Source organism: Cygnus atratus, chromosome 3, assembly GCF_013377495.2.
Source record: "Cygnus atratus isolate AKBS03 ecotype Queensland, Australia chromosome 3, CAtr_DNAZoo_HiC_assembly, whole genome shotgun sequence".
NCBI lineage: Eukaryota > Metazoa > Chordata > Aves > Anseriformes > Anatidae > Cygnus > Cygnus atratus.
In genome coordinates, this window is record NC_066364.1 from 18,969,639 (window position 1) to 19,546,354 (window position 576,716).

General features: G+C 39.0%; 6 protein-coding genes across 14 annotated transcripts; 3 read left to right on the top strand and 3 right to left on the bottom strand.

Moving 5' to 3' along the window:
• Positions 1-12,820: 12,820 nt before the first annotated feature.
• On the bottom strand, positions 12,821-51,192 carry COLEC11 (collectin subfamily member 11). 2 transcript variants are annotated; one of them, XM_050709890.1, is made up of 7 exons: positions 51,122-51,192; positions 33,760-33,915; positions 28,538-28,609; positions 16,157-16,228; positions 15,418-15,471; positions 13,968-14,063; positions 12,821-13,794 (listed from the first exon to the last, which is right to left on the bottom strand). In XM_050709890.1, the coding sequence occupies exons 2-7, from the start codon at positions 33,887-33,889 to the stop codon at positions 13,403-13,405; spliced, it is 816 nt and encodes a 271-aa protein (XP_050565847.1). In that variant the 5' UTR covers positions 33,890-33,915; positions 51,122-51,192; the 3' UTR covers positions 12,821-13,402. The 2 variants fall into 2 exon arrangements, with proteins under 2 accessions (XP_050565847.1, XP_050565848.1); XM_050709891.1 differs by lacking the exon at positions 51,122-51,192 and adding an exon at positions 43,749-43,892.
• Positions 51,193-58,378: 7,186 nt separating this feature from the next.
• On the bottom strand, positions 58,379-65,522 carry RPS7 (ribosomal protein S7). Of its 3 annotated transcripts, none has more exons than XM_035543052.2 (7): positions 65,401-65,522; positions 64,711-64,792; positions 64,224-64,295; positions 62,593-62,736; positions 60,986-61,050; positions 59,092-59,242; positions 58,379-58,495 (listed from the first exon to the last, which is right to left on the bottom strand). In XM_035543052.2, exons 2-7 carry the CDS (start codon positions 64,783-64,785, stop codon positions 58,418-58,420), a joined length of 585 nt encoding a protein of 194 aa, XP_035398945.1. In that variant the 5' UTR covers positions 64,786-64,792; positions 65,401-65,522; the 3' UTR covers positions 58,379-58,417. The 3 variants fall into 3 exon arrangements, with proteins under 3 accessions (XP_035398945.1, XP_035398947.1, XP_035398946.1); XM_035543054.2 differs by lacking the exon at positions 65,401-65,522 and adding an exon at positions 65,014-65,164; XM_035543053.2 differs by lacking the exon at positions 65,401-65,522 and adding an exon at positions 65,000-65,140.
• An 8,192-nt stretch (positions 65,523-73,714) lies between these two features.
• On the top strand, positions 73,715-81,778 carry RNASEH1 (ribonuclease H1). Its single transcript, XM_035542953.2, has 8 exons — positions 73,715-73,876; positions 73,977-74,125; positions 75,234-75,428; positions 76,047-76,146; positions 76,620-76,674; positions 77,787-77,871; positions 79,248-79,372; positions 81,293-81,778. Exons 1-8 carry the CDS (start codon positions 73,767-73,769, stop codon positions 81,368-81,370), a joined length of 897 nt encoding a protein of 298 aa, XP_035398846.1. The 5' UTR covers positions 73,715-73,766; the 3' UTR covers positions 81,371-81,778.
• A 2,413-nt stretch (positions 81,779-84,191) lies between these two features.
• On the top strand, positions 84,192-89,093 carry ADI1 (acireductone dioxygenase 1). 4 transcript variants are annotated; one of them, XM_035542923.2, is made up of 4 exons: positions 84,192-84,404; positions 85,727-85,846; positions 86,982-87,181; positions 88,651-88,882. In XM_035542923.2, the coding sequence occupies exons 1-4, from the start codon at positions 84,285-84,287 to the stop codon at positions 88,697-88,699; spliced, it is 489 nt and encodes a 162-aa protein (XP_035398816.1). In that variant the 5' UTR covers positions 84,192-84,284; the 3' UTR covers positions 88,700-88,882. The 4 variants fall into 4 exon arrangements, with proteins under 4 accessions (XP_035398816.1, XP_035398815.1, XP_035398814.1 ...); XM_035542922.2 differs by having other exon boundaries at positions 84,193-84,404; positions 86,982-87,161; positions 88,651-89,093; XM_035542921.2 differs by lacking the exon at positions 88,651-88,882 and adding an exon at positions 88,903-89,093 and having other exon boundaries at positions 84,207-84,404; positions 86,982-87,161.
• A 9,017-nt stretch (positions 89,094-98,110) lies between these two features.
• Positions 98,111-153,023, bottom strand: TRAPPC12 (trafficking protein particle complex subunit 12). The gene is made up of 12 exons (XM_035542926.2): positions 152,951-153,023; positions 151,286-152,502; positions 147,196-147,312; positions 139,179-139,292; positions 138,309-138,447; positions 121,571-121,683; positions 114,233-114,305; positions 110,466-110,539; positions 102,781-102,879; positions 100,692-100,792; positions 99,802-99,889; positions 98,111-98,453 (listed from the first exon to the last, which is right to left on the bottom strand). The coding sequence occupies exons 2-12, from the start codon at positions 152,495-152,497 to the stop codon at positions 98,211-98,213; spliced, it is 2,373 nt and encodes a 790-aa protein (XP_035398819.1). The 5' UTR covers positions 152,498-152,502; positions 152,951-153,023; the 3' UTR covers positions 98,111-98,210.
• EIPR1 (EARP complex and GARP complex interacting protein 1) lies at positions 153,013-281,998 on the top strand. Of its 3 annotated transcripts, XR_007707966.1 has the most exons (16): positions 153,013-153,150; positions 165,122-165,205; positions 168,950-169,082; positions 194,653-194,809; positions 205,476-205,575; positions 208,206-208,342; positions 212,676-212,843; positions 214,124-214,291; positions 225,931-226,147; positions 229,765-230,012; positions 230,271-230,343; positions 269,665-269,724; positions 275,598-275,692; positions 276,856-277,007; positions 277,632-277,766; positions 279,134-281,998. XR_007707966.1 is itself a non-coding variant. In XM_035542928.2 (10 exons), exons 1-9 carry the CDS (start codon positions 153,109-153,111, stop codon positions 226,103-226,105), a joined length of 1,164 nt encoding a protein of 387 aa, XP_035398821.1. In that variant the 5' UTR covers positions 153,013-153,108; the 3' UTR covers positions 226,106-226,147; positions 226,668-230,012. The 3 variants fall into 3 exon arrangements, 2 of the variants coding, with proteins under 2 accessions (XP_035398821.1, XP_050565534.1); XM_035542928.2 differs by lacking the exons at positions 230,271-230,343; positions 269,665-269,724; positions 275,598-275,692; ... (1 more) ...; positions 277,632-277,766; positions 279,134-281,998 and having other exon boundaries at positions 226,668-230,012; XM_050709577.1 differs by lacking the exons at positions 230,271-230,343; positions 269,665-269,724; positions 275,598-275,692; ... (1 more) ...; positions 277,632-277,766; positions 279,134-281,998 and having other exon boundaries at positions 225,931-230,012.
• The last annotated feature ends 294,718 nt before the right edge of the window (positions 281,999-576,716 follow it).

Here is a 576,716-nt window from a genome sequence, read left to right on the forward strand (position 1 = left end):
ATATTTCTGTGAAATGTAACTTAGGTTCTCAAACATATTATTTAGAAACAACTTTAAAACCAAAAACAACAAACAGACACCTTATGCCTGTTTCCACTCCGGTATCCTCTGCAGACACTTTGCTAAGAAATCAAAGTTGGGAAAAGATCATAAAGAATCCAAAGCAAACTTATACCTCTGAGCAGCAAGCAATCACTGGACTTAATGTTTATATTAAAAGGCCAAGCCATTAATGGTTTATCTTTCCTTACTTTGGAATGATATTGTATCAATGTGGGTGTAATTCTTTTTGCAGTGTAAACACATATGTCTATTTATGTCTTAATATTGCAGCAGTTAGTCTGACATGCTCACAGTGAGATTTCATTTGGGACACATTTTCCTGGCTGCGTTTGGCCTGTGTTGCACCGTGCCAGGAGCACAGTGCAGCAGCAGCACTTGCATTACCAGCCACAGGAGACTCTGTTATTACATGATTTGCCCTTGGTGCTGAGCCAGTCCAAAGGTGCCTGAGCTACAAACAAGAGATGCAAGGGATTTGGATAGGAAAATCAAAAAATCCCTAGCAGCTACTGGAAATCATGCAGAATAATTATGCATCCTTAATGCTGGGCAAACATGGGTAGGTGGCCAGCTCAGTGTACAGCTGGCCAAGAGGAAGACTCAAAATCCTTTTTGCACAGTTGGTTTTCACGCTCATTATCAAGCACTGAGTATCTATGTCTCTCTGGCAGGAGAGGTAGCCGTAGCATCATGGCAGCACCAAAATGTTGGCCTGGAAGGGACCAGAAGAAGCTACCTAGCCCAGTGGCTTTCAAGCAGCAAGGTATGACCGTCATGACAGTCTCATATGGGCCTTTTGTGTTCCCTGACACCACTACTGGAAATGGCAATTACAAGGTAGTGTGTGGAGGACAGAACAGCAGCAAAAAGAAATTAAAACCTTCAGATCTTTTCTGCTTTTCATATTTATTTGGCCATTTGTTCAGTTTTTCCTATGTACTGTACTTTTATTTTTCTGGTATTGTATTTCATTGGTTGATGTGAAGCATTTTTCCACTGAGTTCTTGAAACCCTCCTTTAATTTAGACACTCTTCCTTTCTCCCCACCCAAAATAATCCATTATCATTCAAAACATCAGTATAAATACTGAGTCAAATTGTGTCTAGGACAGATGCCACAGTGCTCTGACTTGAAATGCCCTCTTATTTTGACCCAAGATAACTGATAATGTTCCTTTGACATCAGTTTTTCAAGTAGTGCACCAACTTTCTGAGAATTAACCAAAGCAATTGCCTATTTGGCATATGAGCATATCACCTGGGATTGCACCAGGTGCCACATATGCTAGATCAGTAAAGATGTCAAAAATAGAAAGGTGGATTTGACATGGATTGTTCTTGACAAAGCCACAATGACTGTCTACATTACTTTATTATCTACTTGGTGGCTTTACTGAATTGTTTTATTAATTTTTTTTCTAGTATCCCATTTAAGCTGCCCGATGTGTTAGTTTCTTTTTTCTTCTTTTAAATTAGAGGTGCTATGTGAAAGCTTCTCTTTGCCTCTGGGACCTCTTGATCCTCTATAAGCATCTGAACACAATCACTAATAGTTCAGCAATTAATTTCTTCCGTAAGTTTCTTAAATATTCTGCACCAAATTTCACCTGACCCTGCTGACTAGAACATTTATAATTCAACTTAACATTCTTTAACCTGCCCTTCCTCTACTCTGGCCTGCAATTCTCTTCCCTTGTTAAAATTAATTGCACCAAAGATCTGATTGCAATTAACCTTGAGACGGTAAATCTTTCAGCCTTTCCTATTTCATCACAACAGACAAAAGCTTTTCCATCAAATTAAAAAGAAATACATTGTCTATGGAGTACCAGCGCCTCAGTAAAGCATTTTCATGATGCATCACCAGGCATTTGTTCTCTAGGTAGAACAAATGCTGATGTGCTCTCTGATGCTGCTTCTGGATTTGCAGGCTTGACCTCCCTCTCTGTTGAGTAGTGCTGGCTGCTGTACCAGGACCATGCAGTGCCTCCACATCCCCCCACAATGGCATTTCTTCCTGGCAGACACTCAAAGGGCAGAGATATCACACACACAGTGTTTTGTGGGAGATTTTTTGCAGCATATGTCTTACCTGGCAGCCTAAACCTTTTCAGAAAGGCCACCAAACCCAGATTTTTTTTCACCATAAATAAATAAATATATATATATATTGGGGGGGGTCTGTTTTGCATGAAAAAGTATTTTTGTTTATGCTCTGAACATACCTTTTACCTTCAAGGAGAAGGCGGTAAGGAAGGTCTAGTAATCCAGCTCTGTGTAGGTGGTAAAGAAGGTCCAGTAATCCAGCTCTATGTAGGACTACACTGGGTTTTTACAAGCTAGTCCTCAACACTTTGTCTCAATCTATGAGGTAGGAGAGGAAAAGAAAATGTTTCTTCTTGAATGAACTGTGCAAGATAAAGAACTCAGAAGGCCATAGGGACAATGAGAAAAGCTGAGGGAAAGCTCTCAGGACAAAAGAAAGGGAGAAAGCTGCCCCAGAGACCTCTGGAACAGTCATGAGGTGCTAACAGCAGATCTTGCAAGCATAATGCTGTTTCTATTCTGCTCAGGAAGACCCGAGGAGGACCTTAGAGTCAGAGAATAGAATTATTAAGATTGGAAAAGACCTTCGAGATCATCTGTGTTGAGGACAAGCTTGTAAAAACCCAGTGTAGTCCTACGTGCAGCTGGATTACTGGTGGACTGTATTATACTTAGGTTCACATTTTTAAGCAGGAAGTTTGCATCCTTTTTAATACATTGAACACGGTATGTTCCCACCTGGGTTATGGAGCACACCCACAGTGCTTCTCTGCCAAGCTTTTGCTACTAAATCTAGACAAATGAGACGCTGTGCATAGAAGTCACTGAAGTTATCTCTGCCATGGCTGAGCTTGTGGCTTATTCTTTCTGCTGGCCTTTTTATCTCACAAATCTGCTGCTTATTGCTTTGAAGCGCAGGCAGGGAAGGGCACAACGAAGCCCCACACATCACTGGTGGCAGGGAAGGAAGAAGCAACACCAATACAATAACAATGTATATTGTAAATACAATAACAATGGTTATTCTCTCTCTCGGGCTGAGTGGAAATTCAGCTTGCCTCTGATGTAGTGATCATAACTGCCAGTTTGGGAAGGGAAGGGAGAAGAGTTATCTTCTGCAGGCAGAGCACTGAGATTTTCCTCAGTGTGACTCATGAGTCAGTGCCATCCTGGGCTGCATGATAGAAGCAGCATCTGGGTCTGCCATGTGACGAAAAATCACCTGTGTCTGGTCATGCTCATCTAGCAGAGGTCACACATCCTTGGCCACCCCAAATAGCCTCTCTTCATAACCTTACGTGGCAAGCACAGCTGGCCAGCAAGGGGAACGTGTGAGTGGCAGCTCTATATAATGGGGAGTGGGGGCTGCAAGCTCCTGAGATGTGGTGGGTGGCATTCATCTGATCACACAGAAGTGTCTGCGTTTTAGGTTGTCCCCTTGGTCTCACCTGAGAGAGTCTGTAAGAAATAAGCAGTCAGAACAAGGAACATTCCCATCTCAATTTAGACATCTAAAATAGGACAGATGAATCACACCATGAATGTACTTATTTCTCCCCACAGACTATAAAGAGAGCGAGTGTAACTAGCTCCAATGCAGATATCTACAGTGCTGATGTTTAAAACTAGAGAAAGCAAATCCCACCCAAAGAACATGAGCCAAGGGTTCTGGCAAACCAGGAGCAGCTGGAGGAGCAAGGGGATCTGGACATCTCCATTTAAAAGTCTCCGTTTAGGTGTTAGCCTGTGTGCATGGAGTGGAAACTCTCACAGCCTGTAGAGATCTCCTGTCAAAGAAGTCAGTGGTGATTAGCAGGAGGCCAAACTGGCAGACATGAGGGACTTGTGAGGGACTTAGCTGCTCACACAGAGGCTCCTAGAACCCTTTCAGACACACTAAGATGGCCAAGTTCAGCAATTTCTTTGCTATCCTCTCTTCAAAAGGTTGTAAAAGTTTGGCCTTACTAGACAAAACATCTGCCAGGCCAGGCTGTCTACTGCATTGGTATCTCCGGCACAGTATCCCGTACACACTGTCACTTAGATCAGGTGACGTGTGTCAGCAGGTCACTTACAGCAACCATCTTCTACTAGGAGACTGGCAAAGAAGTCAGGAATTTGAACACGTGAAGCAACCTGCAAAAAATAAGTTAAAACCAGTACCAATTTAGAATAAACGTATTTTTTTTTAAATCAGTTCAGAGTAATTAAATGCAAAATTGACTCAACAGAAGCCACAAAAGTAAGGAACTACCCAAGTAATTATGCTCCGTGACTGCTTACCCTCAGTCCTTTTCACATGAAATAGCACTTTTTTTTCTTTTCAAGGTTAATTTTATACATAATATTTTAGTTAATATTGATTTCTACTGTGTTTGTCTTTGATTTCTTTTCATTTTCATTACATACCTAGTAATAAACCTAGTCTGCATAATCATTATTGTACTTCTAAGATCTTTGAAAATTTCATAATAGGTTTAAATATTCCCTCTTACTCCTCTCTCTATTCCTAAAACAGAGTTTTTCCCGACCTGCTCACTATTAAAAACTGAGTTCTGTGAAGGCACTTATCTGTGGTCTTCAATCACACATACGTATTATTTTTAACAGAGGAGAAGGCCATTTTTAATTTATATCTCATCTGAGAATAAAGAAGCTAAAGAGTAAGGGAAGCAAAATACAGCCAGTGGGGAAAGGCATAAAATGCTGTATCAATGCAAACACAAAGCATATAGCATTCATCCAGCACAATGGGTGGGATGCACAGGACCCTATGTTGTCCATCATTGTTGATGCCCTTTATTGTTCCTGAGAAGAGCCAGGACAATGTTGAGTTTTTGAAAAACCTGTCTTCATCCCTGCTTGGTGATCTCAGCAAGGGGGGAACATGACATGGAATCAATGCAGGCTTAAGTCAAAAATTATCAGATGTCATTTACGGTTAAATCACCATGCGGTTAATTCAAAGAGACATATGGAAAATGTTCTCTCTAGGATAAGAGGTGATCTAACCATCCCTTTTCGCTGCAGCCAGCATACCATCAACTGAACACCAAAAGACAGATGAGCTGTACTGTGAGCAATGGAACTGAGAAAGGTTAGTATCCTATAGTATGTCCCACTATTGTCTCAAGTCCTTAATACCTAGAAAGGTCAAGTTCTAATCAGATCTATTCCTGTAGTTAAGATTGTCTGTCTCCAAGATGACTCTTTGGAGTTTAATAACAAATGAGTTCACACTGCAGCTGTTTCCTCAATAGGGACTGAGGGAAATATTTTTTTCATTACCCACTTACATCTTTATGCAAAATGTTTAGAAACTTCATATCTCTGAGAGCTTCTGTTATATCTGGTTGAAACTGGCTAAAATGTTCCAATGTTATTAGAAGGAGAAATAGCATGTGATCACATTAGCCTTGTTCTTCGAAAACAAGGCCTAAAGTTGATGACAGAAGGAGCAGTCAATAACTGAGGAAGATCACAGAGTCACAGAATGTTAGGGATTGGAAGGGACCTTGAAAAAGCATCTAGTCCAATCCCGCTGCTGGAGCAGGAACACCTAGATCAGGTCACACAGGAACACGTCCAGGTGGGTTTTGAATATCTCCAGAGAAGGAGACTCCACAACCCCCCTGGGCAGCCTGTTCCAGTGCTCCGTCACCCTCGCTGTAAAAAAGTTTTGTCTCATATTTAAGCAGAAACTCCTATGTTCCAGCTTGCACCCATTGCCCCTTGTCCTATCATAGATGTCACTGAGAAGAGCCTGGCTCCATCCTCCTGACACTCACCCTTTACATATTTATAAACATTAATAAGGTCACCCCTCAGTCTCCTGTTCTCCAAGCTAAAGAGACCCAGCTCCCTCAGCCTTTCCTCGTAAGGGAGATGCTCCACTCACTTAATCATCTTCGTGGCTCTGCACTGCACTCTCTCAAGCAGTTCCCTGTCCTTCTTGAACTGAGGGGCCCAGATACTGCTCTGGAGGTTGCAGCAGAAACAGATTTTCCCTATGAAACTGGCCAAACATAAGGCCCACAAGGCACCAGAGCAGATATCTCCGGCAGTGCCTAATAGGGGACACACTACAATACAGGCTAGTGCAAGTAAAATCATGCCCTGCTACTTTTAAACCATAAGGTCCATGGACATTTAACTTTTCATCTGTTAGCAACAAAAATGTTACAGTTTAATTTAAAGTTGTGAAACATATTTGACTCCTGGGTTAGTTTTGTTGATCTTCTATTTACTCTAAAGCAAAAAACATCTAGGCTTAAAGGGGATTCATCTTAGTTAATGGCATAAACCACATTTTCAAAGAATCCATTTTAAATTGCTTATGATTGAAAACAAATGCACACACAGGCAAATGAATTTCTAAGATAGTGCAATATGGAATATGTACTAAAAGCATACCGTTAACTTTCCTTGCATGTCTGACAAAATGAAAAAGGAAGAAAAACTTTAAGAAGAATATGGAAAACATTGCAGAGACGAGGACAGTAGTCTCAAAGAGTATTTAAAAAAGCAGATGTTATCATAAGTGTTAGGTATGGCAGCAACATATCAGCTGTAATGCATTTATGCTTTTGCAATGCAAGATTAAGGGATCCATAACTCCTCTTCCACTTTCAGAGGTTTCTGAATACTAAGACATAGCCAAAAAAAAAAAAAAAAAGCATGGAATAAGAATTGCCTATATCAAAGTTCACTGTAAACTTTCCTGCCAATCTAATTGGGGATATTCAGAAGAGGTACTAAATTTTACCTAAGTCACAATTTGCTATACTAGATTTTCTTTTTATCTAGAGAATAAGAGAAGTGATGCTGGGGAAGCAGTGGGAATTGGGCTTAAATAAAACCAAACAAACTGATTTACAAATGTGGAAGGCACTTTGTAATAAGTAAGTTAGCATTTTGCATTTTTATATCTTCTTCTTTCTCAGTGTGTATGACAGACACAGTGAATTGAACACATTGCTCAATTTCCCTCTTCCAAAATGTTTGTCTTTCTTTATCATTCCAATCACACTAATAATGAAACGAACAGAATTGGATTGTGGCTCTTTAGACATGTAACAAATCTTTTCTTCACTAGATGGCACCAGTCTACTCCTATGAATCAATGTCGAGTGTGGGGGGGAAAAGAGTTTTCATAGAATATAAAGAGGACCCTTTCTGTACTCTCAAAAGTAAAGTTTCACATTTATAACATACATCTACTTCAATTGTTAAGTTCAATATTTGTGTCAAAACTGATTACAGTCTAGAAATTTCCATGAGAGATGAATGCATTATACCAGATCAGACTTTGAACAAAAGTGATCAGAATAAACTATATACATCAAAATACTTACCTTTCTCTTTCCTTCTGAAATAAGCATAAGTATGAAACGTTTGAAGACACTGTGCCAGATCCGCAGCAGGTATAAATCAATTTGGATTCACTGAAGTTGATTGATGCCAGGAGATCTGCACCTGCATTTAGATGCTGGCCTGCAGGGCACAGCTTGACTTGTTTCCTTTTTCTTAACTCCAAGGCATGATAATTGAACTCATTTGGACACAATTCTCACTTCTTAGTCAAAATTCCCACCTAGGCTTTGGTATTGGACTTAAAATCAGTGCACATCTCTTCGTTAAAAATCAAAATAATCTTTTCACAAATAAGAGAAAAAAGCTGACTAAAGACTTCAGGGATGGGAAATTGGTTGTTCAATACCACATTAGTGGTTTCATTCAATAACATGGTAACTTTGATGCAAGCAGAAGCAAACTACTGCTCAGCTCCATCGTTTTGTATTTAGTTGCCTCTTACTGCCACTAGATGATAGTGTGGTAACACGTGTGTAGTTGAACTACACACCAAATCTTCAGTTGCTGAATTCTTGTCAGTATTCACACCTTTATATGAAAAGAATATACAGAAAGGCATCAATACTATGTAGTTAGCCTTTGAATATCAGTGCTTATCCAAAGAGTAGTAGTAGATAATATTTGGCTATAGACATAAACTGGACTTTACTTAGGCACAGATATTATGCTGAATTGGTCACCTCTCTCCATTTTTGTAGATATCCAGCCAGAGCCATAGCGATACACTTTGATGGAAAGGACAGGGTAATTATATTTCCCTACCAGAAAGCACAAGAACGGCTGGAGGTAACATTTACATTTCTCCTCATGGGCAACCCACTCACTTCTGGTTCTGAACATCCAGTTTCTGCTTCTCCCAGCTTTTCTATTTCATGCTCTCACCCTTGAGAGGACTCCCCTCCTCATCCAATTGAGAAGCTCCCAGCTAGGAGGAAACATGCAGCCAGAACAGCACCTTGGGCACACAGCTATCATCCCCTCCACAAACCCCTTTTCTCACAATTCAACTGGTTTTTTTTCCTCTCCTAATACAGCAAAATTAAAAACAAACTCTTCATTCTCTCAAGCTCCTCTGTAAAGTAAATAGTCGAAACCCTCCACCACATGTTTTTTTTCCCCTATGTAAATATTAAGACTCCCGTTTCCTTTTATCCACAATAACAAGGTCAGTTCTCCTCTCAGTAAGCTAGTCTGCTTCTCCCCAACCAGGAATAGGCACTGCAGAGAACAGGTGAGTGGCTGGCTCCAATCCTGCACAACATGTCTCACATCACAGCCAGTTTCATGGATGCACTTGCACTTCCAGATGCCCCAACAGACAAACAAGTGTTTTGGTCCATAGCCTCTGACAGACAAGTTGAATGATGTGGATCTATTGGCACCACAGGGTAAGAAGAAAAATTGAAAGGCAATCTCCAGTGAAGAAGAATCAACCCTTGGGATATATTCATACATGCATTTATACAGAGAGCTAAGTGAGGAGAATACCTGAAAATAAAGGCTAAGAGAAAGCTGCACAAAAAGTGTAAAGGGTAGAGTAGTATGTAATCATTGTTTGGGCTCTAAGATAATTTGTCTACTCTAAGATTTGGCCACCAGCACTGCAAGTCACAGACTTTCTCATCAAAATGAGCTGGATATTAGGAGAAACCTGAAATTTCCATTTTGCTGAAAAATTGGTTACTTTGATGTATTTTTGTTTTAATTTATCGGGATGAAAGTATATCTGTAAGATTTTTTTATTTAAAATACTTGTATTAATTTTAGGTTATGTAATGATTAGACACCTGTAATCATGTATAAGTTGCTAGGTATATGGCATAAAACTTAAAAGAGTCATTTTCATTATCAGTAAGAATATCTTCTACTTAATGTTGATTGACCTATCTATTGTTTTGTATTCAGAGTGTTAACAGTGCCAGAGCAGTCCTGGAAGGAGAAAATGATTTAAGCATCAAACTCTTTCAATATGACAAATAAGAGAACTCTCAAAAAGAAAATAACTTGTTGCAACTGGAAGATAAGACATAAAGAATAAAGTAAAACATTTCAAGCGTTATACTGAATACTTTAACTGACATGGTGTAAAACACATTAACAATGGTATAAAAAATTGAATCCTTTAATAGGTCAAAATGAAGCTTCAGAACTCAGAAATGGAATTCCTAAAGGAAATAACTTGAAAAATGTCAACTTCAAAATTCTTTGTCCATCTTGAACTTTCACCTTATTTTACACTGAAAATGTATTTAATTTCATTTTATCTCACTTTTCTTCAAAAACCATTGAAAAGAAAAATCCAACCAGCTGCAATTTTATAATTTATATTTGAACTGGCATTTTCTGCGTTTATGTAAAATGATGCACTCCATTTTTCTTGTATCAATAAGAATGGTCTCTATCCCATGTATAAATACTAAATGTTACAGTTCTGCTCTGTGACTTTAGACATTTTAAAACTAAACTCACAGCCAGGGACAAGTTCTGCTGTTAACCTGCAGCCTGTCATGAAACCATATTTTCAGGGATTGTCACATCAGCTGTCAGGATGCAGTAAGGACCAGCTGGTCCAAAAGGGATAGCAAACTGGGAGCCAAGCATGACAAGGCAGGTGGAGATAACACCTTACACTAAGGTGCTAGGCTGTGGAATGGCAAATCTGGGTTAGGATCAGGACTAGGCAGTGGTCAGGGTCAGGCACCAGGTGATCTCCTGGGAAGTCCACAGCGACGAGGAAGTTTGCTCTCAGCCAGCTAAATGCTTTACCTTCGCCAAGTCAGCTCTTAGGAGGGGGATGCACACCTGGCCTGACATCAGTAAAACAACACAGCCTTAACATTTAAATGTGAGGAATACAGTTGAATAAAATCTGTATTTTGTGTGAAGAAGTCATTCAAGAGCATTCATAGGTGACTGTAGTAAAATAAAAATAAATAAATAAATAAATAAGCTGTTATTGTTGCTCTCTTAAAATGCATCAACTCGCCCATTAATTAAGAATAAAATAGATAATGGCTATGGGGAAATTTCTATAAGGAGAAACCATCCATCAAGAGTAAAGAATGCAAAAGCTGTTTGGGAAACCTGTCAGTGCATGCTTGACAGACAGACATGCTCAAAAGGTTTCTGTAGAGCCAAACAAAATGAGTAATGATCTAATGAAATAGGTTTTAAAGCACGTGGAAAATGCCTCAAATAAACATTGTATGATTTTTTCCTCACAATAGCTCTGAATTCTGGAAGCAACAGAAGTCTTACCATGCTCTTCAGCAGGTTTCGTGCAGGCTGAGCTACACAGAGCATTGATTTCTGCCTCCAGCAAGGGTCCACCTATGGAGGTCAGCAACTGGAGGATGATAGAGATGATCAAGGGCTCAGTCATTTCCACACTGTCATTTCTTGCTCAGTTCCACACATAGGTAAATATCAGATGCTCAGTCTCTGCTCCTTACAGGATAGCTACAGACCTTATGCATCAGCCTTGTTCCTCCCACTCAAACAAGGAAATAAGGACTGTGGCAGACAAGAGAATACACAGGGCTCTGACAATACAACTAATTTCCTTTCCATTTCATATATCAAGAACTGCAAAAAAAAATATATATATATATATATCCTGACAAACATGAAAACGGGGGGAAGTAAATGTTTTTTACATTGCCTTTATTTTTCATCTCAAATTTTAATAGAAACTCAGACTGTTTAAATGTTCTACACATCAAGGCAATCATTATAAATGTGGTGTGGCTTCCAGCTAAAATAGGAGCATTTGGCATCTGAAAAAGCTTCCCACCTCCTCAAAAGGCCTCTTTTCATGTTTCTGAGGAAACTGAACATTACAGCAGAGACTTTGAAAATCTGGGTGAAAAACAAACAGTTAGCAACTTCAGCACATACATAATGAGGGAACTCCAGATATCTGTAACTCAAGTTTAGACTGCTTTTAATATAGCTTCAATGATTTGACAGAAGTGTGTTGGAGATTTGAAGGGCTTCTGAGGATTTCTATAGCAGGCAGAAAACAACCATGATATTCATAAGGTACTATTCTAATCAAACAAATTGCTCCACTAGAATTGTTAGCTCCCTGCAAATTCTGTAGAGTCTTTGAATATTAGTGTAGAACCATATTCATATTATTTAATAGATTTCAATATACAGTTTGAAGAAAATCTGGCATACAGAAATCATACCTACCTCCAGAAGAAAGAAGGTAAAGCAATGAAAGATCATTTATTTCTTAGTGTGGTTGCTCTGGAGATGGACTGATATTCAAACACTATAGGAATTTACTACTAATCTTCAAAATTAATAGCAAACAGATATATATATAATAGATTCAAATTCACAGAGTAAATATATCAAACAAAATGGTTTGTTTTCTTATGTATATAATAATAGCGTCACATCAAATGTTGTTGGACTGTGGATATGAACAGAACTGTGTGATCATTGGTTGCTTAGGTACCATGGCACTGTAGAGTTGATTTGAGTTTGTCTTGTCTTACTGTAGGGCAATCTCTTGAACCAGGTTAGATCCATTCTGGATATGCTGCAAACCTCCCATAACAATCAGATATGTATATTGATTACTGTGTTATACAAAGGATCATTTCTCCTTAAAGATTGTCTTAAACCATTGTGCAGGGTATTCTGAAAAAACACAGTCAGAGATTTTGTAGTCATCTTTCTATGCCTAACAGCAAGATAAGATGGCATGCCTCCTAGGAAGACCCAAAGTAATTCATCATTTATTTTATGAAATTATGTTGTTGTTTTTTAATGTACATCAGCTTTTCCATCAGATGCAATTGTAAATTGGGTACATAAATTATTTGTACAAAATGACATTATTGCTATATACATAGGAAAATTTTGGTAACTTTGCCTGCTTTTCAGAGGGTCACCCCTGCAATTTGAGTAAACACATAGGCTGCTTTCCCGCCAAAATGAACAACAAGCTAAACCACTCCTGTGAAATTTGTTGTCTACTTAGGAAGTCTGTCTTAAACTGTGGAGAGTTGTTTTTTTTTGTTTGTTTTGTTTTGTAACATGATGCACCAAGATCATCTTATAAAATTTGAAACACATTTACTTTAAGAAATTATGTGGGGCTTTAAATAGCTCATTCACTGAGTCATTCTCAACCAAAGAATGCAGAAAATCAAAATCATACTTTGACCTTTAGCCAACCCCGAAGCACCCATCTGGCATGATCCCTCTTTCAGTACTGAATTACAAGAAGCTAGTTCCACTCCAGCACTAAAACTCAGTTTACTGAAGGGCCTTCTCATGATATATCTGTGGACTTTTTAATAAAGAAACTTTACAAAATTGGTAGGGCTCCTGATTTATTCACTTGCTTTAGCTATTTAAAAAAAAAAAAAAGTTGTAACACCTTCACATCAAAAAAAAAAAAAAAACCTTATGGTAATATTTGTACTAATTAACTGGAGTATACAAAATATTTGCTTTCTTGCTGAAATATCCCTGTAGACCTACAAGCAATTAACATTTATAACTACAAAATTTGCTAAGGTAAAAGAATACCAAGAATCTACTTCTTCAGAAATGATCAGTCTAAAAACTAGAGGCCAAATTCTGCCTTCCCCTACAGTCATGCCAACACATTTGATAACTGTTGTGAGGTCAGAATTTAGCCCCAAAACACTTTTTCTTTTTTAATCTAAATAGTTACGTTTTGCTACCAAAAAAAAAAAAAAAAAAGCTATGTATTACTTATCAGTGCTCTTCCCTTCTGAAGGGTAAATACCGATATTTGAAATACCTACACTGTATTTACAGCTGTACAACACCGATGTCACATACATGTAAAATATCACTTGTACTCTATAAACATGGGCTAACTTGTACAACCTGCTTGAAAACATTTCTTAAAATAAAGAAAGACCAGACAAGCTTACACATTTTCTTTGTCAAATTCACAAACAAAATACATGGTAATGTGGCATGCAACATCATTCCACCCTCCAGACGCCACCATCTCCACACAGTCCTCCTCATCATAAGCATTGTTGGGCTCCCCACTGCGCCACTTGTTGAAGGTCTGCATGGGCGATCTGTCAGAATAGACAAAATTTCCCTCTTTCTCTAGGTCGTTAATCCCAATGAAAACTCTGGTGAGCCCAGCTTGGTTGATGTACGAGGCAATCAGATTGTTGGCATTCTCATCCTTGGGCATGCTCAGCGTCCCTCCTCTTCCGTGGCAGTAGAGCTGGGCTTCCTTGTATCTTTTCTCTTCCTTCACCAGCAGATATATCTTATTATCTGTCTCACGCACACCAGCAACAGCTGCGGGGGAGGGCAGTGCTGAAAAGTGAGCACTCGCATTTCTATAAACCAACTTACTGTACACCCCAAATAGCTTCACAAATCTGATGCAAGATGGTGATACTCTCTACGAGCAATTCCACCGGTAAAATGTAGCAATGAGAGAGGAAAATATTTAAATAAAATTAACCTACCATTTTTTATGAATTTTAATTCTGTCGTCAGCTGGGCCACTTGGATATCCATTTCACCAATAGCCTTCCTTAGCTGGCTACACTCACAGGGGATGCCTATGAAATGATAAAGGCACACTGAAGTGAAAAAGCTATCTAAATCCAGTAATTATCTTAATAAGATCATGAAAAGGCCCAGACATCCACTGGGAGAGGGACACCTGCCTCACGAAAAATGGCCAGAAACCTGTGGCCTTTGCTAGCATGTGCCATCAAACAATTCTCACCATTGTTTCAGCCTAACCAGAACACCTAATTTTCTTTCCTGTGAAGCTTCAGCCCTGCATGGTTAGTGCTAAACTGAACACAGATATACCCTGAAAAAGAAAAAAATTTTTTTTGAGCTAAAAATACTTGTCAAAATTTCATACGGGTAAAATTGTTCTCTTCGGTCTTCTCCAAAGAGCACTTTTTCCACAGCAAAAATCTACCATGTGCATTGTTCACCTATTCGTCACAAGGAATCTCACACAGCAGATCAAAAAGGCTAATGTTCTAACTATGTAATGCACATAATTAGCTGAAAAATGTAGTTCTGTACATTTCAAAGTAGAGAAGTTACTGCACCTCTTTCAATAAAAGAAGACAATAGAAAGCCATCTATTACACCAAATTGATATTGGTTTGACAAAGATAATCTGAATGAGAACACTAAAAGGATAATTGTTACTTCTATGAGTTCAAATCTCAAAAGGAGGATCAATTACATTTTCCAGTTCTGTGTGTAATTATTCAAATCTGCATTTAACTACCCTATTACTCAGCTTAGGTATCTAAGTCAAGTCTAAGTACTGGGTAGTTATACTACAAAACTGTCCTTCTTGTCAATGTATATGGTACTCTGGCTCAAGAATTAGCGTGACAAATTATGTTCTTGTGAGAAATCTAATAGGTGAACCTTTAGTGCACTCTGCTAGGAAGGAACAAATTGGGCAAAATCAGAAGCCACTTTTGTAAGGCTCACACTTCTTATGCCAAATATTCACCTTTCCTTCTGGAGGATCTGTATTCCTAGTAAGCTCCTGTTGCTACAATGATAATTGATGGAGGGGGCAGGATCTCCCAACCTGCTCCTTTGTGTTGGCTGGAAGCCAGAGCAGGATATACAGAGATGTCCCTTTCCACCAGTGATGAATTATATTGACAGTTGCATTTCAGTTCCCACTGGAGTGATCAAACCTCTACGAGCTCTGAGACGTTGTTTCAATACACTCTAAGTCCAGCAACTACTGCAGCTTCAATAATTTTTTTAAGTGAATTGATAATATTACAGTGAATAAATGAGGAGTAGCTATCTAAATATTTAATTTACCATCATTACTCTCAGAATTTTAGAAAAGATATATTTTGGTGATGATGCATGCATCTTCTAAAATCCTTCACATCATAAACAAAGTATGTCATAGATTACCTGGGTCACCATTAGGACCCGGTGGTCCTATGTCACCGTTATCTCCTTTTTCACCTAAAAACATGAAAAAGAATATGAATTTAAAGCATATTTTTAGTTAACAAATAATTCAGCACTTTATTTTTTTTCTAATAAAATCCAAATGTGCAAAGTAGAAGTATGACAAAACAAAAAATCAAGATTTTTTTTTTGTAGTAGTCAGTCCACAACAAAGGCAAACCAAAGCTATGAAACTTGAACATAAAGCATATGTATCAGTATTCATTTTTTGACATTCATGGGGTTTACAGAACTAATACATTCAGAAGTTGTAGAGGGAAAAGGGCCGTATATGCTACGTTGGAGTCCAAAGCTTGATTTGTAATCCAAATGCTTAAATAAACAATGGTCCAAATGACTTAACCAAAGGCATGTAGGGAGCCCATGGAGTATGCAGGATTGTAAATCAAGTCTTGTGGTTCTTAGAAGTCTACCAAAATATAGCACATCTTCCCATGTACTTCTCTTAAATGTCCACAATTGTCTGTTGGCACACCAAGTTCCTTATTTAGCCTTAAACCAGGATTTCCAGCTCTTAATGCTGCTGTCAGAGCAAAAGGTAATGGGCTGACAGATCTGTTTGGCTGGCTACAGTATGAGTAACTCCCTATTGCAATGAAGTCTGAGAGTAGCTAACCAAACATAAACGATCAAAGATTTTTCATCTGAAACAATGGAAAAACGATTGTACTAAGCATACCTTTTGAACCAATAGGACCGATTTTTCCATGCCGCCCCATGCTGCCTTTCTGTCCTTTGTCCCCCATTTCTCCTATACATAGCAGAAAGACAAAATAAATTAACAATGTAGTCTGATTCATTCAGATTCCAGCATATTTGCAGTACAAGTTTTCACAATGAACAAAAACATGCTATATTCCCAAAATTCATTAAATTTCAGAGGTTCAGTTCACTCCTTGTGAAGGACTCATGATTTAAACTTTAAAAACCAACTGATATTAAAGCAGCTCGCAGGTGTAAATGAAAACAGGTCTTGGCTGAGAGCCATTGGAAGAACTTTTATAAACTTCTCTCAGATTATCATGCTAAAATTATGTTGACAATAAAGGAGACTTCCATCAAAACATGTGGATCAATGTATTAAAACTGTTAGGGAGTGTAAAAGACCTAAAGGATCCAAGCACAACTGACAGTTTCATCTGTCAGTAGTTAGTTTCATCATTAGTCATTAGTTTCATCTAATACGGTAGCTTCACTGTAACTGAGGGCTGAAATTGGACTTCATAGCTTATTTCTACAGTAGCAGTCACATCCTCAGTCTTTGTTCTTTCATTTGAAGACTACAGTAATGAAAAACGAAAACTAATGAAAATTGTATATGTACATAGACGCACGCACATGTTCATACAAATGTGAAGTCTGACAGAAGCACAACAAACAGAAATGTTGAATGTTACTTATTTTAAAGACAGTCCTACGGAATACTACAAACTGTAATTGTAGCAAAGGAGCAACTCAAAACTCATTTTCCTCAGCAGTGTTTCTACAAATAGAAAGCAACCATCTACCTCTTAAGGTGAATTGAAATTGTCAACAAATCTGAATGAACCTGCCACTGTCACCTATCTATATATATATCCCTGATATATAGCCAGAAATCTAATGTAAGACAGTTTGATTCACTTACTTTGCCTGACTTTGACCTCTTTTCCATTAGTTGTACTTTCCTATGCAATGTAAAGTGAATATTAGAATGGCTTCAGGGGAAACAGAATTTGCACTGGAACAGACAGTTTCTTTTATCATCATTGTCTTCACAAACCAAGCTGAAGCATTGTTACTAATAAAATGTGTGCCACAGTCCAAGTATTAATGTAATTGACTTGAATTCCTCCCGAGCTCAAATAATAAAACAGATAAAACACGTCTGTTACATCATGCCTGGCTTTTCTGGGTGGCATTTCTCAGACATCATGAAAAATAATTATCATAATGGTGTGAATCTGAGAGAAGAACTTTAGACTCTAATAGCAAAGCCTCATTCTACCCCCATATCTACAATGCTCATCTTCAATTGTAGGGGATTAGCAGTTGACAGAAATTCATTTGCAATAGCCACTTAATAGAGTGAGTACAACAGGCTTACAAATAACTGAAAGTTTTGGCTTAAACCAGGACATTTATAATCAATCAACTCCACACGTAGTCTACGCTTGTCTCAGCTGCAACTAACATTTTATAGATTATTATTTCTAAATGATACTTCATTTCTGTCATTGGTTTAGAGAGGATTACATGATTTGATTTAGGTAGACTTTCTGAGACCTATGAAATGAGACCTGGCATTTTGTTACACTCAGTACATGGTGAGTGTGGCAGATTTGTCCTGATTTTACAGCCTCTGTGGCCCTGAGAGCCTTAGGAAATAATACCATATCACATTGCACATTGGTGATACTTTTTCCTGGGTGCAACACCCAAGAAAATCAATGCTCTGCCATCAGGCTTAGGCCTCTTTGTATTACACTGTCATGGAGCAACATGGTCTGGAGGCTGCACAGCTGTACAACTGTCATATGAGATAGGTTTTCTACTGTACCACATAATATTAATGGAGAGCAGGGATGGAGGGACTACGGGGACAAGAAGCCAAATGCCTCCAAAGGCACCCATCCTGCAGAAACCCAAGACTGCTTAGTATTAGAAATATTTAGAAATATTGATACTGTTTTGTTTTTTTTTTTTCAATGATTGTCTCAGCCAAGATTGTTTCTTTGCTCAAAATAACACCTGTTATACTATGTTCTGCTACACAGAAGCAAGGAATCAAACAATCAGGAAAGTTCAGAGGAAAATCTACCACATGGATCCAGTAACTGAACCTCTGTAAATTATCATAGGTCAGCCTCAGTTCTGGAACTACAACAACTGAAGATCAGTTGTCAGGATGTGGGTTTCAGCGCAATTGGACAGACAGCCACATACTTTCTGTGTTTAAAAACTGGATAATTTTATGACAGATTTCATCATTTCAGCCAAAGCTCAATTGGAGATGAAGCTGGACTATGGGGGACACTAATAAGAGTTTTATAAAATATTTTAAGAACAAAAGGAGGACCAGAGAAAACATCGGTGTGTTACTTGATATGGATGGTGATCTCACAAATAGGGATGCAGACAAAGCAGAGACTTTTAACACCTTATTTGCCTCTGTCTTCAACACCAATGATGGACTCTGGGACCCCAGGTTCCCAAGGCTGGAGGACTGTGATGGTGGTAATGATAAACTCCCAGCCAACCCTGAACATTTGCAGGACCAGGGGGTGTCGGTTGACAAGAATCTCAACATCAGCCAGCAATGTGCACTTGCAGCCCAGAAAGCCAAACATATCCTGGGATGCATCAAAAGCAGTGTGACAAACAGGTCAAGGAAAATGATTCTCTCCCTCCACTCCGCTCTTGTGAGACCCCACCTGGAGTACTAAATTCAGCTCTGGGGCCCCCAGCACAAGAACGCCATGGATATATGAGTCCAGAGGAGGACCATAAAGATGATCAAGGGGATAGAGCACCTCTTCTACAAAGACAGGCTGAGGGAGTTGGGGTTGTTCAGCATGGAGAAGAGAAGGTTCTGGGGAGAGCTTAGAGCAGCCTTCCAGTACCTAAACTACAGGAATGCTGAGGAAGGACCCTTTTCCAGGGAGTGCAGTGGTAGGACAAGGAGTAATGGTTTTAAACAAATAGAGGAGATTTAGATTAGATATTCGGAAGAAATTCTTTTCTCTGAGGGTGGTGAGGCACTGGAGAAAGTTGCCCAGAGAAGCTGTGGATGACCCGTCCCTGGAGGTGTTTAAGGCCTGATCAGATGGGGCTTTGAGCAACCTGGTCTAGTGGAAGGTGTCTCTACCCATGCCAGGGGCATGGGAACTAGGTGATCTTTACAGTCCTTTCCAATCCAAAGCGTTCTATGATTCTAAAAATTACTGCTCAAGCTGGATGCATGTAAGTCTATGCGGCCTGATGGGACTCATATCAGGGTACTCAGAGAGCTGGCTGTTTTCATCGGGAGACCTCTCTCAATTATTTTTCAACAGTCTTGGGAATCTGGAGAGGTTGCACTTGACTGGAAGCTGGCAAATGTGGTTCCAATTTTCAAGAAGGGCAAGAAAGAAGACCCTGGTAATTACAGGCCTGTCAGGCTCACTTCAGTGCCTGGTGAAATTATGGAGAAGATTATTCTGGGAGTTATTGAAAAACACCTGAAAGACAACACAGTCATTGGACCCAGCCAACATGGTTTCATGAGGGTAAAGTTCTGTTTAACAAACTTAATCTCCTTTTACGACAAGGTCACCCATCTAGTTGACCAAGGGAAGGCAGCTGATGTAATCTTTTTGGGTTTCAGCAAATCTTTTCATACTGTTTCTCACAGTAAACTCCTGAACAAAATGTCCAGCATACAGCTAGACAAATACATAATATACATGATATGGGTCAGGCTCAAAGGGTTACAGTAAACGGGGTTACATCAGGCTCATGGCCAGTCACTGGTGGGGTTCCCCGGGGCTACATTTTACAGACGGTTAATGTCAATGTTTTCATGAATGAATTGGATGTAGGACTAGAAGGTGTTTTGAATAAGTTCGCAGATGATACTACATTGGGAGGAGCTGCTGACTCTGTTGAGGTTGTGAGGGTGGAGAGGCCTTGCAGAGAGATCCTGACAAATAAGAGAGCTGGGCAATCTAATATGAAGTTTAACAGGAGCAAGTGCTAAATTCTGCACATGGGAAGGGGCAACCCTGGCTGTATGTACAGAATGGGGGAGGAGAGACTGGAAATCAGTCCCATGGAAAGGGATCTGGGGGTGTGTTGGTCAACAGCAAGTTCAATCTGAGTCAATAGTGTGCCCTGGCAGCCAGGAGGGCCAACGTGTCCTGGGGTGCATCAAGCACGGCATTGCTAGCCGGTTGAGGGAAGGGGTTGTCTTGCTTTGCTCTGTGCTGTGCTGCTGCGGCCTCACCTTGAGTACTGTGTGCAGTTCTGGACATCACAATATGAGAAGGACATAAAATTATTAGAGAGAGTCCAAAGGAGGGCTATAAAGATGGTGAAGGGTCTGGAGGGGAAGATGAATGAAGAGTGGATGAAATCACTCGGTTTGTTCAGCCCAGTGAAGAGGAGGCTGAGGGAAGGCCTCATGATGACCTGCAGCTTCTTCATGAGGGGAGTGGAGGGGCAGGCGCTGAGCTCTGCTCTCTGGGGACAGTGACAGGACCCAAGGGAACGGCATGAAGCTGGGACAGAGGAGGGTCAGGCTGGGGGTTAGTGAAAGGTTCTTCAATGAGAGAGAGGGTAGTTGGGCACTGGGACAGGCTCCTTAGGGCAGTGGTCATGGCAGCAAGCCTGACGGAGTTGAAGAAGCACAATTGGACACATGGTCTGATTTTTGTGTGGTCCTGTGCAGAACGAGGAGTTGGACTTGATGATCCTTGTGGATCCCTTCCAACACAGGATATTCTATGATTCTATTTGATCATTAGCTTTAACTTAAAAATGTAAATAGTGATATGTTTCAGAACATAACATGATCACCACTGAGAGATGTCTTCTGCATTTCTATACATCTCAAGCAGCCATCAGTTGATGGGTTAAGTCAGGAAGAAAACATTTTCTCTGAACTGAAAGAAGCCAAATGGATATGGCTTATTGGTCTAATTCATTACTGGCAAGTCCAACAATCAATGATTTCCCTCTGTTTCCAAAAAGGATCGGATTGAGCCACTACTGGATATGGACTCAATTTAGAAATTTTACCAGAAACCCAAAAATCGGTCTCTTATCCTGTATATTCTTACTGGAAGAATGGAAGTAACTCACTCAACCAGCTGGAAATCTATTTTCTGGAATATAGCTTTACTTTCAGAATAGATTCATGATTTGCTTTAAAGACACAATCCATGGGGCTATGAAGGTTATAAAGGTACTGATACTACTAGTGGATATTTATCCAGTATAGGTAGCATATTGAGAAGGTATTTCCTCAACAATCTCAAAAATACTACCTTGCCATGACTTGATCAAGTTGCTCTGAAAGTGACCTGTCTTGCTCTGGACATTTATGGATTATATATGAATTGCTTATGGATTACAGTAACACTGTCAGATGTTTGAATGTTTTCTGATGTATAATAACTCTTTTCAGGCTGCTATACCTAAAATTAAATAAACATATAGATATAATGCATAAATGAATTGTAATATATAAAAAGACTTAACTTTCTTTCTCATAAATACTACCCAGAAGACGAACAACTACTCAGTAATAGCCAGTAAAAACTACTTGGTCTGATAACACAAAAAGTGTGTTATCTCAAACAATGAAGACATATATTAAGTCTCCTGTGCTCATTAAAAGAACTGTTTGGATTTGATTTTCTCTTACAGTGACTAACCCCTGCTTCTACTCCAGGGGCTTGCTTATTCTGCTTCTTCTGCAGAATAAATCAGAAGGCTTCAAGAGAGACCAATCTGCCTTGAGGGTTTCAAAACTTTTTAAACCTTCTGTAAAGTCTTTTTTAGTGGTCCTGTGATTGCCAAAAATGCAGTCTGAAGAGTCTTAATGAAATCAGGAAGTGAGAGTTGGAAAGAAATGACGACAATGAAAGTAAGTCTCCATAGACCAAAACTAGGAAATTTAACTGAGAGTTTGAATGGAGAATGTGAAGCAAGACATCTGTCATTTCTCAGATGAAGGTGATATACACTGCAACCAATTATAGAAGACTTACAGGATTTCAGAGGAACTGAAGAGAATGAAATTCTAAATGATCTTCTTGTTGGCCTTTTCAGGCCTACAAACAAGAGAAGAAATAAAACCCAGAGATGAATGGTGGGCTACACAACTGGTGAAAAGATGAGGGTTTTGGCTCAGTACAGCAATATAAAAGGGGGTGTTCACACGGTATGGCCAATCTTTTCAGACAGGACTAATTGGAGCAGACAAGAAGGTGTAAAAACTACTTTAAAAAAAAAAAAAAAAAAAAAAAAAGAATTATGCCAAAGACAAATCCAGCAGAAACTCAAATTCACCATTTCACAACAAAATTGAACTGAGCCATGTCAAAGAGGAAAAGAGAACAGTAGTTTACTTGCCAAACTTGAGGGTTTGAAGACAAATCAGAAATAAATTCTTCATGATTTGGCACAATAGAAATCATGAAGACCTACCTAACAATATAAATAAAAGCGTCCCAATCCAGACCACAGGCCTGTCAACTCCAGTGCCATCTTTAACAGCAGTCGGCTAAGGATACTTTAAAAAAAAAAAAGAATGTAAGATATAGATAAAGCTTACAATGTCTTTCCACAGCATACCTCCATAGTCTTGCAGTCAGTATTCCCAATGCAAATATTTAGCCTGACTTGATGAGAATAAACAGTATTTTTAAAGGATATAATGATGTTACAGCATAGTAGTAATCTACTTTCAGGACACTTAACTTTTTAGAACCTGACAAGTGGAAACCAGAAAATTCTGAACATACCAGTAGACTATAGTACTGCTTTACACCTCATAAAACTGAATTATCCGTGCCACTGAAGGTTGGTGGTTGGGTAGGGAACAGTGACAACAACCCAGTTACATCTGATATGAACAAACAGTGGATAATCTCAGGTAGCATTTTATGAACTCATTTCACCAAGCATTAGCCACCTGAATGCTAGCTTTTTAGTCTAAGCTATTTTTCTAAGCTCCCTTGGTAGGCAACGGAGAAATAAACACCTCTCAGCAGTGATCCATCCCACTCATTATAGGCAGGTATTTTAGTGACAAAGTGTATCTTTAAATCTTGGCACAATAAACAGAGGGAAAAAAAGGAGGAAACTGTTATCTATGCTGACTAGAAGTCAGAAAGGCTAGAAAATTTGTAAAGGAAGCTATAGGTAGTACAAAAAAAAAAAAAATCCAATCTAGAAAGGCAGTGGAAAAGTTTAAACCATTTTAAAGTACATTCCAAACAAAAGCAATGGAAATAGCACGGTCCATTCCTGGAAGGGGATTTCCATTCAAAAGCACAGTTACACAAATAACTACACTTATAAAATACGTACCTTGCCAGAGTTATGTTAAGAACCTAATACCCAACTTGTTCATATCAGTGGTCCCTCTGATTCAACACTCTGATTACCACAGAGACAGCAGGAGGTGTAATACAGAGAGATCATGCAACCCTGGCTACTACCTGCAGTCCACTGCAGATGAAGATGCTAAATCAGTCTCTCAGAAGCTTCAGTGAGTGCCTCCTAACTTGGATATGATGGACCTAGTGAACAGCAGGTCACCTTACAGCTTTCATGATTCTGCAGACATCAATCGTATCCTCCTCAGACTCCTCCTTACATCTGGAAGAGTCTCAACCTGTCCAGCTTCTCCTTACAAGGCAGTTCCTCCATCTTCAGATTTCTGGTGCCTCCTTTCTAACCTCCTGCGTAACAAGCCACACTTGTTACTTGAGATAGTGCATGTCAGGTTTTGATACAGGGCAAAATCAGCTGCAAAGAAGAGCTTCCTGTTTTGTTATTGTTATCTTTTCTGATGATGAGCAGAGTTTGTTGGCTTTGGGACTGCTGCTAATGATTTGAAAGAGGTTCTTGAGTTTTAAGTGACAGTTCTATTGTTTGGCATCGTGTAATTATGGATTAAATTATGTATCCCTAAGGTCCCTATGCAATATATTTATTTACACTGAAGCCCATCTGCCATGTTCTTGTCCACTCAGCTTAGCACTGTTTTTCTCAAAATCCCACTGTGTTCTGATGGAACTGAAAGATAGTTTTGAATAAGATACCCACTTTGTGAATCACAACTGTCAATGTCAGGACTTTTATATGGAATTCTGCCTGCAGCACTCCTTAGCGAGCAATAAATTCGTGTAAAAGTTGGCTCAGAAATGTGCAGAATTGATTGATTACATATTAATGAGCAATCAGTAATACTAAAATATAAATTAAGATATTATTACCACTCTTTAGAATTTGATTATACAAATGACTGAGCACTCTGGCTCCAATCCAGATAAATTAATGAGTCTTTTCTCATACTTAGAGGCTATGTCTGTACTAGTAAGCTAAATGCCTGGGACAGTTTCCTAGCACTGAGAAACAGGTGGCCAAGAATGGGACACTCCACGGTTGTAAATTGTCTTTTTCTTCAAACCAGGATAACCAGTTGCAAGCTGTTCACTGTGTTAGCTCCCAAAATGTGCCCAAGAATTATCTGAGAAAGTGTTAGCTGCCACAAGCCAAAATCACACCATGGACTGTGCTAACACTGCAGACGTAGAGAGAGTTGTGTTCCATGCCCAACACTATTGTGTGACTGTACTTAACATACCCATATAAACAAAGCATGATGTATAAAGGCTGGAATGAAAATATTAAAATAATCTATTTTCAAATGCTTGTGGCTCTACAAGAAATTAAATATCTAAACACATTTTTAATGTGCTGCTCCTTTGATTATGGTTTCCAACACTAAGTTCACCCTCTCCTTATTTTGATTGACATAAACAGAATCTATGCTACTCTGAGAATATTCATAGCATTGTATTGTTACTGAAATATCTGTTCAGAATTTGTAAACATGTAAGTTTTGGTCTCACAGATAGGATCAAATCTAAATCAAATAATTGACTTCACTCCCAACTTGGGAGTGTGCAGTCCAGCTATCAGAGCAAGTGGAAAAGTTATGTCCATTAACCTCACACCCCAAAACTTGCATTGCACTACACATTACTTTTGTCTGAATCAGCCATTTTACTTGATCCAGTGCTCTATGCTTTACATAAGGCTAACACAGTTTTAAATTCTGCTGACATGCTATGCATCATAATTGACCTATACAATTAATTATAAGCAATGAAGAAAGTAAGTGGAATTTAACCTTAATCAGTGCCCAAAGACATCAGGATGTCTGATGTCACCTGAAATATCAGGACACTTAGATTTATTTCAAGAAAGCAGCAGAAAGTTTTAATGGTTATCAATGTCTGAATTACTAAAATATGAAAATATTATGAGGAAAGGATATGATGAAAACATTTGCGGAACTTTCTAATTTTGAGATGTTCACTTCAGGTCAAATATACCATAAGAAAAACATTTCTTATGTATGTTATTTATTCACTGATTAGTATACTCCTAATTTCAATGAAACTAAGCACATTTCCTTAGGATGAACTTGCCTAAACAAAACAAAGAAAGGGAAACAAACAAAAAAAATAAAAAAATAAAAATATGATTCTGATATTGAAAATTGACAACAAAAGTAGAAAACTCTCCAAACTTCACAGAACAGTAATCTTTCCCTCATGTAAACCATCACTTACTCAAATAGCAGCAATATACAATGAAATGCAGCAGTTTCCATCCATAGAAGGAGCCAAATACTAGCCCAACAAGACAGCAATTATCAAATTTCAATAGAAATATGCTTAAAAATTACAGGAGGTCAAATGTGTTAACACAGTGACTGCAGTTTAACAGACTACTGCACAGAAACAGGGCTGCTGTATTCATCCATGTATGCTTATAGAATGAGTAAAATGCAAAGTGAGGCAACGATTTTATCATTCATTACTCACCAAGCTATGCATTAAGTACCTGGATCATGGATCTAAGCTTTCTACCAACTGAGATTTTAAAATGCTTGGCCAGGAGTATAAAGGACATCAGTGATGTATGCCCATCAAGAGATCAAAAATAGAGCAAAAAAGCAAAGCCAATAGCAGGTCACAAATGGATATTAGATAATCTGCTCAGGAACAGTTGCTGAACTGGTTATTTTTGAGAACACTGTACTGAAATTTCTTACTACGCTAAGATATAGGTGTTTACAAAATATTCCAAGAACATATACACATCAAGTCAAATCTGGATGCAAAAAGGAAAGCAGAAAAAATATGTTGCTACAGAAGCAGTAAGGAACTTTGCCTGAAAGCACAGCCTGGAAAAATATTATATAGAATGCATTAATATTTAAGTTTCTTTCATCTCTTTTCTGTTTCAAGTACATTTTCTTGCAGTGAATTTTCACTTCAATGTTTCCTCATGCAGTTGCATCAGAATTTTTGACTTTTGGAGATATTAAAAAAATGGAAAATTATCCTAATTATTAGAATTCATCAAGCTTTCCTTTTGACAATAATTTTCCAAGTAAATGCAACATTACAATATAAAATTATATAAATTAGATGTTACACCGTGCATTGGCTGATCATACAGCAGTACTTCCATTTCTCAGCCAATTCAAAACATTTTGAATACATTGACATACATCAATCATCAAGTCCAACTCCTGGGTCTACACAGGACCACCCCAAAATCAAACCATATTTTCAAGAGCAAATGTTTATTGAACTCCAGCAGGCTTGGTGCTGTGACCACTTCCCTAGGGAGCCTGTCCCAGTGCCCAACCACCCGCTCGGTGCAGAACCTTTTCCTAACACCCAGCCTGACCCTCCCCTGTCCCAGCTCCATGCCGTTCCCTCGGGTCCTGTCGCTGTCCCCAGGGAGCAGAGCTCAGCACCTGCCCCTCCTTTCCCCTCGTGAGGGAGCTGCAGGCCGCCATGAGGCCTCCCCTCAGCCTCCTCTTCGCTGGGCTGAACAAACGGAGTGGTTTTATTTAGCCTGCAGAAGACAAGGGTAAGAGGGAGACCTAACTGCAATCTTCTGCTACCTACAGCAGTTTTGTAGAGAAGATGCAGCCTTCTCTTCTCAGAAATGCACAGCAAAAGGACAAGAGGCAATGATCACAAGATAAAAGCACGAATTTTTCAATTGGCCCTAAGGAAAAGATCTTTCATAATGAGACTGGAGAGAAGGCCTATCAAAAATGTTGTGGAATCTCCACCCTTGGAGATTTTCAGAAGCCTACTGGACAAGACCCTGAGCAACCTGACCTAAATTTGAAGTCTGCCCTATTTTAAGCAGGAGATTGGACTAGATGACCTCCATATCACCTTTTAATCAAAATTATTCTGTAGTACTTTTACTTCTCTTCATGCTGCATTACCTTGTAGGAGTTGAAATTTTAGTTTGCAATATTTTTTATGAGAGTCATCCTTGAAGGCTACATATTCATATGGTAAGTACACAGACTGAACATACACACCTTATGGGAGTTGTAAGTTTTTTAATGCATTTTAGGGGATGAGCTCTATCCATAGATCTTGGTCCCAGGAGAAATTGCAAATATAAGGTTTCTGTAACTGCCCAAAAGAACTACGTAATGGATCATGCATCGTCATAAGGAAGTTACTACTGTGAATGCTTTGAAAGAAGGCTTGTAAATTAATTTTGGTAAAAACACCAACACTCTGATGACAGTAATGTCAAAAATTTCATTTCAGTATTGAAATAAAAGGTTTTGACTACTCCTAATACGATTTTTTTTTCAGAACATGCAACTCCTTAAAAATATATATATATATATATATATATATATATGAAGGTCACATTTCCTCCCTGTTTCAGGAGGAAAACAAATGTAAATAGACAGAATTTCCTGTAAGACGGAAATGCTGTATTTCCCCCAGCTCTGTAACTGAATACGATTGAGCACTATTCCTCTCAAGAGCTCCAAATATTTTTCAACTACAGTGCAAGCAATGTTAATACCATCTTTCCATAAATACTACTGAACTGTGATCTAAGAAATGTGGAATCACTCATGGCCACCCCTGCCTATTAAGGCTTAATACCTTCCCACAATGGTTTTAATTAAGGTATTGTGAGTGTTCACATTTACAAACAAAAGGAAACTACCTCATGATTTCTTCCCTCTGCTACAATATGAGGTTTGCATTTGCAGAAGGCATTATGATGTCTTTCTTTATTAAAGACCTTACTAAAAATCAAGAAAAAACATTTTTCCATGAACCTTTTGGACCAAAAACAACAGCTAGTTTACAAATGAGTGTGTACGGTACATGAAAACACCTAAGGATGGTTTAGTGATCCAGCAAAGGGAGAGAGAATTCTCATCGACATTGCCTCAAAAGAAAAGGTAGTATTTGGTCAGTATTTACTTTCAAAACATATTTTCTCCTGGAGTTACCTTTTTCTCCTGGAGGCCCAACCCTGCCTGGACGACCTGGAGCACCTTTTTCCCCCTTTTCTCCAGCCTCCCCTGTTGACAAAAAAGGAAATAAAAAGAAGAATCAAATTAAGCCAGAACTATTTTCAGTTGGTGTCAGTGACGAGTGCTATTATCCTCACTGAAAACACAAGCTTATTATAGCATGGGGAAAAAATAAAAGCAGATGAAACCTGACTCAACAGCTTTGTTTCATGGACTTTTCTGCAATGGACGTAGAAACTGACAAAACCAAAGTCAGTATGTTATCAAACCCTCGTGATTCTAGTTCCGTGGATGTTACTCATATCACCAAGCCCCCTCCAAAAACACCACCACAACACAATTTTTTTAAGCAGAAGCTTCAGAATCCGGCCTCAATGTAGCACATGTTCATGTTCATTCTGCCACCATGTTCACCAAACATTCTTGAGTTTCTACCAAATGTTGTCCCTTTTCAGCAAAACGTGCTGGAGGACATGTTTGTCTCCAGTGAAAATGGCTTGACCGTAACCTCAAATTACAAAAAGGAAAAAAAAAAAAAAACTTTATTCCATGTACTGAGTAATGATGGATCTATAGGAAGGCATTGGTACATCTGTCATTTGCAGGATAATTTCTGAGGATTAAACAACAGTTACTTAATCTGTGTTCTCACATACACCATACCTTTTAATCTTTGTGGTCTGAACCATAGTGCATTGTACTTATAGTCACATGGCTCATGGTACGTGATATGTATTCAGCATACTTAAAACATGAGTTTATATAAATGTGTCCCTCGCTTGTGTCTTTCATTGGATATTTGGAGATGCTTACATTATTTTGCCCCCTACTGTTGTTGTTTGCCAGGGACATAAAATTAAAAATCTCTTGAACAAACAGAAGTTTAAAGAATGATTTTCAAAGTGACCTTTATTAAAAAGATGCACGTGAAGGAGAGGAAAGTTCTACGACTTCCACAGAAAATAAAATGTCAGAATCTGAAATCCAGAGCTAATGCAACAGGCTTAATGCCCCAACTCTGTATTTCTGTAGAGAGTAAACATTAGCTGCTCTCCAGGAAGCCAAAGTAAGCACCATAGCAGGAAGGTAAATGGTTATCGTGTACCCCTCAAGCTCTCCGGCATAGCTGGAAGATGCACTTTAGAGAGCGACCATGTATAAACAAGCTGAAACATGGCATGTTTCAAACATGCAGCCTCCAGCCCTCTCTCCTTGTTGTAGACATAGGGGGCTGTGAGCTGAACTCAGCCCTTCATCTGTTATATTTTCCTTCTTCAGGCTACCAGCAAGATCCAGCCCATCTTCCCTGCCTTCAGACATGCAAAAATAGGCCATTCTCTGACCTTAATGAGGACAAACTTCACATAATCCCCAGTGGACAATATTGTTAGTATGAAACAGGCTATTATTTGGCACATTTGGGAACGTCACCTTTTTTTATTACCAGGTAACCAATAGTCTTTGTATGATTGTCTTTCCCCCCTCAGGGCTGGTTATGAGTTCTTTGCTTCCCAAAGATAAATCCTGACAATGACTTTTTCCCTCCTCTCTGGAGGCTCAGAGCAGGCTATTACAGCCTATTGCTTTACATGTTCTTCAGAGTGAAAGCTGTGCATTAGGGATCAATAAAATAGATCACTCCTGCTTCAGGCCATTACACTTGCCTGCATTTATTCCTATAATAAGATGACACTGCATTCCTTACTGTGGATGTTTAAGAAACTTTCCCTGGGAGGAGATTACCCCATTACAGGCCCTGCTACAGACCACTTTGCAGGTTTTGTTATCAGCTGTTTTAAGCAGCAAGACCTCGGCTAAAAGGGTCAGTGGCCAGTTCAGCTTTGCAGCGTGTAAGTCCCTGTTTCTGCTATATGTACCCTGAGTACTGGGCAGGTGTCATAGACAAAAAAAAAATCCATCAAGGAATTAAATATATATATATATATATTATAAATATATATTGTGTATAATTAACATAATTTTTTACCTCTTTTTTCCTGAATTAGGAATAACAAACAAACAAACAAATGAACCTCAGAAAAGACACCTTTGCTCCCCTGGTCCCTTTCTGGTCTCCAGTCCCTGTGCTGTACATCACACCCCATCCTTTCAGTGCAGGAGGAGCCTGTGCACTGTGATTCCTACTCAGTGGCTCCAGTTTAGCTTCCTCCACCAGTTGCAGTCCCTTTGCAGCTGTACCTCCTTCTCAGACTCCTCTCCATCCTGCCCGGGTGGCTCTTTGTCCCAGCCCTGCTACATGAATGCACACCTCCTTCCTCGGTGCTCAGCAGTGTCTGAGGCAGGGTGAGATTGCCCAGCAGTGCTCCCCAGTGTTGTGATGCCCCACATCCCCAAAAGAAATCAAGCTCTGGTACCAAACCGAGCTGCAGCAGGACCTGAATATCAAGCACAATCCTGACATTACTGCAGACTTTTTGTCCCGTCATCTCTGAGAGTAATACCTCATGATTCCGATGACATATCTTACTACTGATGTCAATTTGCCTTCTCATGTGAATTCTTTGGTACAGGATTTATCCCTGATTCTGTTTGCATCATGCTTACCTTGAGCTGTACTATCTACTGTAATAAAAATTGCATGCCAAATATTAACTCCATAAGCTATTAAGCATTCCTTGGCTGGTGATAACTTTCCTTCATTACTCATATTCCCTGTGTAAGTAGAAGCATCAAGTGTGGGTGTAAAAAAAAAAAGAATATTGTTTTTATTTATGTAGCATCAATTTTTTTTATGTATTGCATGCCATGGAGACTAAGATAATTCCTCCTTTAGATTCTGGAAGGGAGACAAAACAAGGTGGCGAAACAAGAAGTTAAGCCTTGAAAGATTTTTGTGTGTAATGTTTTTTCTTTACAGTAAGTTCAATCTCATGGACCTAACAAAAGAAATGGGAACTTAGGAAGAATATGAATGAGCAATATAGTGAGGCCTTACCATCCATTTCTTCTTCACACAAAATGCACTTTTCCCATTATTAATATTGTTGGTTTTCTAAAACACGGATCATTCTGCTGTCTGGATTCTCAGAGACACGGTATTTTTCCCTCTCACGTTTCATCTTTCTGCTTTATAAAGTTGAGGTTTGAAAAAAAAAAAAAAAATGCATCCCAGACCTAAGCCACTGACCTTAAACTCATTTGTGCCTTTTTTCTATTCTGGGTGTCTTCACTGGTTTTCATCATCTTCCATTTCTACCTTCATTCTCATCTCATCCCCCTTCCGATAACCTTTTATTCTGTGGGGTCCTAATTGGCTTTGTGTTATTTTCTTCTTTTTTTTTTTTCTGGTTTCCAGTCTCTGCTCAGTCTCATTCTTTGTGCCCTTCTTTCCTCTTTCCCCTTTTATCTCCTACTGTTCTTCTAAAATTTCTACATTTCACTCCTCTACCTTTGGGTACTTTTTCCTGGTGTATTTTTCCATCAGCCCCCACTCGGGCTCCACTCTCTGCACCACCTCTTAGGCCTAGCTTCCCCTTCTACTTTTACCTTTCACACATCCCGTGGTCTCCCTCACTTCTTCCATGTGCTCGCAGTACCCATTTTTCCCAAATCCCAACAGGCTCATGCCTGGCAGTGGGGAAGGGGTCTCTGTTCTTCCATCACTGGAGATCTTGCTCAGCAGAGGAGGAGCTGGGGTAGAACTAAGAGCCACAGTGAGCAAACCCCACATTGTGTGGGAGCCAAAATCTGGGCACACAGCCTCATACATGCTCAGTTTGAAGGCAGCCTTGGCCACTGAAATGGGTTGGAGTTGTGCCGGTGGGGGACAGCAGCTTCTCATTACCAATTCTCTGAGCCAGTCCCCCCGACAGCATAGCTGGGGCAATGACAGCTTTTCAGAGACTTCACGTTAACGGGGGCTGCATCAGGCCATTTTGTGCTTCACTGGATTTGTACATCAATCTCTCTCACTTTCACAATGCCTTTAACTTGTGAAGCAGAGTGAAATCATTAGCACATGATGGTTTTCAAGCTTCTTTACTGCTCCCTAGTTCAGATTTGCCTTCTGGCAAAGGGCCAAGATTATTATTGCTATGCTTATATGTTTAAAAAAACTGCTATATACAATAGTAATAATGGTCCTCTCGTAACAATGGTAATTACAGGTGTTAATTTTGACTGATTAGACAAATAGGAAAACTAAGGCAAAGAAGTTATAAAGCCTGACTATGACTGACAACGACTTTGTAATGAAAGATTATCATGATGCTCCAGTTCCCAGTGCTGAGGCCTGATCATTTGATGGATCTGTGTAACTTTACACAATGCATATTTACCTTGATTGTGTTGTTCTCTGTGAGTTACATAAACAGCACTACCTTATACCTATTCCACTGCAAATATATCAGAGTGAAACAACTTTACTCAAGTCTTAGTCAAACTCAGAAGATTTGGATGTAACAGGCGAGAGCTGTTCTTCCCGACTAGAACATTACCCTCCAGTAGAAATACCATAGCCTCCAAAATGTACATTACAGTTATTGACTACAATAACGGGGCTGGGATTTCACACTGTAATGGATGCTTTTGCTTTAAAATGCTAAATTCTTCCCAGATGCTGATTTCCTATCCAAGGCACTTTAGTACATGTTTTACTATGGAAAGATCAATAATTTATTATGCCATATTTTGGGGGCATAATTTGTGAAAATGGTGCTTTTCTCCATGGAAACTATAGAAATGCCAAAAGACTAACTTTAATTTTTTATTCCTGCTAAAAGGTACTTGGGCATTTAAAATCAATGGAAATTTAGCCCAAAGGAAGACAAGTTTAAGAGTAGAAAATACAGAATACTTCCCTTAGTACATAGCAAAATGGCAATGAAAACCTCTCCAGGTATAACATACAGCCTGATTTTACAGTATGTTTTTCTGTGTATGTGCACCAGTTGTGTGCATAAACACAGAGAAAACAACTAGGCAGAGTATCAGAGGAACAAACATTAAAGATCAGAAGCAAGTTTGGGAAACTTTGGCATGCGTTCTCTAAGCCATGTTAATTTTAACAGACTTAAGTTCATCTTAAGGACCTTAAAACTCCATGTATAAGGAGGCTACAAACTGGACAAATAAGAAAGACACCTTCTTTGTCTCTGTAAGAAGCTGTCAGTGGTGCAAATTAGCCTGTTAGAAAAAATGGATTAGTATTTGAATGATGGAGTAGACTTCCACATTACCTTTGAGGCCTGGGACAAGGATTTGAACAGAGCAGGAGTCCTCTGCAATATGTTGAGGATATCCAGACCTTAGCAGTGACAGGAAGGCAAGGCTAATTAGACTCACCAAGAAAACCAGATCTCTCTTCATAATGAGCACTTACAGGTCACTGACTCCTAAACAAAAGAATGAATAAACAGTTATAAGAATTCCAAAGACTTTCAGCAGTTTCTGAACATACGCAGCAGCCTACTACAAATACAATATATTTTTGTGTGCCATAACCCACACAGCATGAGAAGGATGTGTGCAGGTCCTCCAAGCAGGTTGCATGTGCCACAAACATATGTAAAATATGTAGCAATGCATTCAGCAGTTTGTTTCAGTGCTAGACCAAGATAAAGCTCAGAGTAAATTTAATTAAGAAGGAGAAGATCAAGTAAAGACAATGACAGGCAACTCTGTTCGCTATTTTTCATTGTAGGCAGGGATCTGGAAGTGTCAAAGGAGAAAATCTAGTATACAGACTTGCATTGAAAGATGTCAGTACTAAGTTGTCACTTAGAAGGAGTGCATAGTGCTCTAAAGAGGCAATTCAGTAGGTGATGAGACCAACCTAAAGGCCTGAAATTTCTCTTCCCATCTGCCTGAGCACTGAAATTGTGCCCAGCAAATTGTCTGACACAATAGCCCTCTTGTAACTCAGCAAGAGTGGGAGGGAGATAATATTTCACTACATCATGCAATGAAGTTACATCAGAGCCTTCAATAAATCCTGAAAAGATTCACCCCTGAAATATACCCTCATCTAAGCTTACAAGTAAAATGACTTGCCTGATATTAGGCTGTGAAAAGATCTCTTGAAAACAACAGTACAGAAATGGAATTTGCATGAAAAGACGATGAAAAGCTGATATTTAGGAGGTCTACAGAAATACCCTTTGACAAAAGCGTTATTTATGTACTTCTGATGTTTTTCCAGTCGTTCTTTCACCAAGGTTTTGTACTGCACAAACAAGCTAGAAGTTGTATCAGGGTTTCAAGACAAAGTATCCATGGATCAGTTTTTATAGCCCTGACAGAGCTGTGGGCATTTTACATCTAGAACAAGATTGGCCTGTATTACTCTCCACTTTCTTTTTTCCTTCACATAGTAGGGTTAGATAAGGGTAAGGGTAGGAACAGTACACAGGGCTGTACATCCCAGCATGCTGGGGTCGAGGAGGGTGGATCTGTTATTTTAGGGGTGGTCTGAAGGAATAAGTACCCTTCAGCAGCAACGGGAGAACAAGGAGCTTCAGGGTGAGAGGGGGAGCTGTTGAAGCAAATATCAAAACATAAGGGATGGAGCAAGAGGAAGGCAAGCTGCCCTCCACGTGCAGCAAAATACCATTTTGCCTATTCTATTCCTTGCTCTGATTTTAAATTCCACCATCCCCTCTATAATGTTTTGTGGATGTGTCAGCAGCAATGGTAAGTAAACGAATTTGGAGCTGCGGGAATAAGTTAGTCCCCTGAATTGCTGTCCATTTTGTGTTTCCATTATCCTCTAGGAGATAACACAACTGGACCACAGCAAAGGAGTCAGCTGGGAACAGATTTCATCTCCCTCCTCACATGGGGAGGGCATAGCATGAATTACAGGGTAGGTTGCTCTCCCTCACAATGCTCTCACCACACCACCTGATGCTACCTCTGTACTGAAGGGCAAGGGTGGTCCACAACGCACCCTGAAATTCTCGGTTACTGGTCACCCAGATCTGGGCACAGCAGAGTATGCTGTGAGCCCCTTGTGACCCAAGTCTTCACCAGCTTTCCCTCCAAGAGAGAGCAAGGTGCAAGAGGGGGATCAGGCCTGAAAAAGACAGGATGTATGCACAGACCTGGGAAGAGTTTGTGGGTCAAGAGACCCAGGAGAATGTGCCCCCCAAAAAAAAAAAAAAAAAAAGATTCCAATAAGCTGCAGTGTAACAATTTTATTTTTAAGGCTTCTGCTTCAGTTTTATATTAGCTTTTAGTCTAGCAGATTATAAAACAGGCAATCTTACAAGAGATGTATTTTGTACCCTCACAACATTCCTGCCAGATTGCTAAATACTAATGTCATTTACAAAAAGTCTCTTCTCATAGCTCAAGGTGTTACGGTGTAGGCTCTGGAGGGACAACACTCACACATATACAGATGTTTACGGTATTTCTTTCCCCTTCAAGAGTGCTCAGCTCCCAAAATGTTGCTTATGCTGCCGTAAGTAAGATGACTGCAGCTCATGCATACATATCTAAATCAGCTTTAAAATACCTAGCTCAGGTATTGCTAGGAGCACAGAAACCCACGGAAGTACAAACCTCAGCATGGGCTGCTCGAATATTTAGGCCACATTAAGTTTTGTCACAACTGCAGCAATATCACTCGCGGCTTCCCAAGACCACAAGCAAAATTGGATTTTTCTACCCCAAGGATGAGGAACCAGAGCTGAAGGAGAAGGTATATAATAAAGATGGACCTGAGAAAACAAATAGCAGAAGGGAGGAAAAAAAAGAAATAAAGATAATGGAAATATCAATATTGGATACAAAACTTCTAGTGCCATGGAGAAGCAGCAACCAGCCCAGTTCTCCATGGCTCTGACAGACAAAACCAGCAGGAAAATATTTGCTGTGCTGCTGTTCTCTGCTGTCATAGAGGTTGCCTTCTTTGCCCACCTACAAAGCCAGCCCTGCCTGCCAGAAACCAGGTCAGGTCACCGGCCACCTGATGGCTCTTTGCTAAGGTTATGCAAACCACTGCCCACATCATATCGCTGTGATAGCACTCTTCTCCCAAATGCCTTCATGTGCATATTGAATTACTTCAAATACGTTAGGTTTGAATCCAGCCACATTTCCCCAAGAGGAGATCCCAACCCACAGGTAGAAGGCACTATATCTTAGTGAACTTGACAGCTTAGAGGGGCTCACAATATCCACAGTGGATGGTCATGGCTCTATTTGACATGTCCATGATTCACAAGACAGCAAGTGAAAAAGAGAGAGACAAAAAATAGCCAAGAGGAAATGTTAAGAAAGGTAGAGTTGGTAGAATAGACTCCTTCCAACACCTCAACGTGTTTATCAGCAGGAGCCACCTTTGAGGGATGGGGAATGGGACCATCCTGAACCAATAGCTAGAAGGGATCTTCAAAGATCAAGTCCCACTGCCCGACCTCTTCATGGCTAACTTTAACTTTTTACATTTGGAGACCAGAACTGTACACAATAATCAAGTTGAGGCCACACCAATGCTAAATACAGCGGGAGAATTACCTCTTTAGACCAGGTGTCTACATTGTGTTTAATGCACCCCAAAATGCAGTTTGTCCTCTTGGCTGCAAGGGCACACTGCTGGCTCCTGTTGAGCCTGCTGTCAACCAACACCCCAAGGTCCCTTTCTGGATGTTTCTCAAGATCTTCCCTTCAATGTCTGGTAGGGCTAGACTTAGTGAGGGCTTCAGCATTTAAATGTCAGTGCTGGAAGACTTGAAAGTGAGGGGGGCTGTACAAGAAGAGGCTTTGCAATGCCGAGTTAGGACCACCACTCCTTACAGGGGAAGGCATGGAGTTGTCACTGCCTCAGCCAGCCAGGAGTATTGGCAGCAACTCATGGCTAGAAGTCGCCTTCCAACACCTGAACATAGGTATTTATCAGCAGGGGCCACCTTCGAGGGTAGGCAATGGGACCATCCTGTACCATAACCATATTGCAGAAACAGGGGACGTGGGTCCTGCCTCAGCCCACAGCTACAGCCCCACAGCCCAAGAGCATGGCTGGTGGCCAGCCTGCAGGACATCCCACCTTTCCCTGAAGCTGAGGCACTTTGGGAGCCAGAAGAAGATCAGACAAAGGCTTTCAAACCAAGCAGTTCAGGTACTCAGCTGAAAGCCTGAAAATCTGTGCAGTTTCAGCACGAGCATCCAGCAGCTGGGTGATAAGGATTCTTGACAGATGAATAGGAGAGGGGAATGAAACGGCCTGAGATAGAAGGAATTGAAATTAGGAGGGTGCTCCAGTCTCTGCATCAGTGGATATAAAAGCAGAACCACCTCAGCCAGTTACATTTTATGAGGCTTCAAACATACCCAGACTACAACTGAAAGATCAAAGCCTCAGGGTATGTTAAATATTCATCTGCCTTTGCAAACTCCTACGCAGCTTAGGCATGAGACAGGCATCGAGCAGCAGAGAACTGGCAGGGCTGCTTGGTGGTTCTGCTCAGCAGCCAAAAACGAAGGATTTTCTCATCACATGAAACATCCCATTCACCATCCCCTGCTGCTGCTCCTACAGAGTTTACAAACCCCAGAGATACCAGGGATGCACCTCACGCTCCCTCATGATAGTCTGACTCTCCGACTCACACAGAAAATGGACTGTCACAGCACAACCTCGAGGGAACCATTTTAGAAAACAGCTCCTTGGTTTTGGGCAGGCCACAACACCCGGGCCCCATGTGAACACTCAGAAAATTACCTCAGTCTGAAAAGAGTCAGTAGCATAGGAAATCTCTGAAGAGGCTGCAGATTAAACACTTTTATAGAGTCAGCAGCTGCAGTAAAGGGACAAATTGGTACTAGAAATCAAACCAGAAACACTGTGGATAACACTTTTTCCACCTTTTCCTTTCCTGCTTTAAGAAGAAACCTTCTCTTCCGCAGCTAAAATGGCCTTACATGGTTGAAATAAAAGTTTGATCTCTGTGTATGTACTACAGAAGTACCTTTCATTTTAAAGTCCTAGAAAATTCCTTGTCTTTCTACCTTATCTTCAAGTCCTTTCAGACCCAGACTCATAAAGCCATTTAGAAAATTAAAGCCCACTGAAAGTAGTCCTCAGAAAAGGGTGCCAGTGTGTTTTTCAAACACCATCTCAGTCCTTGTTTTGGAGATTTCTTCAGCATTGGAATAACCAATATCAGGAAGAAACCCAGCACTTGTAGAAGTATGAACACTTTCACACACACTATCATTGAATGGTTTGGGTTGGAAGGGACCTTAAAGATCACCCAGTTCCAACCCCCCTGCCATGGGCAGGGACACCTCCCACCAGACCAGGTTGCTCAAAGCCCCATCCAGCCTGGCCTTGAACACTCCCAGGGATGGGGCACCCACAATTTCTCTATGCATGGGTTGAGTCAAATTTACAGAATCTATAATGGTGATCATTAAATCAGAGCAAGTGGAAAGCTTTGAAAAAAAAAAGAGAAGGAAGAGGAACAGGAAGCATTTACATGATTTTCCATTAAAAAAAAATAAGTTAGCAACACACCTTTAAGAACAATAATTTCATAACAACTTTGGAGACATAGCAGCTTTGGGGAATCTGCCTGGGTTACTGAGAGATGAGATTTATGGAACCGGATTTCAAGTTCTTTCAAATCCTTGAGAGAGCACTGGGGAACACCTGAGGCAGAGCACACCAGAGGCTTGCTAGAAACAATTCTGGGGCCAGCCAGGACAGCTGGAACTGGGTACTCCTTGAACCACCCTGCTGTGGATGGAAAGCTTCGACACCACTTCAGCCAGCAAAAGGCTCAAGTGTGAGGACCCTGCAAATGCCAGCAGCTGCTCTACAAGGGCCAGTGGCTTACTGAACTTGGTTAGTTTGGACCTAGAAGCAGCAACACAGGTGTTCTGCCTAGCTGAATCCAAGTCACTGAAAAATGCAGAAGGAAAATGATGCTCACTGGCATTAATGCTTAGCTGGTCAACAACAAAAGAGACTATAGTCCTCTATAATCCTACACAATTCTTCTTTAAGGTTATTATTTTAATTCTTCTTTGATTTTACTGACTTATTTTCTCTTGAGTTATAGAGAATAAAATTTAAAAAACATAATTATGCTCCGTTCTCAGGGATCTGAGCTGATTTATCTGCATCCTGAGTTGACTATATTTCCTGCTACAGACAGACATGCAAGTCTGCAGAAGCAGCCCGTGGCTGGAAGCAATACAACGACACTTGAGGGATGATTTTGAGTCAGTGCTACAGTTTAATTGACAGCTTTCAGCAGTTTTCACTTCCCTGACTTCCCAAGTCTATTACACCCACCTCCTGACACCTCCCAGACCTAGCTGGCAGCCTGTGCATCCTCAAACATCCAAACAGGCATCCCCACAAAGCAATGCCATTGAGATGTCAAGCTGACACACACCTCGCACTGTTTCAACCACTTTGAAAAAATATAAGACAGATTAAAAAATAATTAAATAAAGTTACCTGCCAGGATTACAAAGGTAACAACAGAGGTAGGTTTTTGGGAGAAGCAGGAGGTGGCAGAACTGACAAGCCTCCAGCCACGTGCATGCAGGCTGCTTTCCAGCACTTAGCCCGAAGGCTATGTATCATCCCCTAGAGAGGATGTCTTTCACCCTGGAGATGAAACCTGTGCCACTGACCTTTTCTTTCTCCATTACAGCCTCGCTGATAACTCTAACCTACAGATGTTTTGTGTAGCAATGTCCTTACTTTATCTAAGTGTTCTCTCATTTGTCCTCCCAGCTCCCCCATGCATTACCTTGGGTAATCAAGAGTTCACTCTTTAGCCAAAATACAAAATCAGAATCAGTGGTAATGTTTAAATGCTAAAATGATCATCCACTGTTTAACTTTAAAGCCCTGCAATGCTGCAAAGTGTTGATTTAAAGGTTAAAGCAATGAGCTTGAAAGAAGAAAAAAATACCTAAATGTTAATGCTGTAGGATTGTGGAAATGGGGATCATAACTGCTGTGGTTACAAAGTCTCTGTGAAACCTATGGAGCATGGAGTGGCATAAAGCAGTAACAAATTTCAGGTACTGGTGATGCTGAAGAACAGCAAGGTTTGCTGCAGAGGACAAAAGAGTGAGTCTAAGCTGACGAAAAGCTAACATTACCTAAAAGTCTAACTGATGGGAAGTCATCGGTTACTCCCTAAAGTGCACTTAATTCTGGCTCAATAGAGCTATTTCCTCAGCCAGTGTTTGTGAGGTGTAAGGGACTATTAGTTCTGACTGCACCATGTAGGTGCCCTTGTCACATGTAGGAATAGTTGCCTCACTTTTCATTGAGAATAATGTTTTTAAAAGTTGTGAGACAAATTTGTTGCTGATGTAGTTCTGCTGAAGTCAACGAGTTTATGGCAGAATTGACTTACCATCATCTGTGCTGAAAATATAAAATCAGGGCTTCAGCAAGGGTGAGAGAAAGACTGGTGCCAGGAGGCAAGTACCTTTTCAAAACCTACAAGTAGAGGGAGATGGGACCCTCATGATTTCTTGTCCTGAGTGTCAAACATCTCACAGCAGTTCTGTGTGGTGTGTTGGGTGGTAACAAGTAATATTCCTGTAGAATTTTCTGTGTGAAGTATTTGCCAGAAATAACTAGAAACGCTAAACAAAAATGTCTCCCACAAGGTTTTAATTAAAATCGCCCATTATACAATAATCTCTCTGCAATAGCCTTGCTATAATTAGGAGAAGTAGTTTGTGATTTTGGGTGTCATGCTTGAAATATGTCAGATCAAATTATCAGTATTCCTAATCACCCCCAAATCCAAAATATGGGGGTTCAAATATAGGTGTCAGTACTTTTAGGAACCCATGCCTAAACTGTCTCAGTTCAGTCCCACTCCTTTCAAGCATCCACAAGAAAACCTGATGCTATCTCCACACACATTACTGTAGGAACTAAAACACCACGGAGTCACTGAGAATCACTGAATAATCTAGAAAACACTGCAGGAAACATTCCCTTACATAAATGAATACATATTGTTTACATATGCATTTTTCATCTCATTTCTGAAGCTTTCGGGCACCTCTTTTCAACACTCCACATCCACAGAAGCATAGGTCTGGCTGCACAAGTTGGCGTATTTGTGCAATATTTAAGTGTTTAATGCCTGTTCAACCAACTTACTCGTTCCAACATGTTCTAGCCCTCCAGGTGCCTAGAATTTTTCCAGATGGGCCTGACCATTGACTTCTTGAGGGTGCTGGACAGGCTCTCAATGCAAACTTAATCTGGGGAGGGTGGTCCCAGATCCCCAGCTAAATCCTCTGAGGTGCGGGGACCAGACAAAAAGACCCCTCAACCTCCCCAACACACCAACAGCAGTATGTGCCTTTTCCACAGCAGAAATGCTACTCAAGTATTGATCCAAAAGGTGAGAAATGCCAGCTCTGGAACAGCCTTAACCAAGAAGGATGTAAGTCCACAGCTCCAGCTCCTCAGGAGAGTAATGCTCACACTGGATGGATGCTACAGGTGAAATCAGGGTACACTCAGGCACACCAGATTAAAAAATGGAAGGCAAGCAGAGAATAAGCCTGCTTGAAGGCAACTCAAGCCTAGCAGTAGGACACTGGGCTTAAAAGAAAAGGAAAATGAGTCTATTGTGAGACATAACAGAAAGCAGTGAAGGAAGAACACTCATGTATTGATACAGGGTCAGGAATGTCTAGACAGAGGACAAAATCTAATTAAAGCACATAATAATGAGACTATAGGAGAAGTAAAGAAGAGAGATAAGATGTTCCTCCTACTAGCAGAAGGAATAAAAGGCACGAGTGAAAAATGTGGGAGACCTAACCTGAGGACAATGGCAGAGAAAGGACAGAGCCGGCACCATCCCAGAGCACTCATGGATTGGAGAAAGGTTTGCTTTCTGTTCCTCCGAAAGAGCAGAAGCAGTTTTAGCCCCCATTTTCTCATGCATTAGATATCACATCCGCTCAACTTAAAGGAGATTCTAGGATCAAGGAAAGCCACTTGACTGCCGCTCAGTCTTTCTGAATGCTCCAAGCGCAGCATCTCAGAAAAGTGAGCTATGAGACAGAACACTGCTGGCATTAAGGGATGCCTATTTATCAGGACAGCTTTGCTTAGATCCAGAGCTCTACCTTGCAGAAATTACAGGCAGACCCTTGGGTGGGATTCATTCGTTCTGGCTTAGATTGTAAGTGTGAGAAAAATCATCCTGAGCTCCCTATATAATCAAGTCAGAGAAAGGCACCTATCTATGACAATTCATTTCTTCCTAAAATAGGTCAGGTAATTGGCTCTCTAGAGGCATGCATTCATTTCCCAGCCTCATAGGTATGTAAAGTTAGGTGAGGGGAGTCCCACTGTCACCATTAGCTAAGCCCATCTACATGAGGAGTAACTCAGGAGTCTGGCTCCCCTGCTGCAGTCACACGTTACCCTCCCCTTCTTCATACTGTCACCAATAGCCATCTGATCCCACGTTGAGCTAGCACAGCGTGCTAAGCCAGCAGAAAACTATTCCTCTTTCTGTAATGTTATTTTTCAGTTGATTTAGTTGCTTGGCTCCCGGTGAGGGTAAAAATGGCCATCCACTCCCATGAAGAATGTTGCCAGCCAGGGAAAGAAACACTCTTGGCAGGAGTCGAGGTAGCCTTCAGTGTGTTATAAAACTGTGCCCTCGCATGCCAGAGGCATACAGAAAACAGAAAGATATGTAAGTGAAAGTAGTAATGGGACTAAATTCTCCAGAACAGGGAAAAAAAAAGTGGGAAGATAATTAAGGAGTGGGAATATTTGTAAAAGGATGAAAGATATGGCAAAATACCAGGCTGCAGTGGAAACTAATATCTAGCAAAAGATACAGAGCTTAGGAGATACAGGATGAGACATTTTGCAGTAGCATGCAAGCCACCAAGTGTCATGGAAGTGATCCAGGAGTATTATCCTCAAATGACAGGGACATGCTTCTCAGAAAGATATCCTCAGCATAACAAAACACCATAGCACATAAGCATGCATGATCAAAATCTTGCATTTGAAATGGGGCAGTGTCAATGCAATATCAACAATATATCCATATAGAAATAGCAATAGAAGTGAAACGGTGGAGGGAAAACAAACAAGTTCATATGGATCTGATGTAATTTCATAAAAGCATATGCAAAGACACGTGATTATTGCAGATGACTACATATTAACATATTCTCAGAAGATAAAACATATTCTTACATGAGGATGCTACAGCAGATTTGGCCACTCATTCCATATCATTGGCAACAGTCAAGATCCTACTTAGAAGACATATCAAATGGTAGCCAGCTTAAAGAAGATCTTCAGTGGGAAAGTATTTTCCAGAGCAGCTTTCATACCATAGCACGCACATTTGGAGTCCTTTGCTATGTACAATGCACTGGCCTAAAAGACTCAAAGAATTAAGAAAAAATACAAGTGGTTGCATGCAGTTTGAAGTGCTTTTAACAATCCGGTCTCACTTTGAGAAAGAAATTTTAATTCAGAAAGAAGCAGACAAATTGTAGAACAATTTGCAAACAAGGCCATTTAAACTGGAGGTGTTACTTATCCATATGCCAAGATGCTTCTGCTGCCAAGACTCCTGAGGATGACAACTCCCTTTGGGATTTTTTCCATTAATTTCCTTTAATCTAACCAACTGCCCTGAGTGATTCCTTTATTTTAATAATATATGTTTCTAAGGAAGAATATAACAAGCCCCATTAAGTGAGTGATAACTGCTGGCATCTTCACCTGCTTTGGTGCTCAGCAAATTCATAGAATCATTAAGGTTGGAAAAGACCTCCAAGATCATTCAAATTCTCCAACAATAGCCACAGCTGCATCTTCACACAGCCAGAACATGACCAGACGTAATTTGCACACATTAAGAAGCTGCACATCAGCTATGATCACTTGAACTTTCAGATGCCTCAGCGTGTATATGCTTAGCATTTATAGGACACTTAGAAGAGCAGAAAGTAATGCTACAGCTCTGATTCTGCAGCTAACTGCTAAAGAAAAGGCTTCAGAAGCGTTAAAAACTGCATTAACCTTGTTCTGGCTGAAATCCCAGCACCTGCCAGTTGACATAAGCAAAGGAAGGATAAACAACAACAAAATGAGACCTGCCACAAAGTTATTTAGTGCTGCCAAAAAGGAATGCAAGAATCAACTCTGAACATATCAGAAACTTCATGTGCACGACACTAATTGTGACATTTAACATCATTACTCCTAAAGTCAACGAAAAATGTGAATGCAGTCACATGTAAACTCAGTGTAAATGGGCAAATACATGCTTAAAAAGAGAGTTGCTTAGAAGACTATAAAGAAAGTTATTACCAGAGCCATTAAAGAACCTGAGAGACTCTGGCATTAAGTGCCACCAGATTCATTTTACAGGCCAGGAGGTACACTCTGTTGGAGCTAAGATAGCATCTTCTCTGGTCATTGCAATTTAGTGTTGCTTATACAATTTTAACACGTGCCATCCAGAAACTAAACTAGGGATTTGCAAGGCATGGAATGCCCAACCGTCCTCTTTTCAGGTGGAAGGGATTCAAGTTAACAATGAAACCTCCCTAGGATTTATAGAGAGCACTCCTTCAGCAGCATACTAAGATCCCATTATACCTGAAGCAATGCAGAAGAGGTAGCAGTGTATACAGTTTGTGAAAAAAAATAAAAAATAAAAATCAATGGTCATTTAAGGCACTCCTGGAATATAGCTCATTTACCCATCTCCACAGATCTTGTGAAGATTATATGGTTGCCTCCACATCTGATTTTCAGAGTTTAAATTTAAATAATCCAACCTGAATAATTCTGGAGACATGGTACTCAGGACAAGAAGATATTTGGAAACTGATGGAAATTCGCATATTCTACCTAAGAAGAACATCATAAAGACTTCTTCAAATAAATCAGGTTCTTCTCTGCCATTTATCAACAAAACAAGCAAAGACCATATGTGAATACTACATGAAGAAATCTGCCTTGAATTTTCAAGGGCAGTCCTTGAAAGGCCAAAGAAAAAAAAAGATACTGAAAACCCTAAAGATTTAAGCTTTAGAATAATGTTCAGAATTACTCATGGAGCAGACATGGTGAAATTGTTGTGTGTGTTGTCTAATGATTTCAAACTAATTTTGAACTGTTTAATGTTAATATATTCATGACTTTCATATAACATTTATTAAAAAAAGAAAGGAAAGCAGAGAGTGAATAGAGTTTTTGGCACACCAAAATTACAAGAAAGGCAATTCTGATGGGAAGATATTAAACAGCAAAGAAAGAAAACCACCGAAAGATTTCTTTTCAGCTACAGCTTGTAACACAGCTCTTGCTATGGTCATCCATCTCTCAATTGGTTTTGAATTGTGAGTGCACTGCACAACTAGAGAAACAGTGCAAATGTGTCTGTGGATGCTGCTGAGAGCACACATGAGCAGTGCTTCTCTTGCTCTACCAAGAGTTCCCAGCATCTGTTTCCCTAAGATTTCTTGTCCCTGGCTCCACTAACCAGTCAGCCATCAGGGATCTAGTTTCTCATCGACACCCCTCTGAGACATTATTCTTTTCCTGTGAAATAAGGTATCTTTTTGTTGCTTCCTGTGCTAAGTTTTCAATAATTTCTAGTCTGGTCTGGTGTTTGTATTTTGACTAGTCATAATTACCATGCCATCCAACATTGCCAGTTCATTCACATCATATATAGTTGGGTATGGGCTTTTTTTGAAAGACTTTTGTTTTAAATGCCAAACAATAGGTGATCTATATTATAGGTGTCTCTGATGACAATCAAAAAGTCTAACATATATTATCTCCTTGCTACAGCTTCCACACTTTCTTGTCTCTACTTAATTCTCGTACACCAAAGACTATAGATTACATCGGAGTTATTTAAAGAAAGATATGCTTGTGAATCCTTTTAAAATGGATGTGAGTTATTCTGGCCTTCTTTAGTGAAGGTGAATGATTTATGAACACTTCAGTCTTTCTTCATGATGTTCTCTTTATCAAGAGAAGTACTACTTCACACAAGCTTTGCTGTTCAGCCCTTGCAGCATGGACAACACTGGCAGACTGTCCCCAGCATTCAGACCAGATGGAGACCAAATCAATTCATGATCCATGGTCTCTTGGAGGCCTATGGACTATATCTAAGGGGTCCACTAGAGACAATTAAATGCATGACTTTTATCAGCAAGTTCCAATACATGCTAAAATCACCACCACCCTCACCACAGAATAATTTAGAGGGACCTGCAACTAAACCTGAAAATAACTGAACAAATTAAACTGAACATCTTAGAGAGCTATCAATAGGATTTCTTATTATCTGTGCTTATTACCACACAATTAGTGAATCATACTAACAGCATCAAAAGTTACAGTGAGCCATAAAATCTCAGTTGGAAAAGACCTTCAAGATCATCAAGACCTTCAAGATCATTCAAGATCTTCAAGACCATCAACCTGACCTACTGAGTCCTAATAATAAGCCATGTTGCTTAGTGCTATATCCAGAGGTCTCTTAAATACCTCCAGGGATAGGGACTCAATCACTCCCCTGGGCAGCCTGTTCCAATGCTTGACCACACTCTCTGTGAATAAGCTCTTCCTCATGTTCAATCTAAACCTTCTCTGGAGCAACTTGAGTCAGTCTCCTTGCATCCATGCTTAAAACCAGACCAATAAAGATAGATACCTGGAACCTAAGCACAACTATGGACAGCTTTATTCTTCAATGCCCCCCCCCCCCCCAAAGAGCAGCCAAGAACTGAAGTAGTTACCCTTTCCATTCTCCACGCTTTAGCCCCATTCTTCACTAAAAAAAAAAAAAGAGAGACCAACCTGCTTAACTCAGTTGCAACACTACCACTGGATCCACACATGTGGCCTCTTCCCAAGTTCAATCAAATCACCCCAAACCTCATTCTCCAAACAGTTCTGTCATAAGAGGATGCACCTGTAGTTTTGTCAGGCTGGTGACAAGGGCACTGTTCCAGCAGATAGGAGATGGGCACTGAAGCAGTGGAATGAACTACATGCATATCCCCACTCCTGGCCAGTAGATTACACAGAAGCTGGGTGGCAGCGCTCAGCTTTCCAAGAACTATTTTCAGCCAGTTTCTGAAGTCTCTGTGCCAGAAGGACAACAGGCCACACACCTTCAAAACGTTTCAGCTTCTGGAGCCCAAGTTCTCACAGGCACTTGGCACTACGGACAGCACATTTGTCCATTCCCACATCCAGTGGCAGGAATTCTGGAGCAACTCTCACAAGTGTTTTCCTGCTGGCTGCGGTGAGTCACTTTCTTCAGCACTTCACTCTCCTCCTTTCACTCTGTAGAGCACTTCAGCACATGAACACCGTGGGTTCTTGGGCTGCAGCCAGGTGCCTCACCTGCAGCTTTGGAAATAGTTTGTCCATGCCCATATTTTACTCAGGTGCTTTATTCAGTGTAGGAAGAAACCGACATAATAATACCTCAAACTTCTCACCATCTGCCTTACTACTCTGCTCTGGTCTCTAGAATGCCTTCATAGAATGGCCTGGGTTGGAAGGGACCTCAGGAATCATCTAGTTCCAACCCTCTGCCATGGGCAGAGATGCCACCCACTAGATCAGGTTGCTCAAGACCTCATCTAACCTGGTGTTGAACACCTCCAGGAATGGGGCAACCCCAACTTCTCTGGGCAACCTGTTCCAGTGCCTCACCACCCTCTGAGTGAAAAACTTTCTTCTGACCTCTAATCTTAAAACCATTCCCCCTTGTCCTATCGTTATCTACCCGAGTCCTTCTCCATCCTTTTTATAAGACTCCTTGAAGTACTGAAAGGCTGCGATGAGGTCACCTCAGACCTTTCTCTTCTGTAATCTGAACAGTCACAGCTCTTTCAGCCTTTCTTCATAGGAGCGCTGCTCCAGCCCCTTGATCATCTTCGTGGGCCTCCTCTGGACCCACTCTAACAGCTCCACATCCTTCTTGTGCTGGGGCTCCAGACCTGGATGCAGCACTCCAAGTGGGGCCTCACCAGGGCTGAGCAGAGGGGGACAATCACCTCCCTCGAGGTGATGCCATATGGACATCCTAATCAGTTTCCTGATGCAGTTCGGAGGAAGCATCATCCAAATAGTCACAACAGATAAGAATCCTTGGATCCTAATAAGCAAGTAAGAGACTGGTCCAGCAATGAAGAACTCGAGCAGCTTCAGTTCTCTTCATGCCTACAGACATCTTAAGCACCTAAGGGCATATCATCCAGGCCAAGATTTGTTTTAACAGGCATTTAGACAGGTGAGACAAGACCTCGCTGGATTTTAAGAACCACCACTTCCAAAAGCCTCGAGCTCCTAGGAGATTTTCCTCTTGACTCCTTCACAGTTTACCTCGCTCCCAAAATCCCGTCATACTGTGTATTTGCAGCTTGCAGTTCCAAGTATATAAAATGGAACACTTCTGGCACAAAAGTTGGCAGAAACACCAATAAAGTTTCAGAAGCATTTTTAAATGCTTTCTCCCTTGTATGGGCTTTTGTGCGGATGGAAACAACAGAAGGGTTTTGAGCCTCCTGCTGACACACCTAACCCTCCCGACAGGTCACACTTTCAAGGCCCACAACAAACTGGGTGGTATGGGGCTCACACACAAACTAGAGCAAGGCATTCAAGCTTTAAACTAGCTGTCGATTATCTACTAGCAATCGGAGGGGCTTTTCCTACACCTCATTCCTTACCAGCCTCTTTCACTGGAGCGCACTTCCCAAAATACAGCACAGTGCTGCTTGCATCAAGGGAAATCGCACAAAGTCCCTGGGCACAGGGCCTTACGGGAAGCATGGTTCAGCCGGGAAGTCCAGCCAGTAGTGAAATGCAGTGCGAAGCACAAACTACAGTTCCCAGGAGACACTGTGAGTATATTTTTGGCTAAATTCTTCTGGTTTTCAGCCAAAATACTTTGACAAAAGAACTAAACTACCCTGGAAAGCTGACACTTCTCCTAAAAAAAGCTGCTTTGTCAAGGGCCTTCCCACTTCAAAATTGTTCTCAATCGAGATTTTTTGGGTAGCCCTGAAGCTGACTAAATGGAGCTTTTGAAATAGAGTAAAATCATTCAAAATTAATCAGAGAAACAACACTCATCATCATGATGCACAATTTATAAGTTACTGTGCAATTCTCCACTGACTGTAGGAATATGCCATGTTTTAAATGCCTTTTTGACTATGAATTTAAGTCACATATTCTTTCCTGTATTAATTTCGTTTTAAAGAATGCATGCAAGAATTTTGTGAAAGACAGTCCTAACAATTTTAAGAGGAGTCAGCTTGGAAGTGTTACTTATTTACAATATCTACATACCTTATTTATGTTGCAACAATCAGCAGAAACAGTAAAAAGTATTACGGATACGTCTAACAAGTTGTCACAGACAAAGACATCCTAACATCATTCTCATGAGTAAGAACATTAAATCAGTGTTTGTTTCATATTCTTCAGTCACTATAATGCCTTAAAATATCATGATTCTGCCTTAAATGATCATATAAACATGAAATGTCCAAAAATGTGAGATCTCATTTTTGAAAACAGAAACATAGGACAATAGTTTCCTAATGTATCCCTAAAATCTTTCACTACCCAAATATAAAAGCTGTAGTATTTCCAGCCAAGAGTCTCTCTGTTTCACTGTATGGCAAGTAAAGCTGTGTATTTCAGTTTTCCAAAGTCACTTGATTTTGTCAGAAAAGAATCCCCCTCCTGAATTTCTCTAATTGAGCACAAGTATGTATGCACAGAGGTCAGAATGGAAATTCTTAATTCCTTTTATGAATCTTAAGTTTTCTTATCCCATAACTGAAAAGCAGGCATATGGCCTTCTGGTTACTGAACTGTGGCTTACTCTCATCGTCCAGCTCATTTAGATCGTTTTCTGTCTTTACAAAACCCTAATTTTCATTAGACAGTCCTGTATACTACTGCTACCAACTTGATTTAGTTTTAACTAAGCTTACTCTTAATTACCCACTGGTGTAATTCTAGCCCTTACTGGATCCGCTGTCATCTGCTTCACTTCTGCAATGTCAGTCTTTATTCTCTGCCTTCCAGCTGTATTAAAAGCTCACTTTGTAAAGTAGAAAATAGCCAGCCACTTAGGAATAGAAGCAGAAGGATGGAGAAAAGTACTGAGCACTTCCAAAATTAAACTGAGATATCAGTCATGTATTACCAGGAATCATAACCCCTTAATAAGCTGCATTAACTTTCCATTGCATGAAAAATTAAAATACCACTTCATCCTTTGTTGCTCAAAGAAAGGAATGAGCTCCTTCAATGGCATTTGAACGTTTTATATACAAATCTCACACTGACCAGGAATTCTGCGATCTAACCCACATGGGTGCCTCAGACAGAAAGGTCCCACATTATCTGCTAGAACAGAGCAAGCTGTTATTCCCCTTACCTTCCCCTACTATGCAGCCATTGCCAATCATTTTGCTGCTTACAAGACAGCCCCCTAACAAACATCCAAGCTTTTTTCCTCTGTGTTTCTAGAGAGCGAAAGCATAAAAGCCTCTTACCTTATGGTTGCTGAGAAAATGGGAACTGCAGAACACTCTGTGCCTGCAGGGACACTGCACAGATGAACCTCATTGCTGCTGTTTACAGAAGTCTGACAGTTTTTAATTTGAAAAGAGGTTGTCTTTTGCTTTTCGACAGTTCAACAAATCAGACAACACAGTTGCAAGTGTTATCTGTAAACAGCTTCCTGTTTGAAATAGATCAGCTGTCCTGTAGGACAATAATTAGGAAAGAAGTGTGGGAAAGCTGAAAAGGTCCATGATGTAAGCTTTTTATTTTGGGAATGTACTTTTTTGGGAATGCACTCTTACTCTCCCCTCCTCCTCTCTAGCAGAGAACCCCTTTTTAACCATTTAGATCTATTCAGCTCTAAGTTACGCATGCAACTGCCCTAGGACAGCACTTTCCTTGCTTTGCTTCATTTCTAACAACTGATATGACAACACAGAGAGTTCAGCAGTGAATATGACTGAGTTATGTGACTAACTAACACACTTTCCCTAGTTAAACTCTCCCCACTCCTGCTGTTAGCTGTGGCATTCTTGACTTACTGAGTGGAAACATGCAAGTATTTCAGAGCTCAGTCTCAATTCTGCACAACAATGCTGTTATCCACATGACAGGCTTAAAGATTAAAAAAAAAAACACCTTTGACATCATTTTGTGTCAGTGAGAAAGAAAAAAAAGATACAGAAATCCTTCAGTATCCTTTCACACCCCTGAAATGTGAGAAGAATCACCAAAAAGCTTTTGGACTGTGAGACAAGAGAAAGCTGTGATAGGAGCACATGCTCACTTCACTGACCTTCTGATTTGCTCTCGTAGGGGTGTATGTCCTCTCCATCGAGGGTTTCATGCTCTGGTCAGGGCTGTGATATGCACTGATAGACTGCTCTCACTCTGCTCACAACTGGCAGTGTCCTCTCTCCCTGAGAAGCCCCCTCCGTGCACTCCTCTCCTGGCCCTGGGGCATGCAACCTCCTTCCCCACCACAGCCCCAACTTGAGGCTTCACCACTCCACACCTGAGCGTTTTACACACGAGGGAAGGGTGCTGTTGGCAGAGCTATCCCCCTCTCTTCTGGAGGAGGGGATTTGTTCAGCCAGCACATCCCCTCCTCTGGGGAGGCTGCAAAACAGGCAGTAAGGGAAAAAAAAAAAAATAACTGATACTGCAGATTCCACAGCAGTGCAGAGGTAGCAGTGCCTCGCATTCAGAAACCACCTTTACAAGGGTTGAACTTCTCCTACACCACCCCATTTTCAAGCTGGGCTGGAACCCAGCTAACTCTCCTCCATCACTACCAGCTTCTGTGTTTCAACGCCCACCGGATGGTCACAAGAAGTTAAGAACTGATGCTCACTTTCAGATTACATCAGTAAAGACAAAAATGTAAAATGTAACAGGGTAAGCACCCCACAACTCCAACTTGATAGCTGTTTTATGCATACAAGCTGCATTAGTTCAGAGGGAGCAGAAGGCAATTAGCAGGATTGGGCCCTCGCAGCACTCTGTTGGCAGCAACTTGCTACGAGAAACGTTTGATGTAAAGAATGCAGCCAAGTGACTGCAGTCCAAGCCTTTGAAGATCATATTACAATGGCAAAGGCAACGTCCATTTACATACATATCTGCTCTCCCTATATAAACAGGCAAATAACTTTGAGGCCAGAGATGGAATTCAAGGGAGAAAGAGCCATATCAGGGAAAGTAGAAAAGGTATTATTAAACACTGGGCAAACAGAAGTGAAGAATAAATGTAAGTGTCCAGAGTTCAAAAGGGAAGGCCAAACACAATAGATGCAATAGAACTCTTTTCTCTAGAAAAGGAGAAAAGAAGTATATGGCTTTAAGTATACGGCTTTGTTTCACCTCTGAGGAAAAAAAAAAAAAGGGCATACTCCCCTTACAGCTGGACATGAGCATCCTTCCTTCACCCACCCAGACAGCTGACCCGAGGCTGTACAGCCACGCTAGCACATCGCTGGAACCAGACTATGGGCAACCTGGGGCACTAAGACACAGACTGCACTGGAGCATCTCAAGAATTCACCTCTCCAGCTTCACCACCTAGCCCTGTCCCCATCCACAGCTGGGGCAACCAAATTACTGTAGGACAGCTGTTCAACCCCAGCAGGTCGCAGTCGCTGTGGGCTATGGAGCTAACTTTTTTCTTTATGTTAATGTGCCAGACTGAAATCTGTAGCTGTTCAAGAAATGGTTCACAGGTCTTTCAGCCACCCTTGCAGAGGCAGAGCCACCCTCTGCAGAATGCAGAGGGACAACCTTCAGAGGCCACGGTATACAAGAAGACAGTGATTTAGATTAGCTATCATGGTTGATCCACAACCAGACATCCACCCAGCCTTTAAGCTCAGGTTAAACACCAACTACATAGAAGCGTTGGACTGAAATAGTTAAAAAAAGAAAAAAGCACAAATCAAAATCAAATTGATTATTGAAAGGTGATTTTTGTTTTTGTTTAAAAAAAAAAAAAAAAAAAAAACATTTTCACAGCCTTCAGGCAAATTCTTGTACTCTCTCCAGAGAGAACTGGCATTATCTCCATCTGTAAGAGGATTAAATATAATGCTCATTTTAAAATACTACCTATTTAAAGATGTTTTGAAAAGATGACAAAGCCCTAAAATTCTCCCCTTGGTTTGGTGAGGCACCCAGTGGTGTCAAAGGATCACAGAATGGTTGGAAGGATCATCTGGAGATCATCTGGACCAACCCCTGCTCAAGCAGGGCAAACAACAATCTGGATCAGATTTTCTTAAGGGATGAAAACTGCCAATACCCAAGCTCTTTAATTCAAAATGTGAGCTCAATTGCCGGAGCTCAGCTTATTACAGGTTGTGTCACAAATACTGCTCTACTTCTTCAAAGCCAGGGCTGCCTTGCTAACCAGCCCTTGGTAAGCCTCCAAGGGCAAACTCCTGAAAAAGGCAAGGAGATGCAGCAGGTCCACGACTTCCCAATGGCAAGCTGAGTGCATTCCCTCCTTTGCTCCTGTGACAACCAAAAACACATCCCCTTCCCTCTAGCTTCACCTAACAGTAACTGTTTAGGCAAGAAAACAGGAACCAGTTTTATTAAGTATCAAAATACATCTGGGGAAAAAAAGGAGCCTGTAGAGCTGCCTGGCCCATGAACATCCCCACACGTACCTCATCCCATTAATGCAGCCCCATAGGGTGGACACCACCCCTTCAGTCTGATGGACAGAGCAACAGAAGAAACTATACTTAGCACCTTGTCTGTACAACACATTAGATGTGTGGTGGGAAAGTTCGGCATGGAAACAGCAATACAATTTTTAACTTTTACTACACTGTAAAAAACTAGCCTTCAACTTCTTTAGTGTTGCTGCACCAACATTATTTGCACAAAGTTTCTGAGCAGCATTCACTGCAGCAGTAGTAAGAAACGAGAACTGCCTTTTCTGTTATTTCTCATCTCTAAATTTGGTAAAATCTCTTCAATGCCTGGCTCCACTTCTATCTTTGCTGTTCCAGGGGCAGATCAAAACTGAATCAGACACATCAGCACAAAATCATGAAAACCATGGTGCTGCCCAGTAGCTATTAACTATTTAACAACATCTAACAGCAGAAACTCATTGATAAGGTTTATTTTCCTAAGAAATGGCAAGAAGGAATAGCAGTAACCTGTGGGTAGACGAGGAGATACCTAAACTTGCAAGCTGTAACAAATCCAACAAACTTTCTCCTCTTGATCACAATAAGATCAATTACACGTAATTCCTGCAGGGAACAGAGCACTAGTACAAAGAGATGCTCCAGTGTCACGTCTTTCTCTCGCTCTCAGCGAGCGCAGGTTTTTCCACACATGTGCTCTAAAGGCAGGCAATAAGCACACCAAAGCCACCTGCTTACAAAGGGGTCAGCCGTTTGCACTGATCAATGCTGCAGTCAAGCCTGTATGGAGGAAAGAGACTCACGCTCCCCTAGCCTAGCCTTAAGGCTTCTTTTTCTGGGACCACATGACTTCCCATAATCGATATTTTGTCTGCCATTCTGATACAACTGTAGAGACCTACAAAGCCCATACCACAGAAGATGAAAAACAGTTTAAGTTTTAAAGGTTTGGTTTTTTTTGTTTTGTTTTGTTTTTGGCATCACCCTGGCTTTTAGACTAGGCAAACTCAGGCTTCCTACTTAAAAAACTTAGGAAAAGGGAAGGCACAGGAAATAGATTATTTCAGTCCGTAACAGAGGAGCCATGGCGTGTCCTTTAACACTGCTTGATATAAGGATCACTCTATTAAAACTTGCCAAATGCTTCTATTTATAATCAAGGGGGGCTTATCAGACATGATCTAATCATGCCTCCAATTAAACACATTAATACAAGACAGGTCAAGCACTTCAAGCAACTTGTCACACCAGACCTGTAACACGTCCATGAACCAGTCCTAGTGGAAATCAGCGGGGAGCAGCTTTCCTCACAGACAAAAATATTTGAAGATATTTGTGAGAAGACTTACGTGGAAGCCATATGGCAAGCTCTCGTATCAGGTGCAAGCCTCGAGAGCACCTAACAGTGTAAGGCCCTTGTTCCTCATTTTGTTTGACTGGGCCACGACAGGCAAGAATCCATTTTTCTGTGCTCAGTATGTGATCTGTCTCTCCACATTGACACTATCCACGTACTATTGCTGCACAGGTCTTGCTACAGAATAATGCCTCATCACTTTCTCACAAAAACCAGACCATAAGCTCCCAAGGAATTACGCTTTCAGAGTTCCTCTGTGACAGCGCATGAAAGGTATAGGGAAAGTCTAGCATCATCTCATACGGGCGCTCCTTTAGGTTAAGGTAACATTTGACACCAGTATTCCAGCAGCCTCATTAGTACTTGACCAGATGGCATCAAGTGACTTTCCAGATTGCAGGCATTCATTTGATATGCTTGTCAAGGGAGAGAGGGAGTTGTGTGACTGTATCAATGACACTAACACACACGGGAGCCCGTGCATAAAGGTAAACTATGACAAAAGTCTTTTGCAGAGCACATGGCCTGGTATTTTTACGTTACAAAAACTCACCTCTACTCACAGCTTAGTTTATGTAAGAACCATAAATAGTTTTAAGCGTTACCCTTTCAGAGAATTTGCATATAGAGTCATCATGGGCTTTTGCATTTCATTTAGTTCAAAGGGCTTACAGCAAAAGCCAAGAAAAAAATTGTATAGCCAGCTGGCAATGCCTGGCAACATTTGCCATCTTCATATTCAGTTTACTTGATTCCCTTCAAATCCCCAGCGCGTCAAAACTGGAACTGCTACTGACATTTTTGTTACTAAGAGATCAAACCTGAGTTATATTTCACCATGAAAGAAGAAATACTGTCTACTGAAGCCTGCTGTCTGAGCATCACCTCTACTTGCAGATGTTACTTGGCCCCAGTAGACTCACCAACCTCTAATTAAATGTAGTTAACATCTGGTAAGTCTCCAAACAGTCCCCTAACTGCTTCTTCCAACCCACAACAGCAAAATATCTATTTGCACAGGCTACCATCTGTGACTGTTACAGCAGAAAGATTAGTAACATGTCTGACTTGAGACTAGATTTTTTACCCCTGCCATCTTCAACCTGCATAACGCCCATTATAGCAGCGAGAGACTGAATTCTCAAGTTCTATAACTCCTTCTGTTGTAAGATCTTTGGGAATTACTCTGCCCACACACAGCCAGGATTCAGGGCTATACACCAGAGACAGAAGTTTGAAAATGCAAGAGGAAAAGGTCTTAGACAAATTTCTCCAAAGACACAGCCTGTTTTTTCTGTGCAAAGTCAAGCCTTGTCAGCAAGTAGCGGGAAATGAACTACTAGTTACAACAGGGTATGTGTATTTTCTTTGTTCTCTTTGCATTGTCTGCAGCAAAAGTAACAGCCCACTACTATCTGCCCTTTGCTACTAAACAGGCACAACTTAAAAAGCTTCACTGTTCCAATGCAAAAGCAATGTAGAACTTGTTTTAACCTTTTAGTTTTTCCACAGTTCAAGAAGAGATGCATCAAGTGGGAAGCAAGCAAACCCGCAATAAATGAGAAAAAGGAAGCAAAGGTACAAAGACCCTCAGTAAGTGCACTTGTCTTCCATTTACTCCCAGGTAAAAAGACACAAGCTATTACGAGCTCCTGGTATATGGGTTGTTACCTACTTAGCTCTCCATCTATTAGGCTGTCTCCATAATTAGGCACCTTTTATTGCATTAACCACTTCCTCCTATGTAATAGGATAGTCTGTTCAGCAAGGTTAAGTACTAAATTCATATGAATTGCTCAGAACATTATAAATTGCTAAGTCCAAAGAGTCAAACTCCCCCCTGAGCTGGAAAAAAGTTACAACTTGCTGAAAATGTTTCTAGATATATGTACAGACTTTCAGTGTGGGGCTTTCAAAGCCTTTGGCTGCTATGATACGGCTATGCCTGCCCCATATGGCCAGGGATGTATGGGAACTGCAATAGAACACCATCTACAGATCGCAGATACCATTCCAGCAGTTCTTCTTTCACCCTGGCATATCTATCCCTGGTTATTAGTCATGGCCTGGCTACCCCAGATTACCCCAATATTAATTTACATATATAAACTGCTAATAGGTGGAAACAAAAGCCATGACTTCCAAAAGCAAAACCAATGACTGTAAAACTGTAGTTTGTGTACAGCAAGATAATCAATCTTGCAGAAATGAAAATGTCTTCCCATTTCATTCTATTGAAGGTGAGAAGCTGCAATACCCGCTTTTAGGTAAGAGCTCAATGTTCTACCACTCAAAGAGCAAAGGCAGTTACCTCAGATTCAACCTATGCCTTCCCAAACCTACTTCCCCCAGAATTAAAACCCTTCTTCGGGTATGTCATTGCTCCATGTTTCAGAGGTCACAACACCTGCTATGTAGAATTCTTCTAGTGTCAGGACCGCGTGGGTCTCCAACTGAGCATCTTAGCACAAAAAACTCAGGAGTCCCCACTGCTCTATGCAACTCCCCACTTTCTCTCTAGAAGGAGTCTCGACATGTTTCATTTTATTTTTCTAGGCCGATTCTTTTTGCAGACTCCAGACTCTTCTGTCCAGAGTCATGTTTTGACCAGAAAATGCTGGTGGCTAAGTACTTTGATAGTGAAATGCCACTCATACAGAAAGTAGAGAAGTCTCATGAACCAGTTAATTCCCACCTAGCTTTTCGGAATTGCAAATTTAAATGAAATTACTCTGTTATATGAACAATTGTTTTATTCAGCCATCTTTTGCGCTTTACAGCTGGAATTCTGGAAACTCAAACACCACATCTTTGCCTGTGAGCTTCTTGTAGACACCAGAAAATGTTTCCACCTGTGAAGACAGACAATCTTGTTTATATATACTGTACAGAAAAATAAAATTGATGTTAACACAGTTTAGGTATTACACTGTTTCCCACTGTATCTTCACATGAAACCAACTCTGAGGCTGATTCTTTTCTTCCAGAATAAGGTAACTGAGCATTTACATAGAAAACAACTGTTTTATGGAAAATATTTACAACCTCCTTCATTTGCAAGCAGAGGAGACCCTTGCATCTAAGTTTTCCTGAATGTGTCCCCACAAAAAAAAAAAGTGATCAAGGACTTAAGCAGATGTGCTTGGTACAGCCTGAAGCTCAAAACTAAGTGCTCTGCGCTAAAAACAAATAACCCCTCCCCCTCTTCCCATGAAGAAACCAATATAACTACTTTACAGTCAGGAAGGAGGTTTTGACAAGTTGAACTAGAGCTTTAGTTCAAAATTCCTTTGCCTCATCTTTAGCATCTCATTCCAAAAACACCAGGAGCTTCTCCATTGTCACAAGCCAGAAAAGCTTTAGCCAAAAGTCTTTAGCTGAGAAGTTTCTTAAGTAATGCAGCAATGTCAGAATGCCACCCCATTCTGAATAATGTAAATTTGTTTACCTTGTGTTCAACATTATTCTGTTGTGCTTTGTCCAAATGGACTTTTATAAGTCTGCTGCCGTCCAGTTTTACGCGGATTCTCTTGCCCACAATTTCACTCGGGAAGACCAGATCTTCAAGAATGGCATCGTGCACTGCAGTAAGCGTACGGCTGAAATGCCACATTCGAATCATTAAAACACGTCCTCAGTCTGCCAAATTCCCTAGTCTGCCAAGGCTTAAACATTCTGTAGCATGCTTTTGCTTAAAACTTCAGTGGTATATTATTTTTTTTTCCTGTTTTGATCTTTTTGTACATGGTGACAATTTCATACTCTTTCACAGATCATGGAGAAATAAAAGCTAAGTTCTACGCTGCATGCACAAGTTTAGAGTGCATGACAAAAAATTAAAAAAAAATCAGTAGCCAGGTTTTTACCTATTAGGTCATACGTTGCTTTGCCCCAACAATCCCGAAACACTATTTCTACACATTTAAGGAAGTTTTACACTGGAACTAAGTTGTCCCATCTGCAATTTTGCCAGACATTCACTGGAAGAGAAAGTAGGCAAGAACATGAACTACATATAATACAACATGCTTACAGGATAGCCAGTTTTGAAAACACTGGTTTCTTCATCTGCCTAAACCCAAACAGTTTGTGGTATATTACAGGAAAAGTCTAGCTGGTAAGTTTAGCCTCTGCTTAGAAAACATGGGCTACACTTGTGTTCTTGAACTTGCTCTTGGACTGTCAAAGACAGACAATAATCAGAAAAATCCAGGTTATTTTGTGTACAAGTCTAGACGGCTAGTAAGATTCCCCGCTTCCCCATCTGCAGTTTCAAGGCAAAATCACTAATAACAAAGAAATGTTTCTGTAGCTGCATTTCAAACTTCCACAAATTGAGATAGTGAAGATAGAGCAACACCCATCATGTTTCTACGCTCTGCAATACACATGTCAATTTTACAACCCTACTAGTCTGACCTAGTGCCAGGCTGTGAAAGGGACAGTCCTGCACACTCTCCTTCCCTCCTGCTGAACGCAGCAGGGCGCTGACCAGGTTCACAGATCCAACTCCTCCTGCCAGCCTGCAACACTAGCTATAATGTAGCAGACACAAAGTCTGGCAGGACTGCAGGTAGGTAAGTACTACAAAATTGCAACTTTAAAATCCATGCCTGAAAATCTCAAGAGACACTTTAGGTAGGACACTAGTGTAGTACCGGGACTGCAAGAAGGACCAGGCTATGTATCATGAAGAGGACAAACTTTCAAGGAAGGAGCTACGTTATGACACACTAAGATAGAGAAAGCATAAAAGAGGCACTAACACAGTAGCATCCTGTATCTAGCATCATCTTAAAGACACTCAAAAAGCAGGAATGCCATTTAACACAAAGGACTACATTACTGCTGTCAAAATCACACTCTGCAGAACTACTTACACTTACGTCCTACCTCAACCACTCTCTCCCTCATTGCATCCCTTCAGTATCACAGCCCTGTCTTTTCCACATCTATCATGTAATGAGACTCTCCCTACAGCTTCAAAAAAAAATCTTGTCAGCACATTGTGGAAAATGGAGACAGCTGGAAAGGTCATTTAAGCCACTATTCTGGTCACTGTTCTTAAGTCACTATTGCTGGCTACCGACTGGCTGCAGCTTTAATGGGAAATACAGACGAAAGTTCCCCCCAAAAATACAATACACTGATCAAAGACTCGCTACTTACTGCACCTTTTAGCAGTCAAATGGCAAACAGTACTTCAACACTGTTAAGCAGTAACATACAGAACAATACGATCATTTAAGTGACTTCTCAAAAAAAAAAATCAACTAAATGTTACTTCAGTGAGCCTCCAAGTTACAAAAGTCTGTCATTCTGCATTAATGTAACTTGCTTACCTCCTGGGACGCTTCTGCTTGTTTTTTGTGCGGCTTTTTCTTGTTGGCTTGGGCAGAATCCTCCTCTGTTAATGGAGAAAAAAAACAAGGGAATGTCATTTCATAGTATGTAGTGTTTAGAACCAACTTAAACTATGTGCTCTGTAAATTTTTTTTTTTTTTTTTTATTTTTTAGGAATGAGACACATGAAACACCAAAAAATGGAGACTTAAGCATGCCCAAAGCTACTTGCTGAAATACTCATACTGCTTTATTTCTGATCTATCAATGAGAAATTATTTCAGTACACTGAAAAATGAATATTTCATTACTCTCACTCCCCACACGTACAGCCAGGGCAGTTTATTACACCACATTAATAATCCGAACGGATTTGGGGCAAGAGAGATCTCAGTTTCTAGTGGACTGAGTTTACTCCCCTGCTTCAAACTAAAGGTTATCTCAATCCCACAAACAGCTAGGTGACAACTGAGACAGAAACACTGCTCTGAATTACGAGATCTACTACTCAATCCTGATCAACCCCTGAAGTATTCTGTTCCAAGAACAGCATCTACAGATACTTATGACAGCTTAGATGATTAAGGCATATTTCCTACTTCTGTATCTGCAAATGGAGATGTTTTAACACCTTGAGTTTTAGATGCAGCTGTAGCCATCTGCAGCACTTTCAACCAACACATCAGAGCTTCTCCACAACTGTACACATAGGGTGGCACTATAATCCATACTGGCTTGTGTCACATTCAAAAAACATTTCACCTTCAGCAGAACTGCACATATTCCCTTTTAAGATACGGATTGCTATGCTGACAGGGAATTCTCTAGCACTGAGAATAAGCAAGCCAGAAGTACTTCATTGAAAGTTTTTTTTTGTCCACAAAGATTCAGGGTAAGGTACTCTGGCTCTCTTAGAAGTATTTCACAAAATTTTTGCTGAAGAGGTGCAGTCTAACAACTAGTTGTCCGCCCTGTAGACATACCTCCAGAGTTTGTTTTCCCCCTTAGTACTGCCCACAGAGCCATCCATCACCTTTTTGTTGTTCACCTCCTTCTACAAACTCAGAACTGTGGTTAAGTCATTTGATTTAGGTCTTCCTTTCCTCTTCCATTCCTCTTCCATGTTAAGTACATTTACATAATCTCAGCACTATGGCTACTATTATTGTATTTGCTGTCTTTTACTTTCAAGCTTTGCTTCTCAAACTTCTGAAGGAGAAGGAGACCAGAACAGGAGTTACATCCTCCTCCAAGGAAACCTTCCCATCTCACCAACAAGTTCACACAGCCTTGGCTCCTAGCTGAAATCATTTTAGTTTACATCCACAGAAGGACATTCGCTGCATTTCCTACTGGTACAAAAACACGCATTGTATCACTGTTACCTTGAATGGACAAGACAAGCAGGGCAGCGCAACGCTGGAACAGGTTATCCAGGGAGGTTGTGGAATCTTGATCCTTGACTGTTTCCAAAACTCAGCTAGACAAAACCATGGCTGACCTGATCTAATGTTTGTAATAGTCCTGCTTCACGCGTGAGGGTGGACTAAATGACCTCCAGGGATGGCTTCAAACCAAAGCTTTTGTTATTCTAAAAGTGTTTTACCTGAGCAATGAACACCACATGCTTTCCACTGAATTTCTTCTCCAGCTCACGAACTAGCCGCACCTGAATCTTCTGGAAAGATTTCAGCTGAGGAACAGGTACGAAGATAATGATGGCTTTTCTGCCACCACCCACTTCTATTTCCTGAAACAGAAGTAAAACGTTACCTAGGGGTTGAGAAGCAATGGTCAGTTTGATCATGAACCCTCTGAACACAGACATTTGGTAGCCTTGCTTACCAGTTCGTAAAACAAGAGCATGAAATGCTTTCATGCATTTAAGCACGAGGATTAAACAGAAAAACCTGTCAGAGCACTTGCTACGCTGTAAATGAGTGCTGCAAAGCTCATTGTTTCAGCAAAGATTCTAGCTCCCTGAATCTTACCATCACACCTGAGATGTTACTTACATCCTGACACAAAGTTTCAAGAATTATTTGCCTCTAACAGATTCTAAACGAAGATTACAGTAATAACTTCTTTTTGAGTAGCTACTTCATGGCAGTGATATTCTGTCCACTATTTTCCAAGGCCTGAATCACTGCTTGAAATTCTTTCACCTACAAAAGTCAGATTTACATCACACCAACACAGAATATTTTCTCCCACAGTTGTTCAAAACCTAGGTAAGTTGTAGCAGCTGACAAGGCACTTCTCCCCTGAATCAGAACAGGGACATGCTCATTCTCCAACAGAATTGTTCGTCACCAGCTATGTTCCCACATGACCTAACTCAGACGCACAAAATGTTTCTCCATAAGACTAGGTAGTTAAACCCAGTAAATACCAGATTATTTTTTTTAAGATTCCTCATGGCAGAGAGTACATACTGATGTACTTCAGCAGCAAACCAGCTTTTCTGTAGGGCCCTGAACTCCAGTGAAGTTAACACATATACCAAGCTGATTTCTGCATTCCCACATTCTTTAACTCAGCTCTGATCAGTTGTGCCTTTGTGCATGTATGCATGTCAGCGGGCTTGGGAAAGAACCAAAAAGCAGCCCGTCTGGGTCTCTAGCTACAGCAATCAGCTTCAGAAGTTCCGCCTGGTCCCTGAGCCTGACAAATTCTAACAGTGATTTTCTTCTTGCTGTAAAAACTCAGTGGCCTCTTTAAACTTAGACTTAAAAAAAAAAAGAGAAAAGCTAATCTACACAATCAAGTCAGCCTATTATATTGATCCACCTCTCATCTATCACTTGTTGCCTAAAACAGGATTTATAGCAAACTAACTTTACAAGGAGTATTACAGTTTATGTTCCTGACAAGAACTTTATAACATCTGCATCACTGATAACCACAAAAACAGTCGGATCTCAAGCCCAGTTTGCAGACACAGAATGCAGAACTTACTATTAACACACTTACTTAAAGCACCAAACTGCCATTTGAGTTTTTACAATGCCTTTTCAGGCCAATGCCTAAAAAAGAAGCTACTACAAAATCATACACATTAACAATAAATATCAGAAGGTAAACCACAACAGCATACAGAACACCATCAAAGGCTATATACAACTAAAGGTACCATTCAACCGGTATGCTAACGTTGACAAATATTAACAACACACAGAGCAAGCTACCAAGCAATTCTTATGGAGAATCTCTCTTCATGGAGAAGGTCTGGCCTACCTTAGCTGCCGTGATGTTCAACTCCCGCAGCTGAGCCTTTAAGTCAGAGTTCATTTCCAACTCCAGGAGAGCCTAGAGAAAAAGAAGTTTCAGAAAAATCCATTATATGGGGTTCAACTCATTAAAAAAAACCTTGAGAACAGTCCACAGCGGTAGAAATGAGCTACAAGTATTTTTTAAGCAAAGACTTTGCTTCCTGCAAGGCACACTGACAGATACAACAAATTCAACAGGTGGAGAACACAGGCTGACCAGCTACAAGTATCTTTTAAGCAAAGACTTTGCTTCCTGCAAGGCACACTGATAGATACAACAAATTCAACTGGTGAGGAACACAGGCAAACTATCACAGTTCATAAGGAAAGCCAGGAAAGAGGAACACATTTAGACAGCATCAGCCTCAAAGTTTACACTCTAGACAGCTGTCACAACGCTGCCTCCACAACGTGCACTTGGTTAGCAAACAACAGAAAGAAAACACACATACCTGGGATATACCCGACTCAAATTCATCTGGCTTCTCGCCATTAGGCTTCACAATCTTTGCGCTAGAGCTGAACATGGCCTTTCTGCAACGTAAAACAACATCTCAGTTGCCACCGGCAACACGCCTTCTGCGGCAAGCACAGCGTTACAGCAGATTTTGGCCGTTCGGCCGCAGGCTCCAAAACGAAACCGAGGAGCACCTCACATCCACACGACCCCCGCCGCAAGAGAAGGGGACCGCAGCAAGGCGAGGAGCGGCTGGGGGGCTGAGGAGCGAGGCCTCCACTTACACCCTGGTGGTTACCGTGGCCCAGGAGCGGCGGGAGCCCCACGTGCGGCCGGGCAGTGCGCCCCTCACGGCCCCCAGGGCTCCGTGCTTGACCCCGGAGCTCCGTGCTCGGCCCCAGCCCCGGCCCCGGCCCCCTCCTCGCGGCCCGGCAGCCTCCCCTCAGAGCACACCCGGGGAGCGAGGGGGAGGAGGAGGAAGAGGAGGAGGAGGACAACCCCCGGCGACTCCCTCCCCACAACTCCGGGCTTCCCGCGCCCATCGGGCCCCGGGCGGGCGCTAATCGGGGGTATCCCGGCCCCAGCGGGCCCGCGGGGCGGCCAGCCCGGCCCCCGGCGCCATATCGCGGCTGCAGGGGGGGAAATGGCGGCGGCGGCCAGGCCCGAGCGGGGCCCGGGCACCCACCTCGCTCAGCGCCGGCCTAGGAAGAGGGAGAACTCTCGCGAGAGCAGCGCAAATCGCGGCCTGCTCCGAGCGCTCCTCCCCGCCCGCCCCGCCCTAGGGTGAAGCCGAAGACGGAAGAAGGGCAGAGGGGAGCCGCCGCGCGCGCAGGAGAGAGCGGAGGGTTTCCGCCGGGGTGACGCCACAGAGGGCTCGCAGAGTGCTGGCACGGCGCGCGCGGATGACGACAGAAGCAGCGGCGGGGAGCGGGCCGGGGCAAAGAGCGGAGGGAGGGGGGAGCGGTGGTGGCGGCGCGCATGCGGAATGTGGGCGGCGGGCGCTGCCATCGCCTCTGCCTGCGGGTAGTGTGGTGTCCTCGCCATTCCCTCACAGGCTTTTTTTTTTCTTTTCCTTTGTTCCTTTTTCCTTTTTTTTTTTCCTTTTTTCCTTTTTCCTTTTTTTTTTCCTTTTTTCCTTTTTTCCTTTTTTCCTTTTTTCCTTTTTTCCTTTTTTCCTTTTTCCTTTTTTCCTTTTTTCCTTTTCTTTCTTTTTTTTTTCCTTTTTTAGGAAGAGTCCCCCCTTCCACCCTGCCTTATCCCCATCATGTGCACCCCACTTCAGCCTGCTTCTCCTTGGGTCTGGGGGGCATGAGGCAGCCTCACTGCCCCGCTCCCCTCAGGGGTGCAGCCTCTGGTGACGAAACACGTTTTCTGTAAATGCAGTTTTCTGTAAATTTTCTGTAAATTTCTGTAAAAATGGGGTCTGGGCCTGGGCAGCCTGGCACAGTGGCCAGTGAACACCAAAACCACCAGCAAAACGTGCTGCTACCTCTTCTGGCACTCCCTCACCCACATAAAATGTCATATAAAAACCAGTAGCAGCTCCCTCACACACACAAAACACCATATAAAAACTGGTAGCAGAAGCCACCAGCTTTAAAAACACAGCGTGATAGCAGATGATCTTTCTTTAATACTCACAATTTCATCTTTCTGCATCCAATTTAATAGATCGAGTTCACCCCTGATGTTCAGCCCCCTCCTTGGCCCAGGGAGGATGTCCTTGCAGAACCCAGAGGCCCTGTGGCAGGGAGTTACTAAGTAGTCATTAGAACAGAAATGATTCATGAGTCGTCTGCTATGTTCAGGTGCTAACTCAAAATACGAGTCCTGGGCTCCACATACTCTCTCATAACTGGAAGCAATTTTTGTTATATATGGTGTTATAACAAAGGCAGCACTATTAACAATTCAGTTGCAAGCTGCTAAAATAGAATAGAATATCCCAAGTCAGAAGGTATCCACAAGGATCATCAAGTCCAACTACTGGCTCCACACAGGACCACCCAAGAATCAGACCCTATGTCTGTGGATGCTGTGCAAATGCTTCCTGAACTCCAGTAGTCTCAGTGCTGTGACCACTGCCCTGGGGAGCCTGTCCCAGTGCCCGACCACCCTCTGGGTGAAGAACCTTTCCTTAACACCCAGCCTGACCCTCCCCTGTCCCAGCTCCATGCCGTTCCCTCGGGTCCTGTCGCTGTCCCCAGGGAGCAGAGCTCAGCGCCCGCCCCTCCTTTCCCCTCGTGAGGGAGCTGCAGGCCGCCATGAGGCCTCCCCTCAGCCTGCTCTGCTCTGGGCTGAACAATCCAAGTGACTTCAGCTGCTCCTTATATGTCTTGCCCTCTAGACCCTTCACCATCTTCATAGCCCTACTTTGGATGCTCTCCAATAGTTTTATTTTCTTCTGATATTGTGGTGCCTCCAAAACTGCACATATTACTCCAGGTGAGACCTCACCAGCGCAGAGCAGAGCAGGACAATCCATTCCCTCGACCAGGTAGCAATGCTGTGCTTGATGCACCCCAGGACACGTTGACCTTCCTGGCTGCCAGGGCACACTGGTGATTCATATTCAACTTTCTGTCGATCAAAACCCTCAGATTCATTTCCACGGTGCTGATCTCCAGCCTTTCGTCCCCCAGTCTGTCTGTATATATAGCCAGGGTTGCCCCGTGCCAGGTTCAGAATCTGGCAATAGCTCCTGTTAAACTTCATGCAGTTTAGGCAAGGCCTCCCTACCCTCAACGTAGTCAACAGCTCCTCCTAAATTAGTGTTATCTGCAAACTTACTTAGCATACACTTGAGGCCTGGGTCTAAGTCATTTAGGAAAACACTGAAGAGAACTGGCACAAAAATGGGGTGCTGGGGAACCCCACTAGCAACTGGCTGCCAACCTGATGTAACCCCATTTACTATAACCTTTTAAGCCCAACCTGTCAGCTGTCAATATTATGTATTTGTCTCGCTGTATGCTGGGCATTTTGTCCAGAAGTATTGAAAGCTTTTCTGAAATCCAAAAAGATTACATCAACTGGCTTCCCTTGGTCAACTAGATGGGTGACCTTGTCATAAAAGAAAATTAAATTTGTTAAGCAGAACTTTCCTCTCATGAACCCGTGTTGACTGGGACCAATGACTGTGTTGTTTTCAGGTGTTTTTCAATAACTCCCAGAATAATCTTCTCCATAATTTCACCAGGCACTGAAGTGAGCCTGACAGGCCTGTAATTACCAGGGTCTTCTTTCTTGCCCTTCTTGAAAATTGGAACCACATTTGCCAGCTTCCAGTCAAGTGCAACCTCTCCAGATTCCCAAAACTGTTGAAAAATAATTGAGAGAGGTCTCCCGATGACATCAGCCAGCTCTCTGAGTACCCTGATATGAGTCCCATCAGGCCCCATAGACTTAAATGCAGCCAGCTTCAGAGGCAAATCCCACACAAGTTCAGGGTTGGCTGGGAGTTTATCATTACCACTATCACAGTCCTCCAACTCCGGGCACCTGGGGTCCCAGAGCTCACCATCAATGTTGAAGAGAGAGGTGCAGAAGGCATTAAACGTCTTTGCTTTGTCTATGTCCCTATTTATGAAGTCGCCATCCTCATCAAATAATGAACCAATGTTTTCTCTGGTCTTCCTTTTGCTGTTGAAATGTTTTAAAAAGCCCTTTTTATTGTCTCCCACAGTACTGTCCAACTTCAACTCTAATTGACCTTTGGCTGCACAAATTTTCTCCCTAAAATGGCAAACAGCATCTCTGTAGTACTCCCATGTCACCCAACCTCGCTTCCACTGGCAATGCATTTTCTTTTTCTGCCTAAGCTCTTTCTAGAGCTGCTCAGATCCCTGCTCAGCCAAGCCGATCTTCTGCCCTGTCTGCTTGAATTCCGATATTTTGGAATTGCCTCTTCCTGTGCTCTTAAGAGGTGAAACTTAAAAGCTGACCATCACTGGTGGACCCCAACACCTTCAAAGGCAGTTTCCCTGGGGACCTTACTAACTAGTTCTCTGAGCAGCCTGAAGACTTGTTTGTATCAGCTGTGTTGCATTCCCAGTTAACATCTGGCAAGTTGAAGTCACCCACAGGGACAAGGGGAGCTGATCTAGAGATACCTCTTAGTTCTTTAAGGAATAATTAATTCACTCCAGTTTTGACTTGTATGTTGATTCAGGTGAATGCACCTGGCTGTGCATCTAAAATGGAGCTAAAACCTTGCACTATGGAGGTGGGTACCCCAAGGCATGACAGATTCCCTTCTGAAGGGCAAGTCCCATTCTGAGGTATGTGTGCAGCTCTTGCATGCGCTGCCCAGAGAGGCTAGTGTGGTTCAGAGCACTGGCTCAGTACTTAGATTCTCTGAATAACCCTAAGAGCAGCCAATTTTAACATGTAATACCACATTCACTAGCATTATATAGTCTGTTACAAAATAAAATAAAATAAAATAAAATAAAATAAAATAAATAAAAAATCCAGCAGTGGAGTGATAGGCTCCTGCTATAAACAAAACACTGCCAAGAACATACACACACACCCACACAAAGCAATGCTAATCAGCCAAAGCATCTGCAGAAGGCAGCTTATCCTATTTTTATCATTTAGAGGCTTTTTGCTGAATTTCTGATAGTCAGAAAATCAAACTGTTCAGCTGCCATTTTTCTCCTGAGTCACTCTTTTTTCCTTGCATGAATTCACAGAATATGAAAAACTGCCCAACTCGTATTGACATTCAAGATTAGTATTTATAGAGATGTGAAATTATCTGAAGAGCAATGATGAGGATCTGACTGAAGATTAAAAAAAGGAAAAAAGAAAAGTAATCATCTCAGCATTCCAGTAGTCTGCATTCAGTTTATACTGAGAAATCCTTTACAAGAGGCAGAAAGACTAGATGATGTGCAGATGGATCAAAATTGCACTGTTCAGAGTGTTAATGGAGAAATACAAAAGCAATGTGACTTTCTAAGGTTTCCCATCCCCATGATAGTAGTGCTACTGAATAGACCGATGTGAGAATTGAGAGAACAATGTGCAAATAGATGTTTCCTTTCTGACACCCACTAATTAATGAGGTCCATATGTCAGGCAGACTCAGAATGGACCAGGCAAAGAAGTGGAAAGAATGAATTAGCAGTGTTAGAGAAGGACCCCGAAAGCAACAGGACAAGGTCTTCTGATGCTATCAATAAAATGATTTAATATATTAACTGGAAGAAACAAAAGGCAAAACTGGTCAGAACTCTAAAATCAGAAGCAAAACTGAGTATGTTACCAGCTCACTTCTCTGGAAGAGGCTTGTATAACCATGCCAAATTGTCAATGCACATTGGTAGACTGTTCCTCTAAGGCTCCACTAAAGATTGTGATGCTAGGGGATGAAGCAGCTTTGCAGCTTCTTTGACACATAGCTTTACATGGAAGCCTGGACAGGTTTTTTGTTCTGCAAGATCTCGATTCAGAAAAGCAGGAAAAGCAATATCTCCTTTTCTTCTCATTATATTTTTAATCAATGTAATCAGATGCTAATATAACTTACACTTGTAGGGTATCCTAGATAAAGTGACTACTTAGTGACCTACCTATCTAAAAGCTTAGTTTAAAATAGAAGATGCTTCCTTCTTTGAGGTCTCATCAAATTTTGCTTTAAAAGCTTCTGAAGTGAACCACATTTCAATTCAAACATGTTTCAAGTTAAAATATTTATCAAAGAAGATTAAAATGTTTAGCAAATGTATACATTATGTGCATTAATGTGGGACAAGCCACACTAACATTTACAGTGAGTTTAAATAAAAGCATCTTACAGACACGCTCATACTTAAGTTATGAGTGTATTTTTGTATACATATATTAAGTCCTATTTTTTTCTGCAGACTGTCAGTTATAAATACAGAAATGACTGCCAAGAAAATATGTTAATAAATGAATAAATCAAACAAGTTTTGGTTCACTTATCTAGTGATAGGCACGATCGTAAAAATGCCAGCTGCCACAAGAGGAAAGAGATCCGTCTGTCTTACTGCTACAACAGAACAGCAATGAGAAATCAGCAACAGATATGCAGCAGTAAGGGTAGGGCTGGCTGATCATATGTAGCCTCAGTTTTACCAACTGGGAGAAAAAGCAATGAAGGCAATATACATGGTACTCAGGCGACTTCAAAGTCTGTTTGTTTGTTTGTTTGTTTGTTTGAAACTGAATTCTGCATGTTGGTCATGATAGCAGAAGATCTACTGTTCAGTCCTTGCCTGTAAATTGGATGTATGAATCTGTCTGTTCAACCCAAGAATTAATGAGTGCAGTGGAAGGTCTTTTCTTTCCCTGTCACTTATTGATGGTCGCTCTTTTATTATAAGACAACAAGTTATACAAATGTGTAAACCTGTAAGGAATAAGAAACCCATCTGCTATAAAAAGGCATAATTAAAAGAAAAGCAAACCAAATAAAAATATCACAAACAAGAAATAGTAAAAAGCCTAACAGTCTCAGTGGAAACCTTTAGAGATAATTCAAGGAAATAATCTTGTTCTGAGATAAACAGAACTAAGCATTGTGTACATAAGAATAGCATTAAGTCTTGTGAATATCTTGGAAGATGCAAGAAAAAATGCTGTAAATGTATTCTGATACCACTCTGACCAAATTCTTTTTGTATTCCACCAAGGTCTGTCAAAAGATGCATAAGATCTTCTCCAAGTACATGATACTGCTTGACACGAGGACATGAGACAGCAGGTTGTGGCTGAGCTCGGTGTGGTATGTGGAGCTGGGCAGCCATGGAAGGCCCCCCTTCTCAAGGACCCCAATGAAGGGGATGCGCCCAGCCACAGCTTCTCTCTTCCTCCGTGACACCATATACCCTGCATGCAGTTAGCTATCACATTTCCAATCAAGCTAGCCGGCACAAAAGGTCATGGAACTGGAGATAGGATGGGATATCTGTTCCATGCTGAGATATGTGGGATTTTCAAAGCAGTTGAGTCTGGGAAACAGTTTAATGACCTTCAGGTCTATGGCTTTTGAAGTACTAAATATGTGGAAGTTTGCACCATCTTTTTGTACTTTTCATATTTTTCATTCCTTCTTCAAATGCTTTTCAGGATGAGAAGGATAAACTGGGATTGTGCAACAGTATGAGGGTATGCTCATTCCTGGGTGCTGCTCAATTCATTTTAATGACTTGTTAAAGACCAGGAGTCCACTGGAGCTCATCACAGGAACAAGATCATTAATTAGGTGGGCAAGGAAGAGCTTTAACTGAAGACACCAGTGAGATTTCACTGTCTTTTAGTAGCTGAGGCTCTGATCCTTCACATGACTGCACCAAGTTTTATTTACAGGGAGAGCGAAAACTCTTATTTTTGGAGGAAAGGTCTAATACAAAAATTGAAGCAGGCAGAAAGATTGTGGGGTTCTCCGAAACCACACAATAAAAATCATTTTAAATACTGCAAATACCACTTCCCACCATAAATGGAGGATGCTTGAGTTATCAGAGGATCACAGAAGGTTGGAAGGGACCTCTGGAGGCATCTGGTCCAAGCCCCTGCTCAAGTAGGACCACCCAGAACAGGTTGCCCAAGGCCATGTCCAGGAGGCTTTTGAAGATCTCCAAGGAGGAGATTGCGCAGCCCCCCTGGGCAGCCTGTGCCAGTGCTCTGACACCCACACAGGAAAGAAATGCTTCCTGATGTTCAGGTGGAACCCCTTGTGTTCCAGTTTGTGCCCATTGCCTCTTGTCCTGGCACTGGGCACCACTGGAAAGAGCCTGGCTTCATCTTCTTTGCACCCTCCCTTCTGGCATTTATAGACATTGATGAGATTCCCCCTGAGCCTCCTGTTCTCCAGGCTGAATAGTTGCAGCTCTGTCAGCCCTCCTTCGTAGGAGAGGTGCCCCAGTCTCTCAATCATTTTGGTGGCCCTCTGCTGGACTCTTTCCAGCATATCCCTACCTACTGGGAGACCCAAAACCAGACATGACACTCCAGGTGCGGCCTCACCAATGTTGAGTAGAAGGGAAGGATCACCTCCTTTGACCTGCTGGTGAAACTGTGCCTAATGCAGGCAAGAATATCATTAGCTTTCTTGGCAGCAAGGGCCCATTGCTGGCTCTTGGTCAACTTGGTGCATACCAGGGCCCCCAGCTCCTGTAATGCAGAGCTGCTTCCCAGCTGGGTGGGCCCAGCATGTCCTGGGGGTGCCTGGGGTTGTCCCTCCCCAGACGCAAGACTGGGCACTTCTTGTCCAACTTCATGAGATCCTTGTCAGCTCATCTCTCCGGCCTTATGGGTGCTACTTGGGCTCTGCTGGGCGCTTCCTCCCCTGGGTTTAATACATTGGGAAGTTTCTGGACTGGGATTACAGCTTCATGAGAGAAACACGTGTGCCTGGGCTTTCCTAATGAGCAGGTTTTGTAAACTTCCACACGGCTCCCCATGGGCAGGAGCTGATGGTTGGTTTAGTCGGCTTTAAAAACACAATTCTTGTGATTTTCAATAGCAAATGTTTTGACGTGTACGGCTTTCCTTAACCCTACTTTCAGTTCCCTTAAAATGTCTCCGTTGCTGGAACCGCATTATTCCATAAAACTCATTTGACATGAAAATAAATAAAATAAAATAAAATAAAATGAAATAAAATGAAATACTTTTAGCTCCCCAAGAAAAAAAGGGGAAAAAGAAAAAGAAAAAAAAAGAAACACAACCCCCCACACACACTTTTAGTCCCCCGAAATAATAAAAATGAACAAATAACTAAACAAAAGCAAGTTTATTTCAGTCACGGTGAAAAGAACACGGAAAACATAACAGAACCACGTGAGCAAACCACACGTTTTCTTTTATTTTTAAACGCAAGCCGTTTCCCTCCCCTTCTCCCGCCCTCCGCTCAGCCTGACCCCCCTCGCGGCCCGTAGCGACTCGCTGTGCGCGGCTCCTCTCCGGCCGTGGCGCATGCGCAGCGCGGGGCGGTGGCGGCGGCGGCGGCGGCGGCCGGGGGGGGTGCGGCGGGGCGCGGGCCGCGGGGCGGGCGGATGGCGGCGGGGCGGCGCCATGTTGCGGTGGCTGGTCGCGCTGCTCAGCCGCTCCTGCTTGGTCTCCAAGGGCGGCGCCATGTTCTACGCGGTGCGCAGGGGCCGGCGGACCGGCGTGTACCGCACCTGGTAAGGCCCCGCCGCCGGGGAAGGGCCGGGAGCCGCCGGGCCGGGCCGGGCTGAGCTGACCTGACCTGACCTGACGGAGCTGCCGGGCGCTGTGTTGCAGGGCGGAGTGCCAGCAGCAGGTCAACAGGTTCGCCGCCGCCAGCTTCAAGAAGTTCGCTACCGAGAGAGAAGCCTGGGCCTTCGTGAACGGCGGCACCCCTGAGGAGCACCGGGAGCACCAGCAGCAGCAGCAGCAGCCCAGGCCGGCAGGTAGGTCGCCTCCCCTCGCCTAGCTTCCTGCGAGGATGCAGGCGGTGCGGCCGTAAATAGGAGTAAATATTCCCGTAAATAGGTTATAGGTGTTGAGTTTGGGGTTAGAGGGTCTTTAAGGCCCCTTCCAGGGAAAGACTTGGGGGTTCTGATGGATGAAAATCTTGACATAAGCCAGCAGTGTGTGCTTGCAGCCCAGAAGGCCAACTGCATCCTGGGCTGCATCAACAGAGGCATGGCCAACAGGTTGAGGGAGGGGATTGTCCCCCTCTACTCGGCCATGGTGAGGCCCCACTTGGAGTGCTGCATCCAGATCTGGGGCCCCCAGCACAAGAAGAACGTGGGGCTGTTAGAGCAGGTCCAGAGGAAGGCCAGAAAGATGATCAGAGGCTGGAGCACCTCTCCTATGAAGAAAGGCTGAGAGAGCTAGGGGTGTTCAGCCTACAGAAGAGAAGACTCTGGGGTGATCTCATCACAGCCTTTCAATACTTCGAGGGGTCTTATAAAAAGGATGGAGAAGGACTCTTTACTTGGGTAGGCAATGATAGGATAGGGGGGAATGGTTTTAAACCAAAAGAGAGGAGATATAGATTAGAGGTTAGAAGGAAGTTCTTCGCTCAGAGGGTGGTGAGGCACTGGAACAGATTGCCCAGGGAAGCTGTGGATGCCCCATCCCTGGAGGTGTTCAGGGCCAGGTTAGATGAGGCCCTGAGCAACCTGATCTAGTGGGTGGCATCCCTGCCTATGGCAGAGGGTTGGAACTAGATGATCCTTGAGGTCTCTTCCAACCCAGGCCGTTTTATGACTGTGATTCTACGATTCCAACCCGAGCTGTTCTGTTATTTGGTATGGGTTTGCTTGTGCCGGGTCTGTTTTTGTTTAAAGGCTGTTACATGTGACTCAACTTCACTTTGAGCTGGAACTAAGAATAACTAGCATATATGATTATATTTTTTTCTGTAATTTTTTGGGGTGAAGCGTCGTTTTAACAGACTGGCATTGCCGCTAGGTGTAAACAAAATTGCTTTCTTAAGTAGTTTTGAATAAAACTTGATCCTATGTATGTAGGTGGGATTTTTCTTCTATTTTTTTCTTTTTTTATTTGAAGATGCCCATGGTGCTTCAGCTGTAACACAGGAAAATGTTAGCCAGAGAGTGGAATCAAAAGAAGACCTCTTGTGTTGCAGTACGTGCAAAAGGCCATATGAACAGTCTGCGAATGAAGAACATACTGCAAAACGTGCAAAACATGATGAAGTGCACTTGGCACCAACAGTCAGCGGAGATAAATTTTCATATATGGGTAAGGTCTTTCATTCTTCCTGTAATTAGTTTGAGCTGTTTGTGTTCTTTTGTAAGCAGCAGTGTAGCTATTAGGAAGCTTTTAGGGAGGTTTTTCTATGGCAGCACCCAGCTGCCATAGTGTAACGCCCAGCAGGCCCAGTGCAACATTGTTGTTTTTTCTTTTTAAATGGTAATCTGAGCCACAGTATATTATTTCAGGTTGTGTTTTCAAAGTAATATAAATTGGCTTTAACTGATATCAGCATACAGCTTTATCTGGTCGTGACAATTGTGATTTTTTACATGCATCTAGATTACAGGCTTGATTTAAACACAGACCTAGCTGGCAAGTTTTAATGTTGACTGAAGAAGACAAGAACTGCGGAGAGAATTTGGAACTTGGTGCAAAGATGCTTCGGGAGGCTGACTGATTTGGGAGCAGTGAGGGTGTGAAGCTGCAGTGGGACTTCTGCTGTTCTGCATTCCTAATTTATATGGGTAGTTTCTTTAGAGAACATTTTGAAGGGCTGTTCAGGGAGCTTGGGCATTGATCTGCTAGCAGACGTTTCTTTCTGCTTGAAAAGCCTGTGTCCTTGAAGGACTGCTTGAACTTCTGCTTTTGGGACTTCTCCTGCAGGTGACTTTGCAGTCGTTTACACAGATGGTTGCTGCTCGGGTAACGGACGTAACAGGGCACGTGCCGGAATAGGTGTCTACTGGGGACCAGGCCACCCTTTGTAAGTAATCGGGTGGGTTGTTTTTATACATGTTGTTATTTGTCTTGGGTGTTGTTAACAGTACCAGCCTCCTCTTGAATATGAAATCCTGCTAGTGAGACTTGTCTTAATGATAGTGCTGTTAGAGTAATGAGTAACTGCGGGAAATCAGCTTTTCTAGGAAGTAAGGATGTAGAGAAAAATGACTGGAAATAATATTTTTAAGAGGCTGAAGTCAGAATTCAAGGGATGCAGGAAGTCTTAAAATAATTGTAGGTATGCACAATAGACAGCGAAAGTAACTGCATATTGATCGCAGATGCTGATACGCAGGTTGTGCTGCGTAGGAGAAGTTAGACCTAGAATCTCCATTCATCTCCTTTATAAGATGAAAATTATCTCTGTTTTGTAGAGATAATAATTTCCTATTATGTAGTGACGTACACCACTAATAATTTTGAGTTAGTAATCTGCTATTTGTTCCTTGGATACAGAAATATCAGTGAAAGACTTCCTGGACGGCAGACTAATCAAAGAGCTGAAATACATGTAAGTAGTAAACCTCCTAAAATGCTTCTGCACGAAGAAAGCAATGGTGTGCTCGTGATTATTTCAGCTCTGGCCTTCAGAAAGCAGTTAGGATGCTGTGAGGGAAGTACACAAAATGCCAGGAGTTTAGGACTTGAAACAAATTGTTCTCTTTAGGTTTTACTGTTCTTTATTGCTTTCAGACAAGCAGTAACTCAGCTTGAGAACTCCCAAATGTCATCAGGCCAAGCACAGATATTTAAAACAATCTTTGCATTAGGAAGGTTCTAAAATCTCTGTAGTATCCTTTGTATTATTAATGTGCATGTCTCAGTCTTTGGGTAAGGGCTGCTTTAATTTTGGTTAAGAGGACAATTGCCTTCTTACTGTGTAGGGTCAAAGTACCATATTTCTTTAATAAACATAATAAATAATTCTCAGAGTAGCTTCTGTTACTTTTGAAGTAAAATTCTCTTGGCAGCAGCAGATTTAGTCTTCATTCTCACCTAATCTTAATTCTGGTACTGCTGCTGCCTGTGCTATGTGGAGATAAACTGAAAGGGGGAGCTGGTCTCCTTAAAAACTGCAAGAAGTTCCTTTTAGTGAGGGACAAGTAGAGCTGATGATGTACCAGGGATCAAACTTGGCATCGGAGAGTTTTCCAGCTCTACATTCAGTCCAAGACACTTCTCTCACTATTATTATATTTCATAGCACCAAGAGAAAAACACAACCTACCTTTTAGGGGTTCCAAACAGTTGGAACTTGTATGCATTCTTGTTCTCCAAAGTTACAAAGATGCCTAAAATTTGATGTGCTATTGAGAGAGCTTGGGTAGTTACGCAAATGGGCAGAGGGCTGCTCCAGCAGTAAAGAATCAAACATCAGGTTTTATTTTTTTAAATGCTAGGGAAACTTAAGTTGTTTCCTGTTTTTCTGATTCATTAAGTGATCATCTGCATGCGTAATTTTGGGAAACTCTGCTGTAAAGCATGGTGGTACTCAGCGATGGAGAGACTCTAGTAATATTCTTTGTAGTTCTTCTGTATTAACATCAGGTACTTAGCTGGTATTTTAGTTACATGTGTTCAAAATCATGTGCTGAACTGTGCTTCCTTTGAAATGTTCTTAAGGCAGCCTGCAAAGCAATTGAGCAAGCAAAGAGTCAGAACATCAAGAAACTAATTATCTACACTGATAGCAAGTTCACTATTAATGGTAAGTTGATGGTTTTCCTGATTTTTTCAAAGGTGTTGTGCACAGTTTCATCACATAAGGCCCACAGAACATACTGGGGCTTGGGGAGATGAGTATAAAGATGAGAATGCGTAACAGAATTTAGTACTCGTGACTGCTTGATGAAAAACTTTGAGAATATTGGAAGGATGACCTGCTAACTGCATGAAATACAGTTAGAGACAAAGCGTCTGTTACTGGGAAGAATGAAGTAGTAACTAAAGGATTTTTGTCTTAATACATTTGGCATGACACACACAGTCTAGAAAAATGTTGTTCACGTACGTGCTGTTAAGGATGCACTGAGGATAGCGCTCAGAAGTTGGTATAGTGACCCTGTTGTTTCATTTTGCTTTGGTTTGGGTTTTGTTTGGATTGGAGAAACTGTTCACAGACTTGAAGTGCAGTTAAATTTCCTACTTTTCACATGTGGAGAGAAGCGATAGAAAATTCTGTAAGTTGTTTCTTAACATTTACTGTCCTTAATTCAACTTAAAAACCAGAACGGACAGAACGCGAGTCCTTGATACTTCACTTCTAATCAGAACCTCTTTCACACACATGTGAGGTAACAGAATTTAAAATGAGTAGGAAGTGACAGCTCCAGCAACTCGTTCCTTAATCGGAGTTATTTTGTATATTTATATAGGAACTATTATTTTTTTTTTAAATATGAAAAAAGGAGGCCTGCAGTGAAGTACAAGTGGATGTGGTTTGGCTTGGTTTTTAGGAGGTTTGGTATGCAAGGTCCGTGATTCTTCCTTTGGTTCAGGTCTTTGTTGTGAAAGCAGTAAGGATGTCTCATACTGTCCAGAGCAGCAAAGAGATTAAAAAACAAAACAAACAAACAAGTCTTTGTTTAAGGAATACTATAGAAATTTCGCTGGCCAGCAATGGATGGCCAGAATGTTAGATCTTGTTCTGTAGAAATCTGCTCACGTGGTCCTCTTCTAAAATGTTCTGTTTAGCTTGCAGAAGCCTTAAGAAGTCTGTTTTTCCTCTATGTGTCTCTTCAATTTCTCAGAACAAATTTGTTCCAGCTTACTGTACAGTCAGGAAAATCCTTAGCTTCAGTTTGTTGAAGCTCACGTCATAATTGTGTGTGTAATGTGTATGTAAGGTTGTAGTCTTCAAATATCTGTTTGGGAAAACATTGGTAAGTAACTGAAGCGATAATGGAAAAATACAATCCTGAAAGACAGTATCAGGGAACCAAACAATGTCTTCTGTATTTGATGTCTTTGCCTGAGACTTTGGAGTTAATGTATTGAAAGACCTGTTAAATAGTTGTTCACCGCATTGTGATCCTTGCTGGCTTCTCTGATAGCATGTTTTATGGTAATGTTCCCTTTGCACAGGTATTACAAGCTGGGTTGACAACTGGAAAACAAATGGCTGGAGAACAAGTTCAGGAGGAAGTGTAATAAATAAAGAAGATTTTGAAAGACTTGATAGTCTATCAAAAGGCATAGAAATTCAGTGGGTGAGCATCTCATTTCATGGTCTTAATGACGTTTTAAACACTCTTGTAAGCTCTTGCCAAGTATGACCGTAACAAAGAATTTTACAGGATGTAATATTGTACATCTCTAAATACAATAAAGCTGCTTGTTCTTTTTAAAGCAAGTAAGATGATCACTTCAGTGTAAGCTAGTCTCTTGTAACTACTATTTCGTTTATTGAAATGTGTGTTCATATTTTTGTTGCTGTTTCTTGTTACTACTTAAAAAACATCTGTAATAGTTATTTCTGTTTCTGGAAACCTGAGCTTGGAACATAACTGTGTCTTTGAGTTGTAGCTCAACTCCTGGATTTGCTTTTCAGAATTCTCTAAATGGTGATTCTTTAGTTTAACTTAATCATGAGTGTCTTTAAATGGGGGAAATTAAGACAGTATACCCCAAATAAACTAATTCCAGTTTTCTGTACCTTAACAGCATTTTTTCTAAGAAAACTGGGTGCAGAAAGGTCGTTAAAATATCCGTTGTCTTAGTTTTAATTTACTTAGCTCTCTAGTAGAGAAATAAAACCGTGTCTATACATGTATTATTGATAAAAGGTATTTTTCTGTAACAACTAATAGCAGTACTAAACATCGTAGGGTGTGTCTTTTCCTCCTCCCCCCTCCCCCCCCCCCCCCCCCCCCCCCCCCCATAAAAATTTGCCTCTAATTGCAGTAGAGGAGTGCTGATTCTAGAAGTAAGTCTCTGTACCATTGACTTCATGGCTGTTAATGGCATATTTATTGAACTCCTGTGTTTACTGGGGTAGTGGGGTAGTTCTTCAGCATGCTCTCCTTCAGGGGAAGTCTGTTGCAGATGTTCTGTTGTTCATGTTATGAGTGTTTCAGAGTTTGCAACTCCCACTAGATTTTTTAGTTTGACTATTGAGTAGTAGAAATTATAAAAATCTAAACCTAAGGCAGAAATTCAGCTGCCCATAGTGTATTTTATATTTAAAAAGTATATATATATTTGCTTTATTTACATTCATTCCATCTAAATCTCTTGAACTTGGAAACTTTATTTCCAGAGGAACAACGTATTCAGGCACTTTTATGGTAATGGATCTGCTGCAGCAGAGAGTTGTTCTCTCAAATTTTTTCAGTTTCTCTCTCTTACAGCTGCTGGCAGTGGCTTTTACCCTTTCTTAAATACGCTGCCACCAGCTCAACTGGTGTGGCTGTGTCCTGTGGTTGGTCTGTTTTGGAACTGGCTGTGTCTGTCATGGGACAGCACCTGGCTGCTTCTCACAGAAGCCACCCACTGGAGCCCCCGCCCCCGCTAACAAAACCTTGCCTAGGAAACCTAACACAATCTCACAAGTCCTTCATGTTCGTCTTCTCTCAGGTCTTGTCAAACGACAAGCCTGATTTTCTTACTCTCTTTCTCCCCTGTCCACCCTTACTTCTGACAAGGATTGATCGAGGGCTGAAAGTATTTTCTGTTCCTTGTTTTTAAGGATGGATTGTTAAGACCTCTGAAAATCAAGAGATTGTTTTCATATCCCTTTGACGTATTCTGAGTGGTGTAATCACCAGGGTTTTAATGGCATAGAGGTCTCTGTCCTTCTTGGAAAATATTAGCTTGGTTTAAACAGTGAATGCAGAGGGGTTTTTCTTTCCTCTGAAAGTAGGACTTTTGAGTTAGTGTCTTAGTGCTGTTCTCTGCATTTCTTAGGTTAGGTGGTCCTTATCCAGCCCAACGCTTCTCATAAAGTTGATTTTCACAATTTGACGATTCAGTTCTTGCTCATTAAAGAGACTACAAAGATTAATGGGAAGGACATAGAACTATGTGCGAGGCATGGGATCGCGAGGGAATTACATGACCAAATTTCATAGATATACTTTTTTTCCTTAATTTCTTCCATACCTAATACTCTTGTACTTTTGTCATGACAGATGCATATTCCTGGTCATGCTGGTTTCCAAGGAAATGAAGAAGCTGACAGACTGGCAAGAGAAGGAGCTACTAAATAAATGTTGTGACATTGGGACAAGAGACTACTGTACTTGCAGGAAAAGGACTAACATTGCAGTGACGATTTGAACTGCTGTTTTTGTTTCAGAGTTGAACTTCGAACTGTGCTTATTTCTGGCCTGAAGCGCTAACTGTACACCATCTTCTAGGGAGAAGAAGAAAAAACAGCACATTTTTTTTCTGCACTGTTTGCTTTACAATCAAGCCAATATTTAGTTGATGATATACAGTGTTTGCTTTTTTCTCCATCGTAACCGAAGCGCTGCTGTCAGTGTTTTTTAGCAGTCTCATAGACATTTGGATTCACCGGAAAGACAGACTTCTGGAGGAATTACATTAAATCTTTATCCTATATGTTCTGTATTTCCCTCTTATGAAATAAATTAATTTTTTTTTGTACAGAGGTATATATTAACAGTGCAAACTCATTGGGGGGGGGGTGGAGTGAGTTGGTTGGTTTGATAAGAGCTCAGTAACCTAACATGGAGATGTCCATTAATATGCCTTGGCATTCTGACAGCAGCAGTAATCTCTCTGCAGGTAGGCTTGCAACGCTCACGTGTTCCTCACAGTATCGCCAGTGACAGCATCTGTAGATTTCTTCATTATGTTACTTGCTATTGCAAGTTGGCATGAACAAATTAAAAACCCAGGTCACGAGAAAACTTGAACAATCAATTTTTACTGTTCTCTCTAGCTGTTTAAATGTCCAAGCTCTTTGTTTCTGGCTTCCTGTCTCCAAGAAGTCATTTTTTTTTTTAATGTGTACCAGTTCTCATTATCATTGTTTAGCTTCCTCTTCGCTGTTGTCCCAGAGGTAATAATTGGCCATTTCATCTGAAATTGAACGAGAAGATGATCAGCTTCTTCACATCTTCCGGGTGTCAAGTGTTTGACTTCATTTTTTCCAGTCAATGATGAGACTAATGGAATGGCTAATGTGCACTTGAATTAGAGAGTAATTACTACTAATCAACAAAAGTTTTATTTTCTATGCGTCTATATAGGAAGAGCAAACATTTTGCTACATTATCCTTGTCAACTTTGTAAGACACCTTAATGCCACTGAGTAGTAGGGCTTAAGCTAGAAGTCATTGAATCTTTTTCATATTTGTTAATTGCTGTATAAAATGGTGGAGCTGCTGAAGCTTGGTTTCTTAATGGTTCTCATTCCTTACAGTGTTCTTACTGTGGCAAAGTGCATGCTTTTAGGTATTTAGTGTCACATAAATTGTGACAGAGCTAGGAAACTGGCTGGCTAGGCTATTGACTAATAGATGAGTGAGGTTTTCTATTATTTTGTTCATCCAAAATTGCACAGCAGTTCTGTAATTGCACCTGTAGGGGTGAGGTAGTACCCTGATCAGATTTTGCCCTCTGCTTCTTTTTTTGATGTATGTGTATATATGTATATACATGTGTATATACACATACATACACACAATTGTCATGTTTGCTTATTTTAGAAGTTAGACTTGAAGGAAAGCATATAGTTGTCCCTGATCAGATCACTAGTTGAAACAGATCACTAGTTGAAACAGTTTAAGTGTGACAGTGTACTGAAGAGGTGTCATCTAATAATCTGCGTATCATACATCTCACGGTAAACGTGCAGATCCTATTTATTTAATAGAAATCTATGTTGTTTGAAGCAGTGGCTTTGAAGAAAATGTGTAAATAATGATGGGTATATGGTAACAGCAGTGTAACACTGTATTGTATTAAGTTACTTTACTGCCTGAAGCAGTTCCTCAATGTGGAAACAAGGAATCCGATAGGAAATAGTTTCATGTTAATTTGATACCAATGTTTATCATTCTCATTCTGGAAATTCAGAGTAGAGGAAAGCTGAAAGAAAGCTGCAAGGCTGATAGCTCTCAGAGGATTGAGAACGCAAAGAAGGTTGGCTGTAGAAGTTGTTCTTCTTAGTGAACTAAAACTTCAATAGGGTATTGCCATTTAATAGACACGCTTCAGTGGATAGGAATTAAAGTTCTGGCTGGGTTTGTGCTTCTAAAAATGTGAGTAATTAATCAGCGTTAGACCAACTTACCTGTAGTGTTTTGGGACTTACAATTAAGTTTTATCCAGGAGTGCAATTATGTGAAGTATACCTTAAAGGGATCTGGTAACATTTCTAATAACCCAGGAAATACCTGTAAGACTAGACATTTTGGTGAGTAAACTTCTCACTTTTTATGAAAACAGGACCAATCCCCCAACCATTTTTTCAGTTGTTTCTCCACCCTTACATGGTGTTTAACTAACTGATGGCTTATTTACTGTGTAGAGCCAGAGGCTGGAAGGGACTTTGGGGGTGTCTTAGTCAGGCGAGCCACCTAGAGCTGGGGGCTCAGTCTGTGGCCACTCAGGTTTTGAATAAACCCTGGGATGGAGACAGCACAACCTTTCTAGGCAGCGTGTTTTACCATTCTCCTTTTTTTTTTTTTCCCCTTCTTTTTCCTTATGTATTTTTATTTCTCCTTGTTTTGATGCTGCAATGCAGGTGTTTGAGGCTGAGACCAACTAGTGCGTTCACCCTTGAGCACTACTAGTGCAGACCAGTAAGCAAAGCTGATTTTTAAGTTAGGCATGATGTGTGCCATGACCAGCCACCATGCTTCCAAGAAACCCGTTCGCTAGCCCAATTTGTCCATGGAGACCTAGAACTCGAGGCATGCTATCATCGCTGGTGATGTCGAGCCGAAGCCTATAAAGGAAAATAACAGCTATTTATGCTATGCCTGTGCTTCCAGGGCTTGAAATTGTCCCGAAAACGAAAGAAAACGTTGCCCCGGGAGCTGCTCGCCGAGCTCCCCCCGGGGCGGGCCGCGCCGCGCCGCTCCCGCCCAGCCCAGCTCAGCCCGGCCTCGGGGAGGCTCCCGCCGCCAAAAAAAAAAAAAAAAAAAAAAAATGGTGGAGGCCTGGTACATGGACGAGTCCCAGGAGGACCAGCGGGCGCCCCACAGGCTGCAGCCCAACCGCGCCGTCAGCCTGGAGCAGCTGCGCCGTCTCGGCGTCACCTACCGCAAAGTAAGCGCCGGGGCCCCCCCACCCCGAGCGGGAGGCTGAGGGAGGCCCCGGCGCCGCGCGTAAAATGGCGTCGGGCCCCCGGCGCTGAGGCGGTACGCGGGCGGCTCGCCCCAGTGCCGCTGCTCCCCTTCTCCTCACGCAGCGCAGGCACCGTGAGTCTGTGCTCTGTGTCGGTGCTGAGGGCTCTTCTGAAGGGCCGTGTGGTGGTCGTACAAGAGCCCCCCTTTCCAGCGTGCATCAGGCAGAAGGGCTGCGTGACGGAGAATTTCTGTCACAAGCTATAAATCAGGCATGCCTCAGCTGTAAAACGCGTTCATTAAGAGCTCATGATTTTCTCTCCCCTGTAATCGCACCTCAGGGGCTTGGGGCGTGCAGCACAAGCGGTGCTGCAGAATTGGGAGTACCTCGGGGGGACGGTGACATACGTTGGTGGCCTTTGCAGTGTGCTGCATGCTGTGTGAGGTAGGGACATGCTGCAAGAGTCAATAAACCGTGGAAAATCCCGCAGTTATGACACCTCAGGTAACCTTCCATTTCCCTGCTTTTAGCAGCTCTCCCACTTTCAGAATTTGGCATCTGAGCAGAAAAAGTGGAGTGTATCCAAGGCAATGTATTAATACATTTCTGACATAATCAGCAAAGACCCCAAAATTATTACTTTCTAATTTAATCTTATTTATTGGTGCCATGCTGCTGCTGTTTTGTGTATGACAATAAGCTTGTGTGCTTCGAAGCAAGTCATGCCGAGCGGGGAAGTGGTGCTGCAAGCAGCTGGTACCAATCATGTACGTGTCTGCCAGCATCTCCAAACCTCAGAAGCTGGGATGCAGAGGTAGCAGGACGGCCTCCCAGATGATTTTGGTGTGAGGGTGGACTGGATATAGGTAAATCAAATGAATCTGGCTCTTGAATGATATTAAGGTGGTAAAAGCAATGTGAGAAGGCAAGTATAGTTTTCTTCAGGGCTAAATCCATACGGTATGTCCATACTGATTTTGAAAGCTCTTTTTTTTTTTCTTTTTTTTTTTTTTTTAATCATTCTTGGTTTTCCCCCATGATAACCAAAGAGTAACTCTGCTGGACTTGTTAGTATCTGGTATATCATTTGGCATGCAGTAGTTGTGCACTCGTGCATTGAACTTTCAGTCAAAGTGAAGTAGTACATGCCTTGAGTACCTATGAGGAGCTAACTTAGCAACCCACTGGTGTTATCTGCCTCTCCATTGACATTCTCAACAACGTTGTTTTTTCCCCATTAATATCTTGAATTGTGTCTTAAGCAATTGTGTCTGAATTCATTTTTTTTTCTGCCTATTTTTCAGTTGGATGCTGATAACTATGAGACTGATCCATGTCTGAAAGAGATTCGGAAAGCGGAAAATTATTCTTGGATGGATATAATAACTATACATAAAGACAAGCTTCCAAATTATGAAGAAAAGGTATGCAAGCCTTTGCTTTGAATGAGGATTTGTGTTCTGAAGTCTGTTGCTAGAGCGTGCAGTCAGCTTCTTAACACGTGTTCATTGTGAGCAGAGTCTCAGGGATGAGATTTCCATGTTTAAAATACATTCTGTTCAGAAGTCCTTAACTTTAAAAAAAAAAAAAAAGTTTTGATATTGATTTTCAAATGGGAGGTGAGGGAGGGGGAGATAGGCGTTTTGCTTCTGTAGATTGGCTTCAAAGTTTTTTAGGTTAGTTTCCATGACTGTGTCATTTTGAACGTAAGGTTCCTACAAGTAGAGAGCCCTGTAGATACGGACCTGACTTCAGAGAGACTAACCGGGATGAAGGCAGGCTGTTGCCAGCTCTGCATGGGATGAAGGCAGGCTGTTGCCAGCTCTGCATGAGATTTGAAGGCCAAAACATCCTAGTGGCTGTTGCAAAATTCATCTTTTCAAAGTAAATATCATGGAATTTGAGGGATACATTCCCCTTACAAGAAGATTTGTTAACTTGGGAGCCTAGCAGCGTGGCTATTTCAAAGCAGCTGAATACGAACAGTGCCAGGCTCCGAGATGAGCCTTCTAGAAGGAATGTTCTCCCTGCCCCAGGGTGTTTGACTGCTGTTCTGGCCTGAACACAGCAACCTGGTGGCATTTCCATATTTTCAGTAAATTTTTGTCCATTTACCAGTTTGTTTTAAGTGCATTGTGTTAGACAGGTATTACATTTTTGACAAGGTGAATTAGGTCGTAACTCAAGTATCCTGTGTGAGCTCAATCTGATACAAAGATAAGCCTTTACTGACTGGGAACCTGGACTTGTGCATATTTTGCCATGCTGAATCAGTAAAGGCTGAGGTCTGTTTAAGGCCCACCTGCTCTAGCATGGCTAAACAGCATCCAGAACTAAACAGATGATGTTATCTGGTATAGAACATTTAAAGCATGTTTAGAAGCATCCAGAGACTGTCTCTGGCTGATTGGATTGGCCGTTTTAATCCTGTTGGTCTCATCTGTCAGTTAAATCACTGCATAGTTAGAAAGCCTTTGTCTGCTTTGCCAAATGTTTCAGCCACGTGTCTTAGCAGTGTTTCTGTGTTCAGTAGTTTTAAGAGATACCTGCTATCCCTAGATAAAAACATTTTATGAAGAACATTTACACCTAGACGATGAAATTCGCTACATCTTAGATGGATCTGGCTATTTTGACGTTCGAGACAAGGATGACAAATGGATCCGAATTTCCATGGAGAAAGGAGACATGATAACCCTCCCTGCTGGCATATATCACCGATTTACACTGGATGAGAATGTATGTTACTATAGTTTACTGTAAGTTTTGATGACAAATGTCTGTGAGTGTATATCTTATTAGCAACTGCATGCCCTGAGACTTTGCAGTTCATTAGCAAAGCATATTAAATATGAAGTAGGAATATGAAAAATACTAAATAATTCACAGCATCTGAACCTTTCATCTCCAGGTCACAAATCCAGCTTCATTTCATCAGCCGTAACTGCAAGTCATTGCCACGTGATACCCATAGTGTATCTTGTGTGACAGTGGTGTCATAGTCAAGCCCTGCCTGCAGCATGATTGCCCCTACTGCCACTTGTGGCATGGAGATGGATCCTTCTGTGTTGCCTCGTTGGGTGTCTATGTACGGAGACACAGAGCATACCTGTGTGGATCAGTGGCATTCTTCATAAGCGCTAAATTCACCTTCAGGGAAAGAATGATTTAAGGGTCCAGAGCCACTACATGCAGCTAGCGTATGCCAGACTGAACGCTTGCTTCACAGGAGGTGACCTGCTTTTGGAGAGTATTTTTGGCAACAGGACTGTGAAATTGCATGTATAGTCCTGATCTGTGTGCCTGCCCTTGTGGACTTGTATGTTTTTAATCTCAGCATTAGCCCTGGAAAATGGGAAAATGTGTATCGATGTCTCCTTTGTAGCAAAATCCCATCTCTGGTATGGTCCTGAGTGTGATATAATTTTGAATCAGCCCCCCAGGTAGCAGTTAGAGTGTGTGGAAAAAAAAAAAAAAAAAGAAATGCTGCTTTAGTGAAAAACCCAACTCTCATGTCTACATTTTGAGATCCACAATGAATTAACTACAAACATTATTTTGAGGCTTTTCGTTACATACACAAAATGTAAGAGGTTATGGGTTGAATCCACTAGAAGTCGTAAACGTTTATGTCCACTTCAGGAACATCAGTCCAGAAATGGCATCTTCAAAGTCTCACATAAATTCCTTAGGTACCTCTAGGCCCTTGGGTTTTGCAGCTAAGTTCTTTAGGTACCTAACGTAATTCTTGACATTGCCGAGCATGTAGGTGCAGGGTAAGCACTTAGCAGTGTTTACAAAATAGGTAGGACCTAAGCCTGTAGAGTAATTGGCAGTAGAGAAGAGGAGAGTTCCCCATAACTCAGTGTTTGGAGCACTTCTGCAGGGTGTAAAACTCCATTCTCTGCTGCCACAGGTGCACCTTCCCACCTGGCATACTTTTGGCTAGCTGGTGGCAAGGGTACTTTTTCTTTTGAAATCTGGAGACTTTTCACTTTACATACATAATGGGTTTTTATTTTTTGGCTAGTTTCTATATTCCCCATTCAGCTCTTACGGCCCTCACTTGGAAACTCGTGATATTCCTCAGGCGTTGTGTAGTAGTCTTGTGTCTTCTGCTTGTTGTTTAACTAAGCAAGTAGGAATTAGATGCTGCAGTGCTCAGTATTGTGGATCCAGTGCAAAGTGATCTGTGTAAGACACGATTTATCTGGTTTCTTTGAAACAGGGAGAAGTACTGTTTGCCTGGCCTGGAGGCACTGGTTGTGACACAGTAGATCACTGCAATCCCTCGCTGCAGTAGCTGGCAGCAGAAACTGCAGCAGAGTGCTACAATATTCTGGAACGTGTGAAGCTTCCAGTCCATGTTGAAACAGTTTCAAAAATTGCTGCAGAAGTGCAAATGAAAGCATTAACTTCAGAATTAAAATCCCATGGAAAAGAGCTCTTACCTTACTTGTGGCTTCTTGTTCTTTGACAGAATTACGTGAGGGCAATGAGGCTGTTCGTTGGAGAACCGGTCTGGACAGCATACAACAGACCAGCAGATGATTTTCCTGCTCGGAAACAGTATATGAAGTTCTTGACTGGAGAAGCACAGTAATGGTGTCTGCGACCTGACAGGTGGAGCAGCCTGAAGCCAATCAGAATAAACGTGATTTTTCAACTGACTACGCTACTGGTTGCATATACACTGGAATCACAAAACCATAGACAAACTTAGGCTGAAAGGTCATCTGGAGGCCATCTAGCCCACTCCCCTTTGAAGTACAGGGCCAACTTCAAAATTAAACCAAGTTGCTCAGGCTCTTGTGTTTTGAAAGCCTCCGGTGAGGGAGACTCCACAGGCTGGCCAGGCACCTGTTCCATTGCTTAGCCACTCCCGTGGGTTCACAGTTTCTCTTTATGGCCAAATCCCTTGACAGTGTGTGATTGTTATCTCTCGCCCTGAGAAGAATCTGGCTTTGACTTCTCTGCAGTCCCTTCTCTAGTGCCAAAATGCAATTAGGTCTTCCCTTAGTCTTCTCCAGGCTAGACAAACAAGTGTCCCAAACTGAACTTACAGCAGTCCAAGTTGTTAATGATGACGTTAAACATCATTTGTCCTGGCTCTGACTACTGAGGAATGTTACTTGTAGCCAGCTTAGTTAGACAGGAACAAGTGGCTATTCCTAGCCTGATGGTCCACAAGTTTTTCACCTACTTTGTAGCTCATATTCTGAGTACAACACTACTGTGGGAAACAGCTGAAAGCCTTGCTGTATGCAAGGTAACTGCCACCCACTGTTTCCCCTCTGCCACAGAGCCAGTTATTTCCTCCTAGATGGCAGTAAGGACTGTCAAGCAGAAAGTGTCTTTGGTAGATTGGTGTTGACTATCTTTTCCCATTTCCTTCTACTTCGTGTGCCTGATATGGCTTCTGGAATAGCTTATTCCATAATTTCCTGAAGTAAGGCTGGTTAGCCTTTAGCTCCCCAGGTCCTCTTTCTCTCCTTTTGGAAGATGCCTGTAACATTTGCCTTTTTCTGGCCAAAAAGATTTCCGTGATCTCTCTGATGACAGCAGCCTTCCGGTAACATTAGCTGGTTGCATTTACAGTAGCTCAGGAATCCATTTTCTAACCTTTTATTCCTGATGTTTCTGGCAGGTAGAGGTGGGCTACATTAATATTCATTCTGCTCCAAATCCATGCTAATGAACTATGTAGGATTCTGGTTTTAATTAAAGAAAATAAACCCAACTTCATTCTTGTCTAAAAATGTTCATAAGATAAATTTGTATAATCGGCATTTTAGTATGCAGCTTCCCTAGCTCCAGCCTGGTACGTAAAGCTTTGGTTTTCTCTTGGCAAAATGTAGCAATTTGCTCCCATGAGTTATTAATAAAATTAATTTGACTTCAGTATGTTTTTTTTTTTATTTTTTTCCTGCTGCTGACATTAAGGATACGTTGAACAACAGTGTTACTGCTGTACTTGTTAATCTGCTTTTATTCCTTGTTCTGCTGCTGACCTGTTCTGTAACTGGACAAAGCATTAAGTGTGCACCCCAGTTTCTTCAGCTGTGAAATGAAGATACGTGGACTTAAATGTGCTGGCCCAGTTTTCAGTAAGTGCCTTGCAGTTACGCAGGGCATGCTGCTCCTCAGCAGTGGGCACAGAAGCATTTTGGTATGAATTTGCTCCTTACAGTGAGTCAGCTGCGCAGGTTGTGGTGCGTGCTCCAGCTCCCAATGGATGATGAGAGCACAGGTTCTGCACTGCCTGCAGGCTGTGTGCCAATTTCAGCCGTGTGCAGTACAAACTCCTCTCTTTCTGTTGCTCATATAAACAGGACTCAAGCAAGATGAGGCTTGGGGTTATGTAAATTTTCATAAGGTAGCACAAAGGAGAAAATTAATTGAACTCTCACTGTTCTTAAGTACAGGTCTGCTAAACATCCCTTCTTTAGCAAACAACATTTTCCTTATTCTGCAGTAGCATTATTTACAATAATGGCTAGGTCTAGAAGTGCCTCGGAAAACAAAGTTGCAGTTTTGAAGTGAAGCTGTACAAGCTTCTATCTTAAAAGGTGTAAACAGTGGAAAAAAAAAGTCATATAGTTCCTGCCTCACAGTATTGGATTGCAAGGTCGCTGGTGAGGCAGGCACACGGCTGACCATAAATTCTGCTGGTGCTGGGCTCGGTTTGTGGCAGTAGGAAAACACTTGCAAAAATGGAATCCCACAGAACTTAGCTCAGCCTGCATTAGCTTTTGTGCTGTGGTTCATGAGCCTGGGTGAAAATCAGAGTTACCAGCAAACACCGAGTATAACTGTGGTCAGGTTCTTCAGGTAAGCCTGCATGGATGCTGTGCTGTGCCCCACCGGATCGGGGGTTTGCATGCTACGTCCACGGCAGCAGCACTGCGACATCCTCTTGTGCAGCACCAAATGCGCGGGGGCATCCCCGTCCCACTATAAATTTATGGGATTTTTCAAGGTACAGCTACAGGATTAAGTGACAGTTACTGCCTGCAACAAGTTTTATTTATATGACTTCTATGCCACAGAAAATGGTACTTCTGAATGTACAGGAGAATGACTGCTTTCTCCTGGTGCTGCTGTCAGTCCGCGATATCCAATATAATTCATCTTCTCTTTTCCTTTGTTTTCTTTTTTACCAGAAGTCAACACAAGTCTATTCATTCCTCCTCCTTCTCCCATGGGCCTCTCTGCTTTGATTCTCTCTCTTTGGCTCTTCCTGCAAAAAGAGAAATGGAAGCTGCGGAGCTGAGGAGCTCCGTCCTCAGCACCATCATCCCCTGGCAGGCTGAGGGAGCCACCAGGAAGAGAGCTCAAGTGATGTTCTCTGCTCGTGGGAGATTTATGGCTTGGAGGCAGCGATGGGGGGATAGATACAGAAAAGGAGCTGCCCACAGTAATTGCTTTCAGCATCTCACTGATGTAGAATGTGACCTTGGAAACAGGACTGAACCACCTTGTTTTGTTGCCTCTCTGGAGGAATATATACCCCTGGTACAGCTCCCATCTCCGGGCTGTCAAGAATAACACACGATAACACCGCTGAGCATCATTCATCATTTTCATAGCACAATGCATTCTGCTGCTGAGAGGTGGCAGTGACTGTGAGGGTCTTGCTGTGAATGCTTTTAAATACGTGCCCTTTAGTGCTATAGGTGTTCTTGAAGGGTTGAAAGCATTACTATCCACAAGTATTTTTGTCAGCCAGGAAAAAAAGCAATTTGGAGGCAGTATAAATATTCGGTGAAGAACTTGCGTGGGAGATTGCACTGGGGGAAAACAGCTGGACAGAGAAAATGTTAATATTAATAGGAAAAGCTCCAAGGAGTGGGGAGAGAACATACGATTCTATCACGTATCTAAAAGCAAGAAGCGAAATCGATACTTTTAGGTCCAAAAACATGAGTCTGTTTTGCTGCAGCCAGTGGCAAACCTCAGCTCATTGATGTAGTATTAAAATTTATGTAAGTGGTTCAGCAACATCACGTTGGCAGCATTAACTCAGACAAGGTGAATATTTCAACTTCTCCAGGATTAGAGTTAAAAAAAAAATAGGTAGGAGAAATGGTACTGAATCGAAGGGTTTGAAGGTAGCTTTTTGTATACCCGTGTATTACTTTTCACATTAATGCAGCTTGTTCCCAAGTGCTGTGTACCTCACTTTCTTGTGACTGTCCTGAGAGAGCAGTGCCCTTGTTTTCTGCAAGTGAATGGTGGATGGTCAGTGAGCTTTTTAATGGACCAAGTGAACAAACAGGTGGCTGACAAAATCTGCGATGTTGCCCTCCTTTGTTATCTGTCCCTGGTAAATGTCTCTGGCAGGGGATCCACTTGGGGAAGCTGCCTGCCTTAGCACCAAGGCGTTTCACAGCCAGTCAGCAGCCACCTCAGGCGCTTACAAATGAGATCTTCCAAATCTGGCTGAGGGAGATGCCGAGGGAAAGGGGAAGAGCAGCCGTGGCTGTGGAGCGCAGGGGCTGTGCCGCTTCCCTGTGGCTCGAGGCCTGTAGCTGCCTGTCTGGGCTGCTGAACTTGACAAGTCGAAGCCTTTGTGCATTCAGAGCGCTGGGTCCTGCTGGCAGAACAGGCACTCTCCTGCCTGGTTTCTGCCTCCAGGATTTAGCTTGAGCTAAAAACTTATTGGAAGGGACAGTTTTGTGACAAAGGGAATCATTTAATATCAGCTGGCAGAGACCAACGCATATAAAGACTGAAGTGGCAGCTGAGTGCCACTTTGAAGAATGTCCCTTGTTGCCACATAGTAAATTTAGGGTTTTGGTCAGACAGAAGCCGGGAACCCTTCCTGTGCTATGCTTGGAAATTACATTATCTCTTTCGGATTTTGTTCTGTGGAAATGACAGAAATTCGGACTCCCTTCCCTCTCCCCATAACAGGGTCACTGCCAGGTGTCTTCTGTTTCCTGAAACCAAATAAACACCACCACACTGGGGAATGAATTAGTGTTACAATTAAATATTCCTGGCTCAAAGAGCCATATTTGATCTGAATTGCTGCATTCATTGTGACTTTACAGCTTGATTCCCCAAACATTGTGTGTGTTTGCAAAAATGTGCTCTGCTCTACCCACAACTTGAAAAACCTACTATTTTATCAACTTAGTCACTTGCTCTCCTTTTCTGTTAACTGTATTAATGCCCAGGTAAGACAAAGAGACAAAACTTTGACAATTAAAATACTTGGGTAAATATACAGCAGCTAGAGGGAGGGGGACATCTTTTCCTGCTGTACTCTCTGTGGCACACCTCCACTGATTTTGAGAAGTCCCCCGCCATTTGATAATCTTCTGTGCTGCTTGTCAAGATACTAATAAATAACTGTGGTGACTGTCAGCGAGCCACATCGACTGGTAGAAAATTAGACTTAGGCTGCTCCGTGCGTTTTGGGTGGTGGCTCTCTGTGACCCGAAGTTAGTGGCCATGGCGACAGCAGCCACGCTGTGCTCTAAATCCCAATTTTCCCTGTGGCCACAGGTATTCCAGCCTGCAGGATTTGATCTGGGTTTATTTTTTCTCCGTTTTACCAATGGTTCGGGCAATTTAACACCAATCCACTGTTAGTGGGCGGGAGGGAAGCTGCTGGCAGTGATGCTGGGGTCAGGAGGCAGCCCTGGTGCCTCTGGGCTGGGGCTCAGTCCCGCTGCCTGCCCCTGGCGTGTGGTGTGCCAGCACCTGCAGCACCCGCTCAGCCCCTCTGCTGTATGATGGATGCTTTAAAAGCAGCTCAAGTCATTCTGTTCCACAGCTTTTAACTTTGGTATTTTCGGTTCAGCACTGACAGTTTTGACAATTTTTCAAAGTCAGCCAGGCACCTCCTCCCTCCTTCACTCCCTGCCTCAGTTAAATAACATCCCTTTTTTTTTTTTTTTCCCTCTCTTTGTGGGTAAATTGCAGGCTGTTGCTGGCTTTCAGATGGACTTTTTAATGCCGAGCACTCTCATACATAACAGAAATATCTGCAAATATGTCCAGAGGTAGTAGGTAGGACGGGTTGATCCAGAACAGCCTGGGTAAGGCAACAGCTGCACCCTCCTGCCCACCCCAATCTCTCTCTTCCTCACCAACACCAAGACTGTGACTGTCTCACACACCTGCTGAAGATTTGCAATTCCTAAGCTCACTTGTAGAAATAAGCAGAAAAACAGCTTTCCACCAGCTTGTCTTCAAGTCAGTGCTGGTGCTTTTTTTTGCATTCAGTACTACAGAACTGCTGTCCATATGCTAAAATCATGGAGTTGTTTTTTTTTTTTTTCTGCAGGTTCCTGCAGTGTAAAGAACCTCACTGGTAAAATCCATTTTTTTTAATGTTCTATCAATAGGGCAGAAAGCAGGGAGGAAAGGGAAGGTGGCATCTTCCTTTGAGCTCATATAGGTGTGAGTTTAGGGACAGAAACCACCTTGTTCTAACATCCAGCGTTTCCTTGGCCTTTGCTCACGACAGCAGTAATCTTGATGGTTTCTCTCCGAGCAGCCTGGGAGAAGATGACTCTGGCTGCTGTGGTTTCACCTATCTGCAATAAATTTTGATCTGTATTTTATGTTTCAGGCCTGTTTTCAGCACCCTGCTTAGATTGATTGCACGGTCAAGCAGAGAAGGAATAGAAGTTTCTCACTACAGCTAAATCTGACAGGAGACGGGGTGCCAAGTACCTGGCAGACATCTGTTGGAGGACTGCAGTGCATGTGATTGATGAAGCACGTTTGCTGACATACAAATAAGACAGACATAACTTACCTGGTCACAGCCCACTTATTCCCCTCTGATTTGATCTGGAAGACACCTACAGCAAAGGCTTCAGAAAAGGATTGTCTGCCTACCACTTCTAAAACCACGATAATGCACGAAACTTTGCAGCCCATCCAGGTGGGTGGTTACTCCTGGTACATCCTCATTTTGCTCCCCTCAGGATGAACATCAAGCTGCAGAAGGTTTTTGCTGCGTTGGTCAGTTTTTCAGCCAGGTCATGAGCTCAGCCAGCTTGTGCAGAACTGCATGAGTGCTCACGCTGACAAGAAGGATGGGGAAGGTGGAGGACCGCTCATCCTTCCCTGTATACTGGCTGAAGTCCACCGTGGAGTCTGAGTGCTTGGGCATGTCTGCACCTGTGTTTGGGGGAATATTTAACGTGACCACTCTGAAAACTGAGGCACTAGGAAAATAAAAGCGAGCAGCTGCTTGGAGGACGCCAGTATCACCTGAACTGCAGTTAGGTACGAGGAACGGCAGAGAGCTGCTGAAGTGCTTTTGAGGCTCAGGGTCTCTGTGCATAATGTAATTATCTGAATGCCTGAAGTACAGTGTATTTGCTCCTTTTTTTTTTAATAAAAAAGGAAATTTAAATGCAAAACTTCTGTTAAGGCACATTAAGCTTTAAGACTCGAATACAACAATCATCTCATTCAGGCTCTACTTTCCGCAGCTTTTCTCACTTAGCCAGATGACACATGCCTGCTGTGTTTTAGAACTGAGCTCTGCCCTCATTTACACCAGGAACCCTCATTAAATTCAGCTGAATTCATTGAATTTAACAGGATTGCCTGGTGTAATTAATGTTTTGAGGACAATTTTTTTTTCCTTAGCTTTAATGCTTTAACACCATATACAGCATTTAGATGTGTAGTTGTCTGAATATAGGAAACTCAAACACTTCTATATATGTTAAACCCAAACCATACCGTGACATTGACACCATTTCTTGCATTTTTATAAACATTTAACAATTTGCATAAATCCTGCAGTGATGACATGCCTTTGCATTTAAATTTTAATTATTCTGCAAATCTACCAGGATGTCACTTGTTTAATGGCTCACTGAGCTTGGAGGTCACCCAGTCCAAGTCTCCTCTACTGATGTTTTTATCTGAGTAAAAGCTTCTACTAATGAGAACACAGCAAACATACTGAAATGTATGAATGTCATATGTATGAATTAGAAATTAGAGAAACTTGGAGAAGAGGGGATTATGTTTTCATGGTGTTTCTGTTTTAATGGTTATTTGACTCTGACTAGGACCATAAATTCTTGTTCTCTGCTGATGTGAACACAGGTTGTCATTTACACATGCAGTGAGTGTTAAGGCATTGCTGAATCAAAAAAGAAAGGTTTTCTTTTTTTTTTTTTTTCCTTGACTGTAGAGGTGGATGGCTTCTGTGGGCTGGGTGATGATGACTCCAGCTAATTTCATTTAGAACTGGGAAAGACAATTCAAGCTTCCTGAAAGCATCTTCTGGAGTTGCAGAGGTGAGTAGATCAGATAACAATGGAACAAGACAGCTGACCTTACGCAAAAAGCATGGGAATCTCTGTTATATGTTATTAATTTATATATAATTGTAAAATTATTTAACTGGACTCATTCAGTGCTCTCAAAGCCTTCAAATGCAATGAAGGTTACATACCGGGATCCCTCCCTATCTCCTAAGAAATCCCCCACACAAGAAAAAGTGATCTATGTTGGAGAAAAAACAAAAGTTACTTATAATGAGTAACTATTGGATCAGATTAATAGGTGTGAAAAACTGAAAACAACACTAATTTCAACTCAGTTATACAACTTGAACTAAGAATTTGTCCAATTACTCCTAAACCTCATCTAAGATTATAAAAATATTTAAAGGTAAAAGCTAATAAAGAGTAATGCAGAAGTAACTTTTTACTTCACTGCATTTTAATGCTTACTAAAGATAGGTAAATGGTGCTTAAGCCCACTTGAAAGAGGAGGTGCTGAATCTTTCATTTTTGTTAGTAGTGGTATCTTAGGACCAGTCTACCCAGGTGCTGCACAAATTTAATTCAGATTCAGCTATGGAACCTGGAGACGAAGCCACAGAAATGCCAATCTAATTTCTTTCAGTCAATTCGTACATACTCAGCCATTGTTTCAGTATATGACGTAAAATGTACATATACTGCAAGAATGGAAAAAAATTTATAGAGCCAGGCTCTTTTCAGTAGTGACCAGTGCCAGGACAAGAGGCAATGGGCACAAAGCGGAAGAAATGAGGTTCTGTCTAAATACCAGGAAACACTTCTTCATTGTGTGGGTGACAGAGCACTGGCACAGGTTGCCCAGAGGTGTTGCAGAGTCTCCCTCCCTGCAGGTCTTCAAAAGCCACCTGGACATGGTCCTGGGTAGTTTGCTCTGTGTGGCCCTGCTTGAGCAGGGATGCTACACAGATGATCTCTAGAGGTCCCTTCCAAGAACAACCATTCTGTGACTTTGTATGGCGGTTATCTAGCAACCTCATTTGAGAGCAGCGGACATAAAAAGGTCTAGTAGTCAGTATTCTGACTGGGGGAAGTAAGATGCACACTATAAAAGCAACTGAATAAATGTGCATTCAGAATTTCTATAACATACTGATATTCTGTCAGTAAATTTAGCTGATGAAATTAGCTCAGATCATTAACTCACTAATTACTGAAAAACAGTCATCAAGACAAATAAGGTCAAATGCATTTTTTCTTATAAAAAGAAGCATCTGAGTAACTGAGTGTTTGTATATACATACGCATACATGTACTGTAACGAGAAATAACTAGACAGGAACAGACTTGCAGGGATGAAGCTGGCTTTAGGTCAGCACAAAATCTTCGCAGTGATAGGGCTGTATGAGACAACACAGACTCTGTAGTAATGCCACTGACTATTTATAACTGGATAGATTTTATTTTACATTTACACATTAGCAAGAGTATATACAACTTTTAAAATCGGCTTTGCAGGAGAAAATTAGTTGGAAATGATCTATCCTAACTTGAGACACTGAGTATTAAAGCTATCACCCTCTTTGACAGCTACAGCCTCTAGAAGGGCCTGCTTCTTCTGCATACTGCGAGATGACTCCAGTTCATACATAGTTGTCAAGTTGAAGAGAACACTCTCATGCAGGTAGTGCTTAGGGTCCTGCTGAACCATTCCTTCCAACTGGCGAAGGGAATCCTTGAGTTTTCCCAGATAAAGAAGACAAACAGCAGCATTGTTATTAGCCTAGAGAAAAATATATTGTAAATAAGTAAGTGTACATATATATACGTATAAGTGATGTGAGAAAGTAAAAAAGAAGCCTAGCATCAGGAGTAACAACAGATTTATTATGTGCTAAGAACTACTATTTTGTGTGTGCACAAGTAACTAAAATAGATTCTCAATCATACAATCCTAACCTTTTCTTCTTTTCTCAAGATTTATCCTGTGCTAGTAGGACCCACTGACTTCTAAGAGCTTAAACTCTACAAGTATAAAATGTAATGTAAATAGTGTAGAACATTAGATAGTTAATTGGGAAACTGAATCAGATTTCAGAAACTACATAAGCCTCTGCATGCTGTCATTTTCATTTTTTTTTTTTTTTTAAATGATTTCACTGTATCTTCTACAGTGTTTTTCTCTCTGGCTTATGTATAGAAAATCCACACAAGCAACAGGAAGAAATTAACCTATCACAAAGGCATCTACAATTTACATCAAGGAAGTTCAGCAAATAGGGCAGTCTAATACATCTTAAGTCATCGAGTCAAGTGCATTTTCTTCTCCTAACAACAGGTTTTATGAGTTAACAAAGGATTCCACCAGTACAAAGTCATATAACTTGTTTAGCTGCCGAATCTGAAAGCTGCAGATAAAGGAATAATACATCCTTTCAAAAAGTCTTTCTCTCTCTCTTCAGGAAACCTTATTGATTTCTCACAGTTTATAGTATGTACTATTTTACAGCCTGCAAAATGACGCAGTTCATGCGCTTCTTAAACTCAGTCCCCGCCGTTTTTAAGTGGTCTCAGATCAGGCTTTTGGGGGTAAGCTGTCTGAGTTCTCAGGAATGCTCCTGTATGACCATGCACTGAAAGCTGCCACAGGTACAAATAACAGAAGTAAATAAACAAACAGCTCTTCTTTGATCTCCTTATGTGATGGGAATCCAAGGCTCTGATGTGCACCATGTTAAAAATGTCATGTTTAAAATGATTATATCCCTTCAGTGCTGTGTGAAATTATAGTTTTATATATGTTAGCAGCTGCTATTTCTTTTTCTGACATGTATGCCTACACTAAACACACTGAATGCAAAAAAACAAAACAAAACAAAAACACTTTTGCAAAGATCCCATAAACATAATGATTTGCAATGCCTTCATGCATGTCTAAGTATTCACCAGTTCTTCACTTTCCACCTTTGTATCTTAACCTCATCTATACTAAAAACTCTTCGGCACACAGGCCACATCCAATTTTTCTATAAAGCTCTGAGCATACTCTGGGTACTTATTAAATACATGTATGAAGGCATTACAAGAATAATTTAGGTGTTCATTATAAATGTAGCAATGTGGAGATTTACCACAGCATTTGATGAGTCGATCCTTAAAATTTCTGTGAAAAATCGATGAGCTTCTGCAAAATTATTCTGACCAAGGTGGAGGAATGCTCTAAAAAGTAAGTGACACATGAATGAGTTCTCCTGGAAAACCCAAGGTGATAATATATTTTAAAAAGAATGGACATCATTTTTTATTTTCCCTATTATAGATGTGAGAGTTTCTGACATTTGTTCTTCACGGTATAATCTTGAACCAGCAAGGAGACACTGATTTACAGACAAATGGAATGACAACTTGGATCATTTGGCTATTACATATTCTGCCTACCAAAGCAAGAGTCTTCGCTGTGTTTTCATTAATTTAAATGTAGATACTCTCTTCCCAGAATTATTTCTCTTTAGGAAATTAGCCATGCTACATCATTTTCAGAGCACTTTTGAATTGTATTTTCTAAATGTATTAGGCAATGTGCTAAACATTATAAACTGAGCCCCCCCATCATGCAGCTCAATTACTGCTGTGTTTTCGAGCATTCTTTGAACTAAAGAGGCAGCAGCTTTACTAGCAGATCTGACTGTGGGATAAGGGCCCCAAACAGCTTCTCCTCTCCTAAGCATTATTTATACAAATGTATACTCAAAAAGCGGACTGAAAACATACAATGCCTGGTAGAATGAGAAAAAGCTTCATAAAATCAACTGAAGGATCACAATTTCAATGCTGGATAATATGACTGTACCAAGTAATACAGATCTCGTGGGTCTACATTCCATTCAGTCTCCCTTACAACAGATATAGTTACATAAAAGACAGAAAGAGAACTCAATTGTCTCACGGGTAGTTTGATACTCATTATGTATACTTTGAAAAACTATATTTTAAAGTTTCATTTAGCCATTAAATTATCTACCTGTTCATTAAAACCATAATCTGGCTCTGTAGTCCATCCAATTTGTGAGTCACTTTTTCAACGTCTTGAAAGTACTTTTCTGCTGTTTTTATGTCTCCAATCTAGACAGTAAAATTGTGAGAACGTTACCACAATAAGAAGAAAAGAGACCCAGACTGATTACATCTTTTACAAAGGATAAGAACATGAAAACATGTCGAAGTCCATTATCTAATTGTTTGGTACCAAGACGACTGGGTAACGTCTGTTATCAAACAAGGTATTTGAAGAGCCACGCTAAGATTACAAAAAAGAACACCAACACCATGTACAGTTTTATCTAAGGCAGTGATTTTCAGCTGTGTTTGTGGAGCCCTCATGTACTGTAGAGTACTGGTGCCACACCTCCTCATTTGGCTCTTTTGTTGTAACTCACTCCAGAGTTTGTAAAATTAGCTGAAAATGAGAAAAGGTCAGACTTACTTCCAGTAGGACTTGGTGTTAGTCCACAGGAAAATGTGGAAATGAAGACAGATGCTTATTACTCACAAGCAGAAGCTGTCAATAAGCATGAAAACGGGAACGCAATAGCCTGGGACTAGCGTAGGACCTGTACTTAGTCAATACACAAGGTGTTTCTGGGTCAAAGCCAGAGATCACAGGACAACTTGAACGCATCAGACCAAAACGTGTCAGAAAACAGCCCCAACACAATGGGTCGCTGTGGGGAGACAGTCCATATGCAGATTGAAAACTACTGGTTAGTGGATCATGCAGGCTGAAGGAAAGCAATGTGAAAGCTGGCTTAAGGACAAACAAGTTTCATTGGAAGATGGACAGAAAGGGGATTCCTAGAAGGAAAGAGGTATTTCACCTAAGTGCATGTCATATACATTGCTATCTGAGATAAGAAAAATATTTTCTCTGAAGAAGGTCCCTTTGGTAAACAAGCTAACAATTTATGTTTCATAGGAGGATGCGCTCATGCTTTTGGTGAGGCTTCCCAGTACAGTGTCTAATTTTAGGCTGGAGAGACGGAAGGAGAAGAAAACTCACTACTGGGTAAAATAAATCTTTCAAAAGGAAGAAAACTAAACTAGTTCAGGAGCATAAAACCATGAAAACCAGGCAGCCTTCAGGTGGGGACCTTCATAAAATCACCTTTTTGTTCAAAACCAGGACCAACATTACTGAAGATATTTGTGACAAACGTGTGGAAGTCTCCTTAAAGCTCTCAAATGGTGAATATTACACAACCTCCCCAGAAAACTCATTCCAGAATTCTTAATTACCCTTACTATTAGAAAACACACTCTACCCTGCTGCACTTTTTATGCCACATTTTGTTCTATCCATAGTGGTCAGGGAGAATAGTACAACTCCTTTTTTCTAACAGGAGCCTGCAAAACACTGTGTGCTTGAGTTTGCTGTTCATCTGGAAACAGGTTATTTTTCTGAAGTGCTCCTAGGATTTATTTACCACTTTTACCTTTGATTTTTTTTTTGTGGCAATATTGTAGAGGGTAAGGTCAGACAGCTTTCTAGTTTTGAAATTCTTTAATGTAGTTATTTAAACGGCAATTTTGGACAGGTCAGCCAGCAAACAGAGTCTATTAGAAACACACAATAAATACTAGAGACTAAAATGCACTCACTGTTTCTTTATCACATGTGAATTTCTGTTTTAGAGGTCAGGTGATTGCTGGCAGAATTAGAGTGCTTCTTAACATTTCTCTGTGGTAGCCTCTGAATTCTCCATTTCTCTCATCCCCATTTCCCATTTTATAGTAAGGCAACAACTAAAGGCTGGCCATATATCAGATCTGGGCCTCTTCACTTTTAGTAAGTGTGCAATGTTGCCTTTTGATTAAATCTTTAGCATAATTTTCTATAGTACCTTTTTTATTCACTAATGTACACACATGTAATTTTAATATTAGTGCTTCATATTTCCTAGCATTATCTAATATCACACGGTGAAAGGTTTTTAGTTTTGTCCACTGCCTCTATGATTTGATACAGTTTTAGCTATAGTTCTAAATACAACAATTATTCACTACATAGCTGTCAATAGCAACATTACCTAGCATATTTAGAACCAAATACATACCTGAAGGAAAATCCTTCCAATTCCACTCAACAGCTGAGGCTCTTGCTGTGGGTAATATTTGATGACAGAGTGATAAGCATCTACAGCAAGCACATAGTCCTACGGGGTAAAAAGCACACAACCAGATACTTAAGCTCAGCATTCTTTAGCCTTTATGTAGCCTTTAAAAAACATATATATGTAAACAGAATCAAAATAATTGCAACTTGTGAATGGGACAGAACTTCTGCCTACCACTGCGCGCTGTCTAAACTCTCAGTTATACTGGAACTGTATAAACACAGGACCTTCCTTTATTTATTTATTTTGCAACTGGATCATATTCTAGTTGTAGCTAAATGCCAGGAGAAAGAATCTCTTCACTTCATTCTTTCATTTCATTCATTCAAAAAAAAAAATTAACTGTCCAGGATTATGATTTAGGATGAGAGTCAAAAGCCTTCCATGTGACTCAGGTGTAGGTACTTGAGAAGTGTCTCATGTTTCATATATATGCATGATTTACATAGTTTAATAAAGTGTTGAGAAGCTTTGGGAACTGTTTGTGCACATGCTTTTAACTTGTGAAAAACATGAAGTAATGTGACAGAAGCTAAAACTTCTTCCATGTTTTCAGATGAAAAACCAGTGGCCAAGGGAAACACATGTAGTAGGTACATCCACAGGGTACAAGGTTGCACCAGTCTCAGCTACAGCTTCTTTGATCAATTCAGAGCAGAGGCAGGGAAAACCTGCATGTGCTTATAAAAAACAGGCATTTGCAAAGACCGAAGGCTATGTGCTGTACTGACCTGGTGCTTCCTGGCAGTTTTGCCCTTCACCTTCATACCAGAACTTGTAGGTGTTCAGAAGCAAAATATATCAAAGAATAATCTTTCAAAAGAGCACAGACACCTCGGGATACTCTGTACCATACCTTTTTTTTTTTTTAATTGGTTATAGTGCTTATTCCTCATCTCCTCCTTAGTCTGAGGAGGCCGTGTGCCCCAGGTGTAATGTATTTCTTTTTCTGAGATTGTACTTAAAATGACTGAGTTCTATTTGGCCATGCATCAGGTCACTCTTTGGAACATACTAATTTTTTCATACACGCAAAAAACATGAGAAGTCTTTGGCGTCTTATCTATATACAAGAGCAATTACATAGCCTATGATAGTAGAGACTGGCTAAAACAACCCCAGGGGCACTTTGCAGGACCTTTCTTTTGCAAACAACTTGTATATTGCACATATAACTATTAAACTTGAACTTCTAACATTTAGCATAGAGAGTTTATTCCAATTCTAGTATGCCATGCCATGTCCATGGTCATTACTGGTAATGGCAAGAGTTCAGAGCAAAGACAACAGGCCATATAGGCAACAATGTACTTGTTTAAATTCTGATTCATTTAGCATTCACAACTCAAACACGATGCAATTTTTACTACCAAAATTCCTCACGAATTTATGACAGGACAAACTCAATTTTCATTGTAACAGCTCTCACTTACAGGACTTGTTTGATCATGAAGTCCGACAGTGTTAGGTATTGCATAAAAATCATGGAACAGGGCTCCTCTGAACTGGCTCCTCAGAGGAACCCCAGCCACGCTTGTATTAATCCTTGCAAGATTGTCATTTATAAAAAACAAAAGATTGTCTGGGACTGAATTTCATCCCTTTGCAAATAACAATATGCTTGCTTACTGGACAAATAATTTTATTATATCACATTCTAGCTTTTGTGCTCAATGTCTTCTATTCTGTAGTCTAAAGCTGTCCCTTTCCCGGTGCTCACTCTCACATACACTCCAGCTTAGTCCATGCGACAAAGACGTGCAGCAGAACTGTGAGGGACAGGGCTGTTGCACTCACATCCCCCAAACAATTCCCCGGAGACCCTGTAGTTAAGTTGAAAGAAAAGTGCTTCTGTCAGCTCAGTATGAACTGACTGAAGAGAAGTCTTGGCCAGCACAAGCTGCACGAGGGGGCACTGTTTGCCCAATTATAACATCACAGGCTCCCTAGCATAGGTAAGGAGCCAACCTTGTAGGAACAAGCAGACAAATAACATCTTGGAGGTCCATGCTGCAGGGGCAGGCTTGGCCTAGCCAGGCAAACAAACCCTCTTCCCCTTTTGCACTTCCTATCAAGTATTGTATTATGTGCATTATATGTGTATTATAACTAGGAGCATGCAAAGGTTCACACCTCCTAAAATGTGAGAGGTGAGGCATTAAGAGTCTATGAGCTGTATTTGTGGATCAGGAAACATATTGCACCTTGTTTCTATATGATGGCACATCACACAACACCTGTGTGTATTTACCACATGCCCTGCAGTGCCTGTCACAGGAATAGGACAGTGTGGCCAGCAGGTCTAGGGAAGTGATTGTCCCCCTGTACTCGGCTCTGGTGAGGCCGCACCTCGAGTACTGTGTTCAGTTTTGGGCCCCTCGCTACAGGAAGGACATGGACGTGCTCAGGCGAGTCCAGAGAAGGGCGACCAAGCTGGTGAGGGGTCTGGAGAACAAGTCTTACGAGGAGCGGCTGAGGGAGCTGGGCTTGTTCAGCCTGGAGAAGAGGAGGCTCAGGGGCGACCTTATCGCTCTCTACAGTTACCTTAAAGGAGGCTGTAGTGAGGTGGGGGTTGGTCTGTTCTCCCACGTGCCTGGTGACAGGACGAGGGGGAATGGGCGAAAGTTGCGACAGGGGAGTTTTAGGTTGGATGTTAGGAAGTACTTCTTTACCGAAAGAGTTATTAAGCATTGGAACGGGCTGCCCAGGGAGGTGGTGGAGTCACCATCCCTGGAGGTCTTTAAAAGACGTTTAGATGTAGAGCTTAGCGATATGGTTTAGTGGAGTACTTAGTGTTAGGTCGGAGGTTGGACTCGATGATCTTGAGGTCTCTTCCAACCTAGAAATCTGTGTCTGTGTCTGTCTGTGTCTGTGTAGGACCCATTTCTTCCAGGAGATGACAAGAGATTGTCACGTAGGTCTAAAACCACACCCGAGCACAGGTGAGGCTGGGCCCAGCATGAAACAGTAAAGCGTTATGACAGTATCCAGATTTACTTCTAAATACAATCTCATCTTGTAATTGCTTCAGTACATGCATATAAAACTTACTGTAGGCGGTAAGTTTTGTATGTATATACTCTCCCCCACTTACTTATCATAGAGACAATAGTAGATTTCTAGGGTATCCTGTATACTGCCAGGTGACACAGAAATATGCCGCTCATGGTATGTTACAAAAGCACCTTATTTGACAATTCCTTCTGAAGGAGCATATTGTAAAGTACATGATATTTAGTCTTATCTACTGAAGACCAGATTTTAATTCCCTGCTTTGCTACTGGGACATGGTAAAAGAACAATTGTCTGTGAGAATGATAAATGAGAAACCCTCTCAGAAGAGTGGAATCTTGTTTAATACAAGTTGTGGTTGGGAGGATTAAGAAATATTAAGTACTGGCAGTAAAAACAAAACAAAACCAGTCAGCTTGTGATCTTAAGACTTAAAGTCAGGGTTGATGTGTTATCACAGTCTTTAACTACAAATTGTGACCCTTCAGATTTTCCACACCTTCATAAGAAATCCCAAAAGCAGGACTAAAGTTACACAATTCAGGATATGAATGAGAGTTGGTATTGTTTAATAATTCAGTATTTCTTTAATTACGAAAAATTCAGAGCTAAAATTAGATATAATCATCCAAAAAAAAGTTCTATTAAGCCACTGGATCTACCTGCACAAAAACAGCAAGTGGGGTTTGTTTTCCTCTGATGCACTGCAGTGTAACTGTATTTCCCTTAATGCTCACTGCATTATACACTTTTGTGTTTTCCCCCCCTCATCTTAAGTACTTAAAAATGAGTTATGAGATATTTAGAAATAAACACAAATGATCATGATGCATAGAATGCTAATATTAGGTTCAGAAACCACAGATTAAAAATCAGCTTTAGTTATTACAAAAAGTATAGTTCGTGAAGGCCATAATTTTGGAGAAGAGGATGGATAACTCGCCCTTCCTCTCTACCTAGTGCATTTGAGGAAGGGTTATGAAAGCAGAGATTCACAGCATTATGAATCCAGAGTGTCGTACTGCAGCACAGTTAGGCAAAAGACATGATTCATGCAGTCTTTCTCCTTATGCAACCAAAGTCCTTACGCATCAGTCCCTTGCACCATTAGTACAAGGTGCTAGCTCCTTCTTCAAGTGTAGTTTTAATTGTATTTAGACCCAAATTAAAAACAATTCTAATGCTTCTGTTTTTACTAAGGGCAAGCTCTACAAAAGCTAAAACAACACTGACAAAAAAATCTTACAAAATGCAAAATATGCCCTTAATTAGAGTGCATTTATAATATATATGGAAAGTACTTAAGTATTTATTCCTCAGAGAGGTAAAAGTCTTGTAAGATAATGTCAAAAGCAATTTTAGCTCAGATGAAAAGAACTTTAAAAAGTTCTTAAGACACTTCCATGGTGATTTAGTAAAATGACAGACATTTTGCAATTATATTGTTGAAATGAAGCAATGCACATCATCAGTTGCATTTTAAATGAATGTTCTCTCATGCTGCTATATTCAGGGTACAGTTTCACAGCGACTTAAGCCCACGGTTCTTATAAATGAAAGTCTGTAGCGATGCATGTTAAGTGGTCTCCCCTTCCCTTCCTGCTGTATTTCCACCTCCTCCCTTAGGTTGCCCCTTGTTCACATGAAAATGTAAAAGCTGACTCAGTTGCTGTGACTGAGATCCACCATGTCTTTGTTTCTGTCACTTAGTTAAGTCCAATAGTGGAGTACGGAGGGGAGGAAGAATACTCTATTTCTTTCTTAAGAAAGGGTGTCCGAGGAAAAGGTGATGAACAGAAAATATACGTATAGTCTTACAAGCAGTAAGACTGCCTTAAACTGCTACTGAACTGTAGCAGGCAGAATTCAGTAGAAAAAATGGTATCAGGGTAAAGGAGACTTTTGACTAATTGGTTTCTTGTGCAAGTCTGGTTAAAGCACTTATTTACACCCCATTCGCTACCTTCAAAACAATATACTCCTCCACCTTAGTAATTTAATGAGATATTCAGCTGTGAAACTAAAGAGGCCATATAATGTATTTAAAAAGAAAAATCATGGACAGAATTCCTTGGGTCAGATAAGTAACACAGAAGAGAGATGACAAGAAATAAACCTAACTGGATTTGAGCATAGCTGAAATAGATTTAAAGAGACATAGGTCCAACATCTGTTCGAAGTATTTTTTTTTTAATTTTTTAGAGTAAATTCTGACAAGGCTGTTCCCTAGTAAATATTACTGAAGTTCGTTGGGCAAAGAAAAAGGTTAAAAAAAATAATATAATCTGCTTTTGCTTTATACCATTGTTGAATTGTTTTAACTTAAAAAAAAAAAGATATTATTAATCTACTAATAGCACAAGCTATTCAATTTACCTAATAGTACTTGGGGACCAAATATGACCACATTGCAGTATTTTAAATGTACACTAGATGGCAATGCATGGCACTGACTTGGAGAATGATTTTTTTTTTCAAATTATTATATATACTTGAAACACTTGAATAAAACATTTAGTTTTTAGAATGTTTTACACAACAGCAAAAACAACTGTAGATGTGGAATGCTGTTCAATTAATATAATTGTTCATAAGAGAATTAACATAAGTATGTTAAAAATTATTTAAAGAAATTGGAATACTCCAGAAGGTGATGACAGTATTGCTGTATGTTACAGTGGTCTTAAAATTAGTACGTTTATAAATAACCAATATAATTCTTTCAGCAAAGATTTGTCACAAGCAGAATAAATTAACTTGATGCACTACTCTGATTTTAACTGTAATAAGGCTGTTTCTGAAAATCATAGAATCACAGAATCATGGAATGGTTTGGGTTGGAAGGGATCTTAAAGACTACCCAGTTCCAACCCCCCTGCCATGGGCAGGGACACCTTCCACTAGATCAGGTTGCCCAAAGCCCCATCCAGCCTGGCCTTTAACACCTCCAGGAATGGGGCATCCACAGCTTCCCTGGGCAACCTGTGCCAATGCCTCACTACCCTCAGAGTAAAACATTTCTTCCTTATATCTAATCTAAACCTACCCTCTTTTAGTTTAAAGCCATTACCCCTTGTCCTATCACTACACCCCCTGACAAAGAGTCCCTCCCCAGCTTTCCTGTAGGCCCCCTTTAGGTGCTGGAAGGCTGCTGTAAGGTCTTTCCGGAACCTTCTCTTCTCCAGGCTGAACTACCCCAGCTCTCTACTACTCCATATAGGGATATTTCTGAAAATTGTGAGATTTCCAACTGCTCCACAGCCAATGTACTAAATTCACGTTTCAGATGGGAGCAGTTGTGCATTAACATGCAGTTGTGGGTAGTCTGGAAGTTACTGTGGAAGTGTAAATTTTTAAATTAACAGCCGTGAGGCCCTAAATAAAACTGATCTTAAGAAGTATCTGAGCTGCAGTATTTCTGAGGTATCATTTCCAAAAAGTCGATAACTAGTATTCACAAATATGTTGTGCTTTTCTCCACTTGTTTTTTGAAAAAGCAAGTTCCTTAAGAACTGAACCTATGTCAAGTACCTACTTCAAAACAAGTGCTTATTAATTCTTAGAAATACTTCATGGTTTAATGGACAATTATTTCTATTCAGGACAGAATTGTTCTGATCACAATATAATTATGAACAGAAATTTCTGTTTTCCCCAATTCACATAAAAAGGATATTCTGTTTGGATAACTGTATCTGATCTGAAAAACGCATGCTTTCTGAGTTGCTACAATATTATGAACGGAGCATCAAGGAGGCCCAGCCTGGAAACCAGCTTAGTAAACGTCAGGTTTGACATGACCTTGGACAACCAACTAGCAGGGAGCAAGGAGCTTGGCCTGTGAAGGTTATAGTGCTGACAGAATTGCTCTGAGCCTGTTGCTGTTAATTGATTTGTGAAGCACAGTTAAACTCAGCATAACAGCAGTTTGTTGCATGCCTAGAATGGCAATATCCCTATTTCCCTGACCATGAGGTGAATGACAGAAATTGTCTTATTTTTTAAATTTCCTGATCACAAGGAGAAGCCCACATTACACTAAATGTAGCAAAAGGTGCTTAAGGAATAAGGGGGAAACAAGAGAGAAACAACAAAACAGTGGTAGCTAGTTTTCCTTTTATTCCTTTCTCTTTTCCCCACCCATTAGTGCGGATTTAAATTGAAAGAAGCTATCTTACAATTGAGATAGGAAGGATGCATTTAGATGTTCTGGATCTTCATCATATACAGAGTCTATAGTATTCATAATGTGCATACACAGAGCAACACTCTTAGTGCACAGTTTGAAAAAGACAGAGCACATAATTGCCTTTAATTACAGCATTTAGTTAAGTGTTAGAAAAATTCAATTTAAAAATGTAAATTTGCTATTGTTACTGCACGTTCTCCGGGATGATTTGGGGAGAAATAAGTGCAGATATGTTCCCAAAGAACATTACTTCAAATGGTTATCTATTAAATAAGGCATTATTAAGTCTAATTAATTCTTCACTATGCAAAACCTCCAAGTACAGTCAGGTAGTCTTATCTATGCACCAGTAATTCTCCTGCACTTTCTCTGACATTCTATTCGGGAATATACGGTACCTCTGCAGTTGCTGCCACCCACGTACCTTCATCATTAGCAGACAGTTTGCCATGGAGTACATCACCCGGCCCAGACGTGACCTCCACAGCTGAACAGAGGCTGCAAAATAAGAGCAGCTTGTGAATTTGCACAAATAAATTAGAGGTTCTTTCTTGCCATCAATTATTGGTCCTATGAATTACGATTTTGAAAGATCCACCTCGTTAACACCACTGGGTTTTAGCCGAGAATTTTTAATTCTCTGCTATGCTGCACCATCAGACAGAAAATCCTGCATCTCTCCAAGGGAATTACTCAAGCAGTTCTGGGGACCATACATGCTGTAACAATGCAAAGCAACAGACAGCCGCTCAGCTTTGAGCTCAGGCCAAATATTAAACACTAGAAGAAGCAGCCACATATTTTCCAATGTAAGAACAAAAGATGCATAAAAAAGATTAGAGTGATAATGAGTATCAATTTTAAAAACATATCATCTAGAGGATTAAATGAGATAAACTCAAAAATCAAACATAGCTAATGCCATTTCAGAGCCAAAACGTGCAGGGTCAGAACTGTCTGAGTCTGGGACTATTTGTGCCTGCCTCTGGCTTAGAGCCGTGCTGGAAAAAATCTGCCAAGCCTGTCTGCTTTCCCCATGCTCCTGGAGCTTGCAGGCATTAAAAGCTGCAGCAGCAGATTTTTTTTTTTCTCTCTGGGTTTGCAGACAGACTCCTGATGTTTTAAGAGAATAGTTCACACAGATCCTTATTTTTCTCGACCCATTTCCCTAGATCAATGCTAGAAATATTCCTCTAATCCTCCAAAATAAATGTTAGGAGTATTAATTCAGTACATTTGGAAAATAAATAGGTCTCAGTCAATCAGCTGTCAAGGTCACTGTAATGATTTGAGAGGGAGGGGAGAGGAAAGGGCGAAGAGGCTATTTCAATGAGACTGTGATAACTGAGACCACTCATTTGTATCCATAATGTATGCTATGATGAAAAGCATGGCAGGTCGCACAGATAATTTTTTTTAACACACATAAATGCCATTACAAATAAGAACAGAGTCTGGTGAAATGTCTACTCCCCTTCACTTCCTAAAAACACCTTCACCACCCCCCACCCACAACAACAACAAAAAATCAATGTCAGAATTCCCAAATTACCTTTGTCAAAAGAGGAGGAATAGTACGGGGCCCAAGACTGAACCCAGTACTTCATTCACTGTACCTTAAAACTGTTCATTAATGCTAGCTTTTGTTTTAGGAATTCTCCCTTGACCACACATTGCTAGTGCTGTTAATGGAGAGGCTGCTGTAAACACTGAGCAATTATTGCACGCTACATTTTTTCTTTCCTTGGGGGTGTCTGTAAAACCTGGACATAATTAAATAAATCTCCTCTTAACTCTCCTTTATTATTTCACTTGTGCTTATCTCCCTGTTTGCATGTCCTCCTAGTTTGGTAACCACGTTCAGTTTTTCAGGATCTTACCAAGGACTTAGGTAACAACAAACAAGATGTTGATTTCTGCAGTGGAGACATGTAGGTTTCGTGCTAACAATCCAACAGCACCAGCCATAGTACTCAAAAAGGATTGCAAAGCAGACACACCAGATGCCTTCAGTCAGTGCTATAACTAAACAGGAACTAGCTTTGATCTGGAAATTGTGTAGCCCTGTGGATGAGGCTTCTTAGAGCTGGCAGAAAGAGGTTAAAGAAAACCTGTAAAGCCGTAAACAAAATTGAAAACCCAACACCAGATCATTATGTGATGCCTGATAAATACCTGAAAACCACTTGCTCGCATTCTAAACATTCAGTTTTGTTATTTATCAAGGACCGTACTCCATACTGCCAGCCATTTTAATACAAACTCTGTGCACTAGGTTGCAGAATTGGCATCTTACAGAATGCATTGCCAGGCAAGTGGTGCTAGAACTCTTCTGTTGAAAAACTGGCAGGTGAGGCGCTGTTTCAGACTAATGGAAATGCACATGATGAGTTGACTTGTTGGCACCTTCTTATACCAGCAATAAGGAAATTACTTACTAGGCATAATCCCCACAATGAATTATGTCTGTCTTCAAATAAAGTTAATAAGGTTTGCTTCAGTGAGATCTCACATGAAAACAAAACAAAACATCAAAAAAACAACATTGTCAGAAGCAGACACAGAGCAGACCCAGCTGACCTCCAAAAACAACAGCAGTCAACACTCCTCGCAAAGGGGACTGCTTCAGCAGCCTTGTCCCCTGGCAACTCCTAGCTGCTGCTTTTCTAACCACCCATCCTTCTGAGCTCATTTCAGCTCTGATGCAGCAGCAGTGAGGAAAAGTGAGGAGCCCGAAACTCACATGAGCGAAACAGACTGCTGGCCACAGGATGATGACAAAGCTAGGAAAAAGCTAAAAGGGGATCAGACTCTTGCTTTTAAGGGGAAAGAAAAAAAAAAGAAGAAAAAAATATGGGGAGAAAAGGACAAAAATGAGGGTAGAAAGGGGACAACAAGGAAAAGGAGGTAAGGGAACAGAGGCAAGATGAACAACAGATATAAAGAGAGAAAACCAGAAACTTCTGGAATGCTGTACATAAATTTGGAATATCAGATTATCTTTCTGCTTTTTCCTAAACCATTTTGAGAAGAAGAATATGTGTATTCATTTGAATATACCTGCAAATACCTTTATGATATACACTGCTCACACTTGCATTCATTTTTTTAGGGCATATCTAGATGGTGTATTAAGTGAAGAACATTGACACATTAAAGCTGCTTTAAGTCCAACCAACTTGAAGACCAGGCAGAAGAGTTCAGACCAGATCTGCGCCACTCCAAGTAGACATCATTTTAGTGACCTGTTTATAATAACATTTCACTCTGCTAAGAGCTGTACCCAGCCTCTTCCCATCTCAGAGACAGACCTTTACTTCCCACACCCTCCAGAAGTAAATGCTAGCATGGAAAGGAGTTGGTAAGATTTCCTTAGGCTGTTGGCTGAAGCTGAAAGTTTCTTGTTTTCTTGGTACTGTGTTTTTAACTTCCATATTGCTGGGTACCGTAAGTGGTTCATCTAATCCATAACAATGGTTAAAATGTCATCGCATGTTCAATTTTTAAGCGCACTCAAATGATCTGTTTAGTATAAATTCCGTTAAAAAAATACTTGAACAACTAATTTACCTAGATGACCTTTATACAGTAATTTATCCCACACTATTGAAGCTAAACACTCAGATAGAAGGAACAGGAAAAAAACAAAAACATAATTTCATACAAAATGATTTAGATGAGTATATTCTGAAACTCATTTTAAAAAGTGACTTAGGTATTTCAGGTTTCTACGTATCACAGAGTTGCAGTGAGAATTAGACACCTATATAGCAACATCCTAGGCCAATTCAGCCCTTGTCTGATAGCAGTTCAATCTTAAAAAAAATCACTAAATTTTAGATAGGAAGACTGAGAGGAACCAATGAGCCAATGCTGAACATGAAACATTCATCTAAGCTGTGACAGCAATACATTTCTAGATGCATCACTAAAGGATGGCAGTCATGTTCTTTGTTTCTTCTAAGTAGGAAAAAAACCTGATTTAGTGCAACAGTTTGATCAAGGGCAAAACTGTGAAATTAATTCCAGCAAATAAAAGTACAAGGTGTATCATTTCAGAGGCTGAGTAGACTATGAGATTACAAAAACACTGTTTTAACAACTCTGGGGCAGTCTTGTGAAAACTTCTGGCATACTTGGGCAAGTGATAAAACCATACTGCCTGTGAAAAAATGTTTAAAGAATACCTACCTTGTCTGTTCTCCTGTGTAATATTAGTCATACTTCCATCTTCAGCTAAGCCTTGTTCCAGATTTTCTAGTATCTGTAGTAAATTTTTAAAGTAACTTACATGAGTTTAAACAATGTTATGTATTAAATGTAAATTATCTAAAATTGACAGTCAATATGAAAACCAACTCAGGCAGGAATGTTTCACCTAGATACAGTTCAAAATTACTGATTATTACCATAGCTAGATCAATTGCACAAAGGAAGACATTACACGGTAGAAGGATGTTAGAATTCAGGTTTATGATACTTACAGAACATTAAATGTCAGCACACTCCGGGGACATACACATTTTGTTAAACAAAACATGAAATATGCTTCACCAGAGAATGAATGTTAATGACCACAAAGAATGTCAAATTGATTTTTCTAAGAGAGCCACCCTCTCTTGACTCCTCCACCCTAAGTATGGGCTCTGGTTTCGAAAACACCTTGCTTCTTTTGTCCTTAATCAAGTATTCCCCTTAGGTCTTATTCCGACTCCCTTCTCAAACTTCGGGTTTTATTGCTTCTCTTTATTTATTATAGATTTTAAATCATCCAAACTGTTGAGTGAATAAAACATTTGTAATATGATTGGGAGAATGAAAACGTATACTTAATGAAGCTTGTGTCTCAGCACTTTTGAAATACGCATGTGAAGTTCCATTTGAAATGCAAGTCAACTTTCCATTTTCTAATCCCATTACAGTTTCTCCAAATCCGTTCTGCCATTCCCACAAATAACCCCATTTGCTCTATTACAAATTTATTACTTTGGTTGTAGAATACTGTTTGAGATCTCCTTCAAAAAACCCATTACAGCTGTTGCTCTTGAACAGCCGTTGTGGTCAGCCAATTAGTGAAATATAAGGCATATCCTTGTCTGGGGCCTGAGTGCACTTTTGAACATACTGCACAAAACACTCTTACTCTCTGTCAGTATAAGAAATTGTTTTTTTTCCACACCAGGAAAGCATTCCAGTTGTGCTCGGTGCTTTGTAAACAAACACTTAAAAACAACACAGGAAATCCTCAAAAGCAAAATTAATCTGGCCTCAGACAGCATGTTGGTGCCTCCCACAGTCAACGAAGGGCAATCAGGACCTCCATGAAGCGAGTTCACACCATCTTAAGGTGAAAGGAATTGCCCTGAGAGATACCAACCTCTCTTCATAGACTGGAGTGAAAGCCTAAAGTTAGGTGTCATAAATTTAGCTACAAGTAACTTAAGAGCTATGAGAGGCATTCGATGAAATGACTGCAGTTACCACATGCCAGATGAGCCAGGGTCATTTTCCTGGTAAGAACTGTTAGCCCATGACAAGTACAAGGTGGTTTGATTTAGTTCATAGAGAGCTAAAGCAAGTTGCCTTACCTCAAATTTTGAGAGGCTATGAGCAAACAATTGTACAGATACCACAACTTAGTTGATAGGTAGCAATTTATGAGATCACAGCAGCATGTCTGTGAGATTGAATCCCTGTCCCAATTTCACAAGCAGTGTAGCCCTTAGAAAACACTTAGAAACCGAAGCACCAGATTTAAGTATTAAGTGCCTAGAATATAACAAGGCACCTTGTCAGGGTAAAAAACATTCTTCTCTCCCACAAGCCAAAAAAAATACCTTATTGTCTGTTTTCTATCCAGTCTAAAAAAAAAAACAACACGATCTCTCTCTTCCTCTGGAAAAAATCTAGTGATCAGTTCTCATTCTTAGTAAGGCTCAGAGTTCTTACTCTTGAAATGGTCTTAACATAACGAGGTGCCTTCATCAGTGAAACATATTGTTTTGTTTGAAAAGACAATAGGTTTGTTTGACAAAGCCATTCTCTGAAAATGCCCCAACTAACATCACAAAAAAAAAAAAGGAAAGAAGTAGATATTAGCACACAATTAGAATATTACATTAACCATTCTGTGATATTACTTGGGGATATCTAGCTGTCACCTCAAGCTCAACGTAATTAAAACAGAACTCGGTGCTGATTTGAGGCTAATTGGTTTATTCCCTAGGTTTATCTCCTTTTGCCCTTCTTAAGTATAGGAACATCATCTGCAGTCTTTCAATATTTAGGCACTTCCCTAGTTATCCATGAATTGTTTAATAATAAAATTACTGATTCTAGTAGTTCTTCAGTGTAAGCTATGGTAGTTGACATGAAATGTTTGATTTTAACAGATCCCCTCATCGTGCTTTTCCACAGATGGTAAACTTTATTCTAGCAATATCATATGCGATAGCTCTAAACATCCTTGTTTCAAATATAAAGACAAATAACATTGAACACTACCATCTACATTAAACAAGCTGTATGTATGAAATATGTTTTTCCTTGTCTTGAATATTTATAAAGACACACTTACTAGTTTCACTGGCTGGCACTGTTCCACCAAGCCTCCTGTTTCATTCCTCATCCACCGCCCGTGTACCACATCTACTAACCTATGCATGCTACCTTTTGTATTCTAGTTTCCTGTCCTTCCATATCTCTTTTTAATAATTTGTTTCTTCTTCCGCAACTTTTCATCAGCATTAGCTTCTTACTTTAAACAACCTTTTTTCTGTGGGTGCTCCTGGAATTGTGGCTTTTGGGGGACTGAGTCTGGTGCAGGATCATCATATTTTCTACAAACTCATCAAACAAAGCATCACGACAAACACCTCCCAGACTGAAATAACCTATGAGACACAGAATGCTTATGCATTCTTAGTAACTGATCCAGAACTGGAAGCTGAATGAAAATAAAGAGCAAAAGCAATCAGTAGCTAAGAGACTGAAAAGTTCATCAATCTAAATTAAAACAAAAGACTGGGAGATATGAGAAGTGTGTATATGGAAGGATCAAGGAGGAACACAACTTCTCTTAAAGAAGAGTGGTGGAACTACAGAGGAAGTAGCAGATGGCCAAGTGGCACATAAGATTTTTGAAAAGTTTCGTAAAGAGCAACTTGCAGAAGCTTTTTCAGGAAGCAGGACGGTTAACCCACTTGCCACTGCTCCACCCACCTGGTAGAGAGCACAGTACAGCTCTGTCAGTTGAAGGATTAGGGGTAAAAAGCAAAATACATCACCCTATGGGATGCGTGTATTTCCAGGAGCTCTCCCTCATTCATCTAGGAAGCTCAGGCACAAGGAAAGGGAGAGAATAGCTTAACCCTGACTATTGCTCTTTTCACATTTTGGTCTCCAGGTAAGCATTTCTTATAGCATGTCCTCAGCAGAATTAGCACTACGATCATGCCTATGTTTTCGAATGAATACTGGAAAAGAACAAACCTTTTTATGACTTAAATTACTACTGTTACTCTTACTGCCTGGCTGTTTGGAGTCCTTTTATTTCAAGGCAGACTTATAAGGGCAACAACTTGTGGCAATTCAGGTTGGGAAGACCAGCAGTAACACAGAGACAGTAACAATTTCACTTCATTCCCCCAAAAGACCATAACAGGCCTTTGGCATCACAGATTATTTCATTTCTAAATGCTGCACCTATGGACAAGAGATGTAAAATATCAGATCAGATCTTGATTACAAATTTACAGGGATGCTAGAAAAATTAAAAACATTATTGCCTATACGGGGAAAACAAAAATTATGTTTTTCATCTCAATCTCCAATCCTGATTGAGGTATGAGAAATATATAAGTAGAAGAGGGCTGAAGAGACTGAGTTACCAACATAATGTCAAATTAAATATGGTTATATCTTAAAGTCGAGTGGCTAATCCAAAATTGACAGGCATCTGCAGAGAGTGTACAACAAAAAACAAGAGGGAATTTAGCAGGTTAAAAAGAGGTATCAGATAGGAATAACACAATTACATTAAGGAAGAGAAGCAAAATAGGAAGACAAATTTTCTTACGATAAGAATGCATTAGCATTAGCCTGGAATAGCCTCCCAGGGGAAGTGCCCTCAGCTCCACAGGCTGGCTCATTAAAAACTAGAAAACAACCTTGCATTGCAGAGAGACAGACGAGGTGAGCTAATAGGTCTTTTCTCTCTCCTAGTTTTTATGACTCCAAGATCATCTCATTTACATAATGACTATTCGTATGCCCTTCTGTAAATAAGGATGACCGAAGATTATTTTTCCACTTTTTCAAGTAGGTAAGTAAAACACTAGAGGTTTTTGGTTGAAAGCTCCCCAATTAATTCTGTTACAACCCAAATGGTTCCCAAGTGTCATATATAAATATTAAGAATAATGTGTAAATTCTTTATGTTATTTTCTTGGCTACACCATAGGTTTTCATAAGCTTTCATGTGCTTTATTCTTAAACATTCCAGGTGAGATCTAGATTATTAGACTGATAGCATTCCACACAAAAATTAAAACATATATCTAAATAATGCTTTTTTTTAGTTAACCTTACATGACTTCGTATGGTTAAATTATCATCAATTTACAAATGTCTTAAAAATATATTTATGAGATGTCCTTTTTCATACTCTCGTTTCTATAGCTGTCTTTGAATTGCTCCAAAATACAAGATATTTAATTGGATGCAAACAACTGGAGTAATATGCAATGTAGTGCCTAGAAAAACTAATTGTAAAATATTACCATACAAAGGATGGAATGTTTGTAGTCTTCTGTGTACTTTATTTTAAGAAGGAGCCCTGGCGACTGCACTCTGCCTCTGGTGGAACCTGTCAGAAGCAATGGGAGATTGCTTCCATTAGGACTACAATTGAACACCCTAATCTGGGAAAATCTTCTCCCAGAACAGGGAACTCCTTGTGAAGAGCCAGCAGAAGCCTCAGAGAGGCTTTCCCCCAGGGCACAAGGGATCATACAGGACATATAGTGATCTAGGCCTCTAGACGTTGAGGGAGTGAGAATATGAGTAAACTGGTCTGTTCTTCAAGAACTTAGTGGGCAGGGAAATATGTATTTTTAATTTGCAAATGTCTTTTATTCCTATTTCATCTTCTCTCAGTTCCCTTATTTAAACAAACAATCAGCCTAGGTCATGTTCAAACAAAACCTTGAAGATAGTTTAGAAGCTTCCTTAGTACACTGGATATGCTTTAAAGATACGCACTTCAAGGAAAAGCAAGCAGGCAGAGCCACCACAAGGTTATAAGTAACTTAAGGGTCTTGTGAAGAAGTGTGTCGAGGTGTGTGTGTGGGGAATTAATTTCCTTTGCTTTCATTCCTCTACTGACCAGTATTTTTAATCTGTGGAGAATCATGGCTGATCACACTGTAACTGAGATATGGCTATGTCAAAAAAGTTAGCCAGATAGCTGATGAATACCCTGCTAAAGTCACTTCCTCATTCACATCCATATAGTTTTCTCCGTCCTTTACAAGATCAAGGAGCTTAGAAACAAGTCAGATTTTTGGAATCTAGTTGCACTTTCATGACAGAAGAGTGACAGCACAATACTTAAAACCAGATCACACAAAAACAAGATATGAAACACCTGGTCTGCTGCAGACCAGGGCAGGCAAATGTCAGTAGAGGCCCAGAAATCCTGCAACAAAGCAGTATAACATATCCTGGAAGAAAAATAAAAATACTTTCAAATTGAGGAGGACTGTTTATGAAGGACAATGCTGGAGAGAACAACTTGGCAGTAATTTTATTAGATGAGATGGTCACAAGCAGATAATATCATTCATGAAGTGCTAAAAAGTAGCACTTCTTGGACAAATTAGATCTCTCTCTCAGCTGTTTCCAAATTAATTCCTTCCAACTCTACAACAAATGCCACATTCATTTCTTATTATTTCAACCTTTCATCTTTTTCCCTCATAAAAGAAATAACTATTTTAACTGTAAACGCTTGGTTATACTTGGTTACCCTAGTAACTACTCTGTGCTGGAAGTAAATTGGTTTTTATATACGTAAGACCACAGTATCTATACAACTGGCAATTACCAAATTCCTTCACTTGCATTATTCAATTTATTTTTCAGAAGTAAATATAGGAAGCTTCCAAGGAATACCTGAAATAATCACGTGCGTTTATCTCATATACAGTTCTGAATTTTCAAATGTCACAGGTAAAGCAATAATGCTTCATGTCTTCTAGAGGTTAGCACATTGTAACATTCATACATAACTGTTGCATTACACTAGTAATGAAGATTTCTGTTAAAAACATTTAAGGATGAATGATTAATGCTCAGGGTGTTGGGTTCAGTAGGTAAGGCTTGTGCTTACAATACCACCACTCCAATTTCAGCACTGACAAATCCCATATTATAATTCAGGCCCAAATTTTGCATTGTTGCAACTCAACAAAACAAGTAATTCCCCTCAGGCCCCAAAACAACAACAAAAGCTTCATCAAAACAAACAAACCCCAAAACAAGCTCAGCAGTTTGTATTTATATTCCCATTTATAAAGACTGTCATTCGTTTCCAAAGCCAGCTATCCAGACTGTTGCTGAAGGATGGAGCAGAGTCTTTTGATCATAACTCTGCTCTCGTGAGACCCCACCTAGAGCACTGTGTTCAGGCCTGGGGCCTCCAGCACAAGAGAGAACCAGACCTGTTGGAGCAGGTCCAGAGGAGGGCCATGGGGCTGAACAGAGGCCTGGAGCACTTCTCCAGTGAAGACAGGCTGAGGGAGTTGGGGTTGTTTAGCCTAAAGAGAAGGCACTGGGCAGACCTTGTAGCGGCATTCCAGTACGTAAGGGGGCCTGCAAGAAAGCTGGGGAGGGACTCTGTCAGGGAGTATAGGGACAGGACAAGAGGGTAATGGTTTTAAATTAGAAGAGGGTAGGTTTAGATTAAATATAAGGAAGAAATACATGATGGGAACGATGAGAAACCAAAACAGGTTGCTCAGAGAAGCTGTAGATGCCCCATCCCTGGAAGTGCTCAAGGCCAGGCTGGATGGGGCTTTGAGCAACCTGGTCCGGTGGGAAAAGTCCCTACCCATAGCAGGGGGGTTGGAACTAGATGATCTTTAAGGTCCCTTCCAACCCAAATCATTCTATGATCTTATGATTAACAACTGTTTTTAACTATCTGGATGCAGCTGAGTGAGGGAAAAAATCTCTCCCATGTGCCCTTGAACATGTCTACTTACTATGTCTGCTCTGTGTCTTGTTGGGCAAAAGCATGAAAGCAGGAGAACTGTATTTGCACTGTTCTGCTCATTTAAGTCACAGCTACTAAGCAGAGAAGGATGCTGTAACCTAAAATGGAAGAGACTTAATTACTTCTATTAGTGAGTTCCTTCTCTGAATCAAGATGGAATCCAAAATGTCATAGTTGAAACAATGTTCTTTTTAAGGACAGTGAAATGTGTTTCCTAAACAGTAAGAAATAGCAGTGCATAGAGAAGTTGTTACCTTGGCGCAGATTATCTTCATATTGTGCAGTCTATCCAGTGACTCCTGAGGATTACCTAGGTACTGAGGAAGTTCAGCATGTAAAATCCGCATGGAGAAAGGAACCATGGAACCTAGAATCATAATTAACTTCATTAAATGTGTTTGCTATAATGATGAGTGTGTACATCCCAAAGGTATTTCTCACTAGTATATATGACACAAAGACCATTTTACCTTCATATTCTTTTTGTCTCTTGATGAAAGATGAGAAAATAACAACCTTTTTCTTAGCTATAACATGCAATGTTATGTGTTTTAAATATTATTTATGTATATATTTATATATTTATTTTACATGTGAAATGTTTTAAATATGTAAACATGTATGTAACCATAATCAAGAAGGCAAGAAAAAGGTGCAACCTAATTCAGATTTTCAAGAACAAGTTGTGCATGGAAGTAAAATGTTTATTAAAGATTTTTATAAACCAATTAAAACAGAGGATTAAAAAATGGGACTTTACTCAAGTTTCCGCTACAAAATTGCCCCTAACATTAATACTTATGCATATGTTATAATCAATGCAGAAGAACAAAGATGGAATTGTAGGTCTTAAAAGCTTTATTGCTAAAAAAAGTTATATGACCAGGGCATGCAAAGGTGCTTATATGTAATCTTTTTTCAAATAAACAAAGGCTGATATGAAGGACTCCTATAATACAGGAAGAATAAGAACAGAAGATCAGAATGAGTCAAAGCAAATAATGAATAAAAACAGTATAATGAAGAACATAAAATAATTTTGTAATATATTAAATCTAAAAATATATTAAGTCCCCTGTGAAATTAAGATGTTTTATAAAATATTTTCTTTCTATTAATTTCCATAGTTCTGTGTAAAGATCTGAATATGTTATGATGAGCATAACTTCTATGACTCTAAAGACAACACTTAGTCTGAGTTCTACTCCGTTAATGTACTCCCTTCTACCAAGAGTTACCAAGTGACTCTATACTACGAGACTGACTCTTCATAAAGATGGTGTGCTTTCTGGTTTATTGAAAACATCAAATAGGAAAAGAATTTTAAGTAATACTTGGGAGAGTAAGTAAAAGAAATGTTTTCCTTTTAATATTAGTTTACTTTTATCTTTATTATTATATTTACCAAAGACTTAATCTTAGAAGTTTATGAGCATCCTTGCTTACTTCAAGGGGAGTTTCAGGAACTTCAGGGAATCCTAGTTCATGTAGTATCTTGCTTTCCAGTTACCTGCATATCCTTTATACAGACAATAACACTGAATGTGATCATAAACTGTTACTAATAAAAAAGCAAAACAAAACAGAAGCAAGTATAATGGGGAAACAAACCTCGCAAAATACTGTGCTACAGTTCTAATATTTTAATATAATACATTTGCTTACTTCAGGCGTATTCCAATGGGATTTCCTTCTCAACTTGCCTCTTTCCTCATCTTTTCTCACAAATAGGACTCAGGAGCTTTTTATGAAGATTTTTGCACCTGTTCTTAATGGGCTTATATGTCAAAGAGGTAAATGCTATGTAAAATGAGTCATTGCCTCTAGACATTTTTTGAAAGGTTGACAAAATTTTCATCACAGACCTCATTCACTAATTATGACCTTCAGAGTAAGCCAACTACATCTACATAAATTCTCTTTTGCCAAAGCTAACTATTCCCAGTGGCTTCTGTGCCTACTGCATTCCCTTGAGGAACTACACACAAGTTTCATGCATCATCATATGTGGAATAGATATTAAGAAAACAAAACTGCCTTTGAATTTCTTTTTAGTGAAATTTAAAAGGTTATTGAGCAAGTAATAAAAGATGTCAAATATTTAATGTATCTATCTTGACTAGTACCTAGCATGACACAAGCGAAGATATGAAGTCGGCAGGGGGTGAAAAACAAATGAAAGTATGGCAAAAGTAAGAGCAAATTCTGAGCAAGAACACCATGGAAAATTGCTTTGCAGACATGTGCTTTGAAATTCAAGAACCTGCACTGCAAATCTGTGGAAGCAAACTTGACCTCAGGCTGGTTACCTTCTCTGCCACACCTCTGGTTGACTAATTCTGCCATCAAAGAATAATAATCCTGCCAATAAGCTATGCCCCAAACCAGCTATTTTGGTAGTGTTCTTCTGTAATACCGCTAACACATAAACCATGCACCTACTGAGTACTTAACAGGATTTCCAAAATAAAAGGTTAAAACAAAATGTTCTGTTCAAGCAGTAAAGCTTTGGAAAACCTGACATATAAAATGGAAAGAATCTGAAGTTTTACATTTTTGGTTAAGGAATTACTGTGTCTAGCACTCTCAACTCTGAACAAGGCTGTATCATTCCATTCTCTTGTAAAATGTGGCAAAAGGTAAACTCAATAAACACAGAGAATATCTGAATTGGTAACAGAACAGCTCAACACACAGATAGATGGATACTAATTGAGTGCAGATGAAATGTCTCACGTTATCTATTTTTAGAAAAAAAATGTATTTTTTGCAAAATACATTTTGGGATTGAGTATTTTGGTAAGAATTGATCTTATTGCTGGATGAAGCCACACAATTATGATCGATGCAATGGGAAAGAACAGCTCATTACCAAACTACATAATCCAAATTGGTGTCAGAGGATGTGAGAATAATAAATGGAACTCCAGGCCAACTTAGGCTTGACAAGAATCTGCTTTATTCCCTATTACAACTAAGACCTCAGTTGTGATAAGCAGTCAGAACTATATCACCTCCAAATGTACTTTATTAATGTGTTATTTCTTAACCACCTACTATTTCCTTCAGAGAATGTGACTAAAAAGCATACCAGTGCAATCCTTACTAAGTATGTCAGGAGTAATGACAGGTCTCACCAAACAAAATCAGAAAGAAGCTGACCCACAGTGTAAAGGGTAGTCAGTGTAATGACTTTTCAAACTAGAATTTATATTACTATTTCATGCAGGAGGATTTAAAGCTCTACCATACGTTTCTTCTCTTTCTTTTCGAAACTCATAACTTAACTATTATCCTGCAAGTAATTTTACTGTGAGTATCCACCAAATTGGACCAGTGAACTTCTGTTGCTTAATGCCTGATTAAACAGGTTGCTGAAATTATATTTAAGATCTCAGAAAGACCGTTTCTGCCCTCTTCCTCAGTTTCCTTGCAATCCTTCCAAATAGTGGAATATTTTTGGAAGATGGCACAAAACTGTATAGGTGCTCTCACAAAAGTGTGGTAATGGGGGCAAAAAGAAAAATGTGAAAAGACACTACCTTCTACCACTGGTAAGGCTGTCCTACCACTCCATGTAAACAGTACTTTGTAATTTCAAGTGAAATCACTGATAAAAAGCCTGCAGCACTTATCCAAGCCACTTATCCACACGTATTCCTTAAATACTTATTCTATTTATAAAAAAGAAACTCTGAGATCTTTGGGTAAGTAAACTTCCCCAGATGCGTTCCCATCTGCAAGTAGTTTAGTTAAATGATATGAGGTATGGATTATATATCTAGTTCAGTTCCTACATTAATAAAGTGAATTTCTGGTTAAAAAGAATTATCATAAATTTACTTTATATTTGGTAAAGCTTTCAACAAGTGATGCTTTCTTTAAAGCATCAATACAGTTTACACACACTTTTTGGGAAAAAGATATACAACATTAATATAAAATACATGTGAAGAAATCTGTTAATCAAAATAATTCTGTTACTCCTAGTTAACAGTTGTGTAAAAAATTTTAAAAAAGTGTAGTAATGTATTCTATTACTGTATTTTCTGTATCTATTGTTGCACTCTGTTACTGCATTGAGAGAAGCAACAGAAAGGTACCAAAAGCCTTTTCAGAAGGTGATGATTATGAACCTTTGCTATCAAAAGGCTAAGCAAGGTGACCTGTGTGCATACCATGGCGGAAGAGAAAATTGAGAGCACAACAGGTTTAAAAATAACCTCAGTAGAGTTTCACAGGGTGAATGAGAAATAAAAAAGGTGAAGGCAAACCATAATATGACTCTTGTATCTTCACCAGTGCTTCTTCAGTTCACTGACAAAATGTAAAGAGCAATCAAATAAGAGAATCACAGAAAGTGCTGACTGTAACACTTTTTGTGAGCTAACATAGCTCATTAAGAATTTTGGTCTAAACAACAGACTTCTATTTGTTGTTCCATGATGCTATCATATTGAGTGGTACCAAAGGCACATCTTCCAGACTTTTTTTGCACACAACTCCATAAAAACACAGCTTCCACTCTTGTCTTGCAAGGCACAGAAATCAATCCTTCTGATTAAAAAAAAAAAAAAAAGTATTTCCTCACTTTTTTATATGAGGAGTGTGACAAAGGAAACAGAGGTGAAACTTAAAAAGTTAACTGTGAAAAATTCTGCTTAAAAAAGCACAATTACAGATATTATAAAGACAGAACGTAAGAAGCTGAATTATAAAAGAAAAATAAAGATAATTTAAGTGAAACACATGTACAACGTTTCTAAAGGTGATCAATAACAATTCTATGCTTAGTTAACCGTATTGCCTTTACATAAATCAAACATGTCAGGAAACAGAATACAACATGAAAAATAACCACTGTATGTAAATACATTTTAAGACAAGATTAAACAGAAAATAATTTCATTTAGGAATCATAATAGGAACAGGTACTACTTAGTTTCCTAACAGATTATTCTTCCTGCATCCTTTTCACATAACACTTATGAAATTTTAAGTATTACACTGAGACACAAGAAGAAGATACGTACGCATCCAAGACACAAAACACAAGATAAGAATGCACAAACAGTATATTCCTAAGGACATTCTTAAGGTTCATTCTTCCCTGTAGGCCTCCTTTTTCTGGACAAACTCAAACAGAAAAAGAAGGCCTACAGAGAGCGGAAGCAAGGACAGATAGCCAGGGAGGGGTACAGAGACATTGTCTGAGCAGCCAGGGATCAGGTTAGGAAAGTCAAAGCCCTTTTAGAATTAAATTTGGCCAAGGGGCATCAAGGCCAACAAGAAAGGCTTCTATAGGTCCATTGGTGATAAAAGGAAGACTAGGGAAATAGTGGGCCCTCTCTGGAAGGAAACAGGAGACTTGGTCACTTGGGTTATGGAGAAGGCTGAGGTACTCAGTGACTTTTTTGGCACAGTCTTCACCAACAAGATTTCCAGCCACAAGGCTCGGGCCCCAGAAGGCAAAGGCAGGGGGCTGGAAGAATGATGAACTGCCCAGTGTAGAAGATCAGGTTTGAGACCACCTAAGGAACCTAAAGGTGCACAGGTCCATGCAACCTGATGAGATTCATCCATGGGAGGGAACTGGTGGATATAGTTGCTAAGCCAGTATTGATCATATTTGATAAGTCATGGCAGTCTGGTGAAGTTTCCTTTGACCAGAAGTGGGAAAACACAACCCCCATTTTTAAAAAGGGAAATAAAGAAGACACAGGGAACTACAGACCAGTCAGTCTCACCTCTGTGCCTGGCAAGATTGTGGAAAAGATCCTCCTGGAAAATATACTAAGGCACATGGAAAATAATGAGTTGATTGGTGACAGCCAACATGGCTTCACTAAGGGCAGATCATACCTGACAGATCTGGTGGCCTTCTGTGACAGGGTTACAACATTGGTGGATAGGGGAAGAGCAACTGACATCATCTACCTGGACTTGTGCAAAGCATTTCACACTGTCCCCCATGAAATCCTTGTCTCTAAACTGGAGGATCATGAATGATGGACCACTTAATGGGAAAGAAATTGGTTGGATGGTCGCACTCAAGGAGTTGTGGTCAATGGCTCAATGTCCAAGTGGAGATCAGTAACGAGTGGTGTTCCTCAGGGGTCAGTATTGGGAGCAGCATTGTTGGTGGTATCTTTGTTGGTGACATGGACAGGGGGATTGAGTGCCCCCTCAACAAGTCTGTGATGACACCAAGCTGTGTGGTGCAGCTGACGTGCTGGAGGGAAGGGATGCCATCCGGAAGGACCCGGACAGGCTTAAGAGGTGGGCCTGTGCAAACCTCATGAGGTTCAACAAGGCCAACTGCAAGGTCCTGCATCTGGGCCAGGGCAAACCCAAGCACAGGTACAGGCTGGGCAGAGAATGGATTGAGCAGCCCTGGGGAGAGGGAGCGTTGGTTGATGAGAAGCTCGATACGATTCAGCAATGTCTGCTTGTAGCCTAGAAAGCCAAGTGCATCTTATGGAATATAAAAAGCCTTTAAAATCTGTGGAATTGTGCAAGAGATGCAACTCATTCTTTAAATAACAATGCATATTCTGGAGCCCTACCCTACTTAGACTTCTGAGGAGGATTATGGTTATCTCTGTCGGCTTCTAGCGATTAATACTTTTGATATGAAAAAGAAAGCTTTCCTTGAAGCTCATGGAAATAAAGGTAAGAATGAGAGCTTCTGGTTTTCCACTAATACTGCACTATTTCCTAAAGTCTAGTCTTTCCTCATCATCTCTAAGGAGTAAATAAACACCCAAGCCCTGATGTCAGAACATGACAGCATATAAATGACTCCCAATCCTCTCTGCAGCAGCTCCTACGAAGCTGTGGTGCATGCTGCAGTCTACTTCTAAGCATGCTCTCTCAGCTCAAAACACGTTTTGAAGAAGTTTGCCATGGCACTCGTACTCCGCAGAAAAAGGGAAACTTTGTCACCGATAAAGTGGAAGGGAACTCTGTACATTAAAGAAAACAAAATTGGGCACAAGAAAAGAACAGAAGACAAAACAGAAGCCGAAGAAAAGGAAACTCTGGATAGTATACAGTGACAAACAAAAAGCTATCCCTGTAACACACTTGACTTTTTTTTAATAAAATCTACTTTCGAAATCAATTCACTAGTCTATAGTTACAAAAACAAACCACAGAACAACTTAGTTTAGGAGAGACCCCAAACTTCCATGTGGAATACGAAAGGCTCCCCAACTTGCATTTCAGATCTGCTAATTAATTACAGTAAAATAAGAAATACCCTGCATTATCAACAACAGTAGCTAAATTACAGGAGAAAAAGCTTTTCTCACGAACAACAGGAAGGCATGGGAATGCTACCAGTTCTGACAGTAAACTGCCCTAAATAACATGATTTAATTGGAACTTTGGCAAAAATCCCAAACTGGGGGAAACTTACAGCTGGTATTAGTCCAGAAGCAGACACGGACATTTAATGGGGTGCCATCTTGCTGAAGTGGTTTGGACCAACCCTAACCCTCAGGCTCATTTTCCCCACAGAAAAGGAACTCACCATCAGGCACGATCCTAGAAACTCTCCAAAGTGTAATATAAATGAGATATCTATATAGAGAAAGGTCTCATTTCCAACATGTATACTATTAAGGTGTTGGTAATTACAGAAAAGTTCATTTGTTTCTCACATTTACGATTTGCTCATGCACAACCCATAGGTCTGACTTGTTTCTGACATGCACAAGAGCTCTGCACAGTGTTGTATGGCACTGTAGATACATGCCCACTGAACAACTCAGGAGCACAATTCTTGCCAAGATGAGGGCTTTTAGCACACTGAAATTCAAGGGAATTTCACACAGACTGTACCAGTCTATGTTCTTTGCCAGCAAGAACTTGATTTTCTTTCAGTTAGCAATTTATATCATGTATCAAACTAGAAAATTTGAATACATACACTTAGGAAGTCCACAAATTAGCAGTGGAGAAGCATGTACACATTTATGTGTAACACAACCCTCTTCAAGACCTAATCCAACAATTCTAGCACTTTAAGCAGAGGGATTAATTTGATTTGAGCACACACTAGATTACCAGTATTTTACTCTATCTAGTCTTTTTCTTACTATATTACAAACACTAAATATTTCACCTAGCTATACTGTGATGAGCCTAATAACTTATTTGCTTAAAGCCTAAGTTCAGAAAAAAATAAGTTGAAAGCATGAAGACAGAGAGAGAATACACTTCTTCAAGAGCTTGCTCCAATCTGTGCCACCTTCACTGGGAAAACAAACTTGTGTTTCACTGGAACTTCGGTATCATGCTATCACATCCTGCTGTAGGTTTTTTCTTGTGCTTTTTTTTTCCTATTTATTCACTCTCATTTCAAAATCCCATTCAGAGTCACTGTTTTCCATGAAGAAGTCCTGTGTTCTTGATAAAAGGTAGTGTGGTTGTTCTTTTAATAAAAGTGTCAAAGCACACTGTTGAAATGGTGTAAATTAGTGAAGGGAAAAAACAGCAAAAATTTCAAAAAAGGATTGTAAAAGAGTGAGTAGTTGAAAAAGAAGGTTTAGAATAGAAAGTGTTTCTTGATCTTATTCATCACTACAATTGAAATCTCATTATGATTAATTGTCAAAGTATCATTGAAGCAAACTTTTGTTGATATTTGGCTAAAAAAAAAGGGAGAGAAAAGAAAGGAAAAAAGAAAGACATACCATAGCTGTACATCTCCCTCAAGACTGTTGCAAGATTGTGCCATGAACTTTAAAAACACATTCTAAGAGACAAATAATGTCATTATTCTGTAGTACCTTCTACAAAATAATGAAGGGTTAAGGACAGTTTTAAACTGCCAAGAAGATAAAAGTACTTTCTCTTCCATCTCCTTTTCTGATGAGTAAGAAAGAGAACTTGCTCACTTTACTTAGTGACAAGAAGAAACTCAAGGACAAGAATGCAAACTCCTTTCTAAAATTCTAATTGTTCAAGCAGAACATAAATCTTTCCTGCAACCAAGACAGAAAAAGAAGTAAATGTTAATACAATGAAACAATACTATACATATCACAGAGAGTGTTTCTGATGGGAATGGGTGCATTCCAGATGGAAGGAGTAGATCATAAACTGTGTCTGAGATTTTAGAAAACATAGTAATTTTCATTTTATACCATCTAGTTAACGAGAGAACAATTGGGAAGAGGTAATGACATTTGTTGATGTTTCTAGTTGATCAATAACAATAGTGTTATGAAGGTCTAAAGGGCAGGTTGTAGAATTCAGTACAAAATTTAATTAAAAAGCAGATTAACAGTAGGGAAAAAACTATACTTGCTTCAATGAACACTGTCGCATTGGGGAAAAAACAAGAAAGATTGAGTACATTAACACTAAGCTGTAACAGAAATAACTATGCTGACTAGATTTAGTACTTTGGGGGAAAAAAAGAATGACATTATACTGTCGTAAATTCTTCACCTACTTGGTTATTGTTAGGCCACATACTTAATGCACAGAGTGCCTTACTCTAACACAAATTTCTTTGCAAGAGGTTCCTAGGTAAGTGGACATATATTTCATGTGAGAGTCCTCTGGGGATAAAAGGATTTTAAATAAACACTGGATTTTGGCATGGGCTGACTTTTGAAAAACTATTTGGAATCAAAACCATGCCTTCTATTCTATTTTCCTCAGTACTAAATTAAACAAGGCAACATAGCTTTATGTATACCACCAAGGAAATATTTAAAGCAAGCAGCATAGCCTGCAATTAAAATGTTTACTTGTGACCACTGGACAATGTCTTTTTTTTTCCACTCCATGCTGCAGATCTCTACAAGAAGTGATGCCCTCTTATACAGCAAAATCGTGTCCCATAATCTTCAACAAAGGCAATACCCTACAATTACTGTCATATATAGAAATTTTATTTTTAAGTTTAATAAATATTCTTCCAGCTTGATGTTCTACTTTTAACCTCCGTTGACCATTTCATGGTAATTTTATCCATTGAAAATTAATAATGGAAAAATAGTATCATTTTAAAGACAACTCTTTTTTTAGCTATCACTTCTAAAAACAGTGCATCTATTTTTTTCCTCGTAGAATATGATTTTTGATTGTCCCTTTGGTATGAATTAGTCTCATTCATATATATATATTACCAGCATACAAAAGGCAAAACTGAAAGTAAAGAAAGGTCTCTTAAAAACAAAATTGATACTCCAACAGCATGGAAACACAGATGAATTAAATACTAAGATCAGGTAGAATTTGCTAAGACCACAGATTTCAATTTCAATTTTTTTTTTAATTTTTCTTTTTTATGAGCAGCTGCACGTTCTCCTAATTATCATAACATAAACACCAACTCATGCCAAGCAAATTCAAACTAAAGACCTCAACTGCAGCCCTTTTAGAGCAGTAAAATGGCTAGCATTTTTATCTTCATATTTCCTTGCTGCAAAATAAGTAATCAGAGGTTATTTTTCATCTGCCTTCTAAAGCTTATTCAACAGATTTTAAACGTCAAAAATGCAGCAGTAGGGCAAACAATCATTTACTGGAAGTATAAAGCAGGATCTTAATATTAAAAAACAAAAGAAAAAAACTGCAAAGCCTCCCTTCATTGGGCAAAAAAAAGAAATACAGAAAATCTAAAAAGGTATTCTGCTTTATGTAGTCATAGACTCACAGAAGTGTGTATATGTGCATGTATACACACACGTTTACATACTTCTACAACAGCACAGTCATACAATTTATGAGGGATTTTTATGAGCGATGATACAGTGACATTTAATCTAAGTTCAACTGACCATCAAAGAAAACTAAAGTTAAAAATCCAGATTCAACAGAATATTTGGTTCCCAAGCTTTTGTTTATTACTTTCATTCCAGAAAGACTGAAGAGATAGGGACATAAATGCTCATAACCACTGAAAGAAAATGTTTTGAAAATTTTATCTGAAATTGCACGCTTCCATATGCTTCACAATTTAAATGCACATGAGCTAAGAATACAGAGATATAAAAAATTAAAATCTGGTTTTGAAAGATTTCAAAAATACCTTTTCAATAATCTGGAGTTGGTATTTGCAGTGAAGCAAGGGAAACTGAAGAGAAAGAATGCAAAAAAACAAAAACAAAAACCCCAAAAGCCATCAACTGTCTGCCCCCCAAACCAAACCACCCAACCAACCCCCCCAAAAACAACAACAACAAAAAACAACAGTTGCCCTACCACAAAGTCACAAAGGGATCACCATAAATCTTACCTACTGATAACTGCAGTAAGACAGAATTTTAAGGAATACTATATAAAGTTGCTAGTGTCTATAATGAGACTATGTAGCCTTGGGAAAGAAAGCACAATTAAATATTTTGGCAGTACTCCATGCTCTTAAAATTGTACATATATTTCTTAACTCAAATATCTGTATTATCTTAGAAAAAATTGTATTTGCAAGTGTGACTACTCTGAACACCCACCTGGAACCATAACACTTTTATTCAATCTGTATTAGCTGATTTCATAGTTGGAAGGTAACTGTGGAACAACACAACAGACTGAATTTAAAGAGACAGGAAAGGGATGTACATGGAAATATATCATCATTATATACTGTAACTATTGAAACCATTAAGTTGAAAAGAATATGACCTCATGTCTCAGTTCATATTTAGGTTGAACATACCAACTTGGACAGTTGAGCTGATCATCTATAAGGACAATGAGGTTGGATGGATCTAACCTGCTGGTTGTACATATCTTGCATAAATACAACGGGATTAAGGTGTGGGAACAGCTATCATACTTTCCTTATAGAGTTTTGACTGGGCAGGGGAAGAGAGAGAGATGCTGTTCCCAGGGATGTGAGAGAGAACAAGCAATTCTGTTCTGGCTAGCATTAAACTATGCAGTCCTGGATTATTGATAAAGGAATTTATTATACATGCATTGTTAACAAGCTAATTTAAATAATAAAATAGATATAAATCATTCATATATTTTGGTTGAAATATATTAGTAGAAATCCACAATCCACTGCTGTCTGGTAATTCTACATATGATTTTGTGGTGTAACAAGCATAAAAGGAAGAGTTTTGTTTCAACATTTTAATTTTGATTCATGGTGTATAAATGGAGTCAGCACTTAAAAGTCAATTTAAGAAATGAGACTATAGATAGAAACAATTACATTAATTGTAACACATACAGTACTTTGCATCATTTCTTTATATTCAAAATATTCGTAATAAGGGACGTAATACATTAGACTTTTTTTCTGTGTTTTCGGTGCTTTAGGTGAGGAAAGTTTATATAGCTGCGCTTCTTATAGCAGTGAGGATAGTCCCTCATTCATTCATCACAGAGGAGCATACCTCAAAGAATTTAAATTCCAAGTAAATGTAGGAGGCGTGGAAGATATTCTCCTATCAATTTAACTTAACATGGTGAATAGGTCAACTTAATTTCCCTCTGAAGCTTTCCCAGGGCTCTTTTCTTTCTCGTTTGGCAATACCACTAGCCTCTCTTTTATCCTGATGTTTTATATAGGATTTGCAGCCATGGATCTGTGCATTACTGTTTTCTTCATCATGGTTCTAAGATCTAATATTTGAAAAATCTTCCTGATTTCTACACTCTCTTCCTTTTGTCATCTCCATTACCTGTAGGCGTGCACTATTTGAGAGGGCAGGGGTGGAGTTTGCTGTGATCCTTGTATTAACCAGTGGAATTAGTTAAGTCACTCCTTGATCCTTCCTGCTTGATGTAGAACAGAGATTAAACTGGTCTCATTTCCTAGTCAAATCTTAAAATAGCTCAGATATGGATTTAATTCTTCCAAATTCCATTTTTCTATTTCCCTATTTATTTAATCTTTTCTGCTTTCCCTTAGCTACAAAGCTGTTTCTTCCACCAGCGCATCTGTCCTCGTTAATTCCTTTGATAATCTGGGGAATATTTTTACATAAATATTTTTATACATAAAAAATTACTGCTGTTTTTGTCATTTGTACCTATGGCATCATTTGAAGGAGTGTCCATTTTACAGCAGCTAAAAGGCAGCTGTTGTTCATCAACAAGGTCTGTCAGCATCGAAGGATCAGCTCTGCTGTAATAGTAAGGATTCTAGCTTGTCTTGCAGATAGGGCTCTTGCATTTCGGAAAGCCTTTGTACATAGGAATTCCAAGCAGAAAACAAGAACTGTAGTTTGGCCCATATGGTCACCCACCTCTCTGCTTGACTGCAAAAATAACTGATAGTATTTTGTAGCAGATTAAAATAATGAAGGTACCTGTTTGGAGGCAGCACAGAAAAAACTTTCTCAGTAGTAAGCTACTGGGGGGGAAAAGTCCCTGTTGCTATGTGTTTTTGTGCAGCATGGTAAATACAGTAGTTTGTAGTACATGTGCACATACATCATCACTTCTAGAAATCATGGGCAGTGAGAAGTAGAAAAATCTGATTTCATATACTTACTACCATTATTATTTTGTAATAGATAAATACTTAGGTCAGGAACCTCCGTCCCAAATTGCTTCCTGCACATCTCTGTTATAGGGCTGGATTTTTGTCATCACTCTTGCAACTCATGGATTACAGAATTCTTTTTAGGGTTTTGTCTTTCAATAATACAGTCTATTCCACTTTTACTCATAACTTCTGCTTCTGTGTTCCTTATGACAGTTCATAAACTCTCTCATATCAGCTAACCTAACATGTCCTTTCCATTGGTAATGCCTGGATGTTTCTGAAAGAGCCAAGGATTACAATGAAACATTAAAATGCTATTTCATTCCTTTATGAGATAATTTGCACTTGTTTCTGGTTAATAGACCAGTAAGTTACAGAAAAGTTAATGCTACCAAAATGAGTGTTCTAAAAGCTACAATAATTGAGAATAATTTATTTTGAGTTAAGAAGAAAAAAACTGTGTACAAGTAAAGACAGGGCTTTTATTTCCCTGACCGGAGCTCTAGATGCATAGTTGCATTTGTTTATTTGTTTTTGGTTTTCCCCTCCTTTCCCCTTTTCTTTCTCTTTGTGATGATACAGCATCATCTTTACTCCTTTAACATGAAATCAGCCTTCTGCATTCAGGTAGCAAATGCCTAAATTAGTAACGCATTGTTAAATATTTAGTTGCATGGGCTCTAGAAACTGCTTTCATAATGTACACTTTCTTATGAACTGTTAGCTATCCTAGCACAAGGTTTTAAGGTGTGACACGATTGTGAACATAGGGATATACTAGTGTGTGCTGCAATAAAACTGACACTTTCAGATGGGTAGTAAAAGTTTTATTTATATATATTTATAATATATATAGTGTATAATAGTGTGACTCTAGACATCACTCAACTATTGGCTTAGCATATTTCACTAGGTCTGTATTACTTTTCTGACCTTACTATTGTCCACTGTGGTTTGAGGTTTTAGTAGAAATAAACAAAACAAAACAAAAAAAGATACAGAAAAAAAGAAATTTCACACAACTACTTATACGTCCTTACTTACTCAAGCAGTGCCATTAATTTATTATTTTTAATGCTGAAAAAGATAAAAAAAAATAGCTCTTCTGCTGGCTTAGGATGAAAAAAGACAGTATTTGTAAAGCATGAAAATGTTGATAAGTCAGGAAGAAAACTAAAGCATGGAGGAAAGGGTCAAGAATTCACTCCAAGGCAATGTGGAATAGAAGGAACAGCGTGTCAGAGATCCCAGGAACCTCCTAGTCTGCTTGTGGATGAAAGCACAAAACTGCTGTTGCCATTCACAGAATCACAGAATGGCCGAGGTTGGAGGGGACCTCTGAAGATCATCTAGTCCAACCCCACTGCCAAGCAGGATCACCTAGAGCACATTGTGCAGGATGGCATCCAGGTGGGTTTGGAGTATCTCCAGAGAAAAAGACTCCACAACCTCTCTGGGCAACCTGTTCCAGTGCTCTGTCACTCCCACAGTAAAGAGGTGCCCCCTCATATTCAGTCGGAACTTCCAGGCCTCTCGTCCTGTTGCTGGGCACAACTGAAAAGAGACCGGCCCCCTCCTCTCGACTCCCTCCCCTCAGATACGTATATACATTGATGAGGTCTCTCCTCAGTCTTCTCTTTTCCAGGCTAAACAGGCCCCAGTTCTCTCAGCTTGTCCTCATACGACAGATACTCCAGTCCTCTCATCTTAGTAGCCCTCCTCTGGACTCGCTCCAGTACTTCCATGTTCCTCTTGTACTGGGGAGCCCAGAACTGGACACAATACTCCAGGTATGGCCTCACCAGGGCTGAGTAGAGAAGGTTTCTACCTCCCTCGACCTGCTGGAAATACTTTTCCGAATGCACCCCAGGATAACATTGGCCTTCTTGGCCACAAGGGCACACTGCTAGCTCATGGTCAGCCTGCTGTCCACCAAGACTCCCAGGTCCCTCTCTGCAGAGCTGCTCTCCAGCAGGTTACCCCTCAGCCTGTACTGGTGCTTGGGGTTATTCCTTCCTAAGTGCAGGACTCTGCACTTGCCCTTGCTGAACTTCATGAGGTTCCTCTTGGCCCAACCCTCCAGGCTGTCCAGGTCCCTCTGAATGGCAGCACAGCCCTCTGGGGCTCCTCAAAGTCCTCCTCAGCAACCTCAAAATCCCTCCATCGTTCTAGGTTAACTCATTGACACTACCAGCACTTCACATAAAACAGACCCTATTTTTTTGGATGGTGGCCCTATCTATTAAAATTACAGAATCACAGAATCATCTAGGTTGGAAGAGACCTCCAAGATCACCGAGTCCAACCTCTGACCTAACACTAACAAGCCCTCCACTAAACCATATCACTAAGCTCTAAATCTAAACATCTTTTAAAGACCTCCAGGGATGGTGACTCAACCACTTCCCTGGGCAGCCTATTCCAATTAGGAAGAACTTCTTTACCAAAAGGTAAAGAAGTTCTTCCTAATATCCAACCTAAACCTCCCCTGGTGCAACTTTAGCCCACATTACTTACAACCATTTTATTGTAAATGGTTGTTCAAACATGAAAGCCAAAGAATGATATGATCACTTGCATCAGAGAGAACTTAACAGATTTAGAAAAAATAAAATTTTGAAGTAGCATGGAATGGGAGTGAAATTACTCTTAGAAACACTAATTTTTCAAACCCAGACTCTTAGAGTACCAGAATATCCTGCGGAATGGAACTACTAGGTTAACCTAGGGGCAGCAGTGAGAAGTAGTGCATTTGCAACTCAAGATAAAACTCTTAAACAATTGAGGCAGGTGGTTTCTTTTTTTCTTCTTCATCAACAGGACACATGATAAACTATTATTGTGTGCATGGAGATATGATATTAGCCTGTCTGCTGTCCATTAGTAACTCAGGAATCTATGGGCCAACAATACATAGAGAAAGCTCTAGAAATACTAGTCACCTACAGCTTTGGGGAGAAAAGGAAAGAACAAAAAATATCAAACAGGTCTTGAACAGAAGGGAAAGATTTTGCTTTTCCCTTTCCATTGTGGAAAGCCACAGAACAATTTAAAGCTTTATTAAATATCAGAAAACTCACACAAAGAAAGCTTATTAATTCTGTATGTATAAACTCTCTCATGATCTTTAACAGCTGTTTCTGGCTAGAATGAACTATTATAGCTTATTAATCTAAATACTCTAGAACTACAATATTTTATTATATTTACTTGTTAAAAACATTCCTCTCTCAAATCAATGCTGTACCAGCAGCATGAAATACACTGCCCATCTAGACTGTGATGGAGTAGCTTTACTCCTTATTTTTACTTCACTACCTTGGTAACACAAACAATACTTTAACTTAGTAGTTAATCACATTCTATTTTTGGGAAAAAAAAAAGAAATAATCAAAAGATTGCCAATGCTTTAGATTTTAAAAACAAAACAAAATCCATTATTTCTGTAAAGACTACTAAAAACAGTCATAAAAAAAAACACACCACGAATTCATGGTTAAAATAAAAGTTTTATAAATCACGTATCCTACCTTTTCGTCCAGGGTATACATGAGGGTAATATTCATAATAAAGATCAGGCTGGTCCAAATTTCCAAATGGTTCAAATTCCATTTCTGCATTTTGGAAGAGATTCAGTTTTACGAGTAGTGCTAGCCTCACAAACCACAGCTAAAAATGATTATATATATAAAAAAGAAAAAAAAAAAGATGAAGTCTGTTATTCTCTTTAATCATAAGACACATCTAAATACAACTTTGTCTAAGTTTTTTCTGATAAAGTTGAGTGAAGAGTTTCTATGCTACTTGCTGGTAAGAATCAGGATTTATATTTACTTGCGTTTTCACAGAACACTTTTCCTAAGATCATTACAACAAAACCCAGAGGAGTGATGTTTTGTTTCTTTGTAAAGATAAGGAAAAGTTGAAGACAAATTTTGGATTAGTCCACGATAGCAATTGTTGAGGGATCTCCCTGTCCTCATCTCAACCCACAAGCTTTTTCCGTATTTTCTCCCTGTGTTCCTTTAAGGGAGGGGAGTGAGAGAGCAGTGCGGGAGAGCTTAGCTGCCCATCTGTGTGAAACCATCACAATAGTGTCCATGAACTTAGTGCAGTGAGTCTTCCAAGACAGCAAAACTTACTCCTTTTATGAGTATCATGACATACTTTCAAAATATACCATCAAGACAGAATTTTACTTTTTAAAACTATTTTGCTTAAAATGAAGACCTAATACTGAAGACTACATAGACAAACAGAAACGAGTGACTTGGTACAATGCCTTAACAAGTTTAATTTTTAGGTAACAATCAGCAAAACAGGTTTGATTATGTCAAAAAAAAAAAAATCCACAGTAAGTATGCTGGAAAAAAGTGACAACGGGATATCTTTGAACATACCTGCAAAGAATCTGTTGTATGGTTAGTAGGTAGTCCACTTTTTTTGTAGCCTTGACCATGAGCAGTTAGAAGACGCCCACACAAGTCAACTGCTGCCCTCCAGTTTTTACTGCTCTGGGAAGAAGGAAAGAGTAAGTAGCAAAAACATAAATGTGCAACCCCTAAAATACACAAGCGTTTGTTTTGTCTGAAGCAGCTACGTATAACCATCAGTAAAAATGACAAGGTCAGGAAAGCTGGCTGGTGAGAAGCACAGTGTCATTTGTCAAAACTGCACGTGTAATTAGGTAAAAAGTGAAGTCAAGCATGAAAGAAAGCAGTATTACCAGATCACTAAATCAAAAGAATACACAACTCCATATGGGTCTCTAAAATTAAGATGTATAACATTTGCTAATACACTTGCAATATTCAAAGTTTTGTCTTCTCCTCGAAAGGAGAAAACATTGCCACACAATCACGTCCAAGTCACTCTACTGTTATAAAGTACTTAAAGCCTATTCCTGCAGTACCGAATTCAACATTTCAGATTATAATCCCTGGTGTAGTTCATTTAATGAGAACACCTTCTAAACATTGCCCAGAACACGGAATTTCTAGCAATTAAGAATAAAGGAAGAGAAATAATATAATGTATAAAATGATAATAAATTCAAAATCATAAAAATGCTTTCAACTTTGAAATATAAATATCTGAATTTTCATTGCATTGCTAACTTTACAATAGTCTTAAATATATTTTTTCATTCATTAAACAAAATCATCCCTAGTTATACAAGTCACACTGTACTGTCACCCTGTCATCCAATTAGCCTTCCATATGCTAATGCAGCCATGTAAATACCTAATAAAATTAAAAAAAATAAGACAGAGAAAGGCTTCATAGGTTTAGGCTATCATACTTTTCTTTTATAAAGAGTAATTTTTTCAGGAGACACAAGTCCAGTAGACACATGGTTATAAAATTAATCTCTCTTGTTACCTGAAAGTCATCTTTTTTCAAGTGGAATTTATTAAACACAGCAAATATAATGATAAATGTAACAGAGAACTGGCATTTTGTCTGATAAAACATAAAGGAATAGAATATATATATTTCAGTGTTTGCAAAGTTCAGATACTCACCTTGAACTGGCATTTCATTAAATTCTCCCTAACATTTAGCATTTGGAAAATGTGTCAATAAAAGTATCAGATAGGAAAACTACTAGTAACAGAGAGATTTCATACCCTGGCCCCTATTTTGCAGCCATACTAATTCAAAGGGCAGCTACAGTAGTGCACTGACCACCTCATCTTTCATCTGCATTGTCATACTGCAGGTAAAAAATTTGAATTCCACTGGAAATGCAGAATTTTGCCAACAGGACAACCATGAAGCAGCATAACAACTTCTGAGATGTATACATTCATGGAAAAGCAAGAATTGATATGTATATATTTTTAATAATTTTTAGGATACCTTATTAAAAAAGGAAGAAGTTTAATTATCTGAATTTTCACTATATGTGAAAGACTGCATTCTTGTTCTATTATGAATATATTCACTGATTTGGACTGAAAAAAATGCTACCAAGTACCTGACCACCACTCTCTCACATGTAACTGTTCTTTAAAAGTCTCCCCCTGCAGGCCAATTTTACTTGATTTTCTGAATTACAGTTGAACAAAGAGAGTGTATAACTGCAGAAGTATTCTTATTCATTCTTTGTATAAAATACTGTACATTGTTTTCCTGAAGGAAAGTAGTGAAGCTCAGGTGATGCAACAAACAGGACTGATACCCAGGTGGTAAGCAAGGAAAGTCATGTAGGAGAGACAGAATGAAAGGTAAAATTGTGAAAGAAGCTTGCAGACTGGGTGTCTGCAGAATATATGTTCAATGACAAGCTAACTCACCTGGCGTGCAAAGAGAATTTCTAACATTACTCGGCTTCTCAGGAAAACAACTTTGACTTAGAGGTAAGCTACTGAAATTTCACTCAATAAATTGACGCTTTTTAGTTGCAGAAATTCCATATCCTCCCTCAAACCCTTCAAGCCCCCAACTATTGTTTGTATTCCTTGTGTCTCCAATCTTCTCTCAAATCGGCTACAAAATTGTTAGAAATTGAAGACTAAAGGAATACAAAAAGTAACTGTATTTTTAAGGAGAATTTCTAACTTACTAAAGTAAATACATATGCCATACCATTGTATCCAAGTTTGTTATAATTGAAAATATATGCAAAAGCACAACATTAATCACATGCAAAAATAACATTATATGATTTTTTTGAAAATAGACTCAAAGGGAGTCATTAACTCTACATGTAACACCATTAAAGTGATTAAAACGTCCTCCTCCACTAGCTATGACATTCTTCTCCTCTGTAAATTACATTCGTGGAGCACTTTCAAATCAGTTAAGAAAATGTAGTTAGTAACCCTTTCCTGGTCTAGTAACTTAGAGAAATTACTGCTTACTTAGAGCAACTGTTGCATATTTATAGCAGTAAGATGCAGTCTTTTTTTTAGGTATGACACCTATCAAAGACAATTTTCCTATGACTGCAAATACCTTACTACTCAAAATATCAGAAAGGTCTCTAGTAAGAAATACTGTACTATTTGTTCAAATGAGGGTAAAAAGTTAACCTAGAATATGGAATAAGAGGAAATAAGATAACTTGAACTTGCATTTGTATGTGTAGTTTTTATTCGATGCTATAAAACATAGCAACAACATGCACTCAAGCAAGAGGTAAATGCATGTTCCTACACCAAATTAACAAAACTTTTCAGGAACTCAGATTTTCTGTTATCAGTTGAAATACATAAATACTTGGCCTGTAGAGGCTTTAAAGCTTCAAAGTTGTAAAACTAGTTCAACTGTAGAACTTCGCCGCCATTGATCTAACAAGAACGCATTTTCAATTATCTGTTATGCATACCATAGCAAAGACTTTAATTGTGACAATACAGTTGTTCAATAAACCAACTATCCATCATTGGGCTACTGGAACAAATCTCCCTCAAACCAACTCGAAACTAAATTCACACTGAGTAAAACTCGTTAGCCAAGTTTTACAAACCGAGTTCAGTTACTGGTAAGCAGCTATTTGTCTTAGAAGTGACAGTGCTGTTGGTTGTTTATCAGAAAAGGTTCACCTTTGGAAGTTCAGCTATTAAGCTTCTAGGTAACATCAGTTTTCTGACAACTAACTGTCCTTAAAACAACTTTTGTTCTATGATTCCCCCAAAACAACTTCTGTTGCCAACACTCTTTGTGGCAAGCGCTAACTTCATCCACAGAATTATCTTTTAATTTGCACAAGTTTTATATTGAAACTTTTATAAGTAAGGTAAGAATTTTCTACTCAAGATGTACACTTGAATCAATCAAATTTAATATATTCTCTTGTGATCCTGGCCAATGGAGCTGCTACTGTATTTGCAGATATAATCCAGGAAGTATTGTCAATATATAGAATGACCACATCACTAGACAGAGATCACACGATTTACAGTATCAGAATAATAGAAAGAGGTAAAACACGACCATTAACATGTAAAGTCACATAGCTTACTGTGTTCAGTTCTAGACAGTGATAATAAAAAGGTATTAGCTTCAATTGGAAGAGATTCCAAGAATAAATGTTAGGCTGATTAAGACATCTATTATCAGATAACTACAAGAGTTATTTTTGACTTCAAAAAAAGAAGATTGGAGAAATGGAAATGTTACTGCTGTCTCTCCATACAAAGTAACAGGAAAGAAGAAGGAAACATCAAGAAAACAACTTAAAAAGCAACATAGGAACAAAATTCATCATAATTATTAGGTATCATCGAATTCTATACACTAAAGATTTTGCTTAACTGTGATGGAGATCAGGAAGAATATTTTCTCTTTTAAAACACTTTGTCCTCAGAGCTAGCTGCGGCAAGATATAATATGTTGAACAAGGTACAGTGATGCCTTCTTTGCCTCAGTCTTTAGCGGCAAGACCAGTTGTTCTCTAGATACCCAGTACCCTGAGCTGGTGGAAGGGGATGGGGAACAGGATGTGGCCCTCACAATCCACGAGGAAATGGTTGGCGACCTGCTACAGCACTTGGATGTACGCAAGTCGATGGGGCCAGATGGAATACACCCGAGGGTACTGCGAGAAGAAGAGCAGTCTTACTGGCAGAAGAGCTGGCCAAGCCATTTTCCATCATTATTGGCAGTCCTGGCTATCAGGGGAGGTCCCAGTTGACTGGCGGCTAGCAAACGTGACACCCATCTACAAGAAGGGTCGGAGGGTAGACCCGGGGAACTACAGGCCTGTTAGTTTGACCTCAGTGCCAGGGAAGCTCATGGAGCAGATTATCTTGAGTGTCATCACGCAGCACTTGCAGGGCAACCAGGCGATCAGGCCCAGTCAGCATGGGTTTATGAAAGGCAGGTCCTGCTTGACGAACCTGATCTCCTTCGATGACAAAGTGACACACTCAGTGGACAAGGGAAAGGCTGTTGATGTGGTCTACCTTGACCTCAGTAAGGCTTTTGACACCGTTTCCCACAGCATTCTCCTCAAGAAACTGGCTGCTTGTGGCTTGGACTGGCGTACGCTTCATTGGGTTAGAAACTGGCTGGGTAGCCGGGCCCAAAGAGTTGTGGTGAATGGAGTCAAATCCAGTTGGAGGCCAGTCACTAGTGGCATCCCCCAGGGCTCAGTGCTGGGGCCAGTCCTCTTTAATATCTTTATCGATGACCTGGATGAGGGGATCGAGTGCACCCTCAGTAAGTTTGCAGATGACACCAAGTTAGGTGCGTGTGTCAATCTGCTCAAGGGTAGGAAGGCTCTGCAGGAGGATCTGGATAGGCTGGACCGAAGGGCTGAGGCCAACTGTATGAAGTTCAACAAGGCCAAGTGCCGGGTCCTGCACCTGCGGCGCAACAACCCCAAGCAGAGCTACAGGCTGGGAGATGAGTGGTTGGAAAGCTGCCTGGCCGAGAAGGACCTGGGAGTACTGGTTGATAGGCAGCTGAATATGAGCCAGCAGTGTGCTCAGGTGGCCAAGAAGGCCAACAGCATCCTGGCCTGTATAAGAAGCAGTGTGGCCAGCAAGTCTAGGGAAGTGATTGTCCCCCTGTACTCAGCCCTGGTGAGGCCACACCTCGAGTACTGTGTTTAGTTTTGGGCCCCTCGCTACAAGAAGGACATGGAGGTGCTTGAGCGAGTCCAGAGAAGGGCGACGAAGCTGGTGAGGGGTCTGGAGAACAAGTCTTACGAGGAGCGGCTGAGGGAGCTGGGATTGTTCAGCCTGGAGGAGCTCAGGGGTGACCTTATCACACTCTACAGGTACCTTAAAGGAGGCTGTAGAGAGGTGGGGGTTGGTCTATTCTCCCACGTGCCTGGTGACAGGATGGGGGGGAATGGGCTAAAGTTGTGCCAGGGGAGGTTTAGGTTGGATGTTAGGAAGAACTTCTTTACTGAAAGGGTTGTTAGGCATTGGAATGGGCTGCCCAGGGAAGTGGTTGAGTCACCATCCCTGGAGGTCTTTAAAAGATGTTTAGATGTTGAGCTTAGTGATGTGGTTTAGTGGAGGACTTGTTAGTGTTAGGTCAGAGGTCGGACTCGGTGATCTTGGAGGTCTCTTCCAACCTAGATGATTCTGTGATTCTGTGAACTCTGGAAGCAGACAGAGATTCTTCCTAAAGACCCTGATGTCAGCTGTTTAGGGTGTTTTTCCCATCCGTACAGAATTAGAACAGCAACCAGACGCAAATGAAGAATATTCCTCTGGAGCAGACAGGCTTGAAATACTGATATAAATTTGTTTGTTTTTTGTTCCCCTAAGACCACTGGGGAATTGTAGCCTTTCAACTTTCTTCCTAACAGGACTTAGCATTCATTTTTGTTTTCAGTTGCCAGTGGTAACTTCCTACAGCATGTTATAGCTCTTGAACATTTTAGATGGGATTCCAGATTTACACATCTAAATATAACTGTATTGATTAGACCTCTTTTGACTCAGGAGTTTAGACACCAGCTCACACGTAGACACCTATATCACAGGTATCAGTTTGAAGTTGGCCATTATAGGAAGGGAATGAACTGTGTGACAGAAATGATCTCATTAATTTGTACATCAATATGCAGTTCATATGGATACCATGCAAACAGTTAAGGAAAAATCTTGTTTTTATGAAAACTGTATAGCAATATTCCCAACTTTCACCTGTATCTGAATTCAAGTTCCATATTTTGTCCAGATGTTTATTAGAAAATTCCCTGTGAGTGGACCCTCATATGAAAAGATGCATTCATGGAACATATTTTGTCAGGAATTTACTCAAAGAAAGTAAAATTGGCAGTTGCTTAAAGAGCACTCATTATACTGATTCGGGCCTATCATGTATGTAAAAAGCATCCAGCTTTTTAATTAATATTATCTAGAATGGAATTTTAATATTTCTAAGAAAGTTCAAAATACCTTTTACCTTTAAGGCTGTTGCTGGTCAGAAGTAAGTTTTCCACATTAAGAATTTCAGAAGAAAACAGCAATATTTATAAGGATGTATAAGGAAAAAAATAAACCAAACTAATTCTTTCTTTAGAGTTTTGCAAATAAAACTAAGAAATAGTTGTATTGCATACTTAATCATCATCTAACACGATTGGAAGCCTTGAAAACTCAAGAATATATTGCCTTCTGGCTGAATGGCAGCAATGTTATCTACTCCCCCCCCTCCCCCCCAGTAAAACAGATATTAAAAGAAATCTGCTGCAGGTAGCAAAAAAAATATGACAGCAGCAGATTGCCTCCAGCTTTTTATCCCAATAGCCATAACACTGCTTTTACAGAGCTTAAGAGTGCACTCAAAGCTAGAATACTATCAATGGCAGCACTGTATTTAAGGTACACGATGGTCTGCAGCACAGAAGAACATTTTACATGGACAAAGCTACCAGGCCAAGTAGAGAAAGATTTAATTTTCCCATATGTCAAAACAACTCTTCCGGATGATCAAAAGGATTGGGGAAAAAGGCCTCTCCTACGTAGGCACAGATAGTGGGACAAGGATTCTTAATGAGATTTTTTTTTCTGTGAACTCTCCAATTAAGCAGAACACTGAAATGGACAGAAAAAATATTTATCTCCATGATGTAGATCACTGTGTTTTTTCAGGTTTAGTTCCAAAAATTACCTCTGAATTCCTTGAACAATGATTGAGGAGACCACATTGAATCTTCCTAAAATGACAGTCTCCTTTGGAGCTTTACATGAAATACAATGAAACTAAACAATAAAATGTTAAATACTAAATATGAACTGTGCTAACACTTAAAATTCCTCACTAATTTTTCATCCATTTTTTCAGAAATAAAAAAAGCTTAAAACTTTTTGACATTTCAACAGATTAATTTAGGCTCAGGCATGTAATAGTAATGAGTTCCATATAGGAATACAGTGGTTGAAAGAATAAGGCAAGGTTCACAAGGCTGCCAAATTTTCAGGTCTGAAATATTTACGTTAAGGAAAAATTTTAACTCACGGAAAATTAAAGTTTAATTTGGAAGTATTTTTGTAGTTTTCCTGCTCCAAAAAATTAAAGCAGTTGAAATGATCACTTTGGCTTTCCTTACCCTTTTGCAACTAGTATATCTTACTTTCTGTAAAACACTACTCTGAAAGCATAAAGATACATACACAGTGAAAACAAACAAACAAAAAATTAAAATCTATTTTGAAACCATTTGTGTAGTGTAAAAAGTAACATCTGATAAAGTTCACAGTAACTTAAAATTACCTTGTTTCTAACTTTTGCATGTAAAAAAAAAAGTTTACTACCACCTTTACTACCAGTACTTAAAACCAAGTGTCATTCCTACTAAAAAGTACTGTACTTTGGCTAGTACTTTTGTAGGATCGTGAACAGTGATATACGCATTTTTTCATTTCTTCCACACAGTCATTAGCTCCCATTAATGTTGAGGGAAGCATGGCATTTAATATATATTGAATTATGAAGATTCTTACTTACAATTAGCTGTTTCAGGCCTACAAATGACTGTTCTACAGAGTTGGCATTTAAAACTTGTCTCTTCACAGCAGCTTGCTCCCCCAGGAAGCGAAGCATTAAGTCTTTCACTGCATCTCCCTTGGTGTCCATGGAAGAAACAAAAGAAACATAACAAGACACTTTTAAACATTATTTTAACAAAATGAAATGTTGAACTAAAGGTGACCAACATAGTTTTCTACCTTGCTTATCTTCCTGTACTTCCTATGTGAAATGAAGATAAATACATGCATATTTGCAGCATTTTAATGAAAACTTTTAGATTTATTCCACATTATTTGCTATATTTTTTCCCCAATATTTAGATTTCAACTAGCATAGAAAGATTCAAGCTTATTTGCTTCCTTCAAATTATTATCCTTCAAATAACCACAGTAAATATATACTCTCTCTATATACACTATATACTCTCTATATGCACAAACAATATACAACTACATAAATATATTATTATCCATCAAATAACTGATGAAATACTCTTCAAAAATCTTACAAATCCAGTAAGTTTTACTGGATATTTATAATGGATAATAATGTTGAAAGGCACAACCTACTGATCAAAGATAAAGGGACACAGGGTCAGCCGGCCTTAAATATCCACAGAAACTTTAGGAAATCACAAAACCAAATAAACAAGAACCCTCCAACAAGTATTCTTAATTTCAAAAGAATTAACTGTAGGAATCAATCAGAGAAATCGGGTTATCTGAGCAGCTCATTCATTTGAAGACTTGAGACTACTTGGGACAGACAGACATTTAAAATATAGATTTATGAAGTCAGGCAAGATGAAGTCTGCATTTTACATCGTGTCGCAGCTAGGAGGAAGTGTCCCAATCCAGACTCTGTTTCCAGCTTTGTTAGCAATAAACTGAGTAGTTCTGTGCATGGCCCCCTCTGTGCCTGAATTTCACCTTCTCTTCTCTGTTCAACTATTTCTCTGCCTTCCCACCTGTGGCTCAAAATCTTCCGAGCGCTGTGTTTGGAGTTTTTCAAAAGATAATCAAGAAATTCAATTAACGCTTAATTCAAGCAGGTAATGAGAAATTGCAGACCAGATATTGACATATATTGATGTACCAAAAGCAAATACAAAAAATTATTTCTGAAAGATTTTTGTTAATCTTGTGTTTTTTACACATTTGTAATCTAAAAAAGGAAGCATCTGAAAAAAGATTACCAGCAATGTATTAGCATTATACTCATATTTTTGTTATCATTATTTTTTAAAAAGCGATATATAACCTGCGTTCTACAAGAGTAAAGATCTCTCTGGTCTACCATCCTGCCAGAGAATTGCAGATGTCCATGGAAGTAGTTTAAAAAACCAGGTCAAGCTCAAACTGTCCAACTTGCAGCACACAGGACTTTATGGTCCGCCCGTGCCAAGGGACATATTTGCCTACCATTTTCAACCATTTTTGTACCTCCCGTGACATTTCTCTTCAGTCTCTTTTTCTGCAGAAAAGTACATCTGAGGGCAATGACTTCTACAACTTAAGAACAGTACAGGCACTGCAAAATGGTCCCTCCTTTTGTTACGCTTCTTACCCAATAGCTCTTTCACCATAAAAATTTTGCTGTCTTTTATGAACTTTAGATCATTGTTGCTCTTGTAAGCCAAATGGTCCTATTCCTTTTAGCTACCACTCAGACAGAAGCTCTGCAGTACTGACCATCAGTCCTCTCTAATTTGTTTTAATTTCCTTGTATCCTTCCAGATCTGTGGTAACTAGAATGGCGTGCACCATTTAAGATGCTAAAGTAGAAAGTGACTATGAAAAAGTATAAGCATACAAATGAATATTTGCAAAAACAAGGAAATTTTAAAAGAATATTTGCAAAAGGAACATGAAAGTGTTCACTTGAAGAATTCACATAGGAAGCTGTTAGCACAGAGAGCAAAAAGCAAGCCACAAAGCTTTTTGTATGACCTGCATAAAATACAATAAAGTTTAGTTATGATAAAAGCAATTGATAATAAATGTTTGCGCTTTCCCCATGGGTTGGAAAAGGCATTTATGTTTTCTGTCTACTTTCTTGACGAATGAGACTGCAACTACTGTTTTACTACCTGGAATTGTTTTTATTTCTGATGCTGTTACTCATCCTATGAACAAACACGATTTCAACCTTTCAGACTGAACAGTCTGAAGGATTAACAAAAGACTGTGTGTACATGAAACAAACACAGAATAATGTTAAATGCCCCCAGCAATTCTTGGGAGAAGGAAACATCACAAATGATGGACTGTGATGAAAAAGGGTATCACGACAGCAGACAGTAACTGACTAAGAAAGGCATAATGGACAGAGCAGCACTTCCAGCTCGTTCCCACACTTAGAAAGCATAGGTACAGACAATCTGTAACATACGCAATCCAAGAAAGTTTTAAAAATAATGTTTCTTAAAATGATCGCTGAGAAGGAACAAGCAGTTGAAATCAAGCACACTGAATATTTTTTTGTGATTTGTCCGCTGTAAAACAACACACCTTTAACAAGAACAAACACTTTCTGAGCGAGCAGGAAAAAAGAAGCAGTGAGCTTTTCAATACGGGTCATACAAAATTTCAGTCCTTTTCAGCTCACTGCAAATGCACTTTCCAACTAATTTCTTTGTTAACTTCATGCAGCCTGGTTGAACATCTTACATTAACATTTAGCGTTAGGAAATTATTCATACCAAAGCTTTAATGAACATTGTTGGAAGGTGATTTAACATTAAAAACATGCCTCCTGCAACGTTTTAGTTGGCATTTCAAGTACTCTACAATTATAGTTTCAGTTACATATACAGTTCAAAGCTCCAGCATCATACAGAACAAGGATAGTAACTAAGTGATGTCTGTCTAGTGACAGAGAACACTCAGACCACTGAAAAAACATTAACCAGAAGTAAGGAAATTCATGCAAATATACAGCACTTCAAAACTTGACACCATGCCAATGTTTGCTTATAAAAAACAAACAATGAAGAAAGCACCAGGAAATCCCTTTAATTCCTTTGCTGATTTTGCATCAGGTCTCACTGTAGAAATGTATCATGTGGACATAGCTGTAATGTTTTCTTTTCAGTTATGCACTAAATGGTACATCTGCATGTATATGTGGTCCCAGATTCAGGGAATTAGCAGTACAAAAGAGCCTTCAATCCTTCCCTGGACTGAGGAAGGTGAGTGAGAACAAAGGTAAAAATGGAGGCCCACAGTAAGAAAGACCTCATCTTTGGGGCCACTGGAAGAAATCATTCATTTATTCCATTCCATTAGCTGTCAGGAGAGAAATGCTCCACAGTCCTGAAGGACTCACCAAGTTCTAAGGGATTTTTTGGGGAAGGTGGGATGGAGTGGAGAAGGAGGGAAAAAAAAAAAAAAAAAGCAAAGCTCTGAGCCTTCTCACCACTTGGGGACTGATAGATGAGAAGGAAAAGGGCCACTACTATGTTCTTCCCTTCAGGATCTAATCTGGTGTTTTCCCCATAATTTTGGTCCAGCAGCTTGCTCCAGCATTCAGTCTTTCCTAGAGCATATACCTTTCCACTGCTTAGCAAATACAGAAATGATACAATTTCAGCCAATGTCAACTTTATTAAGAGCATTGTGGACATCACTGAGGGAAAAAAAAAGTTATCTCCTCCTTGCCTGCAACAGTAAACTCCACAAGCAAAGACCACTGTCAGCTTTCAGACCCTATAGCACAGCTGTCTGATTTTGTTTATCTTCAAATGTGAGCATTATCTTACTAACTAGAAGGGCTAAAAACTAACTGAAAGTACTTAAAAAAATACAACAGGCTTTGGATTTTATGTATACTGTCAACACTGGGTTTCAACATACCCAACAAATCTCTATGAATAAATCAGATGTCGTTTTAGCCCTTTCATGTACAAGCAGGCAGTGACATTAAATTTTCTAACAAGGATTGGAGTAACACACACACGATGACAGCTGGCAATATGAAAGCATTAAGATATACACATTATTGGACAGCTCTTATTCAATATTTCTAAAATACAATGAAAGACTACAACGCAATCATAAACTCTTACCTGAATATTATCAAATTTCAGTCCAGGCATGGTGAGATTCTCTTTGTCTATGAACACAGTGCTGTATTGCTGGGTGGCAACTGAAATTAGAACATTTCTGGTTTCCTCACTGGGAAGCCAAGCGTCATTTCTTCTGTCAAGTTCACTCATATTTAAAGCTGTGGCAAATGGGTCATCACTCCCAGCAAAAACAGCTTGGATTTGTGAGAATGGCTTGGGGGACTGAGTGATTTCTAGTGCTGCTGGAGGACCACCTGCTTCAGGTTTCCCATTTCCCACAGAGAAAGCAGGCTTAGACGAAGCACAAGAACCATCTCCACCGTTTGAAAGAGAGGACATTTGTTCCGGAACCGAGGAGCCTGCGTTGGGATTACTAACAGAAATAAAATTGGATGTAGTAAACGAATCAAAAAAATCTGAAGCTAAAGTGTTAGTGTTAACGGGATCACCAAAGAACTTGCTTAGACTCGGACTTGGCTGAACCACCTGTGGATTAGACTTCACTGGAGTCTCAGTTATATTACTAAAACTGGGAGATTTTACCATCTGAGGCTCAAACCCATCAGGTAGGAACAACTGTGGCTGAGTATTGACATTGTTTCCTTGGCTGAAAATAGTACACACAGGGATAGGCTCAGCCTCAGGAGATGGCTTGCAAGTACCGGGCAATGGTATCTGGTCATCGGGTTTGCTTCTGTCAATATTATTTGGTTTTGCTTCAACAGGAATGCTGTTTCCCAACTTTGGTTCGTCTTTCACTGCTTCCTGAATTGATTCTTCCTTTAGCGATGCCTGATCGTCTGTTCCAATCTCAGAAATGTCTTTGGGTGTTTCTTCGTGTTCAGTTTCACTCTCAGTACTCAAAAACTCTTCTTTACCCACTTCCGCCGGTGGTTTTTGATTACCTTTAGCTTCCATTTGTTCTACAATCTCCTGCAGGCAACCAAGCTCACCCGTGTCATCCTCACTGTTGTTTGGAGAATCTGAAATAATGACACTCTCCATCATTTGCTCATTAAGCTTATCTACAAAGTTATTTGAATCTTCTGACACCGTTTCATTCCCCTCGGATTCAAACTCATCTCCACCAAGATCAATGGTTTCCTCGTGGAAGAGGATTTCTTCCTGACTTTTCTCTTGAACACTATTTACGCTGTCCTCTTCATCCGAGGCGCTCCTGGCACCCTTTGCGTTGCTTTCTGTATTCTCCATGGCAGCTGAAGGAGGAAAAAACACATACAAGGGTTAGCTTTAGCACTTGGGCACTGCTCAAGGTAACTAATAAGTATCTAATATTGAAATTCTTGCTGAAGAGCAGTATGAAACACTGAAATTTTTGCTTTAAAGCACAGCCAGTTATTTGATAGATTTCTTTTTGATAGCTACACAGGAAACAAAACACTAAAATGGCTTTAATCATTAAAAAACCCTCTCTCTTCATCTTTTGGTGCCCTGAGAAGGGGGCACAGCCGCTGGGCCCCCCAAGCCCAACCCACCCCTCACCTGAAGCCCCACCGAGAGCAGCACAACCTGTGCGAGGCAGGGCCCCGGGGACCCCCTCCTAGATCCCCCTCAGGACCTCCAGGTCCCCCCTCAGAACCTCCAGGTCCCCCCTCAGGACCCCCCAGGATCCCTCACGACTTCCCAGGATACCCTCCCGGTCACCTCAGCGCGGCACCGCCGCCCCCCTCCTGGTGCCGCCGCTCCCTCCCTGCGCCTGCGCCGGGCGCCTGCGCTGGGGCGGCTGCAGGAAGCGGCCGGCGACGGGCAGCGGCGAGGGCCATAAAGGGCGGCGGGGTGCGGGGCGCGGTGTGTGGGGGGCGATGGAGGACGACGCGCCGGTCATCTACGGGCTGGAGTTCCAGGTGGGCGCGGGGGAGGGGGCTGTCGGTGTTCGGGCAGCTCGGTCCGGTGTCCGTAATATCCCTGGTTTCCTTCTCCTGGGGGAAGGACCTGCTGGTGGGGTGGTTTTGGGGTGCCTGCTGCTCGCCCTCGGGGTGTAAGCGGGGTGAACGTAGGGTAGGAGCGGGTCCCTGCTCTGAAATTTGGTGGTTTGGGGGCAAAAAGCGTCGGTGTGGGGCTAGGAGGCAAAAGCAGGGCTTGTCTCCTTCATGGTTGTACCTGGCCTGGCTGGTAGGGCTTCTGCTCTGCCATCAGTTCCTTGCCCCCTGCCCTTGAGAAGTCTCCTTTTGTGGTCCTGGGGTGGTAGGAAAGTGCCAGCAGCCTCAGGTGGCTTCCTGTGGTGGTCTGTGGCTTACTGCTCTTCAGAAAGAAGTCTGTTTTCTTTCAAATTATTATTATTATTTTAATGCTCTTTTGAGGGGATGGTATGAAACTGTTTCCAACGAGCTGTGGGTTTTACTTGGTTGTATCCAGCTGTGAAGGTACCTGATGTCTGTAGGTGTCCCTTGCTGTAGTTTCCATTTGGTATACTTGTCCCTCAGGACAAATTTGGACTTTTTGCTAGTTGTTTTGACTATGAGAATGTTATTGGACTGCCTTACTGTAGTATATAAGCTTCTTGGTCATCTTCATGGAGGAGCACAGGTCTTAGTGCAGTTTCTACAAGTGCTAGGAAAATATCCCATTAAGTGGCTGGATAGGTGGGAGAGATCCTAACCTGTGTTTCCTTCCCACAACAAGGTTTTTACTCAGCTATTACATGTTCTCTTTGGCAACAGCTGGCTTATCACCATTACATTAGTGGTAGGAGGTGCTGTGTTTCTTCTACAGCTCCCAGAGCAACGTTCTCCTTCTGTAGTAGATGTTGTAAGAGAAATGTATGTGTACACACATCGTTTTTCTTTTCCAAAGTGCTCTCGGAAAGTGTTCAGGCAACATATGAGGGCTCTCTGTAAGAAGTTTTGGTGTCTTATCTTCAGAGTTGTGTACTCTGTAATCCTCACTATACCAACAGATCTCCTAACCAAACAATCTTGCTATTAATCTTACATAGGAACTAGTGTGTAACATTTACCTGTACTAAATGTTAAATCTACTGAAGTCTGATAAAACGCTATAATTTTATGCTTGGCTGTAACTCATATTTAAAAAGTAATAAAACTTACACTTAAATTTGCAGACTAAGATATATCCTCTGTTTAATAAAACTCATAGCTTCTTTTCAGTAGGTCTTATAATGACAAGTTTCCCAGAAGTTTTGGAAAGGTAGCCTGTGTGTTGTCTGGTTCCTTGGGGAACCTGTACTCTCCAACCTCCCAGATCAGACATCTTCCCTTCTTCTGTGAAACATTTAACAGCTCTCTGGTGGGATGACGGAGCAGAAGGACTGAGAAGGTGGTGGTAATCAAAGAGTTAAGGTTAATTCAGAGCATTTAGAGAGACTGAGGGTGGGGAAAGGAAAGATAGTTTATGGGTAAGACAGAAAAGGAGCGTAGAGATAAAAGTTTTGGTTTTGATCTTCACTAACTGCCAGTGTGACTTTAAAGCAAACTATATCTCTATACTTTCTGAAGAAGGCCCTAATGAAGAGGCTTAAACCTTAAAACCACTCTATTTCTTCTAACTTACATTACTAGGCCTAATAAAAGATGTATGTGCTTCTGAAAGGTTCTTTAGCAAACTTCAGCAATATCCTGCATTATGAGAACATGGTAAACAGGATCCCATCAAGAAGCATATGGTTACTGTGTGGGTGACAGAGCACTGGCACAGGTTGCCCAGAGGTTGTGGAGTCTCCTCCTTGGAGATCTCCAAAAGCCGCCTGGATGTGGTCCTTGGCACCCTGCTCTGGGTGGCCCTGCTTGAGCAGGGGTTGGACCAGATGCCACCTGTTCCTGCCGACCTCAGCTATTCTGTGGTTCTGCTATATTTTTGTCAGTGAAATGATCTGTTTCCTATTTGTCCTGTGTAGAGTTGGCTTATGATTGATACCTAACCCAGAGGACACAGTGTGTTTACCATGTGTTATATAGGCTTAATTTTCAGGTGATCCATAATTTTTCTGTATCCTATTTTTTTGGGTATTTAAACAGTCATATTTTGATTAGGTGTATAAGCAGTACTGAATGCTGGAAGTGCCTCACTGGCCTTAGTTTAAGGTTGGCTGGATGATGCTTATACCCCTGGACATGAGATGTGCAGAGGGTGCTTTCTGGGACATGAGTATTTGGCTTGGTTGCAATGCCGGCTGTGAGTCCTGGGGGCACGACCTATATCTCACTTTTTTCAAAAGCATGCAGCAGCTAGCTAGTAGCAAGGAGGGGGGAGATAGTACCTTGTGCCAGAGAATGGTAATTATGGCATATTTAATGGATTTTGAAGATACTGAGATGAATTTTAGTATGTCAGGTAATCCTCAATGTTGCATGTCCAAAACAAAAACAACCCCCCCAATAACAAACAAAACAAAAAGCCAACTCCAACACCAAAACCACCAAAATCTTGCAAAGCCAAGAGAGAAGTATAACACACCTGAGAGCAGGGCAGTCGAAAGCCTGCTGGCTGGCTGCAGGGCTGTGCAACACAAGAGCAGCTACAGCTGCACCCTGAGATTCAGACTGGCTGAAGTCATCCTTAATGAGCACATTAATGCTTTGTCACTGTTTGTGTACTGCTTTGTGGTCCTGTAGTAGTAAGCAATACTTGACCCGTATTGAAATTTTTAGCTGCTTGTTATCAGATTTTACAAATATGATCAGAGTCCTGTTGATCTAGAGTTTTATGCCTGCCTGTAAGGGTAAGGCAAGACTTAATTTCTGTAAAGGAAAATGTGACTTTTCAGGAAAACCAATTTAAAGCGGTGCAAAATACTGACCGGAATGGGTTGGTTACAGGTTGTGTACAATGTTGGTATATGTATAAAATTAATATGCACTGAGAATAGCACTAGTGATTTATCTTCCTTCTGGTAGAAGGCAGATGTAGACTTATTTGAAGGAGAGGGGGAGCAGCTGGACTGCCGGAAGATGCAGGCCACATGTGCAGTACCAAGGGAAACCTCTGCATCCTCTTAGGCTCAGCTATGCTCCCTGTACAGGAGCGGAGCAGGTACAGAGTCTATGGTTTGTTGGCAGTGGAGTTTCCTTCTTCCTTGGGACAGCCTTTCTGATGGCTTGTGGGATGAGAGAAAACTGCCTTGTTTCTCTCAGTGAAGATGATCATTTTGATTATTGCTTTAGAGATGTCTTTGGAGGATTTATTTAGAAAATTCAGTTGGTTCAAGAAACTGCATGATAATGTCTTAGTGAAGTTCCTGGTGTTTTTCTCAGGCTTCTTTCTTTCTCGATATTACTTTGCTCTCAGCCTGGATTAAAATGTACAGAATTGGTACTCATAAGAATAGTTCTAGTTAGTTTTCTATCTGCCTCCCCCTTCATATCCTCCAGGATGGATATTTGTGGAGCTCCAGTCAAACATATTTAAGGGGTTTAAAGGCTTACTGGAGAAACACATACAAAAAAGTAGATAAATGCAAAACTCCCTCAAGTAATTCTCCAAGACCTTCATAATGTATGAAGTGGATGAGATGGAAACTACTTCTTTTAAGAGCCTCAAGCAATTAGCGGGAGCTCCGTAACATTGGCTATGGTAGAGCCTAATGGCAATAAGAAGCTATGGTTATGTGGACTTGTAGGAGCTATGAAGGATGATTGCTCATTACAAGTGAGCAGTGACAGCGTGAAAGGGGGGTTTCTGTGGATGATTGTGCCATGCACCTTTTTGTGAGGGTTGCTGTTGTAGCTGTGAAGGTTTACAGAGCCTGTCAGTCTTTGGAATAGCTTGGTGCTGGGAATTGGGTTTTACAAGGTTTGAGAGAGCAGCTGGCAGAGCGCCAGGGCTGTGTGTGCTGCCAGCCTCTTCTACGGTAGGTTCACTGCACCTTCTGACAGTCGGTGGAGGAGGGTCTCCTGCTGTGATGGGAGAAGCAAGGGTGTCCTATTTTAGTAAAGAGCAAGGTGTACCTGCTTGAAAATTGAAAATATGCCAGAAGATGAAAGTATTGTGCATGCTATAAGTCTGGGGCATCCCTGGGGTGGAAGGACGACAGCTTATTCCTTCCAGAATTGGGGATCAGCAAAACCAGCCCTTGTCTTCCCCCTCCCATGAGAGTAGCTGCAGGCTATTTCTGGGTTTGAGCATAAGCAGATGGTCAAATGACTTTAAATTCAGGTTTGGGGGCTGCAAACCAAATAGTGTGTCCTTTACATCTTGCATTGCAATTCCACTGCTAGTTAGTACAGATTGTTAATATGATTTTCAGATGATACGTGGGCTACGCATATTCTTCTGATTGTATTGCATTTAATGCAAATATTCACGTGTTAGGGGCAGTGTTTTGTTTGCTGATACCAAACCAATGCAGTGCATCAGCTAGACAAAATTTGTAGAAGTATTGAGATTACTCAACTGACTTTATTTCTTTTTGTATATTAACACCCGAAGTGGTAACACCCTAATATACTCACTTTAAACCAAACTTTATCTTTTAGAGGCTTGTCACTGTCTTCCTCTGGATAATCTCTTGCTGTTGCCAAGGATCCCTCTCTCTGCAGTCTGTCCCATTGCTTTCTCTGAGGTTTTCATTATTGTGTCCTTCCACCAGGAGGCTGGGTTGTTAGGGTTTGACAGAAGGGGGTCTTTGCCCAACATCACACACAGCTTGTGTGAAACCCCCTCTCCAGTTGGTCTTCCCTGTGTTCTGGCATGGTGAGTGCTGCTTCAACCACTTTATACCCTATTAGTCACACTTGTATTTTAGGTTTTTACATGCTCTTTGCATTACATAAATAAATGTGTATTTCTGCTGAGCATTTGCAGTTGTCTTCTTTGTCCATTGTGTGATGCGTTTCAAGACCTCTTTCTAAGACAAGGGAGCAACTCTTACATGGTGTCAAAGCTTCATTCACTGTGAGCCTGCTCTTCTTTTCACCGCAATTACAATCGTATTGTTTTATATTCAATCCTATTATATGCAATAGGATCTGTTAAGCACGTGTGCCTGACAGGAGTAACTTTTGACAGATTGGGTTTGTCGTGATGAGTACCTCTGTCTTCTTGGCATAGAAGTTTGAAGTCTTTGCCCAAGCCTGCCTTTGTTCGTTTCCTTAGATTGTTGCAATTTGCTCTTGGGTCAACTTTTCTCTGGTGTGTAGCTGCACCTGTTTCCCCATCACTGGAGGGGAAAAATTATTTTCCCCACAGCTTATAGCAACCTCTTCATTCACCTTATTCCCTTCCTTGATTTCATCTTCAATGTTCCTGTTGGGATTGGGTCTTACTAGCTTTAGTCCAAATGGCTTTCCCTGAAAGTTCAATTTTCCTCAAGGCAACAGTAGGATTTTTTTCTTCTTCAACACATTGCTTCATTCCTTTTCAAGCACACTTTGCTGTATCTTCATCAGACAGTTTGGCCATTTCCTGCACTTTCACAGGATCTTTGTGCTTTGCCTGCAGTGTGCTCAGCAAAATCTGATTCAAGAAGGTGCATGATCATTTCCAAACTTCCGGTCCTTTCTTCCTTGAATCACTTTCACAAGTGTTCTTACAATCTGGTAGCTGGTTCATGTTAGGTGATACACTATCTCTTTCATCTTCATTTGGCCACAAATAGACAATAATAATCAGGCGTTACTTCAGATTGATGTAGCAAGGCTTCTGTCGTGCTTGTATAAATTTGGTCTTCTAATTATATATTGGAATAAGTAGGTAGAGCCTTCACGTAGGGTTTCATGTGGCTGGAAATGTTTCATGTGGGTAGAGTTTTGGAGTGGCTGGAAGGCTGTGCAGAGGAAAAGGATCTGGGGGTGTTGATCAGTGCTCACTTGAACGTGAGCCAGCAGTGTGCCCAGGTGGCTAAGAAGGCCAATGACATCCTGGCTTGTATCAGGAATAGCGCAGCCAGCAGGACCAGGGAGGTGATCATCCCCCTATACTCAGCTCTGGTGAGGCCGCAGCTCGAGTGCTGTGTTCAGCTTTGGGCCCCTCACTACAAGAAGGACATTGAAGCCCTGGAGCGTGTCCAGAGGAGGGCCACGGAGCTGGTGAAGGGCCTGGGACAAAAGTTGTATGAGGAGTGGCTGAGGGAACTGGGGTTGTTTAGTCTGGGGAAGAGGAGGCTTGGGGGAGACCTTCTTGCTCTCTGCAACTACCTGAAAGGAAGGTGTGGGGAGCTGGGGGTTGGCCTCTTCTTGCAGATAACTAGTGACAGGACTAGAGGGAATGGTCTCAAGTTGTGCCAGGGGAGGTTCAGGTTGGAAATGTGGAGACATTTCTTCTCAGAAAGAGCAGTCAGGCATTGGAATGGGTTGGTCAAGGAGGTGGTGGAGTCACCGCCCCTAGGGGTGTTTCAGGAAAGGTTGGACGTGGTGCTTAGGGACATGGTTTAGTGGGTGACATTGGTGGTAGGGTGATGGTTGGACCAGATGATCTTGGAGGTCTTTTCCAACCTTTATGAATCTATGTGAACTTTTACAAACTCTTTAACACTTCATTGCTATCAATATTCATTTTTAAAAAATATTTTTGAACCAGTTTTATACTTTTTTTCCTTTTCCCCAATGAGTATGCTTTCTTGACAGAGATGTGTCTTCACCTTTGTCTTTGACACAGGGCAGTGCAGTTTCGCATGAGTCTGTGAATTGCCAATGGTAGTTGTTGGCTTACTAGATATCTGAAGCTCTAGCAGTTCTGGGTTCTGAGTTTCTCTTCTGCTGCAGATTAGGCAATTATTCAGTTTTCTGGCACAGACTGAACTGAGTAAGAAGCAATGTTAAGCTTTCAAAAGTGGAGATGCGTCTCTGAAGTAAGCAACATCAGGGACACATCAGTACTGTGTTTTTGATAAAAACCAAACAAGTGCGCTGTTAGAAGTAAGATGTGATCTTCTAGTGGGTGCATAACTAACCATATTGGAGATAGGGATGGAAATCTGGTATAATACCTCACATCAATAGGGAGCTATAATGACAATCTGTGTGGTTTTACTGATGAAGATTGTGTGAATTGTGTGACCACCTCTGATTACTTCTGCAAGAGTCTTTCATAGGACAGCAAAATGACCTAGGTGTGAAGGGACCTGCGGAGGTCACCTTTTTCAACCCCCTTCTCAAAGCATGTTCAATAGATGAGGCTGTTCAAGGGCCTTGTCCAACTGAGCTTTGGTTATTTTCTTGGTTGAGATTCCACAACATAGCTCTGGTGTGTGACAACCATCACTGAGAATTTTTTTGGTAATGTCTAGTCTGAATCTTCCCATGTTGCAAACCCGTCTTTGCTGCCTCTGTGTGTTGCTGTGTACCTTGAAGAACACAGATGTGCTCTTCTCTATACCCTCCCTTTAAACACTTTAAATGAACAGTGGATTAGTTTAAGCTAAACAAATAAAGTGAAACAAAGGAGGACTTTGTGTTCAACTTCAGTTATTGTTCTAACTCTGCTATTAAGTGGGAAAGGGCAGTAACTGCTGCTGAAGCAGTTATAGTCTGACTGCAAAGATCCAAATTTAAGGCAAACAAACAAACCAAACCCCTTAGATTTCAGGTCAGTGAACAAAATTTAAGCCCAGAATGCGTAACTTCACAAGTAATGCAGTCTGAGTGTGGACACCCATAAGCAGTGCTTAGTCTTGTTCCCATGTCTGCAATTAATCCTTCAATCCATATAGTAAAGGAAGGATTTACTTTCTGGTAATGGAGTAGACACTGTTTCCTTTCTGGTTGTGTGTACTGTGGCTGCATTTTCAGTTACAGGCATAGTAGCAGGGAAAATGTCTTCTATATCATTTGTTATTTATATATTTGCTTATGGGGAGGTGATGTGAAATCTCAATATGAGATGTTCCATCTCCAGTGGGAAATGCTAACATTGGATTTCAGATCATGTGTGAAACTAATAAATAATTTAAATTTTTGTTCTCTTTTCTAGAAAAACCCACGCTTAAGTAACTCATTACCACCCCAATGAGCCTTCATGCCTCCATCACCCTATTACCACCATCCCTCTTCTTTTTATTTCTGTTCATCCAAGGTGTTTTTTTTGCTATGGTATTAGTTTTATTTCTTTTCTGCTATGATAGTGGTATAATTTTTATTCAAAGTTCATTCAGAACTTGCACTTCTGCTACTAAAAGCATGGCAGCTTTACTATCTTGGGAACAGATGATGCATTATGAATGCATCTTATAATTTTTATTTTTGTATTCATAAGCTTTTCCCTCTCTAGGTATGTAACTTATGGCTCTATAAAGTACTTTAGGATGTAGTAAACGAAGAAACACCAGTTCATTATGTTTGGCTTGATTCTGTCTCTCTGACCCGTATTGAATTTTAGTGTGACCATTGCTGTAGACTATTCAGGTTGATGTCTGTTTAACTATGAGTTCACACCTTGCTTTAGAAAGCTTAAAAATAGCTTTAGCTGTACTGTAGCAGTACAGTTTATTTTTTATTAAGTTTATTTTGAGTTTGACATGGAAACAGGTGTTCCTGTTTTAAGCACGAAATAATGTACTTCAGTATTCCAGTACATGCGATATTCCTTACACTGGAGTCTTAAACTCTTTTTCCCCCTTTCTTCCTCAACCTCAGTTTCTCTCCAGACCGATTTTGTCACCTTGAAAGACTCCATGCAGGCAGAATAGGCAGCTGTATAGCCCTGTGATGCAAAGTGTGCTGGTCAGAAATGCCTTTGGAGTGCAGTGATGCTGTGTCCTGGATCTCAGCACATGTTGAGCAGCATTTGTTGTCATCCACAGAGACTTTTGTTTTCTGAAAACACAAGGAGGAATTAATCATTGTTAGATTCTGTGGGTTTTCTGTTTTGTTGTGTGTGTAACCCTTAATTTTGTGGAATAAGTCAAGACTGGAGAAGCTGCAAAATACTATGCAGAATAAATGCATAGACTTCGGAAGGTTTGTGATTCATTTGGTTTTCTTGGCAGATGGCATTGAGAAATCCCTGGTGTTTGCTTTGCAAAGGTGGTATCTGCTTTGTGTTAGTTGGGTGGGATTTTTGACTGTGTATTTTTAAACTTCCTTTTAGGCTGTTAAAGTATTTGGTTGGGAATAGTGATCACAATTGGGCTGCTGCAGTATCATCCCAGTCTTACAACACTCTTTACCATGCACATTTTTTTTATAGAGGTTACTGACTGAGCTTCATGGTGAGTAAGAAGTTTAGACCTGTAACCAAAAGGTTCTTCATAGCTCATGATGCCTTACTCTCACATTGTTAATAACCTTTATCCTAATCTTAGACCCTCTTTAAAAATGAGGTGATCTAATTACTTAGGTTGTTGCATTGTCTAGAAGCACCAGTTAGGTGGGGCTTTGCTGGCTGGTGTGTGATACCATGCATCGTGTCAATTTTCCTGGTAAATTAAACTTAAATATCTTGGGATATAGATCCTTTCAGGTCTATATGCAATTCAGTGTTCCTTAGATAACTGGCTTTGTATAAGATAGAGCTTTATTGGTTTAGATTAATGGATACTCGTTATACTATGCTCTTTGTTTAGTTTCTAATTGCTGCAACCATGAGGCAGGATGCTTTTTGAAAGATGTTAATTGCAACCTGCTCTGACAGGTTGTAGGGCAAAATGGCAAATCTGAGGTGCTTTTCTTCTAGACTTTTGACAGTGCTCCCAATGCAGAGACTTGGTTCATCACAAGGGTTATTCAGTGGCTTTGCCTGCTGAAACAGCCTTCTTTTTCTCAAAACGTAACTACAAATAGACAAAATTAGACATATATCTCTCCATGATAGCCCATCATAATTCTATTCATTTCAAGAGTCAGATGGTCCTTACTTGTGAACAACGGATGAGTTTGAACCCCATATGGATGTTGAATATGGATGTTGTAGTCTTTTATGATGGGCAATAAACAGTAATTTACTGTTTTTAGTTTGGGCATTTTGTGTTTAACACAATTCATTCTTGAAAGCGAACACATTAGATCTACTTGAAAGGCCTGGAAAAGGGTGAAAACCCCCCTTGTTTCATTATTTTATTAAAGATCCTGGAGGTCTCTTCTGCTCAACTTGCAGAAACTAAGGAAGCTTGTTTGCTTGAAAGAGACACATTGCCATTGGCTTACTACTAGTATTAATTTCAATGTAATTGAAAGGAGGTCTGAAATAGAAGCTCTTTGCTAGAGATCTGCAAATGTAAATGCTTCTTAAGACAAAACAAAACCTTTTCTGCAGTCTTCTTGGTGAACTATTGTTTTTGTCGATTAGAAACACTGTCTAGGCTTGTTGTAGGTAAGTGCTGTATAAATAGGAGAGCAAAAACATATCAGTACGGATTCAAACTGGTCTCTGATCTACGTTTGAGTGTGTTTTGAGCACAAACTGAACCATGTTCTCTAGTGTTTTTTCCCCACCTGTATAGATGTTAGGTTAGTAGCCTACACTTAACTAAGCTCATTACTTTTTTTAACCTTTTATGCTCAAGATTGAGCAAAATATTACATTGTCTAAATTACTTTTTATATTTCAGATGCAAGATGTATCCACCCTGTGTAATTCAGAGTTTTTTTCTGAAAAATAAGTTTATTCTTATTTATGTTGCCAGACAAGGGCCTGGATTGCTTTGCCTTGTTTAAGAAAAATCAGTCTCTTCAAGTTGCTATGCTAGAACTACATCGTTGTTTTAAGTATATGTATTGTGATCTAGGTGAAATTCATCTTTCCAAGCTTCTAGGCATCTTTATGATATTAATCTCTAAGTTTTAGACAAGACCATCTTGAAGCTAATGGGCCTGAATACAGAATGTAATCACTGGCTAGCTGTGAAACACGAGGGCAGCACGCGGGGCCAGTCTGCAGCTATGAGTCCTGAAGTACTTGCTGACCATGTAGGCTCCAGTGTGTGAAGAAATCTGAACTATTTTGTGCCAAGTAGGGTATGAATTGCAAAGGTCTGGCTTTTTTGTTTTGTTTTTTTCTCTCTGTGTTTTGGTTTAAAAAAAACCACCCACCTAATTCATTATTAGGTTATTTTTTATATGGGAAAGTAGTGGATATATGCTACTTTCCTTATGGTTGCTAGAAAATGACTTATTCATAAAGTTTATTCTGCTTATCTACCATGAACTCAAAATTAGCTGAGCCTCTACTACTGACTAGTACAAACTAATAACTATGTATTATTAGTTTCTTATGGGTTTCTTATGGTTTATTATTAATTCAAACTATAGTTTATTTCTCAATGTCTTCCATATATAGGAGGTTCTTAACTGTTGATTTGCTCCTTCCAAGATTGTGGTTGTTGTAAGGCGAAGAATCTAGCATTCTCATTAACCGTAGGATTATGACAATTTTTGGTAGATAAATAACAAGTTAATTCTCCAGTCATTCAGACAACTCTTAGTGGTCTAGAATTGAAAAAGAAAAAAGGAGTAGTTTGTAAATTTTTTTCTAAGTTTGGTGTTTAGTGCTGAGGAAAAGGATGGCTTCATTTTTATGTGGGGTTCTTCAGTCTGGATTGTTTGGGGGGAGCAGTGGTGTGGAAACCTTCTGCAATAAAAGCTTTTTTTGATATCATAGCCAATGTATTTAAGAGTTGTTCTATTTTGTTTTTTCTTCATTCCTGATTCATGAAGGGGAATTAATTTGGAAGAATTGCTTTAACGATGAATGTTTTCACTTATGATGAAGGCCAGATAGTACATTTAGGACCTGTATCTTCCATGCACGTCACGAATGTGAGAAACTGAAGAAAAATGTATTAACTAAAATAGACATAAAGGGCAGGAAACTACAAGTTGTAAGAATATGATGTTTGAAATGATAGATACATAAGATTGAAGATTTTTTGCTGAAGTTAGTGGATTGTATTAATTGGACTTTTCTAATGGCTTTCTCTTTCCCTAGGCTCGAGCTTTAACACCTCAGACAGCAGAAACGGATGCAATAAGATTTTTGGTTGGAACACAATCTCTTAGATATGATAATCAGGTAATTTTTTGGTCAAATGTCAGTTGTAATTTTTTCTTCTCTTTTTGTTTTAGCATTGTTCCCATATCTTTCAAATTTCTTCCTTCTATCCCCCTCTCCCCATATCAGTTTGAACTTTTAAGTGATAGTCAAGTTCAAGACTTCTGTGAGTAGGATACAAAGATACTGTTAAGAAATGTAAGTTAATGTGTATATTTCTGGAAGATTAAATTATATTAACTAAATGTAATAGTGTATGACTAAATCAGACTAACTTAATGAAGCAACTGCTGTGTTTTTGTGAATTTCAATCTTTAGATTCTCTGGAGCTGTCTTTAAGCCATGGAAGACATGCAAAGTAAAATAAAATTGTTTAATCCTTGATTGGACTCCTGACACGCGTATAGTTCTGTGTATGTGAAGCTTCATAAACTGGATTTTTCATTTTTAGTTACTGGTAATCAGCTGTGTACTTTAAACTTACTGAATTTATGATCATAAAATTTGAGGGAAATTGGCTCAATTTCTGTTGGGCTGTTTCTTCTGTAGTTAAGAATATGGTACTTCTAATTTTACAGTAATCTTATTTTTTATAACTAAAATTCAATAAATATGTTCATACTGAAAGGAGATCTTGAGTGCCAGAACAACTGGAAAACTGTATTGGGTGTAGGTGTCAGGTGGATGAGAGTAGTGGGGAGGCTACAGGGGTGGCTTTTGTAAGAACTGAACTTGCAGCTTCATTTACTGTTCTTAGTTTGATGCATTTACCGGATGTTTTCAGAAATGTATGCAGAAAACATACTGCACCTTATTGTGTTTTGATCTGTCTTTCTCAGAACTCTGCTGGTTATCTTCAGTCTTTTTTGTTAGAATCCAAAATACTTTCATGCTTTACCTTAATGGCCTGGCATTATGTAAGGACAGAGCATGGCAGTGGTCAGGCTGAAACAGTTCCCATGTCTCCTCTGCAGCCCATGAGAGCCTGATGTAAGAAAATCAATTATGGGGATTGTATAATTGAAGAGAGAGTGATCTTGTTCTGAAAGCAGTAGTTTTAGTCTCCTTGCAGTAGTCATTTCTGTCACTTGTAATTTCTCCAAACTTACAGGAGAATCTAACGATTTTGTTCTTTCAAATCTTTGCTTTTTTTCCTCAGTACTTGGGCTTGTGTTTTTCCATCATAATTACAGCAGACAGGTAACTCCTTTGTGCAGATACTGATAATAAAACTGCTCACTTTCAAAAGGTGTCTTCCATTAGAACTAGGATAACAAACCTCCTTAATCAGGATGCTACCTGTTCTACCTGTAGGCTTACACTTACTGTTTTTGGCATCCTTGTCTATAGCGTCCATGTGCTGCACTGATTTACCCCAGGTGAGGCTCACTTCTGTACTGCACAGGGAAAAGTTAGAAAGCCGGGGATTCAATAACCGAAGGATGACAACATGCGGAAATGGAGCTTGTGTAAGACAGTTACTATAGGTGAATGTTTCTGCTAGTATTTGTCTTTGTGGCATCGCACTGGTACCGTACTTGGTGCTGTGAGAATTCTATGATAATTTATTGTCTTTAGCATAATTGCCATTCCATATGATAAATAAAACTTAATGTATTCAGATGTACAAGGTTAAGAGGATCGATAGCATAAAGACACCAGGGTGTGTCTGGAACTTTGTGGTTCTTTGTGTAAAGCTGATGAACTGGAGGGCTGTGGTGTTTGATATGCTGCAAAAGATAGCAGTTTTCAACTTGAAAGGTTTTAAATGATATCCTCGTATAAGAATTAAATTCAATACTTCCTGAAAGTTTTAGCCTGGACCTTTAATTGGTCAGTTCTGTGTTCCAGCAGGGTCTCCAGCAGTTGATGTCAGCTGAGGCAGAAATATAACAGCAGAGGAGAAACTGGTTACCTGTGTTTTTAAAGGGCTTCAGATGGGGTAAAGAGCAGTCCCTTACTTTCTGTGCCAAGTGACCCTCTTAGGCTGGTTAGTGTGGGCACAGAATACGTGCAAGTGAAGTAAATGGAATTTTGATTTGTAGTTCACCTGTAGGGACTTCAGTGGAGCTGCTGAAGGAGACTACAGGGGAAGGTTTCCTTCCCCCCCCTTTTTTTAGATAACTGAGAACAAACCAATTAAGCAGATCTGATTGTGCCTTGTGCAGAAAACTAAAATTTTAATTTTTTAAAGTAAGATCTTCACATAGTTCACATAATTTCTCTGTTAAATAAATAATTAAATATTGTTAAATAATAAATTCTCTAAATATCTGATTCAGTCAATTTGAGGGATCCACTTTGAGATGTAAAAGCTAATTATGTTTTTACTGTATTAAAAAAAAAAATAGGAATTGCTCCTCATGCCTTGATCCTGTTGGAAGTTTTGCCTTAAGGTTGTAAATATGTTGCTGTTCCTTACCTCGGAGTTCTGAGTTTGTTCACAAATAAAATTCAAATTGTAAGTTTATTCAGAACATCAAAATACATCTGATAAGAGCAGTACAGAGGGCTGTGATGTCTGGTGATGAAGCTAGTGAATTTAATGATGAAATGAACAAGTACCCTCTGTAGATAAAGAAACACTCGAATTAGGACACAAGGAGTAGATCAAAAAAAGCCAAAATAAAGGGGAACTATAGGTAAGTCTGAGCAACATGATTGTGGAGAGTTTTGGAAGGCAGGAAGGTCACTTGAAGTTGGACAGGAAGATGGAGATGCAGTTGCTGCAGGAGTTAGAGTCCTGATTCCTGCATAGATTTGCAGATTTAGGGCAACAAATGGAGTCCAGTCTGAAAAGGCAGTTTGCTATCAACACAGGAGTGCTTTTATGCTTGGAATGGTGGAGTGGAAGAACACAGGTGGTGAGGTCCAGCATGATATTTGAGGAAGCAATTGCTGCTGACAGTGTTTGGGAGGAGAAGGGAAGAGGTAACATGTAAATTCAGCCATTTCAAAAAATAGTGTATAATATTGCTTAATGAGATTACTAGAATTAGTCCCTCGAGGTTACTTGTGTGTGTTGTGTCAGGCTGGAATCTTTTCTCAATTTTTTCTATTTCTGAGGCAGCTGTAGAAAAAAAAAATCACCAACAGTAGGGAGGAAAAATGAGAGTAAGGTATATCTGTTAAAAGACAGAGCTAGTAATTTTAAAAAGAAAACCAAATATTCTTAATCTTTCAGTTCAGTATTTTATTTTTGCACATAGCCTAAACTTTCTTATATTTCCAAATGCTTTAGTAATTGGTACAGCTTTATATATTGGTACAGATGTAGGATTGCTTAAAGTGAACTCTCAAAGTTTCTTACTGAGTTTGTAGTATTTGTTTCAAAACAGTCCTTTCCCCCTCTCCAATTCTTTCTTCACAGGATATTTAAATTTGACTTCAGTGCAAGATTTGTGCAGACGTTTAGACTAAGGATTGTGATGTTGTTATTTCTGTTTATTGCTAGAAGTGTTGAATTGCAATACTAGTGGCTTATTTACTATTAACTGTAATAGGAAAAATCACCTTCAAGCTTTAAGTTGCAAAATTGAGAAGAATAAACATGGTATTTCATCAAAACAGGGAAATGGCTTGTTTTTCTAGAAAAGTCTATCCTGCATGAAATCGATAATATGCTAAATTGTTAGTATAACAATTAATTAAAGTAGATATCAGATATAAAATTCTCATTACATTGTTTTGTGCAGTCATCATGGATAATTAAGACCCACAGGAAAACATTTGAAATCCTAATGTTCTCTTTTATTGTATTTGCAGATTCACATCATAGATTTTGATGATGAAAATAACATTATAAACAAAAATGTGCTTCTTCATCAAGTGGGTGAAATCTGGCACATTAGTGCCAGTCCTGCAGATAAAGGTGTACTTGCAACTTGCTACAATAAAAGTAAGTTCGTTCTAACAATTTTGAACTTAAATATTTTGATATTTTTGAATGCACAGGGATGGAACATCTGGCCGTGTGTAAAAACTTAAAAATAGGAGTTACCAACACAGGCATTTTTCGAAGATGTGCTGTGCCATTAATTATACCTCATCTGTCTCCTATCCTTAGATCATCCTGGTTACAAGTCTGTTTGCATTCATGTCATAGAATGTAGCAAAACCGAAGTATTGCTTACCTGATTAATGCAAAGCATGTCAAATAAAATACTCCTGTTATTTTAGGCTTCATTCTTTTTATTGCTTTGTATGTTTGGTTTTGAAAGTGAAAGTAAACGTCTTTCCAAACAGCATCTTGCCAGCATCAAGCTCCTTTAAAATTGCAGGTGAAGTCTGTATATAGTGTTGTTTGTCATATATTTAATGCAGACGTGCCCACGGAGAACTATAAATTATCTAAATATCTCATTGGAAACAGTAGGTTACACAAGGAGCACTCCTAACACTAAGTGCACAGCTGTTGAGATTAAGGATCTTGGTGCCTTTCCTAGGTAAGGCAGGTGTGAAGATTTTCTGTTATGAGGCATGAAAAATCCCCTTGCATCACTTGAGGAAGGGGTACTTTTTCTCTCTGACAAGCAAGAAATCTGTGCTGTCAACCTGAATAAATATTGTTTCTTCTAGTATATATTAGTGTATTCTTTCATGGAATAAAGGAAGTCTAAGAATTTGAGAATTAAGTAGTGAGTTTCAGACTTCATGCATCTGTCAGCTGCAGAGTTGCACATTGCTACTGCTCAACCTTGTGTTAGAGAGAAGGTTCCAAGACTGCTTCGTTCTCCTATGTCTTCTGTACTGAAATAGAAGTCCTACAATTTGAATTTGGTGGTGGTGTGTGTGTGGGGTGGGGGGAGGAAGCATTGTTGTGTGTTTTCTTTAAAACAAAACAAAAACTGCTGTGTAGTGGGAAAGACTTCGTAGAATTTATGCACTTTTTCCCCCCCCGTGTAGCTGAACAGCAAGGTGATGAGAGGTTATCAACTCTGGTATTTAATTTATGTAATGTCCTATTTAATAGAATATCCTGAGTTGTAAGAGACCCACAAAGATCATCAAGAAATGTTAACAACTCTTAATTTATTCATTTTGTATCTGTTTTTGAACTCAAATTATTTTAGACAGTGTAATAACCACAAATAACTTAATATTCCTTCCTAAGAAAGGAGTATATTTAAGGCTTGTTAGTCTAGAATGCTATAAGGAACATTCCTTACTGCAATATTCTTTCTTAAAAAAAGAAAAAGCCTCTTTGGGAGAGAACTTATTGAGTGAGTATGTCTGCTAGCCAGGCACTTTAAATTTCTGTAACATTTCTGGTCTCCATTACTGGATATATTAATTCATATTCATGTTTTCTATTCTAGCTTTTTTGTGTTCTAGATTAGGCTAACTTGTTTATAATCATTAAGCTTTCGTGTTTGTACTTCATACATTTTCATTCAGAATCATCAGCCATAAATGTTCTGCAGAAAACAAGATCTGATTGTTAAATGTTTATTGATGACTCTAAATAGCAATGTATGGATCAGAAAGCACACAGCACGGGGTTCTAATAATAAGGAATACAGAGTTTAGCAGACAACTTATTTCAACTAGTAATGCAACCAAACTAAACAATCGAAACCTTTAAGACCCTTCCATGTACTGCTTTTTTCTATTTTTTTTATTTTAAGATACTTAACTTCTTTCCCTTATTGAAGCACCAGGCAAATGAGATCGTGTCAGGAACAGTCATAGGTATTGGGACCACCTCTTGTGTCTGAGCACAGTACTTCTGGCAAATTTTGACTGCTGTTGAAACTGTGAGAATGAATTAGTGATATGTGGCCATTGCTAATAGCTGCTTCTCAAAGTTACTTCAGTAAGTAGTAAAACTTGGCAGAGAAGAAAAGTGGAATCACACTTTGCAAGCCATAGATCACAGAGGGGAGTTAATGAAATAAGATGAAGCACTTGTGGAAAAAACTGTGAAAATCCGTCTTGGATATCGGGGAAGAGACTGAGTTTTCCTTCATTTTCTCATGCTTACAGTTAGTTGTTTAGGATCTTTTTTCACATCTTGGTTATGATGCTGTGTTACTTCACAAAGAAAAAAGCGTGGCAGGTGTGAACAGAAAAGCATTTCTTAGGGATCCTTTTTTTTTTGTCTAGGAAGAGAAGTATACCTTTCATATAAGAATTTTGGGGAATATAAAGTCTAAACTAAAAGTAATAGTGCGTATCTGCTTTGTAAAGAGACTTCTGATTCTTGATTAATTTTTGAAAAGGATTTGGCAGCTAGTGGTACAGAAATACATAGAACAACAAAAAAAAAATTCAAGAATCTATGTTCTAGTGTTTTGATCATCTGGAGTTACTCTCATTAAGACCACAGAAATTTTCTCTCTAGAGGTGATTTGTTAGGTGACTTCTTTATTAGAAGGTTTTAAACAAGTTTGATAGTGCAGGGGGAGATACCAGCATAGCAACCTGTGAACCTAGTGGCTTTCATGTATTTTATTACCAAAATCGGATCCTTCCATATAAGCAAAATGATCATTTTACATTGTCTCCATCTATTTTGGGCAATCATTACACTGAGATAACTTGTTTGGTTTTGAGTTTGGCAGCTATTTGTTATTGTGAGCACTGTAAGAATTAGGAATGCTGTATTTTATACCACGTGCCCAGATTGTAAGGGTAAAGATGTATAAATATGTGAAAGAAGATAAGTATAAGAGGAAAAACTGCATTAAAACATGTCTGAATATCTTAAGGATGGGGAAGCAGACTTCTAAAATTTGTATTTTAGATACCTAGATGAAATTATGCACTGCTAGTCAGTTTTTTGATAATGATGCATCTTTCCATCTTTCCCCTGTATTGTGCCAAGTCAACTGAATCAAAGAGATTTTTTTTGAGCAGGATAAGATTACTATTGACAGCTTTGAAATAGATAAGAATTAAGGCAAAAATGATTTTTGTAATCTTCTAACTTTGAAATTTAACAATCTAACTTAACTTCTAATAATAAAGATTAGGTTTGAAGAAGGAAAAACTAACAGCCAAAAGGATGGATTCTTGTGTGAGGAAGTAATGGTCTCAAATGGCACCAGGGGAGGTTTAGGTTGGATATTGGGAGAAATTTCTTCACTGAAAGGGTTGTGAGACTGGAACAGGCTGTCCAGGGAAGTGGTTGAGTCACCGTCCCTGGAGGTATTCAAAAGACATGTAGATGTGGTGCTTAGGGGCATGGTCTAGTGCTAGCCTTGCCAGCAGTAGGTTAACAGTTGGACTTGATGATCTTGGAGGTCTTTTCCAACCTAAATGGTTCTATGATTCCACATAGGGTTTGGGGCTGTGGTAATACAGGTGGCAAAGAGCTGGCTACAGTTGAACTTTGGCTAATGCTTTATCACTGAAAATTTATATGGGTTTATTTGTATATAATGTCTATTGTATCTTAAAGTTACTGTACTTAGTGAAGCAGAAGTTTTCTCACAGTGGCCCAGTAATAAAAAGGAGAATGCAGTATTCAACAGAAAATCTACGTCAGAACAATCCTAGAAACTTTACACTCTTCCTTCTGTTATTCTGAGTAGCTTCAGTCAGTTGCCTATTAATTCCTTACTTTCTCTAAATTAAAGTGCTACAGGAGTGACATTTTCAAAAACACGAATAAGAAAGGTGACAAAGTAATTAAGGAGGTTATAACAGCTTGGTTAGAAGTACACTTTTAAATATCAGAAAAGGATAATGATGGGGTGGGGTGAGGGTCAGGACTGTAACCTCCAAAGAAAGACAAACCAATGAGAATGATACACTACATAGAAAATTAATATAAAAATGAAGATAAATTAGTCTTCAAATTTGCAAGTGTTTGGTAGCTATCCAAGAGCTCTATTCACCTTAAGGAAAATCATTTCACATGTAATATTAAAGTCTGAAAGAAGTTTTGTTTCAGCATTCAAAGGAGCATCATGGCCTACATTAGGTTAATTTTTTCATTGTGATGAGATAAAATGCCATAAAGGTTGTAGATCATGGTAGAGGAGAGTAGCTTGGAAAATTAAAATTTGTCAGCTTTTCATTATTCTACAACAGGGTCTCCTGTGGAAATGCTATTTATATGAAGTCTGTATTGCTGGAGTTACAGGAAGTAGGAAAGCATTCGAGTAGACTCCTAAGTGTCCCAAGGCAGGGAAAAATATTGTGTCACTAATATAAAGTTCTTGCATGTGAAGTGAATAGTGAAAGCCTGGAGTTGGCTGAAGAAAGTGAGATCTATGGGGTAAGATGAAGTTGGGGAGAACTTGGAAATAGGTTGATTTCTGAATGATGCCCTTTTTGTCAGTCCAGTTTGTAATACACTGTCACAGAGTATGTGAAACGTTTCCCAGTTAGGTGGTTGCACAGGGGTGGGTAGAGGTTTTGTGTGGCTTTTGTCAACATCTGTGTCTTGAATATGTGTTTCACATAGAAAACTTAAATTTGCTGTCCCATTTCCTCTATGCATCCTTCCCCTTTTCTCACCTGCCACTTCAGGATGCTGCTAAAATGGAGATGGAATATTTCGCAAGCACTTCTGTGTGCTGTAGAAAGTAAATTTCAACTACATTAAAAGAAAAGAGAATGCAGGGGAATTCTTCTGTAGGACAACTTAAGAGTTTTGTAGCCATGCTAGTTTTCCAGCAATGGATGGCTTTTTCCTGAATTTCTTGATTACGGTCCCTGCACAGCGGAACAGCAGAATATCCAGTAAATAAGGTGAATGATCCTAATATGCTCGGGAAAATTATCATCCAAAAATAACAATATTTGGTATGTATGTAAATACTTAGAGATGTTATATATAAATGCTGGTCCAATCCAGACTAAGAATTCTGCATTGGTAGTAAATGCTGTTTGCCTGCTGAACCTCTCATCACATCTAGGTGGTTATGTGCGTTACTGTAAAGGTGAATTTTGTGAAAGTGTTTGAAAGCAGCTATTCTGACTTATAGATAAATGATTTTCTTTCACGTGCAAGTGAAGGGTGTGCTTGCAGGTCAAAAGTAGATAACCATATCTCAAGAGCGTAACCTTAGGCATTGCCTAAGTGTACTGTTACCTCTCATAGGTCTGTTAGGGGATATGCTTGCTGAAAAACAGGGTGAAGGAGTGAAGGAAAAAGTGAAATTGGAGTAACAAGGAGATCTCAATCAAGTAAGGGATGTGTCTCTTAAGGGACAAGTATATGGTTGCAACCACTTGTGAGAAAGCAAGAAGGTACAAAGTTGTCTGTAGCCTTTTGGCAGGTGGTTCTGTAGAATACTGTAGAAATGTTGGAGTAGTAAGATGTCTCTTTAGTGTTTTCTGTAGCACTTACAGACAGTAAGTAGAAAAATCTGTTATTGTGACTAAATGTCTGTTCTATTTTTTGATTATTGGTTTCTATTTTGCTTTTTCTTTCCTCTTTATCCATGGCAACTCCCCCTACTTTCTTGAGACCTTATGTTCTTCCTTTCCATGCCATCTCCTGAGAAGATCATTGGTGAAATAAATTCATTCTTAAATTCCTTCTTGGCTCTGGCCAGGAGTTGGATCCCTTTGGAGCAGGCTGGAACTGGCTGTGATCTGACATGGGGCAGCTGCTGGGCTCTGCTCACAGAGGCCACCCCTGTAGCCCCATCTACTACCAAAACTTTGCCACGTAAACCCAAAATGGTCTAAATACTTCTTGAACTCTGGCAGGCTCGGTGCTGTGACCATTTCACCGGGGAGCCTGCTCCAGTGCCCTGTCAGTGAAAAACCACTTCCTAACACCTGGCCTGAACCTCCCCCAGTGCAGCTTCATGCTGCTCCCTCGGGTCCTGTCGCTGGTCACCAGAGAGAATAGTGTATATCAACACTGATAATGATTTAAGAGCAAAACAATGTTTGCTTGCTTGTGAGGAATAAAAGTTGCTGACCATAGCAATCTTAACATTGAATAATCATTTTTTGATATAAGGCAGTTGGCTGCTCTCAGTTTTTCTGATTATATTAGTGTTGCTGGTAATGATATCTTTAGCTGGAAGTTATAACCTGTAGTGTAAAAGGAGTAGTCTTAGGACATTAGGCTAAGATTTTAAGGTTTTGTATGTATCCCAGTAACTTGAGCAGGGCCATGGCATTGCAACTGGGTCATAACAGAGCAACCACTGTACACTGCCAAGCTAGTGGAATACATACAACAGTGCAACCAGCATTGCAACAGACTTGCAATAGTGTGTACTGTTAAACTGTTAGGATTCCCATGTGCAGTTTGTCAATTTGAGATATTGACACCCAGGGGTAGTCCCAGAATGTCACTGTTAGTTTTGAGTGTAGCCTCCTTCTGTCAGCTTACGTTGCAAAAGAGTGAGCACTACTGTGCCAGCTGGCCTCAGGTTGGACTTTGAGTTGCCAAAAAAAAAGTCATGGTTCTCCACTGCTTATTGTTATACAATATACAAATTACTTATTTTGGAGAATGTGTTTTAGGGAGACATTAGATAAATAGTAAGAAAACATGATAAAGATATGTGTGAAACTTTATCTGTGAAGATAAAGTAAAGAGTTTCTGTTCTTCTGATATCAGTGGTATGATAGTTCTGTTGTGATGGTTATTCCACAAAATTGAGACAAATCAAATTATCTCAGAGAAAAATGATGCTTCTGGAGAAGATGGTATTCTGGAATAGTGCTATTTTGATACAGCATTTATCCAGTGACTAGTGCAACAGGGTGGTTAAGATTAGGATTGCTAGGTGCTGTGCTGGTATGTCTAAAAATGCTGATGAATTCAAGAGAGAGCTTCACATGTCCTGTTCTGAAGTGAACATTGGGACACCTCCCACCAGACTAGGTTGCCCAAAGCCCCATCTGGCCTGGCTTTGGACACCTCCAGGAATGGGGTATCCACAGCTTCTCTGGGCAACCTGTGCCAGTGCCTCACCTCTGAGTAAAGAATTTCTTCCAAATACCTAATCTGAATCTACTCCTCTTTTAGTTTAAAGCCATTACCCCTTGTCCTATCACTATGCTCCCTGACAGAGTCCCTCCCCAGATTTTCTGTAGGTCCCCTCTAGGCACTGGAAGGCCGCTGTAAGGTCTCCCCTCAGCCTTCTCTTCTCCAGGCTGAACAACCTGAACTCCCTCAGCCTCTTTGTAGGAGAGGTGCTCCAGTCCTACGATCATCTTTGTGGCCCTCCTCTGGACTTATTCTAATATGTCCGTGTCCTTCTTGTGCTGGGGGCCCCAGAGCTGAATGCAGTGCTCCAGGTGGGGTCTCAGGAGAGCAGAGCAGACAGGGAGATCACCTCCCTTGCATTGCTGGCCACGCTTCTTTCGATGCAGCCCAGGGTACAGTTGGCTTTCTGGGCTGCAGGCACACATTGCCAGAACCAGCTAATTCTTACAGTTCTCTTCTTGAAAACTTCTGTGGGAACAGAGGATGAAAGATACGTTTTATTTACAAATGCATATATCTTACCAAGCATTTGGTTTTAGGACTTCTATTGCTTGCGTTCTCTACCATATTTTTAAATATTTGTTTAAACACTGTCATAATTTACTCATAAAACTTACTATCTTAAACTTTTATTTTTGAATTTGCATAAGATCAGTTTATTCCTGTGGAGCTCTGGACATACTTTAAAATTCTTATTTATTGAAATCTCATTACCACCTCTAGCAGTTTAAACTATCAAAAAGCTTTAATGATTTTAAATTCCATTTTCAGACTCGTGAAACAATTTTGTTTAAAATCAAGAAAATGGTTCTTCAAGAAGGCATAAGCCACAAAGTCTGGCTTTCTGATAACTCTTCTTTGCAATACTGAATTTCTTTCAACTTGGTGCATATTTGTTACATCCCAGCGTCACGGAAGTGAGGCAAATCTTGAGATATTTTGAAAATTAAAAAAACCCATGGGGTTAGGCAAGCTACATGACTTTGACATTTGTGCATTTGTAATTGGACAGGTATACATGCCTGCTTACAGAAATGAAAATTTATTACACGCTATTTCAGATTCTCAGGCAGACTTGTTAACATGAACAAACATCTGTTGTACTGATGACATTGGTATATGCTGTTGTATATGGTCTGTCTGATTTTTCTTGCTAATAAGAGATTTCTTTCACAGGAGGGGAAAAGTGGCTGTAGTCTATCAATTGCAGAGCTGTTTAAAATACAGAACAGCTATTAGTGAAGGTCTGCTTTTTGCCTTTGTAAATGCAAAAATTTTGAAAACCATTTTGTGAAAGGAAAGCTAGTGTTGTTTTTTGTTTGGTCTGTTTGTTTGTTTTCCCTTTCTATTGCCTTCCTAAAAGTAAAGAAACAAAGCCCTAGCTTTTGCCTATCACCTTTCAACACTTTTTTCTCCCTTTGAGTTGTATTTTCTTTCTTGTCTTGATGACTGGATAACCAGGGGAACTGGCATCCCAGGATGTGTGTGCTGATGAAAGAAGAGCTACTGATCAGTCTGCTTTCAGAATTTTGATTTTTAACGAACAGCTACGTAGCTTTAATGACTAAGAAAAGTGTGTAGGAGTGTCTTTTGATTTTTAAATACAGTACCCTTATCAAAAATAAATAAAAATGCAGTTTACTATGCCCAGGCTATATTCTCCATCTTGCACTCCTCCATAAGGGGTTATTTGCAGTTCACCTGAATGTAGTAATACAATTATGTGAACTTTGGGAAAAGTAAGAATGTAAATTAATCTGTGCATGCATTTCATTCCCTGTCCGTGCCTTCTGTGTTAAAATGTGCATGTGTGTGTTGCTTTAAGAATCAGTTGTCATAAAACATAATATTGCTTCCCCTCCATTTCTGCTCTGGGTGTTGAAGGGAACAGATGAAGAGCTGCTGAGATATGATTTCTACTTATCTCTGAAATAGATCAGGAGAAATGGGAACCTAACATGATTTCAAGGAGGTAGAGGTCAGAATTGGTTATCAAGATAACCTTTGCACGTGTACAATTAAAGCTTTTCTCAGACAATAACTATCAGTTCTGGCAGGAAACCTACAGAGGCAAAAAAAAAAAAAAAAAGGAAAAAAGGAATAATACGACCATCTGTCTGTTATTGAAAGTTAGTTTTGGTATGGAGTGGATTGGTGAGGTGCAATAAGGTGTTTGACCTTCATGCTGCAGTGTCTATGAAAGTTAGGCACTTCTCACATGCTTAGGGCTTTTTGTTTTCCGTCCAAATAGTCTTCCCAGCTTATTGACCAGAACAAAGATTGGTTCATCTGTACTAGTATCATGACTCCTGGGGCAGTAACAGCACATCCTGGGTAGGAACAGCACGGACTGGCATCTAATCCCTTTTTGAACCAGTCAAGGCCGTCTTTCTCCACTAACTTCTAGAATGTTAAATTTCAGCCTGCTCTTTACTGATGAAACTCCCTGCCTTTGTTTTTGAACCTGTCTTGTACTATTTTGGTGAGTACCACTTAGTTCTAGTATTGCAAGGTTTTGACTATAATGGATTTTAAACAAACATACAAAACTTTATCGTTGCTTTTCTGTTTCCATAAACTTAATTCTTTCCAGGACACTTTCCTTACAAATGAAACCTATTGAACATCTCCTAATAGGACATTTGTTTCATCCTCTTCATTTATGTTGCCCTTACCTAATCTTGTTATGCCCTGCTTTACATACAAACATCAGAACTGCACACCCTGTTGGAGGTATGGGCATATCAGTATTCTATGGAGCTGTGAAATAATTTGTTTTATTCTCTGTACTCTTTGTAAAAATGCTCAATGTTTTGCTGTCTTTTGTAGCTACTGCTCATTCCCCTTGGAGAATTGTCAGTGGTGACACCAAGAGCTTTTGGGGAGTTGTAACAACCAGTTCTGAGTGCAGAATCATGTCAGGATGGCTTAAATTATCTTTCTCTACATGCATTAACTGATGTTTGTACACAGTGAAGTTCATCTGTCCTACTTGGACTGCCAAATTTTCTGGATCCTTCAGAAGTTCTCACCTTTGTGACATGGCGTGGAATTACCTGAAACTGTATCAGAAGTAGTTATTACTGTCACAGTGTAAACCCCTAGTCTGTCTTCGGGGAGCTCACAGTGAATGCCTGTTCTGTTCTTACCTTCAGCCTTTTGGAGCCTTGTTATAAATCCATTGGGATAAAGCTTGATGAATTCCTCAAACTACAAAGAGGAAAAATGAAATTTGAAAGCGAAATCTCTCTCAAGCATAACAATATAGAGATTTTCTTGAAGTCAGATTGTTACCAATGCAAGAAAAATACTGTGTTGCATGAGTGACTAAGGAAAGGAGCACTCATAAAGTTGGTTCAAACAGTCTCAGACCATTTTGAAATTAAATACTTTGAAAAAAAAAATATCACTTTTTTCCATGTTTTGGCTTTCCCCTGTATATCTTGAGTTCAGTTTCTTAATCAAATCCATTGAAATATATATGGAAAACAAATTGTTTTCCCAGTGCAAATGTTTCTGACTCCTATAAAATTAGGTTTGGGGCTTTGATTACATGTAGGGACACAAAAAGCCACCAGAGGGCGAAAGAAAGTAGTTACCTCAAATTTTACACATGCAGGCATGCACGTGTACAAACACATCTTTTTGTTATTTTTGTTTCTGCAAACAAGATAGTGGCACTGTGTAACAATCATGAAGATCCAGTATAAATAGTTTGGTTTTGTAGGTCCAGAACCTACATGCATACAAACACAAAACTGCTGTTTAATTTTGATTAAAGAAGGAAAATAGTCTGTATTTAAAATCTACTAATTTCAAACATTGCATCTGCTCTGAGTGTAATGCATTGCACTTTTCACACAGTAAACTTGTGTGTTAAAACTTCCTGCAGAGAAATTTTACTGGTAAGGGTGTTGGAAATAATGCTGCTGGTGATGCTTTCAGCTGCTTAGTACTGCACACAGCAGGCGGCATGGACTTCTCTGGGTTCTCTGTCCTTTGCACTAGTGAAAATGCTCTGTTTCGGGACATCTTTGGTATAGCCCCATGAACTAGAGTCTCTCCAACGTGCAGGTGGGCTGGGGGTTGGCAAAATTGAACACATCTCCCAAAATACTGCCCAGTGCTCCCCTCAGCAGTACTGGAGGCCCGCGTGGAAGAAGTCTTGTTCACGTGGTTTGAGGGGAGAAATGAATCTGCTTGGTGTTCTTTGTTCTCTAGGTGTTCTTTGTAGATCATACTTGGTACTTTTCTAGGAATTATAGTTATGTCTAACCGGTAGTGTTCCCATTTAAGTACCCTCCAATAAGGTTTTGAGGGAAGTAGTTGGATATCTGATGCATGTGATGGAAAACCACTATGGAAATAGTTTCTCTTCTCAAGCCTATGGGCTTATGGGCTTGAGAAGGTGTTTCATGTTAGTTGCTCTTCAAGTTGAAGGCCTCTGTGCGTAGATAAATATTGAGCCCAGTCCAAAGGACAGGTAATAAAGCTGTAGTTGTCAGTGATGTGTTATGATCACATAACACTGCTGTAGGGGGTCTAGCTCAGTATAGTGTCTCAGCCAGTAGGTAAGAGCAAATATGTAGGGAAAAAGGTAAGAACTGAGGAGTTTACGTAAAAAATAATTAGCTAGAAGCACAGATGCTTGTTATTCATTGATTTAGCATTTCATCTTTATTTGACAACTGTTATTGGGATAATTGTAACGTTTGTGCTATGAGGCAAAATAGAGCTAATGTCAGAAAGAAGAGGGAGGAGAGAAAATGACTGAAATTGATGTATTACAGGATGGTCATGATATTGAAAAGAATGCTCTAAAATATAGAAAGATAAGATGCTGCTGAATTAGAACCCTCAATGAGGGAGAATCCATTGAGTTATCAGGCTGCTCTGTCCTTCAGCATTGGAAGGTTTTATTCTATCCTCTCCTCTTTTTTTGAGAATAGAGCAAGAAAAACTGCTTTCCTTATCTGATTTGTAAGTAGTCTTGTTTGCCCAGTGTTCAAATATTGAACTGATACAGCGTAGTAAACTAGAAAAAAAGTTCTTTCTCTACCTCCAGCCAGCACATTGCTGCAGTAAGTAACGTTTGGTGGATACATATATTGTATTGTAGTATGTCTAAGCGTTTTTTGTCCAACTAGCTTGTCAATAAATGAAATCCAGAAGCTTGTTCTTCTCTGGTGTGTATGGACTTCACAGTTATCGCTGAAACATGTAGGTGAAACCAAGCATTCTGTGCAAGATCCATCAGGTAAACATTAAGAGGTTTTGGGACTTCACTTTTTTCACATTCCATTTTGTTGCTCTATTTCTACCACGAAAAATGTAGTCTGCTTTTACTTCCTCATACCACATCATTATTAATAGGCTAGAGAGGCTGAAGGAGGGTCACTTGCTTGATAGACTCTTAAGAGAACACTGAAGATCTATTTTTTTCCTCTTCCTGCTGACCTAATCAATATCACAATTCAGCTCCTAACCATATCCTAACTATTTGGTCAGTAAGCTTATATTTTTTTTAATGTGTAATGTAGCCAATCTAGATTTGGATGTATCCACCTGATAACACTAAATCACATTGATTCATGAATTTCATTTTATCCTTTAAAATAAAAGTTGTTTCTGTTTCTGCATTCTGCTTTCTACTGTGCTTGTGGGAAAACTTGTAAGGTGACTAATTTTTTTCTAGTTTTTAGATGGTAGCTGCAATGCGAATTCTCATATTTAAGAAAACTGATTGTATTTCATGGGGGCATCAAATGAGCATCAACATTTTTAACCATTAGGCATAGAACTTAAGAACCGTTGCAGAAGTTTCTGCTACTGTAGCTACTGAAGTTGTGCCTAGCTACAGGGAAGGAGGGAAGGCAAGGTTAATATTTATGTGCATTTTCTGGCATTGTGAAGACTCTTCTGCAGCTCAGCTTAACTTTTTTCTATTGCATGTGCTGTCTGGTAGACCAATCATACTCTTCCACTGTTTAAGAATCATAGGGTAATTCAAGTTGTAAGGGATGTAAGAAAGAGTCACAGTATTGAGGTCAGACCAGGTTTTTTAGGTCTTTACATGGTTGGTTCTTGAAAGCCTTCCAGAATGGAGGTTACACAAGCTCTTGGGCAACCTGCTTGGCTCTCGTAGTGGTGGAAAAACTGTTGGCTTGTGTCCAGTGACTTGTACCTAGTGGTTCTTATTCTCCCACCACAGTGAAGAGCCTTGGTCTGTCCTCTTGAAATATCTCCTCATAGGTTCTGAAAGGCTACTGTTAGGTCCCCCTGAGGCCTTCTCTTCTCCAGTTTCAAGAAAGCTTTCCCTGCTTTGCCCCATCCTATCATTTATTCATAATGCCTAATCAATGTTGCCTGTTACTTCGTGTTCTTAGAAAAACAACTTCTGCTTTCCCTTCACCATGGTGTTTTATGCATGCGATGGGTTCACCTCAAAGGTATGAGAAGCCAGGATCCTCAAAGGTAAAGAGAAGCCAGGATTTGTTCCTTGTTGCTCTCTGGCTTCATCAGCAGTCTCCACCACACAGGAGGTGAGATGAAGCTGATCATCCAGTTCCAACCAAGCTGTAGCAGAAGTTTCAGCTGACTTTGAAGCTTAATGTCAGATTATGCTGTGTTTCACTCCTCTGTGAGTGAATATAAACTGGTCGTGAACAACCTGTGAGCTGAACCTTTGGGAACTTGTCCTTCAGCAATGATCTGAAGCCAACAATGAAGATACAGGGTCAAAGCTGAACTTGAAATTTGTTATTTTAAACTAGATATCAGTGAACTATTTCACACAGATTTTACATTGTATTTTCTGAAATTAGTATGTGTAGCATAAAGGAAATGTGAATGTGGGAGGTGATTTTGTTAAGTGAGTACTTTATCTCAATCTGTTGATACCATTTTGGCCTAGACATAAGAAGCCAACAAATGATGAGAGTCAGTAAACCTAGGGCAGCAAATAGGAAAGTTTTGACACGTGCTTTTAAGGCAGTAAGGAGGAAGAAAATGTAATAGCATGTAAGTTATTAGCAAAAGGGGAAGTATATATGGAGTATATATATATTCAGGGGATGGAAGTTATTGGAGATCAGTGTGTGAGCTGAGGGCTCTAGAGGGACAGTATATCCCATGGTAGAGTTGATGGTGGAGGAAAAATGAGTCTGATTCTGAAGTTTGGGTTGATTTTTTGAAGACATGGAGAAGTAAATGTACATAGAACTGTACCTAGAACCATTACAGATACCAGCTGAGACATCAATGTATGGCAGCTTTCTCTGTAGAGACAACTCTCAGGCTGAAGATGCACCTTGCTTCTGTTCTTTTCCGTAAAGAATAGAATGAAATTACCTAAAAACCAGTGTTAAAAATAAACCCAGGGCACAGGATGGGAGGTGCAGGGCAGTCCCTGTGGCTGAGGGGCAGCCTTTCTCTCTGGCAAGCCAAATGGCCCGGTGGAGCCAGACCCAGAAAAGGGGCCCTCAGCCCCCCAACCGTCCTTGTCCACGTGAGGGCATCTTCCAGGCTGCTTCCAACATAGCTGCCTTTGGCCACGCGTGGGCTGCTCCGTCACAGAGGCTTGCTGAGGTCACAGTGGCCACCACTGCCTGGGGCCCTATAAAACAGGCCCCCTGCAGCTGGCCCAGCATTCGCTGAGCATCTAGGCCCTCTGACTGCCAGCTTGTGCTGCAGTAAGGAGACTAGAAGAGCAAGGCGAGTGGCAGGCCTCCTTGGTGTGCAAGGACAGCGATGCAGTCTGGTGAAGCACCAAGAAGGAATACACCTGAGCAGAAGGAGATGTGTCGTGGGCAGAGGGATAGCACCGGTGGCACAAGAGACACCAGTGCCCAAGGGATCTCTGGCGCCCGGCCCACAGACAGATACAGGTGGTATCATTGGCACCGCAATGATGTGGGGACCAGACCAGCCCCTCAAACACCCAGCGACAGGGGGCCTGGGCCTTACCATAGGAGCAACGGTGACATGGGGCGAAGGCGGGAGCATCAGACAGACAGCCGCAGGGAGCAGAGGCGTGCCCATAGTCTGGAGCACAGTGTGGGACCCAGTAATGGCCGTAAACCAGACAGCAGCATTGGATCCATGTATGAAAATCAAGCCGACAATGGCATGGGACTGAGTCATGGAACTGGACGACCCCCTGGTTCGGCACCGGTTTGGCACCCTGGCCAGAGAACATTCTGGATGGAAGGCATCCCATTTAGGCAGTCCTGGGCAAGGACTAGCTTAGCCTTCTGCCCAGCACGGTGGAGCCCATGGAACTGGATCCACCAGATGGGGAGGAAATGATGGAAGTGGATCCACCTCGGCCAGATCAGACCTGGGACTACTGCGGCATGTCTTTGTGCTCTGCCATCCGACAGCACCAACAGCATCGCAGGAGTGCCCAGTGAGCCCCCTACTTGTTGCTAAGGTTCCATTGCAAGCATTAGCTTGGAGCCACCAAACACCACGGACATCCCGCAGGCTTGCCTGCAAGATGTCCTGGCAATAAGCAACTCTTGCCAATTCTCAGGGGTTGTGTGAGTGCTTCTTTTGGGGGAGGGGAATGGGCTAAAGTTGCACCAGGGGAGGTTTAGGTTGGATATTAGGAAGAACTTCTTTACCGAAAGGGTTGTTAGGCATTGGAATGGGCTGCCCAGGGAAGTGGTTGAGTCACCATCCCTGGAGGTCTTTAAAAGACGTTTAGATGTAGAGCTTAGTGATATGGTTTAGTGAAGGACTTGTTAGTGTTAGGTCAGAGGTTGGACTAGGTGGTCTTGGAGGTCTCTTCCAACCTGGGTGATCTGTATTTCATTCTTCAAATTCCTTCTGTCTGACTCCCTGCTTCGTTGTGATACCTGCCAAGATATGAACATACGCATGATGTTGCACTGAAATTGCCATCTGTTATTATGGCTAATATGTTGTCATTTTTTCCCTTTGTTACACGGGTGTACATTCAGCTGTTGTCTGCATTGTGCCTGCAATGGAGTCTGTTTCTGAGTGTTATGTACAGTGCGTAGCAGAGCCCTCAAACGTTGGTGTTCTCGGATAGAGAAATCTGTTCCAATGAAATGCTTCAGAGGGTGAGTCTATATCGAAGAATAGCTGTTGGTTGCTAGAAGGATGATATCCTGGCTCTGCTTAGGACTGGTGAGTTTAGAAAGATCTAACTTGTCCAGCAAAGCCATTATTGGTGAGGCTGAGAGAGATGGGTTTGTTTTAGGAAGACTGTCTTCTTAGGTTTTCCTAATACGAGAAACATAAATTACTTTTTTTTAATTTGAATTCTATTTTCCTGATGCCTCAAGATACCAACAACTAGTACATCCAGGAGGTCCAGAGAAAGAAGAATAGTGTCCTATGCTAGTCAGCAGCTTTCTCAACCTAGGGCATTTGAGCAATACATAATGCAGCAGGCTGCTAACAACCATTTAGTTTTCAATTGTTTACAGCTCAGAAGCGTTCATAGGAGAGAAATTGCACCAAAATTTTTTAATCAAACTAGAGTGGAGAGTCATACAGGTCTTCCTGAAGGAGCTTATAATCTACAAAGAAAAGCCACAGAAACATTGCAAGTTAGAAACAAACCTCTAAAAGCCATCCTACAGTCAAATTTTCAGCTCAGAGACAGGACACCTTCTTTGTGAGTACTGACCAAATACACCTTATGTTTATGGCAAATGTCATCTCACTGGAATCACAGATACATGGAAGAACACAGCCTCTTTAGGAAGGACAGATCAGGAAGGCTTAAAGGGAAAAGATCTCAATCACAAGTCATTGCTGGGTGAAACTGTGTGTGTATTGAGAGTGGCTATGCTTCTGGGTCTTTACTGAGGTAAAGAAGTGGAAACTGCAAAAGTCTGCCATAAGGGGTGGTGAACTTATCTTTTCAAACTGAGATATTAGATGTTAGTCCTGCAAATTTGGGTGGTCAAACTGCTCACGTTGGATGTAATTCCACTTGTCCTGTTTGAAACAGATTTCCACGAAGTGTCAAGCCGTTATTATTTGTCTTTGGAACTCATATGCAATGAAATAGAAATGCTAAAGCTTATTTAAATAGAACATTGAATGTGCAACTGTCTGGTGATGGCCTAATTCAATGAGGGGATAAGTGGTTCTCAGTTGTCATTAAATTGTTAAGGAGTATAGTGTTTTAATATCTCACGAAACGTCAAGTGGGAGCGTTAATGCATTGCTATCATCTAGTCCCACTTAACTGACAGCTGCTGTGGCTTTTGTGGTGATGGAAGTGAGTGCGTCCATGAGACTCCTGCTTTCTCTTTGGTACTTTTACACCCAAAAAAAAAGGGGCAATGTTGATAATAGTGTTCAGCTTCGCTAGCCTTAGTGATGATGGAAGCCAACACATATAGGGTTCATTGGCTTTTATTGGTGTGTTGTGCAGCTCTCCTCAGCCCAGGGTTATATCTCCCAATGCTTTTTGTATGGCCAGCTGATACCTTGCTTTGGGTACGTCTGCTGCAGTTCTGGCGGGCGGGTGGTAACAAGAGTGGGAAGGCTACCACGAAGAAACAAAAGCAAGTAGTTAGTGCTAATTTCTCCATTATTTTCTGCTATATTAAAATACCTAGAGAGGGATACCTGATGTATCAAAAGTGTCATAAGTCACTGTTGTGTCTTAGATCTGTTCTTCTGAAGTGTCAGAAAGCAAGCATGTCTGTTTGTGCTGCTAAGCAGCTTTTACAGTGTTGGAGCCAAATCTTGTCTGAAGAGCAGTTCAGCTCATTGGTGTAGTGAGGGTTACAGTTCCTCACTCAGGCTGTCCTTCTATGGCAGAATTCCAGAAATGCAGTCAGTAAATGTTAAGCTCCCTTAAGTATCTATCTGTCTTCGGAAAGCACATCCCAAGGGAAAGATACGTGCTGAAACATCTCAAATCACCTCTGGATAGGGTAAGAAACCTCAGTATAAAAAAGTGCAGTTTGTGCCTTCTCCAATTTTTCAGCCTGCTTTCTGCAGGTTCTGTCTCCTGCTTCCATATAACGTGATTGGTTTACCTGTCTCTTCGTGTCGTACCTGCTCCTTTGCACACTTTCAGATCATTATCTCTGTGTCGCTGTCCAGCCTGTGAGGGTTTCAAAACCTCCTTATACATCTGTGAGCACAATGCAGAATGGGAGCCTGCTGTCTAGCACCCAAGTCTCACCCATGTTGTATTTGTGTGCAGTAGATGTGAACTTATGATCGTCTGTGGTCTGCATGCTAGCAGTAAAGCTGCTGTTTGTGCAGTGTTTTCCGTATGTTAGAGTCATGAGACAACAGGTAGGCATGGAAGATGTCTTCTGTATGAACGTATGTCTGGGCTGGACTTGATTGGAGCATGTTACTGTGTTTCTACTAATTATTTCTGCTTCCATCTTGACTTGGGAACATACTTCTATTAGGATACAGAGTGAGCTGGTATATCATGTTTCTGCTGTGTTTCTATGTTTATATTTTTCAAAATCAAAAGCTGTTTTTTTGGTAGCTAAAAAATAAGTGGAAAGAAAAATTAGGCTGCCTACAACCTATTATTCTTACATACACCTCACCCCATGTATTTCAGAAAAAATGTACAATGAAAGACTATGCAGGCTTGTAACACTAAAGAAGAAATTCTGAACACAAAAAAAGAATGATGGTGGTTATTTCCCCACCATATTCTTTTACCTGTAAAAGATGTGTTGTGGAATAAATGGAATGTGGTTCATCTTTTTATGACGTAATTAAAAAGGCTACGAAGTTATTCTTTAAAAGATGCATACCTAAATAATTTTGGTTTTGATTTCTTCATTTTATTAAAACAGGAGAAGGATGTTTACCTTCATTAATACGGAAAAGCGATAAGTCTGTCAACGGTAAGAAGAAGGCTTCTGAATACTCACTGCTTGTTCCTGTCCTACTGAGAGCATTAATGGGCACCAGCTGGGCTGTAGCTATAGCGGCTTCGCCACTTCAGCCTTGCACAGCAAGAGCTGCTGTGGCAGTGCTGCAGAAGGGCCTCCTGTGCAGATTTAGGAAGCATACACTTCAGTTGTTGTTCCCTGGGCAACAGAATAACTGCAGCCAGCTGGCTTTGCACCACCTGAGCTGATCAAAGAGCAAACCCTGTCAGGCACTGATACTTCGGCTCCTCTAGCTTCGGTGTGAATGTCTGCAGGCAGTGATGTAGGAAGCATTGTCATTTGGGTTTCAAGGTTAAACACAGGGGAATGAGGCAGAATGACAGCAGAAAGTAAAATGTAAACATTGTTCCTGTAGATGCTACTGTCTGTGTATCGTTATTGATTCTAAGAAATCAATTAAAAAATACTTAATTACTAATGTATATATGAAATCTGCTTCAGAACGATTTAAAAAGAGAGCAGGAGACTAGCAATAACCGTCTTTTTCTTTATTCCAAAAGAATACATTAATCAAGGGTGACTTATCACGTATATTTAAGTAAGAAAAGAAAGACCATAAAGAACAATTGAACAGAAAGACTCAAGTGCTCTGTGCAGTGACATAATTGGGGAGGGCAGAGCAGAGCTGGACCTGGTCTGCTTTGGGCGACTGCTGTAAGCCTCTGACAAGCCAGGACCGCAGTTGTTCTGTATGTCAGAGCATGCTTCAGTGGCATGGTAGGTTTTATTCAGCAAGTGGTGCCAGAAGAATGAAAGGTAGATGACTGAACAGCTGTGAGCTGCAGTGTTGACTGATGTGTTCCTGTATAATTGGGATCAAAATCCACTTGTGTGGGATTGGGGGGTGGTGTGGTGGTGGTAATACTTCTTGTATGTTCATTTAACTGTATTTTTACACTTTACCCTTTATATTATGGCAATGCCTTCAGGCATCGCTTTGCTTACAAGTTGGGGGGGGGTTATTTTCTTAAAATCACATTTTAAACTTTGTAAACATCGATGTTTTTAATTACTCCTCTTGAAATATGTTTCTTCTTTATCTTTTTTAATGCCTCTATTGATTGTGAATTGCGTAGCTTCAGTTCTGGAAGTGTAACTGCAGTGGGTGAACCGGGGGCAAGCAGAACATGGATAAGTGATAGTACATATCAACATTTATCAAGTTCTCAATACACACCTGAATGAGTAAGGGAAACAGAATTGGTGGTTTTCTGTGTGTACTCAAACCTCTGCTGAAACTGCAGAGTATTGATCACCATCTATACTTCTGATGATGATTTATTTTATTCATATTCCATGTGGTTTTTTTGTTGTTCAGTTTCATCTTTGTTTTAGTAACATTTGACTGTCTCCAAAATAATTTCAGGTGTTTTTTCTTTTCTTTTTCTTTAAACCCAGACCATCAAACAAAACTCTGAGTAGAGTAGTTTTTCTGTAGCTTCCTTCCAAAAAATCTATTTGTGGAAGGAGAGTTTCAGTAAAGGAATTAAGTTTGGAAAAACAGTGAAATTACTGGATTGCTTTCAATTGCAAAATCTTAGAGTTCCGACATAACAAGTATGGCTTTTTGTTCTCACTAATATGAAAAGAGATCTATTTCAGACCGCTTACTGTCTTCAGTGACTATAGACTACATCTCTTCCTTCTGCATCTATTCTGATTTAGTGTCAGTTATCCAGCTATCAGTTGGTTTCTTAGTATATTTACTGGGATTACAAGTCATGTCCTTGTTAAACTTGCAATTTATTAAAGGGAATAAACTGTATTTTTCAAGAAGTCTCTGTAAACAAATTTTTATAATGGCATCCATCTGAAAATTTGCTAAAATCCAGCATGAGTTACACTTAGTTCAGAAACGAGGCCAATTTAGACCCAAACTGCAATCACTGTGTAATCATTTTACATCTGCCCACATTGTTGATTCAGCACTAGCCTGGACAGAATGTTTGTAGCTTTCTATGCAAAGAATTCTTTGTGGTTTTCCAGGCTATAGAATTTTCTGAATAAATTTTTAAACGTCATTCAGCATTTTTATAAACTTTTAGGTTACTCTCTCTAAATCTGGAGACCTGACAGAGTTCACTTCTTTTACTATGCGAGTCTGTAGGAATTTCTTTCTCAGAGCTGATTAAGTTGGAGCAGCTCTCCCAGGGGAGCACTTTTTGGAGGTTGATAAACAGGATGCTTCACCTGTCTACAACTTCTACCCTTTTTCTGTGTTAAAAAGGTGGTCGTGGGAAGCTGAAAATTGCTATGGAAATAGCCCTCATTGAGAAGTCTTTTGGAGTGCTGTAGTGAAAATTGGTATTGATTTGACCAAGTTGTGACCCTTTGCAAATTGCACACTCTGCATGCAGAGAATTTTCTCACTTGCTTGACTTGTAAAGTAGGCATCTAAAGAAGGCCTTGTGCTCTGTAGCTCTCTCGGGCTTTGGCTGAACTCCCCAAAGTTTGTTTCCTGCAGTTACTGCACCCTCAGAGCTGCCAGCGTAACTGTGTGTAGATGCTTTCTAACTCAGTGCTGTCAAAATGTGGGATATTTGCTTATTCCTCGACTTCTTGCTTGCTTGTTTTTGAGCTCGGATCATTTCAACAGAACCAGGTAGAACAAACTGTGTACAGTCACTCTGGCAGGTCCGTGAGTATGGTGTCCTCTGTCAAGGAGATCGTGTTAATGAAGCTGGGGGAACAGTGCTTAAAAGGGAGTTGTTGCAATTGTTAAAGCACGTTTAACTCTGGCTTTACCTAGTGAAAGGTGTGCTGAAGGTGCACGATGGTTTAGACGAGTTTTTCTTGAGTAATGAGGAACAAAGGGGACAAAGATGTAACAGTTCATTGTCTTAGCCCTGGGTCACTTCTTGAGAACAATGCTCTAGGAATACAGTGGGACTCCTTTCTGCGAACCTTTTACTCATATTTTACGAAGGTGTGACTTAACAGTTATTTAGTGCTTAGTTAAACCTACAAATATATTTCTTCATACACTCAGTGATAAGACTGCAACAGTAGCTAGCTTAACCTTATCTATTCTGCATTGGTGCTGTGCCATAAAGAAATAAAAATTCTGGTTTAAATATGAGGTAGGGAAAAATGGCCTTAAAAATATGTGAATAGCTTTAAGGAAGGCATAGAGATATGACCTAGTTATTATGTGTTTAGCTTGCTGCTCTTCCTTTGACAGAGTAACCGGTATTGTCATTTCAATATTACTTTCATTCATACTGGTCTCTTAACATTTTTAGAGAAATAATGCAAGAGGTTATAGATAACAACCTTGTCATTATCAATGTGTGTGCGCACTGGGATGAAGTGAAGATAGTAAAATAAGGGAAAATCTGGGGTTTCTGCTTGCCCTTAGGTATTCAGTGTAAGCAGTGGAACTACAGAAACAGTAGTGAAATTACTTAATGTTGTTGGCAAATTTTAATATGAGTGCTTGGGAAGTTACAGCTATGTGGGTAATTCCAGAAACACTGTGTACTCCTAGCAAGCTTCTCATACAGCCATGAGAAGCTTATTGTGGGACTTGGATTTCTATGCAGTGAAAGTTATCTTGTGTTTATGGGTTCATAAAGGTTTGTTGCCAATGGTTATTTGATTAAGAGGAATCACGACCCACAAAAAAAAGTCCATGTCATCTGTCATTATGGGATGATACTTTGACTCGGACCTAAAGTTTGCCTGCTTATGGGGAGAATAATGGTATATATATTTTAAAAGTTCCTTATAAAAAGGAAAATTAAGCCTTGGTTAAGACCAGTTATATCTAAAATTACTTCTGTGAGAGGCAGTGGTGATTCCATTTTGGTTTAACACATCTGGGAATTAATAAAGTGTCAGAACTGTAGATGAGTACATAAAAAGTGAAAAGAGAAACTAAAAGTACTCTCAAGTCTTCACTCTACAGGTTTCAGCCACGTATCTAATTCCAGAATTTGTCCAAACTGTAAAAATACAAGCTGAAGATCTGTGATATACATGCTGTTGTTTATAATAGTTGATCATTCAATAGCTGGAAAGTGGCCTGTCGTTTTTCCATGTGCATCTCCAAACCCATCTGCAAGCAGAGCGTGCTGCATGTTGAAGAGTTTCATGCAAACTGGTTTTTAGTGTTCCTTTCTGACACGGAATTGTTGTGTCCCCCACCACCAGCCCCATGGAAGTGAAACAGGCATAGAATGGTACAGAGTTTTGCATGTGAAATTCTGAGCCAACCTAATAAAAAAAAAAAAAAGATTGCCTAAAGTCCTACAAAGTCACAGCCATTAATACAGAAATCTTGCTTGCTCAAATTACTTTTCAGAAAGAGAAGCTTCTCATGCATTTTGGAAGAGCAAATGGCATCTGATATACATCATATAGTCAGAGCAGCTTTCCAGAGAGCCATTTCTTGGAGCGCAGCATATACTGTTCTTACATAGGTCTGTAAGATGTGGAAATCTGATAAATTTGTTTTTACTACCCAAATAAATCTCTTCTGCCAGGAATATAAAAGTATACTTCCATCTTGTTCCTTAGAAATGTGCATAGTTAAATCTGAAAACAAATGTGAAATCTTCATAGAATTGTTGCACACATTCACAATTGGTGGCCTTTGACAAATTTTCAAAGCATGAAAGTGTTATAGGAGCCCAGGTTACATCAAGTTTCAGAAAGATTTCAATATATTTACTTCAGATTCAATCAGTCTTCAAATCACTGCTCATTTAGTTGATTTAGATTTTTTTAAAATTTTTTTCATTTTTGAGAAGTTAAAATGACTTTGTAAGGCTGTCTTAAGACTCGTGGTGCTCTTCTGACAGCAAAGATAGCTTGAGAAATGTGTAGTTCATTTTCCATGATGGCTTTTGTGGTTCTCTGAATAGATGTTAGTGGTAGTGGAAAAGTTAAAGCTTTATATGCATGGTACAGACCTTTCCCTAATTATGATACACCATAAATTTCTTTTCAGTGTTCTTTAACATTTTAACATTCTGCCACGTATTTGAGTATGTAGGCAAAACATAGAGTAAATGTTACTTTCTCAAACTACATTGCATGTTCAGTTTAGGTTATCTTTATTTGTATAGTGTAGAATGCATACTGTGCATTGACTTGCCCTTTGCTAAAGAAAGGTAGCCATGTGCTACCTCTTCCTCTTCTTCATTCAATGGCACATTAAATTTAAAGTGAAGGATTTGCCTCAAATGGTTTGGAAATGGCTATTTAGTTAGCATGCATTAGAATTATTAAAAGCTCAATTACATGCTAATAAATAGGGGATTATCCATCATCTTTCGATATATAGTCTCTCTCAATACTGCATTCAGCTTGTATAGAAATTCCAGTTTGCTGTATAACAGTTACCAAAATTGTACATATATTTCATACTTAGTGCATTCTATCAAATACGTAGTGCTCATGTATTCTGAATTCCATGCCTTAAAGTCCTTCTCTTACCCCGTTTACTTTTTTCAGAAATGGATGTTGCTTTTTGTCCTATTGTGTGTTGCTTGAACGCCTGTTTTATGTGTATAATATTCAGATTGGTTACCTCTGTGGTGGAGACATTTCTGTTAAATGGCACTGAGCCTGAGAAGGCCTTTTTCAGATCTACCATCCACCCTTTTGAAAACAAACGCCCTCATTACAGTTGTTCCTGTTTTCCTCTCTGCTGATTTGAGCTGGTCACGTCTGCTCATGGGTCTTTAATCAGGCACTTGACTAAGATCAGCCAGATGTACTTGAAGACAGAACAGTGAGAGAGAGGCATGTGAAAAGACTTTGCAACACAAAACGTTTCACCCGTTGCTTATCCACTGGACTTTGCATTTAGCATCTTCCAGCAGGTAGTGACGCCCCCCGTTCACCTAACATCCCTGTAGTTGGTTTCTTTGTTCCTGCTGCAGTAGCTAACTGACCTGTCCTTGTTCTGGGAAGCCTGGACCACAGCCCATAACGATATGAACATATGTGGTGCTGCTCTCATCTCTTCCCATTTTGTGCTGCTAGAAATCCCTTTTTCTGGGGGGTGATGGGCGTTACCTTATGGTATTTTATAAACCATATGGTATTTTTTCCCTTCAATCTATAGTCAGCTCGTTCCTGGTATGTTGTAATACTTTGCTATATGCATGTAAGTTCTGTTTGTCTTTTGGAAGCTGTTTTTGTTCACTGGAGGTACAGGAATGTATTTGGGTGGAAGCCTGAAGTTTTGCGGTAAACTGTTATTGGTAGCAAAGGATACAACATAATGCTGTAGGTTTAACTGAAGGTAGCCCCTGAAAGGAAAATGTTAAAAGTGTCTCAATCATTACTGTTAAGGGCTCAAGTAATACAAGTTGTGCGTTATTCTCATTAACATCAACATGGGGAAAGCTTCAAAAACTCGCCTTAAACATAGTTGTTTTCATGGGCACCGATTTCTGCCTTCAAAACAGGGAGAACTGGGTTGAGTGAATGCTAATTATGAGTTTTGCAGCAACTTGACTGCTAACTTGAGGTCTGTCAGTATCCATGTTCTGTGTTCTTTGATTCAGCTTATTCTAATATTTTTAAATTTTTTAAACAGATGTGCACTGCTTATAGATTTGTGTAAATGTTGATGCACTGTATCCAAAATATGTCTCTCATACAATGATCTGTTGACATTATTCTCTGTTGCTTAGCTTCAGACAGTAAAGTCATGACATGTGCTGCTGTTTGGAGGATGCCGAAGGAATTGGAATCAGGCAGTCATGAATCCCCTGATGATTCATCAAGCAACACTCAAACCCTGGAGCTACTCTGTCACCTTGACAACACAGCCCATGGCAATATGGCCTGGTAGGATTCTGCATATTTTATACTCCTAGAAAAAAAATAACTAAAGGAGAGACCTGTGCTGTTAGTTTTGTGCAGATTTATATTGTAGAAGCTATACTATACACTTTAAAACTATCGTCTTTAAAAAAGTACAAATTGGATTTTTGTCCCAGATGTTTCATAGATTAAAAACATTTATTATAGTCCTGCAAACACATATGGAGTAACAGCCTGTGTACTGTTTTAATGTGCTTCTCCCCACCTGCCCCCATCTAAAGCCTTTGTTGCACAAAGGTATTATACTTAGCGTTTCAGTCTTTTCATGGAATATAAATTTGATGTTGCTTTTCAGTCTTTACTCACCTGATTTGGCATGAGTGCAAGTCATTGTTTATTAAGGATAAGAATTCATTATATTTAACTGTTTAACTGGTCTTTTCTGTTATCTAAGAAAAGACAAGAAGAGCTGTAATACTGCAGAGAGAATTATAGAAGTTTGTTTCCCTTTCCTTTCTGTTCTTTGAAAGAAAGGTAAATGTGCCCGTTGGGTATTCACAAGTACTTTGCTTCTGGGGGATGTGTATGACGTGTTTCCACTGCTTCCTGAACAGATGTGGGGCAAAGAACTGCTAACGCGCGCGGTTCCTACTTCACCAACTGAAATGTTGTATGTGTTTGTGGGATCACCTGGCCACCTTCTACTGGCAAGAAAAGTTGAAATTATAAGAATATGGTCTGCAGCAGTCTCGGAAATGTCTGTCTGTCAGACAGAAAACAGCAGGCAATGATCGTGCAAGTTCTACAGTCCATTTCACAATCAAAGATTTAAGAAAAACGGAACAACAGAGCAGATTTTTTTAAATGAAATGTGACATCTCTGAACTGAAACTGAACAGGGATAATGCAACATCAATGTTGGTATTACTATAAGTGTCTTAAATGAGAGTAGAAGGGGCCTCTGGTTTCTGAATTCAGATACCTGCTGTGTGAGGTATCCAGCATGATCTCATTATCCTTAAATATATTCTAGTAGCGGTAACTTTAAATTGTATCAAAAAGGAAAGATACTTAAAATCAATCTCAGTTCCTTTTTAAAATCTGGTTATGTAAAGTTTTCTTTGTTTTTCCTTAGCGGCTAGTTAATGAATAATTTAGAAATGATAGTTAATTCAGTTGATTTTTAATTGTGGCATGCATTGTACCGTAAGTTTTAAGCCTCTGTTTTGGGTTTGGGGCTTGTACTTGAAATTTCAAGGTGTGGTTTGGTGTTTTTTTTTAGGTTCTTCTTAGACAAGAATGGACATATCAACAAATTAAAGTGTGTTATCTAGGCTACTTTATTCTAATATCTCAGCTTAGCTAATGTTAGTTTTTTTTCATGTTAGTAACTTTTAAAGCTTTGCTACTCATTTTCATATGAGTACTTCTCTTTATAACTCTTTGATCACATTAGACAATTCAATTTTTACTATTGAAAACTTCTGATAATTACTTTCCAATATAACTGGGAATATTGTGAGGGCTTTTTTCATCTTCACCTTTTGCCCCTTAAAATTAACGTGCTTTGTCTTTTTATTTCCCTTAATCTGTTTCTCTCTCTCTGATATTGAGATACCTGGGTTTCATCAGAGGAAAAACGGGGCACATTGCTGCTTTATATCAGGATGTGAATTTATGTGCAAGCCCCAAATCAGTTTTTTTCTCTTCTGCTATAGTTGGTATTAAGTTCATATTCAATTTTGTCTCCTGTCATGTGATTGTTTTTGTTCAGTGCTAGTACTTACAAATATCTGCTACTATTTTAAAACCTGTTAACCTTTTCTCCATGACTTTTTGCCATTACATTTCTTTGGTGTCCTCTATTTTTGATTCTCATTTTATGTTCAAATTTCATTGTTAATCTCTGTAGATGTCTTATTTCTACGTCACTTTACTATTACAAAATTTCTGTGTTTATAATTGGTTAAAATTTAAGGTATGTTTGTCTGCTCTTTCAAATATCATAAATGAGATTGATGCCATTCTCATTAGGTTACGTGCCTAAAAGCATTTTAGCTGGTATGTCAGATCATCACAGAGGGCACATGGGCATGTGTGTTCTTTCGTTCTGTTTCTTACGTGTGTGTGGATATGTGCGTGTGCACATACGTAAATACACATAGGGCATTTTCAATCTTTATGCATATAAGTGATAGACATAAGTGTAAACAGAATACTTTGCATTAGTATTTCTCACCTTATGTCAGGCAAGCAAAGCTGAGTTAGAGGATCTTGTTCTAGAGCAGGCTAGTCTGTTCCTGCCTGTGTCATAGTGGAAACAGCTGATACAAGATACAAATGACTGAAGTAAACTTTTTGTGCCAAATTTGTATCATTTAACAGTCTACATCCCACTGAGTGGTGTGTTAACTGCAAGTAGCACCTTAAATACTCTTCTGTACATTTCAGATGCTTACAAAAACTGGAAGTACCTGAGATACTTACAGCATGGCACTATTGTTGTTGGAACCAGTCTTTAATCAGAAGCAATTTTCTTCAATCTAAAATAGAAATACTTTTCAAACCTTACCATAAGCCCAACTGCCTAATATACGTAACCATGCTGTGTGAGAGCAGTGGTGTTCTGGGGCCAGGTACCTGCAGGAAGAAGAGTAATGCTGCTTCTGGCTCTGTTTTAACTTGCCATTTAAGCATACTCTAGTATATTTCACTCACAGAACACAATTTTGACACTGAAGCTGGGGTTCAATGTGGCCACATGCACTCTGAGTTTCCATCCCCAGGGCACAGTATAGCAATAGGCCTCAAGCTCTACCCTGGCTGAAAAATCCCATATGACACTATGCAAATTCTGCGGTTCCCCCACCCCATCCGATGTGTTTCCTCTAAAATGACTCTGCAGAAATTGCTCTTTGCCCCTCCAGCTGTTTCAGAAATAAGCTTGCTTCAGCCCTTAATCTGCAGTAGAACATGGTCAATTCTATAAGCATCATGTGGCCCCAGAGGCTGGGCAAGACTTATACCTGACAGCTCCCTGTGTGCTTTCCTGCCAGACATTCCTACTGCTGGAACATTTTTCCTAGGTTGGCCACCTCACTGATCTTTGACAGACAAGCCAGTTACATGTTTCTTTCATGACATGTCATATATCCGTAATATTCTTTTTTAAGCCTTCTTCAAGCTATAGAATGGAAATGGTGTCTAACTTCTGTCCTTCTGCTTTGGAAGTGAATCCTGGCTTTACACCCATCTTTATTTTTTTATCAGCTTTCATTGAAGAAACTCATTCTGTTCTTCTGTATGTGCTATTCATTCTGCGTAGCCATTACTAATGGTAACAGTAATGCAGCATCAGTGTCTGCATATGTGAAATGTGTTACTCCTTACTTTGAAGCTTTCTTCCTGTTGGTATTAAAAAAGATGAGCAAAGTCATAAACTTGTAATCCTCATGTAGACCTTTTATCTGTACTTGTTCAAACAGTTTATTTTTTTCTTAACTCCTTGACCCTGCTTTTTGTTTGAAGTATGTTGCCACTTGATTTTTTTCTTTATTAGTGAGTAGGTTCTAGCTCCTTAGTGTGTTGTTCCTAAAGCTGTAAAAAGGTTTGTCTTTGTAATAGTATCTGCAAATCCTCCAAGCAGATACACGGCTTTAGTCTTAAAGTGCTTTTTCTGGCGTGGGAAATAGAGTTCAACAGGAACAATAAACTATGCTGCCCAAAACACCTCACTCCTACAGTAATTTAGCTGCATATACTCTAGATCTTCTGTTATTGTAGATATGTCATGGAAAAAAACACACAGCAATATGTGAAGGTATGGATGGAATAGTGAAATAATTTTTAATAATGAAATTACAATGTTTTTGTATATTTGCCTTAGAATATTGTTTGTCAGCGTTTCTGCCATGTTATTTAAATATTCTTGTTGTATATAATCAAATATTAATTATTTTAGTATTTCCTCAGTGTGTTGTATTCCTTAACCTGTATTTCATGTTTTATATAATGTCAGAAACAAGGCATAACTTAAGTTAAAACAGAAAACAAAAGTCAATTATTGGGGAGGGGAAGTCCTCTTCTCTTCCTCTCCTCCAAAAGAGAATGGAGTCTAGTAATACAGTCCAAGATCTACTTAAAATGAACAAAAAAAGTGCTGTCCTTGTGATAATGTAATCTTAATCGTAATAAACAGAAGACACTTCTGTTTTTAATGTTACTGCTCTGGTCAAGCTGAACCAGTGCTATAACTTGCAGCTTAAAGATAATCAACAGCCCCTGAGGAGTTTGGGACTATGGTCTCTTCTTGTACACTGATATTGCTATAGCTGTACTTAGCAGCACTTAACATCTAGGAAATGCTGTTTGCATATGATAAATCCTTTGTTGGTTACTCAGGTTGAATAGACTAAAGCGTAGACAAAACTGAGAATAGTGCCAAGGCCTCAAACATAGTCTCTCTTTAGGAAGGACAAGCTGGGGAGATGAGGAGGGAATTTGTCTTGTGTGTAAGTGCAGCTGGAGAGCATTGAGCTTTGTCTGGGGATGGAGGACGAGCTAGCTGAGAGCTTGTGTAAAGATTTGAGAGCAGAACAGTGTGGGTGACTCAATATGTGTCTGCTACAGGACACCTGATCAGGAGGAACAAGTAGATGAGATCTACAGACTGCTAGAAGTACCCTCGTGCTTGTGGGATCTGGTCCTTGTTCAGGGCTTGAACTGTCCCAGTATGTGCTGGAGGGACAAGACAGCAGGGCGTAAGCAATGTGGGGGCTTTCTGGAGAGCATTGGTGGGCAGCTTCCTGATCTTCAGAGATCTGTTTCAATAAGTCCCATGTGATAGGGCTCTAGGAGGGTCTAAGAAACCCTTAAGTGATACTCAAGGATCACTTTCTTTGAGCTCAAGAACAGTCCATTCCTATGAGCAGGAAGTCATGCAAAAATGCCAGGATACTCAGTAATATGCTGGATATACTGATAAAAGGCAGACTGTAGAGGAGAAGGAAGTGTCCTGAAGGATCTAGTAATAATTTCATAACTTCAAAAGTACAGCTTTTTTTCTAGAAATATGAATTAATATTCCTCATCTGTCTGGAATAAGCACATGGGAACAGGCAAAACTACCCTCATAATGTCTTTAATCAACTATAATGACTTACCTCCAATACCAAATGAGTTTGGGGAAGCCCCCTAGCCCTGATAGGACCATCTTTTTAACTTGAGCAGTCAGTCTAAGAGCATAGACCAAACCTGAGCACGTGCACAACAAACAAATCTACCCTGTAGCATGGATTTCAATTAGTGCTACTCATGGGTTTTGTACTCTGGGATTTTCACGTTGATTATCTCTTCTGAAAATAGAAGAAACAATCTGCTCCACCTACAAGTCAATGGGAAGGAATTTAGGACTAAGTTACTGCAATCTGAAGAATGGTAGGTTACTTTGTAAGAGCTCTTACCACACCCTCCACAAGAACAGTCCCTGTGTACAACTTGTGTATTTTATTGCTGCAAAGAAATGAACACAGTAGAGAATGGCTGACTAATGTCTTAAGTCTGAAAACTGTTAGTCATAGCATCCTTTCTATAAAGTAGGTCTTGCTACTTACTGTTTCACATGTGGTTGTATAGCACGTTCATGTTTTGCCCCTGCTGGTAATTACGCTTACTGTGCTGCAGGTATGTGCAGGACATAGTTAAGCTGGTTAAACTACAGATGTTGATTCATATCCATAATCATTCATGACTTGAAATGTTGCCAGTGACCAGCTTTTGTTAGTTTAGTTCTTATATATAGCCTGTATAATCAGTTTGCACAATTTTGTGTTGCTATTTAAAGTATGTAATGTATAAATTTTCTGGGGGTGGCCACCTAGATGGAAGCCTTGGATTGTTAATGAACTATGGAGATGATCACCTGTTGGTCATCTCTTCAAATCATGAATAATTATCAGGAATTTAATACTCTTTCCTACAAAATAGGTATTTAGGAGCTCATACTTAAAATGAATGGGTCCTATAACTTGCTTTCATGCAACAAATTCCCTGCCATGCTTTCTATTAGATCGTGAGCTCCTAGGATTCAGACTGTCTTAAGTTTATATGTTCATAAATATCTTCTCAGTGCTGAGATTGTGATTTTTGCTTTAGAGAGCCCAATTCTTTTTCTTGTTGTAATCTTATGTAACTGCATACCTGCAGTAGACAGAGATGGAGTGAGGTAAATACAAATACTGAGGCTAGCCCTTCATTATTTTGCTTTTATTTAAAACAAACAAAGGCTTGTGGGGTCACCGGCATTCTAGTTTGATCACTTAAGGGAAAAAAAATTAAAAACACTTTAGTGCAAGTATTTATCCTGTGTCACCTCCTTGTGGGGTACTTTTGCATACATTTATGCAACAGTTACGTTTTACTTAATGTAAAAATAATTCGAAGAGCCAGAAAGAAGTCCAAAGTAGGTGTCTTTGCGGGGTGGGGGTCTTGGCCAAATTAATCTTTACCTTTCTCATTCTTCTCAGTATACTCTTAAGATGGATGAATCTAAGTATTTTTTTTATGATTAAGTTTCTATATCTGTATACGTATATTTAAGGAAGCTATGATTTTTCTTTTACTTTGTTTTGACTACTTGAACACCAAAATATAGCTGGGTGGCTTAGTATTCTGAGACAAATCATAACCTGCATTCACTAAACACGTGTCAGCAGCATGGACTTCAATACCAGAAAACAGCCAGAACTGTTCTCATTCAAAAATGTGGCCACTCTGTAGGGCACTTGAGTAAGGAGTAAGAATTGTGGATTCCTGGCTGTCCTCTGAGCCTTATTCTTAGAATAATATCCTAGTCAACAAAAAAAATTGAATTACTGTACTGCACAGAATGAAGAATATTTGGGTATATAACATTAATTTTTCCGATGGGTTCTTTTGAGGCTGCAGGATGTTTGGATATATTTTCCACTTCGCAGTGTGTGAGAATTTTCAGTTGAACAAATTTTTTTCTACTTATAAAACCAAAAAGCAGTTAAAACTTCTTGTCCAACATATTATGGTTGACTTCAATTCACATCTACAGAAGTGTTTACATGTTACTTTATTCTTCTGTAGCCTGCAGTGGAGAACTTGAATTGTTCATTTATAAAAGCTCAGTATGTTAATAAATGATGGTGTTAACTATCTATTCAGCATAAAACAGATAATGTAGTCCTTTTATGTGTGCATTTGAATGAATATTGTAAATTCTCTTTTTTTCTTTACTAGGAAAATGTTCTCTTCATGATTTATTTTTTAACCAAAAACTGCTATCTAGAAGCTAATCTGAAGCATCAGGAGTCAGATGATAACAAAACAGGGTAAAAGGCAACAAATATAATTGCTTGTCTGCTGTTTATAGATTATCTAAAGAGCAGTAGTGAAGTTGGCGCTCAGTTTCTGAGTGACAGCTGTGAATTTGACAAATATCTTGTCCATTTCTGAAAACTGTAAGCATCAGCAACTGTTGGCACACTGTGGGAAAATGGTATTGCCTGTTTATCTGCTTTCTTTTTAAAAGATTAGCACCACTTCTGCTGTGTCTAAAAAATATTCTAAAATGTATATTTTGCTTCAAAAGCAGTGTTTTTTTTTCTCACCAGTGTTTTTCCCCTTCTCTATGGTATTTCATCTGTTTGACATTCAGTTGCTACTGAGAATATGGCTGAACATGTCACAAAGGGTGATTTGAATAACCACTTAAATTGTAAAATGTGAATGATCACCACAGCCACACCCATAAAACAGTGAACTTTCATAAAGGGTAAATTAAACAGAAGTAAAATGAGCATCTCACAAGGACAGAGTGAATGTGCAGAGACCTTTTTGTTCTAAGATATGTCAGCTGGGTTATATAATTGGCTCTAATTAGCACACTATTCAGCTATAAAAATTCTTTACCTTGAAGCTCAGTAACACTCAAAGACATGAAATTTCTTCCCACCTTCGAAAACAACAAAAAAAAATTGCTTCCAATCTTGCATTTAAAACCAAAGGCTCAGTGGTCAGTGTAGGAAAAGGGACAAATATATCAACAGGCATTGAGAATATTGATCTCTGGCTGGAAGAACCCTTAAAGAGGTAATTGCTCAAACCAAATTTTATTGTATATAATTAAAGAATATCTACATATATCAACACCAAATGACAGTGTTGCACTTCAAGCAATATGTAAGAAAAACAGTGAAATTTAAAACAAACAAAGTAAAAAACAAAACAAAACAAAAAAAACACTTAATCTTAAGGATTTCTTAGTTACCCATGTTACCCATTTGTCACCTCTTATGGTAGTGATGATTCTGATGTCATTTAAAAGTGATGATCCCAAATTAATGTCTTCACTTTGGGAAAGTGAATTGTGGAAGGTTAACTGTGTGATCAGGTGGAGGTCATGGTGCATTGATATTTTATCCTATTATATGTAGATAAAGTGTTTTCATCTCTTTGAAGGGCTTAATAAATATATCTGTGCAGCAAAACTACATGGAATCCTAAAATATACATAGCTGTGACAACTGGCTACTTCTAATTATTATAAACCAAATTGATGCTTGAACCTGTAATTGAAACTGCTTAATCATTTTATTATCAACACTTGTTTTCAGTTGCTTATAAGTTTTTCTAAGGTGTAACATACAACTTTTAACAAGAAACACTTCTTAAAAATAAGACTGACAATAACGAAAGTAAAACAGCCTAATTTAAAGCAAATCATAGAATCATTCTAGTTCTATATACTTGTTAAAACACCTTTAAAACATGATGGCAGCTTAATGTGCTAAATGAAGTGATTTTGTCCTAATACAACAGAGCTCGTTACAAATGATCTTTTATAAGTAGTTAGTTTCCATGGATTGACAATGTAGTAAGGATGCAGGTCATGGTTCCAGCTGAAGATAGATGCAGAAGCTGTTCCTTTATTTGAGCTGCTATTTTCCCTTAGGGAAACATTCAGTGGGTGAGGAGTCAGCAACACACCGGTATTTATAGTTCCAGCTGCTTTATCTGCATGGTATTAATTTACCTTTTTTGGCATGATTCTATCTTCTCCTTATTACCTGGCTTCTCTTTAACAGTTGTATTTGTCTAAGCACTTTTTTCAGTAAAAGTACAGAGTTAAAAGCAATGAAACTCTTCATGGAAGAAGCAAAGTGGAAAATCTTAGTTGAGAACGAGGTATTTCGCTTAAGTTGTGAAGAACCTACACTGTTTCACCCTACACTTTTGCTTTTCTGTTAATTGCTCTTCCTAATGGTTTATAGCATATCCTGGATTGGATTGAGCCCCATGGGTTTGATCTGATGTCAGGCAGCTCGTACTTACTGTATTAGGAAGGTAAGAATAATATAAAAGAGTAATATAAATTGGGAGATAAATGGTGCATAAGAGCATTTATAGCGTACAGTACCAAGGTAGGAAGGTAGCCATTGGCTGCCTGATGTTGGGCTTACTTGCCCGAGACTGCATCTACTCACAAAGCCTTGTTTCATCTCTTCAATCTAGAGACTGACTTGATTCATGCAAGAAGTTAGACTAGAAAATCTGTGTCTAGTGATGGACTCTTGACAAACTTCAAGAGCTATTTCTTCACATGTGCACTGAGAACATGTATGTCAAATGCTTTTGAGGAAATTAAGTTTTTTGTCTAGTGATGGGAGAAAAGTTCACCATGTAGCTATTGATATGAGAGTTGTAATGTGTCTTCAACTGCGTTGTGGAGGTAGGAAGTTGCACAACTTTCTTTTAGACCTCTTGGGTACGGGTCTTGGATACAGAAACCTATTATCATCAAATAACAAATATTATTCATTTAACCTTATTATTCTCTCCAGCAAATTTACTAGGGTTTTTGTGTATATGCTTAGCTGCACTGCCTGTACCCTCTGGCTCGAGTGTGCTGCTTCTTGTAGCTAGAAATAGAGATGGGGGCTGATGATTTCTACTATTCTTTCATGTATAGCACAAAACTGGTGAATCAGGTAAAAAGGGTGTGTTGATTGAGCCATGATGACAGCTGCTGAGTTTGAAGCAGTTGGCGTCAAAGCTCTGAGGCTTATGATTTTTGATGCACCTCCAAAAATGATGCGCAAAGTTGCATATGAAGAACTTTAAGGTTTCAAGCTAAATTACTTGAAAGTGAGTGCATGTCAAGGCCTTTGGTTTTTTCCTTGCACGTATGCAGAATGGCTTGTGCTACAATGACATAATCACTTTTCATTTTGCCTGACTGAATACACAGAATGGATGGCAAATGAAGTAGGGTTTCAGGAAACTCTTACAGTTAAGCTAGTGTCTAGGGAAGCTGAATTGCATTCCTTTTTCTGACAAATTTGGACAGGATGTCAAAGGGCACTCAAAAGGAAAAGGAAAGCACCAGAGCTGATTAAAAGATTACGTAAGCAAGCCTAGTTTTGTATCATACAGTTCAAGTAACTGACACTGCTATAGTGTTCATCTATGACACAAAAGTTGCTTGATTGCTTGTTAATGGCAGGTTTTGCACTTCAAATGTGGGCCAGTTTCAGCTGAAGGAAACCATAATCAAAATCATTTAGGAAGTGTTGGAACAGATTAGGTACATGAACTTAAAATGTCTTTCTAGTGCTAATTCTGATTCATTTCTGTTTTTAATCTTTTTTCTCCTGTTTTACAGTGTTATGTGGGAACCTATGGGAGATGGTAAAAAGATTATTTCTCTGGCCGATAATAACATATTATTGTGGGATTTGCAGGAAAGTTCAGCCAAAGCTGTGGTAAGAAATTTTTTTAAACAAATGATGATATATTTGAAAGTAGTATAAAGAACAATATCCACCAGCCCTCAATTTGCTAATCTTTTAACTACTAGCTCCCTAAAGACTCCTCAAGTATCTTGTCTTTAACATGCGTGGAGGAAATGAATAGTAGATCAATTGTCTTGAATGTGAGTGTTTAAGAGTAGGCAACTGGGTATTTTTATCTGTTGCTATTGGTTAAATAATTCACTTTTTTTGAGAATTGGCCTTACTTTACTATTTATTCTAAAGAAAAGCAATGTTAGCTTGATAAGTATGTATGGGGGGATATTTATGATTAATAAAGCCAAAAATTATCCAATTCACATGACAGTACATTAACCAATACTGGTTAATGTGTCACACCCCTGTATTTAATTTACGACCCTTGGATATAGGTTTTTGTATAAATTCCTTCATTTTCTGTGTTTTGAGTTCTCAGTATTAATTTAATTTAGCACAAATTTACCTATTTAGACAGTTTCACTTGTTGTTAAAACCATTTTATCTGATACTCAGAAGTAGAAGCAATAAGGTGCCATTGGCATGGATTTCTGTCTGATTTTGTCACTTCTTATAGATAACAAAAGCCTATTTGTGTAATGGCATAGATTATATATAGAAAACTTTAGATGTTTCTGTGTAGAGAAGCCACTGGATTTGCATTACTCTTACATTAGTCAGTATTTCTTTTTTAACACCTGTGTAATGGGCAGACTTCTTTAGAATGCCGCCTTTAAACCTGTTGAAAAATTACTTTAGAGGACAATTCAGCTTTCGTGTTAGTTTTTCATATAAGGCTGTCTCCTGTACATGGTTCGGGGTGCAGGTGGTGCTGCTTGAGCAGGGGTTTGGACCAGATGACCTCCAGAGGTCCCTTTCAACCTCAACCATTCTGTGATTCATGTGATGTTTTCTGTTTCAAGGACAGATTTTGGAGATGTATGATTCGAGATACTTTTTCTTGGTACTCTCTTGCTGTCAGTGTTAACATTCTACTAAAGAAAGTTTAATTTTTGAAGTGTCCTACTCAAGCTCTTCATGTTCTCTGCCTGACCATCAAAAAATAAACAGTGCAGTCTTCCTTTTATTTCCCTGAGTCCGTTGTCCTATGCAGTATCTTTTTTATTTCTATTAATAATCTGCAAATTGTACAAAGGCTTTCAGATTTAGGAGGAACGGTAAAACAGTAGTAAGTTTGAATACAGTTTTGTATCACACGTTAACACAAGTAATCTTTCACCTTGCACTGCTGTATTCTTAAAACATAGATACTTCAGAAAGACTTTTTGGAAGATGATACATCTTAGCCATCATAGATCTTAGTGATGGTAAGAGCTGTAGTTTCTAGATTGTTAATCTGAATGCTAAAGACAGACATTCTTAGTGGAAAGTAATAGTAAAAAGTTAGAAACTACAGAAAGGTGTATTGAAATTGTGTAAGGAGGTTTAAACAGTCTTGTATTGACAGTATGTTTTTTCTGTTGACGTCAGTTAGGCTTTATGTAAGCAGTATATGTATTTAATCCTTTTCATCCAACTAGGTCTCATTTCTGCTGAGAGTAGCAAGCTTTCTGTTAAATCTTGTATTTAATAGAATATTCTATGATGTGTTAGTACCTAGGCGAAGGAGAAAAGTGATCGAACAAGATCCAGTGCTGTAATCTGCTTTTGTGAAATCCCTCTCAATGAAACACTTGTAAATATGAACATCAGGTGCAAGGTGACCAAATGTCTGTCTGCTCAGGCACTTTTAACTTTTGTTTTTTTAATCTGATTAAAATGCAGTTATTTTCCTTTTCCATCTCCTTCTCAAATATAAATCAATCAGCTTCAGTACATTACTGGAAATACAACTAATTTGCAGTGTCTGCATTTTGGATTTTCCCCCATGTTCAGATGAAATTGGAGGACAATTTGCCTTATGTCAAAGACAAAACTGATTGCTTTCCTGCCTTCCTTTTATTAACTGTATGGAGATGCAGAGGTGTCTGTTCATGGTGTGCAAGCCTTGGAACTGTGAAACATTTAATTATTACAGTTTGTAGAATTGTGATCTAGTACCTTCTATTATTTTGATTAGCATGTATGTGATGACATGGGCTCATGGGTCTTGATTTTTTTTTTTATTTTTAAATATTGCTATATGTTTATCGAATAGTTTTTGACGCTAATTCTTTTCCTGCAGTTAAAATGTCATTTTCATATGGAAAAACACCCATTTCCTGACTCTTGTATGACCGATCATGAAACTAAAAGCGTGTGCTTATTTGCTCATGTAAGACAGCCACAAATGTCTGCAGTGTGTCTATATTATCTGTCTAATGTTTCAACACATTCAGATCTGAAACTGCTTTAGGTTATAAAGAAGCATAGCACTACTAATGCTTCTGCATATATTACACTGTATAACCCTTTGTAAAAATTACCTTGAGATACAAGGTAAGTTCTGTCTAGCTTTTTACCTCATTTTATCCTAGGATTTTGCTAATATATTACGCCTGAAACATTAGGCTGTTGTGCAGTTTTTTGTCCTCAGTGGAACTAATTTCACTTTAGTTTTGCATCTTTACATTTAGAGACATTGCTAGCTTTTTTATTTTTTTAAGCTTTCTAGTTCTGCAGCCTTGGAAGGGAAAGGACAATTAAAATTTACTTCTGGAAGATGGAGTCCACACCACAATTGTACACAGATTGCAACAGCCAATGATACCACTGTTCGAGGATGGGATACACGAAGCATGAGGTAATGAAAAATTGCAGTCCTGTTCTCAGAAAAAGACAGTCTACTTTGGAGATGGATTTTTCATTGCTCCTAACTTTTTTTTAAGATTAAAAATGTGGCAAAGCTGTCGCTTATGAACGGAATGGTTGGGCTTACATAGCTGACGTATTCACAGTTTAGTAAAGGGTTTTCTCAGTTTTTTCCCTGAGCTTCAATTCTAACTTGTATATTGAATTTTACTCAACTATGTACTAGTCCCAAGATGATTTGTTCAATACATAGGCATTACCTGAATGAAGCTGTTGTGTAAATCAGGATTTACCATCAGTCCTGACTATGCTATGAACTGTCTTCGTAGCATACTTTATAAAAGTAACTTTAATCTCTGAAGGTAATTCACAGGGTAAGTCAACTCTTCACATTTCTGATTTTAACAAATAGTACACTATGCTAAATTGAAGACTCTAGCATACCAGTTACATGAAACTACTGAATCTATCAAAATCATAACCAAATTAATTAAGGCTTTGAGTCTACCTAATATGGTGTTCCCCCCCCGTGTAGTTGTGATTTTGATAAGCAAAGGAGTGATGTTGTGCACATCAGTTGCCATGACTACTAAACCCTGTGCAAGCTTTTTTTAAGATACGCTTTATCCCCTCAGCACATAGTAATTTATCACTAAACCGAGAAGACTGATGTCTTGTAATAACTTCTGTTGCCTTAAAGGGGGATGACTTTAAATTTAGTTCTATGGTTCCTGCCAGCTCAGGGGTATAGCAATAAATCCCCATGTTTGCCAGCCTTGTGTTTCTGCCTAACAGGTTTGTTTAATTTAATAAATAAAAGTCAAAAATACAAATACAATCATTAAAAGTCACTTGTTGTATGCCTGTTGTATTTGAAAGTTCTGTTCTTTGCCCTGTAAAGGATATATAAAAATCTAACTTGTGTATATGCTCATTTATGAAGACTTTTTTAAATGAAGCATAGAAGAGAGGAAGGGTCAAAGGAGAAACCTTTTTTTAACATATAGCATGCAGACCCTAAGGTAAAACCCTCTATTTCTAAGTAGATAATGTTAAACATTGTGAAGTCTGCTTCATGTTCTGCATCTCTGATCTTGTATTAAATGAATTCTGAGTAACTTGTGTGAAAGATAGTCCCGATATTAACAAGGTCTGCAATGAAAGGGTAGTTTGGTTAACAAAAGCAAACCCCACAATTCTAATTACTTTAATCAAAGCTCATATTAGGTTGTCCTTGAACAAATTTAAGAGAACTATGCTATGCCAAAGAGCTGTTTGTGATGTGCTGGAAAAAATACATGCAAGAATGTCTCATCTCCAGTTACACTGTAATATGTCTAGAATAATATAAATATTTGATAAGGACTGGCTGGGCTAGAGGTAGGTGTTTAAAGTCAAGGATATAAAAATTGTGGCAGTATGAGATGCGAAAACCAAAAAGGTCAGAAAATTTGCTATACCAGCGAAGAGGAAAGGAGCTTCTAAAGTAGTTAGAATAGCCACCTCTGTGAGAGTGCAGTTATGATAGCTGTAAGATAGAGTAAATGGTTTGGAATGTAGCAAAGAAGGAAGGGAGAAAACAAGAGGTTGGCAGGAAGACTGTTAGAGTAGACTAGGAAGCAATTGTTAGTAAACTTAATCAGAGAAGTGTTTGTGAAGCAGACAGGTCAGACACTAGGCTGAATGGATTTTTAGAGAGAATTATAGAATTATATCAGGGAAATTCAGAGTCCAAGGATAGACTGTTTAAAAAAAAAAAGTATGTGAGAAGGGGGCACAAACAGCTGGAGGAAATGTTTGTGTGGTCTGGTGTAATTCTACTTATCTATGGTATTAGTGGGAAGTTCAATATACATTGTATTGCTGAAGGTAAGATGATAGAGTGAAAGAGAATATTTGTATTTTGGAAGGAAAGAGATCGATCAAGTGGTTAGACTAATAGTTAAGTTAGGATAAAGGCTTTTGTGGTAAACATAACTGAATGTAGGGTAGACAGAGAACGGCATTTCTTTTTAAACCCTGACACATTGCATGAGTAGAGCAATCAAGAATGAAGTGAAAAGTGCAATAGTGAGGGGAAAAAAGTGTTTTACTGTTCCAAGCATACTTGAGATTTTTAAAAAAAACTTCCCATGAAGTTTCAAGAAATGAAAAGAAAATGTGAAATTCAGACCCTAGAATAGCTGGTAGGAAGGCATACCTCAGTGATATCCTCAATCTCTCAACCTTTGAGAAGAGTTTTGAAGTTGAATATCTAGGTGATATCCTCTATCCCAAGTGACTGCAGTAGTTGTCAGGAAAGAGGTTAGTCTAGGCATAATATACTTTGAATCTCTTCATATGAATTTGCTTGAGGGTAGGAAGGCTTTGCAGGGGGATCTGGATGGGCTGGGTTGATGGGTTGAACCCTACACTGGGGTCATAACCCCATGCAGTGTTATGGGCTTGGGGAAGAGTGGCTGGAAAGCTGCCTGACAGAAAAGGACCTGGGGGTGCAGGCTGACAGCCAGCTGAACATGAGTCAGAAGTGTAACCAGGTGGCCAAGAAGGCCAACAGCATCCTGGCCTGCATCAGAAATGGCATGTCCAGTAGGTCCGGGGAAGTGACTGTCCCCTTGTTTGCAGCATTGATGAGGCCACACTTGGAGTACTGTGTTCAGGTTTGAGCCCTTCACTACGAGAAGGACGTTGATTTGCTTGAGAAGAAAAGTGTGAAGAAGAGCAACAAAGCTGGTGAAGGGACTAGAGAACAGAAATTAGGAAGAGTAGCTGAGGGAACTGGGGATGTTTAGTCTGGAGAAGAGGAGGCTGAGGAGACAACTCATCACTCTGCAACTACCTGAAAGGAGGTTGCAGCGAGAAGGGTGTTAGTCTCTTTTCTTAGGTGACAAATGATAGGATGTGAGGAAACTGTCTCAGGTTGCACCAGTGGAGGTTTAGGTTAGAGATTATGAAGAATTTCTTAATGGAGAGAGGGTGGTCAAGTATTGGAATGGGCTGCCCAGTTAAGTGGTGGAGTCCCCATTCCTGGAGGTATTTAAGAGATGTGTGGATGAGACACTTAGGGACACAGTTTAGTGATGAGACATGGTAGCTAAGGTTGATGGTTAGACCTGATGATCTTGAAAGTCTTTTCCAACCTACATGATTCTACGGTTCTGCTTTTTGTTTTGTATTAATAGTTAGATGCTAACAACAAGAGACTCCTCTGGTCTGGATGGGAGAACCTATATAAGGCCCAGGAAATACAAACTTTTGGTCAGTCCTCGTTTTCCAAAGGAAAACATTTTTCATTAAAAACAAAAAAGGGGCAAAACAAAGCAAACAAAACAAATCTCTGTACAAGTACTGTGAAGACTGTAGGAGACTCAGATCTAAGCAGAACCCTGGTAGATGGTGGTTTTGACACTGGTCATGGAAACAGGTACAGTCTTTTAACAAAGCCAGTGACCATAGAATCACAGAATATCCCAAGTCCGAAGGGACGCATAAGGATCATTGAGTCCAACTCCTAGCTCCACACAGGTCTACCCAAAAATTCAGACCATATGACTAAGAGCACAGTCTAAACGCTTCTTAAACTCCGACAGGCTTGGTGCCTCCCTGGGGATCCTGTTCTAGCGCACGACAACCCTCTCTGTGAAGAACCTCTTCCTGATGTCCAGCCTGTGATGCAGCAGCACAAAAAAACAAGAGGCAAATTTAAGAGGGGAGGTAGTGAGGCAAAATGATGTAGCTTGAGTGCTTTGAATAAGGATGCTAGGTAGTTGTCAGTGCTGCAGTACTGTTTTCTGAAGTGGTTCATGTGAAGCACATAAACACAGCCAAGCAGTATGAAGGCCAAAGGTGAGTTAATGCTAAATGCCAGAGCTTAAGAAGGTGAATTCAGAATAATGCAATAGAGATCTTTTGGTCATATTGCCTCCCTTGCATCTCAGCTTTTCTTACATGGAGAACGTGTCATAAATACAGAACTGGTATAAATACTTAGAGAAGCTCTTATCTGAACATACTGTGGTTTAGTCACAGAATTTTCATAAAGTTGCTAGAGAGCTGTGCTAGAATAATCTGGATCTTGTTTGCTTTTAGCTCCAGATGATCCTAATACAAACAAGTAAAGAGGAAAACTTCAAAGCAAGCTGAGAAATCTATACGAGTCACTGCAGTTAACAGCTGGGATTTCCCCCAAACTATGCACTAGCAATGGGAACTCAAGGTCTGCGGGTGTTAAGGGGATTATGCAAGTTTCCAGGGAAACAGATTCTTGTCAGTGGAGTGCAGTTAGCTTTTTATAGACCATTTAATTTTTTTAATGTGTTTTACAGACAGATATATTGCATAGAAAATGCACATGGACAGCTGGTACGAGACCTCGACTTTAATCCCAATAAACAGTACTACCTGGCTAGCTGTGGAGATGACTGCAAGGTGAAATTCTGGGACACAAGAAATGTCACTGAACCAGTGAAGACACTAGAGGAGCATTCCCACTGGTAGAACAAATTATCTACATGCTGTGTTGTGGGTGGATGGCTTATGTAATTTATTCAGCTAATTATTTTACTGTTTAGGAACAATGCAAACTAACCATGTTTGTGCTATTGTGAATAATCATTTTTCTGCACAGAGGAAAGGTTTTAACATGTGAATGTTCCTCATGTGATTGTAAATTAAGAGTTTAGACAATGTTTTAGTGTAATTGGCAAGAAACTGTTGTTAACGTTGGGGAGATAGGGTACACCTTTGAGAAGCACAACACAGAGCTTGGCTTGTAGGGACCAGCTGGGATACAGCTGTGCCTTCCCAACTTGAGCCTTATCTGCTGCACCTGATGTGCAGAGAAGCCCCTGAGCTGTTTTGGTTACAGCAGCTGCCATCTATCCTTCCAATGCAGAGTGGTAGATGTGCAATAATGCAGCCTCACTTTTTTTATGCTCTTTGCATCCCTTAAGCCAGAGCAAGTGATTTAAAACAAACAACAACAACAAAACAAAACAGAAATACTACCTCAGAGGTTTTAGAACTTCTATCTACTGCTCTGGCCTGTGGCTGGAGCAAAGAGAATCTTGTCTGACTCTTGTAGACTTCTATGGTTAAGACAAGATGAACAATTCATATTTTATAAAACTTCAGTTGGAGTAATTCTTGCAAAATAAATCTGGACCCTGAAGCTGCTTTGAGGGGAATGAAGATGTGAATTAACAGAAACAGTATTAGTTTTTTTTTTTCCCCAAGAAGATTAAAAGGAAAATAATAAAACAAGAACCCTAAGACACTTAGTATTAAGTTGATATGTATAATGTCAAAGGTGATGAAAAATATAATCCTTCTTTTGTTTTAGGGTCTATTTTAAATTTCAGTGTTAGAATGTTTGAGATTTCTATTTAAAAGATCACTTCTAATCTGTATTTTGCTGTGGGGAGGCTTTTATTTTTAGAACTTAAATATTTTTCTGACTTATTAACAATGAACTGGCATGTACGTTCAAGGAATTATATCACTGAATGGTATCTTTTGGGTTTTGGATTTTTTCTCAAAATGTATTTGTTGAATTTTAAAGATAAACATAGAAAACGAATGACATGGAAGCTTAAAAGCCAAATGAACAAGGCAAAAAGTAGTCTTTGGAATGAGGCATTTCACTTCTATGCATACTTACCTCATTCAAATCAAGGATCAATTTTTAATTCTGTTTTTAAAAACGAAGTCTTCTAAGCAACATTGATACTCTCAACCTGTCAAGAATAGTATGTTGTTCTTTGTTTTTTTTTAGGGTCTGGAATGTCAGATACAATCATTCTCATGATCAGCTGATCCTTACAGGAAGCAGTGATAGCAGAGTTATACTGTCTAATATGGTATCAATTTCTTCTGAACCATTTGGGCATATGGTAGATGATGACGAACTGAGTGATCAAGAGGACCAGCATCAAGAAGAGAAGTATGAAGCTTCCTGGGTTTTATGCAGATGCTTGTAGTTTGTCTTTTCATTGTAATGGTTAACATGCTATTCTTTGCTGACTAGGATTTTTGTATACAGGCCTTTCAGGTAAGTAGTTCCTACTTTGTTCTTCTTTTTTCAGCCTTGGGTGCAATCCACTCTTTAAACTGAATTGGCACAATCACGGTATTTTCACCGGTAGAAAGTGGGATGGTGTTACTAAGAACCAGTCCTAAAGTCAGTTGGATGAGTGAAAAAATCATCTTGAGGGAGCTCTGGATCAAGTAAAGCATATATAATAATCTGTGTTAAATGAGAGTTGAAAATCTGCCTTTTTTTTTCTTGTGTATATGTTAGGAAACCAGTCTAGTGGTGATCTTCCATACAGTCAGAGAAAAGGAAGTACAAATACATTAGTTCTTCTAAGTTTCATGCTTAATGAAAGAATCTTGACTGCTCTAGAAACCAGTATTTTATAGACATCCATCAAGCAAAAGAAAAACTTATTTTCAGTTCTGTTGGTAGAGAATAATGCATGCTATTGCAAACACTTGTAAACACTTTTCCACTTGGGTGTGTGGGGAGTCACATATTTTGCATGTGTATTTTGTGGTGTGGGGCTTTTTTTGTGTAAAGAGTTAACTGAAATGCAAAAATCATATTAATCTTCTCATTGTATATGGGTATATATATGGGTATAGAGGGAGCTCTGTAGATCTAGCATGGAATGACGCTTTTTAATTTTACAACCAGTGCACATGGTGATCTTCAGCAGACTCTTACTTTGCAAAACAAGGGTAATGGTACTGAAACTCATGTAAAATATTTTGAGGCCAACTGGCTTTAGTCTGTATTCTTCTGTTCTTTGCAACTGTGCATATATATGTTCTCACTGCTTGCACTGAGAAATTGTTTTAAGTTGGCTGATTTATTTTAATATGTAAAAGCGTTTGCAATGAAATAGGCAGATTAACTCCTGAAGCATTTTTTTAAAATGAGGAACGGTCAGATAGGATGAGGAATAAGGAAGTTGCAAAAGGATCCCTCAGTTACTCAGCTGTATTCTTCAGGTGTTCCAGTTAAAAATTTGAAGTTTAGATTATGTCTGTAGTGGCACTTTTTTAGGGTTGCTCTGGCACCTTTTGTTAATAAAGGCATGGTTTTGCTCCAACTAGTTTTGACATTTTGGTTTCATATAAAGAAACTGGAAACTTTATTAAATAAGCTATCTCATATATAGGAATGGATAATTTAATAAATAGTAAATGTCTCTAGAATCAGTTGGTGATATAAGTACCTTGAGAATAAAGGTATCAATTTAGGTGCATAGGAAGTTGCTAACATCAACAGTACATACTTACTATCTAGAATGTGACTATAGTACAGGACTGCAAATATGTACCTTTTGGTGGCTTACCATTGGCTTGGGATTTAAATTCATTTTGTTCTGAATGGAGTATAAATAGCATTAGTGGAAGCAAGAAAGGTTACAGAATCTTGTGTGTATATGATGGTTTTGCATTGATATAAAAAATGTCGCAAGTAAATAGTGTTCTTGACAGATGGTGTATAGTAGGTTATCCAGAGTTGTTCTGAATTTGTGTTGCTTGTAGACATTGTTTTCCTCATTAAAATACAAGTGTTATTTCTAGAACAGGAATTTTTGAAACCAGTAATATGCAAAGTACAACAAAGTACAGCATCTTTTCTATGAGATGGGTGTAAACCACATCATAAATGACTTGTATAGTGATGATGCAGAGCCCTCACCTGTTCCCAGAGGCTGCAAGAGTACCATCAATAATGACTAAATAATTCTTCATTTATAAAGAATTCTAAATATGTGCTTTTCAGCTGCTAGTCTGTTCTCTATAAAACCTGTGAAAGCACAATAGCCTTTGTAATATTCACTTGGTACTATAAGAGTTTTGTCTTTCTGCTTTCTCTCCTTGTTATGAGTTGAGCTGAGAGGACGTTTGCAAGGTACTCACCAGCCTTGAACTGTTGCCAGATGAATGTCTGTTTAGATCTGAGTGCAGTAATGACACAGGGCGTAGCAGCTGTTGGGAATACTTGTTAGTCAATGACTACTGCCAAATATTTAGGCTTTAGTACCTTTTTCCCACCTGGAGACCTTTTTGAAGAGCCTATTGTACCATTCTATGGGTACAGAGTCTTCTGTAAAACAGGTTTGGGTTGTGCTTGGAGGTTTTGGGGAGTAGGAAGGTGTTTCTTTCAAGAAGTTGTTATATCCTTACCAGGTTCATTTTTACCCTGTTAGAACATCTATTCATTCTATTCCTATTAAATAGCATGGAAATCTTAAATATATATATACACATATATACATACATATATATATTTATATATATATTTTCAAGTGTATCATGAAATACACCAGGAAGAGGAAGTGTCTGTACAACTAGTATCTCCAGTCGGTCAACTTGAGACTGAGCAACCAACTTTCCACTTGACATTTCAACCTTCTTTTAAGTGAATGAAGGGAGAAGGCTGTTTCTTCATAGGCTATTTTTTGCGTTGTGACTAAAATAACTTCTAATATACTCCTTGGGTTAAATATAAAAATGTACAAAGAAGAGTATATACCAGTTGTATCTTCAAAGGTGTTTTTTTCTTAGCAAAAATCCATGCATTTTAAATATACCGGCTTGTAATACAATTCTAAACAGCTAAGACTTCTGAGTTCTTAAAAACTCAAGTTAATTTTTAACATATTAAGATATTTTGGAGTAAACTTTCTATGTGTTAATGTATTTCTTTCTGGAGACAAAAGCAAGTAACAGTTTAAGCTTGCATTGTGCAACCACATAGAATTACACGAGTGTACCACTTGTTTATTTTTCCTAGCTTTTCTGTAGTAAATGTCTACTTTTTAAGGATCAAAGCTTAAAAATATATTTCTCTTTTTAAGAGAGGAACATAAGTTTACTGAGGAATGAATAGGCTGCGCACACAAAAGTTGCTGTTATCTATTCTTATCAAGGAGTTGCTCTTTGAGGTTTCTCTTTTGGGTGCTTGTCCATGTATGTGTCACCACCTTGAGAATGTATGTGTTCATCTTGGAGACCAGAGCACACTTGCAGAAGCAGTAAAACTAGGACATTGCATGAGGTTCTGTCACTGATCACAACTGAGTGACCTTCATTTCCTCTCAACTGCTGATTCTGATCAGAGCAATTAGTTTGTGGTCTCCTTCCTGCTTTTTCTGCTGCTACTGTTGCTGCTTCTCTCATCAGTCATAAAAATGGGAGAACATCCTCACTGCATCATATCAAAGGTCTCCCTAGCCTGTATCATGTCTCTGATCGTGGCCTTGAGGAAACATTATAAAAACAGGAAAAGGAGATGATACCTCCCCTGGGTATGCTTCCAGCCCCTGTGTGTTTGCAGCTTAGGGACCTTTGTTGCCTTCTGAATCATCCTTGGAGTCTTCTGATTCTTCTCTTTAGAATTGTCTTTTGCCATCAGCCGTATTCTTGAGTTTTCTCTCCTCCCACTGACTGTCTTTTTGATTGTTCCAAAACATGCTAGCTGTGCATACACTGCCTTTTGTATCTAGAATGAATGTGCCAACTGTGTTTTGTCCTTGTACTGAATAAGGCAAAGCTTCAGCAGCCTGTCAAAAACAGGTACTCTTTTTAAGAGAATCAAGGTTTCCAGAGGGAGGAGGCATAGACATGTGGCTAGAGGAGTGCTATGGTGTATTCTGGTCAATTTCATGATCTGGATAATTTAATGCACTTTTCAAATATGGCAAAAAGCTAGCACAGGAAGAAAGAATGAAATACTGTACTTCTGGCTTAATTTCTAGCATGTTGACCCAGATGTGGAAAGAAGCGTACAAAACAAAAATAGCACAGATGAAGTAAGGATTTGGGGTGCATTTTGCTTTTATCCCCAAAACAAAGCTAGTGTGTGAACCCTGGGTAGGAATGTGGGGGAGTGTCTTTTGAAGCATGTTCTGAACAAAACATCTGAAGCATGGGGTCATTCATCCTCTGTGGGTGTGATTGAGGCTGGCTTCTCCTCAGCCTCCCTTTAATGGTTTTGCAGTCTGGTATTGCAACAATGAGCTTGCCTTAATTCTAGAGTTTCTTAAGGTGTCTGTCAGTTCCTTTCTAGACATCTGCAGAGTACTAAGAACTGTCTTCCTCCAAAGGGAGGTGGTGACTGTCTTATATCCTTTATTTCCTGTTTGGTCATCTGAAATTTTTGTTAATGAAAGAGTCTATATTCGGTTTAATTAAATCCGTCTGACATTCATTCTAATTTTACTCTGCCATTTTTAATAGAACAACAAAAACTACCAAGTTTCTGCAGTTTAGTGGCCGTCTTTACTGATCAATCTGGATTCCTTTTCTGTAGTTATTGCAACATGTTTCCTTTGCTCTGTAGGTTTAAATTTTGAACTCTGTAGAACCCTATTTGGTATGCTGATGATACAGTGCATGAAAAGACCATCTGCCACCATAGGCATGGCAACAGCAAAGTATAGGCTACGTCTCCAGTGGTGTTTCCATTCTTCATATTGTCTATGGCCAGAACTTTGTGGCAAGGCTTAATTGATAATGAGGGTGTACTTTTTTTTTTGGGGGGGGGGGGGGGGGGGATAGAAACAACAACAACAAAACTTTTTCTGTATACCAGTGAAAACACTTCTATTGTCAAGAGAAATTTTGAGTCAATACATCAGCCGTAGGAAGGAAGGCGCATTTAAATTCTGATTTTGCAGGCTGAGCTACCTTCTCCCTTAGCTCTCTGGTATTTACATGCTACCTGATCACTTAAGATGTGACCGCAGCAGATGTCTTTCATTGGCACAACTATTATTCAGGTCCATGGGCTGCCTTCTCCCTTATACTACGTTTTTGCAAGTTAGGTTCAAAGCTTATCCTTTTATTAGTTATCCAATTAAGATCATACCAGAAATTCACATTAGGAAATAGATTTATTAGCGTTTTCCCAAAAGTGTTATGTTACTATCTTTTTCACTATAAATGTTAACCATATTGTCAATAATAACATATTTATGAAGAGAGCTAAATCTAGCATGAGGACTTCTCACCATTTTGCCTTTAAAGTTGAGAGGTTGGTATATACTCTCCTGGTAGAGAGTAACTCATTGGAATAGTGAAGTTTTAATGAGATTTTAAGTATAGGAACACCTTCAGTCACTGGAATGCAGCAGAGAGCAAATGGTGTCTGGCCTCTCTGTGGAGAGAGATTTTGTTCAAAATTTCATCTAAAGGAGGTGGTGGCTTCTACTGTTGTGATAGAAATGGTGGTTTGGGGCATTTTGAGTAGTAAACCATATAATTTCACCATAATACATATGGACTATGTGATCTACCCTAAAACCTTTGGATACATATCTGTGAATTCAGGAGAGCAAACTTTGTCATTATTACTGTTCTGAAAAATGTTTGTCAAACAGTCATAAGAATGGCTGTTGGGATGTTTTCATAGAGCTGCCAATAGTGTTAACAGTGATGATAATTTGCTTGTGATATTTATGACTCAAATCTAGAATTCATAGATTCTATTCTAGAAAATCTAGAGTAGGATCATGCTATAGGACTAACAAAAAATATTAAAACAGCTTAAACGCTTGCTGTTCTGGGGAATACCAGTCTTTGGCACTTTACTTGGTAGGATACATGAGGAAGCTGGGCCAAATCTAGTGCAGCAGCAATTTCCAGCTCCTAGATTATTTTGAATTCAAATAAATAAATAAAAACTTTCTTTAATTTTCATCAGCAGATATACTCTCAATTTATATTTCATAGTAGGGCAACTATGAAACCCAATATATTAAAAATAAGCATTTATTGTTTTTAATGTTTTTTCATGTAGACGCAGTTCAGAAGGCTGTGTTTTGTGTAAGAAAATAAGGCTTACAATAGAATGAATGGCTAATTAATATACATAGAAATTGCATTCCAGTATAAAAAGCCTTGAATTCTGTCTTCCTTAACAGGGTAAAAAATGAGCTAGTGTGTTGTCTGAGCTTACCAGAAACACTCTTACAGTTGCAAAGTTCTTCCCTGCAGTTAAAGGGAAAAGGAGCATCTGCTGGGCTTGTTTTAGAGTCCAATGATGTGCATTTAGTCTTCAGGATTCATTTGGAGGCTGCAGTACGTGTTGCCACTCTATTGAATCACATCTGTTTCACAGAAATTTTTATATTAAAGAGGATTTAACTTTGACTGTGATAAGGAATTAATGATTTTTGGTGACTCTGAAAAACATATTTTATTAAACACTGTGGTGACAAAACAATCTCTAGCACTGCAAACTTAAGTGGTTGTTAGCATGAGCAGTAATTGGAAATAACAGCTCTCTACATGAAAACAATTATCCAAAGCTTAACAGGCTTCTCTCTCAAGTCAGTAACACAATTAACCTCAATGTTATCTAGTAAAATGAAAGCTCTTCTTTTGTAGGAGAAGCTGGTAGGGGTCGTGCAATACGAATAAGACTACAAAAAGAAAGCAGTCCAGTTTCAGCTCTGTCTAGCATAGGTCTTAAATTTATGCAGGATGTAGGTAGAGATTACACATTTCTTAGTATGAATACTTGATGACATAAGTGTTTGGTGCTTTGTCAATTGACACAGTGCAAGAACACACAAACACACACACATATATGTATGTATGTGTGTATATATATATATGTGTGTGTGTATGTATGTATAAAAGAAAATGGTACTTGGATCTGCCCAGAAAAAGAAATATCTTTACACTACTACAGGAAAACCTGAAACTCAAGGAATGTTTTACGGGGCAGGGAGATTTTTTGGACAAGGAAGAAAATTAGTATACCAAGCTTGCCAGGTGTAACAAGTCATTACCAAGGAATGCTCATCAAATAAAGTCCTAGTCAGACTTCTCTATCTAGGAATCAATAGGCCAAGCCACCTACACCTTCAGTACACTTATCTAGCTATAGCATGACTGCATTTTCACACCTATAGCCAGCAAGTTTTATGTAAAAACAGAAATCTCTGTTTTGACAACAACCTGAGTTATACATATTAAAGTAGTATGGAGGAAAGTTTACCTTATATTCTCCCCTGTACAGGTAATCTTCCTGTTTCTGAACTTCTCTAACTGGGAAGAAATTGAATGACCCATCCTGTTCCAAAATATGCCAGACCCGCTCTTTTTATCCTGATAACCAGTCCAATTTGAATGCTCTTCTGTCTCTGGTGTTATGCATATAAACCAAGAAGGCAAATAACCTGTGAATTTTCATTAAGAGTCGGTACTTAAAGAATAGAAGGTTTCTGAGATGAGAATAAATCACATGACAGAATAGTATTAGTATTTTTAATTATTGCTACATAAAATAGAATATTAGAAAAAATACACTCAGTTCTATTGTGTTACACTCTGAAATTGCTGTATGTTAAGGAGAAATAAAATTGTAGCAACTGGTTAAAAACGAAGGTAATTAAAATATCTGATTAGAAAACTAATGTGCTAAGATAAGTTTTGTATGTGTTTCACTGGTATTTCCTGTGGCCAATATATTTTTTCAGATTTTTATCAGATTCTTGTTTATAAATATATTTTAAAAAGTACTTGTTACTGTGGTTAAATAAATGTCAATGTCATAGCTGCTAAGCATATATATTGCATTAACCAAATTGTATTTAATATCCAGGAGATTAGGAAAGTCTGAGCTGATTCCTTAATAGATTTTTTTAAAAATTATAAAAACTGTAAAAAAAAAAAAAAAAAAAAAAAAAAAACAAAAAAAAAACCAAAAAACAAACATCAGAAGTAAATTTTAGCCCTGGGACTCAAATAACTTTTAAGTCTCCTACATTTATGCAGAGTTGAAAATTGTATATTCAGCCTAGTCTTGGACTACCAAAAAAGTGTTCACGTAGCCACAATGCAGATGATTCTGTGGTGTTTTCTTGGATGTCTCTGAGTGTGGGGTAAAGTGATCAATCTCCAAGAGAGGAGGGGGGGGGTGGTGGTGGAAACACAAGCCTTGTTCCTTCTTGTTTTGGATAATCTTTCAGATACACAAAATATTCTGTTCTTTATTCCCCTTTAAAGAATCCTTTTGGGTTAATTACCCATTGCATAATTTAAGAGCTTAATTTTTTTCATTCATAGTGTTTGTAAAGGATGCCTGTGGACAGTTTTTCAGATCTTTTGCATTGTTCCTGAGATACATGTCATTTTGAGATTTTTTTTTCCATCTATGTCTTCTGTAGTATCTAGATCTTTTACATCAACGGATCACTTTCATAAGGATTTTCTCAGATTATCAATCAGAGATATTCTGGGTTTCAAGATTATGCCAATCTTATGCACAAGTAGTCTATAAAAATGTTGTTATAGAGCTAACCTATTTAAAAACAATGACAACAAGAATACACTGAAAAACAAACTCATGTGACCTGAAGAATCACGTGAAACTTTCTTTTCATGGAAGAAAAGAAATTTTCTTCTCGAGTATAGAAGTGTATAAACAACAATAAGACAGTTAAAAATTGTAGTTATAAATGGAAATACCAAGTAGTAGTTCATCTAGTACTAGGGTTTTCTTTTTTGAGCACTCATTATTCCCCTTTGAATTCTGTAAATTAAATTAGATGAACTGTATTTAAATGAAACACTGAAACAACTTGGAGCATACAGAGAATAGTGTAAGTTAGAGGTTTATTTGTCCTTGTTTATCCAACCTTTGGTTAACTGCGACTCCTGGTTAACTGAAAGTCGGTCATGTCCCCTGACAGCAATGTGCACCATGCATTACTCCCCTGCTTTTCCAGAGAGACATTTGAAACCTTCAGAATAATGGAGTTCTGGATAAGTGGGTGAGCACTGCATGAAGCACATTGCTGTCTGGGGACATGACCAACTTTCACTTAACCAGGCATGTCAGTTAACAGGAAGTTAGAAAAACATGTTGCAGGAGATGAAGTGTCTGTATATGCATGTTTATTAGCTCTCTGCTGTTAGATGGTTTGTAGCAAAGTGCGTATTCAGGAGAACTGCAAAACAGTTCTGCTCTCTGCAATTAACTAGAGGCTGTATGTTGTTTGTGCTATGACCCTTTTTGTTAGTTGGCCTTAAACATAACATAAGTAAATGATAATAGTCCTTGAAACTAAATATCTGAAGCTCAGACTGCTTTTGGTTTATTCATTAAATTCAATTGAATTTTAATCGTGATGTGAGATTCACAGCTGTTTAGGCTGTCTAGGTGGGCCAGTGATATCCTGCAAGCAACTCAAGTGTAATGCCGTGTGTGCTTTGTGATTGTAGGAACGCGTGCTTTCAGAGAGAAGTAGTAAAGGGCAAAGACTGCCAATAACAACATTTCATTTCTGTAGTAGCGGTATCTGTTGAAATGATTGAGTGATGTTCACGAGGCTCTGTCTTCTGCTTTCTGTTGGGAGGACTGCAGCTGTAACAGAGGTCTGTTTTGAATCACAGAATATCACAAATTTCTTTACTGTGAGGGTGACAGAGCACTGGAACAGGTTGCCAAGAAAGGTTCTGGAGTCTCCTTCTCTGGAGATCTCAAAACCTGCCTGGATGCCATCCTGTGCAATGTGCTCTCGGTGATCCTGCTCGGCAGGGGGACTAGGTGATCTCCAGAGGTCCTTTCCAACCTCAGCCATTCTGTGATTCTATTGGCCCATCAAGGATCATCAAGCCCAACTCCTGGGTCCCCAAAGGACCATCCAAAAAATCAGACCATGTGTCTGAGGGTGTTGTCCAAATTCTTCTTGAACTCCAGCAGGTTCGGTGCTGTGACCACTGCCCTGGGGAGCCTGTCCCAGTGACCACCCTCTCAGTGAGTGACGAACCTTTTCCTAACACCCAGCCTGACCCTCCCCTGTCCCAGCTCCATGCCGTTCCCTCAAGTCCTGTTGCTGTCCCCAGAGAGCAGAGCTCAGTGCCTGCCCCTCCGCTCCCCTTGTGAGGGAGCTGCAGGCTGCCATGAGGCCTCCCCTCAGCCTGCTCTTCTCTGGGTTGAACAATCCAAGTGCCTTCATTTGCTTCTCTTGTGTTTTCTACTCCAGACCCTTCACCATCTTTGTTGCCCTCCTTTGGACACTCTGTAACAGTTTTATATCTTTCTTATACTGTGGTGCCCAAAACTGTACACAGTTACTCTTGAGGCCATACAAGAGTAGAGCAGAGTGAGACCATCCCTTCCCTTGATCGGCTGGCAATGCCATGCCTGATGCACCCCAGGGTACAGTTGGCCCTCCTGGCCTCGGAGGCACACTGCTGGCTCATGTTCAGCTTACTGTTGACCAAAAACCCCCAAATCCCTTTCTGCAAGGCTGAACCTTGCACCTCCCACCTTTTTGGGGCAGGTAGAGGGATGCTTCTAAAAGGCTGGCTGATTCCTGCTAGGCAGACATGGGTAATCCTCTGTGGGGGTAGTGTGACATTTTACATGGGCAGATAGTGATAGGATGAGGGGGAGCAGTTTTAAATTAAAAGAGGGGAGATTTAGATTAGATGTTGGGAGGAAATTTTTTACTCTGAGGGTGGTGAGGCACTGGAACAGGTTGCCCAGAGATGCTGAGGATGCCCCATCCCTGGAAGTGTTCAAGGCCAGGCTGGGTGGGGCTCTGGGCAACTTGGTCTAGTGGGTGGCATCCTCACCCATGGCAGGGGGTTGGAACTAGGGTATCTTTAAGGTGGAACTAGATGATCTTTAACTGTTCTGTGATTCTCTGAAGAGAGCTCTAAGGTCATCCTATGCAAACTCACCCTGCAGCTACAGAATAACGTACTGCGGTGTTGCTCTTAAAGTTGGCTCTGTGAGCTGGGGGCAAAGAAAGGCTGTTTTCCCCTATCAGAGCACAATCAGTGATTCTTGGAGGTGGTTTGGAATTTAAAGACTAGCCTGAATCTGCTTTTAAATACTTGTAATGCAAAAGAGAATCAGTCTTTGTCTCGTGGTGACGTAGGTGACCAGGAACTTGGGTGTGGTAGTGAGAGGTGAAGTATATAGTAATAAATAAGAATCTAGGTTTTATCGTAGATCTGATGTTGGTATAACACGAGGAATGGGAGAGAAAAATGAAAGTGTTTGGAAGCATGTCTCTCTTCCCCTTTCCCCTAGCCTCTATCTCCTTTCCCCTGTTCTGGAAGGGTCCAGGAGTGCAGCACAGGAGCAACTGCATTGTTAATGACTGAAACTTCTTACCTGCCTACTCCCATGTAATGAGATTATATATCCTATAAATTCAGTTAACAGAATTCAGTTAACAACAAAGAGGGTGGACCACGGTGAGAGAAAAGTTGTTGATAAAATAGATATTTAAATTCCTGTGGTATAATGAGAGGGAGAGGAGGAGAGAAATGCTCAGTGGAGATTCTAAGAGGGAACCACACTGAGGTTGAGAATTGTAGGGACTAAAGCATCCTTAAATGGGATCTTCATACTGACTCGGCTCTGCTGTGTTATCTGAAACATAAGTACACACAGATACCAGGTGCAGAATGATACTTCTTCAGACCACACTATTGCATTCATAGACCTTAAATAGGAGCTTGCGCTCTAGATGTTAGTGACGCTTTAAAATGAAATCTGTTTGTGGATCCTTACTTTTTTTTCTTTTTTAATTTTAGGATTAAAGAACCCCTTCAGGACAGTGTAATAGCTACCTATGAAGAACATGAAGATAGTGTATATGCAGTTGAATGGTCCTCAGCAGACCCATGGCTATTTGCCTCTTTAAGTTATGATGGGAGGCTTGTTATTAACAGGGTTCCAAGAGCTCTTAAATATCACATACTGTTATAATTTGTTTGGATTATGATGGAGTTATCTTGATGTACACAACTGGTAGGTATTTAATTATTTTTTCAGGATCTACTTTGATTTTTATTAAACATAAATATTGTTAAGAAAATCTCTACTAATGTAGACACTTTTGTCTTTTGTATTTGCCTTGGAAAAATATGATGCATACATTAGAAAAGTCTGTGCTAGCTAGTGGTCTCTTTTTGTTTGTTTTATAATCATTGAGATTGGGAATTGCAAAGTTTCTGGAGATACCGGGTCCTTTCCATACTACTGCTCTACTACTTCAGCTTTATGCAGATGCAGTACACTACAGAGGAGTTATACCTGTATAAGACTGGGACAATGTAGGGTGCATGTACTAGAAGTGATCTACTTCTCTCCAAGAATAGTATCATATCTTTCTGATATAAGCAGACCTCTGTTCTTAGCTAGGACTACATTCTGCCAACTATTGTCTCCTTATTCAGTTATTGTAAAACACAGTTGGGAATGATCTGAAAGGTTTTCTTAATTCAATTTAGTATTTTAAAAAGTTTTACTCTTGTTTTGCATATCCTAGGAAGAAATATTAGTCATGACAGTGAAACCATCAAAGTATGAAGTATGTTTTTCATACCTTATAGTAGGTATCTTTCTTGCCTTATAGTAGTATCAACAAAGTACCATTGTGTTATTTGCAGATAAAATGCACTTTTGTGCCACATATTGCTATTAGAAATAACATCCATCTTTACCAAAACCTCTTATATTCTCATGTAATGTGTTTTATACCATGTTCATAGAACTTAGTTGTTTTGTAGTATATATTGAGGGACTCTGGAGCTACACCATTGTTAACCTGGAAGATCTCCTTAATATTTGTAAGTAATCTCTCTCTCATCCTTCTGGCTGTGTGCCATTCTCTAGTATAATGTAGCAGGCTTTCAGGTAAGCACGAAACATCCTTTGCTATATCTTATTCTTTATAATACCTGACCTAGGCATTGTGACTATCTTGTCACAAATGCTGAGGACAGATGCTGCCCTGCAGAAGAATATGCAAAAAACTTGAAATATAGATGGAAGGTGCGATTAAAATATTCCTGAACATACTGACACCTCCCCACACCCCCAGCTTGCTGTTACGATGAAAATTCTGCCTCCTGTTCTTTGTGTACTTAAACTAAGCACAACAGTAATTATTCTGTTGTCTTTCCATCACTATTACTTCCTATTGTCTTGAGAACTTGGGTATGTGAAATGGTGTTGGTTGTGGTGGCATTGTGTAAGACCACTCTGAAGAAGAAATGCAAGGACATGGGATGGAAAGATCAATACCAGCCTCTTCCTGTGCCTCCTGCAGTTGCTATAGTTACTGTTGAGGGACAGCCTGCTACTCACCCCTGCTTGTCCTTATCCGCTGTCTGGATCGAAATATGTCCAAATGTGATTTGTTGTGTATGCACAGCTGCTGCTATGAGAACACGCTTTGAGAGCATCACTGACTGCTGTAGACCAAAATGTCCAGAAAAGATAAAAGGTGAATTCTATTCCTGGCTTGTTAAAAAAGCTTGTTTGGAAGAATTCATAAGAGGGAATTAATTTAATTAAATCATCTGTATTATTGTTTGTGTTTTGTGTTACAATGATGCCTGTCTGCTCCAGAGTGAATGCTTCATTGGAATTCTGATGGTCTGCTTTTCTGTGTTAAGATTTTAAACTTGTGCTATTCGAAATTGTCTCAATCTGTAATTAGGCATGAGTTATTCACATGTATACTGTAAGAAAAAATTATATTTCCAAATCAATAGTGTTTCAGTTGTCTGAATATCAAAATCCTTGGTTGGGCTGCAGTTTTTTGTGGACTTCTCTTGTTTTTTTTCCCTCCAAAAAAGCCCTGCGGTATTTCTTTAGTATGCGGCAGAACTCTTAAAACTTTATTCACATTAGGAATAAAGATCTAATGAAATTTTATTGTCTCTTAATATATGTAGCTTGTAGTGTGAAGGTGAGAGGAAATTACGTAACCATATGTAGGATTTGGTTTGATCTTAACATGTAATAAAATGTGGGACAGATTTCAGACTAATTTTGATGTAGCTGCATTTCCTTTAATATTGTGAGCTTACAAGAGCTCAAAAGCTCTAGCTGCAAACAAATAATAACAAAAAATACTTTCTTTTGGTTTAGTTCGGTCAAATGTGTATAGTATCACTAACAGGGAATAAAAGGGTGGTGAACACTGGGAAGGGAAGGAGTAGCAGATCAAATTTGAATGAAATGAGTTACAGTAGAATCAAGAGAGCAGGAAGGGTCAAGTATTAATCATTTTCAGCTATCTCTAAAGCTGGATCTGAGTTACATGCACAGCCCTCACAGCAACACAAAAATGACCTTCAGAAAGGGAAGGCTTTTGACAAGGTCCCATCTCAGGCTGTTAGAGAAAGCGAGCTGCTGTAAGATGAGAGGAAGGGTCCTCAGAGGGTTAAATAACTGGTTAAAAGATAGGAAATAGAATACAGGAATAAATCATCGCATTTCATAACTAGAAGAAATTACCAGTGAAGTCTGGGATCTCTACTCAGGCCTGTGCTTTGCAGTGTATTCGTGACCTTTGTGAAAAAAGGGCCGCACAGAGATATGGCAAAGTTTCCAGGTGATATTCAGTGTAGTGAAGATGACTGCCTGAAGAATTATGGAGGGGCTTTACATCATGGAGTATCTGGATGGTAAAATGAAATTCTGTGCAGAAAATGTGAAGCAATGGATATGGAAGAAAACTGATTTTACATGTATGCATTGGTGGTGCCCAGTTACTGCTGTTACAGCTTGGAAATAAGATTTTTGGGTTATAATAGATCTTTAAAAACATCATCATGCTGTAGGAAAAAATTTAACCAAAGTCTTGAGAATTACTAGAAAGCAAGTAAAGAGGAAAATAAGGTGGTGCTAATCCATTATGTAATATATATTTAAAAATCAGTGGTTCACATGTATCTTGAATACTGTGTGTAGTTCTGGTTTCTTCCATCTCAAAAGCGATACAGTGAAACTGGGAAAGGTTTCACAGAATGATGACAGGAATGATGAATAGCATGCAACACCTGTATGAGGATAACTAAATAGACTGAAAGGCAGATGGTTGAGAGGGAATTATAAAAGTCCATAAAATCACAAGTGGCAGAGGAGAGAGAATGAATAGGGAATGATTGTTCTGTCTTTTCTGATACCAGAACTAGAGATTATTAAATGGAATCTGCAGGTGGTGGCTCAAGGTATACAAAATGAGGTGGTCTTCACAGGCGTGCAGTTGAGCTCTGGCACTTCTTTTTAACATGGCCCCCTATCCCAACTCCTCTCCAGGAAAAAAAAAAAATCTCATTAATGTTACAGTTCATGTGACTTGAAAGTAGCTGGACCAGTTGAAAGATGAATCCATTAAAGTCTGTTAAAAGGATTTTCTGAGCTGGAGGTCTTACCTTTATTTTTGATCCACGAATTGCTGGACACTACAAAGAACACTGGAAAAGAATCTCTATGTGCTTGCTTGGGCTTTACTTGCTTCCATAAATGTGCTATTTGCCAATAAATAAAGAAATTTTTAAAAAATAATATATTCTCTGGGTCTGATACAACTTTTGTGTATTTCTCTCACAATTGTTTGCTTTGGTTATAAGCTGTGTTTTAGGACATTCTAGAAAACCTTCACGTCTCAGCTGAAATTTGAAATTCATACAGAATCCTAGTATTTCTGGAAATTTTCTACTTTGTGAAACACTCCTTGGCAGTGAGACTGTGGAGGCAAACCGATTTCTGTAAAGCGGACTCCATCGCCTCTTCTGAAAGTCAATTCACGGTCCAACAGATCTACCATCCCCGCCTTGTTTCAGAGAATGGTATTCTATACAGTCACATATCAGCATTGGTAAGCACATGGTTGTTACGTTCTCAAATAAACACCTCTTAAATGTATTTTTGTTTTTGCAGGCTGTAATTTTTGCTTTTGAAAAAGTATATTGTGGTATTCCCTAAAAATGTCAGACTATCAATGTTGCCATCTAAAAACTTGTTTTATTCCAGATTTGGAGCTGAAAATCTTTTCTTTGTGAGCAATTCAGTATATGAGTCTGGTATGTATGGAATTACAAAAAAAAGTTTGTGAAGTTGTGTTTTTATTCCACAGAATTGGAATGTCTCCACAGGAGAAGGGAATTGATAATATTTTTTAAAGAGGTTTTGTGCATGATCTAAATGAAGTAAGTAGAAGTCTTGGCCATTTAATGAGAAACTTGAAATAACAATATTTGGTTCACTTTAACTAAAAAGGATGCTAACTTGAATTTGAAAACAAGAAACATCAAGCAACATCCCTCAGTACTGACCTCCTAGACTTTGCCTGTGGTGTAAGTGCTAAAATGAGTCTGACCTGTACTGAAACCCAGGAAGATAATGAACTGCTTGTCAACACTAGAATTGATGAAAAATAAGTATTGGATGGCATGTGTAGACTTGACATTTGTTCTAGACCAATTCTTCTTATCTCTTATCTTTTCATTTCACAAAGGTGAGTGGACGTAAGAAGCCATATGACCTGTACTGTGTTCAACACTAAAATTAGTTGAATAGTTCATTACAAAGAATTAAGCTACCTGACCATTGTATTTTCCAGCTGACAGCAGAAAGTATTAGCTCTGTATTTGTGTTTTAAAATTTCCAGATTTTACAGCCTGGTGCCTTTTGTAGTATTTGAGACTGAAATTCTTGCAGTTTCAGATTGTGAGGCTGTGCTGTTTAAGACCATAGTCTGGTGTGGTGTGATACCGTGAGGTAGCTATGTCATGGATATTAATTCAGCAGTGAGAAGTGAGTAATGATAACTGTTAAGATCAATATTGGATACAAGTTCATAATGCTATAGAACTGCTATTTGCCTTCACAGTGTATGTTGAGGGTTTTTTATGTTGTTTGTTTGTTTGTTTTCATCTTTTTGAAGGGGATATAAAGGAAAGTGCTTAAAGGTACTTTGTTGTGGAACCTGTGGTATGAAAGCTGTTCTGAGGTTGCAGAAGGCCTATGGTTTCTGGAATAGCAGGTGAACTGATGGGCAGAAAAGTGCAAATCAGTTTTCAGGGAAGCCTAGCCTTCCTGTAAAGGAAGCTGTGAGTTTGAAGCCATGGATACTCTCCAGAACAATTTGCACATTGCTCCTGCTCATTCCACCTGCCACTCTGGTCAGTGAGGAACTAGTGAAGTGAAAAAAAATGACACACAGATTTGGAGAAAAATACAAAGGAGAAGAAACAGGAAAAAGAAAACCGACAAATACAGAATGAAAAGTAAATTGAAAAGGACAAGATCAGGGAAAGATCAGTTTGGTAAACAGAAATGGGAAGGACAGAAGAAATTGGCAATAAATGAAGAGAAAAATATGGAGGTAAGGAGTTTAAAAAAAAAAAAGAAATGATATAAAAGGTCCTTAAAATCTTATCCATATTAGCCTTTGTGCCTTAATTGATTTAAGTGCTGAAGAATTGCTGGTTTATATTTAAACTATTTTAGTTCTGGCATTGGAGATGGTTCCTGCAGGATAGCTGCTGACAAGTTAGGGCATAAAGAAACAAATTGACCCGTAAGTTATTCATCCTAACTGATAGGTTTTAAGGGCTAGGATTTCAGCTGGTCATTGCTCTTTTGCAGAGATCTGATTGCCACTACATTTGTGGGCAGTCGTGATTCATTTCAGTGAGAAGTTATCAGAAGGGGTAATCAACCTGAGCAGTAGTAACCTGAAAGGCAGGAGTGAATGGAATAGAATAGTTCAGTTGGAAGGGACCTTCAAAGATCAAGTCCAACTGCCTGTCCACTTCAGGGCTAACCCTGAAATGAGAGCATTGTCGAAAAGCCTCTTGAACACTGACAGGTATGGGGCATCAACCACCTCTCTAGGAAGCCTGCTCCAGTGTCGACCACCCTAACAGTAAAGAAATTTTTCCTGATGTCCAGTCTGAACCTCCCCTGGTGCAGCTTTGTGCCATTCCTGCACATCCTGTCACTAGTTACCAAGAAGATTTCAAGCTGGCTGTTTCTTGAGTCACAGAGTCACACTAGCTATATTTGTGGGTTTTATCCTGTTTGTGATTTTCAGGGAGTGTCCTAGTGAGAACAACTCAAGATACTAGATTAAATTGATAAAATATCTGAGGCACATCCTTCGTTCCGCACTAATTTACCTTACAGCAGAAGAGTTTTGAGAAAAACTTGTTCTTGAAAAATTGAGTGTTCTCGAGAAAATCCTGACCCCTTTCTTTTGGTGCTATACCAGTCACAACTTCATAAAGGGGTTTTAGTGCTGCAGCAGAGAAGATAGCTTTGGGGAAAAAGAGATGAATGAGTCTTACTAAATCCAGGAGCCAAGCTCCCCATGTGGAGATGCATGACAAATATGTGGGTTGCAGTTGCCCTGGAGCTATAGCAACAGCTGCCAAGCAGCTGGGCTGAGCAGGGAGGACCTTTGGTGTACCTTTTCAGCAAATTGTCCATTTATTCTGATTCTGCCCCGAGTTCAGGATTTTGGCAGGAGGAGCTATGGAAAAGCTTTTAAACAGAATGGATTTTCCAAGGTTTCCCATATTCTTCTAAATTCAGTGATACCACATACTAATGGGAAAGTCTAGATGAGCTGAATCCTGGGGTTGTAACAGACTTGGCAGACATTCTCTGAACCTCTGCCAGTTTCTAAAAATTTGCAGACAACTGAGGCAAGAGGAATACTTTAAAACTGCAGAAATAGTATTGATATTTGGAACAATGTGGAACAGCAGTGCAGGGAGTTGGACAAGGAAATGTTGGAGCGAGGAAATTTTATTTGTTTTTATTTTGATTTCTGTTTAAGGCATCAATCAAAAATACTAACGAATGTATCAGAAATGAAGTTATCACATCTATGCAGGAAAGTGTGGTTTGTGCATTGTGTTCCACAGAATAACCACAATTAATATTTGTAAAATTTCCCATACACCTTTCTTTTCTAAACAAGATAGATTGAATTTAGTATTTGATGGTATATTTAACTTGTCTTTGAACACACATGAAGAGAGGGGGGAAAAAAGTATTCTCTTTGGTTTCTGACCATGGAAGAAAGCTTCCACTAAAGAAAATAATGAACCATCCCTTGACTTTGTACATCAAAAAGGGTGTGTGTGAGTGAAGAACAACTGGAACTTGATTTTCCAGAGATTGTGAACAAGAAGGCCTGTTTTCCAATATGCAGTTGGTGTGGTAAAACACAAGTACTTTTGAGTACTTTCAGCTGTGTCCAGGTATACACATTCATTACATCAAGCAGAAGTTGCCTCTCTAAAACTGCTCCCCAAAAAAAGGGTTATGATACTCAGAATAATATAACAGCACAAATAGGAAAGCATCTTAAGAATATCTCTTTATTGCTATGAGAAGGGCTATATAATGCCTATTTGCAACTACAGGAGTTAGGCTTGGCTGCATATGTGTCTGCTGATAGCAACTGGTAGGTAGATGGAGCCATAGATTCTTGGATGCTGTTGTTTTTTGTTGTAGTTGTAGGGTTGTTACATTTTTTTGCGTATCTCATTTAATCTGAATAAAATGGGAAAAATCTGGTACATATATTATAGGAAGGTCTGTTAGCAAAAGCACAAATAAAAGCTTCTTCACAATGGGATCTGTTTAATCCCTTGCAAAGCAAATACCAGAGAGCTTCAACAACTGTTCTGACCACCCTGTCAGTTGTGAGTGACAGTTACTTGGATTCCGTTTCCTAGATAGATACATATTTCTGATCTATGTTTTAATCATTTATTTTCAGTGTTAATACTGTTTGAATATTTCCATGCCTTTGTTTGAATAACTCACTTAAATCCTGTACAATTTTCTCTTGCAGTTTACAGGCATTTCTTTTAAAACAGAGGGAAAAGCTGCTTTTATTTTCAAAGTCTTTGTGCTGCTGTATCAGGAGGTATTCAGGTTTCTATTCTCATGTCCTATACCTCAAGGCTCAAATGACAATTTAAATTCTACAGGTTTTGGACTGGTCATTGCTGAAGGCTCAGAAGAGCTATGGATGAATCCTGAGCGTGACTGACATGTTCATATTCATCAGAAAACAGAGTCAGCAGGAGAGAATGAGGGAGTAATTGTTGCGTTGTTCCCTCCCTCACTGCTTGTGCAGACAAGATATAGGCTGCAGGGAGGAAGCTACCTGAAGTTATTAAGATTAATACTGCTAGAAATTCCAATCAACTCACACAAGGCTGTTCCTCAAGGCTGTCAGGTGCCTACTGCCTTCTCTGATTCAGGCGGGGCCACATCAATTTTGAATTTCCCAGCAGAGATTGCTATGATTTATGAGTTTAGGAGGCTGATAAATGTGGTTAGTTGAAGTGTTCATGAAATAATTGAATCAGAATAATTTCAGTCAGCTGTGCTCAATTTATTTTCTCCAGTAACCACAGGAGGGTGCAATTTTGGATTGGGAGCTCCATCTCAAGGATTCCTATCACAGGAAAGACATTGTGGAACCTGGAATAAAAGCAACATATTTTTGCTGCCAGGCCTGTTTGACAGCCTTAGGAGCTAACTTAAGACCCATCAGAACCGGAGAGTAAGTACCCTGGGCTCTTCTGGTATGGCCCATGACAGAGTCTGAGATGGTTCTGTGCGTTGTGGAATAATGTCTGTTGGGAAGGATAATGAGAGTTTTATTATTTAGTGTTTGATAACCACTTCACTGTTCATCTGGGGGGAGGAGAGGGAGTTGGCTGTATTTGTAGCAAATTATTTTCAGGTGACAAGTGTTATGAATATTTCACTTCTGGGTTTTGTGACTTTTTTTGGAGTGGTGATCAGCATCAATTCTGTCTCTGCAGCGAAGGGAGCTTCTGTGCATCCCTGATGAGTGATATATTAGAATTTAAACATAAATTTGTCTCTGAGTTTATCATTTGTCTTTTGCAATTTTCCCCCGTATACAAAAAAGAATGATGATATCAGTGGATTGTTCTAGAAAGAGTACTGAATATAAAGGGCCCTGTTCAAGAAGGGGAACAGGTTAAAGCACTGTGATGACTGACTCAGGTCAGTAGACAATAGGACAGCCTAACAAGTTTAGGAATCAAGCAGAGCAAATGTGTTGCAGATAAACATCTTCCTGTGGTCATGAACAAGATATTTGTTGTAGTCAATGAGAGCTGTGGTCAGGTAAGGTTATGTGGGGGAAGTTAGTGGCTTCTGTCTGTTACTGTTTGGGTATCTTAAAGTGTGCAGAGAAACTTTGCAAGTGGGATAAAGGCTAAAATTTAACAAACTACTAGGTTTAGCACTAGCATATTCCCCATGTTCCGTAAGACACCTGAAGTGAATTTTGCTGGCCAGGAAGGTGTCAGCAGATTGGGGAAAGCTTGTCCTTTGCTGCATGGAATGGATTTTCTGTTGTAGAGTTACCATCTTCCAGCTCTGTTTTTCCCTTTAGGATTTTATACCTTTCATACATTTGTATTTTGGTGTTTTTTTCTCTGGTGAGTCCTTGAGCGGCTAATGTTTCCCACTACAACAGCATTCCCTCTGTCTGCAATTTTATGTTTATCTTGTGTGGCTTTTCTTTATAGAGTTTCATACCAGCTTTTATCACAACTCCTCAGCTTTCTTGGAAGTCATAGCTAAAGCCTTGATGTGTTCCACAGATGACAGAGTTGAAGAGAGAGCAGTGTTCACTGCTAGCGTCCTAGTCTGTGTAAGTTAAAAATGTATGGGTTTATTCTCTGGTGAGCCAGAGACATAGACTGATGCTAGAGATATGCGTTACCCCAGATAGTTCATATCAGCATGGATATACTGATGATCATGAAACATAACCTGGCCTGCTTCTAACCTATTGTCTGGTCACCTGTGGCTCAAGAGCCTTGGGATAGTGCCTTTCACCTTGTGGTGAAGAACAGCCCTGTGCTTGCATAGGAAGAAATGAGTCTTTTTCTACTTTCTCTAAGCTCTTATTCTCTAAGTGTCCTTCCCTTGGAACTCAAGTGTTTTAGTCTTTTTGTTTGTTTTTCCCTATGCTTAAAGTTTATTTTAATTGCATTTATTCATTCTGTCCATGGTCTTCAGTTTTGTAGAAGGGGAAGGGAGGATTCAGAATTTGGGCAAACAGTAGGATTTAGGGGTGAAGTAGTCTGACTACATGTAAAGATTTGAGACCCAATGTAAACCAGTACCATGTTTCAGAGCCCACTATGACAATGCTAATTGAATATGCTGAATGTAGAAGTCCACTCAAATTCAGCTACCCAAGTTTTGTGAATTTTCCATGAGTACATGTTAATTCCTGCAATTAATTCTTGATGGTTTCTTTCATCTCTCACGGTGCTTTCTTTGTCTCCAAATAATTTGGTACTGTCCCTACCTGCTATAGCTTATTTCTGTAGATCGTATAAAAGCCTGTTTTGTATAGTTAGAAGACTGTCCTGTGGGGTGTAGGATCTCTTAGTGATGTGTTCAGTACTCTGCAAGTGCCACAATCCAGGCCTCTTCTCACAGGTAACTAGTGATAGGACTAGAGGGAATGGCCTCAAGTTGCGCCAGGGGAGGTTTAGGTTGGAAATTAGAAGACATTTCTTCTCAGGAAGAGCAGTCAGGCATTGGAATGGGTTGCTCAGGGAGGTGGTGGAGTCGCCATCCCAGGGTGTGTTCAAGAAAAGGTTGGATGTGGTGCTTAGGGACATGGTTTAGTGGGTGACATTGGTGGTAGGGTGATGGTTGGACCAGATGATCTTAGAGGTCTTTTCCAGCCTTAATGATTCTGTGATTTTATGGCAGAAGTAAGTCTACTCAACATATATGTTGCTAAGATTTTATGTCTCTTTTTCACTGCTGTGCAGTTAGGAAGATGTTTCCATGAATAACTGTTACTGAATCTCCTTGCCGAGATCTACTGCTATGAAATGCATGCTCTTGCCTTAGAATGGTGGGGAGGGCATAATGAAAAATCTGCTGCTTAGTTGGGATGTGGATATAAACCAGAAAATGCTTTCCAAAACAAATTTGGGTCTGGGGCTCAGTATGAAATTAGAGCACAAAATAACTATGTTCTATGCAGAAAATGTTAATAGGAAAAAGTCGGGATTACAGTAATGTATTCTGCGTGGTCTTTTCTGGTGAGCTGAGAACAGCAGAAGGGCATGTGGCAGGACTGTCTCACTGGTGTTTTTGTTTCTGCTGTGAAAAGCATTTTCAATACTTGCATAATTTAGAGCATGACTTTATGGTTTTCAGAGCTTCAAATCAGAGTGAAGCATTTACATAATCTAATCAAGTCATGTAAATGTTTTATGATAATTTTCAAGTAAGTGCAAAACTTGTTCCACAGATGCATCCCATTCTTAGGCCATTGGGGAAACCCAATTTAAGCATGCAGATGTATGTTACTAACCCTGCATGCTCTGGGAGGTCAACAGTGTGCTTACTGAATGCTCTGTTCTTAGTATAACCTCTGACACCTGTTTTGCAGAGCACCATCTCTCCAAGAAGTGTGAAGGTAAGCTGATACCAGAGGGAAAGGCAAAGCAGATTTAAAAGGCTACTTGCAACCTCTTATAATTTGAATGAAAGTGATGCTACTGCAGTATGTAATAAATTGCTTCCATTTCAGTGAACATTAAAATAATCCCATGGTGACCCTCTTAGCAGCAGCCCTGCCACATGTAGTATCAGATCTCACAAAGTATGCATAGTACTTGGATGGGAAGCTACCAGGGGAAACCCCACAAATTCTCCTGGTGACTACTGGGTTTGTTTTTGCCTCTGGCTGCACTAACTCTCAAAATATTGGAAGCACTTGGCCAGCATCCATGATGAGAGATGCTGTCTTGTACTGAGATTTTTAAATAATCTTTTTTTTTTCCCCAGCACATTAAGGTTGAAGACAGTTTAGTGATAGTACCTACTGAATTCTGTCTTTTTTTTTTTGGTCCTAATATCTCAGTAAGAAAGTGAATGAGTCCTAATTCTCCAAATGCAGGCAAGCTAATACTAAGCTAGTACTAGTAATGTTTTAGAAAGTACAGCACTGCTTTGCTCAAATGAATTTGGGTCATTAGCAGAGGTAGGTTCTCAGAGACCAGACTGCTATCTGTTCTAAATAAGCTCATTGCTATTTACTTTTCAGTGCCATACTGATTTACTGTAACTGATGACAGAAATGTGTGCGTACACTGCCAGGTGTGCTGTGCTTTCACAGTAATTGTCATGGCTGGGAAGTACCAGGGTGTTACCTGTGCCAGGCTGGTGCTGCAGCCCACACGCTGCTAGCAATGCAGGACTGCACACACAGTGCTGACCTGGTCTGTGTATACTCCGGGACTGGTGAGAAGTTAGTCCAGCCACTCTGATTTTTATTCCAAAACATGAATGTTCTAAGGGAAGCCTGCATCTAACTTACCTCTGAATCTGGACATTTTATTGCTTACTGTCACAATACATAATGATATCCACAATTTGTAAATCAGCTTGGAGCTCAGTGGTCTGGAAAGCTCTGGATATTTGAAAGTCATTGCTAAAGTAGCTCACAGAAAGGTGAAATATACCAGTGGTAAATTAAGTCTTTGCTAATTAGGCATATAAATCTAATTACTTCACAGATTTTTCATCTAATTTTTGAGGGAGTAAAGCTAGTGTAAATTTAAAATGGAAGCTGAGATGTTCAGCACATAGTGTTAACTGCCAAGGAGAACAACACGGTGACCTTATTTGCAGCTACACATGCATCATGTGTAGGAATGCCTGTCATAGCCATAATGATTTAACATCAGGGCAGACCAATATTTCTTGGTTCTTCCTCCGCAGTGTAGGCAGTTTCCTTTAGAGGTGGAATGGGAAGCTGTAGGTGTTTCTGGTGAAAAATGGTAATGCTCGAGAGGTGCCCTTTCCTACAAATCCAGCACTGCTCACTTTATTTCCCCTTATGAAAAAGAATTTGCAAAGTCACAGCCTGGTGAATGAACTCACAGCTGGGTGAAGCTTAAGTTTTGGCATGGTTGAATTCTGTATTTTGCATTACTCAGGTGCTGATTACACAGTGTTTAGGTTTAGTGATAACATTGGGAAAGTTTAAAGCTGCTGAATATATATATATATATATATATATATTATATATATTTAAAGGTACTGAGGCTATTTCATTGTAGAAAATAATGCTTTTACTTCAAAACCTATTAATATTTTGGTCCTAGGAGATACTAACCCTTAGACGTAAAAGCTTGTAGAGCAGCTAAGGTTTAACTCCAAACACCAAGACATTTGCTGTAGTTTTAATAGCAAGCAGTCTTTCCCTGTCTCTTGCAGTACTGAAGTTACAGGTGTCCCATTAGCAAGTTTAAAACAAAAACTACCTTGCCTTGTAGCACATACCATGTGATAAAACTCACCACTAGTGGAATGAAGACCAAAGGAATAAAGGAATTAAAAAATACTTAGACATATTAATGGACAGTAGTTTCACAGGTGGCTTTTGTAACTGCTAGTCCCCACTCAACTTTTGCCTTGGGAAGTCTAGTCTGGAATGCTGAGAGCTCAGCAGGTGAGTAAAAAAGGCAGATCCTGTGAAACTGGTCATGGTTTTGCATATGTTCTTAAAGCATTTCTACTGACCTATCCTTGAGAATAAATTACAGGTCAGATTCATCTTTAGTATGACGTAGTACAGTGATTGTGTATCTTCCCTAGAATTGCAATCTGACCTCCATGAATAACCATTTCTTTATTTAGAGCTATGCCCTTCTCAACATTTTAAATAATTGCTGAGAGACTTACTAAATGTGTGTGTATACATCAAACTGTATAACCCTACCTGGGAGATGTATGAGAACTACCATCACTGTGCGAGTAAAACTCAAGCAAGGTGAGCTTGTTACAAAACTCAATAATAATGATGAAACCTTTGCTTCAGTAGTTGTTAGGTTATATTTCTGAAAAAAAAAATAACATCTTTTTTGCCATGGCGTATGAGCTGAGGCTTGAACTTGGTAGAGTCAGTGAATCCATGAATTTAGGTAGGCTTGTGTTTAATCTTCGAAGAATCATCATTTAGGTTATCAGTTTAAATGGAAAAGAGTACCTGACCAAATATATTAAGAGAGAAAATACTTAATTCCTTCATAATTGTTTCATAACAAAAATCTTAACGTTGTCTCATCAAACTTTAGAAAATGATTCTTAAGTATCCTGTACACCAAAAGATTTTTTTCTGAGAACTCAGTTTCTTTGACATGGGTGGGGGAGATCTGAACTTGATTTCAGGTATTTTTTTTTTTTCCCATTACAAAGTAGAAACTTCTACCAGCATGGGGGATAGCTAGAAATCCCCCACATACAGCCATGTGATTCCATTAATCTGAACTCAAAATGAGCTCAAACAAGATAGTTCATATTGGGGGGGGGGGGGAGGGGGGTGGAGAAGGGAGCAAGCTCTTTATTTTTTTCTTTTAATTAAGCTGTTGCTTCTTAGTGTTATTACTCTCTTCTAGTCTAAAGTGGGAGAAATTTGTATTACGACAATATATTATTGATCCTGTTCCTTTACAGATTGTGTGGGCCATAGCTGAAGCTGATGGGCATTAAACACTTCCTGTGTTCAAACAGGAAGGACTGTGACAATTAACTATAAAATATTAGAAGTCTGACAGTTATTAAATCCACTTTAAAAGGATAATAAATTGATTTTTAGAAAATGCATGCTAATCCAGACATATGGCCCCATCTGATGTAAATCTATGGATTCAGTGACTTTGAAGGACCCTTCATGTTTCTTTTAATTCTTTCTTTTGCTTTCCCCTCCCTCTGCAACAGTCCAATGCTGCAAATAATTTGCTTCTCATGAGAACATGGTCCCTGTTGCAAGAGAACAAATTCAGGGTTTAACTTATTTTTTTAGTCTTTGTCTTTAAATTTTGATGCATAATCTTGCAAATGAGACCACAATTCCAGGGGGGCAAGAAGAACTGAGCTGTCTGTTATCTAAAAATGATAATGAACCCAACTCTTAGCATCTCTGGATATGTACCCCACAACTGCTTGAGAGAAAGAAGCCACCTTGTTGCAAGAAGGATGAATCTCATAGCAATATTTGACAACTCTCAAAAATTTCTGGAGGAGGACATAACTGATTTCCATATTAGAAAAATTTCCGTGAATCTTCACCTCTGGTTTGCTGCCACCAATTTTTTTAAGTATGATGTTTCCAAAATATAAAAAGAATTAACTTGATCAAGTTTTTCGCACGGTCTGTATTTGCGTTTGATCTTACTTTGCAAGAGAGCCTGATTAGAAATGAAAAAGTAGTTCTGTCTTAATAGAGACTGACATAAGCTCATTTAGTACATTTTCTGAAGTTTTTGATACATTTTTTTTACTACAACCTTAGCGTTATCACTAGAGCTTTTTAGCATGTTCACCGCTTTTGCTGCTTTCTTTTAGGGAGGTTTTACAAATACTGTAGTTAGTGTCACAGACTGCACGCTTAACATGAATGAAACAAGAGGGCATGGTCTGATCTTTAACAAAGCCTGAGTTTAACACCGCTCTTCTCTTGTCCTTGTTCAAACTGATTGACGTGTTATTCTGGTTGGACAAAGTTTAAAATGACACCTATTTCGTGGTGTTTTTTTCTCTTTGGAATGCTTTGGGGCCTGTTAATCATGGTATTCTGCATATAGAATCTGTTTTGTCTTCCACAACTGTAGTGTCTGTACACGTAATATGATTAATTTTATTTGCATAATATTCAACTGTAACAAAGAAAGAGCAGGAACATAAGTTGGTTTAAGTAATTTTCTCAGTTAAATCAAACTGTGGATGTTTCTGAAGAGACACCCCAAGGGTTTGAGGATTCTGCTCAGTTGCTAGGTCATCCTTTTTACCACTATAGAAACATTACATCCTGCTGCTACTTACTAATAGCATGATGATTCAGAGGAAACACCTGTTGGAATACTTTTATGTTAGATCAATTTATACCTGGAAGAGAAGAGTTAGATGGCACTGTTAATTTGAAACGTCTCAGACACTTTGGCATCCAAGATCATGTCAGCAAGAAGATCCTACCCAGCGCAAGCAGGTCTAGTTAATCGTTGGACATTAGTGCAAAAGAAAGCAGAGGTGGAAGCAAGCACTGAAGCTGTCTTGTGTGCACCATAGCTGGTTGTAGAGCTGACTGCCATGCTCTGAATACGATCACAGTCGCATCAGTTTTTCTTTCACCCTTGGGGAATCACAACGATCAACTAAAATGAACAGAAGAGCTGTGTGTTGTGAGAATAAAGCCTCTGTACTGTAATTCAGAACTAAATAGCCTTCCGTGATCTGCTCCTGCAATGTATGGTCAGTTACTGCTCTGCTGTGATGACGTGATCTTAAGTGTTTGGAAGGGAGTTTAATTAAAAAGAAAAAATACTTCAGTGCATCTGGCAATGGAAAAAAAAATTAATTTTGTTTAATTTTTAATCAGACAGCCTGAGACAACCACTGAGCACTACTTGACAATTAGAATACTAATGAACTACACACTGGGTTAGCCTGTTTTTAAAGGACAGCAAGCAGTGTGCTCAGAGGTGAGGGATTCAATTTTGTTCCAGTCAAGTCTTCATGTGTTTACCTTCTCACTTGGTAAGAATTCAGGAAATGTTTGTCTTTTTTTTTTTAAATCCCACCCCACAACTAATTATTTTTCAAATGCAAAAAGCACAGTGTGTGGTAAGTGGCTTTCTTGAAAGCATTCTTGAAAGAGATATAAACAACATAAAACATTAATCTTCACTGTTTAGGGCACCATCAGTGTCTTAAGCACTTTCTTTTTGTTTGTTTGTTTTCATTCTTCTGCTAGCATATTTTCAACACTCTACCATTCTGCAACAGTTTGAAGTCTTCGGTTTTCATGCTTTCTGGAAATTAGATACTGTAGTTGTTACTCTAGAACACAGTTTCACAAAAATTAGGCAGGGTGAAGAAAGAAATAAATTGCCTGTGTCTAAAGTGTTTATTTCTTATAACATTTATAAGCAGCTATCTATAGCAAGGCTGAATATAGCAAGAAATGTTTAATGAATTCCGATGAGTTCTGAAACATAAATTAAGTAACCATCCATAGTGGCCATGTCATACTGGCCTTCCTGTGAAATGGATATTTTATTGCCCCCCTCTATGTCACATTGTCAAATGGAGTGATGTAATTACTACCTAGTTGATAGGAAGGATTTCCGCTAGCACTTATTACATGCTCTCTTCCGGCCTTAAACATTAGCAGAGGCTGTAGCTGCCTGTACTCAGATTCAATCCTTTCATTTGCTGTCATGGCAAATGGCTACTGAATTCTGAGCTCTGGCACTTTAGAGCAGCCCGGACCCAAGGCCTGGTGTGGGCAGATGTGGTTGCGAGGCAGCTGCCTGCTGAGGGTGGCAAAACAGCTTAGGGCTGCTGGCACCTTTGTGTAGTCCGGGGCCCCCAAAAGCCAGGCCTGCTTCACTTCTTCCCGGGAGTAGAAGCTGGGTTGAGGCAAGGACACTTTCACTAAGAGGAGGGAGGCAGATGGTATCAAAAGTGGAGACATTGCCTACACCCTTCGCATCTTTCCAGCATCCAGAGCAACAAGCCTGACCCAAGGGCCTTCTGTCCTCTTTTCAATTAGCTCCTCATTTTCCCACCTCTCCTCACATCCTCACAGCAATAACCAGCACCTCAGACTTGGGAGTCAAAATTCAGTTCTTTCTACACTGCTAAACTCTGCAGCTTCCTGATTTATTCTGACCATGTGTCTACTGCCCTGCATGTGCAATATCAGCTTCGTCCCACTTGAGCCCAGTTTCCTCCAGCTCTGAAGGTGTTGTTGTGGGATGCAGGGCTGTGCCTACAGCTGGGAACACCATTTCCCCAGCTGATTGAAAAGGACACCAGTTAGGGATGGAAACAAAACAAGCTGACATGTCTCACCTTACACAAGTTTACAGCTTTTAAGAAAAAAGGCATGCCTGAAGTTTCAATGATGTGAGTAAACTTTGCTTCCAACACCTAGCAAACAAAAGGAACCCCAAAGAATCCAGATCAAAGTGGGATATACCAAGCCACTGTCAGCCTTTAAGGAGATGTTTGCCCACCGGTTGTGAATGTGCTTATGATTCCATGGATGGGGAAGTTTTCTTTTTTGTTTGTTTTAAATACTTAAATTTGATTCCTTTTGCAAGATTGTTTCATTCTTGTCTGAACTTTGCAAAAAGAGAATGTCAGAAAAATCTGACCCATATCACCATTTGGATATTTTTTCCGTTATACAGTGCTGAACCAAAAAAAATTTAAAAGCTAACTACACAGGAGAGACAGGATATTATCTAAATATAATAAGCAGTCTTTCAAAATATAGAATCATTTGACGATATATTGTAAATCAAACTCTGCCCCACTTTTACTGCCAGCACCAGCAAATGAAGACCAGTGTTCTAAGAAGTATTTAGTATGTAGTTCTAGGGAGCTGTGATGTCTGAGTGAGAAATATTTGACTCCATCAAGAAAGATGTTTTCCTGTTACCACATTTTCTTTTAAGTGCAAGAGTTTCTAGGTTTGGTTTGGTTTTAATATGATAAACTGAGTACAAGGAATGAAATCATAAAGATGGTGACTGTTGGTATTTAATATTTGCAATGTATTTCATTCAGCTGCTCTAGACATTGTTAGTTGCTGACAAATAATCATAGATGTTATACAGAAGTCTATATAATAGCTTGCTTTGTAAAACTGAAGCCATGTTGTTGATCAGCAATAATATGGTTTAAACCTTTTGAAGATCTTGCCTAGGATGTGAACAATCCAGTGGTGAAGGTGGTAGGTGAGGAATAAAGTAGTAGTAGTTCTGGAGAATATCTAGTACTCCAAAGAAGGTGTGGGAATTCATGGACAATTGTAGAGGTTTCATTCAACTGAGATAAGCAGGAAGCCATGTGTTTTAAATAATAAAAGCTTATAAACGAAAACTCACTGAGATAAGAACTTCACTGTTCTGTTCAGTACCTTGGTTTTGTTCCTGCAAAAGTCAATATGTGTAAAAACCAGTATGTGACAAAGATGGAACCAGTGCATAAAAGGTGGAAAAGGAAGAGGTTTGGTGTCATGTAGGAGCTAATTTCTCATATAAAGGCCATGTCCCATTAGAAAGTGCAGCAGTTCTGGATGATCTTCCTTAGTGCTAGGGGTCTAAGCAGGCACTCTGGCTTCATTTATTTTTAATGAAGGTGTTATAGCATATTGAGATATAGTGCTGGAAAAGCAAGACAAAAGAAGTAACACTTCTTTGTTTAGCAAGCCAAGTTGGTCTCCACATTGGTAATAGTCTTTCCCTCTTTTCCTCCCTCCAACCTCTGCTTCCTTGGCCATCAAAAGTTACAGTGAAAATAATTACGTTTGTTACTGATCTGACCGCTGTGCTGCTCTAAAATGTATTTGTACAGTTCTATCATTGTAATCTATTTTTCAGCCTTGGTTCACTATATGTATAGGAAAGGAAGATACTGATCAGTGTTTGCAATTCTTTGTTCATGTACTCAAATCTTTTAGCAACACATTTGGCTAAATACTATAGTTTTTAATAGCAATATATGTATCTGCTGTGCTCATCAGAAGACATTAAGTAGAGAACTTTTTATGTCCTAAAAATTCTTAATCAGGATGGAATAAGATACTGTTTTTGTGCTCAGCATTTTGTGCTAATGGTGAATAGCATTAATCAAAGGTAAAATTCAGTTGCCCAGCTCTAGTTATAAGACAATCCTCTGAATGTGATTCCCTTTCTTGGACAAAAGGGATTTTAGTGCCTTGTATGCTATTAGTTTCAGGCTGGTGCTTAACAGAAATCTGTAGTATTCACAAAAAAAAACATTAAAAGAGTTTACTCAAAGTACTGTCCTACTTTGAAGGTGATCAGCATTGTTAAATGTCTCAAATTCTACTGTCTTCTACATAACATGACTATGATGTGTTACATTAGCCTACGGAAATGCTTTTGGCAACCCGTCAGAAAAGAATGCAGTAGATACAGTAGCAGAAAGTTTTCATACATGTACTGATGTACAAAATTAACTTGTGTTTAAGTTACTACTTATTTCGTGTAAGTGATACTTTGCTTCTTTGGGGTTCTTAAATTAGCGTATAAAGTAGTTCTATCCCCTCTGGAAGGGTTACCTGTTATTGGTGCAAATATATAAAAATTGGCCTATGATGAAATGCTTAATGTCAGTTGGAATACAGTTCTTTCAAGTAAATAATATGTTGCAAGATGTTAACAGCAGAAAAAATCCATTATCTTTAGTCAAAATTGAACAGGCTTCTTTTGCTTAGCAAATTTAATTGCATTTATAATGACAAGCTTAACTAAAGCATATGTAGAAGTAATATATTATATGTAGAAGTAAAGGTTTTTCAAGTCTGAACAGACCTTGACTGGAATATGACCGATTTCCTCATTTTGTTCATTTTCATTTGGATAAAGGGGGGCATTCTTATAACCATGTCTCTCTAATACACTCTTTGAGGCATCAGTAAGTTTATTTTCTAAGCTAAACAAACTTGCCCTACTGAGCAGCAGAATACACTCAAAAGTTCGTTCAAATATGTTACACTAACAAAGTTACATAGTATGATAAGTCATATAAATACGTATGTAAGAACACATCTCCTAATCGCACCTCACAGTAGCTTGACGACTGAGCCAGCATTCTTTTGATATTGTGTTGGTTTAAGTTACTTGGCTTATTCCCCTGGTATATTTTAACATGCAGATTAGGAGTGACTATTTTAGGAGAATGTTGAATGTGTATAAATAACTAACATCTGGAAAATGCACTTAAATGCCCATGTCATGAGCCCATAAAAATAATGGGCTAGACATAAAGGACCTGATGAGCAAACTCAAAACATTCACTAGCTTCTTTTGAGAAAAGTTCTGTGATGTTATTGGTAAACAAGAGAGGGTGATTCTTCATTGTTCAGAAAAATGAGCCAAGTCTGTTGAGCAAGCAGAGTGAAACTGCAAGTTTCAGGTAAGTCGAGCACATTTTCAGTGCAATCAGGTCTTGCATCCGCAGATCCGTGCACAGAAATATAGCTGTTATCTTTACTGTGACTGAGGCAGCAATGTTAGTAGGTTCCAAGCACAGACAAGCACTATCTTAAAAAAAAAAAAAAAAAAAAAAAAAAGCACAGTAATTGGTAACAATTAGGAAGATGTACACAAAATACAAACTGGGTTGAATAGTTAGTCTGGTTGTGCTGTTTGATCAGTTTAATATTGTTTGTGACACTTGGAGAGAGAGCAAAAAAGCCCAGCAAAATCCCGCTGTCTGAGCCGCCTGGGAGCTAGAACCATGTTGGCTGACATCTGTATTTTACTATCTCCTGACCCTAAATGTGGGATATCGGAGGGAGTAAACATGAGGAGATTTTCAAGCTGGCTTCTCTCCTGTTATCCTGCTTGTGAATATATAACATCTTTCCCTCTTGGCCCTGTTTGACATAGGACATAGCATGGCTGGGAACTGAGGTTACCTCTGTTCTATGATCAGAATCCAGTTAATCAATTGAACTTTAAAATAAGATGTCCATTTCTTGGTCTCGGAAGCTCAGAGAAGACCTGTGTTGATTTCAGTTTTAGGAATTTCCATTGATAGCATCTAAGTCCAAAACTAAATTTAAATAGGAGATGGGGCACATAGAAAAATCTCTAGTTCTGTAAACAAGTATTCTTAATAAACAAAAGCTGTTATGGGAAGGTTGTATATATTTTGGGATTACTCAGCATTTCAAAGTATACTTCTTGTTCAAAAAGGTACTGCACCATTTCTAGACTTGTTCTTCTTGTTCTTTGTGTATTTAGGCTTACTCTTGTTTAGCTTAACTACTGTTTTCACCATTTTCAGTTGTTCTAGATTAATATGGCAGTGGGAAAGTGCTGGACTCTTTCTAGTGTATATTTTTGTTTCCTTACAGTCCTGGTAGCAGCTAAATGGCAATTTTACTCAGGAAAATGGCTATGAGAAACAGTTTTCTGGTAATTTATTAACAGCTTTATAAACTAGTCTATGATCACATCATCTTGTTGTTCCTAGTGCATCTGCATCAAACGCTAATTTCCAGCTTACTTTGTGGGGCTAGGGATAACTGAGGAAAAAAAGAACTTGTAGTGTGATAACATAGCCTGCTGGATGAGGAGGTAATGAATTTAGGATGTCTGTGATGCAATTTTTTGCATTTATTCTCTAGAGTGGAATTGTATCTTAAGAGTCTTCGGGATTTTCAGTGATACAAAACATTTACTGAAGTTGACAGTGATTGAGAATGAAAGCTTTTTTGGGACCAAAGATGGATTATAACCACTTCTCTATTTAAGTAAGTTGAATAAGAGTCTTTTTTTAATGATGGCTTTTGCTGTGTATGAAAACCCAGTTGTCCTCTTTTTAAAGATAAATAATAAAACAACAGAATTCATTCATCAGAAGCAAAACATAAAGCAAATAAAATGTGGTGCTTATTGAATACAATTTTTGAAAGGCAGCTTGCCACTCAGACCAGAGGTGGTAGCTGAAAATAGCATGGGAATATCAGTGCTTTTGCAGCAGAGCATGTTCTGGTCTGATACATAAGAAAAATGTCGAGTAGCAATTCTTTTACCTTAGGACTCTTGTGCTCTTGAGCAGGCGCATTTGAAGATGGGTGAATGATAGAATGTATTTATTTTGGGAGTCTCTGGAGGTTAGATTTTGCCTGTCATGTCTTCTGTGTAACTCATTTTTCCCTACCTTTCTACTTTTATCTCACAATATTTTGAGAGATATAGAATACTGCTTGCTTGTGATGTACTCTTTGGTTGCCGCAATACAAAATAGCGTGCCAGACCTCCATCGAATTAATCAAATTGGACATCTACCATGAACTTTGGGGAAAGAAGTCTTGAGGCTTAATAAGGAATGGTATTGTACCTCCCTGGTTCTTGGAAATGATTTCAGAACAATTTTAATGAAATAAGGAAGCTTTGCTGAAGCATCTGTCTCTGTCTAGAAACTCGCTTGGCTTTGGTACATTCCAAGGGTTGAAGTTAAGAGTTTCTGTATTGTCTGGTCAGGTCTTAGTTTGTATTTTTGCTTGTATTCATAAGCTAAGCTACCATGGTTTTGAGCAAACAGTGCAGTTAATTAAAACATTGGGCAGGGCAGGTTTATTTGACTCCAATTCATCAGCACCCAGAGGTTGTGAACCTCAGCCTATTAGGTGTGCATTAATGATGTGAGTAATGGCACTTACTCTTGCCAGTTTTGCTCTGGAGGTTGACTTCCACAGCAACAGGTCATCATCAGGGAAAATTCTAGGGTAAAGTCTGTTAATGATTCCTGTTTCAAAACTGGGAATTCTGAGTCATGCAGAGACTCACCAGAACCGAACTAGAAAACACATTATTAGAAAGGGAAAAATAGATAGGGCATAAGTTTCATTAATCTAAAAGAGCAAAACTCAAATGTATGTCTTTTCTCGATATATGTTTCTGTTTATTTGTTGTTTTTCCTACTTTTGTTTTCAAAGATGCAAAAAGTGTTTGCTGGTGTTTGGGACTACCACATCTCTAAACCCACTCTTTTAGAACCAAAATTGTTGAATCTGTGTCCAATCTACAACATGCAGATGGGAAGAGGAAGTTTTTGCAGAGGAAGTGTACGTAGGTGGCATGATGACTTTATAACAGGAGACTGTAGTTTATTGTCTTGGAAAACTGTCTTGAGAGAGACATGGAGAAGCCATCCTTGTGCCAAAAGTAGGATTGATCAGAATGACATTTCTGTTTTATAGAACTGTGTTGGACCTATATCCTCCCTTGACAATCTATTCCAGCATTTCATCATTTTTCTCAATGTAATGTTTTTCCTAAAGTTTATCCGGTGTCTTTCTGCCTGTTGTTTGAACCCCTTATTACTCATTCTGTCCATCACTGATGTGCAGAAGAGATTATTTTCATCTTTTTTTTTTGTGGCTCAGGTTTTCCAGCTGTCTGATGATTCTAGTAAGGGGTCAGTACCTAAAGGGGACCTACAGGAAAGCTGGGGAGAGATTCCTTGTGAGGGAATGCAGTGATAGGACAAGAGGTAATGGTTTTAAACTAAAAAAAAAAAAATATGTAGATTTAGATTAGATATAAGGAAGAAAATCTTTACTCTGAGGGTGGTGAACAACTGGCACAGGTTGCCCAGAGAAGCTGTGAATGCCCCATCCCTGGAAGTGCCAAGGCCAGGTTGGATGGGGCTTTGAGCATTCTGGTCTGGTGGCAGGTGCTCCTGCCCATGGCGGGGGGAGGGTGAGGGGTGTGTGTATTAAATGGTCTTTAAGGTCCCATCCAACTCAAAACCATTCTGTGATTCTATGTTCCAAAATGATTGTGCAGTGTCAAGCATGTCATTCATAGATTGGCAATAGCCCTCATTTAACCCTTCCCCAACTCCACTTCTTTTTTTTTAATAGAACCATTCCTAACTAGCTCCTCCTTATCTTATATTTGTAAATGAGAAATCACTGTTTCCCCGCCTTGTCAAAACCTGTTGGAATCCTTCTCCAGTGCTCCAACGCATTTCAAATCCAAATTACTGTCAGGAATATTTTCTTCTATCTTTCATACAGGTTGTTAAGAGGGTCTCTGAAAAGGATTGGACCCTCAACAGACCCTTTGAAACACCACTCAATACATCTTTGTATTTGACAGTAAAACATTGGTTCTTGGGTACAATTATCTTATTTCTGTTCTCAAATTTCATCATGATTTACTGAAGTCGAGTTGTATTACAACTACTCTTCTACTAATAAGGCTTATTAGCCGTACATGAGAAGAAATTGGATTGTTGCTTTAGTTTATTCTCAACAAATCTATATTGATTGCTGCTTACATCTGGGTTATTGTCTAGCTGTTTGCTATAGTATTGCTTTTTCCAGAAATTTTCTCAAATACAAAGTTTGGCTTAAGTTGTCTGATTTCTCAGCTTCTTTTTCCTTCTGTTCCAAGCAGGGACAATACATTTGTCCTTTCACCCATCTACCATAAGATATCAGTGAAACACTATCAATTCTATTAAACTGTTTTTCTTTATATAACTTAGTTGATATTTGTAAGGCCAACTAAATTTGAAAAATGTAATTAATAATCCCTGTTCTCAGTTGAGCTCTGACTACTGTTGGTGGTACTAAATTTGCTCGACACCAATAAATTTACTTCATGAAATCTGCACAAAAGTCATTAAATACTTTTAGTTTTCTCTGCATCCGTCTATATTCCCTCTGAATAGTTTGTTAATGCCTTCCTTCTAGTTGTAAAAGCTGATATCTTCTTTTATTTGTTTGCAGCTTATTGCATAGGTACTTTGTTCTGTTTAATAGCTTGTATGAGTCCCTTTTTCTGGCTTCTTGTATTTAGAATCATATGGAAATCTCTGGGGAGGGAGATTGCTGTTTCCCAAGCGCATAATCAAGAGGACACATTTCTGGAAGGTAGACTGTGGCAGCGAGGTTTTGAAATAGAGCAAACATGGAGACAGAGACTTACGAGACAGGAAGGGAACAGGCAGACAGCAAGGTCTCAGAGGTAACAGGGGCCAGGAGGAGGCTGTGTTATTCAGCCAACTAGAAAGGCCGTAATGGCTGCTGGATTAGAACACGACTGAAGAGGAAAAACCTACTCTGTATGGACATGGTAGGAAGAAAGGAGCTTTATTTTCAAAGCTTTTTATTTCTTTCTTATTTGACCGATCTGAGACTTTGCTCTACTTCATGTTTAGAGATTGCAAGCACTTTGTTGTTCTGGAGTGTTTGCTTTAAGGGCAAGTTATGGGCAATTCCACTTCGTAAGTGTGCCTGACCTGGTCTCATGCTCAGCAATGATCAGAGGGTTCCTTTGTTTCTTATGGTCATGTTTTCTGCCTTGACCTTTCCTCTTGTGCTGCAGCTGCTTGTGCCTTTCTTTTATGTTCCTCTTTAGTGACCTGACCTAGTTGGTAAGCTTTTTTCCTGTGTTTGAGGTCAATGAGGAACTCATTATTAAGCGAGGCTAGTCTCTTAAAACACTTCTGTCCTTTTACATGGAGATGAATAGAATTTGTTCTTTTATTACTTGTCTGCTATGCTATTTTTTTCTTCTTTTCTCCACATTGACAACAGCAGCTATGCCTGATTTCAAGGATGAAGAGTCAGATGCTTCCATAGCGTTCAATCCCAGCCTTCTCTAGGGTACTTCCTTTTGATCTCCTGGCATCTGGTTGTAATATTGTGTGGCCTTCAGATGATCCTAGCAACCAGGTTCTTCCCTGTGCAATTGCCAGGTTATTCTTTACTACTGGCGGCAGCTCCCCCCCTGACCCCATGCTCCTGCGTGGGCTCCTCTCCACGGGCTGCAGCTCCGGCCCGGGGCCTGCTCCTGCGGGCGCTCTCCATGGGCCGCAGCCTCCTCCAGGCCACATCCACCTGCTCCACCAGGGGCTCCTCCACGGGGGGGGCTGCAGCGTGGAGATCTGCTCCATGTGGGACCCATGGGCTGCAGGGGGACAGCCTACTCCACCAGGGCCCTCTCCACAGGCCGCAGGGGAACTGCTGCTCTCTGCCTGGAGCACCTCCTTCTGCACTGACCTTGGGGTCTGCAGGGCTGCTTCTCTTGCATTTCTCACTCCTCTCTCCCAGCTGCAGTGGCTGTTTTTGTGCTGTTGTTATTGTTTGTTTTCTGTTTTTTTTCCTTTTTTTTTGGGGTGGTGGTGGTGGTTGTTTGTTTGTTTGTTTGTTTTGTCCTTCTTCAATCTGCTCTCCCAGAGGCCCCCCCAGCGCCACTCCCTGGCTTGGCTCTGGCCAGCAGTGGATCCCTTTTGGAGCTGGCTGGAGCTGGCTCTGATCTGACATGGGGCAGCTGCTGGGCTCTGCTCACAGAGGCCACCCCTGCAGCCCCCCTGCTACCAAAACCTTGCCACATAAACCTGATACATGGCCTTTGTATCCTGTTATCACCATGAGCACGGATCTCTCTCTGATCTTATATTTTTAGCTCTCATTCTGTCTTCCAAAAAGACTGTACCAGCAGGCATCATTGAATCGGACATCTTCACTGGAAGACAAATGTAGGTGTTTCTTCTTTCAAGTACAGTTCAAGGCTATGCCAAGGTATTCAGATTCCTAACTGGGCATGGCTCACAGCTGCAGGTAGACATAGAACAAATGGCTATGGTGGTACTGTATGTCCTCACTGGTTTTCTGTGTATTATAACCTTTATTGACTCCCCTCAGGAATTTCTTCTGTTTGTTGTTCAAATGAATCAGGATATGGAAAGTAGTAATAAGTCTGTGTTGCAAACTAGTGAATTTCCCATCTTTTCCACCTCCAAGTATTTTGAACATACAGTCCTTTTATACTGAGTCCTAACTGTTTGTATTCTCAAAAAGAAAGAAACTGGGATAGAAGATAAGATCCAACTGTATCAGTGAAGAAGGACGTAGAAGAGAAGGCTCCTACTTAAAGCAATCTATAATTAGACTATTAAGTTTTGAATCTGTATGTATAATCTTGAAAGAGAGCTGCCAACCACAGAAGAACATATTTAGACCTAGAAATGGATTATGTGATAAGGAACTTCAGCTCAATTATATATACAAGAGACTCAAATAATACTTAAAAGGCTTTTACTGTGCAAATTTTTTGTATTGAAAACAGTTTGGCTTCACTGTGATGAAGTACAAGATTGTCTGGTACCTTACCAAAGATTTTAAGAGTACTCTTGATAAACTGAGGCAAAATTTGAAAAATGAGATTAAAATGAGATTAAAACAGCACAGCAGTAGAATATTTTAAGAAATACAGTGTGTTAGCAGTAGAACTCATTGCAGGAAGACATTACAGCAGAGGTCAAAAGAGAATTACACTTGTAGGAATAATGGGAATGTTTACAAGGGATAAATCCTTTTCTTGTGTCAGGACACAATGATTGAATGAATTTAAGAAAAAGCATCTGTACAATCTATGGTTTTGTGTCCTCCTCTGAATATCTGATACCAGCTGATGTCCAAGACAGAATATTTAGTTAGATGAACCTTGGTTGATATCTGGAATTACAATCTGTATTAGATATATATTTGATATTTCCACAAATGCACTGAGGAATTGGAAACTATATGTTTTGTCCCAGTCTAAAATTTTGCACAAATTTTAGTTTTCTGTTTTTTTTTCATTTCATAAAAGATAGCTGTTCATGTAAAATCTAAAGGAAGAAATCAGCGGGAGTGAACATAAGTTGGCAAAGCCAAACATTTCCATGGTAAATTTTCATGTGGCTATGAAAATGATGGATTTCATGGATTATTTTCTTTAGTGTAACAACTGTACTAATTGTAGCTTGCCATCAGTGTTAAACTAGGATTTTGAATTTAGCCTGTGGCAGTATAACAGGAATTTATGCCAACTTGTAGTGCTGTGCAGCTGCTGAAAATCTCCACTCTAGCAAGAATCTTGAAAATGCATGAATGCAGAACTTCAGCTCTGTCGATCTTTTTTGAAAAACATTGGAGCGTATTCTGCTCCAATGTATGCCAATATAAACCTAGAATTGCTTCAGTGGTGACTGTGGGACAGTTTTCATCAATGCAAGTGAAATAGTGTTTTTGTTCATTCCAACAGGCATGGATTTATGGGGAAGGAAAGGACTAAGAAGGCTAAACTGTCCAATTTGCATCAGGCAGCCTGGCACATTCCCTTTAAATTGTGGCTGCATCTGTCCGTGAGTGACAGTGACCAGTGCAGTAAAACTGAAGATTATAAAAAGATTATAAAGCAGAGATTATAACTACACAAAAATAAGCTCTTTCACTGAGGATGGTAGATGGAGACGTTTGTGCAATACACCCACATTGCCTTTGTCCAAGTAGATGACATCAGTCAGCATTCCATTGTCGACTGATGCATTCACTGAAGTGACTGCATCAGTTGACAAGGGAAGACCGACTGATGTCATCTAATTGGACTTCTGTAAGGCTTTTGACACGGTCCCAGACAACATGCTAATCTCTAAATTGGAAAGATATGGATTTGAAGGGTGGACCATTCAGCGAATAAGGAATTGGCTTGATAGCTGCACCCAGAGAGTAGTGGTCAATGGCTCTATGTACAGGTGGAGGTGGGTGATGAGTGGTGTCCCTCAGGGGTCTGTCTTGGGACCGGTGCTTTTCAATATATTCATCAATGACATAGACGATGGGATCAAGTGCACCCTGAACAAGTTTGCAGATGACACCAAGCTGAGCGGTGCGGTTGATACAACAGAAGGAAGAGATGGCATTCAAAGGTACCTGGACAGGCTGGAGAAGCAGGCCCATCTGAACATAATGAGGTTCAACAAGTCCCTGGGCCTGGGCAATCCAAGACAGGAGTACAGACTGGGAGAACTCACTGAGAGCAACCCTGCAGAGAAGGACTTGGGGGTTCTGGTAGACGAAAGGCTCAACATGAGCCAGCAGGGGGCTTGGACAACCTGATCTAGTGGGTAGCATCCCTGTCTATGGCAGAGGCGTTGGAACTAGATGATCTTTAAAGTCTCTTCCAACCCAAGCCATTCTATGACTCTGCGACTTTTCAAAAGCATCAAGTTAAATTAAGGAACAAGTCTAAGGTGTTTTGTTTTGTTTTAGTGGAACTTTGGCCTATAAATCGCATTAAGTGCGTTTTCGAAGTCCATTCTAAGTTACTGTAATTCAGTTTTCCATTAATTCATTAAGATAAATTTCCGTAGTAAAATAGTTCATAAGCATAATGCACCAAAAGTATCCCTGGCTGTATTTCCATGGAGGAAAACTTAATGAAGAACGAGAACTAACAGTCTTAGGAGATTTTAAGCATGCATTCGGGGTTGCCTCTGCTTGTACCATTGGTGAATTTAACCCTGAAAATTATTTTCAGGGCACACAAGGAAGATGTATATATTATAGTTATGAATAGTTTGGCCATATAACGAACTCATTTTTAACACTTCAAGAATTATACCCACCACAACCATGTTTATTCTTTCTGAGTAACAAAGAAGCTAAATATGGCTCTTAAGTGGGTCTTATGTTTTACTGCCACCTTTAGAGTTGTGTAAATGTGATGGCTAGAGAACCTTATTCTAGTGAAGAGTTGCTAGTTCCTCCCTTGTCAGTACCAAGTGGGATTTCTGTCATCGAATTGAATCTTTCTAAAAAAACAGATTTCTAGACTGAAGTAGCCATTTCTATCTTCTGTAGATCAGATTGCAAGGGAAAAAGTCATCACATCTGCCTTAGGATGTTGATGAATTGCCCTGTGAAAGTACTTGTTTCTCTCCAGTGATACTAGAGGAAACTTAAGCAACTATCTATTAAAAAATAGAGATGTTAATTTAAAATGGATGTAAAGAATCTTTTTGTATTGGGAAGCTGTTAGGAATCAAGAAATTAGTCTCTCTGGCTTATATGCAGGAGTGCACTGATTCTGGTATTTCTATGCTTATTTCTTTTATCCTTATTCAAAAGGATGTGTATCTCCAGATGTAAAAGTAATGCTTTTTATGTATTATTGTAACTAGAAAAACTTCTTTGTTTTGAGACCTCAGTATTTGGTGCCTGTTGTGAAGATATGCTCCCCAGAAGGGATTTCCAGAGGTCGTCCAGCCTAACCTCCTCCCCCAGGCAGGACTGGCTTCAAAGTTAGATGAGGTTGCTCAGGCTTTCAGTTGAGTTCTGAACATCTTTGAAATGACCCAGAAAAGTTGCCATCTGTGGGGGATGTTGAAGTCAGTGATCCCAGTCTTCACTTTTTCTCATCCTTTTCTTTCAATTCTGCAACAGTAAATCGGCTTCTGTGGATTTCCCGTTTTGGAATTACTCTGAGGTGAGTGCAAATTCCCAAAGGATACAGTTCTAGTAGTCTAATCAGGCACACTTCTGGGACATCACGTTTAAAGGTTGCCATCCACTGACGCTGCAATCCAAGCACATTTTTCTTTCTTGGGAAACACTGCTTTTCATTATGTGTTTTCATTGTATTTTCAGTTTAAACATGTCTGTAAAATATGTGAAGGTACAGATCTGTAGATTTTCTGTGTTTAGTTTCTGTTTCCAAGCAAGGTGGCTATCTTGGAGGCTCATGACAGACACCTGAAGAAGGCCAAAAGCAATACTTCAAGTTTGTCCATAAGACACATGTCAATAGCACAGAACTTAGACTTGTAGTGTATTCCTTCAACCTATTATATCTTAGTCTTTAAAAAGTAATACTGCAGTTTCAGATACTCAACTAAATCTGAGGAGACAAATACTGTACTTCCTCTGCAAAGCTGACAAAATACAGATTCTGGGAACATTTTTTTGGTCATTTCCAGATGAGGGAGAAAGGTTATTTACTGATATGCAGTCTTATGATTTGCAGGTACTACCAGAAGTACGAAATTGGCACTCTGTGATTTGGCTTGTAATTTCAGCAATTTGATTCATGGAGACTTTGTTGTCTGAGCTTTATATATTGGTTTCAGACCCGAAGTTTAGATTTTTCGATAGTAGGAGAATTCAGCCTGTTTTTGAGAACTGCTGCTTCTCAGGCATTTTAACAGACTTTGCTGAGGGTCCTACTCTACATTTCTCAGGATCAAATTTTGCAAAGGTGTCTGCTGTGATTTTTTCTTGATATTAAGGTTACCCTATTCTGCCTGTGCTGCTGCACATTATAAATTTCTTTCATATAACCTGTGTTCCCACTGAGGTACAGATACTTTGGATCCAGGAACAGCTCTGTGGAGATGAAGCTTTCCTAAGAATTTTTATTTCTATTAAAGCTTACAATGTTAATATTTTTAGTAAGGCCTTTCATCTTATGTTACAGAAGGTATGCTTTCCTGAGTAGATGAGGAATGTTATCTCTCTGTGGGAATCCGTTTCGTGTCATAGCCAAAAATGAGAGTTTTAAATCTTCTATTTGGACTTCATTACGTTAGGCAGAACCTTGCAGTGCAAAAAGCCAGATGTTTTAAAGCATAAAAAATACACTCTGTTGCGTACACCTAGCCAAATTAATTGTTTAGTAAAATGTTTGTGGTGAAGCAGCAGTTAATAGGAGAGTGGCAGATGTCATACACAGAAGTGTCCATTTCGCTGTGTTGCTTTATGGTCTGTTGTGACAGCTAAATGAAGCAGCTCAACGGCTGTCAGCATGTTAATGTTTTGGATTAAACAAACACACTTGGAAGAACTTTTCTCTGATTTTTAAGATGTAATGGCTTTGCAAGCACCCTCATTTATTTGCAGATTGTTTAAAGTGTCTTGTAAATGATGCACAGATGAAATAGAGGTTAACATTGGACTGTATGATAGACCAGCATGTTTTAGTTTTTTCAGAGCCATGCAACTCTGAACCTTAATTGGCCTTAGAAATTCTTATTCAGTTTAAACACCAGAAACAGAGTAGACTTAGTCGTTGTAGTAAGATAGATATTCTTCATTTTATAGTCTTTAATAAGCACAGGTCTAAGAAAAGTGTAAGACAGCCTGCTCAGCCTCAGTGATTTGCAAGATATTGAAAAATCAACTGGAGATAATGGTAAAGATACATTAGCAAGAAATTTACTAATCCAACACTGAGGGACATCGCTACAATTTCTAAAAGGAATTCAGTGCGTGTTATCTTTCTCAGTTATATTAAGAATAGAGTCAGATCAATACAGGATACTTTAACTGAATAGTCAGATAACAAGTGGTGTGGTATTTATTTATTAGCAAGTTTAGACACTCAGAGCCATAAGTGAAGGTAAAATATGTGCAGTACTGCAACATCTAAAAATCAGCTCCTTATGTTTTCTGGATTTGTCAAGGCTTCTGAACCATTTTTGATGCCACAATAGTGGCATGTATGACAAGTACATGGCTTTAGTTACCTTTAGCCTTGGAAATAGCTATGACCACAGTAATTTTTCACTAGCTTCTCTTTCATGCTCTTCCTTAATTTCCAGTTAAAACAAGAGCCTGGCATGTAGATATTTTAACGTATATTTTTGAAACCTCCAAAAATCTGTTACTTTCAGCTTTTTTTTTTTTTGATGCAGTAAGCAGGTTTCCCCTGGCAAATATTTTCTCTCACCCTTACTTTTCAGTCAAATGACAAATAAATGAGCTTTAATTACTGTTTTTGCAGGGATTGTGTCTTTCAGGTTTTGATTTCTAATTTTAAATATGGTAAATAAAATAAATGTGATGTCTATGTCAATATAAGGCAAAGGAAGATTAGAAAGTAAGGCTCTACTTTTATAGCTTTGCAACAGTAGAATAAAAAGTGGAATAATGAACTGTAAATGCATCTAATTACATAAATAATGCATTTGTGTAATTGTCTAGTAGGGGTGTGCTAATGAATCAATTATTTTTAATTGTAGCATGCTTGATTGTTTCAGAAATATAATTGATTGTAATCAAGAATCAATTAAATGTTGGTAGTAATTGTATTTATCAAATTTAATATATTATTATAGTTTAGAAAGGTGCTTAGAAAAGGAAGTATCAAAGGGCTAAACTAGTGTTACATGTGCATACAATTGGGCTGATGGAGATGGCAGTTAGTGTAAAATAAAAAAAAAAATCTGTTTTCTTCTGGTCTTAGTTTCCAATCTCGTCAGATCTGTGAGGATAAACAAGGCTTTAGCCCTACTCAATATTCATAACTCTTAGCTAGCTGTATGAAACAAGGTCTGATAAAAAATTAAATTAAAAAAAAAAAAAGTACCCCCATGTGAGACCCTTTCAAAGGGGTGAAACTTGCAGTGAAAACAGTACACCTTGCAGCAGGATAGTGGTCTAAGAAGAATTCATACCAGTTTCAGTTCATCTGCCTTCCCCAAATTCCCTGGCAAATAGTTAGCCACTTACACAGTTTGTATTCTAAACTGTTTTTTGCAGTAGTGTGCCATGTGGAACTGTTAGCTTTTGCCCCCAAACTAGTTATTGTTGTTCTTGCAAATAAAACTTTAATAAGCTTAATTCTAAGGAACTTCGTGTATGAGATGTACAAAAACCATAAGGTTAGAGGGCTCTGTATGATGAAAACTTTCAAATGTTGACAAACTTCTGCTATAGGAAAATGGACACCTGTCTCACTGTAATATTTCCACAAGTGTTAAAAGCAAATTTCATATACTTAATAAAGATTAATAAGTGTAACGAGAGTTTGGCTTACAGAAAAGGAGTTCAGTCTGCCTTACATGACTGTCCTGGCCATACAAATGTGAAGGACAAGCACTTAAATGAAACTGATACTATTCGAAGTGGATAGTGCATTGACCTGGTAAGTGAAAAGAATTTTGGTATCACATGCAGATATTTTGTCAATGCTGAAAACTTTGTTGGCCTTTGTAGAAAGGACAAATTTAGGTGCTTATTATATAGTGGATAGGAGAATGGATTATCTACTAATTGCATAAAGTACAAGCCATATGTACAGTTCATGTTTCCATAGGCTTATGTGCTCTGCTCAACATATTTGACCAGCTTGGGTACCCAGGCAAAACAGAAATCTGCACTAAGCAGTAGGCAAAACACAGATCTCCTCGCTACGAGATGCTATTTAAGGGCATGGGATCTACTACGGTAGTTCCATAAAAAGTATTTTTTCTCATAAGTGTGTAAAATATGTACATAGTAAATATAAAGAGTGCCATCTACTGACATGTAAGGGGAGAATATATATGTAGCATTGTCCACAAATGTGCCGACTCAATAAAGTTGTTGTTATCCTCCAAATGGCTTCAGGTGCCAGCCTGAGTCTAGCCAGGGCTTGCTTTTTCACAGCAGTGCTGTAGGGAGAGCAGAAAAGATACCTGAAATTGTGTAAAGTAAAGCGCAAGACTGATGTATTGAATTTCAACGGAAAGGTTTATTATTATTATTATTATTTGGAAGAATCTGAAGTGTTTATTTTTTTCTGAAGCTTTTTAGTCCGGTGTCACTGGAAACCTGGTATAACCTGTGCCATACCTCTAGATCTTCTCCTAGATGGGTCTTTTCCTTCTCCATGGGAGAAGTGTTACCTGCCCCCTTTTTTTCCTCAGGAAATTGAGTGTTGAATTCTCATTTTACGTTCTGATAGAGCACTTTTCTGTAGTATCTGACTATTGCTATGAATTGTTCTTCACTCTCACAAAGAGAAATGATCAGTTCTGTGGTGGCTAATCATTTGACTAGTAAGTTTATGAACTTGAGGATGAAGAGAGTAATTGACTGCCTTCTGGAAATGAAGGTGTATATGGAAAAGAAAGCACAGGAAAGACAGAAGGAATTTCAGGCTTAAAATCTTTTTTTTTTTTTTCCCTTTTTCTTTTGAAAACATCAGCTTACTGCTTGGAAAAGGTTAAAAAGACAAACGAAATGTTAAGAAATATTAAGCTAGGAGTGAAGAGCAAAACAAAAAACTCATTAATCTACTCTAGCACAACGCGTCTGGAATGCTGCATGCAATTTTAGTCTCCCTGCTTCAAAAAAAGATGTCACACAAAGGAAAGAAAGGTAACAAAGATGATCAGAAGTTAAGGCGCTGCTACTGTACTTGGGAGGATCCTACAAAAAAACACAGAAGGAAGGAAATGGTTGTTTACCACAACTTACAGTAGAAGAATTGGTAGGCAAACAAATTAAAAAAAAAAAAAAGTTAAGGTGTACAGATGAAATGGTGGAACTTGATGCCATAGGATGATCTGGGAGCCAAAACAGACTAAAAAAAAATTGTGAAGAATACTTTGCCTGTGAAATTTACCATATCACAACCTTTGACTCAGAAAGTCCTTTCCCTTCTAACTTGGGGCATCCAACTATGTGGGTCCAGGAAAGGTTGCTTTATTCTTATTCCATTTCTGTTATTTTCCTCTAGTTATGGCCTACTGGAGCTAACAGGAAACAGATTATTCAACTTCGTGAACTTTTAGTCTAACCCAAAGCAGAAGGAACCAGAAGATGTGGCCTTGCCTCTTACCCTGTGTCTGAGACATGCTGTTTTCTCTCTCTGCTCTGTTTGTAGCCCAGAGCTGAATAATTTATTTATTTTTACCTCAGCACGTCTGCCACTGGGTGCCATTTGGGATTTCTACCCACAAGCTCTGCTTAGGGTATCCCTCAGGAAGAAGGGAGGTGTGCCCAGAACAAGATCCATGACTCCAATTTGTAGCACAGGTACCTAAAATAACTAGGGATTATAGGGCCAGTCTTTCAGGTTCCTAAAACACTTATTGGATCTATCCCTCAATTATGACCCAAAGACAATATTTGGCAGTTCAGCTGTAAATCTCTCTTGAGGCTATTTGTTAAGTTTGAAAACCCAGAGGAAATTCTCTTAAGTGAGCTATTTTGCTTGTAAGATAATATAATTCAAATATCATTATTCGTTTGACTATATTTCTATGCAAATATGTTACATTATTTCTATTAGATATTTGAAGTAGAAAATTATGTACAAAAATTGCAGAATTTTGCCATTAGAGCTCCTCTAGGTGTCCTCGCTTTCCTCCTGGGTACCTGTCTACCTTTCAAACATGGTATGCCAGCTCCTGCATTTCCATAAAAGCTTTGGTCATCAAAGTAATTTTCCTTGTTTATAATTTTTGCTATATAATTTGGCTACCATTAAATGTCACCATTGGCCCATGTCAACAAATAGCCTTCAAAGCACTAAGTAGCTCTTTCCATCTCCACTGTTGCTTTCTTTTCTTCAGTAATTCTTTACTATTTAGGTTGTACTGAAGGACCCTGATTGAGGAACAATGTATATGTGCAGTCTTCAAGCACAGGAGAAAAAAAGCCAAACAAAAATAGAAAAAGGTCTTTTTTCCAGTCAGTCAACAAAGCTAGCAATCATGCCAGTTTCCTAAATTGCTTGCCAGTTACGTACTACAATCTTTTTGCTTCCTATAATATAAAAATGTTTGTCCCTAACCTTGTTAGTAGGGTTCCTCCTGTGTTCTGTAATCTGAGTTTGATTTCTGGAACTTTTTTTTTTTTAATCCTGCTTGCATACATGCTACAGTGTCACAATATCAATTGAGGATGGCTTAACTGAATGACACTGTCTGGAAAGGTATTAATGTCCTGATGCAGCTGAGTCTTGTGCAATTGCACCTGGAGATGAGAAGCAAGCAAGATGGGAGTGCTGCCCTGATATCCCTTTTTTTTTTTTCTTTCTTCTCATTAAGTGGTGGCGCATGTCTAGTGTGAAGAAATGTTCTTAAGCAACGTTAATTCTATGAGAATGAAATCATTTGCTTGAGAAGAGCAGCTGAATGAGAAATATCAGTCCTTGCAGTGCCACAGTGCTATGCCACTAGACTGGCAGGTCACACTTTGGCAAACACAGAGCTCATGCATTTCTCTCAGTGATAATACTGTCAACTCCAATTTACAGCAGTCTGTTTTAATGCAGGGTTTACCAATAATTTGTAGTGATCAGAAGATCAATAAGATTTAGCGTTCACATTCAGAATGAACAAGTAAGGTGGCCTCCTGGGGGCTCCTTTCTCTTCTTTGGCTGCGACAGCTCTGAGTCCTCAAAGTTGAATTGATGTAATTTTAATTTTAGGATGTAAAAATCCAAGCACTTGCTGTTTTTAAAGTCAGCAACTCATGAAAGTAAAATCAGGGTGCTGTGTCAGTGATTGAATTTTATCTCCTTGTTTTTCAGCCTTACAAATGCGAGCAAACCCTGGCTAATGGTTCCAACTGGTAGCGGTGGCATGCTCTGCCCTGCCACAGCAGGGCAGCTGTGTAGCAGTTTCTCCAGAGCTTGGTTTCCCCCGTGGGGTGACCTCTTTCCTATCTCACTGAGATAAATTCTCCAGGATTCTTGACCTGATCTGATGGAGGTGGCAACCAGGCTGCAGTTTTTAAATCAGTAGTCTCCACACGAGCACACCGTCTAGCACATATTGTGCCTTTAAAAATGAAATAAACCCCACCCCTGAAATCCAGTCGTGGCTTTGGTCTCTTCTGGCATAGTGGCATTTCATGCAACCTGTTGAATTAAAGAGATTTTTTTTTCCCCTCACCTTATCTAATTTTTATGTATACAACACTCAACTTGTCCAGAAATACACTCTCAAAGAAGCAAGGTATTACGAATAAATTGCTGAGAGCTCCAGTGAGAAGTGCGTCATGTGAAATCATGGAGGAAAAAGAGTCACCAGCTGTTGCTGTGTTACTAGGAGAAAAACCCTTTCACACTGAAACATAAAGACAACACAGAGGAAAACACATTTTAGCTCTCCCAATCTCTAGAATTCCTTATTTATTTATTTTAAATGAATAAACCATGTCTGCTTCTCCTTAGGTTGTCATTCTTTGGTCTATTGCATCCCTCCTAAAAGGAAAGCATTGGGATGAGATCCACACTTGATACAAAGATAGTACTGATTTAAAGAAAATGATAATAAACGGTATTAGAGAGAAAATAAGTTTGCCTGACATGTTAATTACTTGTAATAGTTGTCACTAATTGTAGTCCCATAGACTGGTTGGTGTATATAAGATTCCTCCAGTAAATCACAGTCATTCAGGTTTTTGATGTATTTGCAAATATTTATGATGTTTATCTTTCATGCACATGAAATACACGTATGTAAATATATGTGTGTTTAAAAAAAAGATACACCAACTGCAGCTTGTGGTGTATCAGTGATACAAAGACATTTTTAAAACTTTGTACTTCTGGATAGTCAAGGAAGCCAAAATAACTTCACATTAGCAATTTTGTAAGACCTAGGCATTTGTGAACAATTTGGAAGATTATTTTTGCCTTACATGAATGATAGTAGGTACAGATTGTGGTAAATTTGGTGTGTTACTGCTGAGATTCCAGTGTTTCATAAACCCTAATGCATACAGACTCTGGATATGTGAATTTTATTAATATTCCTCAATTGACTCCTATAGGCATGAATTATTTGAGGTGGCATTGCAAATTTTCCCTAGCTACTTAATAGCTGCTCAGGAAAAACTATTCAGATTCTGCTCTTGCCGAGGGAGGAAGCAGACACATTAATCCACTTTGCTTACTTTGCAGTTATTTAAACTTATTATTTTGGAGATGATTTTTTTTCAGAACTCTGGCCCCGAATTGCTAAAAGTGCATTTCTGGAGGAGTTTTTATCATTGTTTCAGATGTACAGGAAATGATATTACAAAGGATTCTGTTGCTTGCACATCTCAGTTTTTAAGATTCAGGTAAAAGCCTGCCTGAGCAGAGCAGGATTGACTCAATGTGGCCAGAATACATAGCTTGCCTATTGAGGGCTCTCTGTGTTCAATATTTCTGAGTCTTTTCCTGTCCCTGCCATTTGTTGTGCTGACTGTTTTAAAGTGCATAACTGCTCCCAGTAGCCTGTAATTGCAAGGTCAGTTTAAGGTGAAGCTGTGCCTTGTTTAGGAAAAGACATGAACAGTCTGTTTAGGCCATATGTTGTTGCCTTGTCCTTTTCTTGAAACCTTTGGGTATCTCAGCATGTTACGTACAATGATTAGGAGCACCAAAATCTTTCAGAGTACGTGATTGGGGCCAGCTTAGCTTCAGTGTAATTGGCAGCTTCGTGGTGTCTGTTCCAGCTTGAGTCTTAGGTGGCATAGTAAGAAAGTAATTGTGATCTGGTATTTGATTTTGAAGGTGAACTCCTCCACATTCCCTCATTTTTTTTCTTGCTACCTTGTGCACTTTTATTGCAGAGAATAAAACCCACCAGGTATTTATTTTTCTGTTTGTTTACGAAAGCATCACTTTTTCCATAGCTGTGGACTTTGCTTCACTACATCAGCCAACAGCTAGTGTCTGAAGGATATTTTTTTCTTTACGAATCAAGGCTTTCTTTGTCATGAATGCAAAAACCAGGAAAGGGCCAAGCTATGTAAGGATCCTGCTTTGACAACCAGGTTGCTTACAGTCTTCCAGTGATGTTCAGTCTAGACGTTCCCTCTAACTATTAATTTGGTTAAAAACACTTAGGGACAGGGATCTATTATTTCCTTGCTGAAAAAAAATCACAAGCTAAAGCTTTGTTTTAAAACCGATTAAGGTTGCTAAGTAACAGTCTTCCCTAAATTGAGTGTCTTCCTCAACAACTAATTCCAAAGTCTTAAAAAGTGAGAAATTAAAAGCAAGATAAATCTTCCTCTGTCCATGTGATTAACAGATATTTGGCATTAAACTTTGGTCCCACTGTTGTCAATGGAAAAAATTCCACTGGCTCAATGACATGAGTAGTTCTCCACTCGTTCTCATTCAGTGTAGAGAAATGTGTAGTATAACATACCTATTTGGCAAATTCTGTTCTTTTCAATGAACTAATTATTAGAATTTCACAGGTTTCTTCTGAATTCTTATTTCTGTTGTGGTTTTGTTTTTGTTTTCTTTGTTTGCAGAGAGATCTTGATAAATGAGAGGTCTGGGCAGTCGCTAATCATATGAAATGTAACAGGAGCAGGTGTTGGATACTGCACCTGGGAAGAGGCATCCCTTGGCTATATGTACAAACTGGGGGCCGAGAGGCTGGAGAATGGATAGATGTGGGAGGGACCCCAAGTGGAGCAGGGGCAGAAAATGACTGTGAAGGAGCAGGTGGAGACGAAGCATTAGGGACTGACCGCAGCCCCTATTCCTCTGCTGCTTGGTGTGGTGGTTTTACTCAGGTGGGCAGCCAAGCTACACCACAGCCACGCTCTCACTCTCCCTCCTCAAAGGGGAAGGGGGAGAAAATATGATGGAAAGTGCTCAAGGGTTGAGATAAGGATGGGGAAGTCACTCAACAATTATCGGGATGGGCAAAACAAGTAGGGAGAGAGTAAAATTTATTGCCTATTACTAACAAGCTAGGGAAGTGAGAAACAAAGGAAAGAAACAGAAAATGCTTTCCCCCTATCCACCCTCTTCCACCTTTTTCCTCTGAGCGGTGCAGGGGAATGGGGGCTGTGGTCAGTCCCTGACGGTTCGTCTCCGCCACTACTTCACGGTCACTCTCTGCCCCTGCTCCCCATGGGGTCCCTCCCATGGGATGCTGTCCTTCCCAAACTGATCCTGCAGGGGCTGCCCACAGGCAGCAGCTCTTCAAGAACTGCTCCCACATGGCTCCGTACCACAGGGTCCATCTGTCAGGAGCAAACTGCTCAGCACGGGTCCCCCACGGGTGGCATCTCCCCCCAGACCCCCTGCTCCTGCGTGGGCTCCTCTCCATGGGCTGCAGCTCCGGCCCGGGGCCTGCTCCTGTGGGGGCTCTCCATGGCCTGCAGCCCCCTCCAGGCCACATCCACCTGCTCCACCAGGGGCTCCTCCACGGGGGGGGCTGCAGCGTGGAGATCTGCTCCATGTGGGACCCATGGGCTGCAGGGGGACAGCCTGCTCCACCAGGGTCCTCTCCACAGGCCGCAGGGGAACTTGTGCTGTGTGCCTGGAGCACCTCCTGCCCTCCTTCTGCACTGACCCTGGGGTCTGCAGGGCTGTTTCTCTTGCATTTCTCACTCCTCTCTCCCAGCTGCTGTGTAGCAGTTTTTTTTTTTTTCTTTTTTCCCTGCCTTAAATATACTCTCACAGAGGCACAAACAACATCACTTATTGGCCCGGCTCTGGCCAGCAGCGGTGCCCTTATCTAACATGGGGCAGCTTCTGGATTCTTCTCACAGAAGCCACCCCTATAGCCCCCTGCTACCAAAACCCTGCCACGAACCCACTACACTCAGGGAAGGGGGTGGGAGGGAGATAGAAAAGGGTGGATGGGGGGAGGGTGTTTTTAGTTTGATTTTAGTTTTTTACTGTTCTAGTCTGTTAGTAATAGGCAATAAATTACATTAATCTCCCTATGCTGACTCAGTTTTGCCTGTGACAATAATTGTTGAGTGATCTTACAGTCTTTATCTCAACCCTTGAGCCCCTTTCCATCATATTTTTCCCCTTTACCTTGAGGAGGGGGAGTGAGAGAGCAGTTGTGGTGGAGTTCAGCTATGCATAAGGGTGAAACCTCCACACTCATTCAACTGCATTGTGACGCAGAAGTTGTTAAATTATTATTTTCTCCCTTCAGATTTAAGTCACTGAATGTTGTTTCATCTCTAAATGTAAATTCCTTATAGGCAGCTCATTTTTAAAATGAGGCAAAAAAGCACTGTAAATCTAGATCCTCTCTCTGTCTTCTGCTCAGTAAAAGTAGCAAACTGAGAGAAACCTGTCTTGTGAGTGCAAACTGTATTGTTGCTTCATAGAGGTATTTTTTGTGTTAGGATCTATTAGACGCGTTTTCTAATGTTACGACCATTTATCCGAGTGATTCAGATTGTATCAGTAACCAGCTCCCTCATTACTCACTGTTCCATGAATCTTTGTCAACTAAAACACTTAACCACTAAGGATTTTCTGTTCTCATTCATCAGAAATATCCCCAGATCATCAATTAAAAATATTGATGAGAATTAGACCAAAAATGATCTTTGAGGAACCTCACTACTTAGTTGCCTAATTAATTTTTTCCCAGTCACTTTGTTTTCAGATGTGCAGGTAAAGTAGTTTTGAATATTTACAGTGTGTGTTGATGCTTCTGTGTACTGCCATTTTTAAAACAGTAAGATTACTGAATCAAGATGTCATAGTACCAAGTCAGATTTATTTACTTATTTATTTTAAAATCCAAGTACTTCATCAAAAGAAATGTTTTTAACATCCAAACTCATATACTGTCAAAAAATGCTAATGGTTCATTTTACAAGACCTGGCTAGTGTGGAACTTGTTGACAAAAGTTGTTTTAATTTTTAGCATCTATTTCTTAGTTGGTGGTCTCTATTGTTGAATGATCTATTTAGATATTTTAGGAGCCACATCAAGGAAGTTAGACTCTAAATACTTATCAATGACACTTTTTTTTTTCTTTTATATATAATTTATACAATCTCAACTGTGGATCCAAATTTACACTTCTGTAATTGGGTAGAAATCATCTACTTTTTCAAATTATGTATTAATAATTTCCAAATTATTTGAGAAAGGCATGTCTACAACATTATCTGTTGTGGGGCACCTAGTAATTTATATGTGACTTGTTATCAGTTTTCACCAATACTTCTCTAATTTTTGTATTCCCAATATACGCTTATTGTAATAACTGCTTAAATTTTTCAGAAACTGGCTCACTGAAACGTTCTTATCACATTCTTAATTGTTTGGTGTGCCATATACTGGTCAAACAACATAAATGCAATGTAATACCTGTTTTTCAAGTCAGACGCTACATTTAAAAGACAGTGATTAACTCTTCTTTGGTCTGTGAGGCTCAGTATTGAGTTACCTCTTTTGGATGCTGAGCATGCTCACTAAAGAAATTATCGTGTACTATTTTTGAAAGCTATAAATATTGAATGTTTTCCAGGTTGTTGTTAGGTATACAAGTGCATTTTTTGACACCCTTGCACATCGTTGACAGCTATTAAAGGAAATTTTTGCCTGTTTTCTAGTGATACTTTCTATTTGGAAGAAGTGGAGTGGATGTCCTCCAGTATCCCATCTTTGGTTTTGTGAGTCAAACTTCTCATATTCTAAATTATCTGCTGAAAAGTTAATGTAGACACAGTGATGTACCATGTCACCAATAAGCTTCAATTTGATTGAGCTTCAAAAGATTCAATTATGATCCATTCCACTGTGTTTCAGTAGTGTTTCCCATACTTTATTTATTTTTCCTCTGTACATGAATAATTTCAATTCCTCTGGCCTGTTACGTAGGTAGATAGTATTAATGGATGGGCATTTTTTTTTAATTTTTTATTTTTTAAAGTATGTTCCTTCATAGGTTCAGTATGACTGGTTTTATGTTGTTTGAGACTAACTTATGTAACAGAGTGTTTATGCCATAACTATTCTACTGAATGAACAACCTTCTGGTTACCTGACCATGTTTATTCCCTCAGAGAGTGAGGTTTTACAAAGACAGAGGACAACTGAAGCAAAACCTACCTCTTGGTACCCCACCAACATTTTAGCTCAACCACAGATTGCCTTACAGATTTAGCAAATTCCTTCCGTTTGAGGGAAAAGGGGCATATATGATATGACTTTCCAGATAATAATTTCCTTAAATAACCCTAAGTTCTTCCAGGATCAGTGAAATGCAGGTTGATAAGACATTAGAGGTGCCGACAGAGGCTCATTCCCAGAGGAATTGCTCTTTCTCACCTTTACACTTTCATTTCTGGAAGGCAGAAAACTCTCCTGCTTGTTCATTAGCACAGTGAACATTATCTCCACAAGAATGCTTTCATAATCTTATTGTGTGTCTGTGCATTTTGAACTGGCCAGTAGATGAGTTCTTTCCTCCAGCTGCTTGTTGCTTCTCTTCAGATGCCTCATTCAGCACATTATTGCTTATGTCCATCTGTGAAGACATACTTTCAGTCCTCCTCCTTGGTGTATTAATGACAACTTGCAAATTGACATTGCAATTGGGTACATTAATGAAATAAATAACTTTAAGATGCATCTTCAGTCTTTTGCAAACTACAAGTGCAATACATTGTCACCAACAATATGATCATTAGAACGCCTTGACCTATTTCAAAATTGTGGAAGTAAGAAATACGTTCATTATTTTTCCAAACACATTTCTCACAAATGAATGATTTGTCTGGAGAAATTAAATTGCACTTATTTCTGTGTGATTTCCAGAATTACTCTGTGAACATAAAATTTCTTAAGATATACAAGAAGTAAAAACTTTACAAGAAATAAATCATCCATCAGATATCAATTATACTGTATTTTATTATCTAGATAATAGCAAGTCTAAGGTGTCTTGTGAATTTAAAACAAACTTAAGTAATTTCAATAGGGGCTTCCCCATTATTTTCTCAGATTTGTGCTTTCTCTTATACTAGCGCAGACCTTTAAACATCCACTTTTTATGTTTTGACCGAAGCCAAAAACATCATTGCTTTTATATGAAAAGAACTTGTAAAACATGAATCTCTCTTCTCTTATTATGATGTGTTTATTTGTGATCTACTGTAGTAATTTACAAGTGTGCTTCTGAGAGGACCTGCACTCACGGTCATAAAACTGGCTAGGCAGAAAATCCTGGTTATGTGAGAAAATAACTTTCTTCCACTTAATTTAAATGCAATGTTGAAATGAAACATTAGTACAAAGAGATTTAAAAGTATCGTATTTTAGAGATTGAGTTATTGTCATATTGTGGTAATAATACACCGTTTTCGTAGGTCATCAAACTCATAATGAAAAGGATTGATTAATTTTGGGAACCTGTACAGAAAATTAAGGCTATTTAAAGTATTCGTGACACAGACCCCTGAAATAACAAGTGCCTTATTAAGAAGAAGTTCTGTTGCTAGGAGACAGTAACCACAGTGTCAGAATAACATGTTTTTATTTCATATGAGAAATGCTTTTTAATGCACATAGTTAGATAATGAGCAAGGAGAGCTATGTGATATAAAAGATTGGGCGAATGCTTAATTTGTGAGATGGAAAGCCAATAAAAAGTGCAAGTCTTTATACCTGAATAGTATCGTGTGCCACAAGAGCAGACTGGTGTAGATCTGTTTGAAGTTTGACTAGGAGTAGGTAGACAGCCTGCTCCAGAGTACTTAGCTGAAGTAATTCCAGTCCATAAATCAAATAGGAATAAATAAAGATAATACACAACTTTAAAGGATGAGGTGTTTATACAGCTGTTTAGTCTTGCTGATACATAATCAAGTTAAGCATTGGAAAGAACGGTGTGAGTCATAATGCCATGTAATAAACTGTCTAAAAACAAAGTCTGTGAAAACAGAGAGACAAGAAGGATCATTATCACTAGAAGGAACATGATACTGCATTATAGGAGAGATGTAGAAAGCTTTGGGATGACCACAACTAAAGAAATACCAAAATAGCAGATGCTTTGTAGAAACAATGTCTTGACTAATATCCACCAGTTGCCTTAACTAGAGAAATTCTGGGAAAAATAAATAAATAAAAATCTAAATACATGGGTTGAAAGAATTTGACACAGAAAGCACGATCCACCTCTCTAATGTATAGTCATAAAAGTGTGGCAGAGGTGCTGGCTTGTTGAACTGTGCCATGGCAGCATCCTAAATCTCACCCCATGCTTTGATTGTGTACATATTCTCCATGGTGGTCCAACTTCCCTAATTTTGCTAGGTTTTGGGACTCCTAAAAGCAATGCTGACAGCTCTCAGCTGGATGCCAAGCAGACACGGACTCGTGCCTTTAATTCTGGTACAGGTGGTAAGTACACAGGCTTTGGTATATGAGTTGTTCATACAGGAGGAGATATTTTTTAACGGTAGCATCTTGTCACTCTCCCAAACCTGTGTTCTATATCTTTCCAATGAAAGCAGCCTGTAAGCTGGATGGGCACAGAACTGGCTAGGTAGCAACCCTCAGGTTGTTGGTTCAGGCACACTGAACTGCTCTTTAGCTGTTCTTTCTTAAATTCTTTCAAATTTTATACTGATTAAAACAAAATATTTATTTTAAAAAGTGAATCTACATTTTGAGAAGCATGCCCTTGTTAAGTCATTACTTTAATTATTTAACTAGTGCTGATTGCATATCGTATCAAAACTTCCCAAGATTTTTGTGACAAGCTGTGCTTGGCTGCTATCAGTAGCTGACACAATGGGGCTCTGCCCTCTTACCAATAAGAGAGTGTGGGTGAATAGCATAAAAATGATTTAAAATATTTACTTCTGTTTGAAGTTTGTATGTTCCCCACCACCACCATCTACTTTGTACATCTTCCTTTTTGCAAAAGGCTTTACTGGTAGAATTTTTCATAGAAAAACCAAATGTTAAACACATGTAAGTCAGAATTTCAGCTCTTACAAATGTAAAAGTGTTCTATTAAGGTTAACCTTTCAAGCAACAGAAAAAGAAATACAGCCTGATATTTGCAGCCAATGAAAAGTAATAAAAGTGCACATTTTGCATTTTGTATGTAAACACTTTTTTTTTTTTTTTTTTTACTTCCCCAGGATAAAACTATATGGGCTAAAGGCTGATTTATAGAAATTGCTCAGTGAATAATGAATACATTTGTGATTTATATGAAATCATAAAAACTGTACGCTGCTTCTGGTTAATTCACAAAGGGGGGAAACCAACAAAATACAAAGCATAATTAATTTGAATAATTTATTCCTCTGTAAAGTCAGCCATTCAAGTTGAAACACATTTCCATCCCACTCCCAGAGGCTTTATGACCAAATTAAGGAGCAGCCAGAGGGGACGTGCATTTTGCACATGATCAGAACATCACTTGAAAATAGACTTGGGACAAATTCTAGTTGGACTGGATTCCCAGCTAAGGGCCATGCTGAAAATGTCCTGCACTTTTTCTCTGCTGGTGCTAATGGCAAAAACTGAGGAACTCCCCCATTCATGGTTCAGTGAAAGCTTTGGAAACCTTTCAGTATGATTCAGATGATGCCTGAGAATGGATTCCTGCTACCAGATCATATATTTTGTTTAGATTTATCTGCCTTTGGTCTAAGCTCAGGTACTTTCTAGAGCTGTTTATAGGCTCACCATTAGCAGATAACTGTTAGTGAGTAAGAAGAATGCCCTTCACTATTTAACATGTTTCTACAGAAGCTGTTGTCCATCCAGAAGCCAATCACAAAATTCCCAATCCTTCATCAAATTCCGATATATATAAACTAATACCAAAGCAAGGAAATAATTACAAGTTGTAAATTCAGGTGTGTTACATTGATCTGAAATCATGCTGCAATACTATTGCCTTGTCCTGTTCCCAGTAAGAGCAGCAATGATTGTACAAAGTTAGCTGTGTCTTTTCAGTCCAGTTTACAAATAATACATGCAATTTCCTGAGCAGAGCAGGTTAAAAAAAAAAAAAAAATAATCCTATTCCAGGAAAGCCGAGTCATCTTTGCTTCCGGTCCTGAGCTCATGGGCATTCTTCTTTTCTGATGCCCCCTGGTAAATCTCCATGTTTCCTGCTTCCATGCTCAAACTGCTGCAACCTGCTCTCCATTTGCAGGCTGTTTTCATGGTCGCATAGCATAGCTTCTGCTCAGACCTTGCCGTGCTTGTCTGTACCCAAACCATCGGTTCGTGTTCATGTTCATCTCTGGATTGTCATGAGAAACTAAGTGGGAAGATTTGTGCTCTCCAATGTTTCAGCTATCACTGCATATGAGGGAGTGTGGTTACTACCCCTCGCTGATACTCTTGATGACTGAATTCAGTCAGGTGTGTTTCAGAAATGTCCATTAACATCGTTAGCATCAGGATAGGAATTGCACGAAAGCCTCTATTCTCTAACACGTAGGTGGGACTTTCAATCAGGATTCAGATTATGCTGTACTGAAAGAGCAGCTGTACTTGGCAAATAATTTAAGTCAGGTTTGGGAAATAAGCCCTCTGAGGGCTCATAAGAACAGCATGTTTTTATTTCACTATTTTTTTTTAATTTTATGGTTTTTTTTTTAATCAAAATGTCTATGTCTATAATGCAGAACTGAAAATGAATGAATTAGCAGACCAGAAACATATCTATGTAGAATAGATAAGTGACGGAAGGGTATTTTGAAAAGAAACAACGCACTGAGAAAGTCATGTAGGTGCTGCTGTTTTTAAAAAATGGTTTCTTTATTATAAATAATGTGTATTATTTTTTGTAGTCAGTGTTACTTCATTTAGGCATATAGCTATGAAAAGCAAAAAAAAAAAAAAAAAGTCCTAAATATGTTGCTTTATGTTTCTCTTTTCTGCTGAGGTCAAGTTCATTATTGAAGCTTGGTGACTGTTTTTTCATAGTGCCACTGCCAAATGACATTAAAATTACAAATACAGAGCTAGATTAAAAGAACATGATTAAGATTGCAAAGTCAGGAAAAATCATAATTAAGGTTGCCTGTGCAATTTTAACTCAGTTCCTGTGTGCATATCCATCCTGATAAGAGTGTTTAATTACACAGCCATGGTCATTTTTTTTTCCATGGGGCGCTTTCCCAGTCAGTGAGCAGCACCAGTCCTGAAGGAAAGTAGCTATTCAGAACTCATTTTTCTCCCTGTTTTAGTTGGTATGTATTTCCAGGCCTCTCTCACTGCTGGCTAGCCAAGTCTTGTTAAGGAGAAGGAATTACTAACTTCATTGGGTCTCTTCAGCGGTGTTTATCACTGTTGTATTTCATGAGTCTTTCAAACAAGAATGTATTCATTTTCACATGTGAGAAGTTGGTGTTATTACCTTTTTATAAAGGGGAATAGAGATACGTTTTTGTGATTGGAAGTTTTTTGCTATTTTTTATCCAATTTGAGGTATTTACAACTTGGTATTTGGGTCAAATGCGATGCTACTAAAACTTAGTGACTTCTGTGCATCTCTTCCATCACATAGCTTCTCCTGGATGTCTGGGGTTAGCAATGAGGATGCAGAGTCAAGGTCGCTGCTTTCTGACCTGGACTTGAGATGTCCCATACTGGCCCAGAACTGTGAGTACTGGGGAAACTAAGGCCAAAATAGATGTTTGAAATTCTGAGTCTTGAATTCTCTCCTGAAAGTGCAGGTAATGTAGAAGCTTTCAGAAGGTGATGGATGCCATCTTTCAAACAGGAGAGAGGAATAGCTGTATCTTTTCTGTCTAGTATGCTATCAGTCACTTCTCACCTAGACTGACATATGAGCTCCTATTTCTCTTCCTGAGGGTATGCAAACCTCTTTGATACCATAAGGAAGTGCTCTGTCAGAAGATTATGTTGGAGACAGAACATCTTACTGACTCTTCTTAAAACGGTTACAATTTTATGCATAAGATTTTTTTTTTACTTATAGTTGTCCTGGGTTAGAGGACAAAAGAGAAGAAGTAATAAGATTATTTCATGTAAAATAGGATTATTCCTATTTCACTGTATTGTAACTGCTGTATAAAAGAAGTTCCTTAACTGTAACAAAATACCTGACTAATGCTTTTGACTGAACTACCCTTGTTCCGTCTTCCCCAGCCCCTCAGAAGAACTCAAATTCAAGACCAGATACCCAAGTATGGGCAAATAAACATAGCCTGAAGCAGAAATATAAATGAAATGGTTTTACTAAAGCCACAAACTCTTGAAAATACAAATTTCTGATGGAAATTTTTAGCAATAGTTTGGTTGTCTCTTGTTTCAGCCTAGCCTTTTTTTTTAAACAGCTACAGTAGAATTGAAAATAAAGTTTCTGAATATTTGTTTTCCTTACTGGAATTATTTAAATTACTTCATTATAAGAACGGTGACATTTTTAGTGTTGCTTTTCTTTGTGTATTATTAGTTGGGTCCCACTCATTTTTCCCTCCTTATACAAGGAATCTTTGCATAAGTTCACAAAAGATGGTAACAAGTTTACATATAAGGAATTGATTTTATTTTAAATATAGTATTTTTTGGAAAATAGCTGCTTGATTCTAATTTTTTTAATTTATTTTGCAAAATTAAGAAATTATAATTTAAATTGATTGTGAGAACTGTAAGAACAGATAAAATTAGAAAGGACTTAACCAGAAAGAAAGGAAAATAGAAAATACATTTATCTTCTGTCCTGTTGGGATTGGGTTGGTACCAGCTTGGTATTCACCAGTTATAATTTTTGTAAATCTTTCATTGACCTTACTGACAAGAACCTTTTGAAGTTCAATGAGGACAACTGTGAAGCCCTGTACCTGGAAAGGAAGAACCCCTTGAAACAGCACAGGCTGCGGACTGCTGGCTGGGGAACAGCTCCGGTAAAAGAGACCTGAGGGTCTTGGTGGGCCACAAGCTAACAAATAAGGTCAGTGGCATCCTGGTCTGTATTAACAGGGCCATAGCCTTTAGGATAGACACAAGTGATTAACTTTCTTTACTTGCCACTCATTAGATCACATCTAGAATATTGTATTCAGCTTTTGTGCCCCCAGAACAGGAAAATAAGGATGAAATAGATTTAGTTTAACACAGCACCCACGTAGTTAGGGAGCTAGGGGACAGGTGTGCTTGTCCTGTAAGGACAGGATGAGGGAAGTGGACTTGTGTAGCCCAGAGAAAGGAAAGGCTTGAGGATACCTGATAGCAGCCTTCCAATATCTTTGAGATTTCAAGAAGTAGGAACCAAGTTCTTCATCATGGTGCATGGCAGGAGCATGACATACAGTGGTGTGATGGATGCACACATGCATGCACCACATACTCCCCATTTCGTGCTAGCAGTAGTCTGCTTCAGGCATTGCTGGTAATCAGGCCTGATTGGAGACACAGATATTGTAAACTGTATTGCCTAAGGACATGAGTCGCTGTGCAGAACTGGTATATTTGGGACAGTAGTGATAAGAGAAAGAGAGAAAAACAGCACTTTCTGCATGACTATAAAAGGAGATTTGACTAGAAGTCAACAACTTTATGCTGTAAATACTTGCAGCCACCAGCGCCCTTTGAGCTCTCCTGTATGGCATTGGGCTGCACTGCAGCGATCTCCCCTTGAGCAGGGACACCTCTCAAGGTTAAATCTGCAGGTTGAGAGATCCCTTACCCAGTATCTGATGTTCACAGCAAGGTAAGTCACATTTCTATTTGCATGCAGCATTTCTTTATATTGAGCTTAAGTGACATTTTATATACATTGAGCTAGCTTAATTATTATCATGTAGTAAGTAGTAGAGGGTTTGACTGATGTTTAACTATAACAGAGTGCTTGACTGCCATCTCTGCTTAATCATTGATTCAGTTCAATAAATTTATTTTTGTTAACTTCATGATGAGAACTTGTTTATCCCACTCACCTGCAGCAAATGGGCATGTGTTAAAAAAAAAGTAGTATATGACTGGGAGTAAGACAAAATGTTTTTCACCATGAGGACAGTTCAGCACTGGAACAAGTTGTCCAGAGAGACTGCTAGAGACAGAGTCTCTGTCTGGAGATATTCAGCACTGGAAGAACCTAGCATGATCTTATAGCTAACCCTGCTTTGAGCAGCAGATTGGACTGAGAGACCCCTGAGGTCCCTTCCAACTCGAATTAGTCTATCATTCTATCACCTTGAATGAAAGTATAGTTGCAGTGTTCATTCCCTTGGCATTGCTGTACCAGTGAAAGTTTAACACACCTGTATATCTGGCAGGATATACGACTTAAAGGTCCCGTAGTGAAAGAAACATGCGAAGAAAGTCCTAGTGGATGACCGCTTTTGGAAAACATGGCCTACAAGCTTTGTATAAAGCCTTCTGCAGCTTTGGTGATTGAAACTTTAGTCTGGACTTACATACAGTTCTCTGAACTGACAAAAGAACAGATTCCTGTCGGATAGCCAGAATGTTTGATCATGTTTTTTCAGGTATCACGTCTTAGAGCATGTCTTTTGAAATGAAGCAGTTTTCAGACTGTTGAACTCTTAAAATGTCTGAATCAGAAGAATTGTCAGTAAAAATATTTTTGTGTGAGAATTTTGAGTGAGAATTCAGTTCTAGGGTTTTGTGTAGTTTAAATCAGTATCTGGCTGTCATGTCCTGATAAAATAGTAACTGAGTATTTAATTTCTCTAGCCTTGCTCAATCATGTTGGTTTTATTCTTGGAAATGATATTTTAGAAGAAACTACCACTGAAAAAGGGAAGGTTTCTACACAAGATTTTCTGGTCTTAGTATAATGTGGTACTGACTGTTAGCCTGACATTTTCTGTATCGTGCTGGTTTGTATGGGGCCAGGAAGTTGCATGTACAAGGGTTGTTTCTAGTAGTCTGTATCTATCTGCAGAGCTGTACCTGCAATTACCATATCTGACAAAGAATAAGCTGTCATTATAATAAAACTAACATAGGAGTTCTTAATATAAGCTTTCTTCTTGGTAATTGGCAGGAGAGGCTGAATGACTTCAGCATAGTGCACTAAACTGTATTTCTGAATTGGTTTCACCTTTATTTCAGAGAAACCAGAAGGAAAATCATTTAATAATTTCATAAAAGTGTTATCAAGATCTAGAGAAGAATGTGGTTCATTTGTATTTGGAAGCGAATCCAAGTGACTGCTTTGCATCGCTAAACTTCAGAGTGCTCTAGTAATTCGTCATGCTCGACAGCAAGAAAACCAAGTTGAGGGAAGTGCATGTATAGTGCTCTTAGAACAGTTTTGGATTTAGCTGAACTTTACTCTTCAGTTCACTGACTTGGGTGACATTAAGAACACAAGAAAGGTCAGTCAAATGGTAACATCAAAAAGTTTTTTAAATTATAAGATGGCTCTTGCCTCTTGACTGTGGCCAGTCTGGTGAATCCTTAGCTAATTATCATGGTATAACCAACAGACATGCACTCTACTCTAGATATAAAAATATGTTCTATCAAAGACCAAATTATATGCAATGGTAGAGCAACTTTCCCAAATTTCCACCACAATCAAATGGAAAATATGTTCTGAAAACGTGTTACTTAACACTTTCAATAGGTTCAAAAAGATGGAGGCGAAGGCTTTGATTTGTGTAAAACTGTTTATGGTACTATTTAAGATTTGACCTCTACCTTGGTGCTATAATTAATATTTCTTCCTGGCAATAGGGTCAGAAGGTCAGTGGTCGCTCAGGGAAGTAAAATGTTATATAGAGCTCCCATGCAAAGTAGAAGCTCTAGTATTTGAGATTCTGTTTGTACCAAGTGGGGTTACAGATTGGTGGATAAGAGAGCTGTAATCAACAACTTGAAAGTGCAGAAACAAAAGACGCTTTTTTTTTTTTTTTAACACAATGGATCTCCTGCACAGATTGTAGCCAGTTAGGCATACATTTAATCACTACACCCAACTCTTCATCATGTGAATGGTGTTGAAAATTCTAGCGAGGCTGGCAAAATTCCAGGGTTAGCAAAATGATGTAGAAGCACCTTCACTTGTTGAAGAGCAAACAGTAAAGAATAAATGAATTTTTCTCAAATGTCCACTGATGGAAATTAACCCTGATCATTTATGGATGGATGTTAGCAGAATAGTGGCATAAATTAAAAATACCAATAAAATACCATTCAAGTGATTTAATCAAAGGTATCAAGGCCAACTAGTTCAAGAACAAAAATGAAAAGGAATAATTCTATAGATGACTGCTGATTTAACCTGTTGCAATTAATATACTTCAGTGCCCTTGACATGCCTCCAATTGATGAATGCAGTGGTAATGACTACTGAATCCATCAAAAATAAACATATTGTGGCTGGCTTTTGAATTTAGAACAACCTTACCAGAAAGTTAAGCCATTGGACTAATTTAAGGCATCTCACCACTGCAGTAGATAGTGTTTTCATTTCTTGCATAATGTACACTTGTATGCAGTTAGCAAAAGGAAGCTGAACTGAATGGAGAAGACCTAAAGAGATTATGATAAAAACCAGCACTTAACAGAGTATTTTCCCCAAGTCCCTAAAAGATACTTATGCATCAGTTCATTTTATACGCTAAACCCATTGAAGATGGATTTTGCAAGTGTAAGTCTATCATGTGACCACTGAGATAGACTTTTCTGTGCATCGATATGGATTGATTGATTCTAAATAGTGCACCACAATAATTACATTTGTTCTCCCAAGATAAAAAACAAACAAACAAAACAACAACAAAATCCAAACCCCAAAACAAGTTACTACTTGGAACTACTTTTTGGATTCTGTTAAGCAGCAGTTTCCTCTGCATTGTAGCAATTCAAACAGGTGAGAAGCTGAATGGACAGATCGCGACAAAACTGGTTAGTACTTTTTTGATTTTTTTTTGTGAATGCTAGGCTTCATTTTTGTCATGCAGTATAAGCTTCAATGTCTGGAAATCAGCCATGAATAAATGCTATAGTGGAAGCAAATCGTATCTTAAAGCTGACATTCCAGTACTCCACGTACTGAACCAATAGCAGCTTTATCACTGACATCAACTGCGATATAAATACATAATGATAATAAGAGTATTAAAACAACTGTTATGATGAAAATGAAAAAAAAAAAAAAAAAAGGAAAGAAGCTTGATATTCAATACAGAAGTCCATAGGAATCTCTTATAGGTAATTGCTCCAAAGAATTGAATCCTAATAATGTAGTTCCATTTTCTAAGGAAAGACTCTAAAATATAATTTTTTAACTATTTCACTGTTATCAGTAGTTAAAACAGAGTCACTGGTTTTTATTTGCTGTGAAGGATATTTATGTGTTTATTTTTTATTTTTGGGGGGTGAGGGGGTGGGACTCCCCTTTTTGTCGATGTCAATCAAACCATCTTAATTTTAAGTTATAATGGACAAATTCCCAGCTTTCTGGTATTCTCTCTTAGAAGCCATTCCCAGGCCTGTCATTGTGATGGTAAGGAACAGAGTCTTTGGAGAGCCAGCATCTCATTTGCAGTGAATTCCTGGATGGCTTTTCTTAAATTGGCTCTTCCCCAGGAGTAGCTTAAATGTGGTTATTCATTTAAATAGTTTACTACTGGGAAAACAAAGCTCTATAAAGTACAAGATCTCATTTGCAAAGGGGGTCCTGGGGACTGAAAGTGGATATACACGTGTCATGTGTTGTAGTCTCCATCTTCTGCTTTTCCTGTTAGGAAATAATTTGAAAATTACCTAAAATAGGAACAATAGACTCAATGGCTGAACAAAAGGCTCAGATCTGTCTCCACAGCAGAACCCAGAGTGCTGGCCTTCAACGGTAGTTCCTGTAGTCCTGAGAAGAGAAGAGTGAGTTATTGAGAGGAACAGCACAGCTTTCTACCAGGAGAGATGTCACAGACCCAAGAGAGATCTTGGCTGTGGTGTGTGGGAACCTCTGGCCACGTGTCTGGTAGGAAAAGGGACATGCCTGGAACTGCTCTTTGGTGCTGTGAGCATCAGGCATATCATATCTCACATGTCTATGTCCATGTTGATTTAAAAAAAAAAAAAAAAAAAGGAAGAAAGAAAGAAAAAAAGAAAAGCTCTCATGCTCAGAAACAGAGGCTGCTTCAAAAATGTCTTTGGAAATTTTCTTAGCTGATCCTAAGTCTTAAGTCATGCCTCTGCACAAAGTATGTCAAGGATCAGTCTAACAGTTTAGCAATTGACTTCCAGTGCAAATTTTCTTTTAGAGATCCCTTGGAATTACACAATGAAAGATTGTCCTCACCTAAGTTATGGATGGAATAAACTAAATCCTTGGGTCATTCATACTTATCAAAAAGTCCAAAGCATGGGTGATAAAACCTCTATGAAAACTTTTTTGTTTTTCATGTGTCTAACGTTTCTTTACTTGGAGTAATTTTGTGGATGATAGTATAGAGAATATCTTTCAGAAAACACACGTAAAATAGTTCACAACAATAATTAATTGCCCTGAAAATATTACCCACTTTACTAATAACACTTCAACACCATCCTTTTTCATCTAATGCTTGCTTGAAACATTATAAAAACACGTTAAACAGTATCAGAAAGTCGCATGCTGTGATTGTTTGTTGGAACAGAACCCAATATCATCCCTAAACCAAGTATTGTTGTCCAACAAAATTAAAAATAAAGAAGTCTCAGAAATAATGGCATGCTTTTCTTTTTTGCCAGTTTTACCTGATGCTCTCAGTCAGGCCCTTGTTTGGCTGAATTCTCTTTGGAGAGTCTAAAAGACTTCAGAGGCATTTCTAAAAGTGTTTAGGTTAACTACAGAGTGTAGAAAAGAAAAAGGGGTATCTTTAAATTTGATTTTGATTCTTTTTTGATCTGTACTGTAAAATCAATAGATTGGAAACTGGCTTTAACAGTTAATGGTAAATGATTTTCTCAGCATACTATTACAGTAAAAATTTAATATTTAAATATATTAATTTTAATATATAAGGTATCATCTGTGCTACTATACATTAATGAAGAAGACAAAATTCCTTTTTAGGTAAAATACATAACTTCAAAATATGCATATTTCTTAAATACCTTCCTCATATTGTCTGCCATCTATTTTATCATAAATACAGAAATTGGTTACTGTCCCCAAAGTAAGGAATTAAATTTGAGAATGCAGAGAGCACTCATAGGTTCCTGAAATTCTGTGAAAAACTGTAATTTAGATTTTCTAAATGGAATCACAGTTGTTATATTCAAGACATGATTTTTATTTATTTTAAGGTGGTAACTAGGAGAGGTGAGCTGAAGTTTCATGTTCTTTATAAAAACAGTATTTTATCATGTTGATATTTGTCTTCTCTGAAAAACAGTTTCTATTAGTGTCTTGTACAATTATGTTTTATTATTAGTGGTTTCATAAAATATTGTTTTTACCTTATTTTCTATTTTGTTGTTTGTTCTGTCTGAGAAGGAGATTTCTCCCTGCGAAGACAAAGAGCCCAGTTGCCTGAATGTAATTGTATTCTCAGTTTACCATAAGCAGAGATTTTGTTGGTTGAAGGATTTTTTTCTTTCTGTAATCCAAGTGAGTAGAAGCTGGGCTTTCCCATTTTTTCCCTGACTTCATTACCTAATTGTTACTTCCCGTTACAAAGTACATATCATTATTATTGTTGTTGTTGTTATTATAATTTTGCATCAGGCTGCCTTTCTCTTACACTTGTTCTAATGGTAGTAAAACCCTTAGTGCCACAGTGACCAATGGAAAATCATAGTGTCTGACACCAGGAAAGAGAAGAAGCGGGAGGGATCTGTGAAAAATGCCTGCAAGAAACGAAGCACGGTGTGGATGGAGATGATTCACGTCTCTGCAGTGATTCTTTAGTAAAAGGTAGCAGAGCAGAACCAAAGACCATTTTCACTCATCTTGAATTCATTTCACCTGATCTCTAAAGTATTTCCTTGCTACTCACTGGAGCTTTGAAATGGGCTGCATGTCCGAGTACTGCTTTTTTTTTTTTTTTTTTTTTTTTTTTTAATTCCAAAAAAAGTGAGAGTAAAAAAGGCAGCTAACAGAGGGAGAAGCTGCAGGCAAGTAATACAGAAAAGGAACCCATTCGGCCATCTGTCCATCCATCCATTTAAACTTTCACAGATTTTTTTGTGAACTGATTTAGATTAAAAAGTTTGTCAAAAGCACGTAATGATCTTAAGATCCTGAATCACTTACATGCTTTTGAAAATGTTGCTAGACACTGATGCATCCATATTTGAACAAAGAAACAAGTCTTAACAAAGCTACTGGTAATTTTCTGTCTATTTCTATGTCTATTTTAGTTGCTTTCTTGAAAAAATGAACTTTTTTTTTGGTCTTCTGCAAGTATTTCAATGGTTGTTTGATTTAGTAACCTAGGGCTATCTTACTTCTCTTCAAGTCTGTGAAAATCTGCTGGTGGCTTTCAATGGAGCAGAATCAAACCCGTTGGCCTTCATGTTGGAAAGCTGTATGCACTTGCTTTTGCAATCTACTCACAGACTCAAGGTAAGTAAGCCTGCACAGATAAAAATGGCTGAGATACATGGCACAGATAAAAATGGCTGCACAGATAAAAATTGGGCTGAGAGAGGCCTTCTGGATTGTCATGTTCCCTTCTTGTACAACCAACCATGACTGTCTTATGAGTTGGTTTTCCTTTGTTTTAAACCAGTGATGTGTCTTGCCCTGTTAGAAGTTCTGAAAAGATGCTCTAAATTTTCCTGCCCTAGTGGTTGAAACCTTTTCTGGCATTCCAACTATGCCTGCAGGAGAAGAGAGTTGGGATCCACATCCAGTTGCTTTCTGATTGTTGGCTTTTCTTCAGCTTGAGCTGAAGTCAAAGGTTTTGCCACTATTGAAGTATTGAGCCTGGATCCCTCACAATTTAAGTTTAAATTTCATGTCACTGGGGAGTAGATTACCTTGTTAAATTCTCTGGCAAAAGCAAATGCATTTTTTCTAGCTGCTGAAGCTTCATAGGTGTTACCTGGAGTATAACAGCAGAGACTTTCAATAGGTCAGCCAGGCCTCCTCTATTCTTTATGGGAGCTGTTTGTTGCTGCTCACTTTCATGACTGAATTTTAGACCTTTCTAGAAAATGAATTCTTATAAAACTTCTAGCCATGTAATGCCATTGTTACCACGTAACTTTTATTATATGATTTAGGATATACACCGTTGAAAGCTTAAAAGGGAGCTGCTAGGGCCAGTGGAACTGAAGCTTTGCTAAAGAAGCAGTAATTTACTACCCCAAAAGTGACAGACAATTAGGGCTGGCAATTGTAATGCCATAGGAAAGTAATGAATGGCCCATTTCTTGTTGTACAAATAGGACATAATCTTTTTATGCTAACTACTCGGCTTGCAGACACATACAAGAGCCCCTGTGCTTGCATGTTAGAAGAATAAACCTACAAATGTAACACTTATTATGCTCCTTGATGCTATGTATTGTAAGGTCTTTACTGTAGAACTGTTTTTGCCTTGCCAGGGTTAGACAAATACCACGTTAACCTTTTTTGTTTTGCTACCACTGATCTTCCAGCTCTGAGTAGCTAGCAAAGTAGTTAGTACAAGCTGTGCTCCCCTAGTGAGGCTGATGTGGTGAGGAGGTGTTTGTACACCCATCCCAGGTCCACCTGGCAGCTGCAGATGTCCTTGCCCCCAGGCAGCCCCTTGCAGTGCTCCCTTTGCCAAGTCTGCCTCTCTCACAGGCCTGCTGCCAAGCTGCTGGTTTAATTGCTTCCAAAACCACCTCTGCCAAAATGAGCCAAATCACCTTAAGAAGTGGAAATAATAAATACCTGCTAACTTGGTTCATTCTGACTCAGAAGCAGTTAGACAAGCTATTTTGCCAGCAGACAGGCGTAGCAGGTACAGAGGGACATAGAGGTGGGGCTGGGATCAGTAACCCACACCACCAGCACAGCTGCCTCTGGAAGGGGATCTGCAGATGGTGACTAATCTTCTGATGGCTCCAAACCCATTCCCAGAGCTAAATCAGGGTAAAAAGTCACCCAAATAGCCTTACTCATCGTCCTTTTTTGTTGTTATGGCTGTCAACTGTTAACTAATGGTGCTGGCTTAACTATTAAGACGAAACCTTGGTCCCATTACAAGAGTAACTAAATAAACCTTGCCTTCCGTGAAATCAGAGGTTACGTCTTAAATTGTGGGTGAGTTTATAACTCTTTGATCTAAAACAGTGCAGAAGTGCTCAGTGAATATAAACGTTTGTTCTGGATCAGCCCAATAAACACTAACACCTGACCAAAGAGCATGGGATGGGTTGTAGGAACTTCTGTCCGCTGCCAGACCTGCAGCCAGGATGAAGGTGCCAGACCTGGGTATAAAAGGGCTGCAAACCCAGTAATTTTGACAAGCACTGAACTCACTGGTAAATATTTGAATGGAGAGGGTGCAAGAGAGCTAGAGGATTTCTTTTGACATAAGCAATGTTTCTCAGGTTGTAGTGTTGCCCTGCTAAATCTCATGTGGTAGTCATGGGATAAGCTCAGGGTTCAGGCGGGGGTCCCAGCCCACGGAGGGACAGGTACGAGGTGCGGCCCCAAGGTTTTCATTTCTGGAGCCACTTTCTCAGCATGGGCAGTGGGTAATAGCAGTGCAACGGAAGTTGTCACCTTTTGGCCCCTGCACCTCTAAACCTCAAATAATGACCCAAATGTGAAGTCATTCAAATTAAAAGTTTTACGTCTGTCAGGCTATAAATACATAAAAGAGCAGGTCTGTTATGTTATTCAGTCTTGTTAAAAAGAATCTGAAGAGCCTCTGAATTGGAGCATGGTTGCCATTAGATAAGAATACATTTTTAAAGAGCATACCCTTATTTTACTAAAATACCCACTTTAACCTTCATTTTTGCCTGTCTCTTATTATTCAAAGGGCAGCAGATGTTAATTCCACTAAAACCAACCCACTCTTACAATGCTGTGTGTGCTACACATACCTGTCTCTTCAGATCTGATCACATGTAGACAAGCGAGTTGCACCTAATGATCTGCTTAATCATCTGGATCCCATATTTCAGAGTTTAATTTTATTTATTTATTTATTGACACTAACTAACAATGTGAGCATGAAATGTTTCCTTTTGGGCATCTCTTCTCTGTGACGGCCTTGGGCTGCAGCTGACCCATCTTCAGAGGTGTAGGGGTGAGGGCAGCTGTGTGGGGTTGCACGGAGCTGCCTGCATTTCTACGAGGAGCATCAGTCCAAACCAGAATGGTGCTGTTGAGCTAATGAGTCCTACAAAGAGCCATGTACCACTGTGGTGTCAAATACCCCATATAGGTCCAAAAAAGTGAACTAGGGTATTTCTGCACAGCATTTTATTCATGCAGTGGGAACAATTCATGGAGTATTTGTTTGAATTGAAACTGTTGTCCTCTGAATGAATTACTTGGGATAGGTTCAGCAACCCCACCCCTCCTCAGGCAACTAGTTAACTCTCAAAATTTTGTGTAAAGGCTTGGACAGACACCGCTATTCTGGCTGCAGCAGGATCCAAAAATTACTATCCCTGGCCTGCCCTTTGCTGCTCATTTCTTCTCCTGATACCAAAGGTAATGGTCACGGCTCTGTGGGCTTTACTGTTTGTCTGAGTGGTTTCCAAGCAGGGTGAGAGATGATCCTACTTTAAAAACCCTTAAGCTAGGGATTGTGGACAGAAGCCGGGAAAGGAGCAGAATCTGAGTTATAGCTGGAGCTGATGATTCTCTCAAGATGAGCATTTGCTAAAATTTGAAGATGTTGTTGTGTCAGTGTACTTTCTGAATAAGTGTTGTAGGACAATACCATCTGTCCAGGATATATGAATTTCTTTATTGATTTATTAAAGTCAGCATTATTAAGGTTTTATTTTTGAGTATTTATAGTTATTTAATAATGTATCTACTTGTGAGTGTTCACAATGTTGTATGTTTATTTCTGTTTACTATGACTAGATAAAAGTGTGGACCAACACTTACCCAAGCTGATATATAGCATGGTGTTATTTTAGCACAAATGCTTATTGTTCAGCACCTGCATAAAATCAGCCATGACAGCTGATGGTTTAAAATTTATGATGCTTCACGTTGCCAATATGATTTCAGCTCCAGAAACGTACAAGCTCTACAAGCTTTTAGTCTCCTTGTCTTTGCACATATAATTTTAAGTAAACCGAGAAGAACTTTAGGCTCATCTGACAACTTTATATCATATTGCATCATACAATGTGGATTATATACAGCAGAGACAGTTGAAAAGTACAGTTTCCCTGCAGACTCTACCCTGACAGATTTGTAATCTGCTGAATCCTGCAGAGAATAGAGGATATGCATTACAATGCATTGTCTCCTGCAGGATGCCATGAACTTTCAAGTTGTTTTCACTATGTAATTGCTACAGTTTTTAAAGTCAGGTAATAGCAGTGAAAGACTGAGTGATATGTACAAAAAATACAATTTATGAGCAGTGTTTTCACATTTAGAGTGATACACACAATAAATCAGATCATTGTCTAGTTTGCTAATACATGGCACATTGCACTGTGGTGTAAAACTAGAGCAGAGCACTTACCACATCTGGAGTGCTATTACTTAATTGAATGCATATCACAAGCCAAAAAAAAAAAAAGGCAGACATAATATATATAAGGACAAAAGTGGAATAGGATGACGTTATGGAGAAAAGCACAGTGCTTTTCACTTTGACATCAGATGATGAAGTGGCCACAACCAATATATTTCAGCTCTTGTCATTCACCTTTTTCATGCCAGTAATGGTATTTATTAATTTATCTTCAGCGTTAAAAAGATTAATATTATAAATTACAAATGATATAGCCATATACAAGGTTATATATTCAAAATCAGAGGTGGGTTTATCACAACACTCTACTAAAGAAATTATGGCCTTGAGGCTTAAAACCAAAATTAGTAGTGAAGTAAAGAAATTGTTAGTTGGTGTGCTGGTATTGGATTTGTCAGGAGAAAGCCAAGCATTTTTCTAACTGTAACCCCTCCCACACTAACATTACCTAGGTTAACAGCTAGTAATTTGATATTGACTATTTAATGAGCTAGGGTTTAAGCAAATATGAGGTTTGCCACAGACATTTATTTCCATGTTTATTATCAGTATATTGTAAACTGATGTGTTATGCAAATGATACCATCTTTGGTAAGCCCACCAGTTTCCTCCATCTACACTGATTGTCTGTTCATTCCCATGTTAATACCTTCATTTTCAACATCTCTCTAATCCTTTATTTGTTGTTTTATAGCTTTCTCAACAAGAAAACACTTCCTTTGAGCTTCTTTCTTCTCTGTTTGGAGCAAGATGTTGGTAAAAAGCAGCCCCTTCCTGAGGCATCTCCAGACTTGCTGGGGCTCACAGTTGGCTCCGCATATGAGCAAAGGACTTGCTCTTGCTCACCTTCTCAAAAAACTCTGTGCTATGAAAGAAAATCAGGTTTTAAATAAACTCACTTTCATTTGAATTTCAGCCAAACCATCCCTATCACATGGAGTGATGAAGCCAAGCAAATTTCCATATGATGTAAAACAACAAGTGTGGTAAAGGGACAAAAGGGGTAGTGATGACTAGAGCATGCTCCTGGAAAATGAAAACATCTAAACAAAATATGAGGAAGCAAGAGCATTTGAGACCCCTTCAAAATTGCATGGTGTGATTGCTGTAAGCCAATAGCTTGACTTCCCACCTGCCAACCCTCACTGTTTTTTTTCATACTGTTGTATGAAATCTGGGCAAGAGCTTTCCATTTGTGTATCTCTTTATAAAAGCTCTAACACAATTTTAGGAAATGGGAAAAATAATACAGTAATAGTAAGACAGTATAAATGCTAGTGCTTGTATCACTCTTTCTTCAGAAGCAGGCACTGCTTATGCTTATTTTCTTATCTGAAAAAGATAACATAATAGAAAAGTAAAAAATCAGAGCTTCTTCCTGAGTGGTCCTCACTCAGGAAGCTTCTGGAAAGCAAATGCAAATGTCCATTAAACACATACACAACAGAGAGGGTGGGACTAAATTATTAATCTGTTGTGATCAGTGGGAGGGGGATAAGCGAAGCATAGCCAGTGGTTCCTGATGGTGCTGAGCTTGTCACACTGGCCATGGTGTGAAGAAATACCACTCGGAGGAGTTGCAGGCAAGCCTGTGCATGAGGGTCGAGGACGATGTATTTACTGTGAATATTTATAATTTCTCTGATAATAGATTGTCATGTTCAGTGCAGAGAACAAAGAGCAACTCTCACCTCTCCTTCCCCTGAATATCAAGTCACCTCATCCTGTGATGTACAAGGCAAAGTAATTGCATCTCAACTGTGTGGTGCGTTTTTGTTTAGAAGGTTAGTGCAAAATTGATTTATTAAACAATTTTCCCTGTTTATGTCAGAGAGGCCATTTTCTGGTAAATAATTAAATGTGGGTTTCTCCTCTGTGGTGACATATGCTTATGTGAAGCTACGTGCAGTTGCTGCTTTTCATTACATAAAACTCAAAGGAAATCCTCTGTAGTTCTGCACGAGATTTTTTTTTCCTCTGACATCATTTTAAAGATTGATTCTATTTGATTTTTCAACAGTAATGTTTTGAATTGTGTTTACACGTGCTTACTGTGAAGTGCAGTAAACAAGGATCTTGTGCTGTTCTGGAGGTTGCTTCCCCTTTTTCATCTCAAAATCAATTGTTCATCTGAGATCAGTGCGTTTGAGGACACCTGTACTGCACTTGACATGGAAAAAATTAGTCTTTCTGGTCCTCAAACTGCCACCTGGGCTTTCAGTTTGGTGGTGGACAGCTTGGGGCAAAGAATTTCTTCTGACCTAGTGCCTTTATTTTATCACAGTCATCTATCAGAAATAGCCAAAGTTGATGCATGCCATTTGTTTTTTATTGTTGTTGTTGTTTTTCGTCCTTCTTTTACGTAGACTTTTAGGTAATTTTTCAGACTTTGGTACCTAAACTTATGTACATAAATTATTACTAATTTTGTTCTAGGTATCCATTTTAATCATGTACATACTGGATTAGATTCAGATGTCCAGTAGATTTAATCTCCTAAATTTGAAATGTTGCTCTGCTTTTTATTAGACTTAGACTTAAACAGATATTTTTTAGGAAAGTTATTAGGTTTTCAGTGAATTTCCTTAAAGCATAATTCAAATCTCCTCAAGTTTACACAAGAAAAGCTGAATATTAAATGAACATTTTTTTATAGGCATATATTTATTTTGGTAATACAGCAGACAAAAACTTCTAGAATATATTTGGTATGTTATTGAAATATCAACTCTTTCTTTTTTAGAAGTATATTTATGAATTTATTATTAGATGAAATGGGTCTCTTTTAGATGTACTACATTGGAAGGGAGCTGCAATTCATTGAATAAGATGACACTGGGAGAAATCAGACAAATTTTTTAAGGAGCTGTAGTGTTTAAACAAATCGAGAATCATTGTTTCAAACATGTTTAATTTTATCTTCTTACATTTCTTTAACTTTACTTTCCCCTTTCCATGCTTTGGATGAAAAATGAGCGTTTTTTCAGGGAAAATGATACTCCATTCCTGATTCAATTTGAACTCTGATTTCAGAATTATTGGAATTATTATTATTATTTCATATTATAGGAAGTAATTTTGGCAGTACTTTAACAGAACTGAAACTCATTTTATCTATGATGATTTATTTACTAGTTGTTGGAACAACAATGAAAACACTTTTTTCTTCCTACTTAGAAGTTCTAGCAGTAAACTTCTCAATTGTCACCTATTAGGCAAAAACGTATACTGGAATTATGAAAAATGTAAGGTTTTTTTGAAAGTATAGAGAGGATGGAAATATATCAAGTATGTATATGCTATATGTATATGAGTATGTATACTCAGTATATGCTGAGTATTCAGAATATCAGCAAAAAAATCCACCACCAAACATGAGGGTTTCTGTAAATCCAGAACACACCTGGAGTAATGCAGTTCTCTAACAGGATGAGCAGACAGTCTAAAACTCCTCAGGCAGATGATTTCTGACAAGGTGGTCCAGAATTTAAACTGCCGCGACCTTCTCCCAAACCTTAGATAACAAAGGCAGATTAGAAATAGTACTAACGGTAGTCATAAAAATCATTCACCCAGACTGAAATCTTCCTTAAAATAGAAGTTACAGCCTTCCTGGGAGGATCATTCCTAAAGATTAACAGAGCATTCACTACTTGTAGGGAAAAAAATGGGCCTAAAATTGGAAGGCATCATTTTATAAAGCAGACATGCCCGGACAGAGACAGTGAGTCATGAAGGATGGAAGCAAGGCCACCCTCAGCATCTCAGAGGAAGTAATTAAGAGGAACTTAGTGTGGGGGAAAAAATCACCCTCTTGACATCAACATTACTAAGAGACCAGCAGGTCCCTATGCTGGCTGGCTCTGGCGAGTGGAGGCTAGACAGGAGCACAAATCTGATTGTATCGATCTGGGTAATAAAAAATTTAAAAAGAGTAAGAAAAAGATCTTTTTTGAAAGAGGAGAAATGAGCTAGGAAACTGATTGCACCATAGACTGGTAACTTATTGATCACTGTTCAGGGCAGCTGGAAATGGTACAAAGGATATAGGCAGGGGAAGGCCAGCAGTCACCCTGCAAACAAATAGATGAGCTCTGGGTAGCATATGGGAGAACTGGAATCCAGATGAATACCCTCCTGATCTACTATGTGGCAGAAATTTACATGAGAAGCAGAGATGAGTAAATAGAAGAGACTTACTGCTTTGTGAAGCTTGTAGTTGTGCACATTCCAGGACCATCTTTCATTACGAGTTTTTTCTCACTCTCTAAAGTGGTTGGCCAGCCATTATCAACCACAGTTTTTTAAACACATGTTGACATGGAAAACTATGTTGTTAAGTAGATGGTTAAGATTAATATGTTTGTGGTGCTATTAACAGGCACATATTATAGCATACAAAGGATTATTCAAAAACAGAGTAGTTCCCAATTGACCAGATGTTTTATAGCCTACATGAAAAATAGGCTCAGCAAGATCAAAATATAAATGTTCTAACTCACGTGATGGTTTTGAGACGGGAGTATAACTTCCTCATGTATTTGTTTATTAAAAAGTAAATTTCCATAACAAAAGAAATATCAGCAATGATGTGCTGTTCCTCAGTTTAGGTGTTGTTAATAAACTGGTAGGCATAGCAGCAGATTGACTTTAGTTGGCTGTGCTCTAGAGGATGTTTTAGATGCTTTTGTGTCCTGATTTACTCTGCTAGAGGATCTAAGTATGTAGTCCACTCCATTACACAACTTGCCACTACCAAGTATGCGTTTCTGATATTTCTTAGAAATTTGCGTTGAAAATGTAACAATTTGATAACCTACTAACCTGCAGTATTGCTCACAAGCCGGGAATATCTTACATGTTACTTAGCTAAATTGCTGCTTCTACCATTTCATTCCTAAATAATAGCAGCACAGTGAATGGCAACTTCTACAACCAGTGCAGAAGTGACTTGATTTAATATTCCCAAAATGTAATACCACTTCACATATGATTTAAAATATAGAGAAAAGATTGCTATATTTTCATATACAAGAAAACAAATCTCAGCTTTGCAAGTACTCTGAGCTTGCTATAGAACCACTGTAATAAAAGAGGTGACCACCTCTTAATGATTTTAGACTGGTGGTGACATATAATACTCCAAAATAAGAGTAATCCATCTTTTAAGAATCTAAGAAAGTATGAATTATTTCCAGTTGTCTGTAACTATATAAATATATGAGAAAAATCTTGACACATTAAATGTTAGTGATGAATAATAATCTGTCTTTATCTGTAATGAAGTAGCTTTAGTGGTATCAGCTCTTTATGCCTTCTATGAAGCACATGGTTCAACACTGGCTCAACTTGTATTTTCAGTCCCTCTATTCTAGTTTCAACCTGTCTAGTTTAATTTTTGTACAAGTGTTTGGACCAAGATATATTTAAACTCATTACAGGTGTGTTGCCGCATCCATTTGCCCATCTTCATAGGGTTCTGCTGCACCCTTAATGAAAGAAAGATGCTAAAATCTTACTAACAGATCTTTCCCAACACTATTTGCCATATTGACTTAATATACTATAGATTTTTTTGTGGACTATAAGGAGATTTAGAAGAAATTTCAAAAGTCTTCCATGTTCTTCTACTGAAAGATAAACCATAGAGGAGGAATAAGTTCTGGAGTTGTGATTTTAAGTTTTGCATTTCATCCTCGGTCATATCCAAGAGCTGTTGGGACATTGTCCTAGGCAACTATCTCTCTGTGTCCCTTCATTGGTTGGTCCAGATGACCTCCAGATGTCCCTTCCAAACACAAGCAGTCTATGACTCTGTGACTCATGAAAGAAATTAAGATGTTTATGGATATATATCTCACAAGAACACTGTCTTATTTTCACTCATCAAGTACAGTTATTTGAGATTTTCATCACTGGGTACAATCAGCCAGAGAAACATGGATTTTCTTCTAACATGCATACCAGGCTTAACTTTGTACTTTTTCTGAGCTTTCAACTATAGCCACATATTGAAAGTGTATGTTTTATTAGAGCTGACGTTCTTATGGATTTCTGTACTCACAGGATACCATTTTTTGACCTCTTTTTCTACAGCTTGACTTGTTGGATATCTCATGTCACTCCATCCTTGACAAAAAAAAATATATATATATATATATATATATATTTCAGAACTCAGTTCAGTTGTTGTTGCCTTCCTTATAGCTTCCATCTTAGTTTCAGCCATCTGCAGCCTTGAATATTGAAATGTTTGTGACCCTTTCTTGTCATGCTTTGCGAGTGGTATTTGAATTCCTTGAAGGGAGGCAAGTTTAGCCACAGATTTCCATAGGACTGGCTTTTTGCTTCCTCTCCCAATACTACTCAATTGCTCTAATGTTATCTGTGAATTCAATATACTAATAACACAGAAGAATTGTTCTTAATTCTGCAAAGCAAGAGTAATACTTTAAAGAATCCAGTTCAAAAATCTTTTACTCATTGTCGTCTTCAAGGTTTTCAGGGATAAATGTGTAAAATCAAAATATGAAAAGCCCAGAGCGTCTATGAACTTTTCATAGGTTTCCATACCTAAGTTCTAGTTTTTGATTAAAACAGTAATATCATGCATGACTTACTACAACCCTGTTCCCTCCCCCCCAATTTGCTCAAAAATATTGTATCTGCAAGGAACACCTAAAATTTCTGTATTTAGAAAATATTTTCCTATTTATCTGAGCCTAGAAACAGCATTCTTTGGTTAACCTGCTGCTTGTTTCCCCTTATACATTCAGTTGGACCACAGTTACCACTAGTGCTAGACCGTAGCAAAGAAAGTTAACTATATACCCCTGTGAGTTTATGGCTTGAGTTAAGAGTTTCTTTTTTTTTCATCTTTTTTTTTCTTTTTTTTTTCTTGTTCTTTAAGGGAATAGAACTCTTAACATATGTCAGAGAACAGTTTACAAAAGCTTTTGTACAAAGTTTCATATCTGAAATAGTGAGTGAAGGAAAGCACTTTTTTTTCTCCAATCTTCATACTTAAATCTAGACTTATCTGCATAGAAATATATATAACATTTTCTGTAATTGCTTTCCTAACACAGGAGATGACTTGTCAGCAGATATAAATATACTTAGCGCTTAAATAGTTCTTGCATACTATTAGAAAGCATTTTACAAATACAGTCCCAATAATCACCACTATGCATATAGAGAAAGAACAGGAGTATTAATTGATTGGTTAAGAGGCAAGCAATGGATAAAAGCACGATCAAACACAGAACCCCAGGATGAAATTCTAATGTCCTTTATGCCAACAGGTAGATGTTCATTTTCATGGAGCAAGGATTTTATCTCAGAAAGTCTCTTTCTTACTTATCTGTTTGATAGCATAGACTATCTATTTTAAGAGGTAAGTCTTAAAATAATACCTTGATTAGAATTTTTATGCTAGTGTGGACTACTATGCTCATAGTAGGGATCCCTCTCACTTCGACCATTTGCAATTAGTCATTTAGTCTTTAGCTAGTTTTCTGAGCTTCCTTTGTTGTCAGTGAAGAAGAGATGCAATTCCAGTATACGTTCTCCACCTATCTGAAGACAAAGATAAATCATCAGGTTAAGCTGGCCCTGCTTAAGAAGAAGCAGTCCTGGAGTCTTCCCCCTTCTTCTCCTGTTCATCACAAGGTGTGAAGTGCACTGGGTGGTTGAGTGGATCTCAGTTAAAACTAACTTGGAGAAAAATGACTAGTTTTCAGCCAGATCAGTTCACAGAAACAACTTACCATATAGTTGTGCAAATGTTGGTATCAATGCAAGGTACAGATCTGAGCAGGATATGAATAAAAGACAGTGAGTAACAGCAGCATAGGACTGCTTTCTTTTCCTGGTAGCACTGGGTTAAAGTAGCTATTAACTCTAGCCTTAGCCACCTACCATGTGAAGCAAGATGAAACTCACCTAGAGTTTATGTGCCATTAATGCTATCTGTCATTAACCTTATCAATTGAAGTTTACTGTGATATCAGTACAGCAAGGAGGCTTTCTTAAGCTCCACGTCCACGTGGGAATCTGACGAGATTAAATAACAAATAGAGAAATGTTGTTATTGGAAGTTGGAATGCTGAATTTTCTGGTTGTAATATGCTAAGGGGTTTTTCACTTCCAGACATGAATTATTAAAATTTCAAGAAATACAAAATTTAAAAACACTGAACAAGTGCACCCCATCCTCTGATTTTATATTTGATCTGGTTAAAATTCTTTTAGATATTTATTTTAGTGAGACAGCAAACCCAAAAGGATTAAACCTTGTCTGCAGCTTTGTTTTTGTGCAAAAGTCAATTATGGCTGTCTAAATATCCCTGAGGTAAACATGTGTGAGGTTGATAATGTGGTTAGAATAGCAACGGCAGTTGTAAAGGAGACACTGGTGTTCACAGAGTTAACACGTTCCATATTGCTATCATGCAAAAAACTACAGGCACTTCCAATCAGGGACCATCAATCAATTTTTGTTAACTTTCAGGATTTTTTTTTTTCTGATGGAGCTAATATTACATCTAAATATTATGCGTACTGCATCTGTAAATTTCATTCCATTTGCTTAAGGAATCCTTCTATATGAAAGATGTGATTTAGAAAACTATGTTATTTACATGGTGCAGCTGGATTGATTGTAGGATGGGTCAAATTCTGCTGTCCTTAATGAGGAAAATATTGACTAATGGCTTAAGTAAATATTATCTGAATTCGATGAATGTTTAAGTTGTATTAAGCATACAAGGCAGCAGAAACTGGTTCACAGCTCTTCCTCCTATGAGCGCACTTAACCATTCATGCTCACCCTTACTATTTCTTTCTATATTTTACCAATCAAAATGATGCAGCTTCAACAGTGCTACATGCATCACATATTATGACATTCTGCATCTTTTTCATTAAGAAATTCACCTGGAACTGCAAGTTCCTCTCAGCTAGAGAAAGGAACTAAAAGTATGTTTGCACAGGCTAGCTGCATGCTTTATCCACTGATATTGGACAAAGGGAGGCAGGATCTGCAGTACAAATGTCTTCCAACTGTATTTTGGGAAAAAGGCTGAGCTAACTCCAGGAGAAGGTCAAGAGAGAGAGAAAAATAAATAGCATTCCTTCATTCCTAGAGAGATGGGGCTCAGCACACCTCTTTAGCATTAGCTAGCTCAAACTAACTCCTGACTAAGTTGTTTACCCTCCAAATCCCAAAGTGGGATTGCAGACACTTTCCATGCATTGTTTAGGAGACTAATGCTTAACCTTGGTCTATGACTTTCCATGAACGGTAGGATACCTGATGCCTTTGCTCCTCTAGTGTGTCAGTGTGTTTTGGTGCCCGGTCTGTAAAATAGAAATGGTCTTATGTGTTGGGATGTTGAGAATAGCAGACTGAAAGACACAATCCTTGTGTCCCTGCCCGCGGCAGGGGGGTTGGAACTAGATGATCTTTAAGGTCCCTTCCAACCCAGACCATTCTGTGATTCTATGTCAGCCATGAACAAAATAACCAAACATTGACACATAGCAAAAAGGTGAAGAAGAAACTTGAGTTTTAAAATATTCTTGGGCATAGTATACACAATTTTGTTGAGATGGACAGCCAGAAAAGTGTCCAGAAAAATTGAAATGGATGGATATTTTTTACATTTATTATTTTTATCTCTGCAATCTATGAAATGCCACTCTTCAAGAAAGAAACTGATTGCTACAAAGGATGAGAAGATTCAATCCCTTTGTGTTCTTAACATACTGTATTTATTGTATTTGTATTTATTTACCTGTGTGTCATCAGTGGCATCTTTCCATCTTTTTCTGCTTAGATTCCTCCTCCTCTGCCCTTCCAAAAAGATTATGGTAATTAAAAACAAAATTGGTGACTGATACAAAAAGGTATTTGGCCACAGATTTTGATCCCAGTGCATAAGGCAAATAGTGTGTTCACTCTCAAATGTGCCCATAATGTCTACCAGTCTGCATCACTGATCATTCAAAAACAAAATGCAAAATAGGAAGAAAAAACAAAAACAACTAAGCACAGATCTTTAAGATATTTTAAGTTGTTAAATCCCACTGATTTCAATGAGAAGTAGGTACCAACATGGTTTTGAGGATCTAGGCTTTACAGTTTAATTTTCTACTAAATGACACTATTGTACTTCTATTGGCATTCATATATTTTACTTATTTAATGGAGTATAAAAGCCCAGTTTATCAATTTTTCTCTGGGTTTGCATTATTTGTATTACGAAGAAATGTATTTACACTTATTGATTCAAAGCTCTTTCTTTTCCATGACCAAAACGTGATGAGCCCAGCATAAAGAATATCAAAGTAATCTCAACTCGTTTTGAGATGTAAAGCATAAAGACTTCCTGTGAAGAGCTGAAATCCCGATCAGTGGACGAAAGTTGATTGTGTTGGACTATGAATGCAATTATAATGGTGGAATAAAAACAATGATATAACATGATGAAAGATTACATTTGGATAACTTCAAGGCTGCAAAAATCAAGAATACAAATGTTGGGAAATGTTAGTAGGTTTGTCTTTGCAATCTTAATACGGCCACTTTCAGTGTATGTAATGTGAAAGTGAAATGTTTTAATTTACAAGATCTCATATAACTTTTGTCACAGTCCCTGCCTAATTTAATACTCTGAATGTCTAGTACCTGCAAAATGAGTAGTGATCTGATGTTTACTTTACTTTGCTTTAGTTGAGACTGGGCTCTCTCATTTGTTTCTTTTGCAAAACTCAAACCTAATCCTGAATGTAGAAATACTACTGTTGTCATTATCTTTTCTATGGTACTCTTGCCATCTGTTGTAGATGTTTATTAATTTAACTTCAGTATATCCCTATGTTAGAAAATGTCATTATATCTGTTTTACAGATGGAAGAACTAAAGTAACAGGTTGACTATTGTCATCCCAAACAGTGCTTAAGCCAAGGTATTTTGAGGTGTGTTTTTTTTTTTCCATAATTTGTATCACTTTATAGAACTGGGGAGTGAGCCGGTAGCAAAGATGCCGTGGACTTTGAGGAGTAACCCTAAGTTCTTATCTATTAAATGGATCCCATGGTCCAAATGGGGACCATAAAAATGAGGAGCACACGGTCACCTAGGAAAAGACTGAGACCCCTTAAGGGACCCCTGTAACTGTAAAATTACAGTGTAACACAGAAGTTTAAGAATTTACTTCTGTAGCAGAAGTAAGGCTAAAACTTAACTGTTCAAGGTAATGCATGCAGTTATATGGTTCTTCTTCATTTATTTTTTTCTGCATTTTCTCATCACATTCATTACACTGATTTCAGTTTCTTCAGTGAGTGGTATGAGTGTAAATCCAATTCACTCTACTGTCCTAGCTTGTCCTCTGACTTGGTAGGTGGCTGGCATGGAACGAAGTGGAGGTGCCATTGGTGGGAGAAAGTGTTAAACTTTTCTTTGTATGAAATTCTTTGTGATACTTTGTAATATAAATATATTTTTTGTTGTTTATTTTAATGTTGTCTTTAAGAAAGCATAATTTGTGTGGCACTGTTTTACCCAAAGCAGGCACCTCAAGCAGGACTTTAGGGCTCTTTAAACCACAGCAAGAAAAGTGAGCAGATGGCAGTAATAGACCATGGCTACGTGGCTGGGACTGGTAGGAGATGACCTTCATCCTTACTAGTGATCTTCAGAGGTAATTGTTGATAGTAGGACAATGCTTGTAACTCTTCTAATTCGGGTATTTCAAGCTGCCCGTACCTTTCTTTTGACACTGTCCCCTGACATTAAAATGAAAACCCAGGTGTCATTGGCTATCCCATACCAGCTCTGCCTAAGACACAAGCCTTGATACTACCTTTATTTTGTGTGCTCATGTTTTTGTGCTATGAAATACAGTATACTAAAGAGATCATACCTTGATTGTTTCATTTAAGTACTCTAAATATGAATCTCTAAATGAAAAGGTCAGCAAAGTGGAAAGAATTCCAATATCTTGTCTTTTCCTTTGTTTACTCTAATTATGTTGATTATGAAATTGAACCTCTTTTGTAAGAACCTTTTCTTGTTAGTGAAAAAAATGCACCTTTTCCATTTTGGCAAATGTTTGTTAAGGCTGTTCAGAATGATCTGTGCATAGTTTAACCCCTTTTAAGGACATTATTTGAATGGCTATAAAAACATCTTGCATCCTCTGCCCTATTACGTTAGAAGAAACGATAACAGCTGATAAATATGCAGTTATTAAACCTTTAATGGAATTAAAACATTTCTGTTAGAAGCACAAAGGAAAGACTTGTATTTTTCATGCAAGTAAATATAATAAGGATGTCTTTTTTTTTTTCCATCCCCAAATGTCTGTGCCTTTGACATGCCATAAGGGATGAACTGCTGTTTTAACGACCTAGGGGGTTGCTTCTAGAAGCGTTTGCCCTTGGTGAAGAATATATTTGCAAAGGATCTGAATGACCTTGTACTTTTGAGCCAGACGGGTGCTATTAGTATGTGATTTTGCTGAAAAATTCCTGAAGAGGCAGTTGTATTGTCTGTCACTGCAAGTACAACAGCACTATAGGAATATCAAAAGACGGACATTGCATAAAAACAATGCAAGTGTTCTTTGCAATATTATTGCATCAAACATGCAGAGATTGACATTTTATTGATACCATAAAGTTTCAAACACACAAGCATTTTTATTTTTTTTAAATCTCTCTCATTTGAAATCGGAGCACACGTGTGAATGCTGAGCTACACTCATAACAGGTGTTCCAGATCTCCTTGAAAACACAAAGAACTGGTGTCCCTCCTTTTTCAGCTTGTGATTGTCTTAAATCCCTGGCTTTTTATCTATGTGATTTAAGCTAAAGCTTAAGAAGTAGGAGGTCCAACTCAGTTTTCAGAAAAAAAAAAAGGATGAATGTCATGGATGAATGTCATCTCTAAAATGTGGAACATTTCTTGAGATCCTGAAGTTTCTTGAGATCCTGAACAAGCAGTTAAAAAACAGGATCACCCCAGCAGCAGGGAAGAGAAACCTCCAGTTTGTTTTTTTTCTGCCAAGGGGCAGCAAATGTCATTTTTCACCCACACATACTAATGGTAGGTTCCTGATCAGTCATTACTTGTCAGGCATTAGAAGCTGCAGTGACCTAAAGACTGAAGGCTTTCAGAAAAACAAGAAAGCTTGGGTAATGCACTTCTCAGACAGGAGTTTTAGGCACAATGGAGCTGGAGCTAGAGTTTTATTTCTACTTGCTTCCACATGAAAAAGGAAAGTGATAAAACCACCAAACCCTAAATAATTACAAAGATTTGAATATGATAGCTGTAAATTTTGTTAAGGACAGGCTGTGAAAGACATATGAAATCTTATTCTGTAAAATAAAAATTTGGAATTGTCCTTCTTTCTGCAACACATCTGATACTGAGAGGAGCAGGAGCCCTGAGTAGAGGTGACTATTTTCTGATCAAATAGGAAAACTATGTAATGCTTCAAGCAGCCATTGGCATTTTAAGGCACTGATACCAGACACTGGACTTGTTGATCATTGTGGGTCCCTTCCAACTCACAATATTCTATATTCTAATTTGTGTATATCACATTAAATAAAAATAATAATAATAAAAAGTACTAAAAATCCATACATCTAAGTTAAACAAATAGGCATTCATTCTGCCTGTTCTCAGAGAAGAGCTCTCATGCTGGCTAAATTCCTGCTTTAGTTAACTTTGATGTGTACCTGCATAGCTGGTCAACCTTGTACCCACCCAAACAATATTTGAATGCCCTTCTGAGATTGCAGTAGGAATTTCTTCTTTCTTCTTATCAAATGCATCTTGGGATTCTAGGCTTTCTGCATTATCAAAGCCTACGAAACATGATCCTACACGGTGATGCTACTTTAGTCTTGATCTACCGATGCACTTAAGCATATTGGTGGGATCTGTTCACATACTTATATACCAATGCACTAGGCTTTCTGTGATTATGAGCTGTAATTGACTGGGAAACAAAGCAATCTGAACAAGCAGTTAAAAAACAGGATCACCCCAGCAGCAGGGATGAGAAACCTCCAGGTTTTTTGTTTTGTTTTGTTTTGTTTTTTACAACCTGAGGGTTGTTTTGAAGGTTGCACTACAATGCAATACAATATCTGAAATGATGAGAAATAGGACTAGTGAAGGAAAATAAATATTTAAGTGGAATTTGCCTATTTTTCAGTGTTACTGGCTTTCAATGTTCAATTTCAATTGTAGACTGCTTTTCTTAGTTGGATCAAGTGCTTTACAAAGGAAGGTATTGTCCTTATTTTACATTGTCACAAAGAACTTAGATGACTTGACCAATCTCATTTAACAGATCACAGCATAGCCAAGCTTTGAATTCTAAAGAAGGCAAATGAATAACAGTTCTTGTGTGACAAACATCCTATAAAAGAAAAGAGTGTTTGGTGATGAATGTTACAGGGTACTCAAACTAATGAGGGTTTGTCAAATGACACTGCCAATAGAGTTCTTGAACAGAACATAGGTACCTGGGTAAACTTAATGTTTTAAGAGACATATGTGTTATAGAATCATTTAGGTTGGAAAAGACCTCTAAGATCATCTAGTCCAACCTTTATCCTAGTACTGAAGTCCACCATTAAACCATGTTACTAATTCCTACATCTACATGTTTCTGAAGACCCCTAGGGATGGTGACCCAACTACTTCCCTGGGCAGTCTATTCCAATGCTGCACAATCCTTTCAGTAAAAAAAATGCTCCTAATATCCAACCTAAACCTCTCCTGGTGCAACTTGAGGCAATTTCCCCTCGTCTTATCACTTGGTGCTTGGGAGAGGAGCTCAATCCCCACTTCACTGGCCTCCTTTAAGGTAATTGTAGAGAGTAATAAGGTCTCCCCTGAGTCTCCTCTTCTGTAGGCTAAACAACCCCAGCTCCCTCAGCCGCTCCTTATAAGACTTGTTTTCTAGACCCTTCACCAGCTTCATTGGCCTTCTCTGGACACACTCCAGGGCCTCAATGTCCTTCTTGTAGTGAGGGGCCCAAAACTGAACACAGTATTGGATGTGGAGCCTCACCAGAGCCGAGTACAGAGGGACAATCACTTCCCTAGTCCTGCTGACCACGCTATTTCTGATACAAGCCAGGATGCTGTTGGCCTTCTTGGCCACCTGAGCACGCTGCAGACTCTTATTCAGCCGGCTATTGACCAATATCCCCAGGTCCCTTTCTGCCAAGCAGCTTTCCAGCCACTCTTCCCTCAGCCTATAGCACTGCATGGGGTTGTTGTGCCCCAGGTGCAGGACCCGGTACTTGGCCGTGTTGAACTCCATACAGTTGACCTCAGCCCATAAGTCCAGCCTATCCAGATCCCTCTGTGGAACCCTTTTACTCCCGAGCAGATCAACACACCCCTATCTTGGTGTTGTCTGGAAACGTACTGAGGACACACTCTATCCCCTTGTCCAGATTAATGTTAAAGATATTGAAGAGAAGTGGCCCCAGTACCGAGCCCTGAGGGACTCCACTAGTGACCAGCCTCCAGCTGGATTTATCTCTATTTACCATGACTCTTTGGGCCCGGCCACCCAGACAGCTTTTAATCCAATGAAGCATACACCTGTCCAGGCCTTGAGTAGGCAGCTTCTTCAGGAGAATGCTGTGGGAAACGGTGTCAAAAGCCTTACTGAAGTCAAGGTAGACCACGTCCACAGCCTTTCCCTCATCCGCTGAGTGTGTCGCTGTCATAGAAGGAGATTGGGTTTGTCAAGCAGGACCTGCCTTTGATAACCCATGCTGACTGGGCCTGATCTCCTGGTTGTTCTGTAAGTGCTGTGTGATGGCACTCAATATAATCCGCTCCATGAGCTTCCCTGGCACCGAGGTCTGACTGACAGGCCTGTAGTTTCCTGGATCCTCTTTCCAGTCCTTCTTGTAGATGGGCATCACATTTGTTAGTTCACAGTTGACTGGGACCTCTACTGACAGCCAGGACTGTTGACAAAGATGGAAAGTGGCTTGGTGAGCAATTCTGCCAGATCCCTCAGTACCCTTGGGTGGATCTCACCTGGCCTCATGGACTTGTGTACATCTAAGTGGGGTAGCAGGTTGCTAAACGTTTCCTCATGGATTATGAGAGCTTCAATCTGCTCCCTGTCCCCATCTACCAGCTCAGGGGTCTGAGTACCCGGAGAACAACTGGTCTTGCTGCTAAAGACTGAGACAAAGAAAGCATTAAGTACCTCAGCCTTTTCCTCGTCTCCTGTCATTATGTCCCCCCATATCCAATAAAGGATGGAGATTCTCCTTAGTCGTCCTTTTCTTGTTTATGTATTTATAATAACATTTTTATTGCCTTTAACAGCAATAGCCAGATTGAGCTCCATTTGGGCTTTGGCCTTTCTAATTTTGTCCCTGCATAGCCTCATGACATCTTTGTAGTCCTCCTGAGTGGCCTGCCCCTTCTTCCAAAGGTCATGTACCCTCTTTTTGTTCCTGAGTTCAAGCCACAGCTCTCTGTTCAGCCAGGCCGGTCTTCTTCTACACTGCCTCATTTTTTGGCATGGGGGGATGGCCTGCTTCTGTGCCTTTAGGATTTCTTTCTTGAAGAGTCCCCAGCCTTCCTGGACTCCTTTGCCCTTCAGAACTGCCTCCCAAGGGACTCCACCAATGAGTCTCCTAAACAGGATAAAATCTGCCCTCTGGAAGTCCTGCTAACCCCCCTCCTTTCTTTTTCCAATAATCAAAAACTCCATTTTTGGAGTTTTTGTGATCGCTGTGCCCAAGACAGCCTCCAACCTTCGCATCACCCACAAGTCCTTCTCTATTTACAAGCAAAAGCTCCAGTGGGGCACTCTCCCTAGTTGGCTCACTCGCCAAATGTTACAAATATAGATACTTATATATTACTATACCTAGTGATAGTGATATATATACATATATATATAACAATACTATATATATAATAATTCAGAATTAAGTCTGAGTTAATTAAGTATGCTAGAAAAGTTTACTAACTACCAGTAAAACAATCATTTAAATTTAGCTAAGTACTTCTGATATCAAAAATAATGTGATACAATATTGCTTGGAAACTGTTTGACACTTTATAATTGGCAGGTATACTTAATTCTCCAATTACAGCATCCAGTCCCAGAGGATTTTCAGGGCAAAAAAAAAAAACTTTGGGAAAAAGAGAAGAGAAATAAAAATGGCACCACAAAAAGAAAGGCAACTGTTAACTTCAGTGTGAGACAAAGCAAAACAGCATGAACAGTGAGGCAAAGATGGCAGAGGAATGTTATAGAACTTTATTGAAGGATGAGATTTTTTCTACCTCATCAGTGCACTGTGGTCCTCTGTGTCTTCCTCCTCTCTTTTTTGTTATATGTTTATTTCCTTTTACATTTTCATTATGATGTGGCAACTAGAGAAAAATCTTTCTATACTAGTTTACTTGCTTTGCACCTTTAGCACAAGAAATGCTCCTATATCTTCTCCCAGTTAACTTGGTAAATCAATTAGTACTTGTTCAATGGTTCTGAAGTCCATGCTTGTTGGTTTGTGGTTATGTGCTCTCAGACCCTAACATCTAACAAGAAGCAAGGACAGGGACTGAAGCAACTTTATTTTTGATTTACCTGTCATTTGTGGATTCAACTCTTAGCATTTATGTTCCACTAGTATTGTAGTTTCTGGATGGAATGAATATGAAATCTAATCTGTCCTCTCCAGAGAAATCACTGTAACACTTGAACATGTTACTGTTGAAGGGATTTGGGTCAAATATTGATTTTTCTGGTATGCCAGTATCAATCAGTGTATTTTAATTTAATTCAAAATACAAGGAGCTGAGAGTTCATAGAAACTAGAGTTATACTGAGATAGACTTCATTTTCTCAGGTCTGCTATCTCTGAGTCTACTGACAGCGAACAACAGAGATAATTCGGTATTTTAAGAAACAGCAAGGCTGCTGGATTGAGATAGTTCATATTTATACCCATTCTGATAAAACCGAGAAGCAATCTGTTAACTGAAGATGTTCCAGAGGAGCCTGAGCAAGTAAGCCTTCATTGAGTAGTGTTGCAACCAGGGGGACTGGGTGGGTGTGGAAGAACTAATGGAGGGGAACTGATTTAGTAATTTAGCATTGTGGTTCACAGTAAAAAAAGGGCATATATCTGAGATGTCTAATCTAGAATATCTCTAGTAGTGAACCTTAGAAAATAGACTGACCATGGCAAACTGTAGTTTTAAGAGGCAATGAAAGCAAACTATGTTGCTGGATGTTACACCCAGACATTTCATACTCAAGTGGAACTACTAGGTTCACAGAAGTGATGGACTGCTCTGGACATAAAGCTGAATTCCACATGATTTTTCATATTTACCATTGACGTTTCTGGGTAATACAGGGAGAATGTTAGAGAGATGTGAGAATGGATTTCATTGATTAGTTTATTGGGAAGACATTAGGAAATATGTCCCAAAACTGTAGATACCCAACTCCGAAAGTTTTGAGCCATTATCTAGGATATGATGGTTTGGTCTGAGAGAGGTGAAAGAAACCTCTGTGTTGGTTCACAGACCTCCTGTGAACCTGCGTATATATACTTTCTGTAGCAGATTTTCTAGGGTCTAATGTTGTGCTGTGTCCTCACCGTGGGGATTTTAGTAACTTTGGCAGTAGATTGATTTTTAGTAAGTAGAGTTCAGATTATGAAATCTGTTCTCTCTCTAACAAACACCTGTTCTTGCAGACAGGTTCATTGAGACTAGTGGAATGACTTGAGAGAGTGCTGACTAATTTCAGTGAGACCTTCAGTCTTGTTCCACTTTGGGAAGCTGGATTTAATTGTGTGTGAAAAGGAATGGAGCCAAAACAGAGTATGGAGGGAAGAAATCTCAGTGGTTTTAGTGGATATGCCTTCATAGTAGGTGAAATCCACATTCTTATCTGAGGTTTACCTCAAATCCCCCCCGGCTATTCACATCCCCTTAAATCCTAGCATGCCTGCCCATTGAATAGTGATGTATTTGCTCAGATGGAGCTATAGGATATAGTCTGTGTTGTGCTTAAAGAACAATTTAAGCTTATCTACTTTGCAGTGAGCACATAAGTAAAATTCACCTTGTTTCCCCAGTTCTATTCTATATATGAAATTTTCTGACCTTTTTCCTTCCTCGTGCACCAGCAACTACATGTGTATATGACTCTACATGCTTGCCACTTAAATCCTCATTTCAGATCCACTACCTCATATCTGTCCTGCTTTACTCAGCTCAGAAATACCAAAAAATACCTGTTTGATGTTGGTGCGTACTGACCAGAGCACTGTTAAGTCAGACATGGTGATACTCATAAACAGAGAATGTGAATGAGTACTAGACTTTATCCACCTCTAAAAGAAAGACAAAAATCAGTCCCTGCCCTAGGCACACACAAGCTCATCTTGGATTATTTTATCTGTACCTTCTAATTTAGAAATATGAATTTGAAACCTCAGTTAAAAGAACATCCAGAAGGAAATGTACAGAAAATCGTCTGGGGTGGGGATGGTGGGTGGGATGAAAGGTAGGAGGACAGTAGGAAAAAACTTCAAGAGTAAAGGTAATTGTGGCCATTTATTCCCACAAAGTATTCCATACAGAAGTATTCTGAGTTGTCCTCTGGAGTCTTCCCTGACTCTGTAGAGGAGGTCAAAATTCCTAATTTAGGGGATATAGGGACTCTGGCAGAATTTGCTGGTGTGCATCTCTCAAGGCATCTCTGAAGTGGCCAGCACACTTTTTAGTAGCAAATCCTTATCTGTTGAGTCATGACCCTGACATGCTTCTTGCTGCACAAATTAATCTGCCACTCCAGTGAGAGGACAAACAGCTTTCAATCTCCTGCTCAGAAGAAGAGCCATATAACACACATCTCTTTCCTCCCTACCTGCTTCCTACTGGTCACTGACTCTCATGGTCTGCTGTCTTCTAATAGTATAAACTAGAGAAAAATGTCCTTTCAGTCAGTGCATGCACTCAGCTCTGGAGTAATCGCATGATTCACTGCAACTGCATATACAACTGTCTTTCTTCCTTTTCCTGGCATCTTTGCTTTATCCATTTGTACTCTTAATGTAAAGCCTAGTGTCAATGCACTATTTAGTGCAAGCATGCGAGTGTAAGTGGGTTGTAAATGAGCTTCGGTTTATTTCAGGGCAAAAGAAATATGGATTGGCATAAAAGTCTGAGAACCACATCAGTGGGCAAGTCTGGCAAATGACTGTGTAATCTGTCCTGTTCATGTACCCTCATCCACAAAATTTGGGGTTGCCTCTCTTTCAGATGAAGATCTTAGGGCCAATATTGGCAAGACCCATAGCAGGAGGAGGAAGGAAGAAGGAACAGACCTGACGTGAGCTGCTGAGCTGGAAGCTATGCTTAGGCCAGACACTAAGGATCTGCTGGTGATGAATCTATGTGTCTAAGAAGCAGCAGAGTCAAAGTCATAGACTGGTAAATACCTGCCACTATCTTTCTATCTGTTACTGAAGAGATGACATCAATCATGGGAACATTTCCCAGATAGCAGTCAACATAATAAATGCTATAAAAACTATTGCACTGTAATATTGTGGCTCATCTTTGATGGAATTGTTGGGAGATGCTAGGGACCTTTCCTTTTACTTCCATTCTTCCTCTGTGTTGTATGATCCCAGACAGGTCTACATGTGTGAAAGATTTGAGTGTGGAAGTAACATTTTACTCCAGCTACATCTGAACTGATTGTGAAGCTTATGATCTCTTTCCCTTGCATTTTTCTGTTCATAAGTGTTTATGCTTTTATGCTGGCATTACCATTACAGCTCTGTCCAAGACAATGCCCAGATCCCAAGTACTGTACTGCAATATGGCTGAGAGAGGGAGATTTATTCTCTTGCTTGCAATTTCTCTTCTGTAATTCAGCACCCTGTTAATCTATGTGCAATTTTTGGCTATTGGTGCTTGATACTATGTTATTTTATTTTATTTAGAAGGAACTGAAAACAAACAAGGTCCTGGCTGAAAGAAGTTTCCAGCCATGGAAACTACCAGTCTTGCTCATTTGATGGCAAGCTGCCAAGTCAGCAAATCATGAAATCTCTCTCCCATATAGATAACTAGTTTTCTAATGGGTGTTTGTAAAAATCACCCTTAATTCAGACCTTATTTGATTTTTTTCCTGCTGCGCCATCTTCTCCTCTGCCTTCTTCAATTCACTCCCAATATTTTTTCCCTGGAGTTTTATTGTATTGGCTTTGTGAGGTATGGACCAGTCTCAGAATCTTTCAGTGTACCTTTTCCATCTGTCAGATACTCTTTTGTAAGTTTTAACAGGCTGGTCCTTATTTGCAGGGTACTCAAGGCAATTCCTACATAATGTCTGATAAAGTTCTTGCACTGTTGCTGTATGGTTTTGTGTTAACTGTTTAGTCACATCACATCTCACAATTCAAGAATAGGTGAGTCAATTTTGTATTTCTGGTCATTTCACATTGCCCACCATCTGAACGATGCAGAAGGTCCTTCTACTTTAGGTACAGATGAGCAGATATTTTGGTATAGGCACCATGTATTTTATTCACAGAATTAGGAATCTAAGCTCCCGAAGAATCATCAAAGCCTCTAGAGCAACCAAGGAGCAGAAGGAGGGAGAAAGCGATGACAGCAATGAGTTGGAAAAAGGGAAGGGTGGGGATGGAGAGGAAGATTAGTTAACACATAGTCCTAAACAGTGCTCCACACTGAAGAGTCTGCATTGCCTCTGAATGCTTGACTGACAATTCAGTGAAAGCAGGGTTCTATACCAACAGTTAGCTTAGATGCATGAGGTTGATGTGCATACCTGTTCGCTTCCCCTCTGCCCCTTGCGCCCCTTTAATAAGGAGAAAATTGATTCCCAGTTTCTGAACAAAAGTCTGTAGCTAAGAGAAGGCATGGTCTCCCTGGCTGAGTAACAGCTGGGGAAAAATGAATAGACCATATGTCGGAGAGCAGCCGCCAGAACACTAGGACAAAGCTGTGGACCACTGCCAAGCTCACAGCGAAAGCCATGGCAGTCAGGGCAAGGGGTGGAGGGAGACTGCTCAGAAACGCAGTCAGGGACCCTGCACTGGTGTGCTTTTTAGGGGCTGCAGTATATAAATCCCGAACAAAAGAAGGAAAAATGACTTGTTTTCAGAAGGTTCCATGGGAAAGAAAGTCATTCACCCAAGCGGCTCTGAATATCCTTGTTAAAACCTGCCTAGTTCCCTTACGCTTACCTTTTTTCAACTGATCATCTCTGGGAAAGTCTAAAGAGTTACAGAATTTTATCTGTGGGAGTCATTGGCTACTGATTTCTTTATTTTAGCTTTTCTACCCTCAGTATTCTTTCTCCACAATCCAGTTCATCGCTGTTTCTTCTGTGACCTGGACTCAATGGCAGAATGTGGTCTTCTCAGGTGACCATCGTGAACAGCTATAACAATTCTGCAGCCTCTGGAAGAGGAGCTTGGTTTGTAAAGACTTTTATGTGACAGGAATCAGTTTGCAATATGTTCAGTTTGAAACTTTCTTTTGCCTCCTACCTATAAACTGATTATCTGTACCAGTCTGTTCCAGATCCATGTAGGAGGTCCTTGGTGGTGATGTATAGCTTTATTAGAGATGTCATGGAGAGCTGAAGCTTGGTGAGCTCAGAGAGGGAGATTAGGAAGGAGTAGCAGCAGCCCTGAGACCTGGACTTGCAATGTAACCCCACAAGATGTGGGACACAGCCATTTTTTTCACATGAGATAGCACTATGAGCTGGGATGGTGGAGAACCACAGACCCAATTCTACGCTTTGTGCTAAGCCTCCATTGAAGGGTACAGACACCATTGGTCTCACTCTGCGCCCGTGTAACTTGATAAGTGAGGATAAGTGATAGTAACTTGATAAGTGAGGAAACAAAATAGAATCTTTGCAAAGTTTTTGTTTAAAAAAAAAATCAAGGTTTTAAAGTAGGGAAATTCTTTATAGAAAGAATATATGGATGTTATTAAAAAACACACTTCAGATTTCTAGTGAGAATCACATTCATCATACTCCTAATTGCGTTTCTGTAATCAGACAGGTCTCTTCTGAAACTTTGTACTTTTAGACAGAGTACCTGCTTAGAGACACTTAAGCAAAAATTGTATAACAGTTCACATTAATCGATTGTGACTGATGTAAGTGAAAACTAATTGCCTACATTGCTGATACTTATTTGTCTAACAAACCTAAATGAAAGCAATTGGAAAAAAAAAAAGCCTTATGCAGTGTTTTACATGTTGTTGGTTATTCCTCTCTAATTACTCATTTTAGATTCTAGATATCCAGTCCACTGTAACTTGTCATATATTGGCTTATAATGGTTAAAGGGAAAAATAAATGAGAATATACTTCTGGAATGGCAGTGATATCTACCAAATGTCCTTTTAAATATGCACAACAAAATGGATTGTTAAAAATAATCCCCTGAGGATGGTGCTTCTTTTGTCAGTTTTCTACCAGAGTGCACCCGGCACTTTGACAGAAAATTACTCATTAATCTCAAAGGAATGACCAGTTTTTCAAAATAGTCACTCAGCTGTGCTGCCAATGTTAATTTTTTAAGCATTATGGGTGCCATTAATTGCTTGCCGTGGTTGGAAACAACACTAATCCTTTTCTGAATGGGACATTAACTCCAAAACAAGTCATTAGCTTTTGTCCACATACTGTAATTAACAATTACCTTCCAGAAGGTAAGCATCATGCCTTCACAGAAAGTGCAAAGGCCACCGTGTCACTGGAGATTTGGGGTCTTCCTCTGTAATATTTATATCTAGTCTCAAGACATTAAAGTGGGGTGCTTTTCTGGCTAAGCATTACCACTTGCATTTGGAGTTGCAGACATAGTAAAGGTAAGGTGATCTGATCTTCACTTTCAGCCTGCAAAGAGTTTTCTCTTCTTTTTTTCTTCCAGTTTTTTTTGCCTTCTAAGATAAGGGAAAGTGTATGGGCGCCTCATATTGCTTCCTCTCAGGTGTATGAGATAGCACCATGTTTGGTTAAAAGGGAAGGTTGAGTTGCCTGTACAAGGGAGGCTGAGGATTGTTTGGAGTGAAAAAGGCAAGAAAGAATATGTTTCTATCTCATCCACCTCATACTTTGCCCTTGCAACCTCTGCTCATGTCTGCTACGACTCATTCCCAATGGGTGATGGAGTGGGAGGTGAAAAAAGAGAGAAGAGCTGAGCTTCATGGAGTGGAAAAACCTGCCAGAACTGCAGCTGCTTAGATGTAAACTTTGTTAAGAAAAGTCATGTCCTTTTATTAGCTTTATGAGAGAGGTGGAGGGATTGGTTTTCTATGTCTGTTCCTCACTGATACTTTTCTTGGTAAAAAGTGCAGAATTAAGGGGCAGCTGTGCATGTATGTAATAGGGAGCTTGAAATCTCATCAGTGGAGTCAGTTTTCCCCCCAGGCTAGTTTTATATGGCTCTAATGTCAGCAAAGTGACTTCTAATTCTTATGGTATTACTTTAGACTCAAATCGTCTGGCTTTGCTGTCTGGGAGCAAACCCATTGTATTGAAGTATGCATACATGGGCAGAAAGATGGGAGAACATGAAATATATTTACATTTATATTTAAGAAAACTTTTTTTTTTATCTCATCTGTGCTTCAAAAAAATAAATCTAACCTGCAAAATAAGCCTCCTGTAAGTGTATTAGTTGAAATTTTTAAAAGTACTGCATGATTTAAGGATACATGGTCCCCCTGAAAACCTAAGAAGTTTGTGCTTCTAGGCTGCTAAAACATATTTGATATGCCTGTTTATATTGGATTCTTTATATTGGATTCACTGGTAGCATAGCTCGAATTGAAGCAGAGCTTTGGTATATCATTCCTCCAGGACTGAAATGTCAGCTCCCGACACAGTCTTGAATATTTTCTCTTTCTGGAATGTGTCTTTTCAGAACATTGCTCAGTGGTAGCAAAGGGCACTTCCCAGTGGCAGTTTCTGCTGGTTGAGAAATTAGTAACCTGGAGATGCTCATAAGTCTTGCCTACTTTGCTCAGAGATAATAAACATTCAAGCAAAATTACACACAAGTAATACTCCCTGCAGACACCCCAAGGAAGACACTGGAATTTCCTAGCCCTGCAGCAAAGATACAGCTTACTTCAACAAATCTTTCTTATCTAACTATTCTTTATCTAGTTGTTCCCATATTCTGGCCAACAGGCCTTACATCCCTGTGCACAGTTTGCCTACATATACCATGGAGTTTGTAGCAAAGTCAGGTATTAAGGCTCACTTCAGGTGCTTTAGCCATAAGATCATTTGTGTAGTATTCTTTGGGTGATGCTGTTGTCTAGCAATACTTGATATTCTCTGTACACTTGGAAGTATTACAGAATTTCCAGTCCTCTTTTCTAATACATTTTACTTGTTCCAGGTTTTGGGCATCTTACATTATTTTGACCATCCGTTTTCTAAGATTTTTTTTTTTCATCTGGGAACATATTCCTATGCTTTGTTTATTTATTTTTATTTTTTTTTAATATATTGAATCATAAAAATGACAGAGGTAAAGTCAATACATCTGCCTAAAGTTAAAAAGAGGAAGTGTTTTCCACTTAAACCAGAAGGATTTTAGACTTTGGCCTAAATTTATCATTTTTTTTTTAGGGATTTTGACTGCTGATGCCTTTTTCTGTAATAGCTATTCTGACGAAGATATATGTACAATGAAGTATAAATTATAGAGGGAAAGAGTTAAAGCATATATGTTTAGAGGTATACAAACAAATGTAATAAGGTCTATTAAAAGCCTGTATTAAGTGCTTGGCTGGCCCAGGAAGACTACTTCCATGTGGTAATAATACAGTATTGATAATTGTTATCAAATATTAGGGCAGAGTTAAGGCTGTTGACTATAAAATCAGTATAAAGATTAAAATTGTCTAGAAACACCTTTGAAACTAAAAGTCATTTGTTTGCATCTGTGTCTTTTTTTTTTTTTTTTTTTTTTTAGGGCAGTGATCAGCTCTCTAAATAAAATCTTTATGGGATTATTTTCAGATTATTTGAATAGAACTCATGAAAAGGTGCTTTTTTACTTTATGGATTTGTATGCAATTTCTTTAAAATAATCTTTTCATAATTGGCCAGTAAATCATATTAAACCACAGGAGCAATATTAGTTTTTTTTTCACTTCGCTTATTCTGGAAGAGATTTAAGTATAATTATTCATCATTGGTGTAAACAAAGTTATGTGTTTTCAGGAAGTCTGATAAGGGAAAATGTGTGCTTTAAAGGAGTCAGAAACTGCCAAATGGGAACATGCAAGAGTAAAGAGAAGCAATCTCACAATATAATGTCTTTCAGAAATCTGGGTTCGGGATCTGAACCCCACAGAGTAATGAATGACATATAAATGTGTATTTTGTGGTTTTAAAAAGCGAGAGAAATTTAATAAAATTTTAGCTTTTCTTTTCCACAAAAGAAATAGTACTAAATATGTTGAAGCAAAAAACAAACAAACAAAAGCAAACAAACAAACAAAAAAAAAAACACAACAAACTGTAGATGGGAATTATTTTTCATCAGAAAATGTATTTGACACAATGTAGGTTCAATTATCTCCAAAATGCTAATAGAGCTAACCTAATTCTTGAAGAAGTTCATAATGCAGCTCTGTCCTCCTGTTAACCCACTTCAGTTACAGATTTAATCCATGATACAGAAAAAACCTTGATCAGTTCTTTCTTTTTTTTTTTTTTTTTTCCTGAAGGAAGCTGAACCTCATTTCTCAAAACATAAAAGCTGTGGGGTGAGAGGAAGGCTGCTTCTTTCTCTCTGGATCGTTTATTTAGGTATATAATGAGAGTAAGGGATACCTTTCCCACTTCTGCTTGGAAGGCACATCAGCAGAATATATTTTTTTTTAAGAAATTAATTTCTGATAAAAATCTGGCTTTATGTCTGTAAAATACCTGCTATAGAACTATTTACTAAATGGTCCTTTTGCAAGTCTTCCAGATTACCTGGAAGTAGTACAGTTTTAAATTTGCAAGTCTTGAGTCTTGAAAGAGTGAAGGGGTTGTGGTTTCATTTGTTAGTGAAGAAGGGATAGATTGGTCCAGCGCTCCCTTTGGCATTGGTTGGGTAGAGGTCTGCTAAGAGACGAGAAATCTGTTAGGATCTACTGAAAAGCAAAAGGAGCTGATTGTATCATGGGGCTAAAATAGCTGTAATCTGCAGGGCTAAAATAGCTGTAATCTGCAGATGGATTTTGTTGACAGTTCCCCTCCCCTTCTTCCCCAGAAACTCAACTTTGCTGGAAAAGAGTAAGGGATGAGCACGTTATGCTGACATTTCGAAAAGGGCTAGGACGTTGACCTGTGTTCAACATATCCATCATAAATAAATACTCACCCTGAAGTGGTGCTCCCTCTTTAAAGTGATGAGATGAAGTGTCCCAGGGCCAAGAGAATTCCTTCTTGTATTGAAGGAAGGGAGTGACCTCATCCAAAAAATCTGGAATCCTTGAAACATTCTGGTACCTCTTAGAAAGAGCTGATGCACATTAAGGCTGCCTTGGAGAAGTGGTTGTCCTGGCAGTGTAATAGAGGGCAACAATCATCACATTTTGTGCAAAATATTGATGGTTTTAATCTTCAGAAATCTGTAGTATTTGATAAGATATCCACTTTATTTTTATTTTTTTAGAAATGTTTTTTAGAAAGTATTGCAGCTGAAGTGCCTCTATACCAATACATGCAGCATGGAAAACAAACAAGGGAAGTTGGAAGCCACGGTGCAATTAGAAAACTGTGATCCAATTGCTATCACAGAAACATGGTGGGACAAATCACACAGCTGGAACATTGGAATAGAGAGCTACAAGCTTTACAGGATATACAGGCAGGGAAGGAAGGGTGGGGGTGTTGCCTTCCATGTTAAGAAATGGATAGATTGTGAAGAGTTCCCTCTAAGAAACAACCATGAGCAAGTTGAGAACCTGTGGGTAAAAATTAAGGACTGGACCAACAAAGGACATCTTGTGGTTGGGGTCTACTACAGGCTGCCCGATCAAGAGGAGCCTATGGATGAGGCCTTATTGCTCCAGCTACAGGAAGCATTGTGCTCACAGGCTCTCATCCTCCTGGGGGAATTCAACCCCCTCTTGTGAGGCCCCACCTGGAGTATTGCATCTGGCTTTGGGGCCCCCAGCACAAGAAAGATGTGGTTCTGTTACAGTGAGTCCAGAGGAGGGCTATAAAGATTATCAGAGGACTGGAGCACCTCTCCTGTGAAGAAAGGCTGGGGGAGCTGGGAATGTTCAGCCCGGAGAAGAGAAAGCTCCAAGGAAACATTATTGTGGCCTTTCAATACTTAAAGGGGGTCTTACAAAAAGAATGGAGAAGGGCTCTACTCGGGTAGATAATGATAGGACAAGGGTGAATGGTCTTAAACTAAAAGAGGATAGATATAGACTAGACGTTAGGAGGAGTTTCTTCACTGTAAGGGTAGTGAGGCACTGGAACAGGTTGCCCAGAGAAGTTGTGGATGCCCCATCCCTGGAGATGTTCAAGGCTAGGTTCAATAGGGTCCTGGGCAACCTGGTCTAGTGGGTGTCATCCCTGCCTATGGCAGGGGGTTGGAGTTAGATGATCTTTAAGGTCCCTTCCAACCCAAGCCACTCTATGATACTATGATTCTATGACTATCGGTTTCTCTGTGTATCCCAATTGTAAAGGCATCCACGTTTGCAAAGCTATTCTGAACATATTTGGATAGCCACATCTTAGAAAAATAATAGTATTTGAGATGGCTACAACAGGACAAGAAAAGAAAATGACCCAAAGCTTAAGGATGATCTACCATCACAACTTCCATTAATAATACTGGTTTGTGTCAAACTGGAAGAGGCAACATCACGAATGGCCGTGCCCTCACTTGCCCTGGTTGCCTGGCTCCCATGTCATCAGTATTAGAGAAGTTGAGGAAGTTTTAAGATAATCATTCAAATTTTTCTTCTCAGCTCTAAGGGGCTCTTACATTTAGCAACACCCTTAGGGTTCTTTTTCTAGTACCTAGGGTACTTGGGTACTTATTCTTTGAGGGAGCAGATAACACAGATGACCTATGTTTTAACTTGGGAATTGTGGTGATTTTTTTTTCCACTTCAGGATTAGCAGACTAGCAAGTGATGTGAAGTTCTTTTTTTTTTTTTTTTTTTTTTTTTTTTTTTTTTTTTTTTTTTAAGCGCAACAGCAGTGGCAGCACAAGGATCATCAATCTGTGTGGAACAACTTGTGATGGGATGGTTACAGAGTCCTTAATAATTCAAGATTTCAGAAGCATGAACTGCAAGTCTACTGAGACCCTACTGTTCCAAGTCCATGAGGAAGAGAAAATGGGACAGCAAGGATTTTAGTAGTTTGGCAGAACATAGCCTGTGGCGAGAGGCCAGAGGGAATAGTCTTCTTCATTAGGTCAGCTTGATTAGATAAATTGTATCAGGAGTATTCATGCTGCCATAGAAAAGCTGAATAAGCAGAATAGATACAATTTTCTGTAGAAATGGGGGTGTGGGATAAGAGGGACATGGATTTGGATTTGACAGGAGAGCGGGGATTGTTGCATAGTGATCCCTGTAAATCTGTATCTGTAGGGTCTGAATGTCCCATTGAACCTGGTGGGAGTTCAAAACCTGTGTCACTTTTCAGGATTTGTTTTGCACCAATGTGGCTGCGATTGCTGATGTGTGAGAACATGAGTTCAGTGTTGTAAACAATGTTCCCAAGTCTGTCTTAATGCAACAAAATGCCTGACTCTTCAATGGATTCTAGGAGATTCGAATTCAGGTTTAAAATTGAACTTGTGCTTACTGTTGGAGAGGAATGAACTTCAGTGTTTGCTGAGTTGGAGCCCAGAAAGTGACTCTTGTACTTTTTTTTTTCTTTTTTTTTTTTTCTTTTTTGGATTTGTTCTTCTAAAATTCCCTATTCCTGCAGGGTGTGTAACCACCATTCACTTTCATTATGATAGTAGTTCAGTAACCATACTGCATACTTTCAGCCCCTTGAATCAAATGCTGAACTGCAATGCTGAAATGAGCAAGGGTATAGCTTACCCATTTCTAACCTCTGACTGCATTATTAGGGTGATAATATTATTTAAGCCTAATGCATCAGAAGGAAATGGTTTCATTGTTATCCAGTGGAGACCCCATAACAATGCCACAGTGAAAGAGGCTATAATGAGGAACTCTAAGATTTCAATGGCAAAAGGGATTCATTGCTAGTCCATGACCTCATGATGAAATCATTACAATGCAGTCAGGGATACAAAGTTATTATGGGAAAACTATTTCACAGCAAGTCTATAAGGACCTTTTTGATGGTGCCATTATGAAACCATTACAATGTAAGGTTATGATGGCAAAATGGTTTCAATGAATCCCTGTTATGGTTTAAGAACAGTTTAAATGGTGTCAGCGGAAGTTATTCTTCCTTTCAAAAATTAAAGGAATTAAACTGACCTCTCTGTAAACCAAAACAATGACAAATTAGAAGTTTGGCTGACACTTGATCAGAAGCAGAGAGATTATGAGCTCTTATGAACAGCCAACTAAAATTTCCTCTAGAGTTACCTAGCTGGAAAATAATGGCCATTGAGTTTCTAGGATCTTCTTTAATTAAGTAAATCAAAATGAAATATCATCCTCACATAAAAGTTTACAACAAATAGCATTCTTCTGAATCCTCCTTGCTCTATTACAAGTGAGTGTATTGCAGTTTCTTGTTTTTCTTATGGTTGTGTTTCTGACTTTCATTTGCTCTGGTAAGGATAGCTGTGGCATACCTTAAAAATAAATTAAAATTCCTCTGCCACTCCCAGTCTAGTATTTTGAGTGACAACTGAGACTGACTAAATAAACTAAATAGTATATTTCAAAACTGAGGAAAAATCCCCCTACCTAAGACTGACATCTCGTCAGTAATATGGTTACTATTTATCTGATTTAAAATCTAGCCTAATCTGATCACCTGCTCCATCACTGGTGCTGGACAGGAATAAAATGTATATTTAAAAGTTGTTTTGGACGATGGTACCCTGCTATAGGATAATTAGAATGGTATACCCACTAAGAGGGATGTACCTCTGAAGTAATTCAGAGTTTTCCAGAATATCCAAATCTTTCTTGTTGGTGCTGTTTTATTTTCAGTGAATAACTACATATTTGTTTAAAAAAAATCAGCTAGAACTGGGACTTGATGGAGGTTGTGTTTGGGAGCTCACTAGCCACCTGGGAGAGGGTGTCCTGCACCATAAGTACAGAAAGTCTGTCCTAAGACCAAGAACACCTCTATTGGAATGAAAGATTTCAGCAAAATGTTCCAGGTTTGACAAATGTGCCTTTTCCCCTCTACATTTAGGAAAAAAAAAAGAAGTTGAAAATCTTTCCATTGATCTCAGGTAACACTTGCATTGAATGTGCTGGAATATTTTTGTGGGTTATGAAACCTACAGTCTTATAGGAGAGTTTCAAAACCAGTCATTTAGGTGGGGTCTCACTATATCCTCCTCACTCAGTATGTGTGTAAAATGATCTGGAAGGCTGTCATGGGGGGATATTAATTTTGTTAATAAGCCACAGTCTGAGGTGTGAAACCTTGTGGGTAGTAGTTGGTGTGCCCTTATTAATCTAGCAACCACATGTTCTAAGACAGCTTGAAGTATAATTTTTTTTTCTTTTTTCTTGTATCTGCCACTGAAGAGGCATTTTTAGGGAGAAAGACCAGGGTTCTGTTTAGCTCCTGAAGAATCCCATCTCTTTGCAAAAATTAGAGTAGAAAGAACAACATGAGTTTTCCTCTTGAAAAACAATCTAATTTACACTAGTTTGATTTGCACCTTCTGCATCTCCTTTGCAGACTCCATTGTGTGGATGCTCACTTTTCTTTTCTGGAACACATGCCATTTCTGTACAGAGACAGCAACAGAAAGTTATGTTAATAAATGACGAATGAGCTCTATATTTCCCATTTGAGATATACTAGAAATTATAGATTTTTAAAATGATTTTGGTATTAAAAACTATGACCTAGCTATCAGTTCATCAGTCAGATAAATATCATCTAATATGGTAAAGGATGGATTTTGACTTCTCATGTGTCATATACACAGAATAAACAAATTCTCCCACACTTGGTAAGGAAAGCCTCCGTGCAACACTATAGAAATGCATAATATCCCAGCATCAAGTGTCCCAAATAATTCTGCCATCTTTTCAACATCTTAATAAGTTCAAAACCTATTTGACATCCTTGGAACAATACCATCAATCTCTGTTATCTCTGGTAATGAGGAAGTTATTCTGGAAAATGTTATAAATTGGATATCACAGTTACTGTGAAGCATGTTGCAGGGAGAGATCTAGAGATCTCTGAGTATGCCTATATACTGCCAGCTTAGGTCAGCCATTGATAGAATTGAGATGGAGATGATAATTCTTCCTGGACTCAATGATTACTTGGATACCTGTATCACAGTCCCACTGAGATGGATGCTGGGAAGGTGTACTGCCTCAGGCACTGTTCAGCACAGAGTCTGCTTGTATATGTGTATGTCATACAACATCCAAGATAATGTGAAAGGATTATCTTGTTATGTGCAGCAAAACATAGGACAGACTGGCCCCATCACATCTTCAGGTCATGCTGCTATTCACAGGTCATAGTCCTTGCCTGAGAAGAGATACCTACAAAGACGCTTTTCAGATATTTTGTCTAAGAGTAGTAGCCTTATAGTTACAGCACTTGCCAGGGAAGAGGAGTCTTCATTTCAGTTTTAATTTAGTTCAAAGAGTTCAAATCCCATATCTCTTCCTGTCTCTGTAGAGTACCGTGTAGCACAGTGTGGTGTCTCTACACACTTACACTGGGCTACCGCAGCCATTTTGCATCTGGCAGGGCTGTGGGACAAGAGGGCATGTCTAAGACATTAGGCTTTCGAAATCATCTGTTTTTAGACTGTGAATGACACAGGTGTATTGTCTGGTGGTTTATACTTCTGTGATCAGTCCATATATCACTACCCTGCTTAATTAACTGAATATTCCGTTCAGTTAATGGGCTAATGGGTATGTGTGTGTGTGAAAGTACAAAAAAAAAAAAAAAAAAAGCTGTTAGTATTTTAAATTTCATTCTCTCTTTGTTTTGTTTTGTTTTGTTTTTATTATTTTTATTTCACAGTCACCCATCACACATTGTCCTCTTCTGTTTTGATGGTGACTATTATCTTTGTTTAATCAGCAAATTTCATCCTCCTTTTATCCCCCCTGGAAGTCATTAATGAAGATCCTAGATAGGATCTGTCATATTAAATAAATGTGCCCTTAATAGGTTTTGCTAGTTGTCTATCTTTAGCTTGGTAACGTCCCTTTCAAACAAACCTGGAAGAAAATGCAGATGAAGTGAACTCTCTGTTGACTGGTTTGTGACCAACTTTACAGACTTCCCAGGAACCAATTCATATGCCAGTTTTAAGAGCAATTTCCCACATGATACTGAAATCCACACAGGTTAGATGACTGCCTCTTCTTTGCTTGAAAACAAGAACATGGTAATTATTTTGGAGAATAATAGGTTACATTCTGTTCATCATTACTTTCCTGTCTATTTCTTTGTTGGTGACTTAATGGAATGTTGTCTGATACCCAGTCTGACCATTGCAATTTGACTATTGTTTTTTGTTACAAATAGGATAAATAGAACTAGAGATTTCTGTAAAAAGAAAAAGGTTGAGTAGAGTGGGGAGAGAGAGATTGTTACATCCTGTGAAAAACCACTAACAAAACTGTTGGGTTATTACAGTTTAAGACATGTTTCAGCCATATGAATAGAAAGTTTGAAGACATCTAATGTAAGTTGTACATTATGAATTCTCTTTATACTCTTCTCACTTGCTTTGCTATAATGTTAGCAAATGAATAACGTGATCAATGATAGCTGATGTTCGAAGCTACCATTTAGGACTCATCTGAACTTTATTATTATAGTTTTTCTGCTTTCACTTCTCAAGTAGCAACTGCCAGAGGAAATGTAAAAGTGAAAAAAATAAAAAAATAAAAAAAGGTTGTAGCCTGAAACAAACATGTGGAGCATCTAATCTTTACAAACATGGAAAGAACCTTCAACTGGCAATTGGTTCATGAAAAGTCAAAATCTTTGGGGAACACAAGTCTTAAGCATTTTGAAAAGCATCAAGAGACTGGAGAAGGAATACCATTTTTTTTTTAATATTATTGGTAGCTTTGGGGGAAGAAAAATAAGATACTCTGTATTGTTTATGTCTTGTTAGAGTCGCATCCTGATCTGACATGAGTCAAATATTTTCTTACATATTTTCCTGACCACATTGCACTGTTTTACAGGATTGATTCTAAACACATTTGCAATTTAAAATAGCAAGGACAGCAAAAAGTCTTTTGGTTATATGCACCTCCCCAGGGCTTTTTATTTTCAGTATGTCAATGATTCAGAAACACACCTTTTTAACACTAAATTTATGTTGAAAAAAAAAAGAAGTCCTTAAATATATAAACATTTAGTCTTGCTCCATCATGGCAATGCTACAGTTTACTTTAGCTATTTATTTTCTGAATATTTGTTTGTGTAGAGGACATCTGGATTATAAAGATGTTTCAGAAAGTCCTTATTTCATAGCACTGTTGTATTTGAATATTTCTTTTTTTTTTTTCAGTTTCCCAGTATTCTTCCTCTTCCCAAAGGATCAAGACTGAGTCCCCTAGGAAACCAGGGCATCAAATATCCTGTTGAAGAATGGGGCTCTGCACAAACTCGTTCACAGAATCTGTCATATAGAAAATGCAGGAACCACAACTGCAAATCATATCCAGAAGAACTTGGTTTAGTTAATAAAAATGAGGAATGCAAACTAGATAGGTTTAAATATGTATTGAACAAAGCCAAGACCAGACAAAATTACTGAAACAATTTCAAGAGGTGCCTGCCAGAGATGTAGAGGTGTAAGTAAGTAGAGTTCTTATAAACCTTTCTCTGTGTTGTTGTTGTTACTTCTACTACTACTACTACTATTACTATTACTATTAATACTACCACTACTATTATCAGTCGCCATGCAAGATAGTGCTTTATCTGTCTAGTACACACAAAGATAAGTTCTGTCCTGGAAAGCTTATACTTTGAAGTATAACTACTCTTTTGAAGAACATAGAGAAATGTCTAGAGGTTAAATTGTTGCTTATGTTCATAATGGCAGAAAGCAGCATACTAGAGGGGAGGTATCAGCAAGAGCATGAGAGAAGGAAGGCATATGTTTGGGCAGCGTGGAAAGTGAAGACAGGCTCTCAAAACCACCATTGCCCAGGAAGCTCTGTGTATGTGTTTACAATGGACTGAGGTCTATTGTATCAACAAGGCAGAATTACAAAGAACCATAACAAAGAGTTTTAGAGTGTGACCTCTTATAGGAGGAAACTATCTCAGTATTTATATGTGGGAAGACTGCTAATGTTCTGTGTAGGCTGGCAGGGATAACGAGGGTGCCAGAAATATCAGAGGTGGAGGAGTTCCAAACACTGTTCATGGACTGGGGTTGAGTCTGACCAGGAAGAGAAGGAATAATATGGTTTGGACATTGATTTTGTGAAAGATCCAGAGGAAAGGAAAATGAAGATCTTATCAGGGACAGGGAACTGAGGAAGAGAAATGAAGAATAAGCTCCAGGTTAAACTGATAGGTGTCAGACATTAGCAAGGATCCTTGGGAAACTAAAAGAGAGAAGCTGAAGGGCAAAATAGGGAACAGGATGCAGAAGTGGACTGTGACTCAGCAGCACACAATGACCACAGCAATACGTGAGAAGGGATGAAACAGCCAGTGGAAATCAGTAGTCTGACGTAAGGACCATTTTCAGTAGAATGGGGTCAATGGACTAGAACATGTTTATGAGGGCTAAAGCATAGGTTTTGCAAAGTCTCATTATAGCATTTTGGCAGGGCCCAATCCAAACAAATACTGAACTTTCTTTGATTTCGTAAGTGCAGGTCTTACCATTAATTAAGAGTCTTTTTATATTCAAAGGGGATAAGATACATATATATTCCTTTTGTGTCCTCACACATAAACCTAAATCCACAGGTGTGAATCATCAGTACATTTGTCCCTAAATGATAAAGGTTTGATTTTTTTTTATGAAAACATCTCTTATCATTTCTATCATGTCTCTTCACTTTATTTTATATATCTTATTATCTCTGTATAACTTTTGATAGTATTATTTCTTCCATGCAGTGCAAATGCACTTAATCCTCAGAAGAATTTTAGATTACCCAGGTAATTTGTTTTCTTCATGAAGAAGCAAACTGATGTTTGTATAAAAGTCCATGGACAGAGTGAGTGCTGTATTTCTAAACACAGAAGGTGGGTATTTCGTATGGAATTCGGCAAATAGTTTCACCTCAGTTCTTTTAGGCATATAGTGATTCTTGTGTTGCATAAATGATGGAATTATTGGCTTCCCTGCTATGCCTTAGCTAGTGTCCTGTGGTTTGTCTGGTTTGATTCATGCTAGGAATCTCCAAATATAATCACACTGTCCAAGTTTCAAACAAAACAGGTAACTTTTTTATTTTTTTATTTTTTCCAGTTGGAGCACTTTGCCTGGCTATTATGGAATGGAAAAAAAAATAAAAGGAATAAAAAAAACTACAACACTTGTGTACACTGCTGGGTTAGAAATACTGTGAGAGGCTGTTGCTGTCTGGGACAAGAACTCTCAAATCAATATCTTCTCTTAGTTATGCATGGAAATTTGTTAAATGAAACATGATGAATGTTAAAATAGCTTTAAAATACATGTTAATGAAATTCTTTGTCTCACTGTGAGGTTTCTAGAATAGCAAACTATAGCTAGGAGTTTTCTTTGCTTTACTGAAGTCCTGCAGTAAAACCTTGTGTCAGGAGCAACTACCTGAAGATGCATCTTATACTTATTCTCACTCTTGAAAATCTAAAAAGATTCCAATCTCTGTGGACGGTAACTAGGAGAAGTAAAAAAAATGAAGAACTATGGTAACTGAAGAGGTGTTTCTGACTCCTACATTTGCATTCTTCCCCTTTCAAATTGTTTTGATATATTTCTATCACATCATTCCTTCCTCATCTCTCTTACAAGCTGAAGTATCTTATTTAAAATGTCCTCCTATGAAAGACTTGCTATATGGTAATATTTCTGTTGCCCTACACTCTTCTTTTACAGGTCCCACCATATCTTTCTTGGGATGACAAGCACTGAGTGCAGTGATCAAAATCTGGGCACACCATGTATTAACACAGTGCCATTATGATGTTTCCTGTTTTGCTAGCTACACCGTTTCAATTAATTCCCTTTCCTAATAATAGTTTATCTATTTGACAGCTGCTGGTCACTGAGCTGTCTTTTTCAGAGAACTGCCCTTATAAAGCATTCATAAAATGTATGATTTCACTGAGGAACTTTTACTGCCTTTTTTATGCTTCTCTCTAAACTTATGCTATTGGCCTTGGTCAGACAGAGTATGAGGCTAGATGGACCTGACTCAGAATGGCCATTCTTATGTTATGTTCCCACATAGCAGCAGTATTTAATATATAGACCATCAATATCTTACTTTTGTTTTTCCCATGCTTATGATTGTGCATTTATCAGTCTTGCAGTTCAGCTGGCAGTCCACTTGCTGAAGACTGGAGACCTTTTGAAAGTCTCTGTCATAGATCCCTGGGAGACTACCTTAATAAGATTCATCTGATGTGTAGCTGGCCTTTTATTCTTGGTCATTTACCCTGTCATTACTACTGCAGAGTAGTTTCTTTAAGAGTCTCTGCAAATGAATGTCTTCAGACCCTTTTGTATAATACTGATCCACCTTCTTTTTGCTCCTTCAGAGAACTTTAATCTATTTGTGAGACATGACTCCTAAAAAAGTGTAAAAGTCAAACTGACACCTACCTGGACAGGCTGGAGAAGTGGGCCCACATGAACCGCATGAGGTTCAACAAGTCCAAGTGCAAGGTGCTGTACTTGGGTCAGGGCAATCCCAGACAGGAGTACAGACTGGGAGAAGAACTCATTGAGAGCAGCCCTGCAGAGAAGGATTTATCCAGGACTACACCAAGATTATTGTCTTTTTGTAGCAAGTATTGGCCAGAATTTCAGTCAATGCCGGTGTCTGGTAGGGTGGCTGGTGCCAACAGGCTGTTTTGGAGAGCAAAGGACTTCTGGGCTTGTTCATTGTCTAAACAACAGCTGCACAAGGAGTGACTGTGTTGTGGTATGTAGTTGGCCTGGTCATGTGAAAATGAGTTGGAAGGTGATGTCTGTCCTAACAGCTGCAACTAACTTATTTTCTCCCTCAGCTGTGGTCTGATATTCTTCAGTAGCTCCCATGATAGCCCTGCATGTGATGTAGCACAAGAACATGATGCGTATGATGAATACTGAAGATACATGTACAAGCTGCATGTAGTTCAAGAACTATAAGCTATTCATCCTCATTTTAGAGGTAAGGCTTTTTGTACTTGGGGTCTGCAAACTCAGTACTTCAGGCTATGGCCATTGATGAAATGTAGTTCTTTATTCCTACTGGCCAGCAGTGGTTTTTAACCCTTTGAAATGTGGAGGATATTGTGACTCTTTTACTCATAGGTCTGGTCTTGGATTGTCCCCTGGCTTAGATTATTCCCTCATAGATAAAAAGTATGATTTTTTTATAAGACTGTGAGTTTCCTATATCAGGGAATATCTTCTCTGAATAATTGGACATCACTTAATAAGCATCATCTCAAGTACACTAATAGTATAACACCCTCTACTCCATCCCTTTGACCTCACCTGCATCATGTATATTTATTCTTTCCACTGATAAAAGCATTAACCTCTTATCTTGCATTAAGTTCACATATTAATTCCCTATTTGAGAAAAGAGAAAGGGAGGAAAGAGGAAGGGATGGAGTAAGAGAAGGGCTTTTAGCATTCTGTAGCTGAGCTGCCTGATGTAATGCGTTAGAGGATATAGGTGCCAGTAATGTGCAAAGAGCTTGAAAAATGACCAGACAGTGCCAAGCCCACAGTGCATGTTGTCAGGCGGGCTAACAGTATAATAAATCAACCTTTCCAGTGTCAAGGGTCAGGTAGTTTGATGTTCAAAGCTGTTTGGCCAGCCTGATCCAGCTAGGCATATGCTATTCATTTCTGAGCTGTTAGCACTATTACAATAGTAGGATCACCATAAAGCAATGCCAGTCCTGTGGTTCTTTGGTCTTTCAGTCAATATCCCAAAGGGAAAAATTTTCTGGGAGAAGAGAGTGATATGCTGCTTAGTTTCAGGTCTTATTCTTTCCCTATACTTATTATTTTCTCTAAGCAGCACTGAGAAGAGCATGGAAAACCACATCAGATGGATTTTTCCTATGCTTTCCATATAGGACAGTGATGCTTAACCTTTCCCAGCTGAGCGAGCCATATGGGCATATAGTGGCAGGTGGGAACAACAGGCTCTGCCCCCCTTCTGTTCATGTAAGTACTTGAAAACCTCACATTTTGAGTAAGTGGAGGATACCAAGCAGAGTATGATTAAGCAATCCACTCCAGTCTACTGTACCTTCCTTCTGTGATGTTTAGAGGGGCTGGAAGGAGAAGACCCTGCTGCTGGCCCTGCCAAGCTAGAAGGAGGGTCTTCCCATATGTCTTCTCTTACCCTGGCGTTTGAAGGACTGAATGAGCATAAGGATCCTGCAGTAGGCATTGCAGACCAGTCTGAAGCTTCTTGTGTTCAGGAGCTTTAATTAGCCTCAGTGGTTGCGAATATGCAGGGCAAAAGGTTAAGGCAGCAAATCAGGCTAATTACAGGCTGGAGGTCCCAGGAGTTCAGATCAAGTGATCTTCCATGGTCCTAATCTCTGAGATGGAAGCAGTTAATACTACACTCTCTGTGAGTGCCGCGGGGCTGCTGGCTTTCCAGCTACTCACGGTGAATTCACCCAAGCTCTTCTGCCTGCGGGGCAGATTACTGCCACAGACCCGGGTGAGTTGGGTCACAAATTACAATTCCCCCTCAGTGCCTTTAGGCTGTGAGAGTTGTAGTTCCGAGGCTTCCTCCAGAGCACCACAGATCTGCAATCTATAAAATCAGGGGCTCTACAGGCTCCTATACTGTACCCCATCTTCTCTCTAAGCAATTTCCTTTGTAATAGCTTCTTCCCATGTGAAAGATCTCCTGTACCTTTCCCCCCTCTCTGGCTGCTGTTTGTAGCAGGCTGTATCATCAGCATACTACTATTTCTAGTATTATATAAATTAGTGCCCAAAATATTGGAATTAACGTGTCATGGGTGAAGTTGCACTAAAGCAAGCAGCTGCAGCACCAAAACATCCAACTGTCATAAACCATCCCCCAAATCTATAAAACGATTAGGTTTAAACAGTGTCTAGAGGGAAGATTCAATGTGAGAGGCTTGACTTGTAGTTTTCCGGGAATTTGATCAGTTTGTTTCCAGAATTTTTCTCAGAGATTCGTAAACTCCTGTGTGGGAGACGTTATTTTGTTTAGAGGTACACCTGTGGGTATAATGTAAGTCATAACTGTATGTGTTTTGTTTTATCATTTTGTAGGTCGTATGTGGACATAATTTCCACTGGGGCATTTCAGTGACTAGTTTTTTATCCAGAAAATGACTCCTCTCACCAAGCTTCCACAGATACACTAGTTATGTTTTCTCAGGTTGGAGTAAGTCACAGCAATTCAGTTTTTCTTGACCCAAATCCTATGAAGGACTTTTAAAAATGAAGGTCAACATTTGTTTAAGTACTAGACTGGCAGTAGCACTGGAGTCTCCTACTTGGGCAATGTGCAACAAAGTTGGCTTCTACCAGCTCTTTTCCCCATCTGCAAAGAGCATGATAATGCTTGAAGCATTTTTAAATGGCTTTGAGAAATGTAAAAGTCATTTGAATAAGCAAATCATTATCAGCAGAGTGCCTAGCCAGTGGATCACAGTGCAAGACAAAAGACAAAAAACAGATTTGATCATTTCATGGCCATATGTACATAGCTAAGATATACAATATTTACATTTTTTCCCCAAATTATGATCCCATAGGTACTGTCACTGTTAACTGCTTCTGAAAATCTCACCTACATATTTCAGTAGGAAAGCTTGTAAAGACGAAGTATTAGACCAAGGAATAAGAACAAGGAATTAGAACAAATAACTTTGTCTGCAGTAGTTTTAGGCAATGCAATAATAAAAATAGAACAATAGATTGTAAAACCAGAGTAAAGCAACAAACAGTGAAGGCAGAGGGCAGAAAGGACCACTTGATATAAAAACAAAACATATTCTTTGGCCATAGCACTTATAGTGATAGCAGAGTTGGACTATGTGTTATCAAGGCAAACCTGGCCAGTAAGCAAGAGTGTCACCTGAGACTGAAGGGGAAAACTGTGAATTAGAAGGCGGGGGGGGGGGGGGGAAGCAAATACAAGGGAAGAAAATGTTCAAAGTGTGAGAAAGTGTTTCTGCCAGGGAGTTAACTGAGGAGACATCTTTTAAGGCTTTTGCCCTTTCTGTGGTAGTACTTTTATGGTTTGAAATTTGAGATTGTCACTACATGATATGTTGTCTTTGGCAGCAAAGCTGGCTAGAAAGTTCCCAAGATCCACAACCAATTTACTGCCACCTCAAAAGGGTTAGTAAATGCTCATGGATCTGCTGCCCACAGAGTCATTCAGATGGTCTGGAGTCAAAATAACCATCTACCCAGTCCAAAAAAAAACAAACAAAAAACCAAAGGTTTTCTGACCTGAACCAATTTGGAAGATGAGATAATGTTGTAGGCTGCAAGACATGAACCTTGCTGCTGAAACACAGTGTAGTATCTAGCAACAGCATGAGATTTGTGTGATCTTCCACTCATTCAGTTGTGTCTCCAGTCTTTGGGATGACATACCATGCATCCTGATATTAAGGGAATTATTCCCACAGTGTTGGAAGAACACTTGTTTGTATACAGGCAAATATATTGACTATAAGCAATTTATACTTGATGGGTAGGGAATTGCCTGCAATAAAAAAGGTTTCTTCAAGATTCACCTCATGTCAGGGTGATGTTTGTTTCATAGAATCAGAATGATTTGCTGTTTGTTTCCTATATGCATGCAGCAAGAAAATATCTAGTAGATGTTTGCTTTTTCACTAACTTTATTATTTATTTCTTTATTTTTACAATACAAAGTGCATGTTCCACCCGGTACAGAATGATATTTAAATGCTGTGAGGTAAAAGAGATTTTAGTTTCCAAAATGTTCTGGACTATTATTATAGTTAATCTAATATTCCAGTATTTTGAATAAACCTAATACAGCTGTCACCCCATACAATTTGTGTTTGTTTAAGCCGTGCTTGCTCAAAGTATCATAAAATAAAATACAAATTCTTGTTAATTAAGAGTTGCACATTAACATTGGCAGTTGTTATGTTTCATAATGTAGTAGGTGTAGGTAGTGTTTTCTGAACCTATAAGAAGGCAGTGATTGACATTAAGCAACCTAAAACTAAGTATGGGCTCTACAGCACCTTGTATCCAGTCAGGCAGAAAGACACAAGGATTTTCAGGACTGTGCAATATCTGAGATAAAGTAAAAAATAAAGCCACAGCAAGAATTTCTAAAAATGCATTTGAGCTATTTACCTGCAATATTTTAATGGTCTTATGGATTTTTTTTTTTATATAATTTTGTTTAAATATTTTAGTGCAATTTGTTTTAGTTTGTTTTTCATCCTCCTAATTCTTTGAAGATCAGGTGCTGAGCAATGGGGATAATTGGAGATTAGTGGCAGACTGCTAGTGTTAATGCACAGAGTTATAATGAGACATCTGCAATATTTTTCCAGGATGTAACAACCAGTTGACCCTGAAGACTGTGGATAACACAGAGCAGAACTGTGCATTTGGTGGCCATCAGCAGCTATGTGGGGGTGGCTTGTTACCTAGCTTATATAAAGTTACAATATTTTTCCAATCCTCTGCATATTTGTTTCACCAAATTATTCAGACAGCTGTTTGCCCAAGCAGCCTGTTGCTGTGCATTGTGTGACACACTCCAAATGGCAATTATTTATGTGATTTAAACTGAAGTACAGGTATTTTTGTTAGTGAGAAAAGCTACAATTTAGTGCAGTGAAACAAAAAAGCAGTATGCTTTCACCCAGCTTGGGAAAGTGAAGGAATGGTGATTATGGGGTTTTCCTGCCCTTCTCCCAACATGCCCTTGTTTTCCACAGGAAAGTGACCCACCACATTGGAATAGAGGACATTTGTATCCTCACGTGCCTCAACAGTATGAGCTGGTCTGGGGAAGCAGTCAGCTCTGCCCTTCAAACAGCGATTGCATCCATGTGTGCTGCACAGGTTTTTTGTTCACTGGGTGATCTTGAACTGGCCTTGCTAAAAGCTTCCCTGACATTTCCAAAGGAGATAAATCTACCTAAAACCCTGGGAAGCAGAAGTGCTCCTCTGTTTGAAGGTGAGCACTTGACCTGAAGATCTCTGAGGTCTCTTGAAACAGATGGCGCTGAGTTTCCCGAGACGGAGTGGCATTTCTTGAAACATTGCAGTGCTGTGAATCCCGGCATCCCATGGTGCCCAGCCCCAGCACACAGATTCACTAGGTCCATATTTTGGTCTACAGGGATGGAGGTTTGATTCGCAGGGTGATAACAGGCTCACCAAGCCAGGCTCTATCAAAGAGCAGCAGAAGCAGAAACGTGTGTGGAGCCCCACTTGTCCACAGCTCAGGGAAATGAGTCACAGCTAGACCCCTCTTCTAGGGGCAAGAGCCCATTACTTCTCTTTGACAGAATTTGGCTGGGCATACTCTTGCATTTAGGAAACAGAGAAACCTGTAAGAATAAATGCTAAAGGGTGATGATGGCAAATATTAAAATTTGTTAGAAATTTAGATAGAATAAATGTTATTGTATGCTAACTTGTTCACTTGGAATATTTTATAGGAAAGATATTGATTAATTTTCTTTTCTTTTTTTTTTTTTCTTTTTCTTTTTCTTTTTTTTTAAAGGAATTTTAAAAATGGAAAAGTCTTATTTAAAAGAAAAAAAAAAACATTTTGAACCCTTGATTAAGCAGTTACAATCCTCTGGAATATCAAAAATATATTTAAAATGTATAAATACTGGTACACGTTGACTGCATAATTTTCCTCTAGACCTTAATTTCTCAAAAATATTATAGGTTGAATCTTCATCTTTTCTCTGAGTAGGAATTATTTTTTTCAGACATGGAAAGTGTTTTTTTCCTGAGTCTCTCATCACAAAGCATGTGTTCCTGTTGGTTGCCATTTCCTAGGCAGTGAATGACCAGCAGTGAACTGCCAGTTGCCATGTCAGAGCCCCTTGCCACTCCAGCCGCCAGCTTCTGAGCCCTGATAACCTTCATGTGATGCTCTGCGGAGGAGGATTGCACCGCTGATGTGATGATGCAGGTACAGCTTTTCTGAGCATCCTTTATGGAGGACAGTAATTCTCTTTCATGGCTGCTTTTGTGGTGTCAACATTGTTTTTAGTTGGCATGAGAACAAAACCAGAACCTTTTAAATGATTTTCTGAAATTATTGGTTTGTGATGAAAAATCATGGGTTTTCAAACTGGGCTGCATGCTTTCTCTGTCTCCCCCATGAGAAGTGACCAATAGCCTTGTGTCTTGAATACCTCCCTGATTAAAACTTCACCTAAACGGATGTGTTTTCCACAAAATGCTTTGGCTCTGACAGGGCAGCATATTTTGATGAGATTTCATTTCATGGAAATGATCTGACCAGCTCCAGATGTATACTTTAGATATGCATAGGTAGTTTCGATTGCCTAGAAAGAACCACCTAGTAGGCAGAGAGGATTTGCCAAAAGCAATTATATTTTATCTCAGTTCAGTTTCAAACCATTCGTGAGGATCCAAGATCATGCTTCGGTAGAATAAACAGTTGTGGTCCAAACAGTGGCAAGAAGCTAAACTGTAAAAGACAAATACATCTATAAGTTGTTTGTGTTGCAGTGAAAATTAATATTATGCTGCTAGAGAATTCTGTCCACATCTGTAACAAATAAAAAAGAGAGAGAATTATAGGATATTATATTCTGAGGAGCAATGTGACCAATGAGGCAGAACTTGATCCACAATTGCCAAGTTGCAACCTGATAATACGCTATCAATTCTGCACGATAGTGATCCAGGACAGTGCTTCATAACCTGAGCAATTACTTCAAACGATTCAGCAGAGCTCTAAGATCTACTGTATCGAAAGCAGCAGAAAGATCCATCAGCGGGAGTACTGTAATTTAACTTGAATCAGCAGCTGGTGATAAATCATTTGTGACCTTAAGTAAAGCAATCCCAGGACTGTGGTACTCCCTGAAGCCAGACTGAAACCTCTCATATAATCCATTCCCAGACAAAATTGCTGGTAGTAAAAGGGCAACCACTTGCTGCAGTCTTTCCCTTCCTCACATCCCAAAAAAGAGAGCTAGGCCAGTTATCACCAGGTAGAACAGAAACCCGTAATGTAAGATAGGGAAAGCTCTCACCATTTCTCCTAACAAAGAACATCTGCAAATTTCAGCAGATCAAGAGACTTGCAGAAAGCAAAGAGTCATTAACCATGTTAGCTATAAATGAAGCAAAGCACTGAAAGACTGTCCATGAGCAGCCATATGGGCCAAGAGTCAAAACTAGGAGTAATGGAGCATGATTGCTTTCCCAACTGTGTGATCTCAGCAAGAAGCAAATACAAATGTATAACACTTGCAGATACAGGCTATGGTAGCATAATTACCAGCCGTAGCGCTGAACAGTCGCAGCTGATTAGAAATTCACTCTGTACTTGCTGAATTCCTCACAGGAGGCAGCTGAAAGATTGTGCACAAGGGGTGATTTGTGGTTCAAAATGTGATCAATAGCACAAAATAAGGCTTCAGGTCTGTTTTTCCTCAATAACAGGACAAGAAAAAGTAGACCTGGCTGGATCAAAAGCAATGTGCTGAGACTACATCAGCTTGGTGATTCAGGAGACTAATTTCTGGACTAAACAGTCTTTGAAATGATTTCACATCACGAGCTGTTGTCCCCACCTTAGTCAAGTCCTGTGATTACCAAGGTAGACAAAGACAAGCACAGAAAACTGAGGAGATGTCAGGAGCTTCACAGACTGATATGATTTTTAAATGGAAGGAAACAAGAAAAGAAAAAAAACAACACAATTTGTACAAGATGGTGAGACGGATAAATTTTATGAGGGTAATAAAATAAAATTTGGTTCTCATTTATTCTAATTGTCTAAGAAGATCTAGGAGAGGCAAACATGAGGGATGCAAGACAGATTATAAACTTTTCATTCCTATCACACTAGTTGTCACATTACAGACAACACGGGACTAACTTGATTCTGCCTCTAATGCAGGTCATCTTCTACAAGTCTCATTATACTACACTTTTTTAGGTTGGGCAGCCTGAATAGTTTCAGTAGCTCACTGTCACACTTAAACTAGTGTTGAAGCAAAAGCCCACTCATGCTAAATATAGTGGAAAAACAACAAAGAAACAGAAAATAAAAGAAAATACCACCACTCCCAAAGAATCACTGATTTTATACTGACTGCATCTAGACTATAACTTTTAATGATCTGGGTCCAGGACTCCATTAGTGTTTAATAAATAATGATGATGATACCCTACCTGCACAATGCACGCGAAGCTTCCATTGATGTTGATGTGAGTTCTCGGTGCAGACTGATGGCAGGATACTCCTGTGACAGAGATGAATTTTCCATTAGAACAAAATGAGGAAGACCTGTCTCAGTCAGCAGAATTCACAGCAACAATAAGCATTCCTCAGGGGCTCAGTGAAAGATGTCCATCCTGAGAGGCTGAAAGCAAATTGGGTGGGAAGCAGTGAGGCATACTTGGACAGCTGCAAAACCAATTTGGGCTGATGTGAAATTTCCCCAACATTAAGCCCCCCCAAAAAAAACCAAACCAAAACAAAACAAAACAAAAACAAAACAAACACATACACAAAAAAAAAAGACCACCATGCAATTATATTGATATTTTGTGTCATCTGGAAACCATGACTTTCTTTTTCATCACACCATAGGGGAAATTGCTATTCCTTTTTATATGAATGCAAAGGATGAATTTAATACTGGGGGAGGCGAGAAAATGTGGATGTGTTGTACTATGTCTTGATAACCAGCTTTTATTCAGAGTAGATAAAGAAAAAATGAAACGCCATTATAGTAAACAATGGAAAACCATTACCCATACAGAAATTTGGACAATGACCCAAAGCATTCAGTTGAATGTTTTTCTTCAAGGATTTTGTTAAAAATACAGAGACGAGTTGGTGTGAAGCCAGCTTTGCATATGACAGAGAAACGGCTAAGCACAACAGGGGCACAGAGAGAAAACACTCAGTCTGTTTCATAAAAAAAAATAAAATAGGAAAGGAAAGCTTTTGGCAAGGGGTTGACTGAAAAGACCTGAATCTGTAAGCCAAGCAAAAGTCTCCTGGCTATTTAGCATTGGTTTTCTTGTGGAAAAGGGATGTATTCTCTCTAAATAATGAACAACACCTGATTTTGTTATCAGTTTCTTCTCGTGGAAGATTGCATATTTTGCTTGGCCATTTGGGTCAAGAGACACAACACTTTCTACCATTTTCCAAGGTGATCACTGAAGGAAAAAGGTAAAAGGGAAAAGATAAGAAAACACAAGCAATTACATTGCATTTTTGATAGATGTTTAATAACAATTGATATTTGCTAAATGAACAAGTATATTTTCAGGACCAAAAATCTAAGTACCAGAACGCATCTTGGAAAAGCAGGTTGAAAGGATGAATTTGGTTAGGGGAATAACTTTGCTCTTGTCTTTATGTTATATTGATGATCTCAACAAAAAATGTCTTAGAATAAAAGGGTGAAGAAAACCAGCATCTAAGTGAAAAATCAAAGGCAAAAATAGTTTTAAGTAAGAGGGATAGCAAATTTCACCTATCAATGGAGTAAATAAAATACACCAGAAAATATCTTTTTTTTTTTTTTTTTCTACATTAAATTTTTATATACAGGTAATGCATGATATAGGATAAGGATTATTAGGTGTTCCCATTATTTTATAATAACTGTTTTTGGATTTGCAGAGCTGAGGTATACACACTAAGTGTGCATTTTTAAAATGCAAGACTGACAATTCATGTCTAGTGAATGTAGTAGTAGTGCAAATTAGGCACACAGAATGCAGAGTGACTTTTCAGAATTTTGGCTTGGCTTTCTGTTAGTGCCACTAGAAAAATGTACTTTTTATTCGGTAACATTGACAGCTTTTATTGCTCTAAAAAGTGATCCCAACAGTTTCTTTTATTTTCATTATGGCTTTTATATGGCCTAGTGCAAAGAATGTAAATATTGTTTGAGCTACTTGTGGTGCAAATGGAAATGTGAAAATATTTATTGCTGAAACATAAGTACAATCTGTATTGCTTAATTATGATAATCCAGGCAAATTATTCTTCCTTGATGCCATATAAAGTAGCAAGACAACAAATAGCTAGCTATTCTTTTCTGTTGCTTGCTTGAAATAGGTTCAGGTAAGACGTTTGTAAACTTGTATTTCATGTTGAAAGTCTTTTTTAAGCTATAAGTTGAAAAAGTGTAGTCCTGTATTTACAATCACTACTGCTTGCAAAGTGCTTGGAGAAGTTACAGATTTCAGTGAAATATCATTTAAACTAATCTCTGAGCCTATAGGGATTTTTATTTATTTATTTGTAGTTATTTAACTCTTTTTGACTTCAGGGTCTTGAAGCTGTTTTATAGAGTTTAAGAAAGTTTTAAACAGAACTTAAGTTATTTCTAGTCCTGGCAGTGAAGTTATCTTCTTAATATAAATAATTGCTGCAACTAAGTTTATGGAGCATGTAACCCTTCGGGCTGTGGAACTCATTACATTTTCTGTAAATACGTATAGATTAGTCTTGCCTAATGTGAAATTTTGAAATATATGCATTTAATGTCAATTCTTACTTTGGAATAACCAACTGGAGAAAATAAATTATAATGGCGTATAGAATTTGCAAAGTGTTTTGTCAGGCTTACATGGCAGAAAGGATTGTCAGCACCAAGGTTTTAAAGCGTTTTCTGTGAAACCACCACCACCACCACCACCAAAAACACAACAAAAAACAGGACCATTTATTAATAGCAAAAAATATGCAGTGTGGCTTTCCATGGTGCTCTGCTCATTTTTTCCTTGTCGGATAACTAAGAGGAGAGGCAAGCACTAAACTTTCTGGAGGCTGGGACATTCCTAAGAACTTTTTCTCATTGTTGCTCATAGGTGTCCAAATGACTCCTCAGCCCCTGCCAGTCCCAGTTTTGGGATCTCAGACTGGAGTTTCTGTCCTCCACCTGGTCATGCACTTTCATGATACATGGAGGAACCCAATATCTTCAGTACCTCTAACACTGAAAACGATTCACAAGTTACTGAGGGGAAGAGGAACACCACAGGCAGACAACATAAGCTTTATTTCCGTAGGAGACCAGTCGAAATCAAGTACTTCTTCGATCCCAGACAAAAAGTGGTGATGGTTTCTAAGGCTGAATATGAGCTGCCTAAGGAAAACTGACACCTCCTCTTTCCAGTTTAAACACAGTGCTGGTGCTGTCTCACAGTCATTTCAAGCTGAGCTGAAACCATGCTGCTCCTTTTTCCCCCCTGCTGCTTTCCCTGCATTGGGTCTGCATATGTTTCTTTTGGTGGCTGCTCTCGCTGAGAACTGCACATGCCAATCATCAGACTGCAGAGTGAGAATGAACTGATGATGGCTTCCTGCTCTGCAAACTATTTTGCTTTGTTTTAAAAATTTGTGAGTTTGCTATTATTTTGAAGACAGCTGTTTTGTGGGACTATATTTTTAACTTCATAAAGAATAAAGATCTTCAGTTTGACACTGAAGGAAGGAAGGCAGCTGAGTGAGTTACCTTATTTGTGGTTTCAGAAAGGGCTACAGGCCTAAATTTATCTTCCTCTGAACACAGTGGAAGTGTCCAAAAGACTACTGTATTGAAAGGCCATTGACTTCAATGGAAGCTGGATTGTGTGCTAAATGATTATAGACTCTTTGGGCAAAATTCTGATTTCTGTTGCATAGCTATAAATTTGAGAACATCCCCATTTCTTTCAGTAATTTCTCTGGTGGTAGAAGTGAAAGGCTGGAAAAAGATAAGGGAGTCTCTGGTACCCTGTATTTCACTGAACACTGAAACAACTGGCTGGTCTGGTGATGCCTCTCCCCAGGTCCTCACTCTTCCTTCCCCAGAGTGAGCAAGTAGCCTCAGAGTGAATTTTGGTGTATTCTACCCATAATACAGCCTAAATACAGCCCTTCTGCTGTTTCCTGGATAATGCATTTTGTCTTCTGGTAGGTATTTATCCATGAGGCAATGTTGTTTGAGGAAGATCACAGGAATTGCTTGGTTTTGCTGTGTGGATGTGTGACTTGGATACAGTTTGTGCTTAAAATTGCAGTACTGTATCATCATTATGATTTTACATCAGGACAACCAGTGTGCCTTCATTACATGAGATGAAACCAATGCTGGTTCAGTGAAGACAAGTCCAGAGTTGTGTGACCTTTCCAGCATTGTTTGTCTAGAAAGTTCATGTCATCCCAAGATGTTTGCTACCTGATTTTGCATCTGCAGCTGCTGAGCAGAAGAGAAAGATGATTCAGCTTTGCTTATTTTATGCTAAATAAAAGGGTTAGGCTTAGGAAAAAGGCTTTTCTACCACCTTCCACTGTTTTAGTTTTTCAGCCTTTGATTTTGTTCCACTGACTGTCTTTTGTTACCTGCTCTTTTATCCTGTTATTTCTTCTTGCTCTCCTTCTTTCTGAATTATCTCTCAGTTCTTTCAGTGACAATTCCCTGGTGTAAAAGGAGGCAGCCATGGGGTTGCCCTGTAAGGGTTTGTTTGCAGTCCCAGTTTCAGATGTGTGCCAGATGCTGTAAGAAGAAGGCAACGAGGACATCGGTGGGGGTGTTGCAGCTGCAGAGTTGCAGGTGGTATTCCATCTCTGTAGTACCGGGCTGGAGCACGTCCTGATTTCCCTGGGCTTCACCCTTCTCCCGAGAGATCTGCATGGGGAGGCCTCTCCTGAAACTGAGATAATTGTCATTTCTCTGAAAGGAAACAAACTGTCATTATCTTCTGTTTGGACCACCTATGTGTGGACTGCAATGAAACATTTTAAGAGCCAGGACACAAAACTATAAATACATTTACAATTTCTTTTTCTTCATTTGCATTTAAGAAACATATTTATTACATAAACTCCTGCTAGTTTCTAGTAGCAACTCTACAGCTAGATTTGCAGTAGCAGCTCCCCTGTTACATTACTGCAATTATAATAAATTATTGAAGTGTAATCCTAAGTATATACCTAGCTTACTCTTTCAATTTTAATTCCAATTTAAATATTTTATATAGTTTTCCTATAGATTCTTTGTTGATGGCTAGTAATTGCACCATCACAGCAAATACAGTTTTGTTTTGAAAGGTGCTTTTGGAAATTGTACCTGGGTTTTTAATTATTCACGTCAAAGACACTAGTTAGGATTGTCTGCCTTCAATATATCAACAGGATAAAAGAGAAACAGTGTTTGTATCAAGGAGGTTATGCTAAGCCCAGTCAGAAATCTGATAATGTAAAGAGGGAAAAGGTAGATGCATGTCTGAGACACATGATGAAAATCTGGTCTTAAATGTGGAGGTGAACTCGTGTGGTTAGACCTATTTTATTGACTGGCTGAACTCTAAATTGGAATAGCGATACAAAAATAATTGGTGTTACCTGTGTTTCCAGACTTACCTGCCAACTTGCCCAGTTTTCTGATGAGACCATATTTCTGCTTTGCTTTGATATGCTTTGTCTTTTGCTATACTTTTATGATAACATTAGTAACTGTTATCATTTACTAATTATTTGGTGAAGAATGGTGAAGGTGATGTGCCAGAAGATTATGTAAAGAAAAAAATATTTTTGTGTTGATGTGGTGTTTTTTATTTTTAATTATTATTATTATTATTATGTTACTTTTCATTTTTCATTTGTTCTGTTTTTAGAACCTGTACCTACTGAGTGGTACATTTCATTAATGGTTATCCAGCACAGGGGGTCAATTTCCATCATTGGCTTGAAATGGGAAGCAGCAGGTCTCTGCTTGCCTCGTCTCCCCCAACTTCTTTTGTTCTACTAGAACTCCAGGTAAGTATAAAATAGAAAAATAATCTATTTTTGAAAGTTCCTTTGTACTGAACTATATAACTAAACATTACATGAAAACAATAGTTAAAACTTATAATGCAAAATCAAATTTCTGTGAAGACATGAAATCTGAAAGTTGTCATGGATTTTTTAGACAATCTAATGGAGAAAAAGAATAATTTTGTTTAAATTTTGATATCTATCACAAGTCAGACTCATCTCAATAATATGAGTTTTCTTTTAAATTAGGTAATGTTTGTTGTATACATTAAAGGTGGGCAAATAACAAGCATAATTATAATATCTGTCTTCATAGAAAACTTATTTCAACAGTTAGGTGCATATTTAAATATGAATGGCCATGATATATCATTATCTGACAACTAAATTGTTGTTTTAATATGTGGTTACTATTTCATAAAGACAACTATTTTTGGTTTAACTCCTTGTTGGTCTCATGACTCTTCATTTTACAAAGCTTTCTTTACAAAATGATAAGGAAGTGGTAGGACAGCAGGGGAAACAGCTTTGCAATTTGGTGAAACTTCAAAACATTTCTTATTCCACAAGATAAAACAAATACTTTTTAAAGATCTGAGAGAGGATACAGGATTACAGTGCTACAGCAGGGAACCTGGACTGCAAGAGAACCAGACCCCTAACCTGGGTCTCTTTAAGGGACTTGGATTTCCATGGCTGTGTTATAACCACTAGGCTATTCTTTTTTCTGTCTTCTCTCTCATTTTGATCAGAAATTCTGTCCTGGAGCAAAAAAACCTTACTCAATGAAAGTTTCATCTGAACTAGTACACTCCTGTGAAAAGTTATAATTTCAATATATTGGCCTTTTTGGCAGAGTTGACTAGTGCTACCCATGATTACACATATACCAGTATAAGTACCAAGTGCAGTAAGTAGCTGAGTAATCACATAGTTGTTAGCTAAGACTTTATTTTATTATATTTTGATGTATTACTTCTTAATAAATTGGAACTTATATGTGATGTATTGCTTAATAAAACTCATATCTGAAATTCAACACGTTTATGGGAAACAGGCTATGGGTAATCCTCAAGCTAAAGCTACTTAAATGTACTGGATCTGCCTTATTTTGCAAAAGAAAACAGTCACTCTCCCCCCACTTCTGTTGTATCAGAGGTGAGTTAGAGAAGAAAAAAAATCAATGACTAGCTATGACAACACTGTTATGTTAGTATAAGTTTTGTTTCTTTTCCATTAGCATTCTGTATATATTTTTCTTTTAATGTTCAGTTCCAAAACTGGATAGTACATTTCCTGGGAGTATTTTTCTGCTCATTAATCATAACGTTGACCTGAACAACTGAAGGTGTCCAGTCATTTGTTTATAGACAAATTTACAAAGGTATTACAATGCTTAACTGTGAATGCTAAATCTCAGCAAGTGTGATACCTAAAACCCAAGATAAAGTGGTTAATATGACACTAAGAAAAGGCTTTGATGGAATCAAAGGGAAGTCTTTTTACCTCATTTGGGTAGGTGCTTTTGTTGAAATTATGATGGCAGAATCAAACTATATCTTTTGTTCATTAATAGTGTTATTTGCAATAAACCCTTTAATCCTGGAAAATAGCTTTTTGAATTATTGTGACGAGGGATGATATGAAAACTAAGCAGATGCTGCTCTTTCTCTACATGTTATACATATCCCAGTTCAGAGGATGCTCAGGCCAATACTGCAGGAGGCTTTTTGAAAAATAGATGCTCAGAGACTCAATCTGGTTGCAGTCTTATGCCAAAAGGGATTGTAATATACTCCATTTTTGATTTAACCCTTCTCTTTGTTTTTTTTTTTTGTTTGTTTTGTTTTGTTTTGTTTTTCTCTATAAAATGTCAGTCTTACTCAAGTCAATTACATAGGGAACTCTTGTACCAATACAATCTGCTTAAAGACATACTGCATATTACCTTAAAAAGTATGTGCAGTTGGAGTCAACTTTTTGAAATAAAGTGCTTTTCCTCTCATTGCACATTGATTTCAGCATTACTGTGATTCTGGTGCAAGTATTGTATCTGCAAGAGCTGCATCTTTATATAAAAGTGTGGTTTTGTTTGTTTGTTTGTTTGTTTGTTTTGTTTTTTAGTTCATCAAAGAGATGGAAAAAAAAAGAGATCACTGTGAAAAGAATAAATGAATGTTTAAGTAGAAATTCATGGATCCTAAAAGTCCTCCCTAATACAATGACCTTTGTCTAATAATTTCATATTTGGATCGTTTGTTTAATCTTTTAAGTGCATTGTAACAAATAGACCCATACTCTGCAGCCACAAGCATAGTGAGTATGAACAGCAAAAACTCACTTCTCACAGCTTTTCCTAAAGTACCATTCACTTTTTTTATGTCAGATAAAAAAAAAAAAAAAAAAAAAAAAAGAAGCAGTCACCCAGCTCTACTAATTCCCTCACAGAAGCTGTCAAATGAGAGTCCTGGCTGCCAACTCTGCTAAAAGTTTCCTGGTGCCCCAGTTGCAACGGGTGATAGTCCTCCACAGGCTTCCAAGTGAAATGTGATCATTTCTTGCCCATCCTTGTGTTCTCAGCACCATCCAATTAATGGTGGCCCCCGACCAGCAAGGATCTCCAGCAGTGAATATTATTGCTAACCTAACTGAGCACCTGCTGGTAAGGTCTCCCTGTTTCTCTCTGCACTCTAAATGGTCTCATTGTTTATTCATAGAGTCAAAGATTAAAGCCAGAAAGGACCACTGTGATCATCTAACCTCTAATCAGAAACCTTTCCAATTTTTTCAGCCTTCTCATTCACTTGCTGTCATTAGCTGTGGATGCAGAACGCAGTTTACAGAGACCCCATTTATTTTTCAACAGACTTCAGTCTTGTTCAGGTAATCTGTTTTCTTGTTCATCTACCTCTGTAACAGATTTTGCAGGACTGGTCTCTGCCTTCCATCCCAATTTTGAGCTCTGCCTCAGATACCTGTCTCAACTCTGTCTCAGAGGTCCCAGTGTTTAGGAAGTGTAGAGATCCTGGGATCTGAAAACTTGATCCCAGCAAGTACTGGTAAATGGGACTGCCTTGATCTAGAAAGCAGCTCTGTGGACACATGCTATGTTATGTCACTTGGCCTTGGTGCCAGAGAATGGATTATTACCTGTTTTCTTTAGCGGTAGACATGTAAGTGTTTCTGTCTCCTTAGACTGTGTTGTCCCCAAGGAAGAGGCCTGCTGGTCCTGAATCCCAGGCAGACAGATAGACACTAACTAGAATGGTGAGTCAGACTAAGCTCTGAAAAATGAGAGATCCATTAAACTCGTGTGGTCAGACTTTCCTTCTGAAAGTCTTCTGGTCAGATTTCCTTCTCCCCATCCATGTGTGAGTTTTTCTACGTGATGTTTCTGATCTGCTTTCATTTCCCTACTGGCCAAACAGGAAAGCTAGGTGTGTAACTCCAGTTACCTGAATCATCTTTCTGGACAAATTGTCTTTCTAATTGGAATTATTTAATCTCAGCTTTGCCTCTAGCCTTTGTGTTTCTCTGTCTAACATCTGTAATATGAAGGTAATAGCACTTCTTACCTCAGACCATAAGTGCATTCAAGTCTGTGATGCATACAGGACCTTGAATAAAAAGTTTCATGATAAATATCACCATCTGGCAAAAGCTCACTCTGCTATTATTGACAATGATTTATCAGATACTTATTTTCTTTCTCCTTCCATTTCTTCCTTTCCTTAGTTTTATTCTTGTGGTGGTTTTACTCGGGTGGGTGGCTGAGCCCCACCACAATTGCTCTCTCACTCCCCATCCTCAAAGAGGAATGGGGGGAAAATACAATTAAAAGGGCTCAAGGGTTGAGATAAGAACAGGGAGATCACACAGTAATTATCATGACGGGCAAAACAGACTCAGCGTAGGGAGATAGTAATATTTATTGCCTATTACTAACAAGCTAGAGAAGCGATAAACAAAGGAAAGAAACCAAAAGCACCTTCCCCTGCATCCACCCTCTTCCACCTCCTCCCCCCGAGCGGCGCAGGGGAACGGGGGAATGGGGGTTATGGTCAGTCTATAGCGCTTCTTCGCCGCTGCTCCTTCTCGGTCACTCTCATCCCCTGTGCTGTGGGGTCCCTCCCACAGGATGCAGTCCTTGCCGAACTGCTCCGGCGTGGGCTGCCCACAGGCAGCAGCTCTTCAAGAACTGCTCCAGATATGGCTCCGTACCACGGTGTCCATCCCTCAGGAGCGAACTGCTCCAACCTGGCTCCCCCACGGGCAGCAGCTCCTGCCAGGTCACCTGCTCCTGCGTGGTCTCCTCTCCACGGGCTACAGGTCCAGCCTGGAATCTGCTCTGGCAGGGGTCTTCCACAGGCCGCAGTCTCCGTCGGTGCAGGTCCACCTGCTCCACCGTGGTCTCCTCCACAGGCTGCAGGGTGGAACCCTACTCCACCATGGTACTCCATGCAAGGTACTCCAAGCAGGGGGACAGCCTGCTTCACCATGGTCCTCACCACAGACCACAGGGGACTTCTGCTCCGGTGCCTGGAGCACCTCTCCCCCTCCTTCTTCACTGACCTTGGCGCCTGCAAGGCTGTTCCTCACTCCTCTCACTCTCCCAGCTGCTGTGTGGCGCAGCGTTTGTTTTTTTTTTTCACCTGTCTTAAATATGCTCTCACAGAGGTGCAAAACAACATCACTTATTGGCTCGGCTCTGGTCAGCAGTGGGGCCCTTACCAAGCATGGGGCAGCTTCTAGATCCTTCTCACAGAAGCCACCCCTATGGCCCCCTGCTACCAAAACCTTGCCACGTAAACCCATTACAGTTCTCAATGTTTTATTCTCAATTGCCAGCACTTCTGGTTTTGTCTTGTGCTTTTACATCAGTTCCAGATGTTTCTCTAGTTTTCTTCCCTCTCTTTTTCATGAATGAGAGCTAACTATTGCTACTACGATAAGACTAAGATTCCCCAGTCTTCCTTCCATCTAGCAAAATGCTGCCTCTCCTTTGAGACCACTCATAGTATGTGAACCACAGCATGACAACTTTGACGTTGGTGACTGTGATTAAGTTGAGTTGAATGATTTGTCCATGAAATTAGTCTTTTCTTCTTTCTGTTTACAGAATATGCTTAAGGATATTGTTGCTTCTTTGATAATTAACAGAGATTATTCAGATGAGTCACTCAATATTTTTGTGGTTTTGATGAATTGCACTCATGAAGAATCCCAGTGTTAAGGAAAATATCTTTTTCTGTGTGTACTTACACATATACATTTCAGTTTTTTTTTTTTTTTTCAAGTATATCTAAACCAGTAAAATTCAAAAATAGATGGTTCCTGAAAGTGAAAGTGGATAGAACACAGGGTTAGCAAAATTTCTTTTTTTTTTTAAACAAAGTAAACTGTACCGTTAATCCATGCTTGGGGGAGTTTAAACTTTTTTTCTGTCTTTAGAATTTAAATATTGTCTTTGGCAGAAGATTTTAAGCCTCAATCAAACGAGCTGTTATTGACTGATTATGATGTGATTGGTGCGTGATATTTACATTTAGAAACTTACGTAGGCCAGAAAGCTCTCTATGGATTTAGGAATGCTGATACACTAAAAGGGTGTTTTGAACGTAAGTATAGTGACATTAGCAAAATTGTATTTGATTCTGAAGTGGCAAAGCGGTCTTCCTTTACCAAAACATACCAATAGTCTAGTTTCACTTCTCTATTTAAGACTAGAGGTCCAGGTGGTACAGCTTCAGGGATGTAACTCTGATTGACACAACAATGCCATAGAAGTCTGGCCTTAGGAAGTGACACTGATTCTCCAAATCTCCTGGCAGAAGTTTGCCTAGTGATTAGCATACATAACTGAGAGTCAGGTTACCTAGGGCCTTTTTTTCTAGCTAGGTCATTGGCTTGCTGGGTGACCTTTGGTGAGACTTCTCATGTTGTTTTGCCTCTTTACTGTACAATAGAAAAAAAAAAAACAAAGCTCAGTAGGAATGTGAAACTTAATTCATTAGTATTTGTAATGCATTTGCTGATTTGTAGAATAAAGGCATTCTAGCAATGAATAATTCTTATCCTTGCCTTATATTAAAATTGTATTATTCTTGCCTTTATAATAAAAGTGGAGGTAAAACAAAATACTACACAGGTGACAGTGGAAAATAGTTTGGTTCTTACCCAACAACATATATGCAATGTGTGCAAGTCTACTGAAAAAATGAGAAACCATAAGAGAATTGAAAGATGAGGATACCACTATTCTTCCTCTCATGATTTTCTAACTTTTTAACACTATAATATATAGGGATTCTATTGAATATCCTACCATATCTTATAAAAAAATAAATAAATGTTTTAAAGCTAATTGAAGCATGTTAACAACCTATGAAAGTATCAAATATGAGGATTCCCTGTATCAATTGCTCTCTTAGAATATTCAAGCAAAATTTTTATTTTAGCAACTATATGATTAGATATATTTTCTGTTTTCCACTGTGTTCCATTGTATAGATATTTTATTTGGTGCCTTTGTAGTTTCACTGAGACTCTATAGCTATGTCTATTATGCTTTCAAATATTGCTAAAAACAATGTTTGACTGGGAAGCAGGTGAACATTCTAATGACATCCTATTTGGAAGCTCAAACAGCTTTAAATCCTTTCTCACACTCAAACATTTTTTGCTTTTTGTGTTGAGGCATTTGAAGTTTAACCCGAGTTTGTTACCCTTCTGCCACTGTGGAGTCAGAGGCTGAATCCATCTGAGTCTAAGGTTGCTTCTCTCCTTCAGCAAGTCCTAAAGAATGACTTACATGCAAAAATGTTTTTCCCCACCATCATTTATTCTAGTTAGAATGCCATTTATTTTCTCTCTGCAGACCTCATCTGGTTTGGTATGTAGTGGAGCTTTTCATCATCAAGAGATAGATGGCAAATGGAGTAAGAAAGATATCTGCCATGGAAAGTATTTGCAGAATTAAACTCTTAAATTAAGAGTATCAGGTACCTTTGATTAGTTGTAAAAAGAAAGTAGTAAAGGGGTAAATAAAGAGATTTACTTCATACGTCCTGTTTCTGTTTCCTGGAATGATAAATAGAAAAATTAATATATTAGCACTTAAATACTGCTGCAAATCAGAACAAAAAGCTCATTTTTATGTACTCATGGATAACCAGTGAGCAATGTACTGTGGCACAACTGTGCAGAACTTCAGAGGGAGAAAGTAGGATCTTGGAAAAATGTTAAAAAATTCTTTTTACATGAGCTGGAAATCCACAAGCTTTATTCAAAATTTGTGTGGTAAAATATGCAGGTACATGTTCATCTATTTGGCAAAACCCTCTGACTGCCAAGTTGCATCAGTATTTAATTTGAAACTGTCATTATAACACTAGTAAAAGAAGTTTGTAAAGCCAAAGAAGAGACTTGAGTAAATAGTAACTGCCTTTCTGTCTATGCTTTTCTAGTCTGAGTTTCTTGTGGTGCATTTATATTCATGTCTATCACATTGTTAATGAGTTTTCTTCTGTAAATTGACCCTGACTGCTACTCTAAAATATATCTTAAATGAAGTGTGGCTTTGAGACCAGGCAGATTATTAAAATATTAAAGTATATACATTGAATCATATAAAGATCTTTCTTGTTGATATTTCAAGACTAAATTATTTTTTTGAAAAATGACCTTTAATGAACAGACTTATGGTCCAAGTTGTCCTCATACAAAGCTCCCTCTGGATCTTTTAGTCATTTACATGTCTGCAAAATGGATTTAAAATAACACCACTTAACCTAGTAGCATTTGACAGTCACTTTACTTAAATACGGATGAGTGTTTAAGGTGCAAAACAGACGAAAACTGTGTCCATTGTCTTCTCTGTGAAATACGAACCCTAGATGGTAGCAGAAATTAGTTTATTCTGGGTGTGACCAACAAGCTCAATTCTTAGTAGGAAAAAATTATAAAAGCAAAACAGGCTCTTTATATAATTAGAGGGAAATATGTATCTGGCTAAGTGGTTGTGTGCTCAGAGAAACACACGCATGTACATTGGAGATTCTTGCAAAAACATTCATATGCCTGACTCCAGTTGGTTAAAATGCCTTTATTAGGATTTTATCTTAAGTTCTTATGTTTTTGACTACTGATCAACTCTCCAGTGCAAAACCTGTAAGTTAATACACAAATCTATATGGACATAAACTCAGTGTCACTTGTATATATTTCTGTTGATAAAATAAAATTCTTCATTATTTTTGGATACATACCTGCACACATACATACATGCATGCTATTTTTTACCCTCCCAAGTTTCAGTAAACTACTCAGCTACTAAGTACCATATAAGTTGCTTGAGATATTGTGACCAGATGGTTCACAGGGCTAGTAATGGATTATAGTGCTTTCTAGCTCCAGATTGCCAGTTCAAATCTGGGTCAGGTTGACACTGTCTGAAAATTATTACTGTTTGGTGGCTTATGTGAAATGAGTTGGAGACCTCAATATAGTTCCTAAAGGCTGGGTTAATATAACACAAATGTCACCAGATGATTGTCGGTTTCAGGGCTCAGGCTGAAGCACACTGAAGTCAGTGGAAAAACTTCCATTGATTTCAGTGGGTATTGAATTAGGTCTTAATTATGGTGAATGAATCCTTTGTGGTCTTGGAAGTGCTTATTTACAGGAGGTGAAGGACGCCCATGAACTGCTCCTGGGAGATGTGTACTGCTGCCAGCTAGGATAAAATAGACAGAGTTGTTTAGCTGTCCTTGTACTTCACTGAGTATGAGAATATCAGGATGGACCAATTCTTGAATAAAACACAGAAATCTTCCTGAAATTTGGTAAGAATGGGTTTATACTGGCAGAGTGGTTGAGTGTCAAAATCTCTGAGTGTTTGCAATAACATTCTCTCTTTCTGGTCAGCAGGTCAGATAAATGGCTCCTAAGTTTATCACAAATTGTGTGCTCTCACAGAATATTTATCCTTTCATTTTAACAGCAGGCCTACTTTGAACTCCATAGATGATGATGTGGTTTCTGTCTGAGGTGTGTTTTGCCACCATCTTGGCTCCATTAGTACAGCAATGAATGATAAGTGATTTGATCGTTGAGGATAAGGGCCATCATAGAGTAGAAATATTAGATATTAAAGACTCTTTAGTTTAACTGACTGGAAATTTAAACTAGACATGTTAAAGTGGGAAATGAGACACAGCATTATCACCATATTTGATTAACCAGTGGAACAAACTAGTAGCAAAAATGGAGGAATTGCCATTTCTATCTTCACATCAAATTCAGATACACATCTAGAAGATATGTGTTAATCAGATCTGCCACTGGGCTGTGTCCAATGACACTGTTTGCACTGTTATATTAATGTAGTATTATTGCCAAGGGACCCCAAAAAGAGATAAAACTGAACGGCTTGTCTAGCGAACTGCAAGTATTTACCCCTGCTTTCTCCTATCTTTCTAGCTTAGTTCCTAGTCCTGCTAAAGATGCACTTGTGTACAACTGGAGTCACATATTCTCTGTACTCCATGTTAAATTAATTCAAATTTCAAATCTGCTGCAAAACTGTAAGAATGTCTTTAAAAAAACAGCTCTTGGCTGCATACCTGAGAACTCAATAAAACTATTTTTTAATCCCTTTTGTTTTTATCATAAAAAAACATTTATGGCTTTATATTAAATGATGGTGACTTGAGGATTTTACTTTCTGTGTACATACTCTAAACAAAGGTGTAGATTTGCTGTTGAATTGCAGTATTTTAGAATCCTTCATTTCTTTGTATACCATTTAGCAGAGGGGAAAATAATTATACTGATCTTTTTTGTTGTTGTTGTTGTTGTTGATAACCAGTAATCACTGATACTTTAAAAATTCTCCTCTCTAGTGGGAAAAATAATAAACCAGATTTTGGCACTTGGGCGTGAATAGAGACAGAGAGTAGAAAAGAGACATATATTTTCAAAGTAGAAAAAGTCAATATGGGATTTTGAATTAGCCTTTTGATCAAGAGCAAGATAGCCTACAAAGAGAGTTTGTAGTTTCACAAGGCAACCCACAAGCTTCAGAAGAAGACCTGGGTGCTCACCAGAAATCTGAAGACCAGCCCAAGAGCTTCACATATGAATGGAAAAAAACCAGAAGGAAACGAATGAAAGTTTATGATTTTGTCCAGGCCTTCACTCTTGTATACGAAAGTTAGGAGTGTTTAATAGTCAGACTTTATTTATTATGTCTTATGTGCATAAAGAGCTAAAATCACCAAACAGAAAAGTCACCTCTTCATTGGGATGCTGTCAATCAGGTGAAGTTGTGTGAGAGGCTGTTCCAATTTCAGCACCAACCATTTGTGTAAAGGATGACATTTCTATTACCAGAAGACATATCAACCAACAGATCTGCACCTGAGCTGTGACATAAAATTAGATATGGTTTAAAACCTTCTTGCCTTTTTGAATTTATTTGTATTTATTTAGTAATTGATTACTGTTGATGCTGTTTAATGATAAGATTGTCATGTTTTTTATATTAAACATAAATTTAGATTTAATAAAAACATAATTAAGAACACCTGCTGTTTTTGTTACATGTTTATAAACATGGTGTTGCCCCCTTAAGAAGTTTAATATGGCTGAAACTTGTTTAAAAGGAATTTGTAAGGGAAGTTCAGATTTATACATTAGCTTAGAGAAGACTGCGGTTCAGATTCCTAAAATATTTCTGTATCATGTATTTAATTTCAGATGTACATGTATTACACTTGTGAGCATTTATCTACAATATTCAATGTGAAAAGATATTTTCTTTGGAAAGCAATTACCTCCTCATTTAATAATAAAATTTAGAACAGATTTACAGAAAAAAAAATCAAATATGATATTGTTTTCTCAAATCCCACAAAAAAAACCTTTTCCTTTTACATTAATTATCTTTTCCATGTTACTTTCCCCCCACTCTCCTTCAACTGTCTCAGTAACTTTTAAGTTCATTTAATTGGCAGGTGTGATGGGGGAGAACACAGAATCTGTATGGAACAATCACAAATCCTGGATACTTCACTCACAGATATACCTTTTTCCATATAACTGTCTCATTTGTCATTGTATGATCAACAGTTGCCAAAGATTTAATTGCTTATTGAGAGACACCAAAAATTCTTGGTGACTGCACAGATTTGTACTGTTTTTCAGAATTTGCTTGGCATAAAAAGGAACAGAAGAAGAGATTTCATAATGTCGTCTTCTCAAAGGTGAACCTGTACTGAACAGGAATTATTTCCATTAGAAAACTATGTAATGTATTGTATGGACTGAGAAAAGCTCTATAGCTGACTGTTAAGGATAATGTTACACTGTGATAGATATTTTTGCTTATATAATTAGAAATACAGAATATTTCAAGAATTTACATATTTTTGAAAATGTACTCAGTTAATGAGTTTTGTGTCTGTTTATTGATCCACCTTATCTGGCCTTATGTCTTCTTCAATTACCAGTGTGATTGTCCATTTATTTTTTATGATGATGTCCATTGCTTTTTGTGGGATATCTCTGAATATGGAACCATGGTTAAATCTATGTGAAATAGGCATATATGTGGGTAATTTAAAGCAGGAAGATCATGTGAATTAAAGAATAACCTACCTTGACCATACATTTTAGCTGTGTTCAAATACATCCATTCAGACAGTCAAAATCTGATCATATATTAACTTCCACCAAAGTCAAAATGAAACCTCTTTGAGCATCAAGTAAGCATAAGCACAACTGAAATGACAAGATAATCTGAGCCAGTAGCAGTATGATGCAGGGTCAATACTTCTAATGAAGTGAAAACTTGTTCTCCATTCTTGATAGCAGCTAACTTCTTTACTCAAAGTGTGTACAAAACAAAAGATTTTTTTTTTTGGAATTATTTTTTTTCTTTTTCTTCATGAAAATCACAGAATCACAGAATTACAGAATTGTAGGGGTTGGAAGGGACCTCAAGAGATCACCGGGTCCAACCCCCCTGCCAAAGCAGGTTCCCTAGAGCAGGTTGCCCATGTAGGCATCCAGATGGGCCTTGAATATCTCCAGAGAAGGAGACACCACAACCTCCCTGGGCAGCCTGTTCCAGTGCTCCGTCACCCTCACCGTGAAGAAGTTCTTTCGCATGTTGGTGTGGAACTTCCTGTAATCCATTTTGTGGCCATTGCCCCTTGTCCTGTCCCCACAAACCACTGAAAAGAGGTTGGCCAAATCCCTCTGTCTCCCACACTTAAGATACTAGTAAACATTGATAACATCCCCTCTCATTCTTCTCTTCTCAAGGCTGAATAGACCCAGAACTCTTTACAGGATTCCTGTCTTTTTGTACCAGGGAGCCCAGAAGCAGACACAGGACAACAGGTGAGGCCTGACCAGGGCAGAGTAGAGGGGGAAAATCACCTCCCTTGACCTGCTGGCCATGCTCCTTTTTATGCATGCCAGGATCCCATTGGCCTTCTTGGCCACCAGGGCACACTGCTGGCTCATGGTCAACCTGTCATCCACCAGGACCCCCCCAGGTCCTTCTCCACAGAGCTCCTCGCCAGCAGGTCATCCCCTAGCCTGTACTGATACATACGGTTGTTCCTGCCCAGGTGCAGGACTCTACACTTGTTCTTGTTAAATCTCATTCGGTTTCTTCCTGCCCAGCTCTCCAGCCTGTCCAGGTCTTGCTGAATGGCAGCACAGCCTTCTGGCATGTCAGCCACGTCTCCCAGCCTTGTATCATTGGCATACTTGCTGAGGGTGGACACTATTCCTTCATCAAGGTTGTCGATGAAGATTTTGAACAACACCAGACCCAGCACCAACCCCTGGGGAACACCTCTAGTCACAGGTCTCCAGCCGGACTCTGCGCTGCCAATCACCACCCTAACACAAATAGAAAGCCAGTGCCTCATTAATATCTCCATGAAGGCTGAACAACTTCTGAGAACTATCGTACACCCAGTCAAAGCTTTCTGTTTCAATGCTAGATACCAACCTATAGTGGAATTGAATTATATTTCAGGTGCAAGGTCAATATTATATTTCAAGTGCAAAGTCCTGCACCTGGGTCAAGGAAATCCCAAGCACAAATACAGGCTGGGTGGAGAATGGATTGAGAGCAGCCCTGAGGAGAAGGACCTGGGGTTGCTGGTTGACAAGAAGCTCGACATGAGCCAGCAATGTGCACTTGCAGCCCAGAAAGCCAACCTTATCCTGGGCTGATCGAAAGCAGCGTGGCCAGCAGGGTGAGGAAGGTGATTCTCCTCTACTCTGCTCTCATGAGACCATGCCTGGAGTACTGTGTTCAGCTCTGCGGCCCACAGCACAAGAATGACATGGATGTATAAGAATGAGTCTAGTGATGTATAAGAATGAGTCCAGAGAAGGACCATGAAGATGATCAAGGGCTAGAGCACCTCTCCTATGGAGAAGGGCTGAGGGAGTTCGGTTTGTTCAGCCTGGAGAAGAGAAGTCTCAGGGGAGACCTTACAGTGGCCTGACAGTACCTAAAGGGGGCTACAGGAAAGCTGGGGAGGGACTCTTTGTGAGGAAGTGTAGTGACAGCACAAGCAGTAATAGTTTTAAACAAATAGAGGAGATTTAGATTAGATATTTGGAAGAAATTCTTTACTCAGAGGGTGGTGAGGCACTGGCACAGGTTGTCCAGAGAAGCTGTGGATTCCCCATCCCGGAAGTGTTCAAGGCCAGGTTGGATGGGGCTTTGAGCAGCCCGGTCTGTTGTGAGGTGTCCCTGCCCATGGTAAGAGGGTCGGAACTAGGTGATCTTTAAGGTCCCTTCCAACCCAAACCATTCTATGATTCTACAAAAGTTTTTGTTTAAGGTTATATTTCACAATTTTGTGTGAAAAAATAACTGTATGCTTGTTTTGACATTCCAGAACAGATCAGAAATATTCAAAATTTCATGTATTCTAAATTCAGGCAAATAGAATGTAATAACAAAATCTTATTCTTTGTGGGGAATTAACCAGCAAAGCATTTAACTTCCAGACACAACAGCACTGTTTGACATCAAGTGTAAAATTCTGTTTCTGGGACCACCCCCAAAATCCTTTTCTTCCCTTAGTCTCATGTTCTGGTTACTCCAAATCCAAAAGCAGAGTCTCCAGTGATGTTAGGTTATTGCACATGATTTGGAAAACAGTCTCAGAGCCTGCAGAATTCAAGGTGACTGTATAAGCCTGAAAGCATTGTGAAAGGGAGAAACAGTCATGCTTTTGAAGAGCTGTCACAGAACTAAAACATCTCACTCCACAGGTGCATACACTGCACACCATAGCTTGTGTTTCAAGTTGGTCATTTTTTGCAGATGGTTTAACAACCCCCAGGGTGTTAATAATACCACCTAGCACTCAAAGAATTGGGGTGAGATTTAATATTCTGCCTTGCTCATTTAAAATTGGTGCCCTGCTATTTCCTAGATTTGGTTGCATTTTTTTTCCTCCTTAACCCTAACAATCCCTTATTGTTAGGTTAGGACTTGAAACACAATAGTTAAATGACCTGCTTTGCAGCAGATCCACTGGGTTATTTTAGGCATTTTGTTTTTCTCAGTACTGCAGTTCCATCTCTGTAAAACAAGGATTGAAATATTGATCTTACCCATGCAGGGGTGCATAAAGTCTGAGATGCTCACATCCTGGGGTGACAGGAGAGAAAATAGGATTGGTCTTGGAATTGTCAATAAAAGAGAAAGTGGTTATAGTTTTAATATTCCATCTCCATTCTACCTAACTTCAGCAACCTTATTTAGACACCCAAACTAGGAACTGGCAACCCTAGATGTAGTCAATGGAGAAGAAATCTGCCTCCAAGGGGTATTTCAGAACACAACCTGAATGAAGCTCACACCCTGAATTGCCAGCAGTTGTTGTTATTTACACATAAAAACTGTTAAAACCACCTCCTAAATTGTGAACATTTTGCATTATATGTCTCAGTCAAGGTATATAAAGGCTACAAGTTAGTCAACCAAATGTTTTCCTACAGTGTGGCTACTACATCAGTCTTCCTTCTTCCCCAGTGACCGCCTTATATTTGGTACTTACAAGAGACTTGAAAGACTGCAAAAAACAGGTACATGTTCAACCTACAGTTTTCATTTTGATAAGTCAATACATTTTACATTGCAATATAAATATTAGGAAAACCCAAGAAACTGGATAAAATGTTTTTAGCACAGGAGCATTTGGGGGCTCTCTGAGTTCTATTATGTATTTTCAAAAGCATGGTATATAAATTTCTTGCACTTGTTCAGTGCTTTCAGGAGGCTCTTGCTGATACATGAGGGATTTCTGTGCATAGTTAACATGAACACTGAAGGAAGAATAGAGCCCTTTATTTCTCTCCTGTCTGTGTAAATCTTCAGATGTTCTGAGCTGTCTTTTGATAGTCTTCAGAAGCATAGCTGGAGCCTGGTCAAGAATTTAAGTGGGATAATCCCATGTTGCTAGTAATATTATAAGTAATATTAAATGTCAGAAGATAACAAAAGACTTTTTTTTTTTTTTTTCCCAGTCAAAGAAATAGTTATTCAAATTATTCCAAGCAGCAGCATATTTCACAAATTGTGGTAGAAATCTTACTAACATCAATGTTTTTCTTTTTTTTCTTTTTTATTCTTTTTCTTTCTTTCTTTCTTTCTTTCTTTCTTTCTTTCTTTCTTTCTTTCTTTCTATGCAGTCAGAATTAGGTGATTTCTACTTATTTTATACACATGCCTGGGCAACCATAAGAAATAAGTGCTAACCAATCTTATAACATGTCCCCTGACAGAAAATATTATAGGTCACAAAATCCAAAGCTACTGACCACCCACTGTGTTGCATTTATTATTAGGAAAACTCATAGGAAAGCTACCTCTCTCACCAAGACTTTGCACAGAGACCCAGTAGTAGCTGTCACTCTCTGAGAAGTCAATTTGTATTGTAATTACAGAAAATACAAATAACAAACTTCCGGGCTACCAAATAATGGTCTATTTAGAGTACTTTCTAAACTGTTTTTCTCTACACTGAGTTTGTGCAAAATTCTGTGATGTGACAAAATGCGCCATGTAGGGCTTTTATTTATTTATTAATTATTATTATTATTAGTTTTTAATGAATGCAGTCTTATTTGTGCTGGTAGTGGGTGAGAAGTTTGGAATTAGAGTTAATGCCAGCCAACTAGGTATCAGCAAGGAGGCTGAGCAATGACAGCTGGAGTTATGGCTGCGCTGAGCTTTGCACTTTTGGAAGGCATTCAACCTCCTCCTGAATTAAAAGTCTAGTAAATGTAGTCAGAGAATAGACAAGGAACTGGGTAAGAGATGAAGCTGATGAAATAAAGATCAGACCTTATTTATGTTGTGTCTAGAACTGAGTTCTCACTTCAGTGTTTTCTTATTTTCTGGTCCACTTTGATATGTAATAAAACCCACGTCTTTTCAGAATGTTGCTAAAAGCATCCTGGCATAGTTTCCTGGTGGATGTTTTTTCAAGGCTCTGTAAGCCTTCAGTTTGGATACAAATATCGAAGGCCTGACAAGCACTAAAATCTGAAGTAGAACTAAGCATCCCTCTTCTGCTGAAAAGCTCATTGACCAGAAAATCATTTCAGGATGACCTGATAATATTTTGATATTTATGAATTCTGTTTAGTTTATCCAAACATTTTGGATAAACTAAACAACAAAACAGGAAAACATTTTGGAAAAATCTGCTTAATTTCAGTTTCTTCAAAAGGAAACATCTTAGTATTGCCAAATGACAGATTTGAAAAATGTCCTTTGAAACAGATTTTTGGAAAAGGTTTTGTGAAACCTCACACAAAACAAAATGTTGTGGCTGACCCACAGTGATTCTTCCCCCTCCCCCCTTTGGTCCAGAACATACTGACAATGTTTATTTCAAATTAACCTGATTTTACATTTTGCAATTGTTTAGTTTTGAATAGTGATAAATCAATTCAGATATATGTAGCTCTGCACTTAGTTGTAGCATTTTCTCACCATTTTATAATGGTTTTCCTGTTTCAGTGATAACCCTTTGCAGCCTGCAATAACAGGGTCAATTCTTTAGTTCAGGGCAATAGAGGACTCGTGTGACATGATTCTAGCTTTAATCTCATATACCAAGGAGAATCCAGGTGGGCAACATCACATTTGTCTAGACTAGATGACGAGATGAAAGCTGCAGATAACTAGAGCACTGTACCGGGTCTGTCTGGGATGGAGTTAACTTTCCCTGCAGCAGCCCATACAGTGCCGTGCTCTGCACTTGTAGCTAGAACAGCCCTGTTATCACACCACTGTCGTGTCTATTGCTGCACAATACTGGGGGTGGGCAAGAGGTGGGGAGGGGACATCACCAGGGCAGCTGACCTAAACTGACCGAAGGGATATTCTATGCCATATGATGTCACACAGCAATAAAAGGTGGGAAAGGAGAAGAAGAGGGGGACTCTTGTTATGAAGATGTCTGTCCTCCCACAAAAACACTACACGTATTGAGGTCCTGCTTCCCAGGACGTGGCTGAGCATAGTGCATTGGCAGGAAATAGAGAATAATTGTGTCTGGTTTTGTTTTCGTCTTTGCTTCCATGTGGCCTTTGCTTGTTCTGCCCCGTCCCCGCCCCCCCCCCCCCCCTTCTTTACCCCCTTCTTTACCCTTTAATTAAATTATTCTTATCTCAATCTGTGACCCTTTTTCTTTCCATTACACTTTCTTCTCGCCCTCTTTTGAGGAGGAGGGGTGAGGAGTGGTAGTGGTGGAGTACAGCTGCCCAGCAGGGTAAAACCACCACAAGAACAACTATACTGTTATTAAGACCCTAAACCAAATCCTGCAGCAGTGCACTTTTCTTCACTTACACCCCACTTTTCGTTATTTGTCTCCAATATTTTCTAGGTTCTTATTTCCTGTTTTTAACTGCTCTATCTTGTCACCTTAAGTGGTTGCAGAGATTTACTTTTCCATTTGAGACAAAGGCCTGGTGTTATAAACAAATTTCATATACCCTTTTAGGCTTAATGAAGCGGAGCAATCACTGTTGGCTTTGCTCGCTGAGCTTGTGGGTGTCAGGATTGTGGAAACAGGCTGGCTAGCAGGGACTTTGAGACTGGGAGTAACAGGGATGCTGGTGAAGTATTCATGCGTGAGGCTGGTGTCAGGAACTGTTCAGAGCTGCATAGGGACTGGAAGGAAAAAATAGGATCAAAGTAATGAATTAGTATAGCAGCAACAGAAATCACAACATAATGTGAAAGCATTGGCTACCTGAGCCAGAGAAACTCTTACTTTGTGTTTGACTATATCTCTTTATTATTTTGGGAGGGATTTGCCAGTCTTGTTAACCTGATGTGAAGGTTCCCTTGCAAGTTATTAGACCAGCTGGCAAATCCTTCCAGGGAAACTGAGGTGCAATGGCTATAACACTGTATTGTGCCAAGAGAAGTTACACTGGAGGTCATAAAACGTACTTTTGGGTGATTGAGCTGGTGTAGATCGTGGGTTGTTTTTTGCTAGAGGTTTCCAACAACATGTCAGAAGTGATTAATCCAATAAACACAGTATACATTCAGTTTGTATTGACAAGCTAACTCTCTCTTGAACCGTGGTGATCTAAACATAAGCAGTATTAAACACTTACCTTCCTTATGTAAGAAGTATGTTTCAAATATTTATCTGTAGCAGTAGGACAGTACATAAAGGGATTTACTAGGATATAAAGTTAAATTTCTGAATCATATCACTGGGGTCTTTGTGCTGACATCATTAGGAATTTGGCTTTTGCCTCACACCATGAGTATGCATAGGGACAGAGCTCAAACAGAGGTACAACGTCTTGTATTATATTTACATGTGTGATTAGCAGGTCAGCCATTAAGAATGTTATCAACATTGTTTGGATGCTAATAAGAAAGTGCAGGGATACAAAATTCTGTAGTTACGTTCTAGATGTCACTTGATCCACCCAACTTAGCTTCTTCTCTTTAGGCTTCTTCCCTAAGTTCACGGGATTCAGTCTTTTCTGACTGCCTCCTCTGTCTGTCCTGCATCTCACAGATGGTACGGTTGCAAAAAATTCTGCTGCACTGTAAAGGTGCCAAGAGAACTTCCTGGCTTTATGACGCCTTCAGTAGACTTCTGTGCATGGAATGTCATCGTCTGTGGAGCTAGCATAGGTGTCCTTGAACTGTGTTGAGGATTGTTAGTCATGGCCATGAAGCAGTAATCAAGATTTAGCACTCCTATCTATTGCTTGCCAGTATTGAATTTGAGTGTCCAAAGATATTCACCTCTCTTGGTATGGTCAAAAATGTAAGCAGGATGTTTATTAAGAATATTAAATACATAGTGATAGAAATGCCAAAAAGATGGCTTATGCAATATCCTCCCACACCACTAATACTACACATCTCATACAATATATCTGCCCTTCTGCTTTTCTCTTTAAGCTATGAATACCTTGCATTTGTAAAAATAAATAAAATAAAATAAAATAAAATAAAATAGAATAGAATAAAATAAAATAAAATAAAGTAAAATAAAGTAAAATAAAATAAATAAAATAAAATAAAATAAAATAAATAAAATAAAAAGTCCCTGGTCAACACTGCAGTGTCTTTTGTTTACTAAGAAGATCTTTATCCTGTAAATGCTCAAGCTCCACCTGTCCCTGGAGTTCACTGTTGTGTTAGGAAGGAATTACTTTAACACTTCCATAAAGAAATATTTACTCAAACAGACTGTTTAGTTTTGACTGTTGTTCAAGGGTTGTTTTCCCTTTGCCACTACTTGCTTTCTCTGCCTCTTAAGCCATCCACTTTTCTGCCCACCATGAGCCATCCTTTCCCTGCCAATGGTATTGTGTGTAATTTTTGCATTCAGTACCATGACTGCCAGAGTTAGACCATACCCTCATGACCCATTTAAAATCTGTTATCATTTTTTTCTTGCTATGGAATATAAATTATTAACAGACCTTAAGCCTTTGTTACACCAACTATTTAAAGTCATGAAGATTTTTCTTTAAACAGTAGAAGCAAAGACACTACATCAATTATTTTTATTCTGTAGCATAAGTGGATTAGATTTATCACTGTTGGTTCAGGTCCCACAGTAAAGTAGGTTTATTTATTGTTAGCTTGGGTTAACAAAGGGAAGGGGGTGTCCAAAACCTTTCCACATACATCTGTTAGATTTGAACATGGGAGCCCTTACACTTACTTTTACTTGTTTGCCTGCTTCACTGCTTGCAGCTCGGAGAGTCAGAACAATGTTGGTGGGAGAGTACAACCAGTCCTGACAGAGCAAATTGTGTTGAATGAGTGCACAACTGAATGTGCAGTTGTGTTCTAACACTCAAATAAATGTAGGTGTAGATGCTACAAAGACATTTGCCAAAGACTTTTTTTTTTTTTTTAATGGTGATATGCAAATGTCCATGTCCTGTTCCACCTACAAATTAGCAAATGTTTTAGATTCTTCAACAGTATAATTAAATTGTATTTTTTCTTCTTTTATGGCTTGGGCACCTGATGCCAGAGAAAAAGAAGTAGGGGGACACGTCAAGTGCAGATGCTGGGTGTGCATCCCAAGTGTGGTGCTGCACTGTTTAGTCCAGAATCACACTAGCTGTCCCTGGTGCTGACAAGCAGCTTGGGGTAATAATTGCTGTTGTTTCTCTTCCTTCTCCTCCTCTTTGTAGCAATAGCATGTGCCCTGATCCCTCCTCAGAAGCACCAGTGCAGGCTTTGCAGGGGTATTGCCCAGGCAGTGGAGAGAGGAGAGCCTCAGGGTCTTCTGCTGCCCCAGCAGCTCCCTATGCATTGAGCCAGCTCTGATAAATGGTGAATTTTTTGCCCAGCTGAAAGGGAGTTGGATGGTTGCTCATGGGTTCAGAAAGACTGGGGGATGGCAGCTGGAAGCAGTCAGATGAGCTATTTCTACCTCTGTGCTACAGTGTGCTCTCTTGATGGGATCCCACAAAGGCAATGCAGGTCTTAGGGACTCGCAGCTGCACGGATCCTAAAGGAGCTGAATGTCTGTATTTTAGTTTCTTAATCAAGCTTTTTTTTTTTTTTTTTCTTTTTCCAAAGAAACCAGATTTTCTCTGAAAGCCAGATCAAAGCTCGTTTGAGTGATGTATTTATATTATATTTAACTAGTTAGCCTTAGCAATCTCATAGGTTATACTTTTAATTTTGTGTCCAAAATCTTTTTTACGATGTTGTGACATGTTCTTAAACAGCAAATATTTTCTATAATAGAAAATGCACTGGTACTTCTACAATGAATGTACACCTGATTTGCAAAGTACCTTGAGATCCTCCACATTTCTCATAGGAAATATTGTCTCTGGCTTGCATTTCTCTGAAGTTGGCAAATTCATTAAAAATCCCAGGAAGTTCTAAATAATGATTTTGTAGCAATGACTGCTGTTTTCAATAACTTTTTAGTATGTCTGTTAATTCTTGCCTCATGACAGGTCAGTTCTTTCTCAACAGAGTTCTTCATCATTGGCTTGACATCCAAGCATTGACAGTTTGCTATTTAAAAGAAAACAGTGTCTAAGACACCATACACAGTTGTTTTCAAACTCATGCAGTCATTTTCCTGCAATCAAGAAATCTTTCAAATTTTACCTAATATAAGGGAAAGAAATAAAGGTCAGGATTCATTGGTTAGGAATATTATACAAAATTTCTTTTTTTTTTCATAATAATGTTTTTTAGTTTGTTTGTTTGTTTTTGTAACTGGAAAAGAAACAAACAAAGAAACAAAAACAAATAAAATCCATCTCCAGTTATCAAGTTAACATCAGTTGAAAAGTAATCCCTTTCACCTGTGACTAAAATTCATAGATCAAAAGGAACATAATGTTAAGGCAAAGTATTGAAAAGCATTGTATATACTCTGTTGGTTGTATTTAACACTAGAGCTGAAGTTTTTAAATCTGGAAGAAAAACTTGACATTTTACAACTATTTTCCATATACAGCAATTTATCCCTTCTGTATGAAGCACTTTCATCTTGAGCTCACCAAACACAAACAGCTAGGGTTCACATCAATTTCACTGGGTGAGACTGCATGGACACACCATGGAGGCATATCCAAATTGAAACCTGGATTATCAGAAAGTCTGTAGCAAAGCTAAGAACTGAGTCACAGGCTCCTGATTCTCCATAGTCAACGTGAAAAACTGGACTTCAGTCAGTTTTGCTGCCTTCAGTATGCATTCCACATCCTCAGGACGGCATGACATCTCTGATGTGAGAGCTTAAATCTTCCAAGCAAATATTTATGTACGAAACATTAGCAATTTAACCGTGATACTGAGAGAAATCGTAGTTTGGTTTTCTACTTCCTTAGAAAAAGACCAAGGACCAAACTCTTACCAGATTAAACAAAGCCCTACTTTCTTCTTTGGATTTGTGCTGTTGTCTGGGAAGAATACATAGAGGGAGTTTGCCCTGTTTTCTGAATCATGAGCTTCTTTGAGGTTTATACACTGCTCCTATTCCACCCTCCCTCAAGTAAACGGAGGCTTGATTTCCATGATGCCTTTCATCTTCCTGAACAAATAGCAGCCTCTTCTGTTGTCCTCTGTAGTTTTCCCACCTGATTTCTTTCTGTCTTGAGCTGCTGAGGAAACTAGATATGCCATTTCTGATTCAGTAGGGGTCTCTTTTATACTGTGTTCACCCATTTCCCTTGGTTGTTTCATAAACATAAGACTTCCTTTGGCCTATCTTCATTTCTGGCTATCTTTATTAAAGACTATTTTTTTCTTTTATATACTATAGCACATGCTTGCTATGCTTCACAGGACAATATTGTCTTTTAATCTGAAAGAGCTCATATTCTCCATATCTGTGGTAATTTCAGAGTTTCTGCAATGCCTGGAGACATGTTCAATGCAAATTTTGTAGCTAGTACATTCCTTTACTGTACTGCTTTTTAAATTCCTATTTTCTCCTGGGAGACACAGAGGCCTCTTTCTGCTGTCACCTTATTTTCACACCCTTCTTTCTGTGACTTTGCAGCAAAATATTCCATTTATTCTTCTGGGATAGCAGAGTCTTTACCACAATGGAGACAGTGAAGGTTGCTTTTTCAGCCCCAAACTCAGAAACACAGAACCACGAGAAAAGAGATTTGGTTTATGTCTATGTCAAACAAATACCTTGTTTGAAGATGCAAATAATGAAACATGGTATTGAAGTGCATGCAGGCTTACAGAAGTGGATGTTTGCTAGTGCTAAAGACTGGCCAGTCTAGACTGCAGGTTTGCTCCTGCAGGGTTTTGTTCTTGGAGTACCATGAGCTTGGCACTCAAGCTGAATGCACTCAAAGGGCCAGCATTAGTGTCTGTGGGGTTATCTGCCCTGCTTTGGGGAAATAAAGATTCCTCATTAGTTTAGCCTTTCTTAGCTAAACCCAATCCCAAAACTCCAAAATCCCAAACCAGATGTGTCAGAAAACTCATGGGATATTTGCTCCATTTGTGATACTTGCTCTGCCTTGTGAGTTCTGCCCTCTTCTCCTTCCTCCACACATTGCCAGGATTTAGAAAACTGGCTTCTCGGAGGAGAGGCAATTCATTCATAATAATGGTGCCCAGAAGAGTGGGAAAAGGAGAGGAAAAAGAGGGAAAAAGAGAGTCCTCACCTTATCTGTTCCTTTGACACCATCAAAACCATAGCAGTTTTTATGTCACTCCTTGACCATGGAAGATTCCAAGGATGGAATGTAACAGTCTTTTTTTTTTTTTTTTTTTTAATCTCATCATCATAATAATTATTACAAATTCTGATTTCCCTATTAGTTTATTGTGTTTATTGGTAGAGTTCAATTTTAACCTAGTATAGCTTCTTTCACCTTTTACAGGTCCCCAGCGCTCTGCAAACAACATATGAGATTTGCTTAGCTCTGTGCAGAGTTACAGTCATCTCCAGACTGAAATACAGTGATGATTTAGCATTGCTGTATAAATTTTTAGAGAGAACATTATGAACAATGTCATTTGCAGTAGAACTGCAAGAGTGACTTTGGTCTGCAGGATGTAAATTTCCAGTTGGAGCCTGATGAGGATAACTGAGCAAACAGCCTTGTAAAGTAACAGTGTGGGACTGTCAGTATTTCTGATCTCATTGCATCTTGTCCAGCAGCACTGTCCTCCAGCATCATGCTGCTGTGTCTGCTCAGCTCTGGCTCAGAAAGGAGAATGTCACCTACTGAGTCACTGATGTCCTCCGTCATCTTGGGTTTCACTGGAATTTTTTAATGCATGTGTAGAGACCAGAATCAACCCCAGCTGTTTTGTGAATGAGCCTAATGCAAGGCCAAAGCAGGGCCACGTGGCATCCACAACGGTCCCTTGCCCCAAAAGACCTCTGCAGCCTGAGCCATCCTTCTCTCACCACCCAGTTACCTTTTCTCTCATGGATCTGTTTTGTCTGACCTGAGCTACTTGCATTAATTTAGGCAGTGTGGAACATGTTGCTGCTCAGTAATTCACTGAAGGCTGTGATCTGCTATCATTATTTCATTTCAGTGCCTCATCAGCTCCTGATGTGCTGTTTGATACATTAGTAATTTTTTTTTTTTTTTTATGCATTTATCACTCTTAGGTGTCATACAAATGTTATGGGGACCACAGCTGGCTTGCAAACCAGGCAGCAGTGCTGAGGCTAAACTTCTTAAGCAGAGACTAGTGCAAGGTAGGACAGGTAGGATTTAATCTTAGCCAGAGGTCGCAACTGTAAGTACTAGGTTAGATAACAAAAAGGTCAGTACATTTGAGCTTGAGCCTATAGCCAAATGGCAAATCAACGCATATGTGCAGTGAGCGACCCTAGGGAATTTACGGATTCGTATACATTGGCTGCTTAAACCTGAGGCCACTATTGATTGTTAATGTAAATTCATTTGTATTAGAGTTTTGCACAGGAAGTATTATTTTCTAAAATACTAAATTCTAGTCATTTGGCCTAAAATCTCTCTCACTGTCAATGAATGCTAGATTCGGTGGATAATTACGCTAATTTATTTTCAATAAATTTCAAATTAAAATGATATACTGTGGAGAGACCTGATTGAAAATCTTGCTGTTCTGTTCCTCATTTGAAAACTTGTTTGCAATTAGTCAAGCTGTCAGATACCCAGGGAATGTGTTTATTTATTTATTTTTACTGAAGGGAGGGGGTGGGGGGGGAAGCGATTTCTGCTGCAACCATGCAGGAAAGCTTCTGTTAATCCTTTTTGTGCAGAAGAGATTTCAGAATAGAGGAATTGTAGCTCATCAGGAGATAGCTCTTATGTTTTGCTTTAGTATGTTGTTTTTCAGAGGTACTGGTGTAAATCACGGGTTATTTCATAGGTGCAAGTCCTAACAAAATAAATTAGATGCTTGAAAATAGGTGTGGTGTGTAGTCTTTAAATACTTGCTCCCCTCTTTCTCTTCCCAGATGGTGTACACAATGGATGGAGAGATTGAGGGGCCTTTGGGTGGCGTGTAGAACACCTGACATGCTGCTGTCTGCATGCTTAGTAGTTGCTTGCAGCAGTCCAAGAGGGAACACCAGGTCTGTGAGTGTGCCTCAGCAGGCAGAAAGCACTGCCATCATCTTCTCAGTGCTCTCAGTTCCTGCTGACACTGAGCAGGGGTTTTGTGTTGTACGGTGGCCAGAGAAGCAGAGCAAGGTACTGCACTGCACTCCTTGCAAATAGCCTCTTGGTCATAACATTTATGCAGGAAGTTAGAAATTGAGAACCACCCATTTTTTACCCAGAGAGTGTTTGTCTGGGAAGGAAGCACTGTTCTTTTGTACCAGGCTGCACCTGAGAGGATGCACTGCAAGGGTGAGCAAGACTTTCACCTCATTGGCAAGAAACTCACTCAGGAGGCAGAAGGGGTCTCACTGCCTTTTGTTCCCTGTTGATACATAACTTCTAAAATACTTACTTTCATGCAAAAGTACAGAAGTAGTTCTGGGCAGAACATGGTGTTCCCTTCCTCTTACACGTCACCTAACTGCAGAGTTACTTAATTGTTTCTTCTCTTTTCTTTTTTTTTTTCTTTTTTTTTTCCTTTGGTCTTTCTCACATTATATCACACCTGGCCTTTCAGATGGATCACTCTATAGAAAGCTTTTGCATAGCAGTCTTGAGAAAAATTTAATATATTTTCAGAACAAAAAGGGATGTTTTAGGCTGTGGTTAAAAATAATAAAATAAAATAAAATAAAATAAAATAAAATAAAATACTGCCCTACTGGTTGAAAAGTTATCGCTCTGTGCTATCTGCTGCTGCCCTTAAAGTTACAGAAGACAGTGAATAGTTTGCAGTGGTTTCCAATCCATTTCAAGCCAGCAGGGTTAACTCAGATGAGCAATGTAGACACATAGATGCCTCCTCCTGTCAGGACTCCCTCCCAGAGCACCAGGCCCTATACCCCACTATGGTAAAGGATACTACTTGATACAAGCAGCTTCTGTTCAGGAGATGAGATGAAAACATGTAAATGAACCATGCATACAAGTGAAAAGAAGGGAGGGAGAAGATGGACTGACAAACTGCAGAACTGTTAGGTACCACAACCTAGAGACAAGCAAATAGAAGAAAAGCCACGGGCTTCATTGTTCTAATGTCATTAATGAGAAAATGTTGAGATACCAATTGTAATTATTTTAAATTTGTGACAGCATGGCCAAAAATTATCTAAGATTTAACAAGGAGACTATATAAGCTTGCTTAATCTTAGTACTAGAAATCATTTTTTTCTACTGCGTACCAACAGAAAAGGAGCTATAGATATGTTCCCTCGGAAAATCACTCCTCTGAAGGCAAGATATCCTTGTGAATTGCAGAATGAGCTCCTTAAAGCAAATGGGCCATTAGTGATTGAATTCAATCATCCAGACGATAGCTCTAGCTGGCATCGGGGCGAGTGCAGGATGACAGATTTCACTCTGTGTTATGGGCAGTCATCAAGAGCTCTCCAGAGACAGAGTAAAAAGAAGGTACTTGCTGGGTGAGCCTGAGGGATGGCTGCATCTTGCATAGGTACATGCGAAGCAGCTTGTACGCTAGCAGTTGTAATGCTGCAGCAAGTGTGCTGGTTTTCCTGCACAATACAGCAGCCACGTGGGACCTATATAAAAGCTGGCAGAAGGGAAGAGAGGAAGAAACAGCTTCCAGATTACCGTGTTTTTGCTGATTTTGCTGTTTTCTGAGCCCACTTGGAGCAGGTCACCTGCGTATGGGAAGAGACTGACCGCTGGTGTCACTGCGACCCGAGCTCTTCTTTCATGTCCTTGGTGCTTGGTCGATGTGTGCCTACAACATCGCCTACAGCAGCCTAACCCAGCTGCTGCTGTTACCCCCTGTAGCAGGAGATGGCTGCCGTCGTATTTCTATCTGCTGTTTTCCTTTTTTGTTTTGTTTTGGTTTGGTTTTGTCTACATAGTCTGGATTAATTGACACAGGTGAAAAATATCCTCTATGGTTTATTTTGATTTTAAGCCAGACCACCTAGCTTGCAGGGCTGAAAGGACAGAAGGTAATGCGAGAGCAGTGGCAACTGGTGGGATGCGTAGGGAAACAAAGCAGCTCCAGGCAGTGCCCTCCTACCTCCAGGTTATTTCATCGGCTCTGGATCAGTGACAGCCAGGTTATTTCATCTACCTGGAGACATGGATTGATGTGTTTTGGGGGATGTGCTGCAGGAGGAGAGAAACTTGATATTACTTACCTCTGTGACTGTTTCTGTGATAACCTGCTGCAGAATCAGGGTGGTGACTGATTAAAAAACATGATAATTTGAGAGATCTGCTGGACATCTGCAAAAATTCACATGGTTATCTGTGTCATAAGAGGGGAAGCTAACGTTACAAGAAGAGCATTAAATTAAAAACTGCTAGGAACCAAACCCACCCGCTACCTACACAGCAGACACACAGACACACGCAGACACTTGTTCTGCCTAAAGGGTAAACACAAGGCTCTCGTCTCTTGAAGGTGCGAATCTTAGAAGCAGTAACTGAGTGGAGGAGGTGCTGGGAAACCATCATATAGGCAGTACTGGCAGTACTAAATTCACGGTTTATAGCTGTGATGCTAACGCTGACATAGGTGGGCTATAAACATATTCCAAGCCCACCTTATCATATTGCTAACAGCTTCATGTTATCTGTTTTCTTCAGTTTGAATACACAAGCCAGCTGGCCTTCCTAGTCCACTCCCATGTCTTTTCTAATTTGACAGGGAGATGGTTCAATTAATTAAAAATATGATTTGCTGTAAAACATATAATTTTACCTCTATTGCTTGAGAATGTCCATTTAAATAGCCATAGGCATTTGGGGCCAGCAGATTTGCATAGGAAGCTCATGCAGGAAAAAGAATGAGCTGATCATAAAAAGATACCATTTCACCACAAAAAAAACCTTCAGGTTTTATTTTCATGCAACAAATTGCTCTATGTGGACAATAACTGTCCCACGGATGTTGCTCTGCATTGTTCCTCACAGGCAGCCTCCCTTCCTAGCTATGACTGCAGAATGACAGTCATCAAGAAAGACCGACTTGGGCTTCCATGTCTTTGATTAGAAAGATCTTAAAGGATTGAGCTGGATCAATAGAGTCAGTTTTAATCAGGATGCAACAGTGAGTGACAAAAGCTGCCAGATTCTGGCTCAAGCAGAATACGAAAGGATCAGGAGCCAGTCTCAAAGGTGAGCAAAATATTGAATCTTTAGAAAACTGGGGTTTTGAGGGAAGTGGGAATGTCACCAGTAAGGTTTAGGAAAAGTCAAACAGCAGGAAAGCAGGCAGCACACAGACTGGGATCTGGACACAAAAATGACAATAAAAGTGTTTCCCAATCTTCACTTTAGATGCTGAGTGTGTTACCAGTGCAATCAGTTGCACCTCAGTCTGGAGCCTTTTCTTGGTGTAGAGTGACTGCCTTCAGGTTATATTCATCTAAGGAGACAGAAACATTAGGTAGTGCCAAAACATGAACTGAATTTTGATAAGCATTTGCTTTTAAAAGGTTACACAGAATTTGATTGCAATCAGCAGCTCAGGGTATACTATTCATTTTCAGACACCTTCCATATGCTTTGATATTCGTCTGTAGGTACATGCACAGTCAGAATTTTAGTAAGTAATTTAGATGCTCGTACACAACTTTTCAGAGCCTGATTTCAGTCCATCTCCTTGATTTAAGCCCACATATTTCACTATTCATTAACTCAATATTATAGTAATGCCAAAGCTTTGCCTTTTGGCGTATTTCTCTGGCTACCATGTGGCTTTTCTGATAGAAAATTCTTCCAACCCTTTGTAAAATATATGTTGGAATATTAACTCATGTTTCATTTTTGTCATGTTGAATCAGAATCTGTCACATGTGCACTTGGAATATTATTTCTTTTAACAAATAGTTTCATTTCTTTTAATGATAAAGCTATTATTCTACATGGCAGTATTGGGGTCTTATTTACTTAATATTCTGTATCCCTTAAAGTTCTGCCAAAATAAAGCTACACCTTTATTTGCCATTGTAACTAAGTATTTGAAAAATAGATCAGAGTTTGGGTGCTTGCCCCGATAAGAAAATAAATAGGTGATTATTGTAATTAAGCAAAAGGCAAATGCCTTCAAAGGGTTGGAAATGTTGCTATCTTACTTTACAAAATGGTTAGAGAAATCAAGCAGCCTGATGGGCTCCCAGCCAAATGGTTATCGTATTATAACTGCATGGGTCAAATTGTTTGCCTAATCATTTTATATTCAAACACACACAGAATAAAAATTTTCCAGTTTTGTGGAAAATATAGTATCTTAAGTGTCTCAGAATAGTCAATATTTATGCTTTTCAATGGAATGAGTGTTACATTAAATATTTTGATATTTGGCTATGTGCATATATCTTTTTCCAGCTGCAGCTGTGATGCCTTAAAGAAGCTCCTACCGTTTAGCTTATTCTCAACTACTTATCACTGCCACTGTTTTGGAGATGGCAGCCTCAGACCTGCTGGTGGAGCTACTTGTGCAAATCTGTCCATTTCAGTCAAAGTAAACTGGGCTAACAAAGAAAGATCTAATATTTAAACAGAGACAAGTCTAGTGAGCTAGGTCATCTTGACAGAAAGAAGCAAGGCAACTGTATTGCAACTATACATTTGTTCTCATCTTGCCAAAAATTTCTGAACTAGAGTTGTCAGAGAGCCTGAAGATTCAAGCTTTGTGCATTTTTGTGGCTAGATATCAATTAATTTTAACCTTTTATATATATATATATATTTTTTTTCCCTGTTCATAAGGAAGAAAAGAATTTAAGAATAAGAAGCTTAACGCATATTTAAGTGAAATAGGAAGAACCTTTTAGGATGGGGGAAAAAAAGGGTAGTGAACCAAGTTATGGAAGAACAGCAAATGGAAAAGGCTCATCATAAGCTTTATTCAATCAAATTACTCTCTGGTGCCAATAGTGAACAAGAGACAGCAGTAAGAGGTATAAGTACAAGGTTATCTCTGGAATCTCAGTATCTGAGAAACAGGAGGGAGAGAAGGGGAATTAGCACCCATTCTTGCAAAAGATACGTTTTTGTCTCTGGAAAAAAAAAAAAAGTCAAATGAAAAATCTATAGAAGGAAAAGTAGCATCAGTAAGAGTGCTTGCAGCCAGAGATATATTCAGGAAGTTAACAATGTGCAATGTCTGATATCACCTGCTTAAACTTTACGGAGAGGCTGCAGAAGCCTGCCTATGGGAGCTCACCACTGCTCAAGGCCCTGGGGTTCTTTTCAGCAATAATATGCTCTGAGTTTTCCCTCTAATTTTTCAAACAATAAGTATAGAGGGCAAAAAGGCAGCAAACAGCTGTTGTAGCATGGCAGGTGATAGATATATTTTTCTGATTCTGAATGATAATGGCAAAAGGCTAAATCCTGCTCTTGTTCACACAGGTGTGTATGTCCCATCACAGTCACTTTAGCATTATGAATAAAATGTAATTCTTCTCTTCCAAGTTAGCAAAATTTATTTTGTTTTGTTGACAAAACAGAATAGAGGTCAGCTGGGTTTAGGAAAGTGAGGGAAGAGGAGGCTGGGAAACAATAGTTTGGGGTGTTGCTGAGTTTTAAAAGCAAAGCTATGAAAGAAGAATTGAAATCTGGGGTCTTTATCCTCCCTTCACCCACCCTTGCTGCTCACACTCTTCCAGAATTCACAGATCTGCACCATGCACTTCATAGCATCTGCCTATAGACTTAAATCTGAGTCTTGGAAGAAATTCCATTCACTGCCCACCCTGCCACCATCTTCAGTGTTCAGCCAGCTCCAACTCCCACTAAAGTATTGAAAAGGCACAGATCTGGGTTCACTCATGCTTTAGAATGGAAAAAGGGTGGCCTGTGCCTAATAAAACCTCCTGAGATATTGCAAATCTAGCAGAATTTCTTTGAATTTCTCATTCTCTACATGTAAGCAGCAAGTCTAAGAAAGAGTTTGGGACTGGTTGTTCAGGAGACATCTGGCCAGGGCAAAGTAGTGTTTGCTCTCGTGAGACCCCACCTGGTGTACTAAATTCAGCTCTGGGGCCCCAGCACAAGAAGGATATGGAAGTATTAGAACGAGTCCAGAGGAGGGCCACAAAGATGATCATATGGCTGGAGCACCTCTCCTACGAAGACAGGCTGAGGGATTTAGGTTTGTTCAGCCTGGAGAAGAGAAGGCTCTGGGGAGACCTTATAGCAGCCTTCCAGTACCTAAAGGGGGCCTACAGGAAAGCTGGGGAGGGACTCTCTCAGGGAATGTAGTGACAGCACAGGCAGTAATGGTTTTAAACAAATAGAGGAGATTTAGATTAGATATTCAGAAAAAAAATCTTTCCACTGAGGGTGGTGAGGCACTGGCACAGGTTGCCCAGAGAAGCTGGGAGGTGTTGCTGCCCATGGCAGGGGGTTTGGAACTAGATGATCTTTAAGGTCCTTTCCAACCCAAACCATTCTATGATTCTATGATTCTAAAAGTACTAAAAGTAAATAAGGAACGGATCACATAGATTAAAAAAAAAAAAAAAAAAAAGCATGGGTGAGTGGGTTGGGTTTCTAATGCCTTTTACGACTAGTTTCTAAAAGAAATGGCTTGTGATCCATTGGAGAAGGTAAGGCATTTGTTCAGGCACATTTATATCTTAATAACTAAAAATATAACACTTATTTACTAGACTCTGTTACTAAAGGTAACAGAGAACATTTAACCTGAAATTTCACACGCTTAAGAAATGAAGATGGAGAATTTTAAATGGATTTGCGGAAGGAAAAGTAGGAAACACTGTGGTTTTATCATAACTTTTGCAATTTTGAGATTGATGAAAAGGAGAAGGAGAAGGAGGAGAAGGAGAAGGAGAAGGAGAAGGAGAAGGAGAAGGAGAAGGAGAAGGAGAAGGAGAAGGAGAAGGAGAAGGAGAAGGAGAAGGAGAAGGAGAAGGAGAAGGAAGAACTATCTAACAAGTGTGAGAGGTCTTGCTCATTACGAACAGTTCTGGAAAATACAGAGTGAATCCCTGAATCTTGTTTTCAACCAACCTCCCCTGACTTTCACAGACCCATAACATGTTCTATGCTACTATTCTTACTTTCCTGAGAAAGACATACTGGAAGACATATTCTCCAGTTGGATTATTTGTGTCCAATTCACTTTTCTTAAATGTCATATTTGAGAGTAAGCCACAGTTTACTGATTAGGAACAATTGAATTAATTAAAATTTGAAACATGATTAGGCCATAACTGAAGGTAGACAACCATGTATGAATAATTTCACTTCTTCCACCCCAACCAATTCCAAAAATATCTATAAAAAGCAACTAAATGTTCTTGAACAATCTTTACCTTGACATTCCCAGCCTGACATTCTGTTTAGTATTCACCTACCATGTTCTACCCATGTCAATCCTTGACATTGATTTGAGCCATTTTCACTGAAGTACAGGTTGAAATATCTTACCAATTTAATGCTTTTTCTTGTGTTTCTAAGTCAAGAATGTAGACTCATTTCTTAGATTAATATGAAGGCAGTTTATCCTTGTCTCATATCCCTGAAGGGAGAAACGATAGCATGGTCCACGGATGCCGGGAAATCTGAGTTTAGGATATGGGGTATAAGAAGGGGCTAGCAGCTGGACCATGACTTTCAGCTTCCAGAAGAGGGATGCAAATAAAGGATCTGCACCTACATGGTTATATAATCTTAGCTAGGAGCAGTGCCTTGGGTTTGGAAATCTAAAGCAGACAAGCAAATTGGACAACAAAGTCAGTATTATTCAAACTGGGGAAAACAAGCACTAACAGAAGAGGCAAAGCAAAGAAATCCAGTGTCCTGAGAAAGGCCACTTAACTGATTAATTATAAGCAACTTTAGGATAGTTCCTTGTAATTATAACTATTATGTCATTAGATGTTATTATAAATTTGATATTGCATTAGGTCTTTTATATGATGTTTTACTGTTATTGCAATAAACATGTGCTTTATAAATCTTTATACGTTTATCAAGTTCTCTCACATGTGAGAGACTGGATGGAAGATGTTAGCCAGCTACTGAGTAAGGAATTGCAGCCAGGGTGGGAGCTATTGAGCCTGGGAGTAAGGAAGGAAGGAACAATGGGAGGGTGAAACCAAGGGAGGCAATCATGTTACTTACTGCAAGAACTGTAAACATTGGGATCTTACTGTAAAGGGGGAATGTACACACAAATAGCTGCAGTAGAGCACACCACTGCAAGACCCTGTGGGTGAAATTGTAGTTCTTTTGAAATCAGCTTGAAATTTGCCTTTGAATTCAATGTAAGGTCAGCAAGAAGGTCTCCCTTTCTTATCAATTTTAGTTTATTTGCCTGCTAAAAGAGAAAACGTGTTGCTAGGTTTTGTATTTCTCTTTTTGTATGTCCACGTAAATTATTAAAAGAACGAAAATTTTAATTGCAAGCACATAAAGCTGCTGAGTGGCTGGCTATTCACCTATCACACCATTTACAAAAGCTAAGCACTGAAAAGCAGGGAAATAAATAGCCAGTGATATAATAAATCCTTACATTTTGCCCATCATAAACAAATGCATTACTTTTATGAAGTGCAAAGACATTAATTCTACATTGCACAGCAATTACTTTATCTCATGAACAATAGGCTTTTAATATACAAATATGATTTTGCCATCTGTTATTTTTAAGTAACAGTATTGAAAAGGGAGTCTCCATGAGTAAGCTTTGGTTAAATAATTTAATTCTTTCAGAATGATTTTGAATATATAATTAACAGGAAAACCTTGATCACAGAATGGGTTGGGTCCTTGGTAAGAGCAGTTAGAAACAGGATGTTTTGACTGGGAATCACTTTTTGTCACTTATACTTTCCCTTTTTACCTACAAGTTTTACAGAAATAAAATAAGCTAATCTTGGAGTATGAGACAGTTTGCTTCATAAGATTATTGACATTTGCTCTGTTTTTCCTTTTGTCTGAGCCAAGAATTTTGATACCTCAAAGTTATATTAAAGCATAACTGTATCTTAAGGATGACTGTGTCTGTAATGCTGTGATTACCTGTAAGACCTCCCACATTTTTTCTTATTAGTCTGACAAAAATCTCTCTCCTAACAGAAAAAAGAAAATTATGCAAAATCTTAACTGTCACTTAAATCTAAGTTTCTCATTTTTGTGGTTACTAATGTGAACAGAATGTTGTGTTGTTTGAATAAATCCTTAGAGACTGAGATAAAATGCTTCCAAACAGATATGCATTGTTCCTGTTAATCTCGATGGCATGTAACTCTGATATAAAGTAAATTGGGTACTGCTGTTTAGCCTTTCTTAAATAAGAACAAAGTTTAAAAGTGTCTATCAACTAAATTGATAGACATAAAATGAAAAACGAACAAACGAAGGACACAATTATGCTACTACTTGTGGAATTTATCTACACATCTTTAGCACACAAGAGGACTAAAGAACAAAAAAAGATTAAAATACTAGGTACACATATAAAAATAAAGAGAAAATTCTCCGCTGACACAAATGTGAGAGACAGAAAAAAAAATCCATAATTATCCAGTAGAAGGGTTTTAATTTATTTCTCAAATTCCTCTGATTCTTGAAGTATTAGCTAGGATCAATACAAGTTTCATAGACGACAACACCTGTATTTGAAAATTTAAACTCTGCTTTTAAAGAGTAAGAAACTTAAAGGAAATGGAATTTAAACTATCCCTGAGTTTAAGTCCCAAGCAATTCTGATGACAGCCTCTACCAAAATTATTCAGCTGAAGGATGAACAAGTATTTTCATAAAACTGAAGAAGCTTCACTCTGTTTAAAGTGGAATTTACTTTGCAAGCCTGGCTACATAAATGTTGTCCAGAAATGTTTTAATTTTTTTTTTGTATGTCAAGAATTTTTATTGAAAAGTTATCGACCTCCTCAATAAGAAAAAATTGTATCTTCTTTTGCAAAATGGTAAAATTATAGAACTTTTGTCAAAATCAATGTGAAAAAGTTCCAGAGTAAAAAAAAAAAGGAATCTTAATCAATAATTAATTTATTCAAACATAATTGGTGATATAATAAATTTATCATGGCAAGGTGTCTTTATGCAATTGAGAGCTCAATTACAATTCAGAATCTCTATTTGACACTACAACTTAGCAATTTATTAAATAAAACAAAAACAAACAAACCACAACACCCCCCCTCTTCCCACAACAACACAACTGTATAGTGAAGTAATTTACTGTACTTAAAGGGCAAAATTATCTTCTGGAACATGATGTTCACTACATTCAACCATTTAAAAATATTCAAAGTGTCATACATCATTCCATCCATCATGTATTTTCAGTAATCTGGAGAATTAAAAGATTAATCTAGCACTCTTTTTTTTTTATTTTAATGCACATTTTTTGTAGTCTCCCCCCCCCCCCCCCCTTTTTTTTTTTTTTCTTGATAAAGTGCTACAACCACAACTAGGGCTTCAGATGGTCTACATATTTGTATAATGTAAAAATATTTCACAAGGTGAATAACAGTCCTGGGACTACCAGAAGGCCATAACATCTATGGCTTTCCAGAGAATATGGAAGCTATAATCCTTCATCTTTGACCTCTACCCTTTTGATTGATATTTCATTAATGCAATCGGACTTGTATGGAGGTGTATTTTATATTACAAATGTATCATTTAGCATAATTCTAAATGACAGTATACCATTACATATCCATGTCTGATGTATAGAAATGTAGAGGACTTATTCATTTTGTGAAGACTTCAGGGACATGGATAACAATATTGAGCTTGCCTGCAGACAGCTTTTGGACATCCACCTCTAATGAAATTCAACATGCTGAATTAAGTGTTCAGTTCCTCAAGACTGAAACAATTCTGTTCTCTACACCCAATGGAAGTGTCAAAGAGAGGTGCCTCTAAATCTGGTTATAGGAACAAGTATCTGAAATCATCTTTTGGATGTGAACATCCATCACAGACCATTAACCTCTTGTTTTCTTTGAAAATGGTGAAAGTCTCATCACTTACCTTTTACATAATAATTTGAAATGAATACATTTGCCTTAAAAATGGAAACATATGTTTAATTCCCACCTTAATGGGCAACTGGGTACAAGCCTTCAACTACTACCTTGCAAGTGAGGACTCTACCTCAAACTGAACTATGGGAGGAATATAGGAAATTCCTGCACCTTCCTATTGACACAGTTCTTCAAGAATGTGAAAAAACCTGTCCATAAAGAAAATAGAAAAGTCCCTGACTGTCTTTACTTAATGCTTCCATGATATTTTCAAGATTTTTGTTGTTGTTATTATATAGCTGTTTATATTCTCATAAAATATTTTAGGGAACCATGCAAAAACCTTTATCTCTGAGTGCTCCCATTATTTGGCTACAGAAACAAGCTTATTTAATAACTCCTTACTAGCATTTTGAATGCAAAGCAATTGTTCCAGCTAGAGTAATGGATGCTTACATAAGTCATTTGTTGCTACCTAAAGAAGCTCAAGATGAAAATTAAAAGGTTTCGTAGTCTCTCAATACCAAATTCTCACGGACAACCACCAGCTGGAAACAATCTCTCCACCTCCCTCCTTTTTTTTTTTCCTTTTCTTTTTCCTTTTTTTTTTTTTTTTTTCCTGGATGTCTCAAGAAAGTCTTTCTACGTGCACTTTATTTTTTTTTCTGGACGTCTAATTGTCTTCCTGATGAACTGGAAATAACTTAGACTATATAAATACATTATCGAATCAAAGCATTTAACTTCCAGACACAGCAGCACTGTTTGACATCAAGTGTAAAATTCTGTTTCTGGGACCACCCCCAAAATCCTTTTCTTCCCTTAGTCTCATGTTCTGGTTACTCCAAATCCAAAAGCAGAGTCTCCAGTGATGTTAGGTTATTGCACATGATTTGGAAAACAGTCTCAGAGCCTGCAGAATTCAAGGTGACTGTATAAGCCTGAAAGCATTGTGAAAGGGAGAAACAGTCATGCTTTTGAAGAGCTGTCACAGAACTAAAACATCTCGCTCCACAGGTGCATATACTGCACACCATAGCTTGTGTTTCAAGTTGGTCATTTTTTGCAGATGGTTTAACAACCCCCAGGGTGTTAATAATTCCACCTAGCACTCAAAGAATTGGGGTGAGATTTAATATTCTGCCTTGCTCATTTAAAATTGGTGCCCTGCTATTTCCTAGATTTGGTTGCATTTTTTTCCCCATTAACCCTTTGTATATATTGAAGTGTGTTACTGATATCAGTGATCCTGTGCCAGAGGATTCTCCACTGGCAAAACCACTCAAAAATGAATGGAAGCTATTTCCCTCATATAGAATGTTTTTAAATAGTAACCCTATTGATTATCATAGTTTCAGGTTTGATAGGATAAGACAAAAGAAGAAGAACAGACGTTAACAATCTGGATGAGGGGATAGAGGGCACCCTTGGTAAATTTGCAGATGACACAAAGCTGTGGGGAGCGTCTGATTCCCCAGAGGCCCTTGCTGCCATCCAGAGGGATCTCAGCAGTCTGGAGAGATGAGCTGATAAGAATCTCATGAAGCTGGACAAGGAGAAGTGCCCAGTCCTGCCCCTGGGGAGGAACAATCCCAGGCAACCCCCAGGACATGCTGGGGCCCACCCAGCTGGGAAGCAGCTCTGCATTGGAGGACCTGGGGGTCCTGGTAGGTGCCGAGTTGACCAAGAGCCAGCAATGGGCCCTTGCTGCCAAGAAAGCTAATGATATTCTTGCCTGCATTAGACACAGTTTCACTAGCAGGTCAAAGGAGGTGATCCTTCCCAGTATTGGTGGGACTGCACCTGGAGTGCTGTGTCCAGCTCTGGGCTCTCCAGTCCAAGAGAGACCTGGACATACTGCAGAGAACCCAGCGGAGGGCCACCAAGATGATCAGGGGACTGGAGCACCTCTGCTTTGGGGAGAGGCTGAGGGAGCTGGGACTGTTCAGCCTGGAGAAGAGGAGGCTCAGTGAGGTTCTTATCAATGTCTATAAATACCTGAAGAGAGTGTAACTCTGTGCTGTGAGGGTGACAGGGCACTGGGCAACCTGTGCCCAGATAGGTTGTGGCGTCTCCCTCCCTGGAGATCTTCAAAAGGCACCTGGACATGGTCCTGGGCAAGCAGCTTTATGTGTCCCTGCTTGAGCAGGGGGTTCGACCAGATGGCCTCCAGAGGTCCCTCCCAACATTAACCATTCTGTGATTCTGTGAAAAACTGATATTTGTTGTTTTACATGTTTGTTTTCAAAATATTCTGATCATCCCAGACATATCAGTAATTTTGATTAATTGATTTCTTTGCTTCTGAATTTCCCATTGTAAGCTCTTCGCTAGGTAACATGTCTGGTTCTAGAATCAAATGTATTTTTGAAGACAACCAGAATATGAAACCAACATTTCTTTGTTCTCTGTTTAGGTCCTTACTCTCCCTCCCCCTTTTCCACTTGGATAATTGCAACAGTTGTAAGGGTGATGGAATCTTCCAAGGACTCCTAGGAGCTCTCTGGGCTTCAAAGCATTCTCCTTAGGTTAGCAATTAACACACATTCCTTTCTGGGCATCAAGAACTTTCATCTGTTTTCATGGCTTTGGGAGAAAACAATCCATGTGCTAGGGCCATAGAGATGAAGCATAAAGAACGTCATATATTCTTTCCTCCCCTCCTTAAAATTTCTCATATTTCCACAAATTAGTTTCTTTTCATGCCCCTAATGCCAAACCAACAATTTCTGTCTGTCTTTAGGACTTCATCCATCTGGAGGTGTGGATAATTTGGGATAGCATAGGCGTCTTCATCTAAAGAAAAAAACTCCACATGTTTTAGATGATATACATCTGAAAGAATTCATTTACTGAGGATCCCAAGACTTCACAGTACTTCCATTCTTCAACCAACTTAAAGTAGAAAAGCTTAGTTAGACCAGCAGCCCAGCAGAACACAAAAAACACAGTGCTGATCTTTTCCAGGTGCATGAGATTATGACAGTGGCTGACATAGGTGAAGAGCTGTCCTGGTTTCAGGTAGGACAGAGTTAATTTTCCTCCTAGTAGCTGGCAGGGTGCTATGTTTGGGATTAGAATGAGAAGAGCGCTGATAACATGCTGATGTTTTAATTGTTGTAGAGCAGTGCTTACACCAAGCCAAGGACTTTTCAGCTTCTCGCTCTGTCCTGCTAGCGAGCAGGCTAGGGATGCAGCAGGAGCTGGGAGGGGACAGACCCAGGACAGCTGACCCAAACTGGCCAAAGGGGTATTCCATACCATCTGACGTCATGCTGAACAATATATAGGGGTGGCTAGCCGGGGTGGGGGGCCGGCTGCTCGGGGATAGGCTGGGCATCGGTCGACGGGTGGTGAGCAATTGCATTGTGCATCACTTATTTCGTACACATTATTACTATTAATACTATTATTATTATTATTATTATTATTATTGTTATTGTTATTCTTTTCCCTGTCTTAATAAACTGTCTTTATCTCAACTCACAGACTTCACTTTCCCATTTCTCTCCCCCATCCTGGAGAGGGAGGGGGGAGGGTGAGCAAACAGCTGTGTGGTGTTTGGCTGCCAGCCGGGCTAAACCACAACAAGATCTTAGCTCTAGATATTCTGTGTTGGTCAGAACCATGTAATATGACCGATATTCTTCTCCTGACGTGATTGTGTGCCACAGTCCTCCTATAGATGAACTCAATAATTTAACTGTAGAAATTTTAGTACTGAAGGTGGTTCATCCTGGTTTGGTAATGATAGATGTTAAAATCATAGGTACTCTCTGACCTAATTCATAAAAACTCCTTCCAGGAGGTTATGACACCAGAACTCAGCTGGTGGGGCAACGCGAAGTCAGACCTGCTTAAGCTTGGATCCAGAAAGAAGATGCCTTTGTGTCTTGGGACAAAAGCCATGTCAGGGTAGGGGGTTGCCTTATAGCCCTGCCTGAGCTCTCCTGTGGAAGAGGCTGATTTCCCTTTTCAGCAAGAACTGATGATCATACAACTTTCTTTGCCCTGGCAATGCGTACTTAGCTATATAAGCATTTGCTGTTGAAATTTGATACTTTTTCAACAAAGGGAAACCCCAAACACCAAGTGGAGAGGAAAGCTGGTGACAGTATCCTATGAGATCAATCAATGTATATCTGTATCTATCCTTTTTTTTTTTTCTTCTGTGACCTGTCAGCTGCTGGCAACTTCCTCTTCTAGGAGTGCTAACATTCCAGTTTTCTCCCTGTCAGGGTTAACAGCATGCCTGCTAGCAGTTTTTGCTGTTTCGCATGTGCTATCTGCCTTATCCCTCTCAAGTTGCTCAGCTGGTTAGCAGTTTTGCGAGACCCAGTGTAGACACTGTGTGCCAGCATGCTCCTGTATTTTGCCCAGATGGTCTTAAAATAAAATTGCCTTTCCCTTGCCCCTCGACTACAGGGTGCATGAAGGCACTGAGGCCAGAGAGCACGGGTGCCAGGGTGGGTGCTGCTCACCTCGGAGGGGTGCGCGGGGATGCAGGGCCCGTCGCTGCAGGGGGAGCATCCCTGCCAGGCTGGGGCTCTGCCCTCTGGTTTCAGGCTCCTTGTCACTTCCAATGACTTCTTTTTCAGCTCTTTCTGTGTCTGAGGAGGATGGCCTGCAGGTGGCCCAGTAGCTAGCTGTCTCCGGAGCTGCTGGGGAGCTGCGTGTGTGTGTGACCTGAATTGCAGCGCCTGGGCTGAAGACCCTGCTTTACATGCAGCGTACGTAAGCAAGAGGTACAGAGCAGCCCTGCTGATATGGCTGTTGTATAGCAGTTATTGCTTCAACACATTTAGACACAGCACCTCTGTAATTTGTCTCGACGTGATATCATCTTTTGTCTCAGCAAACTGACCCTTTTATCTGTCTTAGTTCTGCTTTCTTTAACTCCCCCAGTTTCTTGCCAGCAGTGACAATGGACAACAGCAGAGGAGGAAAAAATAGAATATTCAGATGGTGACAGCAGAAATAATAACTGACTTCAAAGTTATTCATGGTTTTGAGGTGTTTATGGATTTCATCTTTTTTTTTTTAGTTCAGTTTTTGTTTGTTTTTAATTGAAGCATGTGTAGCACATATGAGAAATGCTGCATGTACTACACGACTGTTCTCACTTAGCTATTTGAAAACTACAGTGAATCTCACCTGTGAAATGACATGTAAAGGGTACGTTACAGCTCCTTTTTAAAGCCATACTTTACATACTGGCTTCACTTTTAAATATTTGTGTTTATTACATGTTTCTCCACATAGATGTATGCAAAATGAGATATTAGAGTAAATATTGTTTTTAATTCTCCTAGTTGTCTTTGTGAGCTAATCATTCCTTTGCACTCGTAGCTAAAATGTTGGGGCTGATGTAGTCTTCGCCTTCTGTAAGGGAATTTGCTATCCCCTTCTGCTCACGCCCTGCTCAAGCACTTCTTTCTTACACTTTCCCAACAGAAGAGTCACTGGAGAGTGGTAGAGATGGACTCTCATGCTGAAGAATTTCACTTCTGCAGTATGGACTGTCTATTTTGGTCAGGACAATGCAAACAGTGCAGAATGAGATAACTGATGTTGTCTCTGTTTCCCGCTCCTGTTGATCCTGAGACATTCTGTGGGAAAGGAGGGGGGTTCAAAAAAACCATAGTGACCAGACCTTCACAGTAACAATTGCAGAGTTTTATTTAACAAGTAAATCATGTAACACAGTAAGTAGAGAAAAAACAATGGTTATTTTAGTCAATAAACAGAATTTTTCACTGTATACAAATTAATTGGATATAAACAATCAACATTATCTCTGCTGAGCAAAGGCAAAAATTATCTTTATTGGCTACTTGCCAGCCAAGCTGCTGCATTTTACCCAAAGAAAGTCCTATATTTCTGTGTTGTACCTCTGACGTTTCCTAATCCTGTAACTTTCACATAGCATAATGTTAAATTGACCTAAACTGCCTATAATAGTAACTCACATATGTTAAACTGCTATTCATATTCTTACCCTATTGTATCTCTTATGTTTATCATATGTGGCTTCCTATATTGTTGTAAATTAAATAGTATGCCTAGACCCACTAAAAGGGTTAGGATTAAATGATAGGTCTATGCCATTCCATAAAGAAGATTTTAGGATTTAGGGTGGAGAGTGACTCTGAAAAATAATAACGATATTGCAGATATTACCACTTCTTTGTTTATTTATTTATTTTTTATATCTCACTGTAAATTGGTAGTTTGCAAGTACATTTTTTTAAAATGGTGCCAGGGGCTCCTGTGGCACATTCTTCCTCATTTTTTATCAAGGATTTATGAGACAGGTCAGAAGGTTACAACAGTGTCAAGGGGATTGCTTTGAAGATTTTCAATGGGCTTTTTTTTCTATCAGCTGTTCTCCAATAAACTAGAGACTAAAAGTATTATGACAATGGCTCAAATAAACAGGAGTTCTGTGATAAAAAAGTGTTATGAATACTAACTATATCACATGAAACTGTTAAAGGTGAATATTTACAAATATTTATTTTAGGTGCCTGGGGGAGAGCCTTGTTCTTGATCTGTTCTTTTCCATTGTATCAGAGGAATATGATTTTTGTAGCTAAGTTTAAGCAGTGTTTTGAAGCCCATTTTCCAATCAGGGGATGAAATTCTGATTGCAGCTAGGCAATGTTGTGCTGGGTCATGTGATTTTTAGAGTCTAAAGTTACACTGTTGTGCAAAATACGGAAAAATAACATAAACTGGTATAAAAACCGTAATTTATACCCCAGAAAAGCTGCATAGTCAAAGAAAAAAATAATAATAAATTCAGATTTAAATGCAGCTTAATTTCATGCATGACGATTTGCTTGTGTCTGGGAAACTGAGGCTGATGGAGCAGAATACGGTGTTTGGGGATGAGAAAGCCTGCCTGAGCAGCAGAAGCAAGTGGGTCACAGGCAGGCAGAGTTCAATAAACAACAGCATATGTGCCCCGCAGTGTCTCTTGCCATTCCCTCAAGCAGAGTCTGGCTAGCCAACCTTTCTGGCTTGGGAGCAAGCTCTTCTGACCTTTATCAGAGCAGAAAGCTGCTGACATCGAGGACCTTGGGGGCTGTGGAGGTGCCCTCCCTCGCCTATTTTTGGCACAGATAAAAGGGGGGAGGCAGTGGGGACAATGTGTGTCACCATAGCCTGTGCTGTGCAAGATGAAGGGAAAGGAGTGTTTTGCTTTTTTTTTTTTTTTCCTATTCTCTCCAAATCTGCTTCTGCTGTTTGGTGGCTTTTGGACGGATTTAGCTGTGGTTTATTTATCTATTTATTTATTTATTTATTTATTTATTTTTTCCAAAGAGCAACTCTCCCAAGGGAAGTCCAGCTGCCTGCTGAGCTGGGGAGGAGCAAAAGTGCTGGCATCACCAATCCTCAGGCTCCTGTCCTGGCTGTGACAAGCATTTCCATACCCCTCTCATGGCTATATCACGGAAATATCTAAGACTGGTGTATAAAACTGTGTTCTGCCACCATGTATTATAGCATGTGTGCATATATAGATTTGAAATGTGTACAGGATCACGGTGGAGATAATTTCTTGAACAGAATACCGGGTGTAAGGTACATAATAAATGCAATTTCTGCTGTAACTGTGATTTTTTCCAAAAGTATGTGAATATATTCATGAATGTACATTTAGTTAAACCTGTACTGACCTTTTATGGGCATATTTAAACAAAATTATGACTGTCTCATTTTTTTCTTAATTCAATTATGAATAAGCATGTGGATTTTCAAAGGCAGAGAAACCACTGGATCCTTCAGTTCTCCACACAGCAGAAGCCTGGGAAATTCAGCCAAATATTCCCATATCCAGACTAAAAGTAGAGTGTATCTTTGAGGTAGATACCTTATTCAAAATTTTCAAGTGGTATAGATCCATTGTATCCCTTGCTTACTTTGAAAATTGTAAAAGGACTTACATTTCCATTCTGGCGTTACCCAGTTGCCTGTTAGATGTTCTCATGATGTGTGGTAGAAAATCCTGCTTCTCTTCACTCTCTCACAGGTTTCAATTAAATCTTTGTAAGCCAGTTATAAACCAGTTTAATGTAATTGACTAACGTGTTTTAGTTGAAATGGTTCTAGTGTGTCTAATTACTGGGTGCAGCTCAGTTCAAAGAATCTAGATCACCAGCCTTGCCATGCTGATGTTTTTTTGGTTGGTGAAAGCCAGAAGAGCTCAGCCCCATGCTCTCTGAGGATGGCAGTGCCTGATGCCCTTCTGGGTTATCTGCCTTTGGCTGCCCCAGCTGGGAAGGGTTTTCACCAGAGGTTGAGGGGAGGTGTGTACCCTCCTCAGAGCTTGGGCAAAGCATAAGCAGACAAAGAGTTACTATAACTGAAGTGCTGTAACTCATTAGCTGCCATAATTCAATTTACTATCTGAATTCTCCTAAAGTCCCCCCCCGGGAAAAGGTATGTTTTTAACCATGCTGCAGTCTGTTGGTAGCCATGCAGATTGTAATTTAATATCCATCAATTGCCTGGTGTTAGGTTTCTCACTTGCAATTACTTAGACTGGATGAAATGTGTCAAAATGAATAGTGCCTTGTCTATATGGAGATTATAGGATGTTAAAAATATATTTTTATCTTGGCAAGGCAAAGGTTAAGTTTAATTTATAAAATATTTTGCTTTAACAAAGTCTGTGCGTAGAGAAGACCTGTGCAGAGTTGTTCTGCGCTAATATAGATAGAGGAGTGTTTTTGTCAGATCTGCAGACAGCAAGAGTGAAATGTCACTACTGGAACGGTGTGAATGTTTTTTATCCATAAAAAAACAACAACATCTAAAATGGAATGAAACCTACAAATGAATAAATGAGTGCTAAGAACGAGACCTTTTGATCTGTGGAGTTTTTTATGGTTCAGTCCTCAACTATTTTTAATTTTCTCCCTGCTGGAGATCACGTCGCCATCACAGAGTTGGCAGAAGTGATCGTGTGTCCACACTTCAGCTGCTACAGGCAAAGTCTCATGGCATAACCCTGATTCCTCTTCAGCTCCCTGTGCAAGCAAGGCTGTTGGCGTTGGACACTGACACGTATTCCTTTTCTGCTTGCTCTGCTGTGGGAGAGGTAACCTCTGCAAAAGGTGAAACACACAGCTGTGTAATAGCTGCAGGAGCCGCCAGAGTTCATCTGGCAAAACCTTTCTTTCCTGTCTCCTGAAGAGGATTTTCTGCAAGGGAAGGATATATATATATATATATGTGTGTGTGTATATATATATATATATATATAAATATATATATATAAATCACTATTTATTTACGTTATGTATATGTTCAGAAAAAAAAAAAAAGAAACTGAAATAATTTTACAAATATACATCTCGGAGACTGTATAACTCCTCCTTGCCTCCACCTCTACCACAAGCCAAATATACAATTTGAACACAATCAAACATTATCATTTTAGTTATCACGATTAGTGGTCAGGCATCCATTGCCTTCTGCTTTCTTAGAAAAAGTAGATGGGTGCAATTTAATTCCTGGCTTTTTCTGGCATTTTTTTTTCAAACTTTATTTAATGCTTCAGTCTGATGCTGTGTAGAAACTCTCAGTCTCACATCAGAGCACTATTATTCCTACCGTGATACTTGGACTATGATAGAAGCTCGTTTTATCCTCTCTTATTCCCTCTGATGCTTTCTGCCTCCCTCCTTCCCCTTAGACATGTTCCACTTCACCCCCGCATGCCCCTCTCCAGATTCCTCAGCTTTCCTAGTTTGGCTGCTAGTATTTCTCTTGTACTTTTGCATCCTAGTGATGTGTGGTTCTTAAAATTCAATGCACCCCAGGTTTGGTGTCTCCCACCTTAGATAGAATGCTGCTCCTCTTTCACAGATAAGGCCTGGGGAGGAGAATAGATCTAACAAGGCAATGTTTTTAATTCCTACCTCTCCAATATCAACCTGCCAATCTCTCAGTGGCATTGAGCTGCATTGGCTTGCAGCCTGCCAGTGAGCATGCTTTGTGCAGCAGGGTGGTGGGACCACCAAGCAACGCCCTCAGGGGCAGCCCAGCAGTGCCAGCAATGGCAGCGCTGCTAAAATCTTACTTTTCTCAGGCTAGGAGAAGAAGGGACACATTAGGACATGCAGTAGGGAGGAAAAGGAGCTGTTCACTTTCTAATAGATGTGATTTGCTTTCACAATTTTTTATAAAGCTTTGTTTGGGGCTTTCTTTTGTCACTTTGATAATAACTGAACATCTGTATATTTATCTTCCAATTCATATGCAGATATGCTTGCAGTAGAGAGGTCTAATGCTGATAAAATCCCAGAAACTGGAGTCCTTGAAGCTTTAGCATTTCATTCATTGTTAGCTCAAGATATTTGTTAATGGTGTCAGCACTCTGACATTTTTCTTTTTCCAGGATGTTGATTTACAATTTAACGTATGAGCAGGGATGTGGCAGGTAGCAGAGAGAGGGAGGAGGGAAAGGTGTTTCCTGCCTTAAGGAGTACAAGTTGCCTTCTGTGGGGCTGGATTTTTCACTCTTCTTAAAATTACAACCCTCTTCAGATGTCTCAAAATCGAAAGGCTACCAAAGGAACTATAAGCCATTTGTTTTTCTTGGTTTTTAATTAGGTGAAATTGCACTTAGCCTTTTCCAGCCTGGGAGACTTCTGATGGTTTCCTTTGCACATCTCTTTGTCTAAATGGCAAGTGTCTGGTATTACTGCTACCAAGTGGAATGAGAAAGACTTCTGGCAGCAATCTGTTTGTCCCTGAGGACCTGCAGCATTTCCATGTCACCCTCCTTGTCAAAGGAGGAGTGAGTATGGCACTAATGGCATAGATCTTTCCTTGCATCAGCATAGTGGTTGGCACTGCTTGATACAGGAGAAGGTATCAAAGTCACCCCGTGGAATCATTTACTTAAAGAGAAAATTTCTTCTTAACTCCTGTCAGTAAGTGATAGCCTGAAGTGATGATACCCATATCTCCCTGAGACAGGTGGACACGGTCCACAACGTGGGAAGCCACTTCTGCTTTCTCCACGCTTGATCTTCCCATCTCCTTCCACAGGAAACCTAGGTAAGTAATCTTTTTGTTATCAGTTTTACCTTTACTTTCAGCAGGTGGTATGTTGCCATGTTCCTCTCCACTGTCAGAGTCATGTAGCACTCTTGGCTAACCGCTATATATTTTTATATAGGTCATTTTTAATATCTTCCAACACTGTTTTCCTAACCATGAGGAAAGCTAACATTATGTCATCACTTCTGCAGTCATATTTTTACCCAGCCATTCATGGACCTTTTGCATCAGGAAGGGCTAAGCTAATCTGGTGTGTTACTCTGTTTGCAATTAATTCCCAATGACTGACGTTCTTTTTGGTTTGTAGTGCCACACATCTGTCAGTGCTAGATTTTATCTGCCACTGTGCTTCCCATTTGCCTACTGGTGGGGTTCTTTATAGGCACTTCCAGCCTCTATTATCCTCATAGCTTTGTGTCAAATACAAATATTGCTGTTAATTGCTATTTGCATTACAAGAGCGATTACCTTTTGCTGTTCTTTAATTCCTGATTTATTTATGAATATTTTCAACACTGACTTAGCATAAAGGCTTTGCCAAGGTGAAAACTATTTGTTTTGTTACTTAGCCAGTGTCTAACCTATAACAGTTCTTAGCCGCTTGCCCAATGACTACCCAATTTTCTTATTAGTCTCTATGAGGGATTTGTCAAAGGCTTGGAATTCCCAGTAAAAGTTAAGAGACTACACTACTACATTCAGTCTCCTGTTGACACTTATAAGAATTGGATCTACAGAGCCATGGCTTATCTTATTTTAGCTAGACTAATTCATTTCATCGTATATTGTTCATGGAGGTGTTAAATTACATTTGCTCAGCATCTCCCCATTGGAACTGCAGTCCACAAACCTTTGCTGCCTTCATTAGGTATGGAAAGGGTAACAAGCGTCCATATATATCTGTACTTGCACACTGAGTGAAATTGCTAATCTGGGCTAAATCCTCACGTAGACATGCTTAGCATTTAATAATAATTATACTGAAGTAAGTATTATGGAATAGACTTTAAAGTACTTTTGTCCCAAGGGCTTTTCTACATGGGAAAGTCATATAGGTAGGACAGGAATTTTAAATTTTTTTATTGTATGGTCAAAGTGATGCCTCCTTTTACTTCAGTTTGCCACTTCAGAAAGGATCCAAAAACGTATAAAATACTCACATTCCAGGTAACCATGCCACTTGGGAGAGCTGGACCAGAAAACTAACAGTTACCTGGATCCACATAATTACCTATACTGGCAATGAAAAAAATTTGTGTAAGGACAAATCCTAAATTTCATGCTACAACAAATACATACATATGTACTTAAGACACCTATGTGTTTAGGCTTGTATTTCTAACTTATATTTAAGATATTCTATTAAGGCTAACATTTGAGACTAGAATCTCCAAATATATTAAAGGGAGCATTCTGCCAATACAAAATTTTCTTCGTGTTTAGGTGAAGTCTGATATCCACTTTTGACTCCTATAAATACTCCTTCTTCATGCAGGTAAAGGCTACTGAAACATGAACCTTATAGACCTGTCTTTTTCCTTGTATTAAGCAATTCTTACAACATCAGTGGTTTGCTTATAGACTGCAGAGAAGCTAGATGCTTTATGGTTTTTCTACATTACTATTGTCAGATTCTTACAACTGAGTGAATACTGAGTGAGATCACAAAAAAGTCTGTATTCTGAGTTTGTCTGAGTTAAATTAGATCTCTAGTCTCCAGGAAGAGATAGGAATTCTAGATGTTGCATGTCTGGATTGAGACCATGTGTTTCATTCAAAATTCACTGACAGAAATAGTAATGACGTGCCTTGAATTTGTTAGGGGTATTTCAGCATTTTCTATCATATTTCAGAAGCCGTGTGCCATGAAGAGGCCATTTATACCATCCTGCACCATAAAGATTCAGTGCTAGAATAACTGTGAGCTTTCTGTACTTTGCAAAGGAAAAGTCAACAGCAGAAAATGGGAGTCTGCCTTACAACAACTTCTGTGGTTGTGAAACTGAAGAAAAAATCATTTAAACCTCCTGTGAATGACTTCCCCAAAGGTGCCACATTCCAGTAAAATCCACCACCCTACTTTTTTGTAGGACATGTAGTCAAGTACCACCAGATCTATGTCAATTTAGAAGTTCTGATTTGCTTTAAAGCATGACGCGCTGCAGAGAAAACAGATAATTTATATCCTTTCTGTACCACATTGTTGTTACACTGCTTTACATATCTTGTGCATCTCTCTTGAGTCTTCCAATGACATACTTATCCTACAACAGTCAGAATAAAATCAGCCACATGTCCATGCAACTCTGTGGGAAAGAATTTACTAGCCTGATTTTGGTTTGCTTTTCCTTTCCCTTTCTTTCTTGCCTTCAGCTATCTGGTATTTCTGGGAATGTCACTTTCTGATGCCATATAAAAGAAAAAAAAATGAGCGGTGTTCTGGTGGCTCATCTGTCATTAAGACTTTGATGAAGAAAATTGCAAAATCAAAGAAATTTTAGTACTTGGATTAGTTATGTTAAGGCTTAAGAAGGTATTATATTCAGAGAGTAATTTAGACTACTCATTATTTGATACAAGTAGAGTGAATGAAAAGAGTGAAGCTATGTATGACTGCCCACTTCCTTGTCCACCTGCATGGCATACATCTGTCACAGCAGAAACTAATTCTGGCATTCCACTTTCTAACCTGTTAAAGTGTGGGTGAAGTTTGGGGCTACAGCTAATTAAGAAATTCTTGCAGAACAGCTTTTCTGACAGACAGTGCTGATTCAACAAAGTTGGAAGGTTTCATAAGGGGCATATGTATATATATACACTCATACGCTCTTACAAGAAGTTATTGAAATGTTTGGTTTTTAAAGGTCAGTAAATTCATATATAATTTATATAATTTATAATGTAGAAACTGAAATAATATATCAGAAGTAAATATTCTTAACTTTTAAGACAACCCTTTTTAGAATACTTTTCTAAAAATATTGTCTTTTTCTCCTTATTTTGTGATCTCAAAATATCCAGGCTTTCTACAAACCTCGACAGTTCAGTTTCAACAAGCTCTGTTGGTGGCACTATCCAACTGTCCAACTTCTGTACGTTTCTATGCTTTTGCAAGAATGAGGGAAAGATAATAGCAAGTAGGTATTTATCTATGTATGCATATATATGCATATATAGATATACACTTATGTATACTAAGACAAAATATGTCACTACCTCTGCTCCTGCAATGATTGTTCAAGTTCAATTTGTAAAACCTATTCTGTTAACACATTCTTTGCCTCCATGAGTACATACCTTCTCTGGAAATTGTCTTTCTTATCTACAATCTTTTTCCATCCTTTATTTTTTAAATCTTTTCAAGATGTTAAATGTGTGTGATATTAATATTTATCACATAACGTTTCAAATCAAACCTTTCCAAAACATTAAAATACACTAAAACCTGACAAGTCTTTTGTCATAACTTGGCCACAACTTCCAAGACTGAGTGACTATACAGAAAAATCTCAAATTATAAGACTTTATTCCAACCAAATTGTATTTTATTCTACAAAAAAAGCCTTGTAAACACGCAGTTAAGAGAAAAATGAAATAGATTACATTAATTACTTTTGACAAAAGCACCCAGGTAAATGAAATTTATTGAAATTGTTGACACTAAGAAAAGAACTTTTACTGTGATAATTTCTTTAATGCTTCCTTTGAAGCCACTTGCAGAATATAGTGACTGCAGATACACTTTTATGCATGGTTTAATCCAAGTCATTGTTATTACCGGAGTGGGAGCTATTTTCTAAATAAAGTCTATGCTGTCTGTGTATCACAGGTCCTTCTGGAGGTTCACAGCCAGAAGGAGCCAATAAGATCTGCATTATATAAGTCCTAAAATGTCACAGATTAACTTCTGTAGCTGTGGGACACACCAGAATCACTCATCTGCTGCCCTGATCTGCTTCCTTGCTCCCTTTCATTAAAGGGACTTCAGGTGAGAATTAGGAAGAAGGCAAGACCATGTTGCTAATTTTGTACGCTTGTTTCCAGTCATCTACCAAGAGTGCAGTACCTGCTTCCCCATGCCGCTGGTAGGTATGGGCTGAAGGGTGATGAGTGTGTATGTGTGCACTGGGGCATGTGGCTGGGGCTTGCATCTATGCCTCTTTTATATGACAAGACTGACTTGACAAACAAGCAGTTAAAAAGGGTATTGTGAACGTTGGCATTGGTAAATCATCCAAATTTGGCCATTCATCTCTTAAAAGATGATATGTATATTATTGTTCTATAGGAAAACTCTGTCAGGGAACTGAAAGATTTTTACAACAACAACAACAAAACAGCCTTTTTTCTATTTTCTTTTACTTTACCCTTGTAATTCTACTGGCATTAAATAAAATTATGTTTCTATGCTTTTATTTCTTTATTTCCAGTTCTGGAAAGTGTCCTTACATAGTGAACTACTTGAGAAGAGCCCTCTTATAGTCCTTTATTAAGGCAAATATGCTGATGTTTTTATGGTTGCAGTGAGATTTGGATGCCCGTATCTTGCACAACTAGTAAAGTCACATCCTAGAAAAGGAACCAGCTACACCAATAGAAAGGAGAGGTAATTATGTCAATATCAGGAGCAACTGCCAGCATAGCTGCTCCAGTCAAATAGCCCCACTATGCCCAGCACATGTTTGTTGATGGAAATCTGCAACAGACACTTCTCACTTACTGCCATCAATCACAGAAGGCACATGGAGAACAGTTTTCCCTCTTTCCCAAAAGAAATGGACTTAAGCATATGTACAGTGCTTTTCTGAGTTATGGCCTATGCTTTTTAAATATATATAAACGAGCAGTTTAACAAGAGAATTTGCATTCTGCAGCCCTCAGCTGGAGCCCTTTCTTTAAATTCAGTGTTATCCCTAATACAGAAACATTTTTCTTCCTTGATTGCTCCTACCTGATGTTCCTGCAGGCACATTTCTGAATCCTAGACATCACAATTTGCATATCTATTTTAACTCTTTTAAATTGTGTCTTTGCAACAATATGATGACAGAATTTGTCATCCCAAATGACATTCTATTTCTTGGGGGGGTGGGGGGGGGGGGAGTTGGGGTGGTCCGTGCTTTGTGGTTTTTGTTTGAAATAGCACAAGAGCTACTGCTAAGGGCAAGAGACGAAAAATGACTGGATGTCTTGCAATCAGCATCAGAAAACTCCACAAAGAAACAACAGCAATAATAGCAAATGCATCCCTCTGTGAACTCCATAGGATATCATTAAACGCTGCTTGCATATGTCTTTAAATATATACTTAATATTCTGTTTTCAGTTAAGCAAAAACAATATTTAGGAATCACCATGTTACGCTGGAACAGGATACGTTTGTCTAATAGATTATTATGTCCCTGACAGCAACCAATACTGGCTGTTTCACAGGAAGGTACAAGAAACACATTAATGATCAATTATGGGAGTATCTGCCTTTTGGGCAAGAATTCACAATTTTTATATGCTAATCATTTTTAGCAAAAAATTATGCTGGTTGTACTATACCATACATGGAAATATGAATAATGGGATTACTGTGCTCCCTTATGAATGTTCTTTTAGCAGTCTAATGGTTTAAAAGGTGAGGTAGGACCAGACTAAATAAATTAGAATCACTTGTGGGTTGTTTATTTTTTGTTGTTGCTTGTTTGCTTTGTTTTCTTTTGTTTTCTACTTTTGAGGAGTGAGTGGGTGAAGGGGACTTCATGGCTATTATGTCAATGATATTTCAGAGTTCCATTTCTGTATCTAGAGAGAGGCTGAAACAATCATTCTGGTATTATATTACTTAGAACTCTGAAGTACAGTTCAGAGATGTGTGTCTTGCACCCCTCTTCACCAGCTTCTTCATTATTTTCACCTTTGCAGAAGGCTGGATTCCTCACTTTGAGAAATTTTGTAGGTTGAGATGCTTCTTCTAGACCTCCTTCTGAGGGTTTGCATCTCTGCATTGTATGAAATTAAACAGAAGTCCTGTAATTCCAAAAGTGTAAGTTAATACTGGTTGATAATATCTATTTGGAATAATGGCCATTTTTTGAAACTTACCAACCTCTCCCTTTTAATCTCCTAATTATGTGCAATTATTTATTTGCCTTCACTGGCCTTTAAGTCTCTAAAATGTCTCACCTGAGTTGGTGTCCTCAGAAAAGTCATATGTTTTGAGACTGTGTGCTGTGAGTTCTGTAGGCAGGTTATGTAAGGCCTGTTTCACAGCAAATATTTGATCCAAGTGTTTAACTTTGCTTAAATGAAAGAAAGTGTTCTATTTAAGCCATCAGCCATTAAGAACAAGTGGACACAACTTCTAAACACTCTCTTATAGTATTCTTTTACTCAGTATGTACACATTTGACTTACAAAAAACCCTACTCTATATTCTGTCCTCCTCTCCAACATGTTAGTACTTTCTCTTACACTTTGTCACTGACTTCTCCTCACATTAATGTCCTTCTTGTTTCTTAAAGCAGTGAGACAGACTAAAATATGAGTTGCACTGGTCTCTGAATGTCTCCACAAGAGCAGAGAGCCATCTCATGCATCCCATGGAAAGGGCATTTATTGTAGTTACTTGATAGATAGTTGAAAACAAATACATGTGAAAGGTTTTGTTTTGGGGGATCATGCCACCTTCTGATCATGCCAAGATTTTAGCACTTACTGCCTACTGAATAAAAAAGTCTATCACTAATTTTATTTTAGTTTTTTATTTAAAAAAATACATTTTCTTATTTTTGAGTTGATTAAGACTGTTTTTGTTGGAATGGTAGAGATCATGTAGTAAATTTTTCAGATGTAAAGATGAATTAAATTGGATGAATGTAGAAGAAATAATATTTTTAAATGGTTTTCATGTATTCCTTGCTGGAGTTTCTTGCTGAGAAATAACTAGGAGCTCAGTTGCTTTGAGGGGTTTTGCACATATGAAAAATCTTGAGATCTGACATAGAAGGGAGAAAAGAGAAATGCAACGATTGGTATTACATCTAAGTGAATTTCCATCCTCTAAAGTTAGTGTCTGATATGAATTAGACCTACTTAAGTTTTAGATCAAACAACCTTTACTCATTTGCTTTTGTTTTTTGGGATTTCGGTTGTTCTGAGCCATTGCATCCCATACTGGAAGTGGAACTGAATTAGTCTCATTCAGGCACTAAATTCAGGGAACTTTGCTGTGGATGCACAGTTGACAGCATAGGCCACTGAAGCTAGGCAGTGGGCTGTGAGTCAGGGATCTGCAGGATTTAACCTCAGGAGAGACAAAGATGTCCAACCTGCTGCTCAGGTGGCACATGTGAGACATGGAGTGTGAGAAGAGGGGTCCGTTGTAAAGCTAACCCAGTAACAGTGACAGCACTGAAAGAGCAAATCTGATTAGTATAATCTTTGTGTCTGTTCTGAATACTATTCAAGTTTCTAGTCTACATATAAAAAAGTGAAATGCCATGCAAGTCCCCTGGGTATTGTTCTTTTCCCTATTGTGCTTAACGACTGATCAGTTATATAAAATAGGTACAACTCTTTGATAATGCTTATGTAAGTATCTGTTTAGTAATCCTTCTCTGAACATCACATTTTAACTGGTGGAATTTATTAACATTTATATTACTGTAGAGCTGAGAGACATCAGCTTGGTTATAACTATGTTATGCTAGGTACTGTAAAAAGAGACTATCAGCCTGCCACATGAATTCTTGCTCTGTATATTTATTTTATGAAATATATCTTCTATATTTGCATTAATGGGAAGTGACAAAACATTGCAAAATTGACCAGCAATTTATGGCCTCTTTATTTTTTTTTAATTAAAAACATAAATATGCTTCTATGTAGCAAAAGGGAAGTTTACTAAAATGAACTCAGAATTACCTAACAATTTTCCTTCCTTCCACCCACAGCTATAGAGGAATTTTCCATAAAGGTCTAGAAATACTTTGCCCTGTATTTTAAAAAATACAGGGAAATGAATGAAGAAATAATCATAAGCTTTTATCATTTTAAGCTAATATAGCAGTAGGTGAAAGATTAACTTTCAGTGATACATAAATAATGACTCAAAAGTCACAAATGCTTTTGTCAGTTATCAAGGAATAATACATCATTTTAACAATGAAAGGTAGACTGAATCCTTGGGACTATTATCTCCTCACTGTCCTATGTGAATAGGAGTAAAATTTGCCGTATTTTATCCTACTACAAAGCACTAATATAATAACATCTAGTACTTTGTATTTGCAGATGGTGTGTTTAATTTGAGTACTTTCATTTCAACTTATCCTTATTCCCAGCATGGGCACATAAATAACGTAGAGTGGGTAGCAAGGCTACAGAGGGAATAAAGTAAACACTTCTAATAATTGTACCCATTTTTAATGTTAGACCAGTATTCTAGGAGTGCTTGGTGACAGATACTTTAAAGATAGATTAAACCTTATGAATAGTTAATTATTAACTATATCATTGACTTTGATATAGATTTGATTCAAATAAAAGAATTGTTCTCATCAGCCAGCATATTTTACAAAGTTCAGGATTTTCTTTATTCATTCCATGAAATAATGATCCTAACATTTGATCAGAAATCTGTGCAGGATGTAAATTTTGAATTTTGTCTTTAATTATAAACTTTTGAAGACTAGCCCTTCTAGATGTCCCAGGTTACAATACTAGGGTATGTAAACTTCAGTCTTTGCACCAAGTCTACCATTTCAGTGTTAACATTAATGGAACATAGATAGTTTGTCTGTAATCTGAAAAAGAAACAATCTTGTAATGATGGAAGGAATTCCCAGTGATAACAGTCAAAAACTGATGCTGCCTTTACAAAAAATGTCTAGATTTCTAAGTCCTGTGCCTAGTTCCTGCTGCCCGTGAGGCTGTTTCTTCACAAAGTAACTTTCAAATCCACCAGCTGATTTCAGCCACATTTGGAAGGAGAATAGAACTGTCAAAAATAATAGATGACTGGATAAAATTGAAGAGTCCTATTATTGCTCCCAATCTGCAACATGAGTTCAGCACCTATTAGACATCAGAAAATGCTCATGGGATCTTAACATTGGGCTCAACAAAGCCTTAGGAGACCAGGATTCAGTAGTTCCACGGTCCTTAGAACTAGTTATCAATAAGGATGAAATTGAAGTTACTATATCTGTGGTGGAAGCAAAATTCAAAGAGCTGAATACGCTCAGTATTCTGAAAGAACTGATGCACAGTCAGGAGTAGGATTGTTCATGATCCAGCCTGTAAAAGATTTTTAAGCCTCATAGGATTGTATGAGGGGCTTGAAGAATAGCAAATGTAGCCCTTACATTTAGGCAGACAGAAAAAGTGATCTAACAGAGACGGGTTCTTTTGTCTGAGTTCAAGGAAGGAAAAATTGAAGACATGGAGGTAAGTGGAAGGTAAAGAGGCAAAGAGGTTTACTAAGGATAAATTTGGCCAGACCAGTGTGCTATATACCCCTGGCAAAGAAGCTTATTTTTAGACACAGACTCAGTTGATCTAATCCACCACACTTCACCTGAAGGACTCCTTGACACAGGAAGTTGTTGATGCTTGAAATGTACATAAACTCATAAAGCAATCAAAAAAAATCATGAAAGAAAAATACATCCAAGAGTATTAAATTCTGAGATGCAAATTTTGATTAGGAAGTCTCTGAGCTTTACATTTATGGAGGTAAGGAGTCATGGGTCTGGGCAGTGGACAGACACGGAACCTGGCTAAGAAGTGAAGGGGTGATGGCATTCAAAGGGTAGGGATGGAGATCTGCTTTCTTCCCCTTGGATTCTTTCTGCCTTTTTTATTTGTTTTTAAATACAGGATTTGTGTATAAAACACATAAACCATCCTTTGTGGTTTCTTTTAAAATGTTGTCAAGATGGTGTGTCACTATTGGAAATCAGAGCCTATAACCAGGTAAGTGGTACTCTTGGTCCTTCTTGGGAGCTTTGAGAAGGGTGCAGACCTGGTCCCCATCAATGCATGTCATTGCTAGGCCAGCAGCAGTGATGCTGGGATTGCTACACACTGGGAGAAAGTAAGCCCAAACAGAGGGGATCATCATGGACCCCTATCTCAGTGTTTAAGAATTTTTTCCAATAAACCTTTTGGGTGGATTTAAGCTTTGGCAGTACCTAAATGAAGTAGGTTTGATTGACTGGCTGGTCATAAGTCCCGAGGCTGGCTGCCTCTGAAATTGATAGTCCAACCAAATAACTCCCTGGAGAGCTGGGTATTTATTACCTTTCCCCAGTGAGAAAATAAACCTAAATTGTGTTTAAAGTGGAAAGGTTAGAAAGAATTCAACTATTTAGTCTTGGACTTCTTGAGAATGTTCTTCCCAAATCTAACAGAAGCACTGGATGTATTGCAGCTAAGTTTGGCTCTTCACCGACTATGTCTAAATATCTGTTTACATGGGTGAAATAATGTAGCTGAGCCTTTCTGAGGAAAACCTTAACTGGAAGGAATTTTCTCTGATCTATTTTTGAACTGATTCACAAAAGTATACACTGATATTTTCATTGGAATCAAGATCTTTTTAACTCTATTCTACAAGGGTGGAAAAATAGTTTGTAGTTGACAAGAAATATGTTATTTAATGTGTTCAGATAAGCTGTCCTCTGGTTGTTTAAGCTTTAAGATTTTATTACCTAAATAGTCATTGTTGTCAAAGAAGACGCATAAGATGTTGAGGTCTATATTCATAGAGACCAGTGTTGAAACCTAGTATTTTATCTTGGGAAAGGTGATACTAGTAAGTTGTACCAAGGGATAAAATTTGCCATTGGAGAAAGCAAATGCATGGATTAAATGTATTTTAAAAGACTGTCAACCCGGAGACTGCCACAGTATTATCATAATGAGGTTTCTTTAAGGGACACAGCTCAACATAAGGCTGTCCATAGACATCTCCAGGAGAAGGAAGGTATGGGAAAACATTGGTTAGGCTTGGCTTAGTAGGCTGCAAGGACCAAGGTAGAGCAGTAATGGCAGCTGAAATAGTCTTAGGAGAAGGAGGACAAAAAGGAAAGTGTTGGAGGAAAAACCACTGGCTGGTGTGTTGGCACATATTTTGCCCCTGCCTCTGACTTTGCATTAGCTCTACACATCTCTGCACTTCAGTGTGTCACACGTTCATGCAGACAGCCCAAAGAGGGATCAGCTGCATTATTAAGTAAATGACACCTGTGTGCTTTGATGTCATGACACTAGTATACCCAATTTCTGTACAAGTAAAACTACACAGAGGAAAGCAAGAAGAATGGCTGATGGGAATTGCAGCTTACCAGGTGTGGAAGTTTATAGGGACTACCTGTCTGGAGTCTGGAGTTTTTACTCATTACTTTTTCATATGGTAGTTCCTCAATAAATAAACAAACAAACAAATAAATACATAAATAAAATAATGTAGTCTAGGTCTCTCAAATACCTATTTGTGCGCTTGTACACATGTACATAGCTACCTGTAATCTTTATCTGTGATTTTGTCAGTACAATTTTTCAATCAGAACAGTTGCCAATAACTGTCTCTATTTGCTATCCCAATGAAGATGCGATTCCACAGAGAGCATCTAACCATTCTCATTTCCCAGAATGTCCCAAAGTTTGATCTTTTTAAAAGGAAAGAGAGGAAAGGCACCTTAAACATTATTGCTGCTGCTGCTTCCCTTTAATGTTTAGATGGTGACACTGCTTTGCACAGGATTACTGTCACTGATGCGAAGGGGATAGGAGATTGGCTGCCTTGAGGAATGAGATGAGATGATAAAGGAAAGAGGATGCTACCTCTGCGGCATCTGGTTCTGTTTCTCAGTTTTCATTCCATGCAGCCTGTGTTGAGCCAAGGTGGTATTTGAAGCAGTTTCTTGCCTGTGCACACCTGCCATTGTTCGGCATCTGCAAAGCAGCCAGTAGAGAGCAAGAATTGTGACAAATCTATTTTACTTAAAATAACTGAACTGTGTAATTGTTTGAGAGAGCTTAGCAGCCAAATGTGATAAAGCTGAAAGTTATGCAGATCACCAAAAGTACAGAATACAATGTTAGAGTTATGCAGAAAATTGACTTGTTCTATATTTTATATTTTATATATTTTTTATATTATTTTTTATATTTTTTATATTTTTACATTATTTTTATATATATTTTTTATATTATATATTTTATGTATTTTAGTGGGAGTACAGGTGGTGTTTTCGTCTGTCCCTGCAGTGGCAGGGAGGGGTACCGAGAAGACACAGAAAGCCCACCTGATTAACACGTGGCTCAGAGACTGGTGCCAACACAGAAATTTTGGGTTTTTTGACCATGGGGCGCTTTACTCGGCACCCGGCCTGGTGACCGCAGACGGGTCCCTATCTCTAAGGGGAAAACGGATCCTAGCCCAGGAGCTGGCAGGGCTCGTTGAGAGGGTTTTAAACTAGGAAAGAAAGGGGATGGGGCTGAAATTAGGCTTGTTGGAGCTGTACCAGGGGGAACAATGGCAAAGCCGGGGAAGAAGGCAATGGCCCAACTGAAGTGCATCTACACTAATGCACGCAGCATGGGTAACAAACAAGAGGAGCTGGAAGCCATCATGCAGCAGGAAGGCTATGACTTGGTTGCCATCACGGAAACGTGGTGGGACCACTCTCATGACTGGAGTGCTCCAATATCTGGCTATAGGCTCTTCAGAAGGGACGGGCAGCACAGAAGGGGTGGTGGTGTGGCTCTCTATATTAGAGAGTGTTTTGATGTTGTGGAACTTGAGGCTGGGAATGATAAGGTTGAGGCTCTATGGGTTAGGATCAGAGGGAAGGCCAACAAGGCAAGCATCCTGGTGGGGGTCTGTTATAGACCACCAAACCAGGATGAGGAGATGGATGAGGAGTTCTACAGGCAGCTGGCAGAAGCCGCGAAATCGTCAGCACTTGTTCTCATGGGGGACTTCAACTTCCCAGACATATCCTGGAAGTGCAACACAGCCCAGAGAAAGCAGTCTAGGAGGTTTCTGGAGAGCATGGAAGATAGCTTCCTGACGCAGCTGGTTAGAGAGCCTACCAGGGGAGGTGCCCCGCTAGACCTGCTGTTCACAAACAGTGACGGACTGGTGGGAGATGTGGTGGTCGAGAGCTGTCTTGGGCAGAGTGACCACGAAATGGTTCAGTTCTCTGTTTTTGGTGAAGTCAGGAAGGGGACCAGTAAAACCACTGTCTTGGACTTCCAGAGGGCTGACTTTGAGCTGTTCAGGTCACTGGTTGGCAGAGTCCCTTGGGAGGAGGTTCTGAAGAGCAAAGGAGTCCAGGAAGGCTGGGCACCCTTCAAGAAGGAAATCTTAATGGCTCAGGAGCGGTCTGTCCCCACGTGCCCAAAGATGAGCCGGTGCGGAACTAGACCGGCCTGGCTGAACAGAGAGTTGTGGCTCGAGCTTAGGAGAAAAAGGAGGGTTTATAATCATTGGAGAAGAGGGCGGGCTACTCAAGAGGACTATAAGGATGTTGCGAGGCTGTGCAGGGACAAAATTAGAAAGGCCAAAGCTCATCTGGAGCTCAATCTGGCTACTGCCTTTAAAGATAACAAAAAATGTTTTTACAAATACATCAACACAAAAAGAAGGACTGAGGAGAATCTCCATCCTTTACTGGATGCAGGGGGAAACTTAGTTACAAAAGATGAGGAAAAGGCTGAGGTGCTTAATGCCTTATTTGCCTCAGTCTTTAGCGGCAAGACCAGTTGTTCTCTGGATACCCAGTACCCTGAGCTGGTGGAAGGGGATGGGAACCAGGATGTGGCCCTCACTATCCACGAAGAAATGGTTGGCGACCTGCTACAGCACTTGGATGTACGCAAGTCGATGGGGCCGGATGGGATCCACCCGAGGGTACTGAGCAAACTGGCGGAGGAGCTGGCCAAGCCGCTTTCCATCATTTATCGGCAGTCCTGGCTATCAGGGGAGGTCCCAGTTGACTGGCGGCTAGCAAATGTGACGCCCATCTACAAGAAGGGCTTGAGGGTAGACCCGGGGAACTATAGGCCTGTTAGTTTGACATCAGTGCCAGGGAAGCTCATGGAGCAGATTATCTTGAGTGTCATCACGCAGCACTTGAAGGGCAACCACGCGATCAGACCCAGTCAGCATGGGTTTGTGAAAGGTAGGTCCTGCTTGACGAACCTGATCTCCTTCGATGACCAAGTGACGCGCTTGGTGGATGAGGGGAAGGCTGTGGATGTGATCTACCTTGACTTCAGTAAGGCTTTTGACACCATTTCCCACAACATTCTCCTCAAGAAACTGGCTGCTCGGGGCTTGGACTGGTGTACGCTTTGTTGGGTTAAAAACTGGCTGGATGGCCAGGCCCAAAGAGTCATGGTGAATGGAGCCAAATCCAGTTGGAGGCCGGTCACTAGTGGAGTCCCCCAGGGCTCAGTGCTGGGGCCAGTCCTCTTTAATATCTTTATCGATGATCTGGATGAGGGGACCGAGTGCACCCTCAGTAAGTTTGCAGATGACACCAAGTTAGGTGCGTGTGTCGATCTGCTTGAGGGAAGGAAGGCTCTGCAGGAGGATCTGGATAGGCTGGACCGATGGGCTGAGGCCAACTGTATGAAGTTCAACAAGGCCAAGTGCCGGGTCCTGCACCTGCGGCGCAACAACCCCAAGCAGAGCTACAGGCTGGGAGACGAGTGGTTGGAAAGCTGCCTGGCCGAGAAGGACCTGGGAGTACTGGTTGATAGTCAGCTGAATATGAGCCAGCAGTGTGCTCAGGTGGCCAAGAAGGCCAACAGCATCCTGGCTTGTATAAGTAACAGTGTGGCCAGCAGGTCTAGGGAGGTGATTGTCCCCCTGTACTCAGCCCTGGTGAGGCCGCACCTCGAGTACTGTGTTCAGTTTTGGGCCCCTTGCTACAAGAAGGACATGGAGGTGCTCGAGAGAGTCCAGAGAAGGGCAATGAAGCTGGTGAGGGGTCTGGAGAACAAGTCTTACGAGGAGCGGCTGAGGGAGCTGGGGTTGTTCAGCCTGGAGAAGAGGAGGCTCAGGGGAGACCTCATCGCTCTCTATAGGTACCTTAAAGGAGGCTGTAGAGAGGTCTATTAATAGAGTTGGTCTATTCTCCCACGTGCCTGGTGACAGGATGGGGGGGAATGGGCTAAAGTTGCGCCAGGGGAGGTTTAGGTTGGATATTAGGAAGAACTTTACTGAAAGGGTTGTTAGGCATTGGAATGGGCTGCCCAGGGAAGTGGTGGAGTCACCATCCCTGGATGTCTTTAAAAGATGTTTAGATGTAGCCCTTAGTGATATGGTTTAGTGGAGGTCTTGTTAGTGTTAGGACAGAGGTTGGACTAGATGATCTTGGAGGTCTCTTCCAACCTAGACGATTCTGTGATTCTGTGATTCTGTGATATTCTTTGGTAAGCATTGATGTAATTATATTACTTAAATGCTTGAATTGCAATGTACATGGTTTTCAGAGTACTGTTCTTTTGCTTAACAGGAAAGAAAACTTTATACTTCTAACTACAATTTGTTATTTGTGCGGTGAGGGTAGAAGATGTCTCTGCAGAAATCAGGTCCCACTATAATAACCCCTTCAGGGTGCAACAGTTATAGGCAATCTGGGCCATTTTTGCTTGATATGCATCAGAAGTGTCACAGTTAAGGCTGTTGTGGTAGGAGAGGCAATCATAAGAGGAGTGAGAGGAGAAGCAGTGGGTTAAGAATAAGAAGTGTTTTGACTGAACTTCACTTGTTAGAGCAAATTATCCTCTAAAGGCAGGGGCATTTTGTGGGTTCTTGAGCTTGCACTATCATCAGACAGTGCTGGTGGTTTTATTTTTGCTCTCTCCAAAGTTTTGTGTATCCTAGACAATTTAAGTAAAAATGTTGCCCCTTAGATGCCTCACCAACTGAAGATTTCAGATTTCTATTGCAAGTTTCCTGTAATAGTCTTTCTATTATTTGATGTCTGTTCCTTTTAGGGAGGGGTAATTAAAAGCCAGAAGGGAGAAGAAGAAGAAAATGTATCTCACCTTTCTGGCATATTTTCAAAGGATTCAATTAGGGATCACAAAACAAAATTCCTTTAAAAACATGATTGATGTGGGAGTGTTAACTAGGTGTTGTCATTTGATACAGGGACTTTTTATTAATGCACATTGTATGATGGAAATGTGTGGAACAGGATGCCAGGCTGTTGACAGTGTTTGTGTGTGGTATATGTGTTATATGAATAGATGGGCTGAGTAGAGGTGCATTTTGTTTCTTCTTTCACTGGTTCATTTCTTTAATCTGAACTGAAACTGAAAGATCTTACTGTGAGGCAATGAGTTTTGAGTGAAAAGCGTTGTTAAGAAAATCTACCTTGAAGGGGAATATTTTATATACTGAATGTTATTTTCTGTAGAATGGAAAAGCTTAAAATCTAGTGGTTGTACACTATATTATGCATACTGCAGAGGGCTAGAGAGCCATTCATGACTATTTGATCTGCCTGATTTTCTTGTAGATGCATACATGATATATATACACTTATATATACATATGTAAAATCACAGAATCATAGAATAACCTGAGTTAGAAGGGGCCCACAAGGACCACTAAGTCCAGCTCCTGGCTCCACACAGGACCACCCAAAAATCAAACCAAATTTTGAAGAGTTTTGTCCAAATACTTCTTAAACTCTGTCAGGCTTGGTGCCATGACCACTGCCCTAAGGAACCTGTCCCAGTGCCTGACCACCCTCCTGCTGAAGAACCTTTTCCTAGCATCCAGCCTGACCCTCCCCTGTCGCAGCTCCATGCCGTTCCCTCGGGTCCTGTCGCTGTCCCCAGAGAGCAGAGCTCAGACCTGCCCCTCCGCTCCCCTCGTGAGGGAGCTGCAGGCCGCCATGAGGCCTCCCCTCAGCCTGCTCTGCTCTGGGCTGAACAATCCAAGTGACCTCAGCTCCTCCTCATACATCTTCCCCTCTAGACCCTTCACCATCTTTGTAGTACTCCTTTGGACAGTCTTTAATATTTTTATGTCATTTTTATATTGTGGTGCCCCAAACTGTACACAGTACTTGAGGGGAGGCTGCAGCAGCGCAGAGCAGAACAGGACAATCCCTTCCCTCGACCGACTAGCAATGCTGTGCTTGCACCCCAGGACCCAGTTGGACCTTTTGGCTCCCAGGGCACAATGTTCACCCTTATTCAACTAGTCATCAGCCAACACCCCCAGGTCCTTTTCCATGGAGCTGCCCTCCAGCCTCTCATCCCCCAGGCTGTACATATATCCAGATGGGTTGCCCTGTCCTAGGTGCACATATATGTATATATACATGTATGTACATAATTCATATACATCTATTCATCTATATCCATATACATATGGATGATATGTCTATATGTATATATTCTATATATAGTATGTTTATGTCAGCACACTCACTGAAAGTGGTAACACATTGTTAGCACTGTCTTTAAATAGCCTTTATATTTGGGAGCTGCATCTAATGGAGGTCAGGCTCTTTATTTTATTAGAACTTTGAAACCCGTATTATTTTTGAAAATGTAGTTCTGAAAGTGAGTGGTCATTTTTATTATGGACATTTAATTTATCTATAAATAGACTAACATCATTTTTTCCCTCCTTCCCTCTCTCTGTTTCTTTAAATAATGATGAGTTGTCTGTGCATCATACAATCCCAGTGAAATGGAAGACCTGAGGTCTTTGATTGAGAGAGCTTGCATTTAGTTACTAGTAGCTCTGAGCAAACCTAAGGTGTTCTTACATAGTGCTGGAATAAGTTAAAATGTACTGATCAATAGTTTAAAACATATTCTGGAAAAATATGCAGTAGCATTTTCCATTGGCTTTGTAAGGGACATTTAGGCAGTAGTTTAAGGGTTACAAAAAATAAGCATTAAAAAACAGAAACTTTGTTCATTGAGCAGCTAAGAAAATAGCTTACTAAATCATTCATGGTAACTTGTTTTAAGCTGAAGAGAGGTTTTTCTATGTTTTGCTAAGATCCCTGAAACTTTTACCTAAGACTGTGGACAGGCATAGTAAGTACATTCAGCAAGAATGGGACTTGAAACTGCAAACGCATATGTACATGAAAAAAAATTAAACAGATTTGTGCTTGATTAAGTCGGTACATAGGATCTGCCCTGCACCTCTTCTTGATCTTTTGCTCATATCAGAGAGCTGAGAGCTGGCCCTGACTGTACTGCAGCACTACTTAAAATGGTTTCCTACAGACCTTAAGCCAGGTAACCTTCTTTGTGATTCTTTTGCGAACATTGTTGCACATAGTCTGAGCGGCAAGTCCATTCACAAAAAAATTGCACCCAGACAATAAATCTTTCAAAACTGCTTGTGAGATTGCTTTGCTACAGCACTAGCTACTTAAAGCACTGAAGAATTGTCCAGTAAATAAAAGGTACTGTTGGAAACTGCTAATAAAGTTTAGAGAACCACCCGGTGACAAATTTCAAAAGAGCAGTCTTTCGATAGAAATGACACTATTTTAGCACAAGTAGGAAAATTATCCAAGGGGTAGAAGATGAAAGGTTCAGAAAATCTAACTTTTTATATAGTGGCACACTTGGATCCATTTCCTGTAGGTCTAAAATGAAAATTGCCATTTAAGAATAGAGATTTTGAACAAATGGCAGAGTTGGCAGAAAGAACTGCAGGACCTTGGATTTTGGAGAAAATACGTTAACATGAACATACTGCGTACATATTGCCAGGAGTCAGGAGAAAAGGGCAATAAGGTAAAATATTTGTCTGAATATATGTCTCAAGACCTGCACTCAGACAATGGAGTTTTTCCATCCATTATATCAGAGCCATTAGATGAGCTCAGTAAATTTACCTTTGAAGACACTAAGGTAGAATATAGCAATTTTTTTCAATGGAGTAGCTGTCCAGATTAGAGGCATTGTAGTGTACGAAAAAAAAAAAAAAGTGTTCAGGCCACAATATCTAAAAAGGAAGAGACTGGGCAACATTGTTAGGAAACAACAAATTTTCTACCGAAGAATTTCCTTAAATTGGCCGAGTGCCTTTGCAGCAGATAATGAGCTATATTTCCTGAATACTGAGTCTGAGAAACTCTTAATTGCTCATAAATCCATGTACTGGAAAGTTTGGAACATTTAATGAGTTGGCAACAGACTTCAAAGAAAAGGATTTCATACAGGCTGAATTACTATGGAACTAATGGACAATGGGTAAACATGAAGGACTGCAGCTGAAGTGCTGGAGACTTAGGACAAACAAACCTATATATTTTGGAGATTAAATCTTTCCTTCATGGTCAAGGATATTTGTCTTCTACAGTGATGATGACTTCTACATATAGTTTGAGGCATGAAGTTCAAACAATAATATGTATCTTGCCTTATTGCGATATGATCTTGACTGTTCATTTTCCTCACAGGTGTCTTTAGTTGCTTGAAACAGAGGGAGTCACATAAAGGACAACCACACCATGTGCCTTATTGCTGTAAGCTCTTTTTCTTTCTTTGTTCTCTGAGTGAGAGTTTAATCAGGCCTGGCTTGTTCATGAGAACATGCACACAGAAAAGTCAGTCTTTTGGGGACTTGCATCTTACATCTCATGTTCTTGAAATTAATGTTTTGATTGGGATCTCTGTTGCACATGTCAGCACCTTGTACAGATACCCCTTGGTAAATAACAAACTTTACATTATTTCTGCAGCTCACCGTATTCTCTTGTGGTGCTAATGACCAGGCAAATTCTGCAAGCTCTGCAAACACCTTGTTAACAACAAACATTCTCTGACAAGGCTTCTTCCACAACAGTGGGCAGTGATACTTACAGGCAACCTCTTTCACCCTCTTTTTGTTTCTTTGCCAACTTCCAGAAGGGAATCATTATATATATTGTCTGTGGGCCTACCTCAGAGAAGCATTTCATTAATCTGTGCTCTAAACAAGGTGATATTGGTGTCAGGGCTTTTTGAATTCTCTGTATATTCCTAGTCCATTAGAGTGGTTTTCACAAGCTCCTCCTTCACTGCTCAGCCAAATATATGTGAAGTTTATGTTTCAAATCCACCATTAAAGCTAGAGTGTTGCAGAAAAACCTACAAGAATCAGATAATTAACAGCAGAAGTAACAGATGTATGAACAAAAACATACATTTTGGCATTCCTTATTCACTTTGATGAAAATCCTGAGTAATGGACTACAGGAAGTCCTTAATGAAGTTGAGGTATTCCTTGACTGGAATAAAAGTAGTCATTTATGAATGACTGCATAAACACAGTAAGATGTAGTATATCCTGTATAATTTTAATTTTCTGTAGATGTTTAGAAAATAAAAAGTCATTCTAGAAAGCTCATAAGCACAGAGGTAACTTAGAATCATAGAATCATAGAATGGCTCAGGTTGGAATGGACCTTAAAGACCATCTAACTCCAACCCCACTACCATAGGCAGGGATGCCACCCACTAGATCAGGTTGGCCAAGGCCCAATCCAGCCTGGCCTTGAACACCTCCAGGGATGGGGCATCCACAGCTTCTCTGGGCAACCTGTTCCTGTGCCTCACTACCCTTACAGTGAAGAATCTCTTCCTAATGTCTAGTCTAAATCTATCCTCTTTTACTTTAAGACCTTTCCCCCTTGTCCTATCATTATCTACCCAAGTAAAGAGTCCTTCTCCATCCTTTTTATAAGCCCCCTTTAAGTACTGAAAGGTTGCAATGAGGTCTCCACAGAGACTTTTCTTCTCCAGGCTGAACACCCCCAGCTCTCTCAGCCTTTCTTCATAAGAGAGGTGCTCCAGTCCTCTGATCATCTTTGTAGCTCTCCTCTGGACTCTCTCTAACAGATCCACATCTTTCTTGTGCTGGGGGCCCCAGACCTGGATGCAGCACTCCAAGTGGGGCCTCACAAGGGCAGAGCAGAGGGGCACAATCACCTCCCTTGACCTGCTGGCCATTCCTCTTCTGATGCAGCCTGGGACACAAATGGCCTTCTGGGCTGCAAGCATGCACTGCTGGTTCATGTAGAGACTTTCGTCTATCAGAACCCCCAAGTCCTTCTCCACAGGGCTTCTGTCAATGAGTCCTCTCAGTCTGTGATCCTGCCTGGAATTGCCCCATCCTGGCTGGGATGGAGTTAACCTTCCCTGCAGCAGCCCATACAGTGCTGTGCTCTGCACTTGTAGCTAGAACAGCACTGGTATCACACCAGTGTTGTTTCTATTGCTGCACAGTACTGGCACTGCATCAGGACTCCCCCCAAGCCCCCAAGATCCGGCAGGCTGGGGGTGAGCAAGAGGTGGGGAGGGGACATCACCAGGGCAGCTGACCTAAACTGAGCAAAGGAATATTCCATGCCATATCGTGTCACAATCAGCAATAAAAGGTGGTAAAGGGGAAGGAGGGGGGGGCTCTCGTTGTGGAGGTGTCTGTCCTCCCAAACAACCTCTACGTGTACTGAGGCCCTGCTTCCCGGGACGTGGCCGAACATCACTCATTGACGGGAAGTAGAGAGTAATTGCTTTTCTCTCTCTGTGCTTCTGCGCGGGCTTTGCCTTTTTTTTTTTTTTCCCTCTCCCTTTTCCCTTTAATTAAATGATCCTAATCTCAAATCTTGAGATCTTTGTGTCATATTTTCTCCCCCTTCCCCTTTGAGGTGAGAGAGTGAGAAAGCAGCCATGGTGGAACTTGGCTGACCACCTGAGTAAAACCACCACACCAACCCAGGTGCAGCACCTTGCACTTGGACTTGCTGAACCTCATTAGGTTCATGAGTGCCCATTTCTCCAGCATGCCCAGGTCCCTCTCAATGGCATCTCTTTCTTCTGTTGTATCAACCGCACCGCCCAGCTTGGTGCCATCTGCAAACTTGCTGAGGGTTCACTTGATCCCATTGTCTATGTCATTGATGAAGATATTGAAAAGCACCAGTCCCAAGACAGACCCCTGAGGGACACCACTCAGCTTGCTTAGAATGATTATGTACTTTATTCTTGGCTTTGTTAGAAAGTAACAATTCAGTTCAAAGGAGTGGGAAATATTTTTGATACTCTAACAAGAGAATGGATATCTGATTTTAACTCAGCATTTCTTTTCAATTTCTCAAAGCATAACAGACACTATACCTGACTTGACTTTAGTCCAGGGTGTTTGTCCTTTTGTGGCGGCATAGGTCTGCCTAAGAAGAGAATAACTGGAATCAGAACTTTCCCAGCTCTTCACACTTATTCTCTCCTCTCATCTGTAGAGAAAGATGCAGTGGCCTTCAGTGGGATTTCTACTTAACTCATGATGCCATGGAGCAAGAGTACAGGGTGTTTAAAAGTTTTACTCCCTAGCATAGGGAGTAAAGGTGTCACTAGTTAGGAAGGACCTCTTCAGATTTTTCTTTTTTTCTTTTTAACTTGTAGACCACAATCAAAAAAGTAACAGAAAATTAAAGCCATTTCCAAACTGTCTGTCCACAACCCTCTTCACTGCTCTCCACCATCCCAGAACTTTTGTCTCCCTTTCTGTGGGACTCTGACAGAAAACATTCACAAAGTAAAACGTGACAACTGCTGTGAAAACAGTGAGGATTGTTAGTGTGTCCAACTTCAAATACTTTTCAGTCTTTCAGTGATTATGGATGTCCTATCAAAACTGTCCAAGATGCTGTAACTTTTACATGGGTTTCTGCAAAAAGATAAACCTTGGAAGTTGCTGGACTGTAAAATAGCAGTACACTATGACACTGGCAAACCTTTAAAAGATAAATCTTGGCAGCCACTGGACTGTAAAACATAAGCACACTCTGACACCGTTGGATTTCCAAAACCTCAGAGAAGGATCCTAGAAGTGATTTTTCTCTTGTAACAGAATGAAGAAGACTGTCTAACCTTGGAAATCTATTTGGCTTAATTTAATTTACAACTATCTTGTGTAAGTGTATACATCTTTAGCGAGCTCCTAGAAAGGCAACAATGGCGGTTACTTAGTTGGTCTGTGTTGGTTTATATACCAACTTATATAGCGCTTAAACAAAGCTTGGCAATTCCAGTTAGAGCAATGGCTTATGTGTAAAAATAAGCTTCTGAAAGGGTCAGTAACTTTAACAATGATGTAATTTTGCCCTACCGAGGCTTTTAAAAACAATGAGCTTGAGTCCTGTGTTTGTGCCTGCTTAAAATCACTAAGGATTTCTTATTTTATTTCTAAATCAAATTTCCTTTTGTCCCTTTTTTCTCCTTTTGAGCATTAATGAGAAACTCCCATTCCGTCTTTCTTCTATCTTCCTTTCCCTTTCTGCAGCATTTTTGCAGGCTTTATGTTTACCCTTGAAAACCTGTGTAGAAATGCAACCTCTCTGCTCACTGATCCAGAGACTCCATCTACCAGAATCCCTTGAGACTCAGACTGCCTGCTGCAGGAGGAGCTACCTGATCAAATTTTCTTTGCATGTTTTCACAATGCTGCAGCATTTGTTTGACCTCCATGCTTCCTCCTCTTCTCACAGTTTTCTACTTGGCATTTTCCTCCATCCTGTTACAACACATTCCCTGCACTCTGACTCAGTGTCCTCATCTTCACGCTTGTCTGCCCCTCTTCTGCATCCCTCCTGGTCGCTACATTAGTCTCACTCAATTTGCTGTCCCGTTGCTGTGTGTGTTTTCCCTCCCCGTTGCTCCCACAGTCTCTGGCATGTCCATATTCTCCTGTCCCCTGCCTGGCCCTCACATAGCAGCTAACGGACCATTAGCTTCCCTGATGGCATCCTGTCTTCTGCCCAATTGCAAATAACAAGGACTGGCATCCATCTTCACTGGTTTACCCCCATTTTCACCCAGAAACTTTAAATGGATCTGGCAACCAACCTTTTGAGATAAGGCTTGTCTTGGTCCCAGTGTTGTTAATGGAAGACGAAAGGCATTTTAGTTAATGATCAAATTTCACAATCTTGTCAATAATAATAATAATAATAAATTAATAGTTGTAATCTCTAAAACAACAGATTAATTAGATGATTTGAATAAAAACCTGAAAGCTGGTGAGGCTGTTTGCCAGAGGTTCTACAGAGGAGCTGCAAAGGTGTAGGAACAGTGAGGACTGCGAATGGGGCTTTTGCTCTGGCTTTAGTGGAACTATGCTCTACTGAAACTCTTAAAAATGTTAACAGAACTTACTGAGCACAGATCCTAAATACTTTCTTTATTCAATATTTTTTACCTTTTGGTGGAAAGCATTTCTATATTTTGGAACAATTCCTGTCATTTCTGTGACACCCATCTGTAAAAGAAATAGATATAATCACAACTTCATTGTGATATTTCTTGCTGAACATTGTAAAAAACTAATCATGACCTAAAACTAACCACTGGACCTAATAAAATACCTTACCTTCTATGACTTCTGAAGCTATATTTTATTTCTAAAGTTAATCTACTTTTAATGTGTGGAGAAGGAGGACAGTAGAGCGTACTGCTCTCTCAGAGCAGGTTGGGAATCTCAGGCTCAGTGTGGTTTTGACAGTTTTGAATAGCAATCCATCACTTAACACACAAATAGAGGCTATGGTCTCTTTGCAGCAGCTCTTTTTCAACACCAGTATGACATCTGTGCCCTCTGCAAAGGATTGTACTGTGTCAGCTTCAGAGGTTTCAGATGCAGCTGGGCTTGAGCAGGCTGTTTATGAGGTGTTTTGGGCATTATTATTCAAGAACCAGTTCTCTGATGGCCATATAATATTTGTGTCACCCAAACTTTAGAGCAAGTGCACACCAGAACAGGACAGCAGGTAGTGCATAACAGTAAACGCAGAATTGTGACTGCATAGCTATATGTTACAGGCAAAATAAGAGGTTATACTGGCATTTAGAAAACTCAATCTGAAAGCAGACATAACACATAAATCAAGAGGTTAACATGATGATATCTTCTGGTGTTGTTCTCTTTAGTTAAATGTTTCAAATTGAGGATAAATATTTGTAAAGATTTGTCTAAGAAACTTCCTTTAGGTATATACAACATAAGATGAATTTTCAAGTGAATTCTTAAGAGTCTGTTGGTTTTCTACTTCAACACCTTGACCCAATATAGCTCTTCAGAATAGATGAGGTGTGTTCTTTGTTAGGATTTAGTTTTAAAATATAGTGTACATTTAGTAAACAACACCAGACTCTCGTGAGGAAAGATTAAAAGTACAAATTTGAATGTATATATTCTTAAGTATTTCATTTTTTAGTGCAATGCTTATATTTTTTCATAAGGATCTTGCTAGAGATCTGACAGCTGACTATCCAGGATGTTAGAGACCATGCTTGCCTATAAATTTGTTTAAGGTCTTTTCCTCTGAGAGAGTAGTGCAGAGCTTTCCTTTCACTTACAAGTGCAAATAAAACAGTGGGATTATACGTCCAGGTATTTACTTCTCCACTTCTTATGTTGGATTTATGTACTTTGAGTAAAGTTGAAATGGTTTTAATCCACCATGGAGTGGATTAAACTAAATTTTAATATTAATAATTCAGCGTTAATCTAGCTTTTTATGAAAGTAGTGTATCATAATCAAAAAGTAGCTCAAGAACTCTTTCCTAATAAATCATTTTCTGCTGTATTTTTTTTGCTATTTATGCTGATAGAGTAGAATGTAGTAATAGTATAATTGCTTCCTATTGATGTGTACGATTCGGTGGCTCTCAGTCTGGCCTTGTAGAAGGCATTTGGCATTTTCATAGATTTTTAAGCCATCAAGGACCATTAGATCATCATGTCTGAACTTTCTGCATAAAACAGGTCAGAGAATTTCATCTACTTACTCCTGTATTGGGTGGAGTAACTGATATTTAACTAAAACCTGTCTTTATGTCTCACAGTTTGCCTATTTCTTTCTTTCTTTTATTTTTATTTTTTTTATTATTATTATTTTTTTTAATTTAGGGTTACTACTACCTGTTTAGTACCCAAACCATGATGATTCATCAAGGTTTCTGAATACTCTGAGATACTGGGATTTAAAATTCTATAAAGATAAAGAATGGAAATTTTTCCAGTGATGATCTAAACAGGATTTTTTTAATCAATGTGATGAATTAGATACTGGGACAAATTAATCAGGGGTGTCTCCAGCAGAAAGGAGTTTTACCTTTTCAGTCCAAGATTTTTGTTATAATAGTTGCTTATAATTTTAAAAAGGAAAGATATACAGTACAAAAATCATATGTTTTGAAAAAAAATGTTAATGTTAAGAAAAAATTAAATGTTTTGTCATTAAATATAATTAATGAAAATTTCTTTAAGTTTCAAATTGAAAATGCACACCAGTTCTTATTCTTTTTATATGCAGTAGCCCTTCTATGAGTTATTAACAATTTGTTAAGTATTTCCATAAACATTTGATTATGTTTATGGTATGAATCTAAACACAAAATTCTTTTCCTTTCTATGTAATATCATGGAGACAACATACGAATAGTTGCACTCCTTCATGTGCATGCCCAAGAGTCTTGCTTTGAAGGCATTCAGTTATGTATGAGCTACTGCCCAGCCTGTCTTAGGCTGTAAAGTGCCTGCAACCTGCATATCTGCTCCATCATCTTTACCTTTGCAGCAGGAAAAAATAGTTTATATATGGGGGTAGGAATTGTCTCTGATCCTCTTTAAAGAGGGAACAGGAGTGGGTAATCAAAAACATGTTTTCTGTATTCAATGAATGTGATTTTAGTAGGACTTCACCAAGCTTTCTGTCAATAGCATTTGGGATATGTAGGATAACATCGCAGTTTTAGAAAACTACTTGTTTCCACTGTTTTCTATTACTCTTTGCTTTTGTTAATAACATTGCCTTTCAATTGCTACACTGAGCAGTATTAACCTTGCTGCTGTGAGTCTTCTCTGGATCACAGAATCACAGAATCACAGAATCATCTAGATTGGAAGAGACCTCCAAGGTCACCTAGTCCAACCTCTGACCTAACACTAACATGCTCTTGGTTATTTAAGTACTTCTACGAGCAGCTTTTGTTAAATTTTTGGATGGTCAGAATTTCAATTTACCGCAAATCTCATTTCAATTTACCACAATCTCAAATTCAGAAGACGGTATAGTCAAAGTCATGTTAGTCTATTATGTATGGTCTATTTATATTTACCTATAGTCTATGTATATTTAGTCTATTTGAGAAGCACACAGAGATGTATTTGCTGGATAAACATTAGCTGCTATCAAGAAGTTATATTTAGAGTGGACTGAGTAAAACCTTTAAGAACAATAGTACCCATATAGAGTAAACTATTACATAGGGGATGCTAAAGCTGGTGATAATGATTTTAATCTCTGTGCCCTATTCAAACCTTCTTTTTAAAAGAAATTAAAGCAATTTCATTTAGACATATTAAAACTTCAGATTAGTTTTTTAACCTCTGAACAGTTAATATATTAATAGAAATGCTGATAAAATATTAAGTATGAAAAAGAAGTTGATTCAAGCCATCCAAGATTTGCAGATGTTATGATTTAAGTTTTTGGGAACCAGTAAAATGGCTGGCATTTTTAAGTATCTATTCTGCATGATTTCTTCTGGAAGCAGAAATTAATAACTTACTACTGCAAGTTTTTGCTTCTTTTGTTCCTTTGTATTTGAAAAGCCAAATACTTTCTCCATTGTTTGCTGTAGAACTGGGGAGATGGAGGAGACCAGCAGGGCTGTTGAGGTCCATAAAGACAATTCTGTGGGAAGAGTCTCAGGGAGGAGACAACCAGGATGAGGAAAACAATCTCAACATGTGAGACAGAGAACCGTGCAGTGCCAAGCAAATGGTACAGGAAAAGTCCTTTTTTTTTTTTTAGCACACACACACACAAATATGAAGCTGAGAGTAAAGAGACTTTCCAGTCTATTTAAAATAGAAGAATAAAGACTATTTTGAGAATTACTAATTTGAAAGGGAATGTGAATAACAAAATAACCACGGTGCCTGGAAAAATGCAACCATATGTAGCTTAACTGGCAGGTAATCCAAGAGATGCTGTTATTCTTGCTTCAGGGCTTCTAACTGCCCAAATGCATATAACAAACACTTGACGCTTTTTTGAAAAACTACATGGAAGACTGCAGTGATAAACAGTATAGTTACTTATTGTATCACTTAGAACCAGCAGACTCAAAAGCAAGGAAATGAATAGTTTAGGGTCCTAGTAAATCTTAAAGTTCCTTGGCACACAAAACCCCTAGGTTCTTCTTAGCAAGAACAAGGAAATGCATATTTCATCACAACTGCCTTAACTCTGGCCTGTGCATTGTGGCTTTTATGTATTATTTGTTTTATGTTGATTTAGAGTAGAATTCATCATCACTACATTTAAGCCATTTAAAGTTAGGGGTTCATTTAAGCTATTTGTCCAGGTTCCCCTTACAGCAAAAGGAGAAAGATAGGTTTCTCCAAAAGGCAATTCATCCCTTTTTAAGATAAGTGTCTGATATAGGCTAGATGAATTGCTCTCTATCACAGTCTTTCTACATTGTTTGTATGGGAACTTAAGAGACTAGTTTAGGTTAAGCAACCAAATTTCAGATGGCTTAAAAATTAGATGAGAAGAGTCTCTATAAAATCTTTTCTTTGAAGGTATACTTTTAAGTCAGAAATATCTGATAGTCAATTTGCCATGTGCTATTTGATAAGTGTTATTTCTTTGGAATCATATACTTAGAATTTAATGAATAACCATGATATCAAATAACAGTAAAACTATATATGACCAGGTGGTTGATCAGTATATGACATTAATGTGCACATAAATCATTCTCACATTCTCTTTCAAAGAACTGCATTCATTTAGACTGTTTGTAGAAAACAAAGCTTTTCTTTTTTTTTCCTCTTTCTTTCTTTTTTTCTGGGGCACCAATATTTCCTTTTGAAATATTGTGGAGCTGCAAGAACTAAGTACTCCTGAACAACCAGGCTGATGATATTGATTTAAGGTGAGAGTTAAGGTGGAATTGTAGTGAGTTTGTTTTCATTTGATAAGAATTGTATGCTCAAATTTTATTATGTGGAAGTATAAGATTTTTAATATTCTCAACTATTAATTTATTTAAGTGTCTGGATTTGGAAATGATGAAATAGATAACTAGACTATTGTCTTTTAGCAACATCAATTAGTATTTGAAAGAAAGGGGGGTTGCATGCTTGGACTTTTCCCCACAGTTTTACATAATCTTTTTTGCACGTGTGAACAATTTCATGAATTAATTGGTGGATAACATATTTAAAAATGGGGGAGACAGGCCATCAGCTTCTTAAACTAAAGGAACGAGTAGTGCACTGCAAGCAAAGAATGCCTCTTGAGGAGTTCTGCCTCTTTCACTGAGCACCTGACAAGATATGCACATCCCCTAGGTAGCTAAGTTAGCCATGCATGCATGCACATCACAGCACGCTTTCCCTCCAAATGCTGGTAGAAAGGGCTAAAAAGTCACTGCAAGTCTAACATCAGATGTAATAGTAGGGTAGGCAGCAAGTTTTACCAGACCTCCTATTCTTTTTGTGTCAACAAATTGCCCTCTGACCTGGAAGAATATGTCTAGGGTGAGAAATTATTTGCCCCAGATCCCAAATAGTTCTATGACCTGTTCAATTCAAACCAGTTTTGAATGGATTTAAGTACCTTCAGCTCACTCTTTGCATGAGTTTCATTAACCAGCTACTCCAGAAACTGTGATATTCTCAATACCTAGGCCTGTGCTTGTGGCTTGTTGTAGTACAAGATTGCTACTGCCAGGAAGATTTGACCAATAAAAAATTCAGTTTGGTTTATTTTATTTTCCTACATTAATTATAGTGATATCCTCTGACCATATCTAAAGTTTGGCACTTGCATATTCAAAAATAAATCACATTCTTCCTTCACAATAGCTTGGTATGAATAAATTTGCATCCAGAATGAATTGGTGAGTACAGAAGAGTGAGTTTCCCATTGTAATGACAGAACTGTATTACTTATATTCATTTAATGACACTTAATGTTGTTATAACTACTCAATTTACAACAAGTATTGAAGATTATGCAGATTCGTCATCATGTCTTTCCCTTCCCTTCCCTTCCCTTCCCTTCCCTTCCCTTCCCTTCCCTTCCCTTCCCTTCCTTCCCTTCCCTTCCCTTCCCTTCCCTTCCCTTCCCTTCCCTTCCCTTCCCTTCCCTTCCCTTCCCTTCCCTTCCCTTCCCTTCCCTTCCCTTCCCTTCCCTTCCCTTCCCTTCCCTTCCCTTCCCTTCCCTTCCCTTCCCTTCCCTTCCCTTCCCTTCCCTTCCCTTCCCTTCCCTTCCCTTCCCTTCCTCTGAACTAATACCTTAGAAAAATGTAGACAAAAGCTGTGCCCATGTCACCATAGCAGATCTCTGAATTCTGCAATTCTGCTTTTATATGTACATATATATATATATATATGAGTCCCTTGTTTCTGCTGCAGGATATCTGGCAGAGCAAACAAGCAGAAGGCGCATCCAAGGCACACATCTAGAAAAACTCGTGGCTAACACTATGGTATAATGCCATAGTTTTATTGGGGGTGGGATGGCAATAGACATAGATCAACAGCAGGTCTTCCACTGTGTTTATAGCATTGCCTTTTGCTGTTTAAATCTTTCTTGTTCAAAAGACAGAAGTAACAGTTTCTACCCAATAACAACAAACCAGATTTTTTTTCCCTATAAATCTGAGGAAAAACTCTCTCAAGAGCAAAAAAATAAAGCTGACTATTACATGCTCTGAAGCCCCAGTTAAGAAGCTTGCTTCTCTGATAAATGAGGATCCATGAATCCTTAGATTGATTACATGTTCAAATTCTGTATATTCATAGTTGAATTCCGGCAGGGAACCTATAGGAAATAAGAACTTAAAAAAGAGCTCTAAAAATAATTTATTTAATCATCAAACTGGCACATATCTATCACTAGTGCATTGAAAAGAGCAAACTAATGATAAAGTACCAGGGGAATATGCACTTTTATGTTAATATTTATACTTTTTTTTTCTTTTTTTTTTTTCTTTGAAGTGAATACAGCTATAGCAACCTCATGGAAACATATGATAAACAGATAGGTAGATATTCACAAACTGAATGTTAGAAATACCAAGTACAGGAGTAACAATAATTTCCATGGAGAAGAAAAAAAAGATTTACCAAGAGTGCTAAGCTATCACAACAAGAAACTCTTAAGGTTATAAATGTATCAGAAACAACATTTTTTTTCTCAGTCTGAGGCACAGGAGGGTATCTGCTGTGCTGTAAATGCTTCTCCATGTTTTGACTTCTCAAAGAATGACTCCTGTTGCTAGGCTGGTTGGAGGCATCCGTAAGGAGCAAGGATGAGGGTCTTCTTCATGGTGGTGGGACTGACTTGCTGCTGGCAGAACTGAAAGGCTGGTCTTGGCAATGGCAGTACAAGTTGTATTTCAACAGAGTCTAATTCCCCTCAAAGTTTGTGGACACCAGCTATGTTGAGGCTAAGGGTTGCCAAAGACAAGTACACTGACAGACCAACAGCCATGTTGGCTGCTCACTCATGAGTTTGATCACTTCAGCAGGAACCAGAGACCTCTAGTCACAGAATCACAGAATCACAGAATCATCTAGGTTGGAAGAGACCTCCAAGGTCACCGAGTCCAACCTCTGACCTAACACTAACACGTCCTCTACTAAACCATATCACTAAGGGCTACATCTAAACGTCTCTTAAAGACCTCCAGGGATGGTGACTCAACCACTTCCCTGGGCAGCCCATTCCAATGCCTAACAACCCTTTCAGTAAAGAAGTTCTCCCTAATATCCAACCTAAACCTTCCCTGGTGCAACTTTAGCCCATTCCCCCTCGTCCTGTCACCAGGCATGTGGGAGAATAGACCAACCCCCACCTCTCTACAGCCTCCTTTAAGGTACCTGTAAAGTGAGATAAGGTCGCTGCTGAGCCTCCTCTTTTCCAGACTGAACAAACCCAGCTCCCTCAGCCGCTCTTCGTAAGACGTTCTCCAGACCCCTCGTCTATCCTTAGAGGGAGAATGAAGTGTTAAGACAGTTTTTCTCAAGCCTTATGCAATCCCCAGCTGCTAATTGCATGCTTGCCACTTGACAGAGGACTGGCAGCAGGGGAAGGGTTTGCCAGCAGGGTCCTCTCCCAGGTCCAAAAGTTGGTATCTGATGTGAGTAGCAAGAAGATGGTAGAGCTGGCAGTTCACATGTTAAACCAAAATTCCAGTTAAATAAATTTAGGAGAGGGCAGACATCTATGCTTTATAATATGGGACTTGTTTTTTTTATGTGGTCATCAACTCAGAAACCTCTGCATATGAACTGTCACATACAACACTCAGGGCTAACAAGTCAGAGAGAAAGGACAAGGGAAAGAGTAGGCCCTTATATGATATGCTTTGTCCTTTTCAGACCTTGTAACTCTCTGAAATCAGCCACAGATGGGTAAGAACTTTCCTGTTGGGGTCTAAAGATTTAACTATTATGAAGTTTTTAGTTGTCTGTAGTAACTTTGGTGATTTTCTTTATTGTTTCTTTCCTTTGGCAAATGTAAATATCATTATACAGCGAAAAAAAGTTTTCCTCTGGATCTGTTGCAAGCTTTACTTGCTGAAGCCATTTAAATCTCAACAAACGACTTCTAAATAAACTGAAAGAAATAATTCTGCATTTGAAGGCAGATGCCTATGATGACCTAACAGATTATTTTTTTTCTGCTTCTTGTTTTCATCGCTAACTTCTTCTGTGATCCTGTCAATATTTCAAATGAGATTTCCAAGTGCCAGTGAAATAGCTTCATGTTATAGGGGTTATTTTTATAATTCAGTGTATCCAAACTTCATGAAAAATATGCAAATCACTTTCATTATAACCATATCTTGTCGCAACATGCAGCATACATAGTGCCAAAAATGAATGCATTCATGTCATCTATTGGGTCCTAAGATCCAATTATGTCTTTTGTTGTTCCTTTTTGGCTTTCTGTGTCAGCTGCATGCTCTGTAAAGTTACTGATTACTGACCTGTTGGCAACTTTACAAATCAGCTTTGAAATGCAAGCTGTCAGTAGCTCTTGAGTACCCCAGTCCCAGGTTACCAAGGCCGTGAAATGCTGCATTGAATTTTTAATCTGTCTTCCCTTTGCTTCTGTCTAGCTTTTTCCAGGTTAAGGTCAAATTTGAAACCAGCTGAGTTCTTTAATAATCACTGTCTTTGCAGTCCTCCTTGGGTTCAAAAGGAAGAACAATTTTTTGTTACATTAATATTAATTTTTTTACTGTGGGGGCTTACTACAGTAGCATATTTTCTATTTGAGTATTCATTGTTGGATCAGAAAGTGCACTACAGTCTAGCCAAAGTATTGCCTTCTGAAAATATGGGTGAACTGCCTCTAACATGAAATTTTATTGCCCCCTCTTCTAAAATCAAGTAAGGCTGCTATTGTAACCCCTTGTACATTTTTCCCTGCAGCCTTGCTACTCAGAGGAGAAAGCTTACCACCTCAGATACATGTCCTTTGGCTCACCTTTCTAAATGTGACAACTGCAGTTTCTTTAGTAATTCTACCATCAAACTTTGATCTTTATTTTTAAAAGTTGCAGCTTTTTGTCTAAGTATGCCAGACTAGAATAAGCCTCAATTACAGAGCTGGAAATTTGGACTGAAAAGTGAAAGAAAACAGTCATCTTTATTTCCTCTTCAAGTTTCTCCCAGAATCATTTATCATTTGGGAATTTGCTTTGATTTAATGAGTAGGTGCTTATTTGATTGCAACAGTGACTAATTCAGGAATGCTTTATTTTCAAAGATCCTGGTGATGCTTTATTTTACTGGATAGTCTAGAAGTCATTTTCCTTTGCAGGTTCCTGTGCCATGGTGACACACCTAATCAGATAGTTATCACCTGTTATTTATCACAGCTCTTTACATACTCTTACAATAATTTGATTTTTCACCCTGGAGTGAAAAGACAGTTAAAGTTAGCCTTTACTACCAAGAAACACACACCAGTAAGAGGTAGTGTGGTAGTATTTCCATTTCCACTTTCTACTGAATTTCAGTCCACTGAAGTTGTATTTACTTTATATTGAATAAGTAGAGGCACTGTACAGCAAGATTTTCTGAAGGAGCTATTCTACACATACCTCAGAACAACTGGAAAACTGAAGGTAGCTAGGGCAATAACTTGCTAAAGACACACACTGATTATCAAAATATAAATGATGATTCATAGATAACCTGCAATTTGAGGAAATAAACAATTAGCCACATAGTTAAAAAACAGTAATGTGATTTATAGTCTGTTTTTTGATAGCTTTTTGTAAGGTAAGTTCTTATCTCTTTGCAAGCTCTAGTCAAACTTTTCCAGTGACTGGGGTTTAATGAGCAATCCTTCCCTACACTATTTCTCATATGAGTTGATCATTTTGCTGTTCTTCTTTCTGGGTGAAGAGGAAGAAGAAATAATTTGATCAGTCTCTTCTATCTGGTAACAAGTTTATTTTCTTAGTTATGCAGGAGCTTAAAAATAATTCAGAACTTTCCTCTTCTATCCATTTCAGTGGAGACTGGCCTATAGTCAATGTGTTCTGAAGTGGCATGATGATTAGTACACAGAAAGCCTCACATACAGAACTGTTACTGAAAGCATATTTCCTTATAGAACCAGACATAAAAATTACACTCCCAGTGGCATTACTTACAACATTTTTAAGAAATGTGCTAATTATATCTAAAAACAATGGCTCATTAACAAAAACAGGGTAAAACAAATGAGATGCTTCTTTTAAAAATCCCATTCGAAAACTCTGAAGAAAACCCCAGATTGCCCATCAAGCTCTCCTTGCATTATCCTATTGACAGACATTTTGTGGTGCTGTGGGAGATCTCCCACCTTATGGAAGATGACCATGGAGCTGCTCATGTTCCAGTTTTAGCAAAGAGGATTTTAACCAACTCCATGGAGGAGATGAATATCATCCAAGTAGTTCCCAAACCATTCAGAGTTTTATGGATACAGAAGCCCATGGTGTTAAATCTCTCTAAATTCAGAGCTAACAGATATTTTATAGGTTTCCTATAAGCAGGCTGCTATGACTATGTAGTCTCATGGATTGCTTGGGACTTACTTTACTGCAGAGGAGAAAAGCTTTTGATGGGAACTCAACATTTTGGTATTATTTATAATTATTTTATTCTACCTATTTTGATAAATACAATCCAGGAGATCTTATTGACACAGTTGAGGACAGGATTTAATATCATTGCACATGTGACTAGAAAAACAAGAGAGCATTAGAGAAAACAGCAATTCAAATATTCGTGAAAAGAAAGAAGAGAGGATGAGAATGAGAAGAGCACTGACAAAAGACAAAGAAGAGTGGATAAAATTGAAGAGTAGCAAATAGGTAATTTAAGCCAACTTACTTTTGCCAAATAACTCTTGAACCAAAGATAATTGCTGATAGCTAACAATAATAGTTACTTGGTTTTGGTAACATTCTTAACATGATAATGATTGATAATGATAATGGGCACACACTTCTAACCATGTATGACAACCTATCATGCAAGACAATTAAAAATAAATCAAATCTGTGTTGGAAAAGCTATGCATGTAGTGATAGCTACAAATAATCATAGAATCACAGAATATCCTGAGATGGAAGGGACCCACAAGGATCATCGAGACCAACTCCTGTCCAACCCAAAAAATCAGACCGTGTGTCTGAGAGCATTGTCCAAATGTTTCTTGAACTCTGGCAGGCTCAGTGCCATGACTACTTCCCTGGGGAGCCTGTTCCAGTGCCTGAATATTTCCCAAATATTTCCCGAATACTTTAATATTTGTGAAAAACTCATTCCATTAGGTGTATGACTTGAGGCACCTAAATTTGAAACTTTTAACTTTTATTTTTGGTCATCGGTTTGGGAAATCACTGGAGAAATTGATCAGACTATAAAGTTTTTCATTGATTCGATTGATAAATGACCTGTAAAGCTGATCAACTTTACATAACCTCATATAGAAAGCATATGAGAGCAATTAACTTTTCCAAACGCAATCTAACACTCTCTATTTTGGCAATACAAAACCAAAAAGCAAGAGCATGAAGAAAGTTTTGAAACCTATTTTGATTATTACCCTAACAAGCTTTAGCTGAAACCATAAAACAGTTGTAAGAAGGTCCCACAAACTGAAGTGTGATGTTAGGGCACCATGAGGACTTGTATTTCTCATAGGTAAAGACATCCATCAGTACACGTCAATATGAGCATTGTAATGTAATGCCAGACTGCCCTACCATTTGGTGGTATATATTCACAAGCCAAACAGCCACCTCATAGCCCACTGAACTTTAGACACAACATTTCTATCCAGGCACACAAAGAGGTTGACGCCAGGGAAGCGCTGAGCTGGCTGCTGTATAGCTGAAAGTGAAGATACTAACACATCGTCTTGCTGTCAGTGCAGTATAGACAGGGGATGAATTTATAGAAAAAAATGTGTCATGGTTTTCTGTCTTGGGGATACACTAAACTTCTCATTTTACTTTCTGATACTGTAAAACCATATTGGGAACAGTTGTTCCTAACATAGCAGCGAGCAGGGATATAAAGCAGACTTTGAAGACCACAACTGCATATCATGCCCTGTGCTCTTGAGTTTAGGTATAACCAAAAATCTCAGCCTGCATTCTGTTTCCTATCCTTCTCTATAGTTGTGCACGAAGGAATGAAAAGAGATCACAGGAAAACCCACCTCTTTGCTCATTATGCTTCCTGCTGTTTGGTGTGCATCTTCTCACATGAGGTATGAATTTGAATGCAGCTTTTTCCTTGTTTTGCCTATGACTAACCGGAGAGAGAGGAACTCCAAAGAGACTCGTTAAGCCTATGAAAGCTGCCACAGTTTGTCACATGTGGCTTTGCACACGCAAGCAGAGCATTACTTTTATAGTATACTGCAAGTCTCTCCTTCTGCAACAATAGTAACTCATGTCAGTGTTTTAGTCTCAGGAGAAGCTACTATTAAATGGTAGATGTTAGTTTAATATTAATAATTGTCTTAACTTCATACATCTACAGGTTTCATCTAGGAAGAGGGAGTTATTCATTTTTCCTCATAAAAACAACATTTCTCTGAAGGGAATTTAACAGATGTAACGGGGTTGATGGCAGGTGCAGCGTAATGAAAGCAAGACACTTTGAACTGTCAGTGGTTCTCTAACTGCTCTTTGTATTACCCTGGCAGAGGTGTGCCTGCTCCAGTTCAAAACAGCTGCTCTTTCACAAGTGTACTCCTGGCTCCCATTCACCGCCCTGCAAAGAAAAGCAGGGCTGCAGAAGGAGAAAAAAATGTAGAAAAAAAATCTGGAACAGGTGAAAAACATCTGCCTGCACATCAGCATAGTTTAGAGCAGTCAAGAGAGCCCATAATGTTTTATAGAACTTGCATACTGTCATTTTTAAGGGGGAAGACTCAGAAAATGAAGATTCATTAAAGCTGTAGAACTAGATGTAGGGTGAACACCTCTTTCATCATCCAGCACACCACTGTGGGGACTGATGCTCTTCGGCTGTGTGTTCTCCATTCTTTCCCAGTTAGTTTTAAATTGGTGGTAGAGCTTCTGCCACTTCTATAGGAAAAAAATATTAATAGGTCTTAGCAGCAAGAAATAGCTAACTGCAGTTAGCTTTTCTCCCATTTTATCTCATTGTAATCATGTTGCTAGCTTGTAATGTTAGGAATTTCTCTTTGTTCTTATTCTTTTTTTTAAATCCCTCACCCTCTTGTCATCTGAATGACACAAATTTGAATATTTACATCTTTCTTCTTTTATTAGTCTTTTGGCCATTTAATCGATATTGTGTCTTTTTTTTTTTTTTTTTTCTCCTCATAATTCCCTAAGCTCTGCTCATATCTTTTTGGCTGAGACTCTCAGCACTGTCTGCAGTACTAATAAAGAATGCATGATGCTGTAGTAAAAAGGTTTCTTGGCATGGGTTTGGGATGACCTCTAAACTGTTGTGGTTAAAGCCATCAAGTAAACAGTGCAGTTCACCTGAAATTATTATTAAATGTTCATACCAAACCATGGTGTATTTTCTTGTCACAGGTTGCCCAGGTATATAATTTTAAAAGCAGTGCACAGCAGTTTTTTTTAATCCTATTGCTTCAAATTTATTTTCCTTTCATTTTTGGTTTCTATTTGTCACTCAGCAGAGCTTTTTCCAGGCGGAATTGATATCTTTTGACACTGCTTATGGAAACTTTCTTGTTCTGCCATGTACATTTTTATACATATGACTACACAACGAATGGGAAATTTCCTGAAGCAGTTACTGGGGCTTCTGGACCATGGTCAGAAGAAACAGGAACTGTTGAAAAGAGAACTATAAACATTATATGCAGCTGTGTATGCAGTAGTCTAATATTGTCTCCTTCTAGGTGGCATGGGAGTACCTGGAGGACGTAATAGCTACTGCATTTTACTATAGCATAAGATTTCAAGGAAAAACAAAGTGTTCTTGGTAACTAAACAAGGTTGTTTCAATTCCAGTTGACAAATTTTGTGAATGGGAGAAAGGGAACACTGAGAGAAACACAGTATTTTAAAAAAAATATCTGAAAAAAAATACTAACAGAAATAATTCTATTATTGATATTTAATCAGAGATTTGTTCCTCAATTATCTGTCTTCCAGTCATGTATGTAATATGTTCCTGTAAGATCTTAATTGAGAAAAGGGAATCTACCATCAAGCATGCTGATTTTAACCTATTACCAATTTTGAATATCTTGCAAAATATTGTTTTACCTTACTGATCTAAATTTGTACTGTATGTATTTGGAAATACATATCTGACTACCTTTTTTTTATAAAGTACCAATAGTATTTTTATACTACATAGGCTTTTTGATATGCTTCATTCAAGAAATGGTGGTCACAACTCAATAAACCACTTAAGTGTGTGCTTAAAATTAAATATATGCCTGAGTATATTACTGAAAATCCACCTGCTGAAGGGTTTTCCTGAATAAAGGTTGCTTAAAGCATACATCTGAGTACTCTGCTGAATTGCAGTTTGTGAGTCCTATTATACTGAGAGTTGAACGGAGTCACTCAACATGTGCAAAATTAAGCACATTTGTGACATGTTTATTATTTTGCAGAATCAGGATCGATTCATATGTTGGAGCAACTATTCAACATACACAGCTCTTTATTAATGAAGGGATTCAGAGCTGGTCTCTTTAAAGTGGCAGTTTTAATAAGAAAACCTTAATAAAAAGTGTAAACTACAGGGTAATGATGTTACTTCAGTTCCCTCAGGCAAGCCTTACATCATCATGTTTGTATACAGTAAATAAGCCTACAGAGAAAAAAATCCAAGCCAATAAATGGATTATAAAAACAAGTTTGGTAATGAAACTTTACACATCGACACATTTGCCACTGAAGGCAAAATGTGTGTGGCTGAACCACTGTTAAAAATGAAGGTTCTTCTGTCCAACTAATTTTTCTCTGGCCTTTGAAGTGTTCATTTAATTAAATATGTTTTCTTATGGCTTCCTTGAAGGAGGGATCTATTATTTGCATGCTGAAGATACATGTTGGCACTCTTTTTACAAAATGTTTTCCACAACATAGAAGGCTGGGAAAATTCAGGAAATCAGTCACTAACAAAACAGTACAGCAGGTCTGAGTGAGCAAAATATTCAGGCTATAAAGGCACGAAACGACTGACAGCTCTGAGATTTTAAGTTTCTGTGTATCTTCAGGTCCCAATCATACAATAATTTCTACTCATATGAAGGACCATGGCCTGAAATAATACAGTGCTCTAAGAGCTGCACAGTTAGATCAATCGTCTGCTTTTATCAACCTTCTTTTTGTCTGACTGCAAAGAGTGGATTTAAGCTGTTCTTGTTTGATACAAATTTCTGTACATCTGGCAGAGCAGAGGAAACATAGATAAAACTTTTTTTATGGACATCTTATATACTGAAGGAAGCTGCTCTCATCTCGAGCCACATACTTTGACTTGAATACCTGTACTGGTTTGGCTTGTTTTCTAAGCAGTCAGTGTTTTTTCTGCAAAGAACAGCAAGTACCACAAAGTGGCGAAGGTGAAAACTCAAGCAGTGGCTGTACCAGCCAACAAGCTACTCAGCCAGGCTTTTAGGAAACATCCACACAGATGAGGAAACTACACTGCAGGCTTCAGTCTTGAGGTCAAAGATGTATCATTAGAGACATAATTTCCCGATATTAGAGGCTCCAAGTCATTAGTCTTTTAATACATAATATCAATAGCTGTAATGAAAAATGAGGCCAGGACGTAGAGAATTCCCTGAATCTTAATGCACTCTCTGCCATCGGAAGCATAATGCAGTATATATGTCAGCTGAACTGGAGAAAACCAAAGGGTCAGATGGAGAAGATGAAGGCGGCAATGGCTAAGCCTCTGATTCTTGCATGTAAATGCAACTTGCCTCTGCTCGTGGGGTCAGCACAAGCTGCGCCTCTGCAAACATACCGAAATGGAGTGCGAGTGGGATTTCTGCAGAATGCACGGCTGTTCTGGCTCCTGCACAGGGAGACATTTCACGCTGCGCACAGCAGATGGGAGCTAGGAAGTTCAGCCCAAGCATAGAAGTTTGCATACATATGCATAAATATATATATATATATATTTATATATATAGAGAGAGTATATGTGTGCCTCTGAACCTCAGCAGAGCTGCTGTCGGTAGCCTTTCACCAGGTTGTGTCTGGCTCCCACCACACCAGGTCCATGTGCATGTAAGCATCTTTTTCTGCCCCTGGCACACTGCCCAGGCATGGCTGTTCTGCCTGCAAATGGATGTTTGCAGCCAGGCAACATTAAGCGTTCAGGGCCTGTGCTGATCCCTTTCCTTACAGGTTCTTTGGCAGCCCAAACACACCTTTTCCCAGGGCATGGATGTTATGGGCACACTGAATTTAAATTTCAGAAGCTCCAGTCATTCCCTAAAAGCAGGTGGGAATAAGACTTTATTTGGGTTCAAAAAAATCAGTTGCCTTTTAAAATTTTATCACAAGAGGTGTCTGTGAACAATATAAATAAAATAAAACCCCTTACACCTTTTCTTGCTTCAGTTTCTTCTCTGCTTTTGTAAGTTCTCATGGGGTGTGAGGATAAGCCTTAAGATAAGGTGTGGATCTTCTTCCTGTCACAGGTTTTCTGAATCATGAGTCTGTCATGCTCAGAGACACAGCATTATCACCAAATTAGTTTCTTCACCCTTTTGAACTTTTCCAGTCTACTAAAGAGAGGCCTAACAAAGCTGGTTGTGCATGGGATAAGGCACCCTAGAATAAACCCAACAATGCTTAACACTTCTCCATTAAAAAGGATCGAGAACTGTGTTTTCTTAACAGTTTTTAAATGCAAGGAACACTTCATTTTTTTTTTTGAAAACAATTCACCGATTATGGTGTGCAGCATTGCTGCAGTGATTTCCATTTAGAATAAAATAAAAGGCTGAATTAAATTTCATTTATTACTTTTATTTCCTCTTTTGCTCTCCCTATTTCTGTTTGTTTGCTCATGTGTTGAAGAATATGTGTAATATTTTCAACATAAATGTATTTTTGCAGGTTTTCACAGACAACATTTAATCGGTTTGCCATCGGTGTTGGAGATAAATGTCTTGGTTTTGACTGTATATGGCTGCTTCTGTATGTATTAAGACATTTCTTGATGCAGTGAGTTCATTAGGTTAGTCAGAAGATCTAAGTTGTAGATGTGTAAAAGATCTAAGTTGTTTTGTGGACAAAAAACTATATTAATTTTCACTGAGAGGCTGGTTTCTGGAAAGTTAGTCATGAACACTCAGATAAAAAGTGCTTTTCAAAGCATGAGAATCTGGAATATACTGACACATATGTGCTTTCTTAAGCTTTTGCTTCTCTACAGGAGTAGTGCAAGAAATGTAGTTTCAGGGAAAGGCTTTAAATCTTGCTAGTTTTCTCTGTAAGAAGCATTGCTACATATCCATTACATGAGATGAGATTTCCCAAATCATTTCTAGCCCAATTTAACAGGTGTACGATGCTTGGATAACTGTGGGGAAGTTATAGACTCTTGAAGGAAACCTTAACTGCCCAAGCCATGAGCAGTGTGTCTCCCTTGAGAAAGATGTTATCTCAGCCTCTGTCCCAGGCAGGACACTGCATTCCAGTATTTGAGTGTCACTCTCAGATTTTTTAAGCATTATGGAGCTTTGAGGGGAGGATGAGGAGGGCTTGGAAGAGAAGGTCAGAGGTTCCTAAATTAAGGCTCTTCATTTCTTTCTTGAGAAATGCTTCTAGCCTCTTGAGGTCTGAATTGCCTTCTAGTGGTACCTCTTGCTCTTCATTACTCAAGGAAAAAAAAAAAAAAAAAAGAAAGAGCAAGAGGCACCACTAGAAGGCAATTCAGACCTCAAGAGGCTAGAAGTATCCCCTGGAGGTGCTTCTGTCGCTCTTCATTTGCTGTAGACAGGGCCCAAGGTGTTGAGACTCCTGTTTGGGTGCCTCAGATAAGTGCTTAAAATTAGGTAGGCTGATTTCTCTCCTTCATGCCATTGCAAATTCCCCATTTTGTCCTTTGGTACAGCTTACACAGGACTACACATTAATGCAATATTGATGTTCTGTGGCAAGTTAAAAGGCCAGTAAGAGCACTGCTCAATGTGAATTATTTCACTTCTTTGATACCTGCTTTTTCCTTAACTCTCTTAACTGTGCAGTGTGTTTTCCTACCCTAGTGACACACAGTTGCATGTATTGTTAATTTTTTGCTTTGTAGTTTGCATCTAGATTATAGCTTGTGTGTCCCCAAAGTGGTATCAGTTGCCTGAAATCCCGATTCCTCAGTGTTGTGTGGCTTGCATAAATGTCAGCTGGTCCAGGGGAGCGGTTTTAAAAGAAACAGAGCTGATCTGACATTCTTCAAAGAGAAGCCTAGGAGACTCATCTCTGCACCTGGGTTTGTTATAAGCACTGAGCAATGGGAAGAGTGCTATGAATGCTGTCACTCGAGCAGTGAAGAGGGACAGGCAGCCATGTCAAAAATGACAACATTTCTTTTACTAGTCTTGCAAAAGATATCTGCAGTGATGTGACTGCAGATGACATCAAATAACATAAGTGGCTGGTTTCTGCAGTAGATTGAAATTCATCCAGTTCCCTGTGTTCACTGTGATGACTTTCAATGCTAATTCTCAGTGAGTGAGGCATGAAATATATGCACAGGCTATACACAGTTAGGATACTTCTAAGTTATTTGAGGTACCTGTGATGTAAACATCTGTGCCTCTTGCTTTTGTGAATTTTTTTCCTGGGCTTCAATTATGCAGTCAAAGAAAAATTGGAAGAAGGGAGAACAAGATTGCTGATCTAGTTCTTTTTCTTTTTTTGAAAGGAATGAGTGCTTCATTGTCTGAGCAGAGGGAAACATAAGCTAAAAGCACACTTTCATCTTCTCCAACACGAAAGGGGTGAGATGAATTGATGCAAATGAGTTGTTTTTGAAAGTGATCCCCAAAGCTCACTGTATACTCTGAGCAGAACTGGGGGTCGTTTAAACTTTCACTTGGAAATCTAAATAACGTGAGATTGTGTAAAAGATGAAAAAAATTTTAGCTTGAGTTTTACTGCATGAATTTAATGCTCTTTGAAGCTGAAGCTAAATCCAGCCTTCAGCACACACTGTGTCCTGCAGCTGCAGCAGTGTGTGTGTTTCACTGTATTTTGAGAGGATCATTCTCAGACCTGACTTCAGATGACTCTCTCTGCTCTTCTTAGGATTACTTGGAAGAAAGAGGTTGTAAAAGGCAGAGGAAAAGGAGGGAAATGCCTCCTGGGCATATGTGGAAGGTCATAGGCATTTGGTGTCAGGAAATACTCCCTGGAATCTACAGAATAGGAGAATTGGGAGAAAAACCTAATTGGCTGTGCATCAGTTCTAACTAATCCAAGGTAAGTGGAGTTATGGTGGTATAAAAAAGGGGGTGGGGGTGAATTTTTCATTCAGTATGAATTGATACTAAGCCTTTATTTATTTTACAACTAACTTCTTCCTATTTTATGCATTGACATTCAGTAATTGCATTTTGCATTAACTCCTTTGCTATATACTCTCTGCTTTTACAGTCAGCTATGAAGAAAAAGAGACATTTCTGTTATGACTTTTGGATTTCAGTCTCTATTCTAATGGCTTTCTCACATAAAAGGATAAAAAGCTGTGGGATCAAGTAGCTAGCACTGCCCCCCTCTCCCAAGGAGAAGGCCACAGAGCAAGGTATGGCCTCCCCACCTGACCCACTCACCTTCAGTTCTCTGTACAATGGAGTAGATTTTATAGGACAGGGTGAGAATGTCTTCACTCAGAATAGATCACCGTGTGGCTGTTAATGTAAGAAAAAATAATTTAAATAAAGAGAGAAGCAAACCCAGGACTCTCCCAAGCTACTGAGCAGTCTGACTCATAAGCTTTAGTGGTTCCCGCTGGAGTGATTTAAGAGGTGAGAAGCTTGCCCTGTCCTTCCAGCAGTAACTGCAGAGGTGGTGGTGTGTCAGCTTCTCAGCTCCTTCAAAACACTGTCTGTTAGACCTGTGGCCATTTAACTTTGCACTCTGGGCTGTGAACTGCAGCCTCTGAGCAGCAAAGGGCCAGCTTGGTGCCCCTTGGGTGGACGCGGGGAGGTTTGGTGGGGATTGCCTGGTGGACCTGACAAGCCTTGCAAAGCAGAGCATTGGACTGCTGAGCAACCTGGTGCTTGGGCTCCTCTACCAATGGGGATGTGGTAGAAATTTTGCACAGAAGTTGGTCTGCCAGGAGGGCTCTGAAAAAAACTGCAGGATGGAGTATCATAGGGAAAAGCAAGAACTTAGTAGTTTTTGGTCCTTCTTGAGTGCAAAAATACAGGAAGTGCTTTCCTCTGTCAAGGCCAAGAAACCTCTAGGTGCAGAAGAAAACAGAATTACAGACACATGGATTCATCTCATCTAACTTTAGATGTTTGTCACGTGGATGCTTATACATGGTCTGGTCACACCAGGCTCTTCTTGATGAAAAATGGGCCCTGTATGGATGTTGATCTTCAGACTGATGATTTCAGCATGTTAAGAGCTCTTTAAAATTTTACTTTTAGGCTTCTCTGTGTTGATATGTTTATTGATGATGACTAATTATTGTCGTCTTCTGATAAAGCTGCAGTAAGAATGCTGTCCTCCCTTTTTAAAAATTAATTTCTCCAGATGTCTGTTTCATAAAAGTGTTGTAAATAGGAAAAAGATTTAGAGTTTCTCTAGTGAAATGCCAGGAAATAAGGAAAGGAAGTAGAGTTGAATTTAGCTGAATCTATAGGCTCTATATATTTGTGACCTGACACTCTTGCCATTTGCTCATTATATCTCTTCAGCATTTAATAAAGCAGAAAAAAGGCTTTTATTTTATTAAATATTAATTCACTTTTTCATATTTTTAGGGAAGGTTATAGGAATAAAGCACCAATGGAGGAAGATAACTGAAGGGATAACACTAAATGAGACACAATTTCCCTGATTTCTAGCAAAAGCTCTCTTGGCTTTATGCTACCACTTTATCTAATTATATCTGATTTTTTTTCAACAACAAAACATATAGAGAAAGAAAAAGAGAAGAAAGCACAAGCAGCTTGGCTCTTTGGAAAAAAAAATTGTCACTGAAAGCAATTTTTCCCCCTCTTTGTTTACTGGTGAAGGTGAAGCAGTAACTCAACATGCAGGTACAGACGTGATAATTTACTTGTCAGTTATGTAGTGGAAAAATCACTCTTAATGATAATTGTTGTATTAAGGTTTTTTTTTTCTTCTTTTTTTTTTTTTTTCTAAATCATGAAGGCAGCTGACTGTTCTTTTTCAACAGTGCACTCTACTGTTTTTTATTCCTGTCCCATCATCCTACATGTAAGTTTTTTCACCCACCAGTCAGAGAGGGATCTATTGTGTTTTATCATTAGACACAAAAGCTATATGTGTTCCTGTGTCTGCTCTTCTGTGTCCACTTGGCAAAGTTGGCCACATTTATTAAGGATGCATAGACAGAAAATGTATCGATGATTTGGTATAACTTATTGTTGACAAAATCAACCCCTACTTTTACATGCCCATTGCTCAAGTACAGTAGATCACAATCTTAAGCAGTGACTTTATATTCATTTTTTAACACATCTATTGAACTGGTATATAGAGTGTATTTAGATGATTTGGTAATGCATTTTAAGCATTCAAAGTTAAAACAAAAGGGATCTTCTTCTCTGGAAAGGTGGTAGTTATTTAGTTTCACTGGTTAGAAGAAAAAAATATTCTTTGTTTGTTTGTTTCAAGTGATATACTACTGGGATGGGGATAATGTGTAGATGACATAAATGAGAACCATAAAGATTAATCTGTTTTGAAAACCTTCGCCCTGGAAAGATAGTTGATGCAGCAGCAGTGGAATGAGGTACAAAGTAGCCACCTCAGGTGAGAACAGAAAGAAATCTGTGTAATGAACAGACATGTAGGCAAGGACTGTAGTTACCATAACTAATAGTAGCTGTAGATATTAAAATTATACTTTCATCAGGAGAAGTACATCCAATTACAACAAGGATGAATTTCCCTTCACTTCTAATTAAGCAAATAAACTAAAATAGAAAGGAACATCTTGTCACATCTCAGTGCACACAGGCGGCAAGGTGAACAAGACTCTGGCCTCCTGGCTTGGCTTCTTCCCATAACATTGACCAATAGAGCATGTGTCCATGAAGAGTTCAAGTCCCAAACAAGCCCTCTCATCAGAAGACCTGTAAAGGACTAGACTTCATGCTAAAGGTCATTAACAAAGGAGGGGCCATCACAGATACCTTGTCATGCACACACAAGTGCCCATCATTTCCATAACCTGCCTGCTAATTCTCAATGGTTTTAACTACTGATGTTCTGGCTAGCTCTCTGGATGCTCATTTCTCTTCCAGCCCCCATCACGTAAGTGCATGTTGAATTACATGCAGATGAACTATTATAATGTGGATGCAAGCAGAAGGATTTCTGCCAGGGAATTAAAAAACAAACAGAGAAACAAACAAACAAACAAACAACAACAACAACAACAAAAACAGAAGGAAAAGATATGCCACAGGGAATGGAGAGGTGAGAGATTAAACTGGAGATCAGAGTATCGTGCTCCTACTGCTACCAGTGAGCTAGGCAGTGTGAGGGTTGAGTTTGCTGCTCTCCAAGGGAGTTTATACCATTCCTGACTCCTACAGCAACAGCTGCCACCCCAGAAACACCGATACTTCCCTAAAACCAAGCAAGAAGCCTATTTCTTCATGGCTATGGTGTAGCTCACTACGTATGGGAGGGTCATGACTATTTAGTCACCCTCAGCAATTAGCTGTCTTATTTAACCAGACCTCTTGGTCCTAGCCTTGACAACACCATAGGCCTTTCCTGTTCAAAATGAGCAGTTTGTTTGAGCTTACTCAGAGATATTACCGTCTAGTCCATTTTTAATGATAGAGCTTTCATAACACTGGATTTTCCTTTTTGCTACTGTCTACTTTCTGACAAATCTCACTATGTCCCACAGCACAGCCCTTCAGGATATATTATACCTCACAGCTAAACCCTCATGAAAAGAGAGGTTAAAAACAATTTCCAAAATTTTGCAGTGCTTGAAATAATTTATTTATTAAACATATAGTAAACATTCTATCTCTTTTTTACAGTCCCCTTTTGTGATAACTAAATCTCCCCAAATCCATTTTATAAACGGTTTTATTACAAAAAAAACAAAACAAAACAAAACAAAACAAACCCCTATGTTGATTAGTATTTTTCATATCATTTTTGTTTTCCACCAACAGAGGGAGTAAAGTCTTCTTTCCCCTCTGGAGCTTCTGGCCATAAGGCTTAGCTATGTGAGACCAGCAATTTTGCTAAGGGCTTTCCATGTGAAAGGGCAGGAGGCCAGCCAGGTGCAGGATTGCAATCTTTAGAAAATTATAAACTAGCACAGACTTTGTGATATTAAGTCAGAATGGCTGATGTATTTTGGGCTGAATGACTTTTGCACCAATTATGACATGCGGATCAAAATTTTGCAATGTGGTGCACTCCCTTAAGGACTAGTGATGAGATCTGTTAATTGCATCATATTATCTAGTGGTTACTGCACCATTAATGCACGTCAGCACCATTCCTGACAGGGCTGGCTTGAGGGGTTTTCACTGCCGTAGGCAAACTGGAAAGTGTGTGCCACTCTTAGCCACAGTTACTTCCACAGTAAACAGTCAAAACAGTCAGTTGTACCTAGGTCCTAATTTTAAATTATACACCAGTGGCTTATTTAAGTAATTAGGACCATATTATCCAACCCAACAGCCAAAAAATGTTTTATGAAAAGGAGTCTTTATAAGAGCAATTACTTTTCTTTCCTGATCCCCCCTAGACCATGAAGTGCTTCTGAGTTTGTACTGCTTAGTGTGGATTTGGCACATATAAAAAGAGCGAGGCTGGAAACAACACGTATTTGTTGCTCAAGGCCATACACTCTCTGTGGCATCAAACTCTGGCTGACCTACAGGGAAATTCCTGAAAAAGTTAATACTGTTTGTGTTAGTGCTCTCTCCCAGATTCTTCTCTTTTTCATTTTGTATCTTGCATTACTCTCGGCGTACTATTAGGCCTTACCAAAATACTTCTATTCTAAACTGTATTTCCATTGTTCTGTGATCCTTAGCCACAGATTTGCAGAATCTTTGCCACCATTTTGATTGGAAACCTTCATGTCTCCTGAAGAACCAGCCTTTCTCTTCTTGCACAAAGTTAGCTTGTGATGCTAACTCACTAATAAACATGATGACCATACACTGCTTTTGGCCAGGTAGCTTGACATTGCAGTCTTGGTTAAACTTGCTTCTCTATCCTTCTGGCTGTGCAGAATATGACCACTGAATTCCTACAAGCTGAAGTTGACTGTAAGGTTTGTTTGGTTATTATGCATAAAGAAATGCAAATTTATTGGCCCTATGCATGTAAGCTTTATGTCCTGTTGAATTTCCCTCTGAATGTCTAGTTGTATGTGAGAGAAAGTCCTCTACTCCTGTCCTGTCCTGCCCTCAGTTCTGTCATTACTACGTGGTGGGTGGGAGGAGAGGCATAAGGGGGGTAAAATGTCCTATAGTAGGTTCAAAATCAAAATCCACAAACATGAAGTGATAATTTGTTTAGTATGATCTTCTGTTCAGGAATGTTCTGTGCTACATCCGAGTAGGAATTACACAAGCTAAACCTCCCCCTTCACAGTAATTTCTAGCCTGTTTTTCTCCTCTGCAGACTTAAAAGTCAAAATAACTGACTTTATTGTGAATTGGAAAGTTGTAACAGTCAATTTGTAAGTCATGCAATACTTTCTGTTGTATTTTAATTGAAATTAATTATTTCTGCAGTCCTAGGTTGAAATATTTCATCTTAGTGCACTGAATCAAGTTGAAATGTTTAATATTCAGCTGATGAACAGTAACTCTTCAGTTTCCAAATAAAAGCTTTTAGCACATTGTACTTTGCTTGTCTTATTTTACCCTGCCTTACAGGAAGGGCTAATTTGCAGTAGTATGTTTATCATCAGTATTGCAAACCGTGTGACTCAGGATATCCTACATGACTTGGTCATATGGGAAGATGCAGAGCATCACTGAATATATTGCCAGCCCAGGAAGTCTGTGTGAAATCATGGAGTTATGTAGCATCTGCATCACAGTTCCAGTGGGACTCCCACGAGGTGCTGAGCAGATGCAACTTGACATCAGTATGATTCAAATCAAACATTTCTGCTCAATAAAGCAAAGCATTTTGATTTGGTGGGACCACCCTGGAACAAATAACTTTGTTTTTATTTTCTGGGTTTTGGCAGAATTCTTTTTTCCTACACAGTTAGCATACATAATTAAAAAAAAAAAAAAAAAAAAAAATATTTGCATTGCAAAAGTGTGTGTGTATATGTGTGCATGTATGTGTACAAATACATATACAAATATATGCATATGTATGTGTATATATATGTATGTATAAATTCACCAAAGCTCACATATGTTGCTCCTTATTGTCATTTACCTGGAAGGCTTTGTTGTGATTTGGACAGCAGAGAGAGACGTGGCCCAAGATGTTTAAGATGAAAGTTACTGTATTAGACAAAAAAGAAAAAGGTTACTGCAATTATGAGCAGTCTTTTTTCTTTTTTTTTCTACTTTTTTAAAACTGTGACTGTGTCACCTTGAAAAGCGAGTTGACTATGCAGTGCAAAATATGCATTAGAAAGTGCTTGGACTGAAGGACTGGCTGGCTCAAGGGATCAGTAATCTAATGTGGGACCTTTCACCTCTTAGTCACCAGCCTGACTCCAGCATAGGTGGGTAATAAAAACACAAATCTATGCATCTGGCAGCCATTTGGATGCATAAATAAATTGAGCTGATAATATCAATACAATTTGTTGGGAAAAAAATCCCATGTCTGTGCAATAATCAGCATGTTTTTTCGGTATCTCAGCAAACACAGCAAAACCTGAAAGGGCACGAGGAGTGAAAATAACTGTGGGTTGTATTTCTGTAATATTTCCCACCCTGAATTATCCCAAAGCATCTTATATTTTATTAACTTAAGCCATATTCCAGCGTAGATCATCCTGCAAATGCCAGAATCCAGGGTCTGCTTAAATCCAATGAATTGTTCTACTTGATAAGGACACCACGAAGACTGAATTTGTTTTTATTTAAAATTTCCTAAAGGGGGAATTCTGCTTGAAAAAAACAGGTATGCAGGGAGAGAGGCGCTGAACTGGCTCCAGGACTCTCTTTGCACAGTTACTTGGCAACATGGCCCTGGCTCTCCCTCCTTGCCACAGTCCCCAGGACCTGCTTTTGGTTGGGGTTAATTAGATGTTGCTTAGTGCATTCCCTGGCCAACACTGAAATCTTCTGGGAGCTTTCTTGTGGCCTAAGGCTGAACTCACAATAACTATGCTAATGATTTAATGGGAAAAAGCAGGAAAAGGGTGAATTACAGAAAACTACCTGTCTTTTTAACCCCTGTGTGAGCCAGTGTTAATGTAAGGCTGGCAAAATCTGAAGCCTTGCTGGACATGAGCTAGCTTCCTGCAGACCCGCTTGGATGTATCCGCTTTGCACTCCCTGGCATGCTGGTTCCAGCAACATGATGAGGAGGCACCCAAGTGCTGGCTCTGGAAGCAGTACAGAGGTATTTATGCAGAGCTTAAGCAAATAAGCTGTGCCAGACCTGGACTAGCCTGCACAGAGCCAGCATGGATGTCTCTGCAATTGTGGCACCATTTATCAGCAAACTGGATAATCTGCCAGGGGGATAATGGAGAGCTGACTGTATATAGAAGGTTTGTTTGCAATGAAAATTACGTGTTAGGGTTTTGACTCTAAAGCATCAGTGGATTACAGTCAGACAGCTGACAAGATTTCTGCTCCTCTCTGTCTGCTGGCCTCCTTCTCAGAGGTGCTGTCCCTGTGACAGGGATGGCTTAAAAGCTCATGAAGCAGCTTCTGAGTAGTTTATAACATGTTGTGGGATTCATTTATTTATTTTTTATTCTGCGATGATGAGAGTGATGAATATTACTCATGTTAAAAGTTTCAATAAAGGAGGACACTGATTCAGACAGCTTGAACCCTTCCCATTCTGTTTTCTGCAGATGTTTGTTTATTTATTTGTTTATTTATTTATTTTTTATTCAGTTAGAGAAACAAAGCTTGTTTTGCCTGTGTCTGCATATACTCTTTAAATGCCTAAATGTGGTTGCAGAAAGGAGGATGTACATCCTCCTGTGTCCACATCAAACTTTGGCTGCTTCTGAGCTCTCCAGATGAACGCATCACAAGCTTGACAATCATGATCTAGTGTGCCAAGAAGAGGAAACCATCGAAACATGATACATGGGCAGAGCTTTGGGAGTCAAAATCCAGATACAAGAAAAATACAACAGCTGCAAGGATAAAACAGAAAACTAGGTAGACCAGATTCAAAAGTTCAGTCTTGGGTGTTTTAAAGCAATAGACATGACTGAGAGTAAATGCACATCTTTATGCATACGTGGTTTTGTAAGCAGCTCTGGAAGGGCTGGAAAAAGTAACATTTAAATTCAGTAATAAAAGAAACAGGCTGAAATAACTATCTTGAAATTCCCTGTTGGTATGACATGGCAATCAGGAGAGATCAGATACTTCAGTGTAAGAGAACAAATTAGTGGACAGTTTACACAAGACCGAATGAATTATCAGCTTACTTTGTTTACATGTGTACGTATATGTGGATTTAGTTACCTGCAGCAAAAAGAGATGAACCAAAACAAGTGCAGCAGAAGTTTATCACATCAGTTCTCAGGTTTTTCTTGCTTTTGAGAAGCAGGTAGAATAACCTTTGCAGAGTCTTTGTTGGGTGGTACCTCTTTGTCTGTTGTTGCCAGTCTTGTGTAAAAAGATTAGGAATGAGTTTTTGTGGCTGAAGATTTTATTCTACTGTGTCTCCACACCATCTTAACTCAAGGTTTTCATCAGGTTTTGCACCTTTTTATTCTTTTTTTTTTCCCCAGTGGAGGTGCATATTAAGCAGTTATGTTTTATTCCTTTTCTGTTTGTGTATTGAAGAGAATGCAAAATATTCCTCTAAGGTAGCAAGTATTGAGGCTTACAGTAGCGTCCCAGATGGGACTGGTTGTCCTATCCGGTTTACCTGAACTAAGCAGGAATCCTCACATCTCTCTTGCATGAGGATGTTCATTGTTGTTGAAATTGTTGTGTCTTTCTTTCTACCTGTAGTGGGTTTACGTGGCAAGGTAACCCGTGCAGGTCAAAGGGTTTTAGACAATTTACACACACACCACCCCTCGTCCCTTCACCACACTAACATGAAATATATCCCTTCACAATTACTGCTTTCTTAAATTCTTCACAACTTTTACATTCATAACAATCATCCAGTCCATGTTTTGCCCATTGCTTCTCTCAACTATCATCCTTATCTCAAATTCCTTGAGCCCCACGTTGGGCGCCAAAATGGACTGTGGTGGTTTTACTTGGGTGGGCAGCCAAGCTCCACCACAACCGCTCTCTCACTCCCCATCCTCAAAGAGGAACGGGGAGAAAATACAATGAAAAGGGCTCAAGGGTTGAGATAAGGATGAGGAGATCGCACAGTAATTATCGTGATGGGCAAAACAGACTCAGCATAGGGAGATAGTAATATTTATTGCCTATTACTAACAAGCTAGAGAAGCGAGAAACGAAGGAAAGAAACTAAAAGCACCTTCCCCCGCATCCACCCTCTTCCACCTCCTCCCCCCGAGCAGTGCAGGGGAACGGGGGAATGGGGGTTATGGTCAGTCTATAGCGCTTCTTCGCCGCTGCTCCTTCTCGGTCACTCTCGTCCCCTGTGCTGTGGGGTCCCTCCCACAGGATGCAGTCCTTGCCGAACTGCTCCGGCGTGGGCTGCCCACAGGCAGCAGCTCTTCAAGAACTGCTCCAGATATGGCTCCGTACCACGGTGTCCATCCCTCAGGAGCGAACTGCTCCAACCTGGCTCCCCCATGGGCAGCAGCTCCTGCCAGGTCACCTGCTCCTGCATGGTCTCCTCTCCACGGGCTACAGGTCCAGCCTGGAATCTGCTCTGGCAGGGGTCTTCCACAGGCCGCAGTCTCAGTCGGTGCAGGTCCACCTGCTCCACCGTGGTCCCCTCCACGGGCTGCAGGGTGGAACCCTACTCCACCGTGGTACTCCATGGGCTGCAGGGGGACAACCTGCTTCACCATGGTCCTCACCACAGGCCGCAGGGGACTTCTGCTCTGGCGCCTGGAGCACCTCTCCCCCTCCTTCTTCACCTTGGCGCCTGCAAGGCTGTTCCTCACTCCTCTCACTCTCCCAGCTGCTGTGTGGCGCAGCGTTTGTTTTTTTTTTTCACCTGTCTTAAATATGCTCTCACAGAGGTGCAAAACAACATCACTTATTGGCTCAGCTCTGGTCAGCAGTGGGGCCCTTACCAAGCATGGGGCAGCTTCTAGATCCTTCTCACAGAAGCCACCCCTATGGCCCCCTGCTACCAAAACGTTGCCACGTAAACCCACCACACTACCTCTGCATGCAATGCACCGCACAATTAACTTTGTATATTCATCTGTGAAAGATTTAATTCTAAGTATGTATTTTCCATTTCCCTTTTTAATAACACAATCTGTGAAAGGAGACATCAGAATGGAAATTGTTTTTAGGAAATGTTGTAATATATATGTCATGTATATCGTATGACTGAAGATTTTGTCTGTTTGTAGCTTTTGTATTTGTAAGAAATTTCCGCATTAAGGACACAATTCTTACATACATTAATGTCCTTTTGACCCTGATACCCACCCATTTTACAGTCCCTTCAGAATGAGAAAAGTTTAAGTGGTCTCACAATAAATGCAAATATGGCTCATGTATTGATATCTTTTCAAGTCATTGAAGAAGAGACATAGAATTACTTTCATAGCCATGTTTTCTTCAGGGTAGCAACAAAAGGCTTACAACAATCTGTTGACAACTGAAGTGCAGCAGAGTTTGTGTTATTTGCCTATGACTAACGCTCCAAACCTGGTAGGGTTTCGATGTGCTATCACAGACTAGGTTTTCTTACTGTTTGCTCTAATTCTGGCTTTGATGAAATATGGATACTTTTACAATGCTGAAGCACTCATCAGTACTCATCTCCATTATGGCAGCCACAGCAAAAAACAAACAAACAAACAAACAAACAAACAAAAAAAACTAAAGCTCTTCTGTTTGGAAGCCTGGGCCCAGCCGCACTGCAGAAGTGTCCTCTTAGAAGGTGCCATAATGAATCACCTGAGGCTTCTACACAGCAAGAAGCATTGTCTTGGTCTTAGGACAACCCCAAGGACAGTCTTGTTGGCATATAATACAGATAGAAAACTTCTTTGGACTCCAGGACTCCCTGCTTGCTAATATAGATTAAGTCAATATGTTTTACAGGATCTGAACATTTATTAAGTGCTACTGTGGCCCAAATATGGTTCTAATGCAACAGTTAAACAAAACAAATCAATGGAGAAAGTATCATCGGCTTCAGTGAAGATTGTTTCAGTCTCCTGAGCTTTTATTGTAAATGCAGATATGTTCAAGCTGATTGCTATGAGGTGAAACAGTCTGGGCATTACTTGGCTGAAACAATCTGTAAGTATTCTACCTTTGTTGCTCTGCAGAATCTTATCTTCAAAGCTAAGTACAAAGAGACTTGTGCAAGTCTTCCGCATCTCAGAGCCACCAAATTCATCAATCAGTATATTAAATAGTTTAATACATCTACATAGGAATTTTTCTTTTATTTGCCTACCGAAATCACAAAATAAGTCCATCATTTTGGCATGATGTGATAATCAGCTCAGTGCTATCCAATGCTCTTTTAGATTTTCAAAAGGCATGGAGTTTCCTCAAAGGAAGAACAGTGAGTTCTGCACAGGAAAATGGTGTACGAAGATTCCAGGTGACAGCTGTAGACCACACAGAAACCCTCCAGTTGCAATGTCTTGAATGTCTGAAAGCCAAACACTGACACTCAGGTTCAAAGTTGTTAAGTTAAAGAAATGAAGCTGCTTTGAAATACTTCTTTTTGTAAAATTTGTAATTCAATATTCTGTGATAAGAACGGCACAGTACAGGAGTATTTAAGCTTTTCAGGTTAATTTTCCTGGAAAGCCTAGACTAGCTAATTATTGATTTTAATCAAGTGCTTTGGCTCATGTTTTGATTAATTCTTTAGTGTCTCTTTTAGAAGTCCATATGTTGAAATATACCTAGTACTAAACTGCCCCCCAGAATGGCATTTGAGGGGTTCTGGAACTAAATGAACCCAAAATCTAGGGCCACAAGGCAGAAGATGAAATATTTAAAAGCAAACATAAAATTTTTGCCCAGGCCCATCTGCACTTTAATTTTACATTTAACATTTAACTCTCATTGAGCATTTAACTCTCAGGTGGAAATTTTACAGTGAAGTCACAACCATGCAGTCATTCGCAAAAGCACAATTCACACTTACACAAGAAAATATTAGGCATCCCACCATGAGATGTAACTGAACAATAAGGATAAACATTCTTTTCTTTCTTCTTATTAGAAGTATTTGTTAATATTTTGAAAATATTCTAGGGTATAGTTAATGAGAGATACTCAAAATAAGAAAGGAATAATTCTAAACTGTAGTTCTGTTGTAATGCAATTTAAACTAAAATCTATGTTGATAATAGTTTGTCCATATATTTATTCAAATATATTAAAATGTATGCAAATTTGTATCCCACTGTTTTGTGGTTAGATATACTACAAGGGATGTTTCAGTCTACTCAGCTTCCCTAGCTAACAACTCTCACTGACTTCTATTGCAATAGGATTCAGACACCACAGGTTGCAACTGATCTTGAAATCTGAAACTAAAGTGAGCAAAAGAAGGTGAACTAATATTATCGTGGAAGTTAAAAGAAAATGGAAGAACTATCCATTCTTACAGGTACTTTATATAACAACAACATCAAAAACTCATTCTCTTTACTCATTCTTTTTATTTTTTTGTGACCACAATGACATGTAATTACCTGTTTACCATGTAATAGCCTAGACATTCAGCACTCAATAAAGAGGTGATTGCATTCATATGAAATTTAAGAGAATTATTACCACCCTAAATAATAATTACATTTATCTTAAATGACACTTTATAAAAATTATCAGTCTCTAAAGTATATCCTTTCTGCTAAAGGACACAATAAATCACTTACACACCCTTTCAGTTCTACTGAAGAGGTATCTGATTAACAGCCTTTTCTAATATGACAGCAGAGATAAGAACTTGGGAGGGTCAGAAATGAAATCTAAATGTCTCTTTTTACAGTTATTTGGGAAAAAATATCTGTAGTTGTTTGATCTGTATCTGCACTTGTATTGAGCAATTGTATTCAGGCAGAGAATTGCCTGGCATTATCTTATGAATCACTTGACAGAGCTTACCCCTACTTTTCATTACGTGAGAAGAGATCATTACAAAACATAGAACTAGTATAATTTTATAGCAATCTATTTTGAACTAGCAAATTAAATGGGAAGAAGAGAGGAAGTGGAATGCAGCAAGCATAATGCTTTTAAAATGTTTTTAAAGAAACAGGAGCCTAGCAGAAGTGTGGGATGGTGTCCAGGTTAGGGAGCAGTAGACCTTTCTCTGTTGTGCTATATGCTGGGACTAAGTACACGCACTTGATTCATGATGGAGAACCCACTCAATGAGAAAAGCTGCATATATGTTGGTATCATAGATGAAAAATATCTTCATTTGTGAAGGGTAATAGCTGGCAGATAATCAGGTGTATGTGGGTGTGTGATCAAAAGTCCAAAATTTTACTTTTGAAATTTCAAGAAGCCTGCTGCTTGCTAGCTACAACCAATACAGTCTGGTTATAAATTTTAGACACCTAGACTAAAAAAAAAAAACAGTGAAATGTCCCGAGTCCTCTCATTACTAAGGAGACATGATAGAACTATTAACTAGGAAGCCAATCATGTTTCTACACGTAAACCAAATTGGGAAAACCCTGAGCCTAGGAGCCTCTAAAGAAAAGTAGATGAAAAAAAGAAGGGTTTCCAAAAAGAAATAGTAGTCTCAGAGAGAAGAAGACCAGGAAAGAAGAAGGTGAGCATCCTGACTAGGGAGATAAACGCTGTCAATCAGAGATGGGTGGAGAAAAATGCCAGGGGATGCCCAGGGACCTTGGCCAATGATGACCCAGATGGGCAACAAGGGGCAGCAGCACAACAGGAGCCAACACAGCTTTTTGTCCAACATTCCCATGCCAGCAGCAATCTCCCTGCTGGGAAGGAAAGATGAGTGAAGGTGAGTGTAGCTCAGGGGTGGGTGAGGGAATGAGTGTAAAATAATTAAGTAGGCTAAAACTCTAATCCTGTAGGTTCTTAAGTAAAACCCAGTATCCAGATCCACTTCTGGTTATCATTTACTCTGTTTCTTCCATGGTAGCAGGAGGACAAGGTAACCAGCATCAGAATTGAGGAGTTTTGAGGACTGCATTAAGGAGAGGTTAAGACTGCATTAAGAGGTTCTCTGAAGTGTCTGAGGAAGTGCAAAACTGAATAGTATCGCTCTCATCTCAATTCACTTATGAAGTAAATACCTAGTAATATACAATGGGAGGAGAGTCAGTTAATTAGAGAAAGATGAATTTTGCAGGCAAGGTCTTCACATTCAATTGGTTTGGAGAACCGATGTTAATGACACTTATGGTTGTACCTGAAAGCAAGATCCCTACTCTCCTCTCCCACCTTTTCTGTAACGTCATGTCAGCCTTTGGACTCTTTGCTTGACATAAATAAATGCCAATGTAACTCCAAGTCCCAAATGTGAAATACAAGCTTAATGGAATCCTCCTGAAACATGTTTAATAGTCAAATGCAATCTGGTTGAAGCATCTCCAAGACATAGAAAAAAACTTTACTTAATAGAGGAATAATATCTTTAAAGGCTACAAGACGGGCCCTGAGCCTAAGAATTTAATGGCCAGACTCTCAAATTGACTTAGCAGCATGTCCCTCAAAACTGCCTAGAAGAAATATTAGCCACAACATTTCAAACGCTTTTCTTGCACATGAGTGCAGAAGGCATTTTTATAGATAAGAAAGTCTTTAGGCAAAGATGTAAGATGATGTAGAATGCTTTATAGACCAGAATGCATTTTTTGGCACTTCATTAACTCTTAAAACTAGTTGAACACCTTTGTACAAAATACAGCAGCTTTCAGAGATGCAGCAACCTCCCCAACAGCTTCTTTGCTCCGTGGGAAGTGTTTCTTCCTTCATCACTGGGCTCTGCCTGTCTGCTCCTGCTGCTCTCAGCATCCACCCCACTGTGTCATGGGCTCCCAGCCCCTTTCTTTGGCTGTAGAACAGAAGGACTGCTCCAAAGACAGGAGCAAGCTTGGAAACTTCCACCTGGTATGGTTACTTCTCATAAGGGGACACAGACTGCAAATGGAGACCTCAGATGCCATTTGTCAGACACAGACACAGACATAGACACTGAATAAAACCAGAAACCGTAGTAGAGTAGGGACGAGGATGCGAGATTCCTACCTCTTTTGTTTTATTTTATTTTAATTAATTTATTTTTTTTTTTAACATTAAGACACTTCCTTCTGTGCCTCCTTTCTCTATACTTTCACATATCAACACAACTTTAGTGGAAGGATTTCAGCCATTCTTCTGCTCCCAGGTCTTCTCTACAGCTTGGCACCTTCTTTCTGAAGGTTTGAAAAGGTGAATTTAAACTAAGCTAAATGGGTGGTGAGGCTGGGTGTAATCACAACTGTCTCATCTGTATAAATCCATGCTATACTCCTTTCAGAAGGAGTTGGATAGATTTCCTGGGGTTTCAGGATAGGATGGGAAGGAAATGAGCCTGCTTGGAGAGGGAGAGTGTGGCCTAGGTGGTGGGGCACAGCTGAGGGCTACCACAAGGAGACAGGAGCTATGGGAGAAGCTGTAAGGGGATGGGCTTCTTAGGGGTGAGTGGCACTCATGGCCATTTGTGGAGATAACCAGAAGCAAGGACACTCTAGGCCAAGGAAAGAATTGTGCAAACAATTTGTTCTGTTTATACCTTGCCAATTGTATCTTTCTGTCATTAAAAAGTTAATGATAGCTAGTTGTTATTCTAGAAAAAAAAAAAGATTTCATTTAGTTGTTTTGGGGAGCTTGCTGTAAGAAGAAATCTAAGTAGGTCCAACACAAATCTCTGGCCTACTTGGGGTTTCAGTGCACTTGATGCCTAGATGACTGCTCCAACCACAAGGCACCAACTGCAAGATTTAAAGCACAGTGATTGCAACTGTTTTTTGTGCTCCTGCTGGGATATAGGACAGGAACTCAGATGATTCTGGTCCCCGTCTACCTCTCTGTATGGCATTTCCAGGAGCCTAGTGCCAAGCTGCACTGAGCATGTTTCCAAGAGCACTGAGGATGTCCGGGGTTCATGTATAACAAAAATGTAAGCTTCCTGAGAGTGTTCAAGTCAAACAAAGGAGCATTTAATGGGTTTTGTGTTCCCTGGGTTAAGCGAGGGAAATGATATGCAATGTCCACCCATGTCCTCTTTAAAATGTTTGGTGTTTCTCATCTGCTCTGCAGAAAATTTTTCAAAAAAAAAAAAAAGGAAAAGAAAAAGAAAAAAAAAGATAAAGAGTACTGAACTCATAGAAGCAAACTTATAAATACGTATTTTGAAAACCTGTTGTTTTCATTTCCCCACAATCCATTCTTGATCAGGAGAGATAAACTTACAGATGCAGAGAACTAACAATTGCTCCCACCAGTAAGCTTGGTTATAAGCTTAGACAGTCACTTACCCTCTCTGTTCTGTAGGTTTCCCCTCTAAAAATGTGCATTGCTACTGTTAGCTATGAATAACAGCGTCTTAAACATGGGGCACTTTTAATTGATCTGAGATCTTAAGACTGGAGATGCTAAATATAACTGAGCATATATCTCAGTTAGATGTCTCTTGTTCATTTTAGCTAGCAATACCAATAGCATTTTTTTTTCAGTTCTTTTATCATGCTTTGTCTATTCTTTTTTATTAAAGCCAATTAGAAAATTTTCTAACTGCTGGTATTATCTCTGATATAATTACTAGTAAGTCATGAATACCAGTCATATGGGTGCTAATGAAAAGCTGTTCTGTTTCTTAAATTAGCTATCTTAATATTTTCTGCAGTAAATTTTCTTTTCTTTTCTTTCTTTTTTTTCCTTCTTTCTATTTTCTTTTTTTTTTTTTTTTTTTTTTAATTTTCCAATCAAGTTTATAAAAGTGCAATAGAACAGTAATGGGAAAGGGGTGCTATAAAAAAATCTTAGTGAATGGAGTAATTGTAGCACTTACAACAGATGAGATGTTTGCAATTAATTTTACAGTTACCACTCAAGACTGTATTTTGGGAAATAAAATATTTTACTAACTTAAATTAACACTGTTTGTACACATTTCATTTTGGAAAACACTGTGTCAAAATTTACTTTTCTGTTTTCCTTAAATGACTAAAGGATACATGTTGTTTCCACTTCATCTACTGTTTTCAGCTCTTGTTTTTTTTTTTTTTTTTTTAATTGTGATGTTTTCCTGAACTCTTGTTTATATTTTTAATATAGTTTAGGATCAAGGTAAGGGAAGGAAATTATAAACAAGGTGAAAGTTTTATCACCACAGATGTACCAAAATATCACAAATGGTCATGATTCTAAGGTAAGAGTGTCTGCCAAGCTATACTTTGGTGTATTCCTGAAGGAAAGGGAAAGGGAAAGGGAAAGGGAAAGGGAAAGGGAAAGGGAAAGGGAAAGGGAAAGGGAAAGGGAAAGGGAAAGGGAAAGGGAAAGGGAAAGGGAAAGGGAAAGGGAAAGGGAAAGGGAAAGGGAAGGGAAGGGAAGGGAAGGGAAGGGAAGGGAAGGGAAGGGAAGGGAAGGGAAGGGAAGGGAAGGGAAGGGAAGGGAAGGGAAGGGAAGGGAAGGGAAGGGAAGGAAAGGAAAGGAAAGGAAAGGAAAGGAAAGGAAAGGAAAGGAAAGGAAAGGAAAGGAAAGGAAAGGAAAGGAAAGGAAAGGAAAGGAAAGGAAAGGAAAGGAAAGGAAAGGAAAGGAAAGGAAAGGAAAGGAAAGGAAAAAGGTGCAGCCACTGAGACTGGAAATTATTTCCTGGAGTAGTGGGTCTTCTTTCATGTATGATACTTCCTTATTTTACAGGCAGACAATATGGCTTCCTGCACATGGATATGGTTACAGCACGGAGGCTGCAACCGGGAGGCTCATTTGGCATTACCTGGAAAGTGAAGGAAAGTGAAGCTTCTCCACGCTACCTGTCATTAGGTCAAATATGTGTTCTTTTTAGAGTTTCTCTTAGTCCATGTCATTGATTTTTTAAAACCAACTGCCTGAGTCCCTTTGTTTAGAAAATAACTCTTTTTTTTTTTTTTTGAACTTAAACATTTCCCACAGTTTGCAGACCATGCTCTTGTCCTCCAGGCTCCTGTTGTCCCCATACCATGGTGAGTGGGGTAGGTGTTGAGTGTTGGTTATATACTTCCATGTGTGATGCCTGCCTGGGCATATAGTTCCCAAACACTCAGTCAAGTGAAATCATGACCTTTTGTGAAGTTTAACTGAAGAACTTGAATGCAAAGTGCAGTTTGACAAAGGTGCAGGCCAGAGGTGCGGTCTCTTTCACAGCTGTTTACTTGAAAGAAGTTAATTGAACCTCTAAACTCAACATGCAGACAGTGCTGATGTATTTTTCCCAGTTACACTCTAGCATGCTTAATAGGCTACGCGCCCGAGCTGAGCAAGGCTGGGTCACTTGCAGAGCCCAGGCAGCAGAGGAGCACTGGGCAGCACTGCACAGCATTATGGTTTCTGCACATCTGGATTGTTCTCTGAAACATTCTAGTTCACTGAAATGTCGGCAGGAGCGTGGAAGTGGGAGTAGCTACTTAACTTCTCCATTGTGGAACTGAATGATGTCAGAAAACTCTCAATTTTGTGAATAATCAAGTGACTAGAACAGTCCAATTAACATTATTTCAGACAATGGGTATATGGTAAATTTTCTAGGGTTTTCTATTTTTCCTAAAATGATGATTTCTGAAGAAAACCCTGCATGCTCTGATTTTACCAGGTATGGTCTTAAATCTAGTTTATTTCTACCAAAAGGTAGCAGCATTGGAAGCTCAGCTCCACTACCTAAGTGTTACATATTAAGACTGCAGCCCTATTAAGATAAAAGTTCCAAGGAGAGAAGCTGGTTGAGGCTATTGCCTAAAGCAATCCCATCAGACCTTCTGTTAGAGGTATATCTTCTACTTAAGAAAACCCACTATATGTGTTTTCTGCTTTATAGCAATGCTTTTCATTTTAATCTAGCTGTATTTGTTCCCTTGCTTTTATTCCAAGCAAACAAAAATGAATTCTTAGTGATCTGGGAATATATTTCCTAATGCTCTGTAGCAAATACACTTATTTTTTGTTTGTTATTTTTGAACAATATAGGCTACTGCAGAGGGAATATAAACTCTTTATACACTAAGGAAAGACAAAGGAAAATGGAAAAGTGCAAGAGATATTTTCTGACCAGCAATGATTACCACAAATAGGAGTATTTTCTATTCACAAAACAGGTAAGCCTAGCTCTCCTCTTCCTCAAGTCTGATATAAAGCAGAAGCTGCAGCATGTGGTCTCAATGGAACTGAAGTGCAAGAAGGTCATTCTCTGACTGGGCCTTAAGAAGAAGAAATAGGCTTTTGAAACTTGTTTACTGACCCATTCTCTGTGTGGGACATACATATTTTTAATGGCTCCATGTGGAAGCATGTGTTACAAGAATATATAGTAGTTGTAGAAGAAGCAAGCAAATCTTCATCAAAATATTATAGGCAGTAGCACTAGCATAAATTGTGCACGCCGCATCATTAATGTGCAAGCCGACATTAACAATAACGGAGTTTCATTTGTCAAAGAATGCAGGGGAGGAGGGAGGAAGGTGGCGTACACAACTGGCACTAGGTGATTTTTGTTGTTCTTTTTCTTACTTCATGGTCTAATGCACTGAATATAAACCACAAAACTCAATGGGACTGGGGTGGGGGCAGGCATTGTAAGTCTCTGCACTGCCTGGATTAGCCATTTGTGTTACTTGCCTGCTGCCAAGTTAATGTTCCTCCCCGGGCCACGTTGCTCTGACTAGCCGTGTCAAGTGTGACTGCAGGCAGACCCCGATATCCAGTAAAGGATTTGCATGCTTCAAGATAGGCACTGCAGCACCTTTTGGACACTGCCGCAGTGTTCAGATTAGGCTGCCTATAGGTAGGCACACGGCCTAGTTGCATACATCAAATCAGTTACACTGTACTATTTACTGGAGCTTTGCCTTTGAGAAACAATTAGAGTGCCCTTATTTTTAGATAAGTGAAGGACACAATCCCTGTTTCTCATTTACAGCTCAGTGGCTGGACCATCTGCCCAGGAGGTGGAAAACTACTTTGGAGCCCAGTGCCATCAAGCTGAGATGGCTGACACCCATTTCCCTGCCCTAACCTCGGCAGTCTGCAGCACAGGCAGAGAATATGAGGGCTTTCCTCCCTGCCTCTCACTGTAGCTAGGTCACTGCAGAAAAAAAAAAAAAAAAAAAAAGGAAAAAAAAAGTCACAACATCTCTGAAACTTCTAGCAGAAAAAAAAGAATGGGCTTGGGGCTGGGCAACAAGTCCCTCAGCAAAGGTGAGAAGTCTTGTCTCTTCTATGCTGCTTCATTCACCGAAAGGCAAAGCAAGTGGAATGGTCCCATGGACTCCAGGAAATGAAGCAATATGTTTAAAGCGTGGTCACAACCCACTGTATGTGTGAGGGGATAAGAACTGCTGAGTTCGCTTGCACTGGGTACACCACAGTTTGCAGCACAGAATGGAAAACAGCCACGGGGGCAGTTGCTCCCATACTATGCCAGTGAGTAGATGCCTTGACCCTGTCTCACTATAGGGTCTTTTTAGCAAAGCCGCCTTCACTGACCATATTCCTTACAATAAATGCTTCTTTCAGTCACAGTGCTTTATCTGACTGCTCCTGGGACACAGGGGGAAACTGTAAACTGCTGTAAACTAGAATCACTCCTTGTACATTTCTTTAAAAGATCCCTATATAAACAAAAATCCCTGTTTTCATTTGCTTAAAGGTGGTATAAAAGCCGTTGTACTATATAAATAAAGATTTTCTGAAAATTAACTAAACCTCTACTGTAGCTACTTTTTCTTCTGTACAGTTCTTGAATATGATTAAGTAATTACATAGACATAGAGAGCTATTACAGTTCCTTGATACGAGAAGTTGTGGAATCTCTGATGATAGATGGTTATTTAACAAAAGATAACGCTGATCTGCCTGAGTGTCAGATGTATACATACAACTGTGTAATACTGGAGCCTGGCATGATTTATATTTTTTGATTAAAATGAATAGATTTTCTACTACATGATAAACATATACTACTGTTGTACAACCAGAAGTATACTAGTTGTTTTCACAAAGTTTGGGCAGAAAAGGAATTCATCTTGAGAAAGTTCACATTACAGTTATTAAGGCTTTTCTTCCCTTCCACTGATCATTTTCATTTTTATTTTTATGTTTATTTTTATTGAAGGCTTATGCTGCTATTTTCATTTCTGTAATGTCAGTCCCTCTAAATAAAGAGGAAATAAAATTTTATAAAACACCAGTCAGTCATTTTCTGCTAAGTTTTTTGAATGCTAGAGAACCTGACATACATTATTTAGGTGCAAGGTAAATGCAGTAAAATATGACTGCTCTCCAGGATGCTGGAGACAACAGTGACAGTCATGCTACTGAGCATCTCTGTATAATTCTTTATGTGCTCAGACATATGGTTCATTTCTCCGTTTCTCACTTGAACTGGGCATAAGCAAATGTAGACTATTTTTTCTCATCCATATAAATCTAGCAAAGCTTTACTGGCAAGTGGCTTTAAATAATTTAAATCAAAGTTCTACTTTAGGAAGGCCTGTGACTTCTGAAATCTAGGCAAAGATTCGTGCCATGTCCAGCTTAATGCAGTTTTTGCTGACATGTTGGATGTGGCCAGGTAGGATGGGGCTTTGAGCAACCTGGTCTAGGGGGAGGTGTCCCTGCACATGGTAGGGGGGTTGGAACTAGATGATCTTTATAGTCCCTTCCGACCCAAACCATTCTATGATTCTATGATACTTTGTCTCTCCACTGCTCCATCATCTCCATGAGATATGCCTTTCGAAGACTTTTATATTATTTGTATTGTAATTTGCATGTTTTGAAGCTGAAAAAAAATGCACATCAAAAAGAACAATTTTTGTTTTGTAGGCTGCAGTCTGTTAAAAATTCTGGCTGAAGTAGAAAGTAGAACCATCTCTTCTTTTCCATAGATAGCACAACTATTCAAATATCTTTTATCCCTGTAACTAGTTCATTTTCACTGAAATTACCAGTTATATCTAAAGCATAACAAATAAGGAATATGTGGTTAAAACATGCCTAATTACCTCCCTATGTTCTTTTCTCTATCTTGACAAATGTTAAGCATTTGAACCAGGAAACTACATTTAGCTTGCACTTAAATTCATGGAGGAGTTGAGTTTGCACAGGGAACTTCTAGTACCTCAATTAACAGAGTGCTGTGTTTCGTGGTGCCTGAGTATGTGTTTGGGGAACTTTGTGTTTCTGGAGTTTCATGTGTACTATATATACTGTTCTTTGCCACTGAATTCGTATCATGTTTCTTTTTGACCATGAACTCTGAAGATACACTCTAATAATTGTACAACTGATTATACCATATACATCATTTTTTTTACCAAGTTGAGGAATAGTTTAATCAAAGTGTTCTACTTATAAGGAGAACAATTATCGAAAGAGTTGAAAATTAGCTATAAACCAGAGGTCCTGGAAATTGGTTAACAATATCAGCTTTGAATGGTGGCTTTGTTTGGATACAAATAAACATTTATGAGGTTGTTTTTCTTACAGTCTGCCTGGGAGAAAATCCAAGAATTTTAATTTGCACTAATATATATTTCTACTAGTAAACTTGGTGTAAGAACTGAGGCCCATGCATTATTCTCCAGTCTCTAAGAAATCACATTTTTTCTGAGGCAGGAGTAAAGGACTGTCTTTGAGTCCTAGCAGCTTTTTTCAGGCCAGAGAAATGTGTGAATATGCCACTATCAGGAGGTGGTGGTGGTATTAAATTAGTGTCCCATGGGGTGGAAGAGCTGAACTTGGTTCCCTTTGCAGCCAAGTGTTTGTTACTCAGTGGGATTTTGTAGAGTTTCAAAAGTGGGATTGCATTTTACCTGTGACAGACCAAACAAGAACAGGTCCTTCATTCAGCTCAAATTATTTGTCTTCATGGCAGTCCATGGCAGTTCTGTGCTTTCCACCTTACCAAGCTTTCCAGAAGAGTGTAAAGGTTCACACCTGACATGATTTAACTAGAAAATGCTAAGCAGGGATTTTCACTGACTAGAGAGAGATTGGTGGAGCACAGAGGGTCCCTGGGGAAGATAGAATGAGACAACATTGGTAAGGTGGGCAGAGGGCATCAGAGGCAGCCAGATTCCAGGAGGCTGACTGGAAGGAGGATGGTGGAGAGTGGCACAGGGCCTCTTGATTTTCTGGCATGAAGGAATGTAAGAAACTCAATGAGCTCTGTCTACAAAAAACACAGGGTAGGCCCTGTATATGGTAATATTTTCATATTGTAGCATGCATCAGTGCAAAAGTGAAAAAGAGCACATCCTTTCTAACCTCATCACTTGTGTAATGCTACAGTTGAGATTTTCCAGTGAGGAAAAAGCAGTAAGCTCAGAATTATATCAGCTCATTTGAAGTGTACATATAGCGTTTGCAAGTCCAAAATAGCTCTGCAATGCTGTAGTTGCTGGTGTAAGCAGAATTAAAGTCATATCTATTACGTATGGTAATTAATGCATACTAAGTGCATCCAGAGGGGTGGGCTCTGAAGGAGGGCCCCAGGCATGAGCTGTTGCTGACAGGGCAGAGGGAAGATCCCTACAACAAGCACAGGCATGGACCTTCTCAGCAGAGAGATCGGGCAGCTGGAGACTGCTATGACAAAATAGTTTGGGAATCCCCTGTTATTTTACCAGATGGTTTTGCTGAATTTGACTTTACCATTGTTCCTGCAGAAAACTCTGATGATGATGTTAAAACTGGCCATTTTTTAACATTTGTTTTCTTAAATTATATTAAAAAAAAACACGTATGTATGAGTACAAGTGACCGTGTGTTACAGTTTCAGCTGGGATGGAGTTAATTTTCTTCATAGTGCCTAGTATAGTGCTATGTTTTGGACCTAGGAGGAAAATATGCTGATAACACATGGATGTTTCAGTTGTTGCACGGCAGTGCTCAGACAGAGCCAAGGACTTTTCTGCTCCTTGTGTTGCCCTGTCAGTGAGAGGGCTGGGGGTGCACCAGGAGCTGGGAGGGGACACAACCAGGACATCTGGCCCAGGTTGACCAAAGGGATTTCCCACATCATGTGGTGTTATTCTGAAGAATAAAAACTAGGGGGAGTTGGCTTGGGGGACTGCCCTTTGCTCAGGAACTGGCTGAACATTGGTCAGCTGGTCGTGAGCAACTGCATTGTGCATCATTTGTCTTGAGTATGCTTTACTTTTTTATGTTGTTGGTGTTGTTGTTGTTCTGTTTGTTTTGTTTTTCCCATCCCATTTCTTTCCTGTTAAACTGTCTTTATGTCAACCCATGAATTTTACTCCCCCCCACCAACCCATTCTCTCCCCAGTCCCACTGGTGGGGGGTGTGAGCAAACGGCTGTGTAGTGCTTAGCTGCCTGCTGGGTTAAACCACAACACTGTGCTTTCAGTAATAACTATGCAACTGTCAGAGACACTATTCCTTTAGCACAGTCAGTGCACCTTGTGTTATTTCAATACATACAGCATTAGATATGCCTCTTGGTAATTACGAAAGAACACCCTGACATCTTGCTGTCATCATGATGGCTTCTCTGGACTCCCACCTGCAGTAGAAATGAAATGCATTCCTATCTTAAATATGCCCTCATGTTCACATTCAGACTGGATCCATGAGAAATAACAACTTGCTTGAAAACTCTAGCAAGTACACAAGTCATCTGGCTGAAGAGTTTAGGCTGCTAGCAATTGTGATAGCATGCAATAGCATCTGAACATCTTCCACACAGTCAATGGCCATAGTGACATTCCCCAGACCCCATGGAGATGCTGGCACTTCACTGTGCCAGTCCTGATCTTACAGCTCTTGAACTACATGACACTTCCTAAAACCTGCTGTTCCCCTTGTAGCACACAAAGTGAGAAACAAAACTGCTAGATGTTTACTATTTTCCAGTTCTGAACAAGTGCTTTCTGCCAAATATCTGCTGGATTTTTAGGCTGTTGGTGTGTCAGGTTTGGCTTCTTGAAAGCTAAATATGATGCGCCGACAGTACTGTTGATTACATACCTTTTCTTGAGTTGTGTGGTCTTTTGTTAGGCAACAATTAAAGCTTTCTGAAATGCTCTACTGCTGTGATTAACTCTACACTGTCTGTAAGGCAGACATTTAGGTCATTTCTGTTTTGGCTGAGTCAGTCCCCTCCAGAGTTACATATCCCTGCCAGGGGCAGGCACGGCAGGTAAGGTTTACTGATACAGGTCTCCTGAGGCTTATAGTTTGGCTGTAGGGTAGAGAAGAGAGAGTGCATGAGGCACAATGTTTGGCTCGAATTTAGCTTTGCTTTTGCCTCTGGAGAATAAGACCATGGCAGATACAAACACAGCAGAATGTGCACTAAACCAACTGAAACCTGCTCCGTGCCTACTCCTTTAAACCAGAGGAATAAGTGCTATGCTGAGGAGCTCCCACAGGATGCTCTCCCCTGTAGCAAACATCATTTGCAGCCTCCTATTGATCCCTTCCCAGAGGAGCTGCATAAATATACAGTCCCCAGCACAAAGGGAAAGGTCGGCTGCAGGATCCCTGGGGAGCAGTAAACTGACACTGAAATGAGGAACTATCCTAAAGATACAGGATGGTTGCTGAGATTACAATGGCTTCAAACAATATGTATCTTTCATTTCTGTACAATGTCCTTGATACTGTGTTGAGGTTACTTGCTGGTTTCAACCAGGAATACTGGGTTAGAAAATTTGTACATGTAGTCCCGTGTTAGTAGCAAAATTTGTTCTTCTATGTTCTTAAACTTCTTTAGACAGTCACGGAATCCCGGATGAAGTTAAATGTCTTCAGGCAGCGCCTCAGAAGTACTGAAAAGATCTGATAAACATGTAAAATAAATTTATTTCATATTTTATATGAAAAAGAGTTTTCTGAGACACCATCTAGTATACACACACGTGCACATATACGCTCATATATATGTATGTTGTACATTTTTATAGAGTAGGCTTTATGTTGTTTTACTGGAAACCTGTCAATTGATGAAATTTGTTTAGTAGAGTCAAATAGGCTTTCTGAGAACTTAAAAATCTTTCAGATATGAGGCAGAGTCATAATGGTGTTATGTACAGAGTGCTGGAGTCCAGTGATACACCAAAGTGTTGTCTCCTGTTATCCTCATGTTCCCAGAGTAGTGCTATACACAGTATAGAGTACTGCACAACATAACCATAGATGCCCTGTACTCACTGGAGACCGATAACTTTATGCCCTGTACTCACTGGAGACTGAAGTAATATTTTCTTGATTGCAGGACAGGTTGACTATGCAGTGTATATTATGGACCTGATCTCAAGCCCTAACCTTCTTGGTACAGATACAGTGCTCCTGCCCTTATGCCTCCCTCTGCATCCCAGGGGAAACACACGCATGTGGGCAGACTGCATTTGCAAGGTCTCTCTCCAAGTCTGGATGTGACCAGGATATGTCTGGGGACCAGGACTGTACAATATACTGTAGGCTACAACTCCACTGTGTTGCAAACATAGTTACTGGACATAGGGAGAGGCACCTCTATGGGATGATTCAGGGAATAAAAACAGGAGTTAATGCTCAGATTAATTACACTTAGTATTCACTGAAATGTTTTACTTTTTAATTATAAAAGAACCTACATTCCCAACCTAGAAATTCTGATTTCAATAATCATCCTATCCTTTTCCATCCAGTGAGGAAGAAAAAGCAGAATCTTGTTAAAAATCACTGTTATGTGGGATGAGGTCAGTGTTAGCAATATTAGAACTGAAAAAAATCTCAAGCATTTGTCTTGTTGGCATTTACATCGAAGTTTGTTTGCTATTTGCATTTCTTTGTATTTCACTGCGAGTCTAGGATTAAAATGCACACTGAAACTCGGCTGAATCCATAAAGCATCAGCTATAAAAATTCATGTTCAGTCAGAAACTTTACAAAATTTTAATGAAACCATAACTAAATTCAAAGTTGAGTTAGCTGTGCTTTGTTATTTTGTAATGAAAGTTCTACACAGCACTTCTCAAATGGAGAATACTACTGCTCCTATGATTAGTAAACATGGGAGACACACTCAGACAAATTCATCCCTGGGGCATTTTCACTGAAGTCAAAAGTTACCCTGGGGATGAATTTAACCTGTTGAACTTAGTGTTTTTAGAATAAATACCATAATTTCTTCAACATGCATCTAGAAGAAAAAGGACTTGTGACTTAAAAGCTAAGCTGTATGAATTCAGTGTAGAACTGGGGAGAAAAGGTGTCAAAGACAAACCTGCCCAAGCTAAATTCAATTTTGATTTCCTGAAGCATCAGTTGAAAAAATTCTACATGGATCCTACAAATTAATTAAAATAATAATAACAACTATGAAAGCATCAAACAAGACCCAGAAAGATTACATTTTCATATTTTTTTCAGATATTCACCTCTCCCATCAGGGTAACCTAAAGGCCATGCACCAACACTTTCTAAATTTAATCTCTAGACGACATAGCTAAGTACATATGGCCTGATTTTTCAGAGGTGTTAACAGCACAAATAGTCACAGAAAACAGGTAGCTTTTCTAGAAGTGTCAGTCATGAGAGAGCAAAGCCTGAGAAAGCTGGAAATAATATCCAAAGGCATCTCATTTAGACTTATATTATAGTGTATGGATTCTTCACAATTAATCCTAAGCAAGATTCCCAGGAATACAGGAATGGCAGAATTTAGAAATGTCACTGGTGTGTAAGGAAAACTGACCAGAATAAGGGAAAGCTTCAGGATCATAGAATCATGGAATCATAGAATCATAGAATGGTTTGGATTGGGAGGGACCTTAAAGACCATCTAGGTCCAATCCCCCTGCCATGGGCATGGACACCTTCCACTAGACCAGGTTGCTCAAAGTCCCATCCCACCTGGCCTTAAACACTTCCAGGGAGGGACATCCACAACCTCTCTAGGCAACATGTACCAGTGTCTCACCCCCCTCAGAGTAAATAATTTCTTCCTAATATCTAATCTCAATCTATTATTTATAAATTATGAGTTTAAAACTAAAAAATGATAAGAATAAAAAGGACCCTAAAAATGATAAGGATAGTTTAGGATAAAGTGTATAAAACTGTTCAGTAAATGCTCGCATATGGAGCAAAAGAGAACCAAGAGCAATTAAAATAGATAAGACCGAAAAAGCATTTTTGTGAAAGGATGGCCTTGAGTTTATTTTCCATTTTCACTGGAAACTATTGGTCAGCCAGAATGAAGGAACAGAACAGTGCATGTGTTATTTAACTGGATTCCTTGGTATCCTGTAGACAAAGCAGACATGACCTACCAAAAAAATCCTGCAAGAGTAGATCAACCAGACACCGGTAATGTATAGGATGATCAAATCATATAAAGAACCCCCGCCTATTCAAAGAAGCTACCCCTTTACTGTATATAGGATAATCATATCAATGTCTTCCTGCTCAGTTCCACTAATTGCTTCTACTGCATCTGCTCTGGAGATGAACTCCATTAATCTGCATGCAACTATCAGGCCACATGAATATTGTTTTGCAGTTCTTGTATTGGGCTGACCACTACAAGTGGATTGAATACAGCCCAGCTCTCAAGGTTAGTTCGGGCAGTTAAGAATGTGTCCCTTTCATAAAGTGTAATCCACAGTGTGAGATTTACTAATAACTGTTTATGATAAAGTGGAAATAAAATATAACGTGAATGTGGTTTCTATAGTCAAAATAGTTTAGAAAATATAATACATTCACTTTCAGAAGCAAATTAATAAGCATGGATGTGTAGTTGCTTTTTAAAAATAATTTCTGGCATATTTACATTGCTTTCAAACCCCCCAAAATAGTGAACTTCAGCCGAAGAGAAAAAAAAAATGTGATTTTACAAAGGGACATGCAGTCATAGTGTTATTTTATGAAACTATATTACATTGTAATCAACTGGAAGAGTTTGAAGGTTTTAACGCTGTGTGTTTTCTTATGATAAACACTTGTCAATAAAATACTATCTTGTGCCTGCTATATCTTGTTTCCTCCATGACCTTTCAAACCACATGCATGTTCTTTTCTCTCCCTCTGAGAAAACCTTAACAACATTCTAATCATCATGAAGAGCAATTAACTGCCTTCAGCCAGCTGTGCTACTCAGCTCATCTGGGAATGGGATAAAACTTGCAGATCCGCCTACCCAGGCATGGCAAACAAGACTAGAGCAAAACAGTTTTTAAATATGAAAAATTGGCACTCTCGCAAAGTTTGGAAGCTTTGGGTGAAGTGCAACGGTATCTCTTCTAGTAAAGACAAGCCTTGTTCCTGCTTGCTCTACAGTGTCTGTAAGATAATGTATTAGTTTTAATAATTCTCTTTTTAAAGGTCAGCGTTTGAAGAACAGCACTTATTTGTTGACATCACTGTAGAAAGCAGTCTTGCCCTCAGTGAGCAAAACTTCATGGCAGTGGAATTTTCTGATTGCTCAAAGAAGAGAAATAGCTTCTTGAATGCATAGTTGCTGAAAGGGCAGTACAGATATTCATAGAAGCAGTAGTTGGACATTAATTGTATGAAGTTGTATTTGGCTTCATTGTTTTTACAAATTTGTGGCTAAACTGTGTTATGCTTCAATTCACTTCAAGTTCTTGCAGCTTTTTGTATGATAGCAAATGAAACAATAGTAAACACTAAGTAAAGAAAATGATTTTGTATCCAGAATATTTTAAAAAATAAGAAAGATGAAGGTAAAAATTAGTAAATAGTGGTTCATTCTTGAGAACAGTTTTTTGAGCTGTAAAAAAAGTCAAACTGATGATATACTGTTAGCTTCCTGAAATCATGAGGGTATTTTTTTTGCTTTGTATAGCTAGAAGTATATTTAAAAGAGGTGTACCTTTATTTTTAATATGTACATATAATGCAAACAGTAGAAGTCAGGTTTTTGTTGTTGTTATTGTTGTTCTATTTGGTCATTTTATTAGCTGTTGTGAACGGCCTTTGTAGATTTTTCAGAAATGAAATCTACCAAAACAAAATGTCTATGATACATTCAATGAAAATGCAAATGTAATCAACTTATAGGGTTGATCCTACAGAAGCTTTTTGCAGTTCTCTGAAAAAGAAAACTTTTTATTTATTTATTATTCTTTAGATGTTTGTACATCTGCTACCTGGAATAAATCTTCTGTGATTAGTACATTTTACACAAGTATGTAAATTATTATTTTGTGAACTGTATTTAATCAGCCAATGGGATTTATTTTATTTTATTTTATTTTATTTATTTATTTATTTATTTTTGTCCAGTTTAAACCACAGTCAAATTGCAAAAGACCAAATTTCTTTCGCCAGATGTTTGGGTAGCCTCGTGCTATAGGTTTTCTAATCATTACTTATCTGTATCTCACATTTGCTGAAAAATAAACTGCATATTATGACCCATTTGAATGTTCAAACTTAGTTGTCTGCAATTTAGTTCTTAGAATCCTCAAGTAACTTTTTCTAATCAACTTAACCATAGGTTTAAACACAGACATATCAAATAGTTCTGAGTTTAGTCAACCCTTCACGTGCGTTCATTATAGTAGGAAGTCAGGTGCAAAGTCTTCACCAAGTGTCAGATGTACACCTCTTTACATAATACACCTTAAATTAACTACTGAAGGTCAAACTGCATGTGAACTAACTTAAGGATAAGATTAGCACTAGGTAAGATAAAAGATTTGTTATACCACCCAGTGAAATTGTGCTTTAGGAGATCTCTGAAGAAACAGTTTAAAGATGGGGGGGGGGGGGGGGGGGAAGAGAAGCAGATTAAAAAAATTGAATGAGGCATATTTTAATATGAAGGAGCAGGAAGATCCATAACTCATTATATACAGTGTGGATAGAAAATCTGGTTTTATTACATGGAGAATTAACACTGACTGTTACTATTGAAGCCCTACAACTGTTTAAAAATGTGAGGGTGGAGGAAATTCAGTTGCTTAAAATTTTGCTAAATTCAAATAATTGTTGCTGATTTTTTTTATTTTTTTAATACTTAATTGTTTACTTTTTAATACTTAACTGCTTTTTGTTGGGAGTATTTTTAGTGAAAACAATATGGCTAATTCTATGACAAATTAATCTGTTGCAGGATCTACCAGGCCACTTGAATTGTGTAGAGTCAAAAGGATGAAGGATCCAGTCATAGCTACAGGATAAGCTTAGCAAGATTTAGCAGGCTTGAACAGGAAATAACATTGTCTGCATACTGTGGGAAACAGCTCTACATCTCAGTGAATACAGTGTAACAGCCATCTGCTTGGCCAACTGAGCTGATGGCCTGTAGAGTAAATTGCTCAAGTTGGAGAGTCATATCTATATGCCTGTGAGCTATAACAGCTCATATCCTGTGTGGGGTGAAGACGTGTTTACTGCTGAGTTATATGTAGATAGTTGAGATGAAGCCCATGGATAGTTAGCTGCACAAAATCCACAGACTGTTCCTTTTCATTTCTGTAAGGTGCAAATAGAAATAACTGCTTCTTGGATGTATATATCCGACATACCCTCTCCAAGACAGTGGTAGATAAAAACCTGAGTTTCTTTTATTGTCAAGACCCTTATGTATAAGAAATGATATCTTTATTTCCCTCTTGAATAGACAAATCTCAGTCCACCTTTCAGGTTGCTGAGGAAATGTACTTTGACTGCATGAAGAAGGCTATACTAGTTCATCTGGGTGTGAGCAGAAACATGTCTTGTTGATACTTCTGGAATCCCTTACCACACTTTGGTAAGTCACTCTAAATACCAAGCCTATTGTATTGAGACAAAGCCAAACAGTGACTGTTGGTGGTTTATTTATTTATTTATTTATTTATAATTATTATTATAATTAAAAAAAAAAAACATAAAAAAAAAAAAACTTTACTTTTACCTTTACCACATAAATATTCCTTTGTGACCTGAAACTGTAATAGGTCTGCAAAATCCAAAACTACATTCTGACTGAAGTAGCCATGCCAGTGCTTGTCAAATGGTAGTGTGTTTCTGCTCTTGTAGAGCCTGGATAATTATAGCCTTTAGACATGAAATCATGGTTCAGGATAATAGAGGAATCTGTAAAATAAAGGCACAATAAACTGTTTCACTGTTGATGTGTAGAGGTGAATGTCATATCTTGGGAACAGTTGGGGAAAGACCAGTTCCATGATTGCACATCACCTCACAAATCAATATTGAAAACTCCCCGGATGAAGCCCGTTTCCACTTGCAAAAGGACACCTTTTTGACGTGGATGATCATCTTTGAGATTGATTATGGATTGCATCCTGGTTCAGGATACTACTCCACGAATAGCTGCCTCCTTAGACAAAGATGCAATCTATACCAAAAATGACAACTACCACTTGTAATGGCAGTGAGCATAGAACAGCTTTCTGCCAAGCACAGCTCTCACTGTCAACATGATTAATGTGCTGCCCTTACTTGTGAGATAACCTTTTTCTGACTCAGTTGCTGACTTATCTCATTGTGCAATCCTAAGAACAAAAATGCAGGTAGTTTTGTTTCTGGACTTTGTGAGACTAATTTAGACAGTTTATTTCAAATGTTTCCACCTTAGCTATCCCACCAATAGACTTGATTAGGATATTGAAGATGGTAGCTTAGAAGAAGACCATACAGTAAACTCTCAGGACTCCCAGAGAAAGTCTATGCCCAGCTCTGCCCAGTGAGGTGTCCAAGTGGCCATACAAAACAGAACTGGCAGAAATATCAAGAAGTAGCATTCATGTTGCTGGGAAGAGTACTTAACCCACAATTGTTACAAGAGGAGGAGAAAATAGTCAGTCAGTCATTGAGAAAGCCTAACAGCAAAATGGTCTATTTAGTTATTGAAATGCAAGTAGCATTTACTGAATTATTACTTTGGTTGTTCATTCATTGTGGATCATGCATTTATTTAGTGAAATTATTCAGCAAAGAGCACAAATGGCAGAGTTCTGAAATGTGACCTGTTGTCATTAAGATACACCTCAGCATGTCCTGCAAAGTTCTTTTTGTTGCAGACTGACACAGAATATGTGTACATGTACACAGATCCACACTGATGGGTCCTAAAGGCTCAGAGTCTCAGACAAACTCAGGTATAGAATGCAGTTCACATCATTTGGAAGATATGACCTAAAGAGATTATATTTGCAAACCTGCAGAAAGGGATTCTGGTTCATGGCAAGTTGAACATGAGCCAGCAGTGTGCCCTGGAAGCCAAAGGGGTTCCTGGCTACCAAAAACATCAAGCACAGCATTGCTAGCTGGACGAGGGAATTGATTGTCCCACTCTGCTCTGCACTGGTGTGGTCTCACCTTGAGTACTGTGAGCAGTTTTGAGCACCACAATTTAAAAATGACATAAAACTATGACAGCGTGCCCAAAGGAGGGCAACAAAGATAGTGAAAGGTCTAGAGGGGAAGACGTATGAGAAGCAGCTGAGGTCACTTGGTTTGTTTGGCCTAGAGAAGAGAAGACTGAGGGGAGGCCTCATGGCAGCCTGCAGCTTCCTCACAAGCGGAGCGGAGGGGCAGGCGCTGAGCTCTGCGCTCTGGGGACAGAGACAAGACCCAAGGGAATGGCATGGATCTGTGACAGAGGAGGGTCAGGCTTGGTGTTAGGAAAAGGTTCTGTGCCCAGAGGGTGGTCAGGCACTGGGATAGGCTCCCCAGGGAAGTGGTCATGACATCGAGCCTGCTGGAGTTCAAGAAGCATTTGAACAATGCTCTCAGACATAGGGTTTGATTTTGGGTGGTCTCGTGTGGAGCCAGGAGTTAGACTTTATGACCCTTGTCAGTCCTTTTCAGGTTATTCTATGATTCTATGTCCACTGCGAAGTGGTCATTGCCTGTGAGAAGTCTCACTGAAGCTAGAGTAGACACTTGGCCTGGATGAAATCTTACTCCTGTGGCTCCCAAGGCCACAGTATAAAGCTTGGTCCAACTGAAAACAAACAGAATCCCAGACCTCTGTTTTCTGGAGTGCACCATTCCATGATCATTTTTTTGTCTATCTAAGATGCACAAATATCTGTAAGTAGGAAAGACAAAAAGATAGGCTTGAGGCAAAGCAGAACATGTATGAAAGTCCTGACAGCATGGAAACAAAAGACTTTAACTTTGAAAGAAATTACTGATATAGGGTACTTTGTGTGGATTTGCTTGTGTTTGAGAAACTAAGGATGAAAATGATCTGGATTTATATTTTTATTTTTTAGGAGATATCTGGTTTGTGTCACCTTGGATTTTTGCTCATTGATTAGTGGGATTTGCTCATGGGGACCAAAAAAATGGAATAAAAAGTGATTGCAAACACAAATAATATAGCCTGTTTGCAGTGTGCAAAACAGTGTTAAAGCAGAATGAACAATATGACTAAGTGAGGACAACAGAAAAGGGATAGAAAATGGCTGAGGATGGTGTTATTTAGTGGTAGCTGAGAGTGTAAAGGTTTTTACATTTAGCTGTTGAGTTAGGACCATGAGTAGAACTCATGAGATAGGATCACATTGTATATAAATGATATGTAGAGGTTATTTTTAATAGAATCTGTGTATGAAAAAGGGTGTTTGGGACTTCACTGCAGCTGAGGTCTAACAAAGGCTTTCTGTGAGATAATGCAGCATTTCCTTCAAGATGACAGCTGGTTTGCTTTCCTTTGAGTCTATGATACACTACTTTTTTCATCCTCTTGAGTTTTGTCAAAAAAAAACAAAACACAGCAACAAAAAAATGAGTTACTCTTATCACTGCAGTAACCCCTATTCATTCTTTTCTTATCTCCAATAGGAAATTACAAGCAACAACACCCTTCCATAGAAGTAAAAACACATTTATAAATCATTAAAATGTTTTAAATAAATGAATTTCTTATTTCAATGGTGACTTACCTTTAGAAGCTCTGTTGACAACATAATTTTTTATAGAAAGACTCTGAGATATGGCTGGCCTGTTTCTGAAAGAGTTTCTATCCAGGGACATCTGTGATAATGTAGAGGAGGCAAGGCTGAAACTAGGCTTACTTTATCAATGATTTTATCAAAACTGAGGGCCAAGTGGGCACAGTCAGTGGATTACCCAAAATGAGCACGTTTTCTGAACATTGGAAAACAATAAATAAATAAAAATTCAACTCATTTCACAGTGCATTTATGTAGTAATTCCCATAGAATCCCGAGAATCCCATAGAATATCCCAAGTTGGAAAGGACCCACAAGGATCTTTGAGTCCAACTCCTGGCTCCACACAGAACCACCCAAAAATCAGACCATGTGTCTGAGAGCATTGTCCAAATGCTCCTGGAACTCTGGCTGGCTCGGTGCTGTGACCACGTCCCTGGGAAATCTGTCCCAGTGCCCAACCACCTCTGGGTGCAGAACCTTTTCCCAATACACAGAGTGATCCTCCCCTGTCCCAGCACAGCTCCATGCAATTTCCTCAGGTCTTGTCACTGTCCCCAGAGAGCAGAGCTCAGTGCTTGACCCCTGCTCCTCCATTTTAACATGTCATTTCTTTGTCCTTTTCCTGTTCATTCTCGCACAGATTCTTGTGGCTACCCAACAACATCCTCAAGACTAGCTAGTGAATAGTTTCATATAGTTCTTGTCAGACAAGAGGACTGATACTTCATTTCTGCTCCTGGATTTAAAAAAATACTAAAATGTAATCTAAGCACCTAGAAAGAAGACAAGATCAACAATAACAACAATAAAAATCACAATACAAAATGTTTCTAAACATGTAAAATAACAAAATTGTAATCTCTAATGAAGTATTTGACATGTACTTCTCTCTCCTTTTCCTTTTAAATGGTTCAAAACATTTTATTTGAAATCTCCTCTATTTAAATGAGTATTTTTTGCAGTCTGTAGAACAATGTTCTCCAGTCCTAGCTCACCAAAATTAGTAATGCCATTAGGATTTCTGTTTTCAGTATCATTTATCTTGGTTCCAACATGTTTGTTTTTCTTATAGAGTGCCTATCTTATCCAGTATTTTCTCCTTCTTATTTTTCCTTCCAGTTACCTTCCAAAAGGTATCTGCTCCTACCAACTTGAAATATTCATGTCTATGTTGTTAATAGAATCTTTTGTGTTTGTTTATTTGTTTGTTTGTTTGTTTTTACAAAGTATCTTTTTTGTCTTGTTTTGCTATTAATAGTTCTACTGCTGTACTGGTATTAAATGAGAAAAATGTTCATTTTACCATCAGTTTTCAACTGTTGACGTGTCTTGCAACACACAAAATCTGTATGAATCAGAGAAGTCAAAAAAAGCTTCATAAACCAGTGTATTAAAAAAAAAAAAAGAAAAAAAAAAAGCATTGATTATATATGGATACATACCTTTTATTTTATCATTTGGAAATCTTTTTACAGGATTTTGTAGTTAACTTTATAATTTTGACACTTTATGAGAAATTTATAGGCAGAAGGACATGCAAATTTTAATTAGTAATTTTTGTGGAAGCTCAACACTACATTGCTGATAGTCCTTCGTAATGCTGGTTGATCTACTTAGACATCTTTGTTTTTTTTTTTTTTTTTTTTAAAAAAAAGAAATAAAATGAAGTTTTCCTTAACTTCCATAAGGTGGTGAAATGATATGATTGCTTTTTCAAATTTTTTTTTGCAAGGCAATGTGATAAATTTCTTTACCAAACATGCGTTATTTATATGCATTTCAGAGTTTTAAAGAATGTCATGAAAAGCATTCATACTTGCTCAAAAAACAGTTATGTCTGATTTTCAGAATGAAAATTGATTGAGAAATAGTCATACAATTGTCCCTGTTATTTCAAATCAGTTCTGGAAATCTGCCTTTAGCTGTAGTTCAAGAAATAATCTCATAATGGTCAAACTGTACATGGCTGTAAAGGATGCCATGCAAGTATGGTCTACAAAACAAATATTTGAAGGACATAATTACCAGTTAATCTGTTCCAAAATCTTGATTCTGTTAAATGGCATAGATTGGAGTTTGTAGCCATGTCACATAAGGCTGTTCTTTGAGATTTCCAGTTAATGTGTTTCAGCTAAGTACAAACCGTGTTTATATATATATATATATATATATATATATATTATGTTCCCATTTCAGTGTAGGATCAAATAGGTCAACTATTAAACCATGGACTAGAAGCAGAGTAGTTTCCATGGCAGAGCTGGGAGCTCAGATATGGAAGGTGCCTCTATTGTTGAGTGTTTGTTAACCTATTTCCATTCAAAATAATGAAACAGGTTAATTAAAAAAAAAAAAAAAAGTTTTACCTAGCTTGTCTGATGTTGCTCTATCAGAGTATAGGATTATTGTAGTATAGGAGTCAGATGCATCTGGAAAACATTTTTTTTTTAAAAGTTATATACTGCCTCTCAACTGTTTATTTTCTGTTCCTTGAACTAAATTCCTGTGCTGCTAATGTACTTTGAAACAGTGTCATGCCAAAAGGTGTTATTTATCCTTTGACCCTTAGCTCTGAAAGACAGAACCAAAAGCAGTACTCGTAAGGGCAAGAGAAAAATACTGTGTGAACTAAAAGCAAATTAAACCTCAAACCCAAACACATACTTTTGCATATGCAGAACAGCATGCTCTCAAACATCTCATTCTGTTTAGCTTTGCATAGCAAGTGTGACTTGGGCTGTCACATCTTGGGTCAGGTAGAATCTTGTGGAGTGAGGGAGAGTTTGCTCCTTGCCTGGGAGCACCTGAATATTGGGAGCATAGAGACAATCACAGAGTATAGGAGGCTGGGACATTCACGAGAAGTAGAGACACACATGGACAGGTTCAAAAGTGACAGCTAAATCAGATGAAGCTCTACAGTAAAGATGTTGAAAGGTCATTAAGGCAAATGCCGTCACTAGTGGTAATTATTAACAATGGAAGTAATTAACCACTATGTAACATGTCAGTAGACTGTGAAACCTATCACTTAGGCAGGTATAGATGTTTTGGGCTTGATACAGAAATTGTACTTTCATTATGAGGATAGTCAGTTGAAAGTATTGTAAAAACTGCTTCTGTATTTTAAGCTTATGGCTTTATGTAATCCCTACTGTTTTATCTAGTGGCAGAATTTCATCCTGAAAATCTATAAACTGTGGTTTCTTCATTTGAGGTCTACTACCTAGTAGTGTTTTACCCAGAATATCATGCTAAACCCCATGCAGGGAAAAGCAGATTCTTCATAGGTGTTCAAAGAATGTGATCCTGATAGAAATAGCTTTCACAGCAGTTTGAATAATCTATCAATGATAGCAATTAGTCAGCAATTTATACACTAACACCTCTTGAGCCACTACTTCAGTCCACTAAAATGTAACTGTTTTATTTCACTACCAAGAAAAAAAAAGTTAAATTTCTGAGGCAGATATCTCTAAATGTACATTCAATTTCCGTTCAAATTCCTGAAGATACCATTTGACCAATTCTTTAATGAACATAGAAACCTTTTCAGGGCATGTGACCTGGGAATTCTTAAACCATCATCATAAAATTGAGTTACATAGCCAATAAAGTTTCTGCAAAACCAAAACATATTACACTCCTGGTCTGGATTGAATGTGACACTAATTGCAGACACTATTGCTTCTGGCCCATTGCCTCAGGGTGCCATTGTTTTAAAAGTGATCTCAAAAGACAATAGTGTCTTCAGACTAGGGAAAATGGGATTTGAATTTCTAGTAGCAGTGTGACTATCCTTTGGCTTTTTTATTCTGAAGAGGAACAGAAGATGTCTCAAAGTAATCCTAAAAGCAGACCATAGTTATTAGTGTCTCAACAATCTCAAAAGAAACTGAAAAAAATTAGTCGCAAAAATGTCAGAAATTCTCAGAGATATCACAAAAAAAAAGTAAAACTGTCAATTATAGATTTGTTATAGAAACCTGAAACTAGATTTTAGCATAAAACTGTCAGTTTCATATTAAAAAAACTCTATCATCTTTTCAAACTTTATAATAATCCTTTTGACTTACACTGCATTTTCCATCCGAGGCTTTCCAATTTCTTCACAGACATCATTCATGGTTATTTATACGACTGTGTTTTATGACTGTGTACATACATATATATATGTTCCTATGTATATATATATAGGCATATATATCACTGTATGAGTACATGTGAAAATTCACACACATTTGGAGTTTTCAAATACTCTGGGCCTATAAGTCACTATTAAAACTTGGAATTCTCTGGCACCATTGGAACATATATTTTATACTTTTAATCAAACACACTACAAATATTACTGCTTAATAGGGAACTACAGACAAACTGTAGACTGCTAACCCCAGGTATCATGAAACAAGAGAGTCCTAAAGACTGTGGTCTGGGTTTGACAGCACTGTAATGTAACTGAATCAGATTGGATAATTTATTTACAATTACAGGACAATTCAGAAAGTTAGTGTCATTTAGTGGTTTGACTAGTGGTGTAAATTTAGGCAATACATGCTCTATTCTGTGCAAAACTATAAAAAGCTATAATATTTGTACAAATCACTTCCTTATCTTTACTTTGTTAATTCTTTAGATCCCTTTTGCAATATGAAAATTTTGAAAACTACTACATTCTGAATAAACATTATTTAGAGATATATTGGCACACAGTGTTTTTTGTTTTTTTTTTTTTTTAAATTGTACAGAAGCTGTATTGCATAACAGAGAAGATGACTATATCTCCCTTTCTCCCCTCTAAGTCTTCCTTTTTCATGTTAGTGGTTTCCCTTTAAAAGATCAGAAAAAAAAGGAAAAAAAGAAAAGAAAAGAAAAATACTTAATTTGCCAGATCACGTTTTCTGAGGTGCAAACACAGTTTTTAGTAGGTTGTCTGTTCATAAAACAATTTAACACCATCATTCAAAATGAATGGATGAACCTTCCCATGTGATGTTGACTATAGCTTGATAAGAATCCTTGAGAACTACAAATGCATGAATAACTGGAAGATTAAGCCTTACTGAAATCTGAAGAAAATGACTTATTTTCAATTAAAATTTTTATGTGATAAAATTATTTTCAAAAAATTATTTTAAAAAATATTTATTGAAAAAGTATTTCTAAGATTTCTGTACTTTTCAGTAACATCTCTTCCTCCTTTTCCCTAGCCAGAAGTGTTTTAAAGATGAGGTACAATTCTTGAAAGTTTATCTAAATACATTTTTACAACAATTTTGAAACAGAGTTCCTTCAACTAAAGACAATGTACAAAAACATTTCAAACATCTCAGTATGAATATGCTCTTCTTTGTACAGTAATTGTTGTCACTGTGGACTCTTATCACTTACTCTTCCAACAAATTATAGGTACTCATCTTGAAAAATGAAAGGGTCAATAAATGGGCAATAATTAAAATACCAAACTGAATTGCCATATTGCTATTAGACAAAAATGTAGTTCTAATTTTCCTATCTCTGGGATTAAAATTCACTCACAAGCAATCCTAAAAATAATAAAAAAATAAAATTAAATTAAAAAAAAGGCTTTCAAACAATGAACTGTCATTTTAAGTGATGCAAGCAGCAACTATAACAACCTTGATCTAATAATGATTTTTCATTAGTAAAAGCTAAGGGAAAATTGTTCAATGGCACAAAAGTCAATATGACTGACAGTCACTGTGATCTGGACACATATTTCCATCTTTCCATCAAGAATCATAGAATCATAGAATTATTAAGGTTGAAAAAGACCTTCAAGATCATCTGGTCCAACCATAACCCTACTACCAATGTCACCCACTAAACCATGGCCCTAAGAACCAGGTCCAACCTTTCCTTGAACACTCCCAGAGACGCTCCACTTCCCTGGGCAACCCGTTTCAATGTCTGACTACTCTTTCTGAGAAGAAATGTCTCCTACTTAACAACCTAAACCTACCCTGGTGCAACTTGAGCCCATTCCCTCTAGTCCTATCACTGTGAGAAGAGGCTGACTCCCAGCTCCACACAACCTCCCCATAAAAATTATCCCATAAACAAAAGTATGCAAAGGGGAGAAAAACAAACATAAAATAACAGGCCAGTTTACAGAAAACAGCTGTACTGGGTGAGAGCAATGTTCTTCTATCTTGACCAGTATCCTGTTTCTGACATTGACTAATAATTGAAGCTCATAGATCCACTATAAGGCAGCAAGTATATTTCTACTAACAACTTCCCTTCTTCTGACAGTAAGTTACTTAGGGATGCTAAAGATTATGTACACATTTCTCCATTTAACAACCTTTTATAGAAACACAGAATCATTTAGATTAGAATCATTAGGTTGGAAAAGGCGCCTAAGACCATCGTGTCAAAACATCAGCCTAATACTACTAAGTCCATCACTAAACAGGGTCCCTAAGTATCATGTCTGCACATCTCTTAAATCTGACCTCCAGGGAAAGCAACTCCACTACTTCTTTGGGCAGCTTGTTCCAATGCCCAACCACACTCTCTGTGAAGAAATTCTTCCAAATGTCCAATTTAAACATTTCCTGATGCATCTTGAGACTGTTTCCTCATGCCTTATCACTTGCTATCTGAGAAAATAGACTGACTGCTATCTCACTACAACGTCCTTTCAGGTAGTTGTAGAAAGAATATGGACATCACTGAAATGTGTCTGATCTCTTCTTGCTATTTTTGACATCCATAGTCAGTAAGTTAGAACAATAAGTTCCAGAGCATAGTCATGCCCTCAGTGAAAAGGTAGTCTCTTCTGCTTGTTTTACACACTTTGGCTGGTACTTTTATTTTCTACTCCTACTCCTTGTTAGGAATACTAGCTAGTAATAATTTCATGAGTTCCACGGAGAAGGTGAAAAGGAACTTATAGACCTTCACCATATCCCTCCTTAGAAATATCTTATTGAAGATGCAGAGTTCTAAACTTTTTTAACTCAGCTTATCTTGCAGGTGTGTGCCGTCACTCTCTGATATGCATAGGAAAAGTACCAGTATGTTCTATGTAAGGTTACGTTTCTCCCTCAGTTTTGTGCTACTTGTCTTTTCCTGTTTGGGATCCTAAAGCAACCCTCCATGAGTACATACATCGTCTTCCACTCTCATTTAAGAAAGCCTTTGAGAGTCATTTTGATATAAAAGGAATTGCAGTTTTGTGCCTCTTGTCTCTTGTGACCTCATTTTCTTTGTACCTGTGGCAATATATGGAAATTGTAATAATAATAAATCTGTTCTCTTCAAAAGGCTCCCACATTGCATTTTCATTCTGATCTCAGTATCTGACTGCTTCTGGTTGACACCTCAGAATTTTCTCCTTTAGAAAATAACCTTTTTGTACTGTTTTTTATTTCATTTTACCATGTCCTTAATACCTCAGTTTTTAAGCTTTCAAGATATCTAATTTGAATTCTGAGCTCAGATATTTAGATGCATTCATTTTTGAAAAGCTTTGGGCTCCATGGACATGGTAGGAAACAGTGCTTTCTGTAAACTGCTTGTGATACAAGAAAAATCAGGCTCTTTTTAAGAAAGGCTGAAATGAATATCTTCCCCTCAAGTATAAATTTACTGCTGGTCATTAAGCATTGAAGGAACTGCTTATACCTCTTTTAGTGTGGACTTACACATTTGAATCACAAATTAACCTGTTTGTGCAGAGGTTGCTGGCTGGAGTGATTTGAACTTGATCCTGCAGAGGAACAATATTAAAAGTTTAGGAGAAGACACATTAACCTTGATTTTCATTCAGTTTTGCTGAAACATACACTGGTAATTAACATCCATTCATCAACTCTGTTGCCCCTTTCACAGGAGCATAGAAGCAAAATTAGAAAAAAATAATAACTTTGTTAGTCAGCATGAAACTTTTTTGCATCTATACCTCTTTTAATTTAACATAAAGATATAATACTTAAGATTAAAACCAAAAACAATAAACAAACAAGAACAACAACAACCTTGTAAACATATCAAAGCTGGGTGGGTAAAAGAAAAAATTACAAAACCTTGCATCTTGCATGTAAATAACATTTACTCAGGACAACAACAACAACAAAAAAAACCTTTAAAATAATAATTATAGTGTTGGAGAAAAACATGTAAATATAAACCAAGTATCCATTCGTTTAGGTACTATTCCTCCTGTATTTCCATAGGAGGCATGATCTTCTTGGAACTTTCCAAGAATTTGATTCTTCCACATGTCAATAAGACATCTCATAAATGCTGACTTACGTATTCCCTGAGGAACTGAAAAAAGAAACTTTTTGCACAACTGTGAGAATAATGTCCAATGTCTGAGGGACTCATGTAAACTGAAGGGCGAAAACACTCTTTCCTTGGTGGTTCTATTTAAATACACAGGAAAAGTAAAATTTTATATGGCTTTTTTTATTCCTATACTAATTATTGATAAATTCAATGTGAACATAAGAAATATAAGAACTTTATGTACTAGAGCTAATTTAAAATGTGGATGGAAAATGCTTTCTCATTCTTCCCTAAGTTTGGTCCTTAACTGGGAGGAAGAGACAGAAAAATTGTTTCAAGTTGTCATGTCATAAATATTATATCTAAGAACCAAATAAATGAACAAAAAGCTTGGAGCAAATAAAACCTTTTTCTTTCAATTTCAACTGTGAAACTAAACTCTAAAATAGTGGTAGATTTATTTCAAGACATTATATGTTGCTTTAAAATAGAAAATGGATTTTTCTAAGGTTTAAAAAACTAAAAAATTTAGACCAATGTTTCACTAAAAAACATCCAACTGATATGATCTAAAGACAATATTGCAGATGTAGAACAACTGTTTTTAACATTTGCAAGTTGAATGGATCTTTTGGAGAAGTGTCTCCTTTGGATGCTATTTTTGAAGTAAGGGATCAGGAAAAAGCTTGAAAATCTCTTATACAAAGTGCTCAGGAAGAGAGAAATATGTGGGAAACTAGTGTCAATAAAAGATCTAGAATAATGGCTCATATATCCTAAGGTGGACGTGAAAGACAAGTGGTGGTTGTTGGACAAGCACTACTTATAACAGTGGGCTCCTATAGATAGGGTCTTTAGCGGTATCACAGCAACAGGACACAATTCATATGTTTTGATTTAGATATAACTAACTAAAGTACTGAAAATTAGTTTCTTCCTGATGAGAAGGAATGTAAGTATTGTTGCTGTTTGGAAAAGTTTGGGTTTGGTTTTCTGGCCAGGGAGTTGGCTCACAGGCTTGCTGTAGACCCTTAACTTGGTGGGCAAACAGGTGAGTTTGTATATATTTGTCTGTCTTTATAAATATACATATGTTTACACTAATCCGCTATTAATTTATTGCACATGGTACCAGAACACCAATTGTGACCACTGTTTACACACAAATGCAATGCAAGTAGCAATACTATAACACATTAAATAATATATTTTTAATGATTATCAAATTGATGTTTGCTAAACTTGAAAGCACACAAGAAATAGCAAACAAGGATGGGCACAAAAGAGAGACATTGATCACTTAGGGGAAAACAGGAAGTCCAAAGTCCATCTGGAGTTAAAAGTCCTTAGTAACATGACAAGTAACAAGAAGAGATTTAGTCAGTTTGCTTACAGCAAAAGGATCAGAGAAAAAAGTTCAGGGAAAATGGCAGCCTGCTGATGGCCTAGTGATGGATGACATGGATAAGGCTGAAGTACTTTATTCATTCCCAACCTCCCTGTCTCATTACTTATAGGAAAAGCTGGAGACCTGATCACTGTAGAAACCAGGCAAGCTTGGGAAGGCAAGGAGCAGTCAAGGGTGGGATTGCTGCAGTATAAGGGTTACTTGAAAGATCTTGATGTACTTAGAGCCCTGGGGCTGGATGTGATTGGCCTGAAACTGCCAAAAGACATAACTGAGTTGAATGTGAAACTGCTACTCATTTGTGGCCAAAAACCAATGCAATCTGAAAAGGTCCTTTATAAACGAAAAAGAAAATATTATGCCCAGCTTTATAAATTACAGGAAGAACCCTCTGAGAATTACAGGCTAGTCAGATTCATCTCAGTCCCTGGAAACATCCTGAGAGGATTTTTCTAAAGATTGAAGGACAAGTAAGTAACAAAGGTTTACCAAGGACTGATCATGCTTATTAACCTCTTTGCCTTCAGTGACAAAGTGACTAGCTATGTGGATGAGGTGAGAACGGTGGATGTAAAATACCTTAACCTTAGGAAGGCCTTAAGTTGTAAGCTGAAGAAGGATGGGCTGCATGTACTCTTAGGTTGGCTGAGTATTGACTGCATGTCTGTGCTCAGATTGTAGTAACCAGTGATGTGATGGCCAGTGGAAACTGATAATGAGCAAAATACCCGGTGGGATGATAATTGTTTGGTATCTTTGCCAACAACCCCAATAATGAGACAAGTATTTCCAGCAAATCCATGGAAGATATTAAATTGAAGGGGGCTGGAGGGTAGAAAAGGTTGACATAATAAATGCAGAGCTTCTATTCACAGAGTTGTTGAGGTGCTGGAAGACTGAGACAAAAGAAAACAACTTATCCATGAGGAGTTCAAAACATGGTGGTATAGCAGACGTGAAGCTGAATATGAGCACCTAGTGTATTCTCACCACATATGAGGCAGACTGCATACTGGACTGCATTAGGAGAATTTTGAATAGCAGGTCAAAGGAACTTACTGTTCCATTCTACTGGATGAGGTCACACTTGAACCAATTTGTCCAGCCAGAAGTTCTTCATTATGTAGGTGGTGAAACAGTGGAACAGGGTTCCAAAGAAGTTATGGATTGCAAGTGTTTAAAGTCAGGTTAGATGGGGTTTTGAGCAACCAGGTCTAGTTTAAGATGTCCCTGCCCATTGCAGGGGGTTTGGAACTAGATGATCTTTAAGACCTCTTCCAACCCAAATCATTCTATGATTCTATGATTCTATTATTTTGGTCTCTCCATTCAAGGATGATGTGGAGAAACTGTCAGAGTCATCAAGATGATCGGGAGCCTACAGCATATTGTATGTGAGGAGAAACTGAGGTATCTGGGCTTGTTGACAGGCAACAGACACAAGGAGAAGTTTGGGATGTTCAGGCACAGCATTATCATTATCTTTTCCAGCACTGGAATGGTGAAACATGTTAGTTCAATATTAAAGGATAAAAATGATCTGAGCCAGTGGTGGCAATAGTCCTGCTTTTGGTAGGATGTTGGATCAAATTATCTCCAAAGGTCCTTCCAATGAACATTTCAATGATTCTTTAGTTATGATAATAATTTTCTGCTTCTTGATGCACTGGGTTTTTATATCATTTCCGCGTTATTAAGCATGGATAAAATGTACTTTTGTTTGTATTTACACAGACAATGTCGGCAAGGATGGTGGCAGTCTATTTTGAAGAAACAGGAAAGAGTGATGCAGGGGTCAGAGCTGATTTGCTGTTTGTCTAAGTAAGGTGGAGTCAATGCTAGTGAGAATCTAACAAAATAATTTGAGTAAGAAATTAGATTTTTGTTTCGGTTAAGGATCAGGATCACCCTGTCAGAATTATCTAGTAACATTAAGAGCTATAGATGTTCTCAGCAGTAAGATCTCAGTAAGTAGAAGCTGTCAAGCACTAGACTGCAGAGAAGCGTTCTATAGTACCAGCTACTACAAGAACACTTTGAGTTATAAATATCCATAAGCTTTAATGGAGAAGAGAACTGTGCCTGTCAGCAGAAAAAAATACTATCAACCTGTGATGCCCTACACAAATAATGTCAAGCTTGGGGCACGATGCAGATTAAGGTGCACTTTAAGCCATCTACTAAATGGAGTATTAGCTGGAAACGGGATCTTGCCATCAATGAAACATAATTTAATATATCTGAAGGCCAGCTATTGGTTCACCTATTTCTGCTGCAGTTGCAGTGAAGGAAAAAAAAAAAAGTCCTTTTGACTGTAAAAAGACCTCTCTTTTCTATTACTGAACTCAACAGTGAGTTTTGCTTCTGATTATGTGCCATGGCAGCATCTTAAGAAAAAAATATTTTTTAGCTTTGAACAGAAAAATATTCCCTGCTTCTCTTAGTATAATATCACCATATCTTAACATCGCATGAGAAACGCTTTCAAAACTTGCTTACCATGTTACAGTAGGAAAAAATGTATTTAGTTTGACATGAACAGCTGACAGGGAATATCAATCTGGGACTGTCCACCCTGGTCTGGGTTTATGATTCTACTCATAGTTCTAATCTATAATCTTCTATTAACTTGTCATTTTACCTTTAGCAAGATATGGGATCTTGCTTTACCTTACCATACTTTATGTTTACTTTGCCTTACCACTTGAAAAAATGAGGTTAACAATGTCTGCTCACCTCTTATTATATCTTGAGAACTTTAGGAACCAAAAATGTTAAATATGTAACTAGTCAGAAAATTCAAATTGAAGTGTGGAGATAATCTTTGAAAATTCACTCCAAGGTTTTGATAGGTTTCTATGACTGCTTACGGTAGAGAGGTTTTTTTGATTAGAAGCATTTTCACTGTTGTATGTTCACCCTTGTCTCAGAAATCCAAAGACTCTTCAAAATTTGAGGGCTAGAAACAGGAAAAAGGAAAATGAAGGGCACACGACTTAAAGAGACAAGGACACAGTTAAGAAACTGCAAAAAAAAATAGCCAGTAACGAGAGTGGAGTTACGCAGTTTTGAAGTCAGGAGTGAGGATAATGAAGATAATGAAAGGTTAATGAATAGATCGTCATAGAGGCTGTCTGTAATATAGTTGATTACTAGAGCAGCATTTTGGATGAAATTAATAAAGTTAAAATAAGAAGTGCCCGTGATGAGGCAGCAGTAGACAAAGCAACTGAAGATCAAATTTAGAGTATTTGCACTGATACTAACCAGAAATCGGTAATTATAAATAAATAAATAAATGAATAAAAATAATTTTAACAGAATTTTACAATGAAAAATATGTGGGGAGAAAAATAAAAGAGAACATCTGCATTGTGCAAGGTTATGAAGAATAAAAATAAATAGACAGTTTGGAAGAGGAGAACTGGCAAGGCTGGTTATAGCTTGAGCATCCAGGTAGAAGGTCTTCTCCTCACCAGACTCTCAGTGTCTAACCAAGTGTCCATGGCCTGTTGATTGCACTCTGAAGAAATTCCATGCTAACCCAACTAAACCTCACTGTTTGGAGAATGCTTATAGAAATGCTGCAGCTGGCAGCATATTCTAACCCTATTAGCTTCCCAGTTGTCCTGCCAAGCTCTTACCCTGATTTTTTCATGTAACATATATGTTAGTATATATAAAATAGATATATATTAAACAATATAGGACACATTTAGTATTTTATATAACTTATTAATATAACATATTAAATGATACAAATAAGTGAATATATATTATATATATATATGATGTCATTTAGGTCATTGTCAGACTTATCTGTTTTCTCTATCTGAAGTGAAAGCTCTTCTATTCCATTCGATAAATCTACATACAACTAAAGAACAAGCACAGACTAGGTAAATATTAAATATATATTTTAACAATTAATGTATATATATAATATATATATATTATATGATATATATATATGAAAACAAACAATTTATTGTTGATTTTCAAAGTGTACGAACCCATCTCAATCATACAGAACTTGGAATTCTTTGTTCTAAGTTAGGCTGCATCTATAAAATTATATGTAAATTTAATATACAATTTCTCCTATACCTGTGATTTTAAATGATGTGTCTTTGGCTTGAAGACCCTAGGTGAAGCTTATCGATGCCATTAGGCTCTAGTGGTGCCCTCACAGTCCTACTAACAATGAAAGTAGTACTTTGATACTTTCATGAGAATCTTTTTAAGGGACTCAGGCTCTATGGCTGCAATTGAAGCTCTAGGCAGTGCATATGAAAACAATTGCCTTCAAATCCCAAGGAACAAGAAGATAACCTAGAGTGTTTTTCAAACCATGGATAAGTTGATTCACACATGAGAAATTATAGCTTTTATTGGAAAGGAAGAATTAAGAAAATATGAAAAGTCAATGTGGCTTCCAGTCACAGAAATGTGAAAAGAAAAAACAACACCAATAACAACAACAACAAACCTGAAGCCAAAGAGACAACCAGAAGAACTGTTTTAAGGGAACATTAGCCATTAGGGAACATAGGCATTAAGGGCAGCAGGAAGGTAATACTGTGTTTGTGTTTGGTTTTAAATCATTACTGTGATTCCTGATAATTTCCATAAATAGGCTGAATAGAGTGACTAGCATCTATGACCTGAAGTTCTCTTTCTGTTTTTGTTCTGCCTAATGAGAAATTCTGGTGTGATCCTTCCAGTTTCAAGAGAGACCAGCTGATAGTTCATCTGCCAAAGCAGAAGCAAAATATGCATGAGCTCTTGGCAACTAATACCATCATTATTCAAGTGATTATCAGTCAGTAGTTCTGTTGCTCTGTTGGCCTCTCTGTCTTCGGGGGATCAGGAGTTGTGGTGTTCCTTTCCTGTAGGCTCTTTTTTTTACTGTATTTTAGGCAAATCCAAAGATTTTGCCTTATCTATTTATAACCTTTTGTGAAACGAGAGGCAAGAATTGATTTCTTTAGCTACCTAATCATTGGACTTATCTGCTAATTTTGATAGATAAATCTATGATTAGGCGTAATCTATAGCATTATAACCATTAAACTTAATTTGAAAATTAAAATCTTTTTACTTTATTTCTTATTTTATATATACATAGACAAAAGTAACATTTATAATGCTTCTCAGTTTACAGATGTGTATTTATTTGGAAACTTTTTAAAATAAGATTTTATCCAACTACGAAAAATATTTGTCAGTAAGGTTAGAAGTTTCAGTGGAAAAATAAATAAGTTAATAAATGTGTGAGTTGATTTGTTTCTTAAATTTGTGGAGTTATGCTATTCATGAAATAATACAATAGGGATGGAAAAAACTGTGTTAGAAATTTGTCTCCAGTATATCAAGAAGAAAATAATCATTAAGAACATCTACCAATAAATGATGTGAAGGATGAAAGTGACTCGAAACTTTTGAAATCTCTGTGTAACAGGTAAGGTGTAACAGCTGAGGTGTTGTCAGTAACGTAGTCCATATGACAGTTCAAACAACATGGTTTTAATAAGAAAGGATGAGGACATGAGACAATCTGGGGGTAGATAAGATATCAAGGACTTTTCTTATAACTGCAAAAAGGGCATGGTTATTAGGTCTGTTGCATCCCATAGACTATAAAAGAAGACCACTTCAGCACCAGGCTTTCAATGCCTTCCTGACATGAGAGTGAAAAGGAACTCTTTGCTTTGCCTCATCCCAGCATATCTCATCTACCTAGAGAAGACAGTATGCACAAAAGTAGATAATGGCAGGGACGATTAATGTCCATCTATGTCCACCATTCATCCTGATTGCCCATAACAACCTTCCCACAGAAAGATGTGGGAAGCAACCCATGGGAAAATTCATTAAGTGTCTCCTTCTTAAGTCTGTGATTTGCTTAAGACCCAAAATATGAACATTATTTTCCCTTCCAAAAATCCTGTTGTTAGTATTCTGATATTAAATTTTATTCTTCTAGGCATACAACATGTAACTACTTTCTAAAAATTGCTTAGCTATAGTCTTCAACAGTATTCGGTGACACTGTGAAAATTAAAGCCCTGTTACAAATAGAGTGAGAGAATATTTGCCTTTATCTCTTTGAATTTGCCACCTTTTGAATACATTATTTCTGTTCTTGTGCTTGGAAATAAAAAGTGTGGTCACAAAGGGCTTCATAGATATTGGACAGAATTCCTGCATTTGGAACTGACTTAGGGATGAATGGTAGTTAAAAAGAAAAAAAAAAAGTTACAGGATTTTCTACAGTTATCCTTTTCTCTATTTAACATCTAGTGACAAAGAAAAAAGGAGTAAAAATTATACTGTACCACCAGATCACAACAGAATGATCAGTGGCAAACGTTTGTCAGTAAGATACTATTGCAGATAGAAAATATAAACATACAAGCATTCCTTATGCATTTTGTCTCATCACGAAGATGCCAAATTGGATAGACTAACTTTGCAAATATGATGATCATATTTAATAAAATGAGAATGATGGCATGATAACATTTTACCTTGTTTTACAGCACTTTATTTGTTTAATTTTTCTGTAGAAAAAGATCAAACAAAGTTAATCAAAGTCTTTCCCTGAATTCTGCTGGTGAATTTATACAGTGCAAAATGGAAAAACAAAAACAAACAAAAAGACTTAAAGCAACAGAAAGGAAAAAAAGATATGCAGTTGTTTGTAGTTTAGCACAGACTTTAAGCAAAGAACAGTTTTTTACAGACTTTTAATACAAAGAAGCTTAAAATCACACTGTTTTGTCTCTTTAGTTGTTCCCAAAAGCAAATAAAAATATTGCAGTGCACAAGGTGCAGCAAGTCCTTCAGCAAGGAAGATCTTTATAAAACACAAGTTGTATGAATCACCACATTGCTTGGAACAGATGATATTTTCCTGTTTTGTAAAATCTTTAATTCATTGAAGTACTATAGAACAGATTTATGTTCGTAATTTCCTTAAGTTCAGTTACTGGCATGCCTATTAGGTTGCACATTGCCTTTGCAAAGGTGTACGAGCACAATGAATAAACCTCATTGCAACGAGACTGCCACAAATTTGAGTCCAGAAGACTGTTACTGATACAAATCAAACTTTTCTTTTACCACTAACATTTAGCATATATATCAATTACATGGAAATCAATTACATGCTGTAGATGTGAAATCTCACAATTCTGTATCCATAGTATCACTTTTACGTAGAGTTGTCCTTCAGTAATCTAGGTGTAATCTAGGTTAAGCTAATTTTCTAGATTTCCACATTAGGCAACAAGAGGTGTCTAAGAAAGGATCTTTGGTGGTGTCTAAGAAAGGAGTATGAGAAAGGGGGATATACTATCCTCTGGAAGTGTCGATTTATATCTATGGGAATCTATTCTAGACTAGATAATTGACCAACATTTTTTTCCTTTTTTTTTTTTTTTTTTTTTTAAAATCTAAATCAAACTCTAGTTCATTACCTGAAAAAAGATTCATTTGCAGAATACAGAATAGAATTCAGAAGTTCTTACACGGTGAGTGGTGGACGCCTTCTGGGAAAAATATAGAAAATACAGTTGTACTTTTCAATGAAGATTCTTTAATTATAAAATACTTCATACCTTCTCTTCCTTTTAAAAGTCTGTTCCTCTCTCTTTTTTTTTTCTCTCTCTCTTTTTTTTTTTTTTTTTTTTTTTGGGGGGGGTGTGTGGGGGAGGGGGGAGATAGAAGAGTTTTCCATCATCCTATTTTTTCTTATTCTCCAAATTACTATTTTCTCCCCAGTATCTTGGTAATATGCTATTTTCCTATAAAAGATAGTAAAACTAGAAAATATGGGATTTTCTGGCTGGCCTCATATAGTGTTTTTCTTCAGAATATTCACTTTGAATCTGATATTTGACTTTGTCTTAATGCACTTTTCTGATCTAGATTAGCAATACACTGAATCTTGATATCTCTGAAATTAGACTGCTCACATTGGTACTGCTAAGTACATACCTAGATGTTCAAAGGCTGGTGTCTTTATCATCATTCTTTGTGTAACTAACTGTGTCAGCCCTTATTGTGAATTTACTGATTTTCTTCTGGCATAAATTAACTGACTTTAAGAGATGTGCAAGTTCACTGCTGTTAATGGAGGTCTGTCTGACTTATTCTGCTGTTCATGAAATGAGGATCAATAATATGTGAGTCCTGGAAGTTTTGTAGCATAAAGTGTTAAACTAAACACCTGATATCAATACAATAGGATTTATTTCATATTGTCCTATTCTAGGTGATTATTTTTCATCATTAACAAGCTAAAATTCTTTTCTATTTAGATTTTTGAAAGTCTTTTCTTATTACTTCTCCTTTGGTGGCAATCTGTTTCAGTGAAACACATTAAAAGGTAAAATTAAATAAATCTTCATTAGAACAACAGGAGGTTATCTACAGAATAGCAAGGATAGACAGAGAGGAGCTTCTTTATGAGAGGGGTAGAAGGTGATGGATAGTGACCTACTGTGCTTAACTGACCTGGAAAGAGCTTATGCATTTCCTTTCAATTTGGTATGGATGGTTAATTTTTTTCTCTCTGAGGAAAGCCTCCCTATTGTTAAGAAGGCAGACGATTCCTATTGATTACAGTATTATCTAATGGCAAAGAGGAAGCTTGTCACCCTGCTGCTGACATTGGCTGAGAAGTCAGTCATGACTGCTACTGCTGAATCTTGAGGAAGAAAATCATGGAACATTTTACTGACTGAGAAATGGAAACAGGAGAAAAGCAATTATGTCTTACTCAGGGCCAGGGAGAAAATAGCTGTGAATCTTTATTTTATCTGTATTTCATTACTTGGTAAAATCTATTCAAATACCAGCACCCAATATGCTGGGTGCCAAGTACCTGCCCTATTCAAAGATGGAGCCAACCATGGTACAAAAAAGGCAGTGCCACCATGAAGAAGTTGCAGTTCTATTCAGACTTTCCGTATGACTTACTAGCTTTAAACTTTTCACTTCCTGGTTTCTAAAGACTCATCAATGCATTTAACATTCAGTAACTAATGAGATGAAACTGCTTCAGAAAAGGCAGGTCAAGCATGAACACAGCTGGATGAGTTTGAGTCAATGCCAGCTAGCTACATATTTGTTATCAAGCTGCAGTTTTCTCAAGCACAATGACAGGAATAAATGAAAAGGAGAAATATAAGAGGTCAAAGAATTACTTCAGAAATGAATTTAGTGGGATCATTCCAGTTTTCCAATTTTAATGAGTCTCATGTTGGATTTGAATATTTTGCAAACATTTGAATGAGTTGTAATTCCATTTAAAACACTTTAAGACTGTTACTCTTTATGTCAGATTTTAAATAATAGAATTATAGGCCTGGAAGGGACCTCAAGAGGCCATCTCTTCCATCTCCCAGCACTAATGCAAACTCAACTATACTTATACCATTCCCGACTGATGGCTGTTCTAAAAAACACCCAGTGACAGAGGTTTTACAATCTCCAGTGTTGTTATCTGTCAGGATGTCTCTACTGAGTCTTACTACTGGAATTTGTTTCCTAGTGCTTAACTTTGCTGTAATTTAAGTCCATTACTTCTCATCCTAATCTCGTAATGGCACAAAGAACAAATTGCTCCTTTCCTCTTTGAGTCAGCTTTTCATATATTTGAAGACTCTTATCATACCTCGCCTTTAATTATGTATTGAGAACCTTTTGCTTCAAGAGAGACAGCACATCTGACCAGCTGCTAAAGTCAAAGAATGTATATAACAGAACAACAGCATGATCTAGAAAACAAGAGTCTTAGTCACTTAGGTGGTTACCATTGATGATTAGTCATGCCAATAATTAGATAGTCAGTCTGTCCTTGGAAGATCAGAGATCATGAACACATCTTTGTAGTTTCCTTCTTCCTGCAATATTAGTGAATCTGAATCCTTTAGCAAATGATTTTTATTTATAATTCCTACCGGAAAGAGACTGTGCTAATTGTGAAATACTCCGTTAGGCAATATTTGTTGCTATAGTTAAATATATAGCTATGCATAAGCTACACTGATTTACCCACAGAACTTAAATGAAAATGGAACAAATGTACATATTCATCTTCCTATTCCATATCCTAACTTACACCAATAGCCTCTACACTACTTTCTAATTAATTTTCCTGCAAATCTTTTAAATATCTGAGTCCCCTCTGGCTAAGTCAGCAGCTTATGACAGTTAGTCTAAGGTTTAGGCCTGTAATCCCCTTCTTACTGGCTGTATGACCTTCTTGGAAGCCAGTACACTAAGCTGGCATATTTCAGTATCTCATAGGTATTCATTTTCATAATAAAGTAGAAAGAGTTGCGTGTTTTAGCAAAACCTCTTTGATTTTTATCCTTTTTTTTTATCACTATTAGGACAGCCAAGAAGTGAAGTAGGTTGTCCCAAGAGGCTATACAGTCTCCATCCTTAGAGGTTTTCAAGAACAAACTGTATAAAGCCCTTTGCAACTTTGCTTTTGAGCAGGAGTTTACACTATTTCTTGAGGTCCCTTGCAACATGAATTATCCTATGATTCTATAAAGTAAAAATACTTTTATTTCTGAAAAAAATGGAAATACACTCTTTTTCAGGTGGATCACTGTTTCATTGATTTTTTTTTTTTTTCCCTAAAAACAAAAAATGCCCTAGTGCTTCCAGCTATTTTTAATGCACTGGAACCACTTCCATGATAGAGTCTTTGAATATTATTTGTGGGTCTTCCTACAAGAAGCACTTTTTTGACCTCTGCAGTTGTGGGTTATAGAGCTGATGAAACTACAGTATGTATGTTAAACTTAACTATATTAATAACTCTCTATACCACTTTAGCAGTTCCATGAGCACTGGTTGAAGTTTTATTTATGAACAGCTTAGATTATTTTCTAAGTTAATATATTACTATAGGTTTTTCTACAATTATATTTAACATCATTTGTTCTCAAGAGTGTATTACTGTCCATGACAATTTTTGTCTTTTAGCCATTACCCAACATGTTTTTTAACACAGTGTCTACATCAGCCTTACCTAGAGTAATTCTTTGTTGAATGGAATTGGTTGCATCCTAGCTGGGCTTCCAGTCTTGATAGCTTAGCCTGACAAGCTGCTAACTTCCTATTAGACAACTTTATTTCTTTTACAACTATATTTGCAACTGCTGTAACACTGTTTGTTTCATGTATCTGGACTCAGTAGAGGTTTTATTCTCAGGTAGAATTTCTAGAACCATAATTTCTATCAACTCCCCATGTTTCTGATTTTTTTTTTTTTTTTTTTTTGTGCAAAATGCAGCTCACATTCTCTAGTTGCAACTTCACTGGGCTGTGGATTTCCATATCTCTCAAAATGTGGGTTGTTGGCATCACCAATGTTCTTGTAGCTAGATCTATTTAAATATAGCACTTGAGTCCAACAATTTCCTGCAGGATGAGTATTTAAGTTGAGTTTTTGTTGTTGTTGTTATTATTGTTTTTGTTATTATTGTTGTTGTTGTTTTGTTTATTTGCTTGTTTGGGTTTTTTGTTTTGTTTTGTTTTCTTGACCCTTTTTCAAAACAAGCTTTATATCTGACACGGAAAGAGAGAACATGTATAGTTTCATTCAACAACATAAACTGCAGAGAAAGGTCTTTGTTCTGTCTCTGTGACTACTCTTCTGTTCATCAATATGAATATTCACCTAGTCAACTGAGCATTAGCTTCCTGTTTGTAATTTCCCTGGAGATTATGCATTTTGTTATGGTGTGACAAGTCTAGAAAAACTCAGTTGATCCCCCTGAGATATTTTGGTGTTCTAATGCACAAAGGGAAGCAAAGATTTCTCTCTTACATGTACTTTTTTTTTCTTTTTTTTTTTTTTTTAACCTTGCTGACAGATATATGAGACGTATATCATTTGTCTCAGTTTTCCTTCTTTCTTATATCTCACCAATGTACTCATTCAGTGTTCTTTAACTTTGACTCAGAAGGTCTTGTTGGCTTTATATGTCACTAAATAAAACAGGGCTAAGGGCTGTGTTCTAGCCCTAGGGCCAAATGATGCAGAGTGGATGCAAACAAACTACGTGACACTTAGTCCTAAGTGTCCCCTAAGACATTGCTGTTAAATTAAAGTTTCAGGACCTAGTCATAGGTTCATGACCATTTTAGTTCAAAGTAAAATAATGTGAGGGTCATATTGTAGCCTTTTTGCATGGGGGCTTTTCTAGTATGAAACTGAGAATGTTGTAGCATGCTCTCCTGTATGGTATAAGGGTATGAAGGAGTGTCTTCATGGTGCAACACCTTTAGAAATACCTCTGTATGGACAACCAAGGCTGCTGCTGGGTTTTGGGAATGATTCCTGGCAAATGGTATTTCCTGAACTATGTCTGGGTGTTGTCTCACAGGGTGCTAGTTAACACCAGTATCAAGAGATACTCTTCTCTGTATAAAAAATGACACCTAATGATGATGTTGTACATATTGACTTAAGGTTTTTTTTCACATGTAAACTGTGTGCACAAAAGTATCTGTTAGATAAGAGTTGCAGTAAGGACTTGAAGTTCAGATGCTACAGATTTCATTAGCTGTGCAGAAAGCTAGATTCTATACTCAAAGTAGACCACAGAGCTTTGAACAATTTCTGTATACCATTAGACTTTAAGCTCATTCTATGGAAGTCTTACTGTTAATCAGTTTTAAGCTTCTTTCAACAAAACCAAACAATTTTATAGTAGCAGGGGAGCAGATGGAATTTCTCAATGTCATAGGACTTCTGATAATGTTCCTTCACTCTGGGTAAGCATTGTATTCTTAACACATTGGAACCAATGTAGTCAGTGTTACAGATTAAATAGATGTCAGATCTCAACACACCATTGGGACAGGAATATTTTATGTCAGCCTGTTTGCTTGCCCCATCAGCCAAAACCACCAGTGGATCAGCTGTAGAAGTTGGATGACAAAGACTGTCATTATCAGCAGTAGCAAAAGCAAGCATTGTATTGAAAATATTGGATGTAAGAATAGAGCTCAAGAACGATGCAAAGAGAATGGTTCTGAGTGGACATACTAACATCTGAGGAAAACCAAGAAAGTATTTTGGGCTGAGTCAATAGTAGAAGTAGGTGTTGGGTATGTTTCATTAAATAGAAGAGTATGCCTTGGATCTCCTGCTGCTGAAAGCCAACAGGGAGTGCACACTGTGAATGCTCTCCTGGAATTCACTGATCCATGAGGAAAGAAGTTCTGAGGTCAATCCTGAGCAATTCGTGTTTAGTTATGCTGTTTATGGGATTAAGGAAATCTGGATAGAGGAAGGAAACACAGCTCATTGTCATCTTGTGCGTGTATTTGAGTCAAAAGAGAGAGATTCTCTGACTTCTCTGCCCTGGTCTTCTATGTACTTTTGTTTTACTTCTCAGTGCAACTGCTTACATTCCCAAGTTCTATTGAGAATTTATATTTTTAGACTGTAGGTTCCTCAGCAGAGGAGAACTGTTACTAATATCAAACCCAGACAGTGATATTGGCTAGCCCTTTTAGGGATTCCTCGGGAAACAAACAAACAAACAAAAGATCCTCCATGCATTTATTTTTGTATTCCTGCTACTGAATGGGAAGAGAGGTATCCCAAGAAACTGTTCTTTGTCAAATTTTGATAGAAATTTTCGATAGGCCTGGGGAAAGTTTCTAAGATTTTGGTCTTCTCTACCTTTGATGCTTCACCCCTCATTATGTGCGAGTAGTCAGGGAAGTAAGAAGCAGGCAACTGAAAGCCTAAAACAAAGAAAAGCAGTGCTGTTAAATTCATTATTTCCCACCTATAATTTTTCCTTTGATTTCACTTAATTTGATAAACCTGGCAAGTTACTGCCAGGTGGATCTCCTACACAAGTCTGTCACAAGATTTCATTATCCTTTTTATTTCTAGCGTCATCATTCAGTCATCTCTGTTTTCTCTAGCTAATTAGCCCGCTGTTTATGAGGTGCACATTTCTTAACATATGGTACAGTTGCATTGCATGTGTGCTGTATTTTCATTTTCTAGACTGAATCTTATATTTCTGATACAGTATGTCAGAAATATCAGATGCCCATCTTACAGAACAGCCCTCACAGCTTCACATTGAAATGTGCCCTAATTATACTTTTGAATTCCTTACTTCTCCATGTTTTCAATTAAGACATCACAGCCATTACAGTACTGTGACAACAGATTGTGATTTAAAGATGCTGGTATTTGGAGGTCAGAATTCAGGAGATAAAAAATACAGGAACTAAAGGTTTAAAATAAGATTTTTTAAAAATGTACCTTTCCAATTCAGTGGAGCAAAGTTAAACCCCATATAAAAATCCTCCACATGGCATGGTGCTGTCTCTTTGAGACACTGGCATTGCATGCAGCTATTATAAATCTTCTTCCCGTGTAAGACTGCTGAGGGAGGACCTGACTGGCAGCACAAAGGAAGAAGCTGGTCTGTTTGCCTGTCTGGGAGAGAGACGGAGACAGAGGGAGCGGGTGGAGGGGGAGCGAGACGCGCGCACACAAGCACACAGCTGAATACAGAGAGATTCACTCCTTCTGCACAGCCCACAGACCATCCATGCCTAAATGCTTCTAGTCCACCATTTGCATGATATATTAGCCTTTCAAGCTGTCTTTTGGTATACACTGAGAGACTGTAGCTCTCGTTTTTAGCTAAGCTCATCTGCAATTGGTTTTACTGCTGTTTATCTCAAGCAAATCTCCATATCTAGCCAATGTTAGCCTTAACACAAGGAAAACAGTACAATGAGAGCTGCGCACATGCTGTAATTATACCAGGGCACTGCAAGGGCTGAATTAAACTGCTTAAGTTAGATAGAAAAAAAAAATCCTTTGTGGTTTATTGTAGTGGCACATTTTTTTTTAATTTATTTTTTTTTGGTTTGGTTTGGTTTAAACACAGTACAGCTTTACACAAGATTTAAACTAGACAGAAAAAAAAAGAGAGAGAAGTATAATAATACTATGAGTGTCATGTGAGTTGTTTTACAAGCATAACCGTATCAACTTCACTGTGCTGACTTAACCGATAAAGCTGTGCTCTCAGGCTCCTTGAATTGCGGAGAGGTAGAGAAGTAACCTTAAATCCCTCAGATGTTTCCTGCCTCCCTAGTCCTCCCTCAGAAAAGCCATCATTTCCCCCTGTAGGATTAGTTCTTTCTGTACCTACCCCCTCAGTGCTGTGTCTAGCCTGGGTGTTTATCAGTCATATGGTTACTTCCCAGCCTCCAGACACCCCCTCCAGTCAGTGCACACCTCCCCGCTAGCTCCTGCCTGGATCCAGAACCAAGAGCTAGGAGATAGGTAGTACGAGGAATATATCCAAGAGGTGAACAAGCATTTTCATCTGAAGCAGAGAACCTATCCACTAATATAATCTGCAATTTCCCTAGCATGAAGGAAAATAATATAATGCTTTTCTTCTTCTTTTTTTTTTTATACCCCTCTTTTTTTTTTCCTTTCTTTTTTTTTTTTTTTTTTTTTTTATTGTACAATGAACACAAGAGAATTAGAAAATTTCAGGTAGTTTTGCAGCAGCTTATGTAGCCACTAAATAAGAAAATGTCTATGAAATATTTAGTTCTGTTCTAACATTTGGGTCAGCTATGAATGCTGTGATATTATGCTGAAGGTACAGTGTGATAAGAAGATTTTATTTAACATAAAGAGTATACTGCAAAGTGAAAGTGAGAGTTATACTACAATTGTTGTGAATGATTTCCAGCTTGTGAGTAAAGTACTGGACACATAAAGAGCTGAGCTATTTTTCAGCAGTAGTAAGCAGCCACAGTTGCTGTTGACTTAATGTTTGGCTCATTTAAAACACAAGCTTTATTTAGATGCTTATTATAGATTTAGGCACCTGTCTGTAAATATCTGATTAAAAATATTGGCCTAGCTTTACAAATAAAGGTCAAAGGAAACAAGCATTACTGAGCCCTGGAAAACCAAAGAAAAAGTAAGGCTAAGGACTTCAGATGAAAGGAGTTCTAAGGATTGGTGGAGGACAAAGGGAAGAAGAAGAAAGGTGCTTTGATACCTCTTATTTTTATTATTCTTTAATTTTTATTTTAATTATTGAGTTTATGTAGCTTTTATATAGCTATTCAGCCTGAATGAGAACAGAAAATACTGAACAAAAATCCTGAAAAGACAGGCTGTTCACATGAAAATTCCATTCAAATTTTACTAGATACCAAAGGTTGAACTCTTAATTGGGCAGGAAAGAAACTTATGGATACCTTCCTAAAGCTATAAATTTTCAGATGTTCACCTACCATAATGATGTCCTTTTGCCATGCTTTCTACTTTTTCGCCATCCAGCACAAAAATAATAAAATAGAGCCACCAGCAACCACCAAAAGAACAAATGCTTTTATTTATTATTCACCTGGATGTAAGATTTCAGACAGACTTCTAATAAATGTTGTCTGTGTAATGGTTATTCAGTCTTCTTTCGAATTCTGTCCATCTATTTAGTTATCCCTGCCATGTCAGTCTCTATTACCCATATCTACTAAGATGTGTTTTAATGGTAAAATTAACAGGTTGACTTAATAAAAATACTGGCAGTGACACCAAGGAATGCTGAGATTTTACTAATCTGAAAAATAATGACCTAAGGGAGCTTTGTTCCTCCTTCTCATGGGTCTCTGCTAGAAACAGCCAAATAATTATAAAAAAGGAGCCAACTGAATAAACACAGTGGGAAGTATTGTGGAAGTTATTATATAAATGAATTATGAATATTTTTCAGCTTTAGTTGCTTTATATATATATATGCATTTGCTGAATTTTTTTTAAATTATTATTTCTACATTGCTAATTCACTTTGTGCTACAAAAGATTAGAAAATATATATATATCCACCTCAATCTTACAGACCTAATGATGTATGATTAATATTTGTGAAGTGCTTTAAGCTACACTGAAAACAAAGCTTAGATATGCTTCCATACCTGACTCCAGACATAAAGTCATTTTCAGGATGGATTTATCTCCCTTACGTTACAGGTAGTCTACTGTAAACAAAGGCCAGATTCAGATTTATGTGGCTTCTAGGAAAAGTGGAAGCCATGGTTCCACGGTGGGACTATAGCTGTGCTTTTGTGGGCTGGGGCCAATGTGGGTGCCCAACTGAGAGTTTGTTAGGTCAGGTGTAATGCTTTATTGTTCACAACTCTAACTTCAGATAGAACTGGTTCACAAAATTTTCCCAGAGTTGACACATTCCCTCAGCTTTGATTAAAAGCCATTTTCCTAACAGCATATATCCACACAGTCATTTGTCCTACTCTCAAAAGAGCACAATGCCCATGGTGAAACAAATGGTGCTAGAAAGAACATGTTTTCTGGTATCTGGTTAGTGAAATGTCTCATACACGTTAGATCTACAGAGGAGGCAGGGCCTGGATGTGAATGATTTTGACCTCTCATTCCCGTCATAATGAAGAAAACAGAATATACTCTTCCATCCTGACCATACATTTGGTTGACACTTTCTCTTCTGTCTCACAGCAGCATACATATCACAGATACATGTATTCACTAAGTCAGTCAAAACAGAAAGATTGATGCCATGTAAATAAACTAGACCTTCACTAAAACATTGGAAACAACAGCAATAGACTAAGATACAAAATGTAGTTCTCCCAGGATGTAACCTATTTACATAAAGGTGAATTTTAATCCAGTGACCAATTTCTGAACAACTTCTGAAGCCTCTGGCTTCTTCTCTTCAGAAGTGTTTTCATTACAAAACTAGGTTACAGGAAAAAAGGAGCCATGTTAATTAACAGATGTTTGAAATCAGTGTCACAGAATCATAGAATCATATAATGGAATCACAGAACAGCTTGGGTTGGAAAGGCACTCAAGGATTATCTAGTTCCAATCCCCTAGATACCACACACTATATCAGGTTGCCAGGGCCTCATCCAACCTGGCCATCAACACCTCCAGGGATGGGGCATCCACAATTTCTCTGGGCAACCTGTTCCAGCGCCTCGCCACCCTCCCAGTGAAGAATTTCATCTTAACATCTGATTTAAATCTCTCTTTTAGCTTAAGACCATTCCCCCTTGTCCTGTCATTATCTGCCTGTGTAAAAAGTCACTCTACACCTTTTTTATAAGCCCCCTTTAAGTATTGAAAAGCTGTAATGAATTCTCCATGGAGTCTTTTCTTCTTCAGGATGAAAATCCCCAGCTCATCCAGCCTTTCTTCATAAGAGAGGTGCTCCAGCACTCTGATCATCTTTGTGGCCCTCCTCTAACAGGTCCATATCCTTTTTGTGCTGAGGATCCCAGAGCTGACCTGGATGCAGTACTCCAAGTGGGGCCTCACAAGGGCACAGAAGAGGGACGCAATTACCTCCTTCGACCTGCTGGCCACACCTCATTTGATGCAGCCCAGGATGCAGTTGGCCTTCTGGGCTGCAAGTGTGCACTGCTGGATCATGTCAAGCTTCTCATCCACCTGAACCCCCAAGTCCTTCTCTGCAGGGCTGCTCTCAATGAGCTCTTCTCCTTAACTGTACTCATATCTGGCATTGCCCCAACTCAGGTGCAGCACCTTGACTTGTTGAACCTCATTAAGTTCACATGGGCCCACTTTTCTAGCTTGTCCAGGTCCCTTTGGATGACATCCCTTCCTTATGTTATTTTAACTGCACCACTCAGCTTCATGCCATCTGCAAACTTGCTGAGGGTGCACTTGATCCTACTGTCTATATCACTGACAGATATTAAACAGCACTGGTCCGTGAGGGACACCACTCATCACCAACCTCCACCTAGACATAGAGCCATTAAACAGGAATCAGAACTCCACTTACACAGAGCCAGTATCAACAGGAACAAGTTGAGTTTATTATCAAGATGACAGCTGACTGCAATTAATCCCAGTTTCAGTAACATTTAATCTCAACTGGCTTCCTCATGCTACATGCGTACCTCCTCCATCTATACTGCTCACTCAATCACGCCTTAAGCTGCTAGTTAAAAAGAGGACTCCGAAACCTGTTGTAAAAGGATTTAATATTCTAGTAAGCTGAAGCACTGGAAAACTTGTCTGGTCTCCCACATGTTCAGGGGGAAATATATGTGCTCAAACAGTAGTATGAAGTTCAGAAGCAACTCTGAAGAAAGGGTCAAGGCTGAATATGATACCTTGTCATTGAATGTCATTAAGGTTGTACTTTAGGAGACAGATCTATAATGAATCAGAAGACACAATTACTTTAGTGTGCAATTAATTGTTCTTTTACCTTCTGCATGAAGACATTCAAAAGATCTATATATGCTCTACAGTATCTTAAATACCCTCACAATGGTGGCACAGAAGCAATATCAGTATCAGGAAAGAACATATTTTCTTTTCTAGAGAGTTTTTGTTGGTGAGTATGATATGTGGTTAAATAAAAAATGAAAAATGACCTCGAGAGGCAGCTCATATACCTAAGGTGATGGAATAGTTTTATGTCATGGAGCGCTTTGCTTGAGATGTGGGTGTGATTTGTACATAAAAAGTCTTAAAGCTTCCACAGGAGACATTCTTTGGCATGAGAACATAGAATCATAAAGGTTGGAAAAGACCTCCAAGACCATCTGGTCCAACCATGACCCTACCACCAATGTCACCCACTAAACCATGTCCCTAAGCACCAGGTCCATCCTTTCCTTAAACACCCTCAGGGACGGTACATAGCTGGGCAAACCCTTCCAATACCTGACTACTCTTTCTCAGAAGAAATTTCTCCTAATTTCCAAACTAAACCTCCCTGGTGCAACTTGACGCCATTCCCTCTAGTCCTATCACTAGTTACCTGTAAGAAGAGGCTGACCCCCAGCTCCCCACACCTTCCTTTCAGGTAGCTGTAGAGAGCAATGAGGTCTCCCCTGAGCTTCCTGTTGTCCAGGCTAAACAACCCCAGTTCCCTCAGCTGCTCGTCACAGGACTTGTGTTCCAGGCCCCTCACCAGCTTTGTAGCCCTTCTCTGGACATGTTCCAGGGCCTCGATGTCCTTCTTGTAGTGAGGGGCCCAAAAATGAACACAGTACTTGAGGTGTGGCCTCAACAGAGCAGAGTATGGGGGAACTGTATGAAACCTCCCTGGTCCTGCTGGCCACGCTGTTCCTGGTATAAGCCAGGATGCCATTGGTCTTCCTGGCCACCTGGGCACACTGATGGCTCATGTTCAGGCAAGCACTGACCAACACCCCCAGATCCTGCAGCCTGTGGAAGACCCATGCTGGAGCAGTCTGTTCCTGATGGACTGCATCCCGTGGACATGCTGGAGTAGGCAGAAAGTGTGAGGATGGAGGAACGGTAAAGAGGAAATTATATACACTGACTGCAACCCCCATTCCCCAACCCCCTGCACTGCTGAGGGTGGGAGAAGATGAGTGGGAAATGAACAAGTAAAGTTGAGCCTTGAGAAAGAAGTGGATGGGAGGAAGGTGCTAAAATTTGTTTCTCTCTATCCAACTCTATCTTTAATTGGCAATGAATTAAAATAATTTTCCCCAAGTCAAGTCTATTTTGCCTGTGATAGTAATTGGTAAGTGTTGTGGTTTAACCCAGCAGGCAGCTCAGCACCACCCAGCCACTTGCTCACTCTCTCCAGGTGGGATGGGGAAGGGAATCAGAGAGATAAAAGTGCAAGAAGTCATGGGCTGAGAAAAAGACTGTTTATTAGCGAAAGCAAAAGCTGTGTGTGCAGGCAAAGGAAAGCAAGGAATCTTTTCACTGCTTCCCATCCACAGGCAGATGTTCAGGCACTCCCAGGAAAACAGGACTCAGAATGGTGTCTTGGGAAGAAAAACGCCATCACTGTGAATGTCTCCCCCCACCCTCAGCCAACTTCCCCCCAGCTTTTACTGCTGAGCACGATGCCACATGTTATGGGACATCCCTTTGGTCACCCTGGGCCAGTTGTCCTGGCTGTGTCCCCTCCCAGCTCCTGGTGCACCCCCAGCACCCTCACTGGCAGGGCAGCACGAGGAGCAGGAGTCCTTGGCTCTGTGTGAGCATTGCTCTGCAACAAACAAAACATTGGTGTGTTGTTGCCACTATTTCCATTAAAAATCCAAAACACAGCATTGTGTGAGCCTCTGTGAAGATAATTAACTCTATCACAGCCAAAACCATGACAGTAAGTGATCTTCCTAACTTTACCTTAGCCTACAGGCTTGTCCATTGTGTTTTCTACCCCGTTCTGTTGAGGAGTAGGAGTGAGAGAGAACCTTGGTGGGCATCTGGCAGCCAGGCAAGTCAACCCACCAGAGCTGTACTAGAAAGGTGGAATATTCAACCATTTTAAGATATAATTGTAAGTCTCTTGTTTTTAGTGAGCAACACAGAACTAAGAACTATTGTCTACAGATGTTTAGTATGATTCAAATAAGATTCCATTTTGTTTCCATATAAATGTTTTGTTGGTTTAAACATTCAACATGTTATCATATGTTACATGTTAATACTACATGTTAACATTTTGAAGTAAAAAAAAAATCATGTTGCTCTGTCTTGATATCTACTTTTAGCACTCTCTAATACCATTATTTTTTGTAATGTTCTGTCCAACTCACATACTAGGTCTCCTGCAAGACACAGCCCAGGGGAAAACATTGTAAAAAACAATAAAGAGGGAAGTACAGACAAAGGTAAGGAATATTTTGCAAATATAACTGTTGATAAAAAAGCAAGAAAGACTAATTGGATTAACCAATAGCAAAGCATGAAGAATCAATGCAATATGTTTTTTTATTTTGCCTTTTTTTTCGGTAAGAAGGGAACTGGTTAAATAATTCATCAAGTCAAAGAAAACAGTGGAAATATCAGAGGAATCAGGGAAGCAAATGTGGTATTGCTCTTCAGTGAAATAAAAAGTGACACAACTGTCATATTGCAAAACTAATTTCCCAGTAAAATAACAGACTATATGTCTTAAAGAAACAAAATAAAAAGAACTATAAACTACTGGAAGAAAAAATTAAGAACAATTCATCCCAGACAATCTTTGTTCCCACAAAACTCTAAATAAAGTAAATACATCAAGACCCTACACTTGCCTATTTGCAGGATATATCCGTCATTGATAAGTAAGTTACAATAATATAATTTATTTATACTCCAGTCTTGCTCCCAAGGTCTCTTCTGTGGATCTTTCTGTGCATGACCTTAATTTCAAAGAGGCTCTACCGCATCTCCTGGTCTGATTGGAGCAAATTGAATCCCCCTGACACTATCATTCAGGAATAATAATATTGTCCTTTCACAGAGACTTGAAGCTCCTGATAACAGAATAATTCAGGGATTCAAGTTCTTATGGTCAGTTGCTCCACTGGAATAAACTGTCAAGGCTTTATTATGGGTGATGAAGTTGTCACCGTTTATATCATCCAAGATTCCTTCCCTTGTATCAGGAATATCTGGTCTCTGGCTGTAGCTTTTCAACAGAATTGTCACATCAGTAACAGAAAGTAAAGATAACATATATACCATATGTATTGAAGATGTTCTGTTACATCTACTTGTATTACTTAATTATGGAGGGAGTCATCATTATGAACACATTTGTTGCAAAGTGCTGTACCAACTCAGAATTTAAGAAGATATATTGTAATGCAAGAGATAATGGATAGATAACAGAAAACCCAAATGGAATGAGACAATGTGAGCAATATTGTTTTATTAATTATTGTAATCTGAATTCAAATCTGGGATAGGAAAGCCATAACATCAAGGAATAACTACTGAAAAGATCTTCTCTGAATAGAACGTGACAATAAAAAGGAATAGATAAATTTTAGCACAGAGCCGTATTGATCTAGTGCAGCTAATGGCAATGTAACAGTGAATGTATATTTATTGAGAACCAAAATTTGAACTGCTTACTTCTTTCTTTATATATATATATATATATATGTACATATATGGTGTTCATAACAGTGGGAAAGAGAATGAAAAATAGAGACACGACAGTGACTGGAAGTATGACAATGATCCTTTACATTTAATATTAAAGAGCTCCATGGATTTAGCATACTAAGAATTACTATTGTGAGATCACTTAATTTCAGTGATTAGTTACTACCCGTCTATAAAAAAGTCATATGAAAAGGTTGGTTTTAGTTAACAGAAGAAAACATGACAAGAACTAATGGCTGAAATTTGAACAAAAGAAATCCAAATAAAAGAAATTTCAAAAGGAATGCCATTGACTTCTGCAAAGTTACTAAGGCAAATGGTAAATTTTCTCTATCTTCATTTCTCCAAATAAATACAGGCTTTAGGAGAAATATATCCAAACTTATATGCAAGCTAGTGGGCTTCAGGTAGGGTTGCTGAGTAAAATGTAATGCCTGTGAGGTACAAGAGATCATACTAGATCACCCAATATTCCCCTTTGGTCTTTTTATGTGAAATTTAGATCTACAACAAATTATCAGAAGCGTTAAGTTCTGAGGGTAGTTCAATTATAACCAGAAGATTATTTTATGAAAGTGTTATTCATAATGAGTAAGTGTTCTAAAACCAGAATGTAAATTTGTGGATATTATAAAAAGAGATAAGTTAGTAGCAAGATGTGAACTTTAGGAAAGAAAAACAAATAAAATAAAGCGCAAAATTCAGCAAATCAAATTCAAGCAGATGAGAAAATTCCAAAGTATCTCCATGAAAGTTATATTGAAAAGCAAAATGAAATTTCATTTTGAAAATAAAAGACCTATATTTACTTTACTTTTACTAAAATGTCAATATTATTTCTTTTTTTTTTTTTTCATTTAATACAGTAAAGTGTACTAATATACATCTTAAATGTAAATTTTTGAAAGAGGAACATATATACTAAAACACAAATATTACTTTCCAAGTGGATGTCTTTCTCAAATTGACCAGTTCTGGCTAAAAAACAGCATTGAATGAAATATAAGGATAGTCATACATGATAAATTAGACAAATTGATAATAGAGGTTTCAGACTACATATGTAGCATCATAGAAAGTAGCTGATACTCTCTTTCTATAAATGGTAGGTGGGATTACTGTGATGAGTTCTGTGAACATTGGCAACAAGAAATGCCAGAAATCTATAATGTGTTTAGAGAACACTAGTCAAAGCAGTGGAAAAAATAAAGTGTAAGGCAATAAATAGCAAAAAATGAAATTGCTGTGTCTTGAAAAAACAACGACCGAGTGAAACATTTCTAACCTAAAGAGTTAGCGGGTATTTTAATGTTACAGGTTAGTTTTATAAGGAGAAACCATGGAGTCACATTATTTGCCTCATGAGGCCCTTTACACTTTGCCTTTACACTGAGAGAAAAAGGAATGAAACAAGGAGAAATTTCCTTTTCCAGAGTTCTGAACCATTCTCTTTCCACATTCTAATCAAAATACTTCTTCTGGGTTCTGTCTGTGTCCTAGTCCAGTGTTTTTCAGCTTCTCTGTATACCTTTTGGAAAGTAAACCAAACGACTAAATCCCTGCCTTTACAATGGATATGATAACAGCATGACACAGAGCTGCTTCTGACCAAGCTTGAATTCATGCAGTGGTTTATTTTTTTTTCAATATCTTACTGAAAAACCTACCATAACTTTTCTTACATTTTTCCTGATGAGAAGCTTTTGCCAACTTTCTTCAAGAAAGTTTCAATCAATCACTGACAAAGGGGTATAACAAAAACTCTCAAGATTTTGAAGAGAAGACAGTAAGTACGAAGGAGGAATCTTGAATATGATCCACAAATGTACAATGAGAAGCTGAGATTAAATTAAGTGTTAAAAAGAGGGTGAATGGCAGAAGATGCATGCACTTTAAATGATAAAATATAGACTTTTGAGAAGAAGGGGGTGAAAAATGTTGAAAGAGGGATAAGAAAAAGCATTAGAGTTGATACAGCAGGGATTAACAGAGGGAGCCAATTATTTATAAATACTTATTTTTATTATCCATTTTTTTTTGTTTCCTATCCTTTTCCTTTTCTGACATTATAGTCACATTTCTATAATCTCAGTTGGAGAACCAGATGGTTCTTGAACCATTGAACAGTATCTCTACTCATCTAAATGGAGGAAAACAGTATTTTCTTTCTCTCATTCCTCCAGAATGTTTCCAAACGGTTTCTTATGTATGTTTTAAAAAAATTCTACTTTATTGTCTCTTCCCTAAATTCCTGAAAGTCTCCAGATTTTTTTCTGAGTGCGATTTTCACAAAACTGTATCAAGATTTATATCATTTTGCCCTTATCATTATTCTTTATTCTGAAACCCCTCTCTCTTTTTCTGATTTTCCTAACACTTAAAAAATATTTAAAAAGTCAAATTAATCCTTAATTATCTTTAAGATAAATCATACTTAAGATTCCAGCAGTATGATCCAAAGAAGAAGCTACTATCAGTCGGCAGTAAAAGCCATACGTAAATGACTACTAGTGACATAATACAATGTGTTTGGTAAAGGGGGGATAACCACCTTAATTGAAATTATCATAAAAACTCAAACATATATATTTGGATGGCTGACTAAAACTCCTTGTCAGATCTTTATGCCCTCCTTCTTTCCATCTATTCTAGTCTGTCGTCTTATGATTCACTATATTCTTTTTTTTCTAATTGGTGCATTTCTGAAGAAGTACTCTGACTTGGAAACCTAGTTCATAAAGAAATATATATTCCTTATTTGATGTCCTATAGCATATGCAACATTTTTTTTCTTCACTCTCTTCTCATAAATAAATAAATAAATAAATATTTCTCATAAATAGATAATTAAAAAAGAAAAAGAAAAAATATTTGCTTCAGTAACTAGTTTCTTGGCATTTGAAAGATCATTTTCAATAAGACAGAAAATTTGAAATAATGAAGAAAATGATGATGATGATAAAATTCTTCTAAAGAACAGTCCATATGAAATATTCAACTAGCCCTAAAAGAAATGAAAAGTTGACTTCAGTCAGTCCCTGAAGTGATGTTGACTCAGGTCCCATTAAAGGAATACTTTTTTTTTTTTTTTTTTTCCATAGACTGAATGCAAAAATTAAGGGTACCTAAGCTATGAACAATTAATCCATCTGACTACTAGTTTATCAGCAGGGATTATCTACTGGAGAAAAAACTGTGACTAGAGGTAGAGATGGAAAAGGCTCATTTTGCTCAGGTAATTCTTATGATTAACAAATATACTTTTTTATTTTTATTTTTTATTTTTTTAGAATTCTGTGAATTTATAAAAATGTTAATTAACAGAACTCATTACTTTTCTGAAGTGAATGTATTTATACTTGAAGTTCCAGTACTCTCATGAAGGAGGTGGGGATTCATTATATCCATGCCTTTATTGTACATCTTCACTATATGAGACCCAGAGTGAAGTCCTGATCCGACTAAAGTGAAGAACAGGACTCTCACTCTTAGTAACAGGGTCAGAATTTCTGCTCCAAGTATTGGATCTGCTTCAGGCCACACAAAAAAGCAATAGAGGTAAGATTTTTGTACACAGACATATATACATAGATATAACCTTTTCTCCCAACTATGACATATATTTAAAACACTTAAAGATATAGGATGAAAAATCTTTTTGTCCCAAAAGATCAATAGTTTCTTGTTTGAATGTTTTGATGATAGTGTTATGGTTCCTTTATTCAGGAGTCAAAAAATCTGGTTATATAGAAGCTACACCAGTACCTAAAGTTTTATGTCAACAACACAGGATAACAATACACACAGTAGAACTTTCTTCTCAGTATAGCATCTGAAACACATGCAAGGAAGGTTACTTTTTGCTACAGAATGTTTTCTCCACATCTGTAGTAACATCATCCTCTCTTTCTTCATTTGACTTTTACTGATCTTACATCTACAAGTATCCTACCTTTAAAACTGCAAATATTTCTATGAGAGGAAAAGTCACTCTAAGTGTGAGAGAAACACTGGAGACTTTTAGGGGCTTGTTTGCTGCATAGAAGTAGGATGAAATGAAAGCAGCAGCTCTTTCATACCTACTTTCTCATTTCAAAGTACAGAGCTGCAAGCTTCTTCTTGCTGTTACAGTGATTCAAGTTGCTTATTTTAGTTTCTATATTTCTTATCTTGACTGAGTGGATACATTAACTATTGCCTTTTATGGGTTGCCAAACACATTTCTGCACATGGTGTAGTGTACGGAGAATGTATCTACCAGAATCTGAAGCAGTCCATTATGTGTTTACAACTTCAAATAGCTTTATATTTATGCACTGATTATAACTGAACCATGTATAAAAATGCAATGCCGTGCCTTTACATGGGAATTCATATTTAGCGGTCAACTAACTCATGAACAAAACGATTACCCGGTGAGGCTGGTGATAAAATTATAAATGGGATACTTAAGGAACCAACATCCTATACAAGTATATATATTTTTGTATGCAGAGAAAACATGAGAACAGTTTAGAGTCCTCTGAACAGCATGCTGTCCCTTAAGGAAAGGCTATTGCCACAACACAATCTGTTATTTCCAATTTCACCTCATAATGTGGTGAATGTAAAAAATATCTTCACGTAGAATGTAAAAATATTTAGATTAAACCAACATTTTTTTGCCTCTCTATAGACAATAAGGACATTTGAAATATGGAATTGTAGCTTTCTTTGAAGTTCTGAGGATGAGAGAGAGGTTTTCACATCAAAATAACTCTTTCATTATTCAGAATTTATGTTATCAATTTGCTACCAAAAAAACAACAACAACAACAACAAAAAACAAACTGTAAACCTGAACACTGAATATGTGTAAATAGTGAGACTTAGAGATTTGGTCTAAGAAAAACAAAGCAGGCTTCCAGCCTATCATTTTATTAGTTATTAGCATGGCTGGAATTTGAGATAATCATGAGTTTACTCACTTTCCATGTGATAAGGAAAAACTACCTCTGGTTGTTTAGATTCTCACAGCATATTGCCCCAACAATTCCCAACCACAACACCTTTTCAAATGTTAGAAAAGTGCAAAACTCTCATAGTTGTTCTGTTTTGATTCTTTTGATGGTCCTCAGATGGCAAGTTTTTGGTTTCACAGAGACCTGTGTTATCCAAATCATTCTCTCTGAAAAGGAAGTGAGCAGCTGAGACATGAGCTAAGCCTGATAACACAAAGGGCTGTTAAAGTCTCCATGTAGGCTTGTGTTCTGTATATCTGTTTGGATTTTAAGACTATTAACCATCTATCTCATTTTGTGATTACCAACGCTGATGAATTTCCTTTTTTTTTTTTTTTTTATTTAAATAGTCATAGAATCATAGAATCATAGAATCATTTCATGTGGAAAGATATCAAAGATCATCTGGTCCAACCTTTAACTTAGCACTGTCAAGTCCAGCATTAAACCGTGTCACTAAGCTCTACATCTACATGTTTTTTGAAGACCTCTAGGGAAGGTGACTCAACTACTTCCGTGTGCAGCCTGTTCCAATATTTCACAACCTTTTCAGTAAAGAAATTTTTTCGTAATATCCAACCGAACCACTCCCTGGTGCTACTTTAGGTCATTTCCTCTTGTACTCTTGACTTACTGCTTGGGAGAAGAGCCCGGTCTCTACCTTGCTTTAACTTTCTTTAAGGTAATTGTAGAGTGTGGTAAGGTCTTCCCTGAGACTCCTTTTCTCTAGTCTAAACAACCCCAGCTCCCTCAGCCAGTCCACATAAGACTTGTTCTCTAGAACAAGGTAGTGAAGTACAAAATCTTGAAGTGAGCAGCAGAAACCACCTTACCATCCAATGGTAAGAAGTATTTACACTTGGAAGAAAAAGTCTTACTTTTCTTATTAAACATTTCTAGTCTCTTTAGTTTTCCAGCTCTTGCACGTTAAGCACAATGAACAACCTCTTCCTACCATTTTGTCTGATTATAACTATATTTTTCACAAAGCAAAGTGTTTTAAGATTACTTTTTTTTTTTTTTCCTCAAAACCTTGAATTGTTCATACAAACTCTGTAAGATGTTCCTTGTGTTTTTTTATAAAAAACTGACTTTTAGGAAAGTTTGCTCCCTTTCTCTGGAGAAAGCTAGGGTGTTTTAATTTGTTTTAACTAATGCAAAAGTGGAGGGTACTACTTACTAGGTTTTTATTTACCAACCACAAAAATATCAACCCTGATGCTGATTACAGAGGAGATAACCAACTATCAAACACCAAGTTTTCAGTAGCACTTCAGCTTGTGATGAAGCAGATTTGATCAATAGCTGTAAAGTTAGGCTAACTTTGCCAAAAACTTTCCCACTTTACCAGTTATTTCTAACTGTCTATAGCTTTCAAATACAGTTTTTCTAATCTTGATGTAGTGGTCACACCTGTGTGGAAGATGACAGTGTCTGCTCCACTAACAATAAGCGGTCAAGGACCTTTTTGGTGCAAAATAAGTTAATAATAAGTTGGAATTGATAAAGAAAACACACAAATATGGTGAGCATGGAATAACACAGACAATGTCAAAGACCAAAAGTCTGCAGTCACTAATAAATAGCCCTTTAAAAAACTCCACACACACCTTTGGGGAGGGTACCTGTAATGGATAAGAAGGGGTAAACAAGAGGAACATGAGGATTTGGGATATTCGAAGGCGGACAGTGGGCCTATACAAAATTTATGAATAAATTTTTAAGGGAAAGGAACTGGGGAAGAACAGGGAGGAAAAAAGGCTGGGGTAGGAAAAGGCTAAAAGGGGTATAAAAGGAGTTGGTTGTGTGTAAACTGTGGCAGTCCAGTTCGCTTGCCTGGCCAAGCCTTGTGCCTGATCACCACAGTCTGTGCTATCTTCTTATTCAATCATTTCTTAACTCTCTCTCTGTGTAAACCCACTCTGTCCCATGTGTGAGTGATTTAAGGACTAAGTCCTAGCAGCTGGTGGAAGTGAATGAAATATTGGGCTGGCAAGTGGAGTCAGATCAGGAATGTAGGTGTCCTGGGTCTATGGTGTCAGTAACTTGAATGAACTGGTATCTCAGTGACAGCAGTTGGAATGGGTGAGGGTCCCACATGAAGTCACCCCAAGTGGACTGGTGTTTGTCCCAGGTATTACCTCTCTGGGGAAACCAGGGTGAGTGAAGTGAGTGGTGGTCTCAGTGCTGCTGGCCAGAGTGGGTACACTGATCACAGACCTATGTACCTGGGTGCCTGCTGTTGGGGTGTGGTTGAGGGAGTGTTTGTATCTCGCCTGAAGCAGGTATACATTAGCGTGTGTGTATAACTTGTTAGCAAGCTGGACTAGCCAGACAGAAGGAGACTCAGAAGTAGAAGATGAACAGAAGTTCTGTGCTGATATTAGGGGACACCTAATGCGGAGTGCCTTTGAGACAAACTTGTGAGTGCATATGCACGTTTGCAGGTGAGCACTGGGATGATTTCCCCAGTGAGTAGCAGTGTCCTGGAGCACATAAAAGGGCCTGGGATCTGGGATGGGTACCTGATGGACAGGGGGGCTGTGCTCATATGTGAGGGATCCGCAAATGCCAATCTACTTGTGAATCTAGAGTGGGGACGTGTGCTTTCATAAGTGAACTTCAGTCCTTACCAGCTGAAGAGGAGGAAGAGGACTTGGCTGTCATCCTGGTAGGGTCCCATGTGGGGGCTTTTGATGGTGGTACCTTGCCTGTGGTGGTTTGTGTAGCTGGCTGTGTCCGTTTTGTCTTCAGGATACACACTCAGTCTCATTACTGGTTGAAACTTCAAATGGGAAAGCAGCAGGCACATCCATCAGCCTGGGACAGAGACCCCTGGGTCTCCAGGCTGGGGTCCAGTGGCCAGGCACAGGAGTACTTGAGCCCTAGAGCTCCTGGAGGTGATGTCTGTTTGCAACATTCATTAACAAGAGGTAGGTGTGAAGAGGTAATACTGTCTTGTTTTCATGTGTCGTGATTACCCCTCATCCAGTACACAGGGTCTGAATAAAGACCTAAGAGCTAAGCAAACTTTGCTGCAGTCAGCACTTATGAGCCAGCCCTCTGAAGCCCACAGCTGCAACAATACATAACCTCTCAGCCGGGCATAGACACATAATAAACCCTTAATCATGAGTGATGTTTCACATATACTTTCATTTGTGCTAACTTATATGCTACTTACCTAGAACTAATGACTACTTTTCACCAATCGTGAATTATTTGGAGTGCATGAGCTAAAAGTAGTTAAAGATGTGGGATGAGACACTGGCTGTAAGCACCTAAAACTGAATTGCAAGAGGAAATTCCAGACCAAAAAACCAAATGAAACCTAAAACCAAAACAGCAACAACACAGCCTCAAGAAGCAGCGTATGTGAAGCTAAGAGTGATGGCTTAATTTACTTTTTATCTTATGTGATTTTTTTTTTGAGATATTTCTCTGATATAACTCATTTAGTGCAAAATGTAGATGTAAGATCCTTTGATTCTAAGCTTGAATTTCAGTGACATCTGCAGAGCAAACTAATTTTGAAGAAAAAAAAAAAGGAAAAAAAAATTCTTGCACACATTGTGGTTAATGGCTCATACAAATAGAAAATCTTCTTTTAGGCCAAAAAGACCCCCTAAAAAATGAAAATATTTGCAAATGTATTTAATGCCATGCCTCATCTAGGCTGCTTTATTAAGCAGCTTGAGCACTATATCAGCTCAGAATAGTTCTTAAAAGTTTGGTTGTATTCTAACTAATTCTTCCTTTTCCAAATATAAGTTTATGGACTCTTCCCAAGCTCCACTTCTGCTGAAAGTTATATAAAAGTCAACTTTTGGCAGAAATTTGACACTGTTCCTCAGTCAGTGCTTTTGCTACTGAAACCTGAAGACAGGATTTCTAAGTATAATACAACTTAATATAAAAGGAAACTGCTTGCACCATTTTTGTTGACAAATATTGACTTAATTTAGGAACAAAAGTTTAGAGAGGTGGGAGATGTCTGTGAGTATGCATAAAGGAAAAAAAAACAGATTTGTTTCTGGTGGACTGGTGGATATAACCAAAGAGAATAATAGCTATTATGTTATGTTGATTCATAAAATGCTTAGTAATATATTTGAATTCTGCTTACAAATTATAAAAAGGCTACTTCACTAAAAACAAACCTGTAGATAGAGCCTTGCAAATTTTTTAATGATACATTTATTTGTAAACAGGTATTATGCAAACTGGGGAATTTCATAGCTGAGAAACATATGTACAGTTATGGCCTAACAGCTGTGTTGTTATCCATGTACTTGGACTGCTGGAGTGCAGTTCTGTCTCGGGTAACTTTATTTATTCATGTGGATTTTCTAGAATGGGTTGTTACTTCTTCCTTTATCCTGCAGTGAAACCCAGGATCTAAATTTCACTAGTGATAATAAAAGTGATAATAATAGTGATAGTGATAATAATAATAGTGATAATAAAAGGAGGATAATAAGTTATCATCATCCACAATACAAACTCAATTGAAATCCCACGTGCATTGATTAGCTTGGGCTCGACTCTTATACTTCTCTCTGATTAGTGGTTGACTAAATTACAGGATGTACATGACTTCAGAGTTGAAAGATGCAACAAAACTGGAGGCAATCTTCCTCCAACCCTTGTCTATCCCTGCTCCAAATTTTTACCTTGTTACTATTTTCTAGTGATGATTTTTCATTCTTCATGTGGACAACTTAGACACTGAGCTCCTAGCATTGTCATTCAGTTCCAAGTTCCTGAGAGAGCAAAACTTAAATACCCTATGATTCTTACAGGTCAAAGACAGCTTTTGTGTTATTGCACTAGAAAACGTTAGCCATCTTCTTGCTTGACTTTCCACAAAGCTGGATAGCCACACTGCACCAATAAAAGAAATAAGCAGTGCTTTGTATAAACTCTACTTATCTTGCAAAGTAGATACACAAGCATAAATTGTTTAATCAAGGTAATTGTTGTTCTATCAATTATCATTATTATAACAAATACTGTTAGATCAGTGTCACAATCATAGCTAAGGACATTTTCTAAAATAGACAAAGACCGGTGACATATTAAGCAATATAACTGTAAAAATTCTTTGTAGTTACACAGGCAAAATGTTTTCACCAAATTGTAAAATCATGTGCAAAATATTATTCTGTTACTTGCTTGGCTGTATCTGTCCGCTTCCGTTTCATTTTATCTTACATGTTCAGTTGCTCTAAAAATCATTTGTATTGTGATGGTGCTGGACAGCTCTAGTCTTGTGTAAATGTCTTGATGAACATGATGCAAAAGTGTAACAGAATGGTTAAGATTTAAATATAGGCAGGTACAAGCATCAGAGTTGACAGGATAGTTTGGGTCAGAAAAAGAGAGCGTGTGCCATCCATCATACCTGCTCTCCAACAGTTATCAAAGCTTTTCTAGTCAGGTTCATGGCAAAATACAATTTAATGTAGATTGATAAATGTGATGGACTTTCCAAATTCTTCAGCAGAGACCACAGAAAAGCACTCTTCTGAAAGTGAGACAGGGAGATTTTAATGATGATATCATTTGCTCTTGGAAGACAGGAATCAGTATCACAGTTCCATATAGTTTGAAGCAAGCAAACTTGGTATCTTAAAGTTCTCTCAAGTGAAAATACCCTTTGAATCTTGATCAAGTGATTTTCTGGCTGAACCATTTCATATACAGTACATCAAATAAAGAACTAAAAAAAAGCCAACATGTTAATAAATTCTTTGGTCAGCCATCTATATCTAAGAGCCTGGGCCATCCCTATATGCATACACATGTACCAGTATAATAACACAAGATATATAAATGGATTTTGGCATGCGTGGTGTCACTCAAAGACTTGAAACTATTGGTGGTACTTGCCAGACCAAACATCTGAAAGTGTTCCAAATTTGTTGTTAGTAGATCCAAGTACTCATAACCCATGTAACAAAATTGTAATTATGTAGTTGCAATGGAGACTATTATATCTTCAAGATCTTCTTGGACAAAGTACTCTCAGCTAATAAACATCCCTTCCTATGTGTAAAGGTCTTATTCGGCAAGGTATTGCTACATGTCCCATTGCTTTATTTTGAAGCTCTTCCTCAGTGGTGCAGTCATACAAAATTATAATAATTGCATGTTTTTAATGTTTTCCTTTCTTGTATAATGTTCCCCTTAAATCTGTTCGTACTTTCAAGAAACTCCTACTATAGATAGCCTTTTGTAAATAGAGTGTCAGCTGAAAGATTATGATCAGGAAGTGTCATGGTTGCTATCAGGACCAGTGCAATTGCTCAGCAGCTAGCAATCAAATGCTGCTGATGTGCTTCACACTTTGCTGAAAAACCAAGGAGACTGAAGAAGAAGGCTCAAAGATTTGTATTACTGTCTGTACAATCTGCAGAGAATTTGCAGAGGACGGGAGATGGCTGATTCCAAGAGTAAATTTTACTAATATATGAAAACTCAGAAAAAATCTTCATAAATAATGTGACCCACAAAGGGTTATTCTGAATCACAGTCTGCATGTTAACAGGGTTTTCCATTTACATACTGAAGACCTAGTTTATACTGGAGAGGTCTGTGTAACTTTTTTTTTCTTTTTTTTTTTTTTTTTCTTGCCAGGGGAGAGAGGAAGGCTCCTTCAGTAAACTAATTCAAAGCACATGAATTAGGCTCTGAACTGCCCTTCAGAAGATCCATTTGTCAATAGAGCCTTGGGAGAGAGTCTGCCTTAGCTAAAATTAGCCTTTAAGATTACATTCCTTAATGCAATAAGGAAATTCTATGCAACAAAGCACTCATGAAAACCAAAGTGCTAAATCTATTATGGGTATCAAAAGAGGGGAAAAAAAAAAAAACTTTTCTCACACCTGTTATACATACTTATTACCTTACGTGTAATAAGTATTTATCTTACGTGATAAATTTCTTCCATTGGTTTTCAAAGTCTCCCTGAATTTCCTGATGGCCAGGAAAAGCTTTATCAAGTCCTCTGGATCCCAGTCTTTGCTCCACACCTTCTATAATGCTGTACTTTGTTTCACATGAACATAATGACTTGCAAACAAAAAGGTATGTACTGAATCCATGGAGAACATTTAACTAAAGTTCATATAAAATGTTACCTAATGCCTATATGTTTTTACACTAGTATGCTATAATTTTAAGATCTAGAATAGCATACTTTTACTTGACTTGTATTTTCTTTAAATTACTCTATAGATGTAAAACAACATCAAGTCCTAGTTGTATCAGGAATTACAGAAATTCCTGTAATAATAGAATAAGTTTCCCCAAATACACTTGAAATATAACAAGACAATAGACAGGAGGGGAAACAGGAGCAAAGAGAACAGAATCCAAATTGGAACCAACATCTCTCCAGCTAGTGCACTGTCTTCTGGACCACATATTTCCTGACATTTGAGAAGAAATGAGGAGGCAAAACATCACCAGATCCATTACCTTTATTATACTGACTTATACAGCAAGTAACCTTAAAAGAACGTGTGTAGTAAAGAAGTTTCTGAATAATAAAATGAATAATTTTCAATATTTAATGAAGATGCAAGATGTTAACAAAACCACTATACCTCCTCTTAACATATGATAAATATAAGACCTTTGCATACCATTACTTTGATTAAATCATTAGCACAATTCTATTTCTTCCAAAAGAAATTGTGGTCAATGCCGTTAGAAGTCAAAAGGCAGAAAAATCTTTCACCATAAAAAATAGCAGAATTAAAATGTAACTTTTAATTTTAGTCATTTGCAATACTAAAGCCACTTACATTTCTCTTTATTGAGTTTATGGATTTTCCACAAAGTGTTTTTTCTCTTGAAATTGTTTAAATTTCTTTGGAAAGTAAAAAGAAAAAGTTCTGTTCGCAGAATTTCAGGTGTGGATTTGCTCTTACAACATAGCACAAACATTCTCTGAACTGAAATTTAATTAATCACTCATAAATAAATTACTCAGATTGGGATACTTTTTATTATTCTGTCTGCATAGTTTCTTTATTCTTAATATTGAATGTATTCATACCGGAGAAGGTATACATTCCTCCCGGAGAAGGGAGGATTTAAGATGTGTTGCTTGTATAGTTAAACTTCTTTGTGTAATCATATTCTAGTCCACTGTTAACTTTCTTGGAAATATATTCTTTTTTACAGTAAATATTATTATTATTTTTTTATTTTATCAATATTTAATAGAGATGTTGTGTTTGTCTCTCTATTTTGTCTCCTGGGAAATGAAAATGTTATATGTAGTTAGCCATTATACACAATTAACATACTTATAGTACAAATAACAATATTAATACACATTTCTGTTTCATAAGAGAGAGATCTGAAGTCTCTGTATATGAAATAGTGCCTTTTTCCTACATAAAGGCAAGGGAAACTATGTAAATTATAGCATCTTGGACTGAAACTCTACTACTCTTTTTGTTCTTTATAGAACAATATATATATATATATATATAAATATATATAGAACATATATATAAGTATATATAGAATTTATATCATATAAATTTTCCTTCCCTTCCCATACAGCAAGACAGACATGCCATTTTGTGAACTTCTTGTCAGCAAAACAGGAATTTTGAAAAAAAAAAAAAAAAGCCATTTCTTCATTTCACAAGCAAGAAGTTTCATATTTACATATATATATATTATTTCTATGTAACACAATGTATAAAACCTCCACTGCTCATAAATCTATCTAGAAAATAAAGTTGCAAATAATAGGATTGCAGTGGTTCACTTGGAAGACAAGGAAGACTGAGAAAGCTAGAAGTTTACAAAATTTTAACTTGAACTATTTTACAGAAAGAGGGAAGATGCATAGAAGGTGATATAATTTTCCCGGGATGAGTGCGAGAGTCAAAAAGGAAATTCAAAAATCATTTTAAGTATCCAATAGTCTTTCTCACAGAACATCTTGCTTCTTAATAATAAGCTACAGCTTCCCATGTTGACAATGGAAATACTATCTGCTTTTGGCCAATATAACCACCATCCATTCTTTCGTGATGAAAAATTACACCAATGAATGGCAGAATGACTAGAGCAGTAAGTCAAGTGTTTCTGAGTAAACAGACTGTATAAAATACTGATTAGACTGATTTGGGTATATATAAAAACTATCAGCACAACACAAATGGACTTTAGACACCATGGAGCTAAAACTGTCACTTTCCCTTTTTTAGAGTGCTTTGGTCTTGTACAACCTGCCAAGACATAATAACCCTTAGTTTTTGCTCCAAGATACAGTTACTCCCTTGCTTCCTTTTCATCTACCTCCTAATATTGATTAATATTGTTCATTTTACAAGAGCTGACTATGATTCACTGAATATAAGGGGTCAGTGAAGTGGCTAAGGTTTCTTTATTTGATTCCTGTTAATCTTTGTAGCTGGAAATCTAAAGGAAAAACAAAAGAAAACGACAAGTCACTTAATGTAGCAAAAGCAAGACATTAAGGTTAGAAAGACTATTATTAATTCTCAAAAATATGTTGTCTTCAAAAAGAACTCTTTCCTTTCACTCCTTCCTTTTGTAACTGCTATTTTTGAGAATGCTCCACCATGTTGGATGTCTAATTTTCCTATACACTTTTTGAAAAAATTTTGGTAGTTTTTTTCCACATAGCAAAAAAATAGCCAGACTAAGGACTTGTTAAATATTTAAGCTGGATACTTAACTAACTCTGGCTATATGCTATCTGAATTTGGTATCCGACTTGCATTCTGGGTAAGTAAAGACTGGTAAGCCTTCAACCATATAAATATTCAAAACCAGGCAAAATGGCATGGCTTAGAGCAATTTGTTTATATTATTTATTTAGGCATGTCACAGACATAGGAGATTAATTGTCTCAGGTATACACATACTTATTATCTGAATAACTACTAACATAGAAATCTACAAGTAGCAAAACTATATGAGATTGTAATCATTGCTTAGATAATAACATATAATTATTTAAAGTTGAGCAGACTAATAAAAATAATTTGATATATTTCTTGGCTATTTTATGATCTGGGAGTCAGTTACAACTGTAAAAAGACGACACCGAATGTTCCATACAACATACAGAAAGGCAAAGAGATAGGTGGAGTCAAAAAGAGAGTTATTATTCCCCAAATAAGATAAAATACATGATCTAAGCCATGGCTCTCTCCCCTTCCCTGTTTTCCTCAATCAGTATATTACATGAGGGAGAATGATGCAAGAAGGCCTGTCATTCTAAGCTATACTCTGTGAACATCCTTTTAGGATTTTGGCTTATTCATTCAAAATCATTTCAGTTGCTTACCGTTGCTGTATCCCTCATTTTCCGTTAATCCATACAATACTCAACAGCCCAGTTCTGTCAGTGTTTTAGAACCTTTACATGATATTAAGTTAGATATAACTAATTGAGAAATGATGATGGGGATCTAGAGGGAAAAGGCCAGAAAGGGCATTTTTGTTAGTTTTTTCTTTCAAGACTAAATAAATAAGCAACTATTACAACTGAAAAACTTGCACTTCTTTTCAATACCTGAATTTAATGATCCACAGTTAAAGATTTTTGCTTCTTGAAATAGAAAGGTGACTACGTCCAACAAGAAAGTGGAAGTTAACTAGGTAAAATCACTGAGATCTGGATAAGTGTGTACCATGTGACTAAAAAGAGGGATTCTCTGAGGTAAATCTTACAACAGGAATATCTAAAACTCTTGACTGCTGGAATTATTCACAAATGAAGGCATTAACTAGGGAAAGTGGAAGTCAGAATTAAATTGAAATCTGTGACATGACATTAAGATGGACAGCAGCTAAATTAAGAAATAAACCAGTCTTGTGCCCACTAGAAACAAGATTGTCATGAACTTCATAGAGCTTTGGATCAGGCCTTTATAGTGGAAAATCAAATCTAAAAAACTCTTTGTAAGATACAAAGCTTCCAGTGGATCTCTCTGAATATTCAGTGTTTATTACAGAGCAAAGAATTTTTTCTCAGGTGTGGAAGCAACATGAAAATGATGTATTATAAAGTGCCTCAGGTTTCCTGTGTTATAATGTAGGAGACAATATGCTCCACGTGGTCATGTGAAAGGGATGATTTTATGTATTGGTGTTCCTGGGAAAGGGCAGAGTGTACATTATTAAGGTGCGGGTTGAGTGTGTGCAAGTTATGAAGGCCTCTAAATTGGGCTCCTAGTACTCCTAGGGCTCCTTGTCTAGTGTTGGAAGAACCATTGCTTCTCATCTAATACATAGTCCAACATTCAAGGTGAAGTCATATTAAAGCATTCACTGACCATGTACTGCTGGCGTATGGCATCAGAGACACCAAAAAGGCTCTACAACTTCACTGTAGGTGCGTGAGGTACAGCCTTGACTGTGAGAACTGGGAGCAATAATCAATGATGTAAGCTATATATATGCTGTAAACCTGAATACTGCCAATACCACACATTAAGAATTACCATTCTTCATTCCAAAACCTGCTTAGGTATGCCACAGGCCTCTTGGACTTTTTGAATATTTCTTCATATTTCAGTATGCAGACTGTACCTGCCTTCATGGGCTGTTGGTGCTTGTAACACGCAGCAGTAAGCAGCCTGAAGCAGGAATGTCTGTCTGGTGGCTCACCCCCAAGAGAAAGGGCTGCTGGCCAAATCTTCTGCCCACTGTCATGCACTGACATCCCCTCACAGTCCCTCTGGACCCATTGATGCTCTTGCAGATGACCCTTGCAGTACTTCATGGTGCTTCTGGCCTCCCACATTCTTTGCCACCAGCACCATGCACAGCCTCAGATGCAGGAGGAACTGGAGCTCCAGTGTGCATCAGAATGCTGCTTCTCACAGTCATGGTCTCATCTTCTGCTTTACAACTGCTTGAGGTAAGCCTGAGTTGAAGTCTTGTATTTAAGGGAGAGGAAGAGATGAATACCGTGGATCATACTGTACAGATAGACCCTAAAGTAAATCCAGTATTGCCATTTTTCTACAGTAGTTATGAAAAACTCAACTGAAAAGCTAGCTTGCAAGAGTTGATTACTCGTTTAAGGGAGGCTACAGGCCACACACACCATGGCCTAGAGCTCAGCAGAGAGTGTATGGGGGGGGACCCCAAATACTTAGGGAGCTATTTCAAAGTATGTTCAAAAGTATGAAGACTCCTCAGGGAAGAGGAAAAGTAAAAGTATAGGAGGATTTACAGAGTCCTTGAAGATTAAAAAAAATATACGTAAAATTAAGGCAGTCTAATAGGAAAAGTTTAGCCAGAAGATGAGATGGCTTCTGAAGGGTGGTGAGGCTATCCTTACATTGACAGTAGCTGTGAGGAGGGAAAAGCTGTGCTGCTGACCGAAACAGCATTTTCAGACTCGCTCAAAGGTGTAATGAAAGCAATATCTACCTAGAAGCAGTGTAGTTAATAATAAATATTTTGTTGGCTGTAGGATCCCAACATTTTTCTTGTGATATTTCTTTTTTAGGAAAAAAAAGGGACAGCATGGAGAGGGACGCATTGAGGGGGAGGGGAGGAGGGACATGATACATGACAACTAACAAAGACTGTGCTTAGATGCCACTGTCTCAGAGAGAAATAATTTCTAATATTTTTTTCCTAGTCTGTCTGTCTAGATGGCTAAAATCACATGAGATATCTGACCTAGTCATATGGGAAAGAGAGCAGTCAGGAACCAATTAGCAGAAGGAGTCAGTGCATTCCTGTTATCAGTAAAGTTAATTGGCAAGTGCTCACCTGTCATTCTAAAGCATCTGCCTATTCCTCTCTTTCATATTTTCTTAAGGTGTAAAGCTCTTGGTAGCACACAGTGTAAGGAGACATTCTGTATGGCTTTTCAAACTGATTAGGATATTTAGTTCCCTAAGTTTTGCCTTTTCACTAGGTTTGAATAAGCTTCAAAACCTCATTATTTGTTCTGTAAGGAAACCAATTAGAGGACTTAAAATAATCTACCAACTTCTTCAACACTTGTAGCCCTTGAAAGTGATGATGGCTGCTTATTGCCCCCATTTAATTCAGTTCCTGGTGGGCTGCTCTGGGATTCTTTGTTTTCCTCATCTTTTTTCTGAGGACAAGTGATATCTTCTGCTGCTGAAATATGACTTTCTTCAAGCAGCTTGGTGGATGTGTCTCGGGGCTATGTGCATACATCTGGGGAACCCTGCCTATGTGCAGGTCAATTTGAACACACAGTTGGCTGTCCATTAATGTCAGCTAGGAAAAAGGCTTGGCAGTTCCCTGGCCTGCTCCCACAGGCTGCAATATTTCCTTTGTAGGCATAAGTAAAGCAAAATATTGAGTCTTGGTGAATGTACTGTTTTCTGCAGAATCTTGGTAAAACCTTGCTTGAAGGTACTTGCATGAACACGTTTCTTTTTCTGCTGCTCTTTCAACAGAATTCATATTTAGATGGTAAATGACTATGTGTTGGAGATTCTCCTTTCTGCCAATTACAGAACCCTAAAAGAAGCATGCTTTCTTTCATAGAGAATCTTTTTTATTCTAGCTGAAAACTGTGATTATATCAGGGAATTCTTTCAAGTAATTGGGGGAGGGGGGCGGGGGGGAGGAAGCACTTTATTTCTTCAGTTTAGATATTTGGGTATCTTAGAAGCAGCGTTAATTACCCTTATGGCTATTATTCCTTGAGTACACTATTCTTGTTCCAGAAGCCATTTTCTAAAGAAAATAAAAAATCCTCACAATGTTTTAAGCATTTATGATGCTTTCTTTCATTTCTTCTCTCCCAATTCCTAAAAACTTAACCTTCTGGAATGCTGGAATGCCATTGCTGTTGTTGTCTGCAACAGCTCTGAGTTTAAAAAAAAAAGTAAGGAATGGTGCATCGTTTAAGTGGGAGCTTTGGAAAGGTTTTGAAATGCTCTTTTGGATACAGCAAACTCTTTATTTTATGGACTGCTTGAGCATTAGGATCTGTATGCCACCAAAATATTTGCAGTGGAAAATCTAACCAACCCTGCCAGATTTCTTTAAATATAAATACTCAAGACTTCTCTATCTGCAGGATCTAGCTTTTAAAGCAAAATATCAGGTATTATGAAGTTTTCAATGTGATTAAACTTGGCAAAGCACATCAATGCTCAAGTTAACATAACTACATAGACTAACTATACCAGTAGAAATGAAGTTTCTATCTAAAATACTTCCTGGCTTTTACAGAAGTGAAACTCGCATACAGAGATGCTCTCTCCTAAAGTTAAAATGTTAGTGTTTTATTTTTTTCCAATTTCATGTTTTGATTTGGAGTTGTTATTAAAAAGCTGGTGGGGAAAAAAAAATCTATATTGTGAACTAAGAGATTCCATACACAACTTCAATTATAGCTAACACCATTTTAATAGGAAGATATTAAATTTCTTTAAAATGAAAATATAACTAAGGAACCTCTGCTAATCTCAAACATGGACTTAATGTGCAATGCAGTTTATTTAAAAAAGTAAATGTCCCTGATTTTAGTCCATACAAATCAGTCTAAAAGGAGACTGTCAAGTGCTATGTTTTTGCCACAGTTTCTCCTACTCAAGAACATAACATCACATACAGCAGAAACTGGCCTAGGTGAGCCTGATGGACATTGTTTAGAACATGGGGTAGGCTCCAAGTTAACGGATCTGTCCTTGAGGCTTCATTGCTGCCCCTTCCTTCCTGCCACCTGATCTGATGCAATGGTGCCTCATGTAGTTGTATGACTGCAATATGTGTGTTGTTTTTTTACAATGAATCAGAAGAAAACTGAATCCCAGTGAATAAGTTGCATGATTTTAAATTCCTGTTCAGATGCACAAATTTGCTTAAGTATCTGGAGTTCATATTATTGTAGAAAATATTGTGAAACTTGTCTGCATTTGCAAAATATGTTTGTAAACACATGACAGTTCTGAGTATATATAAATTTATTTTGGAAAATATAGCTCTATCTGTGGAACATACAACAAAGCATTTGCTATTAAAGTACAACATCTTTAAAAGGCTTAATAGATATTTATTACATAGTCATAAATTCCAAGATGCATAGTGTAGCTAAAATCTCTAGCAAATTATCTGACCTCAAACCTGTGTTTCCATTTCACCAGACTACTGATTTATTTTTACTAAGTAGCTGATTTTGCACAGCTACTTACAAACTTGTGAGTGGAACAAGTAGCTCTGAGGTGGTAAAATTCAGCCATGATTAAAATCAAAGCAGTAATAAGTGAGTAGACAAGAAAAGCTATGACAGTGAAAATTCTTGCATATGACTCTTATATACATCTAGTGGAACTTGGTACATTCTGCTAGAGATGTTCAGGTTGGTCAAAGGCTCAAGGAATCCAGACAGTGCTTCCAAAATATTTCTGTCAGGTGAAAGAATCACAGAACCATAGAATGGTTTGGATTGGAAGGGACCTTAAAGATCATCTAATTCCAAACGCCCTGCCATGAGCAGGGGTGCCATCCACTAGATCAGGTTGCCCAGGGCCCCATCCAACCTAGCCATCAACACCTCCAGGGATGGGGCATCCACAATTTCTCTGGGCAACCTGTTCCAGTGCCTCACCAGCCTCTGAGTGAAGAATTTCCTCCTAATCTAAATCTCCCCTACTTTAGTTTAAAACCATTTCCCCTTGTCCTGTCATTATCTGCCTGTGTAAAAAAGTTTCTCTCCACCTTTTTTAATCCCCCTTTAAGTACTGAAAAGCCGCAATAAGGTCACCCTGGAGCCTTCACTTCTTTGGGCTGAACATCCCTAGCTCTCTCAACCTTTCTTCATAGGAGAGGTGCTCCAGCCCTCTGATCATCTTCGTGGCCCTCCTCTGATCCTTCCTGCTTGATGTAGAACAGAGAAAATCACTCAGATATGGATTTAATTCTTCTAAATTCCATTTTTCTATTTCCCAATTTATTTATTTATTTTTTCTTTACCTTAGCTGCAAAGCTGTTTTTTCCACCAGTGTATCTGTCCTTGTTAATTCATTTGATAATCAGGGGAATATTTTTACATAAATATTTTTATATATAAAGATTTACTGCTCTTTTTGTCAGTTGTACCTATAGTGTCATTTGAATGAGTGTCCATTTTACAACAGTTAAAAGGCAGCCTTCACTCATCAAAAAGGTCTGTCAGCAAGGAAGGATCAGTTCTGCTGTAACAGTAAAGATTCTAGCTTTCCAACATAACTTAGACTTAGATTTGGCACTAAGACTATCCTATATAATGATACTTGTCATTTGAAAAAATAAAAATAAAAAGTTTTTAAGGATAGTACACAGTGGAGGAAACAGGGTAATGTTTCTCTCGTACGCCTTTTCAATGTGTAAAGAATGTCTGTATTTTATTGCTATCAAAGCAACTGCAACCCTTCTGGATATCAGTAAGATTTGCAAGTTTGTGTGCCTGCTTACTTTTAAATGAAAACCTCTACCAAGTAGCTGATTTGTTATGTAACATCTGAGCAACTGTGTACATGCATGAGCATGGCATCAAAGACCATCCAAAGTGAAAGGAGCTGCTAGACTCTTACTCAGTCCGTTACGGTGTGTGATGTCAGTGAAGATCTCATTCTTCCTGCATGTAGTACCCTTATTCAAGTATCAGGTACCCTTATTCAAATATCTATTCAAGTATGCCAGTGAAAGAAAAAGGGGTAATGGGTATAAATTGAACCACAGGAAGTTTCATCACCGTATGAGGAAGAACTTCTTTACAGTGAGGGTGACGGAGCACTGGAACAGGCTGCCCAGAGAGGTTGTGGAGTCTCCTTCTTTGGAGATATTCAAGACCTGCCTGGATGCGATCTTGTGTAACATGCTCTAGGTGACCGTGCTTGAGCAGGGGGATTGGGCTAGATGGTTTCTGAATGTTCCTTCCAACTTCAAGCATTCTGTGATTCTGTGATTCTATGATCTTCCTGTTTTGAAAAAACAATCTTGCCATTTAACATTTTTAGAATTTTTAGCCTTTTTAGCATTTTTTATGTTCCACAAACGAGGAAAGCATTTTGTAGTTTGAGACTGAACACATACAGAAGTGCATTCTTTTCATCACAGATCCACAATTAATCTGCTACATCACATTCACCTTTTGTGTATGTCACTGCTCTTTTTTTATATGACTCTCTTTCTTTGAAATAGGTGTTAAATCCCTGACCTTTGCACACATATATAAAACAAAGGCAATGTATATTTTAATTCAGGTTTTATGTACTCATAGATATGCAATGATAATCAGCAGTCAGCAAAGGTCTCTTAATATCTGAACTCTGCAGTCTTACATTTGACAAAAAAAAAAAAAAAAAAAAAAAAAAGGCCTACCAGGGAGAAAGAGCACAGCATATATTCTGTAAGAAAATTCAGGTGGCTATAAGGAAATTTCCCTTGTAAAGAAATTATTTTGTAATAGACATGTCCTAAAATAGCAAATGTACCCCTACTGAGTGATGAAGTTACTCTTTTTAAAACTTTGCCCCCAGAAAGTGTGTTTCCAAGCAATAAATTCTAAATTGAAATTAAGTGTTAAGTACAGTTCAACAAGTTACTAATGCTATATAGAGGAGGAACCCTTCATGTAACACACAGTCATAGAATCACACAGTGGTTGAGGTTGGAAAGGACCTTCGGAGGCATCTGGTCCAACCCCTGCTCAAGCAGAGCCATTCAGAGCAGGTTGCCCAGGACAATGTCCAGGCGACTTTTGAAGTTCTCCAAGGAGGAGACTCCACAACATCTCTGGGCAACCTGTGCCAGTGTTCAGTCACCCACACAGCAGCACTTCCTGATGTTTAGACAGAACCTCCTATGCTTCAGTTTGTGTCCATTGCCTCTTGCCCTGTCACTGGACACCACTGAAAAACAGTCTGGCTCTGTGTTTTTACACTGTCCCATTAGGGTGTAGTTTATACACCTTGACATAATTTATACACATCGATAAGAAACCCCCCTGAACCTTCTGCAGAAAAAGAGTCACAGCTCTCTCAGCCTTTCCTCATAGGTGAAATGCTCCAGTCCTCTCATCATCATCTTAGTGGCCCTTTCCTGGACCCAGAACTGGAAACAGTACTCTAGGTGTGACCTCACCAGTGCTGAGTAGAAGGGAAGGATCATCTCTGTGGACCTGCTGGCAACAGTCATCTTAGTGCAGCTTAGGATACCTTTGCCTTCTTTGGGGCAAGGGTACATTGCTGGTTCATGTTCAACTTGGTGATTCCCTGGGTCCTGTAGAATAGTTGGTTGGTTTTTGTTTTCATAGATTCCTAGAACCATAGAATGGTTTGGGTTGGAAGGGACCTTAAAGATCATGTAATTCCACCCCACCCCTGCCATGGGGAGGGATGCCACCCACTAGACCAGGTTGCTCAAAGCCCCATCCAGCCTGGCCTTGAACACCTCCAGGGATGGGGCATCCACAACATCTCTGGACAACCTGTGCCAGTGACTCACCACCCTCTGAGTAAAGAATTTCTTCCTTATATATAATCTAAATCTACCATCTTTTAGTTTAAAGCCATTACTCCTTGTCCTATCACTCCACTCCCTGAAAAAGAGCCCATCCCCAGCTTTTCTGTAGACCGCATTTAGGTTCAGGAAGGCTTCTGTAAGGTCTTCCTGAGGCCTTCTCTTCTCCAGGATGAACAACCCCAACTCTCTCAGCCTGTCTTCATAGGAGAGGTGCTCCAGCCCCTTGATCATCCATATGGCCCTCCTCTGGACTCATTCTGATACTTCCATGTCCTTCTTGTGATGGAGGCCCCAGAGCTGAACACCGTATTCCAGCTTTTGTTTTGTTTTAAACTGAAAACTAGCTTTAAAAATTAAAAGATATGACCTTAAGATGAAGAAAACTCACACTCAGACCAGTCAGTTATACTACCTTTACTGTATCTCCTTTTTGACAGAACACATGTATTTCCTGTCCTCCTTAAGAATGCTGAAATAGCTGCAGCCACCCAAACAGCAGTGCAAGTTTTTTGGTAAAACTCTTTTAGGGATTGACTCTGAATCCTTTGTCTATTAGACAGTACTGTGAAATGTGGAAAAGAATAGAAATACTGAAGCAGGAAGCTTGTCTATCATGCAACATTGACATGTATCAGTTTCTAATGAAAGGTGGTCACTGCTTCTCCATGGCTAGATCTATGTTACAGTACCAAAGTATCAAATATATTTAGTTCTTCCGCATGTTTTTACATAGTGTTTTGCATGTGAAAGCTTACAATCTGAGAGTCTAATTTCTAGCCATATTGATTCACAAGATATCTAAACTTGTGACAGCCTCATGTCAAAGTTTGGTCTGACTCTATTGCTTTGCGAATATGTTAAATCGGGAAACTTGGCCATAAAGACAAATATACATTTATATATATATACATATACATATATATATATATATAATAGATTTTAAATGTTTTTAATAACATGAATCCTTCTACCTTGTTAAAATGTGGGACCATAGGATAAACTGCACAGTTTTCACATCTAATCATGAAATATCATGTGTGTACCAACAGGTCAGGTCTGGCAACCATCTGAGCAACTTAAGTGCTGCACACCATGTACGTTTTCCCATTCTGATGGGACTGTTGAATTGGTTGGTAAGCTGACATCATTCTGCCTGACCCCATCCTTTAAATGGATATACGCAAAAAAGACTTTAAAACCTACTTAGTATTCTGATTAAAATCCATTTTTATAACAAGGTAAGTTTTAAGTGGGAAGAATTGTATCAGCTGGGCAAAACAGACTAAAAGCAGATCTTTCTCTTGCCAACTGTGTCTTCACAGGTCTTACTTTCAGCCTTGGTCACTGCAACTTTCAGAGGCTTCCTGGGTTGCAGCAAATTATAGATGATCCATCTGATTCTTGGAAAAAAAATCTATTCATCATCTATGAGGCCTGGTTGCTTTTATACATCTCGCCTTAACTCTCTTATTCCTCGCTGCTGTGCACATATTGGGCTTTGCCCCAGCCTATATATTAGAAACATCTTTCTGCAGAGTATGTTCAGTTTTTTTTCAGGAAGGAGGTATTCCCCGTTCACTCCAAAGGATTCTACCTTCCAGGGTAAACAGCTACATTTTCTCAATAGCCCAGTTGCTTTCTTTGAAAGAAACCTGCGTACACTATACAGGATATTGCCAACAATGAAATGAAAACAAATATCTTCTTTCACAGCCCTGATTTGTCATTTCTTTTGTCTGTAGGTGGTAGAACTTAGGGACACTAGAAGTCATTGTGTGATGGAGAGTCAGAAGCTAGAACAGTAAAGTTAAAATGAGAGAGACTTAGATGGGAAGTAAAGTACCAGGCCTATGTGACAGGGTATGTTTGGGCCATTGATATTGCATGTGTTAATTACAGTCCCAACCATAAAACTACCTTCATTTGTTCATGAACACCATTTATTCTGGCCAAGTTATAAATTGTATTGTGGTGTAATTACTTCAAAATGGGATATTTCAGAGTTTTATATAGTAGCAAATGGATCTAGAATGAGTTATCGTCATGTTTTGTGTATTTTTTCCAATTCTCCAAAGAGAGTTCCTCCTCTTCTCTAATATTGTCCTTTATTTTTTGGTTTCCTCACTCATGTGCTCCTTATACCTTTATGTTTATATAAACACTATAAATTTGCCTTTGAAGGTAGATCTGGAATGAGATTTCCTCTCTTTGAAACAGATTCACACTTGTCCTTCATTTCTACTAGTATCCCCAAATCAGCATTTAGTCATCTTAAGGAAGGAAGAAAAGAAACAACAGGAAAAGATGAGTCAGAAGTTATCTCTTTGAGTATACTAATTGATTCCTGGACCATGCCTAGAAAAATGACTTCAAAGAAGAAAAAGAAAAAAAAAGGGAAAAAAAGGAAAAAAAAAGAAAAAAAGAAAAGAAAGAAAAAGTTATGCAGCCAGTTACAGGGGGGGAAAAAAAAGACTTATAGTTTTATACTGCATTTCCCACTTTTCTTACCTTTCATTCCTCCTCCTACAAAATCACCCTCCTTCACTGCCCTCCTTCACTGCTATCTTCAACATTTTTATTATAAACTACGTGAATGAAAAAATGTTGCACTTGTTCATTCAATTTCTGCTTTTCTTGAATAAGAAATTGAAATATTATTTTAAAGGGGTGAAGAGACTGTATATAGTTAATTCATCACAGTCAGATGAATAAACTCATGATACAGCAGAGCAGCAAGGACCTTAGTTGAAGATTTTGTGCATTGTGAATATTGGTAAGATTGAGGGAAGATCTGGATGTTAATAGGAACAGGAAAAGGAAAATACAAAAACATCAGTACCTAGAAAGTGGAGGACAAAGAGAGAATAGCAGTTTCTATTTAGAAGTGAATGTTGTGTTCTCTGGAGTGCTCTAGGAAAGAAGGAAGAACCATCACAACTTAAGAGTGTGGGAAGGGAAGAGGAAAACCATGTGAGGTCAGAAATAGGTTTGAAAAAAGGGAAGCTAATGCTTCAGTCTTGCTGATTTTTGTATGGTTTATTGTTTTGTTGTTGTTGTTGTTGTTTGTTTTTTTGTTTGTTTGTTTCTTTGCTTTTAATAGAGCACTTTTTTTTTTTTTTTGGTTTTCAGAACTGACTGTATGCAAGCTATTACTCATATGGCCAAAGATAAGTATGAATGCATGAATAATTTTTAGTAACACCCAAGAAAACTGAACTTTGATCTCACAGTAGCTTCTCTGTAACAGTGCTAGCAGTAGACATACACATAATTTCAGCTTGGATCCTTTATGGCTGTCTATTTTATTTTCCTATATTCTATTTGGACAATTAATTGGACAACTTAGCTCTGTAATAGGTCTTTTTAGGGAAGAACAGTCCCCATCCTGCTTCATGTACTTCTTGTCTTCCTTATGGTTGACATCTCAACAATTCTTTGCACAATAAATTTTGAATTTATTCCAAATTTATTATTTTGAAGAGTTCTTGTAAAAACAGAGATTAAATTTATATTTATAGTATTATATGATGTCAAAGCTCAAATGCAGACAATATTTAACCAATGAAAAAGAAAATTTTTTAGATAAACAAAGAACCTTCGTGTTACCCATACCTGGAATGACAATATCAGCTTAACTGATGTATTTTCAAATTGTTTTCCTGGATTGTTTTGTGAAAATTGTTTATGTAAATTGAATTTTCAAATAGATATCCAGATTATTTATTTAATTATTTATAAAATGAATCCTTCTGCTTCTTCAAAATGGAGAAAACCAGCAAATGGTTGCTTGAATAGCTTTTATTTTTATCAGTTTAACTACAGGTAGAATTCTGAAGTTTTATATCCAAGCAGAAAATAGCATACAATTGAACAGTGGATTCAACAGTGTTCAACCTTCTTTTGTATTTCTGGAATATCAACAATATTAGCAATAAATTGCACTCTGAAGTAACTGAAAGAGAGAAACTGGAACTTTGTCTGATATTTTCTTTTCTAGAAATATCTTTAAAGTTTACATTGGTAGAGGTTTGCTTCAAAGTTTATTGTAGTTGCATTTTTCCTACTGTACATTGTTTATTTGAATTATCTTTAGCTTGAGCCTTATATGAAATTGCCATTGAGTTTTGAAGAACTACCCATACAGAATACTTCTTTAATATGAGGCTATGTCCAAATTTATTTTCAAAATATGTACCTTCTAAAAATAGGCAAAGAGGCTCAACTAACTGTAAATTCCTATGGTATCTGTAGCAAATATTTTATCTTGTTGTTTATGCTTTTTATAGACTGGATATGATACATAGACTTTGGATGGGACAGTGAAGTGAAAATACCAATTTAGCTATATATTCTTATCAAATTATAAGAGGATGGGATACCATAGGATTTCAAGGTGAATTCTAACTTCACTTTAAACCATGGGGGTTTAATTTTCCTTCCTAGATCTCTAAGCAACGAAGGATATACTGCTCTTTATACAAAAACGTAGTGTCCTGCTTACAAAATATGAATGTCAGAATATCTAGAAGAGAACAAACAGTTGAATACAACTTAGAAGTATTCTAGTCTCTCCAGTCCTTTGAAAAAATTTTCTTACTCCTGTAAGTGAGCTGAAAACATGCTGAATTGTCATCCTGATTCATTCTGGGATTTCTTCTTACACAATCACTTCTAATGATTGTATAACCCTTCTTTAGTGCAGAAATGAGAGCTCCTGTACAGATGGACTTTGCAGAAGATGAAGTGATAAACGACATCAGAGGATTTGGGTTCCAACTTGTTAGTAAATCTTCTGTTTGGGTTCCCTCTGAGTTCAATGCTTTTATCTGTTTTTCAGTTCATTCACAAAAGAGCCCTTATTTTGAAATATTCCAGTTTTATTTAAGAAAAAAATTATAAACTATTGACAATTATAAGAGAATAATCTTTCTAAAATATGTGAACAGGGGAGTATTATGTTCTGCTTACTACTTATTACTCTCAATTTTAATGCACAGAACTTTCTTTTCTTCTTAATATAGGCATGCATCTGTCCCTTTTCCATGTGTTGTATGTCTTTTCATTTCATGCTTCTCTTTTGTAGCAGATCAACTTTCATCCATTCTCCTTTCTGCCTATGCTCAGCAACATGCATATGCATGCTTTTCTTTTAGCCAGCTGAGAGCCACATGCTGTGCACCTGTCTTGGAGGGAATATGCCTCCTGAGTCCGTTTTGTACAAGACAGGTGTGTGAATAGTAACCCATATATTTACGTAATAAAGGGAAGAGGGTTCCCATAAGGACATTACAGAAAATATTCGTATAATAACATGTTTGCTTGACCTTATTCACTGTTATGCAAACACATATTTTACTATACTTCCACAGTAAACTCAAAATGGTATTTGTAATGTTAAGCTGCTTTTTTGCTTTTGCTTTTGTTCATTTGTATCTTCAGCTTGATACGCACTTTTGACCTGGTGGCAGTCTAGATCTTACCCGTTTCAAAGATAAACTATCCTATATATTTTGAGCTAGCAATATCTGTTTGTTTTGTTTTGTTTGTTTGTTTTTGTGTTTGTTTGTTTGTTTATTTTTCCTTAAAGATTAAAAAAAAAAAAAAAAAGGAGTTCAGAAATCCAGTCTGGATGTTAATTCTTTCCAGTTTACTCTGATTTGAGAAAGGCATATATGATGGTTTCTCCTTTACAGAGGCAACACAGTGGAAGATTGAGAACAGCTGTGACAAGAAGCTGGCTTTATTAACACCTCTGCCACTATTAATACTTGTTAATTAAACTGTGTGAATTATACTAGTAAAGAATCTTTATATACCATTTTACAGATAATCGTCAATAAAGCAGAGCTCAGAACTAAACTCCTTATTCATAGGCATAAAAAGTTAGTTCCAGAAACTGGATTGTAGCCTGTTCCATTCACTTTTTCACTTTCCATTTATATCTCATTCACACATGAAATCTAGATTTATTTATTTATATATATATATTTTGTCTTTCACTGGAAAATCTGCCATCTTAAAATTTTCTAAATATTTCTAAATATTTTAAATCTGTTTATCTAGTCACTGAACCTAAATATTTATGGTTCCATTACAAAACCTGAAAAATGGTATAATATTTTTATCTATTATTTTACCTTAATTTCTCTGAAGTGGAGAACAGTACAAAATGAAGTAATTTGAAGTGCTTCAGCTTTTCAGAAAACACATAAGTATTCTTCTGGTACAGCAAATTCCTGATCAAATGAATGTGGTTTTTATTTAATATATAATTATATAGCTATGCTGGATACTTGAGTTAATTACAGAAAATACATGCATTAAGAAATTGATGAAAATTGCAAATAGTGAAAATATTTCAGATACAGAAGAAGAAGAAGAAGAAGAAGAAAATGACAACTACTTGCACAGATCATTTGCACAGCCTTAGGGTACAATTTAAGTAACAAATCTTTTTCCCAGAGTTGTTGACAAAGTTAGCATTACTGACAGCCCAGGAAATAACAGGACAGGACCATCTTTACTTATGGGCAAAAAAAGCAGAGACTTTCTAAATTAAAAAAAAAATAAATCATTGAATGGAGGAAGGAGTAGAAAGCAGAAAATGTGGTTTCTAAATCTATTTGTGGGATCAAATTTTTAAAACTCCTGTAAAATAAAGCAAGATCCTCTGTTAGTTCATATTGCCATAATTGGTGTAATTTAGAATACCCGTACGATTTTCAGTTGAGCTGTAGATTTAGCCCATTCTGACAGTCTCAGTGACAGAATATATTATAGATATTTGCTTGACAGAATTTGTACAATTTAGAGTTGGCTTGCTTGATTAATTCTTCGTGCTTGTTCCTGCCCCCTCCACCTCCATGCTGAGGGCTATGTCATTTAGCATGACTCCATTATATTCAATTGAGCAGTGGCTGCAGGAGGCCAGACGGCATATGTCCTAGGGCCATACAAGTGCTATTTAGCTGGATGCACTCTGCAAAGCCAGAGGCACTCAAGGGACTACAAAAAGAGTCACATTAGTGACATAATAGTGAGTGCCTACACCATGTTATGTAAATGCTCATTGTGGTGAAGTGTATGGTGTTTCTTCTCAGCTGGTTGTGCTGTTGTATGTCTATATGTCTGTATGCTGTTTGCAGTAAGTAATTTACAGCTAATATCGTTGACCATCTTCTTGATGTAGTTTAAAAAATGTTTGACTGTTGCCATTCTCTTATCGTGCTCTTCACTCTTTAGGAGAACTCCCTTAACTTTCAGTATACCACTAGAAAGGAGAACGGAGGGAGTTGTTTGAGGTACACAGAATTAAGGAATGGGCATACATCCAGTGAATCCCAGAAGGAAATGCGGGCTGTATGCCATACACTGAACTTGCTACATATGTGCACATCTGATCTAGCACGCACACACTCTGCAGATGGTTAGCAATTGCACAGATCAACTCCACAAGGCATGTATAGATCCTATTTACCCTCGGGGTCTGGAAATCCTGGTCATATGGTCAGTCTGATTTATCTCCTCTCTCTTTTTTCCAATCCTGAAATTCTGTCTAAGGAGGAAGAGAAGAGAAGGAGGACATGCCAACCAAGCAAGATATATCAGATTCATGCTAACATTAAACATGTTACAAATGGTTGAGTTACCATAACATAATGAGCTTCAGGACCTCAGTTGAGCTACAATCTACTATGTGTGTATTTTTAGTTTTCTGTTGCGGTGTAAAATGTATTCACTTCACTTAAGCTATGTCATAATAACTTACTGTGAATATTGAAATAAAATGCTAATTAGATACAGTTGGAAGACAGCACATGGCAAATTACTGTAATACTGCTGATGGCTGGTAACTCATTTGCCTATGGTAGCAAGATCAGTTTTGATCAAATGCTTTTTCTCTTAATCTACCCGTTCTTTAATAATGGGTTTCCTCTAACTAATACCCGCACCAATTTTAAATCAAATTAATGTAACTTTATAAGTCAGAATGTTTTTCTTAACCAATTAAACCATAATTAACCATAATTAAAAATTAAATATTTTTTAAATCTTATGAAGCCCTTCTTCATTAAATAGGGGAAAGTTACCGTCCTTCACATGACTCTGGCAAATTTTCTAGATAAAAATATGGCTAGTGTTCCCAAATAACTTATGTCTAAACAATCTACTTGATACTGTTTTGAAGTATCAACCTAATTTTAGATGGACTGACTATATTCCCATTGGTAGGTAGAATTTTTTGCTATCATTTTAAATTGAAAATCTCAGTGGATCGAAGCAAAAATTTGAGCCTGCGTGAAGATGATGTCACATATGTACATCACAAGACAACTTTACATTTTAGTGTGTGATGTATTTAAAAATTCATCCCTTTTAATCATTTTAGGATTTCTGCAACATATATAGTCTCACTGATATCCATGATGGAGTTTATCCTTTTCTTGTGGAATATGAAAAGAATACGGTTATATGGATTAATTATTTATTCACTTTGAAATCCCAGGGTATTAGATGCCCAGATCCGATTGACTTCCAAAATTTTAGGTCCTACGAAACTTCTATAAAAATGTAACACTATTTTAATTGCTAAAAGTTTTGATGATGTGGTATAGTGCTATCTGCAAAGTTTTGATTATGTGGTATGCACCAAAATATAATCAGAGTGCATTTCTTATGGTGTTGCCAGTCTCTGTTCAATTATCCATACATTTCAGAAAATAAAAGGGCAACATCCAAGGAACAGAAACCAGCCTGAAACTCTGCCACTGCAAATTTACCATTTACTTTGTCAGAATTATTTTACATTTTTAGCTTTTGATTTTTGAATGATCACCTAATGGTCATCTATAGGTATCTTAGTAGAATTTCTTTAGTCCCTTTCTGTGACAGTTAGAAAAATAATTGTAAACTGTGTTTTGATGAGAGAAAGCTACAATTCCTTCAGGAGTTTGGACTTTCTGTTTACAAGGAAAAATGGCATCAGACTTGGATGGTTTTCTCCCAGATATTAAATTGCCAATAGAAAAAATTAAATGCATTCAAGAGTTAATATATGGATATTTACAGAGTTGGAACTTTCCTCCATTGCACTGCATTTCTATTTAATTCTAGGGGTAAACACCGAGTTCCTTGACACTCTGACTACTCATGTATGGGATTAAATTGAACTCCTGTGTTGTGTAGATCTGGCTAAAAACAGTTTCTTTTCAATGCTTAGAGAATACAGCTATTTTCTTCCCTCTTCTGGTCCTTGTTTTTGCAAAGTATTCAGTGAAGAATAAATGACCCTATTGCAGTGAGGATGGTTTAAAAGATGGAGTTCAACCAGTAGAATTAATGATGCCTTATACAAATGTGATGCTCTCTGTAGTTTTCTTTTGCTTTTCAAATGCTGCCGTTTCAACCATGGAAATGGTTTGAAAATACTTCTCACTTCTGTAGAAAATCTTTTATATTTGGATCATGTGTTTTGACTGGAATCTTTATCCTTACCCATGAGTACAATGCTCATTATGTCTTCAAAAATGGTATCTATTTGTTTCACTCATCTTCTTACTCTCTTTGAGCTTTTCTTTCACTTTTGATACTGAAGATCTTTTTTTTTTTTTTCCTTTAACATCCAGTTTTTATCCCTGATGCCTTTCAGACAATATGTCTTTCCATGTTGCTTATGAATCTGGACTATGACATTTTTTTCACTGTATTTAATAATGCCATAGTTTATAAATTGTGCAAGTAATATATTCTTATGCTGATTCAACTTTTGTCAACAAGTTATCTTTTGGTGCATTCTAAATACAAACTGAATTATTTCATATATATGCTATATAGTCTGTACATATGTAAAAACTTGGTCAAGTTACAGCACAACCATGCCTTCAGTTTCGTGGCAGTACTAAATATACTCAATATGCTTAGTTTGGGATTGTACAGACATGCTCCCCCCCCCTTTTTTTTTTTTTTCATATCACATGCATTATTACTACTAGCCTGTAATCTTTCAGGTACATTATAGTTAGAAATGGTTGTACATCTTTCTGAAGCTTAACACAAGGATTCTGGAACTCAAAATTGAACCTTAACTTTGAAAATGCCCTTGTGCTTTAATTCTAAATATGTGATTAGAATTGCCAAATGATTTAGGTTGCAAGGAATCTCTGGAGGTTACCTGGTTCCAACCTCTGCTCAAAGTTGGCCTAGCTTCAGAGTTAGAGCAGCATCCTCAGGGCTTGCACAGTCAAGTTTTGAATACCTCCAAAGCTGGAAAAAACACAGCCTTTTGGGGAAATCTTTAAAATGCTGACTAGTTCCATGATGACGGATGTTTTCCTTATGGCCGATGGGATCTTCCCTTGTTGCAGTTTATGACTATTGCCTCTCCTGCTAATTTTGCACCTCTGAGCAGAAGAGTCTGGTTCTGTCTTCTATGTAACCACCTCTAAAATTGATGAAGACAGCAGGTGAATTTCCACTTAGCCATCTCTCCTACAGGCTGAGCTTACATACACCTCTTAGCCTTTGCCCATATGTTATGTGCTCCCACTCTGTAAGTCAGTTACCCCTCTCTAGACTTGCTCAAGTTTATTGAATTGTTTCTTTCACTGTGGTTGCCAAATCTGAACTGCTTTATGTACAGCCTTAGACATCCCAATTGGAAGGGAATAATCTTTTCATCATCTTGCTGGTTATGTTCTGTTTAATACAGCCCAGTATGCAGCGTGAAGGGCATGCTGCTGACTTGTTCAGTTGTCCATGAAGACCCCAAGTCCTTTTATGTTAAAATTCTTTCAGCCCTCAGTCTGTACTCTTGCATGCAGTTATTTCTTCCTGGGTGCAGGACCATACATTTATCTTCATTTAACTTTGTAAGATTTCTTGTGGCCAATTTCTCAAGTCTGTTGAAATCACTTTCAAAAGGCAATCCCACTCTCTAACATATTTATCAGGAGAGGAGAGGAGAGGAGAGGAGAGGAGAGGAGAGGAGAGGAGAGGAGAGGAGAGGAGAGGAGAGGAGAGGAGAGGAGAGGAGAGGAGAGGAGAGGAGAGGAGAGGAGAGAACATATGTCTGTTTAGTTCTTGTGAAGCAATTCATTAAAATCTGAGACTATGGTAAACCTGCTGTCCATGTTCAGCAGGTTGGCTGACAAAATGATACCAAACCAAGAAGCAGAAAGTGGGAACAAGATGGGCAAAGGTGTGGATTAGGAGGGGGATCAAGTGACACATTGTCACTGATGCCACTTGCATGCCTGCATGCTATTTCTGTCTCCTTAAAATGCTTCTTCTTGTAGAGTTATTAACATATTTCAGGTTCATGTTTTCTTGTTTCAGTTATGTGTGCATAAGCAAACCTCTTAACAGCAACCTCCTACCAGCAGAGAATAGAGTTATATTTTGCTTCCAATGGTTGCCAGTTTTGGAAACAACACGATGTAATTTTTGGGTATCCCACAATTGTAGTGGATTTACATGGCAAGGTTTTGGTAGTGGGAATCTGAAGGGGTGGCCTCTGTGAGAAGAATCCAGCAGCTGACCCATGTCTGATAAGGGCTAGTTTCAGCCAGCTCCAAAGGGACCCACCGCTTGCCAGAGACAAGCCAATAAGTGATGTTGTTTGTGCCTCTGGGAAAGAAGATTGAAGAAAGGGGAAAAAAAAAATGCTGCACAAGTGCAGCTGGGAGAGAGGAGTGGGAAAATGTGAGACAACCAGCTATGCAGCCGCCAAGGTCAGTGCAGAAGGAGGGCAGGAGTTGCTCCAGGCATGGAGCAGAAGTTCTCCTGCGGCCTGTGGAGAGGCCCCTGGTGGAGCAGGCTGTCCCCCTGCAGCCCATGGGTCCCACGTGGAGCAGATCTCCACGCTGCAGCCCATGGAGGAGGCCCTGGTGGAGCAGGTGGATGTGGCCTGGAGGAGGCTGCGGCCTGTGGAGAACCCCCGCAGGATCAGGCCCCAGGCTGGAGCTGCAGCCCGTGGAGAGAAGCCCATGCAGGAGCAGGGGGTCTAGGGGGAGCTGCCTGTGGGGGACCCATGCTGGAGCAGTTTGCTCCTGACGGATGGACCCTGTGGTACGGAGCCATGTGGGAGCAGTTCTTGAAGAGCTGCTGCCTGTGGGAAGCCCCTGCAGGATCAGTTCGGGAAGGACGGCATCCCGTGGGAGGGACCCCATGTGGAGCAGGGGCAGAGGGTGACCGTGAAGGACTGGTGGAGACAAAGTGTCAGGGACTGACCACAGCCCCCATTCCCCTGTTCCCCTGTGCTGCTCAAGGGTAAGAGGTGGAAGAGGATGGATGGGGGGAAGGTGTATTTATTTTGTTTTCTTTGTTTCTCACTTCTCTAGTTTGTTAGTAATAGGTAATAAATTTCTCTGATCTCCCTATGCTGAGTCTGTTTTGCCTGTGATTATAATTGTTGAGTGATCTCCCTGTCCTTATCACAACCCTTGAGCCGTATTCATCATATTTTCTTTCCCTTTGAGGAGGGGCAGTGAGAGATTTGTGGTGGAGCTCAGCTGGGTAAAACCACCACAACAATGCATGCATTCTCATACTCTGTCACCCCTTGGGGTTCCCATGCATGGCTTCATACAACCTGAGTATAAGGAGCTTTTGGCACACAAGTATGAGTGATGCAGACTGCGTATTTTAAAACAACAGGTAATCCCGATGGTTCTTAAAAGTTGCCAGCACCTCTCTTTGGAGGTCTTCAATTTAGAGCGCTGCTCTTTGACATTTCAGAACTTAGAAGGGTATCTTTAGCCCCCTTAGACCCTAGGAAAGTATTCATACTAAAAAATTACCATGTAAGGATGAGAATCACTTCCTTCTGCAGCTTCAACTTTTTAAAGATATGATTATAGTTGCATGCTGAGAGGATAAGGAGGGAAGAGAGAGGACTTTGTAAACATATATGGCTTTTTCCATCTGGACCAGATCTTCCCAGTCCTTACTGCCTTCTAAATCCTATTATAGTTTCCCTGGGAATAAAGTATTTAGTTACTCTAAAAATGATCAAATGAAATGTGAAATTTTCATATAAAACATTGAGTGTCTAAAGATAAAGAAATTTAATTAGGAAGAGATGATGGTTTGGGGATGGTAGTTTTTGGCTTGTGTAACCTAAATGGAACTAAATCCCATCGTAAATAAGTCATGACCTTCTGTATGCCTGCATAAAGGTGAGCCCAGAACTGCCCCCACAAAATATTTAAATGTCACATTAAGGAATTAAATAAAACAGAAAATATTCTGACACTGCATGGATGTCTGTATACATGTGCATACAAATATATACACACACCTATATATGGCCAGATATATACATATAAATATATCACATTCTTCACTGCTGCATGCATCTTTACTGACTTTGTCCCAGAAAAAAAATAAAAAGTACATCGGAAAAATAAAATCAACCTGATGGATCAGAGGTAAACAATAACTTCCATGCAAAAACTTTCACAGACAGAAGTGAAAGCATCTTTATGCTTGGCATAAAGATTGGAAGGGGAGTTAGGGTACTGATGATCTGTGAAAACATGAAGAGTGTGGAAAATGGGCTGGGAATGACTGGACATACAATATATGAAGATTCACAATGAAATTATCAGATATCAGAATAAAACAAACAAAAAGACCCTGTGAAATACATGTATTTCACTACCTCATCATCTGTACAATTCTTTGGCATTAAAACACTATGATAGGAAAATAACGTATTGGTTCAGAAATAAATTGATTAAATTTACTGAAGAATATCGACCAAGCTATTGAGCACAGTGGTGTCAATGCAAACTGTGGTCTAGGACACATACAGCACAAACTGCCAGAGCTGTGGAAAATATGTCAAGGAAATTATCAGTACCTGTCCCTTTTGTGCTTTCCTAATTGTGTATTACAAGTCACTGAGAAAAGAATGTTGACCTTACTGGATCAAATCATTCTTATACTTATAAATGTGAAGGAGTTATATTGTGTCCTGACTAAAGTTTTCTGAATATATTTCCTCCGAATATTTTTGCAATATTGAATAGTTTTGAGACTTACACTAAGCTTAGTAATTAATATTAGTAAATATTTTAAAAATACTGTATGAACAATCTCAGAGAGGTAAGAAAAAAAGGAAAAGAAAAATGCAAAACAGCTGAAAATTTCAGCTTTTTTATATATTATTATTATTATTATTATTATTACTATTATTATTATTATTCCTTATTAAGAAATACAAAAATACCTGAGAATCATTGTGGGCTGCATTCAATCACCTAAGTAGAGGCATCTTAGCCATTCTGACATGTTCTTAGATAATAGTAAAGGGCTGGCGGACGTTTCTAGGAAGACTTACAAGGAAATCTATGCCCTCTGAAACAGCAGCGGGAAGACAGGACTGTGTCAGGTAGCAGTAAATGCTTCTCCTTAGAAAAGTGAGTCAGCTGGAAAGAGTAATATTTACTGCAAGATTAAAGCATCTACATGTAGTTCTGTTGCTCTGTAGCTGAGTTCTTCTAATTTAGGTGTCCTGTACACGTACACAGTATCTTAGTTCCTCTTGCAGCAAAATGAGACTGAGGAAACACATGTGATGGAGTCTGGGGAGCTATTCATCTCTCTCTGAAGTAAGCACATCCTTTCTAACCAGCTTGATTTCTTTCAGGCTATGTTGACTGTCTTGACTAGATTTCCACTGACTATAATGGGACTTTAACCACCTACATGTATATGTCTTAGCCTTGAAGTGAATCCTGCTTTCAGCTGCAACCCTTACAAACAACTTGTTGGAAATCTCTCCTGCTGTATATAATTTCTGCGATTCCTCTGCCACCTTTTTGCTATGATACCCATTTTATATCCCACCCTGTTCTAGTCTGCTATTTCTCCCTTAATTTCCTCACAACCCTGTAGAAGATGTACTTATTGGTGGAGGTCTGTTGTCCTAAATCATGTCTTTGAAAAAGTGTGATATGAACAACTTAGGACAGTAGAAACAGTAAAATAAATTTTAATCTCAGAGTTGTCTATGAATTTTGTCAGAAACATGTCTTTAGCTATCCTGTATTTAAGTGGTCATCTTCCTTAAAGACGTTTAGAACTTTAGATTATGTTTCTTCACTTGTAATTTTATAGCATTTCTCAAGTTTTTGGTTAAGCTTTGAACTACTGCAGCAATACAAATGCGTAATACATATATATATGTGTGTACAGACAGCAGGACTTTTCATCAGTATAGAATTATTTGCTTAGTGAAGTATTAGTGACAATAGAAACTTAGTCCAAGACTCAGGAAAGAATTTAAGCATGTGTTTTTGTGCTCAAGTCATCACTGGGAAAAGCAAAACGTGCAGGTCTGACATACACATAACAGCTTTTTCAAATTAAAACTGCACTAATGTTTTGTCCATGCCTGTGAAATGGTCTCCCATATATTTAACATGCACCTTGGACTGTATGCTTTCAAAGAACTGTGAAAGCCTCAAGCTTGTAATTTGCAAAATAATGAAGCAAATTACTTTCTGCTAAGTTTGCGTTTTCTTTTTTATTTTCACTTTTAAAGTAGAAAAATTCTGAACATTCTATCAGGGGCTTTGTTTATCATCCTTTCTCCATTTGAGATTTCTAATTCCCTTTATGTGTTCTTATTTAGTCAAAAGGCTTTACAATGGGGACTATCACTTAAATAGGGATAGCAATTAATAATAACTAGGAATCATTAAAATTAGAAGCTGAAAAGACCTACTGCATTGTTTAAACCACTCCCCAGCCATTTTCGTATTGTTCCCCATAGTATAATTTCCAGGGCTTTGTTTGGTCCAGTTGTAAAAGACTTCTTTGCACTGTTCTCCCAAGAATGCTATCAGAGTGTTCAAGGCCTCCTTAACATTTACTGAATCTGATCATTTCAACTAAACTTGTCTCCTCATATATGGATATGAAATATCCCTTTTGGTTACCCTACCTTGGTTTTCCTCCCCTTTTTATTGTTTTGGATCTTCCATTATCCTTGAGGTATCTTTTCTTCCTTAAGTTCATATCTGCACTCTATGTGTTTGGTTTTTAAGCTTTTCCCATAACTTGTTCGCTACAGTTCCTTAATTATTTTTATTGTCTTTTTGCTGAATTCTTCAACTTGTTAACAGCTCTGTGGGCTGGCTCCTCCTCCCTGCTGAAGACAATGGGGGGAAAAAACAAAAACAAAAACAAGCAAACAAACAAACAAAAAAAAAACATGAAAGCATGTTGTTCAGAACTGCAATTTTTATCCCATTTTCATAATCAGTTTCTTTTTCTTCAGCTTCAAGTTTATTAGTATTTTGCAGTTTCAGTATCTACTGTGACTAGAAGTGTGTCTATCTTGCACGCACATAGTCATCAGCTCACTCAACCAATTCTTCTAGCTGGCAGGCCTTTTATTAACTTGACTATATCTGACTACCTTCTACCATACAATTCACATTCTGCCAGCTTGGAACATGGGCTGAATTTGCTTGCAATTCTATGTGCCTGCGTGGGTACACTTAGAGGACATGATCAGTAATTTTGAGCATCTGAGGCTAGCAACATTGACGAAAATACTATTTAGTCAGAATCTTTTGCTCTATATCAGAAGTATAGCTTCCATATTCACATGAAAGCTGCAGTATGAATATTCTGAAGCTGTCATCTGTAAGATGCCGACTATTTTAGGTACTTTTTCTCCAAAATAATGTTAAGTGTTCATATTGCCCAAGACAGTAAAATGGTTCCCTCATATGTATGGCTCTAAAGGAAGAATGCTTGGGCAGGGTAACCAAGTGGGTTAGCCTGTTTATAAGGAGTCACCGACATTTCATCTAAAACTGCATATTTGATTCCCATGATTTCTTTTCTCATTTGTGATGGCTGTTGACGTTTCGGACAGTGTATTGAAGAAAATTATGCTTGGGGTCTAACAGCAAGCAGCTATTCAATATCTTAGGGAATTTCTGCATATATGGATGGAAACATGCTCATTCTTTTTCTCAATGGTTCATGGGGACCAGACACTGGACAGGTTCAGTATAAAAACTTTATAGCTGTGAGAACAAAATAGTGTACAACCACTTTACAGATACTGAAGAAAACTTATGCCCCATTTGTGCATAAATTACTGACTTGGGCACAGTGTGAGCAGTATCTTGTGACTTGTCAGTACCTTATGACTGAGACAAGGTCTGCTTGAAATAAAATAATTTCCTTTCCTCTGAGCCTTACCAGGATTATGTTTTGTCTGAGTTGTCTGGTGAAGCCCACTTCTTATTAAGGTGTGCTTTCCACCATGTCCCTTTGTGGTTGTCCTGGTTTCAGGTAGGACAGAGTTAATTTTCCTCCTAGTAGCTGGCAGGGTGCTATGTTTGGGATTAGAATGAGAAGAGCGCTGATAACATGCTGATGTTTTAATTGTTGTAGAGCAGTGCTTACACCAAGCCAAGGACTTTTCAGCTTCTCGCTCTGTCCTGCTAGTGAGCAGGCTAGGGATGCAGCAGGAGCTGGGAGGGGACAGACCCAGGACAGCTGACCCAAACTGGCCAAAGGGGTATTCCATACCATCTGACGTCATGCTGAACAATATATATAGGGGTGGCTAGCCGGGGTGGGGGGCCGGCTGCTCGGGGATAGGCTGGGCATTGGTCAACGGGTGGTGAGCAATTGCATTGTGCATCACTTATTTCGTACACATTATTACTATTAATACTATTATTATTATTATTATTGTTGTTATTATTATTATTATTATTATTATTATTATTATTATTATTGTTATTATTTTTCCTGTCTTAATAAACTGTCTTTATCTCAACTCACAGGCTTCACTTTCCCGTTTCTCTCCCCCATCCCGGAGAGGGAGGGGGGAGGGTGAGCGAACGGCTGTGTGGTGTTTGGCTGCCAGCTGGGCTAAACCACAACAGTCCATTTGGCGCCCAACGTGGGGCTCGAAGGGTTGAGATATCGACAGATTTGACCAGAGTGTGTTAAACTAAAATTGGTATAAGTATTCAACCTGCTTAATAGTTGCTAGTCACAATGTTGATTGCTTTAATCTCAAGTCTGCTGTACCTGTTTCCCAAATTGAGTTTTATAGCAAGTTACTTTCTGTATGTGCTCCCTGTCGTGCTGTTTATCCTCTCCAGGCCCTGGTTTAAGATTGTTATGGTACTGTGTGGTGTAACGATGGCTTATGAAATGATGAGATATCTGGTCATGACTCTAACCTGGTATTTGTACTCAGCACTGTCGTCGACTCTATACTTCGGAAACCATATCTCAGAAACTATTAGCAATTACACCTATTACCTTTTTTCATCAGGGAGTCAATCTCTGGAGGGGACTGGGGAAGATATTTTTTCCTACCTGTTCACTCTCCCTTCCTCCTTCACCACCCTCTTATCCCCCGAGCTAGTTACGGTAGCTCTCCAAGATGTTGAATATCCTTGGGATACTCAGACCAGCATGTTCTTGTTGTTATGTCTCCTGAATGCGCTTCAGGTTTTGTTTAAGGTTAAACAACTACTTAGGAATCTCATCCGGAGATCTGTCTTGAGGCGGGATATTTGCGAGTGGCAGGGAGTGTGCGAGGATATGGGCAGGTTTCTAGGGCAGTGGGCACCTCCAGTGTTTTGGACATTCACCCCTGAACAACTGCAAAATCCTAAAAAACTGGTAGAATGCTTGAAAAAAAGGTGTCATGACTCTGGCAGTTCCAAAGTGACACAAATCACTGTGGCGTGCTGGGGTCTGGCTTGTGCCTATCGAGCTGCAATTGATGCTACTATCAACCTAGTGACAGACCCTGCGGCCGTTCCAGCTCCAGCTCCCGCAGCCGTTCCAGCTCCAGCTCCCGCAGCCGTCCTGGTTCCGGCTCCTGCAGCCGTTCCAGCTCCCGCAGCCGTTCCCACTCCTGTGGCTGGGTCAGAGAAACGAACTGTAGCAGTGCAAGTTGCCCCTGCAGAGGGTACTCCAACCCCTGTGGCAGACCCTGTGGCTGGGTCGGAGAGGCGAGCTGTAGCAGTGCAAGTTGCCCCTGTAGAAAAGGTGAAAAAATGGTATAGAGACTCAGGTCGTTTAGAACGCAGAAAGTCTTCTGCTAAGTCTGGGCGTGGAGAAGACGAGGCTGGGCCATCAAGTGTGCAGGAGGATGAAGATGAGGATGAGGATGTCAGAAAATCAACAGTAACTACCCGAACCCTATACCAGCGTGAGCTACGAGATGTGCGAAAAGATTTTGGTCGCTGTATAGGTGAACAGCTTGTCACCTGGCTGCTCCAGTGCTGGGACACTGGAGCCAATTGTGTGGAATTAGAGGGCAGGGAAGCCAAGCGGTTGGGATCCCTTGCTAGAGATGCAAGCATTGACAAAGCAATTGGAGATGGAGCACGATCTCACAGCCTCTGGAGGCGTCTCCTGTTAGCTGTGAAGGGAAGGTATCCCTACAAGGAAGAACTTGTATGTCTACCAGTCAAATGGACCACCATGGAGAAGGGAACCCAGTACCTGAGGGAATTAGCCGTACGGGAAGTAATTTATAAGGACCTAGACGACGCACAAACATCCACAGATCCAGATGAAGTCCAGTGTACTCGACCCATATGGCAGAAGTTTGTACAGAATGCACCATCAACATGGGCCAGCACATTGTCAATAATAACCTGGAAAGACGGTGAAGATCCCACAGTGGGTGACATGGCTAAACAACTCCGGGAGTACGAAGGAAATCTCTCCTCTTCCCTACAGGCCTGCGTCTCGGCTGTGGAGAAACTCTCTGAAGAGTTCCACCAACTTAAAGAGAATTTATCTTCCCCCCCACCTGAACAAACCAGTGGCCACCAACTAAAAGAGAATACTTTGGAGAAACTTTCTGAAGAGGTCCACCAACTTAAAGAGAGTGTATTTTCTTCCCCACCTGTACAAACCAGCGTCTCGGCTATTAGGGGTAAACGCGCATCCATGCAAAGAAGACAATATGGTGGGTACACACCCCGTGCCACCCTGTGGTTTTACCTACGTGACCATGGAGAGGACATGAGAAAATGGGATGGAAAATCTACTGAGACCCTAGAGGCACGGGTACATGAGTTGCAAAAGAAAACAATCGGGAAAAAGGGGTTCTCTGAAAAGTTTGCTGCTCCAACTTCCAGCAGGCAGTCCTTTAAACACAGAAACGAAGATTCTGACCAGGACTAGAGGGGCCCTGCCTCCAGCCAGGGGGAGGAAAGGGACAATCGAGTTTATTGGACTGTGTGGATTCGATGGCCTGGCACGTCAGACGCACAGAAGTATAAGGCTCTAGTAGACACCGGTGCACAATGTACTCTAATGCCATCAAGCTGTAAAGGGCCAGAGCCCATCTGTATTTATGGCGTGACAGGGGGATCCCAGCAGTTAACTGTATTGGAAGCTGAAGTGAGTCTAACTGGAAATGAGTGGCAAAAGCACCGTATTGTGACTGGCCAGGATGCTCTGTGCATCCTTGGCATAGACTATCTTAGAAGAGGATATTTCAAGGACCCAAAATGGTTCCGCTGGGCTTTTGGCATAGCTGCCTTAGAGACAGAGGACATTAAACAGTTGTCTACCTTGCCCGGTCTCTCAGAGGACCCTTCTGTTGTGGGGCTGCTGAGGGTTGAAGAACAGCAAGTGCCAATCGTTACCACAACTGTGCACTGGCGGCAATATCGCACCAACCGAGACTCCCTGATTCCCATCCACAAGCTAATTCGTCAACTGGAGAGCCAAGGAGTGATCAGCAAGACCCATTCACCTTTTAATAGTCCCATATGGCCAGTGCGAAAGTCTAATGGTGAGTGGAGACTAACAGTGGACTATCGTGGCCTGAACGAAGTCACGCCACCACTGAGTGCTGCAGTGCCGGACATGCTAGAACTCCAGTACGAACTGGAATCAAAGGCAGCCAAGTGGTATGCCACAACTGATATTGCTAATGCATTTTTCTCCATACCTCTAGCAGCAGAGTGCAGGCCACAGTTTGCTTTCACTTGGAGGGGAGTCCAATATACTTGGAATCGGCAGCCCCAGGGGTGGAAACATAGCCCTACCATTTGCCATGGACTGATCCAGTCTGTGCTGGAGCAGGGGGAAGCTCCTGAACACCTGCAGTACATCGATGACATCATTGTGTGGGGTGACACGGCAGAGGAAGTTTTCGAGAAAGGGAAGAAAATAGTCCAAATCCTTCTGAAGGCCGGTTTTGCCATAAAACAAAATAAAGTTAAAGGACCTGCACGAGAGATCCAGTTTTTAGGAATAAAATGGCAAGATGGACGTCGTCAAATCCCAATGGATGTGATCAACAAAATAACAGCTATGTCTGCACCAACTAGCAAAAAGGAAACACAAACTTTCCTAGGTGTCGTGGGGTTTTGGAGAATGCATTTTCCAAATTACAGTCTGATTGTAAACCCGCTCTACCAAGTAACCCGTAAGAAGAATGTTTTTGAATGGGGCCCTGAGCAACGACAAGCCTTTGAACAAATTAAACAGGAAATAGTTCATGCAGTAGCCCTTGGGCCAGTCCGAACAGGACCAGATGTAAAGAATGTGCTCTACACCGCAGCCGAGGAGAATGGTCCCACCTGGAGCCTCTGGCAGAAAGAACCTGGGGAAACTCGAGGTCGACCCCTGGGGTTTTGGAGTCGGGGATACAGAGGATCTGAGGCCCGCTATACTCCAACCGAAAAGGAGATATTGGCAGCATATGAGGGAGTTCGATCTGCTTCGGAAGTGGTCGGTACTGAAGCGCAGCTCCTCCTGGCACCCCGACTGCCGGTACTGGGTTGGATGTTCAAAGGAAGGGTCCCCTCTACACATCATGCAACTGATGCTACATGGAGCAAGTGGGTTGCACTGATTACTCAGCGGGCTCGAATAGGAAACCCCAGTCGCCCAGGAATCCTGGAAGTGATTATGGACTGGCCAGAAGGCAAGTACTTTGGGATATCATCAGAGGAGGAGGTGGTCCGTGCTGAAGAAGCCCCACTGTACAACAAGCTACCAGAAAATGAGAAGAAATATGCCCTGTTCACTGATGGGTCCTGTCATATGGTGGGAAAGCATCGGAGATGGAAAGCTGCTGTATGGAGTCCTACACGACGAGTTGCAGAAGCTGCTGAGGGAGAAGGTGAATCGAGTCAGTTTGCAGAAGTGAAAGCCGTTCAGCTGGCCTTAGATATTGCTGAACGAGAAAAGTGGCCAGTTCTCTATCTCTATACTGATTCGTGGATGGTAGCAAATGCCCTGTGGGGGTGGCTACAGCAATGGAAGCAGAACAACTGGGAACGCCGGGGCAAACCCATCTGGGCTGCTGCATTGTGGCAAGATATTGCTGCCCGGGTAGAGAACCTGGTTGTAAAGGTGTGCCATGTAGATGCTCATGTGCCCAAGAATCGGGCTACTGAAGAACATCAAAACAACCAGCAGGTGGATCGGGCTGCTAAGATTGAAGTGGCTCAGGTGGACCTGGACTGGCAACATAAAGGTGAATTATTTATAGCCCGATGGGCCCATGACACCTCAGGCCATCAAGGTAGAGATGCAACATACAGATGGGCTCGTGACCGAGGGGTGGACCTGACCATGTACACTATAGCACAGGTTATTCATGATTGTGAAACATGTGCTGCAATTAAACAAGCCAAACGGTCAAAGCCTCTTTGGTATGGAGGACGATGGCTGAAATACAAATACGGAGAGGCCTGGCAGATTGATTACATCACACTCCCCCAAACCCGCAACGGCAAGCGCCACGTACTTACAATGGTGGAAGCAACCACCGGATGGCTGGAAACATATCCTGTGCCCCATGCCACCGCCCGGAACACTATCCTGGGCCTTGAAAAGCAAGTCCTATGGCGACATGGCACCCCAGAAAGAATTGAGTCAGACAATGGGACTCATTTCCGAAACAACCTTATAGACACTTGGGCCAAAGAACATGGTATTGAGTGGGTGTATCACATCCCTTATCATGCACCAGCCTCCGGGAAAGTTGAACGATACAATGGTCTGTTAAAGACTACACTGAAAGCAATGGGTGCTGGGACATTCAAAAATTGGGAAACACATTTGGCAAAGGCCACCTGGTTAGTCAATACTAGAGGATCTGCCAACCGAGCTGGACCTGCCCAATCAAACCTGTTACGCACTGTAGAAGGGGATAAAGTTCCTGTAGTGCACGTAAGAAACATGCTGGGTAAGACAGTCTGGGCTACTCCTGCCTCAGGAAAAGGCAAGCGCATTCGTGGGATTGCTTTTGCCCAGGGACCTGGATGCACTTGGTGGGTAATGCAAAAGAATGGGGAGGTTCGGTGTGTACCTCAAGGGGACCTAATACTGGGTGAGAATAGCCCATGAGTTGAATTGTAGTATGTTAATTATCATGTAACACTGTATGTCATCACTACCATGGTTGCTATATATCATAGATGAAAATGGTGACTAATTAGAAGGTATTGGAAAGAGTGTAACCTGAGCATGACATAAATGGTATGGAATAAGGGGTGGATATCTGTCCTGGTTTCAGGTAGGACAGAGTTAATTTTCCTCCTAGTAGCTGGCAGGGTGCTATGTTTGGGATTAGAATGAGAAGAGCGCTGATAACATGCTGATGTTTTAATTGTTGTAGAGCAGTGCTTACACCAAGCCAAGGACTTTTCAGCTTCTCGCTCTGTCCTGCTAGCGAGCAGGCTAGGGATGCAGCAGGAGCTGGGAGGGGACAGACCCAGGACAGCTGACCCAAACTGGCCAAAGGGGTATTCCATACCATCTGACGTCATGCTGAACAATATATATAGGGGTGGCTAGCCGGGGTGGGGGGCCGGCTGCTCGGGGATAGGCTGGGCATTGGTCAACGGGTGGTGAGCAATTGCATTGTGCATCACTTATTTCGTACACATTATTACTATTAATACTATTATTATTATTATTATTATTGTTATTATTTCTCCTGTCTTAATAAACTGTCTTTATCTCAACTCACAGGCTTCACTTTCCCGTTTCTCTCCCCCATCCCGGAGAGGGAGGGGGGAGGGTGAGCGAACGGCTGTGTGGTGTTTGGCTGCCAGCCGGGCTAAACCACAACAGTGGTGCAGGAGCAACATTTGCAAGATGTTCTTTTGAGTTTCATCAAAGTGATCTTTACACCCCCTTACTGAATATTTTATGATCAATACTAACCTATTGCTTTAACAAAAGCCACAAAGTTGGGAAGATATCAGAGATTATCAGGGAACTGGCCTTCATAGACTGGCAAGGACTGTTTTTCAGACACACTTAGGGATGTTGAGGCATGGATTTAGCTACTGGAACATCCAGTATCTGCTAAACACTTTGTTAGCACCATCTTTTGGGGTTAATCCTACAAATAGTTTAGTTAACCCATTAGCCCATGATGTCCAGCCTCCTTTCCTACTGGAGATTTCACAAGAGCCAACTGTTCATATCAGAAGGTTGCTCAACTACAGATGGTAGAATTAGTTAACGTGTACTCAGTAAGTGCTCAGGCTTAGTGGCTATCATAATGCCTTGGGCTGGTGTTTCTAAGCATGCTAAATTCCAGTATTAGGAAAAGATAGGAAAGATTAGAGAATGAAAGGATTAGTTGCACTATAAGTGCTTTCTTTCCCTGGGCATTTGCCGCTGTTCATTTTCACTGTTAATAAATACAGTGTGAGCCAAACAATAGCACCTTAATAGATTCATTATGTGGAAAACTGCTTGTTTTCTAAAAATAATACAAAAGAAACACATTTTGGCATATAGGTTAGAGTTCAGATTCTAATTTAATATTCCAGGACAATAGTAGCATTGTATGTTTTAACTTTTTCCTATCATGCTATGTTTACCAGCCTGGTAAGCAGTCTGCTGCAAGGCTGGGGAATATATCTGCTATCTTTTGAAAGCATAGATGTTTTAAATGGACTGTGATTACGAAATTGCACAGCCTGAGCTTTCTGTCCAGCAGAAAAGGGGTTAAAATGTAATAAGAGTTGGACAGGAGGAAAGGAAAAAACCCTAGGCAGAATGTCTCCACACAGAGAAACAGAGAACAGTTAATTTGTGCTCCAAACTGCCAAGGACAGCAGAAAAAAGCAACTAGTATAAATAATTAAAGCAGAGATTAGATAAATATTTGGGGAGGGGGTACTGTGATGGTGTAATTGCTGATGTTGATGAGAGGTGGACTTCTGTGCTTCCTGGCCCCTTTTGTTCGATGGTGTCCTATGATCCATTACTTAGTAGCCTGACATATGCCATAATTTTTAGGGTTTAAACCACATTTTTTTTAAAGCTTGCATAAGAATGAAGTGTAGAACACAGGCTGGGATGTGACTCTGTTGTGCAATATGGCTTTATGATTCATTCATTTTCCCAGACTTTATTTCTCCAGAGCTGGTCCTGGGTTGGCATCCTGAGCCCTGCAAAGACACACAGGGCTGAGTGGAAGGAATATAAATGCTTCACTGGAGCCAGACTCAGGCTGGGGCAGTTGCTGTCAATATACTAAAGCTGAAATACATTGACAGGGCGGTGGGGGAGGTGTTCTGCAGTGCTGCAGATCCCAGGAATACCTTATCTTGGGAGCAAAGAATTAGATTTTTTTTAAAACATTCACCAACACGGTTGTTTCTTGTTTCAGAGATAAACAGCTACAATGTCAGGTAACCAACATAGCCTGTTTTTTATTGGTTAAAAGGGAAAAAACTCAAACATATTTTAGTAACAATGAATAGATTTACACTTGAACACAGAAATATTACTTAAAGACTGTAAGAAATTAAGCTTGAAGCTAATCTTTAACAAATGAAATATTTTTCTATTGAAGGAAAGGGAAGTAAGCAGGCAACCTACAATGAAATATTAAATTTGCAGTGCGTAATTTCTAACAAAGCCTTTACAAATAAAGCTTTCATTAAAATACTCTTCAGAGCTCAGAAATACTTGCAAACACATCAAAGGACACAAGAGCTCTATTAATCTATCAATTAAACCACTTTGATTTTTCATGTCTGTTTTCTTAGGTTCACATTCTTGTCTTTTATGATATGAATTTTTAACCTTATGAAAATACCCCACATGAATTGCAGGCTTCTGTGTCACAGTGGTTTATATGGTAATCTCGGGGTGTCATCTTTTACCCTGCAGTGACTGCACATACCCTAGAGAGGTGTTCTCGCTCACGCACTGCAGCCAGACTGGCGAGCTCAGCCTGGCTCTCTTGGAGACAGGGAAATGCAAGGTACCATTTTTTTATTTTTTTTAGCAGACTGTAAATGATTCCTATTCTTTGCTCCACAGAACATCCGATGTGGTGCCCAATCGGCTGAGAAAGCTGCACAGACGTCAGTGTCTGTGTGTGTGTGTGTGTGTGTGTGTGCGAGCGTGTGTCTGCACAGCCAACTGCAGCTGGAACCTCCATTAGAGCAGCCCTATTGATTTCTTGTTCACACTGCAGTAACAGGGCTGGAGCGTGGGGAAGGAGGCAGGGGGGAGAGAGAAAAAGGCAGGGGAAAAAAATCCCAGGATGACTTAAAAACAGGAATTAATGGAAGGCACATCGGGTTGTCTGCGCATATGTACAGCACATACATGGCTGTTTCCAGAGATGTGCCACTGCGCTGTTTCCTTAAAAAGAAAGAAAGGGGGGGGGGGGGGGGGGGGGGGAGGGGGGGGAGAGAGAGAGAGAAAAGAACAAAAACCAGTCAGAGCAATCCCCGCACCTCAAATAACAACAGTCTGCCGAGGTTTCAGATCCAGTGCATGCTTGGATCGATGTTTTCTTGCTGCTGTGCTTTGCACACCGAAGCTGTCTGCAAAATGTTTCTGTTTCATTGAAGGACTGCAGGAGATGCCCGCTTTAAATTGCTCTTTCTCTGTGCACCCTGTTATCTGCGGGATGTGGTTGGGGGGTAGAAATTCTGCTTGGAGTCTGTCAAATGTTGTGCACAGAGAGCTCCAGGAAGTTGCTCTGCATTTACTGACAGTCATTTTTCTCATGGTGCATAATGCACAAGGTGCCATTGCAAGCTGAGGTGTAAAAACAGGGAAAAATGATGTTTATGGTAGTGACTGAGCTTTCCTCTTCCTCTGAGGTTTCTTTCCCAGCTAATATCTGGGAATAATAGCTGCATTCCCAATATCTGGGAATAGCTGCATGTTAATATGTTGTCTTCGTATTTCAGCACATCTGCGAAGAAAATCCCTGCAAAGAAAGTGTCTTTTCACAATCGCTGTATGCCATTCTGGCAAACTATAACAGTGAGCAGTACACAATTAAGGGGGGAAAACCCCCCAGCACTGTTATCTGTTTAGGGAGTGGGGGAAGGGGCAACGGTAATACCTTTAAAAAAACGAAAGGCGGTAAGCCATTATTAGCAAAAGCTATATTGAGCATGCTTGCCAGACAGGCAGTGCAGCTCAGCTCTAGTTCCGCCCAGACATGTGCCTTGCCATTTTCATTTTAATCAGTCTGCTCAGGATGGCTGCTGATTCATTTTGCGGGATGGCCCCCTGGGAGCCAAGGTGGAAGCCTGAGGCGAGCTGCTATTGCATCAATGCAGCACTCCAGATCAGACGCAGGGAGGGGAGACAAGGCTTCGGCAGCAGATCGAGTTCAAAATACCAGCCTTGCTGTTAAAAAACAAACCAAAACACCCATCCCTCCCCAGACAAATAAAACCTCTATAGGAATAATAAAAATAAAAGAAGGAAAAACCCCAAACTCCATCCTGTCCTCCTCCCGCACCGTCTTCCCCCCGCTCCCCCCCCCCCAAATAATTAAATAAAACACAATTAGCAAAGAAAAATCTCTTCTGCTCCTTCCTTCCCTTTGCACCCTGGAATCGCTGCAGATACCATTTCTTTTCACAACTCCTCGTTTAAAAAGAAAAAGGACGCTCTCTATTTCTCTATTTACCTGATAACTAGCTGGGGGTGGGATACCTGATTTAGCTGGAGACTTTGATTTGTGGGATTGACAACCTTATTATGCAGTGAGCTTATTATTGATATTATTCTGCTCTCGGTTGCCATGACCACCTTGTGAGAGACATTCAATTTTCTCTCTTCCATCATCATTATCTATGAGGCCATCTGTTGTGGAAAATGAATTCAGCCTCATTTGCATGACTGATAAGCAAATTTTTTTTTATCTATTTAACAGAAGGTCATATGCCGGGGATTTGGAGCTGGTGAAAAAAAAAAAAAAGTGGAGGAAAAAAAAAGGCATCTCGAGAGGATGAGTGGGAGTGCGTGCATTAGAGGATGTATGTGGAAGTAAAACAGATCCCTCAGGCCTGCTAGCCTATCCTACTGCATTTGTCATTCCTGCCAGGGCGACATTTTTTTCCCCCTAAGCTTCTGCACACTAAAGAGAGTGAGAGCTTTTTCCCTGCAGTCTTCTTGAAGCCCCCCTGATTTTTTTACTCAGTGTTGGTGGGTGTATTTTAATATATATATATTTTTTGAATTCCCTGGAACATGGGGTATCTTTTCAGTGTTCAATGAAGAAAAAAGCAGCCTTTTCTGGGTCTCTGTGGTATGCTTCTTACTCCTCATCCTTTCAAAGTTGTAGTAAGCCAGGGTGTTTCTTAACCATGCTGAAATGTCTTTCTTATGTTTAACTTGTAAATGGTTAATGGTGCAGTTGTGGGATGTGTTTTATGCAGGGTGGGGGTTGATTCTTGTAGCTAACTGGAAAGATTATTGTGATTTTTGCAGTCATTCTGTAGCTTGTACTTAAATGTCCATTGTTTGCTCTTTTCAAGTTCTTCTGACAATACTGCTGTGCAGCCGAAATTATATTGGGCTGTAGAATAGCTTAAAAAAATCCTAAAGTGAGTGTTTACAATATGAACGCATAACGTTGCATGCATTAAGCATGTTGTTGTTTATATAAACTTGCTGCATGTTGGACGGTACTTGTTTGATATGGAGAACCTGAGACAAAAACTTCACAGATTGGAAAGCTCAAGTCTCCTGACAGCCAAATACAATTAAATAAAAGATTATTAGATACTATGTTTTTACACTAAAATGACATTTGAAAACAGTGAATTTGTACTTCATAGGGGAACACTCGTACAAGAATAGCATTTTTAAAGAACACTATTTTAAATGTCTTGTATCTGTAATAATTTTTCCTTTTCATAAACAGAATCAGCTCTGTAAATAAGGGATGGTTAATTCAGTTAACCCTCTGAGAATGTCATAGTCTATACTTCAATTTTAAAATAGTTCAGATAAGTATGACTGTAGTTCATGTAAATTTAGTTTGAATTTGTTAATGGTATTAATTTAGTTCTAAATACTAACCAAAGAGTATAACAGAAAATGAATTATATTAGTTAGTAAAAAAGAAATGACTTATTATTCTCTTATAGAAGAGATGTTACACAGGTTTGCTTCATTTGTCACTAAAAAAGACTGAACTTAATGGAACAGAAGTATGCCATTGCTTTCTGTGTACTGAACAAGCTACACAGCTTCATGTAGCAAAAAAGAGGTTTAAATATATACACGTTTATTTGTTTTCTGCAGAAGTAATGTGTGCATAACTAGAGTTTTTACATTATAAGTGTTTTGCATGGTTGACAATGCTCCTTTTAAAGATAGGAAAGGAGATATACTTTTTTTTATTGCAAATAAATGCATTTGGGTTTTATTTACAATCTCTTTACAAAATTATCTTAAAAAAAAAAAGGAATCTTTTTCATATTTTGTACTTACAACAGAGAAATGGTTGTGGGTGCTGAATTTCAGGTGGAAAGAAGTTTCACTTTTATTGAGGTCAGAAAGAGACCAAGTGTCTGACTTGCCTACATTAAGTAACTTATTCTAAATTGCTTGATTAAAAATTGTCATTTTTTTTTTCTTTTAGAAAATGCTCTGCAACAGACCTAGCATTAATTTGTCATGATAATCTCTTGCTGATAGTTGTTTAAAGGATTTTTTTTTTCCTTATCTCTCCGATTTCAGACAGAGTATCTTTCCTGCAGATTTTTTTAAAGTAATAACGTTTAATACTCCTTTTGGCATCAGCCATATTTATCATGCCTGTTGGAATTTGCAGTGGAAGTTGGATTACAAAACTAATTTCACGCTCAAAGTTCAACACAGTGCAGCTCTGGCAGTTGGGGTGGTTTGTTTGAAATGGTAGTAGTTTCCTCAATGGACTTCAGCTGGAAGTAATAAGACACCGTGTATTAGCAGGCTGCCTTCTAGCATGCAAAGGTTGAGGTCTCCGTCTTCTCCCCTCCTCCCCCCTTCACTTGGATTGTTAGCATCTCCCAAAGCCTTGCGAATAAAAAATCGGCAAACTTCTGAAAAAAAGCCTAACAGATACCACAGCCAGTTCTCTCCCCCTGCCCCCAAAAGTTAATTACCAAGCTTGGTTGGATTCCTCCCCGCCACTCTGACATTTGACTGCCTCTAATTCACTGATTAATCTCATTAATGTGATTAGAGCGGGATTTGGAGCTGGCTGCCATTGTTCTGCGGGCAGTGCTGCTCGCTCGCCACCTCCTCCCGTTTGGCCGCGGTGTTTCCCGGGCACCTCCCGCTCTGTTCAGCACCGGGAGCTGTCCGCCGCCACCGGCCCGGCCGGCCTCCGCTCGCCGGGCAGCCGGTGGGCGGCTCCGGGCCCCCCTAAACGGGCGGTGTGAACGTGGCTCTGCTTTCCAGTCTTTTTTTTGTTTTGTTTTGTTTTAATTTATTTATTTATTTTTCTTTCTCTGACAGATCCACGGGGCAGCGTAGTTTAAATGCTACTCCCTTGCAGCCATGCAATTTAACTCGAAAAACGTGAGGGACACTACAGCTTGTTGTCATACTTAGCCCCAATTCTTCTTCTTAGAAAAATAAAATAAAATAAAATAAATAAAAATAAAAATAAAATAAAAATAAAAATAAAAATAAAAATAAAAAAGAGTGCTTGCTTGAGCTAAATCCTTTCATTTCTCCTCTTTTGGCACAAGTAAACAATGTGTCTAGCTTACCACCTCAAAACTACATTTGCCCTCGCAAGCACTGTTGTGCCTGAGATCTTTCTTCTGTCTGCACTGCAAGTTTTTTCCAGAGTTGGAAAATAGTAAGCATTTTATTGATTGAAACTTGATCTGGGAGATCTTTTTAAAGTTTCATTATACATATAAATGAGTTTTGCAGTCTTCGGTTGCAGCAGAATTTAATATTCAAGTTTGTAGGTTAGACAGTTTTAAATCAGAATAGGAATAACTTCTTCAAAGTCAGGCACTTTACACAGCGTTAGGGCATGATCTACTTTGCCCTTTTTGGTATTTTGACTTTTATTATCTAGAAGTTACATTGTTATCATTTAATAACTGCCAACAGCACATGCGCAGTAACTTTTTTTTTTCCCTAATATCTTCTCTTTCATTTGTATTCTTTATGAACATGACCCTGTACTGGAAACTGAAGCCACACATTAAACTCTATTGTATGAAGGATTTGCCAGGACACGCAGTGAACTCCTGCAAATCCCCGAATTAAGAATACTTTTCAAGACAAAGTCTCTTGCTGAGGAAAAGGTGGGATCTATTAAAGAACACACTACATTTAAAAAGATTAAGTATAGTTAATGTCAGTGAATCCTCTGCAGCCATTGAAATTTATGGATAAATAATATTTGCATCCAAAACTGATAGAGTGCACCAAAACTGAAAAAGGCTGTTGCTTGATTTACTATACATTTGACTTTCATGTAGTTTTTCAGTTACTGATACCATATTCTTAATAAGATTTCCTATTTCTTTTTCATTTCCCTTTCTTCCCTTTTCTTTCTCACCCCAAATCAAAAGCCTGGTGACTAATGTATTGTCTCTTTAACTGCTTTACAGAACTATACGTTTAAAGGATGTATAAGAAAGAACTGTATACGAACAGGTTTTAACAGTGACAGCCACAATATGCAGGCCAATTAAGGCTGCTCGTTAGCGGGTATATTCTTGTAATACTCCTGTCAAGCTGAAATTGTACTCCCTTATTGACAGTAGTGGGTTCGTCTGATGCTTGAATTATGCTTTCTGTGTTTGTCTAATGTTCCAAGTCTCGTTAGAAACTGCTACCAGTGAGAAAGTAAAAGAAAATGAAGGCTTTTCAAACATACTTTACGTGAAATTTGCTAACCTGGCTAACTTAACCTTCAGGAAAAATACTGTGCTCTCATTAACACTGCTTAAACATGACCTGCATCTCCTTTTCCCCATGGATAATGCGCGTTGACGAGACACAGGCTGGGGGAGGGAGAATCCATCCCACAACATTAAACCCATACCCTAACGTCTTATGGAGGATAATTAGGCCAATGAATCACCAGTCTCCCAAAATTTTTTTTCACACTGATCTTTTTGTAAATGTTTCTAATTTATACATCCCCCCTCCCTTTAAATCTCTATCACCAGCACAGGGTTTATATACATTCTGCCCATTTAAAGCAAGTATTGTTCTTGTCTTCAGTGAGACAAGCTTCTGGCTATTTCTTTGTGTCATCCAGAAGGCTGGACAACATTATAAGATAAATTTTTTTCCAGCTAAATCTCCTCAAAGCCGTTTAAAAAGTTTGAAAACACCTGCCATGATATGCGTGCCACACAGTCATCTTCACAATCCTATTAAGGCTAGCCAGCATCTAACATAAGGTGGTTAGCTCGTGAGGGAAAAGACGAGCCTTGATTTTTGAAACAAGAATACAGTTATTCAAAGATTCTGCCATAAATTGTATGTTAGAAAATGATCAGGTTCATCTGTAGGTGTACAGATACCCCTATACACATACAGAGGGGCCCTTTGACCACCAGGTGTGCGCCTGCTTCTCAGCCTGCGCTGGTACGGGTGAAAAAGAACAAAATGACATGCACTCGCTAGAAACCAAACATGGTAGCTCCGTTTCCCCGGTACGAGGAGGAGGCTTTTCTCCTTGCAGCCCTGCTCTGCGCAGCCTTCTCCGCGCTCCCTGCCTGCACCTGCGGCCCAGCCGGGCGCTGCTCCCGGGCCTCCGCGCCTCGGCCTCGGGGGAGTCCTGCGAGGACGGGGAGATGTAATCAGAGATGACAGAGAAAAATTAACAGGGGAAAGAAAAAAAAAAAAAAGGAGAGAAAAAAAAAAAAGAGCGAGGTGGAGATGAGGGGCGGGGGAAGGTACACGTAAGTCCTTTTTTTGCTTTCTGAGGGAAACACTGCATTTTTCACCAAAAACGTGGAAGTCGTGAGGGCTCTGCTATTGTTAGTCCCTTCCCCAGCAAGCTGGCTCTCCTCTGATTCCCTCTGACAAACTTTCCCGAAAAAGCCCCTCTCCTGCCATCAGAGCGCGGCTCTGGGGCTGCCGTGATGGCTCGGGCTGCGAAGGGCCGGTGCGGTGGAGGCTGATCTTCACTTCAGACCGCAGTGTGATTTCTGGCGAGGCTAGATGGGAAGGGAATTGTAACCTCTGTAGTAACCGACATGTCTGGCCTCCACACGTCAGGCAGCGGGCTCGGGCTTGGCAGGGATTACCTCCGAGGGCTGCCCGAGGGTGTTCCTGGTGACTGGCGGGGCAGTCCCCCCCGCTTCAGCCGCGGCCAGCGGGGCTGTGCCCGCGGTGCCCTTGCAGCGGCGGGGCTGTCCGCACCGAGCGCCCCCGCGCAGGGCGAGCCGCGGCGGGGAGGGATGGAGGGATGGAGGGAGGGATGAGAGAGGGAGGGAGGAAGGGATGGAGGAAGGGAGGGATGGAGGGAGGGAGGGAGCGCTGCGGGGAGGAGGGGGCTGCAGCAGCACAATGGCAGTAAGGAGGGCAACGACACCGGCAGGCGCGCGTGTGTGTGCGGGGAGGGGGGCGACGAAGGGGTGGGGGCACATATCTGTGTGTGTGTGCGCTGCCCAGGGCCCTTCCCGGGAGGCAGGCAGCCGGCCCGCAGGGATGGATGGTGAGGGCGGCAGAGCCGGGGGCTCCCCGGAGGGAGGCACCGCGGTGCCCGGGGCAGGCAGCGGGCACGGCTCCGCGGTGGCTATGAGCATCCCCCCCCCCCGCTCCCCTCCTCCCCTCCCCGCCGCCGTGCCAACCCGTGGGGGTGCCGCTGCCCCCGCCTAGAGCTCGCAGTCTCTCACGCCTCTACCGAAATGACATTTCGGGCACGGGGTTAAAAAAGAAGAGGCTCCCCGCTGGGGAGCCGCTCCCGTCGGAGGGGGATCCGGCTGCACGGGGGCGAGCCCCGCGGGGAGGCTGCCGGGGGCGGGCGCACGGCGGCGGGCAGCCCCCGCAGAGGCGCTCCAAGGCAGCGAGGTGTCTCTCTCTCCCCCCTTATTGTCTGCGGGACACGGCCCCGGCATTTGGGAGCGCCGGCCGCGGCTAAACGGAGGCAGCAAGAGCCGCAAAATCCACGTCAAATTGCTGGGAGACGGGGGGAAGGAAGCGCTGCGGAGAAGTACGCGCAAATCTGGCCCTTTTTGTGTACGAGCCCTAGTTTACGTTTGGTCTGTTGATCACCCAAAGTTTAGCTTGCGCAAGTTGCTAATGGGGGAAGGCTGCTAATCTTGTCATCTGGGGACAGTTCATTTCTTTTGTTTCAAAAGGCAGAACACGGGGTGAGCAGGTAAAATAAGCGAGGCTCTCAGCGATCCGGCTGAATTAACTCTTGTGAACCCTGGAGAGGCACCCCAGAGGCAAGGCAATGCCTATTTTAAGTCCTTATTTTCCGTCAAAGATACAGTCGGAGGCCGAATGATTTCGGGGGCGGGGGGGGAGGGGGGTGGAGGGGAAGGGTGATGAGGCGGGGGGGGGGGGGGACCGTTCCGTAGCGGAGACACCATTTTACGCCGGCAGCAGCGCCAGGGCCGTATTTTTAGCTTTGCCCCCTCCCCGGCGAGGCGGAGAGCGGCTGGAGGTCGGGCCCGCCGGGGAGACCGACTTGGGGTGGCACGGGGTGGAGGGGAGGGTCGCGGAGACCGTCTCTGACCCCGACCCCATCCCTGCCCGCCTCCCGCCGGGGGCTGGGCGTGCGCGGCCGCGGCGCAAAACTCGGGCCGCGCATTGGGAGCCGAAGATGGATGCGCGGCGCGCTGCCTAGAGGATGCGGGCGGAGGCAGGGTAAGTCGGAGATCCGCTGCCGAGGCCGTTCTGCCGCAGGGATGTGGTGTCTAAGGGAAGCGGTGCTCGCTGCCTGCCGCGCTGCCCCGGCTTCTTCCAGCCCTCCGCCGCCGCTCTGCTGCTATTAAATGGAGGTTTCAGCTGATCCAGCGGGCGCAGAGCCGCACGCGTGCCCCTCTTTTCGGCGCTCGGTGGTGGCAACTTATTAATATCTTGTCTTCGACTTCAGGCCCGTCGGTTTCCTGTCTGAAGGCATTATTACTTTTGTCCATGTGGCAAAATAATTAGCATACAGATGAGAAGGGATCCTGCCTCTGAGCCTCAGTTGCAGGAGAAGATGTGCAGTGGAAAGTTGATTGGATGAATGGAGAACAAATGGTGGGCGTTCAAAAGCATTAGGAGAGTTTTGTTGTCGTGGAGCAGGTTTGTCAGTTTTCTGGTTGAATCTCGTAAGATGGAAGGCAGGGTGGCTGGTGCTGAGACGACTGCTTGACAGACTGTGGCCTACTTGAAGGTGTTCGTTTGGACTGCATGCGTAGCTAATTCATTTGGACTACTTTGTTTTGCAATTCTACGGCTTTCCCTTTGCAATTCCCTCAAGGTAAATATGTCCTTTTGTCACTGTTGTTGCTTGCAGGGCACTTTGTTGTTGTTCACAAAGTGATGGAAAGTTCAACTCTTTGGGCAGTTAACAAAAGAATAGCCGGATTTTGTATTTCTCCCACCCCAGCTCCTCAACACGTCCTCTTGTGCATAGAGCTGGAGGAAGCTGAGCAGCTCAGGGCCCGATCCTGCTCTCACTGAAGTCTGCGGGGAGTTTGACATTGCTTCCAGCGAAAACAGGATCGAGCCCTCAGTGGCTGTTGTTTTAAGAATGACTGCTGGAAATTTCAGAATTCTGTTTCCTATTTTCCAGAACAATGTGGGTAGACCTGTAAAATTAACAGCTACTGTTTCAATGAAAACCCTGATGTGATTAGTTTTGATTGGCGTGGTATGTATTTTCGTGGCTGAAAAGGGGGGGGGGAAATGCTTATTTAACAGAAACTCACTAGTAATTCTAAAAACCGAAGTTATTGATCGACAAATTACAACTGAGTCTCTCAGCTCCAGATATCTCCAATATATATGTGTCTTTATGAAGGCTTCTTTGTTGAAGGGAGAAAACAAAAGAATATAAACAAGCTATATTTGAAATACATATATTTTGGCAGATAATAACACTGAGTCAGACCACAATCCCACTTCTTGAACAGAGCATCCACTGATAGGCATTTCTTATATAATTCAGATGCTGTATATAAAATATGGGGTGCTTTAACATTTAGAAACATTTGCTTTTTCTGTATAGTCATTAAGGAATATTTTTATCCAATTTTAATGATTCTTAATCTCCTTTAAAATGGTGATTTTCATTTTAACTGACCTAATTTTGAAACTGCAGTTAAGGTTGGGGTTAAGTAGAAATGATTATCCTCTTATTGTCTTTATGCAGGTTTTTTGACTATTTTAGAACAATTCCATGACTGATTGTCTTCCATTTTAGAGGTGTGGGGGGTTTTGTACTATTAATTATGTTGTTTTGGAGAACAACAGTATATAGTTCCAAACAGTATTTCATTTTTACCTCTATTTACCTCTCTTCTCCTGTTTTTTTTTTTTTAAATCAACATTTCAGATTCACATAATAGTTTATTTTCAAAAATTAGAAAACGAATAAAAGTCTTTGTCATGTCACTGCAAACAACAACAAAAAATCTTGGAATAAGCCGTTAACCCTTTGTAGACAGTTAGCAGCTACTTCTGCTGATTTCTCAAGGTTCTTCAAGTTTGGAATGATAAGGTTAAACTTGGTTGCTGTGATGTTGTCTGGTGAATGTATATGTGTATACTTGTTTGCAATATGTCACATTTAAAAACAATTGAGGTAGCAACATAACACTCCTAACATTAGAAATACAGAGTGATGTGAGACTGTATACAATAAAGAAGAATTTTTCCTTGGGGGGGAGGGGGGGGAAGTAATGACTTTTTAAAAAAAATTACAGGGATTTGTCAAGTGAAACAAAGAGAATAGTAAACAATCACAGTGAGTGAATGCAGAATTCAGCACATTTTAAACAAACCGGAGTAGGATTCAATTTTGCATGTATTTTGCAGTCTGAACTTTCTGGAGAGGCAATGTTCTTTTTTTTTTTTTTTTTTTTTTTTTTCCCACCCCATTATTTCAACCAACAAGGACAATAGTTAAATAGTTAAAGGCAATAGTTAAACTAAATATTTGAAGTGGTTTCTTTGTTTTAGATTTAAATACCCATTTATATACCCACATTTTTTAAAAGGGCATTGGTTTTATTATAGTAATTCTTAGTTCAAAGTATGACTTTGTTGTTTTAGTCTACAGTCTTGTATCATACATATTATAGAATTGTGTGTGTTTGGAGACAAAGACAATTAAGAAAGAAGAGGACCTACTTCAGTGTATTCAAAGGTGTATTATTTCTCCAGATTTGTTAAGGTCCATTTCTGAGGGTCTTTTTTTTCTTTTCTTTTTTGTTTAATTTTTATGTTGAGATGATGAATAGGATACGCAAAGACTATTTTGATTGCACATACATGCAAATGGATATATGGGGATTTATTGGCTAGGCACAGAAACTTTGTCATATGAATGTCAAAAAAATGTATGGTTTTGAAAACTGTTCTGTACAAGTCAGGCTTTATGTAGACTTGAAAAGAATGAAAATTTAATTCACATCCATCAGAATTTCCATGGGAAATCAGCATGGGCATTTCATTTTAAAATGCATAGTACAAGCTCATTTATAAAACAAAGTTCTCTGTGATAAAACCTATTTCTTGATCAACTCTGAGCACAGTAATTGTTTTGTTGAGAGATTCAGTGGTGGAAAAGTACTTTGATATTAAATACATATGCAATACTGAAATCTATCCTTATGGAAATACTGAATTTGATATCATCTTGCCTGAACTTGATAGATGTTTGCATCATGTTGATCAACTTTCAATAAAGACACAAAGTTTTTGATAGTATAGTGCAAGAAAACTTTATGGCTGTAGATTACTTACTGACCTTTTCTTTCTCATAATAGGAGTCATTAACAATTCTAATAAGATTATCAATAATGGTTTAAACAGAAATGCAGTCAGATTTCTATGCAATGAAAATGGGTGCAGACAAAATAGCATCATCTCCATACATCCTAGATTAAAAAGTCACAAGGAGAACAAATCAAAGCTTTTGTAGGCTGTTGACAAAGATTATCTCTTTAGAATCCTTCACAGTATTTATTTATTTATTAATTAATTATTAGAACAACTCTGACTATTTTAACCATAGAGGAAAAAGCAGAAAAATGTGATGAAACTGAAATGAAGGGGGAATGTCTTGTGCTGGGAGGGGGAGTAGGGTGTGGAGACATACAGACAAAAAGCACAATAGGATTTTTGATCCTTTAAAAGGGATAATACTTTTAGTCAGGAAAACCATAAACGTTATTATTAGATTGGATTTAAAATCTGATCTCAGATCAGATTTGCAGTGTACATACTAGTTCAATATGTTTGCATTGAAGATGCAGATGTGGAACACAGTCACTAAGTAACAGAACTAGCCAACTTGGTTGTGGAAATAATCAAGGCTGCAGGGCACCCCATAGAGATCCATCAAATCAGGTCTGGTATAGAACTGTCTGGTAGGTTGAAAACATTAAGAAATCAATGCTGCATCTGCCAGCAGACCCTTTGGTTTGCTGAAACTCCCACCTGCCTAATGCATGTGGGCAATTGGTTTCAGAAACCAGTTTCCTTCAGGATACGTTTTCTGTATCTTGAGGGTCCAGCATAAGCAAATTGATTATAGCTCTGCACCAGGCAAACTCACAAACATCTGTAAGATCACAGATATTTTCAGCATAACCAGTACTGAGGTCTCCTATTTTGTGAAGTATTAAAAGTGTACATCTCTCATACCTCATGTCAGCATGACATTTTTTAATCAGGAAGTTGATTAAAAAGGACATGGTATACTATGAATGTATGTTCACTTGGCAAAACTTCAGCTGCTTCAATCTGAATCTGGCAAGTGCTGTCTGTCACTAGTTGCAGTGGTGAAAAGAATCAGTATAAAGTAACATTATTTATTTTTATTTTTTATTTTATTATTATTATTTTTTAAATTATTTTCATGATAGATTTTAAGAAGGCTGCTGTTTTGTTCCTACTTTACATGAGCCTGATCCTGACCCCAATGGAAAGACAGCAATGAGCTTTGGATCAGGCCTGAAATATCTTTTTATAGAGTGGTAGGCCAAACATATTTCTCATGCAGCTCCAGTAAAATCACAAGAAAACATCCCCTCTCTGTCTCATATTTTTCTAATTAATAAGTTTATTTACCATTTGAACCATTCGAAAGAGCCGTTAGGCTGGTCAATGGGTGGCTTGTTTTTTCTAGTCTAGTGATGTTTCACACGCATAGATAGAAATGGTGATACTAGAGAGGCGTAATGCCACAAGTATTTATGTTACATATAAATAACTTGTTTTATTTTTCTAAGGGAAATTCCTTTTTGTCCTCCTGTCTCTAGCCAGTACTAGAGGATATTACCAAGGGAATAAAATTTTATGCCTAATTTTAGTGTACCTCTGCCTAATGTAGTGTGAATAAGTATCATGTTACAGCATTTAACCTAGTCCATTTTTGTCACTTCCTGAACAGTTTCTCAGTTCAAATAAAATAGCCAAAATGCAGGAAGAGAAGATATCCAAGATTTGCTATGTGGGTAAGCTTTAGAGAGTGATTGCTCTTTCTGTTGGAGTAAATGTGCTGGCATTCCTCTCAGTGCTGCAGCAGGGACATTCTATCACGTAAGGATCAGGGAATACCCTTCGAAGGGGTTCCCCAAGCCTCTTGTGATAAAACGAGCCAGTGGCTATTCCGTTTATTTCTTTTCTCCTTCCTCAGAATTTGATGTTGAATCAAATGTCTTAATTTTCTGAATTTTCAAGTAGTTTATGTCCATCCAGCCTATAAAAAAAGCAATCTTTATTTGTTTTAGTAGCATATTTTCAGAAATATTAGAAATTCTTCTGCTGTCTGAAGGGGAAAAGGCCCATGTTTGAATAAGACACTATGTTTATAAAAACTTTGCATACATTGTGACAGTCATATCTCATCCATAAATATCTAGGATTGTTTTCTGGGCATGTCCATAGTAAGAAATAAAACTGTTATGTCATAGGAAATGGTAAGGTTGAGTGCAGGGCTTTTTTTTTCTGTGCATCTTTTTAGTGCTTTTGGTATGTTTAAGGCAAGTAATGAATCCAGAATGGTATTTCTGCAGTGACTTAGTTATGCAGCATAGTTTGACTGATTAAAAAAATAAAAAATAAAAAATAAACTTGGAGCTGACTACTACAAAGTAAGGCTCATATTTTGTCAGTCCGTGCACACACAAAGTCCATTCTGGGTCTTGTTAGTGAACACAGTTTACATGGGTCAAGTTGAACTACCTTCACAGGCAGAATAAAATGACTATTCCAGTAATGGTAAGATACCTGCATAGGTTGTGTACTACTTGTTTACTTAGACAAACAAACTTAGTAAGTTCATCAACAATTTCATAATGTTCTGACCCTTTGGCTGTGACCATCCTGCTCCCAATCTCAAACTCTGTTTTTTTTGAAAAAAAAGAACATTTCTTTTGACCTTTTAAATTACTCAACATGTTTGGACCTGCCTGAGCGTAAGGCATTTCTCTGTGTGGAGTTACTGGATCTCTGTATTCCAGGAAAGTATCATACTTCTTCAGTCGTTGGGGATAGTAGATGCAGGTCAGGCTGTAGCATTCTCACAGGAATTAAGGTGATTTTTGGACATTGCAAGTAAAAGATACAAAGGCTGTGATAAGAGCAATAACAATGTCATGACAGGGAAAGAGAATCAAGTTCAATTAAAAGGAAGCTGCTAGTGGAAAAATGAGATCCTATTGACCAGTACACAGAATTTGATGCTAACAAAAATGAGAACTCCATGACCATTGGACATATGACCTCAAAAAAGAGAAGAAAAGAACTTCAGAAATGGATATGGACAACAAGCCTGTTGAAAAGGGAGACATAGAGAAGTCAGGAAATGTACTTGGATGGAAGTCGGGAGTACTTCATGAAACCACAGACCAGTTGGAAAAGCTGAGAAAGCTCAGGTAGGTTTATTCACATATACTGTTTCTGCTAGTTCTTTCACAACCTTAGGAACTCATTGCTTCTCAGTTCCTCCACCCGTCTCTCAAAATGGTATCTAACCATATGGGAACAGTGAACAAATAACATGCCATTCAAATAGCCAGATTATTTTAACAACATTTCCATATGGACGGTCAATGACAAATATAAATAAGATGAATAGACCACACCTGCTATTCATAAATGTACACAAATATACACAAATATACACAAATATGTGTGGTCATGTAGTCTTTTTAGATTCTAATGATCAATTCCTTGCACACAGGGGTAAAACCAATGACATTGAAACATATATCTTAGTGTTCCATTAAGATAGATGGGAAACATAAGACTATTTGCAAACAGTCTTGTCACCAAAACTGTTTTTTGTGAATGAAATGTAGACGTGTAGTATGAACTGCATGTACATGCAGTCCCTCACTTTCTGAGAGGAAACCAAACTCAAAACGTTATTTTTTCAGGGAAAGAAAGTAGATAGATTTTGTTGCTGGTTCAGAGAACTTGCTCACTGAATTAAACAGTAACAGCTGTCCATTCCATTAGTGGATTTTCAGGTTGATCTTTACATGAACATCCCCTTTTACCTTCATGACCCTGTCAGCATTTTTCAGCATGTACTCTTTCAACTTTGAGAGTGAGTTTCTAGGAAGGCCTGTTTTGCTTCTCCTTTTACAGTTACACTGCCTCACCTTCATCAGCTCTGGAGAAGGCCTTGTTGCATAGAGGCTGGTAACGTGTGTGGGTTCATCTGCTCTAAGAACCTTCTAGGACCTCAGCAATTTATGAACAGACCATTGCCTGTTCAGTCACACTTACTGCCATGATTTTACAGCTGGTATGTATGGCAGTCCATGCACTGGATGCCAGCTTTCTGAATTGTCTGTCACAAGTCTGACCCATTTCATATTTTATGAGAAAACATATGTATGGGAAAAGGGTGGAAGTTTTTATCTATGGCCTTTCCAACCCAATAATATATTTTTTTGTTTTGTTTTATTTTGTTAATGTTTATCGGTGACCTTGGCTGAGAAGCACCAGATGATAATTAGAAGAAAAAAAAAAAAAAGGAACAAAAAAGAAAGAAAAGAAAGAAAGGAAAGAAAAAGATAGATCTTTTCCATAGTTCTGTTTGGCCCTGGTGACACAACAGCCTGGAGCAGTCTGGAGGAAAGGCACACTTGAACAGGGTACCTTGAAGCCATTGTGCTTCATAAACAGTTCTACAGACTAGATCTCATCCTATATACCTTCTTTACCTCCTACCGGCCCAAGAGCCAGCACAGATTGCCACAGTGTTACTTCCAGCCAACTCGAGTGGAAAACAAGGGCATATGACAGGAGTGCACATATGTTAATGACTCATGCACCCTGCACTTCTTATTTGTCATTTTGTATGTTTGTTATGGTTAATAAAGTTTTATTTTGTGAAGACTGTGATGTATTTTTTCTGCTTAAAAAAATGATATGGAATTCTCTTTTTCTATATGTGTTCTTGTCGCCATATTCAGTAAAATGTGGATAACTTTAAACTAATTTTTTTAGCAGTCATAAGTATAGCTTACTCAAAGAGCAGAACAAGCAGATCCAAAGCAGTGTTGCCAATAACACATATGAGAGTATGCTTCTGAAGCTTCTAGAAGTTATATTCAGATTGGCTCCTATAATTGCTTTTTCATGTTCAGATTCTCCGGTCTTTCTACTGTCACTGAAAACTTCTTCATTTTTGTTTTAGAGGTATTTTTTAATTTACCAGATATACATCAGAAGCCATTGGGCAATTCCTGTATCTTTATTTCCAGATGACACTTCAGGAGCTAGGAAAGAAAAGATAGAGTGGTGTTTTATTTATTTATTTATTTATTTATTTATTTATTGAGAACTATGGTTAATAAAATAACTGTATCATTGTAAATATTGTGATTTATAAAACTGTCTTTGCATTACTGCACTGCAAAAGCATTCCTAAAAATGCAAGCTTTACATAGGTTTCATAATTGTACTGCAGTTATTGAGCCATCATCGCTTAATTCAAAAACTCATAAGTGTCATTTGTGTTTATGTAGATGAAAGTTAAGAGAAGCAGAAATGGGATGTCTTGCCTACTAATTTATTTTTTTGCGTTCCCACACTTTGAAAGATTATCAGCCCTTACACCTTTACAATAATCATGTTTATTACAGAGTTTTCAACACCAAAATGCTAACCAATGGAAGCAATCAGGGTTTACAGATTCCCAGAGCCAGTATGCCTCTAGTTTTCTAGGATGCAAATACCTTTGATTTTTAGGCATTTCACTGGAAGGTTAGTATGTTCTCAGCACACAATTACAGGAGCTGGAATTACATTCTCCTGTATCTAAAAGCTTTGCTTCTTCTATTGACCATGGTAGGAGTGTTCCAAGGGCTAAAAATCTGACTGTGTTTACCCAGCAGGCAAATACCTGTACTTTGTGGCAACTTATAGTTTTTGCCTCCATCACCTGCTTTTCTTTAATTTTCTTTCTTTTTTTGAAAAATCTGCTGATTAAATTTAAGCTCTGCACATGCAGAGAAGATAGGTGCTGCCTTCTGTAACAGACATAAGAACTCCATTGGTTTGTGTATCTTTCTGATGTTATAGAATGAGTATGGAAAACTGGAAGTATAACATGAGCATGAAAATTGGGATGTTAAGGAAAAAGAAGGGGTGTTCACACACACACACACACACACACAAAAGTAAAAGAAAAAGCACAAGGAAATAAGAATTGAGGAAGCTGGACCTAAATTTTAAAAATTCCTTGGGCAGAATGCTGGGATCCCACATTGCATTGCCTCCAAATTTCTGCAAACTGCATTAGCTATCCAGAATTCCAACATAGCTTTGTCTAGTGGAATCATTTATGGAGAACACTGTGTTTGTAAAGACCTTCAGTGTAGCATGAATTCTTAAAAAAAGGCATTCCTAAGAGCTGTAGAGCGGCACAACTGTTTCTTGGAAAGGTTTCTACCATAGGCTGGACTTAAAATCGAATGCCTATAAGAGAAAAAGGCCTTTTCTTACTCACCCTTGCAAATAAGTCACAAGATTCCACCTGTCCCTTGTCTTGGCCAGCTGAGGGATAAAAAGAAAACAAATAAATAAACACAGAGGACTGAAAACTGAGAAAGCAGAATCAGTAGCTGCTTTCATGACAAATATATAGTTGATACATATTACGACTTTTCCGGTATGAGAATTACAGATTTCAGATCATAGCTTAACATTTTTTGAAGGAGAAGCTTTGACCTGACTGTTAACTATAACCCTAAAATGACTAAAAATGTCAGCTAGTGTTCACACATACACTTAACTGTTATTTTTCTGCTGAAACATCAAAATGTTAGAGCCATGGTAACAGTAAAAAGAATTTGCCAGACAGCTGTGTTAGAACAAGGAGACAATACATTTGCATGGATACTTTCCCAGAGCCAGTGGCTTAATCCTAGTCCCACTGAAGTCATTTGTAATTTCTTCAGGGGAATGATGCATTGTGTACTAGTTTTTAGATTTGTGAGATTTTAACCTATACACTATTCCAATATTGCTTTCCAAGCAATTAAATTTAAAATATAATTATTAACCAGTGCTTTATCAGTTGAATTATTGATTGCTTTAACATTTTGCCCAAATGAAGGTCTGACTTTGGCATGTCGTTTCTGTAAGTAATTTTTTGATTAACCAAAATCTTGATTGTGGTAAGCTTGAAAACAATCTTTCCTCAGGAGGCATCACACCCATGACACAAGCCAAGAAATATTTTATTGTCCTCTCCAGAGGAAAGATGCTGTACCTGTTTACAAGTGCCTGAAACACTAATGATCAAAACAGTATCAAACTGAAAGGGATGGGATATCTATATTAATCAACCTTTCTCTTTACTGTGTATGACTTTTAGATTTGTAATCATTTGTGGTAAGATCCTGACTACTTCTGGAAAATAATCTTTTAAATATATCCAGTTGTTGCCACTTCTCCTTCATCTTACTTGAAGCTTTTTTGCTTCCTTGAACTCTGCACAGAGATTTTACTGATATAATTCAAAAAAATCTGCATGCAAATGAAGAGCATGCAACTGCTTTAAGTACATAAACACTTATATGCATCATATGAGACAATACACAAGTTTGAATACATTGCTGCAAATCTTGAGAACCTCCTACATTATTTATTAATAATTGCAGATGCCTTCTAGGTATATTGGGAAGAATCTTATGATTTAGAAAATGAGATGGCTGTTTATGAACAATCATAGCAGAATATGATCCTGATTCTTGGATGATGTACTCACCTTGGTGCTCCTGTTGAAATTAATAGGAGTTCATCTGTTGCTTTTAAGTTAAATTTAAATGTCTACAGAATCAAGGCCTAAGCATGCAAGTCAAATATCAGGTTCACTAAATTAAGTTTCAAGACATAATAAACTAAACCTTCATTAAAACTGAATAAATTTATGAGTTCTTGTTATAAAAAATGTAAATGTGACAACAAGGGGGAAAAAAAAGCACAGAATATTTTTCCTTCCAAAATAAAATAGTTTGATTTTCTATTAGAAAATTTCTATCTTGGGGGTACTTCGTTAACTTATATTGCACAGTCAACTACAATTACACCCAAAATACTTTTGGTTAAATCAAATAATCCCATAGAACTCATATGACTTTGACTTGCCAACCATCTAATTTTAAATTAACAAGAATAAATAAATTCATCTTGTATGTCAAAATCTTTCTTAAGCTGCAATTGGAAGAATTTGTGTGGTACAAAGTGGCTTGTTTTTCAAAGTACTCAGCAGACACTGCTGAAAGCCTCACGTCTCTGGTTAGGAGACATCAGAGCACACCATTCTCTCAACTTGGGCTTGCATAGTCAAAAAATTATTTTCAATAAGATAACTCTAATCATTTGAACTTCACTTGCACTTATAGAATTTCTTGGCTTGTCACTACATAGTAGAGATACGGAAAATAGATTTGGATACAGTTCATTGCTTGTGTAACATCATGCATCTTCCTTTGTCTTGTGGAATGTTTTTGCAAATTAGAGATAACTTTGCATGTAAAGTACACTGCTTTGCAGGGAACTGTTATCTTGATCCCTTTGCCCTTTTCTTTCAATTGTTATTATATATATATATATAATTGTATATATATATATTAAAAGTTATTCTGGGCCAGCAAGAAAAAGAAAGTTAGAAGGGAAAATAAGTACAGGTTCCCCTGATCATCATAAAAATTATGATATTGTGTTTGACTTTTTTTTTTTCTTACAACTGTGACAGACCCTACGGCTTGAAGGGATTTCAGTTTGATGATGCCAGCTGGGAAGTAAATTTTAAAAGAATAACAGGCACAAAAGTGTTAGATCAGTCTTTTTTACTAGCCTTTGGCTGATGAACTGGGTGGTGGGGTGTGATTACATCTTTATTCTACTCAACAAATTTTCCATCCTTTCTGTCATCTACTTATTTATTAATAAGCCAGTAAGAGTATGTCTCCATCACATCAAATTGATAAGGTATGGGTGCAAGGTGTGCAAATATACCTGAGCTTGCTTTAATCTCTTCAGGTTGGATACTAGTCCCAAAGGAAATGTGGCCCTGTAGATCAGTACTTCTATTATACTCACTTTGTGCTGGTTTTGTTGGAATAGAGGATTTAGGAGGTACAAAGTGTAGCTGAAAACAAGATTCTTCCCCCCCGCCTTTTTTTTTTTTTTTTTTTTTTCTGTTTCTTCCCTTAAAACTCTGGTAAGAGTCTTGAGTGTGGAATTTCAAAAGGATCAGAAATGTACCAAGATAGGCAATTCAGTTAGTTGAATAAAGCATAATTCATGTTTCACTCCTATTTTGTTTTGTAGTAAGCTTTATTTGAGAAAGAGTTGATTATTAAGAGCATGTTATGAAAAAGTGACATAAAACATTCTTATCTAATATGGCTTAATGAAATGTTCAAAGTGTGTATTCTGATCTAAGAATTTAAGAAATGTAGAAGAAACAGTGTTTTACTTGCTTAGATGACAAAAATAAAACACTGTTTTTGACTGGTAGTCTTAGTAGTTGATGTCTCATCCAGGAGTTTATTTTGATATAGAGACTGTATCATGTACATAATTGGCAGGATCATGGAAAAATTTGGGGTGGAAAGGACATCTGGAAATCCAGTCTAATCCTCTGCTCAAAGGGGTTTGAATCAGGAGAGCCATAATAAGATCTAATATTCAGTCTGCAGAGTAGTATGGAAGTATTGCAGAAAGATGTGAGAGGCTATGCAAAAACAAAGTGCATTTAAATCATGTTCTCTAACTTTGTTTCAACATAATGATCCAATGCCCAGATAGAGTATGCTGCTATGACTGTGCTGACTTCACCCTTTATTGCTCTGATCGGTAATTTTATTTCTGGCATCTCCAACATGTCACTGGGGATAGAAAAGTCCCTAGAGCCAAGAGCTGACTCTTTTGTTGGATCAGGTGGTGAAAGGGAATCCACAACATATGCACAGGTCAGAAAGGTGGGAGGAAAATGCAAAACTGAAGTCCGGTGTCAGTGAAAAATATCTTTAAAAATGCCTAACTCATTTTTCTGTTCTGGAAAATTACTGGGAAAAGCAGATTTTATTTTTAATCATAAGATCACACTTGAATTTCAAGTTAGAAAAGATACAGTAGGAAACAAGTCAACACCAATGGGAAGAGACCATGGATGGCCAAATAAGTCCTCTCCATTTTGAGCTCTTTTGCAGAATAACAGAAATTAAAATGAAATAGAAATTATGAAAAAAGTCATAAGGTCCAGAGGAGTGGGACACAATAAGGAGGCGTGCACTTCAGTAAATACAATTTGGAAATAAAACTGGGGTAGGAGTGCTCATATTATATATTTGTTTAATAAATCTTTATTTTTTATTAAGGATTATGTTGGTTTTAATATGAGTAGTGACACTGTAGAATAATGAAAACGTTGTTTTTCTGTCTCCACAAGAAACATAATGCTGCTCTGTCTCCTGTTTACCTTTATGCTAATCTATGTTGACCCTAAGTATTATTTGTTTCATGTATCAGAAATGACATGTAGCTGCCTTATACAAAAATAAAAATGGGAAAAAATATGATTCTATTTCATTTTCTACTCAAAGGACACAGATAGGTTGATTTCACTGTATAGAAAGCAAACAAACAAACAGGACCTTGGACACAGCTAGCACATTAAGGATCAAACACTTCTCTTTGTAACTCTACTAGGAAATTCAATGTACCCAGTGGTTTTACGCATTTTAAAAGCATCTGGATACTACTGCAAGAAGAACCTGGCTAATTTGGAGAGCACACTGCAGACCTGGCAGAATGTCAGTTATGAAAACAGACTACAGGTACTAATTTTAATTAGAAACAAACAAACAAACAAACAAACAAATATTTTTTAAATTCAAAACTGCAGTATTTTTGAGGTCTTTTTAAAGAGATAGATTTTTTTTCACACAAAAAAAACCACAAGTGTACTTTTTATAGCAGGCCTTCAGGCACATTTCTAACTTCAAAATGCTCTCAGGTTTGACATGATTTAGCATTTTATAGAATTTTCACTCACCTTTGAGATTTTGATACTTTTTCACATGATATCACACATGCATTGACATCTGTTTTTCACTCAGTCAAAATGAGATTGTTCTCAGCAATGTCAAAAAGAGATAAAGAAAGAGTCATAGGGAATAGTGAGATGTGGCATCACTTGAATCTTTATTTTCAAGCTCTGTGACTGACAAAGCAGGTGTACTTTTTCTACAGGGACCTTTTTTTTTTTTTTAACAGCATTTAGCACAAGGTGTTTAGTTTCATGACTTGGGCTACTAGTAATAATAACATTCACATTAGACATGCTGTGGAGAGAAGACTTATTTTAGTGTGAGTCAAGGTCAGCTGCAGGTGAAGAACATGGCGCTGACATAACTGGCTAACGTGGCAACTTAAGTCTGTTTTTCACTGTGGAGTTCAAAGTGAAATAATATGGGTCCCTTTTTTAAAAAAGTAAAAAACATAAATACTCTTTATGTACTCCGTATCAGTAACCACAATGATAAAACTGGTTGACGTTAATTTGTGTATACTTAATGGTTACTGTACAATCTCATACTTACTGCATAGTGATGTGAACTTAATTCTCCATTGTTAGTCATGATCTACATCAGTATGTGCAAGGCAAAGATCAGGCCCACTGTTGATATGATAAGATAAAATACACTATTATGGTTGTAAGTGAGGCATAATTCTCATTTGTCTCAAATACAGGTGTGGAAGTGACCCTGTGCAGGGCATTGCTGAAAATAAGCTTTTCCATACCAGGACATCTCTTTGATGTACAGTGTAGTCCTTACTGAAGACTCAGTGTTCCTTCATCATTCAACAATTTCAGTAGTAATTATCTTTGATTTTTGTAACGTATGGGCATGGGACTCTGTGGCAAGCTGAAAATTTGGCAGACGTCTTAGTTAATTATAAAATTCCTGAATAAATGATTTTGATAAAAATACTCTTGAAATGAATGTTTAGGAATACATCAATTTTTTTTAGTTAAAATCTGCAGTTGTTGTTCTTTCTTGGAATAAGTGACATGGTTTGCTTCCTGTACCCTAGAGAAAAACTGTGTGGTCACTCCGTTTTATAAATAAGAGGTAGGAAAAAAAAGTTTTATTTCAAAACAAAAAAAAATTTACTTCTAGTAATTAGGTAATACAGTTTGGTATATTTGATCTTTCTTTGGGACAAAGGGATGGGTAAGGTGACCTTTTGAGTCCTGTGAATCTTTCTTTCCTGTAACTGCATAGCTGCAAAAGAAAAACAGAGAAATACGGAAAAGAAAAGCAGTACAATGAAGTGAAACTGAAGGATCTGACTATTGAACAAGGTTGATCTTGTCTTTCAATAAATGCAGAGCAGGTGAAGACTAGCTAGCGACTGCAGATATTGGTAATGATCAAGTCACAGCAGTGTGGAACTTGGTGCTGACTAATTCATCAAGGTGCAAAATCAAAAAAAGTCTAAGCTCTGATTAAATTAATCTTTGGCTTGGGGCAATCTCTTAGGAAAGCAAATGCTTGAGAACTATGAATTTTTACAGGGGAAAATACTGCTGCAAAGACACAAGTCAAATTCTAATCAAATATATGCAAATCTGTAAACATCTGGCAGCATTAGTTGCGTTGTGGTACCTCTGAAAATCTAGGAGTATCATAATGAAAATTTTAGAGAGAAAGGTAACTATTCTGTAGTATTTGTTTACTCTAAGTAATATATTTTGAAAATAGGCAAGTCTTTGAAAACCAAAGTCCTTCTTTGATTCAGTATAGGAAGGTTCCCTTCTCTCAGAAGTTAAAGGAAGCAGCTGTTGTCTGAAAGCGTACAAGCTTTAAGCATGGTGTAATGGTCCCTCTGAGTCAATCTCCACAGAAACACTAAAGATACCTAAAGTCATTAGGATCTCTTGGCTGTTTAATGTTTATATTTTGGTGGTGCCTAGGGTATCAGTCAATCCAGGACTGTAGGAGAGGTTCCTCAAAGAGCACGTAAATGTCCTCTTTCCCAGTTTGTACTCAAAGGGTGTGGGATGGAACTGTGTGTATTGTAGGAACTGATTGTTCCACTGGCTGCTACTTTTAATTGCAGTGAAGGTAGACAATTTTCTTAGAACCAATATTTGTGGTGGGAATTTAGAGATCTAAATGTGATACATATCTCTGCATCTATACATGTTTGAAGTAGTGGTATAGTTTGTTGAGTGCTAGCTGGTCTTGATTACTGGTTAGGCCTCAGTTGTACGTGTTCAAAGATACACTAGATATTCCATATTGAAAGACTTATCTTTTATTCTTTAGACAAATAGTGAAGACAAATAGTTTGAGCTGACAGGAGACACATGACTCAAGAATGGTAGTTGACACTGGTGAATATATGAAAGAACGAAGGATTTCTGCAAGAGGCAGGAAGAGCTTCAGGACAACTGAAGCAACTGTTGTATGAGATAAGAGATCCTATGGTCAAAGACTGATAGCAGATAATCATATTTGCTTACATAGGTAATTTAACATAGTAGTCTATGAGTGCAAAGGACTTTCCTGGATAGGGTTTTGTGCTCACGGCAAGTAATTCTATGTCAAAATTGTGTTGAAACTGAGTCACCTCAGACAATCAAGATACTGTCAGTAAGTTCATAGGAATTAGAACTAATGCTTTGAGATCTTTTATAAAATTTGGCAAGATGAATCACAGAGGAGTCAACAAAAGATAAGCTACAGAAAAGTTTGTTTAATATGAAAAACAAATTTGTAGACTTCGTTAGACATTTCTTCTTGCATACGCTCTTTTCTTTTCACGCGCCCACATCTTCCCTTTCCCATATTCTCCTGGTCCTTTCTTTTTCTGATGGCATTGCATTTTTGCATCTTACGGGGTAGCTTAGAGATGTCTGTAATCCCATTTGTGGTTCTTTGTGCCTGATCCAGTGGTCATTCATTATTGGAAAGAATTTCAAGACTTATAGATCAGGCTTTTCATAAACATATGTTGGAAATATGTTATTTATCTATGTATTTTCCTTCCTCAGAACTGCCATTTTCAAATATCAGTTGTGTTTCTATTGTGCAATTATGTTTGTATAAAAACTGAAAATAATTGAATAAAAGACAAAATGAAGCTATAAAAATAAGTCATTTTTCTGCCCTGTATAATGCAATAACTGTTACTGATTTGACATAAGGATAACCGAGGCCAAAATCCATCCCTTTGAGCTTGTGTAATTGCCTTCCCATCAGCACTTTCTGCAGTGTGGGAGACAGACTGATCAGCAGAATCATGGCTTCTGCTTCTGAACGGCATGTTGTCCTTGAACCTGCTGTGGTTGGGGAGGATTCCAGGACAGCAGTCAGATCATACTGCAGCTGAGAATGGATGATCACTCTGCTGCAGCCCACATAAAGAGAATTTTGGCATCTGCTTCTGATGAAGCCCTTCACCTTCTCCCGTGCTATGAGCATAGTTGTTGTTATGACAGATGCCTGAGGTTGAGGGGCACTGCAAATGTGAGAAAGGGCTCCAGAAATGAAGCCATCTTTAAGAGTGATTTATATGGAT

Coding starts and splice junctions, on each gene's coding strand:
- RPS7 (XM_035543052.2), bottom strand. CDS start 64,785: ATGTTCAGCTCTAGCGCAAAGATTGTGAAGCCTAATGGCGAGAAGCCA. Junction 64,296..64,710: donor TTGAGTCGGGTATATCCCAG/GTATGTGTGTTT, acceptor CTTTTTCTCTAG/GCTCTCCTGGAGTTGGAAAT. Junction 62,737..64,223: donor TGAACATCACGGCAGCTAAG/GTAGGCCAGACC, acceptor CTTCTGTTTCAG/GAAATAGAAGTGGGTGGTGG.
- COLEC11 (XM_050709890.1), bottom strand. CDS start 33,889: ATGAAGAGAGATCTGGTTTTCTTGGTGAGTCTAATTAGCCTTGCCTTC. Junction 16,229..28,537: donor TGGGCCTCCAGGAGAAAAAG/GTAACTCCAGGA, acceptor TGCTATGTATAG/GAGAAATGGGGGACAAAGGA. Junction 14,064..15,417: donor GGGTCCTAATGGTGACCCAG/GTAATCTATGAC, acceptor ATCATTTCATAG/GCATCCCCTGTGAGTGTAGC.
- TRAPPC12 (XM_035542926.2), bottom strand. CDS start 152,497: ATGGAGAATACAGAAAGCAACGCAAAGGGTGCCAGGAGCGCCTCGGAT. Junction 99,890..100,691: donor ATTATGGTTTTAATGAACAG/GTAGATAATTTA, acceptor CTTACTTTTTAG/AGCATTCCTCCACCTTGGTC. Junction 98,454..99,801: donor TCGACTCATCAAATGCTGTG/GTAAATCTCCAC, acceptor ATTTTTCTCTAG/GCTAATAACAATGCTGCTGT.
- EIPR1 (XM_050709577.1), top strand. CDS start 153,109: ATGGAGGACGACGCGCCGGTCATCTACGGGCTGGAGTTCCAG. Junction 194,810..205,475: donor GCCCATGGCAATATGGCCTG/GTAGGATTCTGC, acceptor CCTGTTTTACAG/TGTTATGTGGGAACCTATGG. Junction 205,576..208,205: donor AAAGTTCAGCCAAAGCTGTG/GTAAGAAATTTT, acceptor TATTTTTTTAAG/CTTTCTAGTTCTGCAGCCTT.
- RNASEH1 (XM_035542953.2), top strand. CDS start 73,767: ATGTTGCGGTGGCTGGTCGCGCTGCTCAGCCGCTCCTGCTTGGTCTCC. Junction 75,429..76,046: donor AGATAAATTTTCATATATGG/GTAAGGTCTTTC, acceptor CTTCTCCTGCAG/GTGACTTTGCAGTCGTTTAC. Junction 76,147..76,619: donor TGGGGACCAGGCCACCCTTT/GTAAGTAATCGG, acceptor CCTTGGATACAG/AAATATCAGTGAAAGACTTC.
- ADI1 (XM_035542921.2), top strand. CDS start 84,285: ATGGTGGAGGCCTGGTACATGGACGAGTCCCAGGAGGACCAGCGGGCG. Junction 84,405..85,726: donor TCGGCGTCACCTACCGCAAA/GTAAGCGCCGGG, acceptor CCTATTTTTCAG/TTGGATGCTGATAACTATGA. Junction 87,162..88,902: donor GATTTACACTGGATGAGAAT/GTATGTTACTAT, acceptor GTTCTTTGACAG/AATTACGTGAGGGCAATGAG.